At 39.2% G+C, this 576,716-nt stretch overlaps 4 protein-coding genes across 15 annotated transcripts in view; 2 read left to right on the forward strand and 2 right to left on the reverse strand.

Moving 5' to 3' along the window:
- Window positions 1-81,682: 81,682 nt before the first annotated feature.
- LOC121507462 (contactin-4-like) lies at window positions 81,683-350,357 on the forward strand. The gene is made up of 23 exons (XM_041783800.1): window positions 81,683-82,133; window positions 110,278-110,415; window positions 173,284-173,416; window positions 187,595-187,770; window positions 221,083-221,178; window positions 253,662-253,865; window positions 261,128-261,230; window positions 262,084-262,268; window positions 271,858-271,997; window positions 277,592-277,721; window positions 279,915-280,065; window positions 310,096-310,223; window positions 330,640-330,815; window positions 334,084-334,204; window positions 337,000-337,158; window positions 338,065-338,214; window positions 340,677-340,747; window positions 342,900-343,134; window positions 343,406-343,521; window positions 344,444-344,630; window positions 345,985-346,097; window positions 346,190-346,373; window positions 346,747-350,357. Exons 2-23 carry the CDS (start codon window positions 110,361-110,363, stop codon window positions 346,836-346,838), a joined length of 3,105 nt encoding a protein of 1,034 aa, XP_041639734.1. The 5' UTR covers window positions 81,683-82,133; window positions 110,278-110,360; the 3' UTR covers window positions 346,839-350,357.
- A 4,751-nt stretch (window positions 350,358-355,108) lies between these two features.
- LOC121506892 (band 4.1-like protein 1) lies at window positions 355,109-519,127 on the reverse strand. 12 transcript variants are annotated; one of them, XM_041782895.1, is made up of 25 exons: window positions 518,929-519,127; window positions 420,164-420,298; window positions 413,357-413,518; window positions 402,221-402,325; window positions 393,994-394,036; window positions 393,717-393,792; window positions 393,124-393,342; window positions 392,743-392,830; window positions 391,537-391,689; window positions 389,186-389,283; window positions 387,014-387,189; window positions 383,821-384,047; window positions 382,285-382,320; window positions 381,671-381,715; window positions 378,511-378,660; window positions 375,150-375,236; window positions 373,502-374,899; window positions 370,790-370,840; window positions 367,766-368,125; window positions 367,149-367,277; window positions 363,376-363,429; window positions 359,546-359,641; window positions 359,289-359,369; window positions 359,064-359,180; window positions 355,109-356,979 (listed from the first exon to the last, which is right to left on the reverse strand). In XM_041782895.1, the coding sequence occupies exons 2-25, from the start codon at window positions 420,200-420,202 to the stop codon at window positions 356,974-356,976; spliced, it is 3,996 nt and encodes a 1,331-aa protein (XP_041638829.1). In that variant the 5' UTR covers window positions 420,203-420,298; window positions 518,929-519,127; the 3' UTR covers window positions 355,109-356,973. The 12 variants fall into 12 exon arrangements, with proteins under 12 accessions (XP_041638829.1, XP_041638828.1, XP_041638826.1 ...); XM_041782894.1 differs by having other exon boundaries at window positions 382,285-382,317; window positions 413,357-413,524; XM_041782892.1 differs by having other exon boundaries at window positions 413,357-413,524.
- A 45,687-nt stretch (window positions 519,128-564,814) lies between these two features.
- Window positions 564,815-576,382, forward strand: bpifcl (BPI fold containing family C, like). Its single transcript, XM_041782878.1, has 16 exons — window positions 564,815-564,892; window positions 567,329-567,436; window positions 567,512-567,626; window positions 567,720-567,851; window positions 567,943-568,098; window positions 568,230-568,293; window positions 572,286-572,346; window positions 572,425-572,516; window positions 572,638-572,814; window positions 572,888-572,947; window positions 573,035-573,202; window positions 573,288-573,355; window positions 573,452-573,494; window positions 573,575-573,638; window positions 574,665-574,741; window positions 574,900-576,382. Exons 2-16 carry the CDS (start codon window positions 567,334-567,336, stop codon window positions 574,939-574,941), a joined length of 1,422 nt encoding a protein of 473 aa, XP_041638812.1. The 5' UTR covers window positions 564,815-564,892; window positions 567,329-567,333; the 3' UTR covers window positions 574,942-576,382.
- The window catches only part of cdk5rap1 (CDK5 regulatory subunit associated protein 1), an 8,412-nt gene continuing 7,396 nt past the window's right edge, over window positions 575,701-576,716 (reverse strand). Inside the window, exons 12-13 of the mRNA XM_041782877.1 lie at window positions 576,690-576,716; window positions 575,701-576,058 (exon numbers count right to left, since the gene is read on the reverse strand). The exon at window positions 576,690-576,716 is cut by the window's right edge and continues 114 nt beyond it. Of these exons, the coding sequence (XP_041638811.1) occupies window positions 575,981-576,058; window positions 576,690-576,716 (105 nt within the window). The 3' untranslated portion in view covers window positions 575,701-575,980. The remainder of the gene's footprint in view (window positions 576,059-576,689) is intronic.

The following is a 576,716-nucleotide window of genomic DNA, read 5'->3' on the forward strand; positions in this document are numbered from 1 at the left end:
GTCTCCCGAGAAGCAACTGCTCAGTGGTCAGGAAAGCCGGGTAGATAGGCTTGATGATGATAGATGATACAAATGGGACAAGTCTTACCTCATGGATCAAACATAAAGAAATGTGACAGTGAAATATAGCTTTGCTGAGAAGTTTCATTTCATCAAATGCTGCTGGATTAGTCTCATCATCTCTCTCATGAGGAATGGCACAAGAGTCACTGCAAGCCATTACCTCCCTGAATTCAGCAGAATTTGTAGAATTGAATATCAAGGAAATATATATATATATATATATATATATATAAAATAATTAATTGACACAGTCTTGTCAAGCAATGAGAGCATCCTCAGGCTGTTAAAGATAAACATTTGTAAAAAGTTTCATGGAGACTCTTCTTTTTAGTTTCCATGGGATGGGTACACTCATCTGAAATAGAGCTGCCTCTGCCTGAGGTATTCACTAACAACACTTAAGCCAACTTACTGAGTTACAGTTAAAAACAGCTCGGACTTTACTATATTTCCTCAGGCTATAGAAGAGCAGCCATCTGTGAGGGGAGTAAATGCTATTAAAGCATCAGTGAGCAAATACATCCAAGGCAGCGCGATTTTATTTAAGGAAATACAGTCCTTGCTTCATGAATCTTGGAAAAGCACAAAAGAAAAAAAATAACAACAGTGTGTAGTTTCCTCGCTGTTCTAGTGCTTGCACTGAAATTGAAGCCGCCCAATCACAGAGTGACATATTGCAGTTCATATCTGAATTACAATGGTTTCGTTTTATTTAATTGCTGCAAATGCAGCCAAGCATTAATTTCTACAGATTTTTTCTTCTTTTTTTGATGCAGCTCCTTCCAAGTGTTTCAAAGAAAAAGCTCAAAATTTGGTTCAACATTCAGCTAGCACACTTTAATTTTTCTCATTCATATATTCAAACCCAGACACACTATTAACAAATCAGCATATGCAACACTGTTCGATCAGTTAATTATTATTATCCAATACTAACATAGAAATAAATGAAAAACAGAGATAAAACCCTCATGTACACCCACACATAAACAAACCCATCAACTATCCACTAGGTAAAAGTATATCATTTCAAATAAGTTCTTTCAGTCAATCAGGTGGTCAGGTTACAGATTAGCGAATATATCTCCTGTTTCTGGAATGTACAGTGCTGTGAACCTGAACCTAATAACTGGTTGTGCCACTTTTGGCAGCAATAACTGAAATCAAGTGTTTGCGATATCTGGTGATGAGTCTTTTGCATCGCTGTGGAGGAATTTTGGCCCACTCTTCTTTGCCTAATTGTTTTAATTCAGCCATATTTGAGGGTTTTCCAGCATGATCTGTCCATCTAAGGTCACACCACATCATCTCAGCTGGATTTAGATTCGGACTTTTACTTCACCACTCCACAATCTTCATTTTGTTTTATTTTGGTCCATTCAGAGGTGGACTTGCTTCTGGTTTCTGGTCGTTGTCCTGCAGCATAACCCAAGAGCTCTTGAGCTTGAGGTCATGAACTGATGGCCGGACGTTGACCTTCAGGATTTTCTGGTAGACAGCAGAATTCATTGTTCCATCAATCACAGCAAGTGGTCAAGGTCCTGAAGCAGCAAAGCAGCCCCAGACCATCACACTGCCATCACCATGTTTGACTGTTGGCATGATGTTCTTTTCAACAAATGCTGTGTTATTTTAACTCCAGATGTAACGGGCCGCACACCTTCCAAAAAGTTCAACTTTTGTCTCGTCAGTCCACAGAGTATTTCTCCAAAAGTCTTGGGGATCATCAAAATGTTTCTTGGCAAATGTGTGATGAGCCTTTGTGTTTCTTTTTTTGTCAGCAGTGGTTTTGATCTTGGAACTCTCCCATAATGCCATTTTTGCCCAGTGTCTTTCTTATGGTGAAGTCATGAGCAATTACTTTTTTACACAGGGCCAGATAGGTTTAGATTTTTTTTAACTCTTAATAAATAAAATCATAATTTAGAAACTGCATTTTCTATTTACTTGGTTTGTCTTTGTGAGATATTGAAACTGGTTTGATGATTCGATAAGATTAAGTGCGACAAATATGCAAAAAATCAGGAATCAGAGAGGTGGCAAACATTTTTTTACGGCACTGTATGAAGTGCTCTGTGACTGAGTTTATTCTACTAAGTTTACAGTCAGTGTGAAACATACATTACTCATATTAAGTTCCTGATTGATGTTACATGCAGCCAACAGTTCATTGGTGTGTGAGAGTTGCAATGAAATTTGGAGGACAGTTAAGGAAGAGGAAGTAGAGCAGAGGTTGAGGAGCAAAGTAACGAACACCATCACTTTGCGAGCCGTCTCTGTGGGAGAATCTGCCTGTATACAGCACTATGCACTAATTAAACACTATATTTCTCTCACAATGACAGATATTCAGCAGAAGCTGATTTATTTTACAAATGATTCATCCTCCTTAATCCCCAGGTAATGTGAGGCTCAAACAAGCACACGCACAAGGGAGTGTCAGCAGTGATTCAAACAGTTGCTCAGTTGCTTTTTTATGTCATAAAGACATTCAAGTAGTTGGTTATACAAGCAGAATGTACAAGCTTTTGTTCTTTGGGGACAACTTTTATTAGTCTGAATAACCTTTTTTAAATCAAATTTTTAATGAAAAATTCTCAAAAACTTATCATAAATACAACTTAAGATTCTGTTCCACCTTGAGTTAAACTTGTAGACATAACACTGAAATTATAACACAACCCCCAGTTCTCATTTAACTTTTAAAAGTTGTGTTTTTAAGTCAACATCGGGCTCAGTGTTAAACCTGAGATATCAGCTGAATCTAGGCTTACAATTCTGTTTGTACCAAACATGTAGATGTGTGCTGGCTTGTAGGGAAGGGCGCTAAATATAGCTAAAAAGTCAAACATATTTACTATGAACTAATATAAAAAAGTCAATTGTCATGTGAGGTTACACTGATGATGATTATATCTTACTTTCTATAAAGCACAAACATGATTCACCTGCATCCCTGACTGAATACCTAAATTGCTGCCGTTAACTGAAACTGCTCTTTAACTTTGAAGAAACTAGTCCTAAAACTCATTTGATCTTCTGTTTCCTTTTTTAGTGTATAATGATTTTGCTGTACTTGGTGCTCAGACACAGACTCAGGTTCTCCTCTTGCACACGTTAAGGGCGGGAGTGAACAATTTCATGTAAAGTGGTGGAGGAGATTTAGCAACACAGGGAGGAAACCTGAGAGTTTCTGTTTAGCAATAAAAACAAGAACGGGGTTAAAAGTCAGGGACTTCATGTTCTTCTTTTCTCATCATCTTATCAACTATTTGATGCATCTATTTTAAATCTGAGACGACACATTTTACTTTGCTGTTTAGCAGTAGTGCAGTCTTCTTGTTAAAGAAAGCCTTAAGGTAGAAATATAAGTGGTGTGGGGGAAGGGAGGAAAGGCTAAGTCTGCTTTAATATTAACAATAATGTTAATAATGATAATAATAATAACAACAACAACAACAACAACAACAGCAATAATTATAATAATAATAATAACATTTTAAAAAAGAAATATTAAAATACTTTGTTGTTGTTATATTGTCACCCAGATTGATTTACTCAGAAAGCAGCCACTGTAAAGCTGACATTCAAACATCCTGTCAGCTGACCTCAGTGAAACCCACACATGATTCTTAAGCATAAGAACAGTTCAACTATAAAGGGAACCACATAAAAACTCCTGGAATGCCCATTTGATCAAAGCAGCATTCAAGGGTTCCTGCTGAAAAATACACTCACTGGCCACTTCATTAGGTACACCTGTTCAATTGCTTGTTAACACAAAAAGCTAATCAGCCAATCACATGACAGCAACTCAATGCATCTATGTAGATATTGTCAAGATGACTGACCCACAATTTCCACATATGACGACTTCGTCGCACTCCACAGCGCCGCGGGTTTGCTCCAACCAAAGGCAACCGACCTCGCCCACTGGAAGCGTGTCTAGAGTGCTGCGCCGCAGCGCTCAGCCCTGATCAGTGGGCAAAGATCACTGGAGAACTGCGAGTTCACACAGGAATAGTATGTCAACAGTGGACTATTTTACCTTTTAGGGTTAATTTATGATACATTCCAGTATAAGTCCATGATATTTTTGCTTCTGCCATTGGATGAGTACATTGGGAAGTTAAAAGGTTAATGCTGGCTTGGAGGATCTGTGGTTTCATATAAAATTCTTTGGCTAAATTTCCCCAAAAGTTAACTCTTCCTCTTCAATGGCGCCGTCGTAGCTCTGGGGTCCCCTGACCTCTCAGTGACCCGTTGCTTTCACTTCAGGATGAGACATAGTGTTGATATTATTGTATGTGGAAATTGGCGGTAAGCGTTATGAAGGCGCACTCGATGCTCGCTACGCTTGCAGGTGCACACCAAGAAGTGCTTGTATAAAGTGAATCTTTGACAACTGGTGTTAACACTGTATATCACATTAAAGGGTATGGGGAGGGTATGATGGTATAAAAAAGATATTGCCTAATCCTATACAGCAATCCATTTAAACTGTTTTTATGCACTAAAGCTGCATTCATGTGATTTGCTCTTCCCATAAAGGAAGCGTTAATGCTGCGAAATAGATATATTGTCCTGTAGAAACATATATTCAATACTACATTTCTTTTTCTTTTTAAAGGCCAGTCCCAGAGTGTGATACCCCCTTTATACCCATAGTAGCCAACCTTTTATTGCTGACCTCAGTTCTCTGCTCCTGTTCTTCACTATTCGTGACAACATTGAATTAGCTAACAAGTGAAATACTTTTCCTTGCATAAAAAAGGAAGGCAGAAATTATGCAAATCTTCTAATCTGTTGTATTCACTGTGGGCCATGGATAGCATTTTGTAGAGTTGAAGGTATTCAGAGAGCAAAGTTATGCTGCTTGCAGAGGATCCAACGAGATACAAGAGGGAATAGTAGTACTGAAAAATGCAAAGAAAACGAGTTTAACAAGATCCTCTGTGATGGCCACCTCTGTGCATTATTTCATTCCTTCCGTCTCACACTCTGGAATGGTTAGTGCTATTCTTCTTGCATTAAGTGAAACTGTAAATGAATAGAAAAGCATGCAGATGCCCTTATTATGTCGTTAAATCCCACAGTTTGAGTACTCTTCTAGCATTCTGCAGGGCATCTATCTGTTTTATTGGGGCTTCTCTTTTTGCATTCCCACACAGGGAACCATCACTTTGGTTTGTGAGCATCACAGCCTATTGTCAAACTCACAACCAGGGAGTCATCACCCCCTCACAGCCTGACTGTCTGATGCACGAGAGGAGAATACTTGGCTGAGGAAGCAGGGGGTAATTTCTGGGATGTTGCTCTCAGAAGAAATCTATGCTACTGAAGCCACAGGATGTAGTGAGGCATTTTTATTCACCCTAACACCTCGCAGAGTGTTGTAGCTTGATGTTGCTGAGGCATGTGTTTCTTTACCCCGTGATTCCATTAAGTGCTGTTGTGAGCCATGTTTACCCTTTGCCTTTGAGGATGCCTTGTAGGTGGTGTCTGCATCTCTCATGGCAATATACAAGAGGTGGATGAAGGGGTTGTAGAGCGCCTGTCTGAATGAAAGAACAAGCCAGGGAGGTTTATAAATAAAATTGACAGCAGGCACCTTACTGAACCATGACTTGAATGTTTAAAGGCCGGCAGCATTTTTGTGAGAGGCTAGGGAAATCTCTCGCTCAAAAGCGCAGCGAAGTACACCATCTCCTCTCTAGGTATACATATGAAATAGGCCGGTCTCTCTGGATCCTGTTTAGTAGAATTAGGTGATGTTATAGAGAGCGTTGAATGCGTAGGTGTTGAGATTGTGGATTTCCAGGCACAACTGTAGAAATGATGCAGGTTTTAAGGATTCATTATGGTAGCTTAAACCAGAATTTGACTCCGAGGATACTGTCTTCACTAGTGAGACTAAAAAGATGAGGAAAAACAGCAGCGTAGAGATTCTTCAGCATTTTACTAAAAATCATTTTAGCTTTCATCCCATGATGGATAGCCTTATTTTTTCAAAAGAAAAAGTGATGTCAAAGGCTTTTGATGTACTGTATGTTAGCAGGTCTCATATTACTTGCTTAAATCAATAGGTCAAATCCTGTTATCACCTTGAGACCCCACATGTGAGAGTTTCATTTAGTGTGGAGTGAATCTGCTGCTGGGGCACATTTCAACACAGGTCTTAAATTTAGAAGACAGACCAGGCTGCTTCTTCTCATTGACAACAAAGCTTAAGGTCAGCAGGTTATTGTAAGCAAGGACCGTGCTGGGAAGAATAGCAGCTGCAGGTTTGCAACAATATCCTCACTAGAGTTTGAAAGTTTATTTTTAACGTTTTCTGCAGTGAAATCTGCAAAACTCTACAATAAGATGTATATGTCTTAATCTGCTCAGAATTACAGTCATAAATTCAACATCACTATTTAGGGCCACCATGTTTAAGATACTCAGATTTCATTTTTATAACAAGCCATGTAGTGCACTTGTTTTACAATTCAACTACACCGCGTTCCCACTTATTATGCAAATGATATTTTTCTCTAATTTACCCTATTAGTCGATGCAAATGACAGTCAGCATAATTTTCAAGTCATCAACTGTTAGAGCATAATTCAAATTTTATCAAACAATCCCTCCAATGACAACTATGTTTTTCAAGAATTAAAAAACTCAAAATGCACTTTTCTAAATTATTATGAACAACAGAGTTTCGAAACATGTTATAGATTGGAAAGAACTTAAAATGGTCATTTGTTGAATTAGGAGGTCATATTTACTGAAATCAAAAGCTACTCCAATCAAAAAATCTTAACAGGCAAAGTAACATGTTAACATAGGAGCCCTTCTTTGATATCACCTTCACAATTCTTGCATCCATTGAACTTGTGAGTTTTTGGAGAGTTTCTGTTTGAAATTCTTTGCAAGATGTCAGAATAGCCTCCTGGAGCTGCTGTTTTGATGTGAACTGCCTCCCACCCTCATAGATGTTTAGCTTGAGGACACTCCAAAGGTTCTCAACAGGGTTGAGGTCAAAGGAGGATGGGAGCCACACCACGAGTTTCTCTCCTTTTATGCCCATAGCAGCCGATGACACAGAGGTATTCTTTGCAGCATGAGATGGTGCATTGTCATGCATGAAGATAATTTGCTACAGAAGGCATGGTTCTTCTTTTTGTACCATGGAAGAAAATGGCCTGTCAAAAAACTCTATATACTTTGCCAAGGTCATTTTCACACCTTCAGGGACTCTGAAGGGGCCTACCAGCTCTCTCCCATAATTCTGGCCAAAAACATGATTCCGCTCCCTCCTTGCTGACATCACAGCCTTGTTGGGACATGGAGACCATCCACTACTCCAACCATCTGGATCCAGGGCTGGACGGCACTCATTAGTAAACAAGACCGTTTGAAAATGAGTCTTCATGTATTTCTGGGCCCACTGCAACTGTTTCTGCTTGTGAGCATTGGATAGGGGTGGCCGAATAGTAGGTTTATGCATGACTGCAAGCCTCTGGAGAATCCTACACCTTGAGGTGGGACTCCAGAGGCACCAGCAGCTTCAAATACTTGTTTGCTGCTTTGTAATGGCATTTTGGCAGCTGCTCTCTTAAGCCCATGAATTTATCTGGCAGAAACCTTCACTCATTATGTCATTATGTCATGAACTTGTCTGTGCTCTGAATCAGCCACAAATTTCTTCACAGTACGATGATCATGCTTAAGTTTTCATGAAATATGTAATGTTTTCATACCTTGTCAAAGACATTGCACTATTTGAGGCTTTTCAGCAACAGAAAGATCCTTTTTCTTTCCCATATTGTTTGGAACCTGTGGCCTGCTTCATAATGTGGAACATCCTTCTTTAGTAGTTTTCCTTTAATTGGGCTCACCTGGCAAACTAATTGTCACAGGTGTGTGAGTTTGATTTCAATGATCCAAAGAGACCTGAGACACAACACCATCCATGATGTTAATTGTAAAACAAAGAAACTGATTGTTTATGACATCAAAATCCAATTTGCATAATAATTTGGAACGCGGTGTCATCAGCTATAGAGACATTATATAGCACTGGTAACAACAAAAATGTATTTTCTACTTTCCTTTACCTATTGTTGCCTAAGAAAAAAAAACAAGTGGTAAACATAAAATCAATATCCTACAATATATTTCTATCATTGAAGCAGCTGTGTCTAAAACCATACTCTCTTACCCGGTTTATCATCAGTTTGAGAGGATATTAAAGTGCTGTAAAGGTTATTGTTTCTGCTATTACTCTTACATATTGGCGGTAAACTAGGCTCCAGAACTACAGCAGAGCCAACACATTCAAAGGTAGACTTGCAGTTAGCCACATGCCATGTGTATATCGCCAGCATGTGGGCCCATCACTTCTGGAGACCAATCTTGCGCTGTGCATAGGGCCTGGTCATCTTTGGGGGCCTCACTTAGACCAAGTATTTATTACTTTATCATCAGACTAGAGTCTGTATGATTAATATCACCATGGTGAAGATCATACATCATTTGTATTAGGGATGCACTTTGTTTAATGGTTAAATTAATGTATCAGATTAACTGTCATGAGATTTGTGAATGGGTTAAACTATTACCTATCATGTTTCATGAAAACGAGATGAAGTTGGAGGTCTGGTTGCTGGTTGCAGCCACTGATTCCTTTTTCTGCCCTGTCCAGGTAGTGTAAGCACTGTTCAGTAACTCTGAACTCGTGAACTATGCTTCTAAAGGTGTCTCTAGGTACATTCAGTACCTTTGCTATCTTTTTGTATCCTGCTTCCTTGTTTCTGAAGGACAGTGATGTCTTCTCTGAATTTTTTGGACCATTCTTTTGACTTTGCCATGTTCTAACATGCAGTTAAATGTGACAAACCCTCACAGTTCAAGTATTTCATGTGTTGCAGCTCAAGCAAATGGGAATGAAGCCCTTAATTAGTTGCATCAGAGCCTGATATAACACTCGTTTTTCATGTCTGAGCTGTTTTTAGGGATTCTGTTCAGGGGTTAAATAATTTTGAGACCAGAGAAGTCAGTATAAGTTGCATTTTCAGAAGGATTTGGGGAAACCACCAAGAAGTATTCATTGTGTTTACTTATTTTAATTCCATTTGGTTGATTTGTTCATTGCAAACAACTGAAAGTCTGTGCATTTTTACAATAAACGAATATACAGTGCTTAACAAATTTATCAGACCACCTGTCATATTTGTCTCAGAGACCATCCAGCATCATGAAGTGCTTTAATGCGGACTCTTTCATTTTCAGTGAGCTCTCCATGTTTTACCATTTTGAACAAGAATGAGGAATTTCAAACTGAATTCACCTTTTTATACCCAAATTTGAGCTGGCTCTCTGGGCTTCTCTGAGAAGTCAGAAATGAATCAAGCATAACATTCAACCACTAAAACAAATTTTTCTGTTCAGGAATGCAAGTAAATAACTATAATTTAACATATTAATCAAGAAATATTAATGTGCTTTACTATTTTTTTCAATTTTTTTGTAAATCAGTACATTTGAAAATTCATGGATAACAATATTAATCATATTTAAGCATTAAAAATATCATTTGGGTTAAAGAGCTTCTACATATGGTTTATTAACTATTGCAGAAACATAAAAAATGATTTTGGTAATTACCAGTGCTGTTAATGTAGGGCAGCTGTGGCATAAACCTTACTTTGGAGGTGGTCCAATAAATTTGTTTAGCACTGTAGGTTGAATAATTTTGATTGCTACAGTATAAAGACTAAGGTTTGTTTTTTTTTGTTTTGTTTTGTTTTGTTTTGTTTTTTGGTTGTTTTTTTTTTGTTTTTGTTTTTTTCTCAAAGCTCTTCTCCCATCTCTTTGGGACCAGATAGTAAAAATGATAATTTTCACTTGTGACAACAAGTTTTCAAGATATCAAAATTTTTACTAAAAATTCCTTGCACATTTGGGAATTTGAGTCATTATTCAAAGCCGTTCCTGTCTGCAGAGGGACAGAGGGACACATCACAGCCTCTCTGTGTCTCTTTCTCCCCTATTATGAGTCATTAAGGCTCTCTTCTTCAGTTTCTAAGTCTGTGCACATGCACTGTTCCATAAAATATGACGCAACCATGGAACAGCCTTCCATTGATTGTAACAGCCCAGTAATAATGCATTCTGGGATACAAACAGACTATATGGTGGACGGTGTTAGCCACTAGCTGCAGGATTAATTAAAAATGGATTATAATGGGATAAAAATATGTTCTGTATCAGAGTTACTAGTGTGGATTTAATCATTTAATTAAAGACCCTAAGAGTCAGCCAAGTTCCAGGCTGGCTAGAAAAAAGTTCTGTTTTTTTAACTTTGAATAACACATGTCTCCAACCATTTCCTTATTAAGACATATGACTTGGTCTTATAATGTATGGGACATATTTAGGATGAAATAAAACAGGTAAATGAGTCCGCACACCAGAAGCTGCTCCAAGGGCTATTTAATCAAGATTATCACCACATGTGACGTTTCAGGCCTAAGCCCTTCATCAGACAATGAGATACAGGGGATACACCTCCATATATGTATGATCTGGATCACCTGACAAGTCATGTGACAAAATAATGTCGGTGAAAGGAAAAACATACCAAGAACTATATACACATCTACAAGATATGATCAAAGATTTTGAAGTGACATATTTAGGATGGACATGCAAGTTTAATTTTTCTTGAGTGCAAAAAGGTACATCAGCACTGTTAAGGTTAAAAGCACTAAATAAACTAATTGAAAAAAAAAAAATATATATATATATATATATATATGTAATTTTTTTTCTTTTCTGGTTGTAGAAACCTAACAATAATTGAGGCTTTAGTATGATGTGTAATTTTAATCTTCAAGTCCATAAAGGCAGAAAAACATAGACAACAGATCAAGTCAAAACAGAAGAATTAATATTTAAAGAAACCCCTCAGGGGGAAAAAGTACTGCCCCTCATCTGCTTCAGGCACAGCACTTACTCATAGAGACATTTATGCTTCCTCTGTTTCTCGGACACTAGAGGTCAAAGTAGAACTACTTTGAACTTTCTATTCTTTCTCTTTTGTTACCGTCAAATGATTTGTACATAGTGTCTCAGGCCACTTATTACACTTCCAGCCTGAGGGATACGCTCCAATAATTCCTCAGTATCAAATGGGTAAAACTTGTGCCCTCCAACCACCTCTGCTTTTATTCTTAGTGTGCCTTTCTGTGTTCAAAAAAAGACACGCTAATTTGGAAATATGAGCCGAGTGCATCCACTTTGGGATTGTGCTTGAAGGCAATTCAAAGCCTAAAAATGGATCCACAACCGTAGTTCATTTATTTGATTGACACAATACAGTTCCACACGCAGTGTTCTCTTTCAGCAAAAATGAAATTTCATCCATGGTTTTGAGTTGGAGAATATAGTTTTAGGGGACATGAGGAGCGGAAGAAAGCACTTCTGTTAAACAGGGTCAATAACTTGCACAACTGCTATAGCACCTTAGGGTAATATCACACCAGATGAAAACATAAGTGAATATTTATTGAATAGCTGTCATGAGGCTTCTTTCTATGGGAAGCATAATGGAAAGAACATTAAAAACACTGAATGACCTGAAGATCCTTCCAAAACTGTCTGCTTGCTATTTATCTGAGGCTTTTAAAGCCATTACATTAAAAATGATAAATGAAATGACAATATTAACCCCAGTGCCTGAAAATGATCAAATCTGAATAAAGTCACCGTGCAGCATCATCTCTGCAGAAAGTGGACCCTACAGGGAGCTGATTAGATGAGAGCAGAGGAGAGTTGGCTACCTGGTTCCCGCTTGGGCTAACACTTGCATTGGCCTTAATGAATAGAGCTGGACAGGATATTTGAATGTCATCTCTGGCTCTTGAGACATGTTCAACTGAGCACTGTGTAATAATGTTATAGAGGAACCATGAACTAAGGGTGAGTTATCAAAATGAGAGCAGCACAGAGATTTTGTACATCTCTAGGGCAGCAAAGAGGACTAAGGATTTTCTTATTCAGAGAAAGTCATATTAAACTGTCCAAATCTGCTGTATGTGACATTTGCTTACAGGGCTGTAAATAAACACAAGAAAGGTGATTTTGTAATTCTTAGAAAACCTAGATTTACATAGCTATCCTGAAAAAAAAATCAGTTTATGCACCTCCAAGGCATCTTATTTAGCTCTTCTGCTGTGACAGGCATGGGCTCATTGACAGTCAGGAGGTCTATTGTCAAAATATCATGAAAATCCTCCTCTAGGCCCTGACATGTCCCCCATTATAGATTTCAGTCCCCTGCTGCTGGCTATAATGTGGCCCTGTCACCTGAGGCCAATCTGCCAGTCAGACGACAGTTTAGTCCATGTCATGGCTCAATATTGATTCACTAATGACTTCTTCACCTGCTAGCAGGCTTTTTAACAATATGCAGTGTTTGGCAAATTACACAACTTGATTATATATAAATCTACATTCTACTATGTTATTCTAATTTGGAAAATAGTACTAATTTTTAAACTTTTTAAACTATTCAAAATTATAGGAACAACACAATCAACAACTCAAATACATAAGGAAAAGAGAAAAGTGTAACCTGACACTCCGGATAGACTGTTTTATTTACCCACTGATATTTCAGATTCATCAGGGAAACCTCCCATAGTGAGTATCTGGGAAGGGCAGGACTTTTAAAAAATTCTCAGAAGCTGATTGGAAGAACACTCTGTCAGCCACATTCATTTCAGGCCAATCAGAGTGACCAGACAAAGTCAGGTTAGAAGTAATGTGAGCTTGGCAGGTGCTGTCGTAGGCATCAAACAGTGGAGCTTGTTGGTGGATAATACTCATGCTGAGGCTGGTAGGAAGAAGTGCAAAAACCAGCAGTGGCTGGTGCATCTTTCTTTAGGGGGGCTATAGTCCTATAGACAAAACCTCAGTTCTATTTATTCATGCCAAAGTAGGTCTGAAGAAGATCAAAATACCATGAAAAGCTTTCAGTTCTGTTCTTGGCTCTCTTTTATTTATTCAGTAAAGAAATGTGGTCCAGGTCTGATTAAACTGCTAACTATAGCTACATGAGCTAATCGCTACACCAGCTGCAGCCATTGCTATTTACTTCCAGTAAAACTAAACCAAGCCCCGTAGACACCACCTCCTAGGATTTGGGGGGGGGTATTCATTTTTCAACAGCGTCATACCCTCCCCAAATTTTACCAGGGTGTACGGCTTACTGCCTGGTGTTCAAAAATCACAAAGCCATTTACTGTGTAGTCTGACATGTCACACAAACAACAAGAAGATTTCTGGAAATGAATTGAAGGTAAAAGTACAATATCTGCACTTCAAATGTAGTGGTGTAAAAGTAATATGTTTCCCTGACAAATAATACCCATGCTAAGTACAGGTAATCAGAAAATATACATAAATACTAAAAACAACAACAAAAATCATAGGTTAAATGTCTATTTTGAGGCTGTGGAGGTTTTTAGCATTTCATTGAGAAATAGATATACCTAAAGGGTTAAAGCGTAAAAAAAGAAGACTTGGTGTGATATGGGTGAAGCTATAAGTGGATAAACTTATTTCTTCTGTTCACAGACTGAAGAAACAGCCAGCATGTGAGTGCCGGAGTCTCTTACAGCACAGTTTTGTCCATGCTGGATGACAGGTCAGGGCAGGATGATCTATAGCCTGGCTGTTGCAAGGAAAGGCTTCTAGGACAACAAGAGTTTTATTGCAGAAAAATTACTGGAAAAAAGAAAAGCAAAAACTATATTTTTGAGTGAATTATGTTCTGCACACATCATGCAACTTATCTTGCTGGTTGTTATCTGTAGTTCAGTGTGAAGATGACATATTCATGATGATTTGTTTTGAAAAACAAATGTTCATCTACCTGTTTGTTCATGACCATTTTAATGCTGCATTTCTTGACATATCCCTTGATGTCTTCAAATATATATATATTTTTTTTTTTTACATTTTTTTCTTTAAAATATTTTTTTCATTCAGATTATGTACCCGTTCAGTTGACCTTGAACTGTGAAGGCATTTTACCAGGATTAAGGTGTCTCACTTTGAGACGCATCTCTGTTTACTTTTGAAGAAGAATGATTTTTTTTTTGTTAAAGGACATTTTATCTAACGTTATAGCACCAAACTTTCTATAGTACATCATTACATTACTTTATTGAAGCATAATACATATCTTCAATAGATCTTTGACTCATTTAAGGCAATATTTGAATAAACAGAAAAATAAAAAATGAAACAGTATATATATAATAATAATATAAATATATAGAAAGCTAAATATATATTTTATTGTACCAGTGGTGTCTAATTTGACTTTGAGTTGCCTCCGTTGTAAAAAATGTGCAAGTGGTCCATCTTTTTGGGGTCAGTAGTGATTAGGTAAAGACTGTTTCTGCTGAAGATTTCTGCCTGTTGAGGAGATGTTATACCCCTTGTTAAAATATCACAAAGGGTTAAGTCTAGACCCCTTGTGAAAACTTCCATAGGATAAGTTTTGTTGTTTTGCAGCACAGGAAAAAACTGATTGGTTTGAAACAAGCTGTGGCTTACTAGTGGGAGATACACTGATGTAGGAATATATTTTTCTTAAATGGATGTTCTACACTGTAAAAAAAATTCCGTTAAATTTACGGTAAAACGCTGGCAGCTGTGGTTACCAGAGATTTACTGTAAAAATTACGGTGAGAATGTATGAGAAAAAACGGTGGTTTCATTCTACAACTGTAAATATTACAGTTCAAACCTGTTTTTTTTTTAACTGTAAATTTCTGTTAAAAAAATACAATATTGTAACCATTTATACAAGGATTTGCTGTAAAAATAACAGTTATACTGTAACCATATTTACGGTAATTTGCTGTACAACTTACTGTAATTTGATGTAGAAATTACAGCTCTATTGCAACATTTTCTACAGGGATTGGCTGTAAAAATAACGATAATGAAACAAACCTGTTTACGGTAAATTACTTTAAAAACACCAGAAATCCTGTAAACTTAAATACAATCTATCTCAGTAATAAAAACAGTAGACCCGTATAATTTTTAACGGTATTTTATTATAACTACTTAAATTTTACAGTAAATTAAGTAATTTAAGTGGTTACCAGAAATTTACCGTAAAAAATACAGGACAAAACATGAGAAATTACAGCTGATGTTTGCAGATTTTACGGTAGTAGCAAAATACTGCCCAACTTTAAATTTTACCGTAAATTACTGGCAGCTGTGGTTACCAGAAATTTACCGTAAAAAATACAGTACAAAACATGAGAAATTACAGCTGATGTTTGCAGATTTTACAGTAGTAGCTTAATACTGCCTTACTTTAAATTTCACGGTAAATTACCAGCAGCTGTGGTTGCCAGAAATTTACTGTAAAAAATACAGTACAAAACATGTGAAATTTCAGTTAATTTGCTAGATTTTTGCAGTAGTGCCCTAATACTCCTACTTTTAACAAAAGATTCAAGCTCTCTGATAAACAATAAGAAACTCTGCAGTTATATGTTTGCAATAAAAAACCTTTCAACACATCTGATAACTTGTCTGTAAACTCACAAAGGAGTTTAGATCTTGGAAGAAAAAGCTCGTGTCCATATGTATGACAGGTAGTCCTTGGTGTAATGCATGAAGATGAAACAAAGTCACTTGCCCCTAAATGATTCAAGAGTAATGAGTCCAGTCTTGACTGAAGAAGGCCTTCCACTTGGGAAGCTTCACATGGCCAAGAAACTTCATCTTCTTGAAGACTTGAACACAGTTCATCAGGTGTTCTACTTTGGACTGGCTCCATCCTCTCTGCAGGAAGTACATATACAAAGCAAAGTTAGAGTGATTCAGTGCTTCAGTTTAATGCCTTCACAGATGTAAATTTGAGAAAACTAGGCTCTGATAAGCCATGCTTACAATCAGCACAACAGAATAAAATAAACAGTGTGTACAGTACATACAGATCATTTCTATAATAGAATATGGTGAAGAAACACAAATGTACCCACAAGTGCCAGCTATTAAGTCAGCAATCACCTAACAACAGCCAATTACTTTTTCCGTTATTGATTATAATGAGACAGTTATGACATATTAATTGCAATTTGCTTTTCCTTTATAGTTTAGAGCTGTGGTGCCCAGGCTTGTATCCACTGAGCTCCCCCCTCCTTCACATATCCAAGAAGATATGGACCCACACAAAAAAGTGACATAGCTATTGCTGTAAAAACTAAACATACATTTGAATTGATGTCATTATTTAAAGCAGTTTTAATTTTGGCAGATATTTTTAATTTTAGTCTTAGTTTTAGTCTTTAAGTGAAATGAATTTTAGTTTCAGTCACATTTTAGTCATTTCTGTCCATTTAGTTTTAGTCCATAAAAAGTCCTCACATTTTAGGTTTTACTTTTAGTCTAAGCATTTATTGTCTTGCTTAAATCTGGTACCAAGTCATAGTGGGATGTTCTCTGCACCCTGCCAAACCTGGGGTCCCTGCTTTCTACAGCTGAGAGACAGAAGAGCTACAGCTGCATTATTTTTTGACAGAATTACCCACAGTGGAGAAATATCATGGATTTTGAATGTCTGACGAAAACTACATTACATTCTAGTCAAACACTAAACTTAGTTTTTCTCAGTTTTAGTCATCACAGATCTATTTTTGTTAGTCTTAGTCTAGTTTATGAACCATGAACCACTATGAACCATTCATAAGGGTTATATTGTGATTTTAGGTAGTTGAACCACAAGATAAATATTTGCAAACTATGCTCTTTATATATATATTTACTTGTAAGAACACCCAAATAAATATAGAATTTGCTTTTACATGTAAATATAATATATAATTTTATACATAATTTCTATATAATTTACCTTCGGGGATGAATAAAGTTATTATTGTATTGTATTAGGGTAAGCCTACCCATTAAGCCCAGGGACCATTTAAGCCCACTTGCAACTTTGAAGTCAATTTAAAAAAAAATAAAAAGAGGGGCCTGTCTTATGCTATACATTATTTTGTCCAATCACACAATTTCTTAATAATATGTCAGTTTTTGTTTGACACCAATCACATTTGTAGATATTGAAAAAGGCCCGCCTACATTTGTGCAGTCTCAAGGAGGCTCAGATAAAGTCGCCTCTAAACTTTGGTGTTTTGGGACCCCTCAGAAAGAACCTCTTTTCAACCATTTTCAGCCACTGACTTGTTAAGTACATTCATATTATGTAATTTGAGAGATTATTGATTTGTTTTTTTTTGTGTATAAACAGGTAGTTTTTTGTAATTTCTTACTATTTAGTTTTATGTGAAAAGATGAGTCATGCTAGCTAGCATAGCGAGCTAATCACTGGTCAATACTTGTAGCCCTACTGACAGATACACTGCTTAATGATTAAAATTGATAAGTACGCAAACTAAGTGTTTTCTGATTCATTTTACATGAATCTTACATAAAACTTTGAACAAGAATTCCTTGATAATTCAGAAAGTTTGGCAAAAGAGGAATAACTGTGGTGGCAAGTTTTACAGCATATTTAGGCTACAGGCATTTCTTTAAACATTTGTTTAATTTTGGTGAGAACATATTATCTTCATTTCCCTGGTAGTCACTGTAGTACCATTTAAGCCCAGTGTGTTCCATTTAAGCCCATCTTATGTGTTTCAATAGAAAAAAATGAAATTTTGAGGTTTGATAGCTTTTCGCTGTAATCCTGTGTTGGATGTTGTTATACTAACTTCATTAACACGAGTACATCACAGATCACACACTGACCAGAAGAATTGTTATGTCAGTTAATTTTGCATAATTATTTGTTTATAGTGAGAAACAAAAAAGAGGAATTACAGCAACTGTCCTAAAATCATCATTGTTACAGCCAAACATTAAATCCAAGTTCAATAAGATATTGTTGATTCACTGTAATGTCATTTAATACTTTTAAAAACAAACACATTTTTTTATTTTGTCAATATTGAATCAAATTTTGTCAATATTAAATAAAATGTTCAATGAAATGTTAAATACTGAAGCCAATGAAAATTAGTTTTAGGCCTACTTAGTCATGTTTGTGGTGGTCCATTGTTACAAGCCAAACATTAAAGCCAAGTTCAAAAAATAAATTGTGTTTAACATGTATAACATGTTACTGAATTAATATATGTTTAATACTTGAAAAATGTAATAATTTTTTAAATTTCTGTCAATAAACGTGGTTGTGGGCTTATTTGGAACACACGTGAGCTTAAATGGTACTTAGGTACCAATTAAGGCCATGCCAGACTTTTGACTTTATTCATAACATTTCTTTAATTTGTTCTTTAAAATATGCATAAGTAAATAAATATACCTTTAAATGAGGGATTAATCCTTCATTCTAACAAATGATCATGTTTATAAACCATCTTAGTATCTATGAAAAATACGTGAACTTAGATTTTGGTGGGCCTAATGGGTACACTTACCCTAAATGCTTTGGGGTACAAAAGGATTTTGCTGTAACAAAGATGATGGGCGCTGAATTTTAAATCAATCATAATGAAAACATATGACTCACACAGAAAACTGTATTGGCCCCCATATGGTGTGATCATCAGAACACTGAGAACAAGCTGGACAAAGCAGTGGCATGGCAGTATTCTGGGTATTTCTACATGACCAGATTAATGCAGTGCTTGGTGTAAACTACATAAAATAAACATAAAATGGCTTCATGTTGCTTAAAGAAAGATTAATCTAAAGAATTTATTGAGGTATGTACAAATGCTGTGCAAGGCGCACCATTATTAATCCTTGATAACTGGCGTCTTTTTAGAAGAGTGGAATACCGGAGACAGTATAAAGTAATGGAGTCCTAGTCACTACTAGCAGAAGAAACAGGACCTTAAAAAAGAGTAAGGAAAAATAGAAAGACAAGGTAAAGCACCAAATCATGTCAACTTAGAAGTTTTGAACACTTATGTATGCACTGATTGCAAAGTACTATCCAATTTTTGAATTCACTCAAAAAAGGAGTGGACCCAATCTCTTCTTGTCCCATGAGCTGAATGTCTTGTCACATCCCTTGTGTTTTGTGGCAGACACTACAGCAGACACAAAAATGCAGACATACATGTAGAGTGATCCAGCTGTCAAGCAGTTATCAGACGGGTGTTGCTGTGTTTATATGTTCTTCTAAAATCAACACTAAGCTGTGACTGGTGCTATCCCCTCCACTTAGAGTGTGTGTTGATCCCACAGCTCTGTATGTCATCTCGCTCGCCCTTGCGCTTTTTCTGCTCACAACAGTTTTGGTTTAGAAAAAATGCTGCACATCTATTTTTTTTTGTTATTTAAATTTGAAAATTTGGATACTATCAAACCTAAAAATCTGAACCAGAATCTTTATTGTCATTGTACACAAGTACAACGAAATTTTGCACAGTTCCATTCAGTGCAATTATTATTACCTCTGCCAAGGAGGTCATGTGATCGGCAGGGTTTGTTAGTTTGTTTGTTGGCAACATAGCCCAAAAAGTTATGGATAGATTCTGATGAAATTTCCAGGAAATGTCAGAAATGGCAAAAGGAAGAACTGATTTGATTTTGGGACTGATCCAGATCATCGTCTGGATCTAGGAATTTTTAAAGGACTCTTCACTATTGGGAGATAGGGCTAATGGCGGAGGTCTGCGCTCTCTGAGTGCTTTTCTAGTTTATTATTGCAACTGCTCTGGGATATGTGCTGTTTTTCAGTCTGTTAGTTTTGGCTCTCATTGTCCTGAACCGTCTTTCTCAGGATAGCAGTTGTTACAGGTGACGATAACAGTTATAAAAATAACTGATATTGTATCATATGATACACACGGCTGGAAGGAAATAAAACATTTTGCCAGCTATACCATATAACTACCTCTAAAGAGGAAAAATTATTACCTCTGTAGGAACTCCTGAGTGGATCCCAATGCTGGTCAATGCATAGCATGAGCTGCCTTGAAGCCTAGCAAGAGGCTCCTGGGAGGATGATAAAGGAGAAAAGAATTACAAGCAAATCATCCATTACCATCCAAATGAGTCTTTAAAGTGTTTCTGAGATCCACTTACTACAAAAAACAATACATGGGGCAGGCTTTCCACTGGTACCCCATCTGGCAAGAATGTTTCAACAAGGCAAAAGAGGTCGTCTTCTTTTTTTGTCGAAACAGGAGAGAAGGGGAAACACCATACCCTTTATGTCCTCTGAGCAGCCCTCCAACTGTCCTCTCTGAATCTTGAGCTTTGTGGCATCCTGCAAAAATCAAGTGAGCTATTAAATCTTTATTGCCATGACACTGATGTGCACATATCCCCATTGTGCATTTAGGAGGTGCTGGAGCCAACAGGTAGTGCCTAGGACCACCACAGTCCACCACCACACTATCCCCCTTATTCCTGGGGCCGCTACTGTAAATGTGAATATGGGCGAAACTTCCGGTGCCAAAACGGAAGTAGGCTACATTAAATACATGTATTCTAGTACAGCAGCTAACTATGGACGCTAACAAAGAACGACAGTTGTTTCAATAGGAATTCTTCTGGAATTTGTAAATTTTTTTTTTTTTTATCACATGTTCACATTGTTTGTATTATAAGCTGTAGATAAGTAAATAAGGTGGATACCACATTATTCCTGGGGGTCTACTGTAGCTATGAATGGAAGTGGAACTTCCAGTACAGTAACAATAATAGCAAAAACATGATTTTTCCAAAGGCTTACTAAAGTGATTTAGTGTCAACAGTGGTTGTTCTGAAATAAATAAATATTTGCTGTAATAAACACTGCTTCATTTTTGTTAAATCAATGAGCTGTAATTTTTTAATCAGATTTTCTGTAATGCTCAGTACCTGTTGCTATGTTCATGGTACTAATATTATGACAAAGTTAAATATGTCTCTCACAACATGCTGTCCACTGTCTAAGTGCATCGGGGATGTGATTCTTTTAGTATTAATTTATCATTAATTCTTAATACAAAACTTGATATTTACCAAACTGAAGAGCTGGCAACTTGAGTCATGGATAATTTTATAAATATAATTCCCATATCTAAGAGGGATTAGTTTGTAAAATGAGAATTTCAGCAACTCCACAAACTAGAAATGTATCTTTTTATACTGATATAAAGCTAATAAAGTTAGCTAAATATGCCCTTGTAGGTTATCTAAAGTAATGTCATCAATTTGAACTCTCCAGTAGAGGCTAGAGAAATAATAATAATATTATCCCGTCTGAGGTGAAGCAGTCTAAGTTTATGTAGTTTGGTATTAAAATCGCTTTAATAGTCACGTTTAGCATCTCGTTTCTATGCAAAGTCCCATTTAGATAGAACGGAGCGGAAGTTGTGCCCATATTCATGGAGGGGTAGGAATAAGCTGGACAGCCTGCCTCAGGGGACTCTGAACACAGATATGAATATGACTCTGAACACAGATATGAATATGACTCTGAACACAGATATGAATATGACTCTGAACACAGATATGAATATGACTCTGAACACAGATATGAATGTGACTCTGAAGGGGAAAAATCCTTCACCTTAGGTCGCTCTGAAGCATCAGTGCTGCGGCGGGACTGTCACTTTTTGGCTAGGGGACATCACGGTCCTCACGGTCACTCCCACCTCATCTGGAAAACTCCGTCCTTTTTCTTTCCCTCTTCCCAGTGTTCCCAGTACCCAACCGCCCATTTTTGGTGCATTTTTCAAAAGTCTGAAGTGGGCGGAGTTAGCTCTGAGCTTGGGGTTCACTTATGGACCCCAACACATCAAGTGTTAAACGTTCTCCACGCTAAAATGACAGCAAAAAATACAAATCAAACAGCAATGTTGGCTGGTCTAGAATTGAAACAAAATGCCTCCTGACCCATTTAACTTCTACCTATAAACACGTGGTGTTACTGAATGAAAAGAACTCAAGAAATATTTGACACTACGACAAAAGAAGCTCTACATACCTTACCAATAGCTCGTAGGCTGATGCTCCGGGTGACGTCGAATTAATACACGCCAATGTCCTGCTTTGTATTCCATCTTCGTTTGCAGCTCGTTCTACGAGCAGACAGCAACTTTATGAAATATTTCCGCGCACACGAGACCACAGAAGACACGAAAACGCTGTAGTTTACCAGGCAGCCGTTGGCGGTTTGATTTTCCAACGAACCACACACGCATGCGTATAAGGTCCTTCTTTCCCCGCGCCTGCGCGAAACCGTATTCGCGCATGGCAATTGACTGCAACCACAGTGCGCAAACGCATTTCGAGAAAGCAGCACTGTTAGTGTACGTGGAGGGAGGTGACTGAAAACTGTTCACTCTGGAGCTCGTTTCCAAATTGTTCCATTTTTAAACACCCAAATCGCTGTTCTAGTACAGACAGAATAGAAAACGTTCCTGTGTAGACAGGGCTGAATGGCGACGGGAAACAGTTTTTCAAAATTATTTTTATATATTTATTTTTTATATTGATACAACTTTATTGAACAGATTCCAATAGTTAATCCAGCATTGGCACATGAAACAAAACGTATTTACTAGACATAAATAACCCCACATACAGGTAAAGAGAAGTTTAGATTAAATTACATAAGGTATGAGAAGTAAATTAAAATTTCAGAAACTAAACCATGGTTTCATATTGTTTTTTTTAAAGAATTTTTTTCCCTTAGAAATCAATTTGATAGACTATATGTACAGTTCCCATTCATTTTTAAAACTGATTATGGAGGGTTTCTTGTCATTCTATTTGCATTCATGTTTAAGTTATTTAACCAGTAAAAATAACTATTGTATTTATATAATGTATATACTATATATTCAACTGTATTATATACATATTATATATACAGTATGTATCTCTCTCTCTCTCTCTTTATGTATTATAAAATAGTTCTTTCCAATTACCTTGTTATATTTCCTATCGGTAATATGTGTCATCCAATTTCAGTTCTGAAAGATTGACTGAAACATTAAAGTACATCAATGTATTTTGTGTTAGATGCATTAAAGGAAGTGGAATGGCTTTACAAATGCAATGGCATTCTTTGTGAGAGCAATTAACATCATTCTTTTCCAATAAATCAGTTAAACTAAAATAATTGACCACTTTCATCCATCAAATTAAGAACAAACAAAATGATTTTTGGTACCATTCTTGGTTTCAATAAGGTTTTCATATTAACTGTAACTGTCCGTTTATTTCACAAGGCAGCATCATGTGGTGTGGCACTGAGAAACAAATGTGAACATAACAACAAATTGGTGCTTGTTCACAGGTTTTGCAGGTTGACAGGTTTTTACTGTATTTTCTACAGAACTTTCCTGATCATGCAGTATTTTTAACCTCTTGTCCCTGCTAAAATTACGGTATGTGATTGCAATTTTTTTCACAGATTTTTACTGTGAATTTAAATGTACATGAGAGAAAAGTCTGTAATTTTAACAAAATACTACTGTAATTTTTAGAGTAATTGCCCGTCTTGAAGATTACAGTATTTTTCCTTTATTTTCACAATCTTCTTTCGTTTAAACGGTACAATTTTGTAATTATTACGCACTTTAATTGTAAAAATTTATGTTTCATACCGTTGCTTGATTTACAGCAATTCTGTGTATTTTATACAGTAATATATGTTTATTTGTTTTATGGTCTTTTACTGTTGCTATTTGACAGTCTTTTGCCGTATTTTCTACGGACATTTTTTACAGTGTATTCAGTAATATTTCTAATCCTGTGTGCATATAGTAGTTGTGCTCATCCAAGTCAAACAAATTTCAGTGTTGCCAGCAATAACCACGTGTATGGTCCACTGGTTTATATAGTCTGGTTGGTCTGGGTGTTTTCCAGGTTAAAAAAGCGCACAAACTGTTAGCTACCTATAAGGTAGTCAAGCTTTCAGCTACACTTTACTGACAAAAGTGTTCAACCCCCTGACTATTACACCAACCAAGACCTCCACTCTTCCTGGAAGGCTTTCTGCACAGTTTGTTGTGTTTTTGTGCCCATTCATTCTGTAGAGCATTTATGAGGTCAGATACTGATGTGAGATGAGAAGGCCTGGACAGTTCATCCCAAAGGTGGATGTCAGGGCTCTGTGTGGGCCAGTCAAATTAATCCACGGTCCTTTCTTTTGCACACTTGGGCACAGTCATGTTGGAATAGAAAAGGGCCTTCCCAAACTGTTGCCACAAAGTCAGAATCATAGCTTTGTCCAAAATGTCTTGGTATGCTGAAGCATTAAGATTGGCTTCACTGGATGTATATATAAGGGTCCTAGCCCAGACCCTGACAAAAAGCCCCACTGCTCCACAGTCCAGTGTGGGTGTGCTCTACACCACTCCATCCAACACATGATGCTGGACTTGGTGATGTGAGGCTTGCATGCAGCTGCTCAGCCACAGAAACCCATTCTATGAAGCTCCCTCTGAACAGTTTTTGTGCTTACATTAATAACAGTGGACGCTCAGAACTCTTCAGCTATGGAATCAGCAGTATTGTAGACTTTTATGCACCATGCGTCTTAGCAGTCATTGACCAGCCTTGTGATTTTACAGTCTTTCACATCGTGGCTGAGTTGCTGTTGTTCCCAAACGCTTCAACTTTCCAATATCACTTACAGCTGACTGTGAAATATCCAGCAGGGATGACGTTTTACAATCTGTCTTATTGCAAAAGTGGCAGCCATCACAGTTTTACTTTTGAAGTCACAGAGCTCTTTAGAACGACCCATTTTGCAATAATTAACAGGTGTGGCCAAATACTTTTGTCCATATGGTGCATGTTGGCACTTGTGAAGTACAGACTCTTTGCTCTATGACAAAGTTGCTTAATGTCCAGCTGCACACCACCTCTTATCATTGTTTTCTGTTTTTAAATGGCAATATCTAAGCTATGCAACACAATCTGCACTGCCTTTATGATTTTAAACATGCAGACTGTGACAAAATCCTGAAAATACTTATCTCCAATAATGCTGAGGACTTCTGCACTTCAACAATGAGCCAACCATGTACTCTCGCCCTTTCTTCCATCTCAAAGCTTGAGCAGCAAATCTCATGACATGCTGTCTCAAGAACTGTTTATTTTCCAGTTTCAGGCTGTCAAGCTGCTGAATTGCAGACACTCGCGCATCCATTGGACACTTGTGAATAGTATCTAGTATAGGATATCACACATGAGTGCACTGGATATAGAATTAAATGAGTTGTATAGGCCAGTGCAGACCAGATTCACAATAAGTCATAGCAGGGAAAGGAGGAATAGAACCTGAATTTTGCCCTCTGAGCTAAGACAAATCATACAATAGCTACAAAGTCCAATCAGCTTGTAGAGGGGTTACTTTCTTCAGTCTTTGAGGAATCTGGCACCCATTATTCAAGTCAGATCTAAAAAAAATTACAAAAATACATAGTCATCATGCTACCTATAACAAAAGAAAACCATCATCACCTGAAAAAAATGTTGAACTTCATGATGTTAGTCAGGAAACTTCAGAATTATGTTGATCATGGCTTATTAGCAGGTATGGGTGAGGAGACGTGAGGGATTCTTCAAGACCTGAGGCCTACATTATGTTTTTGTGATGAGAAGTTTAACAGTTGATTTAAACTCTAAACTGACACTTTGTGGAGTTGTCAGATGTTCCTGTTAGCAAGCTGGCAGCGGTTCATCTACGTGTCACTTTCACACATAGTATATGCAAGTTAATGCACATGGGCTAATTGACACTCGTCTGACTTCTGTGAAAACAGCTTTTGTTGAAGTGTCGACAGCAGCAGTAACTAACGAGCTGACTGCACCCTAAGAACACACCAAAGATTTGTGTGAAAATCAAACTCATGTGGAAAACTTCTTTTAAGACACTGCTAGAGAGATATCAGAAGTTAGGATGATTAAGGTTAGGATTTTAATATATTTGGTATGAAACATTAATTTGCTAACCCAAAAGAGGGTCAGCAGTAGTTTTGAATGTGAGGACTCAGGGTTTGGAGCCTGAAGGTCATCTAGTGTGTTTGCTGGAAACTTCCCTAGTACCGCAGAGGTGCCCTTGAAGGAACTGAACTTCCAAACTGCTTGGGCGCTCCTTTGAAGGCAGCACCGCTTCGCTCTGACATCCCTCCATAAACATGGGACCCTGTTTGAGCATGTGCATGTATTTTAGCTTGTGTGTGTGCAGCATGCTCAATGACAGAGTGCAGGAATTCAGTTTTTCCTTCGAGGGTTTATAAAGTATAAAAAAGGTGTGGTCTGTCCAACATGCAAGATGCATGCTCTTCTACAATGTGCATAGTCCATTGCAGATACTCATTCATACTTTGAACATTTTATTTGTTGGCTTTCAATGCTGGTCAAGCCTGGAGTGGATAATCTGGAGTACTGGAGTACTGGGAGAATTCCTGGTGGGGTAGGCTGCTTTCAGGTCTGGTAGGGCTGCCGTACAGTGGCTTTAAACAGACTGCTCTAGCTAGGATTAACACAGGCAGGAGCAATTATTATTCCAGTTATGTTTCCCCCTCATAAAACTTTCTCTCTCTCTCTCTCTCCTCTCTCTCTCTTGGTCAAGTGGTGCGGACCCTCTGTGTCCGTCTGACTGGAAACAAAACTGTTACACTGGTGCAACCAAAGACAGTCAAGGTGATAATAACGAGAGAAAGATGGATAACAATGATGACAGCTTGGCACACTTCTGCCATTCCCTCAGTCAGACTCACGAGGTAGTCACCTGGAATGGTTTTCCAACAGCCTTGAAGCAGTTCCCAGAGATGCTGAGCACTTGTTGGCCACTTGCCTTCACTTTGCGGTCAAACTCATCCCAAACCATCTCAGTCGCACTTGGGTCTAATTCTTGCAGAGGCCAATTCATCTGATGCAGCATCCCATCACTCTCTTTCTTGATCAAACAGCCCTTGCATAGTTAGGAGGTGTGTTTGTGGTCATTGTCCTGTTAAAAAACAAATGATGGTCCCACTGAGTGGAAACCAGATTCAATGGCGTGTCCCTGCGGAATGCTGTGATAGCCATGCTGGTTAAGAGTGCCTGAATTTTGAATAAATCATCAAGTGTCACCAGCAAAGCAGCCCCATACCATCACAGCCCCTCCTCCATGCTTCACGGTGGGAACACCACATGTAGAAACCATCCGCCAACCTTTTCTGCATCTCATAAAGACATGGCAAGTGGAACCAAAAATCTCAAATTTGGATTTATCAGACCAAAGTAAAGATTTTCACTGGTTTAATGTCCATTTCTTTTTGTTGTTCTTTTTTTGGCCCAATTCTCCCCTTCTTCTTCCTTGGTGGCTTCTTTGCAGCAATTCGACTATGAATGCCTGGTTCACACAGTCTCCTCTGAACACTGGTGAAATTTTCCTCAGGTCGGTCCTCATGAGAGCCAGTTCCATCACAGTGTTTGATGGTTTTAACGACTGCACTTGAGGATTTGTTCAAAGTTCTTGATTTTTTTGGATTGACTGACCTTCATGTCCTAACGTAATGATAGACTTGCCGTTTCTCTTTACTTAAGGTGGCCTTACACCTTACAAATTTTCCCCCGATTTCAAAGTCACAGACAAAATTCCAAAGTCAGAGCAGAATTATGGGAGTCTTGCTAAAGTCGCAGCTTTCTCCTGTTGTCTCAGTCGTTATGTGTAAGGTGGTCATAAGACTTGATTTTAGATGTTTTAAGGGGATCTTTCTTTAGTCTTGGCATTACAATAATATCAAACATGTCTGATATTGTCTTAAGTCCTATGTCTGCTCATATTCAAATTTATGTTTCTCAGTGATGCCACTGTCATCCATGACCAATCGGAGCCAGTGTTGTGCATAACCACATTAATTCACTATATTCTTCAAAATACAAACATGAGTGTAAATCATTCTAGAGTCACTGAATGTCCGCTGATAACTCAAGAGACTTTCTGCTCAGAGCTGCAGTCAGATCTCTGCACCTGTGTGTTTGTGTGCCTTGTCCGTCAACTCATTCAGGCTGACATGACAGGTAAAGTACACCGCCGCTGGGATTTTCAAAGTAAAAGCCTGATCAGTTTGCTTGCATGTTGAGACTACTCGTGTTTTCATAAGGTACTTGTTGAAGCTGAACTCTGTCAGTGTTTCTGAGGGCATTCTGTCTTGTTTTTATCATTCTTTCGTTGAAAGTCTTTTAACATTTTCTTTTATTTACTGGTTTAATGGAATGTCTGTGAAGGACAGAACCAGTCTGAACCAGATTGTTAAAGTCTGCCCCAAGATTAGTGCAGTCCAGCTGAAAATCTTGAGCTCACTCTGGAAAAACAGGTGGTTCAGAAAGCCAGGGGAATAATAGATCAGCCTGGCCACATTCTCTCCTGTGACTTTTCTCCCTCTGGGAGGCGCTATCATGCACCCCCAAGGAAAACAAACAGATACTCAAACTCATTTATCCCTTCAGCTATCAGGCTGCTAAACGCTAAGAGCTAAATTGAAATTGATTTGTGGTCCACACTAAATTTGAGTCTCAGGTGTGTCTTACTTCTTAATGCATCTTTGACATTATATTTACTGTATTTATTGTGCTCATGTTTCCTCCTGCTGATCTGTTGGCACTGGCATGTGAATGTGAATGTAGTTGTCTATATGCTGCTGTAACTGTGGACCATTTGTTTGTTTATTTGTTTGTTTTGTTTCCCTAGTTGTTTAGATTTTTTTTATTAAGGCAGGGTAAATTGTGAACTGAATTGTCCTTCAGGGATTAATAAAGTCGTCCAAAGTGAATGAACTATTCTCCTTTTATCTGAAGTGTTTCAGTTTTTTGGTTGTTACAGTAACTTGCAAAGTTAGTTCTGTGTTTAACTTTCCTTTCATTTCTACTCGATGTAAATGATGTTACTGTGAATTTCCACCAGATGCATGATGGAAAATAATTCCAAAATGAATCATGTTCGTGTATTGTAGTTAGTTACCCACAGTCTTTGCAAAATGTTAGTCTGAGACTAAAACCTCAACAGCTTGCTGACAATTTGTCATTTGTATGTGAGAGGGTCTCAGATGTCATTTTTAGAGTCTTTTAAGAGTTTTAGCAAAGTAAAATTAGTCGAGTGGTTCTTGCCATAATATGGATTAGAACAGTAGTCGAATAGGGCTATTCACTGTATTATTTATTTAGATGTTTTTTACCAGGACAATCCTCATTGAGGTCACAAATCTCAGTTAGAAAAGTGTCGTGGCCAAGACAAGCAGCAGCACATTCACAGAGTTACATACATTAAAACATAAAAACACTACAAAGCACAGATCAACCAATCCCAAGTCACAGATCAGAACGTCATCAGTCAAAACATCTACATCCTGATACATCTTCCTCCAAAGCCTTCAATCTACTTTTCAAACAATTTAAAGACCATACATTTTGCTGCAGAAGATTGCAGGCTGCAGGAGCAGCATACCTGAAACTCTTTTTACCCATCTCTTTGGCACAGACAGCAAAAGTAAACCCTGTGAATGGGTCCAACCCTAACCCTGCATAACAAAACTGAAGGTCTCAAACACACGGAGAATGCAAGAAACTCCACAAATTAACTCTTGACAAGGCACACCTGTTTATTGAAAGCCATTCTGGGTGGATACCTCATGAGTCTGACTGAGAGAATGGTAGAAGTGTGCCAAGCTGTCATCAGAGCTTTAGTTTGAAAAGTATAAAATATAAAACATATTCTGGTTTGTTTAACACTTTTCTGTTTGCTACATAGTTCCATTCATGTTCTTATATAGAGTTGATGTCTTTGATATTCATGTTAAATGTAGAAAATTATACAAATAAAGAAAACCCTTGGAATAACAAGGTGTGTCCAAACTTTTGACTGTTTCTGCGATTGAATATCTTTAGTGAAAGACTGTGATCTAAAGTGGGCTGGTCTGAGCCATGAAACTCCAGGGCTGAAAATGAGTCCCACTCTGGCCCTGATGCTGGTGCAGTGTTGCATTTCAGTGAAATTACAGGAAACACTGGGGAACCTACATGCTGTTGTGTATGTGTCCATGTGTATCGGCACAATAGTACATAAATATAGGCGCTCTTCATGATGTAGTTCTATGCATTTTTCAGTTATCCAAATGGTGCTTCTAATGTAGCTGCTAGACACTCAGAAGTTCAAAATACGGCTTGCTTCTTCCTGTCTGTATTATTTTAAAATAATTGCTATCATTAGATAAAAGATAAATAAACCATTGGGCAATTTGTTCTAAATTTCAGTGTATTATTCAAAGAAATGTTGAATTCTTCTGATAGCATTTAGCCATCCAAAAGTCACCTTCTTTGGTTTAGTTCAATCAGAAGAGACTGTTTTACTACTGAAAGTTACATGTTTATCTGACGTAGATGTGATAGCTAATTTTGCCAGAGAATTGAAGTGGTTTGAACTCTGTAGGGACATGCGGTGATTGAAAGGTGTCTACCCTGCAAAATCTCCCCCCCTGTGGAATCCAGACACCAGGCTGGATGTGTTGGCTGGTGGTATCATTGAGACCTCATGAAATGATAAGCTGATCAAACTGCAAAGACTGAGGTAGACCAGATGATGGCTGGAGATGTCAAATAAGGCTGATGGGATGAAGAGGGTGATGAATGTGTGGAGCGTGGACCAGATGATGGCTGAAGTTGTCATCTGAGGCTACTGAGGCGAAGCAGCAAGGGAGCAAGAGATTGACCAGATGATGGCTTGAGATGTTGTCTGGGGCTGATAGGATGTGATGAAACTATAAAGGCTTGGTTATGATGAGAAGTTGGAGGGTTGCATGCAACAATGGCATGACTGAACTGGTGGAGAGGAAAGCCATTTTTAAAAGGACAGCTGAAATATGGTAAAAGAGCGGGGCAGTGCTATGAAAAGATGTGACCAGGGGATGGGACAGCTAATGATTACATGAAAATGAGGGAGTATGCTTTGGGGAGTGCAGGCAACATGGAATGAAAATGTTAAATTAAAATAGCAATACCTGTCTGAATTTTTCACTAGAGCTTCATTTAAAGGTGCAGCTGAGTACAGCAAAGGTTTGGTTGGCATATGCATGAATGGGAAAGGTGAGACACCATGGTGTGTATTCAGATGGATGAAGGGGGGCGAGTGTGTGGATATGAGAAGTCAGTAGATGGGATGTTTGAAGAAAATCTAAAAGAAATTGGTCACATAAATGGATCATTATTGTGATATTGCAATTCAGTGTTCTGGGGCTTTCTGCCAAATAAAAGGTGAGGTAACATGGAGAAATGAAGAAAAAAGAAATGGTCTACATTGCAACAAAAGGTTGTTTTTGAACAAAATTCTCTGATGATAAAAGAAGCTGTTTTAGTGAAATTGGGATCACCTGAGTGCAGTGTATTTGTCTCATGTGAGTGTAGTTTAAAAATGCCTGTGTCTGGACGGTCCAGTCACTTGTTAATCAGTATTCCTGGCTACCATTACATCATGAAAACAAAAGAACACCCCAGGCAACTCATAGAAAATGATATTAAAAAGTGTAAGTCAGAGGATGGATGCAAAATAATTTCCGAGGCACTGAACATCACCTGGAGTTCAGTTAAATCCATCATTAAGAAATGGCAGGAATATGGCACATGTGTAAATCTGCCTACATCAGGCCGTCCTCACGAACTGAGAGACTGTGCAAGAAGGAGACTTGTGAGAGAGTCTACCAAGACACTTATGACTACTCTGAAGGAGTTCCAAGCTTCGGCTGCATACAACTGCTTCCCCAGTCCAAGCTTTATGGGAGAGTGGCAAAGAGAAAACCACTGTTGAAGAAAACTCATGAAATCTGGACTAGAGTTCACCAAAAGACATGTGGGAGACTCCATAGTCAAGTGGAAATAAGCTTGTTGGTCTAATGAGACAAACATGGTGCTTTTTGCTTTGTTCAGTGGACACCAAACACTGCACATCACCACAAACACACCATCCCCACTGTGAAGCACGGTGGTGGCAGCATCATGCTGTGGGGATGCTTCTTGGCAGCCGGCCCTGGAAGGCTTGTAAAGGTAGAGGATAAAATGAATGTCCCAATATATAGAAAAATCCTGGATAATAATCTTATTCGGTCTGCAAGAGAACTACAGGTTGGGAGACTATTTCTTTTCCAGCAAGACGATGAATTGAAGCATGCAGCGAAAGCTACACTGAAATGGTATAAAGACAACAAGGTGAATGTTCTGGAGTGGCTGAGTCAAAGCCCAGACCTCAATCTAATAGAGAGCTTGTGGTTGGAGTTGAAAAATACTGTTCATGCCTGATCCTTGTGCAACCTGACAGAGCTTGAGCAGTTTTGCAAAGAAGAATGGAGTAAAAATGCAGTGTCCAGATTTACGAGGAATTCTCCATTAACTTGTATTTCTGTATGCATTTGTTTGTGCTGCTTCATGTACAGACATGTCATCTATTTTTATCATTGAGTCAGTTTTGCTGTGATTCTTTGCTTGTTTAAATGTTCCAATGTTCATGCCTTTAATTTTAGCATTGGTCGCTTTAGGGTTCAGCACAAACAGAGGCAAAGACAGAACTGATTGTTCAGCAGAGAGAAAAACAATTCTGCTTACATAGGAAAACTAGTTCTGAGCAGAAGTTGAGTTTTAGCAACCATGGCAGATACTACTTGGTGAACTGTCAATGATGCAGAGCCACTGCTTTTAAGATATGCCATCTCACTGGGTCCACCTCACAGACCATGCTGCAGCCTGTCAACTTATTCAATATAAGATAAGAGCCTATCTCCACACAGCAGATACATAGGTTATTTAGACTACAAGGAGAGGAGTAAAAGAGATTCCCTGTTTACTGAATCACTGAGGTGAGAAACTGTGGATTTAGTGTTTGTTTCTCTTCTGCAACAGATTTTCAAAGTGAGCTCATTGTACATGTCGACAGGGTTCCATTCAAAACATCCATTAGTTGGCTGACATGGAGAAGCCAGAACATGACCTTCTGTATTCACATAGAGCTTTTATATCAACATAGAGAGAGCAACGCAAACAATAAGGCCAGTAAATACATGCAGGTCTCGGTTTGTCCATTTAGTGGCTCTCTGAGTTTGACATAAACAGACCCCCCTTTTAATACACAGGCTGCATTCCATCAGTTAAGCAGAAAATGTGAAATTTTAGTAAAATTTCACAGCCTCCTGATGGACTGTAGGCATACTTAAGGTGGCTTTTACATTTTTCAACTTTTTCCAAGGCATTAGCAAATAAGACAGGGTAAACAAACCAAGAGTTACTTAAATAGGCTGAGTGTGGTTTTCAGTTGAGAATGGGTAAAGATCACACAGACAGGTGTGGAGAGGAGGGAGGAGAGCAGTACTGACAAGCTAGGGTGTGTGTTTGTTTATGTGCACATGCACATGCTTGTGTGTATGTGGGTAAAAGAAGTGAAGGTGAGTAGATTAAACTTAACATTGATTATATAATGCAATAAGTTAATTTCCAGTACACTAATGGTACTGATCAAGGAGGTATAAAGGGAAGAGCTTTCCTTATACCCCCTTGTCAGCCCAGCCCCTCGCTTTGCGATATTATGGTCCACTTTAAAGTTAAGATGGAATGACCATTTTTCTTTTAATCTGAATAACAACCACTCTTATCAGAGCAAAACAAAAAATACAAAGAATTTTTATTTTTTTATGCTGTATTACAATTGAACCTTTTTAAAAATGTAAACTTCTTTTCTGAAACTAAACAACATTTTTATTGGTAATGTTAACAATGTGGATGGGCACACTAAAATAAACCATTGGGAAAGAAATATCAGACTTCAGAGCTAAGTCTGACGTACAAACATCAGGGTTCCAGAAACTAAAGTAGAAGAAGCTGAGGCAATGTTAATGTAGAAGAGTGAAATATTGTGAAGAGAAGAAAGGGGCATAAATGGGATATAAGTGGCAAAAACATGGCAAAAAAGTGGCAAAAAGCATGAAATAATAACAACAAAAATAGCAAGACTTGCAAAATGGGTTAAAAGTGGTAGCAAATGGTGGAAAGCTAACCTTGCAAAGCAAATGGATATGCCCATTTCCTCGTTCCTCACTGGCGACTCCATCTTGTTAAGCTCCCATCTGAACCGTTTGGGCCCGGTTAGAAAGTGACAGGACCAATCAGTGACGAGGGGCAGTATTTTCAGGCACGGCAGAGTCGTGACGTAAACAAGCAGCAGCAAGAGGCCAGTGCAATTATGGCGGAAGAGATTAGCGTGGATTCTGCTAAAGCGCCAGTTTTATCAGAACTTGACGACATTTCTTTGTTAAAAGAAGAACAAAGAACAGCAGTGAGTTGTTTTCTTTTCACAAACGACAAAAGTCAAGTACTTACATGTCTATAGTCACCATGTTTCGCATTATTCTCCTTAGCTACACACGTGCAGCTCAATAGCTGCCACATCACGTGTTTTGTTGCTCTGACTGGCCCGTAGAGATTAACAGACAGAACGTTCATCCAATCACACTCCAAGTTTTTTTCAAAGCCTCTGCCTTTTCTCAAACATTTCCTTTTGAAGCTTTTCCCAGATGGATGTGTTTCACACATCCATCTGGCGTGTCAGGTTAGTGGAAAGCACTTATGGGTAAAAAGTGGCAATAATCAGGAAAACATTTTAAAAAGTGGGTCATAAGGCGCACAAGGAACTGGCAAAACTGGGTAAAAGTAGCCACAAAAAGTGTCAAAAATAGTCAAAAGGACAACAAAGGGGGGGAAGCACAAAAGAGAAAAATGGATTAGAAATTGTAAAAATGGACAAAGACTTGCAAAAATGGGTTACAGGTGGTGAAAATGGCAAAAAGGGCAACAACTGGTAAAAAGTGGTAAAACAGTGGCAATAATGGGGTCAAGACATGGGTCAGAAGGTGCAAAAGGAAATGGAAAAAATGGGCAGAAAGTGTCAAAAACTGGCAATTTAAATGAACAATAACTGGAAAGCATGGGCAACAACTGGCGAATAGATTAAAAGTGGAAACTAGAAGTGGCAAAATAGGCAAAAGGGGCAAAAACTGGGCCAAAAAAAGCAAAAGCAGACAAAAATGGACAAAGAGTTGCAAAAATGGTTTAAAATTGGTAAAGAAACATTGAAAAGCAGTACTAATGAGTTAAAACTGGTTAAAAAAGAGGCAATAATGGGGAAAAAGCAGCATAAAAGGGTTAAAAGGGCATGAAGAAGTGGCAAAAATGGGTTAAAAAGGCCAAAACTGGCAAAAAAGGATGAAATGCTGCAATAAAAAAGGGTAAAAAGCAATAAAACTTGGCTAGGAAAATGGCAAAACTGGTTAAAAGTAAGAGAAATGGTTGGGGAAAAGTGTTGAAACAGGTTATATAGTAGCATGAATAGTTAATTTCAACATCAGAACCCATTAACAGTTTGACTCACTTTTCAACTTCAAACTGGGTTTTAGCTGTTAGCCAGGATGTTTGAACCAATGGTAATAATCTAACACACATACAACGATAGCATCAATAAATCACAACAGGTTCACTGGGGTTTTCAGGGTCCAAGCCAATTCTGCAGGCAGGCCTGGTTATAATGCCACTCATGTTAATCAGGTACTAGATAATGACATTTGGACATGAAAATACTATCAGGCTGATCAGAAATGACTGTTCTAGTGTCATGGTGGTTGAGAAAAATGATTTGGTTAGACCTCTTTTTGACTCAATTTTTCGTGGCATAGTTTCAACAAGGTGATGCAAACATTCCTCAGAGATTTTGGTCCATATTGACATGATAGCATCACACAGTTGTTGCAGATTTGTCAGCTGCACATCCACGATGCTAATCTCCATTCCCCCATATCCCAAATGTGCTCTGCTGGATTGAGATCTGGTGACTGTGGAAGCCATTGGAGTTCAGTGAACTCATTGTCATGTTCAAGAAACCAGTGTGAGATGCTTTGAGCTTCATGACATGGCGCTGGAAGTAGCCATCAGAAGACTGGTACTCTGTGGTGGTTCGACATGTTGTGTGTTCAGAGATGGTATTCTGCAGACTTTGTGTGAAAATCCAAGTAGATCAGCAGTTTCTGAAATACTCAGACCAGCCCATCTGGCAACAACAACCATGCCACATTCAAAGTCACTAAAATCCCCTTTCTTTCCTATTCTGAGTCTAGATCCCTAAATGCATTGAGTTGACAAAAACTAAAACCTGTATGTTTATGTTGCTGAAAACAACCCCCCACAGTTAAAAAAGTGAACTGTAGGCCCTGACACGAGTGGAATGATTGTGCTCTCTCTCCTGACAGACAGTGAGCGGGGCAGTAATGTGTTTTAGATCTCAAAAGAGACAATGCATCATCAGTGAGTCATCTGCAGTTGAAAAATTTGTTAATTACCTGTGTCAGTGAAAATCTTCACAATCTTCACAAATCTGTGAAGTGTTTTTCTCTGCTTTTGCTTCTCTTTTTTCAAATAAACTCTACTTTTTTACTTTTGTGTCGATCATAATTTGTTCATAACATCTCATTTTTAGGATCATTTATAAACATCAGTAATGATACTGAATGACAACAGCAACTTTTCATTGTCAAGCATTTTAATTTGTGTTTAATGTTAGGTTTGTGATAAGACCAGGAGAAAATGGTTGATTTTATTTTTATGCCTCTGTGGATATGTGTTATTTTTATTATCTGAAATGGAAACACGAGTGTACAGACACATCATCCAACTGCAATGACTGAATCAGGATCCTTGTCAACCTTCATCTTTTCCCCCTTAGTGTCATATTTCACTGGTCTTGTTGCTGAATTTTATAGACTATGTAGAAAAAAAACTTTGAAATCACCTGCTTTCCAGTACGCCAGGATGTTCCTTGGGCAAGCATGTCCTCTGGGAGATTGTTTTTGGAAGTATGTCATTGATTTTCTTTTTGTTTCTAAAATAGGACATGCATATATTCTTCCAAAACAGAGACCTCCGTATTACATTTAGCTTCTTGTTTGCCAGGATAAAAATGCATCCTATGGTGGTATAATAAAACTACTGGACCAAACCCCAGATGAATGTCTATTGAAACAGCCATACCCAGAAAAACAACAGCATGTTCATTGGTGCCAAAATTTCCTTTAGGGGTGCCAAATATTGATTAACCCCCCAAGAGCTGATAAATGCAGTCAAGAACAGTTCACAAGTGAGCTTGATGATGAACTTCTATATGGCAGAGCAGTCAGGAGCCACTAATCACAGTTAGAGCACCGAGTTATAAATATAGGAATGTATTTACCTTCAGCTCTTTAGTCAAACAGCTTAAGCTCTGGGTTCTTACTCAGCTATGCATTTGTTTTGTAGAAACAAGGGACCTTGTTGTCCATACTACATTATAAAAATTTTTTTAAAAAACTAATAAAAGGATAATGCCCTTTAACCACTGGCAAAGTTGTTCCATTTGCATTTTACTGACACCCAAGGCTTCAGTTTACTCTGTTTACTTCACTTAGTAAGCTCCAAATCAATAGATAAGCAGAGTCTGTCCTGGCCATGGGACAGTGGACCAGCTCTTTACTCTCACAGGGCTTCTTAAGGGAGCATGGAAGCTTGATCAACCAGCCTACATGTGTATTGTGGACTTTCACATGAGCAAGGGCAGGAATATGTTCTGGGGCTGCTGCTGCTGTTTTCACAGAAATGACAGCTGTGTCTGCCTTCTCAACACAAAGCCGGACACATTCCGGTTCTGTGTTGGCCTCTGCCAGGGCTGCCCCTTGTCACAGATGGATGGATGGATGGATGGATGGATGGATGGATGGGTGGATGGATGGATGGATAGATGGGTGGGTGGATGTATGGGTGGATGGATGGATGGATGGATGGATGGATGGATGGATGGGTGGGTGGATGGATGGGTGGATGGATGAATGGATGAATCTAAGGAATGGATGGATGGATGGATGGATGCATGGATGGATGGATGGATGATGGATGGATGGATAGATGGATGGATGGATGGGTGGATGGATGGATGGATAGATGGATGGATGGATGGATGGGTGGATGGGTGGATGGATGGATGGATGGATGGATGGATGGATGGGTGGATGGATGGATGGATGGATGGATGGATGGATGGATGGATGGATGGGTGGATGGATGGATGGGTGGATGGATGGATGGATGGGTGGATGGATGGATGGATGGATGGATGGATGGATGGATGGGTGGATGGGTGGATGGATGGATGGATGGATGGATGGATGGATGGGTGGATGGATGGATGGGTGGATGGATGGATGGATGGATGGATGGATGGATGGATGGATGGATGGATTACACCAGGCTTCAGAATAAACTGACAGCTGAAGGACTTGTTCCGGTGTGTTTTGGAGCTCTATGTCTCTTCCTCTCTTTCCCTGTGAGTTTGAGAGTGCACCACTTTTGAATGTCACTAAATCAGTTTTACACCCTGATGTCTCTGGTATCAACTGGAGACTTAAAATAACACAAAATAGCTCAGATTACAAACATGCTGTATGCCCAGACACATTCAGCCTCTTCCACCGATATCTCCTCACAAGTTTTCCTCAATTTGTTCTCGAGAATGTTTCTAAGAGAAACCTAAATAAGTTTCCTTCTGAGGTCACCTGGTGAGAGAGGCTCATCACTCTGCTGGAAGAACTTACATAAACATAACGAATATTAACCGAAAAGAAGAGTAAAAGTCTCTTTGCTGCAAGAAATTTCAGTCGCTGCAGATAAAGAGGAGAAAGGCATAAAACAAACAAACAAAAAGAATAAAATGAACTCCCCTTTTGTGATGAAGCCTCAGATCAGACAGTCTGATTAGACTATAATAGAAGGTTTCTGAGTTTAGACTTCAGCTGTTATTCAGATCAATCAGGTGGCAAGCAGTGATGGACAATAGTCTCCAAATTTAAAGTATTTTTCTTGTTTAAAGCCTGTGAAAGTGCAGTTGAAGTGTGGACTTACTCACATACTTCTCCCTTCCTCCTTGTATCCTTGGTGTTTTGTTTTATGTTTAACTGGTCAAAAATGTCTGTATGTTTCAGGACATTTAAATTATCACTTACATGTTAACTGCATGATAATTGTATTCAATGTGGCGGTATAGTTTTTACATTCAAAAATATCTTTCAAAACTATTTCATTCTTAAGAAAACAGGAAATTAAGTTTTTTTTATAATAATCTTTATTTGGAAATATGCATACATAGAGTGACACATGCTTACATACATATTTCCATTTTCCTCCTTTTTTACATTCAACAAATGTAAAATAAAATTTAAGAAAATAATATAAACACCCCTTCCATCCCCTCCCTATCAAAACAAATGACACAATCCTCCATGTATAAAATTAGCATTAAAATAAAACAGCTTTTTATTGGGTGAGATTCCACTGTACCTTCTTTTGTAAGTACGTGTGAAGTTTGTATAATTGTAAAATGTGGCAGACAAATGAATAAATATTAAAAAACTGAATGGTAACACAGAAGGCTTACATGCATAAGCAATTTTAACATGTGGAATGAAATGTGTGGGAAAACATGCAGCCAATCCAATCCATGTCTAAAAGCAGACCAACACAACACAACACAGGTGAAGGCAAAAACAGTACCATAAATACTGAGAAAGCGCCACTGAAATGTAAGCAAAAGAAAAGGGTTGGCACACTTGAATTGTTAAGATAGACTGGAATCAGTGGAGGGCAGATATCCTAGAAGAAGCCAGGGGTGTAGCTAGGGATTTCAGGCCCCCAGAAAGAAAACTACATAGGGCCCCTTAGCCGACCAGCCAAGCAAAAAATGGTACAATTTCACAAATATCTCTACATGGTAATGTATTTTTTATATTAATATCATTGAGCAATATTTTTACGATGGATGGACTATTTCCCTCACATTATATTACGTGTTTTTTTTAATGTATTTACTATTTGATTTGCCTTTTCCAAAGTATGACACAATATAGCCTTTCATCTTTCTAGCCCCCCATTAGGAAAATACTTACAATACTGCATATGAATTTCTTCACCACTTTTGGTTCTTTATGAACCTCTCCTCCTATTCACAGCCATCAGAAATTTAAAAAAGAAAACCTTCGTTTCCCCTCCTTTCTTCCCCTCCAGGCTTGCTCTGCTGTGCAGCCCTAGAGTTGGACTGAACTATTTGGGCTTTTTTGAGGGGAGGAGCAGGAAACCAGGGGTACAGGAAATCAGCCCCATGCCACACCCCTGGAAGAAGCCAACTAAACACTGTCAAGCAGGACACTGAGTTTACATATGTTGAAACTTGGAACCATATTGAGTTAAATGTATTCCTGGGTCCTCTCAGTGAGTATTTTATCTTTTCTAACTGAATGAAAATTATCAAGTCACTCATGAAATTTGGATGTTTTAAGTAATGGAGGTCTTTGATGCAAAGAGGTCTTTGTCCATCAGTGAATCGATCATTCTTAATCTTTGTTTGTATAGTGTTCAGTGTTTCCCATCAGTTATCCCAACTGGAAGGTTAGGGGTTAAAGCTCTAGTTCCTAAAGTCAAACGTTGATTTGCCCTTCAGCCACTAGACAGTTTGCTCCAGTTTGCTCCCACTGCTCCGTCAGTGGCTTGTGGAAATGAATGTGTATGGAACTCTAAAATGTTGCCTTGGCAATCATTGTATGACTGTAGAGTGAATGTTGTGAGCAGGTATGTAAGAGTGATCTGCAGTACAAAGTGCTCCATACAAGCTCAAGTCCATTTACTGAACAAGTCCAGTTAAGTGGTGCACAAGTTCAAGTCTATTGTCCCTCTCCTCTTCCTTCTTTCCTCTCTACCACTTCTACCCCTTTCCAACCCCAGTGCAGTTTGGCAGATACCCATCAACATGCATCTGGCGTCTGCTCAAGATTCCTGCCCCATAAAGAGGAGGTTGTCCTTGCCACTGTAATGAGGCTAAATACTGCTTGTGCTGAGCTCACACTGATTACCACAGGTATTTATAATAATGGGCTAAATCAGAGAGAACGGTCTGGACCTGCCCTCTTTGTAAAGTGTCCTGAGATAAGTTTGGTTATAGTGAAGGCGCTACACAAACAAAGACAGATTGATTGATTGATGTTTACCATTTACACAGCTCAGTTAAACAGAAGCAGTGGTGGTGGAATCATTGCTTGTATTTGCAGTTGTTTCTTGACTGCCTCTTTATCTAGCTGCTCTACCATGTATGCAATAAAAAGCAATGACCACCAGTAAGATAAAAGGCTTTTTCCCCCCTAAGCCTGCATTTAAAGTAACTTCACAGAGGGAGAAAATTAGTAGAACACATTTTTAAAAAGGGGATCTTTGTATTGGTTTAGTAAACAAAGAACTCAGCAAAGCGTGCTTAATGAGGCAGCGCTGCAAGTCTGGTGTTGCTAGTGTTCATGTTATTGCCTCCTCTTCCTTTTTCCTCTTCCTGTACTTGCATTTCTATATTGTGTGCTTCGATAGGGAAAAGATTGATTAGGATGTGGCGAGGGCACGAGTCAATTCCATTTGCTCTTCAACAACAGTAATGCCTATAATAGTCTCAGGTTGAATGCGGGTCTTTGTGTATGGACAATTTGTACTCTAAATTGTCTCCCTAGTACATTCACTGGCGTGTGCCTAATGGACCATGATGATAGTCACTTATCATCCTCAGCAGACACTTGCGATATGTTTAAAATAGGGATCCGGTGATTGAGAGAGTAGTTTGTGTCTCCTCTGAGTCGGCATTTTGAGGAGATGACACGGCTGCTTTAAACTGGGAAGTTATGGCACATCCTAGTTCATCCTCGTATTGGGATTACTGTAGGAGGCTAATATGATGCATTTTAAAGGGTATAATGTTTCTCATGCACTGTAGGGGATGATGTGCAAACGAGAAGTTCAGTGTGGTCCAATGGGTTAGAGGATCACCAAATGATACAATCATTATAGATGGTAAATAGACAGCTCCTTCCTCACACTGACTGGAGGAGCCAGGGATGTTTAGTACAGTCTGTTGATTGTGGAAGAGCTGCTAGATCCCTAACCACTAGCTGCCTATGGCAGAAGAACATACAAAACCTGACCACCTCATTAGGTATACCTTTCTCAACTGCTCATTAAAACAAATATCTAATCCATGGCAACAACCATTTCATGTAGCTATGGTCAAGGTTGCTAACCTGACACGCCAGATGGATGTGTTTCACACATCCATCTGGGAAAGCTTCAATAGGAAACATTTGAGAAAAGGCAGAGGCTTTGAAAAAAATAGGGAGTGTGATTGGATGAACCTTCTGTCTGTCACATCTCTACGGGCCAATGAGAGCAACAAAACACGTGACGTAGCTGCTATCGAGCTGCGCATGCGCAGCTACTAAGGAATAACGCGAAACATGGAGACTATAGACATGTAAGTACTCGGCTTTTGTCAGTTTTTAAAAGAAAACAACTCACTGCTGTTCTTTGTTCTTCTTTTAACAAAAGAGAGCTTACTTTAATCAGGGATCTTGGAGCAGGTGCATCATCACATCCAGGCATGCCAAATACGTTTCCCTGTGGGCGTGTTTTAGCAAAGTTGAGGTTTTTTCCAGCTTTGCGACTTTGTCTCTCAATTCTAAAGAAGAACAGATTCATGTGCCCGCTGTCGTATCCTTTTTTTTTGTGTGTGTGTAAGCGTGAAGGCTGTCAGCTCTTCTGCATTGTGGCAGAGTGAGCATGTAAAACAGGAGAAGTGACATAATGGAGGATCTGAATGGTGAGGGGCTTCCAAAAGCAAAAGTTGTAAATAAAAAAAATACAGGAAGGAGTGCTTCTTGGACTCAATGAAAAGCTTCTTTGAGGTGCTCTTAGGAAAAGGGATTCATGGAGTTGTTGAATAAACAAGAAAAAACTCTTTTCTAGCATTAAAATGTCTTTTTTTACATGGCATAGTCATGTGTTCAAGTCCAACAAAAAGACTTGCTGATGAAGGTTTGGTTGCTGAAACATGTTGAAATGTGTTTTTAGGTCCATACATGACTATGTGTGAAAATAATAATAAAGACATTTTAATGCTAGAAGAGAGTGCCTTGGAGTTTGTTTCTTGTTGAAGCAAAGGGTGTTTCAGCTGGATTCTACAGAAAATCTGCTGGTATTTATGATGTTATGGCACAAGTTTCAAACAGGTACACGCGATAAGTCTTCTGAGAGGTTTCGAGGACAATTGGAGCAACTGTGGCGTGCAAATTGACATAGACAGACAGACAGACTGACACTGCTAATTACAGCGGTAAGAAGTGATTGGTCAGTTTATACATGTAAAATATTCAGTTCATCCAATAACAACATGAGTTTTAACACGCAATAAAGAATTAAAGATGAGTTCAGTTTATTTCAAACAAACATTTCCTTTCCTTCTTTCTGTACAGATGAGGAGGATTTAGTTCTTAATGTTTAACTTTATCCTTCCAACTGAGTTATTCCCATTAGATCCTGAGAGAATGCCGAATGAATTTTCTCACTGACACTTTCTTCTTTAAAAGGGCTTATACAGCACCGGCCTGCAGGTGTGTGCCATCAAAAGACTGAAGAAAAATCTGAAAAAAAATGAAAACCAGTAAATAATTTGTTCAACTAAAAGTTCTCTGTATCATAAAAAGGCCATGTGTACACTAGACATTCTTTAGACCATGTTTATCTATAAAAACTGAAGGTCTGAATGAAGTTTCAGTCAGGGAGCCATCACTCACTCACCTATATCATTAACCTTAACAACTTTATTTCTCCTTGATATGTCAGGAAATACATTTCAGAAACGTCCTGATTGAAAGTGCTTATGACTCTTTTTTACACTTTGTGCTTCCATTCTCCATCTGACACTCTTCAGTCTAACATACAAAGAGAACAGAAATCAATACACTTGAGGAGTGGTTGAAGGGCCTTTATCTTTTGCGGTGGATGATTTGGCTGTGTGAATTATTCATCAGAAGAGAGCTATGGACTGTGCTGGTGAGCAGTGGGGATAGGAATAACAGCTTTTCCTTATCACTCTTAATCTTAGAAGCTGCAGTAATGCAATTCCTAACATTTAGCACTTAATGGTGTGTCAGAAAGGCAACTTGATCTAAGACCATTAGGGCTGTTTTGTGCTGAGGTTCAAAACAGGCTTTTCGCCTCTTATCTCTGCTACTGAGCTGACTAAGGAAGCAGAAAACCATGAAAGGTGTGAGGATAGTCAAGTTTTGATACGGTCAGCTTATCAAATGGAGTTCACTTCCTCTGCCCTTTTCAGTTTGCTCTGTTTGTCTTTGCATCCATTGCTGCATAACTTGTAAATACTACTGACCTTTTCATTTTCTCTTTATTGCCTCCAAAACTTTACACAAGAGTGAACCATAAAAACTCACAGGGCAGGTTTTTAAAATGATATTAAGAAATGAATGGACTGGTGAAGAAATTCATTTTCTTTAAGACTCCCAGACAGTTGACCTTAATGAGCACTTTAAAACATTCTTATGTGTAACTTTGTTTAATGTTGGCAGATAAGAATCTTTGGCCTGTGAATGAGGTAACTTGTGTTTTCTGGGTTCCAACAAACTTTTAAAAATCAAATTGAAGATCTTTTTAAAGACCTGAGCTGATTAGAATGAATACCCTGTTTTGTTCTGCAAATGGTCAAAAGAAATGCATTTCTCTGTACACTGGTCAGAGCTGAATTATCTGGTTTAATGCACTGATGATAAAATGTCAGAGATACTTTGGTCATAACCCCTTAATTTGATGTTTTCTGCCACATTCAATGCCTCTTTTCTATCTATATACACAACAGCCACTTTATTAGGTACACCCATTCACTTGCTTGTTAGCACAAATAGCTAATTAGCCAATCAGGGCAGCAGCTCAATGCATTTAGGCATCTAGACATGGTCAAGAAGCCTTGCTGTGTGTCAACCCGAGCATCAGAATAGGGGAAGAAGGGGATTTCAGTGACTTTGAACATTGATGCCAGATGGGCTGGTCAGAGCAGTTCAGAAACTGCTGATCTTCTGGGATTTTCACAGAGAATGGTCAGAAAAAGTGAAAATATGCAGTGAGTGGCAGTTGTGTGGATAAAAATGCCTCGTTGATGTCAGAGGAGATTGGGCAGACGGGTTTTGAGATAATTGAAAAGTATCAGTAACTCAAATAACCACTCATTATAACCAAGGTATGCTGAATACCATCTCTGAATGCACAGCACATGGAAGCTTAAAGCAGATTGGCATACAGCAACAAAAGAAAACTACTGTCAGCTAAGAACAGGAAACTGAAGCTACAATTCACATGGGCATCAGACTGGACAATAGAGGATTGGAAAAAAATGTTGCCTGGTCTGATGAGTCTCGATTTCACCTGCAGCGTTCAGATGGCAGGGTCAGAATTTGGCATAAACACTATGAAAGCATGGATCCATCCTGCCTTATATCAATGGTTCAGGGTGCTGGTGTAATGGCGTGGGGGATATTTTCTTGGCACACTTTGGGTCCCTTAGTACCAACTGAGCATCTTTTAGATGCCACAGCCTACCAGAGTGTTGTTGCTGACCATGTCCATCCCTTTATGACCCCAGTGTACCCATCTTCTAATGGCTACTTCAAGCAGAATAATGCTCCATGTCACAAATCATCTCAAACTGGTTTCTTGAACATGACAATGAGTTCCCTAAACTTCAACGGCCTCAACAGTCACCAGATCTCAATCCAACAGAGCACTTTTGGGATGTGGTGGAATGGGTGAGTTGCATCACGGATGTGCAGCTAACAAATCTGTAGCAACTGTATGATGCTACCATGTCAATATGGACCAAAATCTCTGAAGAATGTTCTGACACCTTGTTAAAATTAGAGAGTAAGAATTAAGGCAGTTCTGGATGCAAAAGGGGGTCAAACCTGGTACTAGCAAGGTGTACCTAATAAAGTGACTGATGAGTGTTTATGGTATAGTGATTTTCATCATAACACATGCAACAAGCATATACTCAAAAAAGAATCATTTAACCTCCCAAAGTGTGCTATGAAATACTTACATTTTTTGGTACTTTCATTGGAATTTGGGCAATTTATTTTTTTAAGTTTTGGGAGTCTGATTGAAAATGTGGGTGGGGAATGTCCTTAGAAGTTTTTCTGAATAATAATGGAATTTTTAGATATTTTGTTTTATGGTAATTTTCAGGAATTTTCATGGAGATTTTGGTGAAAATGTCATGTAAATTTTTAGGCTTTTTTGAAAAAAATTACTGGATTTTTTGGGAGGGAATACTTGAGAACACTTTGGGATATGTTTTAAAATTATTTTTGAAATATAACAGAAATTTTTGATAATGCCTTGGATTTTTTTGGGGAGTTTATATATATATATATATATATATATATATATATATATAGTGAAATCTCTGATCAATTTAAAGGGAATTTCCCAAGACCTCCAAAACCCTGGTGGAAATTTAGTTCATAACCGACCTTACTGGCTAAACAAATCCCTACCAACTGGCTGAAACACACTTAAATTTAGAAAAAAAACTTAGAAAAAATGTGTTTTACAGTAAGGTATGCCTGCTGTTCTCATATGCAGACATCATTATTTGGTAAAAATCTGCTTCCTGTTCAAAGATAGGGCTCAGGTTTTAGACTTCTCAGGTCCCACTTATCCTAAATAAGTGGGAGGAGCAACAAATAATAATAAAAAAAAACCTCAAGTCTAATGCGATTAAATCAAATAAATGCAGATAGAAACAAAGATTAAGTTACAACATAAATGTTATAGTAATAAGCCTCTAGAAAAATTCAAATCCTTCTATCGGTTTCAGACATTTGTGAAAAAAGGGTAGATATAAAGACATCGATTGTTAATGCAGGATGATCATAATTTCTAAACATGAATTATGTGAAACCTTATGTCCATGATGGTGATGATGATGATGTCCATCCGTATGTCCATTTGTGGTCGGAATCAAGCTGAACTCATTGGAGGATGTGGTGGAGAGACGCACAATGAAGAAGGTGGAGGCCATTCTGAATATAGATCATCCACTTGATATCTCCCTAAATGACCAAAGAAACAACGGTGGTGGACGGCTCCTATCCTTGCGCTGCAGGACAGAAAGATTTAGAAAATCTTTCATACCATCAGCAATTAGACTTTATAATTCTACTGTAAGCAGATGAGAGAGACAATTCAATTTCCCTGCAGGGATAAATAAAGTTATTGTATTGTATTGTATTGTATGAGTGTAGATGTTATTTGACATAACATTTCAATGATGCCACTATTTCATCTGCAGTCAGAAGTAGCACTGTCACAGAGACCAGGCTATTACCATTTTGATAAAAACATGTTGTCCTGTATCCAAATAGTTTGGGAATTATTTCAGCGGTTTAAAATGATGTTGAAGGCAGAAATATTCTGTGGCTAAAAACTGAGCCTACTGATCTGCTCTGACTCATATTAATCTGAACATTTCTGCGGGTGGTGAAGTGAAACAAGGTGAATGGGCCTGCAGGAATCAGCGCGGCACCAGGATGAAGTTCCCTGCCTCTATCTGTCAAAGTCTGCTGCCTTTTAGTCCAAATCATGTTCTGCTAAGTATTCACTTCATGTCTTTTCTTCACATTAGCATATTTTTACATCATCTTGTCCTTTTTTTTTTTCTTCCTCTTTGGCCGCACTGGTTGTTTGACAAGACTTTGTTTAACAACAGCACTGCCCTTTAAAGCAGTCACAGCCCGCAGACTCAGACTTACACCATTTCAAAAGGGACATGGCAGTGCAGGACATGTTAACATTCAGGTGTTGGGACTATAACTCATAGAAAGTACCCAAATATTCAGTATAAAGATAGCTTACAATTACAGTGCCTAAAAATTTGGACTGTTGGAATGTTTAACTCTTTAATTCTTTCTACAAATCAATCAATAGAATTCAATATGATCTGGCTTTAATGTGAAAGTGAAAACCCATCCCTGTAAAGGAATATCAATTGAATAAAAATATAAAATGTAAAATGAGAGACTACATAAATATTCCCCCCTTTAAGTTAGTTATTAATATGCACCTTTGGTTGCAATCACAGCACTGAGTCTGTGTGGATAGGTCTCAATCACACATCTGGACACTTTAATTTTACTCCGTTCTTCTTTGCAAAACTGCTCAAGCTCTTTCAGGTTGCACAGGAATCAGGCGGGAACAGCCCTTTTCAGGTCCAGCCACAAACCCTCTATTGGACTGAGGTCTGAGCTTTGACTCGGCCACTCCAGAACATTCACCTTGGTGTCTTTAAACCATTTCTGTGTAGCTTTCTCTGTATGCTTCAGGTCATTGTCTTGCTGGAAAATAAATCTTCTCCCAAGCCACAGTTCTCTTGAGGACAAAATAAGATTGTCCCGCATGATTTTCCTATATTTTACCACATTCATTTAACCCTCTACCTTTGCCATCCCGGCTGCTGGGGAGCATCCCCACAGCATGATGCTGCCCCCACATGCTTCCCAGTGGGGATGGTTCACTATTTTGGTCTCATCAGAAAAAAGAACTTTCTTTCTCTTAACCATGGAGTCTCCCACATACCTTTTGGGGAAATCTAGTTCAGATTTAATACAAGTTTCCTTCAACAGTGGCTTTCTCCTTGCCACTCTCCTGTAAACCTGTGACTGGTGAAGAACCCAGTCAACATTCACTACACCCAGGGGATCCCGATTTTACTAAGTGTGAGGCAGTAACACCAATTTTCATACATATTTTTGCTTATTTGACATTACTTTGTAGAAATCTTTTTACTGTGTCATTAAAGTGGATTTTTTAATCAGAAAAGCCAATTATATCAGCTTCGCTTGATTTAAAAAATTAATAAAAAGGTAAAGCATCCAAGGGAGTGAATACTTTTTATAGGCACTGTATCTATTACCTAATGTTGTTACTGAAACTAACTTTGCACCATTTTTGTAGAGTGGCCAATAAAGTATACAAAAGCTGCCCTCAGAATGTGGTATTTGCAGGGATAACCTATTCAAACCAATTGCAATAAAAGCTGTAAAATATATGACTACAAGTAATTAAAACATTTAAAAAAAAACCTGAAGATAAGCACATTTATCAGCATTAAATTGTTTGCCTTACCTTTGAGCATATTTAACCTTTGTGATAGTAGATGGTTTGATTTTCCAGTAGGGGTGAGTATTGGAAAGAACCTCACGATACGATACGAATCATGATACTTGGGTCACGATACGATAGTATCACGATATATCAGGATATCATGATATTGTGATATATTGCGATATTCTACACAGTTAACTAAGAAAAATATAGAGATGATGTATATGTAAATCACATAATACGTTGGTGGTGTTCCTGCTATATTTCACGGCAGCAAGACAGAGTTTGCAAACGGCATTTCCTTTCTCTAACTCACTGTTTGTGCTCCCCGTTTTAACTTTGAAGCCTAAATGCCTCCAAATGTCTGCTTTGAATTGTGCAGGTGTTGTTATTTTGTAAGCCATGTGGAGGTGCCGAAGTCGTATTTTACTAACAACTCAGCTAAAATATGAGTTTTTACTTTTTACAAAAAAATTGATATTAAGAGTTGAAGTATTGATCTCGTATCGAATGTCAAAGTATCGCGATATATTGCCGTATCGTTATTTTTTCACAGCTCTATTTTCCAGTGTGGTTTCCTACATGTTTCATAGAAGGCCTATTTCATACTTAACCTTCAGTACAGAAAACAGAAGAAAAAATACTACTCAATGAGGATGTGGATATCTTGATTTGCTCTTGCAGACTCCCAAGGCACACCTCTTAACTGTGTTGAAGCAGTAAAATTAAGGTCACAGTTAACACTAACGCACTGAAAAGAATTGCTTCAGCAAAAGATCACCGGGAAGTGAAAGGTAAATGTTTCTCCTGACAATAGAAAACAGCAGAGTAAAATCAATATCCTAAGTGTAATTGTAGTCAAACCATTGCAGCTTATAGATGATAAAGTCATGTTTTTGTATCTCTTAGAAAGTCACAATGTTATTCTCTCTTCGTCCTTCACTGAAGAGGATGGAGACACAAGTGCTGTGCCGGAGTCAAGAGACTAGTCATTGTCAAACTGAGAATAAGACAAATGACAAAGAAGTATTGTCATGGTTCTGAACACAATGCCCATTCACAGTCTGTTGTTGGATCTCTGCTCTAATTAGCTTGGCTTAATTCTTGTTTGTACAAGAGTCTGCTGGGTGAACTTTATTATGCCGGAGAGGAAAGTCACCACAAAGTGTTAGATACGAACAAAAAAGAAGGAAGAATGGACGGAAAATCCCAGCTTGGCTACTAAGACTTTTCTGTGTGTTTATGTTTCACAGTGTTTCTGATGACGTGATAGCTCAAAGCTGCTGGCAAAAGTGACTAAAGTTCATATTGTTTGAATGGGATTCTAAACTGGAAACAGTGAACAGTGTATTAAGCACACTATAACATATGCCGATGCCTGTAGAAACGCTAGAGGTGGGTGGAGAAAAGCCTTTTGCCATATTGCATGATGGGAGTTTCTATCTTAACAGCTTGAAATCCAATTATTGCAATTCAGCAATCATATGAAAAGGATTTATGGCGTCAAATGGCTGCTGATTTTTCCATCATTTTAAAAACAAGAGAACAAAGTTAAAGAGAAAGTTTCCCATTTTAGAACATCAGGATTTACTCTGGGGTTTTCCCTGTTAGTAGAGCTACCCAGCCACCATACTCCAAAAGTATTGGACAATAGATGTGGCCTTTCAGTATTGTGAAGATATTTTTGTCATTCATCAAAAACTTATTTACAAATGACATTTTTCTCTGATTTTCCTAAATAGTTGATGCAAATGACAGTCAGTATAATTTTCAAGTCATCACCTGTTTGAGCATAATTCAGATTTTTTTAACAAACCTCCCAATGATAACTATTATTTTTGGGAAAAATTAAAAAAAACTCATAATGCACTGTTCCACATTATTACGCACAACAGAGTTTCAGAACATTTTATAGGTTGTAAAGAACTGAAAATGGTCATTTTTTGAATATGCAGCATTAGGAGGTCATATTTACTGAAAATAAAACTTAGATCAATCAAAAACATCTTAACAGGCCAAGTAACATGTTAACATAGGAGCCCTTCTTTGATATCACCTTCACAATTCTTGCATCCATTGAACTTGTGAGTTTTTGGAGAGTTTCTGTTTGTAATTCTTTGCAAGATGTCAGAATAGCCTCCCAGAGCTGCTGTTTTGATGTGAACTGCCTCCCACCCTCATAAATCTTTTACCTGAGGATGCTCCAAAGGTTCTCAGTAGGGTTGAGGTCAGGGGAGGATGGAAGCCACACCGTGAGTTTCTCTTCTTTTATGCCCAAAGCAGCCAATGACTCAGAGGTATTCTTTGCAGCATGAGACGGTGCATTGTCATGCATGAAGATAACATTGCTACGGAAGGCACAGTTCTTCTTTTTTTACCATGGAAGAAAGTGGTCTGTCAGAAACTCTATATACTTTGCAGAAGTCATTTTCACACCTTCAGAGACTCTAAAGGGGCCTACCAGCTCTCTTCCCATGATTCTGGCCCAAAACATGACACTGCCCCCTCCTTGCTGACGTAGCAGCCTTATTGGGACACTGTGGCCATCCAACAACCATCCACTACTCCTCCATCTGGACCATCCAGGGTTGCACGTCACATATCACGACTGTTTGAAAATGAGTCTTCATGTATTTCTGGGCCCACTGCAACCGTTTCTGCTTGTGAGCATTGGATAGGGCCGCCAAATAGTAGGTTTATACACAACTGCAAGCCTCTGGAGGATCCTACACCTTGAGGTTTGTGGGACTCCAGAGGCACCAGCATCTTCAAATGCTTGTTTGCTGCTTTGTAATGGCATTTTAGCAGCTGCTCTCTTAAGCCCATGAATTTGTCTAGCAGAAACCTTCCTCATTATGTCTTTATCTGCACGAAACCGTCTGTGCTCTGAATCAGCCACAAATTTCTTCACATTACAATGATCACGCTTATTTTTCTGTGAAATATCTAATGTTTTCATACCTTCTCCAAGGCATTGCACTATTTGAGGCTTTTCAGCAGCAGAGACATCCTTTCTCCTTCCCATATTGCTTGAAACCTATGGCCTGCTTCATAATGTGGAATGTCCTTCCTAAGTAGTTTTCCTTTAATTGGGCTCACCTGGCAAACTAATGATCACAGGTGTCTGAGATTGATTTTAGTGATCCAAAGAGCCCTGAGACGCAAAACCATCCACGAGTTTCATTGAAAAATAAAAAATGGAATGTTTATGACACTAAAGTCAAATCTGCATAATAATTTCGAACATGGTATATGGCTTAAATGTTTTTAAATAATGACAGAAAATAAGGAAAGTGGCTCTCAAATGGGAGCCTGTTGCTCATATAAAAGAGCTATTTCAGGGTACCAGCATGCACACTGCCTGTCTAAAAAATAACAAACAAACAAAAAACAAAACAATTCACCACCTGCATTTAACTTAGCAAATAGGTAAGAGCCTCCCATTGGATAATTACTGCATGGATGATTATGTTTCAGCTTGCAACAAGTTAGTTAACCCTAAATGATGCATTGAGTAGCTTCTCATTTCTTAAACAACTTTGAAGACACATCCTGTGGTCGCGGAAAAGATGCTAATCTGTTTATGAAAGGTCAGCTTATTGGCATGCATGAAGCAAAGGAAACCTCTAAGGAGATTGCTGAAACAACTGAAATTGGTTTAATAACTGTCCAAAGCATTATTAAAAACTGGAAGGATAGAGGGGAACCATCCCCAGAAAGCAAAAAGTGATTGAATCAACATTGTGATACTGTCAGGCTGAAGATTGCAATCAACATTGATGTCAGACATTAAAAAAAAACACACATTGAAAGTGCTATTCTGACAATGAATCAACCTTGATTCAACTATGATATGAGCAACATTGAAAGAATTGATTGATTCAACTATATATATGCATTGCATTATACAGTACATTGAAACAATGTTAATACTAAGTAAAGTAAAGTCGTACTTTATTCATCCCCGAAGGGAAATTCGTAGTTTACACTGTTGAAGGGTTTGGTGCCTTGCTCAAGGGCACTTCGACAGTGCTCAAGACGTGATGGAACCTCTCCAGCTACCAGATCCAGCTCTGCTTCCACCAGGACTCAAACCAGTGACCATCTGCTCTCCAGCCCAATTCCTTCCAGCCGAACTCCTTCCAGACTCAGCCTTCCAACAGCTCAAGGCAGCACTTAGCAATGAGCAACAAGGCCATCACTGTATGTGTGTGTAATATGTAGAAACAACAAAAACAGTGTAAACTATGAATTTCCCTTCGGTGATGAATAAAGTACAACTTTACTTTACTTAGTAATAACACTGTTTCAATGTATAATGCAATGCATATATATATTGAATCAGTGTTGATGCAATACTACATTCTTTCAATGTTGCTCATATCATAGTTGAATCAAGGTTGATTCATTGTCAGAACTGATTGGAAATTCAACGTTATTTCCATGTTGATCATGGCAAGCACTTTCAATGTGTTTTTCAATGTCTGACATCAATGTTGATTGAAATCTTCAGCCTGACAGTATCACAATGTTGATTCAATAACTTTTTGCTATCTGGGTTGTCAGCAAGTTGTTGAGTTTTTAGTCTCAGACTAAGATTTTGCAAAGACTAGGAGTCACTGACTACAAGAATAGAATGTGATGTCTGTTGAGGTTATTTTCCACCAGGCATCTGATGGAAATTCACAACAGAATTTTTTGGGCAGAGAAGAAGATGTAGATGGAAATGAAGATAGCTTATGAGTTAATATCTCTAACAAAGTTATGTGTTTTTAAAATCATTTATTAATTTGAGTGAAGACGATGCATGTTACTGCAACAACCAAAGAGCAACTGTATCTCGGAAACACTTTGGATTAAAAGAGCATGAAAATGTGAGTCGTCTCACCACAAAACCATGACCATGATGTCAATGCAATGTAGGGCATTTCAACATTGAAAAATCATCATCAATACCACACTGATTCAACAACAGTTTTTCAAACATTGAAATGGTAATTGTAACTAAAGATTGAAACAACATAGATTTTTCAAACCAAAAATAACCAATCTGACCAAAATCCAACATTGAATTAACATCTTTTGCTATCTGGGTCATCTTCGATGAAGAAATGTGGTCAGAAAAACATCTTGAATGATCGTGATCTGCGATCACTTAAATGTTCAGTGAAATCAAAAGGTAAAACAACAGTGGAACTTACAGCTATGTTAAATAGTGAAAGTAAATGTGAAGGGAACTCAAGGGATTGGGGCTAAACAGCTGTGTCGCCTTAAAAAAACCACTTATCAGTGAAGCTAATTGGAATAAAATGAGTCCAGATTTACCCTGTTCCAGAGTGATGGGCACATCAGGGTAAGAAGAGTGGTGGATGAAGTGTTGCCCCCATCATATTCCAAGACAACAATGCCAGGATTCACTGAGCTCAAGTTGTGAAAGAGTGGTTCAGGGAGCATGAGGCATAATTTACACACATGGATTGGCCACCACAGAGTCCAGACCTTAACCCCACTGAGAATCTTTGGGATGCGCTGGAGAAGACAGTCCGACTCTCCCATCATCAATACAAGATCTTTCAGAAAAAAATAATGCAACTCTGGATGGAAATAAATGTTGTGGCACTGCAGAAGCTTTAAATGATGCCAAAGCAAATGTGTGCCATAACCAAGACTAAAGGTGGTCCATCAAAATATTCTTGTGTAACATTTTTTTTAATGGCACATCGTTACCCCACAAGAATTATTTGCTTATCAGCATTTCTAATTTTTCTGTTTCCAAACATATTCATGATAAAATGAGGGTGAAAAGCTGTTAAAGAGGTTCAGCGCGCCTCTAAGCTTAGTACAAAACACTTCAATATTATTATATCCCTTAATCTGGCTGGACATGTTGGAGTTCTGCATAACTTAGTCGTTTGGGATACCGATTGCCTCCATGCCTGGCAAACAGGTTGACAGAAAATAAACCTGTTTTTTTATAAAGTGTGGGGATCATACCTAATTTATGTGATGACTTCCTTATGATAGTGTGAAGGTCTACCTAGAGCTTTAACCTACTAACCCTCCTCCATTCTCATTGATAACATGGTGTCCTTCACTTCCTGTCCCCTGTCTGACATTTATGGGTCATCAGGATCATGTGAAACCTGTAATTGTCCCTGTTTGGTTGGCATGTGCAGTAATCTTACTGTAGTCTAACTATTGTATGAAAATGCACCATAGTAAGCCCTGTTGAAGATGTTTTCTGTGAACTGACACTAACTTTATCGTGTGATCTGCTCCTATCACTAACACATATACAGTGAGGGTGAAAACTTGCCATCCATATGGCTGACCTCAACTTGATCTGAAGTCTAACTAGGTGCCACATTATCACATGTCCCTGCTGTGTTCTGTGAGCTCCTCCAGATAGCCTTGTTAGCATGTCTTCTCGCAGCTCGGTGGGCCCAGCTGACACAAGAGAGCTGTTCAAACGACTGCCCCTGGAAAGGTGTGATGAGATGTGATTTGCTACAGTGAGCAGGGAAATGAAGATCTGAGCGTCACTCACAGGGTGATAAGGCGGTACACCTTAAAACACTACTGTTCTCTCCGTGCTTTCTTGCACTCTACCTCTGTACTTGATATATTTTTTTAAATGGAAAAGTAAAAATCTCTGTATTCACTGAAGCGACAGCGGTGTATCCAGGGTGTGTGCTGTCTTTTCTCAGCTTTAGGTTCTGGGGCTTTAATCATATGTTCCTGTTCCCTTTTGGTTCATAAAATATCTCTGGAGAAATTATGAGGCATCAAAACATCCTATGCAAGTGTTCTTTCTCTTGTAACTTCAACTTTCATTTTCATGACAGAGGCAATTAATCACCTCCACTTTGACCTGTGCAGCCTCCGCTTCAGTGCCTGTCTAATTGTTTGTCTGTTATATCGCTGCTCATTCCTCCACTGTTCATTAACAGTTAATTAACACTGATCTGGGAAAGCACAAGGGCTTAACAAGTAGTCAAATGCACTTAAACTTTTGGTTACTAGGAATCTTATTTCTAAAGAGGAAATGCTTTTTTATTTATATGATGACAAGACCAACCAGATGCTGTTTCTATCTGTGCCAAGATCAAGTGTTTCCTTTCTCTGCTGGATATGATTCACAAAAGAAAGTCTGACAGAAGGGAAAAAATCATGACAGTTGTCTTGCTCACATAGGGCTATATTCATGCAGTGAATTTTGCAGCTAAATTTTCTGCCTGTTTCAGGCAGTCTTCAGCAGTGTCTCCTCTACCCAAAGGCGTGAAGGCTTGTGTCACGTCTCCATCCCTGTCATATTTTCTTTGCAGACAAGACAACTCCCTGCCTCGATCTTTAAGAAAGATGCTGATATCTGAAATGTTTTAAGTTGTTTCTTTTCCTAAGGCACATGTCAGTTTAACATTAAAAGTTAACAATCTGAGTCTACAAGTTTGTCATGGAAAAGATGGTTATTGGAACATTTTCAATTTGCTAAGAGGACAGTTATTTCTTCGTCTAGTGTCTGTTTACACATAAAATCTGACTTGATGGTATACAGCCCTGATAGGTCCTGAGCATATCTATCTATAAACATAAATATGCATTGGTTTGAAAATCAGTTAGTAGAAGCTCTTAGACCAAAATCTTTACTGCTAAAATATATAAATTAGTTTTAGTGGTTGAATGTTATGCTTGATCATTTCTGACTTCTCAGAGAAGTCCAGGGAGCCGGCTCAAAGTTGAGTATAAAAAGATGAATCAGTTTGATATTCCTTATTTTTGTTCAAAATGGTAAAACGTCGAGAGCACACTGAAAATGAAAGTGTCAAGGGCATTAAAACACATCATGAATCTGGATGGATGGTCTCTGGGACAAATGGGGAAAGACAAAGTTTTCTCTCAGTGTGGTCACCTTTGGTGACATTGCTGAGACTGGCACTAAAAAAATGAACCAAGGAAGAGGAAGGAAGTGAAAGTTAACTGAGGCAGAAGTAGGAGATCTCAAGATTTTACATAGAGACAGACAGAAGACCACTGCTGATGTTCAGGCAGAGATAAATGGTTCTAGATCAGAGTCTGAGAAAGTCTCCAGAATGAAACATGAACAGACAACTGATAACCAGGCACGCCAGATGAATTTGTTTCACACATCCATCTGGTAAACCACTCATAGACAGCGTTTGGGAAAGGGCAGAGCCTTGATGAACAACTCAGAGAGTGATTGGATGAACATTCTGTCTGTCACATCTTTACGGGCCAATCGGAGCAACAAAACACGTGACGTCGTAGCTGCTATGGAGGAGTAAACTCCATAGAGAGCTGCATAACGGGAACTGTAGACCTGTCAGTACACGACTTTTGTCGTTTTTGAAAAGAAAACAACTCAATGCTCTTCTTTGATCTTCTTTTAACCAAGAAATGTTGTCAGTTTCTGATAAAGCTTATGCTCAAGCAGCATCCACACTAGGCTCTTCCACCATAACTGCATCAGTCTCTCGTTGCTGCTTGCATACGTCACGACTCTGCCAAGTCCGATCGTACTGCCCCTTGATGCTGTTTGGTCCTGTCACTTTCTAACCGATGGCTGAACGAAGGTACTCTGGATTGACGAGTGCAAGTTTGAACTCTTCAGTCAGCATCATCACGTTTATCTCTGCAAAAAGCTGGAGCACATGGGGGTCCTCTTATGGAATCAGAGTGGGCAAAATAGTGCAAATTGATGGCATCATGAACAAGAACGTCTACCACAGCATCTAAATGAAATCCCTTCTGGACCAAATGGGATTGGTCGTGTAGGTTCAACAAGACAATGGCCCTAGTACGGTTCATGATCAGTATGGTACACACCATTAAACCAAACAACATACCCTGAAATAGGCAGACTGACTGATTACAAGTTCAAAGACACACGTGATGCTAATTACAGAACACACCTTAGTTTAACATCCCAATGGTCAAATTATTTCACATTTTTTCTATCATAATTTTTGTCCAGGCTAGTTTCATTAGTTTGTGTTTTCTAAAAGATACTGTTGAATTACAATTCAAAAGCAATGTTTGATTTTCCATTCATTTTCAATACATTTTTATTTGTAATTACTTATGTCAGTTTCAAGTCATTTCAGTGACCATTGTGGGTTTTTCTTTTTTTTAACAGAAGGGTACCAACAACTTTGTCCACATGTGTAGATGATTAGGACTGACAGATACCAGTTTGAGCTTCTCTGTCATCTTCCTGGTTACCAGGACAACACCTTTGAACTACAAGCCCACTGAGTGACAGCAGAAAAGAGTTCAATCTGGGTAAAGCAGCATTTTTTTATATCAGGGTGGTGACATGCTGCATGTGTGAGTCAGCTCTGCTTGCGAAAGGTCCATGAATCTCTCTCTTATATGAACCTCAGAGTAAGTTCAAGCAGCAAGACTGTTTTATATTCTATTCACTCACGTCATCATTCATTACTCTCTCACACTTACGCTCTACATTTTCCTGCTTCTCTGATCAGCTGATTATGGGTGTTTGCTCTTTAAAGTATTAAACCGAAAAGCTTTCATCACAGCCCTAATGAATCAATCATCCTGCTGCATCCAAATGTTCAATTTGTTCTCTGCTGATTAGTCATTTTATTGTGGATCATTGCAGCCTTCTTTCATCCCAGATTTCTGATCCATATCATCGATGCCTGAGTCCAGATCAAAAAGTCCACCCACCATCACGCCTTAAATCCCTTCACCCCCACCACAAGTGACTAGACTCCATTCGGGGTGAAACCCATCTTGTTTGAAGCCTCACTGCCACTTTGGATTACAAAAAGACATCATAATGGGGTTGTGGGCTATTATTTTAAAGGGACTTTACAATATTTTTTTAAAGTGGGTTGTATGAGGTACTTGGTGATAGTAGTGGCATTAGCATCCAGAGATTTCAGTGTGCATTGTCCCTTTAAGCATGGCATACTGGGGTTCAAAATTGCTCATTTTTAGTTAAGTTTATCATTGTCGTCTCTGTCTAGGCATAAATGCGCCAAACAACTGATCAAGAGATGACAGTACACTGTGCCAGACAAGAACTTGGACTAGTGCCAAACAGAGGCCTTCTGGGTGAAAAAGTGTTGATATGGCTTCCACCTGTGCTAACATTGTTTTTTTTTTAGCCCATTTTAACCTAAAACTAACTAAAATACCCAGAGCAACTGTACCCATCTGCAGGGCTGTATAGCCTAGCTACCTAGTCGGTGCCCCCAGCACACCCTGCTTAAAGTGACAATACACATTAAAATCTCTGGAACTTAACCTAGTTTTAGGAGCAGACCCTGTTTCATTGGACTTTGCCTGGCAGATCAAATTGATTTGAACAACCCAATTTAGGCAAGTAACAGTGGTTACACTACCTGGATGGGGCAGAAAAAGTAAGCTATCAGCAGCTGCAATCAGATATCTGAGAAGGCAGGTTGTGAAAAACCCTCTAGTGACTGCAAAAGGCCTCCAGCAAAACTTGGTGGCAACAGGGACTGAGGTTTCAGTGAGAACAGTAAGAGGCGTACTGATAGTAGACGGTTTCCATACCAGAACTCCATGACAAACACAAAAAAGTTGTCTCCAATATGCTCAAAATCATACAAATAAGCCAGAGAGATTTTGAGATTCTGTTCTTCGGAACATTGAAACAAATCTGGAACTTTTTGGCACGATGGATCAGCGGTATGTCTGGCGGAAGAAGAATGAAGCATACGCTGAAATGAACACTGTGCCCACAGTTAAGCATGGTAGTGACTCGGTGATGCTCTGGGGCTGCTTTGCATCCTCTGGCATTGGAAACCTGCGGCACGTGGAAGGCAAGGTGGTTTCAAAGTATCAGGAAATCCATGCCATGCAGTCAGGAAACTGAAGCTTTGGCGTTACTGGACCTTTCAACAGGGCAATGATCCGAAGCATACTTCCCATTCCACCACGGCTTGGTTGCAGAAGAAGTCCTGGAAGATTCTTCAGTTGCATCACAGTTGCCTGACTTGAACCCCATAGAAAATCTCGTGGGTTTTAAAGAAGGCGGTTGCAGCATGCAGTCCCAGGAATATTACTGAATTGGAGGCCATTGCACATGTGGAATGGGCTTAGATTCCCTGAGAATGCTGCTAAAAACTGGTGTCTGGCTATGCATCTCATTTACAGCAGGTCATAGAAGCAAAAGATGCTCTACTAAGTACTAAAGATGCTTTCCATGAAGAGGTTGAATAATTTTGAGACTAGAGAAGCCATTATAAGTTGCATTTCCAGTTGAATTTTGGGAAAGTATTTGTTGTGTTGAGCTATTTCAATTGCTTTTGTTTGATTTGTTCATTGCAAAAAGCAGATAGTCTGTAAATTTTCAGAATGAACCTGATTTGCAATGGGGGTTAAGTAGTTTTGATTGCAACTCTATACCTCCTGCCATGTCTGTGCAATGATATTTATTTAAAAAACAGATATTGACTGTAAATACTTCAACAGACCCGCAGCAGACTTACTGTACAGCAGTGTCCACTCTGTGTTTTAGTATCTGCAAAAGAAAGGCTTCTACTGAGAAAAATGCCCAGTATTGGTCACAAGAGGGCATGTCACCCAATAAAACAAGAGACTTGCTAATGACTTTTTCAGGAACTAATTTTCTGCTTTGTGGCCCAGCCCATAAAACAAGGGTATTCTCCTCCATCAAGGGATGAATAGAGATTTAACTGTCTTTGCTGTTTATTGTCTTGCAACAACATTTACACATTGCTTGTGCCACAAATTTAAGAGGGTCCCTTTTGATTTCACAACTTGTATGCAATGTTTCCTTTTTTTCTAAAGCAATTAAGAGCAAGGATAAAGGCAGTGATCCGTGCTCACAACAGTCTCATCTATGTGTATCTTACATGTTTAACAACAAACAGTGTCCAATCATTTTACCTCTTAGGACTTACATATTCAAGGTGTCCCCTTTTCACTGTTAAATCACAGGAGGGAGTGCAGAATTCAATGTGACAGTAGTGCTGAAATTAGCTTTAAAATGCTGAGCACTCTCTATGATTCAAGCCTCCCTATGCACTGTAATTCTTCCACCTGCTAGCACTTCTATAACTCTGATCCAAACCCCAGGGGCCGGATACATGATGACTCCGGTGCACAAGATGACGATAATACGTGTTGAAGGATTGGGGGATTTGTAAAACACATAGACCAGGATTTCACAAATCATGTAGCTCTGATTGTGTGTGAATGTAGACCGCTCAGTTAATAAACATCCCTTGACAAGATATCATAAAACAGACAAAGAGAGCACTGTCATCTTCTAATTTGCCAAAACAGTGTTTAGAAAAGCTGGCAATAAGGGCGTTTACAGCTTTCAGTCAAACTATAACCTTACTGATGAATGACTGCAGCACTATGACTTAATTATGACTGCACAGGAAATACTGTCCATCCTCTCGTAATGATCCCAATGGCCATCGATAAAAAGGCCTGATAAACGCAGACTTCCTGAGCCTGGATGGATAAATGCAGCCTGAGTAATGAGACCCAGGCTGCCGAGGATGACAGCTCTGCTCTATATCATATGCTGCTCTGTGGTTCTGGGGTGGCAGCTTGTGTGGATGTGACTGAGGCATTGAAACATCACTGTGAGCTCTTTTTCAGATGGGGGCTAGCTTTCAATCACAGTTGTTGTGTTCTTTTGGAGTAAATAACTGGGGATATCGAAACGAGATTTGTCAGTCATCTGGTTTAATCTGTGGAACTGGCTTGAATGAAAAGCAGCTGCATTAATCATGAAGATTGCTTTCCTAATTAGCATTTAAGTGCAGTTTACAATAACACTGCATTTACTTGAAATGTATGTGAATAGAGATAGCTCTTATTTTATCAATAAATATAACAACTCTTACATTACTTGGCCATAAACTAACCATTTTTATTTTGTCAGACCAAACTTGAAATCATCATCCATCACTGCTCTCAATATGATATGTCTCTGGAGTGTGTAAGTTGACAAAAGCAAGCAACTGATTAAGTGAGAAGAGAAAGAAGAGAGATGTTGCAGTCTTAATGGCACTGAATAACTCTACTGTTACTGTTACTGCTTAATCAGTGTTGGCATATGCATGAGTTGGTTGCTATTTTCAGGAAGACTTATTTGCATAGGAGCAATTTTGCACCAAATTTTTAAAATATACCTAAGTTTACATATTTCCAAATCAGAACAAGCTGCTGTTCTTGTGGCAGTGACATTTGCATGTGGTTTGCAACAGTTTGCCTTTTGCACTCAGATCAAATGCTATCTTCATTTGTCATTTGCAGTGGTTTAGCTCAGTGTTTTTTATTGAACTGATTATATTTGTTATTTACCTGCAATTAATGGCAATTGAATTTGCTGAAATGACAACATCACGACAGCTGTGCAAATGCATTTTGCAACAATGTTTGTATTCCTGCATTTGATGAAAATGATGGTAGCTGTGCAGACAAAGAAGGCTCTTGAAGTGATTAGCTTGGAAGTAGTGGCAAAAAGAGACAGGTTTTTTCAGAATTTAATATTTTTCATGATTGAAAAGATGTTTTTAGTCTTAGTCTTAGTCTTTAAATGAAATGCATTTTAGTTTGTCATATTTTAGTCATTTCTACCCTTTTTAGTTTTAGTCTAGTTTTTGTCGACGAAAACTCCAAACATTTTCCTCTAGTTTTGGTCCATAAGAAGTCCTCACATTTTAGTCTTACTTTTAGTCCAATTCATTTATTTTCTTGCCTAAATCTGCTACCAAATCATGGTAGTGGGTTCTATACACTCTGTCAAACCTTGGGTCCCTGCTTTCTACAGCTGAGAGACAGAATAGCTGCATTGTATTTTATTTATTTATTTATTTTTTTTAAAGCTTTACCCACAGTTGAGAAAAATCACGGGTTTTGTATGTCCGATGAAAACTATGTTACATTTTAGTCTAGTTTTAGTCATCTTGACGAAAACCAGACTTGGTTTTTGTCAGTTTTATTCATCACAGATCTGTTTAGTAGTCTTAGTCTAGTTTTTGTCATGGAAGAACATTTTTAGTCCTAGTTTTAGTTGGTGAAATTAACACTGCTTGACATGACTTTGGATAGCTATGGACGTGGTTTAGTTGTACTTCTAGGCAGAAAAGATGCTTTTCTCTTTTCTGTGGACTGTCTTTTGGGTGACTTTGATTCACCAGCTAGTTCAACTGAGAGTTTATAACTATAATGGTTTATAACTGTTATGTAGCTGCCCCCCCTTGGGTTGCACTGTTAGAGGGAAATAAGCCATTCCATGAACCCTAATGCAGAAGAGCTGCTGTGTGGCCTTCTGCATGACAAACATTCTTATAAATCCAGATCTTTACATTTTATTTTTTTATTTTACCCAACCAAAGCTCAGAGCGGTGTGGCTGCAAGCTGTCCAGCAGTTGGTTGAGCTTTTGTTCAACCATGGGATCCAAACATGTATGTCTGCAGGGAGCTCTTCATTACAGGTAACTTTTAGGTTATGTTCAACTCATCCCATTTTTTAAAAATGTATCAATACATCATTATGCATCAGCTTAGTGATGGCTGCGTTTGCAGTCTGGGGAAAAGGATTTTATTCATGATGCCTTCTGCATCTATACACCAAAGTCTGCTAATACATGATTGGTCAATTAATCTGGGACTACAAATGCATTTCAGATAAAAATCTGACCTCTTTCCATGTTAACAGTCCACACCCCTGTTTACATGCTAAATTCCTGTGCAGAATCTGTGGGTAGAGGTAATTATCATTGAAAAACTCATTCCAGTGTTGAAGGGAAAAAGCTTGCTAATTATACTCTTGCTTGTCTTACTTTTATGGCTCAGATGCTTCAGTTCTCTTTATAGAGAAAGAAAGAAAGAAAACAACGGATCTTATAGATGTTAACAAAGCTGTTAGTAATGGAAAATTGAAAACTCAAAATCTCCTTTGCCAAACGTTTATCTGAAGACCCTTTAGCTGCATTAAGATGACATGTACAGACAGAGGGCTTCAGAGAAATGTAGAATTAGAGTCAGATAAGAGCGTGAGGCCATCATGTCATGGCTTCACTGGGCTTCATTCTGTTCTTATTGGCTCCAGGAAGTAGGATGATCTACTCTAATACTTCTGTTTTATCCACCCAGAAGATCATCTCTCTTCTTTACACTCTTTTTCGGGTCATCTAGGAACATCCTCCATACATCCAAACTAATTACTACTGGTCTTGAATATAAATTGATTTTTTTAAGGGAGTAGATCTACTTAAATCCTCCTCACTATAATTAAGGCTTATATCGGGATAATGGAAAAATGGTGGATCAAAGGTTGAATTAATTGCAGGTTTGAGCATGTAATTCAGGTAGTGAGAGTGAAAGAGAGTCTGTCAAGGGAAGAAACCCCGCAACACACACAAGCTGGTTGAGAGGGATTGATAGTTACATGTTAAGAAACGTTAGACTGTCACTTATTGGGGTAATGATAGCCTCTTTTTCCCAGGACTGCCTCACAGATGATTTTTAATTTTTACTGACACCAGGACAATCGAGCCCCTCTGCTACCACAAGAAGTTATGAGTGCAAAGATATTACCTCTGCCAAGGAGGTTATGTGATCTGGTGGGTTTGTTCGTTTGTTTGTTTGTTGGCAGCATAACTCAAAAAGTCATGGATGGATTTTGATGAAATTTTCAGGAAATGTCAGAAATGGCATAAGGAAGTACTGATTAGATTTTGGGACTGATCCAGATCACCGTCTGGATCCAGGAATTTTTAAAGGACTCTTTACTTTTGGGAGAATGGGGCTAATGGCGGAGGTCTGGGTTTTTGGGTGTGTTTCTATTCATTGTTTTGGAGTTTATAGAGTTTGAAAGATGCACGCCCAGTCAAGGAGACGAGTCGGAGCGTAACAGAGAGAAAGACAGCATTGTAGCGAGAATACTCACAATACTGGGAGGAATAGAGGAATATTCACCCTCTGCCATGACTTTCAGTCGTGCAATGAGACCATGGGTGAGACTGTCAGTGCATCTGTTGGCACCGACAGGCAATGCTTTTGCTATAAAAGTCCACACATAGCGAAGCCAATGCTTTGCTTCACCGTGTCTCCACCCCACCGGGGAGGGAGTGATCCAAGGTTGGACCAAGGTTGACATGGCTAAGTGTTGAAGCGGCATATGCTCCCACACCTGGCCTGACCCGGTCATCATCCTTGAAAATAGAGGTAGGGCAATGCCTGGTGGCCTCTATTGTCCAGCTGTCACTTTGTAAAATGTGTATAGGCCTGTGATGAACTTCCTTTATTTTTCTAAGCCGATGGCAGTGCAGGATAGTAATAGCTACTGGGCCTTTAACTGGGATGGGCTTTTATTATAACTTTTATGATAGCAATAAATTTATACTTACTTCCTGCTTTATTTAACTTCCTTCACCTCTTGTCTTTGTGATTGTCAGTTCTCGCCTCAGTCACTAAATTAACCATCTCTCATCACCTTCCTCTCAGTGCATCATTGCCAGTCCTTTGTTACGAGTATTTTTGTATTATTTTCTGGTAAAATTACTCATCATTTAGACCCTGTTACTCTGTAACCCAATAATATTCACTTAGCCTTTCTCTAGTTACTTGGATACTTCAGTCTATTTTTCAAGACAGACATCAGTATACCAAACCCTGATTGTGGAAACATTTTGATCCTACTGCTCTGTGTTGTCAGTCTGTATCTCAGTCTTTTGTCTGTTGGCAGCATTCTGATAATAATCTTCACGCTCTTTGAAAGCCTGAACTCTTACAAGATGTGTTGTGGCGTTATGTGTCGCTAAAACCCAGGGAGTCATAAATATATTCATAACAGGCACAGTAAATGAGGGAGGCAAAACACACAGCCCTTTAGGAATAAATTATGGCACACTGAGACATCTTCCCTGCAAAGTTGGACCTCAGAAATAAGCATGGTCCTGCCAAATGGGGTTTGGGTGTTATAATTACTTGTGCGGTGTGTGTGTAGTTGAATTTATGTTTGTGTGTGGTCTGTGCTGTAGAGCCTAGTTTTGGGGGACCTGCAAAAATCTGGACATATCATCCAATTAGGGACATCATGGCTGTCTGCGGCTTTTTATTTTTAAATGCCACTGTATTTAGCATTTAGCTCTCATAAATAAAACAAACAAACCAAAAAGAAAGAAAAAAAACAAGAAGAAACAAAAAAGTGTCCTAGATCTCAGCCGTCACTGGCAGGGAGGTGAGGTACATCCTGGTGCCAGTCAAAAATCAGCAAGGCTGACATATAGAGACAGACAACCAGTCACACTAGCGTTCAGCTCTGGACAATTTATAGTCGCTAAACAAGCTCTCTGGACTTTAGGAGGAAGTCCTGAGAGAGTTCATTTATGCACGCCACCCATAAGGGGGATAAAGAGGAGAGCTCTCTGGGGCCCAGCAAAATCACGGTCCACTGTAAAGTTAGTCTGGGATAATAATATTTCTTAACCTGAATAGTAAACACTCTTATCAAAGCAACAAAAAATATTTTTTATTTATGCTGTGGTACAATAGAGCCTTTTTCAAAATGTAAACCCCATTTCATAAAACACATTATCTTTGTATTAGTGATGTTAACAATGGTGATGGCACATTGAACAAAATGATTAGGAAGGTAATGTCAGACTTCATGCTAGCAAAGAATATGCACAAATGTCAGGATGCCAGAAATGAAAGTAGACATTTTGGAAAAGAATAGAATCACAGGGACAAGAGACAAAAATAATGAAAATAAGGGGTTAAAAGTGGCAACAAAGGGCAGAAAGTGGCAAAATGGGCAAAAACAGGTTAAAAAGAAGTTAAATAAATGGGCAAAAAGTGACAAAAATGGGGTAAGATGGCAAAAGAAGTGGCAAAAACAAGAAAAAAGCTTCAAAAAACAAAGCAAAAATGGCTGCAAATGGGAACAATGGCAAAAAAGGCAATAAAAATTGCAAAAAGAGGCACAAATTGGCAAAAAAAAAAAAAGTGTCCAAGATGGGCAAAAAGTGGGTTCAAAGTGACAAAAATGGGCAAAAGGGGACAAATGGAAAAAAGCAAAAAGGAAGTGGCATTAATTTGCATAAATGGGTTAAAGGTGGGAAAAAAAAAGGAGAATAAATGGGCCAAAAATTGGCAAAAGATGGCTATGTCAGATAAAGTTGCAAAAATTGGAAAAAAAAAGGCAGAAAAACACAAAAACTGAACAAAAAAAAAAAAAAATGCAAATATGGGCAAAAGGGGGCAAAAAGTGGTAAAACAATAAACGTAGCAGAAATGGATGGTAAAAGGGCAAAGACGGGATAAAATGGGAACAAAGTCTTTTAAAAAATGACACAAAAAGGAGCTGGCCAACTCAGGCAAAAAGCAGCGAAAATTGGTTAAGAAAAAAGATGGCAATGGATGGCGAAGGTAGTCTAAAAGTGCTGCAAATAAATATTTTAACATCAGAACCCAGTAATAGTTTACACACTTTTCAGTTTTAATGTGAAGTAACTGTTACCCAGATGCTAACACCAATACTCTGATCCAACACACATGCATTGCCATCATCAATATATTAAAACTGGAAATGGACCCATTCTCTCAGTTTATCAGGGGCCCATATTTACTAAATACTGAAGAGTTTAAACATCAGGGGATAAAACTGTGTTGTGTTTGAGTGCAAACAATGATAGAAAATATGCATATGCCAACTGGTTTATTGTTCCACTGTTGTGTTATAAGTGAACTAGTTTTTGTATGTTTTGATTCACCAGTCGATTGATACCCCAAATATGTCAGCTGCAGTCAAAATCTGTCTGAATGATGGTAACTGGGCTTCCTGGTGAATGATTGATGATATATATTTTCACTATCCTGTTCCTCTGGTAGAATGAGAAATCCCGGGGATTGTGAGAATCGGTCTCAATCACGATCATTCTTTCATGCACTTTGGCAGCACTTGTAGCGTTTCTGGACTATCTTTTTCACCCCATTCTTAGTTCACTCACTTGCTGCATGTAAGGCTCAGGTAACAGAACTTTAGTAAAAAAAAAAAAAAAAAATCTGTTGACATATTGTAGGAAAGAGCAGTCAATGCTGCTGAGAAAGCTTTTGTTGCATTTTATGCAGAACATGTGGTTATGTAAATGTCTGTGATTCAGAGTTTATTCACACATATGTACAGATTGCCACTTCACCACAGTCTGTGAAGTGTGGGCTGGAAACAGTGAATAAAGAAGGATTCATGAGTGTTAGTAGGATCAGTCTATTGATGAAGCTGTGGATGCAGAGGGGTTATGAACCTGTTTGACCTCCAGGCCCCACACTGCATGTCAATATCAGTGGCAAATATTGATCTTTCAAGGCTTGATTGAAGAAAAGCTTTTTTCTTCACTATCCAAAGGTTATGGAAAAAGACGGATGATGCTGTGGGAGCAAAACAGGTGATGAGCTTATGCTGTTCAAGGAAAAAAAATAAACTTACAGCCAGTTCTGCAGTTCTGAGTCACAGTCACTTGAAATGATAGACAACTCAGTATAAAAATGATAGCAAAAATGGTCTCCATGATAAAGAGACAGCTCCGCAAATTTTTCACAACAATTTGAGCTTGAAAGAAGTGTGTGCTAAGGTTGTCCCAAAACTTCTGACTCATGATCAAAAGGAAAAGAGCAAGTAATCTGTGCAGACATATGGGAACAAATTAGAGGAAACCCATTTTTTTAGAATGAATGATTGCATGCAATGAAACTTGTATCTTCCAGTAAAATCCTTAGACAAAACAGCAGTCTGTGCACTGGAAAACACCGCCACCAAGGATTAAGAAAGCATGACAAAGCAAGTCCGAATTCAAGGCCATGTTGATTGTTTTCTTTTTAAGGGTGAAATTTTGGAGGAGTGGATACCAGAAGGGTCAACGGTGAATCAACACTATTACAAACAGAAAACCATTGGAAGGCTGTAGAAAGACTCGCATTAAATTTAACAAACAATTTCTCAGTTATATCGTTCATAAAGTAATTGCTAAAATTCCAATTATTACAACACACAGCCAAATAGTCTAACTTTTGATTAAATTTTTGATTTTCCACAATCAAGGTACAATTGTGCGTTTAATAAAAAGCTGCATCATTTCATTAACAGTATTTGTCACCATCCAACTATGAATATCAGCTTTGAAAATATAAAATCCTGAGAGTAGGGGATTTTCTGTGCTCTACAAAAGCAATACTTTATTCTCTCCCCTACTTAGGCTCAATAGTTAAAGTTGGTCATCTCGTAGCCAGAAGCTTGAGGGTTTGATCCCCAGTCAAATGTGTCCTTGGGCAAGACACCTAACCCAAATTTGCTCCCACTGCTGTGTTGGTGGTATGAAAAAGGGGAGGGATGCAGATGCATGAGATTATCTACTACTGATGTCTATTTTCCACAGGTACCTTTGCCATCAGTGTGTGAATGTAGAGTCAATGAGTGTGACTATACCTGCGGTGTAAAAGCGCTTTAAATAGTAGTTGTTCATGCATGAACTGTTAGCCATGTTCAACAGGCGCCGTATGTCCATTGTTCATTAGGTAGATCCTCGCACTAGCTGGTCCTGCAGCTCATAGACATGGAGTTAAACAAAACAAAACAAACAGGGAGTGTACATTCAAGGACTACTTTGTTTTTTGGACTAACAAGGATGTTGTATAGCTAATGGAATTTGTATAATATGGTGGGGTTTAAAGCTACATACTGCAGTATGTTCAGGATAACAGCTGCCTTAGCAGCTAATCTCCTTTGTATCTTAGTGCCCACTACTTTTTATCAATGAAACTTTGCAAGGGGTTTTACTGTATTTGCACTCAGTGGAGGCTGATGCATTTTTCTCCAGGAAGGATGCAATTCCTCTCTGAAGGACTGAGGTGTGCATTTTTTTTTTTTTTAATTCATTGTTAGTGACTTAATGAATGGTACACGAGACAAATCCCTGCTACAGCAAGATGATTAAGCATGGTAATCATGCTGGTTTCTGTAGCAGGGATGATTCATGATCAGACTTTAAGAGTGTTCAAAAATGCAAGTTTTCTGTTACAGTCCAACTTTGTTACACAAATGGCAGATAATAATTGGCAGACAAAACCAGAGGTTAAAGCCAAAGGCAGAGTCAAAAACAGATAAAAATCACTGGGGTCTGACACAAGAAGCATGCTGGTACGGGGTCATGCAAGGAGAACACTGGTGAAATGAGGGAGCACACACTGGGATTAAATTCCCACTCAGGGTATAATTTAGTTTAGAATATAATCTTTTCAAATCACATTATGGCCTAACATTGCAAAGCAGATGGATTCCATGTTCCGTGTTTCTAACTGGCGAATCCAACTTGCAAAGCTCTTATTTGAATTGTTTGGACCCGGTTAGAAAGTGACAGGACCAATCAGCGTCAAGAGGCAGTACTTTTAGATGCGGCTGAGTTGTGATGTATACAAGCAGTGAGAAGAGGCTGGTGCAATTATGGTGGAAGACATTAGCGTGGATGCTGCTAAAGCATAAGATTTATCAGCACTTGACAACATTTCTTTTCGATAACAACAAAAGTCATATACTGACATGTCTATAGTCGCCATGGTTCCTATTATGCAGTTATGGATGTGTGAAACAAATCCATCTGGCATGTCAGGTTAATTTTGGTCACCTTTGTACACTGAAAAAATTTGGATCGATTAATGCTGAGTGACCAAATTATAATTTATTGGGTGCACTTTTTATAACTGAATAAGTTGACACAGCATATTATATTGAGTTTCTTAAACTATGTAAGATATACACCAGTTGAACATAAACAGATTTTAGTTGAGTTTTCTTAGGGCTCAACTTCAAACTAAATATAGTACCAAAAAGGACATTGGTGTTTGGTAGATTATTTAACAATGCTTCTTGGCAAAACATTTTATACTGTTGGAAAACCTGTTTATTACCCTTTTAAATGGTTCTACATTTGTAAGGAACTTGCTTTTGTAGGATGAGCAGCAGAGCTGAGTACGTGGATTGTACCTTTTAAAAATGTGCAAAATCTTCTCTGCCAATGCCAAACAGCTTATTTTGCTTCTGCTATGGACTCTTTGTTGAGCTTCTAGTTCCCCCAGGTGATGACAATCAGGTGCCTGGTTGTCATCACCTGTGAGCATTGGCCCTGCTACAATGGTCTGTAGGTGTCTGCTCCAAGAATTGACATGTCACATTTGACTGATCTGGATAGGGCCTGTGTGATGGGGCAACTTCAAGCTGGTGTTATGCAATACCAAGTTATGACTTTGTTTGGAGAGAACCCTAGTACCATCTCCAAACTAAAGGCCAAGTTCCATAATGGAAGAATGGTCAAAAATTCCCATAAACATTCTCCTAAACCTCGTGGAAAGCCTTCACAGAAGAGTTGAAGCTTTTATAGCTGCAAAGGGTGGACTGACGTCATATTAAACCCTATGGATTAAGAATGGGATGTCACTTAGGTTCATATGCGAGTCAAGGCAAGTGATCAAATACTTTTGGCAATATAGTGTATGTAACTAATAGGGATAAGTAAGCTTAAGCCTTACCAATGTTAGCTATGTAGCTTCCATGAAGTTAGCATGCCAGAGTGACCAGCACAGCCACATTAGCTGACTTTCAGCAAATTCCAGTCAAAGAATGGGATGCCATCGCACAGCAGGCGTCCCAATAAATAATTACATACTAAGCTCTGCTGCTCATCCCACAAATTCATGATCCTGACAAATATGGCACCATTTAAAAGATGGGCTTTCCAGCGGTATAAGAATAATTGCAAGGAGGCATTGTTAGAACTGTGAAACCTGTCATTTAACTATTTTATGTTGGGCCTTTATATTTGTTTTTGTATTGAATGTGAATCCACTGAAGTGAATGATTGAGACAGATTAAGGCCTAATTTAAAGAAAACTGAGATAAATCCGTTATTAGATATATAAAGTATAATTTTCTTATCTTTTTTGAATTAAAAACAGAAAGCTTCCTCCCACAACCCATTAATGTAAGCTGTCTGTATTTGCAAATGTACAAATTAATGATTAGAAAATAGACAGCAGAGAGTCTGGGTATGTTTAAAAAAATGATTTTTATCATTATTATTTTTTCTCTCAAGGACCCTTTAGCAGATATGCATCAGACTCCAGGCTCGCCTGGTTTGATAAGATTTTGCCCCATATAACTCATATCCGTGAGGGTGTTTGTTGTTAGATATGACCTAGAAAAGATGTGAATAACTGCTCATTTTAGCACTACAGTAGGAAAACAGTTACAAAAAACAACTTTACAAGGTTTTTAGAAGAATAAAATAATGCTGCACTTTGCTTAAAAAAACAGTGGAGCGGCTGCTACAGCTGTTGAATCTGTTTTAGTTCAGAGTATTTATTTAGTTTCTGAAGATTAAAGTGAGGCAAAATGAAATGTTGAAAATGTTTATTAATAAAATAATTGACCCATTGAGACGTGTGACACCAGGGACACAATGTATTTCTTAGCAGTGCATGTGCTTCATAAAACCTCTTACTTCATAAAGCATGATAACAGTTTTGAGGAGCCACACAGCTCCTGTGAACAACATGGTCCAGTTGCAGCTCACATGCTGCTGCATCCTTGAAAATATGAGGCCCCGTTATGTTCCTGTGTTCCACCAGATACTCCTAGATTCTTCCATCATTCCTGTGTTTGTTGCCTGTTTGCACACAACACCATTGGCCTCCTTGGTATGCCTTTTATTTTCCTCTGGTGATTGGTGAATGGACTTGAGCTTGCGTAGTGCTTTTCTAATCCTCTGACTCAATGCATTTTACACTACAGGTCCCACTTACACTGATACATTTTCACTTCACATTCACACACTGATGGTGAAGGCTGTTATAAGGGGTGGCCAGCAGTATAACCTAATCCCATTCATATACATCCATACACATTTACACACCACTGATGCAGCAGTGGAGACAAATTACACTGTGCTCCAAATTATCATAAATGCACTGTTTTGTTTTGTTTTTGCAGCACTGGATGGTGTGTTGTCACACATGAAAATGATTTTACTCTGGAAGGCACGGTTCTTCTTTTTATACCATGGCAGGGAATGGGTAGTTAGGAGTTCCACATATTTTTGCTGAGGTCATTTTGACACCTTCAGGCACCTTAAAGAGGCCTACCAACTCACTTCCTATGATTCCAGCCCTAAACATTACTGGCCAGTCATCCACCAACCATCCAGAACTCCATCCATCTGGACAATCCAGTGTAGCATTGCAGTCATCAGTGAAAAAAACTGTTTGAAAATAAGTCTTTTTATATTTCTGAGCCTAATGCAGTCCTTTCTCCTTGTGGTCATTGGTTAAGGGAGGCTGATGCAGCTTTATGCACATCAGTGAGCCTCTGGAGGATCCTGGAGAGGTTCTTGGGACTCCTGAGGCAGCAGCAGCTTCAAATACCTGTTTGCTACTTGTCAGTGGATTTTCCCAGCTGCTCTCTTAAGGTGATGAATTTGCCTTACAGAAATGTTCCTTAATATACTTTTATCTGAACAAACCCATCTGAGCTCTGAATCCCACACAAATCCTTTCACAGTATGATGATCTCTCATTTTCCTGAATATTTTCATACTTTTTGCACAATACTGCTTTTTTTTCTTGCTTTTCATCTGCAGAAAGATCTTTCTTTTTCCCCATATTACATGAAACCTGTGACTTGCTTAATAATGTGGAACAACCTCTTTAAGTGGTTTCCCTTTAACTAGGCTCACCTTGCAAACTAATGACCAAACATGTCCAAGACTGATGTCAGTGATACTGACAGGAGAAGCAGCACCATAGTAAACTTCTATTGAAAAACTATCGTATCAAATGTGTTAATTGGAATCATATTTTCATAATAATTTGGAACACAGTGTTAAGTACAGAGCTAAACCTTCCTGACTGCAGATAGCTGTACAAAAATCCAAGTCAGGAACAACTGGAACTTTGTTCTTTGAGCTGTAAAGCAGAGGCTGCAAACTAAAGCTTTGCAGGTGCTTGGAATTGATCCCCCGAATTTTCAGTCAAGAGATGTTGAACTCCACCACAGACTTCCCAATAAATACTTAAATCTGAACATTGCTGCACTGTCCTGCAATGTTAAAATAGTTTGGGATTTTTCATTAGTTTTTATTTTTATTTTGTTTTCACTTTCTGTGTTTGATTTCAGTTTAGTTTTTATCAGTTTTGACTGCTGGTTTGTTAGTTTAGTTTCTATTTTGCAAAAAATGCTTTGTTTTGGTTTAGTTTTTATTCGTTTTAGTGTTAGTTTTAGTTTTTAACGGATAGATGTCGGGGCTGAGTGAGGGTCATACATTTTTACAAACATATTAAAACAGGCTACTCTTCACTTATAATGATTACAACTCCAGACATAAAACTACCACTGTGTGAAGTCTTAACCAATCAGAACAGGAAATTTTACACTCCCCAGACTTGGGTGTTGGCGCCAGTCAGTATGGTTGTGTCAAAGACTAAAACTAAGGATATTTTGTGTCCAATTTTATTTCATTTTAGGGCACACTCACACTAGGCCATTCATACCGTGCCTGGGCCCGTTTCAGCCTAAAGTCCGGTACGTTTGGCCAGTGTGAGTGCAATTGTTCTGTGCTTTGGCACGGCACCGGCACGGAAGGACGAAGTGGGCCTAGGCACAGCACGGATGCAAATGAAGGAGCACAAGCGTGAGAATGTGATGTAGCATGAAGTAACAACAAAAGGACCCGGATCACAGTCCAGTCCACATTTCTGACCAGTTTCAAGTAACTCCAGTGCTATTTTACAGCCTAAACAACAACACTTATGTATACTGAGTCATCAACACATATAAGTTCATCAACGGTGGACACTTCGTGTAATGACATTGGCGCCTGACGTATCCGTGCCCAGGCCTGGATGCATTGAGCAGTGTGAGCGCAGGCCAAAGGGGGGACAGGGGAGGGGGTGAAATGGGCTTTGGCATGGTTAGAATACGGCACGGTGCGGATGGCCTAGTGTGAGTTCACCCTTAGTTAGTTTTGTAAGCGCACTATACAGTTTTAGTTCGTTTTCTTTTTTTTTTGGTAAAGCTTAGTTTTTATTTAGTTTCAGTTATTATTATTATTATTATATATTATTATTATTCAGTTATTATGATTTTGGAATTTTAGTTTTAGTTAACCATGACAATCTTGCTGTCCTGTACATGTCTGCCTGTGCTCTCTATGTTTGGGTCTTCTATCCTTCCAATACTTGAACCTCAACTCTGACCTGAAAGGGGTCATATTATGCAAAAATCACTTTTTCAGGCTTTTCTCACAAAAATATGTGTCCCTGGCCTGTCCACAATCCCCTCAAATACCAGAAAAATCCATTCCCTTCCACCCTCTCTTTCTCCACCTTTCAGAAAATCTGTGCTGAAACAAGCTGTTCTTAGATTTCACCCTCATGACCTCACATAGGGAGTAAACACCCGCCACCAGGTTTGGTTGTCCCTCCCAGCTTAGAAGAATGTTCCACCCTCCTCTTCTGATCTTCCTCTCAGCTACCACCTGAGATGCTGGCTCAGTGGGTTACCCTGCTGACTTTGATCTGGGAGATTGATGGTTTGAATCCCAGTCAGGTCCTTTACTTTGGATAAAAGTGTCTGTAACATTGTAACCACATCCATTTCCTGAGAGGGGTGTGGTCAGGGGCAGAGTCAGACGGCTAATTACCATTTAAAGCCACAGACAGGAACGGCTTGTTCTGAGTAGGGCTGAAACAGAGGGGTTAGACATGCAAAAATCCAATACTAGAGTGTTTTACAGCAACAAACTTCACAGGCATGTTTTGGGGACCTCTGAGACCAGTATAAACTTGTCTTAAAGTGGTAAAATATGTCCACTTTAACAAAACTCAATGAGAATCAAGAAGGTACTACAGTGGTATCTTCCTCTTGGCTATAAAGTTGGGAATAAAATGTTTATTTGTATAAATTAAACGTATACTACAAACAATACCACATCTACCACTGTACCAGAATTATTCAGTGACCCTTTTTAGCAAATATAGTAGCAGCCATTTGTCACTGCCAGCTTTCAGAGCTGAGTCACTTTTAGACCCCGCAAAGGCCACAGTGGGGTCAGGCTCTCACTGCTTGTCAAATGTTTTGAGTAAAAATCAAACACAGTCTGGATTGGTGGGGAGTTTCTGCCAACCACACAAAGACCTCTATGCCCCAACTACTTCATGGCCATTGAGTGACTAGTGAGGGACTGACACCACTCCTTTGGTCTTATTTAATAATAATAACAGCAACTTTAGTAGAAGTAAGTTCTACACATGCACTGGGACATCACAGTGTAGCTGGCTAAAATATGTGTTAACATGACATGTAAACTAAAATGAGTCCCTAGATTACTCAACAACAAATCAGTATTGCTTCAGGAAATTCCTTGCAAATATAAGACATGCATGAATTGTACTTTTACCAAGAACTTAAGACAAATCAACTCACCATGAGGGCAGCATATTGCACCTTAAACTCCAAGACATGCACCAAAGAAGTCTGCAGGGGCCCAAGGAGAGACAGCAGAGGAAAGCAGTCTCAGTGGAAACTCAAAAGAACACATAATGAGCAGTATTTACACAAAGTAGCAACACGTGCCAATTATGGCAAATGATGGCACAGAGACAATTGAAATTATTTACATTGCATAAACATAAATTCTCTGCAAGTCTTACCTCACCATCCCTCAGTGTACTGAGGGTGTGCAAACCTAAGTGATAGTGCATTGTCTGGATTCCTCCTGGACTGAAACAAAATGTAGAGACATGAACTTCATCCTGAACAATGAAACTTGGCATTTCTTCCACTTACACCTTTGATTAAAGGAGGAAAAGTTTGCAAGTTTCTATGGCAACTGTGGTAACTTTACAGAATAGTCACTCTGTCTTTTGTTTTGTATGAGTCCTTAAGTGATTTAGTAGTGACTTCTAAATTATAGAAAACTTTGTGTTGTGATTGGCATATTGACATGAAGAATTTGACTTGGCTCTGGTGCGAAACAGAGAGGAAGGTAGTCTTAAAGCACAGGTGTCAAACTCAAGGCCTGGGGGCCCAAATCCAGCCCCTGGAACAGTTTATTCCGGCCCACAAGATGATCTCATATTTGTAAAATAACTGGCCCATCAGTATGAGGTCTGCAGATTTCCTCAAGTATAAAAATGTGAACTTATCCTTGATGATTTCAGATATCCTTGTTAAGTTACAAAATCTGAAAAAGTAAGGAGTAAAAATATTTAGATAAACATGGGAAAAGAAATTAATTTGTGTTTTAATTTTACATTTTCAATTTAGCATCTCACAATTAGGACTCAAACTTTGGATTCTGACTTTTAATTTCATACTTTGAGCATTTCAACTCATCATTTTGACTTCTCATATAATATTTTGAGCTTTAAGATTCATAGTCTTAATTTTTAGGTGATATTTTGACCTTTTAAACCAATTATTTTGTATTTTTCCTCATATTTTCAACTCAAAACTTTGACTTCATAATCCCATGGTTTGACCATTTTCACAATTTAAAATTTTGAACCATATTTTGACTTTTAATTTCATGATTACACATTTTATGTCATATTTTGACCTTTTAAACTGATAAATTTGACTTCTTTCTAATATATTTGCCATTAAAAACACTATTTTTCAATTTCAATTCCATGTTTTGACCTTTTTGAACCAAAAAATGTACTTTTCTCAGATTGTGAGCCTTTAAACTTATCTTTTTAAATTTTTAAATGTCAAAATCATTTATCAACAGTGCTAAGTTTATTTTTCATATTTGATTACCAATGAAACAAGGTTGATAGTTTGTGGTTAAAAAGGTGACCCTGTTAGGCCCTCAGGGTAGTCCTGAATCCAGAATGCGGCCCCTGCTGTGATTGAGTTTGACACCCCTGTCTTAAAGAAACCAAAAGCACAACAATTTTTCCGATTATCTGTCCATAAATTATTTTTAAATGTACATTTTTCAAAAAAAAAAAAAAAAAAGAAGAAGTCACAGCTCACACATCTGTATGAGCATGCTCAGTGGACAGGAATTTATTTGGCTTTAACCTTTCAGGGTCACACCTGAGCAGCTGTTGAAAACCACTGACATGGTCTACCTCAGTAACCTCGATTTATTATAATCAATAACATAGCTATCTTTGGTTTACTGATGGCTTTTTTTTAGAGTTCAAGTTTTCTACCTACTTTTATAGGTAGATAAATGATTAAATCATCAACTTAACCACAAAAAAGAACTTCTTCTGATTCTTCAAGGAAATAAGGGGGGCAGTTAAGAGGTAAATGCTTGATGACTTTTGACCTGTCCACTGAGCTGTCCCAAATTTTTTAAGTGAAATGAAACATGAAGGAGCAGTGGACTTATTATTTCATCACTTTGGCTGCAGGGAGAGGCTGACACAGATTAACAAAAAAGGACAATAAAGCATGAGATTAATCACAGTAAAAAATTAGTGCACTTATTGTAGACAGATATTAATACAGCCCTGCAGAAAATGTATGCCCTTACCATTAATCATTTTTGCAGTGCAACTGTGTTGAAATCTGAAACACTTACAAAAGCACCTCACGAAAGATCTGCATACTGCAAAAAAAAAAAAAAAAAAAAAAGAGCAAAAAGAATGCATGATCATACACATTTTTAAAATTCAAGATTATGAAATGTATGGATTTGGTGAAATTTAAAACTGCACAGGTCATGTACAGAGCAAGAAATAATCTGCTTCCAAATATCTTTTCTGTCTGGAATTTTAATTTTCATATGATGACTTATTAATCTCTACACACAGGGTCCAAAACTAACACTCGCCGCTCGCCAATTACAGGTAGATTTTGTCTCTGGCTGGTAAATGTTTAAGACCACATGCCACTCTGGCCAGTTAATTTTTTACCAGCGAAAAAAATCATTTTTTTGTTACTGGAGAACAATACTGGTATTGGCTGGTTTCCTGGCAGAGTAATGTGTATTTCAGGCTGAGACGATCTTTGGTCACATAAGTGCGTCAATCATGACATCATTCACAGCAAGCCAAGGTGGATAGCTGGTTGTTACTGTAGCCATACCTCCTTGTAGTGTTGTCAATTTAGCGACTTTGTCGCTATATTAGAAAGTTTTCAGACCCCTCCAGCGACCCTTTTTCAAAAAAGCGACTAGCGACAAATCTAGACTTTTTCTGGTGTTACTGGAGACTTTTGAAGACTCTGACATGAAAGCACGTATCGTTGTAGTGCCTCTTGAGCAGCGGTAGCTGCCGTGGGCCGCTCCCCGTCCCAAAGCACTGAAAGGCAGTCTACTTGTTGTAGGCTCTTAAGTGGACTATGAGGTTTAAAACTAAACCAAACGTAAGAAAACTAAACTTCTAAGAAAAATAGAATAATAAATAAATAATAAACCAAAAATAAAATTTAAAGTAACTCTGCCAGAGTATCTCTTGAGTCATTTTGCCTAGCCCAGATAAAGGAGGGTTGGAACTGTGACGTTGTAAAAACAAGAATCGACAGATCAAGTTCATTTGTTGTTCTACACATAATAAGGGTCTTTTTACTCACTTTTTGTCTCTTCTAGCATATATTATTGCTAGTATTAGTGCATACTATTAAAATATTGATTGAGAATCACATACAAGACCCAAATGACATGTTAAATAATACTGATAGCAAATTACAACACTTAAAAGCAATTTTTATTTGGTTGGCTGGTGAAATATCTGCCTGGCTGGTAAAAAATTTCATTTACCAGCCAGCCTGGTTGGTAAGTGAAAAAGTTAGTTTTGGACCCTGTCTACACATTTTGTTTTTATTCTACTTCTTACTGTTTACATTTCTATTCCTTTCTGTCTCTTCCTTATATTTTGAATGCTTTTACATTTCTGGTCCTTAGGTCTTTTTTGTAGTTGGTTCCTGTGTTGCCTGGATTGGTCTTGGTTATTCTGGGTTTTTATCCTTGGTCTTCACTTTTACTGTTGAATCTTACATATCTGAGATTTTATAATGTCTTGACATTGTTTTCGTGTTTTTAATGTTCTACTGGATTTATGATGTTGAGTTACACTGCTGGCAGTCTTCCATGGGTTCTTCTGTTGTTGGGGTTTTGTTTTTCTTGTGATGTTTTGCTGTTGAGTTTGACGTTTTGTCGTAATTGTTATTCTGCTTATTGTCAAAGCACTTTGTGAACCTCTGTTTCTAAAGGTGCCATATAAATAAAGTTTATTGTTGTTATTATTATCATTGTAAATACCATTAAAAAAAGATTTGATTTAAGAGGAAAATCTAATTTTAAAATTATTTTTGAAAGGTATGAAAATAAGGAAATCGCACAATTATATCATAATGCATTATTTATAAAATGGAAGAGATAAGAAATTAATATGGCTTGCTTGCATACATGAATAGTAAGGAGGATGGTCTTATAAATGAAAATTTGTGACGTATGAAGATGAGTATTGTTGGGAATATGTGCATTTACGATGACAATAATATGAATGTAAATTTTTGACTGATGAAGACTTTGAAAAGGGGCAGAGCGAGATAAGCGTTGGCTTCTTCCTGCTCCTTTTTGAATATATCTTTTTTCCATGGAAACATTTTATGCTGTTATTATTTTATGAATTTTATTTTAACTGTTTGAAATAAAGATAAACACAAAGGGAAATTTTTGGCAAGTGTTCTCATCAAATTTACAAAGCTACTATGGACAATTAATCTGTATTAATTGTATCTTTCTTTTCTGATTAATTAATGGAAACTTTTTAAAAGTACTACATTTTCATACAGAGCAGTCAAACAACTAAATATACAAACACAGCATTTGGCCAAAATGGTTAATTGCTATAAATATTACCACTACAATAAGATAATTTGATTATAATACTAAAAATATGATAATAACAGTAGCGTGGATGTGGCTAGCTTCTTGATGCTGTACTTATGCTAGCTTTTTTACTTTAGGGCTAGCTTTGCTGTATTTAAGCTAATTTATTCTATGCTAACAGTAACTTAGCTCACTACATTTGAAAGCTTACTCAAGACTACACGCGCCCTTTTAACTACTCAAACTAGTTCCGTGTGCAACAGGGCGCGTGCTCTCCAGCAAGCAACACTCTGATAACAATTTTTTTTTTTTTCCCACATTTGAAAATAAAAAAAGTATTAAACATAAAATGTGTTCCGTTTGAATTTACTCGCCATTCACCACTGTGTTCCAGAGGAAACTGTGTGGTCCATCAACATTCAGGACTGCTTGGACATCCCAGCAGCAGCACGAGGAGGAAGAGGAGGAGGAGGAGGTGAGGAAGGAGTAGCCCTGTACTATGAGGAGGGAGGGAGTCTGTTCCGCTTGGATAGCCGGAGCTGTGAGGAAGCTGGTCGTGGGGTTGGGAGAGCAGAGACAGACAAGACAGCGCTCTCTCTCCTCCTCTTCTCCTCTCTCTCTCTCTCTTTCTCCGCCTGCCGCGTGCGCGTGTCCCGCTCCTGCCTAGTTTGAGGAGGGAGGGAAGGAAAGAGGGAGAGGGAGAAACACTCTTGACGCATCGGAGGGAGTGAGCACGTCGAGGCTTCACTTTCCAATAAGCGACCTGCGAGACAACACGCCGTCAGCGAGTTGTGCTCCACACACACAGAGGAGAGAGGCAGGGATGGGGATCCAGTAGTGGAACCGCGCAGATCAGTGCAGCTGCTTCATGTAGCGCTGCAAGAAAGAGAGAGCAGCGTCTTTGCGCACAAGTCACACGGATATTTTTGGGGCTGGGAGCAACACAGCGACTCGACAGTGATGCCCGTGAGCCAAATTTTGTTTAGAGAAATACTGCGGATTAATCTAAGACTGTGAATTCTCTGGAGACATAGCGGACAGGTAAGATGATTATTTTTCATACATTCTGTCCTTTACAGTTACTGAGTGCCTCCGAAGTTAAATCTCCCATCAACTCAGCTCAAGCACAGATTGATCCTAGTCCACATCCGAACTTTTGGCGGATTAAATAAACCCTGCAGCTGTAAACAGGCAGCAGTTTCAGGATTGCCTTCTCTGAATTTCACCCTCCTCTGATCTCGTTTGCTGACTACCATGGTGGACGCAAAGTAATCTGCGAGTGTGCAAGAGCGTGTCTGCGATCAGTGCAGATGTTTAGTAATCCTCCGGCGTTGACCCTCCCATAAATAATCCCTGCAGATTTTGCTGATTAAACTGCTGTCGCAGATGATGACCACCTACCGAGGCCACGAGAATCTGTCAATGCCTGGATATCCCGGGATTAAACCGGGAAAAAAACGGTGGGAAATTTGAACTCGATGGCTGCTACAGCCTGTTTACATCTTTAAAATTTAATATTGGAGGATCAACACAGCTAGATATATTTTTAGAAGAAACACAACCTAAAGTTTTATGAGAAATATGATTCTGTTTATCTTATTTATGATGATCCTAAATGAAGATCAGGCTGCATCAGGGTTTATGACCTTATAAGCACTGTAAGGATGAAATATCCCTTCATCTGTCACTCATTTAGCTGTCCTGTGCCAAACCATGGTGGGCCTGGAGTCTGATGGCCAGCAAATGCCACATAAGCCGACTTTAATATGTTTAATAGATATGAGCATCTGTGCAGCTTCAGCACATCTGACATGACAAGTTGTGCCAAAACTGCCCCCTCACATCCTAACTGAAAGTGACTCCTGAGGAGTTGTTTCTGCCCCAGAAACATGAAGTAAAGTTGGCGTGTGCAGCTACAGCCAGTTGAAATGTGCACGTGATGATACCACCTGGCATTCAAATGACAAATAAGCCATGCAATGCTGCACGCATATTTCCATTCATAAATCTGTGGCTGCTATACAGTGTATATCTGATCTGCATTGACTCTGTATCAGACCCCGGCTGTAATCACTCTGAAGATTAGCAACCATTAAGACAATATTCCCTCAAAAAGGTTTATACTGATTAAAGAGGAGCTGAGATTTTTTTAAACATGAAGACATGATAGTTCCTCAAAAGTGTAAGACAAGAGAGCAGAGACTCTCTGTGGAACCCAGCATAAATATTTAAGGTTTTTTAAATGTCTGAATTAAAGACTTTGGAGTAGAGAGCACATTCTGCAACTCACCTCACAACCAAATGATCCAAACTTTACATACAACATACTGTCATATAATGGAGCTACATTAACCCCATGTTGGCTGGCAGGATATCTACTAGTGTCCATGATGCAGCCCTGATGCAATACCACAGGGAAACAGGCCTTTAATGGTAGTAGACATGCTACAAGCAAACAAGCCAGTCGGAAGTGACTGAGCGCAGAAGTGACATTAAAAGTATCTTGGGAAAGGTGCATTTAGAGGCGTGGCATTAAAATTTTATTATGCATTTCCACAGGGCGTATCAAAGAAATGTGTCATTCAGGTCATTTTTATTTTATATATATCCAGGAAAGCTAGCGCAGGCGTCTGGCACAGGAGTATACACGAGGGAGGCGATGTTTCCGAAGTCTGTGACTTTGAAGGGGAATTTTCTCAGATATCTTATATGTCGTCTTACATACTGAGCAAGAAGTAAACTCCATCACATGTCCTTCATCATCAGATTCCCTGATGTTAAAACGGCACAAGTGAGGCCTGGAAGCTGGATAGGGCGGGAGATAAATATGTGTGCTGCTTTAGCTGTCAACTTGCTTGTGTATTTTTGCGCCTGTAGGGAAATCTTTACTACCGTGCCATTATCAATGACTATGATCAGACAAGAATATCTAACTGAACATATTTTTTTGCTATATTTTTATTTAAACAAAGCAGTTCAGACATTTATTATTCTTTTTACTGTATTAAATTAAGAGGTAGGAAGAGTTGAGAGAACTGGAAAGAAAACACAAGGTGTACTGTTAATCAAATACCTCAGTAATTTTGAAACTGCTTTATTGTCTGATTTGATACTGAACTTACATTTTAAATTTTTATGCTCCTGCACAACCAGGGTGGTAGGGATTATGTTCTTGGGTTGTTTGACCATAATGTAATCACCTGGCCTATTTTTGTGAACAAGATATGTCAAGAACACTTGGAAGCAGTTTCCAGACTTTGAACAAATATTCTGTGACACTGTGAAGGATTAACTAATTAGAATTTGGAGGCCAAAGGTTTATGGTCAGTTCGCTGAGCCTCATGTTCTTCCCTTGATTGTGAACATATCTCAAGAATGGTTTGAGGGATTTTCTTTAATCTACAGACAAATATCCATTCTGACTAGAGAATAAACTCAATATATTTTAGTGCTATAAGTTAAGGTGGAAAATCACCAAACTGCTGAGTGGGGTCTGGCTGCAGACCATACATCTCTGACAGCCACCCCCTCAAACTGTTCATCTGTTAGAGCAGAAATAGGCCTATAAATTAAACTTTAGGGTTAAGGGTTAAAGTAACAGTTAGGATCCCAAAAGTTTAAAAACTGACCTGCAAAACCTAATTACAAAACATTTTAAAAAACACAGCAAACAGTCTGCTTACAGAATCAAGCTTGACCTCCATGAAAACATTCTGACCCAGCCAGAGTAGCTTACGTAGCTCTGTTAGCTAAGTAGATAATATTGCTACGTAACCAACATAGCTAAAGCTAAGCTCACAAAGCAGCAACGAGAACTCAGCTATGTTATGTATGTAACATGAGCTTTAGCTACGCTTGCTAAAGCTCATGATGCTGACGCAAACTTAGCTACACTGGCTTCTGATGCATTGTTAATTCTGTAGCTAACGTAGCTATGTGAGCATAAGCTAAAGCTAACAAAGCTAAAGTGAGCCACCCTTTCATATAACTACTTCTGAAACAAAGACTGTGAAATGAAAACAGATCAAACTTCAGTATAAGGTTAGGGTACGGGTTCAAGCTAACCAGAAGTTAGTTCAAAGTTCAAAACCTAACCTGCAACACCTGATTACAAAATGTTTTAAAAAGTTCAGTAAACAGTCTGCTTTCAGGAGAAAGTCTCATCCTCCATGAAGACATTCTAACACAGCCAGTGAGCTTACGTAGCTCTTTGCTACATAGATAATATTGCTATGTGGCTAACCCAGCTAAAGCTAAGCTCACAAAGCAGCTATGTAATGTCATAGCTACATCATCTATGTAGCAACATAAGCTTTAACTATGTTTGCTAAAGCTCATGTTGCTAAAGATAACTCAGCTACTTGGCTTATGTAGTGATGTCGATTACATTGCTAGCTTTAGCTAAAGCTAAAGTTAGCCACAGTTCTGAAACAGTTCTATACATAATAGGGGATGACTGATTATGGCTTTGCCGATAGGCTAATTGACACTGATATTTGGCCGATTATTGTTATCAGTATTAGATTTTTTAGAGATAAAATAATCAAAAGGTGTGCGTCTTTAGTTCGACTGAAACGTCTGTTTTCCTTTCTGGCTTTATTTTCACTCTCTAGTGTCACGAAATGTCCTTTAAACAAAGTCTGATTGGCTAGATGTAACATGAGTATTGCCGATCAACACTGAAGCCTGGGTGTCACTGATAAAGTGAGTGTGTGTTTTCACCTTCTGTTTTGCTCTGTGCTGTTTCTCATGCTGATAGAGCTAGGGCTAAATTGTGCATTTTTATTCTTTTTTTTTCATCATGCAATTTTACTTTTCCCACATTAAGTACATTTTGTTCATCATAATAAATGTGCATCAGCTTTATATATTGGTTATCGGCTCTGAAAAACCAATATCGGTCCACCCCTAATACATAGATTAATCTCAGAGTAGACCTCTGACCTTTTCCTCTGTTTTATTTATGAATGTTTCTTAGTCTGTAATATTTGCAATGTGGTTATTTAATGAATGTAAGTGGCAGACATTGTTTATGAATAAAGTTTATCTTTTTATTTAAATCTAAAACTGAAAATACATTATAGCAGCAAATTACAACAGATAGAGGTGACATTTCAGATCATTTTTAGACATTTTCAGATTTCTGTTAATATTTGACAAAATGATTGAGTGATTAGCAAAATATGCAGTTGGTGAATTTAAAAGATACATAGCTGCTTGTCATCATAGTGTAGTGAATTGTTAAAAAAACAGACTGGAGCAAAAGCAAGCATTTTTCCATTTCACAGCCTCTTGTTAGAGGCCACTTTCCTGTTAAAAATCACTTGTGTTGAGTATCCTCAGCGTTCACATACTCTATTTGTAAATGCTTCTATTTTATCTGAAGTGAGTGTAATTTTGCTCCTATCCTGCAGATCAAGTTAAATTCACTCTTCCCAGGTAAACACAGTAGCAAGTAGCAAATAGAAACAATTGCCAGGTGTCACTTTTTTTGTCATCATTGTTGCTTTTCCTGCCTCACTCTGTTGGATTTTCAAAGTTAACAGCACTGTGAGATTTTCCACAGCACTATAATGGATGAGGAAGCTGCAGGCTTCTGCTACCACTTTATCGGAGTGCAGTGTGGTTTTGTGTACGCCGTGCATTACCTATTTGCAACCGGCATCATGAGCTCTTTGACAAGCAGGGCTGGATGCTATAAAAATATATTCCTTTGTGAAATTCTTAATAGAAATTGTGTTTTTTATGATTAGACTGCTCCACCCGGAGTGTCAGCAAGCCACAGAAATACAGTAAAAATGAACTTCATTTTTAAAGTGGATGTAGCTCAGCGAGTGGGCTTTAAAAGGAAGGGAAGAGATTGTAGAGTTAATTGCAAGGATATATCATGTAAAACTGGTTTGTGAATTTTAGTTCCCTTTTTTCTGGGACTACATCTGCTAAAAAATATAATTAGTGCAGAAAAGTTCTTCAGAGCACTTTTTAGTTGCCTTCTTGTCTGATGTTTTCTGCACAGCACAGACTGAATTATATTGAAACAAATCTTTTTTTTTAACTGAACAAGTCTGCAGACAAATCTTCCACCCACTGCACTCGTCTTCATAAGAGAGATGGAAATTGTTGCCTAATTCAGTCAAAGGGAGGTCATGAATAAGTGTAATTGACACACAGATACATCCCATCTTCACCATCAAAGCGATTGTTTATACACTGCTGTGAACTGGGAGCCAAAAACTGTCAGGGATAAGTACACTTGAAAATAATATAGTAGAGCTACTCTGTGTTCTCTACCTATTCCCATCTCTCTGTTCATTTTTAATATTTAGATTAAAAGAGGAAAAGATCCGAGGCGGCTCATTGAGACAGCTTCATTCCCTGCTCTATTTATCTAGTCTCATTGGTTCTATAAATGCCCTATTTGTAATCCAATCATATTAGAGAAATTTCCCTGCTTTAGCAATGCTTTATGATGCTCTGTCACTTCCAGGCCTTTGGTTTCAAGGCACCCACGGTCGTTTGGGGTAATTCTTCGCAGACTGTCTGAGCCCACAACGTTTCCTAATTCAAACATCGCTGCACACTGCCTCTCCTTGGGAATGGCTTTAATTGAGTGCTTAATAAGAGCAACGCCACACAGCAACCAACTTCAGGGGGGGATCTGAGTGCCGGGAGTGCTGCATTATTCAATGAACTTACATAAGGCATTCAAAACATCCTTTTTTTCTGGGATATCTCAGGATGAGACCGGGCTCATGCATCTCCTTGTTTCTACACGCCACCGTAACAAAGATTTGTTTTTAGGGAAGATAACACTGGAGCACATTTACAGAGGTGTATTGTGCTCCACTGGGTGTGGCTGCTGCTGTGTGAAAGCAATATTTCCTCCCTCAGCACGTCAAGTAATGTGCTCTGCACGTGGTTTTCCCCTTTAAATCTAAATTAAGCGATTGAATATGCCGGTGAAGATATCCTGAGCACTGTGTTTTTACAGCTATTCATAACAGCTGATTAAATCACAGCAGCAGCATTTTGCACAAGGATTTCCACTCGCTCCACTTGATGTTGGACATTTTGTATGTTTCTTTTTGTACATCTAAGAACAACATTTTTCTCTGACAGATTGAGATATATATTAATCCGTGTCACTGGTTAAATGTCATTCTTGAATATCATTTTTAAATGTATATTACACTTCTTGGAAATAATGCAAAGGAATCAATAATGCCCACTAGTTTTACCTTTTAAAATGCCATCCATGTCAACCACCATTTTCATAAACTTTTTTTTTCTTTTTTTTTTTTTTTTCAGAATTTTAACATCACTTTGACTCCAGTTCCAGTATTGTGATTGTGTGATAGGGTCATAGACCTGTTGCTGCACCGGTACAAAAGATGCAGTGTATCTATTTTTAGGAAAAATGCGCTGAAGCAAAATATAATAAGAAGGCTACATGGAGGCACAGTGGTTTGCTCTGTTGCCTCACAACAAGAAGGTTCCTGTTTCAAATTTTGTTGGACAGGGTATGGTTCTTCCAAATTGATCATAGGTGTGAGTGAGAGCGTGGCTGGTTGTTTGTCTCTGTATGTCAGCTCTGTGATTGATTGGCAACCAGTCCAGGCCAGGCTGTACCCCGCCCCTCACCCAGTGACAGCTGCAACGGCTCCAGCCCTCCACAACCACATGCAAGGGATAAATGATGTAGATAGTATTGGTTAAATATGGACAAAAAAATCACTCTCTACTGTGCTGCTACAACTTTCTTACTCAATTTGTAACTTTATTTTAGAGTGCTTTCCCACCTAAAAGGCTGTACCAAGGTTCACATTTGTGTTACATTGCATATGTTTGATTTGGTTGGTCTTGGTTTCACACTGTTATCATTGCAAATGTCAAACTTGACATGACAAACCTCTGTGATATCATCATTAACTACGTGGGTTGTGTCTCTATAGTTTGCATTTGTTGGCTAGTTGACCGGCACGTGTCAGCATGTTCAATAATGTACGTAGCTTTTATGCAGATATAAAGAATGAAATAGTCATTTCCACCATCATATTATTGGTGATTTACAAACAGTGCCAACTTGAAAAGTAGTGAATATAGCTGGACACGCCCACAGATTCAGCTGGGCCCCTGACAAACCCAGCGAATGTCCCCTCCTCAGTCAGATTTATTGATGATATCAGTGTGTGATCAGTTGGATTGATGCTAGCTGTCCTGGCTAACAGTTTTAACCACACTTTCAGCACATTTTTGCCACTTTAATAAGCAATTTCTTTCTATCAATTTTTTAGCAGTTTTTTCCCAATTTGCTCCTTTTTACCAAATTTTGCCTCTTCTTAACCCCTTTTCATCACTTTTTCTGCCATTTTGCCACTTTTGATCAATTCTTGCCGTTTTCTACCTATTTCTTTTTTGCTTGTTAACCCTTTTTTCCCACCTTTAACTATTTTACCCCTTTTAAATCCTATTTCACCCATTTCACTATTTAAGCAAGTTTGTCACTGTTTGAACCCTTTCCACTACTTTTACTGCCCATTTTGCCTCTGTAAACTCATTTTCTGCCACTTTTAACCCCTTATCACTTTTATATGCAATTTTTGCAGACTTTAACCACATTTAACTCTTAATTATGCTCATTTTTGCCAGTTGTAATCCTTTTTACCTTTCATTCAGCCTGTTTTTACCATTTTAACCCATTTGTGCCACTTCAAACACATTTTTGCCACTTTTATTATTCTGTTTTAGGAAAAAGGGTTTCAATTTGGAAGAAGGCTATACTGAAAATAAAGAAATTATTTGTTGCTTCAAGAAGATTGGTTGTTTCTCAGGGGAAAAAAATGAAATATGGTTATCATAGCTTAACTTTACAATGGGTCATGATTTTGCTGACCACCATGGCCCTCCATTTGGCGGGGCCCTGGAGAACTCTCCCCTTTATCCCTCCTTATGGGTAGTCTTGCATATGGCTAGCCTGAGTTGGCCTTACGAGCTTCATCATTAGACGAGACAACTTTACCGTCGTAGACAGGAAAGGAGAAGGCAGTCTGCAATCCTGAGAGCATGTAACGCTGACTCGGGAGAGAACGTGAGTAGTGTTGCTGCAGTTTCTTTATCTTAAGGTTGCGCTGTTCACCTGTCGTCTCATATCTTCTGTCTTTTATCCTCTTGAAAAACAGTTGGAGATTTTGTGTTTTTTAATTTTTTTTTTTTCCAGTTGTCCCGCTAATAATATGGTCAGACTAAATGTCAATTTGCTCTCCTCTGCTCCCCATGTGCTTCCACGGCTGATTTTGTTATGGTGTTGGATTTTATTTTTCTGGCTCTCATGCTGTGGTTTCCTGCTGTTAATACGAAGGTCCAAACCTTTCAAAATAATGCTTTCACACTGGGCATTAACCGGACCGTATTTCAGTTCAGTCGGGACCGAGACCACCCGTTTTGGTCCAGACCATGGTCCAGAGGAGGTTAGGGTTACCTGTTATTTAGGTTCAGATTAAACTGAAAAGTCTGGGTCAAACGATGTAGGTGTGAAAGCACTCGTAATTGTTCAACTCCATGACAGCAGACTGGGAGATAAAGCTGCACAAAACATGCTAAACAGATTTCGACAGGGGTAGCCACAAACATGCCATTATTTTACTGGGTATGGTTGGATTTAGTACTGCTGCTTCCATTTTACACAACAAAACTTATTATTAGATCAGTCTGGGCACCAAGAATCCTGCTATTTTTATCTTGTTTATCCCAGCTGTAAATACCTTTACTTTTTACTGCTGTTTTATTCATACAGCCAAGAAACTAGAGTCCGAAGCCACAAGTTTTAAATTATTCTTTTGATCATTTAAGCTAACGCTGGTAGAGATAAACACATTTTTTTTAAAGCTGATTCTAGTCCATTTTAGCCTTTATTGTAAGGACAGCTAAGGCGATGGGATGATGTGCAGCAGCAGTCTGCTGGTGGGAGTGGATCATTGATGACTGCGGCTTGTGGGGCAGTCGCTCTGACCACTGATCTAAGCACCCTATTAGCACCCTAATATACACAGTTTCACCTTGATGTATTCAAAGATGATTGGAAGTGAATTTTCAAAGGTTGGTCAATGTAGTATCATGTTCCCCTCTCACACACTTTGCCACACACACCACGACCAGACACACACTTCAGATTAAAATAGTTTAAGATGCTGAGATGGTAACAGGCATGAGATGCAGATGCTCAGTGGATGTTTGCTTATGATAATATTTGGAAATGATGACCCATCCCTTGTTATTGCATTTGGTACATTCATTATTTCTCCAATTAAATTCTCTTTATTACTTTTTGATAACCAGACAGGAAACTTAAAAAATAATAATTTCCACATCTGCGAGGAACATTTTGTTCATGCAAAGAACTGAAACAAGTTTTGGAGTGAATTTCCGATGATCCGGAGCACAGGTCTTCAAAATCTCATCTGTTTCTTGTATAAAATAATTAGGCATTCCATAAAGGCACTGTTTGTTTAGCAGACCATTTCAGATGTCTGTGGTTGAGATAAATGAGATTCTGTAGTCACTGAATCAAAGAGCAATTAGCTGGATCATCCATTTAAACCAAGGACAATAACAACAAAGAAGAAAATAATGCCTTTTGTCTTTGGTGTGAAACATTGGATAAGATTCAAACTGCAGATCCATTAAAAATAAAATAAAATAAGCCATTTTCATCAGAAAAGCGTTGGATCCATAAATATTGAGATGGTTAAAGTTGTTGATACGTATCATTTCTCTTAGATAATTATCTCTTCATCTTAGATAAGAGCTGGCCTCATTAAATTATGATGAATACAAGGGATCAGCTGAATTAATATGAGACACCAGAGAGGTTTTTTATGACAAAAACATTAACAACACAATAGCATTGTGATTGGTGTATTGTCATTACTGATGTAACATGATCATGAGTGAAATCAGGGCCATGTCTACAATGCTGCCTTTCAATCAAGTAAGCATTAAATGGATGTTGCATGGTTCCAGATGCTGTTTTGAGCAATGTAAGATGTTAAAATGTAGAGGTAGGCAATATAGACTCAAATTTGTGTCAGTTTTGTATTCTTTTGTCGATATAAAGGTATTATAATGTTAAATTTGCAAAGCAGATGTATTTGCCAGGCTCTGTGTCTGTCGTCAGGCAAATCCATCTTGAAAAGCTCCAATCCAGAGACCAAAACCGACCAATCATTTCAGGAAAATGACGTGGTAGCTATGGGCAGGGTTTAGGTATACCAGCCGTTAGCAATGGCCTCCAGTGCAGAGATTAGCTAGGATGTAGCCACAAAAAAGCTGCAGTTTTATCACAACTGGACAACTTTTGTGTATGAAATAAAAAATAAAATGACAATAAAAGCTTTTCATGATGGAAAAGATGTTTTCGCTCTTCTGCCGACCTGCTTCAGCATGAGTTTGTGAGAATTGTGTACGATGGCTGCTAGTGGAGGGTTTAGCTTAGATGTAGCAACAGCGGCAGTTTTGTCAGAACTGGACAGCAGTCCTCTATTACAACAGTGGCAGGGAACAACACTGAAAGCTTTGACAGCATGACAAGGCAAAGCATGACGGAAAAGATGTTTTTGCTATTTTACAGGTTTGCTTCAGCATGGGTTTTTGATCATTAGGGGTGGGGTTTGCCAGTGTATCCAAAGGCTGGTGCCGTGGTAGCTGTTAGCTTGGATGTAGCTGTAGGAAAGTGGCAGTTTAATTGGAACTGTACCACATTTATGTAAGAAAAGAAAAGAAAAGAACATTAAGCCCCACTGAAAGCTTGTTTATGCACGTCTCTCAACCGGCCTTGGCTTCAGTTTTATTCACCGAGAAGCTCCGCCACTAACAATCTATGGTAGCGGTAGCCTGTCAGCTCAAGAGTAGTGTTGTTTTTCTGGTTGGCCCATCATGAATGTGACAGAACATTCATCCAATCACTGTCTGAGATTTTTTTTTAAGTACTGCCCTTCCGAAAGGCTTTCTATGGGAGCTTTCCCAGAGCGATGTTAAATATATCCATGCAATAGAGATATGAGAGTCTATCTGGCATGTCAGGTTAATAATGATAGGCCTATTAAAAAATGAGTGATTGTTATTTCAAAATTACTTGAGTGCTACAGACCTCAATGTCCCCTTGAAAGAGGCCCCATGTCAAGCTCAACCCATGTCTGTGCATGAGACCACAGAAAGATTTTAAAGTCTGTGTTTGGTTCTCAGTGTGTTGTAGCTTGTAATTTAATGTGCATGGTTTTAAGCTTCATTTTTCTTGCTGAGTTGTGTTTAGTTGCTACTGAAAACATCCCTTTACAATGTGGCTGCGTCATAATAAAAGCATTAGAACAAAATACCAGGAGGAAATAAAATAACAGAGGACTCTGACTGTAAAGAACACAAATTATTACATGGGTTTATCACTGAATGAACTGAGCTTAGAGGGGCTATGACTAGTGGCGAGTCAGGCTGCAGTAATCGATTATTTTTGTAATTGAGTACTCTATTGATTCTTTGTCTATTAATCAACTATTCTTATAAGAAATATTGCTTTTTTTTTTTAACAATCCCTAAGCCCTGGACAAATGAGAAAAGAGGATGCCTCCCTTAATTAACTACTTGTATGTAAAAAACTGATATTGACAGGTTCTCTAAAGAAAACACATTTTACTAAGTAAAATAAAGTTCTGATGGCAATTTTCTTTATTGATAAGGAAGGACAGTGGGTAGAGTCAGAAACAGGAGAGTGGGGAGAGACGTGGGAAAGGGCCGCAGGTCACCCACATACATGGGGCGCGCCTTAAACCATTAGGCTATCTGTGCCCCTACACTTTATTTCTTATAATGTAGTTGATTTTTATTTTCCAATATGCTGTTAGAGTAGAGGGACACTACTTAGGACACTCTTATGCATGAGTGTAACATTTTAGCAAGAAATAAAGCTCCATAATTCGTACAGTGGTCTAATGATGCCTGACAGTTGTGCTCTTACATTACAGGAATAGGATCTGTTTTTCACATTTTTAATTTTTGCAACCACAATTGTGTTTGTGAGTTGATCCACTGCAAAATTAGGACTTTCTAAGTCATTCTCTGGACCTGGAGAACACGTTTCAAAAGATAAAGCTGCTTCCCTGATCTGTTGAATCCTGACTGTATGATGATGAACTTTGACCTATTTGGTTTCTGCTTTAGTCACTGTTTGTGGCAACAACGCATTTCTATTTGATTGATTTTTGTTATCAAAATGTAGTTTTATTAGATGTTTCGGGATGCGCAAGGCTTTTGAAAAATGAGCTGTAACACAGATGTGAGGGCACTGAATTTTAAAGAAATCATAACTGAACGTATGAGATGCACATGTGGAAGAGAGAAAGAGACAGAGGGAGAGAAAGCACCTAAAAGGGCTTGAGTCATGAAAGCCATCTTTGCTCTGTCGGGTCAATGAGTGAAGTTTGTGAAGCCTTCTGAATTTTGTAGACACCAACTGACTGCTGTCTCATGTGAGCGAGTCGTGCAGGTTTCACACTTAGAGATCTGCATTGTTTCACCGTAGAAAAATTTTGTTTTTCCTTCTTTAAACTTTCCATGACAACTCTGCAGCGCTACAACATTGGTATAGTGCCGTATTTGCCCTCATGCAAATACGGCACTATGAGTGCTTGCTAACATCACTGCATCAACTTCTCTCTCTTCCCTGATGATTTTCAGCAGCGCATCATCTTTACTACATGTTACGTTATATTATCAGCGAAAACAAGCACATTATCCACATAAATGACCATCCTTGCAAACAACACATGCTGTGCGACACAGCCCAATGTCCAAGGTTGCTAACCTGACACAACAGATGTATTTGTTTCACACATTCATCTGGGAAAGCTTTGATAGAAAACGTTTGGGAAAAGGCAGAGGCTTTGAAAAAAACTCAGAGTGTGATTGGATGAACGTTCAGTCTGTCACATATCTACGGGCCAATCAGAGCAACAAAATACGTGACGTAGCCGCTATCGAGCTGCGCGTGTGCACCTACAGAGGAATAACGTGAAACATGGCGACTATAGACATGTCAGTACTCGACTTTTGTCGTTTGTGAAAAGAAAACAACTCACTGCTGTTCTTTGTTCTTCTTTTGAAGAAGAAATGTCATCAAGTTCTGATAAAACGGGTGTTTTAGCAGCATCCATGCTAAGCTCTTCCACCAATTGCACCAGCCCCTTCTGCTGCCTGTTTATGTCACGACTCGGCTGCGCCTCAAAGTACTGCCCCTCGCAGCTGATTGGTCCTGTCACTTTCTAACCGGGCCCAAACGGTTCAGATGGGAGCTTTGTAAGATGGATTTGCCAGTGAGAAACTAGGAAACGGGCGTATCCATCTGCTTTGCAAGGTTACAAGGTTGCACTAAGGGCAAATATGGATACACATGCTGTGCCATCATGTGGAGCGCTGACTCCCACTCTGACTTGACAGGGTAGTGGCATAGTGGAGTTTTATTTTTAGCATATGCTTGGCTCGGCTGGATCAGAGTGAAACTTGCAGGAGACCAGGACTGAGTGTGTTACAGATCACTGTTAAATGCTAATTTTATTGACCCACCTCTGTGGCTGGAAAGTTAAGCTATCGTTGCCATGTACAGTATGTGCACTAAAACCAAACGCCTGTTTTTGAGCCGTCAGTGTTGATATATCCACTGCAGCAGCAGTAATACTGGTGATGATATTGATACCATTTTACCGCCCTCCACCACTGAAATGAGACTTTGTCAGTTTGGGACTAAAAGGATTTTACTGAAAACATGAAAACGGTTCCAGCTTAAACGTCAAATGTCAAGGTTGAATTCTCTACACAATTCTCTACACAGCTCATGCACATTTATCTTTTCCCAGAAGGATTCCAAGTTTTACAGTCTGATAAGATTTGAGCTGCAGCAACTACAGTTCATCTAATTAAATTATCTCAGATCTGATGGAGTTCTAGATAAGAACAATGGCTTACTCTTTGTATGGGAAAGGGAAAGGATTTGTGTTACTGAATCGACTGTTAGTTTAGTCCACTCAAAAGGATAACCTCTCAATGATTTATTTAATAAAATGCTACAATAATTGCCTGTAACAGCCTCTAAATTATTAGTATTTTCTTGCCTTCCACAGTTTAATAGCACTGGAAATGTACTGACTGTTGGACACACAAAATGAATTATGAAAGATTCTCTTCATCAAGTAGTTTACAAATAATGAAGTAATGAACAGTGTTGTGAATAAGTTATAACAGTCTGAATTCTGTTTTTCTGATCCTGTCTGGTGGAGAATAGTGGTGTTTTTATGCTGGCCTTGATCATGTTCTCATTAGAGATAAAAATAAAACATTTTGGTGATTTGTGCTGCTTAGATAATGGTTTAGAACTATGAGGCTTAATTCAAAAACTGTCTCCACTCTGCAAAGTGGAAATTGGCAGAGTTTTGATAAAAATATGTCCATTCTAACAGTGGAACTGTGATGTTTTTCCATTGAACACAACAATCAGTGCATATCAAAACCCATTAGTAATGAAGGTTGCTGTATCCTTTACACTTTACAGACCAACTGGTTGATAAACCTCGATTAAAGCTGAACTGTCCTTTCGATCACTGCTGCTTGTGTTTGGCTTTCCGCCCTAACATCATCGAACATTGGACGATGGATCTCTTAGGACCAGCACAGTACATTAACCAAACGTGTTATCTCCTCCAAAGCTAATTTAATTCCAGGTGTGATTCTGCACCTTCTGCACAAAGACATCAGTTTCCTCCTGCACCCTGCTTTAGTGATCGATTCTGGAGTTTTCACTGCACCACCAATTTTTCTAGCAGTCAACTGTGCACTGTATCAAAGGAGAATAGCACTCTTTTTATCCAGGGCAGAATTTTTTTAAGGGTCCACTGTTAGTAACTGCTGTTTTTTAAGCCTGTACTTATTTTCTCAGTTGTTTTCTTATTCTTACATTTATACTAAAAAAATGAACCATTTTGGAAAAAATCCATACGGTTTTTAAATGTTTAGTTTGGAATGCCGGCAACTACGCATATTTCAGGCAAATAAATTTGGCAAAAATTAGTCCTTTATGAGCTATATTATGCAGTGGTTAGCAGTATCTTTTCACAGCAATAAAGTTCCTTGTTTGAATCCTGGTTTGACAGCTATTCTTTTCTGTTGAATTTGAATGTTCACCCTGTGCATGCAAGGGTACTCAAGTGTCCAACCACAGTCTAAAGACAGGCTCATTAGGTTAAGTGCTGACTCTGCAGGTGTGTGCATGAGTGTGTCTGCCCCATGACTGACTGGTGGACAACCCAGGGTGTACCCCATGCCACAATGACAGCAGGCATCAGCCCCAGCCCCTCACAACCCGGAACGGAACAGGTAGTTTAGGGATGGATAGATGATCTCATTCCTCTATAGTAGTGTTAGTTCAACAACCATTTCTATTATCCATCCATATTCTTCTGCTTATCCAGGGTTGAGTGGCAGTGGTGGCAGGCTAAGCAAGTCCACCCAGACAGTGTTTTCTTTTGGTATTCTTTTGCCCTTATCCCAACCACTTCACAAACTACCTTAATGCCTGCTGGAGGTTCCTTTGCTGAAGATGCCAACAGAACCACATCATCTGCAAAAAGCAGAGATGGAATTCTCAGGTCACCCAACCAAAAACCCTCCTTCTGTTGGCTGTGCTTCAAGATCCTGTCCATGAAAATCAAAAACAGTATCGGGCTGTTTCTATGAACCAGAGTATATTCAGTTTAAGTATTCTTTAAATATGCTGAAATATTAAGTGAGTAAATAGTCAAAGAACGTTTCTTTAATCTGGCAAGTTTAAATGAAAAAAATCATAGGTGCAAACATTCAGGGTGGATGAACTTAGGTTACCTAGTGGCTCATCTTGTCCCTTTCTCCCCTCATCTACAGTAATATCAACTGTCTCTACTGTGTAGTTATGTCATGTGAGTCTTTTCCTTCTTTTGTAGTCAGCTGCTGATGAGTTACTAGCTTGTGTTTCTAGGTAGCTCTGGTGATGATAAATCTGATTTGCGCTGGTTGTGATAGCTTATTCATGATTCAACAACAAGCGTGTGTATTATAATAGGCCACAATAGACCAATAAGCCAGTTGAGAAACTTACAAAATAATGGCATAATAAATTGCAATTGCAGTATTTGGAGGGAAATATCAATTAGATTAGTTATTCCAAGTTGCTAAGCCCTATTACAAATTGTCTATGTATGCTGGCATCTTTTATTTATCCTTAAATTGTTATTCTTTAGGCCATGAATGATCAAGCTCAGCTTTGTTGTGGAAGAGTGTGTGCAGCTTGTTCCAAAGCTGTAGTACTACCTGATCAATAACCCACCAAGCTAATAAAAAGCTATTTGACTCAGAAAAAACAACAATGCCACCCAGCTGCTGAAAATAAAGTAAGACTAAACGAAGATGCTAGATAGACTGTTTCACATAGCTATAGGATAGATTTAACATCCCTCTGGGCAACAGTCCATACATGATGTTGGGATGTGCAAAACCTTTCAAAAAATCTTGGAGGTTGATGGAGTAAACATCCTGTACATCACACGTTGGCATATAGAAACTTGGCAGGCCACATAGTGCAAGCTGGACAGGGAGCTGTTGTCATCGTTCACTATCAGCCAGTTTGTAAATCAAACTCTCGCTGAAGCTGACTGATAGAAGAGATAGGACATCAGTCCACCAAGAAAAGCTTTCAGTGTGTACTCTTCTGTCATTAGAGACATGTTGTCAAGTTCTGATGAAACTACACCTAAAGCTACATCTGCACTTATCTCTTCACTGGCCTCTTACAGCTCAACTACAACACATCAGAATCAACTGCCTTGCCCTCTTCAGATGATGCTGATTGGTCCAGTCACTCTCCAAGTGCAAACAAGCATTTCAGCTTGAAGTTTTGCAAGGTGGTAGTGATGGTAATTCCAGCTCTTTTAAGTGATCTGGATCGTTTGGCTCAGCTCAGCAAGAAGTGCCAGCTCTTTTAGCTCCTAAATGGCTCTTCATCTGGACATCAGTGATATTTATGATGGTGTTTTACTTCAATCATGCTAATTTTTTTTTATTCTTCAAAGTATACTGTCTCCACAAAACAACCTGTGGTCAGATCAAACCTGGTCCCTTGCTTAGCCGTATGACACCTGATATAAAACATGAATGCTACACCATCAAGCATGAGTCCTTAATGTGTGGTGTGCCTATGGTACAGTAGTGTGGAAAAAGATCGTCCCTACTTATCAATCAGTCAAAACACGGACACACAAAATATCCATCCTTTCTCCACACCATCTCCTGTCTGAGGTTGTAAGGGGCTGGAACCTACCCCAGCTGCCATTAGGCAAGAGGCGGGGCACACCCTGCCAGTCAATTGCAGGGCTGACATATAGAGACAAACAACCAGGCACTCCCACACTCACACCTACAGTCAATTTAGAGTCACCAGTTGAACTAATGAGCATGTCTTTTGTGGTGGGAGGAAGCCTGAGTATCCGGAGAGAAACCCACACATGCATGAGGAGAACATGCAAACTCTACACAAAAAAGGCCCCAATCAGGAAATAAACCAGGAACCAGGAACTCTGAGGTGACAACGCCTACAGCTGCACCACCATAGAGCCCCACAAAAAACATGTAATAATAATAGTTATAACCGAGGCTTCAAGCAGCACTGAATGGGCCCTTGCACGTTCCCACATTTCTGGGTCTGGTGCACGTTGGACTTGTGGCACATCTGCTAAATCTGATGCTCAATTTTGCTAACCTTGCAAAGCAGATGTGACAGGACCAATCAGCAATGAGGGGCAGTACTTTCGGGCTCAGCGAAGATGTGACGTATGCAAGCAGCAACATGAGGCCGGTGCAATTATGGCGGAAGACATTAGCTTGGATGCTCCTAAAACGTAAGTTTCATCATAACTTGACGACATTTCTTGGTTAAAAGAATATCAAAGAACAGCATTGAGTTGTGTTCTTTTCAAAAACCAACAAAAGTCATGTACTGACATGTCTACAGTCGCCATGGTTCGGGTTATGCAGTTCTATGGAGTTTATTCCCTCGGTGGGGGCGCAGCTTGTTAGCGGCTACGACGTCACGTGTTTTGTTGCTCTGATTGGCCCGTAAAGATGTGACGGACAGAACATTCATCCAATCACCCTCTGAGTTTTTTCAAATGCTCTGCCCTTTCCCAAACGCTCTGTATGAGTGGTTTTCCAGATCTGACGTGCCAAGTTACAATCTTGCAGGAACTACCTGTAATTTGAGAAAAAAACAGTTTTTGTGCCATTTTGAGATTTCAAAGTTTGACAAGTGTCCATGGCTGCACCCTTTGGGTTCTGTACATGATTTTGATGGCTCTTCTTACTTTTCACCAAAGATGGTGTGGATTGAATACGCTCTATGATCAGAAGGGCGTGACATATTTCAAGTGGAAAATAAGGCAGCTTTACAATTTCCACCCAACAATACGTGCTAAGCCAAAACGGAATCTAAACTGTCTTACACTGCGTTTATTCATCAGGGTTTTTTGTTTGTTTGTTTTGATTGTTGATTGTGTTTACTCTTTATCATAATGGAATCCAAACGTGCTAAAATTATTTTTCAAAAACAGGTTAATAGCACTTTGGGACGTTATTGTTGATTGCTGCAATGTACATCTTCATTTAACTCATCACTGACAGTCAGCTTGGGTAACTCATGCAAACAGCAAATAAACCGCAATGAATCTACCGTCATACACTGTTCTCTCCTGCGTTTAATCTCCCGACCGGAAGTTTGGGAGCTGACTTATGCCAAATGTGAAAGTGATGCAGGCGTAGAGCGAGTGTGACCAATTTTGTCACAAACAATTAAAAATGGTGCACTTCCAGTTGACAGGAAGTTGGTCCTTGCATGATATACGTATATGCCTACCAGATTTCAAAGTCAAAGTTTGAATGTGGTTCAGGGGCAGATTTTTTTTAATGTTGTAATGAGTTCCATTGAGCCAATAGTCCATGCCCACCAACTAAAGCCATATCATTCTTCTCAGGTTCTCACAGGGAATTTTTCCACCAAATTTTATGGCTGTACATGCATGTTAACTACCTTACAAAACTACTTCCTGTTTCATGGTGAACACAATATCTCCTAGACCACACCCTTCCATGTAGGCTTTTGACTTGCAAATATTTGTATGGTCAATGTCTTGGGATGCCCCTGGGCAATTTTTGAATGTGCAGAGTTGAAAGACTTTCAAGATATGTAAAGGCCACTAAATTTGAAAACTTGCACAGAATAAAATAGTGAATAATCCTAACAGTCTCTTTGTATGTGTATGGATGTTGCATGGGTGGGATTAGCAAATACTGTTAGCCAATGTCTATAGCAGCCTCTGCCATATGTGTATGAATAAGGTGTGAATGGGTAGGTGTGGTCTGTGGTGTAAAAGCTTTGAGTAGTCAGGTGCTCTCTGCATGGTCCCCGTTGCCCTTCAGCTTTCCTATCTAAATAAAGGCACAAAGCCCCCAGAATAATCTTCCTAAGAAGTAAGTGGTATCCTGAAATTATTTTCTTTATTTTTTTGTATGAAAAGTAATTTATTATAATGTTTGTCAGGGTTACAAGCAACAGCTGTAAATCGTGTTAATAAAGCACAGCTATGCTGGGTAGCCAGAAGATATATCAACTTCCATTTTCCTGGAATCATGTAACTAAATACATTAGAGCAGTAACAGGCAAGAGAAAGTTTGTGAGGCGTTGAGTAGTGTGTTATCTTTAGCTGCCGGATGCTTTATCAGGTCGAGTTAAAGGGGGTGGAGGGAGTCAAAGCAAGACTGTGATACAGTAAGAGCAGATATTTACACACTGGAGAAAAAGAGTGAAAAAAGTAACTTAAGTTCTACGAGTGTGTGCTGTGCCCTCTAATGGGATTTTCCACCCTGACAAGGCTTCAGCATAGAAAGGATACAGAACTTCACAGCAGACAAAACAGGCACAGAGCTCGCTGCTTCCAAATGACACAGAAGACTTTTCAAGACTTTTATATGCACAGAACTGCTCTCTAGGAGTTAAGCACAGCCTGGCACCATTGAAGACAGGTTCTGACTACCAGGTATATGATGTATGGAGATAAAAGGTCTCTTTCCTGTAGGTGGAGACAGGAAACAGCTTGGAGGTAGGGAGTCTGAGAGTAATGACAATGTGGCCTCCTCAAACAGTTGCAGGTGGATTCTTGTGTGTTATTCAACTGTTTTGTTCCACTTATTCTTAGTGCTGTCACTGCTGAACCACAGCAGGGATGCTTCTCTACAAAGGTGAAATTACACAAATAGTTGTAATTTTGGAGAGGTTTGTGTAGAACACGCCTCAACTCTAAATATATCTTTACCCAGGAGGCATTGGATTAATGTTGCTTGTTTCTGAGAGGAGCTCTGCAAAAGGTAGATTTCACTTCTTAACTGGTTGCTCTGCTTTAATTCTTACATCAGTGCAGCTTTTCCAGAGGCAGCCTCTGACATTTCCTCCAACTCATTCTGTATTCTTCCCTTAGAGTTGCTGGCGAACTGAATAAATCTGCCCTCCTTGGCTTTGCTCTATTTACATCCTGCATTACTTAACGACCAACTTTTGGCCATTTAGCTCATAATGGAAATGGGGAATGAAATGTACCCCACCTCACAATTCCAATGAGAAAATGTGAATGTCTAGAATCTCTCAGGTCTCATGCCGTATGATATCAATGAGCAAGTTGCCTACAGTCAGTTTGCCTGCTAATTACCAGGATAGTTCACAGAGTGGTTGCCCGTCCTTTATGTTCCTCCCACACACCAGGATTCTCTGCACTGATTGTATGAATTGCACTGTAGTATTTACTTTTTCAAAATGAAGCAGCTTAGGTTATCTTACATCTTACATGGCTTAGTAAGGCCATTAAACAGAGGTACATAATAGTCACTGTTTCTAGGTGAAGCCATGATTTGTTGTCTTTCCCCAAGAATAGAGACTTTAAAACCTGGCTTAAAGATTTAATACATAAATTGTCAACTGTATCGCATCCGTCAAGTCTGGTGTCACAAACTTGATAGTGTCCCAATCTCAATAAGCTCCCTGTCAGCACAGTGCTGTGAAAAAAGTACCAGCCTTCTTCCTGATTTCTTATGTTTTTTGGCAAATTTGTCACGCTCAAACATTTTACATCATCAAACAAATTTTAATATTAAAACAAAGATAACTAAAGTAAATATGAAATGCAGATTTTCAAGGATGATTTCATTTGTAAGGGACAAAGGCCATCAGAACCTACCTGACCCTATGAATCATTAACTGTGATTAAGCACATTTTTTGGAAAGCTGAGTTCTCGTTCACTATCCAGCCCCAGGCCTGATTACTGCCAGAGCAGCTGAATACAGAAACCCCTTAAATAGAACCCGTCTGGCAAAGTGAAGTAGACGACAAGAACTCATAAAGCAACACATTATGCCGCGTTCTAAATAAATTGAATAAGAGATGAGAAACAAAGTCAGTGACAGTCTGGAAAGGGTTACAAATTCATTTCTAAGGCTTAGTGAGAGCCATTATCCACAAATGGAGAAAACTTGCCACAGTGGTGAACCTTCCCAGGAGAGACCGGCCTACCAACTGTAACTATAAGAGCGCATTGACGACTCATCCAGGAGGTCACCAGAGAACCAAGAAAATCGTGACACCTGTAGGCCTCACTTGACTCAGTTAAAGTCAGTGTTCATGATTCAGCAATAAGAAAGAGACTGGGAACAAATGGCATCTATGGGAAAGTTCCAAGGCCAAAACCACAGCTGACCAAAAAGAATGCAAAGGCTCATCTCAAATTTGCCAAAAAACATCTTGGTGATCTCCAGGATTTTTGGGAAAATATTCTGTGGATTAAGACAAACGTTTGAACTTATTGGAAGGTGTGTGTCCTGTTACAGCTGACGTAAAACTGACACATGGTGGTAGTGTGATGGTCAGGGGCTGTTTTGCTGCTTCGGGGACCTCGACTGCTTGCTGTAATTGATGGAACCATGAATTCTGCTCTCTAAATTCAGAAGAAGTGACCATCAGCTCAGGTGCAGTGGCCTGGTCAAAATCTGGACTTAAATCTGATTTAGATGTTGTGGCATGACCTTAAACAGGCTGTTCATGCTCCAATGTGGCCGAATTAAAACAATTCTGCAAAGAAGAATGGGACAAAATTCCTACAATGATGCAAAAGACTCATTGCTTGCAGTTGTTGCCTCGAAGTGTGGCATAACCACTTATTAGGTTTAGGGGCAAATTGTTTTTTTTTTTACACAGAGCTGGGTAGGTTTGGATGGCTTTTTCCCCCACGTTTTACATGTACTCAGATTATCATTGATATTTGTTTGATTATCTGAAACATTTAAGAGTGACAAATATTAAAAAACAAGACATCAGGAAGGGGTAAAATACTTTTTCATGGCATTATATATGGACAGAATAGGTGAGTACCAGCAGAGCAAAAAAGTATGTAAATGGATAAAGAAAGAAAGAAAACTTGTACAAACAATGCTGGAAAGATATCCATGTTCTCTTCTTTTTGTCTGAGTAGGGATGGCTTTGCAAAGCAGCAAGGCTTACGAATGGCTAGGCACAATGAGGATAATAAGGCTTTGTCACGCATCATCAACAAGAACCAATAGATGACCTGGACTTTATTTATGCAAATGATGTTTTTCAGCCATGTACTCGGTAATAGCTCTGGTGGAAGACAAAACTGGTGCTGCTGAGAGTTTTCCAGCAAGGTGAGGTCTTTAGTCTTAAATCTGAAAATCTCAAGTGTGTCTCTTGAGCTTGACTCCCTGCATGTAGTACATGCTTACTTGCACGTCTGTTGACAGCTGTTTTTGGACTGGGTTTGACAAATGCCAAAAAAACCCTCAACCCTTTCTCAATGCTTAGAGCCATGTAAAAGGAAAAGGGGCATTTTTGATACCTCTACAACCTGGAAAGACTCACTGCAAATCCTTCTGCCCTGTGTCAGCATCACACCAAAACAAAGTCTTTACATCCTGTCTTCCTTAAAAGCATCTTTTTGAGCATTAACCATCTTGTAACACAATCCTTTTTCTTCGCCTGAGCCTCAGTCATACCTTCAGTGTCCCTCTTTAATGGGGTTTGAGAGGCTTACTGATGCTAACATGCTGACGTCCAACAAAGTTTCTCACTCAGCAGGAATATTCTTTGTGTGTAGGGAAAAGCTCTAAATATTCTTTTTTAAATGTTCTGTATTTACTTCAGACTTTGCACTTTTTTTTACAGTGCAAGCAAAAAATGGACATAAAGGGCTTTATTTTGGCAATCCAATATGGATGGTCTAAAGTGTGTGAAGCAAAGTGATTCTGGGTACCACATTTTGCTAGTTAACAAGCAGACAGTCTGGGTACAAAGTGTAGCTAGAGATGCAAAGAGGCTGGATTAAGTTTTGCCAGCTCATCTGAATGGTAAATGGACTTGAGCTTTTAGAGCCCTCTTCTAGTCATCTGACAACTCAAAGTGCTTCTTACACTAACCTATTCACACCACATCACCACACTGATGGCACAGGATGCTAAGCAGTGTTTCCCCTGCTATTCTTTTGGAGTGGCAGCCTGCACCCCAACGTGACCTTCAGCCACTCTAATGAGCACACAAACTTTTCACTGTAGCTTTATCATTTTCTCATTTTACTGAGCTCATCTGTTGTCTCTGCTCTGCTCGTATGTTCCTACTGAGTCCTTGCTCATCAGTCACATTGACTGACACATTTCCTTAATGGTTTGCCTCTGACTCAGTGCCAGGATGGGAATTTTGGCTGAGCCTTTTACATAATGCAGTAACGACTGTTCCCTCACCTTATCCCATATTCTTTTGGCTTCTTTTAAAGGTTTTTTTCCAATACCTACGCTGCTGAAACAGCTTTTTTTCACCTGCCAACTTTTAATATTTACATAGACCCTGCAAGTAAAGCACACTGTCCTTTACTGCACTCAAGGTGCAAAAATGGTTTGGATGGTGTAGAGTGTCAAACTCAAGGTATTATTACTGACCCTCCGGTATGAGGCCTGCAGATTTTTTTCATTATAAAATTTAAACTAGATGATTTAAAAATCCTTCTTTAGTCATAGTAATTTGAAAAGTAAAGAGTACGACTACTTTAATAAAATGACAGGAATATGGGAAAATAAATTAATTTGTGTTTTCGTTTAATATTTTCAATTTTGCATCACGCAATTGTGACTTCCCATATTTTGACCTTTTAGACTCACAATTTAAAATTTTAACTCATATTTTGATTTTACATTTTTTCTTCATAATTTAACCATTAAAACCCATGATTTGACTTTGTATCTCATATGTTTGCAGCGTTGAGGAGGAGATCATTCTGGTGAGAAGTCATGGTACACCAGAAAAAGTCCCTTTGTGCCAAGGGGTAAAATATGAAAGTGGCGGCACTTCACACTGGTGCATACTGGCCCATTTAAAGCACTGATAGGGAGGGAGGGATTTTCAGTGGGCTGAATGCTTTCTCAATAAGCTTGTCTTATTGAGGAAGGAAATGTTGTCATACATCTTTGAGAAGTTGTCTGACTTTTACCTGGAAGAAATGTATGTCACTGTCTTACTGACACACGAAGTAACAACCAGTCTGTAGTTAATAGTCAGGATGGGCTAACTGGGTGCCCACAGGGATGGCCAAAGGATCATCCTTTATTCAACCTTACTGTCTCCACCATTCATATCTGCTTCCAAAGCATTTCAGATATGTCACGATAGGATTTAGTCATAATTTTTATGGTAAATGTACTTAAAGAATAATATAGTATATAAAACCGTCTTTATTTTGCATATTTAAAAAAAATTCCCCTCTAACTGCAAGTGTCCATCAGTATCTACCACTGAGACACAGCCACCCCACTGTGTCCTCTCTGCTTCCTGCTCCCCCACACAGGCTGTACTGCATGACACATGTTGGTGGTGACTTGGAGTTAAATGTACTGAAGCCTTCCAGCAACATCAGAAACAATCAGTGCCTTCCCATATTAGAAGAGACGTTGACATTTAGGCAAGAGACACAGAGGCACATTCTCATTATGATAATCAATATTTCCAGACAGAGGGATCGAATAGGGCCTTGTGTTAGTTAATGCTCTATGTACTTAACATCAAATAAAGACAGGCTGTAAACATGTTTAACTTATTATCACTGCTGGAGTCCATGGCTATACTCTCTACCAAGTGTGTAATGCTATCGGACAGTCTGATTGAATATCTAAAGCATGATTGTTGTGGCTGTCATGCATATAGAAGTTACAATAAATCTCAGCCTTTGCTGCCTGAGAGCATGTGGGCCTGCATGTGTTTGTGTTTATTAGACAAAATGTGCATCAAAGTGAAACACATGATTGAGAGCTTGGAGTTGATCACAAGATGAAGTTATTTTGTAGCTGGAGCAGAAATCTCTCTGAGGTGAGGGGGGCATCTCAGAGGTAGGTGGAGTATTTCCTTGTAGTGTGACATCACCAACAGGTATACACATGAAAACAGACAAGAGAAACTAAAGTTTATTGTTTCCTATCCCTCTGTCCCATTAAAAATTTAAGGATAACTGAACCCCAGAGTTCTGAATGAGGTGCATCTACCCTGGATTTTCAAAAAGTGTCTTCATAGAACAGCAGTGTGTCAACATGGAGTGGTCTGGGGGATAGGACACACGCCCAACTCCAGCAGCAGTCGCATGTGAAACACACAAGTAATTAGCAGGTATAGTAAGGCTATGTAGCCATGATTGAATCAAGAAGCAGAAAAGACACTTTTAATAGAAATGTGGTTTGAAGAGGAGAACTTCTCTCCTCCAGAGTCTCCTGTAGGCCACGACCTTAGCAGTTCAGAGGCCTATCAGCTAGAGCCATTAGCATAAGTAGCTAGTGATATAGCTGATGCTGAGGGCATGATGGGGTAGGGGAGGATGGGGAACCCCTCTTAATAATAAACGATGTTAATGAGATGAACAGTCTGGTTCCAGTGGAAATAAAAATCTTTTTACTTTCTCCATAGCAGATTTGCTTTTTAACCATAACTAGGGGTAGGCTGGTTATTGGCCTAACCGATTATTAAGGCTGATATCTGGTATTTTGCCGATTATCGGCGTCAGCATTTTATCTTACTGATGATCATTAAAAATTATTATTAGGTTAAGCTAGCTTACAAGCATTTTATATTAAGCTAATATTTCATGCTGTATTTTTATTCTGTGTAGGATCGAATAGATTGAGTAGATAAATTATAGATTTTCAGTAAGAAAAAGAGCCACGAATAAACCTGAAGGGAACCTCTCCACTGCGTGAATGCACCTGGAGACGTTTAGATCGATGCACGGGTTCCTGGGGGGCAGGTAACGCTGCAGATGAGCAGCGCTCTGAACATCTGTGGAAATATTATGCAGAACTATGCATAACAAATCTGAAGAGGCGGTCAGTAAGAGCACTGAACTTAAAGACACTTTTACATGCTTTTATGTCCTCATGCCTAGATTACTGTAACAGCCTTTTTACTTGCCTGAGCCAAAAAGATATTTACCGCCCGCAGTTGGTTCAAAACTCAGCGGCCAGGCTTTTAACTAATACTAGAAGATCCGAGCACATCAATTTTATCTTCTCTACACTGGCTCCCAGTATGTTTCAGAATTGGTTTTAAGATTTTACTGATAACTTTTAAAGCTTTTAATCACATGGCTCTGACCTACATTTTAGATCTTTTAACCCCTTACAAGCCAGCACGTTCCCTGAGATCCTCAGGCAGGGGTCTTTTAGTTGTCCCAGGGGCCCGACTGGAGGAGTCAGGGCTTTTTCAGTCAGGGCCCCGGGCCTCTGGAACTCCCTGCCTGAGGATATCAGATAGGCGGAGTCAGTGACTTCTTTTAAGCCTCTTCTTAAGACATGCATTGGATTTTCTTCTTCTTGTGATGCACTTTGTAACTCTGTTTTGAAAAGTGCTCTATAAATAAAGATTATTATTATTATTATTATTTATTATTATTTTTTTTTTTTTTGAGACTGTTTTGTTTGCTGCTGGAGTGTTTGTTGCCACTCTTGCGCCGGCTCAGGCATGCACTAACTTTTATATATGGACACTGGCAGCATGAATCTTTACATCTAACAACTGTTTTGATCGATGTGTTTATGTACTGATGACTGTAAAGTGTGCTCTTGATGATCTTTGGCACATGTTGGCGTGTGGCGATGTCTGTGTGAGTTTGATTAGTTGGTTGATTGATTGAATGCTGTTTTGTTTGGCCTCACCTTGGATGAGCAGTGTGTTTTAAAGGGTTGACAGCGTAGATTAGGAATGGGATAGACAATAGAGCACAGACATCATGTCTGAGTAAAACCAAGTCATATTCCCTGCACTTTGTTAGTGAAATACAAGTGTTAACGTTGGTGTCTATTGGCCAACTAATTAAGGATTATTTTAAATCAGCTATAATCAGCCTATTTAACAGCCAGCAGCTTAAACAGTTTGGCCCTAGTGCTAATGTTGGCATTAGTTTTCTTTGTGCGAATATGCACTGTGGGTGGTGGATTTAAGGTGTCATGTATGGTAATTGGGAAATGGGAGCGACACGAGGGCCACATGGAAAGGCACTTTACGGTGTGAAATTAAGACGTCAAGCTTTAAGAACTTGGAGGAGTGGCTTTCTTTCATAGAGATCTTTGGGAATTGCCCCTTACGTTTCTGAAGATACAGAAATGGATGCATTTGCCATGTTATGTGTTATGCTTCCGCCTGTGCCCAGCAATGAAACCATTTATTCTTCCTGTGGGGCTACTTCCAGGAAATTGGAAACTGATGCAAGATGCCCGGTGGATTTGGTGGTTAAAAGGAGGATTAAAAGACTTCTCAAATAGACTCTAATGTTTGCTGAATAAATATGACTTAAAGTCCAAGGCTCATATTTTGTCCCTCAGCTGTAATGCAGTCCATGATGATCACTGTTCTTTTTTTTCTGCTGTCTTTTTCCGAGTACCACACCAAACGAAATGATCACACAGCAGGGAACGACAAAGGTGCTGCTCAGGAGAAGCTTCCCACCATGCTCATCTCATCTTTTTCTCTTTCTACAGATTGGGAAACAGGAAAGGTGCAAAATCGGATTCCATACATTTGTGATTGGATGTGAGACTACTTTGACCCAACAAAATTGAAGATGATGTTGCTATGGAAACTGCTGGTGCTGCAGTCACTTATGGGGTGCCTTGCAGGTAAAGTGTCTTATTAAGAACTTTTGATGCATGCCAAAGCTGCTTTGTGAAGTCTGAGGCCTTATTCATATGTATTTGGGGCAGGTGACAGTATGAAAGCCTGGTTTAGAGAGGAGCAACCTCGACTAGATAAGCCATTAACAAACATGTTCTGTTCCACTGATGTTAAATAATGAGAATGTAGCAATTTATTCAACAAGGCACTTATTGTTAAAGGAAGCCAATTGCTGATAAATACTTCAAATCCCTGGCAACCTTCCGTTTTGGCCTTAGCGTAGTTTATGGCACTTGGAAAAGGTTAGTGGCATCGGCATGAATTTGAATGAGAGAGTATCACATCAAAGCGAGGATAAAATTATTCACTTTTACAACATTTCACAGATCACAAATATCAAAGTTCAATGTTTAAATCTGTCATGCAATAATATACTGCATATATTTTAGCAACGTCAGTAACACTCCAACTTTACAATGACTGTTGCCTTAGACTTGTATTATAAACAGGAGCTGATTACAAATGAGTAGATTAATATTCTAGGAACTTAAATAATATATTAATCATACAGTATGCACCCTTTTCAAAGGCTCTTGTTGGCAAAGGCACAGACACTTAGAAATATTGCTGCTAAAGAGAAATGTTTTTATCAGGTGGTCTTTCTTTAAGCTTTAAGTCTTATTCACTGAAAACCCCAACAGAAAGCTTTAAGAAAGCAAATATCAGTAATATTTAGACTTTAAACTGATTGGTTAGTCTCCCATCATTATTTTACATGTATTTTAAAATGCCAGTGTTCTTAAATGTATAAAGCTGCTGTGATATCTTTTACTTGAAGTTGCAAATTCAATCTAACTATAATAATCCAACTGTCCACCTATTATCCTGAGACTCTGCATGAACATACACTGCCTGGCCAAACAAAAAGTTGCCACCTGGATTTAACTAAGCAAATAGGTATGAGCCTCCTATTGGATAATTTCTGCATGGGCGATTATCTTTCAGCTGGCAATAAGTTATTTAACCCCAGCTGATGCAATGAGTAACTTCTCATTTCTTAAACAATGGATTTTTTCTTCCCTAACGGCACGGGCATGTTCCAAGATGCCAATGCCAGGATTCATTGGGCTCAAATTGTGAAAGAGTGGTTCAGGGAGCATGAGACATCATTTTCACATATGGATTGGCCACCACAGAGTCCAGACCTTAACCCCATTGAGAATCTTTGGGATGTGCTGGAGAAGGCTTTGCGCAGTGGTCAGACTCTCCCATCATCAATATTAAAATTAATGCAACACTGGGTGGAAATAAATCTTGTGACATTGCAGAAACTTGTCAAAACAATGCCACAGCGAATGCGTGCTGCAATCAAAGCTAAAGGCGGTCCGACGAAATATTAGAGTGTGTGACCTTTTTTGGGTGGCAACGTTTTGTTTTGGCCAGGCAGTGTATTTTGGCTCTCATGCAACATACAAATAATCCTGTGATTATAAAATGAGATGTTTGTCTGGTATTTCAAAAAATTTGAATAATTGCCTATCAATGTTTGGCGAACTTTGAATCATTTATGCACTATCATGGGGATTTGTGGAATATATATATATATATATATATATATATATACAGTGCTTAACAAATTTATTAGACCACCCTAACCCTAACCAAAGTAAGGTTTATGCCACAGCTGCCCTTAATTAACAGCATTGGTAATTACCAAAATCATATTTTATGTTTCTGCAATGGTTAATACACCAATATGTAGAAGCTCTTTAACCAAAATTATATGTTTAATGCTAAAATATAATAATTATTGTTATGCATGAGTTTTCAAATTTACTGATTTACAAAAAAACTGAAAAAATAGTAAAGCACATTAATATTTCTTGATAAATATGTCAAATTATAGTTATTTACTTGCATTCCTGAACAGAAAAAAATAGTTTCAGTGCTTGAATTTTATGCTTGATTCATTTCTGACTTCTCAGAGAAACCCAGTGAGCCGGCTCAAATTTGGGGGAATTCAGTGGAGAGTTCACTGAAAATGAAAGAGTCCGCATTAAAGCACTTCATGATGCTGGATGGTCTGTGAGACAAACATGACAGGTGTATTGTTTGTCTTGGAGGAGCCATCTTTAGCACTTAAACATATTCAGCACATTCTTTGTGAAAATGACTGCTGACAAACAATGTTTTTTTGTTTTGTTTTGTTTTGTGTTGATAAATCTATTGTCCTTATATGCAGACATCATTTTTGGTGAAAACTACTTCCTGTTCAAAGGCGAGGCTTTGGTTTTTTACTTAATAAGTCCCACTTATCCCAAATAATTGGGAGAAAATTAAAAAATGCATTCCAAACAAAAGGGCCTCAATTTGGTGTATAAAACATATGCTTAACACCTATTTTTCAAGATAAAAGGTAGGCTTCCTCCTTTATGTATAGATAAAGTTTACCTGAATTAGGCATACATGAGATTATTGGCCGGATATTGGTATAAGCACGTTAGCTTAAAAGGGCAATTATTGGTATCGGCAGTTATCCGAATTTCTGTTGATAATTAAAACGGTTATTTTGACAGTGTATATCAGCATTTATCAAATGGAAATTTTAACTATTTATACTAATAAGTTTGTAAAGATTTAGGCTGGACCAACAAGTGTGTTTTAAGTTTTCAAGTTTGTTTCTTTGTTCATCCCTGTACATTAAAATGTGTTCAACAGACTGTTGAAAACACAGTTTTAGGTCTGAAATACATATTTGACTATCAGTATCAATATCAGTATCAGCAAAAAATGAATCCGGCACAATATATGGCACATCGGATATCGTCAAAATATCCAATATCATGCATCCCTACTTGTTTGTTGTACATTGTAGTTAGCCACTTTGCTACAGCAAACATGCTGGGGTACGGGGTGAAATGGAGCAGGCTTGTGACTGCACTTTTGAGTAGCTTTTCTCCCTCAGTAGGACATAATAAATAAAACAATGAAAAATAAGTAAATAAATGTTGTGGGGTGCTGTTGTGATTGAAAAGACCCCTTCATTAAAGACGACAACCAACCAGCTGACACAGGGAGCAAGACTCTTGGGCTATTATCACTGTTACTGTAGAATGATGAGGGTATCGCTAGGAAACACGTGGCAAGAAAAAGTAAAAAGAGGGGCAAAAGTGCATAAAAATTGTATGCTGAAGACTTAACACTAAACACAAAAACACAAAAGAAATCATCACACAGGAAGACACTTTAACCCCAAAATCTCTGAGAGACCACAGAAACAGACTTTGTCCTGTCTATATGCCTGAAATTGCTAAGCTTAAATCGTGAAGTTTAAAATTATGTAGCACATCTGAGTAAATCTGGTGTAAAGCATATAATTTTTAAAGTACTAGTGTTATCAAAAAGAAGTCATTTTAGCAGTTCCAAGGTCTTTCTTAAGTCTGCCATTTAAATAGATTATGAGCTACAGTCAAGTCTTTGTATCTCAAATCACTTTGGTAAATTTATTAAAATGGATTTTACATGCAGAGATGATTCAGGCTCATACATCATTTGAGGACCTGAGTGATCCCAACCAGCACATCATTTTGGTTACAGTCACATATCAGTCAATGAAAGATTGAATGAATTTGACATTTACCAAATGATTTCATAAAATCTGTTTAAAAATCTGAAAACCTTTGATCTGCTGTCAGTCACCGTTGTGTAAATAAAGCGCCGTGAAAGAATGTTTAATCTACTTTAATTTAATGACACATTAAAGGGGCAATGAGTTAGCAATAAGTCCTTTCTTGGCTTTTCAAATGCCTGTCATTAAATTACCGCGCCGTAAAGTTGAATTATAGCTTCATTATACCATGCTGCCATTTCAGCCACAGTCTCCCCGGCATTGATCACATTTTGATGGAGGACTTTAATTTGTCTCCTTTACAAATCGAGGAGGTCAACGGAGAGCATCAGCTGAATCACTCAGTATTTAATCAACAGGTTTTATGGGAATCAAGATGAAGAAAAGACTCCATTGATGAGGTCTGTGTTCTTGTGAAACCCTTGTTCTCATTACTCAGCACACATTAGGCCTGCTGTGAACCCTTGTCCTCTTCTCCAAATTAGATCATCAGATTTATTAAAGGGAAGCTTGAGCTGTATTGCATCAGCCATGTGGTTAAGCATATGCATGTCACAGCCTGTCCTATGATTAACAATCCCAAATGACTGACCCGTCTAATGTAGCTTTAGTCTACCACCAATGATCCCCTGAAAACAGCCATATTGGAATTTAGGGAAGTGTGACGGAAGAGTTAATGATAATGTATTTTAACATGCACTACTAATGTAAAGGGCATCTAATTTTCTGTAGCAGTGGTTCTCAAGGTAGAGGTCAGGACCTCCTTGGGGGTCGAGAGACTTTGAGAGGGGGTCACGAGATGCTTTGTAAAAAGCTATGAAAAACTATGAATATTTTTTAAAATGATTTCAAATTGTATATTTGATGCATTTTTATTAAAATACATACATAAAATTAATTAAATGTAAAAATTAAAAAATTAGTAATTTGGTGAAAGTTGTGTTAAAATTAAAATAGTTTTAAAAAATCAATAAAAAGCAAGAATGCACACAGATGCCCACAGATTTGACAAACCCAGAGAATAGACCCTCCCCAGTTCTGATTTATTGATGGTATCAATGCATTTGTGTTGGATCAGTAGCATTGACGCTAGTGTCCTGGCTAACAGCTCCCTCATTTTGGAGCTGAAAAGTGTGTCAAACTATTAAGGGGTTCTGATGTTAAAAGTATCTATTTGTTACACTTTTTAGCCTCTTTTCCCTCCCAGTGTTGCCACTTATTTGCCACTTTTCTTCCATTTTTATACAATTTTTACCCATTCCTGCCTCTTTTAACCAATCTTTACCACTTTACACCAATTCTGCTACTTTTTAACCCTTTTTTTAAATCAATTTCCCATTGATTTTAGCTACTTTTAACACGTTTGCCACTTCAATCCAACTTCTACCATTTTTAATCCAATTTCACCACCTTTCCTGCCAATTTCTTAATTTCTTCCACTTTTGAGCTATTTCTCGGCCTATTTTTGCCACTCGTATACTTCTTCTTCCCACTTTCCTTCCATTGTTGCCTCTTTTGATGCATTATTGCCACTATTAACCCCTTTCTTCCACTTTTCATGCCCCTTTCAACAACATTTCACTCTTTGTTCTGCCATTTTTTGCCAATTCAACCAATTTCTTAACCTGACACACCAGATGGATTTGTTTCACACATCCGTATGGTAAACCACTCAGAGACAGCGTTTGGAAAAGGGCAGAGCCTTTGAAAAAAAAAACTCAGAGGGTGATTGGGTGAACGTTCTGTCACATCTTTACGGGCCAATCAGAGCAACAAAACATGTGATGTAGCTGCTACCAAGGTGAGCCTCTACTGACTCCATAGAACTGAATAACACAAATGATGGCAACCACAGACATGTCAGTACACGACTTTTGTCATTTTTGAAAAGAAAGCAACTCGCTGCTGTTCTTTGTTTTTCTTTTAACTAAGACATGTCTTCAAGTTCTGATAAAACTGGTGCTTTAGCAGCATCCACGCTAAGCTCTTCCGCCATAACTGCACCAGTTTCTTGTTGCTGCTTGATTACGTCACGACTCCCCCGGGCTCGAAAGTACTGCCCCTCGTCACTGATTGGTCCTGTTCCTTTCTAACCGGGCCTAAATGGTTCAGACGGGAGCTTTGCAAGATAGATTTGCCATTGAGAAACACAGAAACGGGCATATCGACCTGCTTTGCAAGGTTACCCATTTCTGCCACCTTCTGCTTATTTTTCTTTGTCAGTTAACCCATTTTTGCCAGTTTAAACAAATTCTCCCTACATTTTAATCCCATTTTGCCACCTGTTCTGCCCATTTCTGCCACTTTCTAGTCAATATTGTCACTGTTAATCCCTCTTACAACTTTTTATGCCTGTTGTTGCCATTTGCATCCCATTTCGCCATCTTAAAACCATTTTAATGGTGTTTTTAGAAAAGGGATTTACATTTTTAAGATGGCTATATACTACGACACAAACGAAAAGAAAATATATCAGTGCTGTGATAAGAGTGGTTATTACTCAGGTAAAAAAATAAAATATGGTTATTGCAGCTCAATTTTACAATAGACTGTGATTTTGCAGACCTGTGCATGGCTGTGTTGTGTTCAACCACCCTCAGGACAGAGGGGCTCAGGGCAGAAAAGTTTGAGAAGCCCTGTTCTCTAATAAGCATGTAAAACTTGCTCTGACTTTTCTACTGGCCTGTTTTTATGACTGACCAGGAACCTTATAGATAAGAGTTAAAGGCTTCTAATAACTGCTGAATTGATAAAAAGAGGAACTCCTTCCAAATCTTTATAGACAATAGTTTCATATATTAGATTATGAAATGATCTTCTAATTTCTCTGACAGCATAGAGCTGTCACATGTAGAGGTTGTGTTTTTCTTTGCTTTTTTTTTCTCTGGCTCATAGGGTAAAATCTGTTTACTGTTAAACTGCAACCCCAGTCCTCTACTAGAAAGTCCTCCACAGGCCAAAAAACACCCCAACCTTCACTCAACCTTATATTTTTTCAAGTGAGCCTTTTTGATGTTTTGACATTAATTCAACAGTACACACCACTGTATAATATCCAGGAATGATTTGTAGAATCTCTGCAGAAAAGTAGCATTTTTTATCACATTTGCTGGCAGAATCAATCCAATATTCCTTCAGTGAAAGCAATCGCTGGATATAAAAGGCTTGTTGCAGATTCATCCTACATTTAAATGCATCCCTCAGAGAAACTGAGCTGGTATCACAGATCTAACAAGTAAATCATCTCTTTTGCAGTTTTCTATCCTCATCTTGTATCAGAAACACTTTGGCTCATTTTAACACTCCTTAGCAGAAGGTAGTATCTGGTTATATTTACTGCATTATTCTTTATATTAGCGACTGTGTTTCTAAGATAATTTTGATGTAAGACAAAGAGATGGTTGCAAATTTGCAGCATGGTACAAGCAAGGTTAATAAGGACACAGTTCCTACATTTTTAAACGTACAGAGTGAGAGCAGAGTGTACTAAGAGATCCACTGAGATTGCCCTTGAAGCACAGTGGTGAAATGGTCATTTTTAGACCAATCTTTCCTGCAAAATTCACAAGACACAAACATTGCTCTTAAGAAGTCTCAGGGATGTTCTTTAAAACTACTGTTTACAGCTTGTGTCTGTTAACGTTAAAGCGCGGCACTTACAGGACTATCAGTTCAAAATGGTTCAACATTTGGAACCCCGCTGTCCTGGAAAGTGTCATTTCTTCCTCACTGACCAATCAAAATCTTTGAGGGAGACTCCCAGCGTTAGTTTCAATGACTTTCACCTGTCTTTTCATTTTTATTAAATTGTAACTCACATTATTTATCAAAAATGCTACAGTTTGGACCTTAGAGCAAACATTTTTTATTACAGCATCCTTGTAGGTCCTGAAATCAAGTCTTAAAAATTCAGATTTTTCCATTGAGATTTTTTAAATTTTAGAAGGAACTTTGACAGACACTTTAATATGAAATCTTTATGGCTGTCCACTGAGGTCAGCGCTACACATGGGTCTGTATGTGACTGCCTGACCGACTGACCGACTGACTATACTTTCAGAGTTGTGTCAGCAGAAGAGTCGGACCACTCACCGTTGTTTGAAGAGAACGAGGCGGTAGCTATGGGCTGGGTTAGTTGTCCTGAAAGCCGTTTGCAGTCACTGCCCATACTGTGGTGATTAACTCGGAAATAGCTCTTGCATAGTGTCAGTTTTATCAGAAATGGACCATGTTTCTGCATGAAATAAAGAATAAAACCATTACTAAAAGCTTTTCATGATGTGAAAGATATTTTCTCTCTTTGGCCATGTGCTTCAGCATGAGTTTGTGATAGTTAAGGGGGAAAGGGTTGTACTGTGAGTGGTTATATACAATGGCTGCTAATGGATTGATTAGTTCAGATTTAGCCACAGTGGCAGTTTTGTCAAATCTGGACAACATTTCTTTATAAAACAAGGGTAGAAGGAAGCAGGTGACCTAGTGGTTAAAGGCGCTCCCCATGTACACGAGCGGCCTGGGTTCGAATCCAGCCCGAGGCCCTCCACCGCATGTCTCTCCCCCACTCTTGACACTGTTTCCGACTCTATCCACTGTCCTCCTCTGTCTAATAAAGGCACAAAAATACCCAAAAATAAGTCTTAAAAAAAAGTAATAATAATAAAACAAGGGCAGAGAGCAACGCTGAAGGTTTTTCATAACAGGAAAGATGTTTTCTCTCTTTTCCTAGTCTGATTTGACATAAGTGTGCGGTCGTTACGGGTGGGGTTTTCCAGTGTATCCAACACCTGCTGCCACGCTAGCTATGAGCTCAGATGTAGCTGTGGGAAAGCGGAGGTTTAATTGAAAATGAACCACATTTCATTTTGAAACAACACTGTAGCACCACACCAAAACCTTGTCTTGGATGATAACACGTCACCCGACCGGCCTTGGAATCCATTTTTTTTTTACAGAGGAGCTCCACCATTAACAATCTACCGCAGCACTAGCCTGTCAGCTCTGGAGGAGCGCATGCGCAGCATGTCATTGTATCTTGTTGCTCTGATTGGCCCATCATGAATGTGACGGACAGAATGTTCCTCTGATTTCCTTTCAAGAATTTTTTTGGAAAAGTTCTGCCCTTCTCAAACGCTTTCTATGGGAACCTTCCCAGATGAATGTCAAATATATTTATGCAATGGATATATGAAACAGTCGATCTGGTGTGTCAGGTTTGCATTTTCCTGCCAAACAAGGCTTTATGTGTTAAACTTTAAAGGGATATTTCAGGATTTTTGAAGTTGGGTCTTATGAAGTGCTTAGCTATGTTAGTGGCATTAGCCGCCAGTGATTTCTGTGAAAGTTGCTCCTGTGGTTATTACAAGCTCAGAGAGCCATAATGGCTATAAATGGGAACGTTTTTTTTTCTGGGTAGTTTAACCAGTTTTCCTTAAAAATGGGCCAAGAAAATTTGTTAGCTCACCTGTACACTGTTGAAAATGTACAAAGCCCTTAATTTCTCCCAAATAACCCCTCTGTGTCAGGCACTAATTTACAATGCAGCTTTTGGCATTTTGTCTCCTTCCGCCTTCGTGCACTGATATCCTCTGATTAGCTGTTTGGGTCTGTGGGCTTCTACAGGAATAATAATGCCACACCAAGCTAAAACAAAGATAATATGAGCAATTTTGACTCAAGTGATGATGATGTGCAGTATACTGTATGAAAGGATATTTGTATGAACTGGAGTACACCGAAGAAGAACTCCTACAGATGGAGAGTCAGAGGGAGCCCAGAAACTTCATGGATTGCGTGTTCTGAATTTCCTGGTGGATGACCCCAGACCCCTCTCTAATATCATCTCTCTCACTGTATTAAAAAAAAACAAACAAAAAAAAAACACTCTGTTCTATTGTTAAGGTTAGGGTTAGGGTTGGTCCAGTTCTCCAACATCTTGGCTACCAGGATAGCCACATAAAAATTGATGCAAATGTATTTTCATAAATATCCATATATGGAATATTGATAGAAAAGAGGCATTGTACGTGCAGAACTATCACTGCTAACAATATGAAGGAAAAAGTCATTGAACTTGCATAACAGGCCATCTAATGATTTGAGGTGATGCACAGGAATCCCTTCTTAAAGGCTTGACATGTAAATGTTACAGACTGCATGATGATTGATGTATTCAGTAAGGTGAATCTTTAAGGCTACAGAAAAAAAGGTGTAACATGTTTATTGAAGCTTTAGTAAGATTTCTCAGGCTGGGGAGTCATAAGTTGATTTGTTTTTCATGGAAAAATGATTAAAAAAGCTTGATAATTACAATTGTGCCGGATGAATCCAAAAATCAAATTACAGATTTAAATGAGCTACCTGTTTGTTCACAAGCAGAATGGAAAACACACGCACCCACGGGCAACAGCGTGATGAAGGGTTGCTGTTTCTTTTGAACTGACAGCGACTGCAAAAGAAACGTGCCGTTTTCAACGTTTTGGGATTTTCTGTGAAAAATACAAAGGGTGCACTTTTTGTCAAATTTATCAAGCATCCTCTCACTCTCTCAGAGCTGTCTGCTCAGTGTGTGCTGGAAAAAAAAAAAAAAAAAAAAAATTACACTGTGTACAGCTCTGGCTCTGTGAACGGGCAGCAAACAAAGCCACAGTAAGTGAACCGAGCCACACCACTCGATGCAAGCCACGGCGCAACAGGTTGCCTTTGTGCACTGGACTCTGACCTCTGCCACTGCAAGTGACTCACCCTCTCCCACACCCATACTCACAAGAGGCTGAGCTAAAGCATGAACAGATAAATGTTGCTCACTCTATCGACCCTATTGAGGTTGACTGAACCTCATTTAGCAGAGTCTGCCACTTTCACTGGATGGCTTTTTAGAATTTACTAGAATTTAGCCGACCCAGCCTTGCTTAGAGGAGGACTGCCTGTGTTAGGTTGTTGAGTTCAACATTAGCTCACTTTCCTTCCATTCAGCCAAGGATTAAACCTGAAAGATAATATCATCCTAAAGCTCAGTGTAGCTGGAAAACAACCTTTAAGATTAGTAGAGTTCAAATAAGGAACAACAGGCTGAATATTTCTATTTGACATTTTAGATTGTGAACCATTAAATATTGGTTATACAGACAACAACCAAAAGCAGCACCCATGCCAGTTAGAACAATGTAAAATTGTAGCTTCAATTTGCAAAACAGCACACACAATAAAAAAGGAAGATACAGTTTTAACTAACTCTCCTAACCCCCCTGGTTAATTGTTGTCTACGGTATCTCAGGAACCATAAGACAGATCTCTGTGGAGTAAAGTGTGATCTGAAGCTTTCCTTTTACAAATCTACAAATGGTCCCTGGCATTTATATTTCTTCCAGAACATTTTTAATCCAGGCACAAAGCTCACTACAAATCCACACTGCCAAATCTTTGAAAAAAGGACTATTCATGTGTTTTTTTGCAATGAAAGAATTTAATATTGTTGTTATCAGTCCTCCATTTTATTTCCTTTATGTTATTTATCCTTTATTTTAACAGGGAGCACCCACTGAGACCGAGGTCTCTTTTCCAGGGGTGCCCTGCAGTTACACAGAAACAGAACAAATAAAAGCAATAACCCAGCAATAACAATATCAGTTACAAACAAGCTCATACAAAGACACATTTGTACTTACAAAAACAAAAAACACCACCAGTTTTGCTGTTAAAACATTTTAAAACAGTCACAGTCATTTTCCTTGAGAAGTTCTGACACTCACACTTTACCAGAGCTAAAATTCAAAAGCTTTCCTGTTAGCCTACCAGCCAATCATGATGTTCCAGTTTCTTCTTCTATTGTTTTCTCAACCAATCAGAGCCAGCCAAAGATCAACAAGAGACAAGATAATTATCTGCCAGTTTGGAAAGGAAAGGAAAACAAGTCCATATACCCCTAATAATATAAAGATGATGTTTTTGCTCCTAAAATGGGTTCTATGTGCATTTTATGCAGTGGAAAACCAGTTTTATGGGATAAATGAAGCCATTAGGTCGTGCAGGACATGATAGCCCCCAAGCTCCCACAGCCACGTTCTCTCTGCTTGCATTAATGCAGATGCACCACACTGCTGCTGCTGGCAAAGCTGAATCTCCTCCACCTCAGCCTCCTCCGTTATAGCATAAAGTTCTTGAACCCTCATGTTCAGATTCATGCTACTATAGATTAGTTGCCTTTGAACTAATTTTATTGTATTTATTACACATTGTCATTAATATCTATCCATATGGAGGTTTCTAGCTCTGCACTTGACCAACCCAGGGATATATCTATTTCACAATAAAATGATAAAAAGTATGAAAAGAGTGTTCCTGACTGAAATGATGCCAATAGATTCTGTGTGTTAAGAGAGTTATTTTTTTCTCCTGACAGGAACTGAATGCAGATGTAAAAAGGATCTTTCATTGGTGATCTGGGTGTGGTAAACATGAAGTCATATGAGGTCGAATTTCAGTTTTGTTCTTTTACTTGGTCTTTCTGATCACATAACTTTTAATACATTTATCAGACATCTTTACAGCAGACATATGTTGATAGTCTAGATCGGTGGTTCCTAACCTTTTTCCTTAAGCCCCCCTGCTTGTATGTAAAAAAAAGCTTAGCTCCTGCAGGACCCACCTGGAAAAAGTATATATACTTGTGCGCACGCTCTTAAAAAAGGATCTTTGTATAAACTATCCATAATTACGATACCATATTAGGACCACTCTGAAATTAAATCAATAAATAAATAGGATCTGTTACTTTTCCAGACAGAAAAATCATATTTTTTCAAGTTTAAAAAGTCATTAATTTAAGAGAATATATATTTTTTTCTTTTTACTTCAATAGCTGTAAATTTAAATGAACCAAAACTTTTAATTTTTGAGATTATAAGTCAGAAAATTTCATATCCACCAACTGTTTTCAGTTATGTTTTTTTGGTACATGTTTACCTTTGTGATTTTAAAACTATGATTTTTAAAACCTGAAATTATTGAGTTTCTTATGTCAATATTTAATATGTTATAAAAGTTTTTTTTTTGTGTGTGTGTGTGTGTGTGTGTGTGTAAATGTACAGCTTTTAAACTCTGAAATTCTGAGTTTGTTTTCTTGGAAATATATGACTTTGTAATCGCAAAAATCCCCCCCCAAATTTTCACTTTTTTGCCTGGACCCCAGGTTGGGAACCACTGGTCTAGATTTTCCTGGAAAAAATAGATGTCAATCACTTAATTGTTCCTAAAAGAACTTAGATTCTGCATGCATTTTGCATAAAGAATACAGGTTGAGCAAAAATTGCAAAAACTGGCTTGGGATTCTGAGGGTTAAGCAAAGGAGATAACCCCTTTATGTCTACAAATCAACCAATCCTTCTAGTTGAGCCTATTATTTACTTCTGTGCAAAGATTACATCAGAGAAATAGATGGATTTATATCACATCCTAGACAAAGTCACTACTATTACAGGTATATATCACCATCAAAGCTTCTCTTTCTTTGCTTTAAAATGACAACATAACAAGACTCAGTATTTTAAGAAATTAACACATTTACCCAAGGTGTTGTACTTAACAAGTGATGAACAAATGGAGCATTTAAACTGATCAAATCTAAATTAGCTGTAATGAATGATTAAAAATGCCAGCCTTTTTAATATTTCATATATAAAGATAACTGCCTCCAGCTTACTGCTGATACAAACAAGTATGCTAATCCAACAAACGTTCCTCTGTACTATCCATTAAAAATTAATCATAATTTTTTATTTTTTTTATTTGAATATTCATGAAAAGGATAATAAAGGCATCACAGAGGGATTTTTTTTTTCGTCTCAGAGCATTATTCACCAGAGGATTGTTTGCTGTGCACAATTTTTTCAGCATTACATGATTTATGTTCGTGCTCATTCTCCTCTGGGAACTGCCCAGTATGATCAAATTTGTCCATGCTGTCCTCCATTAAGCTGCTCTACTACTTTACTCAAGAGTAGCTGCTTAGGATGGAGGATATGTGTGTGTGCTTGTGGTCATGACTGTGTGTGTGCAGATTGAATCAGTTCATAAAGAGCTCTTCCGCTGGAGTAAGAGTATCCGCTGATATATATCTCCTATCTGTGATATTCACAGGCATTGTTTTATGGAGCCCATGTACAGCCTTTTGCTGAGGCAACAACTAAATAAACAATGAACAGTATTTTCTGGGTCCATTTATCCAGAGAAATAGGAAAAAAGGCAGAGAAAGATAAGATTAATCAGACCTATTTATTCTCAGGGCAATTGCATGCTTGCACCAAGATATAGGTGGTTCTTCTAAAGCCTGGACCTATTCATGTAAAATTAATACAAATAAAATAAGAAAGCAATATAAGATAGAGATGACTTTAAATTCTTTAAAAATGTGTGCAATAAATATAAGGCATATTATGAAGCTTTATCCATAGTAAGTGAGATTGTTGAGCAGCTGGTGCATCACTGGAAATAAGTCAGAGCATTATAGGATGAGCATATAAGATTAGAAATAACTGTACGGTGTCAATCCAACATGCACATGGTGCCAAATATACAAGAAAGTTTTCACAGTTCAGATTAGGGGAATAATGAGTAGCAGATGAAACTGTTTCTGTTTTTGCAGAGGTAAATGCAGAAGTCTGCATGTGAATTTAGCAGCAGGATACCACTATGCAAAATTTGTGTCGGAACCGCATTCTGTGAGGTAAAGGATAGCTGGCTTTATCCACAAAAACAGGATTTCACCACTTTACTTTAAACCACTTAACAAGCAAGCAAACAGTTTCTTATAAACCACAAAGGTTACATAGACTCATATAGCCCGCAGATGATGACCTTAGTTCTCCCAGGATGCTGGTTGAAATGCTGAGAGAGACAGATTTCTCTACATACAACTATTGGTGTTTTAATCTACGGTGGAAGCTAAAATTAGCCCTGCTGGTGCTGGAGGGGAGCTAAACAGAGGGGAGGCTTTTGAAGCGTGGATAAACTTCATGTCCTTTTGATTTTCATGGGAAAAAAGTCCTTAACATAGAGATCAGTCTACAGGTTAAGTAGGCCGTGACCATCCCAATGAACGTAAGAGGTAACTGACACAGAGTTCTTATTTTGGACCCTTATGAGGGCTGTGGGTTCAAAATTTCAGATTTTTTTTTAGTATGATAATTTTCCAATTTACAGTATCTTCTAAGATACATTGCCTGTCAAGTGTAAAACCTTCATGCGCTGGTGGTTAAATAATTTTATAAACAATCCATTGGCTCCTTTTGAATACAAGGCTTAAACCTAGCACAAAGAACATTTGTGTTTGGTACATTATTTCTTTGTTGTAACAATGCTTCCTGGTAATGAATCTCATTCTGGTGGAAAGCCTGTTAATTCCCTTTTAAATGGTGCCACATTTGTAAGGATCACGCGTTTGTGGGATGAGCAGCAGAGCTGAGTATGTGGGTTGTACCCATGAAAAAAGTGCAAAATCTTGTCTGCTAACAGCTTATTCTGCCACTGACTCTTGTTTGGTGAAATGGATGATAGAAGTCTGAAAAACCAAGACATATTGGTGGTTTAACAATTTACACAACAGCCTGGCTCCTCCTCCTCATGCTGGTCACCATTCTGGTCACACACTGCTGTGGGATGGCATCCCATTCTATCACCAGATTTGTTGCAAGTCAACCAGTGTCCCACTGGTTGTAGAATCTCATCTCGATATCTCTCTGCATTGAGATTGTCTCCCATGATGCCGTGCGATATCATCACCCTGCCTCCACTAAAAGTTGTTACTCTCTCAGTGCAGAAATCAGCATAGCATTCTTGGCGTCTTCTTCACATTTTGACCCTATGATCCAACTCCTTTAGGCTGAATCTGGTACACATCATTTCTCCACATGTTCAGGTTCCTGTGCACATGTTGCTGACTCTTTCCTAAATGGGCCTGTCGGTGAAGGGCAGCCATGGCAGGCCCCTTGGCAGCCCTGTGAGACCAGAGACTGGCTGCTTGCAATCTGCTGTGTAGACTGTCTGGGCAGAAAGGTCGGCAATATCGTCCTGCAAACCTTGACTGCAAACCTACAGAAGACACCCCACGGTTCCTTAGTGCTGGTAGGGTGAGGAAACAGTCTTGTTGGGCTGTCATCGTCTTGGGACGCCTGTCTCTGGCATCCTCCATTATATGGAATTTGGCCTTCAGTTTGGAGATGGTGCTAGGGCTTAATCCACCTTGGTTTAGCACCAGCCTGAAGGTGCCCTATTGTGCATGCCCAATCCAGATCAGTCCAACTGTAGCAGGGCTCAAGCTCACAGGTGCTGACAGTCAGGTGCCAATCAGTACGAACGTTTGGACGCCACTGCCCTACACAAACATATCGCAGATATTTTGAACACCTTCTGACTAATTATGGGTGTCCTTCCATCAAAGATGTGTACACTAAAATTAATCAATAATCCACATTTAAGAGGGATAAAGAGTGAACAATATTTCACGCCTGTTCTTTATCAGTTATCTATGGTACGAAGTCAGAAATCACATGTTTACATGCGAGTGATTTAAAGTATTTTAGTTGCTGTTATATCAGACAGCCACAGTGCAAAGCAACATTTGTGAAACAGTTCAAATGAAGTAAAACTTAATAAAGTATTTCATTCCTTCCACTGACCTCTGAATTAAGGGCCCTCCTAGTCCTCAGTGGGACAGATCCTCAGCTTTCAACAGCAGCACAATGGAGCTGAACAGAATTTCATTTGTGATACTGAAAACATTGATTACATTTAGAAAAAAAGAGCATGGAGCCTTCCCTGAAACTAAATCCTTGTTAGAAACTTTAATCCAAAGACCTCACTCAAGGTCTTTTCATTTGTATGGTTTCAACGGTACAAAGCATTGCCAATTAAAACTGTTGACAGTGGGGTCCATGGATTATTCAGAATAGCCAGGATTTTGTTTCTGGGAAGGCATGTTAAGGTTTTCAAGTGTCGTTTTTTCAATTCGTTGAGCATCAGGAGCAAAATTGAGCAGACAGAAATCCCAGGCATGGATTTTAAGAGACTCAGCAGTCAGCATGAACTGCACAATGCTGCCTGAAGCTGTATTATGTCTTTCTTTTTTTGTCCAAGTTTGAGCAGAGCCCACATTGAGTGATATACTGTATTCATTTGAGTTCTTCTACATTATCTGTATTTCATAAAGACTCAGACAGGCCATAAATGGCTGCACTCATTACAGTGTTCAGTTAGATGTCCTTGCAGTTTCAAAGAGATCCATGAAAGTAAGAATTTTTGAGCTGAAATAATTTGTAACAACAGCCTGACAGTCAGCGCTGAACTGAAAAAGAACTAAATAATCAAAATTGAGGAAATATGTTTTTTACAGGTAGACTCCGGACACAGCCTTCAGACAACGGACATGAATGTGTGACGACAAGAGTCCAGTCATTGGTAGCGGTGGTTGAAGATGCAGGATGTGATGTTGGATGGTCTTTTGAAGAACTGATTCTGGACTTTATTGAAATGGTTTGCAGTTGACTGCAAAGAGGAGAGTTTCAATGACACGTTCTTAAATGTCAAACACCCAAAGTGAAGATGAGGTCAGAGCTAAAGTTTGGCAGTGGATGGATAATAGGTTAATAAGATTGTGACAAATTACGTTTGGTTGAATAAGAGTGATCACCTACAATCACCTGATCAGAGAAGCAGGTAAGGCATTAAAGCTGATATAAACGAAGAATTAATGACCAATAAATCCGATGAAAAATCTCCCTGTTTGTAATTTATACCGGCCCTCATTAATTAATATATCAATGCTTGTCCTGAGCTGAGTGTTGCAATTAACATTAAAATCTAAAGCTAATCAGAATGTAGAGAAGCGAAATAGTAAAAAGGGGGCCATTTAATTAGTCAGTATAGTACAGGGATAATTGGTGCTTTTAAAGCTGGCTTGTATAGGGTACTTGTTGGTATTAAGTTCATTAGCCATATGAGATGACAGCACAGCCCCATTAAGGGGAGGCCAGTCTGAAGCTAGGTTATAAAAGGTTATAAACATTCCCCTCCAAAAGAATTGGAACAGTGAGGCCAGTTTCTTTATTTCTGCATCGGTCTAAGAGGGTTAAAATGATGTTGCATCTGCACGTTTCCACCTTTTTTTAATGTGGAACTGTGTTATCATTACCTAATATCATTGATGTGGAATTTTTGGCATTAAAAATCTACATCTTTATTTAAAGACCCTGTAAAGTGATAATAAATCTGTATTTACATTTGTTGTATGACAGGCCACTGTGTTAGGAACCCCCAGGCAACATTTCAGTCATGAAAAACATCTGTAAGTTGATAAAATTAAGCTTCAAAATGTTGAAAATGAGGCAGTAAAACCTGCTCCAGGATGGTGTAGGCGTTTCCGTTGAATGAGCTGAAGCCACACCCACTCAGGAGAGATATGATCCCCTCAAATTTGAAAGATGTTATAATCTGAATGGAGAGCACTCATGCTATTAGCCGGCCCCTTGATCTTAGGCTGACCTTATGTTCAGAGCACAGCTGCCTGGCTCTGAGTAAGAGATGAGACAAAGTCTGCTTTCTGGCTTGAATCTGTCTGTTATGGTGCTTTCAAAGATCCATAGACCACCATGGCTGATAGATTTGGCAAATTTGCCTCACAATGTACAAAATTATCAGCATTTAACTGAATGTTAACTTTCAGTGAAGGCAGTTTACAGGTCCCAGTGGGGTGTTCACGGGCGACTTCTTGCATCGTAGAGGTGGCTGATACCTGGAGAGATAGGATGGGGTGGCCATCGGGAGGCCAGAGCAGTACAGGACCAAGGTTGACGCAGCAGAGTGATGAGCCAGCATATGCTCCCATACCTGCGTCATGCAATCTACTTGTCAGCAAGTTTTTTTTTTTTTTTTTTAAAGTAGGGGACATCTAGAGATCCCCAAGTCCACATTCAAAAATGGTTATTCAAATTTATTTAACACAATGAAAGACCAAGGATCAGGGACAGCATAATGGGTGGGCTTTTTGGGCCTAGGTTCAACAACTTGTCCAACAAACTGATTGGGAGATTCTTCCTCTCGCGGCAAGATAATGACCCAAACACACTGCCAAAACAATAAAGGAGCTCATCAGGGGCAAGAAGTGGAAGGTTTTTGATTGGCCAAGTCAATCTCCAGACTTGAACCCTATAGAGCAAAATTTTTACCTGCTAAAGAGGAGACTGAAGGGAGTAACACCCCAAAATAAACAAGTGAAACAACAAAAGCCTGGAAAAGCATCAGAAAAGAAGAATTAAGAAGTTTGGTGATGTCAGTGGGTCACAGGCTTGGTGCAGTTACTGCAAGCAAAGGAATTGCAACTAAATATTAAGTCTTATTCACTTTAATCTATTTGAAGTCTATCTGTTCCAATACTTTTGCTCACCTACAAATGTGATTTTCCATTACAAACAATAATAATAAAGTATAACAATACTTTATTAGGGGAGCATAGCTGTGCAGATGAGCCAATTAGCTAGTCAGCTAATGTGAAGAAAAGCACATCAAAATAGATGAATACATAACATATAAAATAATAATGAAAAGTTCTCAGGGTCATCTGTCATCCATCCGTTATCCACACAGCTTATCCCGTTCAGGGTCGTGGATGGCTGGAGCCAATCCCAGCTGCCATTTTGGCAATGGGTGGGGTACAAGCTGGGCTGGTATAAAGCCAGTCACAAACCATGTAGGCTACTTGATAGCTGTGCTGGTCTATAGAATAACAACTTGAATTTTGCTGAATTAACTGATTTGATATTGCTGCATCCAAGTTTGGGAAACCTTAAATTAACACATTTTAATGACTATCCAGCTGACACAGCACATGATGGCCACAAGTTTAACATTTTGCTCAACTTTTATCTTCAACAACAGACACATACTGTCCTTTTTTTGTCAAGTTAAGATAGTGCAGACCATGGGTAGTGCCATTTTACAAGAGAAAAACAGAGTTAGCTGAAAATTTCTCTGTAAACAACCTGTATCCAGCATGCCTTGTTTTTAATTTCATTCCTGAAGTTTTCACGTTTGATTTGTTTCTCCTCTACTTCTATCATACTTATTGAATCTGCAGAGGTTCTTCCTCTGTTTACTCCTCTCAATAGCATTCTCTTGTATCCACAGTAAACTGTGTTATGTTTGCTGTAAAAAAAAGCCATCCCTCAGGTTGGTTGTATTTGTTGACTCTATCAAGGCTGTAGAACCTGTGCAGCTGATCAGTGTGCTGCAGGTGGAGGAACTGATAGTCTGTGGGGTGTGCCAGAAGAGTGTAAGAAGAAAATGGCTTGCTAGCAGAAAAGTATATCTCTTCTTAAAGGGCCAGGCTGACATTTCAGATATACTTACTGTGACAAGTACCTCTCAAAACCCTCTTAGAATACAATAAACCATCCCTAATAAGCTAATATCTTTTTATAATAATATAAATAGGAGTATCTCATTGTAGATATGGAATGATTTAAGACAAGCTAGAGGAAGGGACATGAGTGTGCTATAATCAAAACAACTGATCAGATGCACAAAGATCGTCTGCGCCTGTTTAACACCAGGATTTGCACAGAACTAGTCCTTGCTATCGCCCTGCTTTTGCACCTTAGCTGCAGAAGAATTCACACTAATCCCTGCAATGGGATGGCTGCAATGGAGACTCAAACCAGCCAATAATAAGAATAAGACATAGTGCATACCAGTGTTTTCTTAAATAGTTGAGACAGTTCCCTTCATCAAATAGCCTATAATTTGACTTTTATACTAGACTTCAAGTCATTATGCTGCTTGTTATAATTAAAAAAAAATGTCAGTGGCTGGTAGACTTTTAAATTCACCAGCCAAAGAGGCAGGTTGGTGGAAAAAGTAAGTTGCATTTTCAGTCGAATTTGGGGAAATCACTTGAAGCATTAGTTGTGTTAAGCTCTTTCAAATGCTTTTGTTTGATTTATGATTGCAAAAGCAGAACGTCTATTCATTTTCTCAATAAACCTGATTTGAAGTGAAAGCTGAATCATTTTGATTGCAACAGTCTTCATTTAATGCAAATTATAAAAACAGGTGTGGACATTCATGACCAAAGCGCACATCAGAGCTGTTGTTCTTCTTCTTATTGTTATTATTATTACATCATTCTGCATCAGGGGTTAGCGTTGTTGCCTCACAGCAAGAAGGTTCTTGGTTCACTTCCCGGTCGGAGCCTTCCTGTGCGGAGTTTACATGTTCTTCCCATGCATGATTGGGTTCTCTCCGAATACTCCGGCTTCCTCCCACCACCAAAAACATGCTCGTTAGGTTAATTGGTGACTCTAAATTGGCCGTAGGTGTGAGTGTGAGCGTGCTTGGTTGCCTCTCTATGTCAGCCCTGTGATTGACTGGCGACCTGTCCAGGGTGCACCCCTGCCTCTCGTGCAGTGACATCTGGGATGGGCTCCAGCCCCCTAACGACCCCAAACGGGATAAGCAGTATAGAAAATGGTCACGCTGTTACAGCTAAACTGAAATACAGTAGGGCCAGAAGTTGTTTAAAAAGTTGATGATATAAAGCATACTTATTATACAAAGACGTGCTTAACTTCATCAGGGTATAAAACTGAGTTGGTTAAATGTTGCCTTTCATTTTCTCTCATATCGCATTAGTCAATCCATACATTTTTGAGCTTTGCCAAAACCTGCCAAAATTCATTCTTGCTGAATATACATGTTTCATAAGTTTCTAACATTTAACCCCCAATTGAGAGATTATTATATAATACTCTTTTAATTACAGCATAGAGTGTTCCTAACATCCCAAGCCAGCGGTCAAGATGCAGAGTAATGTAAAGGAGTTAATGAAAGCCCTACTTCACAAATTGACACACTTGGGTGCTCCACAATCTGCTTTATATGCTGAGCTGTGCTCTATAAATTCATACACTGTCATCTGCAATTGGACTAGAGATTCTTTGCTTTCTCTGTTTAAACTGTCACTGTCAGCATGGAAACTGCTCTTTGACAGACCAAAGCGGTGCCTCTGTGAATACTAGAAGGAGAGAGTTGGAGCACAGAGATAAATAGAACCAGATATCCTCTTATTTGTAACCCATGCTGTCAGTTTAGGTGCACTGCGTGAGTTTATTTTTAGAACATTTTATGAAAAAGAGCACATGCTTTAAAAAAGAGATCACAGCGACACATATGCTCTGACTGACCTGATTTAACATGGTAAATGATGATAGTAGACAAAAAGAATAAGACTCAGAGCTGGAAGTTCAAAAAGAGAAGACTCTTGAAAGGGGCTCCAGAGATTTGGGCAAAATAATACACTCACCTGCCACTTTATTAGGTACACCTGTTCTGTTGCTTGTAGCTAATTAGCCAGACACATGGAAGCAACTCAGTGCATTTAGGCATGTAGACATAGTCAAGAAAACTTGCTTAAGTTCAAACCAAGCATCAGAATGAGGAAGAAGGGGGATTTAAGTGACTTTGAACGTGGCATGGCTGTCATGCTGGTCTCAGTGTTTCAGAAACTGCTGATCTACTGAGATTTTCACGCACAGCCATCGCTAGTGTTTACAGAGAACGGTCTGAAACTAACCCAGGGTCACGATGATAGAGTGGCAACAGTAACTCAAATAGGCACTCCTATCAACCAGCGAATGCAGAATACCCTCTCTGAATGCACCACACGTGAAACTCTGAATCGGATGGGCTACAGCACTAGAAGACCATACCGGATGCCACTTCTGTCAGCTAAGAACAGGAAACTGAAGCTTACAACATGAAAGCATGGATCCATCCTTCCTTGTATCAACGGTTCAGACTGCTGGTGGTGTAAAGGTGTGTGATATTTCTTGGCGTACTTTGGGCCCCTCAGTTCCAAGTGAGCATTGTTTAAACGCCACAGCCTACCTGAGTATTGCTGCTGACTATGTCCTTTCCTTTATGACCACAGTCTTCTGATGGCTATGTCCAGCAGGATAGTGCACCATGTCACAAAGCTCAGATCATCTGAAACTGACCATGAGTTCTCTGTACTCCAAGGGCCTTCAAATTCACCAGATCTCAATTCAGTAGAGCACCTTTAGGATGTGATGGAACGGGATATTCGCGTCGTGGTGTGCAGTTGAAAAATCTGCTGCAACTGTGTGAAGCTATCATGTCAATATGGACAGAAACCTCTGAGGAATGTCTCCAACACTTTGTTGAAACTATGCCACAAAGAATTAAAGCAGTTCAGAAGGCAAAAGGGGGTCCATCCAGGTATTAGCAAGGTGTACCTAATACAGTGGCTGGTTAATGTAAATAAGTATTCTTCAATCTTAATTTTAGAACAAGTGATCATGTCTTCAGTACGTCCAAAACTCTGCAGCTAGAGTTCTCACCCGCACTAGACCCTGGCAACACATCACTCCGACCCTCATCCACCTCCACTGGCTCCCTATCAAGTCCCGTATCAACTACAAAGTCCTCCTCCTCACATACAAATCTCTCCATGCTCTGGCTCCCCAGTACCTTTCTGATCTCCTCCATCCATACACACCATCCCGCAACCTTCGATCTTCAGACACCGGCCTACTTTCCATGCCCAAAACCAAACTCCGAACCTATGGAGACAGAGCCTTCAGTGCTGCAGCTCCCACCCTCTGGAACACTCTTCCTGCAGACATTCGTAGCGCTCCATCTCTGGACGTTTTCAAAAAACGTCTCAAGCACCACCTGTTCACCACAGCCTACAGTCTTCCCTAAACCACCCCTTACACTCATCCTACCCCTCACATAGTTTGTCCATATATATGTGTTCCTGTAAAGCGTCCTTTGGTTTCTTGAAAGGCGCTACATAAATTCAAGATATTATTATTATTATTATTATTATTATTATTATTATTATGTCACCACTCCATTGTGCAAAACAATACATTGAACCATCGTTATCATGGACACCATCATTACAAACATGAGGGGACCAGCTAGCCTCACTTTCTTCATTAACTTTATGTATAAAGCAAACCTCATTAAGTCTAGGAGCATAACATAAACATTGCATACATTTTTGACCTTCACATTTGAAACTTGCATGTTCACTTAATACCCAGTCTTTACAGTTTTCATGTCTTGTCAACTATGTTTCAACATTTGAGAGTATTTTTGTGAGCTTGTCAGAAATGCAGCCAGTGCAAATATTCTTGAAAAATGCTCACAGAGCAGCTTTGCAGATCCAGTCAGAGGCCGATACAGCGCTAATGGTGAGACAGCCACATAGCTGGGGGGAAATGTGCTGCCATTTAGCCATGTGTCACCCCAAGACTAGATTCACTGAGTGAGTCATAGCCCGCCTTGAGCAGGACAAAGTATGTGTTGACCACTGCAAGCTTACTGTCATTGCGAATAGGAAAATAGGACAAACTGCTGAAGTCATGGCACAATGACTTTCAAAAACAAGGTTAAAACTACAGGATTTTGTGATAGCTAATGATGCTGTTTAAAAAAAAGAGTCATAGTCATGCCCACATATTTCTAGACTGCACTAAAACAGCCCTTGTACTGTTCTATTATTGAAAGAAACAAATAGAACCTGTCTTTCATTAATTGATTTACATTTAAATAAAACAGAAGGGAACCTTAAAACCTTTATATAATGCAGGAGAATATTGCAATGAAATCCAGTGAACTACATGGCAAAAGGCAATTTTGCATGTGCAAAACAACTGCACAATCCTTTGAGCTACAATGCCATGCTTTTGGAAGCCCTATGACACAATGAAAATATGCAATTCAAAGCTAATTAGTATTGAACACTATTATCATAGCTGCAGTAAAGGTAAGGGGATTTGTATAGCACCCACTCCAACATTGTATTTGAAAGTGCAGCTGTGTAAGCTTGCTGTACAAAAAGGAAAAAGCACATTTAAAAACATCAAAACCATTTCCTGTGGTGGCATACATATACTTTGTAAAGCCTATCACTCCTACACCCTATCCTGCTGATTGTGCATGCTACCTCAGGGCTATTATTAGATTAGAGGTTCCCCTGCAAAAGCATTAACCGCTACCACAGCAGAGAGAAACAGTAATAACACCCAAATCAAAATTCTGTCAGTCAATTTAATTGTAGCTGTTTGAGTCAGATTTGGCTAATTTTTCAGTTTCGTCCAATTAAGTGGCATAATTTCTATGTCTCATGTTATAGCTTCAAGTAAAATTCTTTCAAGATTTTCCACAGTATAAGGTTTTAAAAGTGTGTCACCTGCTCATATTATATTAAAAAACCCCATCTCATCATGTAGCATCATTCCTGCCAGGCTGCTGACAGTCTAGGACAGCACTGTCACTCACAACAGTTGGCAAAACAGGCAAAATGTTCTGTTGTCTAGTTTAATGGAGGCTGGTTTTAACTGTATTAAGTGTTTTTATTTTAAACTCTTATAATCCTCATTAAAAAAAGGGTTTGCATCATACAGGAGAACATAACATTTCTCTTTGCCGGTCATCAAATCCTCAGACTATATGTGAGTTAAGGATACTGTTTGAATTGCAGGTGTTAGAGAAAGCAGTTTGTCTACTCTTGTGATCACTTTTATCTTGCATGATCTATCAGGGAGGCGGATTTGAAAGAACTCAAGTGAGAGGGCCCTTATTAAACATCTTAAAGCTTATGGTGCAAAGTGTACAGGGGCGTGTCCAGTTCACTTTCGCAAGTGATCTGAATGCAAAGTAAAGCACAGGAGGTGTTTTGGGAGTAACATGAATCCAACCAATCAGAGTTTCAGCTCTCGTCCATGGATTGTTATCTGCATAGCAGGTTTCAGTGATTATTATTGACTGGAGTGAGCTGTATCTAGGCCATGCAATTTCTATTCTTTCATATAACCCTGAAAAATATATGCACAGGCCACTGTGGGCAATGTCTGAATAATCTGATTGAAGTTATAGCCGCTTTATCGTTTCCATAACATCCAAAATGATCAGTGCCTTTCCAAATGAACAGAGACACTGCAGTCATACATGTGGCACAGCAGCGTAACTTCATTATTCAATTAAATCTCCATACATACTGGCACATTCAGTTTTAAGAGGTAACTAGCATTTGGTGTTTGCCCTTACAAACATGTATGATGATCATGTTTATTTATTTTGCTGCTTGGTTGCATGCAGGGTTATATTTTCTACTGTGTACATAATGGATGTGCCATAAGATGAGAGGGCATGATAGTGAGCTTAGTGTAATTTTAGGTTGTACAGAGCATGTGAAGGACACTCCTTGGGGTGAAGGGGCCTCCTTAGAGGTAATTATAAGCATTTATGTATACTAAAACATAAACAGATTTGCCTCATTCTGAAAAAAGGGAAAAAATAGAGCCTTTAGGAAAGAGGGGAAGCAAAATCTTACTGACTCGCTGTCCCTTATTATATTTAACAGCAAATTGTAAAGAAGTATTGTTGTGCATCCCTGGGCTTATGGGGTTAAAGCTCAGTAGAAGTGTTTTGAAATCACCTATTTATACTTGTGTTTCAAATGCATCCTCTGTAATAGGAATGCACTGTGCCATGGCCTTTAGACTTACAGGTTTTGTGGTGTATGGTTCTGCCAAACTCTGCATCCTCGAGATAGGAACACGCCATCTGTGTGCCTAAGAGCAAATCCTTGTAAGACCAAGTCGTGCAAACAGGCCAAAGGGCACACATTCATTACTGTAAACATAACACTGGAGTTGAGCATGGAACTGCTCAGCCCCCCATTCACTGGACAACTGTCTGCAAGAAATTAAAACCATGATGTCAACCAACAAAGTCAAACTGAACAGCAACAAAACAGAGCTCATGGTTATAACCGCCAAAAGACTGCTCAGGAAAGTTGGAGATCTCGTACTTAATGTGGATTGTGGTCCCATCTGCCCATTCTCAATGGTTGGAAACCTGGGTGCCCTCCTACCAGTCCCACATGAAGTCTGTGACCATAACTGCCTTTTTCCACCTCATGAACATCTCCAGACTCAGACCAACACTTATAGACTCTGTGGTAGAAACCCTCATCCATGCATTCACCACCTTTCATCTGGATTACTGAGTCCTGTCTGGGGTACCTGACAAAGACCTGAAAAGGCTCTGGTGCATCCAAAAGTCTGCTGCCAGTGTTTTCACCCACGCTAGACCATCGCAGCACATCACCCCTACCCTCACCCACCTACAATGGCCCCCAGTTAGATTCTGAACCAAATTCAAAAACCTTCTCCTCACCTACAAATCCCTTCATGCCCTTGCCCTTCAGTACCCCTCTGACCTTCTCCACCCTTCTCAATGTTCCCACCACCAAACTCAGTACTGGGGACAGAGTCTACAGGACCACAGCCCCCATGGAACATCCTCTGGAGCATTCTACCTGAAAACATCTGCAATGATCTATCCATGAATGTGTTAAAAAAAACTCAAGCACCACCTGTTCACCACAGCCTACAGCCTTTCTTAAATCTACCTCCCTCCAAACACTCGACTCAGTATTTGTCTTTTGTTCTTCTGTAAAGCAACCTTGAGTCCCATGAACAGCACTAAATAAAACCAAGCTATTGTTATTATTATTTGTATTAATTGTCTGCAAGACTGAGTATAAGAAAAGTTTTGTGTTAAGTTTTTTGTCTTCCATTAGCTAACCTCATTTGTCTGCACAGCAGAGGGCGTTAGAGCAGCCCTCAGCTTGTCATTCCATACGTATTTAGTTTTGCCTCTCTTGCATTGATTTAGTTTAATCAGGTCCATTGGATACTCTTGGGTCTCTTTTGGAAACATACTCTGAAACTATCTTCCATGCTGTTGCTTTTGCATTGCTCTGTGGAAAGTATCAAAGCAGAAAGATAACAGAGCACTAATTCCTTTGACAAAAAACCCACTCATTTCATGCTTCACTTGGGAAATTCTTGACTGGTAACATGAATATTGATTTAAAGAGGGCTTTAGTTTTTACCCACATTAATAGTTGGTATTTGGCTTGAATAGTAAGAGGAGTTCCCCAGAAGTCTAATTGGCATTGCTTTCAAGCAGACATACTAATTGGCCATGCAACAGCTCTGTAAAAATCTACATTTAAATGACAAAATTCACTTATAACTTATTGAAACTCAACCTGCCAGAATGAAAAGAAAATGAAATGATATTGCAATATAAAATAATAGATTGGAAGTCAAAGCTTGAAAGAGTTGTTAATTCACACCTTAGGAAATTGACCAGGATGACTAGGAAGATGTTGCTTTCGTAGTGTGGTGCTGTATGCAGATAGGATACTCCAGATCCTAATTACTAGCTCAACAGAGAGTTTAAGCGCACAAAGGTTAGAATGGAGTTGTTATCAGGGAGCAAGTAATTAGCAATGTGGTTCCCAATCCAACTAGAGGGAGGAAATGGAAATGGAACCCAGGGCAGGCAGTACTGGAAGCAGAGGCAGCTAGGCATGCTGAGAGTGTAGTCAATGTTCAGATAGGCCGGGGAGGCCTGGGGTTTGGCTCAGGCAAACAGGAATGGTCAAAGCAGGTCCTAAAGATAAAATGAGACTGGTAGTCTCAGCCTATGAGGAGGGACGAAGGGGTAAGCTGTCCGGGGCCCAACCAAATGGGGGGCCCATGGAGGTCAGAAAATGATGGTTTGCTGTAAAGCTAATCCGTGATAACCAGAATCATAACCACCTTTAACAAAACAACAAAAAAAAAAGACTTTATTTATCCATGAACAGTACGGTCTTTTTCAAAATGTAAACCCCTTATCTCAGAACAGAACTACCTCTTTATTGGTGATGTTGACAGTGTGGGTAAGCATATTGACCAAACCATTTTGATAGTTATAGCTAAGTCATGATGTGCACAAATGTCAGGATATCAGAGATTAAAGTAGGAGGGACTGAAATAACTTTAAGAAGAAAATAATTAAGTGATTGTACAATAAAGCCAAAAATGGGCAGAATTACGTGGTAAAAAGTGGGTAAAGAATGGCACAAATGGGTCACAAGTGGCAAAATTAAGACCAAAAAAGGACAAAGGATCAAATATTGGTGGCTAAAGTTGGCGGCTAAAGTTGTGAAAAGTGGTTAAAAAGTAGAAAAGTGGTTAAAAAGTAGAAAAAAGTACCTAAAAGTGGCATCAGTGGGTTTAATGTGTTAAAAATGTGGTGAAATGCAAACTGTGATGAAAAGGAGTCAAAGATGGCATGAATAAATAATTTAAACATCAGAACCCAATAATATTTTGACTCACTTTTCAGCTCCAAAATGAGGTAACTGTTAGCCAAGACGCTAGCACCAGTGCTACTGATCCAATGCACATGCATTGATTTTAGTGGAGTTAGTTACGTAGACAGAGGAAGAAGTCAGGTGGACTAAGGCTGTGGCTCATGGTAAGCAGGGACAGTGGATAAAGTGGAAGGGTTTAGAGGAGAAGAGGCTGAGTTGGAGGGACCTCTGGAGTATGGAGGATAGTGGTGTCAAATTCCTGTTAGGGGTGACCTATATTCATCTCGGAGCTTAAAATGTTGGGTTGACGGGGACCCATCATGCCCATTGTACTCAGGGACAGCAACTTTGAGGCTTTGAATGTAAGATCAGTTTGATAGGGTAGGTATACAAGGTGGCATAAGATGGTTTAGAAATGTTTTACAGCAGGAATTGAAAACAGAAGGTAGGAAATTCAAAGGGGGAAGGTTTTAGGTAGGCACCCTTACAAGGTCTAAAGGACTGAGAGGTGCAGGTAGAGTTGAGAGGAAGACCTGAAACCTGCCACAGGATAGTTTGCACTTGTTTGAGGCCTGACAGCGCTATGGTCTACCAGTCATTGACTAATTTTATAGAGCTGATGATTCCCTAGGAGGATTCTTTGGAGGAAAAGAAGAGAAGCTGGACAGTGAGAATGTAAAGTTAGGGTTTGTCCAGTAGAAGTGGGATGTAGGGGCTTTGTGGCACGGTCAGCTGTTTCATCAAATAGAGAGCTGGGAGTGTAGAGAGGTTAAGACATTAAGGAGACGTTAGATGAAGCAGTTCAGGCCAGTCAGGAGGAATAATGCTGGCTGGGGGCCAAATAATGGTTAAAAGTTGTAATTGCAGGGGGAGGTAGAGTGCCGGTTTGGCAGGGGGTAAGTGCTTGCCCCAGTCAGGGAACCTCACCTTAGCTCTGCTTCCCCACCCTCTTGCTAAGCCAGGGTCTGGTGAAGGAGGCGATGTTTGGGCTGTGATGTCCATGTGGAAGGGTAGGTAAGACAGAGGATGTCTCCATGTTGGCATCGTGGGCAGTAAGAGTTTGCATGGTAGGGCGGTGGCTCTGGGATGGTGGAGATCACTGTTCAGCCTTCTGGAGGTGTCGTGGGATGAATTGAACAAAACACCAGTGAAGGGAGGCTCCCACTTGACAACCCCAGCAAAGTGTTGGCTTCTTGCTGCCCATCAGTCGGCACAGTTGACTTGTCACGAATAGTAAGGATTTAACTGAGTTTTGGGACTTCGTTGCTAGCACTTATCCTTTCTGTAGAGCACAAGCATCTTGTGTTTGCTTTAAATAAGGTTGGGAACACAATTTTAGTCCAAACACATATTGCACAGCCTGGCTTTAGCACATACTCATCTATAAGTAACAAATAAACTGCACGTATACTGTGCACTGTCTTACTTCTAACCCCTAAAACCACTTTAAACCAAAATCCACATTCATCCATTCACAAACATTCATGCATCTAAATTTGAAATGTTAGAACTGGTCATCTACCATAATCAGTAGACATTTAGGCTTTAGTGTCCTGCTCAGTGACCCCTCAGAGACTAGAGAAGCTGGGACTAAACTGCCTGTATCTGCTAGAGGAAGCCTTTATACTTATTAGAGAGGTCTTTGTGAAGGTCTTTTTGCAATTTCTGATCATGCAGTGAGTGTTGTTGAAAGCTAAGCTACTACGCAGTCAATAAAGTAAACCCAAAGACTGAAATTGGAGAGCGCTGTGATTCCAATTTCTTCTGTGCGCTCAAACAAGATGGCTATCTGATGTGATATCAGACATCTAAGAGTACAGGTTCAGCAACAGGCAGCAGAATCCTGTTTGTGTTTATAAGAGGGTTATGAGAGAGAGGGCATCATTACCTGTACTTCAAAACACACTTTGAAAGTAATAAAGTCAGAATGCGTTATCTGCTTAGTACATTAATTTATTGCTTGCAACAGATGGCACTCTTTAGCATATCAAAGAGCCCTTGCTCAGTCGGTTTGTGAGTTATTTGTGTTTGCATTGGCCATGAATGGTTCATTTTGCAGCAGTGAAATCCAAGTAAAATGATTTAGCCTAAATAAGCTGCTTGAATCAATGTTTAAACCCCGACAGAAGTAATCAGATGGAAAAGATATGTTAATTTTTAATGTAAACACTGACATGTCCTGGTAGAAATCCCAAAGCTTTGATTTATTACAGTTAGAGCTGACTCCTTTGTGCCTGCTGGATCACTGACATGTTTTACTTTGACAACTATGGAATATGAACCGGGCCAAGTCTGGCAGGTGTGAGCAGGAGAACAGATGCAGAAAATTAGGGGTAAGCTGGTGCACATATTCTGAACAGTAAACAGGTAAAAATACAAAAACAGGTGCTTCTATATGAATACAGGTAGAGATAAAGCAAGATAGTGCTGCAAGTGGTAAAGTAACAAATCAGACAAATCATGTTCAAGTATTATGTATAAGATTGTCTTCTCTTTAAACATAACTTTTTGTATGGATGTCGGCCATATTTGATGATACTTTTTCTTTGTATAGTTTTATTTTGAGGTAAAGACACCACTAAAGCAGAGAGCTGATAAAGAGGGATGCATGTTATGATAAAAATAATTCACCCACAGTGATGACAAATTTATAAAATATACATATATAATATTTTTAAAACTTTTATTCAGATAAACGTTTTATTGAAAGACACAGGTCTGTGGTGGTGCTTTATGTTATCCTTGATGATGACTTAACTGTAACTAAGAGATTGCAAATTGCAAATACAGTGCTCTAATGTAACTATTGTATTATGTTAAGTAATGTTAAGTGAGGTGTAAGTCACAAACATTGAGATCTGTGTAAGCGCCACACTGGTAGAGCTGCCTGCTTTAGTTGTTGATTTTTTTAAAATAAGTAACTAAATGATAAAAGTAATAATAAAAATATCTGGAATAACCCTTTTTAAAATAGAATCCAGCCCCCCAATAATTATGTGTATAATAGATGAATATGGGAATTGCTTTTATTGCTTATTGCAGTTTTTTTCATTGGTACTGGAAGCTTTTCTTTATTGAATGTCATCTACTAGTAGATAAGACATTTGTGGCACTTTGAGACTTGGAGAAAAGACTGCTGCCTCAGTCAATAGTAAATGAGCTATACAAAGTCTATTAGCTGGATGGCTCTGTGCCTTGCTTCCTTAGCCACTGATCCAGTATAATAATCCTCTCTTGATGAAAGAGTTCTAACTGGGCTCTTGCTACTGAAGTTGACCCACCCTGTGGGACTGTTAAATAGATTTTTCTTTTTACCACAGAGGGTATGTTATATCTTTTGGAGCAGTGATGTTCTCTTGCACTCTTGTTCTCTTTACCATTAAAAAAAATCCCCCAAAATGTGTTAAATAACATGGTGGTGTGAATATCAAAAACTTTTAACAGTGCTTATGATATTGTGTATACTTTCCAAATAATGCAGCATTCACAGATTTCATCAAACTCTTAACCCATCCAATCATGGGGTTAAAGAGAAAACTTGCAGAGATTTTGGACTGGATTATTGTGAGGGATCAAATGGTAACTGGATTTGTTCCAATAGGTGTAAATTCCATGTTAGCATCCACTTAGACCAGTGGTGCTCAACTGGTCAAGAGAAATTACAAACCACAAATCTTAACAGTTTCAAACACCTTATGTATACTAAAGGAAAAATGTTGTGTAATCCCTCCCCAGTTGTGATTAATTGACGATGCATGTGCGTGTGTGTTGGATCAGTAGCATTGGTGCTAACACCCTTGACTAAAAGTTACTTCATGTTGAGCTGAAAAGTGTGTCGACTATTATTGGGTTCTGATGTTTAAATTATTTATTTGTGGTGCTTTTAAATCATTTGTTTCATCCATTATTGCCCAACTGTTTGCCACTTTTACTAATTTTTGCTGCACTTTTGCTAATTTTTGCTTTCAGCCATTTTTTTAATGCACTTACCCATTTTTTGCCCATTGATGCTACTTATTTACCACTTATTTGCCACTTAACCCAATTTGCCACTTTTTCACTTTCTGCCCATTTTTTGCAACTTTTTTTGCCACCTTACCCCATTTGTGGCACTTTTTTGACCTTTTCTTCAACTTCTTTTTTACATTTTTCACCTATTTATGCCATTTTTAATCCATTTATGCCACTACCTGCCCTTTGTTGCTTCTTTAAATCATTTTTGGTGTCTTTTCTCAATCTTTCTATTCTTTTCCAGGAAAGTTGTCCCTGTTTTTTCTACTTAAATTCCTGGCATTCTGACATTTGTGCACATTATTGCCTTGCATGAAGTCTGACATTACTTTCCTAGCCATTTACTTCAATGTGCCCATCCACATTGTTACGAGTTTTGTTGCTCTGATTGGCCTGTAAAGATGTGACGGACAGAATGTTCATCCAATCACCCTCTGAGTTTTATTTCAAAAGCTCTGCCCTTTCCCACACAGTCTATGGGAGGTTTTCCAGATAGATGTGTGAAACAAATCCATCTGGCATGTCAGGTTATGGGCCCCTCAGTTTGGCTGGATCCCAGAAAGCTCTCTAGTTTATCCCCTCTTATGTGCACCCTTGATTATGGAAACCCTGGGAGGACATTACTTTGCTTCCTGTAAATTTAGGTTGTTTTCTAGAGCTCTATGGAAATTAACATGTTATCATGGGAAAACTTGTTATTGCAAGATAATGAGATAAAAGAGTTGAGAGAGTTACCACGGCAAAACAGAGTTAATTTTAAAACATACATACATGTCCTTCTAGGGCTTCGGTACAGTGGACTTTCTGCAGCAATGATGATTTTTGGAAGCACACATTCAAGATCCACTGAAAATAGCTCCATGACCCACTTTTGGGTACCAACTCGCCAGTTTAACCACTGCAATAGACCACAGCGTCCATCATTATTGAGTCTTCACATGTTTGGGAATATTCAGTCACAAGTATAAACAGAAGTACAGTTGTTTATTCAGCCAAGCTGTGCTGAGGTCCCATCTTAAGGCAACATTCAGAAACGAACCACATGTAGTCACATTCTTAATAAGCATATGTGTCCTATGCACTGAATGAATGAATTATAAAGCAGCCTTGCCTGAAAAGTCTGGGTAAAAATTATGTTGAGTGACAGGTCTCGATTCTTCTCTCCTCACTGAAATTCTTTTGGTCTTCTTATTCCCAGTGCCATTTTGGGCATGCAATAACAAGGTTAATGCATAAAAGTAAGGGAGGTTTGAAAAAAAAACTGTCTGTCAGTCTGCATAAGGGAAGAGTGCATTTTAATCCATTACACAGAAGGGACTGGAGGAAAACCGTCACAGTGAGACTGCTGAGAGAAGTCAGTTCAAATAATGATGTCATACTAAATGGTCTGCTTATTCAAATGACCCCAAACCAGATCAGCATCATTGAAAATGAGCTAGTCTGCAATGCTAACCTGTTTGTTACTCCAGTAGTGTGTGAAATATACTGATCAGAACAACACGAGTCTCATCATTCAAGAATCTTTCTGTATCATCAAGACTTCAAACTATGTACACGTTGCACCTCTCTCTCTCCCTCTGTCTCTCTCTCTGCAGCTCATTTCACGTTTTCAATTTGCATCTATGAACTATTCGACTCTCATGGGGTTAAAACAAATTAGGATGAAGATTTTATGTCCCTCAGCAGATGTAGAAATATGGCACCAAAGAGAATAGAGCAGAGCTCAGAATGTTTCATTACTGACTGAATAAGTGAATCTGACTAACTGTTTGCTCACTGTCTCTGGCTTACAGAGGGTGTCAGTCATGCAGTCCTCTCAAGGACGATGTGATATGAAGGACATTCACCACAAATCCCATACACTGCCAAACAATCCTCAAGGAATACTATTGTTCATTCTGAGAGTGTCTTTTTACACCTTTGAGCTGTCACTTACTTTATTTCTGCAGGCTTTGATAAATAATGTTCAAAGATTGGACCTGCTAGGGATAGGTGATCCATCACAGTGTTTATGATGCCGTCTGTTCTTTTATGAAATGATATTTGAGTGCAAATGATATGAGGACTTTCTGATTGATTCAGTATGAAGGGCTACATTAATGCACAATCATGATGAAACCATGACAGCAATATAGTCTGAGAAGATTTGTTGTTGTTGACAATAAATTGGTTTATCCTGAATATTTCCTCCAATCCATCCTTTCAGCTTAGCATTTCATTACAAAAAGTAATAGATAAATAAATAAATAAACACCTAATATCATTGTAGGACTTCAAATCCATGCTATTTGATCAGCTGGAATTCTTCTGGTGTAAAAATATTCTAGAAACTGCTTTCTCATTAGATTTTTTAAGGCAGTAACAACTACCACTACCATCTGTCATTTACATGCCTCTGTGAGATATTCAGCTGCTAGACTATGGTTGGAATTAACCTTATTGATTTACAGCTACAGTATTAAGAATTGTTGCACTGAAATGCCTAATTTAATTTAAAATTGACTCCTCCTACGTTATGTATAAGTTGAGGTCTTGCATTAACTGAAATATATCCAAAAGTATACAAAACTAGAGAAATTCTAAAACTATAACAGGACATAATAGTTTACGGTGGTTGTCATAACTGATCTACAATGCCTATAAAAAGTATTCACCCCCTTGGATGTATTGCTCTTTTATTAATCTTATAAATCAGTCATGGTCAATAAGATTTGGCTTTTTTGACAAAAAAAAAGATACAAAAGTCCTCTTTAAAGTAAAAGTAATTTCTTCAAAGTACTGTCAATTAAATAAAAATATAATTTGAAAAAAGTGACTGCAAATATCCACCCACTTCAAGTCAGTATTTAATTGAGTCGCCTTTGAGTCAAATCACAGCACTGAGTCTGTGTAGATAGGTCTCAATCAGGCTTGCACAGCTGGTCACTGCAATTTTACTCCATTCATCTTTGCAAAACTGTTCATCCTCTGTCAGGTTGCACATGAATCAGGCATGAACAGCCCTTTTCGAGACAAGCCACAAATTCTCAATGATTGAGGTCTAGGCTTTAAATCGATTTCTGTGTAGATTTACAGTATGCTTCAGGTCATTGTCTTACTGGAAAATACATCTTCCCCCAAGCTGTAGTTCTTTTGCAGACTGAGTAAGATTGTCCTCCTGGATTTTCCCATATTTTGCTGTGTTCATTTTACCCTCTACCTCGTAGCACCGTATTATGTAATAACGCCACATTATGTATTAATGTAATAAACTTTCAATTCATTATGTAATAATGCCGCATTTTGTAAGCCACTAAGTGGTTAGGATTAGGGCAAGGTAGTAGGGTATACCCTGGAGCCCACCTTAAGTCCTAGGGTTAAGGTTAGGTGTTTAGTCTAGGGCCTTGAAGGGGGGTTGGGTTTAGGCATAAGCCACTAAGTGGTTAGAGTTAGGGCTAGGTAGTTGGGTAGGGCATACCTTCAAGCCCACACTAAGTCCTATGGTTAGGGTTATTAATAATGTGGCGTTATTACATAATGTGGCGCTACATACCTTTACAAGTCTCTAAGGGCCGGCTGCCAAGAAGCATCTCCACAGCATGATGCTGCCACCATCGTGCTTCACAGTAGTGATGGTGTGTTTGTGGTGACATGCAGTGTTTGGTGTCTTTCGAACATAGCATCTTGTCTGATGGCCAGAAAGCACCAATTTGGTCTCATTAGAGACCAAGAAGAACTTTCCTCCTCTTGACATGCAGTCTCCCATATAACTTTTGGTTGAACTCTAGTCCAGATTTAATCTGAGTTTTCTTCGACATTGGCATTGTCTTTGTCACTCTCCCATAGAGCTTTGACTGGTGAAGAACCCGGTGTCTTGGTGGACTCTCTCACTGGTCTCTGTCTTGCATGGTCACACAGTTACTACTAGCACCTATTGGCTGGACCTAATTGAATTATGTCAGTCACTGTAAAGGGGAGGAATATTTATGCACTTATTTTTTTATTACATTTTTTAAAATTTAATTTACAGTGCTTTGTAGAAACCTGTTTTCACTTTGACATTAGATTTTTTTCTGTTACAAAAATAACAAATTATATTGTCCATGATTGATTTATGAAATTAATTAAAAGGTAAACCATCCAAAGGGTCTAAAACTTTTTATAGGCACTCTACTGTTGCAGACATGTGTTGTTTTTTGTCGTCATGGAAAACTGGAAGCTTCATCTCATTCATCTTTTATGCTGCTTACTTGGGATTTTCTCTGCCATTGGTCTGGAGTTCATTCATCCAATTTCAGCCGTTATGCCCCCTCCAAGCTGACCCGTATCAATGTAGCCCCATTACACATTTCCAGGTTGAGACCTGGCCTGCTGCTCAGAGTGCAAATCTCCCTGGTTTACTTTTGCTTTCAAACAAAACTCCATACAGACGAGTATATTTACGAAGAAGCAAACTAGAGGCATCTGGCTGCAGACCTCTATGGTAGGGTGTTTTGGGCTCATCTGTCGCAGACCTCTACAATGGGATGTACTCGACCATGGGGTGGTAATTGACAAAGTAAGTCTTGTTGGGTTTTTCCTTAGTTTGTGGTGTTATTTTTGATCCTATTCCTCTCCCCCTTATCTTAACCGTAATCTTTAGGGTTCAGGTGCCTAACCTAACTACTCCTTGGGTTTTCCTTAGTTTGGGTGTTACTTTTATCCCTCTTTCCTTAACCCTAACCTTTAGGGTTTGGGTGCCTAACCCTAACCCTCTTTGAGTTTTCCTTAGTTTTGGTGGGGTTTTTTTATGATTATTTTATCCCTTCCCCCCTTTCCCTTACCTTTAGGGTTTGGGTGCCTAACCCTAACCCTTTTTTGTTTTTCCCCAGTTTGGGGTGTGCTTAGTTTAATTTTTTTCCTCTCAGTAAATTTTCAGTTTTTTAAAATAAAATTCTGCTATTGTGAAAAATAGCCACTTATGCCTCTGACAGTGGGCAGAAAATATACATCACTCAGTAAATCATTCTGGTTCTGGCTTGAGTAATGTACATCACTTCTGGCCCCATGGTCGAGGTCGCCCCATTGTAGAGGTCTGCAGCTGGACACCCCACCATAGAGGTCTACAGCTAGATCCTCTTGCAGCAAACTGATTTTGCTTCATTTTTTGACTTTCTCATGAATTAAATTGCCCTCTGTGGTTCCCACTGTGAGCAATCCCAGAAAGCTTTGCGAGTTACTTTCAAGCCAAAGTTTGGAAGACAAAAATAACATGTTTATTTACTTTTTTTGCGTAGTAATTGAAAGATCTGTTTTGATGGAAGGTCTGAAAAGAAGATTAATTAATTTTGAAATAACATTTTTGGATCCGGGCGTATTTCTGGCTCGTACTAACCTTTCTCCAAGTGCTAAACCTGAACAAACACAAAAGATAAATCCCTGTCAGTCAGACTCAACATGCTCACCGATGAATGTAATCTCTTCAGTCAATTCTGCAGTTTAATTATCTTGACTAACTAAAGAACAGGTAGCAGCACTTCCATGTTTCTGATAACTGACATCCAGAATAATTCACTCTATAATCTGTCTGTCCCTACAATCAGACCCACTGCCCATGAAGGGCATTTCTAAGGTTGACGTGCATGTCAGATGGCCTCATATGTCAAGGTCTCTTCTGGTAGTGCTGCTCTGATCTCTTCAGGCCATTTTACAGTGACAGGGTGAACATCAACCCTTCCACTGTGTGAGCAGCCTGCAGCAAGCCTGATGGTGCCGAGCCAGCTGAACTACACTGCCAGACAGACTCTTTTGCCCTTTGCCCCATGGGTCTGCCTCCGTGCACACCTCCAAACTGGCCCAGCTGTCCCCACTTCATTATGTGCTGATTAGCAGTACATTACTCAGCGAGATGGGTTTGGTCCTTTTATCCACACCAGTGCTTCAGGAGGGATCCTTAGCCAAGTGAAAATTGCCCACATTTTTTTTTCTTTTATGTACCCCTTAACACCACCTGAGAGCATTTGAACTGTCTGCCTCACCAAGGTTTTCATCATCTATTACTGTTCTTGCCTATTAAAAGCTTTATTAGGATTGAGATCTGCTTGATGACAGTATTAGTGACAGCTTAGGTGTAGCCTATGAAATAAAGGAGCATGTCTGGCTAACCTGGAGTTGGCCTCCCCAGGTGCACTTACCTGCTCTTCCTCAGGAGAAGCAATTATGTCAAGATGAAGAAGGGGGCATCCCCAGATGGCCTCGGAGCCAAGCCCTTGCTAATTGGCTGTGTTAGGTATTCACAGCAGGTTCAAGAGAAAGCATTCTCCTTTTCTCTTTCCACTGCCCCAGCATCTTTGTTTGGCTTTGTTTTGCTTTGTCAACTCTTGCCTTTTGATATGTATATCAATACATGTTTTATTCATGGCCTTTTGGATAAAAATCAGGAAAATCACCTTGCTGTTGTCTGTAAGCTCGAGAAGTGTTCACCTTGTTTATGTGAGGACAGGGTTGCCATTTCAAAGCTAGTTTTGTTACTCCGCCTCACTCTCATGCAACCCAAAGAAATGAATGATTAATGTGACTGTCATGCCGAGGGTGCCGAACAACAGACTCTGTACATCACACACCATTCTTTTAGTTTTCCGACAGCTTGTGTTTTCCTTTTTTTTTTCCAAGACAGTGATGCTAATTGAGTGGCTGGAAAGGAACACTGATGAGACGTTCCTGGCTCCTCAGGAAAGGACAGAAGAAGAGGCTGAGCTAATAAGGGGTTACTGCTCACACCCCAAAGGGGATTCATGAAATACCTGTTAAACCAGAGCATAAGTCTCATGGTAACCATCAAGCCACAATACATGCAGCGTATGATTAAACATTTTTTTCATTGCAATTATGTCAGTGTTTATTAAATCTCAGTTCTCTCTCCTTTAGGGACTAAGGGCTCTATCCTTTGCCTGGCCCAAAGCATCTGGTGCAATGCTATTTTCCACCTGACACATTGGGTGAATTTTACACCCAACACTCTGTTTGTTTCATCTTAAAATGAGGGAGTGCTCAGGCACAAAGTGGTACATATATATATATTTAGGATGCAGAGGACCACTGTGCTCACTCAAAAGATGGTAAAGTCTACAGTCGGAGGTGCAGTGTGTTCTTGATAGAGCAGGAACGCATCAGAGAACGCAATAGAAAGATATGCAATCATCGACCTCCACTGAGCTTGTTCCTCACACAGCTTGCTTACCTTCTTCACAATGAATTTGCTGAAAAATTTAATACGTTTTTCATGGGAAAGAAGACTGAGAGACAGTGCTTTTGTTTCTGTTTCCCTCTGTTGGTGAGCTCTCCTCCATGTGCGTCTGCTCCCTTTTGTCTATGACATGCAGGAACACACAGAGAAGCACACACACTCACACTCTCATGCAACAGAGAGTTGGATTATAGTACATCTCATAAATAACTATGTGCCACTGACAACATAGTCTATTGATATTTATAGACTTTTTGCATGTTCTGTCCAGTCTTGCCCCTGCCTGGATGGCCAAAGAGGCATGCTGTTCACTGCATGCTGGTGCTAAAGAGAGGTGTTAGGATATCAGAGTATCATATTGTAATCATGACCTATCAGTTTAATCACAATGTTGTTATGACCTGCTAAAAATCTTCAAAAAGTACAGATTCATCATTTCTAATCATTTAATCAAATTTTATATAAAACCACTAAATCACATCAGCTGCATGGGGACTACAAACCTTTTTGTTTTTTAACATCAAACATAAAAATGAAAACTAGAGCTGTATTTTGGCAAGAATCTAGCAATATGATATATAACACGATACAGGGGCACCAGTATAGATATATTAGGATATATTACGATATAAGCAAGGTGATATATATTGTAATTTTTTTTTTTTTTACTGTATTAATCCCATAAAAAATGAATGCAAATTTGTTGCATTGACATCACACGTCACTCTTTTCAACACCCATTCACCATAGTGTCATATCTTGATGAAAAAAGCGTCAAATTTTTTGTGTTCAACGGTTTTTAGCATTTTATACACCCAAAAGACAAGCAGCATCCAGGATTCACTGCTAGGCTAGCCTTGTGATGCTCAACAAGAAACTTCCCATGCAGGCTTGTGGGTAATGAAATCTTATTTTCTGAGGTAAAATAACATAACTTTTGACAATAACAAAACACCGCTGAAGGGGAGAGACAAACAGAGGAGCTTCGGAGGATGTCAAGTGTCAGTATTTACAGATCAGATAGAGTGGTGGGTGTCACACTCAAGGCCAAGGGGCCAAATCCGGCCTGTGGTATAGTTATACCAGATAGGCAAGATCATTTCATATTTGTATTATATCTGGCCCACCGGTAGGAGGTCTGCAGATTTTCTCCAGTATGAAAGTGTTAATTTCCCCTTCATTTAAAATATTCTTGTTGAGTCATAAAAGAAAAGAGTAGAAATGATTAGATAAAAAGTAAGGAATGTGGGGGGAAAGGGATTAATTTGTGTTTTCATTTCATATTTCAATTTTGCATCTCACAATTAAAACTTAAACCTATGAGTTTGACTTTTTATCTCATAGTTTGACCTTTTAGGTTCACAATTTAAAATTTTAATCATATTTTCACCTGTAAAAACTGGGGATTATGAATTTTATCTCAGGTTTAGACCTTTTCAACTCCTAACTTCTACTTTTAATACCACATTTTGACATTCTAGACCCTCAATATAAATGTTAAAATCATATTTAACCTTTTTAACAAATGATTTCTAATTTCATCTCATTTTACTCTTTAAAGTTAGATTTCGAACTTGAACTCACATTTTGAACTTTACAGCTCTTAATTTGTAGTTTCTATCACGTGTTTTTGCCTTTTAAAAACATTATCTTGACTTAATTTTGTGTTTTGACCTTTTATATAACTGTTGTCTTAGATTTTGAACCTGTAAACTCACCACTGTGCCTTTTTTTTAAATCTCAAAATCATTTCTGATCAGTGGTCTTTTTTTCCATAACTCATGGTCCGTGAAAATTACTTTAAGACAGTTTATGGTTAAATATTGATCTTGTTTGGATCTCAGGTTAGACTTAAATTCAGAATCCGGCCCCTGCTGTGATTGAGTTTGACACCCCTGAGATAGAGCAAACTGTGAATTAACTCTCAATAAGGTGAAAAGTAGAGGCTAATATGTTCAACAATGTACCATAAACATGAATTTACAAATAAATAACTGATTAAAAACAGGGTTAGACAGTAAATCTAGTCCTACTCCTATTGCCCATTATGTAATTAATTATAATTAATTAATCTCAAACCCTGTAATTAATTTGATTAATTCTTTTAATTGCTTACCAGTACTAGTAAATGTTGCAGGAATATTACAGTGAAATTTAACTCCAACAGCATGTTTTATACAGTGTCTGAGGTGTGTTCTGTGTGCAAAGTGGCACAATGACAAAATACAATATGAAGACCTGGCTAACTGTCAGTCTGCAGACACTCTTGGCTCTGATAGGGAACCAGAGCTGACGCCCTGGCTGTATTCATGTTACCCTCAAATCGCACCCATACATGATAAAGCAACCGCTTCATCTTGCAATTTACGCCATCAAAATAGGGCACTACATATGTAAAAACTGTGCATGTATGTCACAAATTTAGCACAGAATGATGCATACATGTGTAATACACAATGAGCCACACAATTAATGTCTGTGAATGCTCTGTGGCATCATGCAAAGGCTGTTAGGGCTACTCAGCTTGCTAGAGTTTCAGTGCATTAAGAATAAAGACAGGGAAATATCATAGGGAATAGCGGTCAGCAGCCTCCGTTTAATGACTTTTATTTGTGCATAATTAGTGTAATTTGTAAGAAAACAGGAGAGCAACTCTGCAGGTGACTAAAAATGGCAGGCCTACTGAAAGAGTGAGAGCAGCCCATAGACAATTACATAGAGACTGATGTTGTAGTAGGATTGCAGAGCATAATCTCCTTATTACAAGGATGAATGCACATTTGAGAGTTCAGTGATGCAAAAACCAAAGTCGCTGGTCTACAGAGAGATTACATGGTCAGATGAGTCACCTTCAACATATTCTCCACAAGTGGGCATGTACATGCATGGCCTACATCGATAAAGTGGTTCAGGACTGACTGTTTGACCCCTAGTCTGAAGGGATCAGAGGCTCTGTAAGGTCATGTTTTTCAACAAAAAGGACCTCTGAAATCAGTCAGTACAACGTTGTTCTGAGTGATCATCTGTGATCAAATGATGTGTTTTATCTATCCTGACAAAATAGTCACTTCCAAGAAGTCTGAAATGATTACAACCATATATATTGCTGCAGGCGGAATTACACTTTGAGGTTGGAGGTTCACACACAAAAAAAGAGTAAAATCAATGCGTAACAAAAAAGAGGCAAACTGATGCAACAAACCAAGACTGAATCACAAAAAACATGAAACCTGATTTTAAAGCAGATACAGACCCTAAGCTGTTGGTGTTTCTCCAGAGATGAGCCTTGCAGGCTTGTTCATAGACACTACTAACCTTTTGTACAAGAAGAAAAGGACAGTCTACTGCGAAAATGTTTCCCTCTGACTGCACTGCAGAGTAAACTGTGTCTTTGTGAATTAGCACTGTTTGCATGTATTAAACAGAGCCATCATGCTGTTGTTAGGGGCAAAATTGCCTCCTTTTTATGAACCTTATTTCTGAATAAATCTAATTCCCAAACACTAATGCTTGGTTAGCATAAACTCTCTGCTGTAAGTTGCTGGTAAACTGCCTGGAGTTTTTAAAAAGGATGCCACACTCAAACTTCCTAGGTTTTAATTAAACAAATCCACTTCTGGATGATTCAAAAACTAATTATTTGTGAATGAAGTCAACATTACTCTGACATCAACTATTAAAATCATTATGAGGGATAAAATCAGTCTATGCACATAGGCAGCACGCTGTCTCCACAAAGATGCTAGAGCAATTGTGCATGATGGGAATCACGTCATCATCAGATTGATTGAACAGTTTTAGTTCTGCCGTTCTGCCTTTGCTGATTTGATCCATGGAGGAAGTGTTGTTACAAACTGTTAAAGTAAAACCACATTTGTTGAATCATGACTCATATTAAACTGCTAAAAAGTGTCCCTTCACCTCTTAACAGCCATCCATTGTCTTGTCCACTTGACCCCTTCAGGGTCGTGGGGGGCTGGAGCCTATCCCAACTATCACTGGGTGGGAGGTGAGTTACACCTTGGTCTGGTCGCCATCCAAAGACTTAAGCTCCTTTTGGTTAAAAGTGCAGTTCTGGGCAGAACAGAGTGGAGTTCCATACTAAACAAAATCCACAATCAGACCTAGTATACAAGCAAACATGGAGTAAGAAAAGTTTATACTGAAAGAGAAAGTGGGTGAAATTGACGCACAAGCAATGATGCTATTGGTGGTGTCATAGCTCTGTAAAAATAAGCTCAGCCTGATGAAAATAATCACAGTCACACAAGTACAAAACTACTGCTGTACACTCACCGGTCACTTTATTAAGTACACCTTGCTAGTATCAGGTTGGTCCCTCGTTTGATGTCAGAATGGCCCTAATTCTTCATGGCATAGTTTCAACAGGTGTTGGAAACATTCCTCAGAGATTTTGGTCCATATTGACATGATAGCATCACGTCATCATCAGATTTGTTGGCTGCACATCCATGATGCGTTCCACAACATCCCAAAGGTGCTCTATCAGATTGGGATCTGGTGACTGTGGAGTCCGTTGGAGTACAGTGAACTCATTGTCATGTTCAAGAAGCCACTTAAGAGATGATTTGAGTTTTGTGACATGGTGCATTATCCTGCTTCCCGTTTGGAACTAAAAGGCACAAAGTGTGCCAAAAAAATATCCCCACACCATTAAACCTCCATCAGCAGCCTGAACTGTTGATACAAGGCAGGATGGATCCATACGTACCAACTGAATGTGGCAGCTGAAATTAAGACTCACCAGACCAGACAACATTTTTTGCAGTCTTCTTCCTCAGTTTCCTGTTCTTAGCTGACAGGAGAGGCACCTGATGTGGTCTTCTCCTGCTGTAGCCTACTTGCTTCAAGGTTTAACAAGATGGTCTTCTGCATACCTTGGTTGTTACAAGTGGTTATTTGTGTTACTGTTGCCTTTCTATCATCTCGAACCAGTCTGCCTGTGCGCCTCTTACGTCTGACATGAACAAAGATTTTTCATCAACACAGCTGCCGCCCACTGGATATTTTCCCTATTTTGGACCATCCTCTGTAAACCCTTGAGATAGTTGTGCATGAAAATCCCAGTAGATCAGCAGTTTCTGAAATTCTCAGACCAGCCCGTCTGACACCAACAACCATGCCACGTTCAAAGTCAAAGTCTCTTAAATCCCCTTTCTTTCCCATTTTAATGCACAGTTTGAACTTTAGCAAGTCATCTTGACCATGTCTACAATGTCTAATGTCTAATGACATTGGATTAGTGCCATATGATTGGCCAATTAGCTTTTTGTACTAACAAGCAATTGAATAGGTGTACCTAATAAATTGACTGGCGAATGTATATATTGTCATAGATTTAAGGTTTTATAATAAATTCAAAGTTCTTTCAAAGGTTACTTTGAAGTACTTAATCAGAGGGTCCAGTGAGCCCCCTAACCCTCTGAACTTCACTTCATATTCAGGGAATCTTAGTGGCAACCAATTGGAGGTCCTCAAATCTTTTGAAACATAGCAGTCACCATCCCAGTCCTCAGTAAACTGGGGAAGTCACTTTATAGAGTCTAAAAAACTGAATAGGCAAATGCCAATTCCCTTTGAAACTCTATTGTGACAGTTCTTTGTCCAAATAAAAACCATAACAATCTTGTCTGGATCACAAAGTTTGCTTTTCTGTGAGCAGTTATAAACCAAGTGTCATGTTGTGCAACGTGTGTTGCGGGTGAGGTCTCTTCTTTGTTGTTTCTGGCCTTGCTGTCTGGATCCTGAAGGTGTTACATCATATGCACCTTGGCTTGTATACTCATTTGTTACTTCACAGGGGAATATAGTCACTGTAGAGAGGACTCTGACTAGATCAGTGCAGTTTTACTCTTCATGACTCATATTTCAAGGTAAATAAAAAAAGAAAATACAATTTATTTCTGTTTCAACCATTCTTAAGTGTAACTAAATGCAATTATAAATGTATAAATGTGTTTGTCTATATGTCAAACCAGTTTTTTTTTTTTTTTACGACAGATTACAGAATTAACATTCACAGTTCAGTAATTCACAATAATCTACATACCTGTTTTTTATTGCATTCTCTACAATTTTGACTGAGGCTAAATTGGACATTAGCAGCGCTTCAAAGGGAAGAGAAAGAAGTAAGACTAACTAGGGCTCCAATTACATTCCAATCACACACATAAATAGCATACCTGTTGTATTTGCAAGGAACACAAGCAAAGTTTGTTTCATAGATGCCCGTCTTATTATCTTTAAAAGCACAAATTATTCTCTTAGGGGGTTTTACAGAAAATGAGTCAGGGATATAACTTGGCACGCTAGATGGATGTGTTTCACACATCCATCTGGTAAACTACTCATAGACAGCGTCTGAGAAAGAACAGAGCCTTTGAAAAAAAACTCCAAGGGTGATTGGATGAACATTCTGTTCGTCACATCTTTACAGTCCAATCAGAGCAACAAAACATGTGACGTACCTCCGACCAAAGGAGTAAACACCATAACTGCATAACGCGAAGCGTGACGACTATAGACATGTCAGTACACAACTTTTGTTGTTTTTGAAAAGCAAACAACTCAACTCTGTTCTTTGTTCTTTTAATGAATGAATGTCGTCAAGTTCTGAAAAAACTGGAGCTTTGGCAGCATCCACGCTAATGTGTTCCACCATAGTTGCACCAGTCTCTTGTAGCTGCTTGCATACGTCAGGACTCCGCCATGTCTGAAAGTACTGCACCTCGTCGCTGATTGGTCCTGTCACTTTCAAACCGGGCCCAAACGGTTCAGACGGGAGTTTTGCAAGATGTATTCGCCAGTGAGACGCACAGAAACGGGCATATCCATCTGCTTTGCAAGGTTATCAGGGATACTTATTTTGTTAAATAATCCCCCTACTGAAATACAGAACCTTAGGCATCTTTTTGTATAAAACTAAACATCAAAACTTATTTTTATAAAATCATGATGGTTAATCTTTATATCTGAATGTATTTTAACTTTTATCTGAATTCAGTGTTACGTTGCCACTGACCTAATAACAGTAAAGGAAAAAGAAAACCACCATTCGGCCGGTGTCTTCACAATTCATAAATGAAGACAAATGAAATGTCCTTTCCTATCTTCTTTACCATCAGAACAGCCTCTCATCTCTGTGGGTGCTCTGTTGTTAGTCTAGGAGGGGAACCTTTCAAATAGGTCACAGGGAAAAGAAAATACTGTTCATGATGAAAAAACCCTTTATAGATTCTTCTTTTCTTTTTGGCCAGCTTAAGTAAGAGAGTGTGTATTCTGCTCAGAAGTATCTTCCTTTCAACTTAAAATATCAACACTGGTATCTGAAGATCTGTCAAAATGTGGCATTTATGGGTGAAATCTTAAGAATTAGCTTCAAAACAAAGCAGCTGCTGGTATGATGCTGTGAGTAGAGGTGGTTGATCTAAATCTATTGAACATATTCTTCACAGTAACATTTTCCTTATCTGATGCATTTAAACTAGGCACTATTTTTCAAAAGAGCTAGATTTGTTTCAATATATTGAACCAAAAAAAAAAAAAAAAAAAGAAATGATTCACACATTTTTTGAAGACTTGTCCAGCTTAACAAAGTCAGTAATACCAGTGATATCTTCAGAGCATTTCTGGCAAAGTGATGGGTCATGTTGCTTGATTTTTTAATATGTTATATGTCTGTCAAACCAGGACTTACCTGCACGGTGTAGACTGCCCAATTGTCATATCTATTACATATTTACTCACACCATATCCTGCTGAAAAAAGTGATGACACTATATGTATATTATCTGAAGCACTTTGCATCATGAAAAGTACTGAATATCTACATACAGCAAAAATAACACCAGTTTATCTGTAATGGGTTCATAATTGAGTCCATATCAGTGTAAAATTTTAGCAGACTATTTAGGTTCTAATTGCTTAGGCTGGTAGCATACTGGTATTTCTAGCCAAGTCTATAGGGTGGGCTGGCTTGTCACCTCACTCTGCATTTTTAATGTACGACCAGTGCTCACGACTTGTGTGTTCACGCAGTATAATCAAATGGTCAGGCCAAACAGAGTTCTCTCAGTCAGGGCCGGTTCAGGGCATATCGGAAAAAATAGATGGATGTCTAAGGCGCCATAAAGAAAGGGGTGCCGATGTGAGCCTTGAACATTTTGAATGAAGCGCGAACATAAAGACTGTCAACAGGCTGCATCTCTCCCAGCACACCTTGGCCTCACCCCATTGATTAATTTGATCACAAAATTAAGTGCCCATGGTGCATAAAACAGTGTCAGAGTGTCTTCATCAAAAAGTCCTAAGGGAGACAATGCTGTACCCCTCTCTTAATTGGCCAATTGACATCCTCATATCTTTACACCTTGTAGTTACCTCAAATCTTAATTGGTTAAAATGAAAACCCTATGCTAATATTATTGAGTAAACTTTATTTACTCTGTGAGACGGGCATAGTCATATTCAACAAGAAGAAACACGTTATTCAAAGTTAAATAACTTATAAACCACAAATTTTAGCTACTTGTTTTTTGTCTTAAGCCAGTGGTTCTAGTGCCGTTATAATGATGCCTTTCACACTTTTGTAGCTCTTACAGAATGAGCCTGGAACTTGAAGATTAAATCCACAACAGTACCTTCGTTATTGAACGTCTTTTTGTCCATGTACAAAACAACTGATCGTTCCTGCAGTTACCGGGTTAGCCTGCAACCATAGTATCTGTTTTTATCCAAGAATGCTTTGTGACTGGGCTGTGACAACCAATGGCAGGCTGTTCCGTAGTCATATCGTGTTTTGACAAACAGGACATGTGCACAGACTTAGAAACTGCAGAAGAGAGCCTGAATGACTCACAATAAAGAGAAGAGACACAGAGAGGCTGTGATGTGGCCCTTTGAGTCACTGCAGACAGGAACTGCTTTAAATAAGATTTGAAATTCCCAGAAAGCATGAGGACTTTTTTGTAAAAAAGTAAATTTTTTGAAGACTTTTTGTTACAGTATGTCTATTTTTCAATTTTTTGGTCCCAAATAAATGGGAGAACAAGTTTGTTGAAAAGGAACCCCTTACTTATTTATGTTTACTGTGAACCACAGGTTGGTGTTTTACAAGCATTTTAAGACAAAATGTCCAGATGAGACAGAATGGTTAAAAATAGCTGAGGGTTCAGAGGGTTGACTTTTGCCGAGGTCATGAAGAAGTCATGAGGTAGGGTGGCCAAAACTGTGGAATTCTGACAAATATTGCTCAACTTCTCTTTAGTCACTTCTCTGTTTATTAGTTGTCTAATCACACTGACAATAATGCTCAAGCTATTTTACACGCATACGTACACACATTCACACGTTATCAGCTGCAAACAAAACTAGCAGCTAAATAATAACAAACATTCCTTCAAACATTCCACGTAAGCTTTCTGCTAGCTCATATCTTTTGCAGTAGGACAGGAAAGTCATCTCACGTCTGCTGTTGCAAAGGTGCTTTTAAACTCTCATCAACAAGCCGTGCAGGTGCAATCACAAATTAAAGGCTTGAACTCAGGGAATCCACTGTGTGCAGGTGTGTGCAGCCATGCAACCAAAATATCAAACAGGCTAGAAATTCACCTGACATGTCTGAAGCAGCAGCAGAGGCTTTGTTTGGCCGTTGTGCCCTGTAATACACACCGCACGATAAATGATGCACCATCAAGCTGAAAAACCAGCCACTGATAATCAGCTCAGAACTGGCTTAAAAACACACGGTGCACGCCCAGTCTTAACCATTCCTAACAGACACCAATAACGACACATATCAAAGGATGTGTGAAGCAAATGTGAATAGATTAAGCCTGCTGTATTTACTTGAATAGCATCCTTACATTGTTAAGTGTTTGAAAATACACAAGTCGGCTGTTAGATACCTACATCAGAAAAAAGAATCCAGAGACTTTTAAAGAAGTAGAGGGAGGATTATAAAGAAAACACATTTTTTTTAATATCAATAAAACAGGATTAAAACAAAAAAGAGGATTTCATACATCCAGTTATATTTTCATGCCATTCAACATTTTGAGATCTTAAAATGTCACCATAAATTAAGCAACAGTCAATTCCCACAGCGCGGAGTGTGTTCCCCGTGGCAGTAACCACGGTGCTTTGGGCTGACATGTTTCTTCCACAGTGTTGCATGCAAATGAATCACTTTGTAACAGGAAGACAGAAACAGCCCACTGCAGGTGTGTGAGGCCTACTGGGAGGCCTGCTAAAGGTACCTGAGTGTTAGAGAAACAAGCTCAGGATTTCAATGGTGACCTACTTCTTTTGTGCTCAGCATAACTCCAGTACGTGAGGACAAGCTGAACAGCTTCCTCTGAACTGTTAAGATGAATTCTTCCAGCTGCTTCTGTTGACAATGTACTGAAAAAGGCTTGACAAATACGAAACATAAAGCTCTTACCCTGTACCCTAAAAGTAACAGAATCTGACCCTTGATAGTTTTAACATTTGTTTTGATTTTGCCATCTCAACCCCACCCTCCAGTTTAACACAGACTTCAATGAATTCATCATAACTTGACCAATATGAATACCACAGACCTCAGTTACTGATCAAATCTGTAGAAGTTTCTTAGCCACATCAAACAGTTTAATCTATTAAGCCAATTTCACATATTCACTCCTGGAAATTTTAAGAGTTTCAGGCGGTCTTCCTCTGAAATCCTCCTGATTTGACTGATCATACATGCACCTCACAGCAGGAGACTATCCTGAATGGGGAGGGAAGGGGGGGTTCGTCTCCTGAGGAAAGCATGACGCAAGAATGATGCAGAAGTGGCATATGCAGCAAGAGAGCCAGCTATACAAAGCTATTATCCGAATTTCTACTTTTATATATCTAGTTCTACAAAATCACCATACCAACTAAAGAGCAGAGGAGAGCATCCTGATGGATAAAAACACAATGCAGCAGTTTAATACTTGCACAGAGATTACACCAATCAAATGCATGAAGTAGCTGTGTGCAAAACAACAAAAACAATGTCTTTTGCATCTTACAGTTAGAGGTGCCCAGCCCACTTTTTCAAAGAAAATGGAAAGATGAATAGAGTAACTGTCACCAGTAATAAATCTGAGTGCTGAGTGATAAATGGAATTTAGGAGAGCCAGAGTGGCAGCAGAGGAATTCCTGTTAATAACTTCATTTAGGATGGATCAAAAGGCAGCCTCAATTATAAGTTTTCAGCTGAGCATTGGGAAGTGAAATTTGTTTCTGTAAAGTAATCAGGTTTTTTTTTTTTGTCGTGGTTTGTTGGCGAGTATATCAATGTCAAATTTAAATGTGAGTTTTTGGTCAAGAAAGGTACAGAGATAGTTGTAGTCAGACTCCTTCAATAGTTTTTCTTGTCAAAGTGGGGGTATGAAAGTTATGCAGGTTGTCAGAAAGGTCTCTGGTTTTGAGGAGCAGCATAAATCAAATTCAAAGTCTTGCTGAAGGATCTCAATGGCTGAATGTGCCTGTGTAATATAAAACTGTGTCATCTGCATAAAGGTGGATGCTACACTTTGTAATAGCATATGTAATGTTGGTGGTATATAATGTAATTCGTGTTTGATATTTAATAATGTCACATACCAGGGAGGCTCCGGCATGGAAGGTCTAGAACAGTCAACCCGTGGCCCTCAAGCCGCATGAAGCTCTTTAGTGACCTCTTTAGTGTCTTTAGTGGCCTCTTAAAAAAGGCTTACTTAAAAAAAAATCCTCTACTAAAAACTTTTATGAAGGTAGACACTTTAACTTTCAAATTTAAATGTTTATTATTTTAAATCCGTGCATTATTACCGTCCGATGCGCTCGACAGAGGAGCATGAGTAAGAGAAGAGAGCAGAGGGAGTCCACTGGTGTTGCGTGTCTAGTTCATTCATTGAGGTGTTCTGTCTTGCATTCAAATTGAAGCTTCCCATTTCCTCGTTTTAACTTCTTCTCCAGCCACATCCTGCTGATGCTCTCTCACACCCGTAACTTATGACAATTATGCCAATGCTCTCGCTAAAGTGTTTTCTAGACAATGTTGCTCTTTGGTAGACTATGGTTGAGTACCACTGGTCTAGAATAATAATTGTGAAAATTTGTGCATCAAATTGACCCTCATCAACCTCATCCTAATCAAATTTTAGTGGCTATAAAACTCCTTTTTTTGTCTTTTTTTGTCATCCATGATTCTGTGGAGGGGCGGCACAGCAGTGCAGTGGTTAACGCTGTTGCCTCATGGCTCATTAGGTTAATTGGTGACTTTAAATTGCCCGTCGGTGTGAATGTAAGCGTGCCTGGTTGTCTGTCTCTATATGTCAGCCCTGCGATTGACTGGCGACCAGTCCAGGGTGTACCCCGCCTCTCGCCTGATGACAGCTGGAACAACCCGGAACATGTTAATTGTCTTGGGTGTGTTTATTGGAGACAATTTAATGCAAATGTCTCTGAAATTATATCTAAAAGGCACTGAAGTGCTAATCCTGATGGTTCAGTACCACGTTTAGGACCCTATGATCCTCTGTGGGGTGACTAATAACTTTGGTGGTTGTGGTCGGTGGATGGTAGTGTTTTGCATTTTACCTGTAGTTTGTCAGGGTTTGAATAATAAAAATATTTATTTTTATTTATGCTTATTTCTCTGGTTTTCACCTATTTTAGCGCATTTTTTTAAGGTAAAAATTATTTGGATTGTTGTGGGTTTCCAACAACAAGGCTTGATAGATACACTTTATTGCCCAAAGTATTCGCTCACCTGCTTTGACTTGCATATGAACTTCAGTGACATCCCATTCTTAATCCATAGGGTTTGATATGATGTCAGTCCATCCTTTGCAGCTATAACAGCTTCAACTCTTCTGGGAAGGCTTTACACAAGGTTTAGGAATGTGTTCATGGGAATTTTTGACCATTCTTCCAGAAGCGCATTTGTGAGGTCACACACTGATGTTGGACGAGAAGACCTGGCTCTCAGTCTCCACTCTAATTCATCCCAAAGGTGTTCTATTGGGTTGAGGTCAGGTGAGGTCAAGTGACTGGAACACCTGATTTCAACTATTTGGATGGGTGACTGAATACTTTTGGCAATATAGTGTACCTTGCAATGTTGAAGCTTTGGACTTGAGCTAGAACAGCAGTCAGAAAATGAAGCAGTGGCAAAGGTTCAGAAGGGAAGACTGCTTTGCAAGCCTATTATATTTCCCATACTGTTTTCCAATTCACTCCACGCCCACATAATTCTTGCTGTTATTGTCTTTAGCTGTCAGCTGAGATCTCAACTGTCTCAACAGCTGGTCACATGCACCCAACAGCACTGCAACACACCCTTATTTATATCTGTCATCTTGCTGCAGACTCCATTCCTTCTGCCTTTAGTTATCCTCATGCTGCTGGTGCTGACACCCCCCACACACATGCTTTCCAGCACCCCCCGGATTCATCAGCTTTTTCATTTCATCATTTCATCAGTCACAGCAGAAGTCATAAGCCACCACAACTACCCCCCACCACCAACACCACCACTGTCTAGACTCCACGGGGGGATTTATCTTGCTGCTGCTAAGGGCAGATGCCTTCGATTACAAAATCTCCCTGTAGGGTCTAAGCACCAGAGAATCTCAGAAAAGACTAATTATCACATCGTCTCTTACAATACCTGATTATCTGAACTTCATTCTGTGCTGCTTCTTATTGAAATGTCTATATAATCCCATAATAGCAAAATCTCTTGTCAGACTTTTACAGGTGACATGTTTGTCGGAGGTGATGCCTCGAAGCATTGGGTTAAGTTTTGCATAAAAAAGAATACTGTATCTCACTACACATTAAAATTAACATGAGGTTGATGCCGTGGGGGGATTGGAAACATGCTCTGATGTTGGGAAACTGTTAGGTGTGCTGGGAAATGTTTTCTTGAATCCGATTGCCTATTGAGCAGTTTGAATTATGCATCACCCTGTGTGAGTTATCCTACACAGCTATGCACTGAACTTTCTCCTTTTAAACAAGATAATGCCATGGCACCCTGTTGCTTAAATTAAATGTCGTTTAAAGACAGAAAGTGGTTGTATTCTGGAGGCAGCATGCACAAAAGATCTTTGAATGCTATTACTGTTTGTACACAGCAGTGCTCTTTTTGTCCGGAGAAAATGTCGAAAGATACAAAAAAGAATTACAGATAACATGAATATGGACATGGTTCAAGGGCCTTTTTATTACATGTAGTATTTTAAGATGTTGGAAGGTGGAAATATTAACAAAAGTCATTAGAAAGTATCATCAATGGCATGCAGATGGCCTAGCAGTCTTGGGCGCTGCCCATGTGTGCGGGAGGCCCGGGTTCGGGTCTGGCCTGTGGCCCTTTGCCGCATGTCTCTCCCCACTCTCTCTCCCATCTATCCACTGTCCTCCCCTGTCAAATGAAGGCACGAAAGGCCCAAGATAAATCTTTGAAAAAAAAAAAATATCATCAATACACTAAATTAGTCTGAGTTAATATGGGTGTTTTAATCTTCTGCTTTTTTTGCACTACATCCCCACCAAGACTGACATAAATGTTTGGTGGTATGGTGTAAAGACAAACACAACAAACAACAGAAGCATGTAGGGTAGAGGCTGTACTCACAATAGGCAAAAGTGACCTGGTTCTGATTTCTTTGCTCCTAAAACCAGCTATTTTTATGATATTTTGAACCCATTTACTGCTCTTTCATACACTGATGTAACCTTGCAAAGCAGATGGATTTGCCAGCCTCCATTTCTCTCATCAGAAAATCCATCTTGCAAAGCTTCAGTCCCCACTGTTTGCACTGAACCAAACACCATTCGGACCAATTAATGTCATTTGAGGAGAACCGGCAGTAGCTAAGGATGGGGTTTAGTTAGCCGTTAGCAATGCCAGCGTCGTAGTTAGTTATTGTGCAGTGGCAGTTTTATAGAACTGGACCACTTTCCTTTCTTAAATAAAGAGCAAAGAGCAGCGCTGAAGGCTTTTCACTATGAAAAAGATGATTTCGCTCTTCTTCAAACCTGCCTTTGTATGAGTTTGTGATCATGGGTTGACCGGTGTATACAGTGTCTGCTACAGCTGAAGCAATTAGCTCAGATGGAGCTGTACAAAAGCATCAAAACTGCTCCACATTATTTCATTAAAACAAAAGCAAAGAGTCACACTGAAAGCTTCTCTAGGTGGAGAAGATGTTTTCGCTGTTCTCCTGACCTGCTCTCTCTTGCCTGTTGGTTTGCTGTGGAGATGCGTATAACCTCATTTTGTCTTGTTGCACTGATTGGCCTGCCGGAAAGAACAATCATCCAATCCCCTCCCTGGAAGTTTTTGAAATGTCCTACCCTTCCAAATGCTTTGTATGGGAACTTTCACAGATGAAAGTGAAAATTATAGACGCAATGGATATACGAAAAAAGTCTAGGTGTGTCCATCTAACACTGATGAGGGGTGTGGAAATCGGTCATCAGTACTAGTATATCCCATCCATATGTATCCAAACACATTTGCTTGCCAGCGAAAAAGCAGCAGGAGCAAATTGGGATTGTCTTGCACATTGACGTGTCACTGCAATAGCTGGGGATTAAACACAACCTTCCGACTTTGACATGATAGACTCTAAGGTGACACGCACCAAAAAATATCAACAAGGAAAAATAATCTGATCAGAGTAAAAAATCTGAATACAATAGAACATTCATTTTTGAAGTGCAAAAACAGCCATAGAAGCTTAGTTTGACTTGGGTAGGCATGTCTCATCTCTAGATTTAAGATTGTTGGTTTTTTTCACTCAAAAATGTGTTGATATTTGTATGCTTTAATGTGCACACCCTAGAGATTTAAGGAGCCATGTCAAATTTGCTGGTCCATATCTGAAGTTAGTTGCAGTTTTAAGTGTTTCTGAGACTAGGTATAACAGAATCCTTGAGTTTTGAGGCATCCTTAGCACCTCAAAAAATGTAAAGTATTCATAGGGCAGCATAGGCCTTTTGCAAACAAATCACTGTTATGACATCGTGCACAAGAGTGAATGGAAGAAGTGCGGGTGCTTGGCTCACAATTACACTTTTGGTGTTTTTGAGCCATAGAAGTAGGGGAAAATAACCCAATAAAACTGGCCAACTGAACTCAAAAATCAGTGACTGTGTCCAATGAAGCTGCGAACCATAAGAGCTCAGAAACAGAGAAACTTGTGAAGCCTGGGTTGAGTTACTCTGTTCAAAGGCACTGATGTTAAAGGGGACATATTATGCAAAAATCAATTTTTCAGGCTATTCTAACTAAAATATGTGCCCCTGGCCTGTCAACAATCCTCCTAAGAATCAGAAAAACCCATTCCCCCACCCTCTCTTCCTCCCCCTTTCAGAAAATGTGTGCTGAAACAAGCTGTTCTCAGATTTTTCCCTCATGATGTCATGTAGGGAGTTAGCCACGCCCCCAGGTTCCCTCCCTCTTTGGAGGAAAGTTCTGCCCTTCTCTCCTGATCCTCCTCTCAGAGCCACATCCGTTTGCTGAGAGGGGTGTAGTCAGGGGGCGAAGTCAGACAGCTCAGTAACATTTAAAGCCACAGACATAGTAACAGCTCATTCTAAGCAGGGCTGAAACAGAGGGGTTTTTAGGCACTCAAAAGTCTATATACCCCTATACTGGACTTTTCAGCAACAGACTCCACAGATATGTTTTGGGGGCCTCTGAGACCAATGTAAACTTGTCTTAAAAGGGTAAAATATGTCCCCTTTAAAAGAATAGAGAGCCCTTCTTGCCAATGTTGCTTCCCACATAAATATCTCTTTGTTTGGGGTTTCATTATTTTTCTTAGAAAAAGCTCATCACTCTACACAAAGAGGCATTTGTGAGCAGTCTTCTATTCTCAACATCTCACTTAGTTGTGATTAAGCAGTCACTTTTTAAGCCATAACACTGATGTTTGCCAGCATTTACATTAGCCCATTGCGCATTGCGTGAATCTTCTGTACTGACATTTCAAGCTTTTTTAACTTTCCATGTAGAAAGTGTGCACTACACAGATACGAGTGGCAAATTTAAGATACCCAGGTAATATAACAATATTACCATCAAAAATAACTTTTTTGCACATCCTCATCTCCCTTCCTGTTTAAGTTCAGGCCTGCACTTATTTTTACTGAATTAATAATAAAAATAATAGGATAAAGAGTCTGAAAAAAGGTAACTTGCACTTTGTGCAAGGACCTTTGGGTCCCAACACGTTGTGCTTAGAGTGAATAAAGAAATAAATAAGTCATTGATTTTATCATTCATCCATGTAATCATTTATTCCATCTGTTAAACTTCTGACTCATTTAATTTACAGGCACCTCCCTTGGTGAAGAAACCAGGGAGCCTACAGTGTGTGTTGTGTTTAGTTGTAATTAAAGTGAGGGTCTTATTATGCACAAAGTTTCCAAATGTTTAGTCTGCACTGTGGTAGCTGGTAACCTACACTGGATAAAACTAAGCAGTAATAGAGCCAGTACACCACAGAGGAGTAATGGATTTTTCTATCTACAAAACTTCATTATACAGTATATCACATACACCGTGGAGCTCCAACAGTTTGGGTGTGATTTATTTTCCCAGGAACACACAATATACACAAAAGTGTGTCACTGATCTGCAGGCCGTCTCCCTGCACCCTGCCATGTCTAGCCCTGCAGTGTTATATTTTACATACTGCACAATCAGGGTACAAGGGAGTGACTGTTCTCTACCCTGCTCACTTGTTTTAAATGTAAGACAACTGTCCAATACTACCTGAACTCATCCTCCCTCTCTCTTACATTACCAAGAATTTTAAAAAAGAAACACGAGTTTCTGATTTGATATTAATGCCAACACCTCACCTTAACTTTCACACTTTGAGACATGATTATGCTGTTATTCCTGCCACTGAGATTTAAGGCTTTATTACCTACAGCATAGACAGAGCAGAAGTCAGCTCTACTCTTACACCTGACATGTAATCTGTATTACACGCTACCTATTGTTTCCCATGCTTCCAATGTGGTCCCACACTATAGTGCTATCTTGTGACATTATGATGCAAATTCCGGTAAAAAAAAACAAAACAAAACATGTTTTTAGCCTTGGGATTCACAGCTAACCCTATTTTATCTCATCTTTAAACAGAATAAGGCTGGAGGTAGACTTGATGTGCAGACATATGATGGCAGTCACATGTCCCCTTTGTTGGTTTGCTACATGGTCAACACAGCAGCAGAAACAAGTCCACAGTCATCTACATCTTACTTCTATAATTGGCGGCGTGTCTGTGTGTCTGTCTCCATTTGTATGCCACACTGTTGCTCCAGTTGTCCTTGATACCGCTCAGAAGACTCCCTGGGTGTACTGGTTTGACACTGGTGCCATAAAAATTCATAAATCTATAAAATCCAAAATTGTTTCACCATTCCTCTGTTTGCCCCCCTCTTCATCCCTGTCTCCCATTACGTGCCATTACATCACTTCCCCTGTATACACACCTGCTCACGCTGCCACAATGCCAAAGAGGAGACGGCCTTTGCTTTCAAACACAAACTTAAAAGATGGAAACTACAGCGGGAACATGAGTCTGGTTTTTCTTTGTAAATGAGAGAGAAAGTGAAGTTTGTTGAAGCACAGCATAAGGAAAGATATTCGGCACACCTGGATGTCATGACACACCTGCTCCATGATTCCTGATTAATGTAAGCTCTCCTTAAAGCACTTCTCCACGCTCATATTAAACAGGATAACACAGGTGATGTGTCACATGTTGGTGTTAGAAATCATAGTTTATTGGCTGTTATTTGGCAGTTGTAGTTGGCGATGCTGTGTAAACATGTTTGAATATGTCAGTCTCTGTGCAGCCAAACATTGTAATGCTTTTTTGAAGCTCCACATTAAAGTGTGTGCTCTAAGACTTTGTAAATAAGTTAGAAGGCACAGCTCTAATAGTCCCTTTACAGTGTTGTAGGCCAATCACTGCAGACATGCACCTCCACACAGAGATGCTGAGCCATTATGAAGTTATTTGGGGAAAAAAAGCAACCCTTTCTATGCAAAGTGGCCTTATTGAATCAAGCATCTAACAGCACAGAGTTATTAGAGTAGATATAAGTCTAATATGTGAGAGAGCTGATGGAAGTGCAGTGCAGCTTTTATGACGCACAGACTTTCCAGAGCTCAGTAACGGAACTTAAAAAAGAGTCCAATTGTCTATTTCATGTGTTATTGTCACTTCACAGAGACAAACCAGCTGGTGACATATGAATTCTGTTTTAAAGTTAACAATTAAACCATTGGTGTTACAGTTCAACTTGTGACAGTGCAAATTGGTGACTATACTGTATGATCTTTATATTTAACATAATAAAACAAGGCACGGCAAGGTGTATTAATTTGTGTAGCACATTTCAGCAACAAAGCAATCCAAGGTTCTTCACACAAGACATAAAAACAATGATGAAGGGAAAAAGAAACACAACAAAACATTCAAGAAATGAAGTGTTGAAAACAGTCAATAAAAACCCACAAAGGAGATTTGTTTTTCTTCCCAGGGAATGAAAGCCTGATTGCACATTAACATTACCATTCAGCCCCACTATGACAATGGATAACTGTCCCAAAACTCAATTTATGATGAAATTTCAGCGTTAACACTCTGCCTCATCAAAGAATGGTGGATAACTTTGTCAGTTCTGATGTTCAGGAATGAGAGAAACACATTGACATCCCGTTTTAGAGATTAAAGTGAAAGGTACAGTGCAGAGCTGTAGTAAAGATAAAAAATTTAAAAAGTGATGAATTGTTTTGGTCAAAGGCAGCAGTGAACAGGTGTCTCTAACCTTTATTTAAACTGGGAGTTTGTTCCAGAGATCGTTCCACGATCATGAATTAAACCATACACCTGGAGCATTACATCCTGGTGCAGGGAAAAATATAAAAACAGGGTGCAGGCTGTATCCTGACATCCAGTCATCAGTCTGTGCTGATCTGATGTTAGTATTGATAATTGATACTGATTAGAGCTGTCAAAATCAACCACATCAATTGCGATTAACCATCTACAATTACTGCACTTTTTTTTTTTTTTTAATTGTGATTAATCACATTCTTCATTTCCACTTTCAACAAACTTTGGTTAGGTTGCTGCAGCATCTCCCTGCAGCCACAGTGATGTTTAATAAGTCCAACACTGCTCCTTTATGTCTCATTTCAGTTTAATAGACTCTTAAAGCTCAGTAGGCCAGTCAGAGGTCACCTGTCATCAAATATGTATCTTTTTACTGTTCACTTAAAACATAAAAGTTTCTTTTTCCGTGGTTCATGCTTAAGCTCATGTCATGATCTTCAATCTACCTAAGTAGGCCTGAATCCAAAGTAGAGGTCAATTACCTTTAGTTTGAGACAGTAGAAAAATCAAAATCACACAAAAAAAAAAAAAAAATTAAATGAAAAATGAAGGAATTTGGAATGTGATAATAAGGTAAGATTAATTGTGATTAACTACATCATTCCTGAGATTAATCAGGATTGAACATTTTAATCTTTTGTTAGCCTTAATGCTAATGTTATGTTAGTTCTGATCTCTGAATAACAAAAAAAAGAAAAAACGTCTTGAGTGTTAAATGTTTACATCCCATGCATCAGGTATTTGTAACGGGTCTGAGCTCTCTGGTGTTCCCTCTACCAGGGAAGACTCTTCCAGTTGAAAAGCAGATGGATTTGCCAGTCTCCATCTCCATGTCTGGCATCAGGCAAATCCATATTGCAAAGCTCCACTCAATGTTTGTCTTCAGTTGAACACTGTTTGGACCAATCAGCATCATTTGAGGAGAACGAGGCAGTAGCTATTGGCAGAGTTTAGTTAAAGTAGCCGTTTGCAGATGTAGCTACAACATAGCATCAGATTTATCAGACCTCGACCACTTTTTGTATGAAAAAAAGAGCAAAATCAATACTATAAGCCTTCCATGATGTGAAAGATGTTTTCATTCTTCTACTGACCTGCTTTGGCATAATTTGTGATAGATGTGGGGTGGTTAGTTGTACTGTGAGTGGTTGTATACAATGACTGCTAATGGAGAGATTAGCTCGGACTTAGCCACAGCGGCAGTTTCATCAGAACTGGACAACTGTCTTAATAAAACAAGAGCAGAGAGCCACACTGAAAGCTTTTCATGACAGAAAATATGTTTTTTGCTCTTCTCCCAGTCTGCTTCTGCATAGGTTTACAATTGTTACTGTGGGAACTGCCAGTTTATCCAATGGCTGCTGCCTTAGTAGCTTTTAGTTTGGATGTAGCAGTAACTGGACCCCACAAGTACTAAGAATCATACTAAAAGCTTTTCTTGGCAGAGAAGATGATTTTTGCATGTCTTCTGACTGGCCTTGGCATGAATTTTATTCATCGCCATTCACAGCTACAGCAGCAGTCTGCTCAGGACAAGTGCATGCATGCTACAGCATTCTGTCTTGTTGCTCTGATTGGCCCCATCATAAATGTGATAGACAGAATGTTCCTCCAATGACCTTCAGAGCATTTTTTGAAAAGCCCTGCCCTTCCCAAATGCTTTCTATGGGAGCTTTCCCAGATAATGTGAAATGTATCCATGCAGTAGATTTATGAAACAGTCGATCTGGCGTGTCAGGTTATCCTGACAGATATATTTACAGCTGAACTGTCAGTGAAGCTGGACACATGCAGAAGCAAGGTAAAACGGCCTTAGAGAACACAAACTGCATTTGGCATTTATTCATGTTAACTGTAAAAGAATGTGTCTTTTTGAAAGGAAATCTTTTATTTGTTCATTTTCTATTGTATCATGTCTGTATGCTCAGACACTGCCAGCTGTTTTAAATGTCCTATTTTGCTTTTCTTCTGATTTGTTTCACCAGATGAAAAAAAGCATGGTGGATATTAAATTCACTTTCATGTATTTTTACCATTGATGGGCCAAGTACAAACACAAAAGACATTCTTAAAGTCTTCTAATAGGCTGTTTCAAGTCCTCTGTCTGTCTCTTTTACTGTATACTGTTCATCTAAAGAAACAGGACTGGAGAAAGACGTCAGACAGGAATTAACAATGTCTATGGTTTAGATGTTTTTGATGTTTTATGTTTCTTTTTATTATTGATGAGTAAAGTGTGTATTCCAAAAAAAAGCTATGGGTAAAAAAATCAGATATGCCTCAGCTTTAAAGAATAAGAGCATTGAAACCATGACAAAGAAAATCCGAATGGTTGAGTCTGTGTTTGTCACCAAAGCTTCATCATTTTTTTAAGACATGCACAAGACATGCACACGCTGTGTTAATGGGGCCTTAATGGAGTAACTGAGACTTGTTTTGTGTGAATAACAACAAAGAGGTCTAACAGCATGAAAACGAGCGATTACGCCCTACATGGACATATAATCCTAACATCATCTGGCAAATAAATAAATAAATGATCAAATAAAAGCAGGATGACAGAAGTAAATGAAGCCATTTTTCAAGACAAATGCTCTTCATAAATCAGGCTCTGTATCCTATTACCACCTTAATAGCCGTAGAAGACACGTCTCACTTAAAATCATTCTTCTTCATGCTGCCGTGTTGTCACAGGCAGTCCAAATTGATGTTTGGTCTGTTTGCGGTTTTTGCCCTTTTAAACACTTTAAACAGCATCAACCTGTTTCTGCCACTGACTAATTGGCTGTTTTACAAACACGCTGATTCCTACGGTTGTGTTTATCTGTGTTCTCTTTCCTTGTCGTCCTACAGAGAGCAGCGTCTTGCAGAGTCCCATGTTCACCAAGCAGCCTGGTAGCATTGTGTACCCTGTGGAGACGGTGGAGAGGAACAGGGAGGTGGTGTTCAGCTGTGAGGCCCAGGGAAGCCCACCTCTAATGTATCGGTGAGTGTGTGACTGCGGTGCCTCATCTGTCCCCCTCTGTGCACATTGTTCCTCCCCATCGATGCTGCTTGTTGTTTTACTGCTGACAGGATCAAAATCTTCCAATTTAAGACCACCTGTCACCGAAGAAATGACTCAATTTTCCTTCTTCTGATTCTATCTCCCTGTGTTGGCAGCTGCAGGAAATTTCAATACCTGTAAATCCTGTAACACAATACATCACTTTAATACTTACAACTGCACCGAGAAGTGAAACCTCGTACTGCTAAACAGATTTATAGCATGAACAGAACTCATTCCTTGACTTGATTAAAAGAAAAATAGCAGTGATTTGTTAAAAGTATTTCTTAAATGACTCACCCAGCATGTCCAGTAACAATGGTCCCTTTTAAAATTCAGCTTCACTGTCAAAAATGTGGTAAGATTTTGCCTTGATGGCTGCAATATTAAAACCAGACTGCAAAATGAAATGCATATTCATAACATTTAAAAAAAGAAAAGGCCAGTTTCCCTCCACAGGAACTAAACCTAGCATACATTAGGGCTGGGCATTTAATCACAAATTAAACTGAATTGCAATTTTATGAATCGCAGCTGTATTTCTTAAACTTGATATATGTCAAAAAACAGTTAAATGCATTCATTTTTGCAGCAGAGATTTTATGCACATTATACAAACACTCAAGTGTCCATTTTTTTTAGAATTGTGTACAAAAATCCTCCTTTTTGTGTTTTCTTTTTCTTTTTCAAAACAAGTGACATAAAAAGATAACTCCCTTCAATAAAGCAATTGATAAAAAAATTGTAATACAAGCAAAAATAATTGCTATTAGATATATATTTTTTATTGTTCCGCCCTAGTTCATTCTATCTAATACTGATGAAGCTGACACAGCATCCATTTAAATCTGACATACTTCTCACCCATCCCTGCGTGCATTAATGCTGCTGCTGCTACCAGCAAAGCTTCACCTCCTCCACCCCAGCCACCTCCTTTTTGGCTTAAAGTGTGTTGCAACCTCATGTTCAAATACAGGCTTCTATGGATTCATTGCTTCTGAAATATTTTATTTGTTTTCAGCACACATTGTCATAAATGTATCTAACCATACATGGGGTTTCTAGTCATGTGCTCCATGGAAAGTAAAAGCATGTTGCTTGACTAATCCAGGGAGCAACTTTTGGGCAGAGCCTTCTCCTCCAAGTACAACTGTAAATTCATTGTGCGTGAAATAGTTAAAAGTATGATGAGAGGGCTCCTGACTGAATGTAAGTTATAATATAAAATAATTTATTGCTTCAATTTGTTGGGAAATGCATATGATGACCTAATGATGATCACACATTGGATTACAAAAGCAATACTGGGGGAAAAACACAATTACATTATTTTTGCAAATCGTTCAGCCCTAGCATACAGTGGGAGTCGAATGCAATGAACTACATAGCACCATTATACATTGCATTAAAATGTGCATTTTTCAGTGAAAATGAAATTGAAAAGGCAATAAGGAAACTGCCTTTGACTTTTAAATTTGTCCTCTAATTCAGTGGTTCTCCTGTGGTCAGACATCAGGACCCACCACTGCCTCCTTAAAGGGGATATTTTATGCAAAAAACACTTTTCCAGGCTTTTTTAACAAAAATATGCACCCCTGGCCTGTTCACAATCCCCTCAAGTACCAGAAAAAAAATCATCCCCCCCCCCCTTCTTTCTCCACATTTAAGAGAATGTGGGCTAAAGCAAGCTGTTCTCAGATATTCCCCCTCATGATGTCATGTGGAGAGTTAGCTTCACCCCCAGGTTCGATTGGCCCTTCCCGCTTGGAAGGAAGTTCCGCCCTTCTCTCCTGATCAGGAGAGCCGCATCCATTAAGCCACATCCAAGTCCTGAGAGGGGCGGAGTCAGACAGCTCTGTAACATTTAAAGCCACAGACACAGAAACAGCTCGTGAGCAGGGCTGAAACAGAGGATTTTTAGATATACAAAAATTCCAATACTGGAGTGTTTTTTCAGGCAACAAACTTAACAGGCATGTTTTAGGGACCTCTGAGAACAATATAAACTTGTCTTAAAGGGGTAAAATATGTGACTTTTAAGAGAAATCATGACCCAAACTTTTGAAATTTCCAACCAAGCAAATTTATCTGTTTGGACCCTAAACAAAACATGATCAGTCAATGAGTCATGTTTTAAAAGGTCATTATTACAGAAGTTAATGCATGCATGCATTTTATTTCACCCCATTTCCCAAGACAACATGGAAATAGGGTAATTTCATAAGGGATTTCATCAATATCTTGGAGAAACATGCTTGTTTTCCAAAGAAAAGTAGATAAATAAGTTGAAAGCTTGAGACAAACAATAAAGTTTAGTCATCATTAAGGAAAACCTATAGAATATATGCATGTATGTCCCCTTAGGGCTTCCATGCAATAGACTTTTTGACACCTTTTTGTTTCCCTGACACACATTTCATGACCCACTTTTGGGTCCCGACCCTCTAGTTGTGAACCACTGCTGTAATTGACACAATCAAATGCTAGTTAATTATAAATTAATAAATGCATATAATCTCAGTGGGACAATGCTTTATTTGAAGAATGAATAATTTCAGTCAATTAAAGCTGAATGCATCTCTCAGCATTTTTTGAATCAAAAGAATAAAGCTATGTGACATTTTATTTTCAGGGTCTGATCCTGCTGTACATCATAATATTCAAACAAGTATAATATTCAAATGCTGTAAGCGACACTGCGCCCCAGTCTGTTGTTTCTACATTTACATGTCACTGTGCCTTTTAGGTGAGAAAATTTACATCAACAATCAACATCTTGTCAGAGAGCTGGAGAATCGTGTCATTTAGTGCCTGTGTGTGTTCTTATGTGGCAGCGGGATTGTTGGGTGAGGGCAATAAACAAATCCAAGCACAGGAGAAAAAAAAAGGAAAAAAGTGAGATTAAATGTACCTTTGAAAAAGAGGAAAAACAGACATAGCTCTGTTATTAAAAATAATAATATGTGTGCACTAATGTTAAGCCTAGTCTACCATTATACCTCTGCTTTTATTCTCGTACGTCCATATTTACAAGTAAAAATGAAAATGTAAATGTTCAAAGGGAAAATTGGCAGTGTGCCAGCTCCGCAGTGAAGCGGGGTCAGGATGTTATCACAGAGCTCCAGAGTGCTTCATCAGCTCAGCATCGTCAGCCTGGAAAAACTGATAGATTTATTGTTTTGATCATATTCTTACACATATGAATAAAAGCTGCAAAAATAAACACATGCATGTGAATAATTTGATTGCTTAAATCTTGGTTTATCTTTAATATTGAATAACTGTTGAATTTATTTAGACTTTTTCACTATTGGTCGTCTGAACCCCCTCATGGTCTGATTCACCTCTGAATCCTTACTGCGCCCCGCCCTAAAGTAAGGAGACTTTTTAGGCATTAGAGACTGTCAGGTTAGGTTTAAAGAGCATAATTAAGGTGCCAAGACTGGAGATCCTGCTACTGGGAAACAGGCAGGTGAATGGAAAAAAAACTGATAAATGGGTTTTAAAAAGCTAGTGAGTGTGTGACATGGTGGCTATGTCAAAAGAAACTTCAGAAAATGAGAAAATGAGTGACACTGGTATGCAACTAATGATAGAGTGGTAGGAATGATTTAAAACATCAACCACAGCTGTTGCAGCAAGTTCAGACACACTCAGTTAATTATATGGAAAGTAGATAAAAAAAGGGATAAAAACTTATTCAGAATACATGTGTTAAAGATATTTATGAGAAATATAAGTTGTGACTAAATAGATGCAGCATATAAACAGAAGATTATATATAAAAGGCTGTGATTTGTGTAATAAGAGTTCACTGCTACACTGCAGACAACTGAGAAATTATCCAGAGAAAAGTGAATTGTTTATCAGTTAATGACAAGCAAAAAGTGAATGTTTGAACTAATAATATTTATAGAAAAGCAATATTAGATGGTGCCATGTATGTGAAAGTGTACATTTTTTTATCATCTGTTTGTTTGTAACTGTGCACAAAAATAAAGAGTGGAAGAATGAAAAACACATTTTAAATCTGATATTGATGATGGTGATGACAGAAACAACATAAACAACCACATGAATATTATAATTTAAATCAGTGGTTCTCATCTGGTCTGGCCTCAGTACTCACCAGTTGTTAGGGGTCACCCCTATAAAAAAAAAAAAAAAAAATATAGGGGTGCACAGATGACCTTGCGGTCTAAGGCGTTACCCATGTACGCAGGCAGCCCAGTTCGAGTCCGGCCTGTGGCCCTTTGCTGCATTTCTCTCTTCTTCTCTCCCGTTTCCAACTCTATCCACTGTCCTTGTCTATCAAATAAAGGCACAAAAGCCCAAAAATAAATATTAAAAAAACAAAAACAAAAAGATATTAATAACAGATGCTTATTCAATAAATAATGTAACAGTCCTGATCCTGGAAAGAGCAAAAATATAAGACTGAAAAAAATCAAACAGGACTCATATAACATGTTTTACAGCCCATTTTCCTGTGATTACATGTAATTTTTTAGATAATTTCCAGAGATCTTGAGAAATTACCTCATTATGATGGGAAAAGCAACTTTATTATTCCAAGAAAAGGATATAAATGAGTTTAAAAAACATTTAAATTTACCCATTATCATCATAAAACAGAGGAAAAAACATTTATAGATGTATGCCTAAAAAGAACTGCAGTACTTGTTAGACCTTTTGCCACCATATTTTCTCTGGACTAACATTAGGGACCCACTGAAAACAGTTCTGCAACCCACTTTGGGGTCCCCACCCACCTGTTGAGAACCACTGATTTAAATAAAGACAATTAAAACAAATAAGAATATACTTAAATATTATATTAGCCAATTTACATGTTGCAGTCTTGAGAAATTATAGAAAAAGAAAAAAACATAAACATTAACATTATGATGCTTTACTGTAATCGGTAAAGGAAGAAGATTCAAACTGAAGTGTAGAAATGCTGAGGATGAAAACAGTTGTAAAATATTACTGTGTTTATGACAGAGGATTGAGTCTTTTTTTATTTCAGTTATTAAAAAAGATTCCAGGTGGCATGAAAATATGTCCAGATTTTTTTTTTGACTGCATCTCAGCAGTGTCACTGCTTGATTTTCATTTCAACATCCATGTTAATAAGTCAGTCCTGTCAGACTTCCTGCATGAACGCTGTATGTCTCATGTGCTGAAAATGTTGAAGATAGCAGGCTTGTCTATTTATACCACATTTATAGATGTGCACATCTCTGAGCCAAAATAGACAAGAAAGTGATAGACAGTCAAATTTACCTTGTTTTGGCAGATATGTATGTTCACATCAGTGTGTTAATTGCTAACTTGAAATGTGTTATAAAGTAGTTCTCTGATTTCTACTGTTGGTGAAGCTTTCTGTTTCTACACAAGTACAGTATGTCACAGGCAAGATAAACACAGTATGAGCATTCTTTGCCCTTGTACCCTTCAAAGTAAAAGCCCAGTATAGCATTCCTGTGGAGAATATCCCATGATTTGCACAGAATGCCACTGAAAAAGAGCAAGGAACTATGGGGAGTGAGAGTGCGGGAAAGACATGCACCAAACAGTGCAGAAATCTGGAATCAATCCCACAACCATTGTTTGAGGACTATGACCTCTGTATCTTGGTTTATTTTGAAGTTTAACCAGCTTAGTTCGGCTATAAATGAGTCAAAGACGGAGCTGTAACAGCAGGGAGATGCTGTCAACTTGCAGCAGACATGCCATAGACATGGAGCCTATCCCGGCTATCACTGGGTGAGGGGTACATCAGTCACATACAGAGACAAACAACGAGGCACACTCACATCTACCACCAATTTAGAGCCACCAGTTAACCTAACTCTTTGGTGGTGGGAGGAAGCAGGAGTACGTGGAGAGAACCCACGCACAGAACATGCAAACTCAGCAAAGGAAGGCCCTGACGGGGAAGTGAACCAGGAACATTCTTGCTGTGTTGCAAGAGGCCAAACCCCAGCAGCCCCCATGCACCTGGTTTAAATGCCACAGCAGTAAGAGTCTGAGCTGGTGGCAGCAAACACGCACCCAGGCTGAAATAGGCATGTTTTGCCCAAAGAAACAACCACATGATTTGGAGAACAAATCCCAAAACTTCTAAATGAGAAACGACCAACTCTACCTGCTGATCCACAGTCACCCCCTTCAAAATAAGACTCAGAGAAGAATGGCTTTTCTTGTCTGTATGACAGACAGTGACAAACCAAAACCACAAGTCTCTATTGGAGATCATTTATTGTTATTTTAATCTCAGACAGTTTAATCCAAACACTCCACATGACACTTCTGTTCTAAAAGTGGAAACCATAAAGTCCTAATCTGACAAAGCCTGCAGCTGCTACTCTGACAATGAATCACACTTTCCCTGGACTATAACGTGTTTGGAGCGTGTACTTACAAATGTGCTTTACCACATTGTAGTCTCAATAGTGATGGAATGGAGGAAGTGTCTATTTTCTCTTCTATCCCACTGGGCTGTCAGTGTGTCCTCAGACTCAGCTCTCCTTTTGTCCTGAATGAAACTGCTCCAGGATTTGTCCCTTGAAGCGGCAACAAGAGAGTCTCTGCTCTGTTGTTTCTAGCTTTAGAAAATACTTGTTCATCCACACAAATCAAGCCTGAGCTGATCAGGATCATAGGAATGAATTACATGAGTTCTATTTTGTGGTGGATTTTCCTTTCAACCCCCTGCTGGAAATGTGTCTTGTCTATTTGTGGCTTAGGACTGCACACTAAGCTTTGCATGTACTGAGCTGAAACCTCCTTTTTCCCTGACAGAGTTCAAAGAGCAGCTGTTTTCTCCTCTTTATTTCCTTCTCCCATTGACCATTAGTCTACTGGAAGTGTGTTATGTGGTGTTGCAGCATCTCTGGCAAGTGAACTTCAAATCAATCATGTTTGCTCACTGAAATTGCTGGGGTGAGATTTGGAAGGATTGGTACATTTTATACTGGGGATTGAGCCAGCTTAGAGGATGACCTAATCAGCTGTTTCCTGTCAAGGTCGCTGTGCGGTCCTGTCAGAGAGGCTGCTGCCTCTTTGAGATGTGTTGCCACGAGCAGAAAACAGTTAAATCATGTTCAAAGTTCATTAATTGCATGTCACACAACAGTGAATTGTGACAGTTTGAGCTGCTGTGTTTACATTAGATGCCACAAGAGAAAATATGTGTTCAGTCCTGTCAGCAACACCACAATAAAACCAGAGTGACGATATTAAAGGATGTTTTGTTTTCTTTTACAAAGAGGAGAAAAGAGGTTGCTGCATAAATACTGTAATCAGACTCAATGCACTGCTCTTCTGCTCAGGTAATGTTCCCTTTCTTTTGCAAACCTTTATTTATAATCATAGTCTGGCATTACAATCACCAGTTGGCGCCAGTTGTGAATACACCAATCACTTACGAATTATGCATGAGCTAATGAAAGAAACAAAACAGACGCAAATGAAAAGATAAAAGATAAAAATAAGAAATTAAAAAGCAAAAGAGTCTATTTAGAGATGAAGATATTTTGCTTGCAGCTTAACAACTGTTGCAGTTTGAACAGGATTTAATGTTTTCTTGAAGTGTTTCAGCGCAGCCATGATGATAAAGACTTGTGTTCTGATCTGTGTTGTGTTTTTCCTGTTAAAGCTGTTTTTGCCTTTCTATATATGTTCTTCATGCATTCGTAGCTCTTACAGAACATTTTCTAGTGAGCCCAGAACTTGGCTGACTCCATTTTTAATCCATTTTCGATCACTTACTTTGGCTTTCTTGAGTGAGCAGCCATATTTGTTGAGGACACAATGTAATGCAAAGCATAGTGGGAGTTGTAGTCGACCTGTGGCTTCTCTCCTGCTTAAAGGAACGGCACAAATGACTCTAAATGCAAGAAAGCGCATGAACTTTCTCTTGTATTTATTTAGATATTTTGAAAACCATTTGTCACAGAATGTTTATTTTATCACTGTTTTGTCCCCAAGAGATGGAGAACAAGTCTATGCAAAAAAAAATGCTTCGTCACTATTGTTTACTGTGTGTTATCAATGAAAATCTTAGAGAAATTCCAACTTGTTTTTTAATTTTGTCTTTAGAGTCCTATAACTTTTTCATGACTTAGGTGACATTACTGTTGTAGATATATTGTTAAAGCCCAGGTTGTCCTGAAAAAAAAGATGCATAGAGCTTGACTGTGCACCACAGGGTTGAAGTTTTACAAGCTTTTTAAGAAAAAAGTCCAGGCGGGACATGATGGTGAAAAAAATAGCTGTGAGCTCTAAGAGTTAAATCCAATGCGGAGAACAACCAGAAGGGCAATTAGAAGAAAGTCTGTGTCAGTTTTCTGTGATGTTCTTCTCTCTCCTCTGGAGCATTTCCGTGTCAGCAGCACAGCGCCACGTACAGGCTTGGCATATGCACTGCAGCATTTTCAGTCGTTTCAGAGGTTCCATGTTTACGGATATTTCCTGAAACAATCCCATCTTTACAGAAAACTTTTCAAAACGAAATGGCAATACATCATTTTCGTCTCCATGTGGACAGGGCCTAAGACCAAGGCTGGCTTATAATGCAAACAGTGTCCATTATTGTTCAGGCTATCTAATATCAATTTAATCTGGATGGTCTACACAGTCTTCATAGGCTGAGTCCTCCGTATGCTGGGTGCTAGCCTTCAAAGTGAAACACACCACTGGCCTATGACCTGTGTAGACCTCTTAAATTAAACTGAAATGTTCAGAAAGTTATATTTAGATTCATTATCAAGAACTTATACACTGTTTGGAGCTGATTCCATTTGTCCATTTGACAATGCATGATGTCATTCAACTTAGAGCATTGAAGGTCACGTATTATGCAAAATATACTTTCTCAGGTTTGTCTAACACTTTTTCGAAAATGCGTGCTAAAATAACCCGTTGTCAGATTTTCCCGTTGTCAGAGAGGAGGATCAGGAAAGCCACATCCATTTCCTGAGAGGGGCGGAGTCAGGCAGCTCAGTAACATTTGAAGCCACAGACACAGAAACAGCCTGTTCTGAGTAGAGCTGAAAGAGAGACGTGCAAAAATCCAATACTGGAATGCTCTTTCAGCAACAAACTTCACAGGCACGTTTTGGGGACCTGTGAGACTAATATAATATATAATATCTCGTCTGTGCTTCACTATTGATATTCTCCTGTAAACAACATCTCTTTTTAGCCAAACTTCATGTCCATAAGAAACCATCTCAACAAAAAATTGGTCAAGTTTATTAAAAACAGAGACTAATGTGAATCATGAAGGAGCATCTTTAAATGACTGCATGCTACTGGAGTTTCTCCTTTTGTGGTCTTATGAGTTCATTCTTTAAACAACCTTTGTCGCTCTAAAGCTTTTCCATTCAACAATCCTGAATCATTCCTGTTGTGATGCCAGGATGTACAGTTTTTCTGGTTGTTTTCATGTTTTATTTTCTTTGTGTTTTGGATGTTTGTGTACTTGTTGTGACCTTTTTGTGTGTTTTTTGTCATTTGCAGCAAGTTTATTATGATATGACTGTTTGGGATTATTGTGTTTTGATTTGAAATTGCATGGTTTATTAAGCCCCAGCCCATTCCTGCTAATAGAAAATCTTTTTCTATTAGCAGCTTTTTCACTCTTTGCTGCCTCTGTTTAAACCGAGGCAAATGTCCACTGAAAACTGCTTACTATTACCAGCTTCTTAACTTTATTTAAAGGGGCTTTAACTTTTTATGCCATACTCTCCAAGGGATTAGGGCCAGTTCTTGCTTCTTAAAAGAAAATTTCATAGCTTAAAGAATTTAAAAAATATATAGTTTTGTCTTATTGTAACGCCTGCTTTATTTTGCTGTTGGAAATTTCAGAAAAATGTTACAATATGTGTGACGTTTGCTCAGTAGCTTCACATGGTAATATTTTTTAAGAATTCAAAGCACCATGCTTAAGAAAAGGAACAGACCGGCTAACATTCACAGCCTCATAAGCCAGATGGTGTGTGGTATTATGCCTCTGTGTACACAGCCTGTTGTTACATGATTACATAAAGCATGTGCCTAACAAATGGAACTGCTGTTGTGGCCTGTTTGCCAGCATAAATCATTGTAAATAGAATTATTAAATCATGTAGTTTATGCGTGTTTGATGTAATCTGTTGCTCCATACTTCCCACAGAGTGGGATACTCCCATGACATGAACATCATGTTTTTCAAAGCTGCTTTTTCAAGCACCCTTCCCTCACTGGTCTCAATTTATCTTTGGTAAAAGTTGTCAGGAAATTACCGCATTTGTCACTGAGCATTTTTAAAGTTGTTTCTAATTGGCTTAAAGCAACAGGAACTTTCAGTGTGTTTAAACTTTGAGACAAAAGAGAGAGGGTTGGACATTTATCGTAAACTAACACTTTTAATTTTCAGTGAGGTAGGATTTAAAAAAAAATTCCTTCTGCTGGGAAAACTCTTAATTTTCAGACGTAGGACATGACTGCATACACAGATACATTGTGCTAGGTTTGGGACTCAATCAACAATTCAGTATGATATTAAAAAAGACACTAATAATTCATCAGATCCCCATCTGTGTTTGCAGCTTTTTTTCCCCAAGCATCAGGCATTTAACTTTTTCGGCACTGATACAATGCCGAGTCTCAGGGAGCAATTATAAGAGTGAAAGGGCTGCTCTCATGTTGATTGGATCCCTTTTCAGAGGCAGAGAGAGCCGCTATCTGAGCCTGATACGGCGGTCCGGGGCATCGCTCCCCCCTTTGTCCGCTCTGCCTTTTCATTTAGGTTGAAGGTGTTTCTTGGCACTCAAATATTTGTGTTGATTTTTGTGTGCTTCTCTCAGCTGCAAATGAATCGCCTCTGTAATCCTGTGAGACCGCAGCCACCACCACCCCCCAGGCTCTTCTCTATTGTGTGTAGTAATAAGGCTCTGGAGAGCATGCACTTACTTATGACTGAAGTGGAGAAGAGCCATGAAAGACCATTGTGTTACACATTTTGTCTATTAAAGGAAAACTGTCTATGGAGGCGATTCTTGAGTGCTGCAGTGCCAGACCAACAAACATTCAGCTGTATGTAAGACACTGTCGTGTTGCTAGGAGGTAATCTTACTGCGTCTGACATCGCTTTAACCTGACGCCAGATTGACTGTTTCAAAGACCCACTGAATGGACAAATTTTACATTTATCAGGGAAAGTTCCCATAGAAAGCATTTAGAAAGGGGCAGGACTTTTCAAAGAAATACTCGGAAGGTGATTGGAAGAACAGTCTGTCACATTCATGACGGGCCAATCTGAGCAGGAAAACAAAATGAGGTTGTACAAATGCACCACTCATGGGCTGACAGGTTACCGCTGCCCAGTGTTTCCAACTTAATGTCTTTGTTGCTATATTGAGCGAGTTTTCAGACTCCTCTAATGACTCTTTTTTTCAGAAAGCAACTAGCGACAAATCTAGACACTTTTTTTGGTCTTATTAGAGACTTTTGGAGACTCTGATGTGAAAGCACATATTGTTCTTTACCCTTTTCAATGATCAACAGCTGCTGCCATGGGCCCCTCCCTTGTCCCAAAGCACTTACAGGCCCAGTCCTGTTAAAAAACGTTACGGTTAAAAATATTCATGTTTGGCTTTTACTTTTTTAGGCTCCTAAGTGGACCTTTAGGTGGTTCAAACCAAACTTTAAAAAAAAAAAGAAAAAATTTAAATTGAATTAACAAATAAATAAAATTAGATTTGAAAAAAAAAAAAAGAAAAAAAAACCTCAGTAACTCCGCTAGAGTGTCTCTTTTTGGTCACTTTTGGGGTAGGGATTGTGACACTAAAAAACAACAAGAATCAACAAAAATAAAGAGGCTTTATGTAACTTTTAGAAAAAAATCAGTGTAGCGACAGCGCCGGCCATTAGGCAAACTACAACAGTATTGTGTTGCTTGTCCATGACAGCACACTCCTTGTGCATAAATGGCTTCATTTAGCATCTTCTAGCGCCTTTTAGGTCAGCCATTTCCTTACTGAGGAGAAGGCAATGCTTCTGCTGCCATAGATTGTTAATGGCGTAGCTTCTTGGTGACTGAAACTAATGCCAAGGCTGGTCGGAAGACATTCAAAAACGTCTTTTCAAGTAAAGCTAAGCTTTCAGTATGACTGTGTGCTCTTGTTTTAAAAAGAAATGTGGTCCAATGCTTTATAAATACTGCTGTGGCTAAGCCTGAGCTAATCACTCTACTAGCAGCCATTGTAAATACCCAATGACATTACAACTAACCCCTTCCCCTGAGAAGCCCCTAACTGCAGTTTACAATAGGGGTGGTGCCCAGCGCGAAGCTCAATGTGGGGGATGCTCAGCGTTGGGTACCGCCGACTCAACGCTATTTTACCTGTCCACTCAAATCTTGCCCTATATTGTTTGTACTAGCTCATTTTGTTGACCCACCTAACCCTTAACCCACAACCCTAACCCTGAACCCTGAGCCTAACCCTAATGATGATATTCAGACACTTATTTAATCAAACAATCTTTTCTGAGATTTGGAATTTTTACTGCAGCTTCCTGCTTTACATGAGACATGAGTTAATTAAGTTGACCAAGCACTTGATTGGGCAAGAATGGATTGTAAGGGTCAAACAGTGTTGAGTGGGTGGTGCCCAATGTTTTTTCTCATCATGAAAAGAATTTCATCTCTTTTTTCATACAGAAACATGGTCAAGTTCTGGCAAAACTGGTGCTATACTGGAGTTATATCTGAGCTAATCACAGCATTGGAAGCCGCCGTTGCAAACAGCTTTGAGTATAATTAAACCCTGCCTTCAGCTACTGCCTCGTCGGCCTCAAATTATGCTTACTGGTCTGAACAGTGTTCAGTTCGACACAAACATTGTAGACTGGAACTTTCAAACATGGATTTGCCTGATGACAGCAATGGAGTCTGGGGAATCCAGCAGCTTTGCAGGGTTAACACTGCTTTGGGTGTAGTCAGCTCTACATGGGTATAATATGAAGCTTCTGTCATGACCTCAGGAGTCACAGCACTGTGTTTTGTTGATCCTTCACACCAAAATGAGAAATGAGTGTATTTCAAAGAATGAATTATACCTTACACGATAGCTTGGCAATACTATAGTGATGATGTAACAGCCTCGTCAATGTTTTTTCCCCAAAGGTTCCAGCGCCTCAAAGGGGCCGAATTGGCACAACAGTGAGAGATAGCAGGGCACAAAACAGCTTTGCACAACTTCTGTCTAGTGTACAAAGGGGCTTTACCAAATCCCCCTTTTTTCACATCAAAGCTGCTTTCTTTTACAACTGAAACAAAACACAGTTTTCCCAGCTGAACCTGGAATCATTCAGAGAAAACAGAAAAATCTAAGCAGAGGGAAATATCGAACTTCGTCTCAAAGAAATAATCAACCACTAAATCACCGTGGGCCTTAATCAAATCTGCATTGTCTATTTTCCAGTGAGGTATGAAATGCTCATTTAATTCTTGTGTGCAGCACATTTAAATGCTCTGATGGTTATACATCATTGATAACAAATAGCAGCATCTAAGCTCTTTCCTGCCCTGGCTAGAGAAAGTTATGGCTGGGATTGATTTTCTAATTATGACTGATTTTACTCCCACCTGTGTTTATTCTAATAAGGTGCATCTGTGTGAATAGATTGGAAAGTCTGTTGCCTTTTAAGTGAATTACACCCTTTGTTGATCACCCCTTACCCCAATGATTATCATGTGGACCAATCCAGAATACACAAGAGTAAAGGCAAGGTTGCAGGCATTTGTTTTAATTGCTGCTACATAGTGATTAAGCAGCATTTTCATGCCGTTTGACTGGGGTCTGGCAAGATGGATGGCCTGCATTGCTATCTATTCTCAGTGAGTCAAGTTCTTGGCACCACATTGGTTGACTGCTGCTTAGATTAACACAAAGCTGGAGGGCATACTTTCTGGGCACTCTCCACCGTCTATTTCCGCTGAAAAAACAATCAAATGTTCCAGTCACGTTTTTTATGTTGCAGTTAGGAATTCTTCTAACAATATCACACTAAATAATATTTAATTTGTTCATTTACATGTTAATTTCCCCATGTGTCTTTTTTCAGATGGAAGCTGAATGGCACAGAAATCAGTCCCAAATCTGGATCTCACTACAGCCTTTCTGGAGGCAACCTCAGAATCAGCCATCTGAACAAAGACCAAGATGCTGGAACGTATCAGTGCCTCGCCTCCAACTCTTTCGGGACCATCGTCAGCCGAGAGGCCAGTCTAACCTTTGCATGTGAGTCTACAATTTTCTGTTTGTCTCTTTGCAAACGTTTGTCGCTTCTGAGCATTCTAGAAAAAGAGAGAGAGAGAGAGGTGCAAAGGAAGAAAAGACATGCACTTCAGGCTAACACACAGCTGAATAACCAGATAAACACAAAAACATCTCTTGGGGGAAATATGAACCCCCTTCATGTGCTGACGGGTTTACTTTCAATCATCACAATGGATCAAACATAGAAGTACAAAGTAAAAAATAATAAGACTGGTTACAGGCCTGGTTTCCAGGAATAAGTGTTGGAAGTATTTCTCACTTTACTACTTTATTACTCATTTTACCACAAGGCTGGTAAAATCCTTTTTATGATGAAATTTGAAATAATTAAGTAGTTTCTGAGTTTTCACTTGACATGTGGAGCTTTAGTGTGAGTTTAACGCCATTGTCTGACCATCCATCACACACCTGTAATCTGCAAAATTAGTTTAACTTAATCATCATCACTACCACAATTCAGGTAAATGCAAGATTCCAAGTTTTAGTATTTTTTGTTTCAAATATATTTATTGACTTTTCTGTTTTTAATTACGAAACATAAAACATACTGAACAGTTTGAAACCAAAAAACAGAGAATGCACAAAATAAATGTGAACATTGTTTTATTGACAGTTTCAAAGAAGGTACATCCAAACTCTTTAAGCAATATTTCTCCTTGCTTGAAGAAGTCCTAAGTCCAGTAGTTTTGTACGTTACTGTGTTTGTGTAAAGTCTTTTGGATACATTTTAAGCACACAAGGTTTGGCATCTAAAGGAATTTTGATGTAAAACATCTGATTAACATTTATAACATCATTCCAGAATTTATGAATTCTTGCACATTTCAATAAACAGGATCTGGAATGTAGCTTAAGTTATTGTATTTATAACTTTATTGTTTCATTTCACAAAACATCATTCACTCAGTCAGCTTCTTCTGTGAAAGGAGTCAAATCCTGTCACTCTCTACCTGATCACTTTATATGTATTTTAACTTCACTGTTTTTAAAAGAGCTACCAAATACTGGTTAATTCCCTTCTAGTGATGTGTGTTGCAAATTAGCATTGGCTGTAAAGCAGGGTGTTCACTGTGCAAATGTCATCTGATTGAGACATGATTTTTGAGTCGCATGACTCACTTGGAAGTTGGCCTACTTTCAGTCGGATCATATGTCGTTTGCTGTGCAGTATACAGAGGAATAGGATGGCTGACCGCAACCCGATTACAGCTCGACCAGCTGCTTCTGATTGATCGAATAGATTATCTGACATATCTGATATTTTGGTCATATGACTGCTAACACTCATACAGTGAGAGCAGAATCCTCAACTTTGGGGTATTTTTCCCTTGTTTATTTTCAATGACTCAAATCACAAGAAAAACAGAAATTTAATTGTCCCGTGGCAAACTGATCAAAAAAACTTGAAATATGACCCACACTAAAACGTGAAGCTTTGTTGTTTTGACAAGGAATACACAATATTGGATCTTTACCCATATCAGATCTGCAGATATTAACAAATGAATTTTAGTCAGCACCAATATTGATATACAAATATTCATAAACATTCAGTCCTGAAAACACACCTTGAAGTCTAAGACAAACTAAAAACAGGGGAGTGAGGATGAACGTAGAAAGACATTAGCTTATGAAGATCTGTTTGTTAGGCTTTAAATCCCAAAAAAGACTAAATAAAGACAAAATCATTCCAAAAGCAAATAGTAGCATGATTGGTGCTCCTGACTTTGTCAGCCAATAATGCAAAGCTGTGATTCTGGCTGTTTTTGAACAGTACTAGTATATTCACTTTCTAAGCATATTGTACAGATATCAGATGGTTTAAGAAATGTAACAAATGTTTCATATATTGTTCGTCTTGTGCTACAAGACTATCAAACTCTGTATCAGCAGTGCTATGGGATAAAATAGTTCATGTACAGCCCTGATTTAAAATTCACCTTTCTATTATTGCCATTTTTGGCAGCAGTTAGAAGCTGTTGTTTCAAAAAGTTCCAAAAATCATGGACCACTAACTTCTCAGCGGGCATTGAATGTAAGCAGCTGGGTGGTTAGCACTTCAAAAAGTGACTAATGAAATGACTTGGAGTGTATCAATGCTAATATCTGCAGAATGAGTCAATAGTTAGGTATCAAAGTCTGGTTTTAGTAGATACAGAGCCAAAAGTAGTTTATTTTAATGGCATACTCTTTCAGCAAATAAGACTGAGGTGTTGTTACATAAACCACTCCATTTAAGCTTCAAAGTTATACTTCTTTGTCTAATGCTGATAAGTTTGATCAATAACAGTGAGAGTTTGTGTGATGATTCTTTTTCTTTAGTACATAATTATTCAATAGTCTGATCAGCTCTCAAGTAAATGTTGTGGAGTCAACGTTCAGTATCTCCCTCTGACATGATTGGAGGAATGAAGAAACACCATAAAATGGTTATGCTGAAGAGAGAAGTATCATGTATTTGTACAGTATATCAGTGCAGTTCAGTAGTGTCTCCATCACAGCTATAATTCAGCTTGCAGATGTCCCTAATGCCACAGAAAAAAATCCCTCCATAATGCAAAGCCAGCACTTTCTCTCTGCAGATTGATGCTTTTCTAATGACTCTTCTAACCGATATCTGCCCATCGTAATGACAGGCTGTTTGACTGATCTTGATGAGTCTAACTGACAGCCTCTGGACTCAATGTTCCTAAAGTAGGAGAAAGTCAATAATTGCTTGCTGCATGTGCCAGTTATCGGACAGGCATAAATGATGACATTAACAGCAAGTGAGGGATGCCTTGCTCAGATTAGATTCTGACATTAAGCATTTGGGGACAAGGCCACCAATATTTTTCAGTTTGGTCCACAAGACTAGATAGAAGTCAGTCAGATTAATGATCTGAGTCCTTATCATCACTTGTATCAATATTCTTCTAACATTTGGTGGAATGATGATATAACTAAAGAATGAGGTGGTGTAAGCAGAGCTTGAGTTTAAAGGTCAGTAGGTCATGATTCCATCTGTGATATCTGTTTTATATAGCTGGAAATATATATCATCCTCACAAACTGTATTTATTTAAGTTTCTCGTCAAAAACAGATTTTCTTCTGCTTGATATTACATTTGAAAAAAATCATTCCATTTTATGTGCATTTGCCTAAAAGTATTTTTAAGGAGCAGACCTTGGACAATATAATTTCTGGCAGCCTATTAAATGAAACTAGCATTGGTTCATGCAGGACACTGTAGTCATACGCCCAGCTGTGATCGGCTGATGACCAGCTGATCCTAATTATCGCCTCCCAGCTCCCACAGCCAATCACAGCACTTTCAACACAGCGATGTATTTAAATATGACATCCCTCTCCCATGCTTGCATTAATACTGACGCACCACGCTGCTGATGCTGGCAAAGCTTAACCTCCTCCACCCCAGCTTCCTCCTTTACAGCATAAATCTGTGATTTTCAGATTAATGCAACTATGGATCAGTTGCTTTGAAACTGTTTTTTTGTTTGTTTTCAATATGCATTGTCATAAATGTATCTATCCATATGGGGGTTTCTAGCCATGCATTCCCTGGAAAGTCAAAGTATGCAGCTTGACTAACCCAGGGAGCATCTTCTGAACAGAGCCTTCTCCTCCAAGTAAAACTAGCTAAAGGTATGTTCCTGACTGAAATGAGCTTAATGTCTATTTGAGCAATTCCAACACATATTTCAACACCACATTAATAACTATCTAAAGAGAAGTTTGTAAATACTTTTCACTTCCAGTCTGAGCAGATGAAGAGGACAACTGTCCTACTCCCATCACAGTCAGGTTTTTTTTTTTTTTTTTCTTTTTTAACTTTGATTCACAGTGCTGGTGTGCTTTAAGCCTATGTTCCTCCTAGCAAGAACGTGTATTTTACAGCAGTGATATTATAAAATGAATTTAACTCATATAACTATAAGCTAAAATGCTTTATTTTTTCTAGTTTTGTGTGTGTGTGTGTGTGTGTGTGCAAAAATGCACATCAGGTCCTTATTTAAAGACCCTGTAAAGTGAAAATTAATCTGTATTTAGGTTTGTTGTATGATAGGTCCCTCTGTTATGAACCCCCAAGTTAAGTTTCAGTCAACTAAGACATCTCTAAGTTTATGAAATTAAGCTTCAAAATCATGAAAAATGAGGCAGAAAAATCTACTCCAGGGATGTGTGGGCGTGTCTGTTGAATGAACTGAAGCCACGCCCACTCAGGAGAAATGCAATCTTCTCAGGTTTAAAAAAATGTTACAGTTTGAATGTTGACCTTATGATCAGAAAGCAGCTGCTTGGCTCTGTGCCAAAGAAGAGACAAAGTCATTTTCTGGCTCAAATCCCTGTTGTGATACTTAAAATGATCCATAGACCACTGTGGCTGATAGATTTGGCAAATTTACCTCACAGCGAACAGAAAAACAGCATTTAACTGACTGTTAACTTTCAATAAAGGCAGTAACATCAGCTAACAACAGACTGTACTGAGATGAACTGCTCTGTGATTTTATATTGTAGTGTTAGGGGGGCGGGGTCATTCCCTACTGTGGTCTCATGACATCATAAGCCCACATATTGGCCCCGCCCACATGAAACCAAGCCAGGGAATAGGTGCAAAATTTTCTAATGGTCTAAATCCGAAATTAAGTCACATGTAGATCTCAGTGTTTTCACACGTTTACAGCAACCATATTTCAACATATCTAGAGTGTTAAGACAAAAACTTTGGATTTCACTTTACAGGGTCTTTAACAAGGTTTTGATCTCCATCCCTAACCATGTCAGGGTGTGAATGTGAGTCTGGCCATTACACATTTTTTTTAGGGTTTACAACAATTAAAACCAAAGCATGATTATATTGTAAAAATAAAGAGAATTTTACAAAGGGAAAATAATTTTATGGGTGAGTGTCGTATAATTTTTACATAAACATTGCATGATAAGTGACATTAGTGTCAATCCCACATGGAGGCAGGCAGAGAAGTTCTGCGTCATGTGCAAACTGTAGGTGCAAATAACGTTTCAGCACCTACCCTGTTCCCCTCCAGTAAAGGCTGTGACCTTTCAGTGGTAATTAATTTTATGCATAATTTGACTCGGATTTTGACAGAAGGCAGACTTTGAGCCCTCTCACACCTCTAATAAGCCCGATGGCACATTGAGCTGTCAGAGCCAAATTGGGAGCTATCATTCCTAACTATAAAATGAACATCTGCTGTACCTCAAAGGTCAAAAATGAAGAAGCATATAGACAACACTTTTTGCAAGGTCTTGATCATTTTACTCCTGTAAGTCAAGTCAACATTAATTCAGTAAAATATTTAGATTAAAATTATTACACCATAGCATGACTGATAATCTGCCAAATTAAACCTGTGACTAGGCAGAAAAAGAACTTAAAATAAATTGTAAAACAACAATACAATATAAAATCTGATAGTATTAATTTATGTGCATTTACCTAAACTTTGAGCTGAGCAGTCCACAGTCGAATGGAGAGGGGAATAGAGTTAAACAAGTAACCAGGAGATGTGTTTTTGCTCAGACGCCTGTGAAAAATAAGTAAAATGCATATAACCTCGCAAAGCTGGTGGATCAGTCAGATTCCATGTCTAGAAAATATAACACCTGGGTGATATGGCCTAAATATCATATCACTGTATTTTTCTTGCCCCTTACCGTAACAATATTATGATATTTCAAAACTGAAATATATAACACATTTAAATATACATTCAGGTGTTATAGATGCCTCCTCCTCCTAAAACAAACCTGTGATGGTTAACACAACTCATGTCTATGGAAGCCCATTTGCACCAAATTAAACAGAAAAAATGGCATGCAATTCTTGAAAAAAACAACAATACTAAGTCATAATTAGATAATAAGTCAAGATTATGACCTTCTATCTCATAATTACAACTTTTTATCCCATAATTTTGACATTTATCTCGTAATTTTGACTTTTTATCTCAATTTTGACTTTGCAGCTCATAGTTATGAATATTTATCTCTGATTTTTTATGTTTTATCTCATAATTTGGACTTTGTATCTCATAATTATGACTTTTTATCCCATAATTTCAACTGTTTATCACATAATTGTGAGTTTTTTTCATGTAATTCCGACTTTGTATCTCATAATTTTGACTTTATATCTCACAGTCATGACTTAGGATTCTTTTTTTCTTTTTGTTGTTGCCTAACTGCCACATTTTTCTTTTTTAATTGGCAGAAATGGTCTTCCATACATGTCTGAGCATAAGATCACAGAAAAATGATTTCACTTCCTTGTAACTGCTAGTACTTTTAAGTTCCACTTCTAGAGCACTGGGGTGTGTCAAGGTGTTTTTGACTATAGCACATTTCCTAATGAAGGCTGTTATGAATGATTTCTAGATTTCTTCATAATTTGGTGGGTTTTCTTCACTCAAACTCAGTGACAATTCACCCTGGTCGTTAGGGAAACTTGGTGCACCTGAGATGGATGCTCCCAGCAGAGAGCTGGTGTTGATCAGCAGGGCTGGGAGGTATAGGGAGCAGGTTGCTGCAAAATTCAGTTGGGTTGTGTGTGCCAGAGGGTCACCACCACCATACACTGCATGGCAGCACCTGCGTCCAATTGGACTTGAAGCATTTTGTGGCAGTTACTGATGTTGTTTCTTCTTGTCTAGATTTTTGCTTGGGTTGTACTTACTCTCAATGCTTTGGACAGAAGCGTCTGCTTAATGACATTATAACATTGGAACCATCATTTACAATCTGGTGACTCACACCTGTCCCTTCTTTGGGCCAAATTTAAGTTTGTCTGGTGGGTGATGGTGTGTAGAAATAATGTCCTGTAACCTTTTACAAATCAGTTATCCATTTTATCCCAGCTCCATTTTGATTCTTGTTAGTTTCCCCATCAGCGACCTTTGTTATAAATTTTGTGTTTCCTCCCGGGGGGGACTTAAAGGGATGTTCACAATAAAAACACTGACCAGTGACTTTAGGTGGCGGCAGTGTTTACAGCTGCATCACTGACTTCAGTTAAAGCCACAGCCAGCCTCCTGCAGATGGTAGGGTCAGAATTTGGCAAATACAACCTGAAAACATGGCTCCATCCTGCCTTGTATCAACAGTTCATGTTGCTGGTGGTTTAATGGTGTGGGGGATATTTTCTTGACACACTCTGCGCCCCTTAACACCAACTGAGCATCGCTTAAAGGCCACAGCCTACCAGAGTATTGTTGCTGACCATGTCCATCCCTTTATGACCCCAGTGTACCCATCTTCTAATGGCTACTTCAAGCAGAATAATGCTCCATGTCACAAATCATCTCAAACTGGTTTCTTGAACATGCCAATGAGTTCACTGTACCAGCAGATCTGCAGCACTGTGTGATGCTATCATGCAAGTATGGACCAAAATCTCTGAGGAATGTTTGCAACATCTTGCCACACAGAATTATGGCAGTTCTGAAGGCCAAAGGGGGTCCAACCCTGTACTTGCAAGGTGTACCTAATAAACTGGCCAGTGAGTGTGTATCAGATGATGATTATTTGAAACAATCAACATGGCATGTCCGGTTAGTCTGTTTACACTGTCGATGCAAGAGTAGACTCTGAAATACCAAAGTTTGCAGGCAAAATGTTAAAAGTTAATTTGAAGTACATGTTTTCCCCAGATCTTGGCATGATGAGAATGTTTAAACCTCTCTTGATAACAGGAAAATGCACTCTTTTTCCGCAGTTTTCCTTTAATCCAATTTCACTGTAGATTTAGAAGTAATCCCAGAGTTTTTGCCCAAGGTTTCCCCAAGGATGACAACTGGCAGAGCCTCCCACACTGACGGGATTCAGGAGTGCAAAAGAGCACCACCTCAGTTTTCAGTCCTTTAAGCACCCAGACAGCCTTGGACAGCTGCTTTTCATCTCCCAGAAACATTCAAATGGTATCTGTAAAGACTGAGGGGTGTGGAATTTTAATGAGAAATATAGCAGTGTCATCAGTAAAATAATTGAAGGAGATGCCATACTTCCAAAATGACAGGATCCAGTGAAAACATATACGAAGGGAAGATAACAGCCAGAAAGGAGCCCTGCAGGTGAAGGGGGTTGATTAGGTGGGAGCATTTGTCACATTATCAGAAAAAATGAGGTTTTCCAGGTGTGACTTAAACAGTTTTAACGCAGATTCCTGGATCCTCAGCCATTATTCAAGTCTGGCAATAAGCAGCTTATGATCGACCATATCAAATCACCACTAAGACTATTAAAATGATACAGTCCCTCTACTCTGCTGCTTATAACAAATCATTATTAACTTTTTAAAGAACTGAGTGATTGCTTTGAGGTTCCTTCAACTCATATTGAAAGCTCCAAATAATTAATTCTAACTTTGAAGGGATGGAGCTGCTCTAAAAAAAAACAAATTTATGACAAAAATCGTAGCTTAGAAATAAGCCTTTAATTTTATTAAAACATGTCAAAGTATGATTTCAGTGGAGCAACTGAGCCACTGTTACACAACACAGAGAAAAAAAGCAACCAGTGCAAGGGCATCAATTCATGACAGGCAGGGAGCTTGGGCCAACAATATCAAACACCTCCTTTAGTAGGAGTGATTGAATGCAGTCCGAAGGGCATGTTGTGAGTTGAAATGACAAAGTAGTTCCCACAGAAAGGAAAGAGACACAGGTTCAAACTGATTACAAACACACAGGGCTACAGAAGTAAGAGGCGCCAGAGAGGAAGGCCGGCTCTGCCTCCTTATCAATCTTGTCAAAAGAGAAACTGTGAAAAGTTGATGTAAAGGGTACAGGAGAGGTGTTACTCAAGGGGTTAAACTCAGAATTTTGGGTCACTGGCGTTTTTTTTCTGAGAGTAAGGTAAATAGTATTTTATGTGCTTTGTGATTTAAAAGCAATGGTCGTAATAATGAAAGAAGAAATCTTTAAATTACAACTCTGTTTTCTCTTGTTCCACATGTAAAACTGTACACAGTGTCTGCTTTTGAATGTCATGACTCCACTTTACTAGTTTACTGCCTTCATTCTCTGCAGATAGTTACAGAAGATTGGACACACATTAAAACTTGCAAGTCCAGTCTTGCCTGAGCCCCTTCACATAACATGCATACGAAATAGTAATATTATTGCTGTTAAATGATAAAAAAATTCAAGCTAATAATTTCACTCCCTCCCCCATCAGTTAGCTTGTAGCTGCTTCACTTTCGTTGTGTTTTCACTGCCATACAGTCCATACATTCTTTTGACAATAGTTCTCCTCGTAGATGTTTTGTAGGATGGGTCCCCTGAGGCGGTCTTGATGAGGCCTTGAAGCCCCTTGTCATCGATGATGCTGATGGTCTGCAGTTTTTGCAACACATTTAGCTGTAGCATTAGTTAGCTTAGTTGTCATTTTGTTGACAAATCCAGATCTGCTGCACTCCGCTGGTGTAGCTTGATGACCATGGCTTGAGCCCGTGTTGTGGTCAAACTTGGTCATTTGATTAAATTGCTTTTTTTTTTCTTTTTTTTTATTTTTTTTAAACACATTAAGGATTCCAGATTAATCCCAAGCATTAAGTTGTTAATGGTAACAGGACTAATTAATGCTTATTTAAAGATGCAGTGTGTAAAACTGGGAGTTTCAGACGCTAACAGTGGTAACCAGTGGAAAAAACATGTTTTATCTCTTATTTGGTCCCACATGTGGTACTGTAGAAACAAGCAAGGTGTAAAAATATCCAAGATAGCCGAGTCCATGGAGGGGACCCTCTCTTTGTATGAATATATAAGCTTTTCTAAGTTAAAGAAAACAATTTACTCAATAAGATGAATCAACACAAATTTAGATTGGTTTGTTTAATAATCTTATGTTTCATTATTACCGGGTTTGCTCTGCTAAATATTACACACTGCACCTTTAAAACCCACTGAACCCCACAGGATCGCCGGCTATCCCAAGCAGCAGCGAGTGTGCGTTGTTTATACGTCAGGAACTGTTCTACAGATCTCTATGGAATAAATTGGCATCAGAAGTTTAACTTTTTGCCGATCTACTTACAAATTTTGGCATTTATATCCCTTCTGGAAAATTTTTAAATTCAGGTGCAAAGTGCGGTGTTTATTGTTAGCTTTGATACTACAAATCCACATCGCTACATCCATGATAATATGACTGTATATTACCCTTTTTGCGATATGGATGGCCCATCACGATGCTACAGTTTATTATTTTACAGTGATAGAGGCCAAAGAGGGTCAGCCAAAGATTAAAAAATGGCAAGTTAAAGAGTTTAGAAAAATTGTCATCTATGGCCCAAATAATGAAAAGAGGATGTTTGGGCTCCTAAAATGGGATTAATGAGCATTTAATGCACTGAAATACCAAATGAGCGGAAAATGTGAATTGTTTTTATGGAGATAAATGATAGCAATAGTTTCTGTTGTGAGTTTGCGAGTACGTTTTTATTTATTCTTTTCTTAGGCAAGGCCTAAAGAACTAAACAAAGATATGAAAGGCTCGTTCATTGCTGACCTGTTTTTACTGACTTTATTTACACAACATTATTTCTAAGGCACACAAGATTGGAATGATTTTCCTGATCACTGGAAAGTTTGCACATGCTAATAGTACGGCAGCACAGTCACCACCAGCTCTGGCAAACAGTAACAGTAAGTTTGACCCTTTTTGTTCCTTGCTACCATCTGTGACCGTAAATTAGACTCACTGTGCAATGAAGCTAGTTTGCATGGAAAGGAGATATTTTTTCCCCAAATAACTACATAATAGCTCATGCACAAAACATCTCCATGCACAAATGCATCTGTGCACCAAAGCAGAAACACAATGCAATACAATAAAGAAGTATTTAATCTTCTGAGTGTGTTTTATGAATGCATTTATATTGTTAATCTGGCTTTCAGCTTTTTAAAAAGCATCCCACTTGTCTGCAGCTGAGTGGACAGTCACTCTGTATCCAAATAAATGTGAGCAGCATTGATGACTGTTATTAACTTTACACAGTTTGCCTTTTAATTCTGAATCTTAATCTCTGCTGCTGAGTTGTGTTAAGCTGCTTCTAAGAAAAATCCTGATGTTGTTGTTCACAATAAAAGCAGTCAAACAACATAACAGTTAGTGACTTTTGTTGTGGAGCACTAGTCAGAAACAATGAGTTAGATAAATGGGTTTATCATATGTGATTTAGCTGTAGTGGAGATAGAGTAAGCTAAAGCAGGTCATTAGTTAAAGCACATTCAGCAGTGTTTTCTCCTTTGCTAAAAAATACCATTAAGAGTCGACAACCATTAGGAAAGCATCCCTCTGACAAATGTTACATACCAAGCTTTATCATGACTGAAAGTTACAGACATCTCGTTTGGCTCTTCCCTGTATTTGGTTACTTTAATCTTAAAAATGAGCTGGGAGACTGCTTTTCAATTTGGAGTCAATCCTACATATTTCCTTTACTCAGTGGTACTAAAGGATGTTCCCGGGCGTCTCTTTGTCCATTCGGCTAGACGCTTGTTTAAATTGTGTTTAACCGACTAGTCTAAAGAGGAGAAAATACTTAGAAAACAGTCAAATTCATCACAGGGACATTGTTTCACTGGTATGATGTGAGTCTGTTATACTCTGTGGAGCGTGGCTAACATTAGCAGTTAGCTCCGACAGCCTTCACTCCTGTTTGCAGATTGATATTGTGCTTTGATAAGTGGTCTCTTTTCACTTAGGTTGAGTAGTTAAACATGAATACAACCCTTTACCACTAAGTAAAGCAAAGCTCTAACTCAGGAGTGTCACACTCAAGGCCCGGGGGCCAAATCCGGCCTGTGGTACTGTTGTACCCGGCCTTCAAGATCATATCATATTTCTATTGTAATTGGCCCTCTGGTATGAGGTCTGCAGATTTACTACAGTATAAAAATGTAAACTTACCCTTTGAAAGTTGGAAAGTTAAGTGACTAAGTTTTAATTTCACAATTTTTACTTTTTACATCAAAATTCAAACTTTTAAATTCACTGTTGTAAATTCAAAGTCATATTTGAACCTTATCAGCTCACAGTTTCAGATTTAATCTCACCTTTAGACCTTTTCAACTCCTACTTTTGACTTTTAATCCCACATTTTGACCTTTTAGACCCACAATTCAAAATTTTAACTTATGTTTTTACCTTTTAAACTCGTGATTTTGAATTTCATGTAATATTTCCATTCTTAAAACTCCCAACTTTGACATTCTATCTCATACATTTGCCTTTAAAATCATTATTTTGACTTTGAATTTTGTGTTTTGACCTTCTGAACTAATAAGTTTGACTTTCATCTTAGATTTTGAGCTGTTAAACTTATAATTTTGACTTTTTAAAAATTGAAAACCATTTATCATCAGTGCTCTGTTTGTTTTCCCCATTTTTTTTTACTGGTGCAAATGACAGTTTACGGTTAAATACTGACCCTTTATGCTCTCAGGTGAGACCTAAATTCAGAATCTGGCCCCTGCTGTGATTGAGTTTGACACCCCTGCTCTAAATGAAGCTACAGTGGCTTCTATAGTGGAAAGCTTATGGTTTAAAGGTGCATTATACCTGGATTTCAAGACTGTATTTGTAGAAAATGAGAGGTAATAAGTTTTGCTGACTCGTAACTCCTGGGTGGGCTAATTTTGAACAGGTTAACTGTCTAGTACCACGTACATCCCTAGTGGTACTATACCTTGCCCTACTAAAGAGCCAAATTCACTAAAACAGTTTTGAGGGAGGTGCAAACCAAATATTTGGGTTGGTACTTAAAACCCTGCAGCTGACAATTATCATCTAGTAGGAGACAAATTGATCAATATATCAATCTGACTCAAATTGGACCTTTTTTTTTTTTTAACTATCTGGGGTATTTGTTTTAAGGTGTAGGAAAATTACCTGACTCATGAAAGGGAAAATTTCAAAAAAGAAGTGGAAAACATAACATCTATACTCTGTAGAAATGTTTCTATCCTTATGAATTAAAGGCCTTTTACATTTGCAAACTAGCTTTAGCTAGCTTTTTTAAATATTTCACATTCATTCAGGAAATCTCCTATACAAAGCGTTCAGAAAGCACAGGAATTTTGAAACAATTCTTGGAAGGTGATTGGACAAAGGTTCTGTCGGTCACATTCATCACAGGCCAGTGAGAACGACAAGACAAAATGAGGTAGTAGGCATGTGCAGCTCCAGTAACCTGAGCGGGACAGGCTGGCGCTGCCATAGCGTATGAAAGGTGAAACTTGTTGGTGGATAAAGCTCATGCCGCAGTAGAGCAGGAGAGGTCCAGAAACATCTTCTCCATGAAGAAAGGCTTTTAATGTGGCTCTTTGTGTTTGTTTTATTACAGACATGTGGTCCAGTTCTGATAAAAATGTTGGTGATCCATAGCTACATCCGAGCATTACTGTTGCAAATGGCTTCCATCAAACTAAACCTCCCATGTAGCTACTAACTCTCCTCAAATTGGTCACGTCTGTTTTCAAACCTGGCACAATCATTTTCAGATTGTAGCTTTGCAAGATGGATTTGCCTGATGACAGACATGGAATATGGCCAGTCCATCTGCTTTGTAAGGTTAGGGAAACGTAATGATGTTCAGGGAAAAGTTGACACATTTTGCTGTAGGTTGATTGGAGGAACTAGTAATAGCTTGTACCAGATGAAAACATTGTATATTTTGTAGTCTTACTTCTGCTCTGCCTTTGTAAAAGTAAAGGCTTAGTTAAATAAGAATAATGACTAATTTTTTGCACTGGACATTACTACATCTGTGCCTTAGTAACAGGCATAAGGTTGAAAAATTAGCTGAAAAATCAGGTAAAACCTTTCAAATTTGAAATTCACAAGTATAGTAAATACTCAGTGATCCTTTACCCCCCCATAATAAAAAAGTACTATATTGACTCCCATCTGTTTTTCAATAGATTCATAGAGAGTATTTCCAGAGAGATATATAGTTCCATAATAACAGGCAGGTGAGAATGTCTTTTGTCATGTATCTGATCTTTTCTGGTCTCATATGAGCAGCTCTCTGACCACAACATAAATGTTTAATCTGGAACTACATAGATGCAGTTAAAAGGTACAACATGTCTGGCAACCATCAGCCATGTTATAACAGGGAGACTTTTCTCTGAAATACTGAGACCCTCTACCACGCAAACATCACTGTTTTAAATCAGAGGACAATAAAAAAAGCACTGGAACATATTTTTTCAAAAAGTGAAAAATAAAACTCATCAAAACACAGCAATCAAAGCAGGAATGCTTCTCATACCAGCAGTGATTCTCCCAGCGACTTATTTCCTGAATGTGCTTTCATGACTCATACTCTGCCAACTCAAAGATTAACCCTTGAACCCAATGTTCCTAATAGGGTGACTGGAGGCAGAATCGGGAATCAAATATAGAAACTGGCAGTTATATTCTGAAGTTGGCAGTACTCCAACTCACTCTTCACCCCTAAACCAGGAGCAGGCCTCTATATGTGCAAGTTTGATTCTAGCTGTCAAACGTGGGCACGATTGAGTGATATTCAGCTGGTATATTATAGCTGCACTGAGCCATGTATATAACTAACTTTAAAATAAATTCTATACTTTATAAATCATGTGTGTATTAGCTCCTTATACTGCTGAAATGAAACAAATTTTATTACTGTATTGTGTCAGTTTTTGATGCTATAGTAATATAACAAGCACCCAAGGGTGAGGAGTGGTGGAAGCTTTAAAGCCTTGCAGAGGATAAAAAGACAGAAGGAATTAGACTGCATACACCTCAGTTCTACAAACTGCATATTAGTTAATTAAAGTTAGATCCATTTGGATTATTGTTCATATGGAAGATAATCACTGGGATAAATCAACCATGCAATAACGACAAAACTTAAAGCTTCACTAATCAACACTCACATATGACCAAAGTATTGACTTACTTTATGTGGAAAAAATGTGGGTATTACAGGACTTTTTAGTTTCCTTGAATGCTCCTCAGTTTTTGTATATCCTTGGCTCTCTTTATAACCAAAAATAACAGTCACATTGACAGTCACAATCAGCGAAGAGAGACAAAGAGGTCATTGTTCTTCAGTCAGGATTTGATGAAGGAGTAATGACAACAACTTCATATTTTTAAATCTGTTCTCCTGGCCTGGAGATGGGTTAGAAAACGACATATGTCTGTGAAGGACAGACAGCAATACAAGACATACAAGAAATACTGTATCAGTTTCCCTTTTTCTAGAAATTGAGATGCTTAAAGGTTTTAATGGTACATTTACAATCTGACAAATAGTCACAGTTTTTACAATTATTAGAATTATTCCAAAGTTACTGCCTCTACCTTGTCTGGTAGATGATTTGGTAAACACACATTTTTAATGATGGCAGGTGAATAGTTTTAATTTTAAGAATGATGATAAATATAATGATGATGATAAAAATAATAATTATGATGATGATGATGATTATTATTGGGGCTGCACGGTGGTGCAGGGGATAGTGCTGATGCCTCCCATAAGAAGGTCTCTGGTTCGCTTCCAGTCAGGACCTTTCTGTGTGGCCGTGCCCTTGCATGTTCTCTCCTTGCATGCCTGGGTTCTCTTCAGGTTCTCTGGTTTCCTCACACCAGCAAAGACATGCACTTTTAGGTTAACTGGTGACTCTAAATTGATGTGAGCCTGCCAGGTTGTTTGTCTCTACATGTCAGCTTTGTGATTGACTGGTAACCAGTCCAGGGTGTACCTGGCCTCTCGCCCAGTGCCAGCTGGGATAGGCTCTAGCCCCCCGCGACCCCCAATAGGATAAGCGGTATAGAAAATGGATGGATGATTATTATTGTTGATCATGGATTTATGGATGGATTCATGGTTTTTGAATATGGTTTCCTCTTAGTTGCTCGGAGTGTTCTTTTGTCTTCACGGTGTAATGGTAGCCATGAATACTGCTTAACCAGTGAGTCAACCTTCCAGACATAGGTGTCTTTATACTACAATCACTAAGACATATTCACTGCACTCAGGTGATTCCCATTTCACTAACTATGAGACTACTATAGCACCAATAGGCTTGACCTCAGCTGAATTAGTTCAGTTGCTTTAAAGGGGTGAGTATGTATGCAATCATATTTACCTTATGTGTTTTTATATAATTGACATAACTTTGTAGAATTCTGCTTTCACCTTGAATTAAGAGGGTTTTTTTTTTGTATTTTTCCTTCAAAAAAAGCCAAATTATGTTGACCATGACAATGTTAGTCTCTTATCTGTGAGTTAGAACAGAAACACATAGTGTAACACTTTATTTAACAGCTGATAATGGCTTTTTAATCACCTCGTCCTTACCACACACTCTCCACACCTCATTTAATTGGATACCTTTCTTTTGCTATTGTGCAAAGTGAGACACTATCTTTTGTTCGGTGTTACATTTGATTTTTAACAGGCATTTTTCTGTATTGCATAGAAATGCTTTAATTTGAGATTGTACCTGTCTTTAGTTACAAAAATTATTAGTATCACTGATGTTTGTAAAAGTCTTGTTATAAACAGTTATGAACACACCACATGCTTGTCTCTTATTTCTGACTTGTAATAGTCTTACCTTGTGCACCAGAGAGAAAACTAATTGGTGAGTTGTACATTTCTAAGGTTGTTCAAATTGAATAAAGGCACTGTAATTTAAGTCAGCCTCCACCATTGAGGAAAAAACAAAGAAAACATTTTTAACTCAAGTCTTGTTTTATTCTGTCATTTTTTAAAGCCTGCATGAGGCACTCTCTGTATTTAGCTCTGACTGCATAACAAATATAACGTGCCCCTAAAGACTGATTATTTCAGGTTTATCCAATATACTGAAATAAAAAATATTCAACATTGCAATCTATTGGTTCTGCCTAAATAAATATGCAAATTTTGATTGCAGAAAATAAATCAAGTGCAAGAATTTCAAAGTATTTCATCACTTATTTAAATATGATCAAAGATCAGTGATTGAAAGTCTTAAAAAAACACAATAAAGAATTTTGCATTAAGGCTGCATTTTATAAATTGATACAGAAATTCTGATACAAGGTGACTGGGAGTGGGGTTTCTAGTTTTGCAGAGAACTGTCATTTATTAAACATGCTCTGCTCTATCATTTAGTCACTTGGCCCTGACTATGAACGATTTCGCCCCTTTTTTGATGAAGAAAGCAGCAGTGTTGTCTTAATCTGAAGCCTTGTGAGTCACCTTTCTGAAATGAATAATTACCATCGCCGTAGTCACATTGTATGTTACAGCATAACACTGGTGCAGTTTCAGTTTACACCTGCAAGGTGTTACCTTGAGTCCTACATTCACTGTTCACATTAATATTCACTGTCTAGGAGATGACAGCTGAAAACAGGCTGATATTTTATTTGCTAGTCTGTGTGAAAGTGTTCTGCTTGCTGAACTTGTCAATATAACATATTCTCCAGACACGAGTAAACACACTGCACAATGAAGCTACATTCTCTTACTAAATGATATTCCACGGTCAACACTTGTTAGTCTACATTTTCTATGAAACTCTTGAAGGTTATTCTTTGAAACTGGCGGCAATCCAGATACTTCAGCACTCCTCTCCGTGTCACAAACTTGTGATGGATGATGCTACTCTGAGCAAGGGGTTGTGGCTGTCTACCCCCTGAGGCAAGGATAACGGATGGGCAGTGGGCGCTCCCACTCAATACTCGCTGCCCTTGATTAGTATGTCTATTGATTCTAAATCAGTGATTATGTAAAAGACGTACACCCATAATTCATACTGATGAAAAGGCTGTATATTCAATATTAGAATCACAGCATGGGCCTACTCTGAGGAGACTGTGCCTTGAATATAAAACTGAGCTTAGAGATTCTTAGATGTTGTTAGTGACCAGAGATGTCAAGAAGAAGGTTTAGCTCTTATGCATCATAAAAAAATCAAGAGATTTGTCCTCTTCTGCGTGGGAGTTCATACTCAGTTACTAATAAACTGGAGCATCAGTGTCAGACAAGCTCATATTTTGCTCAGCATATGATGGTGAAAATTCCTGATGTCACCAGAGTTGGCTTAAAAGCCTTGAGGGAAACATGAATACCTCATTTAAATGCAAATAAATCCTCTAGACTCCTCTCAGCTGTTGTGATAATGTGGAGTGAGTATATTGACTTAGTTAATGAGGTGTAAATAGCTAATGGGTTTACTCTAGCTTTTACTTTTTATCTGCTGTACACTATAAAGATATCTCTCTCGGACCTGCAGTGAGGTGGCTAAACATTTTTAGGACTTGGTACCTGGCTCTTACAGAGGCACATAATTATAGAAACATTCAGGTCGTCACAATTGTGTTTGATGACAGTCTGAGATCTTGTTAATGCAGAGAGGCATTGTGGGAAATGCCCAGCATAATGTATATGTCAATTAACTACTTTTGTTGCAGATCGCCACTATTGACATTCTGTATAACCTCTTCCACTAACAGTATGATAATCATCATATATTTTCTGTTTATGCTACACTGCTTTTAGTCTAGAGAAATGTCAAACGCAAGCATATTTTGATGAGAACCACTGAGACAGTAGAAATCAACACTCAGTCCAAATTGGAGCACAACTTCTTGTTTGTCTGCTGTTGCTATAGTAACACATTAAAGTTACTTCTGACCCAACCCAACTGGCAGCAATAGATCATTGTTGTTTTCTTTTGAAAACAGAACAATCTTAAAGATGCCTAACCTTGCAAAGCAGATGGATTCGCCCGTTTCCTTGTTTCTCACTGATGAATTCATCTTGCAAAGCTCCCATCAGAACCATTTGGGCCCGGTTAGAAAGTGACAGGACCAATCAGCAACGAGGGGCAGTACTTTCAGGTGTGGCGGAGTCGTGACATATGCAAGCAGCGACAAGAGGCTGGTACAATTATGGCAGAAGAGCTTAGCGTGGATGCTGCTAAAGTGCCATTTTTTTTTAGAACTTGATGGCATTTCTTCATTAATGGAACAAAGAGCAGCAGTGAGTTGTTTTCTCTTCAAAAAAGACAAAAGTTGTGTACTGACATGTCTATAGTCGCCATGGTTTGCGTTATTCCTAACTACGCGACTAAGGTGCACATGTGCAACTCCGTCACGTGTTTTGTTGCTCTGATTGGCCCATAAAGATGTGACAGACAGAACGTTCATCCAATCACACTCTGAGTTTTTTTCAAAGCCTCTGCCCCGTCCCAAACGCTTAGTATTGAAGGTTTGAAACACATCCATCTAGCTTGACAGGTTAAAAGATGCCTTTATAGTCAGATATCTGATGCCAATAAAAAGTATTCACCCCCTTGGATGTTTAATCCTTTTCCAAGTAATGCCATCAAATATGCAATGTACCATACAAATATTCCTGCCCTGCAAGTCGTAACCTTTGGCTCCAATCACAGCACTGAATCTGTGTGGATAGGTTTCAATCACACTTGCACATCTGGACATTGCAATGTTACTCCAATCTTCTTTGCAAAACTGCTCAAGCTCTGTCAGGTTGGACAGGAATCAGGTATGAATAGCTCTTATCAAGTCCAGCCACAAATCCTCTATTAGATTCACCTTGTTGTCTTTAAACCATCTCTGCGTCGCTTTAACTGTATGCTCCGGGTCATTGTCCTGCTGGAAAACACATTTTCTCCCAAGTCACAGTTCTCAGGCAGACTCAGTGAGATTGTCCTCAAGGATTTTTCTATATTTTGCCTCATTCATCGTACCCTCTACCTTTACTAGCCTTCCAGGGTCTGCTGCCAAGAAGCATCCCCACATCATGATACTGCCACCACCAAGCTTCACAGTGGGAATGATGCATTTGTGGTGATGTGCAGTGTTTGATGGCCAACCAAAAAGCACCATTTGTTCAGCTTTCTTCCACTCAACCATGGAGTCTCCCACATGCATTTTGGTGAACTCTGGTTGAGATTTTATAAGTTTTCTTCAACAGTTCTTTTTTCTTTTCCACTCTCCCATAAAGCTTAGACTGGTTAGGAGCACAATTGCTGTATGCAGAGTCTCTCCACTCAGCTGCTGAAGCTTGTAACTCCTTCAAAGTAGCCATAAGTGTCCTGGTGGCCCCTCTTACAAGTCTTCTTCTTGCATGGTCACTCAGTTTGTGAGGATGGCCTGATCTAGTCAGATTTACACACGTACCATATTCCTTCTAAACTTAGAACAAAAAGTAAGGAAATTTGTGTTTGGTAGATTATTTCATGGTTGTAACAATGATTCTTGGCAATAAATCTTATAACGTTGGAAATCCTGTTTATTTTCCTTTTCAATGGTGCCACATTTGTACGGATCATGCATTTGTGGGATGAGCAGAAGAGCTGAGTATGTGGGTCGCACCCATGAAAAATTTGCCAAATCTCCTCTTCCAATGCCAAACAGCTTATTTTTCTGTTGCTATTGACTCTTGTTTTGAGCATCTGGTACCCCACGGTGCTGCCAATCACCTGTGAGCATGGGCCCTGCTACAGTGGTCAGTAGATGTCTGCTTCAAGAATCAGCATGCCACGTTTGACTGTTGTGGACAGGTCCTGTGCAATAGGGCAACTTCAAGCTGGTGTTCCGCAGAACCAAGTTGCGGCATTGTTTGGAGTGAGCCCTAGTATCATCTCTAAACTGAAGGCCAAGTTCTATATAACGGGGAATGATAGAGATAGGCCGCAAAGTGGGCATCTTAAAAAGACTCGTTTTATTGATCATGACTGATTTATAAAATCCACAAAGGGTAAAGACTCATTGTAGGCACTGTAATATCCTCTTCTCTCAATGTAATCAGAATGAAATTGAATATTGTCTGGCTGCATTTGAAATAAGAAAAATATTCCTTTGGTTCCAGAGGTTGTGACATGACACTGTAGCTAAAGGTTTCCAAGACCATGGCCATTACAAAAAATAATAATAATGTAATATTTTGACATTATTTTTTTCAAATGCACTTGTTTTTTGTCTGTGAACAAACTGTTCATTGTTGATGCCTGGTGTGTTCTTGGAAACAAAGCCCAGCTTTTATCAAGCTACTCCCCGAGGAATGGCTGTAGTAATTTAATTAAATAAAAAGATGTTGTGTTTGATGCATTTCCCCATCAAAGAGTTATGTAATAAGAATTTAATCAGATGCCTTCCCAAATATTAAAGGCACGACCTAGAATCATTTCTCCGTTTTGTGCAGCTAAAACTAATGCAGTCTTTTACATGCACTGCCATGCACATTAGCCACCATCCACTCTAAGACGGAGAGCGTCCTCAAGGAGTTGCAGGTTGTAATGAATCTCACGGTCACGGTTGGACAGGCTTGTTGAAGTATGATAAGTTGTGCTGGCATTTGGAAAGCTGATATGAATGGGATGTGATCATCAGCCTAATCTGGATCATTGTTTGTAATGCCAGCCCAGGTTTGCAATAATTTATGCTAATGGATCTAGATGGGCCATCACATCATGGGGCATTTACTTGTTCTGGGGTTATTAATCATTGTTAGCTGCTTCCCATTTGAAAATTACACCTGCGCTTTAGCGTGTGCACGGTTGTGTTACTGTAAGAAAACAATAACACAATTGTGTAGAACTTTACCAACATTTGAGGAGTGTTATGTTCACAGCTGTTCCTCTTTGTGGCTGATTTAATGGATCTGTTTTTTGAGATATCCCTTTCAGGCAAACTCGGTGCTTTCATGCTTTCTTTTGAACTCCGTATGAACATGTGCACTGTAAAAGACATGCTTTTTGTTAAAGACACCCCCCTGATTTCCTCCTCATCTGAAAGCTTTGGTGATACCATGCTGTAAATTTTTCATACGGTCACTCTCTTCCAGCCTTTTCACAACAATGCTTCTTTTGCTGTGTCGCGCTGCTGAGAGGTTGGATGGGGGTGGAGGAGGTGGTTGTGTCGGATTCTGCTACTGCAGCCGTGCTTTCAGCACGAGGGGGGCCACATCTGTGGATGTGGACATGGACAATCAGTGGCTTTGGTGAAGTCGACATTGCCACTTCATAAATCACAATAGCTTTGATCTTATCCCAAAAAACGCCAAAAAGACTTTTTTTTTTTCCAGAATAAATTCAGTACCTTAGATGTCTCTTGCACATGTGCACTTTGTTCTCTTGGCTCATATTTGGGGAAGCTTGAGTGCTTTTATCTAACCATCTAGTGCGCCTTCAGATGAAAGTAAGTGGTGCCGCTACTCATGAAAAGCTTCTGCTGCCATTTTGGAATGGTCTGATTATTTTGACAGGACTCTAAAGACAGCAGTTTGTTTGTCAGTTTTGTCATGTTTGGTTTGTAAAACATCATCGTATTTATACTTTCTATGCTGCATAAAGTGAAGCAAAGAATTAGGTATGTTTGATAACAACATCAACCAGCCAGCATACAAAGGAAGACTGTCAGCTTTGCTTCAATATGTAACCCTTTAAAAATGTGGCCAATCTGGAAAATGTAATACTGGTCAACCCACATAGCTTTCACTTGAAGTCTTAATAAATCCTTAAACCTAGTGACTTATCAACAAAAAGCACACAAGCATTGTATTTCTGTATGTGGTTTGGCATGGTAAACACATACTTATTATCTTGATTAAAGCTGCATTTTTTTGTATCATTTGTTCACAGAAGGCTTTTTGAGAGTGCACTTTCCCCTTCTGGACATCTACATCAGCAGTGTTGAACTTAACTCTGCACCATGGTACATCCACAAGATCATGTCATATTTTTATTATAACTGGCCCAGCAGTTTGAGGTCTGAAAATTTCCTCAAGTATAAAAATGTAAACTTTACCTTGATAACTTAAAATGTTAAGTCATAAAAATGTGAAAATCTAAAGAGTAGACATAATTGGATAACACGTCAGGAATGTGGGAAATAAATTAATTTGTGTTTTAGTCTGATATTTTCAATTTTGCACCTCATAATTATGACTTAAGCTCATCATTTTTACTTTTTGTTTTATATTTTGATCTTTAAAATTCCTAATTTTGACTCTGAGCTCAGTTGGACCTTTATGAATTTAGATTTCATGTCTAATTTTGACCCTTCATCTCATATTTGAAACTTATTAATTATTTTGACTTTTTAAACTTATGATTTCATATTTCATTTCTTATTTTGAATTCATAATTTTGACTTTTATCTCCTATTTGAAACTTATAGATTCATAATTTTACATTTTATCTCTCATTTTACCTTTAATACAATTTCAATTTTTATCTCATTTTTGGACCTTTAAAACTAATGATTTTGACTTTCTATATCATTAGTTTTGCTTTTGAATAATAATTTTGAATTTTACTTTTATGTTTTAACCTTTTGAACTAATAGGTTTGACTTTTTATGTCAGTTTCCAAGCATTAAATATATAATTTTGTCTTTTTATCTCATATTTGAAACTTAAAGATTTACATTTATAAATTTTAGCTCTTATTTTGACCTTTTCAATTCATAATTTTGACCTTTTATCTCATATTTGACACTTAAAGATTTACAATTTCAAATTTTATCCATTATTTCAAACTTTTAAACCTATGATTTTATTTTTGATTTCCTATTTTGACCTTTTCAATTTATAATTTTGACTTTTTATCACCTATTTGAAGTCTTATGATTTTGAATGTAATCTCTCAATTTGATGTGTAAAACTCATGATTCTATATGTTATCTAATTTTTGGACCTTCAAAACTCATTATTTTGATTTTTATCTCAGTTTTGGACCTTTTAAACTAATGATTTTGACTTCATATCTCATATATTTGCCTTTTGACTCATTATTTTTACTTTTAATCTCATATTTTGACCTTTTGAACTAATAAGTTTGACTTTTTATGTCAGTTTCCAAGCCTTAAACGTATCATTTTTAACTATTTTAATGTCATTAAATGGAATCATTCATTATCAAGTTTATTTTCTCCATAATACATTACTTGTGAAAATGAGGATGGAAATTTAATGTTAAATGTTGACCCTGTTAGGACCAAAATGTCTTTTATTTTAGTTTATTTGAATGTCCAGACCCCCCAGCGTCTGTAAAGAAAAGACTGGCTCTTGTGCAAATAGAGTTGAAGACCCTCAAAGACAAGAGCTGGAGCACTGAACATCACCATTTCCCCCAATCTGTTCCAGATGTATTGAAATAAAATCCAGGAATGAATTACAATATTTCCAAAACAGTTAGCAACAACAGTGATAAACTTAAATCATAATAATAGATGATAATGTGTTGTACTGCACAGAGATCCTCGGTCAACTCTGTATCTGAGTGATTCAGAATACAACAGTTCCTTTAAAGAAAAAAATTGCAAGCCATAAGAATAAATTCCCTATAAGTGAAAAGCCTGATTAAATACAACATAAACCATCAGGAAAGCACCTGGATTGAAGATCCTTTGACGTCTTTGCTCTGTTTTCCCCTTTGAAGCACTATTACGTGTTGGTCACTGACCCACCTGTGCCGGCTGACATTCTCACAGGCCAGAAAATATAATTTGAAGGGACAGTGATTTGAGGAGTAAAGATGACTATGGACAGCAAATTTGTCATCCAATCTATGGACGGTGCCCAGCTGCTGGGTTATTATGGTGTAGAGACAGCGTCTTGTTTTTTTCAGTGAGGAGCTGGCACAAACAAAAACATAAATCAAACAAGTGGACGCTGTGAGTACTTTAATCCAGAGCTACTTTTCACACTTTGACAGGAGGAACTTGGCGCACAAACAGAGATCCTAAAAGCTTATTCAGAGAACTTACATGTTCATACTGTGGATTAAAGAATCTGAATGACAAATGAGAAACTCTGAATGTATGGCTCTTTATCTAACAGATGACAAACAGAGCATTGGGGAGTCTAAAGGACTATCTGATGTAACTGAAGATCAAGATATATATTTGACAGTATGAGGGTTTGGATATGTGAGGTAAATAAAGTGCATCTACCCTTTATTTACAGCCCAGTGCACGCTCTGTCTCTCCCACTATGACAGCTCTCACTTAAACTTGAGTGAGGAGAGGGCTCACTTTGAGTGTTTTTCTTCTCTCTTTCTTTGCACATCCATCTGGTGTTTGCATGATAAATATGATCCCATGGGGGGGCCTCATATCAGAGTCTGCTTAGGGCCTCACTTTGGCCAGGGGCAGCTCTGGTAAGTCTGCGGTGAATACTGAAAGAACAAATGATTCAAGTATTTAAGCCCAAAACACACCGTCACGCCGTCAACTGAGAATAGAACAGTGGCTTAATGTGCTGTGACGAAGCGCATCGACACCTGTCTTGCCGCTGTCTGGGTGGGTTTATTCATAGAAATAAGAGGGGAAATTCCCTGTTTATTCTAATCCAAAGGTAAAGGTCCCTCAAGGTAAAACAAATTTGGTTCTATATTCCTGTTCCATACTTTGCCTGTCAGACTGTGAAACATTTTGGTCGACCCTGGTTGTGGAAGTTTGTGGGTTCAATCCCTGCTGTCACAGTCACATGCCCAGGTGTCCTTGGGCTAGACACTTAAAACCAATTTACTCCCACTGCTGCTTTGGTTACATAGATGTGCATGACTGTGATTGTTAACGCTGATGCCCTGCCTGCTTGGCAGCCTTTGCTATCAGTGTGTGAATGTAGAGTTTAAGTGTGTGAATCTATCTGCAGTGTGAAATTACTTTGAGTAGCCAGATTACTAGAAAAACTCTAAAGAAAAAAAAATTCAAGTCATTTACAGTTAACCTTCTCATCACATATTATTGACATTACCAGTAGGGCTAAACGATTCACAAAAATAATCTAATTGCAATTTTTTTCCCCCCAGTATTGTGATTTAATATGTGTTTATGTGTTCCTCATCTTGTGTATTTTTCAACAAATTCAAGCAATAAACCTATCTGTTTTAGAACATACATTCAGTCAAGAACAATCTCGTCATACATGTTTCTACTTTATTGCACAATGGTTGTACAGTTTTACTTGGCAGAGAAGGCTCTGCTGAGAAGATGCTTCCTGGATTAGTCAAGAAGCATGCTTTGATTTAGCAGGGAGTGCGTAGCTAGAAACCCCCATATGGATAGACACATTTATGACAATGAGTACTGAAAACAATGAAATTATTTCAGAGGCAATAAATCCATTGTGGCATGAATCTGAGTATGCAACAAGCTTTAAGCTAAAAAAGGAGGAGAAGCTTTGTCAGCATCAGTATTGATGCGAGCAGGGATAAGTGAGCAGTATGTTGTATTAAAATACACTGATGTATTGAGAGAAAGAGCTGTGATTGGCTGTGGGAGCTGGGAGGTAATAATTGGTATCAGCTGATCACAGTAGGGGGTATGACTTTTGTGAACTAACGCTAAGCTTGCCTAACTATTTTTACTCATCCTGCAAATGTTATATCAGTTGTTTTATTGAAGGGGATCATCATTTTTATGTCATGTGTTTGATTAAAAAAACGGAGATTTTTTGTAAACCATTCTAAGAAATGTACACTTTAATGTTTGCATATTGTGCCTAAAATCTCTGCAGCAGCAAAAGTGAATGTATTAAATGGGTGTTTTGGCACACTTCAAGTTAAAGCAATATTGCAACCTCTGCGATTTTTAAATTACAGCAGGCCATAATTGCCAAGCCCTAATTACCAGCTTCTGGATAAATATGGACAATGAAGAACAAAGTTATCACTTGCTTTGTAAACCCATTTATTTGCTATGTTTCTGGAAACATCTAGCTAATACAGTTAAAAGAGCTGTCTTTTAACAGGTATCCACCAGTGATCCTACACTCATAGTTGGTAAAGAGGGCATTTTTTCTTGTTTGTGTGGTTATGGTCAATGTTGACTTGCAAAACAGCTGGTGTATTTCCATCACCACCTAATCTCACAACCACTAGGCTGAGATTTTTGTCTGGGGATCCAGCTCATTACAGAGGAAGTGTGCTAAAAGTTTGACTCATTAACGTCTTAGCCTAATGTACAACCTTTAAAAAACTTAGACCTATTATTGCAGGGTATAACTGGTAATAAAACAGGGTCAGTTTAATTTATACATAGGAGAAATCCAACTGTCTGTGGGATCTTTATTAGGATGATGAATATTTCTCACCTGCTAAGGAGCTTGTTATCATGTTATTCAAAGTCTAAACTGTGTTGTCAGTTCCTTCCTGTTCACACCTGTGCTCGTCTTGGAAAAACAAGAACTTTCTGCAGCACAGGGACCGCTTCACTTGCAGCTGGCAAAACTGGAACACCAGCAGTAACAGCTACATCCTTGGGGCTCACACCAGTGTGTTGCGATGCAGTCAGAGCAGAGCAAGTGTTAGAGAGTGAAACAAGAGCACAAGAGGCTAAGTGTTGGATTTTTCTAGGTGTGTTTTGACAACTTTTTTAAAACATGTGGTGAAGTACTCCATGTCCTCTCCATTACTGAGCTGAGGTGCAAACACACCCAAAACACAGAGGTCAGGATGTCCTGTTAGAGTTGTTCTTTGTTGTCTTGTAAATGGCAGAGGAGATACCTGCACACTAATTCACCTGGGCTGAAAAGCCACAAAACAAAGTTCACAGGATGATAGGACAGCAGAAGTAGTCTTTCTTATTAAGACAAGGGTGGCAAACACTGGATGGTACAAAGGTCACACTTACGTTACAGTAGCATACGGTCAGAACTAAGAAACTTTAATACCTTGGTACTTAACTGATGTTGGGCAGGGGCATAGCTAAGGATTTTGGGCCCCCGTCATAAAAATTCCACTGGGCCCCCCACTTAGCTAGAGGGCCAAGCAAAAATGTTGTTTTATGAATATTTATACGCATTTTAATTTATTTTTAACTATATATTTCCTATATCTATGAGCAATATTTTAACTTTTGTTAAAATGAATTACCTTGTATTATCAGGAATTTCCATTTCAGTTAGCACTCCTCATTGGGAATTGCTTTTACTCGTGCTCTGGGAGTTTTCTGTACAATTATGGCCATTTGATTTTCTCTACTTTCAGCCCATCCTAATTCAGTGCACTTTTGGATGGATTTGTACCTCATAAGTGAACAGAAGGCAAGATATCCAGTACAGGGCCTTTATAACCTTGCAAAGCAGATGGATTCGCCCGTTTCTGTGTTTCTTAATGGTGAATCCATCTTGCAAAGTTTCCATCTGAACTATTTGGGCCCGGTTAGAAAGTGACAAGACCAATCAGTGAGAAGGGGAAGTACTGTCAGGCACAGCAGAGTTGTGAGGTAAGCAAGCAGCAACAAGAGCCTGGTGCAGTTATGGACACATTAGCGTGGATGCTGCTAAAGCGCAAGTTTTATCAGAACTTGACGACGTTTCTTTGTTAAAAGAAGAACAACTAACAGCAGTGAGTTGTTTTCTTTTCAAAAACAAAAGTTGTGTACATGTCATACAGTCGGGTGACATCTACAGTCGCCATGGTTCACGTTATGCAGTCCTCTATGGAGTTTACTAGTCCGTAGCAGCACACCTCGGTTTGGGGCCACGACGTTACATGTTCTGTTGCTCTGATTGGTCCGTAACGATGTGTGAGTTTTTTTCAAAAGGCTCTGCCTTTTTACGTAACTGGTTCCTCCTGTGAGCACTGACCTCCACCTGTGGAGAGGCTGGAGTGCAAGTAAACCTCTATTTTCCACACTTTCTTTGCTTCCACTGTCCTCATCTTGCAAGAAAAAATGAATAAGATAAAAAAAAACACACTTTACCCTCTTACTGTGGGTAATCAGTACCCCCCCCGTGCTATGCCCATGGTATCAGGATCCAAAAGTGTGTTGCACAGCCTTTGTCAGTGAGTTGCACAGGAACAAAATCTGAGATGTGCTCTTCTTTGAAAGGACTTGTCTCAGTATCTTTGTTTCTTTGCTTTTTTTTTTGTTTAATCTCAAATCCAAACTGCCCCAGTTTTTATTAGAAATATCTAGTTATATCTGAAAAATCTAAAAAGATTTGGCCATGCTTTGTCCGTAATGTGGGTATTGATGCTAGACCAGTTAAGAAGCACAACTTTGAAGTATTTCCTGAATCTGCTGTAGAAGATAATCTTTGTAGGAGTCTCTGTTGTAGCAGTATTTAATCATAAGTGCTCTGTTTCTCTATTTACAAACCAGTTGGCTTTTTCTTTTGCACTGATCTGGCATCCTGTTCTGCCATTCTCCATATGCCTGCTCATTAAAACTTTGCTCTCAGCGTTATTAGATCAGTCAGTCTCATGGATAAGATATGGACTTAGCTATTTAGATGCTAATAACCAATGGAACTACAGCTAAATCATTGCCAGACTTGAAAAGAGAGCTGTTGTTTGGAGACATCACTGTTATGTGCTGTGATGTTATTCCCCCGCCCACTGTTTCTCCTGTCCCTGCTGACGATCTCATCAAATATCTGTGATTATAACAACAATCTGGCTTTTTGAAAATAGAGACAGTCATCAGGATCTCTGGGAACACCAGTTTTTTCTGCTAGTTTTTAACATTCAAGAGGTAGAAACACATATTGACCCTAGAGTGCCAAATCTGTCGTTTATCTTTGCAACAATATCTGCTGGTGCGTTCTTAATAGTCCTGAAGTGTCTTGAATAGTTATTAGTTAAACTATCCTCGTGGGTCAAAAGAAGATTTATGTTTAAAGAAATAATTGAAGGCTGCTTAATTGACCTGTGCTGCAGCCAATATGACATATATTAACTGACCTTATAGTCCTCTTCATAAATCAGTGAGCCCAATAATTCTACATTCAGATCACTTGGAGCTGAACTAATCAGTAATCTCATTTTGAAAGTGGATTGGTTGCAGTTTTGTAACAAGCAGACCTGCCCAGAGGGCATTGCTGTCTGCACAGCTGCTCGCAGCAACTTAAAATAGGCTACCAAGGTATAATTGAGAAAAGTTAATCAAGGTTAATTACTACATTTAGAGAATAGGTATGGATGTATTTCAGACTGTGCTTCACTCATCTTCATATGTGTGCACATTCAAGACTTGGTTTCTTACAAGCACAACACTTTTGTTTTCAAAGCATATGACCTTAATGTTGAACATAAAACTAAAATATTGGAAGAAAATATAACAAAGGCAATAATTAAATGCAAAAATCAATTTTCAAATGTTTCGTAAATGAAACAAGACAAGCAAGGAGAATTGATTTCCCCCTCCCACTCTTGTTATCAGAGCAGACATGAAGCCTTCCTGTAATGTATGAATCACGTTTACTGAGCTCTAGCAGGATTTACTTCATTAGTGCAGTCAGTCATAGGAAGTGTACATGGTCTGCTATTGTTCTCATCAATTGTCAAATGAAAATGAGTTTAGTTCTTTTGTTTCTTTTGTTTTTTGTTTTTTTTTTTCATACCATAGCAGCTTTGAAATGTTCAGTGCTGGTGGGTGTGATGAATGAAAGGTAACCTGATTACCACCGGAGCTATTAAAATCCCTCATGTGTGACCCGCAGCAGCAGCCCTCTCTGCTTAGCAGCAGGGCTGCAGATTGTTGTTTGGCTCATATTAGTGGGTGTGTGTCACTATTGATTTCGACTCCTTTTTTTTTCATAATGCATTTAGCTCATGCAGGACTTTCATTCATTATTTGGAATATACAATCGCTAGAGCAGGAAGGACTAATAGTCCTGATACTTTTCATTTTCCCACTCCCTCAACTGTGTCTCATCTGCACTGCAATTATGTGGCAGGTAAAAACTCCAGAGTCTCTGTTACATGTAACATGGCTCACTATTTCTGACTTTGAAGGCTGATTACTTAAAGATTTTTCTTTCCTTCAAAGTTTTCAGTATGGATGTTATTATACCAGTACTGATGTTCAAATGAAGCCAAATAGATTTGAATTATTACTAGAAGTAAAGAAATAGAAGAAAGATAAGAGATCTTTGTATCAAGATAAGTCTTCAATGTTGTTACACATCTAGGATCACATTCTCCCCATTTGCTTCTCAAAGGAGCAGGGATTCAGGGTTTAAATTGAGAACAAAACTGAGGATTAAGTCCTTAAAATAAAGTCTGGGTGTGGAACTGCTTTAAATGGCCTACATTAAAGTCCCTGTAAAGTGATGAAAAAAATCTTTATTCTAGGTTCGATGTATGAAGGGCCACTGTGTTATGAACCACCAGGCCAATTTTCAGTCATGATAAAAATCCCTAAGTATACAAAATTAAGCCTCAAAATCATGAAAAAAACAAGACAGTAAAATCTAGGATGTCAGTTGAATGAGCTGAAGCCACGCCCACTCAGGAGAAACACAATCCTCTCAAACCAACAAAAATGCACCGATCTGCCTGGCTCTGTGCCAGAGCAGAGAGGCAGAAGTTGGGAGTTAAATTTACTGTTTTCTGGCATAAATCTCTCTGTTATGGTACTTTTGATGACACACAGGCCACCTTGACTAATTGATTTGGGAAATTTACCTCTCAGTGAGCAATAACAGAGCATTTGACTGGCTGTTTAGTATCAATGAAGCTATCAATAGATAAAATATATATAATATATTGAGATAAACTACTCGGTGATTTTATATCACTGTAGTGGCAGGGGTGCGGGGTAATTTTCCATCAAGACCGATGATGTCATGGGCTCATATATTTACCCTGCCTAAATAAAACCAAGCCAAGAAAGAAGTGAACAACCTTCTAGCAGTCTGAATTAGAAATTCAGTCACACATTAATCTCTGTGTTTTCACATGTTTACAGCAACCATATTTCAACATATCTAGTGTGTAAAGACACAAAGTTTGGATTTCACTTTACAGGGACTTTAAATCAAAATAAGGTCACCCTTTCACACAAAGACTATTTGGATGGCTACATTTTGTGATTCTGTTTTCTTACCATAAAAAAGAAAAAACAAGTAAATCAAGTAATGCCATACACATGACTTCACTTGACATGACTTAAACATTGACTACTTGTAGAAAACTGAAGGAATTCTGAAAAGCAAAATCACAAGAATTCTTGCAGTCCAAATTTTAACCACAATTTACTCGTTTAGAAGTACCTGATGAACAGAATTGAGAGAAAGCAAAATTTTATGTTGAAATATTCTGAACTACTGAAATATGAGAAATTGAAAACATACAATGCATTTAACAAGAGGTTGTTTCTGTAGACAGAACATTTCAGTAGACTTAATCTGTAAACAGTTTGTGCGATATAAAAATATACATGAGGAAATAAGTTGGTTGTCCTCATTAGTAACTTACAAATAAGTCTTTAAAATCAATATGAAACAGAACCAAGATAGAACCATGATCGTGAGCCTGCCATAATAATTGCAATATATGTTTTTCCCATATTGCCCATTCTTAAAATATAAGCTTTATTTATTCTATAACTACTTTCATGGTTCAATGACAGCTGGAGCCTATCCCAGCTGTCATTGGGCGAGAAGCAGGGTACACCCTAGACTGGTCGCCAGTCAGTCACAGGGCTGACATATAGAGACAGACAACCAGGCATGCTCACACTCACACCTATGGACAATTTAGAGTCACCAATTAACAAGCATGTCTTTGGTGGTGGGGGGAAGCCGGAGTACCCGAAGAGAAGCCACACATGCACGTGGAGAACATGCAATCTCTGCACAGAAAGGTGAACCAGGAACCTCCCTACTGTGAGGCAAAATCACTTATCCCTGTGACGCTGTGCAGCCCCCTCTTTCTCTTTGTCTTTTAAATCCAACCTTAAATCAGTTCATTTCCGTGAGTGTTGTTTTTCCACTGTGTACTGTAATAATTTGGTCTTGGAAAGCAAGGTTTATCACCAAAAACACTGTCACTCCCGGAAATGTGCCTGACTCTGTTAAAAGCACAGAGACGGGAACTGGTGGTGCTGTGTTTGAATATAATTTGTTTATGAGGGTGGTGCAGCAGTCCGGTGGTTTGTGCTGCAGTCACACTGTGTGGATTTGACCTCGGCTGAAGTTTATAAGCACTGTATTTGTGTGCTGTTAAGCCCCAGTGTCTTTAAAAAGTCTAAAGAATTAAAGGCCAGGAACTTTCTGGTGTTGTTGGGGAGTCTGCTTTGTTTATCTGAGCTCAGTAATATACTGCTAGAATGTTGTGACTATTTTTCACCCTGCAGCCTGCTGCACACTGCTTAAAGCCCTATGGCCTAACCGCTTCAAAAAGAGCCAAACCAATGCTGACAAAAATGGTCTTTTATTCATGAAAGCACTTTTATATGTTGTAAAAGAAAACGTCCTGGTCTCTAACTGACTTGTCCTTTACTATAATTTTCAGACTTGGAGAACTTCAAGACTCACAGAAGAAGCTCTGTATCAGTCCGTGAAGGCCAAGGAGTGGTTCTGTTGTGCGGCCCACCACCACATTCTGGAGGTAAAACTACATGTTCCCATTTGCAGTGTATTGCATAGAAAATAAAACTGCATATGAACTTAAGAATTTGTATTTGAGAAAGTTACTCTTTGGTAAGGCTGACACTAGTTGGATCGCTGTATGTGTTCTATCTTTATCACTGGCACTTTTGACACCCTTCAACACTTCCAGTTATGGTGAGGGACAGAAAGTGCGACTGCCTGGCTGTCAGAGCCTACAGCTGAGCTCATTAAAATCTTTTCGGTGTAATTTCAGAGTCAGCTGATTGAAACTAGTATGGCGCCATGTTTATTAACCATGGCTTGTACAAAAGCTTAAGGTTCACATTGGTTTCACTGAATTCTTATTAGCTTCTTGCTTAGAGTAATATTAAAAATCAATCATCTCAGATCTGTGCAAAATACTAAAATGGAGTTTAGATTAATTTAGTTTTGAGCAGAATAGCCTGAAAGTTTACTAAAGCTTCCACAGTCACAGTGGTGTAAAGGGCAGAGTGTCTTTAACTTCCAGAATGTGAATATTAGCTGGTATGGTTGCAGGAATAAGATGGTCCTGGACTGTTTAAAGGAATTTTGTTTCTGCCTGATACCAAACAGCCTGAAAATTTGGCATTTGACTATTCAGCTTTCAGTGACCAGTACATGGGCCTGGAGGGCAAGTGCTCGAAGCTGCATTGTCAGCTGCACAGTGCTGCATCCCTGGGCACTTTATTTTCCATCTCTTAAAAACGGTGCACGTTTTTATCACCTAACAATCGTAGAAAAACTGAAATATTAATTAAAACTCTGTGATTGTCATGTTGGCGCCTGAGAATGTTTTTGAATTGCCAACATCCTTAAGGTTCTGGCCAAAACTTTGCTTCAGGATGTTAACATACCAGTACATCTACTGTAGTGGAGCTGCTCAGTAAAAGTTCCTGAGAGCATGGACAGTTGAAAGCATTTACAATGAGTTTGGGTTGATAAGGCGACCATCTGAAAATTGAACAGAAAGAAATTCTGCATCATTAGAAACAATAAGCCAGTTCCTGGGTCTCATTTATACAACAGTGTAGAATCCATTCTAAAATTGCACATGCACCAAAATTGGTGTGCACCCAAAATAATTCTGATTTTTAAAATATTGCACATGCAGTGTTCTCTTGGTAATCCCAATCCACCTGGAAATGTGTGCATCTGCCTCCTGTTCCACCATTTACACACCCACATTCATCCTTTCTAAATGAGAGCCCTGGTTACTTCATGATAGTACAAGGATCATTGTCCCCTGTCAATGAGTGTTCATGCACTGTGGTGCTATAAGCAGGAGTGGGAAGTAGATAACTAAATTAACATTACTGTAATTGAGTAGTTTTTTCATCTACATGCACTTTTTTAGGACATTTTGAAATCAGTACTTTTACTCCAACTTAAATAAGTTTTTTTAAGGGGAAATATTATGCATAAACCACTTTTTCAGGATTTTTAACAAAAGCATGTGGCCCTGGCCTTTCCACAATCCACAATCACAAAGTAAATGTTCCAAAGTTGAGTACATGTATAGTGATTTTTTCTATTAAAAAGTGCTTAGACTGAGTGAAAGACCAGAAAAGTGTAGTGTAAGAGGAAAACTTTTTACATTTAACATTAACAAGGACTCAGAAACCACTATGAATTAATTCTATGCATGCGCCTGGAATGAATTTAAATTTATGAGTTAAACTTCATTTTTTTCTGCAAAGTTTTTCAATTGTCGTATTTAATTGCAGCAGATGTGTCATTCTGGCGCTTCTTCACTTGTCTTGCTGGAAGAGCTGAATGCAACAGCTGCTTGGATTACACTCATTTACAGATATCACTGATTCATGCCCAGGTCTGCTGTGACTAGAATGCTGCTTGCCTTGAATTGATTGTAATTGTTTTGAGCTTGTATCCTTTTGGGCTTCTTCCCTGCTTAAAGCTTGGCAAAGTCCGCAGCATTTCCAAAATTCAGAATTATTTGCAAATAGTTCTTCTCACACATCTGGACCTGACTGACTTAAGCTGTGAAACTGTTGCTTTGCTGGCTTTTTTCATATCTGCCAATTTGTCCTGAAGTAATCCAATTAAGGTTTGGTTTTTAAGACCAATGGGGAAATAATTCCAACATGTCAGGCATCATCAGGCACATGAAAAGCCCCCTCAAGACACTTGTCTTCTCACTAATATACACAGGCAATACAAGCTGTCAGTTAGGAGTCCATTTTAGTGAGCTACATCTCCCACATGTAATAAGCCTCACCGTATCTTTCAGCTGGAGAAAGTAACCAGTCACCACCACTTATATCGGTCTGTCTCTCATTAAGCAGAAGCAGCAAACACAGTGAGTTGATCCATCTTCACTTTATAATGGCCGTGCTGACATGTAATGGTTTGCTTTGTCTCGGCTTATTTGCCTTCACGTTTTAGACCCAGCACTTTAATGATAAACCTACACAAAGAGCAGCCTTGAGCATTCACCAAAATAAAAGCTTTGCCTGTCAGAACAAACTAGAACAAAACTCTATCAGAGTGCACAGCACACAGATCAGCTCCAGTTATATCTCCCCACTCAGTCAGCAGACGGAATGATATAGGACACAGCAGACACCAGATAAAGATTAAACAGCCTTCCCCACATACCCTGGCCAGGTTGTTGGCACTCAACGCACAGAAACATATTGCACACAACCAAACAGACGTACACACTCATACATTTGCAGACTTACACACACATAAACATAAAACACAAGCCAAGCTGCTGGTCACGGCACCATAGGATTCAAATTGGCCACACTAAAAGCAACAAGATCTGCTGGCAAACACCAGTGTTTTGGCGTCTTTGTAGATCTGGATGTTGAGGACCTGACTCTGATTAAAGCAGAGTCAGGTCCTGACTCTTTGTGAGGTTTGGGATTTAGAAATGTAGGCTTATTATTATTATTATTATTATTATTATTATTATTATTATTATTATCTTTTTTGTAATTTTTTAAACGTTATTTCTGTCTCTAGATGATAACCTTTGACACAATGTGCCACCTAAAAGAAGATTTTTTTTTTTTTTTTAACTTCATACCCTGTTCTAATGGACAAAAATCAAGAAGGCTTGTAAGTCTAAACTGCTTTCCAAATTCTTATGCCAGTTGGATTTTAGTGCCATAAAGATTCAATTTCAGTTAAACTCATGGATGGTATTGTGTCTCAGGGCCCCTTGGATCACTGAAATCAATCTCAGACACCTGTGATAATTAGTTTGCCAGGTGATCCCAATTAAAGGAAAACTACTTAAGAAGAAGAATTATTAAGTACGCCACAGGCTTTAAGCAATATGGGAAAGAAAAAGGATCTCTCTGCTGCTGAAAAGCCTCAAACAGTGCAATGCCTTGGACAAGGTATGAATACATTAGATATTTAATGAAAACTTAAGTGTGACCATCGTACTGTGAAGAAATTTGTGGCTGATTCAGAGCACACGTGGGTTTGTGCAGATAAAGGCATAATGAGGAAGGTTTCTGACTTACAAGTTCATTGGATTAAGAGAGCAGATGCTAAAATGCCATTACAAAGCAGCAAACAGGTATTCGAAGCTGCTGGTGCCTCTGGAGTCCCACAAATCTCAAGGTGAAGGATCCTCTAGAGGCAAAGACGGAATCCTATGTTAACATGTAACCTGGCTTGTGAAGATATTTTTGATTGAAATAGTTTTGATTTCAGTAAATATGACCCCCTGGTCTTCTGCTGCTGTAGCCCATATGCTTCAAGGTTTGATGTGTTGTGCATTCAGGGATTGTATTCTACATTCCTAGGTTGTTTGAGTTACTGTTAACCTCACTATGAAATACTCAGACCAGCCCATCTGGAACCAACAACCATGCCACGTTCAGTCACCTTTCTTCCTTACTCTGATGCTCAGTTTGAACTTAATCAAGTCATCTTGACTAAATCTAAATGTCTAAATGAAGTGAGTTGCTGTCATGTGATTGGCTGATTAGCTATTTGTGTTAAAAAGCAATTGAACAGGCGTACCTAATATAGTGGCCGGTGTATGTAAATCGTTTATCCCAATATAGCCAAAATATATTGTAATATTAATATTAGGCCATATCGCCCAGCCCTACTGTCAGTGTCAAATATAGAATAATTAGATAAGTATTGGATATATTGTTTGAATTCTTCTCTTCAGTACAATTTCACTAGGTATCATTATGAAACACTGAAAACTTTTCCAATTTGTCTGCAGCTTCTAGTCACCACATGTCTTCTACACTAGTAGATAATTCAGAAATTATGATATAGAAATGAATGTCTGCCAGAACAAGATTAAACTAGGTGAGTTAAAACATGCTAAACTGTTGAATACCTTCAATGTCACATTGAACATTTTTAACACTCACATGTGGTGTTAGTTGAATAGTTGAAGAGACTGTGGTACCCGTGAGGTGTTTCATGCTGTAGAAGGGGCAAACTTTCAAGCACTCAGTTATCAATCTCCCTTTTGTTATTGTATTTCAAATCTTTTTGGCTTGTCAGAAGTCATGCAGTGGTGCATGTTTCAACATAAATCCAAGGAAATAAAATGAGATATAAAGATAAAAAAGCCAGCTACATTACCATGATTTGGGAGAATGTGCCTAGAATGGTATATCTAAAAACCAGAAGGCAGTCTTAAGGGGGGGGGGGGAAGTGATGATAATGGAGAACTATTTATATTCATGAAATATAGTTTTCTTGATTCTGAGGGCTGTTTAAACCCTGGAAACTTGATATTTTAAATTGATGATGTGAGAAAAGTTTATGTTGAGTTTGTTTGTGTCAGTGACATCCTCTTAATGTGGATGACAGCCATTTCTAGATCCCATTCATAAGCCAATTTCCTGCTTATGAATAGAGGAAATGCTGGCCGATTTCATATCGCATCACACTGCTTTGAGAACATATAACAAAGCAGACTTGCCCCAAAACCCTGATCTCTGTGTTTGTGAAAACACAATATGAGCAAACATGATAATTCATATTCGGTGTTAGAAGAACCCCACTTCCTGCATACACTTGGAGAAACGTTTCACATATTCATTCATCTGCAGTCTTATTTCATGACAGTCCTCTGACATGGAGGAAGATATCTCAGTCAGGCATCAGTAGCCTGACAGGCAATAACAAGACAATAATTACTGTCAGACCACCTAAGCCACCTTCCCTCACTCACAAGGACCTCATTGCATTTTAATCAAATTCTGCACGTAGGTGGTACATTCGAGGAAAACCTCTGCGCATCTCTATTCAGCACCATATGTTTGCACATCTTCCCGCCGTGGTGGGACCCTCGGTGTATGCCCAAGGCTCTGGTGGGTTTCCACCTGCCAGAGGGGGCTCTCAGAGGACACATTATGCATGGCAGACAGCTGTCCTGCCCACTGTATGCAGCACGGGCTCACTCCATGCAGGAATACGCGCTTGGACTTCAAAGAGGGTGTGTGAAATGGGTATGGATGGTGATAAAAAAAACACATTTCCAGGGAATATTCAAGTATGGGAGGGTGTTAGTGTGCTGCTTGTAAAGCACTCATGTGCTGCATAACCTAGAAAATCCACATTATGTAGTGTAAAGGTGGGGGTGGGTTCAGTGAGCGTGCTAGTAAACACATCAGTGTGCTAAATCAATGGAATGATCAAACTACTATTCAGTGCATCCTCATTTAAGTACAGACTCTGCTATTCCTACAATAGGTGAAAAAAATCTGCAGATGGAATTATATATTATCGCTTTTTAATTTATTTTTTTTTTATCTTTAATTGTAGTCACAAATACTGACTAAATATCCCATGCATTTGTTCATTTTTTATATTTGATCATGGCATTTTGAAAATAAACACAATAATTCAAAAATGATTTAAACTTTGGAGAACAAGACTCGTTCAGGTTTGATCTCTGTCACTAGAGATGTGCAGGATTTTATACTGCAAGGTAAACTCTGGTTCTCTATGTTTTGTAAATAATTAATTCGTTCTTGATAGTGTCTCTCAAATGCATGCAGTCTTTTTTTCAGTGAGTGCCATTAAATTATGCAACATGTCTCCCACTGCTTTTAAAATAAGCATAATCTATTACAGAGCAATATTAATCAATTGCCCTAACAGTAGAATGTATAATGAAATGAGATACAGACAAGATTGAGGGATTTTTTCCCCTAAGACAATGTTTCTACAGACATTTTTGTTATCTGGTAGCTACGTTGACATTATTTCAGGTGTAGATGTTTCATACTTTGTCACTTTATCCAATAACTAGGAAGGATACGGCATGTTATTTACTTTATTTTCATTCTCTGAGATTATTTTGATGGATTTGAGAGCTGATCTCAAAGCAGCCAAAGCTATCACAGCTCATTAGCTGTATGGTGTCTGCTTTTAACTTCAAATTCTTTTTAAAGACAGCTGCAAAAAAGATGCCAGAAAAATGTTTCAATTGCTACATTGCCATTAAAAACAATTTTGGAAAACCCTTATAAAAATAAAAGTGAACAGCTGGACATCTCTTTGCGAGGTGAACTCACTGAGCGGGTTAAAGAGGCCAAACTGCTGGGTGCAACAATCGATGACAAACTTTCACGAATGTGTCACATTGATAGTATCATTACAAAAATGAGCAGAGGCATTTCCATTATTAGAAGGACTGCCTACTTTCTAACAGTAAATATAACAAAGCAAGTGAGTCAATCTCTAGTTTTATTACCTTGATTACTGTCCAGCTGTTTGGTCTGATGTAGTTGTACCCGCAAGATCATATCATATTTCTATTGTAATTGGCCTGCTGGTATGAGGTCTGCAGATTTATTACAGTATAAAAATGTAAACTTAACCTTTAAAAGCTGAAAAAGTAATGAGTAAAAATATTTAGATAAGAAGTCAGGAATGTGGAAAAGAAATCAATTTATTTTCATTTCATATTTTCAATTTTGCGTCTCAAAATCAAATTTATTGTTTGAGTTTTTATTTCATATTTTGACCTTTAAATTCAGAATTTTGACTTTTTATTTCAAAATTCAACCTTTTAAAACTTTTAAATTCACAGTTGTGAATTTAAAGTTATATTTGGACCTTTTTAACACACTGTTTCAAATTTGATCTCACCTTTTGACCTTTTCAACGCCTAATTTTAACTTTTAATCACACATTTTGACCTTTTAGACCCACAATTCAAAATTTCAACTCATGTTTTAACCTTTTAAACTCATGATTTTGAATTTTATGTAATATTTCCAGTCTTAAAACTCCCAACTTTGACATTCTATCTCATACATTTGCCCTTTAAAATCATTATTTTGACTTTGAATTTTGTGTTTGCACCTTTTGAACAAATAAGTTTGATTTTCATCTCAGATTTTGTGGCTGTTGAACTTTTAATTTTAATTTTTTTCAATCTGAAAACCATTTATCATCAGTGCTCAGTTAGTTTTCCCCATTATTTTTTACTGGTGCAAATGACAGTTTATGGTTAAATTTTGACCCTGTTAGGCTCTCAGGTGAGAACTAAATTCAGAATCTGGCCCCTGCTGTGATTGAGTTCGACACCCCTGGTCTAATGCCTCAAATCAACACCTAAATAGGATCCAGCTCAACCAAAAACATTGCTGCTTGCTTAGTACTGCACTGCTCAATGAGTGTTAGTGTGGATGAGATGCATGCCAGGCTGTCATGGATAAATGTGGAAGACAAACTTGCATGAAGCCAATTTTTAAGAAACATCATAACTTCCAAAACACCTTCATACTTATACTCCCAGCTTACCTACACTAATGATAGACACTGTTATGACACAAGACAAGCCTTTTTGGAGCACTTCACATTATCACTGCCCAAATCCAAGGCTTTAGTGAGGACTGTCATGCATAGGGCAATGTCTATCTGGAATAAATTGCCACAACATATGGCCCATATTAATAACAAGACTACTTTCAAAAAGAAATTGGGAACAGCCATTCGCTTCCCGGTCAGGGTCTTTCTGTGTGGAATTTGCATGTTCTCCCTGTGTATGCATCAGTTTTCTCTGGGTACTTTGGCTTCCTCCCACCACAAAAACATGCTCATGTTGTATTTATCATGTCTCTTTGTGGACCACAGGAATAGTTGTTACTGTGGTACCAACTAATGGGGATCCAAAGTAAAGGAAATAAATAGAAATAAAAATTCTTCAGATTAATTTCAACTAAATGAAAATATGTATTTTAAAATAACATATAATGACTTCAAAAGTTAATAATTGTATCAGTACATTTACATTTCTAATTAACTGCAAAAACTAATAGCAAACAAACGTATGCCATATGCATAATACATTTTACCAATAATTTTGCGATGTTTTAGGCAGAACCAACTTGAAAAACCTCTTTTATAAAGTGCAGGGATCATATCTTATGTATGTGTATTTTTTAAAATTATAATTGCTGCATGCAGGTACATATAATGCATAAATGTACAGACTTCCCTCTATTCCCATTGATTTCCGAATGGTGCTCTACACTTTGTCCCCCATTTGACATCTGCATGTCATCTGGATCATGTGACTGCAAACAACATATAAGAGGAACCAATCATTTCTCCAGTATAGTCAGTACAGACTTGTTTCTCACTATGACAAAAGGCCTTTAATAGTATTGGCTAAAATGAGTTTGGAAATATTGGCATATCTGATCCATTGATCCTTGTCATGAGTTAGCTTTCCAGATTGATTATTTGTCAAGTAAGATGATAAAGAATATTCTACCACTGAGCTTTAAGCATGAACTATTCAGGGAACATAGCTTTGCCACTTCTTAGTGAGACCACTTTTTCTGAACACTTCTGAATTAAGAGAATTTACGGTGGATACCATCAGGCTGGCCATTGTATGAATATTCATAATTTTCACTGTTGCTTGTTGGTACAACCAGCTTGAAACTCTAGCAGAGACCACAGACCAGGGCTCTTTGTATAAAATTCAGCTAGGTCCAGTTTAAGTAAACTTCCTGAAGCCGAGGGTTAGAACATGGTGATGTCTGACTTGAGTTGAATTCAGTACTATGCATTTTACAGGATCTTTGTAGCTTTGTTGGCATGTATGTGCCAGTGAAGGCTTATGTCAGGATTCTGTTGGACTTATCATATTGAGCTCTTGGTTCATCAATTTTTCATTCCCTCAGATTGGATATTACTTGAGAAATGAGCTTTGACTCACAGTGATGTTTGACATCACCACTTTTAATGATTGTGACAGTACAGTGATTTTAAGCTGCCCTGTGGGGGAAAAAAGCAAATAACAGTCTATCCTTTAGATGAAAAGTCTCTTTTTTTCTGTACTCTTTTCTGATATAAAAGCAAACTGTTTCTACATTCCTCTAACACTCTTTATTTACAGCTACAATCAAATTATTCAACCTATATCGCAAATTAGGTTTATTGTGGAAATGTGCAGACTTTATTCTTTTTGCAATGAAGAAATGAAACAAAAGGAATTGAAATAGCTCAACACAACAAATGCTTCAAGTGAAAATGCAGCTTATAATAACTTCTACAGTCTCATTTAGGGCTGAATGATTTGGGAAAATAATCTAGTTGATTTTTTTCCCACAGTATTGCGATTTGATATGCGATTATTCCTAAAGTTCCTCATCTTATGTATTTTCTAACAAACACAAGCAGTAAAGCATTATGTATTATAACCAACACAAAATTAGATACAATTACAATTACAGCTGAACAATTTTGAATACATATCTAGTTGTGATGATTTTGACTTGTATTGCAAATTAGATATGAATTATTGTACTGAAGTGAATGATATTTTGTAGTCATCAGCATAATTCATCCGAAAATGTACAAAAATGAAGAAAGTAGGGTTAATTCTCAAAAATGGTACTTGAATAATTGCATATGTAATGCATAATATCTCTGCTGCAAAAAAGTTTTAAAACGGTATTTTGACTTTAATTTCAGAGTAAAGAAATACTGCAACTTCTGCGATTAGAAAATTGCAGCAGGCCATGTTGTGCTTTAATCTTATTTTCGATTAACTGCCCATCTCTACCCCATTATTCAACCTCTTCATGGCAAGCATCTTTAGTACTTAGTAGAGCACCCTTTTTGTTTCCTGTGGAATCTTAGCTTATTCCTCATGTGCAGTGGCCTCCAGTTCAGTAACATTCCTGGTTCTGCATGCTGCTACAGCCTTCTTCATATCCCACCAGAGATTTTCTACAGGGTTCAAGTCAGGCGACTGTGATTGTCATTGTAGAATCTTCAAGGACTTCTTCTGTAACCAAGCCTTGGCAGAATTCGAGGTATGCTTAGGATCATTGTCGTATTGGAAGGTCCAATGATGCCCAAGCTTCTGTTTCTTCACAGACGGCATGATGTTTCCCCAGGATTTTCTGATACTTGTATGAATCCATCTTGCCTTCCACACCTAACTCTGGGCACAGTGTTCTTTTTAGCGTATGCTTCTTTCTTCTTCCTCCAGACATACCGCTGATCCATCTTGCCAAAAAGTTTCAGCTTTGTTTAATCACAGAACAGAACAGAAAACCTCTGTGGCTTATTGGAGCTGACTTTTCTTGTGCTTCTGGGTCAGTGGGGGTGTACATCTTGGAGTTCTGGCATGGAAACTGTCTACATTCAGTAGGCTTCTTACTGTTATCACTGAAACCTCAGTCCCTGTTGCCACCAAGTTTTGCTGGAGGTTTTTTGCAGTCACTCGAGGGTTTTTCATAACCTGCCTTCTCAGAAATCTGGTTGCAACCATAAACAGCTTTCTTTTTCTACCTCGTCCAGGTAGCGTAACCACTGTTCCTGCAACTCTGAACTTGTTTCCAACAGTGTCTCTCGGAAAATTAGTGCCTTTGCTATATTTTTGTATCCTGTTCCTTGTTTGTGAAGGGCAAGGATCTTTTCTCTTAACCTTTTAGACCATTCTTTTGACTTTTCCCTTCATATTTCTAACATGCAGTCAAACATGACAAACCCTCACTGTTCAGGTATTTCATGTGTTCCAACTCAAGCAAACCTGGTGAATTTAATGAAGCCTGTGATTAGTTCATCAGATGTGCTTGGAACAACACTTTTTGTGAATATTTGAGCTGTTGTGAGGAATTCTGTTCATGTGTTGAATAATTTTGAGACTGGAGAAGTATTTATAAGTTGCATTTTCAGTTGAATTTGGGGAAACCACTGGAAGCATTCATTGTGTCAAGCTGATTCTATTCCTTTTGTTTGATTTGTTCTTTGCAAACAGCAGAAAGTCTGTAAACTTTCACAATAAACCTGATTTGCAATGGGGGTTGAATAATTTTGATTGCAACTGCATCCCACTGATTTTGAAACTCCTCTGTGTGTTTCGCATTATCACTGCAATTGTTCATTTGCAAGCCTGGTGTAAGTAAAGGATTCAGTTGGCTGAGTGGCTAACGGGTGTCGATTGGTACTACAAAGGCAAGGGCGCATCAATAAAGACTACTGTAGCAAAGCAAGAACAGCATTGTTTTAAAAGTAAATGCTTGAAAATCCGCCTGTTTAAATAAACCTTTCATAATACCTCGGCTTGTAAAAGGGGGTTTGCCCTTATGTATTTGTTCGGCCTTATCTCAGAATGTTGCAGTCATTAGAAAGGGACCATCAGACAAAACACCCTGAGTTAGAATGCATGAAATAAACAGGGTTGCTGGCTAAGTTTATAAGTGGGGCGGCTGCCTGGCAAATGTTGAGTAGAGGGAAGATGGGGAGGCAGACCTGAATGCTGGATAGGAGTGTTGCTGATGGTGTTACCTAGAAATTAATGGCTTGGCTTACTGGGTGACAGAGAAACAAGTGAGAAGAAGAGCATTCAAGTGGGTGTAGTGATCCTTTGGCACCTTATCATGCAGACTAAACAGAACACAAACAAGAGAATGAGCCTGAATAAACAATTCAAAGGGCCTGAGACTGGTCCGGCTGCAAACATTGATGATTTTGGTCTGGCTGGTTGAAGAGCCCTTCATCTCACAAAAGCTGTTCTGTGAAATGATGAGTCCACTGATAGCAGGTGTGGGGAAATCTGGAAGTGTGGCGACTGACAGGAGCTCCACACCCAGCTCACAGGCAAACAAAGGAGAAATGGTGTGGTATTAAAATGAGTGGTAAATTCTCATGTTGTTGCTGTTTGATATCTTATTTGTGCTTAAAGGGATATTTCAGTATTTCTGATGTTGGGTTCTGGTTAGGTATGAGGTACTTGGTAAGAGCTGTTATACTAGCCACAAGAGATTTTGATATGTGCTGCCCCTTAAAGGAGAGCCCGTCTTGGTACCGGAAAGAAAGCTAGGCTATACAGTGATATGGATGTGTACTGCCCCATGTGCTCCAGCAATTTTTCAGTCAAAACCAGACAAAAGTCAATGCTGATTCAATCATATACAATGCAGAATGAAACTGAAGCTTTATTTTCTCAAAAAAAAAACTCCATGTGTAGCAACAATTTGTAATGCAACAAATAGACAACATGTCCTCTTTCCTCACTGCATCCTCGTCCCCGATCAGGGTCACAGAACTTTCGCAGTGTCAAACACCTACAGCCTACATTTGAGGTGTTTTTCCCACTTATTCACTGAAAATGTTTTTAAATGACTGCTGTTCTTGGATTTTGAAAACATCATCAATAGATGGTGCAAGTTTTTTCTCTGTACTTTTTCAATTTGTCTTCAGAAAGTTGAAAAAGGTCCATGAAATACCTGCGTCCAATAAGGCATGAAACCCTGGATGGAAAGTGAGGGAGGCTGCAGGCGTATGTGAGCCGCTGTCTGATTCAGAAAAGTCCTGAGGTGTAGTGTTGTAACCAAGTCTCACTCCTGACAGCAGTAGCGGTCCAGGGTTTGGGGGCATGGGCTCACAGTTTACACACCATCCCCACCAGGTAACTTGGGATCTATCCTGCTCACCAGTTTACACTGAAGTTTCTCTCTTTCAGCCTGCTGCTTCTCCATCTGCACAAGTTTCCATCTTCACTCAGGACAAAATCTCTCATTATAAGTTTGCCATCTCTTTTGAAGGCCTCAGACCCAAACAGCTGATCAGCGCTGAGGCAGAGGAACATATCCTATTTGTAGCATCGCAAAATAGTGCCAAACACAGATGAATTGAAATGTTTTTCTAAGACATTGCAAATGCTGGTTTTGAGTCGCTGAACATCCGTTCCACATTAGCTTCCTTGCTGGTGTCCTCAAGGTACTCTCCTTAATGGGTCAAAGCAGACTGAAATCCCTTGTGGCTAATATAACTAAGATTTACAAGTAACTTCTAAAACCCAAAAGGACAAAAAGGAGATAAATATATTCAAAAAGGAAATATAACAACATTAATTTTAATTGTCAGTCACACCCATCCATCCTCTGTTTATCTGGGGTCAGGTCGCAGTGGCAGCAGGCTGAGCTAGTCAGCCCAGACATCCTTCTTCCCAGCGACCCTTTCCAACTCCTGGGGGATCCCGAGGCATTCCCAGGCCAGACAGGAAAAATAATCCCTAAGGTCTCCTCCCAGCCAGACATGCCTGAAAATCCTCCAAAGGGAGGTACCCAGGAGGCATCCTCATCAGATGCCCGAACCAGCTCAACTGGTTCCCTTCAGTATGAAGGAGAAGATGGTCTACTCTTAGTTCTCTTCGGATGTCAGTCACCCTTTCAGAAAAAAAAGAAAAAAAACTAGTTTCAGCGATAAAACTAGTTTTATCTGCGATCTAATTCTTTTGGTCATTACCCAGAGTTCATGACCATAGGTGACGGTTTGGAAGTAGGGGTTTGGCCTTTCGTCTCAGATTCCTCTTCACCACAATGTCCACAGCACTGCTGACACTGCCAGATAAGCCTCGCGATCTCACGCTCTCTTTTGCTCTCACTCGTCAGTAAGATCCTGAAATACTTGAACTCCTTCAGCTGAGACAAAGACCTGAGGCAGCCACTGGCAGCAGTATTCAAATCACATAAAACAAATTTTACCTTGCAGAGTAGATGGATTGGCCAGATTCCATGTCTGTCATCAGGCAGATTCATCTTGCAAAGCTTTAATCTGAAACGATTCTTTTTACTTTCTGAAACAGGCCTGACCAATCGGTAATTTTAGGAGATCTAGTTGGTAGCTACAGGAGGGACCTAGTTGTACTGGGCACCATTGGCTCTGATATAGCTTTAGCATAACCTTGCAAAGCAGATGGATACGCCCATTTCTGTGTTTCTCACAGGTGAATCGATCTTGCAAAGCTCCCATCTGAACCATTTGGGCCCTGTTAGAAAGTGACAGGACCAATCAACAACGAGGGGCAGTACTTTCAGGTGCGGCGGAGTCATGATGTAAGCGAGCAGTGACAAGAGGCCGGTGCAATTATGACATTAGTATGGATGATGCTAAAGTGCCAGTTTTATCAGAATTGACAACGTTTCTTTGTTAAAAGAAGAACAAAGAACCGCACTGAGTTGTTTTCTTCTCAAAAATGTCAAAAGTCATGCACTGACATGTCTACAGTCCCCAGGGTTCACGTTATTCAGTCTTCTATGGAGTTTACTCCTCGGTAGCAGCTACGTCACGTGTTTTGTTAGTCTGATTGGCCCGTAAAGATGTGACAGAAAAAAGGTTCTTCCCTTTCCCAGACGCTGTCTATAGAAGGTTTACCAGATGGATGTGTGAAACACATCCATCTGGCCTGTCAGGTTAGTTTTAGCAACAGTTTTTATTAGATCTGGAGAGCATTTCTTTATTCAAAGAGGAAGGGTAGAGATGCTTTTGCTCTTCCCCTGCCCGGGCATGGTATGAGTTTTATCCATTAACAAGCTCCACCATTTGTAAACTACGACGGCACCTGCCAGCATAGCTCACATTACTTACTGGAGCTAAGCATGCCTACTGCCTCATTTTGCCTTGTGGCTCTAATAGGCCCTTAATGAATGTGACAAGATTTTATTCATCCAATCACCTCATGAGAATTTTTCCTGCTCTTCCTAGACACTTTATATGGGAGGATGAATGTGGAATGTATTCCATGCAAGAGTCTATCTGGTGTGTCAGGTTATGAATATATGAGTTTGTACCACTCTTTGATCACAGCTCTCCATACACCACAAGACACATGTTACACATCTTCACTCCAGTGGTGTTTTTTTGGTGATACTGCATATGACTCATATAAAGCAGTTTCACTCTTTTTTTCTTTTTTGCACCCGGGATTACTCAGTCCTTAATCTGATTAGCAGATGACACATTTCACAATCTCCATGAGTAATCTCCTTCCACAATCCCATATTCCACCATGTTTCCCCTCTTCATGTGTCTGGGGACTTCAGCTCTCTGAAATAATATCACATGTTACTGTCACTGCATCCGTGCAGAACTCAGAGCCTTTTTCTCCAAAGCCTTACGGTTTTGACATAATATGGCTTGGATACCTCACAGTGAAGAGAAACTGCAGTGACAAGAAGCCAACAACATGACTGCAGCATGAAATGGGATATAGTGTGTTTCCAGGCTGTGACACTCTCAGTTGATTGGAGTTTCTAATCACGTATGAAAAGGTCATGGAGGAGTCTGAGTGAAGCAAGCACACATTTCCCAGAAGACATGTGTGAGTGACATGCTTCCTAAATCTTCTTTTTAAGCTCCTTAAATTTTACAGTACACACAGCCGTCCCTATTGTTGCATTTGAAGTGCGTGTGTATAGTCTGTGAGGGGCATAGGAGTCTTAAAGAGAGGGGGAAGCTAAAGGTGTTGAGCAGCACACTGTAGAGTATGTGTAAAAAGCCCTTCCCTTTCTTCATGGTTTACAGTGTGTAAGCACCTACATCCTCTCTGCTGGCCTGCAGTCATACGTCATGTCCTCAGGCTGCCTGGTGCTGCTACATAAACACAAACTTGTCGCTGCCCCTGGGGATTTCATCCCAGAAGAAATGCGCTGTCACCTGCTGTGCAAGGGGAAAATAACAATTGTCGAAAACATGACACTTCTGACCAAAGCACCCAGCTTGCTTAGCAGAGCCGTGCACCATGCAGCAGATTTAAGTAGAATCCATAACACTTCACTGCTGGCTAGTTTTTAAAGCTTTATGCCCTTTAAAGCTTTTATTTCATACCCCTCCACTGTTGAAAGAATTAAGCATATTTTGTTGGATTTGCACTACTTTCACATGCTTGTTTCCCTTCCGCAATTGAAATTCTAACGCCAACCAGTAGTGAATTTTGAATTAATTATAGTCACCATGAAGCTGACAAATTAGACGACTGAAGAAAAAAAAGAGACTCGGTCTCACAAGATCATATTTGTTTGACCTGCAGTAGAACAGCGTTGACTTTAACTGGCTTTCTCGTGAGTGCAGGGCCACTGAGGATTCCTGTTGTCTCATACATCCCAATGCGCTTAGATTTACCTGTTGAAAGAATGATGCAAGCTAGAGCCTGTGCTTAAGCTGCATCAGAGAGCATGTTGCAATCTTATCCCTGTTCTTAAGGGAACAGAAGTTATTGTCATACCATCTGGATCTCCCAGTCGTGCATGCGTCTGTTGTGTTCTCTGAGAGCTATAATAACATCAGTTACAGCTGGTGCAGGATATCAGCAGAAAAGTGATAGTAATAATAATAGCGAGGTTGTAATTACTGTATTTGTTGAGCACATTTACTGATTGCGGATCAGATTTTTACATAATAGGCTGAGATGACCCTGAGAATTAAAGTGACCGGCAATTTTGAAGATAGGTCAAAATGAAGAGATACCTTTGATCCTATACACCAGGGGTGTCAAACTCAATCACAGCAGGGGCCGGATTCTGGGTTTAGGTCTTACCTGAGGGCCTAACAGGGTCACCTTTTTAACCATAAACTGTCAACCTCATTTCATCAGTAATAAAATATGAAAAAAAAAAAAAATAGTACTAATGATAAATGATTTTGAAATTTAAAAAGTTTAAAGGCTCACAATCTGAGAAAAGTACAATTATTAGTTCAAAAAGGTTTGAAAAAAATGATTTTTAAGGCAAATATATTGGAAAAAAGGTCAAAATATGAGATGAAATTTGTCATCATGAAATTAAAAGTCAGAATATGATTCCAGATTTTTAATTGTGAGTCTAAAACATCAACTATGGGATTATGAAGTCAAAGTTTGAAATTGAAAATATGAGATAAAATACAAAATAATTGGTTAAAAAGATCAAAACATGACTTAAAATTTAGAATTATGAATCCTAAAGATCAAAATATTATATGAGAAGTCAAAATTATGAGCTGAAATGCTCAAAGTACGAAAATAAAAGTCAAAATCCTAAGTTTAAGCCGTACTTGTGAGATGAAAAGTTGAAAATATGAAATTAAAACACAATTTCTTTTCCTATATTCCTGACTTCTTATCTATTTTTTTACTCCTTGTTTTTTTCAGATTTTGACTTAACAAGGATATCGTAAATCATCAAGGTTACATTCACATCTTTATACTTCATCCTGATTGGCCAGTTATAACAGAAATATGAGATCATCTTGCTGGCTGAATTTAACTGTTCCATGGGCCGGATTTGGACCCCAGGCCTTGAGTTTGACACCCCTGCTTTATGCTGTTTATAGAACAAATAGTATCATTTCATTAGTTCTGAATTTCTCCAGTGTTTAATCCAGTTTGCTCAGCATTTATGTGTCATTTTAGAATAAAATATGCATTGGGTTGTGTATTTTAGTGCTCTCTTTATCTAATTATCCAGTTGACAAAATATATTACAGTGAGGGGACCATTCTTTTTTGTAAATTAGGACTGTATGTTGCTTAGTGGCGGTCATCACTTCAGGGGTTGGCTTTCCTAGCTTTGGTGGGTTGGCTTACTAAACTTTCGTGGGTGGGTTTTATTTTGTTGGGGAATTAGCATAGACTGCAGAAAAAAGAATTGGGCTAAGCCTATGTGAAGTCAGCTGTGTGATTACAATAGGCGGACTCAAACAGCTTTTGAAGCCAATCTGTGGAGGCCTCCATATTGAAATCCCTGTCTCAACCTAACTTTGGATCAACCTAATGGCAGACAAGAGCCCACCCAGTGAGCTGGAGTAATCACCATGTTTGTGACAAAGACAGAGCGACAACCTGCCAGCTTCTTAACCTGTGGTTTATTGGCCCCCATTCATTCTTATTCCCAACCGCTTGATTGCATACAGCATGTAGAGATACCAAGTAAGAGAGCCATGGAAATGATGTATGGTCGTTGTTTCAACATGAGATGGACAGTTAAGTTCCAACATCAGGTCATCACTGAAGGCACATTCTTAGTGTATGATATGGAATCACATACTAAAGTACAGAAACTTGGTGTCTGAAAGCCAAAAACGGACAAGCAAAGAGATAGAAGTGTTGTTCCCTGAGGTCATTCATCAGTCTGTGTAGAAGATATTTAATTTTTGGCTCCAGCTCTGTCCTCTTTTAAACCCTGTATTTCTACCTTCTGAGACAGAGATAAGAGCCCAGTGAAGATCCGTCACCTTGTCAGTCAAGATTCAAGACCAAAGATGGAGCAGGCTGTTGCTACCATTAACCTGTACTCTATCCATTAGGCACTAAGAGAATGCTCGAAATAATAGTTCATTTCTGTCCACAGAGAAAGAAGGATGGATTTACTCAACCTTGTAGAAGCATGAGTCCTATTTTGGAAACCACGCTTCCCCCATAATATGTGTTCCTCCCAAATGTGCAGTCCAGTGCAGTTTTCCTCCTGTCTGTCACTGTGGATCAGCGGCGGCAAGAAGAGCTGAGCGACTGTCACTTTCTGTCTTTATCAAAGCTGAGCGCATTAATGGGCTGTCAGAGTGACCCAGCCAAGCTCTGTACTACACAATTACTGTGTTTAGCTGTGGACCTAATGCTGCCGACCTCTATTTTCTAATGGTCAGAGACCTTTGAGGGGCACTCAGGACGGAAGTCTCATGTGTGCGTCTCTGCTATGAGTGGATTTCTCTTCAATGTGTGTTGTGTCTGTTTTTCGCTCCCTCCCGAGGCCTTGAGAGCATGGAGCATGTGCATCCTGTCCAGTCTTGTAAAGGAAATAGTGCAACAGAGGATTCTTGCAGCCTCGAGCAGATATGGGAGTATTGCACTCAGAAGCACAATGCAGGATGACAGTAGTTTAACTGACGAAGGGTTTCTTTTTCAGATTGTTTTTTTGTCTGTGCAAAGAGGCAGCATTCAAAGTTTCTCTGGATCAGTGAGTTCAGATTCTAATCCGGCCAAATAGAGAATTTGCTTTCTCAGTTGACTTTGGGACTTTTCATGTGGATTCTGTGACCACAATGCTGGCTGCATCAGCGTCTCTCTCTAAAGTGTTTTTGTTGAACTGTTTGACCCAACCAAGGACCACTCCCACTCATCAATGTAATACCAAGCCAATGCTTGTAACTGGAGATTTATGACGCCTGGGAAAGGGCACGTTTCTACAGTTTTGCTGTAAACCTTCACATTTTGCAGCATTCCCACATCCCCCGTTTGTAATTGGCTGATAAAAAATGCATATTGTCTCAGTGTGCTCTTATTGTTAATATCAAATGATGTGGCTGCCAATGCTGATAAAACATTATGATAGCAAAGCACCCTGATGTAACAGTAAAACTGCAGACAGTGTTTTTACTGACAGATGGCTGCTTTGCTAGTTGGGGGAAAAAAATCATTGTTTACGCTTGTCATAAATATTCTCAGTGTCTCATTGAATATGTATTCCTTCTAGCAGTCGGGGAAGACCACCCTCCCCCTCCAGAGACAGTGTCAGTGTTTGACTCTGCTCTCTGGCTGCAGCAGAAGGAGGAGAAGCAGGCCAGGGCCGGTATTGTGTAGAAATTAATCGCATAACACAAAAAGAGTAGGACGAAGACATGGCTTTTATTTCCGTTGCTGGCTTACATCACTGACGGTAATGGCTATGAGGCCGTTTCCAGTCCAAGTGTTTACAGTCATTTCCCGCACTGCTCTGTTTACTGTTTGCAGAATATGCACTGCACATGATCATCCTTTCAACTCGGGCTCAATGATTCCATATACAGGAAGCAGGACAAACTTTTGCAAAACTTTTACTGCAAATCAGACTGAAATAAACAGACCTGATGTTGGGCTTTTATACTGTCCTGTAGATCACTGATCATCAACTGGCGGCCTGGGGGCCATATCAGGCCCCCCAAAGCTTCCTGTGTGGCCCTGAAAGATCATTAAATTCAGAAAAGGAGGAAAAGAAGATGTTGTGGTTTTAGGAGGTTCCCTTTGGCCTCAAATGTCTGCAGCTTTTAAATCCACCTCAAAAACAATTAATATTGAAATAGTTTTAGAATGACTTAACATTTGATCTGTGTTACAGAAATTTACTGTCATATTTAGGAGATATTTAAAAAAAGGGTAAAAGTTGGCAGAAGTGCTGCAAAAATGGCCAGATAAAGTGATGAAAAAGGATTAAAGAGTAGCAAAAATGGGTGGTAAGTGGCAAAATGGGTTGTGGAGTGGCACAAAGGGATAAAAATTGGTAGAAAAGTGGTGAAAAGAGGTTAAAATGGGGCAAAAATTGATAAAAGAGGAAAAAAGGGGCCACAGGTATCAAAAATTGGTTACAAATGACAAAAAAGTCATGAAAAGGGGTTCAAAAGTGGCAAAATGGAAAAAAGAGTGGAACAAAGGGGATAAAAAATGCGGGAAAAGTGGTTAAAATGGGTTAAAAAATTGAAAAAAAAAATTGGTAAAATTGGTAAAAAGTATCTAAAATGGGTTAAAAGTGGCAAAAATTGCTTTTAAAGTTGCAAAAAATGTTGGAAATATGGATAAGAGTGGCACAAAGGGGATAAAACATGCAGGAAAGGTGGTTCAGAAGGGGTTACAATCCTGCAAAAATCAGGTGAAAGAGGCTAAAGGGGCAAAAAGTATAAAAAAAGAGTTAAAAGTGTCAAAAATTAGTTAATATTGGTGTTAAATCACAATTGTGGAGGGCCCATTCTCTGAGATTTTCAGGGTCCCAGCCAACTCTGTTGTCAGGCCGTCTCCTTGTGGCCTGCTGCATTATAGATAATAGGGATAGATCTTACTGTGAATGACTAAAAATGTCCTGCAGTTTGAAAGAAAATACAAATACAACTATGATAATAATTAAATCATATCAAAATATTTAATTGTTGTGTATTTGAAAGTCTGGCCCTCAGAGTTTCTGTCAAGAACAAATCTGGCCCTTGTGCAATTGTACTTGGTGGCCCCTGCTGTAGAACATCAATATTAGACCAGCTCATTTGTTTCACTGCACACAGTTCATATGGCTGTAATGGTAGTGACAGGGATGGAAAGCAATTAATCAATTAATTAATTCAATCAGATTACTTAGATAGATCACCTTATTTTAATGGTACTTGTACTTTTTTGATTATTTCTTTTAATCAGTAAATTACTTTCGTATATTTTAGAGCGTGTACTCATTACCAAATCAGCCTGTAAATGGGGATAAAAGGAAAGAGCCTTCTTGGGCCCGACCAAATGGGGGGCCTCATGGAAGTCAGCAAAATCATGGTCCATTTTAAAGTTAATGTGGGACGATATTTTATATTTAACCTGAATAACAACCACAACCAACAATTTTTTTTTTCTAAGCTGAAGTACATTATAGCCTTTCCAAAATGTAAAAACCCATTCCTTAAAACAGAATTACCATTTTATTGGTGATTTTAACAATGTGGATGGAGACACTTAACCACTTGTCAGTAAGTAATGTCAGACTTCATAGCTAAGCCATTATTTGCACAAACGTAAGAACATAAGGATGCCAGAAAGTAAAGTAGAAGGAATAAAATAAGGAGTAAATAATTGTAAAAAAAACTGGCTTAAAGTGGCCTAAATTGGTTAAAAGAAGTTAGAAAGTGGGATTGCATAGAAAAAAAAGCTAAAAGGGGCAAAAATGAGTGGAAAATAGCAAAAAGTTGCGAAAATGGACCAAAAAGTTGCATAATGCGTTTAAAGTGGTAAAAACAAAAAAGGCTATTAGATGTAAAAAAAAATAGGTTAATAAAGGCAAAGTTGAATAAAAGTGTCAAAACGGGTTACAGTAACATAAAAAGAGGCAAAAGTGGGAAATGGTGAAAAGTGGTTAAAAAGTGGCAAAAATCTGCAACAAATGGCAGTAGGTGTTAAAAGTGGCATAATGGGCTGAAAGTGTTAAGAAAATGGTGATAAAAGTCATGAAAAGAGATTAGTTGAGGCAAAAACTATGTTACAGAAAAACAAAACTAAGCAAATGTGGATGAAAAATGATGAATGATGGTTAAAAGGGGTTTTGAAAGAGGCAAAAATGGATAGAGGGGCAAAGATGGGTCAAAATGGGAAAAATTGTTTAAATGGCAAAAAAAAAGCTGCAAAATGGCAAGAAAGTTGTAAAAATCAGTTGAAGAGGTGACAAAAATAACATTGGTGAAAAGGGTTAGAAGGTGTTTTACACTGGAATAAAAATTCAACATCAGAACCAAAAAATAGCTGGATACAGTTTTTAGCTCCAAAATGAAATAACTGTTAGCCAGGATGCTAGCAACAATTCTGATCCAAAACGTGCATTGATACCATCAATAAAGCACAACTGGAGAGGGCCCATTCATCGGGTTTTTTAGGTGCCCAGCCAACTATGTGGGTGGGTCTGTTCATAGCATTCTAAATTACTGAGTGAAAAACAACTACAAATCAAGATGGAAAGGTCCTAGCTCTCTGTTAACAATATGAATCCAGCCAGAAGTTTGGCTTCAGTTGCACAACGGCGTGTAGCACACAGCAAGAGAATGATTACATTACACTGAAAATCAGCTGCTGCATTTCACTTTATTGACAGCTGGGTTGGAGATTCATATTCTCCTGTTGTGGCTGTTGGCAATCAAAGAAAGAAAATTTCACCATACAACCCCCCTCAAGAATCAAAAGTAGCTACTCAGTACTCTTAGTAAACTTTAAATAAATACATTCTGCTTTTATTTAAGTACATTTATGAGTCAGTAAGTTTTTACTTCTAATTAAGTACGTTTAAACCAGAGTAGCTGTACTTTTACTTTAGCACAATAGTCTTATACTTTTCTACCTCTGGGCTTGCTTTATTTTAATTTTTCATTTGTTTACACCATCTCTTAAAAATGATCTTCACATGCAATAGAGCAGGGCTATTTAGTTAGTTTTCAATGAGGACCATCTCCTAAGAAAGGATCCCAAAGAAGGGCCAGAGATATATTGCTTAATATGTGCATGGTAATTTTAAATTATCAAAGTGTTTTGATTTTTTTTTTCTCCCCTGCATGTTTAAGTGGTTTCTTCTTTTGTCTTCCTCCTTTTGTCTAAAATCCATGCCGCTGCTAGTGATTCTAATTGAGTGCTTTGTCATTCTGTGTATGCCTGTAAAATGGTGCAACATCTTTGCTCATAACATGAGGTTGCCCCAAATTCTTCTCATAGCAAATACAGAGGATAAGTGAAAATATGCTGTATCAAAGTTAGCACCAGTTGTTTTGAAATGCCATCTGAAAATTCTTGCACACCAGCGTGCACATATTGCAGAATGAGCACAGCTCTTGCACAAACAGATATAAAAGCATACTTCTCCATTAGTCTGTAGTTAAACTATCTGCTCTCTGCATCTGCTTTTTGTCTTTTTGTCTTGAGTAGAAAGTGAAATTTTGTGTGGTTTTCATGCTTAGCAAGATACACAGACACAGTTGTGACACAGTGGAGGAGAGCAGCGCATGTTTTAGGCAGGAATGAGACAATTTGTATAAACAGGTAGGACAAAGGGAGCTGGGACAAATAAATCAGGGAATTAATGTGACAAACCGTCACATAATTGTTATTAATGTTTAAAAAAATGTGTCATTTTTTTAAGTATTAGTAGTCAATTCGGACGGCCACTAAAAATGACCTCAGGGGTCTGATCTGGCCTTGGAGTCTCCAAATGAATAGCCTGGTGATAGAAAAACTGAGTACAGCCCACTGTCACTGTCAGCAGTTCATTTTTTTCCCTTCTTGTTTGGAGTGGCAGCTGGACAACCCAACACATCAAATAAAGGATGCAAATATTTTATATATTTAGGCTATGAATATACAGTTTTTTTTCAGTATAGCATGAGCTTCTTTTAATTGGCAATCCTGAACAACATCCCTGCTCTGTGTTGACCAAGAGCAAGATGTCCCTGATACCACCGTACTGACTGACATATTTCCTTTTTGGTTTGTCTCCAATGTAGCACCAGGAAATGAATTCTAACTGAGCCTCTTACCTAATGAAGTTATAGATGTTTCCTTTTCTTATTCTATTGGCTTATTTTACAAATATCTCCCTGAAACAATTTACAAAACAGCGACAGGTTTTGTTTAGACTTTTGATATTTAATTGACACATTAAGTATGCAGCTCTAAAGAATAGGGGGGAATAGGTAAAGAAGACAGAAACATTCATTTTTTAAAACGCTGTGATTTTGACTGTCAAAGAAAAGCCCCTCTCTTTGATGGATTATTATTGTTTTATAAAAGAAGGAAAGTTACTTTTTAATGAGCGAGAGCAGGGCCATGTACTGTCTCAATGAGCATGTCTCATTGATGAAGGTAAGACTGTCATACATCCTTCAGCAGATGTCCCACTTACCTGGGTGAAAGCTGAGTCCCTGTCTCTCTTGTTAACCCCTCTTTCCCATTGACTTTGTCACTGCTGCCATCCAAAGCAGTGGGGGGGGGGGGGGGGGTCTGGACTTATCTACGGCATAAATTTGTGTGCACACACACAAGGAGCACAAGGGGTCATCATTTATTCACCCTTACAGTTACAGGGCCACTAGGGATTCCCATCCCTAGTTTTCACTGCTCTAAGGTCCGGTGTCAGTGTGCTTTACGCAACTCCATCTGAATCTTGCCATTTGACTGGGTAATGTGAGGTTTGCATGCAGCTGCTGGGCCATGGAAACCCATCCATGAAGTTCTCCCTGCACAGTTTTTGCCAGTGAAAGTTCAGAACTCTAGCTATGGAATCAGCAGAGTGTGGACCACTTTTACACACCATGCACCTTAGCAGTTGTTGACCCCACTCCTTGATTTTACGTGGTTTGCTTTGCTTAAATGCTTCCATTGTGATTTTTTGTGAGATTTCACAAAACTGTCTTGTTGCAAAGGTGGCATCCATCACAGTGCCATGCTTGAAGTCACTGAGCTCTTCAGGGTGGCGCATTTTGTATCACAGATTTTTGCAAATGGAGACTGCATGGCAGGGTGCTTAATTTTATACACCTGTGGCAATGCTTCTGACTACCTGAAGTCAATAATTAACAGGTTTTGCCAAATACTTATGACCATGTCGTGCATCTCTGGCCTAACACAAATCTTTCTGTAATATTACTGATTTAACAGGGATTACATAAATCAGTAATATTACGGAAAATATTAAAGGAAAGAAGTCTTTAAAAAGCACTTTGACTCTGTAGAGTAAGTGTAGGACATAAATACAGTATACTGTTAAAGTATAGTAGTTTATTGGGTCTTTACAGTATTTAAGTTCAGAAGTTCAATTTATCAATTGCAATAATATAATTAGATGTCTCAAGAATGGTTTTATTTATTGAAATGTAGTCACATATAGGGAACTGTAGAGTAACATTTGAGCTCACAGTATGAACATATAACCGTGTGTGTCCATCTACAGGTGCCCTATGCTAATAAAGTCTTCTCTTCTCTGTGCTGTCATAAAGGATGATAGACCCACTTTGGCATTACTGCCCACCAGCTTTGTCTTTGGGCTCCATCTTTACATTATCACGAATCAGTCTGGGTGTGATCTCTCTGAGGAGATGGGCATGTTTGACTCGCACGTCTTGTTCAGTCTTTGAATATTCAGTGAGGCCTGTCCTTTGAAGATGCTCCTAGGTCTCCTTTTGTGAGTGCAGCGGCTTTATTCATTGTGACTTATGCAAAGTGATCTTTAACCTAGAGGGAAACCACAAAGAACACTTCAGGGACATTTTAAAACCTTGCTTAAATAGCTCATGTTTTAGAATTATCAGCTATTTTTTCGACAGACAGAAAGAAGCCACAGACTAAAGCTGAATTCTGATTTCATGAATTGCATGAAAAATACTTTTGTGGTTTTACTTCAGACAAAAATGAATTAACATCTCAATAAAAAAATAGCAGTTATGTTCTGTTACCAAGGCTGTTATCATTATACTGTTTCCCATTCAGGTTTATTTCATTGTCTTGAAGATATCCTGTTTTTACACCAGAAAGCACTGTAACCCATAAAATCAATGCCCTGGATGATTCTGTGAGGACTGCTCGGCCAGCTGTGTGAGGCATCTCATTATGCTTTTGCTCTCTGCGGCATTCAAGAGCTCGTGTTGTGCCATGTTGTCATATGGGCTTTAAACATAGAGGAGAGCAGGTGCAGCCATAGTCCAAAAGCACTGGAGAGGAAACAAACACAAACAACATGCCTTATCCTGCCTTGAAGTGTCTCCTTGTTCCCCACGGACCTTTGCTGTGCCATCACTCTGAGTTGGGCTCCACACGCACAGCAGCCAAACACTAAATCCCTGCTCCAAATGGTGCTGATCAGCCCCCTTCATTGCCTCCCGTACGCCGCAGTACCTGCCTCTTTCAGCCTGCGGTAGCTGGGGATCATGCTGTGATAAATGGCCAAGCAGGTAGGGGAGGCAAAGGGAAGGGCTCCTTAGACTGTTTTGTTTACTTGCTAGTGCATTAACAAGTGGCAGGGTTTGATTAGACTCAGCAGGAATATAGCACATGCTTATCAGTGAGATTGTCTGCAGAACTCTAGTGCAGCACATTACAACACCATATTTATATTTAGGAAGTTGAAGTAAATGACTTGAAAGGAAAAAAAAGTAAATCCATCCAGACCCTCAGAGGACTCTTTAATCAGGATTTTATTCAACACTGCTAAAGTAAGATGGCAAAAGCATAAATTATTGAAAATACTATCGGACAAACAGAGTATCTCTTACATCACATATACAGCATGAAAAGTTTCAGTATTTAGTGTAAGGTTCCTTATGGTAGTATTCATCAGCAGTACGTTGTATAAACACAAATTATAAAAAGCATCGCTTGCCTTTAAAAATGTTTTACTTGATAGTCTGTATTTAAAACAAGTGGGCTGCATGTGTCAAAGTGTGTTGTTGATGAGGTAGCAAATTGCAACCACCGTATTAGGATGCAGGGCTACAGAATAGTATAGGCAGCAGGAAGCTGAGGAAAGAACAAGGCGCTGCACCTCATGCATTTAGAGGAAGGTTAACTCATGGATGTCTCTACAGTGCCATTAAGAAGTACTCATCCCCTTGGATGTTTTACCCTTTCACTGATATTATGAATCAATTATGTTGATTATAATTAGGCTTTTTTTGGTCCAAAAAAAAAGTCAGATCAATCTCTTTAATGTCAAAGTGAAAACAGATTTCTATAAGGTTATGCCAACTAAATAGAAATATGTAATGTGAAATAAGTGACTACCTAAACTTTCAGCCCCTTCAAGTCAGTACTTAGTAGATGCATCTGTGGCTGCAATCACAGCACTGAGTAGCAGATAGGTCTCAGTCAGGCTTGCACATCTGAACACTTCAATCTTTCTCCCTTCTTCTTTGCAAAACTGCTCAAGCTCTGTCAGGTTGCACAGGGACCAGGCATGATTCATCCAATCCAGAGCATTCACCTTGTTATCTTTAAACCATTTCTGTGTTGCTTTCGCTGCGTGCTTCTGGTCATTGTCTTGCTGGAAAATAAATCTTCTCCCAAGCTGTAGTTCTCTTGCAGACTGAATAAGATTGTCCTCCATGACTTTCATATGTTTTGCCACGTTCGTTTTACCCTCTACCTTTACGAGCCTTCTGGGGCTGGCTGCTGAGAAGCATCCCCACAGTGTGATGCTGCTGGCACCATGCTTCACAGTTGGGATGGTGTGTTTGTGGTGATGTGCAGTGTTTGGTATAAGTTATTCCAAACATAGTGTCTTGTCTGATGGCCAAAAAGCACCATTCTGGCCTCATCAGATCAAAGAACTTTCTCGAGAAAGTGGAGATTTATCCGAGTTTTCCTCAACAGTGGCTTTGTTTTTGCCACTCTCCCATAAAGCTTTGACTTGTGAAGAACCAGGCAACAGTTGTGTGCAGAGTCTCTCCCATCTCAGTTGCTGAAGCTTGTAACTCCTTCAGAGTAGTCATAGGTGTCCTGGTGGCCTCTTTCACTGGTCTCCTTGCACGGTGATGACAGCCTGATCCAGGCAGATTTTTACGTAGATTTTAACAGAACTGTTCAGTGCTTTGTAGTGCATTGTATCCACCCCTTGACTTCTAATTTTTTTTTTCACAGGTGTCTTTATATTATAATAACTCGAGACACATTCACTACACTCAGGTGATACCCATTCCACTAACTGTGAGACTACTAGTGCCACTTGGCTGGACTTCTGTTGAATTACATATTTAAATATTTTTGTGTAATTGACATTACTGCCAAATTATATTGACCATGATTGATTTATAATATCTATAAAAAGGTCAAACTTCCAATTGGCGAGTGCTTCTATAGGAAATGTATAATGCACAGATGATAACTACATACACATTAAAACACAAAAAGGATAAAGTGTCAGAAAATATTCTTGTGATGCTGCAAATATACCTGGGTGTCTTGTCCAAATACTGCCACTATGTGGGAATCACTGCATTTTGCATTTTTGAGTTCAGATCTTTGTCTCTGCAGTGCACTGGCTGATGAGTAATCATTTTCTCTTGCTTTTTTTGGTTCTGAGCTCTGAATAGTCATGATGGATATACTGTATGTCTAGACTTGAATAATGACACTGGTGTCAGTGAATGATGTACTTAGGTTTTAAAATTTTACATTCATTATGATGTGTCATTACTTCTTCCCACTCTTCTCATTCTTCCTGCTGAGCATTTGTTCTAATTTAAACTCGGTTTCACACTGCATTGGATTATTGACCAGGTTAATGGGGTCCAATAATTACTTAATTTAATCTACTGTAACACTCAGTCATTAATTATTATCACACAGTGATTACATAATAACTATGCATTTATTCAATCTTCAGAAATTATTTTGTAATTATTTCTCTCTTAAAATCTTCTCATGCTGTTGAACTGAAGACCTAATGAAGCAGATAACAGCAGAATCCAAGTCTTCTGTCTTAATCTGCCCTCTTAATAAAGCTTTAGTGGATGAGCATTCAAATGAGGTGAGCTGTGCCTTCACCCCAGCTTAAGTCATTCATAAGACTTTATAGACATGCACTACCTAGACGTACATTTTCTACAATGAAATGCAGTGCTGATTTAATAGTTTATCGCCATAAATATTGAATAAAAATAACTCTGAAAGAGAGAGTAAAAAGCAGGAAATAAAGAAACATTTTCTTCCTCAATCCAAATACTTCAAAATGTGTGTTTTGCTCATTCTGAAATACTCCAACTCAATGATGTGACATCGGGAGAAGGCTGACATTTAAACTGGAGCACTGTTTATTGATTCCAGCAGGCTGACAGGTACTTGCCAACATGATGCTCTCCTTCCTGTAAGTGATAACTTATACCAGCTGGCCTGTCGAAGCAGTTAAGATGTCATGTTAGTAAATGCTGTCTCTCTCATAAATACGAAAATACAAATCATTTCCTGCAGAACTGTGATTGTGACAGCCTGTCTGTGCAACTCATGCAAGTTAATGACAACCTGAAACTTGTTTTAAGAATCATTTAGAGTATTATAAACCATCACCTGTCAACCAGAGACCCTGATGATTGTACTTTTGGTGATAAATCTGGGAAATACAGCAGGGTGTGTAAACAATTTTTCAGAGAAAGATTTGAGAGGAGATAAGTTACATTTTCAAAGTACCAGCAGAGAGCATATTCTGCAAAAATCTAAGGACTACCAGATCTCACCGTTGCAGAACACAGCCTTGTTGCTTTTTTCATGTGTCTATTTCTATGCTATGCTGCATAGCTCCACTCAGCTTTAAAGGAATGAGGTGTGAAAATATCATTGAGCATAGCTAGGATGGACTTGGAGTTTGTCTTTATCAGCTCCCTGAGCCTTGATGTTCCTGTTGGGCTAGTGCAGCCCGTTTTAAGTTAACATGACAGAGCTGACCCCTGATGAGGACGAGGCCCTGGCTACCTTTTCGCATCTCTGGCTGTTGCAGCATATGGTTGAAATACATCCATTGCCCATGTTCTCAAGATCTGCCTGCTTTATTTTGCTATGCCAAAGCATAAACCAATCCAGAGGAGATTCAGCCAGTTTCTTAACATGCCGTCCAAGTACCCCAATGGCTTGGACTACACAACTATGGGCAAATTACACTTTTCTGCAGCCTGTTTGTGGAATAAGTAGAACCCCAAAACAGGAGTCTAGTTTGAGTGTCAATCTTCTAATTGTTAAGGAATAATAAAAAGCAATTTCATTGTAGATCTCGATGCTTGAAGTCAACAACTTAACAGCTGCCACAATGGCATACTTCAGCATTAGCAGGTTAGCGTGTGGTTCGCCTAAGGTGTGGATGTGTTAAAGATAATACATGTAAATATTCGTAAATGCGAACTCAATTGATCTACACTTCAAGTTATTTAAGGATCTTGTTTTTCTACAGGCTAATCGAAGCTGTTATGTTATCAGAGGCGACACGACTTGTTAATAGTAACAGACATGCAGTGCATTCAGAGAGTATTCAAACCCCCTTCACTTTTTTAGTTTTTGTTATGTTGCAGCCTGATGCTACAGACAAAAAAATATATTTTTATTCTCACTAATCTACACTCAGTACCCCATCATGACAAGGCAAAAACAGAATTTTAAAAATTTTGCAAATTTTTTAAAAATAAAAAACAGAAGTATCACATTTACATAAATAGTTAGACCCTTTGCCACAACACTTGAAATAAGGCTTAGGTTCCTCCCATTTTGCCCAGTCTTTGCTGAGATGTTTCTACACCTTGATTGGAGTCCACCTGTAGTAAATTCAATTGATTGGACATGGTTTGGAATTCTATAGAAGCCCTCACAGCTGACAATGCATATCAGAGCAAAACCTAAGCCTTGAGGTGAGAGGTACCGCCTACAGAGCTCAGAGATAGGATTGTTGACGGCACAGATCTGAGATGGCTGCACTGAAGGTTCTCAAAAGCACAGTGGCCTCTATAATTCTGCAATGGAATTAGTTTGGCACAATCAGGACTCATCCAAGAGCTGGTCACCCCACCAAACTGAGCAATTTGGGGAGATGGACCTTAGTATGGGGGGTGACAAAGAAGCCAATGTTCACTCTGATTGAGCTCCAGAGGAAATTCCTTTGACCACATGGCCTGGAATTTGCTTTGTTATGCATTGTCATCTGTGAGGCCTTCTATAGAGAGATGTGTGCCTTTTAAATCATGTCCAACCAGTTTGATTTACCACAGGTGGACTCCAGGACAAGTTGTAGAAACATCTCTGCAGAGAGAAATAGGAGAATCCTGAGTTTTAGTTCCGGTGTTTTTGCAAAGGGTCTGGATGCTTATGTCAGGGTGATTGTTTGTATTTTTAATACATTTGGAAACATTTCTAAAATTCTGTTTTAACTTTGTCATGATGGGGTACTGGGTGTAGATTAATGAGAATAAAAATAAACTTTTTTGAGTGTAGCATCAGGTGACAACAAAAGACAGACAAGAAAAGTGAAGAGGGTCTGAATATGTTATTATTGAACTTGTCTATTATTTATTGATGAGGAGGATCCCACTGCCTTTTGAAAAAATGATTTTAAAAGCACATATTTAAAGTAATACCTTTAATTTAAGGGTATTTTCTCACTCTTTATCTACAAAGCTGTAACGTAAAAGCCAGGACACTTTACCACACCACAAATTATCCAACACCAATGCCATGATAATGTCTGTCTTTTTTTTTATTTATTCATTATTTCCGTTTTTTTGTTTGTTGATTTCATATATTTGTTTTGTTGGTTTGATTGATTTTTGGTTGTCTGTTTTTGTTCTGTTTTTTTTTTGTTACTGTATGTATGTACACATTAATCACCATTTAAAAAAAAAAGGGGAAAAAAAGCTGATAAAGGCAAAGTGCTGAAACTTGTTTGTGGTAGTCAGTATGCTGACACTGTCCAAAATTAATCCAATAATGCTGTTTATTTTTTATTTTTTTGGTCATGCACCTGTAAATGTGCTCCTTTTTCCACTTTTTGAACTGGATAGTTGATGCACTGTGTGTAAAATATGTTGAGTGTGCAGAAGTTACAATACCAAAAGAAAACGACATTGCAGTCATGTTGGCTACCTACAGACAGGTTAATGAAAAGACGTACATTACAGCTGAAATATGTCTCTTTTGTGTCTCCAGTTTTTTTCCTGACACTATTATGAACGAAACAAAAGGCTTGTGTATTGCTGAACTCTCTTTCTTTTGTATTCACAGAGCTCGTATTCTCCTGGATCTTCAATGAGTACCCAACATTCGTGAAGCAGGACACTCGCCGCTTCATCTCACAGGAGACGGGGAATCTGTACATTGCCAAAGTGGAGCCTTCGGATGTTGGAAACTACACATGTGTGGTGACCAACACTGTCACGAAGACCCGAGTCCAGGGTCCACCCACTCCACTAGTGCTGAGGAGTGATGGTAAGCCCTGGTTTGAAGTACTCAGCTAACTCACTTGATGCAAACATTATGCACACACAGACACACACTGTTGGCTATTTAGCTAGGAGGAGTGTTCCAGTAACTGGAGTCCACATGACTCCAGTTACTGTGGTCTATGGTTGGCTGTAGTCTAGCTGCAAATATTGCCTCTTAAGTGTGTAGGGTTGATCTGATCCAATCCGCAATGGTTCCACTAGAAACATTCATGTTAAATTATGTAAATTGCATCGAATTAATTCACCATATTTCTTCACAAAGAGAGCAGTTATTACAAGGCCATCGCTTTTTCCTTTAGAGTATTTATGTAGTTTTTTTTAGTTAATCTGTTAATGAAAATGCACAAGAACATATATGAGCATGAAATAACATAAAAAATAAAGAAAAAGGTGAAGGTGTAAATAAATTACCTTCTGTTATTGTTGGAAATCCTCATGCTGAAAATTGCAGAGCTCTTAAATTTTTATAAACAAAATATTTTCTTGCCACGTTTTCCTTTTTTATTTTTCTCCTCATATTGAAATTAGCTCTAAAATATGTGCTCCCCCACTGCGCTGGGACGAAATGTTTGTTAAATGTGATGGTCTTAACACAAATAGCGTGATACATGGAGACATTTTCTTTCCCTGCTGTTGCCTGAGAGTTGGAAAGGTAGCTTTAAGAAATGCAGATGAATTCAAAGGTTAATTATCTCTTTCTTTGCTAATTTCAGCATGTCCTTTAACATGTGGATCTGATGCTTTAGGCTGGCCTTATCAAGGCACTCCAGAGGAAAGGTCATTGTCAGCAAGTAATCTAATTGTAGCTTCTGTCCCAGAAGAATGCTCTTTACCTAATGTAATGCAGTATAAGATATATGAAGTTGAATGTTATTTTCACCAGAAATGTATTTTTTTGACATTTAAGTCATTTTTTTTCCCAGTTAAGTACAGCTCAGCTGGTGTGGAAAGAGGGGGAAGAAAAGCTTACCAAAAGGCCTTGTTACCAATAAAATCTATTAATGCTAGATTTTAATAACCAAGTAGAATATTTATTTGGCATACATGAACAGTTTTAATAACATTGTAAGTAGTAACGTTGTAAGAAGCTGACAGTGTTATCCTGTTAGTCGTGATGCAATTAAGGTGTGAAATCAACTCATTAAATTTTTAAAAACTCATTAGTTGTGTGATATTTTATCACACTGTTGGCTGCATCTGGATACTCTTCACCACAGCGTTTTTCTTCTCTCACATCGATGGAAAAGATGGACACTGCTGCATCTTTAAATGTCTCATTTCACTTTAAAATGGTTGCAAATGGTTGAGTGGTCAAGTCAGTATGCAAGTAATATGCACCTTGGGATATCAAACATTTCTCTTTTTAACATTTCCTTTAGCTATTTCCATTTACTTTTCTACCCAGAATATGTCCTTTTTTCTGTCGTTAAGCCAGCACTGCTGCTTTTGATCCACAAGGAGTTGTTTATTTTCTTTCAAACTCAAAGCGCATTTTTATCTAAACTGGGGCTGAACGATATTGAAAAGAACTGATTTTTCTTTTTCTTTTTGGGATAACCTATCTGTTGTGATTTTTATCTATTAAAAAATCAAATCAAATCAGATATTAGTGTCTTTTACATACATTTATTAAATTTGAATTTTAAAAAGTTCTTACTCATTCTTTGTGACTTACTCAGATCTTAAATGTCACACTGTGCAGCCACAGCAGAGAGAGGAGGAGACGGAGCCGGCTGTTTCCTCTTAAGCTTTACTAATAAACTGGCCAATAAGTTCCTTAAATGTCATCAACCATTTCTAATGACATTCAGCGTTAAGTTTGACCGACATGATCAGGCCCACGATGGTTAAATTAATGCTTATAGGGTTGATCTGTTGTGACTTTCAAGCCGCAGTGCACACATTGAAGCTGTAAAATAAACAATCAGCACGTCTGCGCCGTGAACAGCCCGTTTATTAGTGAGCACCGGGGCGAGGTGCCATTTATAGCGGGAATCAACTATCGTCCTCACGTAGGTTAGCGTCTGCTTGAAGCTTCATTCCAGCGCAGTGAAGGCAGTAGCATCACCTGTTGGCTGAAGGAGGACACTCACAGACCCCCCCTGCACAGAGCTCACATCAGTGACTTCATATGATGATTTAAAGCAGACTTCAACACACCCTCGTTGCAGAAATAAGAATTCTGGCTAAAATGCAAAAGCATAGGAGCTGCAGTGACATATCCACCAGGCCACCTGATTATTGCATGCTCATGCAATGTGACTGTTGTGCATATGCACATCGCAAATCACAAAGTAAAATATAACCAAGAACACTGTAAAAAAATTAAACTTGATTAATGTTGAGTGAAGAAATTATTAAGTATGGGTGCACTTCTGTTAACTTAACTAGTTTATACCACACATTATGTTAAGTTTATTAATTTATGTAAGATAAATACCATATAGATTTAAGCTGAGCCAACATTTACTGAGGGAAGATCTCTATATTTCAGAACTTAAAAAAATGTATACTTCTATCAGAACATTTTTCAGCTAACTTGAGATTTTTAGCTACCTTATGTCAACTAAGTGGCTACATGAAGAATTAAGTTTGGCCCCTGAACTCAAATATAAGCTGTTATATTTGTTACTTTACTAGATCAAGTTGGGCCGTCATATTTGTTTTTTTTCTTACAGTGAATCATTTCTTAAGAAATCTTTTAGCTCAATTGTTGATTTTATCTGGTTTACTTTCATAGAGAAAGCAACAACAGTAAACCAGAACTCCTGAAAAGTGTAAATGCTGTCACGTGACTGGGGATAATTGGATTCCAGTGAGTCATTTTGTACATGCACTCCTGCATACTGTACAGTGTTTCACAGAATTAGCACTCTGAAGCTGTCTCCCACCTCTGCGTCCTGATATCACACCACACTGATGTAGCAGTGCAGCATTCATTTAAATAAAGAATTAAAAAGTAGAGATCATTTAATACATCTCTTTATTTTATTTTTTCCAAATGAAGACACTGGTAAGAATATAAAATCATGCAATTTTATACACACAATGAAAAATGTAAAGTGTAATCATAACCTGTCAAATTACACTGAATAATTCAGATTAAATTAAAAAAGTATAGTCTTGACAGTCCTAATTGTATGCTAAAAACAGTCAATCTACAATCTACATGAAAAAGAAATTAGAGCATTTTAGACTTGTTTAGAAATGATTGTTTGCGCGTGCCGGTAGTCGAGTGGTTAAGGCACATGCCATATACGCAGGCGACCCGGGTTCGATTCCGGCCTGTGGCACTATTTCCAGCATGTCTCTCCCCGCTCTCCCCCCTGTTTCTGACTCTATCCACTGTCATATCAAATAAAGGTAAAAAGGCCAAAAATAAATCTTAAGAAAAAAGAGATGATTGTTTGATATTGTGACCAATATCAGAATTCTAATTTTTCTCCTTTGTTGAACAGTTGAAGACAATAGAAAAAATACCCTGCATTAACCCAAACGGTCATCTTAGGACAGTCTGGCCACTGAAACAGAAGGCAAATTTTAAATTACTCTAAAAATCAAAACCATAATACAACATTAGAAGTATGTTGTGCTTGAAGCTCACAAACTTTTCTTTTGTTGTTCTGCTGAACACAGAGCACACACACACAATACTGTACAACACTGTAGCCTGTGCTGTAGGAGGATTAAAGGTATATTTCTGAAGCAGACCCAAAACATCAGAAATGATCAAAAAGTTGTGAGGAACATTTCTGCATGAGGCACAAAATCTTAACCTCATTAATAATTGAAACCTCTAGACACTCCCAACAAGATCGGGAAGGATCTATGCTATGATGATGTTCTGTGTACTAAACATTTATTTACTCTTTTTTTACTCTGCTTTTATAATCATGGCTTTGACCTCAAACGCCTGCGTAATTGGCACCAGACATCCTGTTTAAATGTGGGCTCAGTTATTGGTAGCACACATAAACTGTAAGATATAACATATATTCAGCTCTGAGCTGCATACAGGGTGGGGGTGTACTCTTCTAAATGTGCGTCTGTATTAGACAAAACATACACTAGAGAAAGCATGCATGACATCAAAAGCTTTCTGTCTCTCAGCTAGCTGTCCCATTAACAACTTTATTTGAACGTATCACCTCCATGTGTCAGCTTCATATCAGCATCACTGAAGGAGAAGATGGCAACCTGTGTTCGTGTGAAACAAGCTGAATCAATACATGCCTATCTTTCTAATGCGTCCTCCTAATAACAGGATCATACTGTGTTACAGACTTCAGACTGTAGACCAGGTGTTAGGTTATTCAAGGCAGAGTTGTTTTCTGTTCTCAAGGTGGGAAGGTGCCAGCTTTGTGCCTCCTCATTTAAAGACAAACACAACCAAAGCGGCCACAAGGACTTCATTTGGTGTTAAACAGCAAGATCACAAGTGTAAAAATGGCATTATAAGGTAGAAAAGGAAGGATTTATAAACTAAAAGAATGACTGTAATTATTGTTATTTTCCAACACTGTGGCTGAAGGGAGACATTGCAGTTGTTTAACCCTTTAAAGCTTTTTGTATAAAATTTGAGATATCTGTCTAATAAACACCATCTATAAGTTCCTTATAAACCTTTTGTATACAATCTAATAAATAATAAAAATGCCCTCCAGTGGATTATCAGTTGCCAGGAATGCCTAATATTTCAGATGTGATACAATAAAGTATATATGTTAAATTTTATGGCATTTTTTTTCCCTTTCTTAGATTTTGGTATATGGTTAGATAAACATTTCAGTTCCAAAATAATTTTTTTTAATTTTTTACAAAAAGCCTGGAGAAAACTAAAACCTCGCCAAAAAATATGCTTCAACACCTTCATATCAAAACATCAGCGTGCCCATGTTGAGTCAACTAATTTCGTCATATGATCTTTCTTTTTCCTGAATTCTAAAATCACTTTCTGTCAGAAATTGGTTTTGCACATTTATTTGAATTTAACTAGGAAAACCTGATTGAGAAAAGTATCTCAGCAGCTCATTGTAAATTAAAACAGTATTTAGATCAGTGGCATCTGTATTCAAAACATCATTTTAGGCTGTTAACATTCAGGTGCAAATACTGCTTGAAGAAAGTAACAGTGCCTATACAAAGTATTCACCCCTTGGAAGTTATACCCTTTTATTGATTCATAAATCAATCCTGTTTTCTTTCTTTTATTTTGAAAAAAACAAAACAAAAACAAAAACAGAAAATCCTCTTTAATGTCAAAGTGAAAACAGATTTCTACAAAGTCATTACAATTAAATCAAAATATGTAAAATAAGTGACTGCATAAATACTCACCCCCTTCAAGTCAGTGTTTAGTAAATGTACCTCTGGCTGCAATCACAGCTCCGAGTCTGTGTGGATACATCTCAATCAGGCTTGCACATCTGGACACTTCAATTTTACTCCATTCTTCTGTGCAGAACTGCTTAAGCTCTGTCAGGTTTCACGGGTATCTGGCATGAACAGCCCTTTGACTCGGCCACTTCAGAACATTCACCTTGTTGTCTTCAAACTATTTCTGTGTGGCTTTCACTGCACGCTTGGGGCTATTGTTTTGATGGAAAATAAATCTTCTCCCAAGTCGCAGTTCTCTTGCAGACCAAATAAGATTGTCCTCCAGGATTTTCCTGTATTTTGCCACTTGCATTTTACCCTCTGCTTTTACAAGCCCTCCAGTGTCGGCTACCGAGAACCATTCCCACAGCATGATGCTGCCATCACCATGCCTCACAGTGGGGATAAACATAGTGTCTTGTGTGATGGTCTAAAAGCACCATTTTGGTCTCATTGGACCAAATAACTTTCTTCCACATTCCTTTTTGGGAACTGTAGATTTAATTTGAGTTTCCTTATATAGTGGGTTTTGGGAATGGATGTAAAGAAAAAATGCAGATTGGTTACTTGCTCTGTCTTCATTAGCAAACAGCTTACAGTTTTTGTCTATTTTTGGGGGGAATCATTTTTCAAGAAATCGTATTCTATTGATCCGTTTATTTTTAATGAAAACAGTTTTTCCCCACATGCAACCCCTTTAATTCTTAACTTCCCTGCTTCCTTTCTTCCTTCTGTCATTATAGCTTTTTACACCAAGCAGTGGGCCTTGTGGCAAAATATCAACCCTACCCTGGTTGGGAGGGGTTCTAATAGGCCCATTTAACAGGTGTCCCCCACAAAAGGTTATGGTATGAGACAATTACCGGTCCACTTCCAGCTGTCTGCTTAAAATGGGTGATAGTGCTGTGGTTACATTCCAGTATGTGGCAGTTGTGATAAGGATCTGAATTAGCTTTCACAGTCAGTCAGAGAGCCATCCTGATAACACATGCCTCACCAAATCAACAAGATGAAATTGGCCCTGTTTCCTCCATCTCCAGAGCTATTTGTGCAACACAGCCCTGAATTACAGCAAAAAAAGGGAAACCTATTGTAACAGGGGTAAATAAGAGTGGCTAGCATGGTGTGCACTCAGAATTGGCACAGCTAGATGAAATTAAAGTGCTCCAGATTGCTTCATTTATTGATATTGTTTACCATAATGCCATTGAAACAGAAGAAAATAAAATGTGTGCTCTCAAACATTCAGAAATTCTTGATTTAAACAAGTCTGTACTAAAGATAAAACATGGGGCAGCCCATGTTTCCATCTCTGCTTTTATTCAGAGATTTTTAGCATGCACAGTTGCAATATTTTTATCCACCAGAGTTGCAACAACAACAAAAGTGAATGGGATCCTTTGTAGACACAGCGGCGGCACCCAAGGGGATATTTTAGGCCCATTTTCTGGTTCATAGCTGTTTGCACCACAACAAGATAAAACTCATCTGGATGTAAAGGCTCAAACGTCTTTGAATTCCCAAAGATGTTTTTTTTTAATTCTACATCAGTGTGCTGCTATCCACTGGAAAACTCTGTTTTTGCTTCTTTTTCTTATTCTTTTCAGTATGAGAGCAATCTGTGAGCGCGCTGGGAGGAGAGCGTGTTTCACAGTCTTGGAAGACGAAAAACATTTCAGCTCACAGGAAAAAAAAAAGAGCTTTACATGAAAAAGGACTTTTGGAAGCTGTGTAGCAACAGCAGAACCCACAACTTGTGCTTTTATGTGTTTCTTGTGCCTAAGTTGTTAAGTTTGACTTTCAAATCAAAAATAAAACTTTTCCTTTTTTTTACACTTGGACTGATGCTCATTTGCATTTCTCTTTCAGGTGTGATGGGTGAATATGAGCCAAAGATTGAAGTTCAGTTTCCAGAGGTTGTTCATGTTGCCAAAGGATCCACTGTAAAGCTGGAATGCTTCGCTCTGGGAAAGTAAGCCCACTCTTTGTCAGGCTCAGCATGCTCACAAGTATATGAAAGAAAAATATTACTAGCAGAGAGCTGGCATATTTTTCTTTGTGTTTCACCACTTTGCTGCAATCCTCGTGTGTTTCAAGCCAGGCTGCACATCTTAAAATATCAGGCTTTGTGTTCTGCTGCCCAGAATACAGGACAAGTTAATAAGCCAAAACTCAGAAAACAGTTGTACCAAATTTTACGAGGCTCTAACTTTAGCAGTGAACAAATTTGTACGTACCTTTAATTTTCCACCCAATGAGAAACTTTCCTTATGACTAACACAGTTGTCTTGCCATGAGATTGGTGCATTCATGGCTCACACCCTTGAATTTTGCCCTTGAAGTAAGCCGTAAGAGTTAAGCTCCTCAGCCTTCTTTCAAACCAGATATCCAAAATAATTTAAGGTTTTACTTCCTGCTGCTAATTGTGCAAATAATTAAAATCTTTGGCATTAAATCCAAACAAGTAAGGGGGTGTGAGTAAACATGCTACAGATAATATTGCTCTTTTGAAGGATTTCTTTTTGTTCTTCAGGTAGTATCATTCTTAGTTCATCTCTTTTTCAAAAACAGAATTAAAGAATATTAGGTAAATGTATAGGAAGTTGCCTTGAGCATTATTTTTTCATTTCCTCTTCAATAATCATATGGGAGAAAATACAAAGCTAAAATCTTAAATGCAGTGTTGAGGTTGCACAACTAATGGTTTATTATTACATTTTAAAATAGAAAGGCAACAGTTATTTCTCTTCTTACCTCTCTTTTATAAACTAGAATCTATTTTTCCTCACTATGATTTAAAACTCCTCTTTGTATCTTTTTTTCAGCCCTGTGCCATCTATAAACTGGAGGAGAGTAGACGGGGTACCCTTCGCAAGGAAAGTAGACATGAGGAAAGCCAGCGGTGTCCTGGAAATCCCATATTTCCAGCAGGAGGACGCTGGCATGTACGAGTGCGTGGCTGAAAACTCCAGAGGGATGAACACAGTGAAAGGAAAGCTCTATTTCTATGGTAGGTGATCCTGACATGCATGCATATTTGACCAGGGTGCACCACAACTGTCAGACCTGCTCAAAGCAGAGTGAGAGCCAGCAACAGCAGACACGGACGGTCTTATGAAGCAGTAGGCAGCGAGCAGCAGGGGCTTGTGTGGCGCACACAAAGAGGGGCTCGTTTTAACAGCACATCAAAATGATTAAAGGCTGTCAGCCATGATGCCTCTAATATTTTGATCCAGATTAAAGGAATGATGCGGATGAGGCTGAGCCCTTGGATACGACCTTGTTGGAGAGCCTTGTATTGGGTTTCACCAGATGGCATCATGATTGACATCCAACTTGACTGGAGATCAAAGCCGTTAAATGTACTATACATAGAGCAGTGGCACATATGTCAGGGACATAATCTGCACAGAAGCATCTGGATCGAGGGAAAGGGGGTTAGTAAATACACTCATTGTCACAGACTTCCACCTTTTTAGGTTAGATTGTAGCAGTGAAGATATACTGCCTCCTTAGAGTAATATTATTTGTCCCCAAAATTGTTAAACTTCCTCAAAATTTTAGAGACATTCATAATTACATTTTGGATAAACACCCTAATCTTTTTACAAGTGTAAGGTTTGATTTTAGCACCATTTGATTCAAATCTAAAACAAATAACATCCAGTCTGACATTTACATTGTAAAATACATTTTCTGACTTATCTTTAAGTAAAGTCCGCCTTTGTTGTTTTCCCTCATTCATAAAGATGAGCAAATTAACAAAACTTACATTTGTCCTTAAGCTTTTTACCTCTTTCTTAATAACTTACAGCACTCTGGTAAATATTTTCATATTCGTTTCAATATAATTAAAGAATTTTGTATGAGTTCCAACAGCAGAAATACTCAAGTTTACAGGCTGGTACTACAATCTTTTCAGAGCATCTTGTTTAGGCTTATATTAGCCATGAAATTTTATTTAGCCTTCTTCCTATAGAGAGAGTTAACTTTGAACCCAGTCTAGATACTATTCGCTGTCTGTACAGGGCATTCAGTACAACTTAAAGACCCTATAAAGTAAAATCCAAACTTTACATCACATAATGTAACATTGCATAGTGTAACAATGATGCATAATCTAACATCACATAATGTTAAATCACATAATGTTACAACTTTGCATAATGTAACAATGATGCATAATGTAAAAACATGGCATAGTGTAACAACATCACATAGTGTAACAATGATGGATAATAAAACAAGGATGCATATTTTAACATCACATAATGTAACAGCATTGCATAGTGTAACAAGTATGCATAATGTAACATGACATAATGTTAGAACGTTACATGATGTTACATCATGTAATGTTACAACATTGCATAATGTAACAGTGATGCATATTGTAAAATCAACTATCATTGCAGATAATTGGCTGAATGCCAGATATCGACAGTGATAATCAGCCAGGCTGATAATTGGTCAACCCTTAGTCTTGACAGTTTGGCATTTGCAAACCCATCACTCCTCTCCATCACTGCCCTTTACTCCAAATATGGTAACTACTTTTTGTAGATATTTTACATGGAAGCCAGTCGCTAAAGGCTTCATATCTTATTCATGTTATTCGTGAAGAAGTCAGGAGATCAGTGAGCGACCACTGTGGCTGCATTGATTATTTATTCAGTCTAGTTGTTAGATTAATATGTTATCAGTTACATACATACAGCAGGAACGTTATGAGTATTAAATCTTCTTAGTGGGTTTTGGAGAGTCATTTCATAAATATTAATGCAGAGCAGAATAATGCTTGCTATTTGCTTGTACTATATTGAGAGATGTCCTTAAAATGCACACTACTTTAGATAAGTATTAATGGCATGATCATGGTTAAAATATGTCATCATGTTTATTTACATCATCATTTCCACTAAAAGTTTCCTGTTCTAGTTTTTCTGGTAGTTTACTTTCACTGTGAACGATCGCTATATTTTCCTCCCACCTCAACATCTCTCTGTTTTCTCCCTGTTGAGTTTCTTGCCTCCGAGTCATGACCGTCAGCTGTCAAACGTAACTCATTTGGGGCATTAAACAATTTGCCATTATTTACAGCAGCCCTGGAAGCCCCTATCCTCATTCACTTTAACAGCCCAGGAGCACGCTGTGACCACCAGGCTTGATTTGTCCTTTTGAAATGTGACTGCTCTCTCATTTTTGATGTGTTTTGTCAGTCTCTCTCTTTCTCTGTCTCCCTTTCTCTCTTTTCCATCTCTCTTTTACTCCCTCTTTCCTGCTGTCTGTTGGCAGGTGATAAAAATCAGTAATCTTGTTTTGAACTCTCTTTGAATTAAGCCTTTGAGACATTCGTCAGCAGTGTAAGCCAATGGGGGAATCAATAAGGGTATCTCTTGTGCATCCAAGCAGGCTACAGGGCAAAGAGTGCTGGGCTTTTTTGTTGGACAGGAAGAAATGAAAGTGTTACTTAAAGGTGGCACTGTGGTCATCATTAACATTCCCTTACTTTAATGTCAGTGCATTTGTGTCTTAAGCAAAAACCAAGTGTGCCAAAATTATAAATGATGTTTTTTCACTCGCTTTTTTGTTTAAATTATCTCAATATACCAACACAAAAAGTATATTACATTTAAATTGCCAAACAAGATTTTGGTTTAAGGCTGAATGTAAATTTAGAACCGTTAAATTCTAATGCATAAAGTCGCCTTTGTTTTTAACAGCTTGAGCCAAAGCCAAGGGTTTTTGTTTGCCAAGGTTTTTTTCTCCGTCTTTAAAAGAAGAGCTTGGACTAGAAAATAGGCATTTTGCTCCCTTGTTGACACCGATATTACTCAAAGGGGAAGTAAATGCAAAGCTGTGAAAGGCTAGTTACCCTATTGTATTCATGTTTGTGTTTCTGCAGACTTACTGCTGCATTATCTCACAGTGATTTCCCTGATAAGGCAAATCCCCATCTTTCCTCTGCTTTAGCCTCTTGACGTTCTTTCTGATTGTGTGTGGGTTTGGCCCCGGTGCAGCCAAAAATGGGCTGACTGTTTTCATTTGGTAAGTGTTGACTGAGAGTCGATACGTTAGCGGCTGGAGGGGGATAGGCTGAGGGACCCTGACAGCGGGGAGAAAAAAGGCAACAATAACAATGCAGCCCTGAAAGGTGCAGTGGGTGGGGCAGTCAGCCTGGCTTGGATGGAAGATTATCTTGGCATAAATGGAAGTTGTTCTAAGTAGTGAATCCTTATAGATTACCTTAGCACCATCTTTCAGATGAATGCCACTTAGGGACCTCAGGTAACAGGATTGCAACAGAAAATAAGAATAAACCTTTTTTGTTATTAATAATGCTATTTCAGTCAGAGGAAAAATAGGTTATTTTGATGCTGTATTGTGTGGTGGATAATAAGTGTCTCTTTTCAGTAGTAGGGTGAATAAGAGACACAGCTGCTCGCTGTCAAAGGAAATGTAAACCTTTGCATGGAAGGCAGCAGCACAGCCTCCACATGAGTTAAATGTTAATGACCTTAGCCAACCTTGTGTCACAGCCTCAGCTATCAAAGAAGTCTTGGTGACCTACCGTACCATACACAATCCACAAATAAGAAAAAAATGCTTTGATACAGGGAGGATGTTGAAGGATTACTGTTGGATTACAGGATGGAGAAATAACTCAAAAACACCACACAGATACCTCCTCTGGTCTTTGTACAGTCCTCTTTTTATCAGTCTACATACAGTGTTTTTGATCACTTTCTCAAAGTCAAGCTTACAAAGTAACAGGCCTTGTGTAGACTAATAATAAAAGACTGACAAATAATGTAACATCACATAATGTAACAATGACACATAATGAAACAAAATCACATAATGTATAAAAGAAGATGCAACAATGATGCAAGATGTAACAACATCACATAATGTAACAACATGGCATAGTGTAACAACATTGCACAATGTAACAAATCTAAAATATAACAACATCGCATAATGTAACAACACCGCATAATGTAGCATCACATAATGTAACAACATTGCATCATGTAACAACATCACATAATGTAACAACATCGCATAGTGTAAGAACATCGCATGATTTAACATCACATAATATACCACCATGGAATAAAGTAACAACATCCCATGATGTAAAAACACTGTATAATGTGACATTATATAATGTAACAAGATCACATATGAAGCAACATCACATAATGAAACTACATTGCTTAATGTAACAATGATGCAAAATGTAAAAAAAAATTGCATGTAACATTATCACATAATGTAAGAACATTGCGTAATGTAACAATATCACATAATGTAACATCACATAATGTAACATCACATTATAAAACATCACATAATGAAACTGCATCACATAATGTAACAGTGATGCAAAATATTTAAAAAATTGCATAATGTAACATTATCACATAATGTAACAATATTGCATAACTTAACAACATTGCACAATGAAACATGGCATGATGTTACATCACTTTATGTAACAATGATGCAAAATGTTAAAAAAATTGCATAATTTAACATCATCACATAATGTAACAATATTGCATAACTTTACAACATTGCACAATGAAACATGGCATAATGTTACATCTAAAATGTAACAATGACGCAAAATTTTTTAAAAATTGCATAATGTAACATCATCGCATAATGTAACAATATTGCATAACTTTACAACATTGCATAATGAAACATGGCACAATGTTACATTGCACAATGTAACAATGATGAATATTGTAACATGGCATAATGTAACAACATGGCAAAATATAACAACATCACATAATGTAACAACATAACATGATTTAGCAACATGGCATAATGTAACAACATCACAATATGTAGCATTGATGCATAATGTAACAACGTGGCATAATGTACCAACATTGCACAATGTAATAACATCACATAATGTAACAACATCACATGATGTAACAACATGGCATAATATAACAACATGGAATAATGTAACATCACATAATGAAACTACATCTCATAATGTAACAATGACACAAAATGTTTAAAAAATTGTATAATGTAATATCATTGCTTAATGTAACAATATTGCATAGTTTAACAACATTGCATAACAAAACATTGCATAATGTTACATTGCTTAATGTAACATCGATGCATTATGTAACAACATCGATGCATTATGTAACAACATTGATGCATTATGTAACAATGATGCAGATTTGTAACATCAATGCATAATGTAACAGCATTGAATGTTATCATGTTACTAATGTAACAATCTAGTAATTCAACTGATAATGTAAATCTAACCAGGATACATAATGTAACTACAAAGCATAATGTTACAACACGTATTGTAACGACACATAATGGACATTGTATTTTGTGAACATGACATATATTGTGACATTGATGCATGATGTAGCAATGTACAATGAGACAACCATGCCTAATGTAACGACACAGCATTACAACAACACATAATGTAACAACAGTGCATGATGTAACATCACATAGTGTAACACATTATGACACATAATGTTACCTTGACGCCTCATGTAACAACACATTACTTAACAAGAAAGGTGTTACAAAAACTACTAATGATACAACTAGATGATAATGTAACAGAATGCTGTTGGTTCATTTTGCATTTGTTGTTACATAATGAACTAATCAAATATTTTTCTCCTAATAATGTTATAATTGTATTACATTAAAGAGTGAGCCCCTACTTTAAGGATTTATGTTGTAATTCCCTGAAAATAGAGAGAAGATTTCAATCAAAACACTCTTTCAATAGTTTTTACTTTGATTTAAGACTAAAAAAAAATGTTCATACACTAACACCCCCCAGGACTGAATTGTCCTATATGATATAGCCAAACAGTCTCTCTGACTACATACTGACAATACCTGGACCTTAGGGGAGTAGCTAGACCATACCAAAGTCCATAGCCCAATTTGGAGAGTGTATCCATGCTTGTTGGCATCTTTCTAGCATGTTTTCTAATTTACTTTGATAGTCCTTATTTAAAGCTTGACCAGATTTTCAGCATATACCAGTGTATTAGCACGGCACCCCCCAGAAATTGTGACTTAACTGCATTTTCTTCTTTCTTCTTATACATCTTTATACATTTTGAACTTTGGAAAATGAGGTAGACTGGCTTATGATTGGCTGGTTAAGATTTGTGGGCGGTGCCTATAGGAAACGGCATCTAAGGCCCATCCGCAACCTTGGCTCTTTCAAAATGGGACATATCAGCAGCAGCTGCAGCACTGGATGGTTCCTTATGGCTCCCCCAGGTCTGGACCAGCCCTTAGTTACTTAGGCTGCTGTAGGCCTCTAGGTAGGACTGAACCAGTCCTAACTATAAGCTTGATCAGATAGGAAGGTTTTAAGCCTATTGCAGCATTACTAACTAAGGGCTGGTCCAGACCTGAGCCAGCCTTAACGATAGCATTTTTTCACAAATCGTTGTGCTGTTAGTACCAGTTCTCACATGTATGAGGGTTTTTTTTTTTTCTTTTTTTGCATTTTTCTTGTTACGTTATGTGTCACTATTACATTATCAGCGGTTACAGGCCAACACACTAAAGATGTAAGGCTTGGACACAGATTTGGAATATCTATTGAGTTTCCTGTTGTGTCATCCTGCTTTACTCAAAGAAAACAAAACTACTGTACAGGAGACACCAATTAGAGCAGGAGTGGTGCTGTCGCTGAAAAGCCTTTACAAAGGTCAGTCCTTGAGAGTGTCAGTAGGTGAGTTCTGTGGAATGGAAAAGTGCAGCCAGCCATTACTCTTGTCCTGCTTCTGGCCTTGTGTGATATAGGATGATAGAAGCATGACCTGCACATCATCCTGAATGTACCGAGCTTTACACGACCAGAGCTTTACAGATCTAATTTAATGTTTGAGCTTAATCATTAACTAGCCTTGAGTTACCTCTGTGACACAGCAAGAATCAATTCTACTCCTGTATAATTATACCATAATTTACCCAGATTGTATTGAATGGAGAGATTTTATGGCACCGATAGCTTCACTAATGTATATGGATCTGGATTTCATCACTTTCACTTGACTAGAAACCTTCTTGGATAAAATTAAACATAACGCCTCAGCAATCACTTAACTCAGAGTTGAAGCAAACCGTTCAATTCAAAGTGTTTTCACACAAAAAAATCAGCATAAAATGGAGGCTTCCATCACACCTTGTAGATCGACCTTTGTGTGCAGAGAATTTCACAAGCAGCCTATCAATTTTGTTATAATAAGGGGTAAAATAGTTCAGAGGTCAAGGTTTGGTTTTGTGGTCAGCATGGGTTTAATTAAGCAGGAAACAAGCATGTCCCAGATGCATGATTAGATGAAACAGTTTATTAATTTGAACTAGTATTATTAGTAGCAGTTATAGTTTGTTCCTTATTGTTTTGTTTGGAACTACTATAAATGTGATGGTCAATGCAGTCTCTCTGATTAGCATCAAATACCTTGGAAACTGGCCTTGAAATGGATAGCGAAGCAAAGGGGCACAAATTGTAATTGTGCTGCTGTAATCCTTTTATCTTCGTTTATGAGGGTGTTATGAGCCAGGCTATAATCATTTTGCATGAAAAAACTGTGGCAACAAATTCTTTTTGTCAAAATGTTTGTTTATAGAATTTTCAAAGCAGCACCATGTTGTCTTGAAATTAAGAAGTACTGTTAAGTACAAGCTTTAACCCTCTGAGACCTGCCTCATATACAACAAGAGGTATATGTCATTCAAAGTTAAATAACTTCTGAACCATAAGTCGCAGCCACTTACTTGCTTTCCCTCTGAAAGCCCTTCATTGTGCCATTCTAATGATGATATCCACGCCTTTGTAGCTCTTACAGAACGTTTTCAAGTAAGCCTGGAATTTTGGTTACTTGCAGGGTTTTTTAAGAATTAAATCCACAACAGTAACTCTGATACTGGATGTCTTTTTATCCATTTATAATCCATTTTTTAATTGATTGTGCAGCTAGCAGGTTAGCCCTGCACCCTATTGTGTGTTTGTATCCCAGAATGCATTGTGACTGGGCCGTGACAACCAATGTTAGGCTGTTCTGATTATGTCATGCTTTGCCAAACAACGCATGTGCACAGACTGTAGAAGAGAGCCTGAACAACTCATAATAGAGAGAAATAGACACAGCAAGGCTTTGATGTGTTCCTCTGTGTAGCTGCAGACAGGAACAACTTTAAATACTGACTCAAATTCAAAGTGTTTTGAATTATTTTTTATCATGCCTGTGAAGTTTGTTGCTGAAAAAACCCTCCAGTATAGGATTGTTGTTTGTCTAAAAAAAAAACCCTGTCCTGAGCCCTGCTCAGAATGACCTGTGTCTGTGTCTGTGGCTTTAAATGTTAATGAGCTTTCTGACTCCGCCCCTGACCCTGCCCCTCTCCGGAAATGGATGTGGCTTAAGGAGGGTGGAACTTTCTTCCAAGCGGGGAGCGCCAACCAAGCCTGGGGGCGGTGCTAACTCCCCACATGACTTCATGAGGGGAAAATCTGAGAACGGCTTGTTTCAGCACATATTTTCTGGAATGTGCTTGGGCGTCTGGTACTTGAGGGGATTGTGGACAGGCCAGGGGCACACATTTTTGTTAGAAAAGCCTGAAAAAGTGATTTTTGCAAAATGTGTCCCCCTTTAAGCCTTGGTTGTCCTGATAAAAACAAAAAAACAAAAAAAAACAAAAAAAAGATGTTCTTAACTGTGCACCACAGGGTTGATGTGTACAAACTCTTTAAGACAAAAGTCCAGGCAAGACACAGTAAAAAAAAAAAAAAAAAAAAAAATGTTTAGTGCTCAGAGGGTTAAGCTCAAGTGTGGACCGTATATCATTTTCTCCATTTTTTATTTTGCTGAAGGCCCATAAAATAAGGACGGCTGGCCGTATTTGGCCCCCTCAGGCCATAGTTTGGACACCCCTGCTCTGCTGCATGTGCATGTACTCACCTGTCCAACAGAAACATAGCCAACATGTTGTTAGATGGCATCACACTGTGTTGCCACTCTCACTAACATGCAAAAACCTGCCCAACATTTACTTGAACTTCTTGCCGTGTGGGCTTACATTAGTGTAAAACTCATTTAACTTCTATTAGGCTTTGATGTTTGACATCTGTACATTTAATTCACTGAACTTGACTGTGGCCATCACTGTACCTGGCTCATGAGCTCATTAAGTGTTTTACATACATAGATTTATTTGTGGAGTCAGGATTGTTAATGGGCTTTCCTCAAAGAGAAGACAGGTGGCCATAGTGTTTGAGAAGGTTATCGCAGGTTAAGCTGCTGGCTGTTTGTTTTGTTCCTCCCACTCAAAATGTGTGAGAGAGAGCAGCACAGCGAGCTTGCTTCTTTTCAAATCTGCCATAAATATTTAGAGACCAGTTCTGGCCAGATAAGAATACAAATATACTTTCTTTCTTCAATTTGTGGAACTATCAAAGGCAGCTAATAAAATTTACCTGGATATAGACTGAACAGCTTTGATAACATAAGTAAACATAAGTCAACATTTTCTCTTAACATTCATGTTTTCTATCCTTCCAGCACCTCCTCATCTCATTGAGAAACCTCAAGATGTCCAGAAGCTCATTGATGACTCGTTGGTGTGGGAGTGTAAAGCCACAGGGAAGCCGAAGCCGTCTTACAGGTGGATGAAAAATGGAGAGAACCTGGAGTCCACAGAGGTGAGCGCAGTGTTATTCTCGGTGTGACTGCCTCTTCAGAATCTAAGATCATGTTGTATCTTCAAGGATTACATAGACTTACAGTAGGACCTGTTTCTCCGGGTAGCAGAATAAAACGTGGGAAAGCATACACAGTATTTTAAAAGCTGTATATCTTGCTGTTTGTTCAAGCTTTACTGACTCATGGCCATGCATTATTGTCTTTATTCTGATGCAGGGCCTCCTGTGCAGAAAATATCATTTTTTTTCCAGAGAGCAGCATTTGTTTCATAGAATTTCAACCATCCACAGTGCTTTGCTGCGCTAAGAGACTTCACTGTAAACAGACCAAGTATTTTATGCCAGTCTGGACAGCATGGTGATGTAAGAACTCCTCTAATCTTCTGTAAACCTCTCTTTGCCAAGTGAAGATGTTAGTCATCTGCCACCAAAGATGAAAAGAAAGAATCTCTGTAAAAACATTGCATATCCTACTTCACTTCCCTACTCGCAGTGATTTCCCATATGGATGCAATGATGAGAGATGAGCCAACTGTAGCTACAACTTGCCTGCTTTCATGTGGAACAAACCTTACACTGTTGCAGGCATTTGCAAAAATTAGCCTTTATTTTCCTTAGTCATATTGGATTTTTAATATTGTATCCTTCGCCAAGGTTGTTTGGAAAAGATTGATTGGAATCTCCAGCACAGCTTGCACCTGATAAATAAACAGACATTATGTTAATTTTCTTCATTATGCTAAAAAGGCAACAAAAACACCAGAGGATATCGATCAGCACTGGAATGTTATACATGTCATTGGAATGAGCCCAGTCGGTTGGTATTTTACTGCAGGCAACACTCTGCACGGCAAAGCTTATTTCTCATTTTAAAAATGGGCTTTAAATCGGGGAAGGATGATCAAAAATCTGTTCAGCCAGTGGCTAACATTTTATCAAAGCTTTTTATAGGCTAACAAAACCTTCTGTGTTTGTCTTTTTTGTCTAAGATATTTTCTTTTGAATGCTAAATATTTGGGATTTCTTTAAGGCACTTTGTACCGCACACTGCATTATCATATTATTTTAAAAGTTAATGTAACCTTCCTTTTACCTATGTCCTGTTTCATTCTTCTTTTGAAAATACGACTTAGATAAATATTGTGAAAAAGTTATCTGGAATTCAAAGAAATGACTGGAAGATTCAAGGTTACAATAAACATATTGATATTCTTGCAGCATAATTCTCCTAACATAGGCATACTAAATTGATAAATTCTGGTTGCATAGTGGAATGGATTATTCAGCTGAGGTGTTGCATTGTTTGAAATGCCACCATTAACCGCATTGGCTTAATGAGTGGAAGAGGGAAAGGTCAGTGATGTAAGGAGCAGTGGGGAGAGGATGCACAATTTATTGTCACTCATTACATGTGAATCAATTTAGACCTTTCTGACGGTATACTTCACTGAGAATTTTTAAACTTTGATCATTTTCAGCCATAAATATAGAAAAATCAATATTAAACAACAGCATATTGATCAAAGGACTGTCTACACGTGGCAGCTTACAGGTTCTATGAAAAGTATTTACCTCCTTGGATGTTTTACCCTTTTATTGATTTTATAAATCAATCATGCTCAATATAATTACATTTAATTTTACAAAAAAAACCTCTTTAATGTCAAAGTAGAAACAGATTTTTATGAAATGTCAATTAAACAGAAGTAGGTAATTTAAAAAAGTGACTGCAAAAATATTTACCCCCTTTAAAGTGACTGTCCTAATTCAACAAAGCTCCAGCCAGTTGATGCTAGTATTCTCACAGTCACTGAAGTTGAGATCACCTGAGTACAGTGAATGTGTCTCCAGTAATTGAATGTAAAGACTGTATGTAGTCTAGTCCCTAGTTTATCAGTATTCCTGGCAACCATTACACCATGAAGACAAAAGAACACTCCAAGAAACTCAGAGAAAAGGTCATTGAAAATTATAAGTCAGGGGATGGATGCAAAAATTTTTCCAGAGCATTCAGAACATCCCTCTGGAGCATTAGTTCCCAACCTGAGGTCCGGGATCTCCCAGGAGGGGTGCCAAAGGTCTTGGGGGTTGCGAGGCTTTGTCTGCTCTGAGGCTGCCAAAAATAGATTTGCAAATATTGATTAAAAACCATGATGAAGCCGTTTTTAAGAAAAGCATGCATAGGCCTTTTTTAGGGTTTTATCAGTGAAACAATTAAAATCTATGTTGATTTTTGATGGCAGTGTGTCACCTTTTGACTCTCTTGGGTCCTGGGGGGGTCGACTTTTGTTAGGTACATATAGAGGGGCACCAAGGAAAAATAGTTGGGAAACACTGCTCTGGAGGTCAGTTGAATCCATCATGAAAAAAATGGAAGAAATTTGGCACATGTGTAAACCTGCCTAGATCAGGGCATCCTCACAGAGTGATCGTGCAAGAAGGGGACTAGTGAGAGAGGCCACCAACACATCTACTCTACTACTCTGAAAGAGTTACCAGCTTCAGCAGCTGAGATAGGAGAGACTCCCGCTGTTGAAGAAGACTCGTTAAATCTTGGACAGAGTTCATCAGATGGCATGTGGAAGACTCCATGGTCAAGTGGAAGAAAGTTCCTTCATCTGATGAGATAAAACATGGTGCTTTTTGGCCATCAGACAAGACACTATGTTTGGCAGACACCAAACTCCACACGTAACCACAAACACACCATCCATACTGTCAAGCACGGTCGTGGCAGCATCATGCTGTGGGGGTGCCTCTCGGCAGCTGGCCATGGTGTTCAGATGTTCAACCCTGACTGAGACCTATCTGCACAGACTCAGTGCTGTGATTGCAGCCAAAGGTGCATCTACTAAAAACTGAGTTGAATGGGGTGAATATTTACACTGGAACTTATTTTACATCACATATTTTATTTATTTGACATGATTTTGGAGAAATCTTTTTTCACTTTGACATGTAAGATTTTTTTGTCAATAAAGCCTTTAATATATTGACCATGATTGGTTTATAAAATCAATAACAAAGCAAAACATATCTGGGGGTGAATACTTATATAAGTAGAGCAATCAATATGAAACAACACAAATGAATTTAAAAGTGGGAAAATATCGTTAAGCAACATGCAGTCTATCCCTGAAGATAATCAATTATTCAAAGGAAATTTAGCAGTTAATTCCTATCGGAATACTTTAAACTGTAATGTATGTTTTTTCTGGAGGTGTACACGGAGGAAGTGGGCTGGTGCATCATTAAAGATAGACAACCACATACCTTTCTCACTCAGTCTTTCAGGTCTGAGCTGTGCTAGATTCTCTCTTATCCTGGCTTTCCTCCTAGGGCAATCACTGTGCTTGTGACTTTGTTTGGTTCAGCCTCTCTGACCTGATGGTTAGAAGATGCAGTGGGCAGTGATAGTCTCAAGGTCCACTGCACTTAATCCAGTCCTGTCCTTTTAGTGTTGATGATTGCCACACCCATCATGTAGCCTGTTGTGTCGGGGCTGAGCCCTGGACAGCCCGGGCCTAATTTAACCCCTGGTCATGACGTATATCGCTGACTATATGTGTATTCAATTATTCACTGTCAGTCATTTAAAATATTAAAGAACCTCAACTATTTCCAGTGTTTCGCTCTAAAAATAGTAGCTCTCAGACTGGTTCTACAAGTATCGTCTCTTTGTTGGATACTCTGTTGTGTTCTACAAGTAGGGCTCTTTCACATTTAGCTCTCACAGAATGCCAGACTCCCATTTTTTTTTCCTGGTAATGCTTTTTATTACTGCCCTATTTCAAAACAGCGATGGTTTATTGGAAAGCCCTCCTAGAGCTGTTTTCAGCTTAAGGGCCTCACTCTCTGCTTTTTATTGACAATGGCTGCAGGATTAAGTGGCTGCACAATTAAAGGGAAACTCCACCGTAAAATAGGATTTAGTCTATTCAGAGGGGGGGTGGGACCACCATACTGTACAACCGGCTCACAGAAAGTGCTCTTGAACTGAAGTTATTTCTGTTTGAGATGACCTGAAAGTCGTTGGATTTTAAGTGTGGTTGATTTAATCCTAGAACAGACCACCACATCCTGATTAGGACAGAGAGGATGTTTTTCCTTTTATTTAAGCTCAAATTGAGAAAACAGGCTTGAGTTAGAGCCATTATTTTTTCTATTGTACAGCCAGTGTTAAGCTTTGTTTTACTCTGTGAGCACTGATAATTCCCTGTTGACAAAGAAAGATCAAACTTCAGTGGAAAACTTCAGTTGTATGCTACTTATATGCTGCTTTTTTCCATGTCTTTTTAAGTAATGGTGGGAATAAACCACCATTGTGGATTGATCATGACAAATGTAGCTTGTTTACATTTTTGCATTGTAAAGCTAGTATAGGTTTTCTTAATTAGCCATTCTGTAGAAGGCAATTAAGCCCATGAAGCTCACTTTCTTGCCACAGAAGTTGTTTTTTTCCTCACATGCCATTCATCCTTTTCCATGTTTTTGCTGCTTTATAGTGAACTAATCAACCAAGTGTTTTTGGCAAATGACATTGCCAATCATTTTCTTTGAGCATAAGGTGTACAGATGGTCCCCCCAGGTCCCTGCATGAAAAACTGCTGATTTGAGAGGAACGTCATGGTTAATTAATAGCAGCTGTAAACCGCAGTGCTTTCTCTGCACAGACTGATATACGCCACCATTTCCTCCCTTGCCAGCAGGGATATTCGCCCCCTGTACATCCGAAGCCGCAGAACGTTATGGAAATTCAGACACAACCTGCTCAAACACAGGATTAGTTTCTGATCTTTGAGTGAGGACAGCCTCTCTTTTCATGTGACAGTACCTTAATCCCCCGCGACTGGGGTTCGGGCCGCTCAGACACCCCTACGGAAATGGGCTGTAATGACATTAAGGGTGAGCCAGAGGAAAACATGGGAGATGAAGGGCATGAGGAGGTGGAACTTGACACAGCTGCATAGGGATGTATGAAAACTGCTCAAGGATTTAATACTGTAGTTAAGGGGTTGAGTGAGAACCCAAGTTCAGAGAGATAAACCTGTATTGGGGGATCAATGTTAAATTGATGCACTGGTTCAAATGAGTTTTTAGTTCATCAGGTCCAGCTGTCCTTAAATGGACTTTAATTTTAACGATGAGGAAGATTTAATAGAACAGGACTGTGGAAGTAATAGTCAGGACACACAGTTTGAAGAGGAGGTACAGCTTGACCATGTTCACAGCGCTTTTGTATTGAACATGTTTCGCAGAAAAGCAATTTTCAGATTCCATATTATACCTCAGATGTTTGATATTACTTCCTCTCTTTCTCCTGAAGGGGAAGCAGACCCCGTGGTGCAGTCGGAGATATAAATAGGCCATGGTTTTATTTCATTCTCATAAACATGCAGATTGATTAGGGTCATTTTCTGCTACCCTGCCTCCATCCACCCAAGCCTTTCCCTCCATTAGTGATGAAAACCTAGATTTATGACCACGTCTGTCATTTTCAGAACAAAATTCACAGGCCCACTAGCGGGCTGTTTTTATACAGATAACCTTTGGGAATAAGGCGTATTAAAAGGTATGTTTTTCTGTGTCCAAAGGAGCGCATACAAGTGGCCAACGGAGCGTTGTCGATCAGTCGTCTGACCCTGTCTGACACAGGAATGTACCAGTGTGTGGCTGGGAATAAGCACGCCGAGGTCTACTCCAATGCAGAGCTCCGAGTTATAGGTAAGACATTGGTGGGCAAGTGGCGGCCACATGTGGCCATCTATCTCACTCAGTGTGGCTTCAAAGTCAATTTCAACACCAAAAATTTTAAAGAAAACAGGACAAAATATGCCATGAAAACATGAAAAAAGACACACTTCTCTCATGATCTTTAATTACTGGTGTATGTTCAGTCATTTAATGTAGTTATTTATGTAATTTAAAATACTGTATTTCTTTTTAATTTATTTCATTTGCATTATCTATTTTATTTAATTCTATTCATTAAATTTGTTGAATTTACTTTAATTTCTAAATTTATTTATTTTATTTATTTTTATTTATTTCATATATATATATATATAATTGTCTTTTTTTCTCTTTTTAATTTTTTGTTTTATTATAATTTTATTTTTAATTTACTATCAGTTTAGAATATCTTTAATTTTAATGTCTTTGGTTAAGTTTTTTTAATTAGTTTCTTTCTTTTTTATATTACATACAATTTCTCCGATTGTTTCTGTAAAAGCTATAGCTGTTAAAAGATTGCATTTGTTAAAAGCAATTAATCTCAGGATTTCTTAGTTAATCATCGTACCCATTATATCAGATTCTGAAATTCACCTTTTTTGCATTTAAAACCGTTTTTGTGTCATTTTGGATTCTTCTACTGCCTTGAAATAAGGGTAACTGACTCCCAGTTTCAATACAGACCTGCTTTTATAGGTAGAATTAAATTTTTTAACATGAACTTTAACACAGAAAAGAGATTTTTAGGTACAGAAATAGACAAATCTGGACAGTAAAAAGTAAAATGTTTGTTAACACCTGGTTCAGGAGATTTTTGATTTGTCCACATAGCTGTCTGCATTGTTTGTTTGTTTGTTTGTTTGTTTTTTTCCAACTAAAAACATTAAGGTGCAGTGGTGTCCTATTTTACATCACTGTGACTGCAGGGATGGGGATTAATCATGTTTGTTAAAAGCCAAGATAAAGCAGGCAATTAATTGCGATTAAAAAAATGTGCATTAATTGTGGATTGAAGTTAATTCTGATTAATTGAATTAATCTTGACAGCCTTAGCTAAGGAATTTTTAAAATTTGCATCACTAAATGTACTGGTTAAAAAAATAAACATGCAGGTAAAATATATTAAAATAATAGGTGAATGTTATGTTCACTGAATTGAAAAAACAACTTAAAATACATTTAACTCTGAGTTTATCTCAATAAATGAACATTTTCTATTTGAACTTAGGTTCATAAACATTAATCCTGATATAATACATTTTCATGAAAGCAATTTGTTCTTTCTTTCGTTGAGTTTTTATAATATAAAAATTTGGAACATTTTGGCCCTTTGGCATTGACAACACAATTCATTCAGCCCTCTTTGTAACCAAAGTCGCTCACCTCTATAGTAAGACATTGGCTTGCTGTGTTTTTGTGTATTTCGATGTGCACAAACACACATCCGTGCATACAGTTTGTGTGTTGGCATGGAGACGCGCGCAGTTTGTCTGTATCTGTTGTCAGGTTTGCTCCATCTTCTTTCTCAGCTCAATAAAAGCGGATGACCTCCGGCCTTTCTCTCATTGGCCACTAATTGAAAAGCATCAATTATAAGATGAATGCATCCGACTGACAGTGATGTATGCCAGAGCTGCTCTGTTCACCAGCCTCGCCCATCTGCCATGTCAGGCCTGTCACTCTCCACTTTGGGCTGGCAGCAGCTCTCATTCTCTATTCATCCTCCAATTCAGCCTGAGTGTGTTACTCAACACAGATGAATTTACTGATCAAACCCAAGGTGGAGATTCATAAAAGGATGTTAGAGACAGCATCTGACAGTTTCACAGCTTCTGAAAAGGGCAGAAGGAGTATGTGGTTTATAGTGAGGAGGAGTTATATGCAGAGGAAATGATCACTCATGAAAGTATAACACATTTTTGCTTCCTCTGAGAATAAAGTCAATCTTTCACTCCACTTCATCAAATCTCGGTTTACTAGTCAATGTTGTGGTTACTAGTTATTCTGATTTTCAAGAGATGAATCCTTTGTTTTGGCGAAATGCATGCATATGTCTACTTACTATGCAGAAGCTGTAAAAATGACTTCTACATTTATATCTAAAAAATAATCAGAGACGATTTGGAGAAAGAGAGATGTGAGGATTTTACAAACACCAGCTTTAATATTCTGCTCTTGTCTCAGCTGTTGCCCCAGATTTCTCTCACAACCAACTGAGGAGCCAGACACTTGTGAAGGTGGGAGGAGACGTGCTCATCGAGTGCAGGCCTAAGATGTCGCCTTGGGGTGCGGTCTCATGGCGGAAGGGTAGCGAACCTCTCCGAGAGACACCCAGGTAACACAACATGTACACTTTCTCTCACATTTTAATCCTGTGTGAGGAGAGCTGGCTTTCTCCTTGCATGTGGTCTTGTTATTTGTAGTCTAGTAAAGACACCCTGAGGGTTTCTTATTAAAGCAACTACATCTTAAACATAACATCCTTGTAAGTTCTTATTCACATTTAGAAATATTACATTCAGTTCAGGTTGTCACAAATATGATTTGCAACAAAAAATTCCAGTGATTACCAGAATTATATCTACCCTCGCCGTCATTTGAATCCTACAATTAAGTAGATGTCATGGGGATTTCTGTAACTGTAGGAGGACCAGAATTGCGTACCTACTAGAAAGACCAGAGGTGTTATGACTGCTGGATTACAAACTCTGTAATCTTCACTGATAAACACTGGATGTAAAGAGAAATGCATTATTGTGTTAGTGTACCTTTTTTTTATAACCATGCAATGCATTGCCAGACTCCATCTCTGTCATCAGGCAGATCCATCTTGAAAAGTCTGACAACGTCTGTGCTGAACCGAACACTGTTCGGACCAATCAGTGTCATTTGAGGAGAAAGAGACAGAGTTTAGATGTACTCAAAGCTGTTTCCAATGGCTGCCTCCAGTGAGATGATCAGCTTGGACGTAGCTCAAGTATAACATCAGTTTTACCAGAACTTGACCTTGTTCTGTATGAAGTAAAGAATTACAGTAAAACAACACTGAAGGCTTTACATGACAGGAAATGTGTTTTTGCTCTTCTGCCAATCTGCTTTGGCATGAGTTTGTGATAGTTACAGGGGAAGAGGGTTAGTTGTGCTGTGAGTGCTAGTATACGATGGCTGCTAGTGGAGTGATTAGCTTGGACTTAGCCACAGTGGCAGTTTTGTCAAAACTGGACGACATTTCTTCATTAATATAAGGGCAGAGAGCCACACTGAAAGCTTTCAATTAGAGATCATGTGATCGTTTGCCATCGTTACGGGTGGGGTTTGCCTGTGTACAAAATGGCTGCTGCCATGGTAGCTATTTCCTCGGATGTAGTTGTAGGAAAGCGGCAGTGTAATCAGAACTGAGTTGTATTTGTTTTTAAAACAAGAGCAAAGAGTCATACCGAAAGCTTGTTTTGGCAGAGGTGATTTTGCACGTCTCCCAACTGGTCTCAGTTTTTTTCACCTAGAAGCTCCACCATTAACAATTTACAGCTGTAGTCTGTAAGCTCAAGAGAAGCGCATGGGTAAACGTCATTTTGACTTGTCGCTCTGATTGGCTTGTCATGACTGTCCTCCAATCACCTTTCAAGATTTTTTTTTTAATGCCCTACCCTTCCCAAATGCTTTTGATGGGAGCTTTCCTAGATGAATGTGAAATAAATCCAGATAATGGATATTTGAAACAGTTTTTTCTGGTGTGTCAGGTTACTTTTTATGAAATAACAAAAAAATGTACATTTATATCAACTTTCATTCAACGTTTTTGATAGTATTTGCAGCCACAGCTAGCTGTTAATGTTTTTCATAGTATTTTTCCAATGGATAACTGATCCAACAATCATAAGAACAAGAAAATAACACCTGCCTTTGGGATGAATGCTCTGCAGAATGAATGGGCACAAGCAGAGGCACATACAATATATTGCCAAAGGTATTCACTTACCCATCTAAATAATTGAAATCAGGTATTCCAATCACTTCCATGGCCACAGGTGTATAAAATCAAGCATCTAGTCATGCAGACTGTTTCTACAAACATTTGTGAAAGAATGGGGCGCTCTCAGGAGCTCAGTGAATTCCAGCGTGGTACTGTGATAGGATGCCACCTGTGCAACAAGTCCATTTGTGAAATTTCCTCGATCCTAAATATTCCACAGTCATCTGTCAGTGGTATTATTACAAAGTGGAAGCGACTGGGAATGACAGCAACTCAGCCACGAAGTGGTAGGCCACGTAAAATGACAGAGCGCGGTCAGCAGATGCTGAGGCGCATAGTGCACAGAGGTCGCCAACTGTCTGCGGAGTCAATCGCTGCAGACCTCCAAACTTCATGTGGTCTTCAGATTAGCTCATGAACAGTGCATAGAGAGCCTCATGGAATGGGTTTCCATGGCCGAGCAGCTGCATCCAAGCCATACATCACCATGTGCAATGCAAAGCATTGGATGCAGTGGTGTAAAACACGCCGCCAATGGACTCTAGAGCAGTGGAGACGCCTTCTCTGGAGTGAAGAATTGTGCTTCTCCATCTGGCAATCTGATGGATAAGTCTGGGTTTAGTGGTTGCCAGGAGAACGGTACTTGTCTGACTGCATTGTGCCAAGTGTAAAGTTTGGTGGAGGGGGGACTATTGTGTGGGCTTGTTTTTCAGGAGCTGGGCTTGGCCCCTTAGTCCAGTGAAAGGAAATCTGAATGCTTCAGCATACCAAGAGATTTTGGACAATTCCATGCTCCCAACTTTGTGGGAACAGTTTGGGGATGGCCCCTTCCTGTTCCAACATGACTGTGCACCAGTGCACAAAGCAAGGTCCATAAAGACATGGATGAGAGAGTTTGGTGTGGATGAACTTGACTGGCCTACACAGAGCCCTGACCTCAACCTGATAGAACACCTTCTGGGATGAATTAGAGCGGAGACTGAGAGCCAGGCCTTCTCGTCCAACATGAGTGTGTGACCTCACAAATGTGCTTCTGGAAGAATAGACAAAAATTCCCATAAACACACTCTGAAACTTTGTGGAAAGCCTTCCCAGCAGAGTTGAAGCTGTTATAGCTGCAAAGGGGTGGAGTGATGTCATATTACACCCTATGGATTAAGAATGGGATGTCACTTAAGTTCATATGCCAGTCAAAGCAGGTGAGCAAATACTTTTGGCAATATAGTGTATTTGACCAGGCGTTATGGCCAGGTGTCTGAATACTTTTGTCCATATAGTGTATATTGAAAAGAGATGATCCACAGGCAGCCTTTACAAAAGCATCATGTAAGGATGGTTCATGTAAACTGTAAGGCCTTTTAACTTACATAATCAGTAATATTTTCAACAGAGAGAATTCTAAATAAGAAAATTATTTTCAGTACAACAGGAGTCAGAGTAAAAGCTTTCATAAATTTGCCTTGGAACAGACCTGAGGCAAACTACCCATGGATTTTTTCACTTTATCCCTTGGGCCATCTTTAAACTGCCAAGAAAAATGTTGAAATGAAATACTTTTAACTCACGTCTCATACTCAACTTGTTAGTTCATGTTTCATCATCCTCATCCCAGAAAGCTGTTTTGGGTTAGGAATCTGGTCTTATTGGCTAAAAATAGTTTAACACTACTCCTTCGAATAGCCCAATTTACAATTTATAGTCCTACTTCCTCCCTAATGCAACCCATCAAAATAAAAGATGCCCTGTTATTACTTTTGTCCCATTAAGAATTAATTCACTGTCTGGACTGTCCCAACATGGTGGAATATTACATTTTTAATGTACAGCAAGATTTGTATGATCTTTTTTTCTTTTTATTTCAACACTCGGATAACTAAGACTTTTTAGAAATGTAAAAGTGCTGAATCAAAGGTACCAAAAGGCTCCCGTTACTGTAGCATATTTTATTACTGCCTGTCCCTGGAGAGATTCTGATGCAGCCCTCAGATGTGGTGGGAACACTCAGAGACCAGCTAAGAGAAAAAGCAGCATGAGGCCTAACTGAGTAATGGTTAATGAGGTTTGCAGTGTTTTATCTCTAGCTCTTTAGTGCTGGCCGAACAGATCAGCTGCTGAGAAAATTCAAAGTGCTAATCAAGTACTTTTCACCTCAGCAGGGATGATAAAGGCTCCAGAAGTTAAAAAAAAAAAAAATCAACTTCTGACAAGTTTTCTGAGGAACAGCCGGCAATCTCCGTGTCCTGCCACGTTTCACCCCTGAGATGTGGTGTGTGCTGCATGTGATAACTTTTGTCAGTGTGTGTGTCTGTCTAAATGAAGTGTGAAGTCTGGCCCAGTAGCCTCCCTGCAGACAGGGGTCATCCATTGGGTGTCACCACTCTTGCATGACTGTGCTCTGACAGCAGGGCTGTGTGCACAGTGTCTTGCCAGGCTTTGCATATATACAAAGCAGTGTTGTTGCTTGTCAAACAAAGTGGAGGGAATTTGCATAGTGGTTTCGCTGCTGGTGCCCTTCACTCGCCCTGTGCCACCTCCATCACACATTTCAACCTCTCAGGCACCTGGACTATTTTGTCTCTGTGGTTTGGAGTCATAGTTTGGATTGATTTCACATTTGTCTTTGGTGAGATGTGCATTGATGTCCTCTAGAAGTGATAAATGAATATGCAGCATCTGCCCCAGAGTTTCAGAGAGGCTGTGAGATGCTTTGTTTTACCTAAAATTCTCTCTTAAAGTACTTTGTCGTTTAGTCCTCTTTTACTTTTCTAACTATACACCAATGATCAGCTGATGAGAAAAATAAAACATTAATGAGTGGACTGTCCTTCCAGCGGACCTGAATCAATAATGATAAACGTTCCTCTATTTTTTTCAGGCATTGCCCATTGAATTACCCAAGAAATATTTCAGAGCCTAGAATAAAGTTTTTTCAAGGTTCATATGGAATTTCCAAGAATTAAATTAAAAATACTACAAATGGGAAAACATACAGGGAGTATGGCACTGTAAAACCTTAGGGACTATTTCCATGCAGCCCAAATTAGAGCAGTAGTTTACTTCTGTACAGAGGACTATAAAGCAAAATTAAAAAATCTAGAAAGATATTTACAAGGAAGGGAAATTCAAAGCCTCATTGGGGACATAGGCACGGCAATTGATAGCAATTGATATATAGAAGTATAAACTTGAGAAAAAGCTCAGACTGCTTTAGTGGATAGCCTATGACAGCCATATGTGGCTCTTTTGTGACAAATTGTGGCTCTTTAAGTCTTGCTTGGAACAAAAAATAAGAATAAAAACATATTCTAAAAAATTAAAAGGGAAGCTAGCCTGGCACACCAGATGGATAACCTCTCATACGCAGCATTTGGGAAAGGGCAAAGGCATGAAAAACAACCTCAGTGGGTGATTGATTGAACTTTCTGTCTGACACATCTTTACGGGCCAACCAGAGCAACAAAACACGTGACGTAGCCGCTACCGAGGAGTAAACTCCATAGAGAGCTGCATAACGCGAACCATGGCAACTGTAAACGTCTGTACACGACTTTTGTTGTTTTTGAAGAGAAAACAACTCAGTGCTCTTCTTTGTTCTTATAGAAATTTCATCAATTTCTGATAAAACTGACACTTTAGCAGCATCCACCTGTCACTTTCTAATCAGGCCCAAACAGTTCAGATGGGAGCTTTGCAAGATGGATTCGCCAGTGAGAAACACAGAAACAGGCGTATTCATCTGCTTTACAAGGTTAAAGGGAAGAATTGTTAGCAGAAAAATTCATTGCACATCACTAAATATTTTTCTCACATAGACTATACTCGAGCAGGCAGCCCAAGTTAATGCCAAACGTCTTTTAAAGTGTGGCTTTGTTTTATGCTATCATGGAACATCCCCTATATTAACCCCTATGGGGTAATATCAGAACTGTTCCCCTACCATACAGACAAAAATATTCTTCAGCCTACTTTTTTTAAAGACAACACTGGATATATATTTGTACGGAAGAGTATTAGGGCCACTGAAAAATAAAAATTTGAGACAAAATTTTTTTTTTCACTTGTGAGAAAAAAGTCAGAATTCTGACTTTAATCTCAGAATTCTGACTTTTTTCTCACAAGTGAAAAAAAAAAAATTTCGTCTCAAATTTTTTTTTTCAGTGGCCCCAATACTCTTCCGTATATTTGAGACATTTAGCCTGTGATAGAGAGAACCTTTTGTTCACATGAAAACTATCAAGTCATAATAATTTGTTGTCCCTTCTAAATCATCAATAATCAACAAGTTTTTATTGCCCAGTGCAAAAACAGCCTATTATTCTGTTAATTTTCTGCTATGCTAAAGACCCACAAAATCTTGACTCATATTAAGAAAAATGTTCCCTTTTTGATGATTAAGATAAATTATAATTTGGCCATTGATAGTGGAAAGACAAAAAGCAAGAAGGAGAGAGGTTGAGAGAGAAAGAGAGAGTCGATGGGAAAATAATGGTGCCCGGCAGAAAAATTTTGATTTTTGCTATTAAGACAATTTAAAGACCATCATGTGAGGTGTGGAAGTTTCTTTTGTAGGACCCAGAAGCAGACACAGGCAAGGTGAATGGTTTTAAGGGGGCTTATTGTTGGCAGGGTTGTAGGCTGGCTGCTTGGTTTGGGTAGAGCTGAGGAGGTGGCTGAGTTTTGGTGCAGTTGCCTTTCTCTTGGTGTTTTACTTGAGGAGTTGTCTAGCTGGCAGAATTTGAAGAATGTGAACACAAAGAAAAAGGATATTAGAATCACTGGAAGAAATACAATAGCAGTAAAAACTCACGCAGCAAACAGTACATGAGTGTGGACGTAATAATCTGGCGATGAGTGGCACTGAAACCGGGCTTCTTAGACTGAGGATGAGTTGATGGGATGCAGGTGTGTGACCCAGCCAGTTGCTTGATTGCTGATTGTTGGAGGGTGTGGCACACAATCACTCACAAATACAGACAGGGGGGAGGGGACACAAAGGAAACAGAGAAACAGGAGGCAGCCAGAGCCATAACACATCAATCAGACAGGAACATTTAGCACTATAACTTTTGTCTTTCCTTATCTGTTTTTTCAGTTTTGCCTTCCAGTTATGAAAATCGCACGTGTCTCTCGGGAGGCTCAGGGTGAGTCGCTGTGGATGAGACTGATGAGAGAGGGGTGTTGATAAAACCTTGAGAAGGTTTCTGGCTTTAACCTGTTGAGACTTGAGTCTCTCTGACGAACCCTCATAAAGGGTAAACAATGTGTTAGCATTAAACCTAGCTGTAATAAATGGTTTGGGGATGGCTCCTTCCTGTTCCTACATGACTGTGCACCAGTGCACAAAGCAAGGTCCATAAAGACATGGCTAAGAGAGTTTGGTGTGGATGAACTTGACTGGCCTGCACAGAGTCCTGACCTCAACCTGATAGAACACCTTTGGGATGAATTAGAGCGGAGACTGAGAGCCAGGCCTCCTCGTCCAACATCAGTGTGTGACCTCAGAAATGCACTTCTGGAAGAACGATCAAAAATTCCCATGGGAGGTCACTTAAGTTCATATGCGAGTCAAGGCAGGTGAGCGAATACTTTTGGCAAAATAATGTTGACAGAAATGTGTTTTTTTAAATCACAGATATAACTCCAAGGAGTTGCTGCCAGTTAGTTGATTTTGTTGTTGGTGTTACGAGAACCAGGATAATTATTAATCAATGTATTCATTTTTTGAACACAGTCTTAACTCAGGTCCTTTTAAAAGTCTGTTTGATGTTCAGAAGTATGTTTTAACTTGGACTAAATAAATGATATTTGTCTCGGACCACCTGTGCTGCTGCACAAAAATAAAGAAAAAAGCACTGATTTGAAAATTCACAGTCCCAGCTGAATTTCATTAAAAAAGAAATGTTTTGCAGTAATGACTGACTGTCTTGTCTGTCAGGAAGTAGGCTTGCTGTTTTCTGAGAACGTCCAAGCCTTTAAACATGTTGGGCGAAGCTCTGCTTTGCTCTTGATAGCTGTGACATATACACAGACACCTTTGTGCTGTATGCCTCATGATAAAAATGTTCAGCATCTGTGCTGATAATTGTTAGTACAGTTGTCCTTTAATGACCGCCCTGTCATAGCAGCCCTGATTACAGTTTTGTGTCTTATTTTGTGTCGAGTTGTTTTGGAAATCATAAGGCTTTGGTGAAAGCAGGCGACTGATGCAAATTAGTAAATTGCAAATCATGGAAGAGACAGCGTCCTGATTTTCAACATGCGCTATGAAAAACACAAGTGCTGTATCTCTTATCAGATAATTTTATGTTTCCTTTGCGTGCATCTCATTCACATAAAAGATATGTATTTCGACACGTGTTAATGTGCATGTTTTAGCAGACCTGTCGGGTTCACACCTGTGTAAAAAGGTGCACGATCATAAGACGGGGCTTTGATCCCCTTTTGTTGAAGATTAATTGCCTTAATTGCGTTAGCACTCCACCGTGGAAAGCAGAAAGGGAACTTGTGTCACCAGCTGGGTAATCCATCTTCATAGCAGCGGCCCCCCTTTTTTTCTGCAGGAGACCAGTGGAGGGGATTGGGGGGTGTCTTATCTACCCCAGACAACCCTGCAGGGACGAGGTTTAGATGACATCAGCTGGAACAAAGCAGCTGAGAGCGCAGAGCAGAGCAGGTCTTGCTGATGAGTATGTAAGTGGGCCGTGTCAGCCATGGAGGGCAGCCTAAAAACACGCCAAGATTCAAGATCTTCATTGTCATTTGCACAAAAATGACACAGAGCGAACTGTGACAAAGAAATTCTAAAATCTCACACTAAAGAAAGGATAAGGGCAGGATATAAGACAGTCATTGCACTTGTAAATGTGTTCACAGGGACAAATGTATGAGTAATTAAATATTAAGTAAATAAAAATGCATAGGGAAAATAGAGATCTGTTGACAAACCAAAATTGCAAACAGGACGTAAAACAAGAAGTAATCAGTCAAGAAGTGAACTGATTCAGTGACATCAGTAATAAAGTTGAAGTCCAGTGACAGTGATGAGCTTGTGAGCTCAAGAGATCAGAACCCTTATGGCTTCAGGGATGAAACTGTCCCTGAGTGTGCTGGTGCGGGACCGCATGCTGCTGCACCGTCTGCTGGACAGCAGCTAGCAGAACAGTCGGCCTGGGCTCTCTAATGATCCTGTTTGCCTTCCTCTTCACAAAGGGAGTTGTTGAACTCATCAGTGGATAAATCTCCTGTCCTGGTGGTGTATTGTACTGTTTTCATTATGTAGAGCCAACTGCTGTACAGGCAGCCATGCGGCCAGTTTGGAAGCTAGTGTGGTGCACCTGGAGAAGTTGCAGAGTGCTCAGAGGTCCCTCCTGGAGGAATATGAACCATTATAGGGCTGAGTCCATGTCAGTTTGTTGCTGATGTGAGCCCATGGGAAGCTGAACTTGCTGATTAACTGCCAAAGTTGTCTCCTTATTAGACAGAAGGGTGCTTTCTTTTCCTTCTTGCCTCCTGTAGTTGAAAGCCAATGGTTGATGGTGTTGAGATTAAGCTGGCATCAACATTGCAGGGCTCTGACCTCCGCTGCAACCTTTTGATGGTTCCTTGTTGTGATTAGCTTTGTCTGATCAGAGTCAAGACTGAACAGGGAGTGCAGAGGAGGGCTAAGCATCGAGCCCTGGGGAACACCAATGTTGAGTATGACAGTGGATTAGGTAATGCCTTTCTAACATAACCTTTGGTGTCCAGTAAGGGGACAGTGGAGTAGAAGGTTGAACATCTACTAGAATTCATCCATCCAAAAAATTATAGGAAGACATGGGTTGTGTTATTCAGTTAATTTGGAAAGGATGTAGGCATAGTTCAACACTGCTGGTTATTAATTTCAAGACCAGTCCCATATTTGTGTTATGTAGTCCTTTATCTTAGAGCTTTGATACCTAAGTGGTTTCTGTACTGCTTTAAATACCTAAGAACCAATCAACCGTTTGGGACTATCCTACTGGCCCAGGACCTAGATGTGGCTCCTTACTAGCGGCAACTTTTGTTCAGTTGGACTTAGTCATGCAAATATTTGTACTGGATCTTTTTGTTCTAGGACCCTTTGTTCACTGAAAATAATAAGATCAGTTGCATAATACAACTAAGGTGCTTGTTTATTAGACTGTTTAAACATTTTAGCCTATTGAATAGACTTCATATTTATTTCAGACTACTACTAAGTATGTAATTTAATCAACATAGACTGAAATATGTGATTAATAATGATTAATTTATTTCTATTAATCAGTCATAGAGGTAAAAATGCAGTTAAATAATGTAGGCAGATTAATCACACTCTGATGCATCACACAACCGCCTACTGTAGCTTCATAACTTCAATTGGAACATTTGCTAGCCAAAACCTTGTATCTCAATTTTTCATGATTTATTTATTTATTTTTTTTTTTATTTTTTTTTTTTTTTACAAAACATAGTTAATGGTCACTCTTCTATAGGGTTTTAACAAAATTCAATGCAATCAAACATGTCAAAAAGATGCAGACTATGACCATTCAGTGTTAAATTAGTTGAAAATATTGCATTTCTTTTTTCATGTCCTGAAAAGTGGTGATTTTTGAGTGATGAGGTTTTGGCTCAACACCAGCGACATGTAAAATTTCTCTGTGCTCTTGATTTTTTTTAATTTTGTGGATTATAATAATGTAATAATAATAATATAATGATATAATTTTGTGGACCCATAGTGGGCTGAAAGCATTTGTGATTAATAAATCATCACGTTGTCTAAGTCCATTGTCCTTACTGTAGGATACTTGTTTCATGCTCCTTGTGGGAGTTTTTGTAACTGCTTTGTTGAACAAAATGAGTAAAAACATGGCTAACACTTTATTTTAGTGGACCCTAATTACCTAGGAATTTTAAAGTAATTTTCTATTCATTTCCCAAGAATAAGGTGAATTTACCTTGTAATAAGTTGGCATTTTACCAAGTAAAAACTCAGAACCATGGTAATATTATAGAAGCTTTTATCTAGTAATAATGTTTTAATTATCAAGTATTCTTTGTAATGCTGTGGAAATTCTCATGTTATTAGGTGGCTTTTGACCCTCACCCTAAGCCTAAGAAATACTTGAAAATATTCAGGAAGGACTCACCTTAATTTAGCTGGCCAACATAAAGAAATTACACTGGCATAATCAAGCAACTTACCTAGAAATTCATCATTATCATATTATTATTATTATTTATTTATTTATTTATTTATTTATTTATTTATATTACTTATGTATTTATTTTTTCATCAGCACACCATTTAATACCATGGAGAGTGCCTAGGTAGATGACATATATCTCCCAAGTTCAACCAAAACTAGCTGGGGTTCTGGGGCCAACATTACAATGAGGCCAGAAAAACAGGAGGAAGTGTAGGTTTCTCTAACTCTGATCTTTAACCAAAGTGTTTAATGATTTTGACAACAAATGCGCATCAATTTTGCAAAAATTAAATATATTTGGATGCAAATAAGAGGTCAGAAAGCATGAATTTCTTCCCATTAGGCCTTAACATGTTGTAGTAAACTTGATTTTTGTTGAAATATTAGATTAGCAGTTTTGGTCTTTGAATTACAGTGTTGAAGGAATTAGTTTTATGGAAGAGAAAGGATACAAAATATACAGTTTAAATTATTAAAAATAAAGCGATGAAGCAAAGAGACAGAAAGAGAGGGCAGTTAAATATAAAAAAAGAGAAATGGAAAAGCTGTTTGTAAAGGCTAAACAGCATAGTGCAATGCTGCATAAACTGTGACTGAAAATAAGTGTTATTTTTGTCATATTTTTAAGACATTTCTTTGTAAAATACCAGCTAATTACCAGAGAATTGCCACAATATTACAAGGAATTACTTGGTATTAAATACATTATTACTTGGTAAATACTTCCTTTATGTTATCAAGATATTCCTTGATAAAATGACATCTTACTGCTAGGTAATTACCACCTTACTTTTGAGAAATGACTAGATAATTACCTGTATTAGTATAAAATTTCTAGGTAATTAGGGCCCACTAAATAAAGTGGCACCAAAACACATAGTTGACTATACATAGATGACTTTTTTGGCCCCTTTATCAGGTTAAATTACCAAAGCCAGGTTAGATTTACCATCAACTAAACCAGCTCCTGTAACAACACACAAAAAATATGATCAATCTCAGCCAGTCTCAAATAGATTGTCATTCTCATCATTGCCTAATTAGTGCATCGTAATAAGTGTAATTATGGTATTTTACAAAGAAATTTCTTAGAAATAAGGTTGTGTTTTTCTAGGTAAATTGCTTGATAAGTACCAGGTAATTTCTTTATTTTGGCTCACTAAATTAAAGTGGGTCCTTTCTGAATAATTTTCAAGTAATATTCGGGTTAGGGGATTAAGGTAAGGGTTAAATACTGCCTCACTGTCAGAGCACTGCCACAGTATTACATGTATAACTATAAAATTATTTGGTAATAAGGGCTCACCAAAATAAAGTGGTACCAAAACATGTTGTTGACTATAAAAAGACAACTACTGTGGCCCCCTTTAACAGGTTTTGTTTCCAAAACCCGGGTTAGATTTACCAACCACTAAACTAGCTCCTATAACAAGATAAAAAATACGGACATCAGTATCAGCCAGTCTCACATAGGTTGTCATTATCAATAGGAAACAAAAAGATCCTTAATGTTTTACTATTTAGCATTTAATCAAACATTTATTGGAATGCTTGCTTGAAAGTGCATTCCCAAAGGTTTGACATCTAAAGTATGTTTGGATTGTAGCACTGTGATGCTAAAGCTATATGAAAAAAGTCTTGTCTTTTGTTATCCTCAGATGTTTTTTCAAGGTTAGGCATCATTCCACTCAGAAAGGTTTTCAGAGAGGGGAAAAAATATATAACCCTGACAACCTGAGGGGGACACAGAAAGCCAAATGTGTTTCTTATGTGTGCTGTCATTGCTGAGGGCAGATGCTACTCAAAGAACAAAATGCACTGGTCCAACTGTTGCCTAGTCAAAATACACATTATAATCCTGTTGGGTCTGCAAGTGGACAACACTGATGACAACATATCTATAAAAAACAGAGCTATGTATGTATTTAACTCATTAAAGATTCACATGATTGATCGCAGCTGAGTATGCAGACATTTATGATTGTATATTCAATAATACAACGTTAACATTTTCTGGGCTCTAGACAGAGATCAAATGTTTATAGCATGTGTGGCATTCAGAAACTCAATTCAGGGTTAAGTATTCTGTAATTTCTGCAATCTTTAGGTTTTAGATTTTAAATTCGAACTCTGTTAGTCTAAAGTAATTGGAAATCAGTCAAACCCTGAGGTGCCTCTGCCACCAGCCTGTGAAACTGTCTGCTCTGATGGTCTTTGTCTCTTGAGGAGGAGAAGAAATGGTGCATTCTGCAGGTCTGAATCATGCTGTTATTTTTGTTTTAGTTCCCCTTGAACATTATTTATCCTAAAGAGATGAGCTATGGATGTGTAGCGTTTTATTGTTGTTTGGAGCACAACATAAAAATCTCGATTTTTATGTTGAAACATTTCTTTTGCATTCCTCTTATGAATGCTGAAAACTCAAAAACAGTAAAAATGTGCACCACTGCAAGCTGGAGCAGTCAATGTGCTCTTGGGAGTGTAACCATTTGAGTGACATCTTTGAACAGGGCGAGTACAGCAAGCTTGTTGCCAAGGTAACATGTGTTCAAAGTTTTATCTGCTCTTTTTTACCCCAGATAACTGGTTTCAAACAGCCAAAGATGTATAGTCCCATGGCATGTAGAAAGAACACGAAGAAAGGATGCTACAGGGAAGAGGGGCTATAAAAATTTCTTCCAAATATAGGAAAGGTAAATTTCTTTATCTGTTTTATAGATGGAGACATCTAACCATTGCCTTACTGCATATAAAAATCAAATTGCCATAATATTTTCATTGCATTCTAGTAATACAGCAGGATACTTGCAGCCATTCTAATCTGATCAGAGGTACAGTCAAGGCTGATGTTTGTCTCTAAATTTAAACTCAGCAGCACTTAAACATGAGGGTATTATAGTTACATTTTTAATGACACCAATTTCATCTTACTGTATTTTGCAAGCAGTGTTTGGTTTTAATGCTCAAGCAAAAATGAAAATGGCAAATTTAAAAATGATATGCACAGCACCGCCACAAGTCTCACAGCCAGCACTGCATGTCGCCTGCTTGGCCAGGGGCCAGAAACAGCTTTCAGGGGTTTTGTCGGTTTGGTTGTCAAATGATAAGACAGAAACACTTATCACGTTAGAAAATGCTCTCTTTTTGTTGGATTAAAATCTAAATCAACATTCCCTTTTTCTCCAAGTCCATTCATGTTGAGTCAGTCTCCCTCTTAACCACACATCGCTGTAAATCACTGCTTATTCAGAAAGTCACTTGGGGCAGACATGAGTTGCATATAACACCATGAGCCAGCTTATGGCTAGACATGTTTACAACCCTGTCTTTGACCAGATGGAAGAAATGTCAGGTGTACTGGCCAAAACGTTCCTGTGTTTGTTTATAGCTTACCTTGTTTTGGCAACAGTTTTAGCAACCTGAGAAAGGCATTCATCCATTGAGAGTAATTTACACTGAGATGGAGCCATCCTTTTGTGTGTTTTTTACATCATTTCCACTGGAACCTAACGATGTTAGCTAGCTTTCTTTGTAATTTAACTCGGTAATGTAGCCACTGCTCAAATCAGACAAAGAGGGTAAGATCTGTATCAAAAATGATATTAGGGCTGCCAAAGATGTGGTTGAAATCATGATTAATTTTTTAAAGATGGTTGCAACTGATTGCATTTTTTTAACCTTGCAAAGCAGGTGGATTTTCCACACTCTGTCATTATGTAAAACCCTCTTGAAAAGCCATTTGCAATGGCTGCCTCTAGTGCAGTGATTAACTCAGATATAGCTCTAGTATAGCATCAACAACACTTAAAACTTGTCGTGATGGATAAGATGCTTTCGTTCTTCTGCTGACCTCCTTCATCAGAACTGGACCTTTCTTTATTAAAATGGGCAGAGAGCAACAGTTAAAGCTTGTCATGACGGAAAAGATGTTCTCCCTCTTCTCCTGCTTTGGTATGACTTTGCTATCAATGTGTGTGAGGTTTGCCGGTGTATCCAATGGCTGCTGCTGTGGTAGCTATTAGCTCAGATGTAGCTGTAGGAAAGCAGCAGTTTAATCGGAACTGGAGGAAATTTCTTTTTAAAACAAGAGCCAGAGTTACACCAAAAGCTTGTCTTGGCAGAGAAGCTGTTTTTGCACGTCTCCCAACCAGCCTTGACATCAACTGAGAAGCTCCCCCGTTAACAATCTAGGGCCTGTCAGCGCATGCATACAACATCGTTTGGTCTTGTTGCTTTGATTGGCCCGTCATGAATCTGACAGACAGAAAATTCTTCCAATCACCTTCTGATTATCTGATTTTTTTGGAAAGTCCTGCCCTCCCAAACACTTTCTATGGAAAGTTTTCCAGATATCCATGCAATGGAGACTTGCAACAGTTGATCTGGCGTGTCAGGCTGATTCTAAATTGCTCAGCCATGTGATCTTGCAACCATATAATGTTCCCTTTAGTGTTGTAGAGTGAATTGTGCCTGTCCCGTCTTTATCAATAGAGGTTAATGACTACAAATACTATTATCTGCCTACTATTATATGTCTACTTTCAACACAGTGTTGTTACTCAACTGACTTTTTCGTTTGGTTCTTCAGGGTAAACCTTCAGAAAAATTTTAAATTGTGTCAACAGGGGCCTGTGAATAAGTTCACAAGACTCAACTTCTGTTTATATGTCCATAACATGATTACCCTTGTCATAAACATAACAATATTAAACCTCAAAGTGGCCACATCCGAGGAGCCTGACACACAAATGGACCAGTCGTTTCAAAGTCTCTGCAATTTTTGGAGGAACTAAACGCCGTTGGGAAATTGGCCCTAATGTCTGCCCTTGCTCCTTCTCATATTTCTTGCCTTCACTTGTCACCCCCTGTGCTGAGATTTACACTTGGTGTTGAAGAGTGCTTTTAACTTTTGCCAAACTATTGACATACAAATTGAAGCACAGAAGTGGTGCATGAATCAAGAAGCATAAGAAATTACTATCACAGGATGTTCTCTGATTCATTTTCAGGCCTGCAGCGGTTTTAAAATTGTCTGCTAGACATGTTCGTAGCTTAAAGTGGTGTCTGTTAATGTCTGAGCTGTAGGTGCAAGCTTAACATGTCAAGATTGTGAGTGGCTTACTGAATTAAAGTGAGAAGTCGCAGGAGGGATTCTGTATGTGGCCTGGATTTTGATTAGTCAATTAGTCTGTATTGAGAGCAAAACGTGCTATAGCTGGATCGGCCAGATTCAATCAGTTGTCATGACCCACTGGTACCCTGTCCCTCTTGCATATTAGACTCCCCTCCTACATTGGCAGAGCAAATAAGCATGGCTGTCACGTAAATGAAGAGATGTCTCGCAGAGTGATCTCCATTTATAGGCCCATCTGCTCTGCCAGACGCTCTCCAGGAAGAATCAGTGTCAGGAGAACACCAACACTGCGGAGGAGGCATAGCAGTGAACTTTGCATTAATTTACTTATCGCCTATCTTCTTATCATTTCATGATGCCTCTGTTCTGTTTCAAGGAGATTTTAATAAGTGTCTCATCAAATGTCTCAGAGCTTGATTTTATGAAGACTTGGAATTAATAAGCGCTGTATGGAAACAGGTGTATTAATAAAGCTGATGATTAAAGGATCGGTGTGAACGGATGGCCCAGCTCTGCAATTCCAGTCCCTTCATTCTTTATCTGCGTGCTGTTACACTTATTAAAAACATTTTAAATGTCACTTCACATTTTTTTCTCATCAGGGCTCTAATTTCCTCATTTGCCTGTAATTGAACATCTGCTTGTGAAGTGTAGTTCAGACTCTGACTCACTGGAGGTTAGCAGTGTGACTGAACAGTGCCAGCCCTGAATACTGAAAGCTTATTTACGCCCAGAAAGGATTCTTTCATTACTTTGTCTGAAGGAAAGGTTTACTACCTACCTGGAAAGCCAACCAGCACATTTCATTCTCTTTTTGCCCACACCTCTCCACCCTGTCTGTGGCTTCAAAAACAGCATGTGAAGGCGTGTGGAGCCTCTCGCCTGTGAATGGAAGAAAACAGAGTGTTAAGGCTTAGCTGATCTTCAGAGCAGAATATCGCAAATTATAGCCTTTGAGTTGCCTAGTAGCACTCGCATCCACAGAAGATAAAATGTGTCATTTATTCAAATGTGTCTCTGCAGAAGAGGCAAAAAGACTCTTATCTGTTTGGTAGAATATCAACTTTGGCTTGTTATTGCTACGGTCTCATATTTCTTTTAGAGGGAGGTGAAGTACACTTTAACTAAGTTGAAGAAATAACAGTAGATCATGTCATTACACATCCTTTTTGTTAATTCTTTCATGAGCTTGGTATCGATGGGATCAGGGTAAAACTTGAGTGTTGATCTAGAAGCAAGTAGGAACATAACTGAGAGGAGGATCAGGAGAACCACATCCATTAAGTCACATCCATTTCCTGAGAGGGGCAGAGTCAGGGGCGGAGTCAAACAGCTCATTATCATTTAAAGCCACAGACACAAAAACAGCTCGTTCTGAGCAGGGCTGAAACAGAGGGGTTTTTAGACGTACAAAAATCCAATACTGGAGTGTTTCTCAGCGACAGACTTCACAACTTGTCTTAAAGGGTAAAATATGTGACATTTAAAAGCCATCAGGCCCAGCAGAATATGACTTGACTTCATTTATTGTATTCAGGGATAGGCAGTTTTGGTTAAAAAGAGGGCCGCACTTGTTTTAATGGCTATGCCAAAACATCAAAATGTCACAGGTTGTTGGATATTTTCAATTTAACCGCATGTGATTAATAATAATTAAATGAAAAGCAGAATATGATGCTTTCCTGATCATTTATTCTAGCAAAATTCAAGTGCAAATAGAAATAGCTCAAATGAGATACACACTGAATTCAATCAAGTTCAAGCTTCTATTACCGTGCACTTAACTTGATACTTACTTGGTCTTTGACTTGCATATTTTACAAGTGATGCATCTTTAAAAAAATTACAGAAACATATACGGCCAATTGAATCTACTTAAAAGAAAAAAGAACACAAGGAAATTAATAGTAAATAAAATAATGAAGAAAAATAAAATACATGTAAATAAAATACAAAAAGAAAAAAGTATTAAAATTTAAGAAATTAAGTAAAAAAAGCATTTCAACAAAATAATTTAAATGAAATAAAAAATAAAAAATTTAAGTAAAAAGAGAAATTTAGAAAAAAAAAACATATTTGATAAAGAAAAATAACAGATAAATTTAAGTTTGAAAATGAAACTAAAATAAAAATTAAAAAAATAAGAAAATAATGAATAAAATTCAAATTTGATGAAATCATAAGACAAATAATAAATAATACTGACCACAAACTAAATACTAATTTAATATTTATGAAAATATTAAAAAGAAATATTAAATAGAAAATTGCAAACAAGAAAATAAAATAGAAACACAAATAAAGGAAACTCAGAAGTTAGGAAAAATATTTCCGTTTTTAAAGAGATAAAAAAAATTATATTATCAAAATAAATTACAAAAAAACATTAAAAGTAAATACAAATAAAAGAATTATATGTTTTTTAAAACATCAAAACTAATTGAAAAAATGTTTTCAGTTGTTTTATTTAAAAATTTAAACTTTGAAAAATGTTTCTGTTTCCATGCGTTCATGGCAGATTTTGACTTTTTTCTTCAGGTTTATATGTTTTTTGTGTTAAAGATTGACCTCCTGGGCTGCATCTATTAAGGTAGTGGGTCACATGTGGCCCCCAGGCCTCCAGTTGCCAAACCCTGATTTAATTGAATGAGCGAGGTCATGATGCTTCCGTCGCATTCCTCTGCCCTCATCTTATTTCTTCCCTTTTTTCCTGCTTTGTGTCCGACTTCAACCTTTAGCATTTTCCAGTCTAAGTCACTTCCCTGCAGATGAAAATGAATCAGTTCTTAGATACATGTATGGCTCTAGAGGAGGGGAGATATCGTCATGTTTTTAACATGTTATTTCAGATAAATGTGAATAATCAGGGAGCAGCTCATCATGACCCCACTGTGTGTTCAGATATAACAGTGGTTCTCAACTGGCCGGGCATAGGGACTCACCACCACCTCCTTATGAGAAACCATGACCTAAATTATTTAAAACATTCAACTTAAATGTAGTCAATGAAAATTGTTGGTTTGAACCATAAGTGGAACATCATTACATAAGGACAAGTATGCATACACTTATTTTACTCATTTTTTCCCAAGACAGCACGGAAACTCTGGGGAAGTTCTAATTTCATTTGGAATTCACCAAATGAAATCCCCCCTCTCTCCCTCTCTTTCCACTTTGGTCAGTTGTTACTGTGCATTTTAGAATAAACTTTATATCAACAACAATGGGCTATGGCACTGGTAGGACCCAAGCACAAGCTAGTTTTATGAAATATATGTGTAAAAAAAATAATTATAATGAGCCAGATATGTCACACACCATGTGTACCCCATTTCCTGTCAGACAGCAATACATTATTTGGTTTAAAAATCACTTCATCTGACTGTGATTGGCATTATTTAAGAGCAATGGTGATTTGAAATGTCATATGATATTTACAGCATGAGATCAAACATGTGAGCAGCAACATCTTAATATCCAATCCAAATCCTCAAGTCATGTTAGATGTAGTTGTTGGAAAACAAGACGCTAATTTTGCTCAATAATCAAGCTGGTTATAGATGAGGAAGGGATGGAATTTGAAATGATTCATCACTGTAACTGAAATAAAATCAATAAGATTATTACCGCGGGATGTTTATCAAGACTTGTGGAAAGCCAAGAGTTTAACAGATGAAGCCGTTTTTGTTCAATGCTGAGCCTTTTAAATCATTTTCATTATTATTAAACAGGGTCTGTAAAAATGCTGGATGTATAAACAAAGCTGCCAAGTTGTCAGCGGTGTTCTAAACTTAGCCTGAAAAAAGCTGGGTCTGTCTGCCCACTGAGGTTTTGGAACCACTGAGACTATATAATGTATGACTTCGCCTCCACGCTGTCTCCACAAGCACCCGAGGAAAAAATAGCAAAGGATAAATGCTGACAATATTTAATTCAAAAACTGAAATTTTAACGTGTCTCTGATGGCTCTTCCACTTTGATCAGGGTGATTTATGTGAAGTATACTTCCATGACAGCCCGTACATCAGCATTTGCTTGTCAGTCTTAATGAAGGGTATTAATTGAATCTGTTGTTGTATTTAGGGAGCATCTAAATGATTAGTGAATCAATTTACCTTCCAGGCAATATGATCGAACCTCCTACATCTCACTGCATCACTCACAGATAGAGTCTATCCCTCAGGTCATTAAGACTTCAGATCATGTAGCACTATAAATTTTCAATCATCTATCATTGCAACTGTATATTTGCTATATTAGCAGTTTTTCCTTAGCTGCAGAGTGGGGTTGGGCCGGGTTAAAAACATGTTTCTGCAAAGAGCCTGGTGCTGACTGACTAAACTCCAGTAAATCTCAGAGCAGATATAAAGTGAATTTGAGATGTTTGATGAGATTAGGCCAGAGCCCTCTTTACCCGTCCGCATCCATGTTCTGCTTGCTGGGATTATTTTTATCTTAAAGACTGTGGCTGATATCATTTTTCAAAGTGAGAATCCGCCAGCGCAGCATGAGTAATCCATCTTGGTTCCTATGACAATTTCCTGTGGAACATGTGTGTGTGTGCTCTTTATTCCTGAAGGGATACCTCTGCACACAAGAAGAGATGAATATCTCTAGGAGAGGACCAGACCAGGAGAGCAATTTATGATTAAAGGAATCTTCTGGAAGTACATACACAAACCTCTCCATGGCCCAGGCTGATAAACTCCCTCTATTCGCAATGCAATTACAGACACAATCACATCATGCTCCACAGGCGGGAATTAAGACATTCTCAATCAGCCAGCTTCATTAAGACACCTTCCTATAAAAATGCACACTTTTGCATGGCATTTATTCTGAAAAGGTTCATCAGCTCTGGTCCTTAGACACTAAAAAGAGAGAGAGAGAGAGAGAGGGAGGGAGTGTATGCATGGTGGAGTATTGTGATAAAGAGCTGATTTTGCCTGTGTTATTTTTTTCATTAAAGGCGCTGATAACAAGCTGACAGTATTTGCATACCTGGGGACATTTTGTGATTGTGCACTCCTTCCAGTTTTGCGGCCAAACACTAAATATGTTGTGCATATAATTCCCTTTATCTCTGCCTTATGGAAAAAATGCTTACGTTTTGTTTTGAAAATAAATTAAATGACAAAAAACAAAAAATATAATATTCAAATGGCATCCAGGACTGTTAGTATAATAATGTAGCTCTCATGTGTGCAATGCACGCTGTCAAAAAAATGACAAATAAATAAATAAAGATTCTTGCTGTACAGGAGGCTCTGGGGCAAAGAACTTGCAATTTCCCTGCTTACATTATGGTAATACACGCCGGAGCACCAGTGTGCATTTCACTGAGTAAAAGATTAACACTTGCGTCGCAGCTCAGCAGACCTGTCCCCTGGCCGTGGTTTATAAAGAAACAATATTGCCAGAGAAGCTTTAATGCTAGCTGGTGCCCTGGAGACTAGTGTCAATACACAGTGAACCAAAAAGAAAGTAATTTCCAGTATTGCCTGCAACTTACTTTACTGTTAATGTTGCCAAACACAAAAACAGCACAAAACTCTGCTCTGAGTTGCAGAGCTTGCATCTTTTGGTTAAGTGTCTTTGAAGCACTTAAACCCGATTCCTCCATCCTTGGGATGCAATACAAAAGCTGCCAAGTGTACTTCTTACCCGTACAAGGAGATCTATTTTCCTGAAGTGGAGTGCGGACACATGCCTACCATTCCACTCTGAGCACTCTCTGGTTTCTTCTGGTTGCCTTTTTTGCACAGTACGTGGTATCAGTAAAAAAGAGAGTGCAAAGAGTTGAACCAGTAATCCTGGAGTTTTTTGTTAGCATGAAATCTATGGTTGATGTTCTTTAAAAGGGCTTAGATATCACTGACACTGTTGTTTTAACCAGTAGTGTACCAAATATGCCGAAGTGTGGCCATGTAAGTGTTTGGAAAAGAGAATTATTTCAATGAAAAATACAATCCAACTATTGACACTTCAAGTTAAAGCATATCTTTTGTTATAGTTGGCTCGGAATAATTATTATACACAGTGCTGTACTGGGAAAACAAACAAATAAATAAATAACTATATATAATAATTTTTTAAAGAGAAAATGAAACCTGCTGTTTTTGTGCATTGAAAATAAATATACATTTGTATCTTAGTGATTATTTTTAACTCAAATTAGCTCTAACTTTTCCTTTTTTTACAGCGCTGTTTCACTACTGAATACAGTATTTAAAAAGATATGCATACCTCTTTGGATTCATCAATAACTATCTCTAATTCAAACATTAATGAGGATATGATCATTGGATTAAGCCATGCTTTACTGATGTTGCCTTTAGCATGGAACATGATAAAATGTCATGTCTGTGCAGTTTTGTGTTGCTGCTGTGTTTGTGTGTAAAGGAGTAAATAAACAGAGAAATTAATTTCTAGTGCTCCAAGAGTACAAGTTCAGTCCTTTTGTGCACAGCAGAATTTATTCAAGCCCAGACATCCTGGATGCCACAGTATTATTAGCATCTCTATACAGTTTTTAGGGCTGTCAAACAACTGATATTTTGAAATACAATTAACCTGCGATTTTTTGTTTTAATTGCAATTAGGTAATCTCCACTTTTGTAGTATTTTTACATTCCACAATGTTGCATTTACAGCTGTTTTTGTTTCCTTTGGAATTTTGTACTTTCTTATACTCGATGTATTTGTCTTTCTTTTTGGACAGACATTTTGTTTTTAATTTTGAAAGAAAATAAGAAACTTCGGTTCAGTCAAAGATTATGACACGAGTTTAACCTAGAAAAGGTAACTTGTCATGGATAAAAAAGAAAATAAGACATGATTTTAAAAAAGGAAATAAAACAAGAGAACACAAGGTAGAGCTGACTATTGACTTGTCCGCTGAGCTGACTTTGAGTTTTTTTAAAGTGACATGAGAAATTTAGTCACAGTGGTGGACCTGTCTATATCACTGTTGCTGCAGGAAGTACAGCGAAGTGAAAGGGAGGATGAAAATGCAGTTGATCACAGTTTTTTAAAAATGTACTAATTATGGAATTTTCTTTTCTTTTTTTTTTTTTTTTAGTCAGAGTAATGGAGAGCCATTCCAGGTGGTCCAGATGGCCTATTGTAGGGCAGGCCTTGTGGCATTTGCCCATGATTCCAGATTGCTAGACCAGTGATGTTCAACCTTTGTTTGCCTAAGGCAGGGGTTCCCAAACTTTTCGTCCCGTGACGCCCAAAATAACAGCGTTAGTGACTGGAGACCCCCCACCTTCCCTGGCATGGGATGTTGTGCAAAGCATTGTGTAAAAAAATTCATTTTAGCTAGTTTTTGTACATTTTACTTATATCTAAGTAAGCATTTTACTTAATAACTAGGTTTTTCATTTAAATTAAACTCATTTTATCAAGACTTTTACAATAATAGACCAAATGTACCACTTTTTTAAAGATCTATTTCTTGGCTTTTTAGTGCATTTATTCGACAGAGGAGGACAGTGGATAAAGTTGTAAATGGCACAAGAGTGGGGAGAGACAAGGACCATAGGCTGGATTCAAACCGTGGCCGCACGCATACATGGGTCACTCCTTAGACCACTAGGCCATCTGCGCGCCCAAGTTTACCTCTTTTGATCATGTTAAATTTCTCTTTGTTATTTTTGAGAGCATGCAACATCCCCTCATTGGTGTCTCACGACCCTCCAGGTCCTGACCCCACTTTGGGTACCACAAGCCTAAGGCACACCTAAAATCAAGTCAGAATTTCAAGGCACACCAAGTCTATGTCTGTACAAAATAGCTTCTTTAAAACATTTTGTCAAGTATATAGGGTTAGTCCAGACAGGACACAAAGTCAAATGCTGCCAAGTGATTTAGATCAGCTGATATCAAGCAAGCCCTCATTAGCTGATGGCCAGTAGATTTGCTTCTAAGCAAGCTATTGGCTAATCACACTCGTCCTACCATATTTGAACTGCTCTAGCCTAGCTACATTTTATTTCTTCCTCTTTATACCACTTTCTGCAACCTTCCTCCACCCCAACTCCTCTTTTATTTAGCTTGTATGTTCATCGTGTCATTCTTTTGCAAAAATTGGTGCCTGACCTGCTCTGGTTTGTTGCTGCTTCTCTCAGTGCCTCAGGCTTTCCTTATAGGCACAGGAAAGGCAGGAATGTGTGCTGTTTCTGCTTGATGCTTTCCTCATAGGCTTGTGGAAGGACGGGGAAATGCAAGAACAACCACATATGAGTAACAGCAATAAGTGCAAATTTATGAAAGAAAAATTTTAACCACAAATTGTGTATTTCTTGACAAAGTGGTGCTGACTGAACTGAAGTTATTGTATAGTTAGGTTTTATTTGAAAAAATACCTATGAACACCAAGACTTGGCCCTGCCTTGCCACACCATTTGAGAACCATGAGGCTAGATCATCACTGGATTATAGAGTTCAGTTTGGTTGATTCCGCCACACTACTGTACTGTAGCTCATGATTTAAATGATAAGGCAAGAATCATTGGAACAGCAGAGCTTGTATTACGTTGTCAAAATTAAACACCCAGATGCCCACGTTTTATTAGTAGAAGCCAAACTCTTGTGACTGAGAGAGGAGAAATAGATTCTCAGAAGCGTACCTGTGGCCTCTTATTCACAGTTAACCTTGATATTGACGACTTAACCAGAAAAAAGCGTACGCATTTGGAAGCCATGATGCTGCATTAAAGCATACATTGGAGAAGTTGTACCACAGTTGCATTACGCTCTGCAGGTTTTTGCGTCCTGGGTCTACATTGCACAGCTGGACTTGATTTATGCCGCTGACAAGGCCATTTCTCTCCAGCATAGCACACTGTGGGGAACCTAAGGAGAGACAGCCTTTCAATTTATCTCAGACAGTCCTTCCCCCCTTTACACTTCAGGGTTTTTAAAGCAGTCAAGAGCATAGATCAACACCTGAAGTTAGGTCCCACCCCTTGTCCCGGCTCAGAGGATAATGTGACCTCGTCTCTTTTCTCGGCACACTCGCCGCATTACAGCCCCTCGCCTGCAGCACTGTTAACAACGCTGACGTTTTGATACAATTATGATTAGAAACATCACCTGCAGGTAGGTCGATGGTGGTCAGTCTGGGTTGAAAATAGTAACACAGAGCCCACCTCACTTTATCTGGGAGCTTAACGCAGTGGGCAAACAACATACAACACATCCCCTGCAGTACTTTTTTACTTTTTGCATTCAGTAGACTGGAGTTTAAAGTTACTGCAATGGTGAGTTAAGCAAGCTGTGTGCGCTGAGGCAATCATCTCTGTTTATAGTGGGTTTTAGCTGGACTAATTATTTGGTAAAATCACCATAAGCTTGTGATGATCTCTCTTCCTGTGGTCTCATGGCTGAGTAATTCCACTGATAGAATCTTAACCCCTATTTCCACAAGCCTGCTCTATTTATCCTGTTAATTAAGTATCAACGGATACAGGCCGCCACCCTGCAGTCATGCTACCAATCAGCCGTGGTGTCTCATGAAGCGCCTAAGTATTCATGAATGGTGCAAATCAGAATCATCTGTGATCAGGCACATTGTTTGTATGTTGATTTTTATGAGTGCCCTCCTTTTCTCCTAGGTTATTAGCAAAATAGAGCGTTTTTGTAGAAAGTGAGCTAACATGATTTTACTGCTTGAGCGTAAGGCTCCTGCAGCTGACATTAAAAACCTGCTTCACATTCCAGACCCACTCCCAGTTCAAAGCTGCTGCTTTCAACACATCATTTTCTTGCCTTTTTTGTGACTCATTATTTGGATTGTGACAGTTTCTTCTCACAATGTAGAATTTATCAAACAGATCAAAGACAAAATATGTCGGAATGAAACATCAAAACAAGGCTTTCAAGCAGCTTCCTGATTGTGAAGAAGCTTACAAAAAGCCAATGTCTGCATCCGTTAACAGCATCTCAAAGAGAAATGTAAGGAAATAACAAAAAACAGGTTTTTTACTCCGGACGAGGCTTTTTCCTGCGATTTCCACTTCACAGTGCCCCTGATAGCTGCCTTGTGACTGATGTTATTTGTCTCTTTCATCTTGTCACAGAGCAGGGAGGATCAACACAGAGCAGCCCCTGTCCTCAGAGGCTTGATCCCTTCCAAAATACACACCTGTGTTTTTTAGGATTACACGAGTGCATTTGGCCATCTCGCCTTGTTCCAAATAATTGCCTCCTCTTAGGAGAATTATTGCTGTGTCCATTAAACCTGTGTGAGGCGAGGATGAAAGGAGGTTCACTTGTGTTCATCTCACCTGTGAATTATTGATACCTGCCCCTTCGCTGGCTTCACTTGGGAAGGAGGTGGGAAATGACTTTTCACATAATGGGCACATCATGCAGACATGTTGTCTGGGCTGCGGCAGAGAAGTGGGAAGGTAGGAGCAGAACTGAAATGTGTTAATAGTCAGCCTCCATCTCTTATTTACAACCGCTGTGCCTCGCTTGACTTCTACTCTATTTGACCACATGTGCCTCTTCTCCCATTAACTTCCGAGTAAAAGGATGGAAACTTTAACAGGCAGCTGGTCTGCTCCTGTTTGGTGCAGAAAAAGTGCCTTCCTGTCTCATATAAAGCTAACAAAAAGGGAAGACAACACTGTGAATAGCTAGGAAGTCTTGGCTCTGCAGGAGGGTTACTGAGGATTCAACTCTCTATAAGAGCTATTGTGCAGCACCACTTGTTCATTCTCTGTAGAGCTTCCTCTTACATGATGCATGGTGCACAAGTCACATGATAGCTGTTTTGTCCCAGAGGAAAGGGGGATTGTGGCTATTCATAGCCCAATTCACAAATACAGGTACTTAGTTATGTTGAGGTATTGCAGTGAGCTTTGTGCTGGTTAACTTGAAGTGGGTCAGAGCTTGCTCTAGTTATCATCTTCCCTTGTTGCTTTCACTCACTGGTTTTAAAAAAGTTAACTGATAATTCCTGCACTCATTTTAATGTGAAACTATTGTCTTTACTTACAGTTTCCTTAAGATAACTTTCAGAGTGCCAGCTATGCAGTATAATTAATGCATTGTAGTAGTTTTAATTGTGCTTACTGTGCGTAGGGTTATGGTCAGTTGTAGAACTGTGGTGCCATTTAATGGGCCATTTTCCTCAAATTTATAGGCCTCGGGCTTTGATGTCATTAACTGTGGGCCATCCCACACAGCGATAGGCCTCTCATCTAACTGATGGCCATTGTTAGCTACTTTGCATTCAGCACTTTCTCTCAGCCTGATATGAACCCAGAAGTCTGCACTCAGCATTACCATGAAGTTATAAAAGTCGATTCTCTTACACAACTGTCTGCACTTCTCCTATCACATCTACCAACTGAAAAAATTAAATGTAGATGACCTGACAGGGGGGAAATGTACAAATATTTAATAACAAGAGGAAAATAGAGAACATGTTTTTACACAGGGGTGTATCATTTCACGTCACAAGTGCCTCCATTTAAATGCATCACTGGTGATAGTGTTGCAAAACTGGAGCCTTTCAAGTTATTCTTGATTTAAATCTCCCTCCTTGGTTGATTGCATTTATATGTATTTATATTTAGTACAGATTTAAGCTCAGTCAGTCACATGCTGTAATTATTAAATATTTTTGGAACATTTTTGAAAACTATCCAATTTATTTCTAGCCCCCATGGAAGAAAAAAGTGCTGGGACACTTTGAATCTGTGATATGTTAGTGTTTTTTTTTTTTTTTGCTATTCTACCTCTGGTTAAAAATAGTTTTTAAAGGGCTACACATTAACACACACATTGAAAGTGTCTATATCAGTCCATACTACAGAGTGTTAAACTACACTTTTAAAGTGTTAAATATTTGTACAATAGCTGCTAAAACGCTTCAAAATCTGTGGCAAGATGGGTCACTTCTCACAACAAAACACTTAGAACAAAATAGTCAACCTCATTGCCAGGCAATGCATATTAATGCACTATGCTTTTCTCAAGAGCTCCAAAGGCAGAAACTCTGATAACTTCACTCATGGTGCAAATGTGTCTCAAGGTTCCATCAATAAAGCTGAAATAGGCATAAAAGAGGCTGAAGTACCATCCATTAAGATCAAATTAAAAACTCAGCAAGTCAAAAGATCTCAAATAAGCCAGGGTAAAAACAAAGTATAAGATTCAACTGTAGGAATAAATATATAAGTGCATGATCAAATAAATACATGTGTGCAAAATAAGGCTACAACTTGTTCAGCTCATTCCTCAGCAGGAACAAAGCTGTTTTTATACCGCTTTGTTCTGCACCTTGGGACTAGAAGCCTCCGTCCAGAGGGGAAAAACTGAAATTCACTGTGCAAAGGGTGGGAATCATCATTGAAGGCAGAGTTAGCTATCCTCTGCAACTGCTTAGAATACAGGGATGCTGGATAGAGCTGAGGCTCACCAATCAGACGACTTGACCATTTCACTACCTGACTCAAGGAATTGGAGAAATTGTCTCCAATAAAGTAGATGAATATGTTTAGCTAACTTAATCAGCTTCAAATGAGTTTTGAATAGCAGTTAACATGATCATGTTTTATTAGGAGTTTGAACACCTTATATACTTAAAAAAAGATGTAGAGCCCAGTCAGAGTTTTAACATTTCTCTATTTAGACTGAGGGTTCCTGAAATTCTTAATTCACCAGCTAATCCCTCTTTTGATTTGTGCATTTTATGATATCCATGATTCCCTGGGTCAGCTTTGCATGTTCTCCCCATGCATGCGTGACCCCTCTTCAGATACTCCGACTTCCTCCTACCACCAAAGACATGCTTGTTAGCTCAACTGGTAACTCTAAATTGAACGTATATGTGAGTGTAAGCATGCCTGGTTGTCTGTCTCTGTATGTCAGCCCTGCGATTGGCTGGCCAGGGGGCACCCCGCCTCTCGCCGAATGACAGCTGCGATAGGCTCCAGCCCCCAAGACCCAGAACAGGATAAGCGGCATAGAAAATGAATGGATATCAACAGAGATAAAAAAAAATACTTTTTTACATTAGGGCCCAGTAGTTTTAGATGGCTTTTTGAATGAAATCATTATTTAAAAAATAAGAAATCAGGAAAAAGGCAAATTCAAAGCACAAATATAAACAAGCTGGCACTCAGCTTAATTAGGTTTTCCTAAATGGGTATTTATTGTTAATTATTTAAGGGGCTCATCATGAAACCCCTTTTTTTCATACATACATATGGGAATCCTAAGTATCTGTTTCAGCCCTGCGATTGACTGGCGACCAGTCCAGGGTGTACCCCGGCTCTCACCTAGTGCCAGCTGGGAAAGGCTCCAGCACTCCACGACCCTAAAAGGGATAAGCAGAGCAGAAAGTAGATGGATGGAATATAGTTTTCACCATTTTTGAATTAACGTCTTTTTATCAGCTGTGGAAATATTTGTAATCCTGCATTTTTATCCTTCTCAAAATCCCCTATAAATTGCTGTGGCCAGCCTGTTCCCTGTGACTCATTCATAGGTGAACAGAGCAATTTACTGGCCACACATCATTTTACCGCCCTCACAATTAGGCTGACACTGTTTCATACCTACAGTTTGCAGATTCAGCAGAGCATTTCAGATAATTAAAATTCAATGTGCTTTGATGAGTTGGTCGACCCTTGATTTCCCACAGTACCTCACTTTCAAGGGCACAATTTCCATTTTCGCTTGTTATTTAGAAAATGTCATATTTTTTTAAGGCCTTTTGACCTTTTTTTGAAGCACTTGTGGCCATTGTAGAAAGGGCATAGAGTCACTGTTGTCCTAGATATCTTGAGGTTATGTACTGAATTAATCACCCCTTAAAATGCAATCCTATTTCTCATCTCTGTCATTTGCAAAGAAGCAGAGCTTAATTAGAGGCACTGAGGAATGTACTCGCTGTCTTAGTCATATATCTTTCGCTAAAGCTACAGCATGCCACAGTAAGAAAATAGTGATTTTACAAGCCTTCTTTGAAGAGTACAAGCCGAAACTGCAGATATGGAAATGACTTGCCTTTTTTGTCTACAGGGTCTCAATACTGGACAACGGTAACCTTCGCATATGGAATGCAACCAAATCTGACGCAGGTCTTTACACCTGTGTGGCAAGAAACCAGTTTGGCGTGGCAAGCAGCACAGGAAGCATCATAGTTAAAGGTATTTCCTATTCCGTCTTCCTATTTCATCACTGTCTCGTTTGCAATTCAGACTGCAGGGACCCTGACCATTAAAGTGCTGGACAACTTTTTCAAATGCATGTTTTTCACTTTGACAGCGTGTAGAGCTGCTTCATGTTTCATTCTCCTCCTTGAAATCTAACCTGAAGTATTCAATTTCATAAATAAAACATGAACATCATGGGAAAGAAGGACTATGATTTTTGAAGCCTCAAACCACTTCAGTTTCTCCTTCTTTTGATGAGTCATGGAGATCAGGTTTTTTTTCACTCTGCCATCGTCGCCAGAGACAGACGCATGTTAACTGCAATGTCTATTTGCAGGTGTTGAAATAAACTCTCTGCTCTCCATCTCTGTGCTTCCAGTACTATCAGGGTCTATGCTATGTTAAAGGCCTGATGTTGTTATCGTCAGGGCTGGGGATTGCATTTCCTCTGTGGTTCTCTAACTTATTGTCATTCCCAATAGAGCAAAATAACTTCAATTGTCTTGGACACATTCATACTTACCCAGCACAAACATCAAATCAGCCCACAGCCAATTATTAACACGCGGTAGTTTAAAAAATCCCTGATGGTGCTCATATTACATTCACTAAACTGTTTTCATGATTATATCGTTGTGACAGTGAGATATCCGTGGATTATGTTCATTGCATGATTTGTGCTGTTAACACACTTGTTTTTGTTCAGTTATAAACTAATTCAAAGCACAGGACTGTCTGATCAGAGTCCTGAGATTTGTCCTCATTTCAGCTTCGGCTGAGTTTAGGAAACAGAAGCATTTTGGTTAAAGTTATGGAAATATGGAAATCCCTGAGGACTGGAAATCTGCCTTTGTATTCTCCCTGTTTAAATTAGGGGATCCCGCAGTGTAGACTGATCTCCGATCTCTCTGTTAGGTCTGAAGTGTTTGAAACCTTGGTCAGTGTAGAAGTACAAGAATACCTGGCTTCCAATTCCACACCGTCTACCTTTCAGTTAGGGTTCTAAAAAAACACTGCTGCAATGAAAGCTGTAAATGATATTCTTGAAGCTTTAGATAGAAAGTCCGGAGCCCCAGACATGACATGGTCAAAAAAAATTAAATTGTGGCCACAATATATCTATAACGTGCACACAAAATACTAATTCATGGCCACAAAATACCAATTTGGTGCAAACAAAGTAGGTATAATGTGTGCACAAAATACTTATTAATAATATTAATATCATTCCTGGACAGCTGGGTAAGCAAATCGAGCGCATCTTCTCTAAGGTCTAAGGTAGAGGCAGTAGAGGGGCTAAAGCTACACGATGGACAGGGATAGTATGATTGAATTTTCTTTTAGGCTGGGAATGAGCTACAGAGACATTCGGAAAAGCCTGCCATTGCAAAGTACCATTATTACCGAGAGGCATTTAAACAGAATATTGAGAGCCAGGTTGCTTTTGCGGCGAAGGTATGACTTGGACGCTTGAACATTATACCTACTTCGTGGCCACAAATTAGTATTTCATGCACACGTTATACTAACTCATGGCCACAAATTGGTATTTTGTGGCCACAATTTAGTACTTCGTGGCCATGAGTTAGTATTTTGTGGCCATGAATTAGTATTCTGTGCACACATTATAGCTATATTGTGGCCACAATTTAAACCTATTGGCCTATGAACTGTTGATCGCAGCATCCTTTCAGACAAAGTCAATGACCAGACCATGGTGTTTGTTGGTTTACTGAGTGTATTACCTCTGATCTAATAGAAATACCATACCATACTGGGTATGGAATGTTCCAGCGTAATGTTAAACAACTATTACAATTTAACTTCTCTCTTGCCATCATGGTGAAAAACTCTTAAGATCAAGAATTTCTCTGGCTTCAAAATAGAAATATTTGAGTTAATGAAAGGACTTAACTATATAACATACATATAAATGTAGGCATTTTGGTGTGAAATTCTTTTTTCTGCCTTTAAGAGTCTTCCTGTTTTTCCTGTTTCATTATTTATCATCTATTTATTGCTTTTTTCCTCTCTAAGATGCTCAATATAAAGCACTCTGAATTACCGGTGTGCTCAGGAGATGGTGCATTCAATGAGAATGGATGTGAGTTGAGTGTAAATTGCTGTGGCTTTATCCTGTGCAGACAGCTGTTTACCACAGGGAGTGGTATTCTCACCTCCTCTTGTTCCTGGGGGAGTAGCTGACATATTCACTGAACTATACCCTCCCTGTGACCCCTTTTTCACAGAGGTTGCACAGTTCATCTGTGTTATTGTTATTTGTTCTGACTTGACCTTACTTGTTGGCTGGATTTATGGGGTTATTGATCCTGAGTTTATTGGCCTAAAGGAGAAAAGTTCATGCCTCATATTTCAAAAGGTTTGGTATAGATTTACATGTATATTTAAACAGATTATTGGATTCTTGGCATTTTATATTTCAGGACATTTATAAAGCTGCAGTTTCATCTGGCGAGTTTACCTACAAGCAGCATTGCTAAGATGTTGAGGTAAACCCTGTGGGCAAAATGGTGCTTAAGAATTCACTCTCAGCATCTACCTAAGAGAGAAAAAATGTTCAGTGTAAACAAACAGTACATGCTTTATATTTGGCTGTTAATGCTGAAGAGATGGGCAGTAAAATACAGGTACCAGGAAATAAAAGACCTTTGCAGTGCAGATGTCCGCCCATTTCCCACACAATATGAAACGTTGACAAAATTGTTGGTACCCTTCTGTTAAAGAAAGAAAAACCCACAGTGGTCACTGAAATAAATTTAAACACACAAACAAAAACTGACCTGGACAAAATTGTCGGTACTCCCAGAAAAGACTGAAATAATTTGACCATAGGGACATGTTCAACTAAGGTGTGTCCTGTAATCAGCATCACAGGTGTTTTCAAAGTTGAAGTCAGTCAGTCTACCTATTTAAAGGGGGAAAAGTAGTCACTGTGCTGTTTGGTATCATGGTGTGTACCACTCTGAACATGGACCACTGAAAGCTAAGGAGACAGTTGTCCTTGGAGATTAGAAAGAAAATTATCAACAAACATGTTAAAGGTAAAGGCTAGAAGACCATCTCCAAGCAGCTTAATGCTCCTGTGACTACAGCTGCAGATGTTTTTGGTCCACGGGACTGTAGCCAACATCCCTGGACGTGGCTGCAAGAGGAAAACTTATGACAAATTGAAGAGCCGGATAATATGAATGTTAACCAAAGAGCCCAGAACAACTTCCAAAGAGAAAAGAGGTGAACTCAAAGGACAAGGTACATCAGTGCCAGAATGCAACATCCGTCGCTGTTTGACCCAAAGTGGACTAAATAAAAGACACCCAAGGAAGACTCCACTGTTGAAAGCAAATCATAAAACAGTCAGACTGGAATTTGCCATAATGCATCTTAACAAGCCACAAAGCTTCTGAGAGAATGCCCTTTGGGCAGATGAGACAAAGCTGGAGCTTTTTCGAAAGTTGCATCAGCTCTATGTTCACAGACACAAAAATGAAGCATACAAAGAAAAGAACACTGTAGCTACTTTGGAACATGGAGGAGGCTCGGACATGTTCTGGGGCTGCTTTGCTGCATCTGGCACAGGATGTGAAGAATCAGTGCAGGGTACAGTGAAATCTCAAGACCATCAAGGCATTGTGGAGCCAAATGTGCTGTCCAGTGTCAGAAAGCTTAGTCTCAGTCGCAGGTTATGTGTCCTCCAACAGGATAATGAGCTAAAACACACAACTAAAAACAGCCAAGAATGGCTAAGAACAAAACACTGGACATATTCTGAAAAGGCCTTCTATGAGCCCTGATCGAAATCCTATTGAACAGTAGAAGGAGCTGAAACATGCCGTCTGGAGAAGACATCCTTTAAACCTGAGACAGTTGGAGGTGTTTGCTCACAAGGAGTGGGCCAAAATCCCTGTGGACGGCTGCAGAAGTCTCAGTGAGAGTTACAGAAATTGCTTGATTGCAATGACTGCCTCAGAAGGTGGTGCAACAGAATATTAAGTTAAGGGTTCTATCATTTTTGTCCAGTTTGTTTTTAAAGGGATTCCACAATTCAGAAGCAATGTGTGAGTTTCATTAGTTTTTTTTTTTTTTTTGTAGTTTGAGGCATTATCTTTTATTTCATAATTATTTGATTGACTTCCTTCTATAAATAAAGAATCCGGTGAATCCTTTGAGATGAGGTGTCAGTATCTCTACTGTAATTTTTTATTTTCCCTGTGGTTTCCCAGAAGTTTCTGTAGAAACCTGGATTAACTTTTGACCCTATGGGCATGTTTTTAATTAAACACATGGGAAACATTGATTAATATCAATAAGAATAACAGCTAGAGGAATATCCTACAGTGTATCAATATAGCAAATTCCCTCTTTACCAAAAGTACATTATATAATGGAATTCTCTGGACCAGCTCGTTCCTCTGTAAATCACTATCAAGGCATGTTTCCTTTTTCTGTTAAATTATAAAAGACAGATTTCATTTATTATGAATGCTTGAAAGTCAGCAGCAGTCAAGGATGTGGGGAGAGCTTAGAGTGCACCTAACTGCTGATTTATGCTGATGCCTCCCTCTGCCTCCCGTTGGCGACTCTCCCTTTCTACAAAAATAATCAGTAACCTTTGCATAATTTAAGTGAAGAAATTAACAGTGTATAATGTCAGTGTATTTGTATTTTAGCACATGAATGTGCTAATTGATATGAAATTTTAAGCACAGAAATTGACTTTGAAGCGTAATGAAAAGCAGAGCGTTCCTTCGCTCTGCCAGATACACTTTTCACTCTCCTATTACCCATTTATTTCACACTGTGAAATGAAATGGTACAGAAGCCCCCAGCCAATCGGTGTGCACAGGGGGGCTGCTGCTCTCACTGTAGGTTCAGGTTGATGGCCTGCAAGGAAACACACCCCTGTGTCTTCTCAGCATAAACACACCGCGCTGTTATCCACTTATTATTCCTGTGAAAGGGGCTATGGGTTTTATTCGACACCCTGCCTCTCGCTTCCTTTCCATCATCATATGTTAAAAGCTTGTTTTCTGCAGCTGATATACAAATGTTCCTGTATATGATCCTGTGCCTTTCTGTCACAATCGATATTGTTTGGAAAATGGGATAGGGTAATTTACATGCACTATTTCACTGAAGATTGGAAACCTGTTTAGCCGGGAGAAATGCGTGTTGCAGGAGCAGCCCTTATGGGAGATGACAGTAGTTTATACAAATTGACTTTGGTGATATGAATGCTGAAAAATACCTGTCAAAAAGCATTCAGCATTTCCTGCTGTGAGTAAGCCACCCAGCAAACAGCAGAGGAGCAGTCACAGCAGATGAGCCCGGTTAGAGTCCCCATTATTCCAACACTGGGGGGATATTAGCAGATTAATTGCACTTGATTATAAACCTGCTCCTTGAATTTTGATTACACTGGAGATGAGCCTGAGTAATTAAGGTTGCCTCCGATCATTACAGATGGTCAGTGAACTCAAAACTTCTGAGATCACACTGTTTTCACTTCTGTTTGCCTCTGTAAACCCTGAAGGCAATTCATCACTTCAACACTCTGACACATCATCATTACCATATGCTCTGGAGGTGTGGGGAGAGTAAAAAAGGAAAAACTTTGTGCTATGCCACACACTATGCCTGCAGGAATGGCAATGCCACACTTTCTGTCTAAGATAGTTAAGACCCAAGAGGATGAATCCTGATTACATTAATGATCCCCTGACTTTTCCTCACGAGCCACCTTGTGGTTTCCAAATGTGTTTTTTAATGAAATATTTGCATTTTAAAGATATATGCTATTAAACTTAGCCCAGGCATGTCTGGTTCCCATAAGGAAGATTTGTCGCCATGCTTTTACCTCCTAAGTTGTTCCCCAGTACCACCATGAGGTCAAAAATGTACCTGACGCCATCTTCCAAACATACCAGGTTCCATCTCTGTCATCAGGCAAATCCATCTTGAAAAGCTCCAGTCCACAACATTTGTGAACACTGTGTGGACCAATCAGCATCATTTAAGGCAGGGGTGTCCAAACTTTCTCCACCGTGAGCCACAAATAGAAATACATAAGATTGGTTGGGTCGCTTTCATATTCCTACACTTAAGTGGTTTGCTAATGGCTGACAAGGCAAACATACGGTCATTTTCAGGAGTTGGACGAGCCAATCAGATTTCAAAGGGCCCTGTTTGGCCCTGGCTACCACTGACTCCCCCCCTGAAATGCTATTGGTGCTGCTATTTCCTGCAGTAATCCATCAGGACATTGTTAATCAACATATCCTCTTGTCAAAATGTTTGTTTGGAGAATCAACACGGAAGTGCTGCCCAGTGCTGAAACAAAAAAGTACAATACAGTTGAGCTCAAGCTTCATCATCTAATATTTCATTTTATTTCTAGAATTTGCTGTGACCAATCAAAAGTGGACTGTGGGCTACATTTGGCCCCCGGGCCATAGTTTGGACACCCCTGATTTAAGGAGAAAGAGGTGGTAGCTACGAGAGAGGTTTAGTTGTACTTGAAGACGTTTGCAATGGCTGCCTCGGGTGCGGTGGTTAGCTCTGATATAGCTTTAGAACTGTGTAAGTTTTACCAGAACTTGACCACGTTTCTGCATGAAATGAAGAATAAAAACAACACTGAAAGCTTTCCATGATTGGACAGATGTTTCACCCTCTGCCAACCTGTTTCAGTATGAGTTGGTGAGAGTTACGAGGGGAAAAGGTTAGTTGTGTGAGTGATTTGATATTTGATATTGAATTTCCCTTCGGGGATGAATAAAGTTCTTGTATTGTATTGTATTGATTATGTACAATGGCTGCTAGTGGAAGCTCAGTTTTGTGAAAACTGGATGACATTTCTACAGCAAAACAAGGGCAGAGGACATCACTGAAAGCCTTACATTACGGAAAAGATGTTTTTTTGGCTCTTCTCCTGGTCGACTTCAACATGGGTTTGCGATGTTACAGGTGGGATTTGCTGGTGTATTCCATGGCTGCTGCCGCGGTAGCTATCAGCTTGGATGTAGCTGTAGGAAAGTGGCAGTTTAGTTGGAACTGGACCACATTTCTTTTTAAACAAGTACAAAGAGCCACACCGAAAGCTTGTCTGGGCAGAGAAGACATCAATTTTATTCACCAAAGACCTCCGCTGTTAAAAGTCTACAGTGGTAACCCATCAGCTCAAGAGAAGCACATGCATATAACATCATTTTGTCATGTTGCGCTGATTGGCTTGTCATGAATGTGACAGACAGAACATTCCTCCAATCACCCTCCAAGAGTTCTGCCCTTCCCAAACACTTTCTGTACTGCCCTCGATATACTTGCAGAATATAGCTTGGCAGTCAGTTAAACACCTTCTGTTCATCAAAACTCTGGAGACAGTCATCAGTTTGTCCGCAGGTTTATTGACTAGAAAAAGGGTGAAACTAAGAACAAAAAAGGGCATAATCAGCAATAAGTATGCTGTAAGTTTCTTGGACATGTATTGTAAACATACTTTTATCATGAATAACATTGCTCCTTTTACAACTAGCTCACATTTCTGTATGTATTGGACAATAAACAAAAGATGCATTACAAATTAAATCAGCCTAAACTAAAATAGTAGCTGCGGTAAGTCATCAAATCAACTGAGCAACACATCATCGTATTTTTACATCAAACTACACAAAACAACCTTTTGTATGGCAAATAATTAATTGGAATTAAACATAAGGATGTAAAATAACATTACATACCGACAATGCTGCGTATGGCATAAGATGTAAGCAGATGTTTGCTGATGAAAGCAGACAGTAGGATGATAGCTGTTCTCTCTCGAGAATGTGCATCTCATTATTTTTCTCATGTTACTTCCTTAACCTGACTTCCTGTCACTAACTTCCTGTAAAGGGACCACAACATGTGATCAAAATTTACACAGACAAACTTTGAGAACTAACTGCAGTAACAGAACACTTTCCATGGGAGCTGTCCCAGATTAATGTATCTCAGAGTGGCTATACTTAAAAATGGAGTGATGTATATTTCCATAGTGAAATTAAAGGATAGCTTTCAGTAAAGAATTTCAAACTAGCCACGGAACGAACAGCCAATCAGAGACTATTCTTTTCAATAAAGTTGAAAGAATTTTGTGTTGATAAATCTGTTTTTAAAAGTGTTTTACTCATATTTTATTGAGTCCATTTTAACCTTGCAATGATCTGTTGGTTTGGTAATCTCAGTGAGGTTAACGAAAACTGGCTGGGAAATATTTGTAGAAATTTTTGCAGAGTTTCTGCAAACTTTGCAGAAAGATTGTTGGTGCCAACTTGAATGATCTTGGCTGTGTTTTTCATGCAAAGACCACTCAGAAGGCAACAGCCATTCTGGAGACCCTCAGCACCCTCTGCATGTAGGGTTTAAACTTCTTCCAACAGGGAGGAGGTTTACTTCTGCCAGGAGGGCCAAATCTAACATATACCTGAGGTCACTTGTTCCATCAGCTGAGTTTATAAGATGTAGGCACTGGTGCCACTACACATACCATGCCACTGTGTGTCATGATAAAATCCATGGGAGTTATGTATAACATGTATGTATTTATGTATTTTTATGATATTAATGGATTATGTAAACTTATGTTGCAAACTACATTGCCCCTTTAAACTTAAGTTTATTTTTCTTTGCACATGTGTAACACCAATGATTCCTGACATTCACAAAGAAAATGATCGAGCAGATCTATCAGTGAACAGGTGGCTACGGATGGCGATGTCAGTGAATTTTTATGTATTTTGTGAAAAAGGGGTGCGCAAGGTCCTCCAGTAAATGGAGTCTGTCCTTCAGAGACCTTTGATTTGAACTAAATTTGATAAGAGAAAAAAATGTTTTCATTAAACTATGTGGGAGGAGTTTCACTCTTGACCTGAGAGATTAAATGGAGGAATTGAAGGACTGTTTTTCAGAGAGACTGAATACCAGACTTAATGCTCTGGAGTTCACCTTCAAATGCATGATGTGATCTTTCACCCATGTGTACCATCACATTTTCTAAACGTGTTTGGCCTTCGACTGAAGAAATTTTGTGTTTTTGCTGAAGCTTTTCCATTAGCAGGTTCAAAGTTAGTATGATTTGATTAAATGATGTATTCTAAAACCCAAAGCTTCAAAACAACAGAACATTATTCAAGCTCGATTAAACCTGCATGTGGAGCTAGGTTTTGATTGTTTGAAATAAGTATATGATGATAAAACTCAGACTAATGTCCTAAAAATTCATAAATAACATTGTGCAATTAAAATCAAACACTGCGTTTTTAAATCAATACTTGTTCATATTGTTTGATTATATACAAGTGTTAACTTGATTTAAGAAGTGTGGTACAATAGAAGTGAAAAATTATGTTTTACTTGGCTATTCCTAAGGTAGCATATTGGAGTGCTAATGAGTGCAAAATTACACTTTTCTTGGCATATTAACACTCAAATGTTCATCACAGTGCTCAGGAGTGTTCCTAGTTGTTGTTTTTAGCTAAGAAATAATCACAGAAAAGAAAACTTGAAAGAATAGGTTGTTCCTGAATGTCCGCTGGGGGTCAGTTTGTGGGGGACAGCCATTAGGAATGAATGGGAACAGAGGAAAGTTAGAACTTTAGTGCTCTACATGGACATGTGAACTGCACTTATCAGAAAAAAAATGCAACATACATAGAATACAGTCACTTTAGAAACAGTGATTTTTTTTACTACAGTTTAACAGATTTACATGGTGTAGAGGCAATCAATATCACAATTACTTAGTCCTGCAGACCTCCTAGTGCCTAGAATCTTGTCAGATAAAGGGAGACAAGAGTCCAGAAGAGTCTAGTACTGAGCTAAGAGGTTAGCTGAGCCCCTTTCACATATAAAAAGTCCTTGTTTTGTCACAGAATTTATTTTAATTGAAAAGGTGTTATCAACCAAATAAACCTTGTGCGGTATGAAACGGCTCTTTAATGTTAGCCACGTTAGCTCCTGTTTGAGTGCCAGTTTCCTTTCCTCCATCCTTTGTTGTTATTTAATCCACATTTAAAAGCCAATCTGGTACCAAATGGAGAGCCATTTAGGAGCCAAACGACCAGCTCTACTGTGTCGAGCCAAATGATCTGGATCTCTGAAAAGAGACAGAGTTCCCCTCACAATGATCAAGGCTGGAGGTTGGTGAGATGGGCATCAGCCGAGGAGACATGGTTAGAATCAGAGGTTGATGGCCTAAACTGTGACAAAACTAGACTTAACCAAATCAGACAGCTTTGTGGAAATGGACCATGCATGTGTGACACCACTTGTCCAGGCTTTATATGAAGGCTTTTTTAATTCCTGCCTGTTGTCTGTCCTTGTTGGTTTTTTTTACTTTTTTAATTTGCCTGAATATTTCACTACTTCTGGGACACAAAAGTAGCTTAAAAATTAGGAATGCTTATATTCTCATACTTCGAGTGCTTGGCATTGCCACCAATAGCTCAAAACATGCCCTTTTTGGTAACAGGGGTGTTCTCCACTGCTGCAAAGAACGTAAGTTCAAATCTTCTTAAAAACTGAGCAAGAGGGTTTATAAAACAAATTTCTCTACAAAAATGACTAGTGAATGACACCCAATCTTTTGTTGTGTGGTATGAGTAACCACAATCTCTGCAGACGTAAGGAAATATTCAACTTTTGCAGAGACCTCTAACCAGACCAAATGCCGAGTTGCACAAACTGTGTGCTGGAGGATCTGAAGGGTAACCCAACCTTGCAGAACTTGTTCTTTGTTGTGAAAGCCGTAGCATAGGCTTTGACTTGAAGGCCACAGGTTCAGTCCCCTTTTTGTCCATTCTTGTTGTGTCAGATTGTAAGATTTAGTTGTGAAAAAACTATATAATTTTTCCTTTAATTCTTTCTGTCTAGATGCTCAGGGGCTTCAAATATTCTATTTGGATTTTGTTTCGGAAGCTGTCATTGGCTGAGAACTCGTCAGTTTAACCAGGATCAAAGCCATGCCTTGTAGGCTTAAAACTTTTTGAGATCTCTAAGAGGTTGATGCAAGCAGTCTTCTGACAAATTCTACATAAATGCTTACAAAAGACACGTAACACAGCATAGGCGATTATCAAAACTTAAGATGTAGCCTTTCAAAACTTTATTTTCATTTACAGTGTAACCTAAATTCACCACTGGCTTCGGTTAAACAAGGTCTAACTCAAATTTTAAAAGACAAATGTTGGTGAAACCCATGCCTATACTGCAAGATTTTGTTTGTTTTACCAAGCTATTTGGAAAGACTTTTACTATTCCAAAACCAACCTCCTACCTGTTCGGACAATTTTCTGTTTTAAAATGTGTTTTTAGAATTATTCCTTTGCTTTGCCTCGGTAGATTTGTTATCAACAACATAAGATCACGTAGTATGGGATGCTCTGATGCTTCAGTTTGCTTTGTTCATGCTCGCATCATCCTCTCGTCTAAAAGAAGAGAAGGTGAGATAGTTTTCAGGTTATGAGCATCACAGCTGAGAGGAATTGTCGACTGTGTAGGAGAAGTGTGTGAACATTATTCATAATGGCTGCTGTTTGTGTGAAGACTGCAGAAACTGGTCATGTGAGGCATGTCAGAATGCCTCAGAGAGGAGCGGGGAGTCATTCTGTTACTGTTAGCTCGCTCTGGTTTCTGCTCAACCATATGTTGTTGTGGCACAGCTTCTCTGAGTGTTCTCCACTGTGAGCGCGTGTCACTAAGTCATTCACTGGCTCCCCACGTTCTTCACTTTCTCTGCCTCCAACCACATGTTGTGCTGTGATTGTTTGTGCTGTTTAATGTAAACAAGCCTGGTGAAGTGAGTTGTAAGTAACAGAAGCTGGGTTTAAATTCTGCTTTCTTAGGAGTTGTCTATCCTCACTAAAAAGAGGCTTAGTGGAAAAGCAGAGCATGGTGGCATTGTTTAATCCAGCGTTTCTCAACCTTTTTTCTGTCAAGGCACCTTTTAAGATTGGAAAAATCTTAAATTTTCTCATTTAAAAGTAAAACATTTTACATCCTTATGACTGCTACATTAAACGCACAAAGGGATGTTTTTGGGACAGAGTCAGTGCTTCAAGTGGGCCGGTATGCACCTGTGTGTAGTACAACCACTTCTGAATTTTATCCCATGGCACACCGTGTCATTTTCCAGCATACTGGGACTTGTCCCCAGTTTTAGGTATGCTCTTCTGTCCCTTCCAGAGCGTACAGCTTTAGTGAAAGAGTCATGATAGCACCTAGAGAGATGCATTGCTTTGGTGCATGACACACTTACCACTGTGTCTGTGACACTTATCTCTGTGCAGGAGTTCGAGTGAACTCACCAGTCACTGTGTTGGTGTAAAACTGGATTTAAAACATTGTTAAAGGGATATTTCTGTATTTTTGAAGCTGAGTTGTATAAGGTACCTAGCAGTAGAAGTGGCATTTTCCTCCAGTGATTTTAGTGAGCATCTCTCCTTTAAGAAGGACTCACTGGTTGTACCGGCCAGCAAGTTAGGATATACAGCAGGGGTGTCCAAACTTTTTCCACCGTTTGCCCTGTTTAGCCCTGGCTACCACTAACTCTGCCCCTGAAAAATTATTGGTGCTGCAGCTGCTGTGGTAATCCATCAGTACATTATTAATCAAGATATCTTCTTGTCAAAATGTCTGTTTACAGATTTAACATGGGAGCGCTGCCTTGTGCTGAAACAAGACAGTAAAGCACAAGTTTCATTTTTTAATGTGGGTCATACTTCATTTAATCTCTGGAATTTGCTGCGGGTCAATCAAAAATGGGCTGCTGGCCGCAATTGGCCCCCAGCCCATAGTTTAAACTCCCCTGATTTACAGCATAACAGATGGGTACAGTTTCTCCCCTGAATTTAACAAGTTTTTGCTCAAAATGGGGCACAAAACAATGTTGGCTCAGGGAAGACACCATTCAAAAAATCTGAAGCATTTGGTTTATCCCTAGAGAGCCTCTGTGTTTATGTCACTAATTTGCAATGCAGGCTTTTGCTACTGGTTACGTGCTCTTGCATTGCAACATAGTGACAAAAACAGAGGCTTTCTTGGTGTAAAATAAAATGCTTTAAAAAATGTTATAGTGCGTACGTTTGAGCCAGCATTGTTTTGTGTTCAATTTTTTTAGAAAAAAAACTCCCCAAAATCCCCGGAGTAACTGTACCCATCTGTTACGCTGTGTAGCCTAACTTCCTGGCAGGTTCAACCATCGAATCCTTCTTTAAGGTGCAATGTTCACTGAAATCACTGGAATCAATGCGACTACTACCGCTACATACCTCATATGACTTAACTTAAAAAATGCTGAAATATGCCTTTAACTTCGCCTGGACAGTTCAGGTCTAAAACTGATGCAGCATATGAGTGGTAGCACCTTTATCGAGGAATCTTACGTTCCACTAAAATGTGTTCCTGCCAATACTGCCATCAAATGAGACATCAACAATGCAAATATTCAGTAACAGCGTTTTTACAAAATGAACTGCCTCACTGATGGTCCGAGGACAGTATATGTTTGCTCCCAGAACAACCTGGCTTATTGGTTAAAACTAAAAGTTTGGGACTCAGGGTGCAAGTGAGTGGAGGACTGTTCAATCTCAAATTTTGTGGTGACAAGAAAAATAACTAAATTCAATGGATTCTTCCATTAAACATTTCTCAAGAAATTTTAAAATAAGTTTTTTTTTGTTTTGTTTTGTTTTGTTTTTGTTTATACATACAGTGCATTCAGAAAGTATTGAGACTCTGTCCTCTAAATTTTATGTTGGAGCCTGATGCTTCAGTCGAAAAAATAAAAATTTTCTCTCATTAATCTTTAGTCAGTACCCCATCATGAAAAAGTGAAAATGTTTTTTAAGACATTTTTGCAAACAATAATAAAAAAAAAATCTGAAATATCACTTTGACATAAGTATTCAGACCCTTTGCAAAAACTGAAATTTATCTCAGGCACCTAGCATTTCTCTTGATCTTTCTACACCTTAATTGGAGTCCACTTGGTGTAAATTAATTTGATTGGACATGATTTGGAAGGGCACACACCTCTCTATGGAAGACTTCATAGCTGAAAATACATATCAGAGCAAAAACCAAGCCATGAGGTCAAAGGAGCAGCAGAGGAGGGACAGGGTTGTTTTAAGGCACAGATCCGGGGAAGCCTATGAAAGCATTTCCGTTGCACTGAGAGAGCACAGTTACCTCCATAATTCTCGAATGGAAGAAGTTTGGCACAACCGGGACTCTTCCAAGAGCCGGTCGCCCGGTAAAACTGAGCAATCAGGAGAGAGGGGTCTTAGTAAGAGAGGTGACCAAGAACCCAATGGTCACTCCAACTGAGCTCCAGAGATCCTGTGTGGAGATGGGACAAAGTTCCTGATGGACAACCTTCACTGCATTCCTCCACTGATCTTGGTTTTATGGCAGAGTAGACAGAAGGATCATCTATTTGCAATGTTTAATCTAATGGTGAGATCGCATTGGTCTTATCCAAGGAGTTTTGTAATCCATTATGTTTTTTTTCCCCACAACCATATAGTTTATTTTGATGTCATGTTTCATGTCCATGCTGACACTATGCAGCTGGCTGTTAACAAAAACACCAGTGTGACATTTGGTATTTGATCCATGTGGACTTGATTCAGAAGTGACTGTGCTGTTGAGATTTCTTGGTTTATCATGTATGGCAATTCAGCAAACACACACACACCATAAAATACCAAAGAATCGCCAGGTCCTAATTAACTGCTGGGTCCCAATTAACAAATAACAAATAAACACAAATAAAACAAATAAGACAAATACACGCCTGTTCCACATAAATGCCAGGTGTAATTTATTACACTTCATCTCATCATGAACAAATTCTACACAGGACTGAACACCGCCATAATTCCACCATTGAATCAACTTCTCATTGAGCTGAGATACGGAAGCTACAGCGGCCAATAAGAACGCTCCCTCTGACCTGAGCCTGATTGGCTGCGAGTACTAACCTTCTCATTGGCTGGGGCACCCCCGTCCCTTGCTGGTTTTCTGAAGTGAGATAGCAGAGCCATGCCCCGGTGCAGCAAAAAAATAAAAAGTACGACATTAACTTTAAACTGTCTGTTGTCAACTTTGTGTTTGTTTAGTTCTCTACCAGTACTTAAAGTGTTTAGAGAGTGTTGAGTTGACAGAAGACAAAAGTATAACTATGGTACAGTAATCTTGTCTTAAAAATGTAAAGGTGATATCCATACTGGTGTGAATAAATACTTTGATTAAATTTACCACATTTTACCAATTTTTGCTAAGCAAGATTTTTGTGAGAAAGGAATTAAACACCTGTTCCAAATAGCCGCCTGTTCCCAAATAAACACCTGGTCTGCTCAGGGATTGGGACAAATAAACGCCCTGGATAGAGTTAACATGTCATGACTGTTGCGTACTATTAATGAGAAACATGAGTCTAGGATGATGCACAGTCAGCTCATTTTGGCCAGAAGGCAGCCCAGGGTGAGAAAGGCTGGTTTAATCTTCTTTGAGGACAGGTAAATCAAATCTAAAACATACATTATTTATTAATAGGTCATTAAAAAGCTATTTTGGACTTTATGTTCCATGTAGAATAGCCAAATATATTTTCTATTTGGCTCAATCAGCTGACATATGAAAAGGTTAAAATAAAAGATCTGGATTTCTTAGTGAATTTATTTGAATCACTTAGTTGGAGGTCAAACAATTGAATACTGGCTGTATTTTGTCTACAATGTGTACTAAATACAATCTCTCCCCAGGGAACACCCAGAAACTAGGCTCAAATTAAAGGACAATAGAAGAAAGCACTGCCAGGTTTTCAACAAGGCAGTTCAAGTTGCTAAAGTCTCATCAGAGCTGAAAAGCATTCTTTTCTTTGTCTTCAGTATGTATGAAACATAGCAGAATAGATTGGGATTAATCACAGATGGTTTGTGTTTAAGCTGTAAAACATAACCCAGGACGTTTGTAGCCATGCTTTATGGGAATGCTAGATGGTTTTCCCATTAAGGAATAATGCTTTTGCACTCACAGGGGACTGGTTAGAATGTTATCTGCCCAGATCACTACAGCTATGTCTCCTTTAGGACAGTGGTTCTCAACTGGTGAGTCAGGACCCTAAGGTGGGTCGCAGAGTAGTTTTCAGTGGGTCAGGACTCGATGTCTGGAAAAAAAATTGTGGCAAAAGTCCTGAAGCCCTTATTGGACTTGCATCTGTGCCTTTATTTGACCCTATTTTACTGTGAAATTTGTTCAATTTAAATGTTTCAACTAACTTATCTCCTCTTCTTGCAATGAATGGCTACTTTTCCCATGACAATGCAGTAATTTCACAAGTTCTCTGGAAAATTGGCAGAAATGTGCACATAATGATGGGAAAAGAGGGTATGACGTTTGTCTCTTTTTTTTTTTTTTATATCAGGTGTTTTGGTTGATTTATGCTCCAAACTGCAACATATTCAATTAACCAAACACGCATTTTTGAATTTCTTTTGGGCAACTTGGGTCGTGATCTGGGGTAAGACAGGCTGGTAGGACCTGAAGAACCAGTTTAGGACCACTACTCTACTAGGATACAACAGTTGTACCTAATTTAGATAATAAATATGAGATTTAATATCATTTGAGATTTAACAACAGACTTGAAACCTGTGCGGTTAATTCTATGATATTGGGAAATAGCCAAATCGTGTGACACTGAAAATGTGCAAAATAGAAATGATGGCAAAAGTTACTTTTGAAAAATGTTGGGGAAACTGAACTGGAAAACTGACTTTTCAAAGGAGCAGTGGGACATTTTCAGTCATCATAAATTTCAAGAAAATAACATCAGGATGTTGATGACCTGTTTAAGCACATTCATGTTATTGAACAGGTCATTTTTCAATCAATCAATCAATCAAACTTTATTTATATAGCATCTTTCAAACAAATTACATTGCAGCTCAGAGTGCTTTACAGGAGAGTACAGAAGTGACTGACAGAAAGGTAAAATGGCAAAAGGATTTAGAGACTAATGCACACCAAAATTAATTTAATAAATTGATTAAAAAGATGGATGATTAAAAAATGATACAATTTAGATAAAAAGAGACAGAGAAAAAAGGCAAAGCAATAAAAGGAAAGAATTAATAAAACAAGAATATATTAAAATAAGTAAAGTGATAAAAGATTACATATAAATAAAATCCTAAAAACCCTAACTTAGAAATTAATCTAAAATGTGATATAAATAAAAATCAGTATGAAATAGAACAATTATTCTTATTAAACTATTAGTTGTAAAATTAAAAAGTACAACATAAAAGCCAGACTGAATAAATTTTTAATTATGATTTATGCGTCTACATAATTGTATCTAATTTCTGGTGCTTATCAATGTCTGTTGTGCTTCCTGCTTGTTTTGTAGGTATTAGTATTAGGGGTGCAGGATATAATTGGTTTGATATGGTTTCAGCAGATATTAGCTTATGAAATGAGTTGTCGAAACAGTATGTATTAGCATTTTTGCCGATATTTACAACCAATATTTTGGCTATATGAATCTGTCTTTACATGCTATAAATATTGGCCATACGAATGAATAAGTTAGACCTATGTCAGCTGACGTCTTTTTCTTTGTTCAGTCCTTACACTTTAAATTCTGTTTTAAGAACTGAAATTTGAATGTTGTTCAGACCTAAACTTTTGTCCTTAAAACACACAATTTAAAGTTTGGAGATAAATTAAATTTCAGAATCGGCTAAAATGATTTTGTAAATATCAACATATATCAGCCAAAAAAAAAGATGTTTACCAGTACTATTTATATTTGTTTTAGTCAGTCTTTGTTTGTATACCAACGTTCTCTCAGGATACTTTACAAAGAGAGCAGGTCTAGCCCATACTTTCCTTTGTGGCCTTTCACGATAGAGCAGCATTAATCGCCATGAGCACAGTACTAGTAGTATTTAGCCCTTTCACAGTGGCAACATAAACCTTCCCTAACTAAACGGCAGGACTATCGAGCAGACTAGACTGATGTTGGCAGCTCTCTGCTGAAGCTGCGCTGAGGTTAGAAAGGAATAGAAGGACGGGTGGGGAAAAGCAGGAAGAGGAGAGGGACAAGAGAAACAACAAAACAACAAATGGAAGAAAAATTTCTCACAGTTGTGGCCATTAATGTGTCTCCCATTGCATAAGAAATTGCTCAAACTTAATGGATGATGGTAGCACAATGTGAAAAATTAGCATTTATAGCTATGATTGATAGAAAAAAGAGCATTGCAGTGTTAGCATTAGCAGCTAGGATGGTAATGAAATAGAGAGAACTATTATTAGTGAATATATCAGTAAAGTGCCATGAGAGTTGAAAAGTTGCAATCATATGAAGACAAACAGAGAAGGGGTATTTATGTGAAACTACAAAACAATGCAAATACTCAAAGTCAAGACTTTACCCAGTCGCTCAATTTTAGGCGTTTGCCCTTGTGTTGTCGTTATATGTTTCATTTAAAATTACAAAAATGAATTAAATGTCTATCTTTAGTCTCATTTAAAGTTGCACAAATCACAAACTGAATTCCAATCCTAATAAAAGAAAAGACTGATTTAGTTTACATGATCCTAAGTGACCTCACATGTTATAATTATTTTATCTACAATGCATGCTGAACACTCTACCATGTAATTCAGGTAATTGTGGAGAAGCAAACAAGTACAAACTGATCCATGTCAACAGTGCTCTGACCCAGCTCAGCAGCACTTCTCGGGGTGCCAGCCAGTCTGCCTCAGCACACCCAGCATGCTCCCTGTCTTGTCTCTGATTGACCCCCCCTAAGTAAGTGGGTTACTATCCTTCCGTTTACAGAAGCAGTAGGTAACAAGGCACCGTACAAGATGGAAATCTATCAAATTAGGCTCAAGAGCCCAGTGTGTGGTTGTGTAACCAACCTTGGTTGTCCATAATCTGTCACAAATGATGACAGAGGAGGGTAATAAGGGAGCATATTCCCACAGTCATTGTCCCAGTGTATCCCTGCAGGCAGTAATCGACCAAGCACTGCACACCACAAGGAGAGGAGTTCATGTGCAAGTCATAATAATGGAAATATATTTTAATAGTATCATTTTGGTCGAAGAGACAGAGGAGGAAGCGTAACTGTCTGCACACCCATGCAAGTATTTTCTTTAGATCCTTCCAGAGCCTATCGTTCCTCAGGTTTCCTTCTCCACACGCCATTTAAGGGTACCTGTCTCAGAATGAACACCGCTGCAAAACAGTCCCGGCAATGTTTTTAGAGAAATGTGTTTCCTGCCCTTTAGATTTTTAGGTTTTCCTCTTTCTTCGTGCCCTTTTCTTGTTCTACAAGATGTAGCTGGCCTGTAGAAACAGAGCAGACAAAGTAAACACAGAACCCTGAATACCTCCTGTGTGTTATTAGGGTTTTTTTTTCCTGCACTGCCATCGCTCACCATTTAGCCCCTGCAATAAAGGACCGTAGCTCTCACACACACTTTCATTGTGTGTATGACAAAACCCGCCACCTGATAGCATTCTGGCCTGATATCAGAAAACGACGAGATAAATCACACCGGGTGTTGTATGTGCATGTGTGTCTGGCAGGGAGGGAGCAAGGGGAGGATGGGGGCCAATACAATGAAGGTATCGAATTCACTCTGGATGAAGACTGCACTACCGGCACTTTCTACATGAATCTATGCCTGTCCAAGGATCATTTGCCATGGTTAATTTAGTCTGTGTGCACAGACAGGCAATTTTAACCAAGTAATCACAGCACCCCCAAGAGGAGGACGGCTGATTTACACCCAAGGAACAAAGCCTCTCCCTCTCATCCTGCCTCTCTCATGTCCTTCCACCTTCCTCCTCTACAGCTCACACACAAGTGCAGATAAGAGACACTTGCCTTATTCCCTTGTGATGCTGTTGTAATACACTGCAGGCTTGAAAAGAGTAAAGTGACGACTCAAAGAAGTGCTCACTACTGTTTGCTGTTTTCCTAGTGATGCGTTTCGGGAATTTCGGGCCAATCAAGGGGAGTTCCAGGCTGATAGCTGAGTTGGCAGTGACACATGGAGGCTTCTCAGGATGCAGGAGAGACACGTCTCCGAGTCCCCATAGAGACAAGCTCAGGCCGAAACTAATACCAGTTATTGTAGCTGTGCGCCCTAGTTTGCAGTGTGCTCTATCCCATATATCCTTCTATTAGAGTCTGACACATCCATAAGGATGATGGAAGGGCTTTGCTTTTTGCAATGCCATTTCCTGCCCTGAATTTTAATGCCTGTGAAGGGAAGCTGAACAAGTGTGTTTGATCAAACTCATATGGATGGGAATTGTGTGTTTCAGAGCCAACCATCATCACCACCCAGCCATCCACGCTTGACATCACTGTGGGGGAGAGTGTGGTCCTGCCCTGTCAAGTGAGCCATGATCCATCGCTGGAGCTCAAGTTCACCTGGTTCTTCAACGAGCAGCTCATCCACTTCGGCAGCCACGGTGGATTTTTCGAAAAAGTGGGCGGTGTAAGTTCATAATCTCTGCTGGATTCTTAAAACGTGTCAGATATCAGACCCATGATTTTTTTTTCAACACACCTTTATTTGTGCTTGAAGATTTGTACATTGTGGGAATATAACACATGATGCATACCTATTTCCATGTGAGAAAGCAAACCTACAAAAAAGAAACAAAAAGAAATAAAGAACAAATAGACATTTAAATAGAACAGGACAAGACTGGATGGACAAGACAGGAGCAAACAGGCAGGATGATGCAAATAATCAGCTTATAATACAGGCTGCATATTATGATTCATATGGCTTTATCACCAAAGAGAGGTGGCACATTAAAATATATGCTAATGATGATAAGAAAGAAGAGAAACAGGGATCATAATAAAAACCAACCAGTAAAAGGAGAGAATTCCCAAGATGATAGCAAAAAAGAAATAAAAGTGAGTAAATAAATACAACCAAGAGAGTGTGCATATACATCTAAATACACCCCTAAGTCCATATATTCATTTTTTTTCTACATATAAAATAGTTATAGGAACATAAAGTCATCATTCTTTTTGCAAAAATGGGGGCCCAGGTCCTCTAAGAAGACCTGTTATTTTTAGCCAGCTTATCAGGCCATGAGAACTGCAGACTGCAGGTTTTTATTTTGCAAACAAAAAGACGACATATAGGCAGCAAGAAATCTAAAAATGTGTCACCGCAATATCATAAAACCTGCAGTTTAAATGCATTTAAACTGCAGGTATTTCTGATGTAGCACTTAATCTCATGGTTATTGTAACATTTATATTGTAAATATTGGTATAACATTAGTATGTTGTGCAATAAAAGAAGAATTATATATCCCATAGAAAACTAAAGGATCTTGGGTAAAACAATTTCATGCTTATCTATTTTTTCTTGTCTTCACCATCAAATGTAATACAGTGGATTCGGCAGACATGGTGCCTTGGTGCAAGTCTTTAATCATTGTGCTGGTGTATGTTGCAGAAATGCAGTATAGCCTATAGAAGGTCTAATGCAGTGAAATCCAACATGTGGCTCTTTTGTAAGAATTTATGGCTCTTTTTGAAATATTATTCCCAAAAAAAACATAAATCAGTGAAACTTTGACCTCAGAAATCATCCACTCTAAGTCACCTTGCAATTATTTTTTTCTGTATATTTTCATTGGCTTTATTTGAAATGTTGTGCTTCGTTTTTTTCATTTTGCTGCCACTTTTAATCAATTTTTACTGCTTTAAGCCCCCTTTTGCCACTTCTTTTTGACACTTTTTGCCCATGTTTGCCACTTTTATCCCGTTTCTGCCCTTTTTCACCAGTTTTATCCTAATTTTCTGCATTTTTGCCACTTATCTCCCATTTAAGCTGCCCTTTGCCATTACATGTCAATTTTCCTCGTATTTTTTCTCCTCTTTGCTACTTTTTGCCCATTTCCCACCTTTTTGCTGCTTTTTGCTGCACCTTTTGTAAAGGTATTCTTCAACAATTTGGCTCTTTGGTTGAGCAGGGTTGAGTAACACTGGTCTAATGCATCAAGGAAGATGCATGAATGCAATACCTTAACCCCAGAAAAAACGTGCTTTGTTTATTAATAGAACAATGTATATATTATGCAGTGAAGAATTAATGACATTAATAAGCTTTGTTGTAAGCTTTAATAATTATTTAAAGAAAGCAGCATTCCAAGTACTCCTGCATGGTCACACGGAAGTAAGTGCTGTTGCCTCACAGTAAGTCAGTTCCTGGTTTGGACCTGGTCAGACCTCTGTGGAGTTTACATGTTTTATCTATACATGCTAGGATTCTCTGGGTGCTTCCCCAAACAATCTAAAGACATGCCCAGTTGGTTAATTGATGATTCTAAATTGAGTGTAACTTTGAGTGTGAGATTGGCTGGTTGTTTGTCTCAGCTCTGTGATCGACTGACCCGTCCGGGGTTTTCCCTGCCTCTCAGCCAATGACAGCTGGGATCAGCTCCAGCCCCCAACAGCCTCTAACAGACTAAATAATGGATGCATGGATGGAACATTCCACGTAAGCCTGGTCAAGCATCAACTGAGGACTCAGGACTTACAAAATTTCTCCTTTTACTTAAAAAAATAGTGCAGTATTTACAAAATTATCAACAGAGTGCAGTAATTCTGGATTATTTAAAACTTTTGTCACCATTGCTACAGAATGATTTAGATGACCTGCAGCATGAATATTTTTAAAAATAACACCATACTGTGGTTTTCAGAAGAATGCTCGTTTTCTTTGCATGGTTTGGCTCTTCTGCTCCACAAAAGACATTGATTTATTTTGCAACCCCTTCAGAGATCTCATTGAGTAAAGGTCAAGAGGTGACTCCAAAGATTCATTGGTACATCGATATTATGCTGCTTCTTCCTTTAGCAGGGTCATAATAAATTCCGCCGCAGTGCAGAGGGAATGTTTGTATCAAGTGTATTATTTATGGCCAGAAAATTGCTGCCTGTGGTTTATTTTAAAATGAAATTTACATACACACCCTGCACCCAGTCTCATACTTTAAAAGGTCTGCAGCTTACATCTCAGCATGTGATACGCAGGTTTATTTTTTCCCCCAAATAATTCAAGGCTCCTTCAAAAACTGCAGGTGTGAAGAAAAATAACACAGCACTGAGGTTTTGCCCCTGTTTTTCCCATGATTAAAGTGCCTCATGCACCGTTATTTACAGTATGTGCTCCTTAATAAATTGCTGTACATCTACACTTACACTGATTAAGCTTCCAGTCACTCTTAATTCTTACTGCCTTTATGCTACAGCTTTCCACCATGTCCAATTTATTACAGAGCCTACTCTACTCTACTCTGATGAAATGATAATGTGGGCCTTGAAATTGCAATTAGAGATGGAATAAAAGGCTCCCTTAAAGAACTAACTATTTAGATTAGCAATTAGACTTCCCTTTGTAAGTGAAACTGCTCCATACTGCAGTCAAATTCAGTCCTTTTGGGCATGTGCATTTCTAAAATTATAGTGGTACAATAAAAGTATGGACTGTGCTCAGCAGAGAGAGATATTTTTGTGTCCTTTTCACAGTATTGGAGGAAAGGCTGCATGAGGTATTATGGATTTATTTTTCAAGATACACATACATGAGAATGAGCTCTCTGTTCAGCTGGTGTTGTTCCCATGTGGCTGAAAAGTCAGTATTGTTCTTGAATTACAATAGCTGGAGGCTTACTGTGTTGCTTATAGAGCTGCGTGTGTGTTTCTGTGTTTGTGCACGTGTTGAATGACAGCAGCATTCTGCAGGAGACATTATGATTCGAAATATCCAGCTGAGGCATGCAGGGAAATACACGTGCGCCGTGCAAACCAAGGTGGACAGCGTTTCCATTGCCATGGACTTGGTAGTCAGAGGTAAGCCACATTAAAATACAGTCCCCTCAAAAAGTATCTGAACAGTGAGGACAATCTCTTTATTTTTGCTGTAGACTGAAAACATTTGGGTTTGACATTAAAAGATGAATATGAGACAAGAGATTAACATTTCATTTCCAGTTATTTACGTCTGGATCTGATTCAAAAATTAGAAGATAGCATTATTTGTAACAGGACACCAGATTTCCAGGTGAGCAAAAGTATTGGAACATATAGACATAAAACAGATAAAAGTGAAAAAGACTTACTATTTAATTGCAAATCCTTTGCTTGTAATAACTGCATCAAGCCTGTAACATCACCAAACTTTTATATTCTTCTATTGTGATGCTTTTCCAGGCTTTCATCATTTCAACTGTTGTTTGTTTTGGGGGATTACTCCCTCCAGTCTCTCTTTAGCAGGTAAAATGCTCTATAGCAGTGCTTCTCAAAGTGTGGGCCAGGGCCCACTGGTGAGCCATGGAGGTACTGCAAGGGTGTTTGGTCTAAATAGACATTGGTGATCCATTAATTGCACTTTGTGACAATACAAATTATTTTTCCTGTCACATGAATGTCTCCTAACTTGACACGCCAGCTGTATTTGTTTCACACATCCATCTGCGAAAGCTTCAATAGGAATCGTTTGAGAAAAGGCAGAGGATTTGAAAAAACTTGGAGTGTGATTGGATGAACGTTCTGTCTATCACATCTCTACAGGCCAATAAGAGCAACAAAACACGTGACGTAGCAGTTAATGAGCTGCGCTTGCGCAGCTACTAAGGAATAACGCGAAACATGGCGACTATAGACATGTAAGTACTTGACTTTTGTAATCTCTTCCTCCATAACTGCACCAGCTCTTGCTGCTGCTTGTTAACGTCACAACTCTGCTGTGCCTGAAAGTGCTGCCACTCGTCACTTTCTAATCGGGCCCAAACGTTTCAGATGGGTGCTTAACAAGATGGATTCGCCAGTGAAAAACAAGGAAACAGGCATGTCCATCTGCTTTGCAAGGTTAAATGTCTCCCGTATCAAATAGAAATTTTCTGTTCATAAAATAAAACTATGGAGCTAAATAATGTGAGTCTCTTGTTAGGGTTGTATGAAGGTTTAGCTGGGCACCTGAAGATTTTCAGATTTCAAATTGGACAGCATACTGAAGTTTGGGAAAGGCTGCTCTATAGGGTTTAGGTCTGAACCTAACCTGCAGCATGAATATACCTTTCACTTCTTACCCCTGATGAACTGCTTTGTTGTTGTGGCAGTGTGTTTCAGTCATTATCTTGCTGCATGATGAAGGATCTCCCAGTCAGTTTGGTTGCATCTTTCTTTCAATTGGCAGAAAAATGTTTCTATAGACTTCTAAATTCATTTCTGCTGCCATCATGTGTTATATCATCAATGTAGATTAATGAGCCCGTCCCAGAAGAAGACATGCGAGCCCAAGCCATGACATTACCTCCTCTGTGTTTCACAGATGAGCTTATATGTTGGATCATGAGAAGATCCTTTCTTTCTACAAAATGTCACCTTTCTGTCACGTTGGTAAAGGTTCATCACTGTCTCATGAGTCAATAAAACTTTGTCCCAGAACTTGTGAGGCTCATCTCTGTACTTTTTGGCAAATTCCAGCCTAGCCTTCCTGCTCTTCTTGCTAATGAGTGGTTTGCATCTTCTGGTGTAGCCTCTGTACTTTTGATCATGAAGTCTTCTGTGAACAGTAGATGGTGATACCTTCACTCCTGCCCTCTGGAGGTTGTTGCTGATGTCACTAACAGTTGTTTTAGGGTCTTTCTTTACGGCTCTCTCAACGTTTCTGTCATCAACTGCTGATGTTTTCCTTGGTCTAGCCATTCACACTACTGAGTACACCAGTGGTTTCTTTCTTTTCTAGGACATTCCAAATGGCTGTACTATCTATGCCATAGCTCTGATTGATTTTCTATCTTCTCTCAGCTTCACAGTTGCTTGTTTTTCACCCATAGACAGCTCTCTGGTTTTTATGTTGGTTACATCTCTAACTATAAATACAGATTGGACAGGCAAAACCCAAATCTGAAACTGAGCATCGACATTCAGTGCTATTTATTGTGTGATAGTCAGTGTAATAGGACACACCTGGGCAACAAAACACCTGTCGGTCACATGTTCCAATAGTTTTGCTCACATGAAAAATGGGTGGGTTCAAACAAAAAGTGCTATCTTTTAAGATGTGTATCAGATCCAGATGTAAAAACCTGGAAATGAAAGCTGAAGTGTTGACCACTCGTATTGTATTCATCTTTTGATGTCAAACCCGAATGTTTTGAGTCGACAGCAAAATTAAAGGCCCCACTGTGCCAATACTTTTGGAGGAGAGTGTACATTCATCCCACCTTCCCTTTTACTGACTTTGGAGATGCCTTTTTATCTGGTGATTAAGGCTTTCAAAACATTTAATTTATTGTTCATCTACTGCTGAGGCAGGAAGAGTTTTTAAAGGGATAATGTTAATTAGGAATCGCTGTGCCTCACTGATGAAGAAATAAAAGTATAGAATGGAAAGGGAGGCAAAAAGTAATTTCTGTCTTAAAGGTTTAAAAGAAATTTACTGTCTAATTAGACCAAACAGCTCCCAAAGGTTTCACACAGAACAGACTTGGCTACAGTGGCCGCAGGTGCTGAAATCACCGCAACTCTCTCACATCTCTCCATCTCTTCCTGTTTTACATTTCCTCCCCTCTCCCTTCTCTTCATCTTCCTCTCACGTCTCTCTATCTTCCTCCTTTTTTTACTGCTTGACTGTCTATCAGGTCCCCCTGGCCCCCCCTCCAGCATCCATGTAGAAGAAATCACTGATACTACAGCCTCTCTGTCCTGGAGGCCCGGTCCTGATAATCACAGTCCAATTACGGCATACACCATCCAGGCTAGGACACCATTTTCCCTTGGGTGGCAGGCTGTCACCACAGGTAAGCTCTCTCCAACCAGCCGTGGCCTCCTCCAATCACACCAAGGGGCCGCTCTTCATTTTACCTCGCCTGTGAGGATATTGGACATGTTATTTTTACCCCAGCACCAAATGGTTTGCAATGGTAGCATGATCATGTATTCTAGGAGGCACAGACCTTTGCTAAATATCAGTTGAACATTGGAGAAAAGGGAGCTGCCAGGTCTTGTCATGCAAGGCTGTGCCACTCAGCTGTGTGGCTTTATTCTTAATGCTAATTCAGAGGAACAGAAGAAATATGAGACGGCATCAGCAAATACATTTAATCCTGATGCTGTCCGTGTTGATGTCAGAGCAGAAATTAAGCTAATTAATTTTCTTTTAATTGACTGATTGATGGGACTTCCTGAAAAGCAGAGCATGAATGCAAAACATAAGACAAAGCTTGTTGCGTTTTTTTTTTCTTACACTTTTTTAATGGGTCCTTAACCTTCATGCCTGAATAGATTAATGTGCATTTATCCGTTCCATATACCTTGTTCTATTGATATTTTTGTGAATAAAGGACACCTTGATGCAAGATAGTTTTACTTGCTGCATTGATTTACCACATCCAGATCATTTATCTGAAACAAAACCACATTTATGACCTTGCAGGCTGGATTGAAAGAAAGCTAAGAAATAACATTTTTATGCATTTATGGGGAAACCATCTGTCTCTATAGTCATCTCTTGTTTTTCAGTCTTTTGAATTGTTCTCTTCTTTTTTTGTTTTGTGTGCTATTTTTCCTCTTTTTTGAGTAACTGGCCGATTACACCTGTCCTGTATTTACAACAAACTGTCTGCTGATGATGCAGACATACAGAAGCATTCACAAACATGTAAAGTTTCTTTATTCTGAAGGAGGCATTGTGTGTTTTATGCCAGTTCCTGAGGTGGTAGGGGGCCAGCGACTGACAGCTACAGTAATAGACCTGAGCCCTTGGGTGGAGTACGAGTTTCGAGTCCTGGCAAGCAATACCATCGGGACCGGCGAGCCCAGCAAGCCATCCAAACAAGCAAGGACAAAAGGGACCTGTATGTACTGCATGAGCAGAGAAAAGTTTCTAACCTCTTTCAAAAATGTATCTTTGTACTTCACTTTCAACACATTTATCCTATATTTCTCCTCTGGAGTTGTCATAAGGAGATTTTAGAAAGTTTTAAAGATATTCTTGTGTTAATAGAATATAATGACACAGTGGAGTGCTAGTTCGCTCAACTCTCTACAAAGACTAGATTTAAGTGGAAAGTCTAGCCAGACTTTGTATGGGCAACAGCTTCTCTAATGCCAAGGTTATATTTCTTTTTTCAATACAAATTCTATAGTGCTTCAAAAAAGTATTTACCCCCTTCCTGATTTCTTTTCTCCCTTTTTTTTTTTGCATATGCGTTTCAGATCATCAAACAAATTTAAATAAACAAAGCTAGTCACGCCTAGGCCTGATCACTGCCAGACCTGTTGAATCAGGAAATCCTTAAATGGAACCTGTCTGACAGAGTAAAGTAGTCTGAAAGATCTTGAAAAGCAACACATCATGCCGCAATGTAAAGAACAGATAAAAAATAAAGTCATCGACATCTGTCAGTCTGGAAAGGGTTACAAAGCCCTTTCCAAGGCTTTGGGACTCCAGTGAACCACAGTTAGTGCTTTCTGACAGACACCATTCTGGTTCTGGCTCTTGCTGCGTTCTGGAGTCTCAGGACCTTGGTGCTTTCTGGCAAATTGGCCCACATTCACACCAGTTTAAACAGAACCAAAATGGGAGAACATGATGGACATTACCACGTCCAGCTCCACTTTTGCCATCCTGGTAATCCTTCTTCAGCTCCTTGAGTTTATTAATTATTTGGTCTGGCATTTGGGTGAACGCAACGTTTTTCATCTGTTCCCCAAGTTTAGCATGTAACTTGCACTTCCTTGTACTGCTCTCCAGTTTCAACTGGAATTCTGTTGATGCCCTGATCGCATTTTCCGCTCATCTTCACACGCCCACTGATGATGTCACGTTTCACGAGTAAGAAGCAATTATCTTTTAGTTCCAGCTGAGAACAATCTTTTCAGGTTCTGAACGCCAGTTTAAACATTAAGCTTAGAAACGGGAACTGACACAGAACCGCTGCTGGTCTGAAAAGCCTAAGTGAGAGCCATTATCCACAAATAGAGAGCCAAGAGAAAACTTGAACTGTGGTGAACCTTCCCAGGAGTAGCCAGCCGACCAAAATTACTCCAAGAGTGCATTCAGGACTCATCCAGGAGGACACAAAAGAATCCAGCTCCCCATCTAAAGACCTGCAGGTCTCACTTGATTCAGTTTAGTTTTCATGATGAACAATAGGAAAGAGACTGGGCTCAAATGGCATCCATGGAAGAGTTCCAAGTACAAAAACACTGCTGACCGAAAATAACACATTTGCCAAAAAATAAATAAATAAATAAATAAAATCGTGATGATCCCCAAGACTTTTGGGAAAGTATTCTGTGGACTGATCAGAGAAAAGTTGATTTTTTTTTCTAAGGTGGTGGTGTAAAACTAACATTTTGTAAAAAGAACATCATGCCAACAGTAAAACATGGTGGTGGTAGTGTGATAGTCAGAGGCTGCTTTGCTGCTTCAGGACCTGGCTGCTTTGCTGTAACCAATGGAACCATGAATTCTGCTCTCCACCAGAACATCCTGAAGGAGAATGTCTGGCCATGACCTTATGAAACACACCAGAAAGTCCACCTCTGAATGCCTTTAAAAATTAAGACTTGGAATTGCCTGGTCAAAGTCAGTCTCAAGTCTAACTAAGGCACTGTGGCATGACCTTAAACAGGCCCTGAATGCTGGAAAATGCACCAGTCTGGCTGAGTTCAAATAATTCCTCCACAGGGATGTGAAAGACTAATTGCTAGTTATCACCAACGCTTGCTGGTGTTTGTTGCCTCCAAGGGTGGCACAACCAGTTATTAGGTTTATGTGGTAATTACTTTTTCACATAGGGCCAGGAAGGTTTGGATGGCTTTTTCACCATAATAAATAAAATCATCATTTAAAACCTTCATTTTTGTGGTAGATTGTCTAATATTAAAGTTTGTTTGATGATCTTAAACATTTGAGTGTGACAAATATGCAAAAATTAAAAGAAATCAGGAAGGAGTCCAACACTTATTCACAGCACTGTAAGTGTACAACTTTTTGAAAAACACGGCTCTCTAAATGACGGTTAATCTATTTGTTTTCACCCCTCAAAAACCAATTAAATTTACAAATACAAGTGTATTAAGATGGCAAAATCTGTTACAATAAGTTGTTACGAATTTCTATAACACAAAAGTGATATCTTATTAAGCTGTGACAACTTCTTTGGTTTCTGATAGGATTTCTGACTTCAGAATTTCAAATGCGTACAAAAGTTACTTCCCCATGCAGTTTGGAGTTGCAGAATGATTACATATGCCTTCTCAGTGTTGTGTGAAGTCAACAGGGCTAAGCTGATCTGTCTTCTTCCTTCAGCTCCGAAGGTCACACCAGCTAATGTGAGTGGAGGCGGTGGCAGTCGCTCGGAATTAGTCATCACATGGGAGGTAAGCAGGCTTTCTCCAGACCCCTCGCCCATGGAGGAGGGAGCCAGACACCATTACTCTCTTTGGATCTGGGCCTCTGTTTCATTAATAATAGCTCAATAGCTTAATGTATGGCATTTCATTTTTAAGAACAGAGAGGCAATAACTGCTGCTGTCACCCAAGGGGAGAGAAAAATGCTTTTGAGGTTTAAATAAGATAATTAAACTCAATGGTTCCTTCGAAGTCACAACTATTGCAGATTGTTTTTCCTTTCAATTGTTCTCTCACTTTCTTTTTCTTCCATTAAACAAAGGCTTTGCATTCCAGTCCAACTCTCAAAGCTTATAATTATTCACTTTACTAAAAAGTATCAGCCTGTTCTGTGAAACATTAAAGAGAACTAGTGATGATGTTTCAATATGCAAGAGTTCAATTGAAGTCCAACTTCTGCTTAACAATGCCATTATTTTGCCTGAACCCTGAAAATCCCCCCAGGCATTTTAGGTTTGACGTAAAAGAAAAGATGAAGAGTACCTTTTTTATCTTAACTGATAAAATATAACTTTCAGCCTGAGGTTTGCAGAGGAAAAAGTACTGAAATAGTGTAACATATAGGCACACTGCAGAACAAGCAAACTCCAAACCCAAAGGCTACCATCCTACAGAAGCCTATGGGCTTCCAGTGAAGCAGAAGAGGACTTAAGGACAAGACTTTTTGCACAGATTAGAGGGTGATTTCTAAAAGTAGATTGTTAGCTCCCCGTGTATGCAGATGCTTATTTTTAGGCACTACTTAAAGCAGAATTTATATCAGATAACCTTCAATAGTATCCAAAAAGATTATAGGTGTCGCCTCTGGTAAATCTTATCAGACACAGAAATGTATTTGATAACTAAATTGTGTCTTTTGACTCTATTTTATGCAGAATCTGTTTAAGGAGACCTCTTTGGTTTAATGTTTTGATCTTGGCATGTTGATGGCACTGACTTAGGTTTAGCTGTAATTACAGCAAACAATATCAAAGAGCTAAGCATAGCTTACTATCTAACATAGCATAAATAAATCAATAAGTAAGTAAGTAAAAAGATAAATAAGTAAAGCAAAATGCTAATAGTATGGTAAACACATAAATCTTATATTTGTTGGTTGCAAATAAAGAAAATTAAAAAAGATACAATTATGAAAACAAGGCTTATGATGGACAAACACTTTCTGATTTTGCTTATTTTAGTTGCAAGGTACAATTTATATGATTTAAATGAAAGAAAATCTTTTTAAAAGTTAGAAAAAGTCACTGAAAGGGTGGCTCATAAGATGGGATTATACTACAATTACCAGTCATGTCTGGTTGTCAAAGAACAAAAACACTAAGCTGCAATAATGACATGGTAAGTTAATATTATAAAGCTTAATGTGGCCATATAAAAATGTTCCCAAGTCTGAGACAAGACCAAGACATTCAAAATATGAACTTGAGACCTGTCTCAAGACCAAGATGTTTCTCATCTGACATTTTTTCAAAGTTATGACTGAGTGAATTTCATTAAAACCACAAAGAGACAAGTTTTTAATGCTACAAGGTCTACAAACCGGATGTCTGAGTGCATTGTTTAGCAGCAAGAAATGTGATTTGCTTGTGACATTAGAGGGTTAAACTAAAGGGGAATTGAAAATCTTGTAAAATTGCTTTAAAAAAAATAAATAAATAAATAAACACTGTTTCAACAAATTTGAAACTGATGACCAAAAAAGTGAAAAAAGTGCACCACTTCTCTGTCTTCTTTGTTTAAGCAAATAAAAGAGAACAAAAGAGCAAATAATGGTTTGGTTCCCTGGCATAATGTTTGCGGCTTTGAATGTTTGAGGCTTGTCTGAACAGCAGTTGCTGATATGGTTTCATGTTGAGTTCACTGTACTGTGAAATGGATGTGTCTGGTAATAACTCTTCACTGTACATAATATTGTAAAGCACTGACTCTAGAGTGGAAAGCTGCTTGTAATGTTGGTGTAAAGCATTTTAAAATGTTCTTCATATATTGTAAAGTAAATTTGATAGTTAATGATTGAACATTCATGCAAAAAGCCAACAAATAGCCAGTAACTGGTGAAAGTAAAAATAATAAAAGCATTTCTTTAGTGATAAAGAACATTGATTCATTATTTTCCTGCAGCCTGTTCCAGAGGAGCTGCAGAATGGAGCAGGATTCGGCTATGTTGTGGCTTTTCGACCTCATGGTGCCACTGGATGGATGCAGGCTGCAGTACCATCAGCGGAAGCATCCAGATATGTCTTTAAAAATGAGAGCATCCAACCCTTCTCTCCTTTCCACGTGAAGGTCGGAGTTTATAACAATGAGGGGGAAGGGCCTTTTGGACCTGTTACCACTATCTACTCTGCTGAGGAAGGTATGTTTGAATGACTGTGGCATGCAATATGGAAGGAATAAAATATTCAAAAATACACAAATAGATCCATTCAGGGTCTAAACAGCAGCAGCAGTTATCTCCCAGCTAGCGTTACCCTATCAGCTCTTGCAGATGTCCTCCCCATACGTCCCTCCCTCTGTTGTTCAGATGAAAGAAAAAGCTTTGAAACAGTTTTTATATTTCCTCCCAGAGAGGTCATCAAAGCTCAGAGTTTCTAAAATCATTCAGAGTCTTTATGCTTTAATTCCAGAGCCTGGCCGAGCGCCCACCAGGGTCCGTGCTAAGAGCCTCTCTGCATCAGAGATTGAAGTTTCCTGGAAAGCTCTGCCTTGGAATGCCAGCAAGAAGAGAGTGCTGGGATATGAGGTGAGCTACACTCAAATACCCTGTTTGTGTGTGCTTCATTTGGATGCAAATGTGTTTGTGTGTGCATCCGTGCACAAGCTCAGGCACCTAAAGCTGTTGAATCTTGTTGTCTTCTATTATTGATGAGCATTTCAGGCTCATGCACCTTGATGCCCTAAGACACAAAAGCTTGTTGCATGCATAATGGTCCTGTGTAGTCCCAGGCTGAGGGTTTAGCAATGTTTCTCTTGTTGTTTACCTAAGTACTGTAACCAACCCTGATTAACGTACTGATGCAATACTCCAAGGGATAGAACGTTTAGCTTCTAATCCACACGACAAAGCAGTTTCAGACACTGGCTTTGCGCTCAGTTAGTTCCTGTCATTTTAATTCCCCTCATTATTGAAATCCAAGATGTGAATAAAGGCGCTGTTTTCATCCACGAACTGCACAAAGTGCCTGAATAATAAATTGTTGACCACTCAAAGTCAACAGAGGAACAGGGCCTGAGCAAACCATTCCTGTGAGGAAAGACAAATTATATTTGTGCTGTCAAGCGTGCCAGCTATTTCAGCCCTGACAGGCGGGGTGACAAAGAAAATCTGTTATCAGTGAAAGTGGATGTCAGGGGATTTTTGAGATTCTTCTTCTTTTTCCTTTTTTCTCGTTGCATATTTGACCTTAATCTTTACCACATAAGTAAAACCAGGACACATGTCTAATGTGCAAAACCGAGGCACGTGACTCACACTGAGCAAAAGATACACAAGGTGACATGCTGCTTAAGCTTGTTTTCAGACCTTTTCACATTTTCTATCCAGTCGAGTGCACTTCTCCCTGTTTCTAGTTTGCAATCCATTGACAGGGAGGAAGGGAAAGCTTTTAAGGTGTCTGTCCTGTTTTCAGCACTCACATCTGTTGTTCTGCCCTGTTGCTTTTCAGCTGAGGTACTGGAGTAAAAGTGAAAGGGAAGACACGGCCAGTATGCAAAGGACCGTAGGAAATCAAACGTCGACTATAATCCGGGGGTTGAAAGGCAGCACCACATATTACATCTCAGTGAGGGCGTATAACACTGCAGGAGGTGGGCCTCCCAGCTCCACGGTCAACACCACCACCAAAAAACCACGTAGGTATCACATCCATGTACAGGTGCATCTAAAGAAAAATGGAATATCATGAAAAAGTTCATTTTTTCCTGTGGCTTGATTTAAGAAGTGAAACATTTATATATTCTAAATTCATCTCATACAAAGTGAAATATTTCAAGACTTTTTTTGTTTTAACATTGATTATAAAAGCTTACAGCTTGTGAAAATCAAAGCTCCACTATCTGGAAATATTAGAATATCATAAAGCATCAGTCCAAAAATGATTAATAATACAGAAATGTTGTCCTTCTGGATAATTATGCGCTCAATAATTGGTTGGAGCTCCTTTTGCACAAATTTCTGCACCTATGTGGCACAGAGGTAATCAGTCTGTGGCACTGCTGGGGTGTTATGAAGCTCAGGCTGCTCTGATAACAGCATTTAGCTCATTCCCCAGAGCTGTTCAATGGGATTCAGGTCAGACCAGTTGGCTGGGCAATCAAGCACATTAAAACCATGGTCAGCAAACCAGTTTCTGGTGGTTTTGAGATTCTCTTCAATAATAATGATGCCAAGACATGCAAAAATGTTGTCTCTGTGGAGACAAGTCTTTGGCATGGCTCTTGTTTTAAAAAATAATGTTGTCCAGTTCTGATTAAACTGCTGCTTCCCTACAGCTACATCTGAGCTAATAGCTGCCATAGCAGCAGCTATTGGATACACCAGCAGACCTTACCTGTAATGGTCACAAACTCATGCCAAAGCAGAGAAAAAACGTCTTTTCCACCATGAAAAGCTTTCGGTGTTGCTCTCTGCCCTTGTTTTAATAAAGAAATGTTGACCAGTTCTGACAAAGCTGCCGCTGTGGCTACTTCAGGGCAAATCACCCAACTAGCAACGCTTGTGTACAACCGCTCACACAACAACTAACCCTTTCCCCTCATTACTCTTACAAACTCATACTAAAGCAGGTCAGCATAAGAGCGAAAACATCTCTCCCATCATGAAAAGATTTTAGTGTTGTTTTTATTCTTTGTTTCATGCAGAAACGTGTTCAAGTTCTGGTTAAATTGACGCTATGCTAGAGTTACATCCAAGCTAACATCCGCATTGGAGGTAGCCATTGCAAGCTACTTTGAGTAGAATAAACCTCACCCATAACTACTACCTTATTCTCCTGAAGTGATGCTTATTGGTCCAAACGATGTGGATTGGAGCTTTTCAGGATGGATTTGCCTGATGACAGAGATGGAGTCTGGCAAATCCATCTGTGTTGCTAGATTGGTAAATCACAGGAAAAATGAACCTTTACATTATTATTCAGTTTTTTTTTTATTCTGTCACTCCTTTCAGCTTTAATTTGAGGTGGATAATATGTTTTCCTCCCCTCAGCTCCCAGTCAGCCACCAGCTAAGGTGACATGGAACACCTCAAACTCCAAGATTATATTGAACTGGGAACAGGTCCGGGCCCTGGAGAATGAGTCAGAGGTCACTGGTTACAAAGTAAGCGCTCAGTTGCTTGGTTTTATCAGAAAAATGTGTTTGTTGCCGTGGCTTCTGTGCCTTTTGACTTGACTTGTACCATACATCCTCAGGTGCTGTACAAGAAGAATCGACACAGCCGCCCCAACGTCATGGAAACCAACACGACCTCTGTAGAGCTCGCTCTGCCCACCGATGAAGATTATATCGTGCAGATAAAGCCGTTTGGAGAGGGAGGGGAAGGCAGCAGTAGCAGGCAGATCACCATCCCAAGGATACCAGGTCAGTGGAGAGCTAGTAAGTGCCTCCTTTGTCACTCAGTTGAATAATCCTCTCTCCTGCTTGTGTTTGCCACTACAGATTAGATATCAACAAACCCAAAGGAACAGAGAGAGCCAGAGAAAAATGTGCTACAAGAGATGCTTTTGTTATTATGGCCTCTGCTTGACATCTTGAAACTAGCATTACATATTAAGTTGATAATTCTTAGAATACTTTCTATGCCTCTTTGTGCTGTTTGAGTAATAACTTTCAAGCATTTTGGAGATAAGCTACTTCAGCTGGAAGGTACTGAAACAGGCTCTATTGACGATATGAAATGCCAAAGTCTGTTTTCTGTCTTTCATAGCAAACCGACAAACAGCCTTGTTCCTTTTCAATTCCTTTTCAGGCCCCAACGCTGTCGGCTCAGCATCCAAGGTCTCCACTCTATCAGCCCTGAGTACAATAGCACTGTCTTTCACAGCACGGACATCTTTATGACAAACAGCTTCCAGCAGACGTTGCATCTGATGTGCAGACAGCTCAACGGTGGAATGCAAACACAGCCCACTCTGGTGTGACTAGATCCATTCATTTAGATTTTAGAGGCAGAAGGAAGAGAAAAAATACACCAATGAGATGACGGAAAAAGGACTTTCATGCAGCACCCATGCTAAGTAAAGGGGATTGACTGATGTCGCGAATATGTTGTTACCAAAGCAGCTTTCATAAGAAAAAAAGAAAAAAGTCTTAAATGCATCTTTTTGTATGACATGTTGAGCTTTTATAGATTTTTTTTCATAATTATTTTGATGTTGGTCGGGGCTTTCTGGGGTGAGATCTATGAAGTGTGTGGCAAACATCATCAACTATTCCCATCTGGAGCTTAAGAATCTGATTGGACAGTGCACCTCTTGTCCTCTAAAACAGGAAAATACCTATAACTTTGGTTGTAAGACACCAGAATCATTCTTTTTTCAATCAAGTGATCTAATAAGCTTATCTCCTAGAACTCTGAATCTGTGTTTCTGCAATATTACAATTAAAGGATCGCATCATCATGTTAGGTGTTTGTTGGAGTGAAGAAGGGATCAGCATTCAATATCATGCGTCTCCAGACAGCACATGCTGAAGCGTTTTATGTTAGCAAACTACACAGACTTGGCTGACGAAAGTTCATGTTCAAAGATTGACCAAGATTTCCTTTCGTGTGTTTGTTCTGCAACAAAGTAAAAGCCTTTATCTTTGGATTATCCTCCTACAGGATATCATGTTTACTGGCACAAACCACATAAAAAAAGGTTTGGATTTATATCAAATCTCTCTTAATGCAATACTTACATAACACATCAGCGTGCATACTTTTATAACTAGTTCTACTGTCCATACTGGCCCTTTGAAACACATCTGCACTGAATAAATTATGGTACAAAATAGTCATTTTTGAGCTGAAGTCAGACTACACCAGTGGGTACCAGGCTTTTTTTCTGTTGGGCAGCCCAAAATATTCCCAAGACCCCCCACCCTACACTTTGCACATCAACACATAAAAGTAAAGTGATATTCACGGAAAAACCTGTCACACACAGAAAGGATTTTGTAAAAGGAAAGCCTGTTGTTCTTTCTTTAATGCCCATCATCCTACAGGTGGAGCCAAGAGCAGATATGACTCATCATATATTCTTACCTTCGTTTGTTAAAGTCACTGTACTAATGGTACATAACGGTGCACATTGTTTTTATTTAGCCTTGCCAAGCCCCCCTGTCATTGCTTCAGGCCTTCTTTAGAATCACTGGACTACGCAATCTTTTTATGTGTTGTGTCGGTCACTGTGTCGGATAAGGTGATTACAGAACCATAAATTTGTGACCTGTCTAACAAACAGGTAACACAGTCAGGTCAAGTCAGGTATGAGAGCATTTGCGAATTCAGCACTTCTCTGTGTCAACCTTGGTCCTGTACTGCTCCAGCCAACTGATGGCCATCCTCCAGGCCTGTGCCAGGCCGCCTCATCTCTCCAGGTACCTTCACAGCTGCTCCCTCCACAACGCACCCAATATGCAGTGCGCCAGGGAATAAGCGGGAGGTGCCCGTAAAAGCCTATAGCTGCAGTTCCTGCATCAGGCAGCCCATCCCAGCTCACCTGAGCATGTCAGCATTAGACAGACAGTCTTGCCAACGATACTCAAAAATGTGCAGAAGAGAAGTTGTCAGGAAGGAGTCCAGTCTGCGCCTCTGGTCAGCAGTCCATGCCAGGCCTCACAAGAGCATAGTAAGACCAGAAGGACCAAGGACCACAAGACACAGGTACACAGTGGTACCCACACAACCATTCATCAAGACCCATTGGAGGAATTGGAAAAGAGAGGCTAGGCAAGACAAAACCTGGAGCTTGCTGCTAATGCAAACAGAACTTAGTCACCAGGTTGTTGAAGTCCATCCTCTATTTATTGTGAACATTCCCCTTTTTTTTTGGTCTGTTGTTGCAGTCCCTCTGTGACACATCATAAAGACAGGACGTTGCTGCCAGAGCTCAACAACTTTTTCTCCGTCTCATAGCTCCATCTTCTTGCAACAAACTTTATCATTTCAATTTGCGATTTGGTTTCTTTTACATTTGTGACTTTTGCATGTGCAGATCTCTCTGCTCTCTGGTCAGTTTCCCTGACATAACATAACACATCAGAGAAGACAGAAGAAAAATCCAACATGATAGATCATCTGTTGGGAGGGAGATTAAGAGGCATCTCAGGCATGGCTTTGATTGTTGATGCCAATGGGACAACTCCAAAGACACAACAGGAGAACTGGAGTCTCATTTAAAGCTTCTGTTGAGCTCCAGATTCCAGTTTGCATTTAAGAACCATAAAAGCATTAGCGTTTCACTCAAAAGGGATTGCTTCAGGGCCAGTAAGGACAGAGAGAACACACACTGCTACCAATAACTCCACTGGCATCAAATAGCATGAAAAAACACACCCAAGCTTTTCAGCATGCCTAGACTTCATAGCCAGTCATTTTGTAGAAGGTGTACAAGAACTTCCAGAAAGTCAGAGTCCTAAAAGCCATCCATGTGAGCCTGTTACCAGAAACAGCAGCGTGCTGTACTGGAGAGCCCCTTCCCGGGGGTTCCTCTAACTCTGTCATCAGACTGCTCTGGTGAGCGGACCCTGCCTCATGCTCCTCTTCTTTCAGTCAGCCCTGTGTTTAGAGCTATTCTTTGCCTTCTGTGTGCCTCATCATATGTTCAAAATCCTCAGGTCCTTAAAGAGCCTTAACTTATCATGTGTATATCAAGAACATTAGAAACATAGAAGCAGCCGCGGATGTTTACATGCTGCTGCATTGATACCTACTGTAGGTGGTTGGGTCACTATGATTAGTTTGGATGGCATTCTGCTGTTTTGCATGGGATTTTGGCAATATATGAGGGCCTGGTGCATTTTTATAGGTGTGTATTCCTAATAAAAGACGATGCTGCTGATCTTTCCTTTCCCATTGTCTCCTAATGCCATGTGGGCTTGCTGTGCTACAGAGGTACAGTGCAGTCTGTATGTAGCTTGTAATCCAGTGAAGTAGTTTGTACTTGAAGGGAGGTGTACTGTAGGCTACTGGCTCTTGCTCAGATGCAAGAAATGCATCAAGAAATGTGTAAAATACTGTTTTGTACACTTCAAATCATTTATATAAAAGAACCTTTCTAAAGAGATGATTTACTTTACGTTTTTATGTAATGACTCTGTTTCATACTGTAGCTAACTGTTGCTCAGCATGACTGTGAGTCCTCTCTTTTTTGTCTTTCTGCAAATGGACTGAATGGCTTTAGGAACATGCAAGGTCCATGCATCAAATACATAGGTTTGTGTATAGGCCTACTGTATGTGTTCCATGAAATCTAAACCATAATCAGCCCCATGTCTTTGCTTCTGTCTCAGTCAGCCCCTCTGAAATGTACTGCTGTTCTTCTGTCCATATACTCCCTACATGAGGGTTTCCTCTGTTGCTATTTGTTGTTTATACTGTGTTAATAAAGATTATTGATTTATAGAACTGGATCTTCTTCTAGCTTTATTGGGATTTCTGTCAATACAAATGACCTACATACAGGAGTATTATTCATTTGGCTTTGGCATTTCACAGAATACAAACACTGAATTACATTTGGCTGTCACAGTTAAACAGCTGTTAATCCTCAGCATTTACAAAACGTCATTCCATGAAATTTGGGACATTGTGTAAAAACAGATTTGCAAATCATTTTCAACCTATACAAGACTGAAAATTAAAATCTCATCTTTGTGTTGCATTCAGACAAATAAACTTGACTGTTTTTTGTTTTTTTTTTGTTTCTGAATTTTATACCTGCAACATGCTCCAAAAAAGTTGGGATGGAACTGTTTATACACTTTTTGTTCTAATGACTCTATGTACACATCTGGGGACTGAAGACACCAATACTTTAAGTATTGAATGTGAAAATCTCCACCATTCTTATTTGAAGTTGCTCAGCAGCTTTCCATCTCATATTTAACACTTCATAATGCACCGTACATTTTCAATGGGAGAAAGGTCTAGACTTCATACTAGTCTTAGCATCATGCTGTTGTAACTCATGTAGAATGTGGCTTGGCCTTGCCTCACTAAAGCATTTATGGCGCCTTCTAAATGTGCAAGTTACCCATGCCATGGGCTCTCATACACCCCTACACCAGCACAGATGCTTGCTTTTAAATTTTGTGTTGATAACAATCTGGATGGTCATTTCCCTTTTGCCTAAAGACTAATATTGTATCTGAAAACAATTTGAAATGTGGACTTGTCAGACCACAGCACACACCCTAAATTTAGGTCAGTCAATCTCAGATGTGCTTATAGGCCAGGAATAGTTGGCAGCACTTCTGTATGTTGTTGTTATATGGCTTTAACTTTGCCTGGTAGATTCCTAACTTACATATATTGATGCAGTGACATGCTACCTTGAATGACAATGGCCTCAAATTTCCTATACCTATATTGTAATCATCACAGAATACCTGTTTTAATGAAGTGCTGCCTGAGGGATCAGATGTCACAGGAATTCTGTTTGCCGCTATTTGCAGGCATTTTTTCCAGACTCCTTACAACTTTTAATGACTGTGCAGAGTGAAATCTCTAAATTCCTTCCAATTGCATGTTGAGGAACATTGTTCATAAACTGATAGACTATTTGCCAACAAAGTCTTTCATAAAGATGAGAACCACCCAGAATCATTGATAGTAAATGTTTGAGCCTTTAAGGCAAGATTTTCTAGTAGAAATGACCTACTACTGATGTTCCAAGTGTTTTGGATGTTTCACAACTTCCCCCGTCTTTTCTTGTCTCAGTTCCAAATTTTTTGAAATGTTTCATGAGGAATGTCCATCCATCCATCCATTTTCTATACCGGAGTCTATCCCAGGTGTCATTGGGTGACACTGGTCACCAGTTAATCACAGAGCATATAGAGACACACTTGCACCTACGGCTAATTCAGTCTCATCAATTAACTTAATGAGCAGGTCTTTGGTGGTGGAAGAAGCCAGAGTACCCGCAGAGAGCCCACTCATGCACCGGGAGAACATGCAAACTCTGCACAGAGAGGCCCTGATCAGGAAGAAACCAGGAACCTTTTTGCTGTGAGGCAACAGCACTAACCCCTGCACCACCGTGCAGCATTAATTGACGAATGTGTTTTTTTAAAAATACATTTTTTAGTTTGAATGTTAAATACCTTGTTTTTGTGCTATACAGATTGCAAGATATTTGCAAATCACTGTATTCTGTTTTAAATACATGCAAATGTTTGTGCTTATTATGCCTTTATTTATAGAGGAGGACAGTGGACAGAGTTGGAAACAGGGATGAGAGAGTGGGGGAGAGACATGTAAGAAGGCGGCCACAGGCTAGACTTGAACCTTTGTCGCCTGCGTGCATGGGATGACCTTAAACCACTAGGCCATCTGCGCCCCACTGTGTTCTGTCTCAATGACATTTTACAGTGTGCCAACTTTTTTGTACTCAGGGTTGGTACTAAGAATATGCTTGTATAATCAAGAACTTCTATAGGGAAGAAATGCATCTAAAAAAATCTTAATTTTTAGTTCTTAAACAGTTGGCAAACATTGCATCATACATTTCCCATGATGCAATAGTTATTAGTAAGAATTTTAACGACAGAATCCTGGGATTTTGTATTTCATGGATCTAGGACATCAATAGGGATATTTTCATTTTCAAGATCCACCAGGGACACAGACTATTTGGCTGATTTTATAGGCTAAACTACTAAAATTATTAACTTTATATTTAATTATAAAAATGTTATTTACTTATTCATCAAGACAAATATATCATGTAGCATAAATGCATAAGATAATAAATGTTTTTTATTCTTGTGTAGAGTCCCTTCCCTTTTTTTGAGCCAAGTGTGCTGGTTGCATACAAACACTAGATGGCAGTAAGACCACACAGCCAACTTTAGAGCGCACCAATGTCACATGCTGAATTTGGCCACAAGATGGCAAAAAAGGTAATTTTATTTTTGCTTTAACTGCATTAACAATTCCATTTTAAATGCTTTAAAACAATCATTTTGTACATATTTTGATTAATTAATCTATGAAAGTAGATAGTATTCAAATAAGCATTGCAAGTCTTGGTTCCTTACCCTGCCCAATCAAAATCTGCCATGCTACATCTCAATCAAAGACAATGTTTGAATCATACTGAGACATTTATTTATGCATGTATGTTTTCCATTGAGACTGAATGCAAATACAGCAAATACACACCACCAAGCACTAGGGGAATGTAGAGCAAAAGGCAGTGGAGAATTGAAGGTGGAGGCTAAACAGTGGAGCAGTTTGAAGCATACACCCACAATCTGAACTGTGTTGGTTTTTCTAAAAGTGGGCCAGTATGTTCACTGGGCTAACATTCCAGTTTAAAAGAGAATTTTTCCCTCACTCTTAATGTCATATTCTGTATAAGACAGTAATTCACTTTCCTGACTGCTTGTCCTCACCATTTGGCAGAGAGAAGAGTTCTTCTTCATCTGCCTGGTGGTGATTAACAGCACTTTCAGCTGATAACTGTGGCTCTCACTCCAATAAACTCTGAGCATAAGGCACCCGTTCAGTGGACGATTCTGATGCAGTGGTGTCCGTCCAAACCTACTTCACTGCCTAAACTCAAAACCCATCTGTGTTCTTGTCGTGTTTTCTACATAGTTTACAGAGTAATACACATGTGCATGGATATTTATATGTAAATACAAGCTCTCTTTCCTTCAATTCACCACCTTGCCCAAAATGCACATCTCTCCTGATGCCTGCAGTCATTTCTCCTTAATCGGTTGTCTGACCAATACAGCAGAGACAGACCTTTTTTTTTTTTTTTAACAGTTTACTTTATGTGCTGCTATCACTGCAAGCAAATGCCTTTACAACAGTCCAGTGTCTTATGACCAGAGAAATAAAACAAAGCAAAATAGAATATACAAAAAAAAATCATTTTGGAATCTCTTGCTTCCTCAGACATATTAACAGCAGTTTGACAGTTTCAGGTCAGGATGGGAGGATAAGACAACATGGGTGACAAAGCCATGGTCACAAGTGTTGGAAAAGCTTCTTTGAGTATGACTAACTGTGTGTTATAGGTTTTGGTTACACTTTTTTATGCATGACAGTTCACAGTTTTCTCCCTTTAGAGGATAGAATAAAGAATAATGGCTGCTTATTGCAAATCTCACGAGCAGTGTGCTTCACTGCTTATGTTAACATTAGCATGATGACAGCAACACAGATACCATTGGTCAGGCTTGGTAAGAGGGGCTGTTATGTATAATAGGTGATGCATAGTATAGTATTAAAGGTCATCCAGGATATATGTTAATGTGACAGCCAGCAGCTTCTGTGGTAGACAGCTGTAATCATGAGTCGTATTATAAGTCTCGGCTTTGTCTGTAAGGGGAACAGGAAGGAAAAAAACACAGGTCACACATTCACCACTCCTATAAATTACAATTACGAACTCATACACCATAATTTAAGATTAAATCCAACTGAAAAAAAAGAACAGTACCAATGTTAATCTTGTGGTTTTGAACTCTTCAGGCTGTTTTGGAGCATGCACATATGATTAAAAATCTTCTATTTTTTTGTTCTTTTATGACAATATTTGCAAATTATTCAAATGACTGTTTTTCTGTGTTGCTCAAAATAAAATGTGAAATATCCCCCAATTCTGTAGTTTCTCTTAAGTAATATTGGACACTAGTCACTTTCAGCTCATCTTACTACTATAACTGGCAGCGTGTCTTTGTCGATTTGCACGCCACGCCATTGCTCGGATTGTCTTTAATACTTCTCAGAGGACTTCTTGGGTGTACTGGTTCAAAACTGATGCCACAATAAAATCATAAATATGCACAGATTTTCTATAAAATCCCAAAGTGTTGTCTTGATTCATGGACTTCTGCTGCATTCAATTTACTTTGGATGTTGGAGCTGGGAATTAGCCTTGCAAAGCAGATGGATACGCCCATTTTCCGTGTTTCTTACTGGTGAATCCATCTTGCAAACTCCCATCTGAACCGTTTGGGCCCGGTTAGAAAGTGGCAAGACCAACCAGTGTCGAGGAGCAGTACTTTCAGGCGGGGCGGAGTCATGACATAAGCAAGCAACAACAAGAGGCCAGTGCAAGTATGGCGGAAGACACTAGCATGGATGCTGCTAAAGTGCCTGTTTTATCAGAACTTGATGACATTTCTTAGATAAAAGAAGAACAAAGAAAGCAGTGAGTTGTTTTCTTTTAAAAACGACAAAAGTCATGTACTGACATGCCTACAGTTGCCATGGTTTGCGTCATGCAGTTCACTATGGAGTTTGCTCCTCGGTAGGAGGAAAATCTATCAGGCACTTCAATATGCACAAATTTGCAAACAATAATTGCTTTTTAAGTGGGAGGGGAGGTGACATCATCAGCTAGAGCCAAAAGACAGACTGAGATTCTGGAGATGACAGGACACTCCTATATGGAAAGTTTCTTTCTCTGTTCGATTTTTAAGTAGATACCTGTTTTGTAGCTCTAAGCGCTGTGTTTACAGCTTTTTCAGCCAAATAAATCATTTACAGATGCTTGAAGGAATGCAGATCATGCTGACAACTGATTGACACGGGAGCTGTTAAGACTTTAAATCTTGAGTAAACAGCAAACGAGATATTTCAGGCAAAACAAAACGAGAAAAGGTCTGTCCAACAATTCTCTGCATTTCTCTTCATTGCATCATAACTTCCCCTTCAGGGAATCTGTGAGCGATCTCTGAGATAACCTTTGGAATATCCTAAGTAAGTACTGAGCAGTGGAACAGCATAATAAGTCTGAGGTTTTCACATTGCATGCTCACAGGATAGTTGAAAAGTCCAAAAACACAAGAATAACACATCAACTCTGTTTCATGATGAAGGGCAATAAAATCAAGTAAGAAAAATTATAACATATGTTAACACCACATAAACGTATTAGATAAACATTATTTATATTAAAAAATTCTCTTAAAATGCTTCAACTGTGCCCAAAACATGTTTCTAGCATTTCTTTATATAGATGAAAGTAGACACCAAATGAAATTGGTAACAGTGAGCAGAGGAAATGGAAGGACAGTGATGAGAATATATCAGAGACTGGGACCAAAGCGGAGTTCCAGCTTTGCAGTGAGGTGTGCACAACAGTCCTTCTTTAGCAGGGTCCACCAAGATCAGAATGTGTCCCACCACAAACCCAGAGTTTTCTACAGTTTCACGGTAGGTGCTCTGTCCCATCACGTCAGTTTCTTATGGATTTCAAATGTGCATGTCTGTGTGTTTTATTTTCATTCCCTCAGCTATTTTGTAATTGAATCATGCAGATTATAATCATCTGATATTATACATATTTCATAAACAAGCGACCACTGAACATAAATTAGATCCTCTATAGATAAAAATGTAAAAAGCTAATAAGACAGCTGTTTATTATACTGAAGGTGTCAAAGCCAGGAGGTGGCAGCAACAAGCAAAAGGCTTCATCTTGCCACGGCCCGACCTCCTGATCCCCAAATCCCCACCAGCAAGGTCTTGATCCTTTTGCCAACTCTCCTCTACTCTCATGTCTTATTCTCATATGAGAGCAGCACCGGACAGATTTCTGGGATCTTTATAGAAAAAAAAGTTGGAGTTGAGAACTCATAGTCAAAGGGAGCTGAAACATATGAAATAATGTGCAAAGTTTAGACAAATCGTAAAGATTAATTTAAATAATTACAGCACGAGGTTTAGCTCTCTATCTTGCATCACACCACCTGATTAAATCAAGTGGAAATCATCCAGTAGAAGTTTTTTCCTGTTTCATGAGATGGAGTGGGCTGGGGCAGGATGGGAGGCCATGTTCGGTCAGAGGCTGAGTCACAGTTTGTTTAAAAGAAGAGAAGTGGAGGTCTACTGCTTTGTGGAGCGCAAAAACAGGGGGTGGGGGGGGGGGAGTTCTCATACAGGGTGGTGTACTGCAGGCTGGGACAGGGGTCATACAGCTGGAGGATCCTCTCTCCTGCCCTCTGTCCAAGGAGCAAACCTGACCAATCAGGACTGCAAAGAGACAACAGCACACAGAGAGGTCATCATGAGTGCATTCAAGACAGTAAGAACCAGCATGCTGCCAGAGTTACCTGAATGCAAAATGTGGAAGACATGATCATTGATCAATCTTTCGCATTTTGCATCATTTCTACACATATTCCTGCCTGTGCTGGTGTGAAAGCATGAGAAGCAGTAATAGTGCAGAAGCTTACTCATAAGAATAAGGGGGAAAAATCATGTCTAGCTTGATTTTATATTATATGCATGATAAGAGGTATTTTATTTCCTTTGCTTGGCAGAAAGAGATAACATTTAAGCTGCTATACTTGTTTTCAATATGTTTTGGGTAGTTGTTTTCAATGTTTTGCATTTATTATTTTGTGTTTAAGCGGTTATTTTGTGCATCATTGTTCTTACTTCAATCTCTATAAAATCTCAGGTCAGTTTGTGATGCTTCTGTCTTTTAAGTCACTTTACATCAAGATGGGAAATTACTCTCACCTGCAACCAAATGCAGGTATTTTTTTAACAGTGCCTGGGCATTTGTTCAAGCCACCAGCCACTGGGGCGGGCAAATAAAAGTAAAAGATCAGAATAATTTTTATGACAGCAAATGTCATTAATGGAGTCCCGTTTTATATGGTTTCTACCAACTTTATGACCAGAACTCAGCAGACTAAAGGACCCAACCTCCTCCTCCCTGAGCCAGAGCTGCTGTCAAATGATTAAAGCCTTTGCACACTGAGCCTGTTATTTTCTAATGCGTTTTCCAGATCTCTATTCCATCCCTCACTCAAATCTTGCACAATGACTCCGTTGCATGTTATTTGTATCTACCGCAAAAAAAAATGATAATAATAATACTGTAAGTGGTGAGGATGAGCCCGTGGCTCTGTTACAGGCTCCTCAGATGGCACAGCTGTGCTTAGTTGAAGACACTGAGAGCAACTTTTTAATTCAGTCTCTGTTTGTTGGCTGTGAAAACAAACTTGTGCCTTTTAATGATGGACAAAAGTTTCAGTGTCAGTGTGCAAACATAATTAGAACAACATAAAATTGACTTTCTTAACATGGGAAAAATCCAGTTGAAAAAAAATGACTCAGTGTGCAAAGGCTCTAGGTCAACTGTGTGCTGGAAAGGTTTGACTCATGTATCATATGCTGCAACAGGTCTGTCTGCTGAAGCTGTCTTTTAACTGATGTTTTGCTTGTGTCCAACATAGTTAAACAAGGCCTGTGTGAGACTGCATGAATTGTGCACAACATATTTAATTCTCTTAAATCTGACTCCGATAGTGCAGAAAAATGCCAAATGAATTTACAGCGCCCCTGTATTTATAGAACAAACTGGTCAAAAATACGGTTAAAAGTAAGTGACAGTTTAGATCAGTGGTGCACTAACTCCAACTTACTTTACTGCTCTTGGTTGAGAAACAAGATCTTGAATACCATACTACAATACCAAAATTTTATTCCAAATACTGGTAAAAAAAAAAATTTAAGTGGCATGTCCTTTTAGTTTTTGCATCTTTATGGCCATTTTTCACCCTTTTAAAAATAGATGTATGACCTGTAGCTGAGGCTGAATGACAACAAAACTAAGGTTGTCGTCTTCGTCTAACCTCATGCTAGGTCTCAATTTGATGAATATTTTCTAGCTTCCCTAGCTTTGCTTTTCCTTTTGGCAAATGTCTTCATATGATATTGAACCATCCCTCAAATGGGATTCACTTAAAGCCCATTTGTTTTAATGCCTGAAGGGCAAATCCAATAGCATGGCTTTTTGCATGGTTTTAAGCTGTAAAAACGGCAAAAAGGATTGTGTCTTATCCAAAGAGCATATGCAAAGGGGAAATCAACAATACCTGCACACAAAATGCATGCAAACTGCTCAGCTGAACTAACAGCACCTGGTTCCATTTACATGAATGTTTATAAGGAGTACAAGGAGGAATATTCAAAAAACAAATATATAAATAAATAAACTGCTCCTCTGACATGCAAATAAGCATCATGACAAATATCACCTGATCCATAAACGTCACTTCTAGTGATAAAAGTGCAAGTTATGGAGTCATACTACAGACACATACCTCTGCTTTCTGCTTGAGCTCCTCAGTAGGAGAGTCTGTTTCCCTGATAACCACAGCTTTTGTCACCAGCATGTCTGGGTGCTGCTGCTTGGCCTCTTGGATTGCCATGGCAAGAGCCTGGGAATATGAAGCATCAGAATATAGGTCATGAATTCACATATGATCCTCCTTAGGCTATATTTAACACAGACCAGCTGCTGCATTGTTTTAAAAACTTGTGTTCACCTGATGTTGGTCCACATCATCGTCTCCTGTGATAATAATCCTTTTCTCGATTCTGGTTTCTGAGTAGCCTCCTTTCACAGTCTGCAGAACACAACCAGAATTCATCATCTTAAAAATAATATATAGAAGTTATATATATCAATCTGAAGCCCAAGGTAGTTTCTGACTTTGTAATGTTGCACACTATGAGGGATGGGGCAAATTAATTTCCAAACACTTGGGGTAAATTGTAACCATGGGAACAGTAAAGGTATTACCTTGGTAACTTGAGTTGTGGTCGCTGAGGTGACACTTTCAGCTGTAAGGCTCAGTTGGGACACAACAGACTCCCTCTCCTGGGTGCCTGGCTTAACCTGCAGCACATTTATTAGAGGAGAGTCACATATACACTCATCACTGAGAGAGATCCCCTGTGTAGAATAGATGGCAACTGGCCAAGAGAAGCCCACATTAATATCAGTCCTACAGGCCACCAGGGGTTCTAATGAGAAACTGACCCATTTCAAGACAACAATGAGCCGACTTTAAAACTTTACTGACCGCTGGCTTTTCTCAAAGCACTCCACTTCCAGTGAGTCACAAACAAAACTCTGTTGTCAGAGTTGTAGCTCACTGTCAGTTTATTCTAATGAAGGTAAAGTGTACCACTTACAGCAAACAACACAGGACTAAATTCCCTCTCTCTTATGAAAAACAAAAACTGTCATAACTCTTCATTAAAACAGCTTTGTGTCACAATAGAACTGTTTGCACCATAAGTCAAAAGAAATATTATTCAAAGACTACACTTAGCATATTTTAAACTAGAGAAGGGTATAATGATTCTCAATAAGTGCATTTAAGTCTGCATGACTACGATGAAATTATTGCACATGACTTAGTTGTAAAGAGACTGTTTCATGACAGACAAAGCAGGGATTCATCAGCTAAAGTCAGCAGTGGCAGTAGGCTCACTGCGGAGTTTTCCACACCCAGCTAAATGGTTAAGTATGGCACCCAGGCAGAGAGCCCTCAACGTAAGAAGGTGAATGAAGTGGAAGTGTGGACAGAGGTCGGTAAGAGTTTGAGGAGGGCCCTCATATTGTGCCACTTCCAATTTTAGTCATGCAGGTTAAGTATGAGACCAGTGGGGACACTAATGAGAACAGGGTTGACATAAAATTTTAAAAAAGATGATTCTAAAAAACTGAGAAACAGTTTCAACACTTAGATAATCAAGTACAAAGAGCCTACAAGTTTCAGATCACCAGGACCCATCCTTTAACGTAATCTCTCAAAATAACTTGTCATACCTCTTTTCCACCTTTAACACAGTCCACTGGGGTTTAAAACAAATCTGTGACATGCTTTGGTCAAAATATGAGGTAAAATAATGAGACTGTGCTAATCAGGATAAAATCACGTGATTCACAGTCACACAGCGTTACATATTAAAACATACATATTATGCAAAATACACCTTTTCAGGCTTTTCTAACAAAATTACATGCCCCTGACCACAATCCCCCCAAGAATCAGAACCCCCTCCCCCCAACCTTTCAGAAAACGTGTGCTGAAAAAAGCCGTTCTCAGATTTTCCCCTCATGATGTCATGTGGGGAGTTAGCACCTCCCCCAGGAGAATCAGGAGAGCCACATCCATTTCCTTAGGAGGGTGTAGTCAGGGGCAAAGTCAGACAGCTCATTAACATTTAAAGCTACAGACACAGAAACAGCTCGTTCTGAGCAGGGCTGAAACAGAGGGCTTTTTAGACATGCAAAAATCCAATACTGGAGGGTTTTTTCAGAAACAAACACAGGTGTTTTGGGGACCAGCTAATGTTTGTAGAAGATGTGTTTTTTTCTGTGTGTCCAATGGCACAAAAGACTTAGTGAAGGCAGCGAGGATGTCCGAGATGACAAATGTTTGAAATAATCAACAACTCAGCTTAATGAAAGCAGAAATTGTCTACCCTGATAAAGAGACAGCACAGCAAATTTTACTTCAAAATTTGAACATTTCACAAGTTTGTGCCAAAGCTGTCTGACTCCTGATCAAAAGGAAAAAATGCAAGCAAATTTGTGGAGACATTTTGGAAAAACAATAGGCTCTATGCACGCATCACTTCTGCATTTGACATTAGGTCACTCCCAAACTCCTGGTCGGGAGATTGAACGCAGAGGAGAACGGTGTTTGATGGCAGATTTGCTGCAGTTTACCCACTGTTTGTAGGAGTTAACTGAGAGTTTAATTTAGCTGAAGATGTACATTTTGGCACACAGCAATGATGTCAAGAAGTGCGATGAACCTGTCTTTAACAAATCATTCTAGCATGTTTTCATGCTATTATTATAAAGATTAAACACAAATGACAATCAAAAGAAAACAAAAGAAACAGAAAAAACAGCAAATAACGCAATAAAGTTTGGCTTAGCACATATCGTTGGGGAAAAGTTGTCAGGCTGCCTAATTTTTCACGGGGATTCGTCACACCTTGCCATGCATACACCTATCTTTTTATAAAGTTACTCAACTTTTAAGCTGATAAAATTTCCTCATGTCTCAGCAAAAAGACGTGCACTTCAATCACTAGTCAGCAGTGAACCAAAGACGTCACTTACTGGAAATTAAGAGCAGTTGTATAAATGCCAAACCTTTAATATATAAAACTCAGCGTGACAGGGAACCACGTGGTTAAATCCTCATAAGCGCAGTCTCGTCTTTCAATAGGCATAACTCAGCAGAAGTTGAGGTTTTGTGTCTCAACCAGCTCTAACCAGCAGAACCCAGTAAAGCTGTACTTTCATGGCCATGGTGGCAGATACCAGAAAAGGGGCAGCTGTTCTGATAATGACATAGTGATGTCACAGGGAAAGCAGATTGTGAATAGATCATCAGATTTCATATTTTCAGACATAGGCAGGCAACCCAAAAATGACTAGGTTGGCTTATTTTATACTTCAGGTACTCAAATAAATGTGTAAAAATACTAAAAATTGCTTTTTTTATATAATAAGTCCCCTTTAATAGATCTTAAGTACATTACTTTGATGAAAGCCAGCTTAACTTTGTTTTCTTACATTTGGAAAGCCTTTTAGCCTCAACGTAAGACGGCATATACTAGCCTTACTTTAAAATTCTAAATGAAAAGGAAGCTGAACCAGGACCATTCCATAATAAAAATAAAATTAATCTCCCAATATACTTTCCCATTAGATTTTTAAAAAAATACCATTATCTGTGCACCAATAAATTCTTAGCAGCTATGGCAAGGACAACAGATCACTGTGATTAATTCAGCAACAAAATAACCTTTTGCAAAAAGACCTCTGAAAAACCATCTTAATGATGATATAAACTAGAGTGATACATTGTTTTATTAATCAATAAATCACACACCAGCAGGGTGATATGCATTTCTGCTCCAGTACTTAGAAAAAAACTTTTCAAAGGTCATCTCACACTTGTAGACAAAAGTATGAGGAAGGCAGCTACCTATGACTCATCACCATTTTAACTAAGGATTAAACAAAGTCTCACTTCATCCTCTATTGTCTATCTGGTGGAGAAACCAGTGTAGACTTGGGTGCAGAAATTATCTTATGTAAGGATGAAAATGTGATTCATGAAATGTGCTTTTATGACCAATCACAGAGTATGACTCATCAGGTGTTGATGAATGTGGCAGCTGAAAACAACTGACCCTTTCTCGGCTCTCTGATTGGCTCTCTGACCTAACAATCACAGAGCCAATCAGAAAGCCGGGGTCAAGCCTTTTCAGTGCTCATCAGTAAAATTGTGACCTTAGCTGGCTAACAATAAAAATATGAGCCTCTGTTGGTCTGAAAAGGCTTCAACCTACCACTTTTGTATTATTAACATTCATTCTTTTCTAAATGTTCAAACGCATATCGAGTCACAACTGAGCCAGTATTTTGTCATCACATGCAAGTCATACAGTCACAGGTGGATCAGGTGACACTCAGGTAATCATCATCAGAAAAACATGAGACAGCAACAGCACAATGGCTGGACTTTTTTTTTTAACTCTGCCACCACACACACACAGGCTGTCACACTGATGTATAGCATCTGTTAAGATACTCACAGGGGAGCCATTTTCTTTAGGGGCAGCAGCAGCAACCGTCCGCTGGCTGAAGTTCTGCAGGAAAGAGAGAGAAACACTGTAAGTGACCAATTTGTTGAATGGGCTTTTATTATCTTCCTACTTCCAAGAGGTTAGTCCTAAAGTGACACACAGATAAACATCCATATGCCACTGCCAAAAAAACCCAGACAGGCCTTGCTGTTCCTTTCTTCTACACATTCTGTAGCTTTAAAAGTTTGCTTCACTGTTGGCAAGTTATTTGCTAACACTGTACGTCTGCTCTTTGATGCTGAACAGGTACTAGCATTAGAGAGAGCTTTAAGGCTTTCACAAGCTTCTGTGGGAAATAATGTAGAAGAGCCAGGGAGGTGGAACAACACAGCTCAGTTCTTACAAGAACACTGAAAACCACATCAAAGCATTGAATATTTTTCAAAAACGTTCTTGGTTATAAACAAGTTTAGTATGCTTCTGATGATCAACATTCAAGCCCTAACATATGTTATCCACATATCTGATCCAAGATGCTGACAATCAGGCATCTGAGTGTCAGCACCTGTGAGCATGGGCTACAGTGGTCAGTAGGTGTCTGCTACAAGAACTGTCATTCTGCATTTGACTGATCTGGATAGGGCCCTTCAGTAGGGCAACTTCAAGCTGGTTCTGCAAAACCAAGTGCAGCATTGTTTGGAGTGAGCCCTAGCAACATCTCCAAACAGAAGGCCAAGTTCCATTGGCAGGGCCCTCAGACACTGGCCATGTAGTGGGCGTCCCAAGAAGATGACACTCCAAGAAGGCCGTTTCTCATGGGCAGTTAATCCCAATCATCCCGGATCCCACAGCCAACCACACGGCTCTTCCCCTCAACACAGCAGTATTTAGATTAGGGGTGGGAATCACTAGTGGCCCCATGTTATAATATGATCAAAATACTTGGGTCATGATTCAATATTATTGCAATTTTAAACATTGTGCAATACGGTGAGTACTGCGATACAATATATAGCGATAAATTGCAATTGATAAGACTTTTTTTCAACTGTTTAGCTGATTTAGAATAAGTCTTGCTCTCTTGTTTGTCATATTTCCACTGTATTTTATTTTCATGCAGCACTTCTTCCAAACCTTATGAGTCATGTCCATCTCATTCGTGCTCTGCTTGCATTCCTAATGTCCTTCCCCTGGTGCTGCCATGTTTGTTGTACTAACTTTCTTCTACTATGTGACCGTCAGCTCTGCCGACCTCATTGGACAAACAATTGTCAAAACAATTGATTTTATTTTTCCATTATTATGGACTTCAGTTCATATTAGCAATTAATTTGAAAAAATCAATATTTGGTGGATGACATGATACGATATATCACCAGACAAAATATCTGGATACTATGCTATACCAATTTTTTTCTCCCACCCCTAATTTAGATATTAGGTACTTCTCAGTAATCCCTGCTGGCATCAATGCTGATGCACCATGCTGCTGTTGGCAAAGCTTAACATCCTCCACCCCAGCCTATTCCTTTATTGCATAAAGCTTGTTGCACCCTCATAATCAGATTCAGGCTACTATAGATGAATTGCTTTTGAACTAATTTTGAACTTGTTGTTGCCACTTCTGCCTTTGACTGATTACAGTGATGTTCTGTACATGCATGCATCTTCTGAATGCCTTAAATCTTTTGACTGTGTACCATGGGGCACTAAGGTTCATTACCAATCTAAAGTCTGTAACTCATCCTTGTACTTGTATGATCCAGTTGGTTGGCCTTCTTTGTCCACTCGCAGGCTTAATCACTGGCATATCCTTATTTATAAGGCTTTACTTAATCTGCTTCCATCATACTTGTGTAATTGTATTCATTTCAAAAGTGCTGGAAGTTACAGTCTTTGCTCTGTGACTCAGTCACAGGATTTACTTTTGCTCTCTGTGCCCAAGGTCCATCTTGAGATGGGTAAAAAAAGTTTCAGGTATGCTGACTTATGTCTGCTACTCTAGGTGCTGCTGCTTGTCTTTGCCAGGACACTCTTGTATATGAGATTTATGATCTCACTGAGGTGTTCCAAGTTAAATAAAATAAAATAATTATATTTATCACAAAATTGTCTTAAATGTATCCATCCATATGGGTGTTTTTATCCATTTGCTCCCTGGAAAGTCAAAGCATGCTAATTGACTAACCCTGGGAGCATCTTTTGAACAGAGTCTTCTCCACCAAGTGCAACTTTACATCCATTTTGTAATAAAATGGTTAAATATCAGATGTGAGTGCTCCTAAATGAACCATATTTGTTTTCCTTTTCTGTTTCATTACTGCTCAGTATCCACACTCCCTGAAGCCTTTGTTCATGTCAAAGGGAAACCTGTGATAACAACATACAGTACATAGTCTGATGTGGAGAGTCTATCCTGCAGCAAGGAGGTGTCGACAGATATGGTGATGAGATTTTGAAAGTCTGAATCCTGATTTGAGTTAACAGTTAGTTCAATGAGAGTCTCGGGAACAGGTCTGAGTAAACAAAGTAGAGTCTGATGCAAGTCCATATAGCCTGCTCTTGCTTGCATTTCCTATATAATCTGTGAGTGAAAGGCACACTTTACAGAGCCTCTGAAGGCAGCCAGCAGGAACTGAGCTAAACTGAATGTAAATGCATGTGAACTCATGCCAGCTATTGCTCCAGACTGAATAAATCATCGGGGCCCTATACAACAACAACAAAACAGAGTGAATGAGTGTATAAGTCTGAATCCTGTTCTCTATCTTCAGAGTCTGAATGCTGTAAGTCCATGTCTTAGTCAACTGTGTTTAAGGGAATATGAGTCACAACAGCTGAAGTCAAATCATGAATCTACAGTATGTAATTTTCTATGATATTAGCATATGTAGCATCATCAAACTGAATAAGTTATAGGGTAAATATAGTGATTATATTGATAAGCTTTACAGAGGGCTCCATGCAAACTTTAGCCCAGATTAGCTGCTAGAGAATTTGTATTTGGAACATTTTTCCAGCCATAATGAGTGACAATCAAGCACAGCATGGGTTTTCCTGATGAATTGTTTATAAAAGTAATCCCGAAGCTGAACAAATTAATCTTACTCCAGTCTGGCAAGCCTCCCCAAATCTAAGGCCAGACTGCTGGAAGCATTTCAGACTTTGTACTATTGTTTGGAAACTTGACAAGCATGACATGGCTCCCTCTGCTGGCACACGGATGTCAGTGCTGGAGATCTTTGTCTGCCTAAGCATGATGTCATCCTCTATGTGCTGCAGATACGCACACACACATATGCACAGGCTACTGTCATACGCAGCGATCTTTGACTCAACAATGATTTGGCACTTCAAAGGCTCCTCATGATTGCCTGAGTTCATCCACACCATTAGCTGAATGGCTAAAAAGACCGGCGATAATTACATTTTAATAAGGCACCTGTGGGAGAGCCAGCCTGCTTGAAAATCTTTGCCACACAGATGAATAGGATTCGCACCTGCTTTCATCATCCTCATTAATGCACTGTCAATACTCTAATCACTCCATAATGATGCTATTATGTCATAGTCATCCAGGGAATATGATATTCACATAACAAAAGCCCAAAGGAAGGGCTTCCTCCTAATCAAGTCCAACTTCAGAGTTCTGCCAAAATATTAAATAATTCATCGCCAGTCCATTTGTGAGCTAGGTTTGATCCTCTCAACTTCCTGTGCATGGCAGCGTTGCAAGATTGTTCCACATTGTGTAGAGTTTGTTACTGATACAGCTGAATTACCTGGGGTGAGACATTCATGATGTTGGGGTGCATCTCTGATCCATTTGTATGGTTCTCCGTCTTGCTCTCAGACCTCTTCAGCATGTGGGCCATGCTAACAGCGCTGGGGTCTTTCTTTGCCACAGGAGGCTGTGTGAAACACAAAGTGTACAGTTCAGTCAAACAACATGAAGCAATTTGTTCACAGAAGACCTCTGAAGAAATCTGTAAAACAGGGCACACAAGCATCATATTTCTCAGAACAAAGCGTTTTATCACAAACAACCTTAGGGAACAAACACAAAAATACTTCTTTCTTTCACAGGGTTTCAGCTTGATGACAAAATGCAAATGATGATGCAGCAGCATGGGAGAAATAAAGGAAGGCTCAGAAAATCAAATAAAATTTCTTGAAATAAAAAAACACACAATAATAAATAAAAGAAGGTTATAACCAGCTTTACAAGGTAAAAAATAAATCCAAAATAGAACAATTTTTAAATAAAAGGAAATGGTTCAACAGCAAAAAATGATCAGTCAAACTGCAGGTAGTCGTGGTGCCAAGCCCAGCAAGGCAGTAGGAATCCAATGGGAATGATGATGATGATGATGAAGGATGAGTAAGTTTATCTGTCTACCTCATAATGTGTTCCCATGTCAGGGAACCTCTCCTCCATAGGAGACTTGTCCCGGGAGCCCATAAGGCGGGCTGAGTAGAACCTGGAGGTCTCTTCAAAGTCCTCCCGGCCCACCTCCGGCTGTCGCTCCCTCTCTCCCTGCTCCGACATGCCCTTGGAAAAGTCATCAGCACCGGAGTGGAGATCCATGATGACGGTGAAGTCGACCTCGGCCTCCAGGCTGGACGTGGAGCTGACCGTCATGCTGGAGCACTTGCGCTCAATGCCCAGGTGCGTTTCTCTCATGCAGGCCACCGTGTCCCTCTCCTGCTCCTCCTCCGAGGTCAAGATGGGCTGGGGCCTCCTGTCCCCAAGTTCCTTCTGGACCATGTACACACACAATGAGCACCACCCTAGGTTACCCTTCATGCATGTGGATTTATGATGACAGTGACATGATGGGCTGGATCCATCATTCTGATGTTTGAAGGTGGTGACTTGCACTGATCCATAATCAATGCAAGTCAAGACATCCTGAATATATTTCAGAAACATTTCAGTACATGAGTGCAAAGTAAAAGGACTACTTGATTAGGAATAGAGAGGAAACTAGAAACTGGAAACATGAATAACCGACAAGAACTTATAGAAATGGATGGAATCATGCTTGGTTTTGGACTTTCTTCCAATCCTTGGTTCTTTTGATGATTACATAAGATAGTGACGAAGTGAAGCCTCTATTTATACAGTAGCTATAAAAAAAATTCACTCCCTTGGATGTTTAACTCTTTTAATGATTCTATAAACTAATCATGGTCCATATAGTTAGCCTTTTTGGAAAAAAAATCCTCGTTAATGTAAATTTGAAAACCGATTTCTACAAAGTAATGTCAATTGAATAAAAATATATGATGTAAAATACGTGGCTGCATAATTATTCACCTTCATTCAACTCAGTATTTCGTGGATGCACCTTTGGCTGCAATCATAGCTCTGAGTCTGTGTGGACAGGTCTTAATCAGGCTTGCACATCTGGACACTGCAATTTTACTCCATTCTTCTTTGCAAAACTGCTCAAGCTCTGTCAGGTTGCATGGGGATTGGGCGTCAAATCCCTTTTCAAGTCCAGCGACAAATTCTCTATTGGATTGAGGTCAGGGTTTTGACACGGCCACTCCAGAACATTCACCTTGCCTTAAAACCATTTCCATGTAGTTTTCCCTGTATCCTTCAGGTTATTGTCTTGCTGGAAAATAAATCTTCTCCCAAGCTGTAGGTCTCTTACAGACTGAATAAGATCATCCTCCTATATTTTGCCACATTCATTTGACCCTTTAGAAGCATTCCAAGGCTAGCTGCTGAGAAGCATCCCCCCAACATGCTGCCACCACTTGGCTTCACAATGGGGATGGTGTGTTTGTGTGATGTGTAGTGTTTGACATCTTGTCTGATGGCCAAAGAGCACCATGTTTGTCATCAAACCAAAGAACTTTCTCCAACTTGACAGTGGCTTTCTCTTTGCCACTCTTCTATAAAGCTTTGACTGGTGGAGAACCCGGCCAACAGTTATTACACGCATGTCTCTCCCATCTGAGCTGCTGCAGCTTGTTACTCCTTCAGTGTAGTCATAGGTGTCTTGGTGGCCTCTCTGACTGGTCTCATTCTTGCATAGTCACTCAGTTTGTGAGGACAGAATGATGCAGGCAGAACTACACGTGTGCCATCTTCCTTCCTCTTCTTAATGATGATGTTTAACTGAACTCTGGAGGACGTCCAGTGCCTTGGAATTATTTTGTACCCATCCCCATGACTTAAAATTTTCAATAACCATTTTTCTAAGTTGCTTGTTCTTTTGTCTTCTTGGTGTAATGGTAGCCAGGAGTACTGATTAACCTGTGCGACCTTCCAGACACAGGTGTCTTTATGCTAAAATCAACTGAAACACAGTTACTGTACTCAAGTGATCCCCATTTCACTTATTGCGAGGTTATTAGCATCATTTGCCTGGACCTCTGTTAAACTAGGTCAATATCAAGGGGGGTGATATTTATGCAGTCACTTATTTTATCTTACATATTTTTGCTTATTTGTCATTATTTAGCCAAAATCTCTTTTTACTTCAACATCAGAGAGGTCTCTTTTTAAATTTTGCTTACAAAATGCCAAATGATATTATAATAATTGATTATAAAATCAATTAAATTTTTTTTTAAAAATTAAAGGGGGTGAATACTTTTATAGGCAAAGTATATAATATATATAAAAATCTATATTTTTTCAAATTTATTAAATATATAATAATATATTATTATAATTATTTTATTTTCATAATAATATTTATTTATATATATATAAAGTACATCTATAAAGTATAATATATTTAAATATGTATATATATATATATATATATATATATAGTAACAAAGAAAAAGTTGGACAACTTTTTCATGTCAAAGAAAGTAATCTCAATAGGTGATCTGAAATAATAAACAGTATATTGATGGTGAAATATCTCTAGGCACCCCCTCTCACTAAGAATACAATCATTTAATCAAACTGTAAGGACATTTACATCTATTGGGTTATTTCCAAACAAGCCTGGGGAATTATTTAAGCAACTAGACATAACACGAAACAATTTGGCTCAATTGCTGTATAGCACATGGAATGGGGTCAGGAGCAAAATGATGCTGTCTAATAAAACGAGTCCCTAAAGCGAGCAGATTTCAAGTCACATCCCTTGTATTAATTACAGTTACAATAGCAAATTTAATCATGGTAAAAACTGGATTATGCCAGTAACAGACAAGCCTTGGGAGTTCTATTTAAATGACACAGATTGAATTCAGAATCTGATCATTTGCATAAATGAGAGCAGATGGGTAGTCTGTGAGAATTAACACTACTTCCGTCTAAGCTTTAGGCTATTTCATATTTAAGTCAGTAGAATCTGCTGCAGGGGCATGCAGTTTGCCTGGGAGGGGTGCAGAGAGGGAAAGAGATGGGTGGAATCTGTGAAGGTGGGTTTAAATACAAATGAGTAACCTTGAAGTCAGCAAACGGCTCTTCGTAGATGGCAGGAGTAGAGACAGGCTCCTGCAGGGGGAGGCAGAGGAAAGAGCAGAGAGAGCATCTGAGGGTTAGCATAAGCTGAGGTGTCCAGTGGAAAGACAGGCCACTGCACAAACAGAAATCCTCACAGCAGAGCTTGACTGAGGCCTGGAAACATGAGTCCAGTGAGGACAAACTTTTGAACATTTACTGTGATTCTAGTGCACTGATCAGTGTGAATTAGCATGTAAATGTAGCCAAATATTTTCATTTTGGTAATGATTTGGAAATTTCTCGACACTCACTGGCCACTTCAACACCTGTTCAATTGCTTGTTACACAAATCAGCTAATCAACAAATCACATGGCAGCAACACAATGCATTTCTGCATGTAGACGTGGTTGAGATGACTTGCTGATGTTCAAACTGAGAGTCAGAGTGGAGAAGAAAGGAGATTTTAAGTGACTTCAAACGTGGCATGGTTTTTGATGCCAGATGGGCTGGTCTGAGTATTTCCGAAACTGCTGACTTACTGGGATTTTCATGCACAACCATCTCTAGGGTTTACAGAGAATGGTATGCAAAAGGGAAAATGTGCAGTGTGAATGAAAATGCCTTAGTAATGTCAATGGTCAAAGGAGAGGTTTGAGATGATAGAACGGCAACAGTAACTCAAATAACCTCTCATTACAACCAAGGTATGAACAGGAAACAGTGCACACGGGCTCATCAAAATTGGACACTAGAAGGTTGGAAAAATGTCGATTGATCTGCTGAGTCTCGATTTCAGCTGGTAGGATCAGAATTTGGTGTAAACAGCATGAAAGCGTGGATCCGTCCTACCTTGTATCAGTAGTGGTTCAGGCTGCTGGTGGCGTAATGGTGTGGGGGATATTTTCTTGGCACACTCTGGGACCCTTTGGACCAATTGAGAATTCTTGAACCACCACAGCCTGCCTGAGTATTGTTGCTGACCACGCCCATCTCTTTATGACCACGGTCTACCCATCTTCTGATGACTACTTCTACCAGGATAATGCACCATGTCACATGGATGTGCAACTGATAATTCTGCAGCAACTATGTGATGCTATCATGCCAATATGGACTAAAATCTCTGAGGAATGTTTCCAACACCTTGTTGAAACTATGCTGCAAATAATTGGGGCAGTTCTGAAAGCAAAAAGGCGTCCAACCTAGTTCTAGCGAGGTGTACCTAATAAAGTGGCCAGTGAGTGTATATTTAAGTGAGCTGATTACAGTGGACTCAGGCACACATTACAAGCTCTACTCTTCAGCAACAAAGCATATAGTTACACAGTTCAGAGGACAGAAGGAGGTGAGCCTACTGCAAAAACACCATTTACAGCCTGTTTTATGTTAGAATTAGCAGAGGCAGGACAAGAGAGTCATGCTGTTTGTACAGTGGGAAAGGTTTTCACTCATTTACCAACTGAGAAAGTGTTGCAACACTATAATTCTGGAATTTTAGTAATGAACTTTTCAAATACTGTGAGATAAAAATGTTAAGTGTCCAATGACAGGGGCCGAATGCTTTTCAAAACCTCTTAAATTGGCAGTATGAAAGCGTCCACATGTTTTGAGGAGCACCTAATATTTTTCCACACAGCCGGAGTTTAATCTGATCTTGATATGATTGTCACTCGCCAGTGAGAGGTACGCAACACCTCCTCTCATGCCTTTTTAATCCAATATATGCAAGAGCTTGACTCAGATGAAAAGGTGGGAAATGATGAAAGCTGTCATGTCTATTCACTTCAAATTTCTTTCATTCCAGTGCCAAACGCGTGCAAGCTTCTTATGATACCAACAGTGAAATGAAAGCAGCAAATCTGACTGTGTCAGGCACTGAGCTGTGGTGTCTGGCTGCTCATAGCCTGCTGGGGTTTCACAGTTGGAGGAATCCATGTGTCTGTAAAACCGCTTAGCTTTCTAGAAGGAGTAGAGGAGAGTAAATCATCTGGTTAATGAAAGATTATCACCTATCTGAGGTATAGAGACAAGCTTCTGTTGATGAAAGATTATCAGTTGGATGTATTCTCTCTATCGTAGCACTTCTCTACTTTGTTGTCTCTAAGTTTGGAATATAAAACCTGTCTGAGCCACAAATCAGATGCATACCTTTACTTATCTACCATAAGGATTTAATTTGTAGCATTAGTATGCTATCAGTCATTTTAGTATTTCCATTTTCCATTTCAGGAACAGAGATGATCATCAGAGCGATGATAATAGGTAAGCCTTTCTTTCCTTGCTGTCCTCAGACAGAGAACAACGTGAGCTGGAAAGAAATTCAAGGCTCAAAACGTGGAGGGTGAAGACAAACCAACAATCAAAACATGAGGTATTGATCTTTTTTCTTTGCTTTTTTAAATCTCTCACAGCCAGTGGTGAGCTGTACAGATTTGCCAGACGGTGCGGTGTATGTTGAGGGCAATGGAAAGGGTAAAGTGGGTTACCATATGGGAAATGTCCAAACTTTTTGATTGGAATTTGCCACAAGACGGAGCAAAAGTATCACTCCGCCTGCTCTTCAAACAGGCACGAACAGGTAAGATGGATGAGGATTTCAAGTCACTGAAAACGTAGGAAAAAAAAAAAAACGAAATGGCGTGCAAGTCTGTCTGAAGCTCATGCGATGCTTTATTTCCAATGACTGAAAAGCAGATGCCAAGCAGAGTTACCGAGTGTCTCTTCTTGGCTGCGTCCAAGCTCGGCTCCCTGCCAGCATTTCGGCTGTTCCGTAGAATAAGTCCAGACTCCCTGGCCTTCTGTGTTTTCACCGGCGGGGCGGGGGGAGCCGTTTTGGAAAGCGATGAAATCTTTGAACTGAACGACTGACTCTCTGTAGGTCCTCTACCGAACTGATAGCTGTCGTCAGGATGTTCCATTTTAGCAGGACCCTCCAGATCTGCTGCAAACGCCGGATGGAAGGTGGGGACATCTGTCCAGTTAAGATCCGAGGGCCCCTCTGGAGAGCCCACCGACCAGCGGTATTCTCTTCTGAGGACCCGTGCAGGCTCATCCTGTGCCGTTTTGTCCCTCTCATCCTTACATGCCACACTCTTTGACCGCTCCGGCTTCAGTGGGACTATCCTGGTGATTTCTGACTGGAAGCTGCCTGACATCCTGTGGAGGGATGTCCTCTGGCCTCTCTCTCCAAGGAAACTCTCCATGTCATCGCCACCTGAGCTACTGATCTTCCTCTCATGGGTCCTGACCTGTCGAAGTTTCACCTCAGCTAGCTCTTTGTTGTCAATAAAGCCCTTCCCTCGCACCTTTATAACACTCTCCCCTTTAACAACTGTCAATGAACTATCGTGCTCTATCTTTCCGGGTCCGTTGACTGACCCTAAATTGATTTCTGCTGGTCCAACCGGACTCACTTTTCTCTTGACTGTCTCTGCTTCTAAAGGGGAGACCTCCCTGCTTTCTCTCAACATGTCCTCTTGTTTGTTGTCTTTATTGACCCTGACAGGCTGATCCTTCCCTGATCCCTGATCACCTTTTGGTTCGCAATAATTTCCTGTTGTCGAGGTTCTTTCTGGAGCGTTGTCTGAGTCTGAGGCCTCATTTTCTTCTCCAGTGGAATCGCTGCCGTCTTTCCTATAGATGAGTTCTGCAGGAATTCCCAGGTTTAAGCTCTGGGGTCTCCTCTTTTTTCTTGGTTTAGAAGCTTTGTGTTCCTTTATCTGGCGTGAGCCCGGGGCCACATCATTACTTGCCTCAGGGTTTGAGGCTTTAGATGGTTTACTTTGAGATTTGTCTTGATTTGCCTCTCCTGCATTCTCATACGATTGAATCGTGAATCGACTTTTGTTTGTTTGCCAAGGCTCAGAACATACATCTGCCTCTCTGGGTGATTTGGTTGATGGAAATTCATCAATATGGCTTTTCATTTCTTTTCTGTCATAGCCTGTTACCTCTTTATTTATCATCTTGGTAATGTCTATCTCTTTTTTCAGCTCCATTTTCTCCCACGAGGAATCATATGTGAGAGATTTGTTGTAATCTTCTGCCTTCTGGTCATGGTCCTGTTGATAACGTTCTTGTTTTTCAATCAATACCCACTCTTCAGAGCCCTACATGTTGGTATAGATTAAACACAGTTAGACATGTCAAATACAGCTTTAACACACTATAAAGTCTACACATAGAATCATAGAAAAGGGGGAAAAACTCAAATCGTGCATGGGAAAGTTTTGGGATTGATACGTTTTAGTATTTTCTTCATACGCATGGCTTTGATAGTAACACAAGGTAGTCATTGCATTTTACCAAACTACAAATGTTTTGAATGTATTTAAGCAGAAGGAGTGAAAGATATTCAACCTCAGGTGAAGTAACCAGAGTTTTCTGGACGAAGCCTTCAACAGACAGGTTGTTAACAGTGTCCTTTCCCACAGGTCGGCCAGGCAGCTAGCCGACACAGAGCAAAGGAGAGAGTTTAAAAGAAAGAGAAGGCAGAACAGAAGTTAGAGCTCAGTCTTAATGTAAGAGAGTTAAAGTCCCTGTAAAGTGACAAAAAAATCTTTACTTTAGGTTTGTTGCATGACAGGCCACGGTGTTATGAACCACCAGGCCAAATTTCAGTCATGAAAAACATCTTTAAATTTATCAAATTAAGCTTCAAAATCATGAAAAATGAGGCAGTAAAATCTGCTCAAGGATGGTCGGTTGTCAGTTGGATGAGCTGAATCCACACGCACTCACGAGAAATACAATCCTCTCAAATAAAAAAATGCTTCTGATCAGAGCGCAGCTGCTTGGCTCTGTGCCAGAGCAAAGACAGCTGTTAGGGATCAAATTTACTGTTTTCTGGCACAAATCTCTCTACATGACATGTAGCTTGCTGTTAACTACTGCGATGAACTGCTCAAGGATTTTACAGGCAAATCCAGCGAAAAATCGGAAGTTGAATAGCCATCATTACTGCAGTAGACTCTCACCACTTAATCCATTTATTCCGGTTAAAGTTGACCTCAACAGTGAGCATTTCTTCTTTTGCCATGACTTTCTATTTAAATTTATTTTTCACAAGCTAGAGGTCGTGGTGGACCTCACAAACTTCAGATATGTTCTTAATAAGCATTAATTTAAAAATGTGTTTTTGTTAATAGATAATATACTTACAAAGGTTTATATTATTAAGCTAACTAGTGATGTGAATAAAATGTCATTAAACAGATCTTAATCTTAATTATTTGACAGACGCTAGGTTTATGTCAGCTGGTATTGTGTTTTTGGACATTATAAAATGCAGATAAAGATATAAACCGACAATATGTCCAGCTGGAAAATATGCCAGTTACTAGATACATGATAACTAATTAGATATTTTAAGTTGTATTTTCTAAAGATGTGTTATTTATGGGTTGCATGATTTGGTATAACTCAAAGTCATTTTACTATGATCTACTTTTCTTGTGAGACAATCAGGTGATCAGCGATACTCCTTCCTATTCAGTGCCGTGGTTTATTGATCTACATAAGCAGCGCATGGCTAATTAAAGCTGTCAATATTCATGTGATCAACACTAACTAGGAGGAAGTTGAACACAACTCTACAGCTGGACACACTTTCACTTTCCAGTCACGTATAATTTGTGTTAAAAGACAGGCTGTAATAACAGGGTGGACAGCTCAGGTTAAGCTTAGGTTTGGTTTTCACTGCCTTAGACTCAGGTCAGGATTTAGGCAGAAATATGCAGCTCCAACCTCGATCTATTGAGACATGATACTGGATCACAGTGTTTGTAATTTTGTCGTTTTTATTGCTATTAAATGCTGGTTATGCCCTTTAGTTGTATGGGTAGAATTCTGGAGGTTGACAAGAGACTAGTGTAAACTCTGGACCTAAGTTCACATTTTTACGCTATGTCAGAAATAAATATTAGACATGGGGGTAAAACTTTCTACCCCCCCCCCCCATTATAGGTGCATTATAACACTCATGACTATTCATAATGCCTTATAACAGTAATCTTAACTAATTATAATGCCAGTGTATATAGTGTCTTGTGTTACAGTGCATTTAGTTATAAGCCATTATGGACACTGGCATTATTGATAGTTATTACTGTTATAAAGCTTTATAAATAGTCATGAATGCTTATAACTATGGTTATACAGCATTATAACACATTATAAGTACACTTATGATATGTTATAACGCATTACAGAGAGGGGGGCATAGAAAGTGTTACCAACATTGTAAAAGATCTTTAATCTGTAAAATATAACTGAAGTCATAATCATTTGATATGGTACCCTTGTGGTTCTGTTAAATTTTTATTCCTGACATCTCTGCTGCTGTCACAGCCAGCAGGTGGCAGTACACACTGCACTTCCACCACAGTAATGGCGACCGCTCAAGATGGCGGCACCCACAAATGAGCAGCAGGAGTCGTCAAGATCATTGTAGTGTTAGGGGGTAGGGTAATTCCTCATCGAGATCGTCAATGTCATTGGCTTGCATCCAAGCCAAGAAAGAGGTGAAAAATGAAACAGTCTGAATAAAAAATTCAGTCACACATAGATTTCTGTATTTTCACAGTAACAGCAATCTTATTCCTACATATCTAGAGTGTTAAGACACAAAGTTTTGATTTCACTTTACAGGGACTTTAATCAGTGAGACGCACAGGAAACTGCTTCATGCAAAGGGAGAAAACAGAGAAAGAATAAGTGCTAATAGAAAGTTTTGAATGAACTTCAAAGATGAAAATAGGCATCCTAGTGTACCTGAAGTCAACATTAAGAGTCAGCAGACATTTGCAAAACCAAATAAATCTACAAATTACAACATCAAAGTGTTGAGTCTGACTGAATGTCTTGGAAACAGAGCAAAGAGACTTTCCCCATCAGCGACTGTCAGTCAGACAGAATAATAATCCCCCCCACACACATTCCTAGACACATAGAAGCAGATTACATTCACTGCAGCAGACATTTGATGTTCCAGGGGTATAATCTGAGCATTTGTCTTAAGACAGTTTAAGCCTCTGCAAAAACAACTCTATCAGGAGAACACAATCTCAGTGAGGCATTAAAACCTATATTAGTGAAATGTGATCAAAGCTGAAGAGATTTCAAAAAACTGGTGGTTGGAAAACCGTGTCAATTTTGAGCAATCAAGAACAAAAGAAGCTAAGTGCTTTTCAAAGTGCTTCAAATTGAGAAAATCTTAGAAATCATCTTGAAATTAATCTCATCAAAGTGCTTCATTTTGTGTTACTTGTCAATCATCCTCAAGTACCTCAAAGATACACAAAATTATTCTGGTATACCAGAGATACAAAATGCCTTAAATCGCAGTGCAGGTTCCTGTTTGTGAGCAATAGTGTACAAAAGAGAGTTAGACGTGCACCATAACACCTTTTTCTTTTTAGGATTATTGCATTTTTTTGTTCTACACTCACTATAGTACACTGTATCTCCAGGCATGAATTTTTTAAAGACTAGACTAAAGAAATAGAAAATAGAAAAACACAAAAAGATAAATCAAATTTTCCTGTGCTGCCTCAAGTCCAGCCGCAAAAACAGGAATTCAACATGAAAGCAGAAAGAAAAATATCAATGCAATTTAATGGAATGTCAGGCATCAGAGGCTGCTGGGTTTGAGATATTGACCACATCTGACCTCAGTGAAACCCCCCACTACCTCCTAACCCCGATCTTAGCCCCCACTCACAGCCTTCTTCTCTGGGGTGCCGGTTGGCGAGGTGGCTGACAGACGCTTCTCACGGTTCATCAGTTTGCTGTTGGGCTCCCTCAGCGTTCTCTTCAGCTCGTTGATGCTGGCCTGGTGTTTCAACAAGACGTCCTGCGACTTGTCCAGAAACTAGAGGAGGAAAACAAAGACACACAGAGAGATAAATAACAGGTTTTACTTGGATGGCAAAATCCATTCAGCAGCATTAATTACATCAGTGTATCCAATACGTATGAATGGGACATGAGACACTGCATACACAAAGGATAAGATGAGATATGCATTTCTCATACTTTTCATGCTGATGCTTCACAACCAAGGGATGGGCCACATGGAGATGAATAATGATGTTAAAGCTCACAGAAATCAAACCACTGAGTGAAACAGTAAAGCATTCACTGCAACACCACAGCCGTGGGAAGTAGGGGTGCTGCTGCAGTACCCCTTTGTTGGACAAGGCACCAGACAGCCTTCTCCAGATGCAAAATAAATAAATACACAAACAAATGAAAGCTGGTTTTATTCTGTAAATATACACCTGAAATATACCATATTTTTTATTTGACACACTGAAATGTGTTCACACTTTTATTTACTTATAAAGTGAATGCTTGAGGCAGATTTAAGAATTAATCATAGCAATTTGGAATAATTAGTAACATTTAAATAATGCCGAGCATCAAGGTCAGTGGAGGCTGGCTTCAGTTTTACTGGCTTTAGCAAAAATGACTGGAAAATTTAATGCTTAAATTTGTCAAATGTCTGAGTCTTGTCAGAGTCAAAGGCCTTTTGACCTGTTTCACCATTTTTGGCCAATAGTCTAAAATTCTGCTGTCTAACTAGGAAAAGTGGTCACATGACTTCTGTTTGGCTTCTCTGTACTGACTCCCTTTGACCTCTAATTCTTCTCGCCACTTACAAAGGGGCCGTGATGACATCATATTCAAATAACCCTTAAGCAGCAATAAGAGCCTACGCTCCTCTTGAAAGGTTTTCTTGGAGTGTTTTTGTGGGAATTTATTCACATTCATTCTGTAGAGCATTTATGAGGTCAGGCACTGATGTTGGACGAGACGGCAGGGCTCACAATCACCATTGCCGTTCATCCCAAAAGTGCTCGATGGAGGAGAAGTCAGGGCTTTGTGCGGGCCAGTCAAGTCCTTCCAGTCACTTTAGAATAGAAAAGGGCCTTCCCTAAACTGTTGCCATAAAGTTGGAAGCATTGCATTGTCCAAAATGTCTTGGTTATGTTGAAGCATTAAGATTGTCCTTCACTAGAAAAAAGGGGCCTAACCCGATAAAAACAGTCCCAACATCACTCCTCCTCCAAACTTTACAGTACAACACAGTCAGGCAGGTGACGTTCTTCCAGCACCCATCAAATCCAGACTTGGGCATCTGATTCTTGAAACGGAAAAGCATGAGTCATCACTCCACACAACACATTTCCACTGCTCCTCAGTCCCGTGTCAGTGTGCTTTGTACCATTCCATTTAGAGCTTGGACTTGGTGATATAGGATGTATGTAACTCTTCAGCTATAGAATCATCAGAGCGTTGGAGACTTTTACACCATGCATCTAAGCAGCCGTTGACCCAGCTATAAGACTACTTAGTGTTCCGCTTTGTTGCTTTTGTTCCTAAATGCTTCCACTTCTAAATACTCTGACTGTGGAATTTCCAGCAGACTGAAATTTCACAAACCGTTTTATTGCAGTGCTTGACGTCACTGAGCTCTTCAGAGCGACCCATTTTGTAGCATAAATGTTTGCAGATGGTGACTGTATGGCTAGGAGATTATTTTATACACCTGTGGCATCAAGTCTGATTAAAACACCTGAATTTATTAATAACAGGTGTGGCCAAGTATTTTGTCCATGTAATGTATCTTGAATTTTCCATTTAAAAATGTGCTATTCCTGTGCCCTACTTTCAGTTTGAGACACACTTGAAACCAGGCAATTATTTTACAAAAAAATAAAACCTTACTTTACAAACTTTAGCCTGATTGACCCCGAATCAAAGGGATAAGTGGAAGACCCATTTTCATACATTCAGAGACATTTCCTCTAAGTATTTAGATCATTAAAGATAATTATTTCAGTCTGGAGGCCCAAAAAGGGCGGAAAATGAAAAAAAACTCTGAAAGGTCATCAAACCTAACTGCATACAAAAGTTTTAAGTTTAAAGTCAAAAGTATGATATAAAATATTCTGTGCTCACGGATAGATTTTGTCCTTTCTCTGTGACATAGCAGAAGAAAATCAAAACACCATTTGAAGCAGGAAAGCAGAAGCAGGCAGCTTTTGGTTCATAAGAGCCCCTGGAAAACATATGGTCTAGACCAGTGGATCTCAAATGGTGTTGAAAGGCACACTGGTGTGCCTTGGGGCAGGTGTGCCTTTTAAATGTGTATAACAATGCATCATTAATTTAACTTTACAATGGCTGTAGATATTATGAATTAAGCCTAGCGTTAGCTCATGCAGGACATGGTATTCATACGCCCAGCCATGATCAGCTGACAGCCAGCTGATCCCAGTTATCACCTCCCAGCTCCCACAGCCAATCACAACTCTTTCTCTCGACACAGCAGTGAATCTAAATATGACATATTTCTCATTAATCCCTGCTTGCATTAATGCTGATGCACCATGCTGCTGCTGCTGGGGGGTGGAGGAGCATAAATACTCCTCCATCCCAGCCTCCTCATTTATAGCATAAAGCTTGTTGCACCCTCATGTTGAGTTTCATGCTATGGATTAATTTTTTGCTTTTGAACTAATTCTATTGTATTTCATAGGCATTTTAATGAATGTATCCATCCATATTGGAGTTCCTAGTAATGTGCACCCTGGTAATTCAAAGCATACTTCACTAACCCAGGGAGCATCTTTTTAGCAGAACCTTCTCTGCATATTCATTTTGTTATCAAATTATTAAATGTATGACAAGAGTGTTCCCGACTCAAAAAGAATTAAAAGGGCTATTTTGCATGGAAATAAATATGGTGTGCCAAAAGCTTTTGACTCAATGTCAGTTGTACCTTGGGTGAAAAAAGTTTGAAAACCACTGGTCTAGACAAGCAGCAGTGTCATACACCACAGAAAACACAAGCTACAGAAGTCAGGACCCTGTACCTCCTGTTTGTGCCGAGGAGTGGCCTCTCGGTCCAACTGAGGGAGCTGAGTTTGGGCAGAAGGATGGGTGAGCACAAGAGGGGTCAGAGGTGAAAAGTGCAGGATCAGACAGGGACAGATTCAGAGACAGGGTGCCAATATGTAAGACAGTGAGAGGATGAGCAGGCAGACAGATCGAAGGTCAAGATTTAACTGATAGACAAATTCTGGAAATGTTGGAAAAAAATCCAAAGACATTCTGGACTTTCAATCAGAGGTTTTCTGAGCTTCATTGCTCTTAACAGTTTTTAAATAAACAGATTTTGCAATTGGTAAGACTTCTGGATCAGTTCAAAATTTCCACTTTGAACTGAATGGCAGAAATGTTTGTGCTTTAGTTGAAACTTGTCCCCACTGAAATACAACAAATCAGTCCAGGCACTAAATTTGCAGCATTGCTTGCAAATATGGTGCCATGCAGCAATGTAAATCTTCCAGAGTTAGGCAGTGAAAGACAGGCAGGGACATTGAGATACAGTTAGACAGCTGGAACATAAGATAATGACTGAGTGATACAGACAGGCACACACACAGACAGACAGACAGACAGAGACCAAATCACCAGCACCAAATACCTCCTGTTTACTCTCAGCTGGTGACCCAGCCTCCTCCTCCGCCAGCAAGTGTTAGGAAAAAGAAAAAGCATGTCAGCAACAGAGGGCAGGGCTTGAATTTGCATTTCTCAGCGTGATAACAAAGGGTTAAAAACTGTGAGGCTGTCAGCAGGATTTCTGAGCTGAGTGATGTAAGCATATAAGCCTGTGTGAATAGAAGTGATAGAGTATGAGTGAGTAAATGCCAAGTTCACTACAGCTGCCAAAGTTGTATATAAATAAGCCACTACTGGCCTGAAAAGCTTTTACTACACCCATATACCACACTGACCACCCTGCAGTTCATGCCCTCATCCTGATCCAAGGGGGAAGTTGTCTTCCAGTGCACTAAATCTTATCATATTTGAGTCATACTAATAAATAATGGATGGATTTTAAGTTACATATTCAATTAGTAAATATTTACTTTTACAAATCTGATTCAGGATATCAGGTATTACTTTATAGAAAACCTATCCTAATAGATTTTAGTCAACAGGAAGTAAGCTGCTGATTATGTATATAAATCATAAGTTACTATTATAAAGTGATATAAACATGATTTGTCTCTTAATAACTACTTAACCTCCTAAGACCCAAGTTTTGATCGTAATTACTTTTTTAAGTTTCTCCCACTTATTTGGGATAATTTTGACCTGATAAGTTTAAAAGCTCAGCCTTGTCTTTAAAAAGAAATCAAGTTCAATATCAACACAAATTCCCTAAAATTTCTAAGAAACTACCAACGATTTCTGTGAAAAATTGTTAAATATATTTCAAAAATTTCTCATAAAAAATGCCCCAAAATTTCTTCAAATAATTCCCAAATGTTTCAATCAAACTAATCTTATAGCCTTAACTCAATGTTGAAAAATGTCTCAAAAACTCCACTAAAATTCCTGAAAATTAAAATAAAAATCCTCAAAATATACAAATAAATTCCATGAAATATGATGGAAAATTACCCCAAACATGCCCAAAAATTCTGTGAAAATTCCTTCAAATTCTACCAATTAAAATCCCCAAAGTAAAAAAAATCAAAAGTTTCTGTGAGCAAACCTAAAAATTTAAAGGAGGATTTTCCCCAAAGAATTCAAGTAAAATTCCCCCAAATTACTAATAAATTTCCCAGATTAACACAAAAATGACTACAATTTCAAAGAACAATCCCCAAACATTTAAAAAACACATTTCCATGCACATACTCAAAAAAATACATTGCAGAAACACTTCCAAAAAAACTCTCAAAAGTACACAAACATCCCAAATTTTCTATGAATAATCTTGAAAATTCTATAGCAAATTCTCCCAGTATTTCAACTTTATCTTGAATGGATAGAGCTGGCAATTTTCTAAAAAAATTCCAATAAAAAATGTTTACAGTGTTGTAGGAAAGCCAGAATGTAATGTCCTTGTATGTGCATGCAGGGTCTTAGGAGTTTAAAATTGCCTAACTATTAATCATCTAATGTTGATGTCAAGCATCTTATAACTGAGGGTTTCTGAGATCTGTATTACCATGATCTCTTTCTTTCTGCTTGGAGTGACATCGCCGTCATGGTCCTGGTCTATCTCTTGTCCCCGCTCATGATCCTTGTCCTCCTCATCTTGCTCCAAACTGGGCTCCAGCTCGGTCTCCTGCTCATCCACAGATGGGCTGTGGAGGCGTCGCTGTCCGCCGATGCTGCGGTGGGATAGGTCATCGTGGTTCTCACACATGGCTGATACCGGCCGGGAGAATTCTGCTGGTGACAAGAGGTTGACTTTTTAAAGAGACAAATCAAAGTTCAGAGTGTAAACCTGTATTTGACGAAAAAATCTAAAAAGCCTCTTTACAAATAGAGCTAATGGAGGGATCATCATGTCAACATTCCTGTCTTTTTTGCCATTATCTCCTTGTGTGACTGTGTTGCCCTGCCCTTATTGTTTTCACCTAAGCCTTGTAGGTTTAACCTGCGCCTTGATGTGCACTCCTAAGAGTGTTAAGTTTCTGCTGTACTCTGTTTCTGTTCCAGTTTGTCTTCAGTCATCTCCACTGGGATGACATTTGAGTCTCTGTTCTTTATTGATACTGACACATATCCTTATCCATACATCCTTAACTACAAGTTGGCAACATTACAACTGTTTATCTCTGTATGCATGTGCAGACATGTTGACATTACCATGGCTCCCTCATTATGATAATTTCAGACTCTTACAGAGATGACTCCTCTTGAGACCTGTAGCCAATTACTCTCTACTTCTTGGCGTATAGTATCTGTCTTACCCTGTTTCTGAGCGAGTTGTCTTCAAACATTGTCTCATGTGGGCCGATTTCTTTGCCGCTCTGTAAATTATTTATCGTACTACTTATGTGCATCTTGATCCATACAACTGTAGCTGCAATTTGACAAGTTCCTTGAAGAGATGACTCACTTCAGATCTAACTTTAATAGATGAACAAAGTCAATGCTGGTTTAGTTTTTTAAAAAGGCTGACATCACATTAGTAGTTTAACCTACAGGCTGGTATTGGGGCTAACTGTGAGTGTGTAATATGAGCTCAGATAAAAGATTTTGAGAAACAGCTTATCTGACTGCATTAAGAGGAAAACCATGTAAATGCTGTTTGCCACATTAAACCTTTTACTTATCATGTAAACAATTCATATGTACATATTTATTAGGGACTGCATCCCTTGAAGGTCTGACACTACAAAGTAGGGGTTGACCGATACTGGTTTTTAAGGGCTGAAGAAAGAATAGACATGAGAAACAGCACAGGGCAACACTGTAGCAGCGGAAAAACCAGAAGAGATGCCATACCCTCCCTGTGTCAGTGGAACTCAGACTGAAGTGCTGATTGGCTGAAACTCATGTGACATCCACCCAACCAGATTGTGTTTCATGCAGGGTATTTAGTCAGACATAAGAGCGGCTCAGACGACACGAATTCAGTCAGATTTTAACCCGACTGCAACACCGCAGCTCATCGTCAAAACTTGAACCCGATTTAGAGCGTCTGGAACAGCAAATGGTCTTGTAGTGCGGCGTAATTAACAACACGTCCAAAACACCCCACAACCACAACTCAAAAAGACTAGCGTGCCAGAATTTGTCTTACATCGTCGTCTAGTTTGACACCCTGGCCCATCGTTAACAACATGAACCCTGATGCCTACCAACAGCAGAACATTTGCTCTTTATCTTTGCATTATCATTTACAAGATTCCCTACTTTTTATCCCTCTAGGAAACTAATGTGTACATTTTATTTTATTTACGTTATTACATGCAAACCCTCTATCTGAAGGCAAGCCAGTCCATATTGTCCTCCACTTGATACATCCATAATTGTTATCCATAATCCAATCCATAACTGTTTCTTGTTTTCTTCTTTTACAAGTGAAAGACCGCTACAATCACATAGCGTTTCTGTTGTAGAGCTACTGACACTCTTGGACCCGCCCACCCAACAACTTGTGAACCCATTCCAGTCGCAGAGCCAGTGGTGACGTCAGCTTACAATGAGCGGTCAGGATTACTCTTGAGGTGTGCCCAGTCAGTCTGCCAAGATGGGACAAGATTTTTGTTGCATGTGCTGCCGCTGTGAACGACCTAAAAAATGGTGTAGTCTGAGCCGACTTTTAGGAGAGTACAAATAAAGCCAGAGGGAAAAACACACCCAAGAGCGGAGCCAAAACAGTGCTCTTTTTGATTCATCCATTCATTTTTATTGCTTGAAGGTAAAACAAAATGCTGATACTGATAATCGGCCAATATCTGCCTCAATAATCAGCCAGGCTAATAATCGGTCAGCCCCTACTACAAAGGACCCGGTCTGCTCAGGCAGATCTGTAAGGAGGCATTCTGAACAACAGAGGAATCCCTGTTTGCATCACCAGCTGTACCTACAAATATCCTGTTGTTTCTAAGTGCCATCTCTGTCACCTAGCAACCTTAACAGCTTCACCAGAGCTAGCTGATGATTATTATTCCTACACAATTTACCCGCAGATGTAGTTTTATGAAGATCAGTCTAGATTTTCTTAAAATGTGTTCCACATTAACAAACCTCAGAGATTTACAAAGCTATACTTATTTTATGTTCTGTTTGGACATCTGATTTTTATTACTTTCAATTTGTTTTATTTTTATCAATTAATTTTGTTGTGTTTTATTTGTTATTCATTGATTGTAATCTTTTTTAACTAAAAGCTGTTGAATTTTATGTTGGACATATTGGGTGACGTAGGATGCAATGGGTTAATACTTTAAGACCCTTAAGAGAGAAGGATGCATTTGTCACTGTATCTGAGGAAGCCTTTGAAATGGAACATCCTTTAATGTGATCAGCCTTCAAATGTGCAGTTTTAAGGTTGCAGCTGCTAAAATGAGACATATACCTGTTCTTTGTTTTTCTAGTGGCTTTAAATATGGTGTTTAACATTTAGTAAAGTTGCAGTTGTAAATGACCTTTTCTTGTTACCTCCTGTTCCAAGGCAAAAGTCCTTGAAGCTAGAGGGGGGGAGTTTTCTTTACTGTACAGGGAGTTGTATTATACAGGCTTCAGAGGTACTTATGTGAGGTGGTCTTGCCCTTGCACAGCTAAGTAAACTGTTTCCAAAAGTGTTAGCCATCTCAAATCTGAGACTTAACAATCTGACAATACTGGCCCCATAACATAACAACCCAGAGCCAGATTTATTGGGGTTCTTCTGCAAATCTCACCTCCATCCAAGCTCCTGGACAGCAGATACCTCTTGCTGGTGGAACGCTCAAAGTGTGGAGCGGGCCGGTCTATGAGAGCACTGGCCTGTCTGGTTTGAGCCTGTGTCCTCCCACTGTATCGAAACTTTGATCCCATCACCAAAAAGCCCTTGGGAGGAGGCTCCGGAGACACCAGCCTGTAGAAAAACAAGTGAGGTTTCAGTGACTTTATATCAGCAATGATACAAAAATTATTTAACACAAAGATATGATCTCAAGTACACAGCTCAAAAAAAAATAAAAGGAACACATAATTATCACAATGGAACTCCAAATCAATCACAATTCCGGGATATCAACCTGTCCAGTTAGGAAGCATCATTTTCACCTGCTGTTGTGCAAATGGGACAGACAACAGGTGGAAAGGAGAGGCAATTAGCAAGACAAACCCCATAAAGGAATGGTTTTGTGGGTGGTGGCCACAGTCCATTTCCTTCTCCTCATCCTCTCTAGCTGATTTTTGGTTACTTTTGCATTTTTCCAGTGCCCTCACCACTAGTGGTAGCATGAAGCGGTATCTGTAACCCACAAAAGTTGCTCAGGTAGTGCAGCTCATCCTGGATGGCACATCCATGTGCACCATGGCAAGAAGGTTTGCTGTGTCTCTCAGCAACACTGTCAAGAGCGTGGAGGAGATACAAGGAGACAGGCCAGTACACCAGGACGACATGGAGGAGGCTGTAGGAGGGCAACAACCCAGCAACAGGACCGCTATCTGCTCCTGTGTGCAAGGAGGAAGAGTAGGAACACTGCCAGAGCCCTACAAAATGACATCCAACAGGTCACTAATGTGCATGTTTATGCTCAAACTGTCAGAAACACACTCCATGAAGGTTGTATGAGGGCCTGACGTCCACAAGTGCTCTCAGCCCAGCCCTGTGCTGCCCAAATGGTATCTGCCAGAGAACACCAGAACTGGCAGATTCACCCTTGGCACCCTGTGCTCTTCACAGATGAGAGCAGGTTCACACTGAGCACATGTGACGGATGTGAGGGAGTCTGAAGACGCCGTGGAGAACGTTCTTCTGTCTGCAACATCCTCCTGCATTACTGGTTTAGTGGTGGGTCAGTGATGGTCTGGGGAGGCAAATCATTAGAGGGCTGCACGTACCTGCTAGCAAGATGTACCCTGATTGACTGGACCTGAGTTTACTGACTGGTACCAGGATGAGGTCCTCATACCCATTGTCAGACCATATGCTGGTGCAGTGGGTTCCTTTTGATGCATGACAATGCTCTGCCTCATGGGGCTGGACTGTGTCAGCAGTTACTGCATGACGAAGACACTGATGCTATGGACTGGCCTGCCCGTTCCCCAGACCTGAATCCAATCGATCACCTCTGGGACATCATGTCTCTTAACATCCACCGCCACAACGTCGCACCTCAGACGGTCCAGGAGCTGACTGATGCCCTGATCCAGGTCTAGGAGGAGATCCCTCAGGCAATCAGCTGTCGTTTCAACAGGAACATGCCCAGACATTGTAGGGAGTGCGTACATGCATGTGGCGGCCATACACACTACTGAGCCTCATTTTGAGTGGCCTTGAGGAATTTCACAGAAGTTGGATCAGCCTGTGATCTGATTTTTCCTCTTTAATTTTGAACGTGATTCTGAATCCAGTCCCCCATGGGTTAATTATTTTTGGTTTCAATTGATCGTTTCTATGTCATTTTGTTCTCAAAGCATTCCACTATGTAATTAATAAAGATTTTCAACTGGAATATTTCATTCATCGAGATCTGGGATGTGTTATTTAAGTGTTCCCTTTATTGTTGTTGGAGTTGTGTTACATTGGAACTATTATGCTAAAGCCACCTCTATCTCTCTATATCGCTCCTATTCACAGCGAGTGAGAGATAGGATGCTATGACTGGTTCAAAGCAGAAATTATTTTCTGTATTCTTTAGACCTTTATCGTTTTACACAAAGGAAGAATTGACCAATGTCAATCAACCATGCCATTTTGCTTGCTGCATGTATGTGTGAATGTTTTTCACATAACTCCAGCTACATTGAGCTGTCAATAGTCAACAGTACATAAACTGCCCTTTTCACAGATGCACAAAAGGTGATGTTTTGTTTATGTCAATAGGCTTCGAATAGGAACCATCCATGAGATCGACTCTTACCGGAAGAATGTGTGATGCTCAATGCAGACCTTCCATAGCCTCTTTGCAGCTCTGTGGTTAGGAAGCTTGAACCCGATTGTACTTTCAAACTGCTCATACTGGAGAAAGGAGAGAAGAAAAGACAAAAAAATGTGCAGAAAGGTAAACACCTGTTGCATGTATGCTGTTAAACTGATGGCTTCCTCAGTACTTGTCCAAGGGCTCAATATTAATGCAACCTAAAACGTTCATAAAAAATTCAGTAAACACACGTATCTCATACTTGAATGAACACTGACCTGGACCAAAATAAACAGCCTTCTCTTTCTGCTGGCAAAAACACAACTACATCAAAAACATTCAGAACATGGATTCTGCCGACTTCACAGAAAGGAGCAGATCAAGGCAGGCGAGGGATTATATCTGATATTAAGACACTGGGAGGAAAAAGGAGAAACTATTTCACGGCTCTATATTTACACTCTTTACCGCTCTATTTGGGCTGTTGCTGCAGCTGCAGCAGCTCTGTTAAAGAGTCTCTTTATTTTGCTCAACCACGGGCTCAGAGTGTGGCTCTGTCACTTGACTGGGTCTGGCCCAGACAGCCTGTCACACTGAGGCTCAGCATGGGGGATAAGCTGCAGTGCTGCACAGCACAATGAGGAGGGCCAAAATATAGACCCTGACTGTGCAGAGCTACGAAACTGTAGGTATAAAACACAGAGCTTTACAGCCTTTGGCTCAGCACAGCTGACCACACATTCAAGTCTGCAGTGGGTTTGTAACAGCTGTAACAGAACATCAGCTACACAGAACTTAAAAGAATTAGAGAATAAGATTAGAAGACCAATGCTACTCACATGTCTGCATGCTAAAAATGCTGCAGAAGGAGCAAGGACTCAGCTTAGTTAAGACTCAAAACAGCAGGGTCAGCTTTCATTGCTCTATCCAAAAAAGTTCAAGCTTTCTATTAAACACATTTCTGGTTATGTAATATATACAAAAGAGGTCACATGAAAAAAATGTTCCTATTAGGCTTTGATTTCAAAAACTGCTCCCTAGATATCCCATAATCCAACTCTTTCAGCATGCTTGTTTAACATTTACTGCTTTCCGACACATCCCATCGTGCCACTTACATCATTTTTTCAATTTTCATTCATGTTTATCATTGTTTCTTGTCTTATTTTGAGGTTTACTTACCCTTGGATCTGTCTTGCAGGTCCCTCCTGTCTTGTGTGCAAACCCACCCCCTGATTACCAGCACCTGTGTCTCATTATCCCCTTATTAGTCTGTGTATTTCATACCAGACTGTGAGGGTTTTCCCTCACGTACCTTGCCCTAGCCTTGTTTAGTATTGCCCTGATGTGAAATGATTCCTGCCTGTTTTTTAACCCAGCTTTTGCCAATCTTTCTGAAATTGTTTGCCAACTTCTTTTTTATTGTGTACCAAACTATGGCCTGTGAGTGAGCAACATGAAACCCAACATGCCAACTGAATTTCCCTTCGGGGATAAATAAAGTTCTTGTATTGTATTATTGTATTGTATTGGATTTGTTTCACACAGCCATCTGGAAAACCTCTCATAAACAGTGTTTGGGAAAAGGCAGAGCCTTTGAGAAAAACCTGGATGGTGATTGGATGAATGTCATGTCTGTCACATCTTTACAGGCCAATAAGAGCAACAAAACACATGACATCGTAGTCCCAAACCGAAGTGCGCTGCAACGACGCGTAGCTCCATAGAGAGCTGCATAACGTGAAACAAGGCGACTTTAGACATGTAAGTACACACGCTGTTTCTGAAAAGAAAACAACTCAGTGCTGTACTTTGTTCTTCTTTTAACGTCGTCAATCTCTGATAAAAACTTACACTTTAGCAGCATCCACGTTAATGTCGTCTGCCATAACGGCACCGGCCTCTTCTCGCTGCTTGCTTACGTCACAACTCCGTCGCGCCCAAAACTACAGCCCCTCAACGCTAATTTGTCCTGTCACTTTCAACCAGGCCCAGATGGTTCAGATGGGAGCTTTGCAAAATGGATTTGCCAATGAGAAACATGGAAACAGGCAAATCCTTCTGCTTTGCAAGATTAAGCAACATGCCTTACCTAGAAATTATTTTGAGTCTGGGAGTGAATCCATTGTTCCTGTATCTTCCGGTCATTTCAAACATTTAAATGTTTTAATGAGTTGTTAAAAATTTAAATTCTCCATGCCAAAGCCCAGAGAAAAAGTCCCTGTTGACATCCCTTTCGCATCACTAGGACTTCTCAGACATGGTAACAAGCCTCAAAACATTAAAGGTTTTTAACTGAGTGGTTGCAGTAGCCACAGTTAGTGAAAATGACTGTAAACCTAACCACATACCTCTCCAGGTCGTATCTTGATGTAGAAGTTGCTCCTCTTATAGGAGATCTTAAGTATCTTAGGCCAGGCGAAGCGGTTTATCCTCAGCCTGTCTCGGTAAATCAGCAGGCCGTTGGCACAGACACCCAACATTATTTCAATCCCTTCAGAATCCTAAAAAAGAGAGAAAAATTAGATATACCTGTATCTAAACTTAGCACAAAAAGTTAAGAAATTTGTGTGTGGTATATTATTTCTTTGTTGTATCAATGCTTCTTGGCAATTAAACTTATTGCAATGGAAAGTCTGTTTATTTCACTTTTTAATGGTGCCACATTTGTAAGGAACATGCATTTGTAGGATGAGCAGTAAGTCAGTTATGCCCATGAAAAATTTGTCAAATCTTCTCAGCCAAACAGTTATTTTGATTTCTCTTGTTTTGATTTTCTGACACCCTCAGCTATTAGTGCAGCTATTAGCTATGCTAATAGCTGCACTGATAGAATATAATTTTTGGTGAAGGCAGTGTGATGGTGTGGGGCTGTATCTCCCTCACTGGAAAAACAAGGTCTGTCATCATTGGAGGCAATCTCAATGCAGATAGACATCAAGATGAGATTATGCAACCAGTGGCAATCCCATACCTCCACAGTCTGGGACTGAGCTCCTCTATCATCCAAAAAGACAACACTCGCCCCACAGAGTGGGGTTTATCAGAGACTACCTCCAGAATTTAGGAGTGGAAAGGATGGAAAGGATAGAAAGGCCTGCCAGCAGTCCTGACCTCAACATTATTTAACACTTCTGGGATCAGTTTGGGTGTGCTGTTCCCACCAGGGTGGCCAACACAACCACACTGGATGACTTGTGAGAAAATGCTGGTTGAAGGATGAGGCTACTGTTTGTTAAATGAATAAATGTTAAATTGCTGATGTCTTGTTTCTTCAAACTTCAATCATCCAATGGTAGAATAAGCTGTTTTGCATTGGCAGAGAAGATTTGGTGAGGAACCCACATACTCAGCTCTGCTGCTCATCCCACAAATGCATGTTCCTTACAAATGTGGCACCATATAAAAGAGAAACAGGCTTTCCAACAGTATAATAATTATTGCCAAGAAGCATTGTTACACTAAAGAAACAAACTACCAAACACAGATTTCCTTACTTTTGTGCTGTGCATAAAACTCACTTTTGTAAAAGTTGAATATCTGTGCATATAACCAACCTTAGCATGATGAAGGTCTACCCCATACATGGAAAGTTTCTTTGCATTCTCCAAGAAGTTCATTTCAGCCTCTGCTGGAGTCATACCCCTGGGTGCAGAATAAGGTTACCAACATCAATAGGCCTTTTTAAAAACTAAACCCATAATCTTACACAGTGGGAGCACAAGTATACTGGCAATGTGATATTGCTAAAAGGGAATATTGAATGTGAATGTGAGAGGGCCTTTAAACTAGAACAGTTTTCTCACACAGGCACTGTACAAGCATGTCAATGAGAGGTGGTAATAGCATTTATCACGATGAACTATTCATCCTTGGCAGTTGACCATCCTAAGAGATTTGTCTACATATGAAAGCCTATTTAAACAGCATTGTTGTACTTGTAGTTTCGATGGAGCTCCATCACTCTCTCCTCCAGCTCACGAGTCTGATTGGGGGCAAAGCGGAAATCGCTGACATAGTCAGAGCCATGGTCATCCAGGTCGTAGTCTCCCAGCTCTGCTTGCACTGTGTAGGAGCCCAGGAGGGCATGAGTGACGAACGAGCATGGCAGTCGACCTGACAGCATGTCATCCCTCAGCTGCAGACACAGGTAGTATCTGTCAGTCGAGACAAAAGGGGAGGAGAGAAGAGCGTTGGCAGTCAAACAAGCCCGAGCAAGCTCTAACAAGTATTCAGCATAGTTAATCCATGGCAGTTAGTAGCATTCCAGGTCTAATCCCCACAAAAGAGTGAGAGATTTGGGTTGCTTTGACACTGGGGTGAATATGCCATGTAAACTGTTACAACACTTTTATGTACACTTTTTAGGAAATAAAAAGGCAGAACTGACATGTGTAAGGAATTTCCCCTTTGATTAAAACTAAAGAGCATCTAACAGCATAGCCAGAGGAGATTTGTAGCAGTGTCAAGTCAAGTCTATTTATTCATAGAGAGCATTTTAAAGAATGTGTGTGTTTGAGATGTGTTCTACCTGGTGATATCCTCAGTGAGCTGAGAGGGATCTGGAGGGTAGAACTTGACAGCGAAGGCAAAGTGCCATGGAGAATCTGAGGAGAAAGCACATTGAGAAATTGATGGTAAATAATCATGTTTGTCTGAGAAGATGTACACAGATTTGTAACAGCAGGGCAGCAACTGAATTGTTCAAAACTTAAAACTTTGCAAGAGTCCATGCAAGCAAACAAATCTAGTTTCATGATTACATAAGAAAACATTTAATGTGCCAGCTTCCAGGAGAAGACACTTACTGCGCATCTGCTTTTTGATTTCCTTGGAGGGGTCCAACCAGTTCTGAAAGACAGAAGGCAGAACTCACACAGGGCAGACTTGATACGTGACTAATGCACATCCTGTGTCACATTTTGCTCTAATTACCATCAGTGTTTTGTCAGTGTTGCAAACCCTCTCCATATGGTTACATAAAATCTGAGCCCTCCACTGCTGAGCCATTCAAATGTGCAGAGAGCAGAATCAGTTCAAGCATCTGTTTCTTTACTGAGTTGCATCATCCCTGCAAGCCAGTTACCTATCTGATCCAGTCACATCCGGCTGTGCAGTGAACCACTGTGCCTGTAGGGGCACCATTTCTCATTAGGTTGATGGAGCATCTCATCCTTGTACACTGACTCACTTGTAGCAGAAGCAGTATGTCATGCAGTATTTATACAGCTGTACCTAGAAAGCAATGTTGCACAATGGAGTCTGTGCATCAAAAAATCTTTTTGATAAATTGCCCCCATCACCCCATTAGCCACCCCTGATTATCTTGGTAGGGGGTTCATGCTGAACAAGAGAAAGGCTCATATGTATAAAAATAAATGTGTTCTTTCTTCTAGAAAGGACATGTTCATCTATGCAGTGATAGAGATCTTACAGGCCCATGTAGACTTTAAATATCCAAAAGTGCAAGGACACCGATGGCATTGTGATTAGGTTGTGCCCCATGTATAGAGGCTACTGTCCTCTGCAGTAGGCTCAGCTCAGTTCAGTAAAATGTGCGATTACTTAGGAAAAGGAAGCAAAATGACTGATCTTTACCATCCCATTTTTTGAGCACCATTCTGTTGGGGTTCCAAGCCTACCGATCTAACTCTTGAGTTGAGCTAAACCCACTGCAGTTTGCTCATTCTTCATGGTCAAATGTGACAGAAAATGTTGGCACAGTATGAATGTCACACCAAATACAATGATAAACCAACACAGCAACAAGAAAGTCGTGGGTTATCTGGGCAAGACGTTTATTCCCACTGCTATGTCGGTGGCATGTAAATGTTTATGGATGCATATGAATGGGATTAGCAAATACCGATGGTCAATTCTCAAAGCAACCTCTTCCATCAGTGTATGAATGTGGAGTGAATGGAGTAGGAAAGACCTGCAGAGGTAAAATGCTTTCAATGGTCAGTATAGGGAAAAGAAAAAAATTGATACTGTATAGTACTGAGATATTTTGAATGGTGTTATTATATTGTTTCATGATGGCCAAGTATTCATTTTGTCCTCCGCAGAGTTGAACTAAACTGTAATTAACATAGATCAGTATATCAGGATCATGCAACCTTTAAAAAAGGGTTAAACCAGTTTGTTTTACTCTTATTGAAATTAAACTGACGAATAGACCCACGATCTGCTCTTAGTGCATAAGACATACAGTACCTACAAAAAAGTATTCATTCCATTCGATCTTTTACCCTGACTGATTTTATAAATCAGTCATGGTCGATATAATTTGGCGTCTTTGGCAAAGAAAAAGCTCCTTAATGTCAAAGTGAAAACAGAATTCTACAAAGTAATGCCACAGAAACATAACATGAGTGACTGCATAAATATTCCCCCCTTCATGTCAGTATTTAGTAGATGTACTCTGCAGCAATAACAGCACTGAGTCTGTGTGTATAGGTCTAAGTCAGGCTTGCACATCTGGACACTGTAATTACTCCATTCTTCTTTGCAAAAATGCTCAAGTTCTGTCAGGTTGCACAGAGACTTGGCATGAACAGCTCTTTTCAAGCCCATAAATTCTCTATTGGATTGAGGTCTGGGCTGTTACTCGGTCACTCCAGAACATTCACCTGGTTGTTTCTGAACCATTTCTGTAGGTTTCACTGTATGCTTCAGGTCATTGTCTTGCTGGAAAATAAGTCCTCTCCAGCTGCTAAGAAGCGTCCCAACACCATGATTCTGATTCACAGTGGGAATGAAGGGTTTGTGGTGTTGTGCAGTGTTTGGTGTCCACCAAACATAGCATCTTGTCTGATCGCCGAAAAGCAACATTTTGATCACATCAGACCAAAGAACTTTCTACCACTTGACCATGGAGTCTCCAACATGCCTTTTGGTTAACTCTGGTTGAGATTTAATAAGTTTTCTTCAATACTGACTTTGTCTTTGCCACTCTCCCATAAAGCTTTGACTGGTGAAGAACCAGGCAACAGTTGCTGTATTCTGTTTCTTTCTTTCTTTCTTTCTTTCTATCCATCTATCTATCTATCTATCTATCTATCTATCTATCTATCTATCTGTTTTTTGTTTTTTTTTTTGGGGGGGGGGGGTCAAAAATGCCAAATTATATCGATCATGATTGATTGGTAAAATCAATAAAAGGGTAAAACATTGAAGAGGGGAATACGTTTTCCTTTGTGTGCTGTAGAAAAACAGGTCGTAAATTGCAATATATTGTAGGATATAATATCACAATACCTGGCTTTTTGCAAAAATAAGATCATAAAAATGACTCAAGTATCATGAAAATACTTCGAGGGGTAACTAGTGATTTCCACTCCAAGTAGTCAGACAACTAGTAAAGCACTATGCAAGCTCAGGTCCATTTACCATTTACCATAGGTGTCAGTGTTTGCAACACATTTATCTTAAACATCGATATGGACCTCTAATAAGCAGATGAAATAAATGATTGTAAGCACAGAGTTTCAATCATTATCAGTGTTATGAGCTAATATAATTGAATACTTTGACCATCAGCATCATAGAGATCAAACAATAATATTAAATACCCTCAACGCCACACATCAGCCTGCTATGAATAAAATAGTCATTTCCCTCCGGAAGCAGGTACCACATCAGTTTGAATCAGCAGCCTGAAAGGTTGATGAGCACAGCGCAATCCTGCAGCAATACTGGAAAATCAGTAAGCATCACTGTCAGTTTGAGTAATGTCTACACATACACACCAACCACACTGGCACAAAAGCACATTCTCAACCAGTGTTTAATCAGGCTGATACAGACTTTAATGAGAAGCAGGAATTTATTGTCCTCCTGATTCTGTCTAACTTCCACCAAGGCCGAAGACCTCTCAGTTAGTAAAGTGCTGTCTGCTGCTTTGCCTTTCTCTGCAGAAAAGCAGGGAGAACGTTTGTTCACTGGCTATTCAACGCTTCACTCTTGTTTTATCTACTTTAGCTCTTAAAGCAATCATATGGAATCAATGTTCTCCTTAAAGATGAAGATAAAACCCTTGTTCACAAACTGAGACAGAGAAAGGGCATGTGGAATGACATTTCAATTTTCAGGCCTGTTTGGTCTACCAATCAGTGATGACCCCCCCAGACAGTACAGTCATGCTGCACTCTGATAAGCCGGTCTCTGATGAGCCTGTCACACAGACGTAGCTATATCTTAAATCAATATCAGTGTCACCTACGCGCTGAGAGAGAAAAATATTTGAACTTCATAGCTGCTTTTCTCTACACCCCAGTTAACCTGTCTGTAAAAGCCATGATGCTGAAACTATAGCCCTGGCTGTCAGGCATGCATCAAGTCACAACATGTAAGCTGACAAACCCCACACATGGTGACAGAGGATATGCTCCAGATGTTAAGGGGACTTAGACTTTTCATTTTTCTTTATCTTCAAAGGCAGGATGTGCCTCTGTAGCCTGTAGTGCAATCACAAACCTGCCCTGAGGGAAGCTCACATCAATCAAAGCCAAAAAAAACAGCATCTGACATGAGAGCTGACGAGTAGAGCCCCACACTTCTGTGACAATTACTTGATTATATGGTAATAAGCCATGTCTGTGCATCTGTACAAGTCCACAAAGAGAAGCAGGAACATCATGGGAGTTTCTTTTTGAAATGTCAGATTGATTTCGGAGCTGATCGGAGCTTAATGTATGTTGGCATTTATCAAAAGCCAAAATAATTAAACCTTAGAGAAAATATCCAGAGAATCACAGTCCATCTGATTAATGTTCACATGCTGAATTTTGAGACATCGCTCTAATACTGCAGAGCTGCTGAACAGCTCTTAAATATATAGATGATTATAATTTTTAAAAAAGGCTGTTCAAATTAGCAATTCATCAGCATCATGAAGGGATCCAGTGTTAAATTATACATATGGAAATTTCAGACTTTCGTGGCATTAGTTCTTTTACTGCATGTTAAGAACAGTTTCCCCAGCACTAAAAAAGACCAGTGTCAATACAACAGCTGTGGCTGCAGTCTGCAGTGTATTTGTAAGGGTTAATTGGGTTGATTTCTTGGGAAAATTGTCAACTGCATGGCATGTGCATCCAATTTAAGATCAAACACCAGTCATCAACATTCACAGGTGGGCCAGAACAATTTTGGCTTGCAGAGCGTGTTTCATTTATCCAACAAAGATCTAATTATTTTTCTTTGACTGCTTGGTGCTTTAATAAAAATGAGAGAAACTGTGAAACATCACATGCCTGAGGCACATTTGTCTTTTAAGACACGTTGATTCCAGGGTTTAAAAAGATGTTCTAATCAATATTTATGTTTATATTAACAATGAGATGCCGTGAGTCTTTCATTTCACAACTGGGAAACATTTATGATCAAGTATTTCTTCTTAAGCTCTCACAGCTCCCTCAGTAATCCTGTTAATTGGGTGGAAAGTTTTTCAATTGTTTGATATTGTTCTGCATTATTCAGTTAAAACTTCAGCAAACTAGGCAATTTATTACAGACATTACTAACAATAAGCCATATTTAGCCACAAGGGGAGCTTGGAGGGTATGGTAGATTTAAAATTTTAAGAAGTTTTTGTAATAACTTTTACAAAAAAAAAGCTGATTTACTGAAGAAGTGTGCATACATGAGCTATGCATGTAAATTCACTTCCTTTGGATTTGGATGAAACTTTGGAGAAACATTCAAGCAGAAAAAACATGCTATTTTCAGTGAATTGTTTTCAAAAAGTTTTCCATTTAGATGACACTGTTTTGATGATGACAACCACTGTGCACATGCATCTTCTACAACAACTAAATATATTTAAGTAAACATGACAGGTATTTTGCATGTTGTTACATTGTACAGTAAAATGTCATGCAGTAAGAGCAGTGAGATGTAAATATACAAAAGTGTCTAATAGGGAAGGGAGATTAGGTGTGATTGCTACTCCAAGTGATTTAATCTACAAAGCATATACATTTTCTGAAAATGTTACCTTATAGTGAGCAGCACAAGCAGAACTCTGGAGTCACACTTTGTTGTTGTAGTCCACCTACATGCATTTGACTACAGGGTTCATGCTGCAATGCTTTCTGGGAGATCTGTCAAGTTGGTAACTACGCAGTTCGTCTGGCCCATTAGCAGTGTATTGGCAGTAGCAAGCTTCCTCTGTCTGTTGTCATTACTTTCTTTTCTCATATCCTGAATTCACACTAAGGTTATAAGGTGCTATTGCGTGACAGTGTGCAGCACCACTTCACATGACTGTAATGGTAAAAAAGATGCAGAATTACTGTTGTCTTTCCACTTATGCAGTAGGAATGCTTACACTGGTGTGTATCCACTCACACAGCCTTCATGTTAAATTTTGATAGATATTATGTGTTAATAGAAATTGTATTTGAACGAATTTTAAAAAAATAATAATATAAAAAAAGATGCCAAGTTATTATTGTTAGACAAATTTGTTAGTTAAATTATTACTAAAAAAGCAAGAAAAAATGCAAGATAGTTAAATAAACTTTACTGGCAAATATTTGTGACCAAAGCTGGTAAAAAGTCCTGCAAGTCGTCCGAGGTCATTTTTGAGTTTTTTTCCACATTATGAAAGCGTAGATTCCAAGCTTTCAAATGGTGTATCATACACCTTAATCTGATCATATTTTACATAGATATGCTCATTTGAATGTTAACTTCTAGTTCCTGTTTGTTCTGAGAAAAACAGGCTCAAAGTTTCAGGACTTCTCCTACCTTCAGGCAGGCCGGGTGATGGGCGTGAACAATAGGGCCACATTTACATAAAGTCCACCCAAACCAAGCTTCTGAATCGGACTGGTGACGCTCATCAAAATATTCCCACAGGAAATCCGCCGTCATCAAACTTGCCCTGTCGAGTGATCTTGAAGTTGTCCAAAGTCTGTTGATAATTCTTGCTGCTTCTTCATCATCTCTTCTACTTTTCTTTGCTGCAGGGTGCATCTTGAGGCTTGTTGTTAAAGGTGATAACTAGAAACAGCTGTAGTTACATGCTGAGGGGGGGTGGCGTTTGAGCCATATGGTGTTTGTTATTGTCCATCTCAGTGGGCGAAACTAGGAACAATGGCAGACTGAGCGGCCAATTATCACCCCGCAGTTTCACTTTCCCCTCCCCTTAATATCCTTGCAGCAACTGCGAGAATAGGGCATTTTAAAACACAAAATTAACGCTTTTAAATATCACATTTGTGTTTCTTTTTTCATCGAATGAGTAGTTTAAATGTCGGACTCGCATAAAATGAGAAAAAACGAAAAATGATCATTTTGAAGAAAATGACTTTGTATCCATTTTTCTCAACCACCGGAATGCCGACTTGCAGGAACTTTATCCGGCTTCGGTCACATTTGTTAAAGGCACAATAAAAAGAAATCTTTTTAGCCCTAAATTTGTACAGTTGTAGCAGACCTCATGTACTCCTTTCAACAACACTGCTCAGCTGCACCAGTCTTGTTCGAGCACTTTCTATTTTTGTTTGTTTACTTCTCTAGCCCCCAACATTGCTATCACATGCCATAATGTAGTGGGTTGTGATGTATGCTCCCCAGCCCTATAGACTGAAACGGTAAAGTGCATGAGAGTAAAGCATCCATGTTATGTTGTGTTCACACTAGACACGAGTGAAATCATTTGCACATGTTAAGTCAATGCAAAGATGCGAGGAGATGTGAGTTTGCCTCTTCAGCGTGAACGCCGCAAATACACGTCAAGAACAGCAGGAATTGAACAAGATGTTAGCATGAATAAGGCGAATGTGTACCACGTTCAACACGCTGTTTGCTTCATTGCTTATTTGCGGGATTTGAAAATCTAAACTCAAGCAAATCACTCACACCGTGATGGCCAATCAGCATTGACATATTTCACATATGAATCTCTGAATGACTAGCCAGGGGTGGAGGAGGTTCATTCAACCGCAGTATAAAACAACAATAACAAACTGTACTGATGTGAAATGCTCAGTGATTTTATATTGTTCTTGCTGGTGGCGGGGTAATTACTCATAGCAGCCAGTGATATGGTGGGTCCCTAAAATTGCCCTGCTCAAAAAATACTCATACATCTCATTGTTTTCACATGTTTACAGTAACCTTATTCCAGCATATCTAGACACAAAGTTTAGATTTTGCTTTACAGGGACTTTAAAGCGAACCAAAATGACATTTCCATTTCGCATTTATAAGAAAAAAGTGATTTGATAAACTGAATCAAAGGAAACACGAACAGCTGGCTTGGTTCAAGGTGTAAAAGCTCAGTTCACAGAGCGGCATTTGTCCTCCATGATGTTCTAAAAAGGCACTTTTCCATCACAATTCTTTAGTCTGAACTGGGCCTTGGACTTGGATGGAGTATAACAGGATTGGTTGTTTTGAGAAGAATTCTTGGGACATGTAAAACGGCATGTTGACAATAATGGACATACAGACTACTGACCTGTTTATGGAGCTCAGAACTGTGTAAACACACTACTTTTAGCTTATATTACTGTTAAAAGGCTCAATTATTCTGAGTATATTTGACTAAATGTTAACAATGATAATTTTGTTATATTCATGTGGTAGGATGTCTCTTTTGGAGTGGAGGCCAAACCAAACCAATGAGCATGTATTAAAGTAATTGTCATATTAATGTTGGCCAATCATGTCATATAAGCAGGATGATTTTTAAGTTTGATGAAACTTGCATCTGTGTTTCTGTTGAAAATGTATTCCTATAAAACTTTTATTATATGTTGAGTTTTTCTCATAAACTCTGAATCTTCACTAGATTTGTGTCTGCAAACATTTGATGAGACAGTTTTTCATCCATCAAGATTTGTAAATTGCCTTTTGCCCATGCAGACCTGGGCCTTCTCCATTCATCTCAGAATGATGACTGATAGCACATCCCTGAGAGAGACGCAGCAAACAAGTGAGAGGAATACAAAATGCTCCGTGAGCAACATATTTATGCACTGATGTGTCCCTGGAGTTTCATGTGGCAAACATTTCACTGACCTTCTGGGTGTCTGTGTCGGCAAAGGTCAGACCAAAGTAATCCTTCTCCAGCAAGTTGAGGTGCTCGCACACCATGTCCATTAGAGTCTGTCCTTTTGAGTGTTTCTGCAGAGACAAACAGATGAAAAAGATGGTAGAAAGTGTAAGAAATGATGCAGAGGAAAGATGTGAAAAGTTTCTTTTCAAACCTCTGAGGTCTAAAGCTGCAGCTCAAGCAGCACTGGGAAAAATTTGGCTCACAAATATCAGAGCCCATTACACAGCTGTGCTTGTAAAGATTGCTTTTCTGTTCTCTGGTTTGACGTATTATAAAACAGCTCAGCCACTTGGTGACATGTTGCAGTCAGTGTGCATCAAACCCTTGACAGTGAGAATGAGTTGTGAACTGCAGGAGAAGACCAGTCTTTGTACAGCAGGCAGGGATTTCTTCTTCTGTGACAGAGTTCAAGGTAAGCCTTCCAGAAACACTTCCTCTTACATTCAAATGAAAAATTCATGTTTTTGCATTGAAGACAGTGTGCCAGGGTGGAGTGTCAGTCAGGGATACTCAGATAAACAGCTCTCCTGTCTGTGATAAATGAGCCTGAATGAGGCCATACTTAGCAGTGCTCAGTCAATTACTGTATATCCGCTCTACACAGTGTTCTCACAGTGAATGTACTTTGATCTCTTACCATGAACAGATGGCTAATATTAGGCATTTTGATCATTTTAATCAATATTTCTTTTTCCGAATCAGTTCTTCATCTATGCATTTTTCATTGTGCAAAGGTGTGGGACCCAGACCAGTGCTACAAATTAAAGACAAAACAAACATATAATGTAGAACAGTGATCATCAACTGGCGGTGTGGGGGCCACATCAGGCCCCCTACATCTTCCCATCTGGCCCCCAGAAAATTAACAAATTCACAACCATATAAGAAAAACAACATCCTACTGCCATTAAAACAACACCAAAAAATAAATGAGATTGAAAGAGTTTCATCAGGAATGACTTTATGTTTCATCCATTTTTCAGAAATCCACCTGTCAGCCTTCAGGCATTTTGGAAGTGTATTTTTCCTGCTTGGGTTTTTCACATATCACTGCACAGCATGTAAGTATCAAACCCAGTGATGGACAACAACCACAGAAATATCTCAAACACCTCCTTGTGGCTGGCTGCAATATAGGACTGATCTCAGTGTTAGAGCCAGGCAATTACATTTATATGAAAAAAATAAAAATAAAAATATAAAAAAAAAAAAAAAAAACATGATAATTAGACCATTTTAAAAATCTTTTCAATTTATTTGAAAGTTCAGCCCTCAAAGTGTCTGCATAGGAAATAGCCGGCCCTTGTCCAAACGTGGTTGATGATCACTGATATAGGACAGTAAAGACAGTTTCAGGATACTGAGATCGAAACTAGTGAAGTCTTAAACAAACAAAGACATCAAATGAAGACTAAACAGGTACAAAAGAAAAAAATGGAATATCAACCAAATCAAGAGAAACGAGTGATTTCTTTTATATTTTTAACAACGTACCATCCAAGAGAGTTAGTGAGATGCAAAAACTATTTAAAATTATGTCTTGTCAAATCATCATTTAAATTCTACATTAGTCTGGGGACCAGTGATGTATCATTTATATTCTGAAACATCAGATAGATTCAAGACAAGATTTTAATATATATATAGTCAAAACCATGGTAATAAAAATGTAATAGTCCTTTAGGAAACATGATCTATTTTCATATCTGTACGTAAAAACAGTCTGTCTTGGTCAGAAAACACTAGTAGACCATCAGTGATACTGCCATGGCAAAAGACTCGGTATTGCTAGATAGGCACATCATGTTTGTCAATGTAAAATTTTGTGTAAAAAATATTGATATAGTTCCACTCAGTGGTATAGATGTCCATGCAGAAGTGGGTTTACTCTGACGTTGTCGTAGACGACAAGAGTAGACACATTATTTAAAGTTAAATAACTTTCGAACCATAAATTACTTTCTTTCCTCTGGAAGCCCACTGTTCTGCCATTCTAACAACGCTATCCATACCTTTATAGCTCTTCTGGAGACTTTTCAAGTGAACCTGGAACTTGGGTAAATTTCTGGGTCCTTTAAAGATTAAATCCACACCAGTAACTCTGACAATAAGTGTCTTTTTTTTCTTATTTTTAATTCATTTTGATAATTTTGTTTTGTTGCATTATAGTTTAAATTGATTAATTATAGTTACAAAAAAATGCTGTTTTCTGTTTTTTTTTTTTTTTTTTTAAGAAACATACAAAAATGACAAATTAGTATGTTACTTATTGTTCTCTGGTCATAAATACTTGGGCACAAATATTTCTATAAATATATCCTTTGTTTATGTCAGAAAATGTGATGTTTGGGTACTGATCGCATAGGCAGAAAAAAAAAGTTTGGTAATAATTGTGATTGGAAAAAATAACTGCAAAAGAAAACAGAGAAAAGGGAAGTGGTGAAAGGAAACACACAGAGTCACTTGCACTGATTGACTGTGGTTTTCATCATCACTGCATGCACATCTATCACCCATGAGAAATTCAACTGTAAGTGCACAGTTAAGAAAATGCTATCTTTTTTTTTTTTTTTTTTTGTTCATTGATTTGGTTTAATAATTTTGTAAGAAGAAGAAAAAACACCCTCCGTTTATCTTTCACCTCTTACAGTCAATACCTTTACCATTCAGAACCAACATGGACATCCTGACTTGTTTGAGCAAATATTTTACTTACCAAAATTTCTTTACTGTTAAATTGGGAAAAGATAACCATAAAACACACATCAGTGTGTTATTATCTCACACAAACGGTCCCTCTTCCCCTGACACCCAAGTGACAGTGAGATGGAGCGAGCAGTTGCCAGGGAAACAGATGCAGATATATCCCAATTGTCTTGTTTCTTGATATCTCAGGTCTAGGATGTGAGAAAGTATTTGTCTTTGCCTCATTACGGGTGACAGGATCATGAAGCAACACTTTGTATGTCTGTCAGTAGGGTCCCAACAAAAAATATAAAAATAATAAATAAATATTTAATAAAGTAAGTAGAGCAGATCAGCATGTAGTTTTATAATGTTATGACTGACATGATCCAGACAGATTTTTCTGCCCTGAAACAATAATTATTTTATAAACATAATAAACAACAGCATTGAAACTTGAGTGGATACCTAAAATCATGCATCTTTGTCATGTTGAAAAATATAAACAGCATGAACACTTTTCTTTGTATTGGCACTTTAGGCTAGACCATGCAAGGTCAGGCAGACCACACCCAGCCAATGGGGGACTGGGTGCCTTGTCCCCTGTCTGAGGACAACTGGCAGAATCAGCAGCACATCAATGACAAGAGACTTCATTTGCCCGTGAAAGCACCCCGAAGTGTGTGCTCCAGTCTCACAGGGACGTAATGATAAACTCCTAAAAGTATGAGTGAGATTCTATGTTATGATATATGTGCACAATGTGCAACCCTATCAAAGACAGGAAGTGAAAGCAAGCCTGTCCATGACCCCAAGGTGCGAGGCGGACTGAATTTTCAATAAAGTCTGGGCTGACAAGAGGCTGCTTTGTACTTTCTCTAGTAATGACTGGCAGAGCTGCAAGGGCAGGTGAATATTTGGGGAGAGCACTTCAGACACAAAAGCTTTCATAAACATTATGCTAACTACTGTTGTTGTGTGGAAAAGCCCACAGGTATTTCTGGATGTTTTCACAGAGGTTAGCACAAGCGTAGCATTCCTGATATCCCCACCTCACACACGCTCATACATTAAAGGAAGCCTTCCTAGAATACCAAAAGACACACACAAAGTTTCATGCAGTTGTGTGAAAGTATCCTTAGGGCTGGCTCATAATAACATTGCTCCTCTATTTTCTCCTTGGCTGCACTCGGCTCACAACCATGTAATAACTATAGATTTTCTAACACCCAGTTAGCATGCTTGTTCCAAAGCAGAGGCATCATGCCTGTCCAGGCTGGGGAGGCTGGAGTGAAAATCAAATACAATTAATCGTGTCATTTAATTGTACTGAGAAATAAAGACCGTATTTGCCTTTCAAGGTAGCAGTATAATTCAAGCATGCACAGTGCTTGAATTTACATTGCACAATGCAATATAAATGGTAAATGGACTTTGGGTTGTATAACACTTCTCTAGTCATCAGACTACCCACAGAACTTTTTACTCAGCAGACGGCACCCACTCAGACTTCATTAACCCACTGATGACAGAGAATAACAAGTATCTGTTAGTTTAATTTGATTTCAATCATGCTCATTCACGCAACAAAGATGCAGCAGAAGGAACAATTTGGGGTTAAGTGTCCTGCCCAAGAATACATCGACATGCTACCGGAAGAGTTAAGAATCGAATTCCAGCCCTTCCAGTTGACTTCAGGTTATTTGAGCAGAATAATCTCTGGAAAAAAATCTCCTATCAACACAGATCTTACTACGATAATTGGTGGAGTGCCTTTCTGTCTGTCTGTGTTGATTTGCACGACAAACTGTTGCTCCAACTGTCCTTGATATCTATCAGAAGACAACTTGGGTGTACTGGTTCGAAAAATGGTGCCATAAAAAAAATAATAAAAATTTACAGATTTTCAAAACATTCCAAAGATGTTGTCCCTCTCGACATGCCCCATTACATGCCCTGATCTCTTCATTCTGACGTGCTGACATACAGTTAGCATATTGTATCACTTCCCATTTATGTAGTTGCTTTGTTGCTGTGTTCCTAGTACCATTGATCAAGCTAAAGTTACATAATTCACTCTGTTCTATTTCATATCGCTGCTGTCTTATAGCTATTGTGCATTTGGACATACATATGGTGAACAACAAGCCCCCTCACTGTGTAGCAGCTAGCCTCCCTTTCCTCTTTGATTGCAACTTAGCGTAGCCAGCTTAGCACTTAGCCTAGTAATGACTTTTCTTTCTGCATCTCCTGCTCTCTCTTGCCCAGTGTACCAAATGTTAAGTTTTCCCCCTCCTCCTTTACTGATAGTGGTACTTTAATTAAATGAAGCTTATTTGTAGCTTTGGAGGTCAGGCTAACCATGAAAAACAGCTCCACACCAACGGAGCCAAACCCTAATATGCAGCTATAGTTATCCAGCCCCTGTAGATGTGAGGTGACCTAGCCTAGGCTCTTAACCCCTGGCAGGTCCCAAGCAGCTGGACGGAGTGGATAGGTAACTGTACGGGGAAAGTCTAACCCTGCGGTAAGACTAACACCCACTCAGATCATCGCTTCAAGTATTAAACAGACTTTGACACATCCACTGAGAATATAAAACTCTGGTTATCAGTGACACCAAAGTGAAAAATGTGAAGTTAGAGAAGTCAGCCGGCATAGTTCAGTTTTTGGGGGCAGAGTGGGCGGCATCAAATCCCATCTAAAGCTGCTGAAAAGAGTAAAATGTAGATTTGCTAAAATTATAATTCATGTCGGTGCAAATGACTCCTGAGTCGACAGTCATAAGATACTAAGAGTAATGTGGTGTTGGTGTGTTCTTTTGCCCAAAAAGACTCCATACTTTTCTCTGGCCCCCTCCCCAGTCTGACCAGTGATGACATGTAAAGCTGCATGACATCTTTTAATCGCTGGCTGTCAAGGTGGTGTCCTGCAAACGATGTGGGCTTCACAGAAAACTGGAAAACTTTTTTGGGAAAAATCTGGTCTGATAGGTAGAGTCAGCATTCTGAGCGACTAGTTTTATTATTTTCTTCACTAAGTCGTTGGATTGGTAATTACTGGTGAGTAATTGGAATTTTCAACTTAGCATTGCAAGATGAAGTTGCCAGATTCTGTCTTTCATCAGGCAACTTCATCTTGCAAACCTCCAGTCTGGGGGGGGTGCTGGAAGCCGTTCGCAATGGCTGCCACTGGTGTAGCAATTATCTCAGATGTAGCTATAGCGGCAGTTATATCATAAATGGACCACATTCCCTTTTTAAATGAAGCACAAAGTACAGCACCATTTTCATTCTCTCCCAACTTGAGTTTTCGATAGTTTCGGGCAGGGTTTAGTTGATTTGCAAGCTGGAAGTAATGACTGCAGCTGGTGGAGTTATTAGCTCAGATGCAGCTTTAGGATCAGTTTTTTTGGAGTCTGGACAACATATCTTTATTGAAACAGAAGCACAACTGGTCTGGCATGAATTTTATCCACCAACAAGATTCACCATTGGTACCACAATGCCTTCCTGCTAAGCTCAGGTTACTACTGTAATCTGAGGATGCTACGCATGCCTACTGCCTCATTTTGTCTTGTCCCTCTGATTTGCCCTTAATGAATGTGACAGACAGAACATTCATCCAATCATCTTCAAGAATTTTTGAAGTCATGCCTTTACAAATCACTTGTGGGACTCCCCTAAAAAGAAATGTAAAATATATCGCATGCAATGGAAATATTAAACAGTCTGTCTGATGATAGATTTGTGAAAAAACAGCACTGAAGAGTGAGTAAAGAGTGAACAAGCTTTTTTCTGACTTGCCTTTCAGTCCTATTGAGGCCTTGCAGATGACACAAGCCAAAATAAACTATTATTGCTCGGCTTTCCAGCACCAAAAAAAATTATTTCAAGGAAACAGAGCGTCAACCTCTGAAACCACAGGCTCCTGCTCAAATTTACAGCAACATTTGTTTCAAAAAACCCTTCCAGAGGGACAAAAATGTTTACATGACTGCCAAAATTGAGCAGAAATGAGCTAGTAGTCATGCAGGTAGCAAATAAGGAAATGGCATATGCCTATATAGGTCATCTGTAGTCCGCTCCAGACAAAAATGTGAATACTATCTGAAATCTAAGTCCATGCTGAATCAATCAGACTTCTTTCTGAATAAATGCAGCAGCAGCATACTGAGATATGACACAGGCTGGCTGCTACCCACTGGCCCAGAAAGAAGCCTTAACTCTGTGTCATCTGAGGCAAAGAGGCACTGTGCCACACCAGAAAATCATGATGGAGAGTGTCTTAAGTGTCTGGGTAGATTTTCATTGAGTAGAATCAAATGAAATTGCTTAAAATATTGCTGCGTAGTTGTCTACATAGTAAAGTAAATTTTCATTTTGTCTGTAAGACATCACTTTTATGGAAGAACTCCTGGCCCAAACTGTATCATACTCAGCAAAAGAGTGTTGAAGGGAGAAGACATTACATTCTGGAGCAGGTCAGAATTTCCTTCAGCAACAGCCAGTTGTAGAAGAGACTAAAGAAATGACAGAGAATCAAAAATGTGCGGAAACATTTAGCAGAGGATGTGCATGTGATGTCACAGTAAGCTGGAGTCACAGCAGGAACAACCACTGGAATGAAGAAAGTAAATACTGGTGTCATGAATCAGCAGGAAGTAGGCAGTAAGCGGTTTTGATTCAGCTGGAAAGTGCTGTCTTTCTATTTCTACACTGTTCTGTGCAAGCAGAAATGATCTCTAGCTGCTAAACTTTGGAGTTATGATTTTATGCAAATAGCATAGGATGAAGCTGGCATTCAGTTAGTAATGGATTTAACCAGCTTTCTTCATCCTTGGGGACAATGGTGTTTTCCAACACACTGACTGCAGTTTTGTCTCAGGATCGCATTGGAAGATTCAAGTTTCATTGCATGTAATCACTCCATCTAAAAAATGTGGGTTTCGTTCAATGTCACCAAAAATTTTCTTGCGTTTTTAATTTGCCAAATTGATTCAGAAGTTTTTGATGTGCATGGATGCCTAGAACAATCATCGTCTTGGACATCCTCTCTGCCTTCAATAAATCTTTTGTGCCATTCAAACACATGTGCACATGACATACAGTGTTCCCCATACACCTCAGTTAACCACCTACTTAATAATGGAATCTGACAGCAGCTGTGTGTGAAAACCAGCCTGATGACACTGTGTGACTATGAACCTCATAGCCACAGAATTGTTTTAACTCAACCATTTTGGAGGGTTTTGAAGAATGAAGTGCATGTTTAAGGTCATACCACAGCATCTTGATTGGATTTAAGTCCAGACTTTCACTTGGCCACTCCAAAACCTTAACTTTGTTGATTTTGAGTCATCCAGAGGTGGACTTGCTGGTATGTTTTGGATCGTTGTCCTGCTGCATAACCCAAGAGCGCTTGAGCCCGAGGGCATGAACTGATGGCCGGACGTTGGCCTTCAAGATTTTCTGGTAGATGGAAGAATCCATTGTTCCATAAATCACAGCAAGTGGTCAAGGTCCTGAAGCAGCAAGCAGCCCCAGACCAACACACTGCCACCACCATGTTTGACTGTTGGCATGATGTTCTTTTTATGAAATGCTGTTATTTTTATGCCAGATGTAACGAGCCGCACACCTTCCAAAAAGTTAAACTTTTGTCTCGTCAGTCCACAGAATATTTCTATAAAAATTTGGGGGATCATCAAGATGTTTTTTTGGCAAATGTGAGACGAGCATTTGTGTTCTTTTTTTGTCAGCAGTGGTTTTGGTCTTGGAACTCTCCCATAATGCCATTTTTGCCCATTGTCTTTCTGATGGTTGAGTCATGGACTCTGACATTAACTGAGGCCAGTGAGGCCTGCAGGTCTTTGGATGTGGTTCTGGGTTCTTTTGGGACCTCCTGGATGAGTTGTTGTTGCACTCTTGGGGTCATTTCGGTTGTCCGACCACTCCTGGGAAGGTTCACAACTGATCTCAGTTTTCTCCATTTGTGGATAATGGCTCTGACTGTGGTTCGCTGGAGTCCCAAAGCCTTGGAAATGGTTCTGACCTTTTCCAGACTGATAGATTTCAATCACTTTGTTTCTCATTTGTTCTTGATTTTTTTTGGATTGTGGCATGATGCATTTCTTTCTGAGATCTTGTAGCCTACTTCACTTTGCCTGACAGCTTCTATTTAAGTGATTTCTTGATTCAAAAATCTGGTGGTAATCAGGTCTGGGTGTGGCCAGTGAAACTGAAATCAGCTTTCCAAAAACTGTGGTAAATCACAGTTAACTCATGATTTAACAAGGAGGGCAATCACCTTTTCACAAAGGGTCAGATAGGTTCGGATTTGTTTCCCCCCTTAAGAAATTAAATAATCATACAGACACTGCATTTTGTATTTTCTTGGGTTTTCTTTGTGAAATATAAAACTGGTTTGATGATCCGAAACATTTAAGTGTGATAAATATGCAAAAAGGGGCAAATACTTTTTCACGGCACTGTAGTTGGGAAAATAGTGAAAAGAAACCTATCCCAAGCCTGTTATGCCATGAATTTGTTGGACGCCGATTCCAACAAGCTGTAGTGTTCTGTACTGAGTCATTGACAAGAAATGGCACAATTAACAAAATAGAAGAGGACAGTTGTCCATATTTTATAAAAGACTAGATGAACGATATCAGTGTCCTTCCTTGTCTTTAGTAACCTGGTTTTAGAGCATTGATAGAGAAAAATGACATTCACTGTACATATGAAGAGTTAAACTTAATATAGATCCAAACTTCATGACACCCCTGAAATAATCGAACACTGTTTGGATAAAGTGAGCATAAGATTTAATATACATGATGTGCTAACTGCAGATATACACCTTTGGAGTTTGGATCAAGCTCGTCCTCAGATGAAAGGGTTACAACTATGGTGTTCTCCTGCTCGGCTCTGTACTTCAGCCTGATAAAATATAAAACTGAAACATAAAAGAATCTAATTTTCAACTTTTTATTGTAGTAGAAGGCCACACAGCAGCTCTTTAGCAGTAGAACTAAAGGTTTCTTTTTTCTACTCAGCTCAAAGCAGATGTGATGTTTTCAGGTTTTCCCCCTTGATCCTGACTGTGTCTCTACCCTTCTGAAACTATTTGCAGACATAATGGTTGGACTTGAGGATTTGCATGAAATAGAAGACTGACTTTTGGCCAAATGCTGCAACAAATTTCATTAGTATTATTTATATGTAGCTAACCAGAAAAGTCTAACTGAGATCAAGAATCTCATTTACAAGAGCATCCTGGCCAAGATGGGCAGCAGCGTATGACACATGACACACAGATCAACCAATCCTAAGCACAGTCATTAGTCAAAAACATCTATTACCTGATGCATCCTGCTCCAACACCTTCAATCTGCTTTTAAAAAGATTTAAAGAGACCAGCTCCCTCAGACACAGCAGTTCCAGGCTGCAGGAGCAGCTTTCCTGAAACTCCTTTTACCCATTCCAAGACGGACTTTGGGAACAGAGAGCAAACATAAGTCTTGTGATTGAGTCACAGAGCCAAAATTTTAGCATCCAGCACTTTTCTGACGGAAGCAGATTAAGTATAGGCTTATAAATGAGGGTATGCCAATGATTCAGCCTATGAGTGGTAAAAAAGGCCACCTGACCTGGTCATACAGAGAACAATGATGAGTATTTTAGGTACTGATTGCACTATAACCTGTGATGCTGAAGATGTTTTGTTTGTAGATATTTAAGAAGTTTATATTAGTACTGCCTGATCATATAAGTGAGTATCTCCTAATTTCAAAGAACATTAAAAAGACTGTACAAACTTACTATTCAAAAGCTACTCAGAGAAGGCCTCCCAAGTTTTATAACTGCTGCTAATCATCAAAGCTTTAAAATCTTCAGTTTCTCTCATTGCATTTATCTGTGGCAGGGGGGGCTCACATCAATCTCTTCAATCTTCTTTCATGCATGCCCACAGCTTCATTCAGTAAAAGGCAGGGGACTTGCATCCATCTCTTTTCTCCTCTCATAAGCATGCCTACAGTTTCTTTAACCACCAAGAGGGAACTGTCCTTTTTCACACTGCTGAAGTAATGACAACAGATTTCTTGAGGGAATGAAGACTTTCATATTGAGCTTTTTTGTGCCATTGTGTGTAGTACAGAAATGTGTAACATTGCTTTGGCTTCGCCCTCCCGGAGAGCTCTCAGCATGGCGCCCTCTCTTTTATTCTCTTTGCCTGTTTATACCCCATGCTTCCAATATCTGTGCAGCACAAAGCAACACACACAAAAGTGCCTGAAAGAAAAGACTAAGTACAAAGGTAAAAAGAACATCGCTTTTCCAATGGTTTGCTCAAAGTGTGCTCCGACTTATTCTACAACATGTAGCAGAGAAACTGTTTCCCATTAAGCATACCTCAATTTCTCCTTCGAACTCGGAGGAGTCCAGCAGGGTCACCTTGAAGGGAGCAGTTTTCAGTCGTTTGGAACCTTTCTGCGGAGATTTGAGGTTTTTGTTTGGGGACGTCCTCTCTGACATGTCATCCATTTCTCTGTGGTCATCCAGATTCTTGGAGTTCTGTTCCTTAACACAAAAATAAAAAAAGGCAGTTTAATGACACAGATATAAATTTTATCTGTCATCTTAAATTTCTGTGTGGGAACATTCTGAATACTGAAAACAGCCCTTGGCGGTGATTTAGAGTCAGCATTGTGCTTTAATAGTTTTGTATGGTATGCAGTGTGAGCTCATTTACATAGGAAGAAAATACTGTGTAATAGGATGCTCATGTTTTTTAAACATTACAACCACAAGCATTTTTCACGCCAGTTGCTTTATAAGTATATAGAGATGTTCCTTAAGCTTTTTAGAGAGATGGCATGGCAGGTTACTAAAAATGACACTGAAACAGTTTGGCAAAGCAGCAACATCTATCTGTCCCTGCCTGTAGTTCGTAGGCTAGAAAAAGCTTTAACAATGATAGTAAAGACAGATTAATTTCAGATGTGGCAGGCATTGTTCAAGTATAAAAACTGAAACAAAACACTAGGCATACACAGTATTATTGGCATGGTGTAAGTATTGGCAGATAATAGCTTAAAAGCTGATATGAGGGTTCAGGCTCAGAGGGCCCAGCGGTTCGATCGTACACTGCTCTTCCCCACTCTCTCAGCCTTGTTTCTCATTCTATCCGCTGTCCTCCTCTATAAATAAAGACATAAAAAGCCCAAAACACTGTGAAATCTGATGTAATGGGATCAGATTTTTGCCCTGCTCACATAACTTGTAGAGCTCATTGTTTTCACATGTTCACAGAAACCTAATTCCAACATATCTAGAGTGTTACGACACGTTACTTCACAGGGGCTTTAAGTTTGTGGAGTTTTCAGCAGAACCAACAGACCTACCCTGGCAGAAGCTTTTTCCTTTTTCATCCTTATTATTTAAACTCTGAAGTGTATTATAAGGACGGGATATTCAGCTCTGAGCTACAGACCGTTTTATTTCTGCAATTGAAAATAATATGTTGTGTAATTAGAACAGTTAATTTTTATTTGAAAGTTTAAGCTCCATAAAAAGCTCAAATTTTTATGAAGTGCTCTGCAGAGCTCATTGTCCATCAGTGGGCTTTCAAAGTTGTTTGTAGCTCTCAAAAAAGCATGTGAAGTTTTGAGTCTCACTGTTAAAATTAAATTTTGCACATCATACATGAAGTGTAATACCTTCTAACAGAGACTTAATGTCTCCTTCAGAAAAGGAAACCTTTGTATTCATGGTAGAATCAAATGTTTGTCATGTATGACAAAAAGGGTAAAAGGGTAGAAGTATCAGCAAAAATCTAATTTCGTTTCTTTCCTACAGAGTATTATGAACACTGATGCTATCAAAGCTTATAAAACTGGCTGCTGGGTGTTTGGTTGGACTTTTTTTTGCCACATCTTTAACCCATGAATGCCTGGAAAAACAAATTATAGCCAGAAAATTCTCATTTTTTGGAACTGAAATGTTTATTTCACCTTCAACTGAAATCCAAAAAATCCAAATTTCCATAAAATTAAAAAAAGCAGTCTAGTTGCCCTTTGATCAATGTTGGATAACCATGACTTGGAGGACTGAGAACCTGCACAGACTAAAATGTAAGGACTTTTTGACGACTAAAACTGGACTAAAATGTTTTCAGAGTTTAGACTAAAACTATGAAGGGTAAATAGGACTAAAATGTAACCAAAACTAAAACTATTTTTGTCTGAAGACTAAAACTAAGACTAAATCTAGAATTGGCTGCCAAAATTAACACTGTGTTACTTTATACATTTTACAAATTTAAACCAAATACAGTAAGCTGGTTTAAATGTTATTTGTCTAATAGAAAGCAGTATGTATTTTGTAATGGAAGTTTTTCAAAATGAAATGGTTGCAATGTGGTGTACCACAAGGAAGCTGCTTGGGACCACTACTTTTCTCAGTATTCACCAATGACCAATGAATAAAGTGGTTATGTATGCAGATGATACAACTCTTTATCTACCAGCAGGATCAGTTCAGGATGTGCCGACACTTTAGAAAGGAACTACAAGCTGTTGTTGATTGGGTATGGAGTAACAGGCTTGTTCTTAAGTTGTTTAAAATAAAAGAATATTGTGTTTGGATCAAACTTGTATTAAAAGACAAGCCAAAGTTAAACGTATCCATTAAAGATGTGTACACTGAACAAGCTGAAGAATTCAGACTCCTTGGTGTGATACTAGACAGCAGCCTGAGGAGGTCAAAGCAGATTGAGAATTTGGAGTTATGGAGAGAAGCTTGGCAGATATCAGAAGATGTGCTGAACTTTTGCCTCAGTATTGCATCCCCAGAGTTATACAAACATTAGTTCACACTGAAATGAAATGGAGGCACCAGTTAAGCTCAATTCATAGATCATACACCCCATTCCCTCATTCTCTCCACCCTAAATGTCCAGTCTCTCTTCAGCTTTTCTGTCCAAACAAAGGCAAAAGCCCAACAATTATCTGTAAGAATGCAACTTTATAAAAAGTTGCAGGTAAATGCATGAAACAATGGTATTTCTTTTTTTAAATTGTCAAATATGGGGCCACCAGCACAGGAAAAAATCCCAGCTAAACTGGGATTTCTGGTCTATAATGTCTGTAATGCAGATCTACAGGGAGCTCCAATGATTTTGAGTAAAACAGTGGTTTTCAAGATGTTCTTTTTTTTTTTGCCAAAGGCACACCTATGATCAAACCAAAATCTCAAGGCACACCATATTTATATCCGTGCAGAGTGGCCTCTTTAGCGTGTTATGATCTCTTCAATTGTTTTAGCGATACCATATTGTTGTACAAATTCCCCCGATATACCTTGACTTGCCTGAAGGGACAAGTGTGGCTCAGCACCCCAGTAGGGAACCACTGCAGGAAGTCAGCAAGCACAGGTGAATCTCTCTTAAGTCTCTTCATAACACAGACTCTAATGCTTCACACTAGACAAAACTTCACTGTAAGAAAAAAGCTTACTTTGAGTTAATGACTAAAAATAAAGACCTGAGGGCTTGCTGTAAAGAAGGAAAATGAACTGTGTTTTGTTCTGCCTAGTGATAACAATCCCAGCAACTAAACATAGGCGGCAGAGCTGACTACGTCCGCTCTTTTTCACACCTTAACATTCAGTTTAAATTTAGAAGCTAGTTCTAAGCACTGAAGTCATCCATGCACACAGAGATTCTCAACAGAAAGCAGTAGTTAAAAGTACAGTGATTACACTTAGGGACCATTTTTAGCTCAGGGAAATGTATGAAAACATTTTAGGTTAGCTCCAGGACTACAAAATAAAAATGTTATCCTGAAACATGGTCCAAAAAACTAAAATGAAACATGATAAAACTCTGTTCCCTTCTTTTTATGGTATTCCTCTAAGAAAGCTATCCAAATGTTGTCCGACTTTATAACTACAAAGTAATCCATTAACATATTAAATACTAAAACACTCATATCTTTAAATCACCCACAATAACCCTCAAAAATACTCAGTTACAGTAATCTGAGTAAACTTAAGTAGTTGCATTCTACCTCTGGGGTCTATTGTGTAAAACCTATAATTCTAGATAACGGGCTAAAAAACGTGCATCTATCACCAGGGGTTCTCTGTGGTTTTTAATGCAGCACATGAAACATGCAAACCTTGGTGGTTAGTCATGTATTTACAGCCCTATGAGGCAGCTTGAATGTCTGGCAACAACTGTGAGGATTTAGATGTCAGTCTTAAATCAAACTTAATTGGTATTCAGTATGATCCAAAAAGGGTTTCAGTCTTTTGGTTTGACTGTACTTGTGTTTTAAATTGTTCTGCTTTGTTTTCTTTCTACCCATTAATTGTTTTATATTCTTTTTTTTCTAAGCTGTTAATATTATTCTAGTATGCATGGGTTCTGTCTTACTTTCAGCACCTAGGTGATAAATAAAGCAATTTAAGCTGCATTTAGAAAATTGGACACACTACAGATGAAAATTATCTTAATGCAATTTGCCTTAATTATGGTTAGAAAAACATTGATCACATTCACAAGTGATTAATTAAAAATAACAAATGAAATCGATGCATAAAAGTATTCAGAGTCAAGTATGATCATCCCTGTTAGGTTTGGTGATGATGGACATAAGCACTTAAGAGTAAAATAGAATCAAAATAGTTGGCACACTTCAAAAAATATGGACAGAAGGTCCAACTTTGGTCCACTCTATGGTGAAAACTCACAGGTTGCACAACATTAGATCTCTATGTTTTATAAAATAAGCCCAAAATTTGGAGACAATTTGATGAAATCTGTAGGTGGAGATCCTTCAGATGTGACAACAGTGATGCTGCCCAAAACAGCCAAAATGTGACGTTTAACTGTTTGTTGTGCCTTTCTTGTACACTTTAGAGGACGGTCCCAGGTGACATTTTGTTTCGTCTAGATCTAATTTATACACTAACTTGCCAAAAGTATTCACTCATCTATCCAAATAATTGAAATCAGGTGTTCCAATCACTTCCATGGCCACAGGTGTATAAAATCAAGCACCTAGGCATGCAGACTGTTTCTACAAACATTTGTGAAAGAATGGGTCGCTCTCAAGAGCTCAGTGAATTCCAGCGTGGTACTGTGATAGGATGCCACCTGTGCAACAAGTCAAGTCATGAAATTTCTTCGCTCCTAAATATTCCACAGTCAACTGTCAGTGGTGTTATAACAAAGTGGAAGCGATTAGGAATGACAGCAACTCAGCCACGAAGCGATAGGCCACGTAAAATGACGAAGCAGGGTCAGTGGATGCTGAGCCGCATAGTGTGCAGAGGTTGCCAACTTTCTGCAGGGTCAATCGCTACAGACCTCCAAACTTCATGTAGCCCTCAAATTAGCTCAAGAACAGTGCATAGAGAGCTTCATGGATTGGGTTTCCATGGCCGAGCAGCTGCATCCAAGCCATACATCACCAAGTGCAATGCAAAGCATTGGATGGCAGTGGTGTAAAGCATGCCGTCACTGGACTCTAGAACGATGGAGATGCATTCTCATGCACAGAGTGACGAATTGCGCTTTTCCATCTGGCAATCTGATGGATGAGTCTGGATTTGGCGGTTGCCAGGAGAATGGTACTTGTCTGACTGCATTGTGCCAAGTGTAAAGTTTGGTGGAGGGGGGATTATGGTGTGGGGTTGTTTTTCAGGAGCTGGGCTTGGCCCCTTAGTTCCAGTGAAAGGAACTATGAATGCTTCAGCACACTAAGAGATTTTGGACAATTCCATGCTCCCAACTTTGTGGGAACAGTTTGGGGATGGCCCCTTCCTGTTCCAACATGACTGTGCACCAGTGCATAAAGCAAGGTCCATAAAGACATGGATGAGAGAGTTTGGTGTGGATGAACTTGACTGGCCTGCACAGAGTCCTGACCTCAACCCGATAGAACACCTTTGGGATGAATTAGAGCTGAGACTGAGAGCTAGGCCTTCTCGTCCAACATGAGTGTGTGACCTCACAAATGCGCTTCTGGAAGAATGGTCAAAAATTCCCATAAACACACTCCTAAACCTTGTGGAAAGCCTTCCCAGAAGAGTTTAAGCTGTTAAAGCTGCAAAGGGTTGACTGACGTCATATCAAACCATATGGATTAAGAATGGGATGTCACTGAAGTTCATATGCGAGTCAAGGCAGGTGAGCGAATACCTTTTGGCAATATAGTGTATGTGTACTGATTTTCATGCATGTTGCTCTTATCTAGTCCCCTATGTCACAATTACAATTCCACCAAAACACAAAAAAATCCCCTTGGGAGCTATTGTCTGGAAGATTTTTGGGACTTTTTAGGCATGTCAAGTCCCAAAAACAAGCCACAAAGTGTCGGAAAAATAATATCTACGAATATGCACCGATACAATAGGGTCCTAGCACCAAGGTCAGTGCTCTGGTCCTAGATATGGACCTCCAACCAGACTGTTTATCATAAGGTGTGACCTAACCTAAGGTATAATGCAACAGCTGTTTTGGGAAAAAAATGTGGGATCATTCTCTCGCTATGGGCATTTACTGACCGTCATATGTGAAAGTCAACGACTGGTCGTTTTTTTATGTTGTAAGCAGGAAGCTTGGGCCTCCGTGTCATGGATTTTAGTGTTATTTTTTTACTCAGTATTCGAGGTTTTGTAAAATAAAATTAAGTACAATACTTCACTCAGAATATACTTAAATAAAAATAAAAAGTAGTGATTTTAAAAACTGCTCAAAAAAGTACAAGTACACAGAAAACTAGTCAGTAACAGTAATTTGAGTTAATGTAATCAGTTACTTTCCACACCTGCATAATAGTTAAATCTAGGATATTTGTGTGATCACCCTCCTCTACTCTCTTATTTATTCACAATAATTAAAAGTTTGAATTATTGGAGATGATTTTTTTTAATTTAGTGATGACATTTAGATGGACTACAACGGCTCAAGAGTTGTTATTTTTAACGAAGATGACCCAAGGAATTGTGGGTCATATTTTCTTCTCTCCATGGGTAAAGGATGATCAGTTGTATGCAGCTCTTAAGGAGATAATGAAGGAAGCAATGATGCTCCTCTCCATATCTTTCAGGGGATCTGGCATCTTGTCACGGCTGACATTAACATTAGTGACACATTAATGCAATTAGGAAAACCGCGAATGGATATTCAAACAGACCCAAGGACCTGTTTACCTGTCTGGCCATCTTGCTTTCCGAGGCGGAGTCTTGCATGCCTGCTGCCCCCTTCTGTCTGAGAAGACTCCACTCCTTCTTTCCTTACCGCCGACTCAGTGCCTTCCTCTGATGCTTCAGCAAAGTCACACCAGCCTGAGAAGAGACAAACAAAAGCAAAATGTATCAAACAACTTTCCAGCTGAGTACAGCCTCCTCTACAAAATACCATGTCAGAAGCATTAATGCATGCTTTCTTCCAGAATCAAAAGAGCCCAGATGACAGCAGGTGCTGCAACTTCAGAGCGTGTAAAATTCTGAACACGAATGCCTTCACCCCAAAACAATACAGGCACTGGCGCCAGGATCAAACCTTCATTATGAATTCTGAAAGCTGTAGCTTCTTGTTACAACACACTTTCCACAGACACAATTCACCTTGCAGTCAAGGACGTTTTCTTTAATTATAAAATCCCTCACTGAGCCAGATAATGATCATCTATTTAAGCAAGACGAGCTCCCGCTCTGAGATGACAAAAAATAGAGAGAGAGAATTAAGCAATGAGTGTGACTGCCAGCACTCTTGACTATCAACAGTGCATACCTGCAGCCACAAAGGCTTTAAATCAAACAACTGATAAGAGTGCTATCAGTCATCCTAGAGTGGATATGAATGCTTGTAATGCCCAAGTCTATATGGCTCCATTCACTGAAACTGCCTTAAATGCACAGTAGACACAGCCAAATAAGAGCTTATGTCACAGAGCTGTGTTTGCTTTTCCTCATAAAAATGATATGTAGGCATTTTAAAGTAAACCCCACAAAGACACAGGTGGGAAAAATTCACACTGTAACAGCAGCTTTTGGAGTTATGCACCTTTTTCATGTCTCCTTATTCTTGGAGGGAAGACTTCTGCATTGTTTTTTGTCTGTTTAGTTCACATTTTTCTAGAAATTATTTGTTTTTTCCCCTTCAGCTGCAGGTTCTGGGTGTGGGAGGACTGAACAATAACAACAGATGAAGTGAAAATAGAGTGCAGTCAGTTGTGTCAGTTTGGAGAGGTGTGTACTGTCTAAACAAAGACTCACAAAATAGATATTAAAACATTTGAGGGAAATTTATCAGGACTTTTCAATACAGGCAGAAGATAAATAGAGTGTGTAATTATTTCCTATTTTTCTCAGATTACTTATTTGGGTTGAAGCAGCAGAAAATGCTTCTGGGAAATAAAATTCATCTTCTTTGATAAATAACTTACAGTCTTATGTTTCGGTAAACGAGAGGATACAGTGATAAGACATGAACAAACAAAGAAAGAGGGTTGGGCATCCTGCCTGTGACTAAAGAGTAATTACAGATAAAAGGATTTATGACCTCTGCTTTTTAAGGCACTGAACAAACAAATGAAGCTCAGCGTTAGTTTATGCAGGACACAGTGGTCATACGCCCAGCCATGATGGCCAGCTGATCCCAATTATTACCTCCTCCCACAGCCAATCACAGTTCTTTCTCTCAACACAGCAGTGTATATACTCTTCACGAATCCCTGCTTGAATTAATGCTGATGCACCATGCTGCTTACCCTCCTCCACCCCAGCCTCCTCTTTCATAGCATAATGCTTGTTGCAGCTTTATATTGAAATTCATGCTACTGTAGTAATTGCTTTTGAACTAATGTTATCTCCTTAAAGCCTGTTGTATCATATTTGATACTTTTACTATACCTCTATCTAATCAATATGATCAATAAGTTTATAAAAAAAATCTGAATACAGTCTGATAAATGATAAAAATGCCCTAAAGTGGCTTATCAGTTACCAAAAACACCTAATGTATCAAATAAGATACAAAAAAAAGTTTAATTTTATGGAAATTTGGATTTTTTTGGATTTCAGTAGAAAGTGAAATACACATTTCAGTTCCAAAAAAATAGAATTTTCTGGCTATAATTTGTGTATTCAGGCTTCAAAGAGTTACTGTATACAGTATGCATTGTCATTAATGTGTCATCCATATTGGGGTCTCTATCTATGCACTCCCTGGAAAGCCAAAGCATGCTGTCTGACTAACAGGGAGCATCTTATGAGCAGAGCCTCGTCCACCATTAAAAAGTGTAAATCCATTTTGCAATAAAATGGTAAAATGTATGACAAGAGTGTTCCTGACTGAAAATATGTCTCTTGCAATATGTATAAGCAACAATTTAGAGGAATGAACAAAAGAACTAAAAGCAAAAAGAGCAATGTTGTGCTTCCTGTCTTTAACAGTTGGGGCTTTTCCACTACAGCTTTTGGCTGCACAAGCCAAACCAAGCTGTGATGATTTGCATTTCCATCACCAGTTTGGCTGCACCAAGCCGCACTAAAGCAGGCTTGCCCCACCTTCAAGTGCGCCATGCTGACGTTGAAGTGCTTTGCAGGGTCTTATTTGCTAGGGGGATTCACCCCCTCTGCTACTGATAACCCCTCCATGATAAATTTTCACCCCACAGGGAGACGGGGGGGATAAGTTTTATCCCTGCCTCTGCTCCAACTGTCCATAACTCTGTTACAGCAGTGTCAGCATTCACTGTATGACTTCAATATTAATGACACAAAGACCAAAACTTTTTTGTGCGATTGTGATTTTTGTGCTCATACTACAGTCAGATAGTTGCGCACGGCTTCTCACACTGACGAGTGAGATCAGGAAGGACCAGGCGCAGATCCAGGATTACACATTTTTCTGCACCTACTAATAACCAAAGTTTGACCCTTTCCCCTTTTTATAGACAAATTAATTCTAGACTTTTAAAAAATAAAATGCTGAAGATGTGTGAAACATTTCGCCCATGACGGAGTTTCTCTTTAATTCATTAACTGGCTCTAGTAAAGCATGCCGTTCTCACTGCCCAATCCAAAAATATGAGTGTGTTCATTTTCTGCTCTTGAGAGACCCACAAATCAATAATAATGAGACTGTTCTTGAACTTATATGCAGGAAAATTCTCTCCTTTTGATGAAAAGCGTGAATTATTGTTTGTTTACTGATTGCAGATAGAGGGAGAGGGAGGGAGACGGGGGAGAGAAAGCAGCTTGCAGCACTGTCGGTCTACAGTTTGATTTTTGCTTTAAAACGATGTGAAGTCAATCAGATCAGACAGAGTAGAGAGATCGAGGAGGGCTCAAATCACTGCATCATCAGCTTGGGTAGCTTGGTTGTGGTGGATTGTGGTGCTGCGCTGGGCTGCCGTGCCGAGTCAAGCCGAGCTGCACCATGTAATGGAAAAGCCCCAAATGTGCAACTGTTGAGAAATTTAGGATGCAAAGAAGTTACAAGAACCAAGAGGACCATAGAAACAGTTGAGGTAAAATTTGATTGTGTGTATATATGACTGCTGGTGCTATCATCAACAAACTGTAAATTGTCTGTATGTGGAGTATGCATATGTATTGTCATCACATCTAGGCCATAATTTAGTGGCTATATTGGAAAAGATATTTTATCACATGTTGGATTAGATGCATTTTTAATGTTTAAAACTTGGAGATTAAAGAGGTAAGAGAAACTTTCTTTAGCAGAAGATTAGTGTATTTATTAATTTATTTGCAGGCAAGGTTTGGCATAAACTGGTTTAGATGTTATTCTCCACCAAGCAAACCTGTGAAACTTGAGAAACCAACAACACTTTTTATGAAATCTAAACATGACGTCAGAATCTGATATCTGCAGGATGTCCTCTCAGATGCTTTTTTGTCTGACTTCTTGCTTGGTCTCTCTTCTCTTTTTCTCTCCTCAGCTACAGCTGTTAGCATCCTCATCTATCTTTATAGTCTCAGCCATAGTATCAAACAATAAAACAGAGCTGGATTCTTTATAGCTGAAGGCCGCGGTGTGAACTAGTGTCAAAATATGATACACACTTCTCACAAGAGAAAGAACGCCTTTTCCCACAGTTAGTTAGTAATGCGACTAGGACTTTCTCTTTTCAGGACTTTAATGATTAAATCCACTCCAGTAAACCTGATATTGAACATCTTTTAATCCATTTTAATCCAATTACAATAAGCCATCACTGCTAGCTCGAATGCTAACTGTCATATTGTTTGCCCTTTGTGAGGGTCTGTCAGCCAACGGCAGGCTGTTCCGTAATCACGTCATGCAGCCCCCTGTATTTTTGTTATTTCAATACTTAGCAATAAAACACAATAATCAGCAGAAAAACAACTTCAAGGTCACAGAGGTGCTGTACATTATGTTTGTATTTGTTGAGCCATGTTCTGAGTCAAATATAGGTCTAAAATAGTTTGCTAGTCTGCACAGTCAGTCCAGAAAGTTCACACTGTTAACAGATCAGTACTCAGTATCAGCCGAAACCCAACACCTTGGTATCAGAATCTGTATCGGGAACGAAAAACTGGTATCAGAACATCTCTATCGGAAACTATCACAAGATTACAGAAACGTATAATAGGCATTAGTATAATGGGATATTAAAGTACACTTAAAAACACACATTTAGGAGCAAAATCAAACTAAAGCAGAGAGTGAATGTATAGGAGTTTGTGAATATATTTACAGTGTGGGTGTGCAAGTGCTGTTTACACTCAAGAAGAGAAATATATCTACTTATAAAACTTATAAGTTAAAACTGCTCACATAATACAGGAGTAAAGATTTCCATCCCATTGTCCATGCATGACCAATTGCTACTATTGAACATTCAGATCTATAATTTTTTGATCCAGGATGTTTCTTCAGTCCAGCGATGAAAAAAGGTGCTCATGACCCTGGAACATGTTCTTCCGTGACCTCATATAAAAGAAGGACGAGGCGCATAATGTGTGAACATATCCTCAGTGGGACCTGCTCAGTACAGCATATAGGAATAATGCCTGTGTATGACGGAGTCCCCCAGACAATACTCCAGTACCTTGTATATAATCCATTCTCCATATGACCCTGGAGGTCTCTTTGCCCCACAAGCAGCAAATCACCTCCACATCTTTCACAAGGGGGGTTGTGGGTGATCATGGCTGACGACCGGGGCGGGAACACAACCGGTTCACACTGGTTCAGAGAGGAGACAACTCCCCTCCGACTCCCAACTAGAGAGGGTCTTGACATATTGCATGTGGTTAAAGGAGTGTGAAACCCTCCCCCCCTTGACTTACCCTCCCTCTCCTCCGCCTCGCTATCACAGGCGTCACATTACTTACAATCACAGTGATTTGACAGAAATGAATTCCCCTCCTTGGGGATGAAAGTGGAGTGTGGAGTGGTACGTCCACTCTGGGCCTCATTTTGCCCCTGCTGTCTCATCCAGCTGGGAACTGAGCTATAAGTTGCTAAATCAATTTTCCTCCACTGACTGAATGGTGGATATGACTGCCAGGTAAACTCCCTGATTGGAGAGGAAAACTCCATCAGGAACACCGTTTTGATGGTGAATGAAGCAAACGGTCATGATTCTCTGTTATTGCCTCCCGGACTGATTGCTTCAAGCTGAAAATAACGAGCATCTCCCCTGTGTACTGTACAGGTGCGCACTTTCTCATTCAGTCCAAGTGAAACAGAAGCTTGCGTCGCCCCTCACTTAACATCCATCTGGGCTACATGGCACAATGCATTCATCTACGGCCATATGTGTCCATATACCTGCCTGAGATGAGCTGTATTCATACAAACAATGACTGAAAAGAGCTCCAGTTTCTTTATTTCCTATCCCTACTGTGGCGTATTTGTCTTTTGTTCTGAATTCATCCATGAACTTTCTTACCGTACCCAAAAGAATAGTTTCTGTTGCTTTGAATGAGCCATAAAAGATCTGAATAATCATCCAATAATGAAAAAGCCCTAGGAGAACACGTGCACACGCATGCACACACACACGCAAGATTTTGAATACAAATCACATCATCCAAATTAAGTTTGTAGTAAATGGGGTCCCTTATTGAGACATCTTCTCATGAAATCAGATTAATTGCTAAATTAATACAGATTGATGTCATGGAGCGAGGCACTAGAGCTCTGCAAAAGCATTAATTTCCTGAGACAGACCATTACCCACAATCGCCTCTGTCGACCTGGTGATCTCTGCAGAGATGAAGAAAGCCCCTTACAGTGCAGGGATACACTTGTAGGTTTCCTTTGTGATACACATTGTGCAGTTCACAGACAATTTCTGCCTTTGATATTTGCCATCAGTGATAATGATTCATCACAGACAAAGGCACATTGTTTCCTCGGAGGGTTATGGAACGCCAGTCTTCCCTAACAAGTGTAGCCTTTTCCCCTGTTTCTCCTGCCTCGTCCTCTTTCCCTTCATTCTCATCAGAGGTAAGCTTTCATCTGAGGGAGGCAAGAGGAGGGAGAATGAGAGTGAGAGAGCACGCATGTCTGTAGAAGACTACTGGCTCAGCTCATGGATGCAGTTGCCATGGTAACAGCATAGAGTTCTGTTTTTTTTTTTTTTTTTTTACAAACCAGATCGTCTCTCTCCTCAGAGTGAAAGCGAAACACAGAGATGAAGCAAACAAGTACAAAAGATGAGAGGCAAAAAGATGAGGCGGCCAGAGAGACATCGGGATCAAGGATAAACTGGAAAGATAAGAAATGACGACAGGGAGGAAATAAGCTGTTGTGGCACTGCTCCTCAGAAAAAAAAAAAAAAGTAAAAAGTCACACAGCCAGCCCTCTGGTTAGCAGAGGAGAAGATGCACACAGCTGCTGCAAACAAGGCAGAGAAAGACTTTGAAGCAGGGATACAGGCTGCTGCTACAAACCGCCTCTTCTATCTACCAGCAAACATAACCTGCACCTCTCCGAGCCCTTACACTGCACAGTCATCACTACTTGGCAGATACACAACACTAATTCCATTGTAGAGCCCGTGGCTGTGCTCTCAGGTCTTAATCACGTTTATCCATTACCATGCTCTGAGCACTCAATGCAGCCAAGCAATCACAAAGAATCTGCACTATCAGAAAGATGAAGCACAACAGCGACTGCAGTGCATGTTTCACTAGAAAGAGGACTATTTGCATAAAAGTTCAAGTTTTGCAACACAGTTTAGAGAGCAATTACACAGGTCTGCAGAAATCATCCATCAGTCGTGACCATCGCACTAAATTTGTATGTTTCTCTTTTCAAAGAGGGTCAAGTAGCATGTCATGGTGGTGACTCAGGTTCTGAACTTTTGAGCCTGAATTTCTACCAGTCAGGCAGAGGAAACATTCTGGACAAGTGGCTAAAATGGTGTAAGAAAAGAGAGAGAAACAGCCAGGGTGAGACAGTGTGACAGGTAGTGTTATATAATGCAGATGTGAGTGATCCATAAGGATCGTCTGCAGTTGTTTATGTAGTACACAGGAGTCATTAACCCTCTGAGACTTACATCGTCATATGACAAGAAGTGAAACAGTGAAACAACAATTTATTAAAATTTGAATACCTTCTGATCCAATAATCATAGCCTCTTACTTTTTCCTCTAGAATCTAGCTATTATGCTGTTCCAATGACACTATCTATGCCTTTGAATCCCTTATGGGAGCTTTTAAAGCTGGGTAACTTCTTTCTTGGGTATTTAAAGATATTAATTCCACATAAGTAAATCCAATATTGGACATTTTTTGTATCCATTTTTAAACACTTTTCTAATAATTTCTGCCACTATCTTTGAATGGTAACCTCCATATTGTACTACACAATGCTTTGTGATAGATAGACAACCAATGGCAGGCTGTGTGGTCCACCTGCATGCTGTGCCAAACTGTGCAGCCATAACCCCACAAATCATGATGGAGACCGTCTGAATAGCTCATAATGGAGAGAGAGAAAGAGAGAGAGAGAGAGAGAGAGAGAGAAGTTGTGATGTGACCCTCTGTGTCACTGCAGACAGGAGCTTCTTTGAATAACGGCACAAATAGAGCCAATGTTTTTATAAAAAGGAAAACATTCTGAAGATTCTTTTTGTCACAGAATGACTAATTTTTCACTTTTCAGTCCACAAGAGATGGGAGAATACAGTTGTGCAAAAAAAGTCTTAGTCTTACAGTAATGTGTACCGTGTGTTACACATAAAGAGCCTTGAGTTTTAGGCCACTTTCACACTAGGGGCCCGGTCCCGGATCCGAGTGCACTTGAGCCCAAAGTCCGATTCGTTTTGGTAGTGTGAATGCAAACGAACTGCGTCCAGGCACTGGGCCCGGGCCCGCTTGGGGAGGTGGTCTCGGACGCGATTCAAGTGGACTCTGGCATGGTTCGGATGAGATGTGAATGCAACCACGCTCAGATATGGGACAGAGCGTCATGTCAGCTTTATGATGTCATCGTAAAAACTAAACTTCTTTCAACAGCGCAGCAACTTATTCACATTTTTCCTCAATAAAAAGCGGAAATCATCAGAATCCAGTCAATAAACGGTCTGTTGTGACTCACCTTACAGATGAACACAAGTTGGAGTCAGTGAGAGGAGGTGCAAAGGCAACAAAAGTCTCCTGTCACCTCAGAAACCGCTGTATCTGCACAGCACGAGCTCATTTAATCCTCTGAGCTGGACGTAGATTTGCAGATATGAAGAACGAAGTTGCTGGCATCCTAAAAAGTGATTTTAATCATCTATGGCTGCAGGATGGACTTTTTGCCGGGTCAAAACAAAAGCAGTCTTTGCTCAGGTCATGACCCTAAGGGTTGCCATGGTAGCTTCTTCTTCCTCCTCCTTCTTTGTGGGGTTGTAAACCAGCTACGTACATACCGCCACCTGTTGTTTCAGACCGAGTAAATAAGTGTACCTGGGCATGGTTTGATATTGCTAGTGTGAAAACAAGCCGGGGGGGGGGGGGGAGTTGCGCCGTGGCGCGGTTCAAAACTACTGGGCCTGATGTGAAAGCACCCTTAATTTCTGTTTCATTTTTTCTTTTGTCTTTGTAGTCTCATATTTTTTTATTCTAGTGACATTCCTGCAGTACACATATTTTTAAAGCACAGTCTTTAATAAAAGAATGTTTAAAGCTTGACTGTGCACCACAGGGTTGATAATTTTTCCAAACTTTCAAGACAAAAAGTCCAGGTGAGACAAAATGGTTTAAAAATAGCTTGAGGCTTGCAGGGTCAGGCAAGAAATTTGTAAAAGAAAAAGAGAATGTAAAGATGACATGCACACCTTGTAATAATCAGTAGGTTAATGTGCCGATAAAGAGAGGAGTATGATTTACAGTGTTCCCACACTGACACAATCACAGAAGCAGCTTCCTTTTTTCTGATCAACCGCTTTGTTTTTGCTAAACATTTAACCTCTCTTAACTTGCTCTGTAACTTGCTAAAACATTTCTATTTCATTTTCTAGAGTCAGGGAGGAGGGACCGATTTAAACTGTGTCAGTACAAACCCCAATTCCAAAAGAAGTTGGGACATGAAATGTGACATCATTTCACACAAAATGTGAAATGTGAATAAAAACAGAATACAGTACTTTGCAAATACTTTCAACCTATACAGCACAGAAACAAGAACAAGTCTTTTAATGTTCAAACAGATTTTTTTCTTCTTTTGAACATACATTCTTAATTCAATGCCTTTACCTCTGTGTTACATCACCTTTACTTTTAACAACACTGTAAGCATCTGAGGACACCAAGTACTGAAGTACTGAGAGTGGAATTCTTTCCCGTTAGACCTGAACCTTCTGTACAACTTAGGATGCAAAGCAGTGAAGGGTATGGTTGTTAAATTTTTTTGTGGTTCATGATGCACCATACATTCTCAATGGCAGACAGGTCTGGACTGCAAGCCTGCCAGTCTGGTACCTGCACTTTTTTACTATGAAGCCATGCTGTTGTAACTCATGCAGAATGTAGCTTGACATTGTCTCGCTGAAATCAACAGGATGTTCCTGGCAAAGATGTCATATGGATGGAAACATATGCTGCCCTAAAACCTGTGTACCTCTTACTATTAATGGTGCCTTCATAGATGTGCAAGCTAACAGTGGCATGGACACTAATACACTCCCACACCATCACAGATGCTGTCTTGAACTTTGCATCAGTAATAATAATCTGAATGGTCCTTTTCTTCTGTAGCTTGAAGGACTTAATGGCCATTATTTCCCCCAAAAAATTTGCTCAACAACTTTTCTACTTTAGGTCAGTTCATTTCAGATGAGCCAGGCTCAGAGCCAGGCCCAGACATTCGGCTTTAGCTCTGCATGGTACAGACTTTGCTTACATTTGTAAAAGCAGCATCATACTGTGTTAGATGACAATGTAAAACTGTGGTAAACTTTCCCCCATCCCAACTTTTTAGAACACCGTTGCAGGCATTAATTTCAGAATGTGCCTATGTTTCCAAAAAAACAAAGTTTCTGAGTAAAACATTAAATATCATGTCTTTGTGCTGTACTCTATGAATGTGGGTTGCAAAGGAATTGCAATTCACTGCATACTATTTTAATGACATGTTACATAATGTCCCAGCTTTTTTGGAATTGGGTTTGTAGCTTGAAACACTTTAGCACTTCAGTACAAATTGGAAATACCTCTAATCAGATTTTAATCTTGTTTCCGTCAGTGTGGTAGGGTCATATTCTATAAAGGATAAGATCACAGAAGTGTTAGCTTCTGATGATAAAAACCAAGAGGAAGTCATAAGCAGAGATCAGAGCTGTGGCAAATCTCATCTTTGGTATGTGGCAAATAAGACAAGACTTCACTTTCTATCACAGCATATTAAGTAGACAAGCAGCAGTCCCAACTGTTAAAAAAATGAAGCCAATACAGTGGTGACTGTGGCTCAGTAGGTACAGTCCAGTCAGTCATCTCCCCACTGGATGGTTGAAGGCTTGATCCCAAGCTCCTGCAGTCACAGTCATTGGGCGAGACACCTAACCCCAATTTACTCTCATAGTTTTGTCGGATGCATTTGAATGTGATTAGCCCGTAGTGATGGGTAGTTTTCATAGAAAACTCTGTCAGTGTGTGAATGTTGAGTGAGTGGTGTGAAAGTGAATGAATGTGTAGGTGTGACCTGCACTGTAAAAGTGTTTTGAGAAGTCAGATGACAAGAAAAGCAGCATACAAGCTCAAGTCCATTACAGTGCAAATGAATCTGCAGTTCACTAAGTGTCCACTTGAGGCAGGCTGCAGAAGCACCAGAACACCCACTGCATGTTTATATGTCAATTACAGTAGAAATTAGGCATTAAAGATGTTCTACTTTTTTCAGTTCCGATCTGATTCCAATACATGTACCGATTGATTCTGTTTTGTTGGTTTTTTCTTTAATCACAGGTGGTATTATGTGTAAAGTTACACAAAGCATTAGTAAACTTGAGGTCAGGATTTCTTATTCAAAGACCAAATAATATCTTAAAATCTATAAAACTTAATATTATTCACACTAAACTTATTTAAACTTTGTGCTGGCTTCACAAAGAAAAGAGTAGCTGAAAAAAAGGAATGTTTTTAAGTTGAATATTTGAAAATACAGTGCAATGTAAAAAGAAAAAATAGGAGCAAAAACTATAAACAACCAACAGCAGCACAGGGCTACTGCAGCAAACTGATTTCAAAAAGAAGTATATCACTGTATAAATAGCATTATGCAGAAGTATGATTTCAAAAAAACAAAAACCCTCTTCAGAAAGTAAAAAAGAAAAACAAAAAAAAGACAACGATTCAACTCTACTGCAGCAGGAAGTAACACAAAATTGACATAAATAGCAAGACACTTCCGAAAACATTTTCTGATGTGGATGTTCTGAATAAAAGCACTCAATAAATGCTACAACTACAGGCTTTTATTGTGAAGTATTTGTCAGAAGTACCACGTTTATCATCAATTCAATGTTAAACACCACAGCTCCCTTCTTTGAACTATAATGGAATTAAAGGTGCAGTGTGTCAAACTGACAAATACTTGACACCTAACCGATCTAGATTGTGATGCTCACTTCTGGGCACAGATGTTTAAAATTGTGATACGAGTCACTGCACCTCGTATTAAAGCTGTGGAGAGGCCAATAAAGTAGACTCCTTCTCCTCGCTGTTATACAGACATTAGACTTAGAAAGGAGGAAACACACTTTACATGATTACTGTGCTTTATTTTAATCACACAGATGCAAACAGCTGATGTTAGGGTTATCTGACTGGAGTCAGACTGAGTTGCTGTCTGACACAAAGCACTCTGCTGCTCTAGCGGTGGCATCCAGACATAAGAATTTGGATCTAAGTCATGGATTGGCACTGTCAGTTCAATCTCAGATATAAAGTGTAAATATCTGACCCAATACTGGATCAGATCAGTGTTAATTTTGTTGACTAAAACTATGACCAAAACTATTCATCGACAGCCTTTTTTTGGAGTGTGAGGACTTTAAATGGATTAAAACTGGACTAAAATGTTTTGAGTTTTTGTCGACTTAAACTAGACTCAAACTAAAAAGGATAGAAATTACTAAAATGTCACTAAAACTAAAATGCATTTGAGTTAAAGACTAAAACCAAGACTAAAACAAAAAATAGCTTCCAAAATTAACACTGGATCAGATCTGGCCCATCTCTAATAAGCCTTACATCTTGTTTCAAAAAATTATTTTAGTTGAAATAGTCTTTGAAGGCCCACACTGTGCAGGGGTTAATGTTTTTACAACTCATCTATTTTGGTTTCAAGGACATGTGTCATGTATAATTAGAGGCTGATATTACTGCAAGGCAGCACCATGTAACTGTTTGTCAGGAGGCTTAAGTCCAACCTCTGCTCCACCTCATTAACTGTTTCTAACAAAAGTTAGTTTGAGAGAGTGTTTTCAATACGCCGTTAGCTGCAGAACAATAACATCACTCAGACTTTGCCCAATACTTTAAACAGTATGGCTGTATAGTCAAACCCCAACTTCAGTAGGCTTTACTGAACCCCTCAACCCCTTCCTTTGGGAACGTAGCATTATTGTCTGACATATCTCCACCCCACTGATCCACGCTAAAATAAGTCAGTGACAACCCAGAGCCTCCCAGAGACAGAGGCATGGAGCGCTCAAGGACACCGCTGTCTCTACCAGCATCACACATATGATCTGTCACACACACTGACAACTACACAGTAACACTGATAGGAGCCACGCAGCATCGCCCACGGTACTGTTAAGGTTTGTTAAGAACTGCAGTGTTTTTCCACTCCCGTTGATATCTTTTATCCTTTTTCTTTTGCTAGCAGGAGTGTCTCCTCATTATTCTGCTGCTTTTCTAGGTGAGCCACGAGCAAGGAATGGTGGTAGAAGAGGCCTGAGTGGAAAGACTGAGGCTTAAGTAAAGTATAGCCACCGCACCTGCCTGACGCTAGAAGCTTTACATTCCTGCAGTGTGTCTGGAAAGCCCCCTAAGTAAAAGGAGAACATTTCCTCATCTCAGCTGAAAAGATATCTGAATGCAAAACAGCCAAAAAGGTGGCAGCTGGCTATGTAAGGAGGGATTAAAATTATGAGTACGGCTGCAGGTTGAGTATAAATTGCTGCAGACAACATCCAGTCACAGTGAATCTTATGGAAGCTGACCTTTTTCATGCTGTGCTGGGGACCACTGGTGCATGCACCAGGAGGGACATTTCACCACTGACAGGTCTGACCCTGAAGCTGCCATACGACGAGCGCCACAGGGACTACAAATGCAAAGTTTTTCATCTTTTTTCTCTTCTCTCTCACTGCTGATATTGTGATAAATGAGCAGAAGCAGCATAGCTAAAGGGAAAGAAGCAGTATGCTAGCATGAGAGTAGGGAAATGAGGACATGGGAGTGGGAGCGCATGGGTGGTTGTACAGGCATCATCAACCTCCAGGGCAAGGAGGCACATGCTGGCAAGAGAGAGCATGCTGGCTTGTAAGTTCACTGTCAAAGCTGGGCTAAGCTCTTCAAATGACACACAGATTTGAGCTACTTAAAGCATTATCCTTCAAATGCTTGCGTTTGTAATATTCACGTTTGTTCTGAGTGTTTGAGGCTACAATTGTTTTCCAAAACAAGTCTCCAACATCATGTCAGAGCGGTTATTATGTCACAGCGCAGGACAAAACTGTCTTTAGAAAAGAAAATGTATTATTTATAATAAAAAACACTAAGTTCTTGTCACCCAAACCCCATCAGATTCATAAAACATGTAGCATATGCTTTGATGTGGAGTCTTACTCTCTCAGATGGCAGCATATGAGCCTCCCGTTTTATCATTTTCTTTCTAAAGTGTTGTCACATTCTCTAACGCCACTGTGTAATTGTCTCAGTGTGAAGCCTCCACTGTGCACTTAATGAGAGACTGTCACAATGGTTGCACTTCCAAAACCAGATCTCCAGCACTATAATCTACGATTGTTTCCTGTAGTTTAGAACTGCAATTACAGCTGATTTTAAGCTTTGCTGAAGTGCTGATGACAAAAAACAACAAACAGGTCTGTGTGTTTTTGGTCATGCACACATTGCCACTTAAGAGCCTTGAATGAAAGTGTCTGACAAGCATTTTTGTGTTTACATTTGCAAAAGTATTGACTATCAGCAGGCTGCTGTGCATTATTTATTATACACAGAAATTCTGGATCTTAACCTCAGTTCACAAGTTCAAACCTTAAGCATAACCCAGATACTTCAGGGACCTAACAATTGGAAAATTCTCAAACAAGATGCTGTTTGTTCTCCAGTAGAAGAGGCAAGCACAGCTCTGCTGAAGATCGAGTCGTGGCATCAATAAAAACACATCTTGAATAGAGCATGAAAATTGAAGGTTGCCTCCGCATGACACAATTTACTCACCCTCATTTGTTCTTAGCCTTTGAAGAGGTACACAAACTCATAAACACACACGCTCCCTCCCCCGCAAGACTCTCACTTTCTCTTTGATTTCACTCCCTGCATTAGGTTTGGTTTCATTTATTTTTCTTTCAGTTTGTTTAAATACATTTCCCAGCCGTTATTTTAATACTTGTAATTTGTAATTTTGTTTTTCCTTCAGCTCTTATAAGTTCTAGGATTTTTAATGAGTTTTAATTATTTCTAAAGTCATAAATCAACAGTTTTCAGAGCAAACAACACCTTTGGGCATGTTTGTTGACAACCCAGGGAACCAGTTCAACCCCTTACAGGCAGGCAGGTCTATGTGATGGCAATGTGACATGTGCTTGTAATCTTGTGGTGTGCTTTATGGAAAAGACATTACAGTAATAAGTAGGATTTTTCCAAAACGGCCAAAAATAAAATGGTAGTTAACAAGGCAAAACTTGGTAATGAATCAAGAAACTGTGAAAAGTAGTTCTGTCAGAATGACTTTACAAGTCCTTTTCTAGTTTTTATTCCAGCCATGAAAGAGGAAAGAACAATAAAGTTTTGCAGGGATAATTTACACATTCTTAGCTGTGGGAAATTGGTGCACCTCGTATTAAATATTCAGGTCAGGTATGGGAGCATATGCTGGTTTAGCACCCCGTCAACCTTGGTACTGATTTGGCCTCCTGATGGCCATCGTCCATGCCCCATCTCTCCAGGTATCCTTCTCTACTATGCACACAGTCGCCCCCAGCATCTGGAGCAGCCCAGAGTCCTGGGCACCCAGTACGTGGTGAGCCAGATGAGACCCCAGAAAAGTTGTAGCTGTCATTGCTGTATCAAGCAGCTACCCTTCCCATCCCTGCTCTCCTGAGCACCGCAGATTAGACACACAGTCTTGCTGATACCCAAAAGTGGGCTGAAGAGAAGTTGTCACAAAGGAGTCTATCTGGCGCCTCCAGCCATCAGTCAACATCCAGGCCTTACAAGAGTGCAGTTAAAGACCAGGAGGACCAATGACCGAAAGACCCTGACTTGAGTCCAGATGTTCAGATACTGGGAACACCAGACTGTCTTGCTCAGCCAACCCATCGCCCCATGCCTGAGTCCAAGGCTGCAATTGTTTTCAGCCTTTCAGTCAGCAGATGGACGGATTGCACTGCCAAGGTAGGTGAACCTCTACAATTTCCACACGTTCATCCTTCACAGGCACAGATACGATGGCAGTATCCAAGGTGTCCCTGAATGCCTGGATCTTTTTTCTAGCCCAGGAGACGTGTATTCCCAATGCTACAGCTTTCTCGCTCAGCAAGTTTAGAGCTACTACAAGGACATCTACAGTCTGCGCAAAGATCTCATTATCATCAAATCATACTCAACAGTTCGCTTCCCACGTCACCCACCCCATTATCCAGTCCATACAGGTAGCTACTGAAGAGCATAGGGGCTAAGATGCACCCCTCACCCCAGAATCAACTGGGAAGAAGTCAGAGGTGGAGCCCCCACACTTCACAGCACTCTCTGTACCAAAATATAGGGCAGATATCAGCTGGATGAGCAAATGTGGGATCCCACGGAGCTCCAGAATTCCCCAGAGGGCATCAAATGCCTTACAGAAGTCAACATTGGCTGTAAGCAACCCTCTATTGAATTTCCAAAAGTAATCAGAAGACCTGCAGTGCCAGGATGCGGTCTACCTAGACCTCTTAGGTGCAAAGCTCTTCTGTTCAGGCCGCTGGTGTTGAAATAGTGGATCACAGATCCTCTTCAGCAGTATCGGTGCAAGGACCTAGCGCAGCACTGAGAGAAGCGTAGTACCTCTGTAGATGTTACACTTTGATACATCACCCTATCCCTTCCAGTCCGGGACAACAATGCACCTCTTCCAGTCAGTAAGGATGATGCCTGTTGTTTATACAGAGCAAATGAGAGCATGCAACCACAGAAGTTTATTTAGATAGTAAAAAATTTGTCAACTCTAGCTGCTACTGACAGAGGCATTTAGATGTATAAAACTGGCTGCTAATGCTGCAGGGCAATTATCCTCCTCCCCTGCTCAAAACAGCTGCTCCCAAACTTTAGCAATCCCATTAGCTAAAATTAGTAATCCAATTTTTAAATCAGTGTTGGAATCTCCCAAGGTAAAATCTGGTTGGCTAGCTTTATAAGGTTAGATAATATCACATTATGATGTGTCAACCACTATAGGCTAAGGTATCTAAAATGTCATCATGATGTAAAATAAAACATATATAACATTGGCAGACATCCATAGGATGTAATGTTTAGCCTAATTATAACATGATTTTTAAGACTTAGAGCAATCCTCTTTCCCCATTCTGTCTTTTACTGAGGACAAGTTTACAGATCAAATCAAATATATAAAAAACTAGTCAAATGATAGGAAATTTTCAGTTGCTTCAAAAAGGGAGGGAGTGCAAAATATTTTGTCTAACTTAGTACCAGTGATCATGGAGGCCAGGGCCTGACAAAGAGTCAGTTCTTAACATAACACAAGCTCAACTCAGCTTTTACCAGTTCCTTTAAAAATGTATCACTGTCTCCTCTAAATAATAGATACATTATTAATAGTGGTATTTTTGGATAAGGCTATTTATATAATTAAAAAATGAATAACTTTCATCCCTAACTGCACTATACAATATGCTTTAATCCCTTAGGACAGTATAACGGTTATCTAGAATCATGTTTCCAGGGAAGAGGAGATGTTTTTGCCAAGGCTGTGTACTACTCCATTAGGGCCGATGTAAACCAAGTTCACAAAGATTTACTCTTTATGTGTGTGCCTAACTGTCTGCCAGAGTGAAGCCATGAAAGAAAAGTGACTTGAAAGACATCTATAGGCTCGCCAGCCATTGTGAGCAGCCAGTTAGGTCGATGGCTCTGTGGGCTATATCAGAGTCAGGACATAAAACCATTGACAGACCAGCCACCAGAGCATCAGGTGGGCCATTCAAAAATTGGGCCAGATAAAAGCAAAATATACATGTTTTATAACCTCAGGTGCCACTAAAACAAAAATAACCAGTCTCTTTTTAGCAGAGTGACCATGCATGTCTGCAGCCTGCTGTTTGATGTAACATTGGATTTCTAAGACTTCTATGCCAGCAAAGTTCTTTTGTACCTTTTGTCCTTTCTGTGTGAGTTTGGGGCATTTGGATAAACAATGGATGGAAGCAAAATTGACAAAAAAAAAAAAGAGAATAAAGCGTTACTAAGATGCTTGAAAGTAGATAAAGAAATGCTGAAATGCCTTGAGATAATCGCAGATATTTTTCACAACATAAATTCAGTATCAGCTGATCTTTAAGCCTTTTGAGACTGGAGGTGGTTGACTGTTAGAAGCAGCCCATTACACCAGAGACACCAGTTAGACTGTTTTAAAGATTTGCCAGAGAATAAAGGATAGGAGAAGTAACTTTCAGTTTGAGTGAGCAATGCATAGCATTAGAATCTTCACTTTGTGAAAAGGCAGAGATTGATTTGGGAAAAATCAGCATTTCTTTTAAACACCAGTTTAACTTGTATTAAATATTCTCTGAGGGGGAATTATGCTTATTAAAGAGGGTTTTATAATACCCACCATAGACACACATTTTAGGTCTAAGATGCCAGAAAGACTGTTTCATATATCTACGGAATGGATATATTTCATGTACATCTGGGAAACACGAAAAAAGTTCTTGGAAGTTGACTGGACAACCATTCTGTCTGTGACATTCATGACAGGCCAATCAGAGCTTCAAGACGATATGAGGTAGCAGGCATGCGCAGCTCCAATGCTAACCTGAGCTAACAGGCTTCTGCTACTGTAGTTAACAGCAAAAAATGTTGGTGGCTAAAATTCACCCATCAGAAGAAGTACAAAAACAACTCCACTGCCAAGAGAAGCTTTGGTATGTCTCTTTGCTCTTGTTTTAATAAAGAAATGTGGTCGAGGTCTGATGAAACTGCCACTTATCTACAGCTACATCTGAGCTAACAGCTACCATGGCAATAGAACGCCCATAAACCTCCTGGCCAGTGACTTGATCCAGCATGTAGTGGAAGCGTGCAAGGAGCTTTTCAAAACAAAAGCATTCTGTACGAATGATGAATTTCTCCAAAGAAATGCCAAAGCGGACTTTTACCTTGAAAATCATAACCCAGAAGCGTACTTGTACTGTGTTTATATTTCCTGTGACATATTGTACTGCTGTGGAGACAGAAACTCCCCCAAATAGAAGTTTAGAGCAGTGGTTCACAACTGGTTGAGTCACAGGACCCACCATCAACTCCTCAAGGAGAATTGCAACCCAATTTTTGCAGATTTTTTTGATCATTCAGAAGTATTTAATAAAAAACAGTTGAGCTTGGGCCTAAGATGGTACAAAAGGTGTAACAAAACTATGAAACAGGACAAAACATGCATGTTTTATTGAGTCTCATAGATATTTTGGTGCATTTTTTTTCCCAGGCACACATCTGTGACCCACTGAAAAGGGCGTCACATCTGTGACCCACTGAAAAGGGCGTCACGACCTATTTTTGGGTCCCCACCTACCAGTCGAGAACCACTGGTTTTGAAAACAACTTTATTAAACAGACACATTTTAGCTCCTGGCCTTCATCAGGGCCGTCAAGAAATAGATTTCAAACATATTCCACTAATGTGGACAGACATGCTTGCTAAAACAAGATAGATGTGGCTCTTTATGAAATATTTTCCTGTCTATTTCAGTCGATAACTGCTCAGGGTGGGCGTAAAAATAGGCAAGACCTCAATTTTCAACGTGCTTATCAGGCACATGAGACACACTCTCATACTGCCAGTCTGACACATACAACAGCCAAACATAGAAACAGTACAGGCGGAGGAGCGTTCTGGCCGAGTGATGTCACACTACCAGTGTAGACCAAAACATGACAATTGGACTTCAAATCTACTCAAAATGCAGATATCTTATGATTTTTTTTTTTCAAAATACTTAAAAGAGATGCAAATATACATCAAATAAGATGAACTTTCCAGGTTTCTATTGAATATCTCTCCTTATCTTAAGGAAGATCATTGTCTACTAACATAGTTGCAAATGCATTTAATGTTAGCTGAACATATCCAAACATTGCTGTTTAAAACAAATATTTCCTACTTTAAAAAATGTGTTTTTGTTGTAATCTGAGAAACACTGTCATTTGGAATCCACTTTACAAATATAAAAACAACTCAAGCTTCCTTCATTATTCTACCAATGTTCAACTTTTTTACAATGAATGTCAACCAGTCATATCACTGATTGAATGGATGGGTCAAAAAAAATGTTAACCAACTGCATTTAAAGTAGTTTGAAAATCCAAAAGCAGCTTTTATGCATTTATAGTAGACAAATAAGTATCATCATAGGATTAAACAATTAAGAGATGAACTTCCATTGGGGAACATTTTAACCATGAATCAACAAAGTGATATGACAAGAAGCAAGAAATATTAATACTGCTTGTGTGCCTCTTCAATGAATGTGTTTGCCCACAAGAATAAATTGTCAAAGACTACAGATCTTATTATGATATAACAGTAAAGTACAGTTATGATTCTGGGTAAGTTTATTAAAAATGTTTGGTGCTATTTCTCTACAAGTCTGTCCTTGGAGACACCTTTACTACTCGGTGACCTGATCTGACCATTCCTCTAACAGAATGAAAAGTTAGTACAGCTGTTTTTTGTTTTTTTTTCATGTAAGAATACTTTAGAAACATGTTCAACTCTATCTCTCTTTAGTTTGGTTTAGGTAAGCTTGTAGTAATCCAGTTATCACTGAGAAATTATTATTTACTCGACTCTTTTACATAACAAATCTGTTCCTGGAAATCTCAACAGCATGACAGAAAAAATGCAAAGGTTTTGTCTTTGCACCTTTTGAGTCCATATTAACAGAGAGATCAACACCTGAACTGTTGTGAAAGCCATCCCTTCCAAGCGGGAAGTTGCAAGTCTTGCCTCATGACCCTGTTTCAAGCACTGACACAAAGCCTGCTTTGTTTCCAGCGGTTAGCTGGGCTGGTGCAAAGCTCACATTGGGTTTCCCTTTTGCTGGAAAACTGATCTTTCCACAGTGTTGCTTTATTTGTACTCCACTTTAATTGATAGCCTTATTTTTATCCATGTTTCCGAGGAAAAACAACATTCTAGTCTTTTGTGATGTTTCTCTTTCATGTTCCCTGGATTGTCCGACTTTTTTCTTCTACTTAAGATGGATATATCATAGAGACTTTTCTCGTTTAAGATTAGTATGTGAACTGTATCTGTCTGACACAAAGTGTCAATGAAGCTTTGTGTCAAACTGCATATGCATAATATTATGCTAATGGTCACACTCAACTGCGTTCTGCAAGCGCACGCCCTTGTAGCAGAGTTCATCAGACAGAGCCGTCCTCTGTGGGAATAAATCCAGAGAGAACAACACAGCCACAGGCCGGATATCTAGGAAGGACACAACTAACTGCCTGCCACTGATCTGCCATTTATATACACAACAGTCTCCTCTGAAGTGAGTATTCCAATTTCCTTTCACCCTTAGAAGTCATGGAGAAGGCAATACATCAGCAAGAAAACGGTGGGTGTCAGGGAGCCCTCACAGCAAGACTCATCTTCACAGGTTGCTTTGAGTTATTGTCACACTCTCTTTCTGTATTTATCTCAGGGGATAAAGGTGGATCTCTTGGTAGTACACGGGACGTAAAGGGAAGAATCCCATAAGCAAGCCTTGAGCAAAGGACCCCACTGAATTTGGGATCAGTGCAGAATTTCTTGGAATATGTCAAAGCAACAAAAAGCCGACAGGAAGTAATAATGATTCTCACTGGGAAGCTGAATTCATTCTCTAGAAATCCTTCTGAGATAACTGTATGCGGGCAGAAAGGTGAAACATATGAACAGAAGCCGTGCTGCTAACAGCACGCAGGAAGCATTGGCGTAATCAGACTTCACAAAAACCTCTTCAGAATGACTCTGCATTGTGCTCCAATGGGAAAAATTAAGAAAACTAAGAGAGTTGATGGTCCCAGGCTATTTTGGCACAAATGGGCCGCCTGCTAGCTCCCGACAGCACTCTGTGCCAGCTGAACACATCCTGCTGCTGCACAGCTAGCCAGAGCAGCACTCAGCCGCTGTTAGCTAATGGACTGCTTAAAGTGAGAGGAGGCCGAGTGACTGTGGGCCCCGTGCATCAGCATGGCAGGCATGCTGCAGGTGCAGAGCATCGTCACACAAAGAAGCAGCAGTTAGAGTGCATGAGTCAGTGTGAGTGTTCTTCTGCTTGCCTACGTTCCTCCTTACTTTGTTTCCACTCACACACACATACACAGCCAAAGCTTTTCCATCATCCGAGGAGAGCTGTGCACGCTCCAAAATATTTTGGCAATGGGCCCATTCACATTCTCCATGCCAGGATACAGAGAATGAAGCTGTAGCATGGCTATCTAAGGCTCTTCCACATGCATGCAAAATACCGCAGTGCTCCAGCAGTGTGAAGAGAGGACACGGTGAAGGAGAGAGAGGAGGGCACGTGTGTGGTGTCTGTAACAAATTACCAAACGGATCTTCAATCAAAAAAATATTTCACACAAAACAATATGGCAACAGAGCCCGCAGCATCACCCACTGTCCCTATCATGGCCCATTTGAAGCTCGTTCCGGTGCCCATGGGAGAAGGTGGCACAAGGCCATACCATATGGTATTATATGTGTCGGGCTGCAGCTCTCTGCAGGAGGTCTGAGCTGTGAAAAAAGAATCCTGTTTATTGGACAAATGTCTCTCTGATCATGGAGGTTTTCTTCATTGCTTGGCCGGAGCCTCTTTACCACAAAACATCTTTGCCAGCCCACAGAAGCTTAAAAGACTGGCTGGTTGGTGATCTTACATCAGATGAAGGCATTTAGTCTAAAGAGAGGCATGTTCAAGGAAGGAACATTTGATCTTCTCTCTTTTTCCCTATCTCTTTCTGTTTTCTCCCCTGATGCCCTTTGTGATCTGATAGGCATGGAATAATAAGCAGTTAGTGTGCTATCTGCTAACAGCTCCATTACAGTGCACAAAATAAAGTCGCATAGATCTTAGCAGGTGCAGCCCAGCAGCAGATCTCTGTAATAACAGTTGAAATTGTCACAGTGACGTGTAATTATCACGTACTGAGGCTGAGACTGGCTTTAAACATCATCAGAATGTCAGGCTGTAATATAAGCTTCAGAATGCTTTTGCATTTATATGGAGCTTATATTGATAAGGCTGTAGCTGGGGGGAACCTGCAATTTTCTCTCTGACAGACAATAAATAACAAGAAAAAGAAGATGTGTGTTTTCTCTGTCTTACATTCTGGGATAAAACTAACAAGGAAAGAAGCTGCTATAGGCTTTGATATATTTAAACCAAATACTACTGTGAGTGCAAAACAGTACAAATGGGCCGAATATAAAATCAGGTTTTCAGGCACGGATGTGACACTTTCAGGTTTCTTTCTCTCCAGAGAAATCTAAATGTCAGCAGACAAACAGAGAATGCAACGCAGATTTGACTAGGGAATCACAGTGAATATGTTTACTAAAAATAAATGGTTTTAAAAAGAGTGGAAAGAAAATAGAAAGAGATAAGGGTAAGTAAAGCCAAATTTTAATATTTTATGAAGCAAGCTGGGCGGGTAGAGAGAGCTTTTGTTTGTGTTCTTTAAAAGTAAACTTTAGCAGGATGCCCAGTGATCTGTAAAATCCCCACAGACTCTTGCTGTGCTCTAAAGATAAGATATATAAAGTTTACAGTGAGCTGCTTTTAATTCTAGTGAAGCATCAGCCATGTCAACATACCCATTCTCCACCTGTTCTATAAGTCATTTCTAAGTCAAACAAGGGTCAATTAGCTGTTTTTTCTGACAAGTGTAGAGTAAGTAATAAGTATTTGCCTGTAGTTATAGCTCAGAGTAAAACACCAACTTACTGAACAATAATTCAGAGTGAAACCCATGCTGACTTACAGCTGAATCACAGCTGAAGTGCTCCTCTCAGAAATATTTTACTTTTATTATAATTCTGCCAAATGAAATACACAGTCTTGTCAGAAATCAGATCACAGTTGGATTTTTCTGACTGACAGTTTTTCCAACTGTGCTGTAAACAATGGATGTTTCCAAATCAGTCAGGAATCCATTCACTTCAGAATAACAACAAATTAATTATGTCATGAACCTACAGGGTGACAAAAAGAAAGAAAACATATTTCATATCAAAATATTTCCCTGATTTTCTCTTTCCTCTGTAGTAACATAACATTTTCTGAGCTAATCGTTGTGGCAGATGGTAAATCGATGTCAGTCCTTTTATCGGTATGACCACATTCTGACCTGACACACCAGATAGACTGCTTCATATTTCTATTGCATAGGATATGCATTCACTGGCCACTTTATTAGGTACACCTTGTTAGTAATAGGCTGAAGCCCCTTTTGTCTTCAGAACTGCCAGAATTCTTCATGGCATAGTTTCAACAGCATGTTGGAAACATTCTTCAGAGATTTTGGTCCATATTGACCATATTGCAACACGCAGTGGCTGCAGATTTTTCAGCTGCACATCCATGATGCAAATCTTTCATTCCACCACATCCCAAAGGTGCTCTATTGGATTTAGATAGGGTGACTCTTGAGGCTATGGAGTACAGTGAACTCATTTTCATGTTCAAGAAACCAGTTTGAGATCATTTGTGACATGGTGCATTGTCATGCAGGTGGTCACAACTACCAAAAATCTGTCTTTAATTTCTTGTATTGTTGTTTCTCTTGCCCCTCTCCTCTTCTTGCTTTTCTCCACCCCTACCACTCCTCCTGTCACCACTATTACAGGGCTAAATACTGCTAATGCTATGCTCACGGTGATTAACGCTGGTCCAGACCTGCCCTCTTTGTAAAGTGTCTTGAGATAACTTTGGTTTTCAATTGACCCAATACAAAGACTGATTGAATGACAACAACACGTCAACATCAGTGAAACTGATGCCACAACTAGCTTAATTTTTCAGTCATGGTAGCGGGTAAAAAGGATCAGAGTGATTTGTAACACACAACAGCTCAGATTGAGTTTTCTGCAGGTTTCACTTTGACTCTTAAAGAGCGGAGCCAGGTCTACTTAAGTGACCAGACAGTACCGCCTCCTCCTCATGTCAGAGCAGTGTGTCAGTGTTCACAATTAGCATCAACTGCAGCAGAGCCATCAGGTAAATCTGATTTTTCCTCTCCAGGTTTGATTAACATTAAGTGACTGTGCTCACTTTGCAGAGCATCTTTGTTGCTGTGTCTGAGGCTTTAAGAGAAGCTATATTGGATGAATTGACCCTGTTTGACTTAAGCAATTTTCATCTCCATTACAAGACTGAAACAACAGTTCGTGTTGACAAATGGCGCACGTTTCCAAGGTGACTCAAAGAAGTGAGTTATGGTTGCTCACAGAAGCAGCTGTAAAGCTAAGTTTGTTTAATGATAAAAAATATTATTTCTTACATGTTCCTCACAATCCATGTCCCCAGTTTTGATGTTGTTTAAATGCTTTAACTGTGGCACAATCAGGGGCTTTCAGTTGCGGTTTAACACGACTCTGAATAAAATAAAACTTAAAATCACGTATTCAGTCATGAGTTTCAGCACTGAGAGCTAAATGCAAAGATACTTGAACATCAATCTGATCACCAGCACAGACATGAGTTTAGAAAAGCCTTGATTATACTCCAGCAGCACTTTAGCTATGTTGTAGTGGCATAAGCATGTGTGAGCTTTCCATACCTCTGCAGTGTGTCTGCATCCCTCTGCAATACTGTGCTCAGACGCTACTCCACAGTGGGATTTTTATGCCAGTTCCCAGTCCTGCAGCCATGTTTCTGGCTTGTTTGTGTGCAAGAAACTGAGCTTTTTGTGTTGGCATAGGAGCTGGTAAATTCTGAGCAGCAGCTGATACAATTATAGGAAAGAAGGAAAGGAAGGAAAAAGGGGAGATGAAAAGTACAGCTGCTGAATCAGCTGAGGCGGAGGATGTAGAATGAATTGCACTCATTAGGAAAGACATGGATGACAAAATGCACATCGGATATTTTTTGGTGTCAGCAAATAGATTTGACTAGTTGTATCTTCATCTGCAAGCATTTATCCAGAGGTGGAAAATGTACATAAAGATGTACTCAAGTACAGTTACTCTGGTTAAAATTCACTGAAGCAGAAGTAGAATAATCTGGCATGCCAGATGGATTTGTTTCACACATCCCTCTGGAAAAACCACTCATACACAGCGTTTGGGAAAGGGCAGAGGCTTTGAAAAAAAAAAAATTGGAGAGTGATTGGATGAACGTTCTGTCTGTCACATCTTTACGGGCCAATCAGAGCAACAAAACAGGTGACATAGTTGCTACCGAGGAGTAAACTCCATACACAACTGCCCCAATGGAGGGCCCAAATGGTTCAGACAGGAGCTTTGCAAGATGGATTTGCCAGTGAGAAACAGGGAAATGGGCGTATCTATCTGCTTTGCAAGGTTAGAAGTAGAAGTACTGGTCTATAAATGTAAATAAGTATAGTATAAAGTATCTAATTTAAAATCTACTCAAAGTACTGAATACAAAATAGTGACTGAGGAGTTTTAGAGTAAAATATGATCTTTCCTTACTGGCAACAAGAAGAGAATAGATCTCCAACCAGGTTGTTCAGGTAAGGTCACACTTCTATATCAAAGTCAAATACACAGAATTAAAATTAATGAAACTCATATAGAGTTCAATTTAAGACTTAATAAGTGACTATATCAGTCCACACTACACATAGTTAAACTACACGTTTGAAGGGAATACATAATAATACCTGTGGTAAGGTGGGTCTCCTCTAACAAGGAAAAAGCAGAGAGTCAACCCCCTAGCAAGGTAATGCATACTGATAACGAATTGACACTATGCATCCCATAGGGATACCAAAAGTCACAGGTGGGAACTCTAACTATGTGGATAACTTCCCTCATGGTGCAAATAGGTAACAATAAATACAGCAATCCACTAGAAAATAGGCATGAGTATTGAAAACCTGTACATGGTACCGGTACCAACACATCTGATACCTACAGGACCGAATTACAACTCGGATATCAATACTTCATTTTGATGAATGTGATTTATGTGTGACGTTGCAGGTTTCCTTATCTTATGCAATGCTCGACTGGTATTTTATAAAGGTGTTTCTGCAAATCAGTCATGATACCTAGGCAGGTTTTATTCTACCACTGACTTTCAGAACATGTTATTTTCTCTCAAAAATCCCAATTCAGGCACTGTTTGGGCCCCAGCACCATATTAAAAAAGTACTGATAATACAGTTAGTCTGGTTAAAACTTACTTAAGCAGAAGCAAAAGTACAGATTTTAAAATGCATTCAAAAAGTACAGGTACCAAAAAAGCTATTTAATTACAGTACTTTGAGCAGAGGTACTTAGTTACTTTCCACCCCTGCATTTATCTCACACCAGAGAACACACAATATGCCTGTAGCCAAACTCCCTGGAAGTCAGTGCTAACAGGCAGACCAATCACAAGGCGTCATTTTAATTTTGTAATACTGTAATATTCTACCATTAACAAAGAAGATATACATTTTAGGTCAAATCTGCCATTTCTACACAAGAGAAAGAAAGAAGACTCAACAAAATGTGAGGCTTTTAGAGGTTTAAAAAACTAAACAACCTAGAACATATGCCATTTAGAGGATAGAAATCATTTCAGTCAAAGTTTGGTCCAATATTATACCTTTTCAGGAAACAAACCTTCTGCCCTGAATGTAACTTTCTGTGGGTGACTGTTGCCCTGTGAGGCCTCACTAAACTTAAGATTTAACACTTCATCTTTAATACAAACACAAACGTTTCTACTTTCTATCAAATTGACATTTAAATGCAGTTTCTCTATATTTCATGCTACCTCTATTAAAAATCATTCAGTCTACTGTTCAGATGGGCAGATCTGAGACAGATGGTGCATTTTGGTTAAACTAAACACACATACCATGCATTTTGATGCTAAAGCATTGCATGTTGCATCTTAAATAAGCTGCATCTGCTGTGTAGATGCACAAGGGTTTTGTGAATCACAAGCAAAACAAGATTGTTTTACCTTGGGGAATCTTAACAATTTCAAGTGCCATTGCTTAAATAGAAAACTACAAACACGGTGCACTAAAATATTGTTAGATTTGCCTCTTAGGTTTATTATAAAGTCTCCACTAAGCTTTGTTCTCATGCCTGATATCCACTATCCATGACTATAGCAGAAGCATATTGCAGATTCATCATCTGTCACCATAAGTTACATGGCATATTGAGGCGAAGCACGTCTTATCTTAAGACAACTTCTCCCAACTACAAAAGCGGTGCATAATACTGATTTTATTTAATTTCATCTGCTTCCACTTCCCTGAATTGTCTTTGATGTGTCAGTATCCCCTGTGGTAACAAATGTCGGCGGATCATTCAGTGAAACTGTAAGGAAGACGAGTGCTTATTCCCTTACCATTCTCTATACTGTGGATTGATTTTATTAAATGCAAGCAAGACTTGTCTAGGAGGACATGTCTGAGAGGGCTAATTGTACTTTAGAGAAGTAACTCTAAAGGCTAGAAGGCTCGTGATACTGAATCAGAAGGCAAAACTCTTCAAATGCCCTGGCACACCTCGATGAGATGACATGTTTGACATGCTTTACAAATAGACGGCATAAAAGAGCATGCTTTAGTATGTGACTCTGGAACAAAGGTTTGCTCTGTGTGGTTTGAGATTTGCCCCAGCATACTCGGAGCTGCCATCGATCTGTCCAGCTCAAAGTGTCCTTTGCTGCTTGTCCTCAAAAAGCAACTCACAGAGTGGGTTCTGGGCAGCCAAGAGCATCGTTCAACATCTGTGGCACAATCTGCCAAGAGGGCGGAGCATTATTACCTCAAGGTTACACAGAAACACGCTGACGTCAGAGGACAGGAGCCCACTGACAGTTAGATGCAGAATATCACATCTCTACAAAGGGTTTCTTTTTATTTACCTTCATGTTGCATTATCCTTTAAATGCTGACATTTAAAGAGGTATTTTAAGGTAAAGAAGCAGAATCAACTTTAAAAATCTAGAACCAAATGCACAGAAAGAAACTGAAAACATTTCACAAGAGAATAATAATGTTTTCTACACTGTAAACCCTGATAGCTATCCAGACTCATACAAATTTACTTTACTTTACCTAATAAACATATGTACTAATACTTAGTATTATCAATTAATGTTTATTGCAGGGTGAAGTAGGGATGTTCCAATACCATTTGTTCCTTCCCAAAATGATACCGATACTAAGGTGTTAAGTATCGGCCAATACCTAGTACTGATCCAATACTGATGTGAACTTTCTGTGCAGACTAGCAATAATTTTAGACCTATATTTGACTCAGAACATGGCTCAACAATTCAAATCATAATGTACAGCATCTCTGTGACCCTAAAGTTGCTTTTTTGCTGATTATTGAGTTTTTCGCCTTAATATTAAAATAATAATACCGGAGGCTGCATCACAGACTCTCCCCCTTTCTCTCTTATACGCTACTCAGGCACCATGATGTAATTACAGAACAGCCTGCAACTGGCTGACAGACCCAAACAAATATGGTATTAGAGTTAGCATTCGGGCTAGAGGTAATAAATGATTGTAATTTGATTATAGTGGATAAAAAGACGTGTTGGGTTTACTGGAGTGGATTTAATCATTAAAGTCCCCGAAAGTCACACAAGTTCCAGGCTCGCTGAAAATGCTGCCGCATGGGATTCAAAGGCATCAATAGCATCAATGGGATGACACAATGGCTAGCTTCAGGAGGAAAACCAAGTAAGAGGCAACGATTTATGGTTCCAAAGTTATTTAACTTTTGACAAACTTTGTCTCTGTTTGTCATGTATGACAGCACCGGTCTGGAAGGCATTTTTAACGATCACATTCCGAGAAAAACTGTCACGCACTCACTAATCTTTTCTGCTGCAGTGGGTCCTCTGGTTCTTCTGGGCCGTGTTTCCATCAGGGGGTCCAGTTTGATTCAGTTCGGTTTGGTATGGTTTAATACGCTAAACCCCAAAATAGTTTGCGTTTCCACAGACACCCGTGCTCTCACTTGGGTTGGCGGGGCTGTAAAAGCTATGCATGTGAAGTCACAGACAGCGCGAGTCAGCTGTTCCAGCTGCAGAGTTATAGAAAGGATGAGTGACAGAAATCAGTCGAGAATAAGCAGTAAACAGCTTTTTTTCAGCGGAAAGTGCTTTTTAAAAAAATAACTACATCTTAATGATGTTAACCGCTGTCAGTAAAGATCCTCAGCTGATGGAACACGTGTGCAGAGACGGTTTGAGTCGTAACGCTACGTTAGTATGTGAATATATCTAATCTAGAACAGTTTATAGACAAAATATGAAAGCTTAGAGCTGTACTGTGAGAATTCACTGGATTAAAAATAAAGTAAAAGTTCAGCTGGTGTTAAAATCAAGCTAGATTAAGTCAGAAATCCAGGGTGCGTTGATCTCGTTTTAAAATAGTCCGCAGCCTGAAGTTTTATGAGCCCGTTCAACAACCACAGAGCAATGTTTTCACAGGTAACCTAACATAAGACATAGATTAATAACTAGTTACAGATGAGAATGAACTATTCAAAGGCTTCGTATTCACAAAACTTCTGCAATAATTTAGTTTCTCACCATCGCGGATGGATCAGGCTGATGTGAGCCTTCAGGTTCTGCTTTGTGTACTTAAAATCATCCAGGTAAACATCAGGAAACTTGATTTGTGGACAGACACCAATATCCATAGACTAGGAAGCAGTTTGGATCTCCGTCGAGTCCAATTATTTCCCATTTAGGCAGATACTGGTCCATTTTTCTCCCATTTTCACCCACTTCTCACAGCGCAGACTTCCGTGTTTGAAGCCCGGAGGTGAGCAGCTGAGTCGCACACTGATGTGACATCAGTGCAGCCCCTATTGTTGTGTGTGTAGCTCCACCTTTTTGGTACGGTTAGGTAAGATTGGCACCCCTACGGAAGGGTGCTGAAAAGTGGGACGGTACGGGTCGATTTTTTGGACCCTTTCTCTATGGAAACGCCCAAAAAAAGCATGCCGTACTGCACCGAACTGAGCCGGACCACTCGGTGGAAACGACCTACTACACTGCTCTGAAAACGGTAGCCTGTGCATGACATGCTTTTCAGCAGCAAAGAAGAGCTGATATCCAGTTCATAGTGCTAACATTTAGCATGGCTAAACAAAGCAAAATATAAAACTGAACCAAACAGTATCAGATCGGTGCATAAACTTGTGTACTCAACGATACCAATACCTGTATTTTAAGCAGTATTGGACGTATTTGCGATACTGGTATCAGAATCTGAACAACCCTTGGGTAAAGGAAACCATTTTACTGTTGTTTCAAGTAAAGTCAACTTAAAGTGAACAAGTAACATCTAAGGGCTGGGATTATTCACACCACTGTCCAGTAGGTGGCAGTACCCAGGTTAAAGCAGCTCAGACATGCAGGAAAAGAAGAAGAAATTTCCCAGCTTGAGCCATCTAAGCACTTTTATAGCAGGTATTATGAGGCCTGACTGCATCTCTGCTCTCATTGTAAGAAGTCTGCAGCTTTGTCTTAAAAAACTGTGCTTATCTTTGCACACATGTGGGCAAATTGTGACAAACTTCTGTTTTCCTACGTTGGCTGTCTTGATAAAGCAGTAGAGAAGAGAAATCACACATCCAATAATACTAACTTGAACTTGAGAAACCACACAACTGTCCTGCACTGTGACGCAGGACAGCATGTTTAAAAAATACAATTTAGTTTCATTATCTTTAAAATCTCTAAAGATATTTCAGCTCAATGTTTCAGAGTTGATGGTTTAGTACTCAAGTAATTTTTGTAATCGTAGTCGAATATTTTGACAATCGTCCCTTAATCAGCAGAGCTTTCCCAGAATGCCTTTGGCCATTAGACACGTTTCCACCATGAGTGAAGTTATTGACTCAGTCACCTTTCAGTATTTCGTTTGAGCAGTTCAAGGTTGTTAAAGAAAATTAGCTGTTAACTTAGAACTTAAAAATAGTTGTGCAGCTCTATCTGTCAACATAACTAGATCACATTTTCTGTTACAAACGGTATTCAATCACTTTAAGTGTTTTTGTAATTGTACTACAATTATCTGAAAACTATTCCCCAGTCTGCAGAGTTTTCCCAGAATGTCTTCGGGTATTGCACACTTTTGCACCATTAGTGAAGTTACTAACTTAGTAAAGTCCTGGTTGTGGGAAGCAATCACAATTTATGATGGATGGTGCACTGAACATGACGGAGGAGGACTTCCTGTTTCAGTCTGGACCTTTGTTGAGAGGCATAATGTGCAAAATTAAAGTATGTGATAGAAATAAAGTAGCTGATTTTACTTGAAATAAACTATCAGAATGAAAAGGGTTAAACCTTGTACTTTTCACTCAGTCATTTGTACATCTTACTTAATTTATCAAGTGTTAGTAAGTTACTTAAATTTAAATGCAAGTGCACAACACTAAAAAAGCTTTTGAAAATTTAACACAATATCTAGTTTATTGAACTGAAGTCTATAGAGTTATTTTTTACCAAGTTTTAAAGCGGCTATTTTTTCATGATTTTTAAAGTAACTTACTCATTGTTAATCAACTGGATTTTACTTTGTGCTGAAAGCATAGAGTCTGTAATTGTTATTAAAGGTATTAAGTTTTTGACATATTGGCTTAGACGTCCTTTAAGAATAGCAGAAGACGAGACAATCCTCATGGATGAGGCTTCTTGTTAAACAATAAGCCAATTGGCTTGTTAAATTATTAAAACAATTAACTGATATGCAAAACCGTCTTTCAATTACTTTTGCAGCTTCAGGGATAAGGCAGCTGTGCTCCTGTTGTTCGTCACGGATGACTTACTCTACATTTTAGGATTTTTTCAGCATGGGCTCTGAGGTGCACAAACAATGGGTGTTGTTGAGAAGAGGGCAGGAGATTGCTCTAAATCTCATTATGATGCTCTTCTTGCATCTCTTGTTTCTTCATCACTGGAGAAAAAAAAAAACAAATTGAAGATGAGATTGACTCTAAACCCATTAGGTTCTTTCTTTTTTTCAAGAAAATATGCAGCCTAATTATAACAGACCACAGACATTCAGGGTTTTTTTCTGGCCTTCAAAATAAAACTACTCAGGCTACTCTCAGGCCTCCACTGACTAAATGTAATTTAACAAGATTAGGAAGCTGAAATTCACACTCTGCTGTAAGTGCCCAGAAGGAGAGGGGTCTAAATGTCTACAGGAAACCTCATTATAACTAACTTCTTGACATCGAGACAAACAGAGTTATTGTTCAGCATATTTTACCACTTAGCAGTTTTCTCATTCTCTGGAAGTTTCGAAACATCATTTTGTTTCGGGACAATCCACACAGAGTTCTTATAAGAAGACTGCTTACACCAGTTTTCTGGAGGACAGCCCTCCTAGTTGCTGCTTGCACACATAAGAGGTATTTATCAGGGCTGTGTAAAATGTGTTCAGTACAAGAAGCACGCAGCTCACAGAGGGAAGACGGCGAAAGAGGCATAACATCGATGGTGTTACAGCAATTGTTATTTTGTTTTCCCCTCAAGTCAAACACAGCCTCCTATAGGGCTGCTCTATTATGACAAAAACATGATCTCAATCATTCTGATTGATATTGAGCTAACAATTATTAAATATTTCACGATTGTAGAACATAGTCTGCTGATTGTCTTTTCTAACTCAACTAATCTGAGAACATGCTGTGGCTCCCTCTGTTCCATACTTAAACTAAAGGAAGGAAGAGCTGTTAAAGAAGGGTGCATGCTCCCTTTTCCACACATGATAAAATATGCAGACAACATGAGCAGCACAGCATGCGGCACAATAATCATTTAATCTCAATTATCTTGTTTTCATGACTGTGGGAAGCCAAAATCACAACCGAAATTGAAACTCGATAAGTTGCCCAGCACCACAACCCCCTGCTGTTTCAAATTCAAGATTTTCCATTCTGAAGCTCAGATTTACAACATTGACTGTCCCTGAAAATAAGAGGATGCATTAGAAAGATGGACTGTTGAATAGAGTAGCCAGAGGCTTAATGGTGAAGTAGGAGGCAGATTCAGCTGGTGTTGAAGGTCCCATCAGTGGAAATTTATTTACAAGTGCACTCAGGAAAAAAATGGAAAAAATAAGAATGAATGCAGAAAAACTAACATAAGAAAGTGGTTTAATAAACTCATAACAGCGTGAATCCTGGTGTCTTTTCCACACCTTGTGTGAGCTGCTTTTATAGAGCACCTCACCTTACCACCCTCCCTACAGGATTCAGCACAAAAATCCCATGCAGTGAATGTGTCTCAAGTGACTGTGGTATAAAGACACCTGTGTCAGGAAGGCCAGTCACTGATTAATTAGTATCCCTGGCTACCATTAAACCATGAAGACAAAAGAACACTCCAAGCAACTCAGAGAAAGGTGAAGTAAAAGTATAAGTCAGGGGATGGATAAAAAAATTCCAAGGGAGTGAACGTATAAGAATTTGGTTAAATCAATAATTAAGAAATGGAAGGGATAACTCATGTTTGAATCTACCTGGATCTCAGATTCCTTTGTCTGATGAGACCAAAATGGTGCTTTTTGGCCATCAGACAAGATGCCATGCTTGGTGGCCACCAAACACTGCACTATCACCACAAACATGCCATCCCCACTGTGAAGCATGGTGGTGGCAGCATCATGTTGTGGGGATGCTTCTCAGCAGTCAGCCCTGAAGGCTTTTTAAAGGTAGAGGGTTGAATGAATCAGCAAAATAAAGGAGATCCTGAAGGGCAATCTTATTCAATCTGCAGGAGAACTATGGCTTGGAGAGGAATTATTTCCCCGCAAAAAAAATGACCTGAAGCATACTGTGAAAGCTACAGAAAGACAACAAGATGAATGTTCTGCTGTGGCCAAGTCAAGCCTGATTGAGACCTAACCACACAGTCAGTGCCACGATTGCAGCCAAAGGTTGAAATGTACTTATAGAGTACTGGTGAGGGTTCCAGTAAATAAAACAAATAAATAAATGTTGACAGCCTTCCTTTGTTTGATGTTGAGCTCATAGGAGATTAATCAACATTAATCCTTTCCAATCCTGTTGGTGAGTCAGGAGATTTTAATTCAATGATAATTAGCAAGGCTGCACTTCCATTCCACATGTGGACATGTTAACCACCTCTGTTTGGTTGTTTCAAATGTGGGAATACTTTTGAAAAATTTAAGTTAAATCCCCCCTCATTGTATTACATACAGTGTTCTGTTTATTCTGTGTGTTTACAGGTACAATAAAAGTTTATTAAGGAATAAAAACTAAAAATATGCCATGAAAATATCAACCTGCATTTGTGCTTGGTTCTTGAAGGTAATGAGAGTTGACACTCTGGTTTGACTCATGTTTATTCCAAAACACACCCATGTTTGATCAAGCCACTTAATCCAAACCCTTAGCACTCTGCTCCTGGCACCTGTCAAGATAGCAAAATGTAGACAGACACACCCCAGATAGCTGTGCACCATGCACCATAGACAACACAACCAGACACTGACACTGTCAGAATCAGAACACGTTCAAAGAGCATGTTCAACCTCACAGCAACAATCCCCCACAGATACAGAAATCCACACCTGAAATCGATCTTATGAGCTGTGGAAGATTTTTGACAAAAACAAAGTCCAATTATGCAGTTCAGTCAAATATTTGCAGTTTGACAACTACCAAACCAACAGAGCCAGTATCTCAGGACTGCTTTGATCGTGGATGAAAGCTAATAGTCTCAAGAGTTGGAGTCTTTATTATGAAATAAAATCAAAGCTGTGAAAAACACACAGCACTCCAGAGAATCCTGTTTAAATGTGTTTGGATGGAAACACAATATGAGGCAATGCTAGAGAAAAAAAACCTGTTTTTATATTGAGTGAGTTGGAAATCTTGACAAGAACACTGTTGTTTTGATTTAATATTAATCCAGTAGATAGAAATTATAATACTACATATGATTTAAAACACACTTCTTAAATTATTTTAAAAGGTATGAATGCTCCATAATAACCTCTTCAAATGAACCATAGAACAAAACCAGCATCCACTGAAGAATCAGTGAGATTTGACACTTTTCAGCCTGAGGCACCATCATAATATACAGAACATTGTCATTACTGAGTAAAAGGGATGTGTATGGTGGCCTGGAGATGCAATACAAGGTTACAAAGTTTGAAACAATATTTTAAACCTTGATAAGGTGCGATACAAAATTAAAACACTTCCAGCTAAAACATTTTACATTTCATGAAAGAAATCTGAAATTAAGGAAAATTACTTTTGGAATTTTGAATTAACATTTAACAAAACAAACTTACCAAACACGAAACACTTTTTCACGAGCTTAGACAAATGTACAAGTTGAGGTAAACTTCTGGAACAAATTTACAGAAAGGGAATGTGCCAAGTGGTAGAAGTTAACAAAATTTTATGTTTTGTAAAAATGTTTCAGACTTTATAATTTTGTATTGGACTTGGATTGGATAAATCTGGGTCAAGTTTTATAAATTTGATCTAGATTTTTGAATTTTGTGTCGGACTGTAAATTTGTTTCAAGCCTGTAAAATAGTTTCAGACTTTGCAATTTTGTATCAGATTTTGTAAACTTTTGTCAAATTTTGTGAAAGTGTTTCAGATTCATTGTATTGGACTTTTCAAATTTGTTTCAAAATATGTACACTTGTTCCAGAATTTGTAATTTTATTTTTAATATTGTTAATTTGTTGTAACTTTTGTAAAAGTGTATCAGACTTTGTTATTTTGTATCAGACATTTTGGACATTTGTTTTGTAAATTGTAAATTTCATTCGGCATTCATTAAAGTTGGCTAATGTGAATTTGTTTTATGAAATGCACTAATGTTTTGGTTGATGTACATTTTTTTCTAGCTTTGTTAAAGAGTTTTAGATGTAGTTTTTCATTGGACTTTGTTAAGTTTTGTAAAAGTGAGTCAGACTGTCATTTTTGTACTGGACTTTGAAAATTTATTTCAAGTTATTTTTAATAGTTCCTTACTATGTTATTTTGTGTCTGACTTTGTAAATTATTTCAAGTTTTGCAAAAGTGTTTCTGACTTTGCAATTTTGTTTTGGACTTTGTAAATCTCTGTAAAGTTTCGTAAAGTTCTTTCAGACTTTGTAATTTTGTATCTGACATTTTGTACATTTGTTTTGTAAATTGTAAATTTGTTTTATCATTCATAAAAGTGATGTACTAATGTTAATTTGTGTAATGATATGTAATAATGTTTTGTAAAAGGGTTTCAGATTTTGTAATTTTGTATTGAACTTTCAGGCCACCGTAGATATGCTATGGGAAATGGATCTGATCTCATCCAGCCCTTTAAGCACTGCTTTCCAGGTAAATGAGGTAAATAACATTCCAGCCAAACTCCTTATCCTGCTCTCCATGTTTGTCCCCTTTAAAAATGTTGTTCACACTGGCAGTAATAATATTTATAGGGAGCAGCAGGAGCTTTAATGTGCTAAAGCTAAATGAAGAGGGGGTTTTGATTTCCAGCCCAATCCTACTGCTCATGAGAGTGGATGTTTGAACAGACTTCACAGCTTCACATCACGCTTCAGTCACCACGTCGCAGTTGAAATGTGGTTTTATCTACAGTTTAATCAATTCTAGGAACTCTCCTCTATGTTTAAACAGAAGGGACTTCCATTCCCTCCAACTATCCTGTCTGATTTATTGACAACATTGGGCTCACTGCATGCACACATGAACAGCTCCTTTGTTTTGTGTTTGTTTAGCTTTAAACTTAACCAGTATAAAAGGCTTGGCCTGTCCAACATTAGGTTAAATCAGTTCAATATTAGCAAACCCCACAGACTTACTCCATACTAAGCCCTCTGAACCTGTGACACTCTACAGCTAAAATAAAGGGGCTGCTCCTGCATCAGCCACTGGAGTCAGCCTTAGATATGAATAAGCAACTGGTGGGAGGAGGCTTTCCATTTTGAGTCCTTTTCATTACAGTCCCATTTAATGCCCTCTGAAAACACTTGTCATTGAAGAACATGAAAATCTTCATGAAATATTTTGCTTAATTTGTGTGAAAAGACCTACATAACTTTAATGAATGCAGCTAATTTGTAGAAGAGTGTCTGCTGACACAACCTTCAAATGAGAAAACTAACTCAATGTACTTGCTCTCCCTGGGACAGGCTTTCATAAAATCAATACTCAGCATCTGTAAGGCAATGCAAGGAAGATAAAGGACGTTTATTTCCAAGCACCATTCAAACCTATCATGTACAGTGCTGTGCAGAACTTTAAGGCAAAAATTGAGGCTGAAGTGAAGCATAGATGTGGCGAGTAAGCCGATTTAAGGCCCTGATAGGCAGGAATAAGGATTTACACAAACCCGGTCATGCTCTAGATGTCCTTGTACATAACCAGGGGCATGGGGAAATAGTCAGTTGGAAAAAGTCTACATCTTTAGAGCTGAGTAAGGGGTGGACGTTGCGAGTAAGCCAAGCCTAGGGTACTGTTTTGGCAGGTAGAAGGGTTGCCATGTACCCCTGGTCATGCTGTGGATGTCCCAAGGGCCCGGAAACTGCCAGTGGAGCCCCCTAAGGGGACTATAATGTAACTTATGTTCATCTATTGTTGTAGTAATAACATTACTGTTCTGCAAATTCCCATGGTACACCTGTATTTTCCTCAAGGCATACAGTGTACCTTGCCGCACGATTTGAGAGCCACAGGGTACTTGGCAAAAGTAGTCGCACTGCAAAATAGTGCCAACCACAGAGGCTTTCTGACAGAAGAATTAAAAACTTCAAAAAAATTCAACATATCCTACGACTGAGCCAACATTGTTCTATGGCCCAATCTTATCCTAAACTCACTAAATAACACCAAGCATCTGTACCTGTCTGTAGCACTGCATAGCCTAGCTTCTCCAAGTGTGTCCTGCTTAAAGGGCCAACATGCTCTGAAATCCCCAGAGGCTAATGCCATTACTTTTGCCATGTACCTTATACCAGTGGTTCTCAACCTGGGGGTCGCCAGATAATTTTTTATTTGCATATTTTACAATTTTTACAAGTTTGTTTTTTCTTGAGTGTGTATGGCTATTTTTTAACTATGCTTCAACCACCCGGTCCCAGTCTCTGGACCCATTTTGGGGGTTGCAGGCTGAAAGGTTAAGAACCCCTGTCTTATACAACCACACTTCAAAAGTACCAAAATATCCCTTAAAATACAAAACAAAAATGAATTAAGCACTACCACATTAAGCGTAAACTATATTAAGATATCCTCAAAAAAGAATTGCTTATCTCTCTCTGATGTCCCTGACTCCAGTCTTACCTTCCTGACCGACACAGATTCACAGACTTTCTTCTACTGAAAGGGATTCTGTTTAACCATTCACCTCAGGTTGTCCTCCTGAAGATGAAAGGCTCACACAATCTGTAAGATACCATCAATGCACAGGGCCATTAACTTTCATGAAACCCCAGCTGAGACACAGCACTCGGGCCTGGCAAGTTCAGTTTGAGCCTTAAACTGAGGAGTCACCTCCTTTTAAAAGGAACCTGACATGATCACTTCATTAGATAGATATTTGTATCTCTCATATGTATATCAAACAAAAAAACTCACTAGATATCTGCATTTCGAGTTAATTTGAGCTGATAAACTCACCAGGAGGCTGCCATGTTTTGGTCCACACTGGTAGTGTGATGTCACTTAGCTGAAGCGCTCCTCGCTTCCTATGCAGTAACTGTCCATTTCAGACTGGGAATTTTTTTTTTATGCTTGAAACCGCTGCACGTGCTGCTACGGCACACATCATAACAGCTTTCATACCAGGCTTGAGTTTGCTGCATGTTGGCTGTGTCACCCTGCTATCAAAGATCTGTCAATCCTCCTAAGTTCTACCTCAATAAACCTCCCTACAAGTGACTTGATTCAGTGTACAGTGGAACCTGTTCAAGATGCTTTTTAAAATAAAAGCCTTATGTACAAACAAAGGGAGTTTCTCCAAAAGGAATGCTAAAGTTTGCTTTGACTTTGAAAAGCACAAACCGGAAGTGTTTTTGTACTGTGTTTATCTTTACCTGCAACATTTTGTACCATGTGGAAACAGGAAGCTTCATAATAGAGCTGACAGTGCCCATCTATTGGTCGAGTATTTGATCGAAAAGCTTTTGTCCAACCAAGATCACCTATATCAGCTGACTGATATAGAGAGAGACGTACTGCTGGGGACAGAGGAGCAATGCGGCTCTGGGCAATACAGGTAGAGAAGCACACAAAACGCTGCAGAGTGGGATATTTTCTGATATTTTTACAGCAGTAGCGCTCAGAAACAATGCATCTCCAACTCGTCACAAAGTTGCAGGCTGTTTGTAGTGAAGTGGCACTGCTGATTGTCTCTGCTATGCCCTCACTGCATCAGCTCTTGCGGTCAGTTTAGTACACCTGTCAGCAAAAAGGCTGCGTGGTATCATCTCCTTGTATAATCTCTTTAAAGGGTTCACGTTAGCGTTAGATTCTCTTACAGGCAGACAGAAAGACGATGTCTGCGGGTCGTTAAGTCCCAACAAGCAAACTTTTCCCTAAAGCTGCATGCTGTCTGCTTTATGCTCGTAAATGACGCGCTGCGGGCTGGATCAAGTGTTCCTGTTAATATTTACTGTTATAAATTCATAGAAAACAATGATCTGATGTTGTTTTTTTATGGCAATATGAGTTTAAAGAGTTACTGTGCCTGAATCGTGGCAATCAATGGCAGGTGCATGCTGATTGTCTCTCAATTAATTATGTTTTTTAGTAGTCGTGATGAGCCTAAAAAATGTATTAATGCTTCAAAAGGGATGTTATGTTCATTTTAGGATCATTTAGACTACCAAACAGGCGCAGTAAGGAACCTGTATGGATTAAACTGGTCCCCAACGAGGTGATTTTAAAAAATTATTATTATTTTTTTAACCTGAACGACCAGTCGATTGGTTGATGCCTGGGTGCGATTTTGGTCGACCAAGTTTTTAATTGGTTGACTACAGGCCTACTTCATAAATAGTAGAAGTTTAGGGAACAACTATATCAAAAAAGACACATTTTAGTTTTTGGCCTTCATCTGGGTCACCAAGAAACAGATTTCAGACATAATCTACCATGTGGATGTACAGACTTGCTACAACACGGTAAAAATGGTTGTGTATTTATCACTTACTGATTACCGCCAGTAAAAAAAAAAAAATAGAAGAGACTTCAGATCTCTAAATTTTCTGTGTGTGAGATGTGCAGTGTCTCTACAGCATGTGAGATGCAGACCTCTGCTAGTCTGAAACAGTTAAGGCATAGTAAGCTGAAAAGAACTCTGGCCCAGTGACATCACACTTCCAGTGGCCGCCTCCCGGTGAGTTGGCAAGCTCAGATTTACTCAAAATGCAGATATCTAATAACATTTTTATTCTAATATAAATATGAAAGATACAAATATCTTTCCAGTGAGGTGAATTTGTCTGGTCATGTAGGGTTCCTTTTAAAACTGGCCATTTTTAATGTAATTTTCCCCATATAAATACAAAATTAAAACCCAAATCTAGCCCACAGAGCACTTTGAGGAGGCAAACAAGCACAGGCTGAAGCCCCTGCAGGGTCTGCGCATGTTCCAGTGACGAAGGGATTTTGTCTTATCTGACCCGACTGTGTGCACGAACAAAGTCAGACAGTACTCTAAGTGCACTGCTTTTATTTATTATCAGGTCTTTTTTCACTATAATAAATTTCATGCTTCATTGTGACACTAAAGTAGTCTGAATTGCATTTGTCTGGAGTCCGCTTTATAAGTCATCTTTGCTTGCCTTGTCTCTCATTGACTCTTGTGATCTGTATAGTTTAGACTCTGACAGCTGGTGCAAGACTCTGACAAGCTCAGATGGAAAGGGACACACTCATATCCTGATCCCTTTATAAAGGATTTCAGAGCTGCCTGAAGTCCTTTTCCTGCATTCACAGCTGCAACAGGCTCAGCACGTACTTCTGGCCATGTGCCAAACAAGCTTTTTCACAATTATCTTGTCTTATTCAGACAATATTTAAGTGTATCATTACGACGCGTTATTAAATCTGAAGTAGGGCTCTACTGTGTCACACTTTTAAGTATCAGGAGGCGATAAACAACATTCCAAGTGTAAAGCCGGAGGGAGAAATACTCCACGGGCTGACATTGTTATGCAACGTGAAGTTACTCTAAAATTCGACTGGAGTTCATGCTGGGACTCCTCGCTGCTTTCATGAACACGTATTCTCACTGGGAAACTACACGAGAGAGCTTCTCCAGCACACACAAACACACACAACTTAATTCTGACTTTGTGCACTAGGGAAACAAACGTGTGCACACACATCAGCAGGGGCCCACACACTTTGACTGACCTAACCTTGCTGCTGCAGATAACACACACAGGCAACACACACTCGTGCATCAGCTACTGCAAACCAATGAATTCTTATCCTTTTGCTGCTTTCCTCCCACAAAAGGCATGCCATGAGCCACTGCGGCACAGGAAACCTGGAGCATCAGCCTGTGCTTCTGTGCTTGTGTGATGGAGGGGTGAGAAGGGTGCAATTCTTGTTGAGTTGCTCTGTCTTCCTTCCTGATGTGCTTTGCAATGAGTGATAAGTCCAGACTGAAAGCCAATAGCCAAAGGGAATAGCCGTGCCTACGTATAGCCTGTCTATAAACAACTTGAGGGATGAAATTAGAAAACACATTTTACACAGTTATTGTAAATTATGGCATAAAACGGGAGTAAATTATTCACAAATTATCCAAATATTTAAGGGCTTAATAGGAAACAATACTGAATCATTCAGTAGTCAAACAACCAAAGACAGGCTAACTTATCACTACTGAATGATAATGTTGAGATTAGCTGTAAGTGAAATCCAAACTTTGGGTTTTAACACACTAGTTCTGTTGGAATAAGGTTGCTGTAAACATGTGAGAACACTGATATCTATGCATGACTGATTTTTTTTATTCAGACCATTAGAAAGTTGTCCACCTCTTTCCTGGCTTGGTTTATTTAAGTAGGACAAATATATGAGCCCATGACATCACCAGTCTTGATAGGGAAATGGGAACCCCACCCCCACCCCCCCATTGTTAGCTGATTTCACTGCCTTGCCTCATGCTGTGTTTTTGTTCATTGTGAGGTAAATTTCACAAATCTATCAGCTATGTTGGCCTCATTAAAAGTATCATAACAGAGAGATTTGTGCCAGAAAACAGTAAATGTAACCCCCAACTTCTGTCTACACTACAGATCAGATCACTACGCTACACTCAGATCAGAAGCATTTTCAAAAAAAAAACTTGAATCGTATTTCTTATTAGTGGGCGTGGCTTCAGCTCATTCAATGACACGCCCCCACCATCCTAGACCCATCACAGTGACCTGTCATACAACAAACCTAAAATAAAGATTTATTTTGATCACAGTACAGGAACTTTAACTTTAGGAGACTCCCCATTACTCACAGCAATAACACTCAGTCCAGACCTCTGTTTTGTTAAGTGATACACATGATGTTTGTCTCCCCCCCAAAATTAGTTTTGCTAAAGTGCACAAACCCCAGCACAGAGCATGTATTAACAATAAAGTAACCTTTGTTGTTCAGCCATCTCACTAAATTGATATGAGTAAGCAACAGATAACTCCACAGTTGTCATCAGGCTATACCTTGTCAATTGCAGGGCTGACATCTAGAAACAGACAAGCAGGCAAACTCACATTTACATCTATGGCCAAATTAGAGTCATCAGTTAACCTAATGAGCATGCTTTTGGTGCTGGGAGGAAGCTGGAGTACTCGGTGAGAACCCATTCGTGCCATGCCATAGTGCAGGAGTTTCTATGTACTGGTATGTGTATGTGCGGTGGTTATTCGCCAAATTAGCCCGACATAATTAACAGGAGTTCTATCACCATTTTTAAAGCATCTTGCTGTGTCGAGACAAACCAAGAAGGGCCAAGCTGCTCAATGTAATGGAAAAGCCCCATATGTGGATCATGAAACAATAAATAAGTGCATTTAAACAGATTCTTCATTGTTTTTAAGTCCATAATGATTAACAGAAGCAGGCTGTGGCTCTGATCATGGTCAAAGAAGAGGCTGTAAACACTGTAAATACACACGTCTATGCTATTTTCTGACAAGTTCTTCAAAATAAGAGTCTCCATTAGCTATGTTATTCGGATGCTTTAATTGTAAACAGCAGCATCAGTAGCAGCTTATAACTACAACATACTGAGCACTGAACACACAAAGCATCTTTCTGCAACCTTGTGCACAGACATGAGTTGAGTTCTCCATCACAGGCTTTATTTATAAGGAGAAGGGGGTCATAGCGCCTTAACATGCACTTAATGAACTTTAACTTTTAGTTTTGTTACACCACCATTGCCACAAACAGCAAAACCCAGCATTGATATAAGTAATAATACCCAGTTCTACTCAGCTGAAGGTTGAAGAAAGATTTTTAACATTTGTAGAACAGAGATGATGACATCTGTGCTTTTAGCTCTCATACAATATTTAAGAACTGACAGATTCTCACAACTCACACAACTCTGCTGCAGTTTTTCTAAAAGTCTTAAACGCACTGGTTCTATGCTGTTTACTGCAGACAGAAATCCCACTCTCTCACATTAGGCTGACCCGAAGGTGGGAGTAATCTCAGTCTGACACCAGTTAGCATGGCTGGCCTTGTCTGAACTGTGTGTCACCTCAGAGACCCTCACAGATCAATGACAAAAAGCATCACAGATAATCTCCTGTTTGATATGCTCGTCCTTAGCCTCAGGTATAATTGGAACCTTTAGTCAAAATCCGCCACTTATAAAATCTATCAATCTGTGCTAAACAAGGGTTGACCTAGAACCCGAGAGTATGAATAATTGAGGAGAGGGGGATCCGAGCAAGGCAAGAGCACCACTTATAATTTCTCTCCATCACCAAACCCTCTTAATTATCTACAGGAAAACTCCCCGGCACCTCTCATGTGATGCGGCTTGTCAGTGTTGAGGCGCCTCATGTGCGCAGAGATGTTCTACATTCAAATCGATGTTTGCCTCTATTTATTAGGAGCGATCAGAGGATATTCACATCAGCAGCTTCTTTGCTGGTTATAATTCCTCTCCTCATTCCCATGCGCTCCCTCTTGAATAATGCATCCCTCTGCTTTAAGGCATCTTCTCTGTGTCATCCGTAAGACATGAACAGCCGCCCTGTGACACCTTTAAAGAGCGCTGGAAGGGAAAAGATGCAACTAATGCTACATGAAGGGGTTCTTTGCCCTCTTTTAACTTGACTTTTAAAACTTTGAGGATGACTTCAGTTAAAGCTTCAGTTTGATTTAAGGGATTTCTGTTTTTTTTGGCTGCTTATCTTCATGTGGACTTATTCCAGATATATCTAAAAACAGAGATGCATTTTGCAATATGTACTCTATCTTTAGATATAAATAACAACACTCTTTGGGACCTAATTTTAAAAACTCCTTGCAGGCATTGATAAATGTGAAAGTATTTCTCACATCCCAAGAGGACATCACTTCTTCTGGCATAAATTTTAGAGTATAATAAGCAATTGCTTTTCAGTGTCCTACCATAAGAAGGAGCCGGATCAAGTAGTTAAAGGATTCTACTTGATGAATCACCATGTTTGGAAAAATCAGATATACAATGGTTAAACTGAAATGACTTTTCTGAACGACCTTCATGAATGAAAAAACGGTGCTCAGTTTAATAAGGACAGACTACTGTTATGGGCTGTGATATACAGTGCTACTTCTTTGAGCTATGGCTTCAATTATCCCAATAGAATGATGGCATCAGTCTAAAATACAAGTAAAGAATAAATTAACCATTAAAATGTTGTTTTTAATTGTTGAAAAGTGTTGCAAAAGCCTGCCTTACTCAAAAGCAATCATGTTCCATTGCCAAATTCGGCAATTTAGCTTCCTGAGTGTGGCTAATATTAGCAGCCCTACTAATACCAACCAGCATCCAAATGCCAATGCTAAATGTGGTTACTAATGCTGTGGATATGCAAGTTAAACAACACAGTTTAAACAACCAGTTTAAACAAACCCAGCCTATATACATTTCTATTTCAATTTTTAAACAAAAAAATTGTGCCAGTGATTCTGCTTCCATTAAATGCTGTCAGCTCACTGTGCTTGTTTCCATCCAAGTAGAACCATATGGCAACAGCCCATGTTAGTGACAGATTGTTGCAGTGTGAGTATAACACTTGACCAGCACTGTGGGCCAAAATATCATTAATTCATTGAACTACCTTGTAAGTCTGGTCCTGACTAGAGAGTGGGATTATCTCTATAACTAGTCATCTCAATATGCACATGCAAGGGATGGACATGGTCAACAGTAATACTCAAGCAGGCTGTGGTGTTTAAACGATGCTCAGTTGGGGCCCAAAGTGTGCCAAGAAAATATCCCCCACACCATTACACCACCAGTCTGAACTGTTGATACGAGGCAGGATGGATCCACGCTTTCATGTTGTTTACACCAAATTCTGACCCTACCATCGGAATGTAGCCGCTCAGTTTTAGACTCATCAGACCAGGCAATGTTTTTACAATCTTCTAATGTCAAATTTTGCTGAACCTGTGTGAATTGAAGCCTTATTTTCCTGATCTCAACTGACAGGAGTGGCATTCAGTGTGGTCTTCTGGTGCTGTGGCTCATCTGCTTTAAGGTTCGATATGTTATGCATTCAGAGATGGCATTCTGCATACCTTGGTTGTAATGAATGGTTTTTGGGTTACTGTTGCCTTTCCATCACCTCAAACTAGTCTGCCCATCCTCTGACCTCTGTTACAACAAGGTATTTTCACCCACACAACTGCTGCTCACTGGGTATTGTCCCTTTTCGGACCATTCTCTGTAAACCCTAAAGGTGGTTGTGCATGACAATGCCAGTAGATCAGAAGTTTCCAACAACCATGCCATTTTCAATGTCACTTAAATCCTCTTTCTTCCCCATTCCGATGCTCTGTTTGAACTTTAGCAAGTCGTCTTGACCATGTCTAAATGCCTAAATGCATTGAGTTGCTGCCATGTGATTGGCTGATTTGCTATTTGTGTTAACAAGCAAATTGAACTGGCGTACCTAATAAAATGGTCAGGGAGTGTATATCAATGCCTCTTTATGAACTCAAAAAGCAAACAAAACATCTGGCATACAGACTATCTGTAGGATTGAAGTCTTGGAGCCATAAGGAATAAAAGCAAGAGCTTTCAATGTTCTGATACAAGAGGAAAGACAGACAGATGTCCCATGATAGGAATATTCTAAATTAAAGACTGATTAGAGAAATGCTGTCAGCCACAAATTTGACTCGACTAATTGAAAAACAAAGGCTTATGCTACTGGTCTTAATTCTCAAAACATACTTTAAAGATTGTTAACATGAACTGAGCATACTTGACAAGGCACCAAATTTAACAGGAGTTTCCTTAATTTGGAGTCAGCCTGAAAATGTATTATTAATGCTCCTCTATGTTCAAAGTGCTGTCATAATGTTTGCATGAATACACATAAGATGTTTAAGATATTTATGACATGATAAAAATGTGTCAGACAAGCAGAATGAGCTCTAAGTGTACTTCCTGGAGCACACACTCAGTTCATGACCTTGTACTCATGAAATGTCACTCAGTGCCTTTCTCACTGTGACTTCAGTCAGGACTATAGCAAACAGAGCTGAGTGGTGAAGTAGAACTCAAACAGAGAGAGGGGCAGCAGCACACCAAAACAAAAACACCTTTCAATTCTCTTCTTCTTCCTTTCACGGGATAGTTGGCAGCAAGCCGCCCTGAAATAAGAGAAGCTGGATGTGCTGACCCAGCACTCTGTGAGTAAATGGCTATCTGTCCTGTCAGCCTTGTCTTTGGATGGGATCGAGTGCTAGTGGGCACCCACACTCTCTCAAACACAAACACACAAACACAGACGACTCGCAGTGAAAACAGTGCTCAGTTGGTCCTTGAGTCTTTGCCCAGGATTATTGAGATTGACCGAAAAGAATTTATTTTTAATCACCACAGACATTTTCACTGCAATGATGTTTTTACCAGACCCTTCTCCAGGCTCTGTCTGACTCAAAAGAGTCTCAGCTGCATGACTAGCATACGAATTAGTTTCATACCAGCAGAACAGTGCGTGATCTTTGAATGTCAACTAAGATATTACTTTTTTAGGTCATCTATCTGAAGTATTTCCTTCAAAGCCAATATAATCACTCTTAGGTTTAATCTTTACAATTAAAAACCATTATCTGAAGATAGCCAAACATATGAAAACAACATGTGCTCTACAGTTACAGCAGTAAATCAGAGGGGGTTAATTTCTGGTGTTTATCAGAGAGAAACATGCCCTTATCCCATTTAAAGGACAGTCGGCCCATTGTTTCATTTTATGAGTTTCAGTGTCACATGATGGACTGAATTCTGTTTGTAGAAGATTTCTGCAGCAGCAAAAGGATTAAAGTCTACAGTCTGGACTTTAAATAAAACCATTCTTTCAGTAAAACACTGTTAGCATAGGAAAAAAAAAAAGAAATGCAATATTGAATTTGAAGTTGAATAAAATAACAAGGAGAGTTCTGCAAACTTAAATTCTCTTTGAAGTCACAATCAAAGGCCTTAAGGTGAAAATGTGCTGAAAGGAGAGTTAAAGAGATCATTCAGCCTGGACTGCAACACTGTTCCCAGAGAACCAGGAAGAAGCAAGAACAGGAAGGCCAGAAGGGCCAAATATCCAGGGCTAAACCCAGGGAGGTCCAAACTATGGCCCAGGGACCAAATGCTGCCCACAGTCAACTTTGGTTGGCCCACATTAGATTTTGAAAATTAAATTAAATATGGCCCATATTTGAACATAAAGAATTTTGCCTTACCCTATATTACTTCCTACTTTCAGCAGGAGGTGCTACCATGCTAATTCTGTAAACAAACATTATGACAAAACAAATTTAGTGATGTGTTTTAAAATCTGTGATTAAATTAAGAAGACACTTGAATGATAAACATATTGGCAACCAAAATAATATTGATATCTTGATTTATAACCACCTAATTGAGTACTGCAGCAAATAGCAGTACCAAAAGCGTTATGGGGGCGGAGCCAGGGCCAACCAGGGCCAACCAGGGCCCCCCTGAAATCTGATTGGCCTTCTGGAAATCCTTAAATCAATTTCCTATTTGCCTTGTCAACCACCTTAGACCTACTTAGACCAACCTAGTTAGACTGGAATTAATCATTTCAGTATCCTCAGGGTGCAGTAGATGAAACTGGCCTCACCATTTCTATATATTTCTGGATGTGGCCCTCAGTGGAAAAAGCTTGGACACCCCTGGCTTAGGCCAAACCAACTGGGTCTAGGGGCGTGCTCAGGATAATCTATGTCCTTATTAGGGACAACACTCATTTGTATTTTCAAGCAAAGATTTTAAATACCAATAAAATATAATATAATAGTTCCACCTCAGAAAAACAACCCCTCAGCAACATTACTGCATTTTTCATGACTTAAAACAGATCATGAACATCCCTGGATCATCTTTAGTATCAGATATACTCCTGCAGGAACACTACAATGACAGTTTTAAGGCAGCGTGGAAACACACTCTCAGAAAGATTTTAAAAAAGTTTGTTTATTTCTGTTAGGCTACAAAATGAAACTTCAGTACTGTGTGACAGACCAGCAGTGTCCATCATTTATCATCATCCAATTCATTTTCATGCTACACTGAGCAGCTAACCTGATTCCATTAACAGCCTGTGTCTCTGCTCTGATCTAATGTCATCTACGATTTGATTGGTTACCTGGATGATGAGTTCCACTCATCTTATGTTTGATTTGTTGCCTGTAGCAGCAAACAAGTCAATTTAAAACAGCAGTGCTACTTTTCTGTTGAAATGTAACCCTGCTCATTGTGAAAGCAGCTGCTTTGCAAAGTGATGAGAATGATCCCAGATAAAAGCTGACCCTGACCCTGAGCCGGATCCGGCCCGAACTCACCAGATTCACCTAGCAATCACAACCACTTAGCACCTTTGCACCAAATAAGGCTGGAATCAGCAGAATGACAATCATGTCCTTTAGATAACATCCAGCAGACACATTTGAACTGGATATGGTACAAAGCTGGTGCAGTTCAGCCTAGATCTGGTTCAAAGCTGGTGTAGTTCAGCCTAGATCTGGTTCAAAGCTGGTGCAGTTCAGCCTAGATCCGGTTCAAAGCTGGTACAATTCAGCCCAGATCCGGTTCAAAGCCAGCCAGTGTTTTTTAACAGGTGTGACTAACATTAAACATTACATGCTTATTATGTGCTGTCAGAGATGCAGATAAGAGACTGTTCATCTTTGGCTGTACTGAAGTCAGTAAAATACATCTAAAAACACATACATACACAAACATAGATATACTGATCAGCAGGATAGAATAAAAACTGAACTTTTACATCTTATACTATATTTATTTTTGCTATAGCCTTATCCTGGAACTTTTTCACTGAGAAGACAAAAAAAATCCTTTCCTAAACTTAACACGGCCTTAAAATGTTTAGATTTTCTTTTCTTTTTCTCTGGTGTAAGGAGCTGCAGGGCAAATGTGTGTCTAAAGATAGTGACCTTATCAAGTTGATATGACCGGTTTGTCAAAAAAATATATCTATATGGTGGTACAAGAGTGTAGGCGTTGACCTTTACTGAGTAAACAGTCGTTGATTTAAACATCCAGAAAACGCAGAGCAGCATCAGCATTCATTTGGAGTTGTGCCTCTATCTGACTGGTTAATTCAAGATCAATATTCATTCCCTATTCTTTACTTTTTTGGCTAACAGACTGGTCCTAATATAAATATATCCACAGTGATTTCCTGGTGGTTGCCTTTTATTTAACCAAGTACTTGCTAACTAATTCAACATATCGTTTCTCATCAACCAGGCCTAGAATTAGTTTATCACAACAACTGAGCAGAGTTTTAAGCTACAGCTAAAGAAGTGGATGAATGGAGGCTAAACTGAAATGGTGCAGTTGCAATTTTAAACTGAAGTTTTGAGCAAAAACAAAAAAGACACAATGAGCCGAGCAGACTCTCACAGCTGATGACAGAGGTCACAGTTTGATTTGTGTCTCAATTTCGGGGTCAACAGGAAGCAGGGAAAAAAAGAAGATCCCAGATGCATCATTCTTGCTGTCTCTAATACATCTTGAAATGACTGAAGCCCAAGTTATGTTGTCATTTAAAACTATATGATGGTTAGTACAACCAGATGTTTACTGAACAATGAACAGAAAGAGAGGATAAGCAAATCGAGACAACAAAAAAATGTTAGTGCAGCAGCCAGTCTCTCTGCTCAGAGACATCTCTCACTTTGAATGTTTCTAGGTCACAGAGTTCGGTTCTCTCTTTATGTTTAACATTTCAACTCAGTTGTTGAGGTTTAAAGTTGTTTCTCTCTCCTGTGATTGTGTTTTCAGATGATTGTTTTATCTTGTGTTACGTCTTCTTAAAACATACCATTTCCTGATATTGTTTTAAATAAAAGGAAATTAACAACATCATAATGAGAGTACTTCTATTGTAAAGTTATCATCAAATTAACTGAGCTTTAGTAAAGCTAGGATTAGCAGTAACATTCAATAATACTGTGGGAGTAACAGTCTTTATGGGTACTTCTTTAACCACTACTCACAGCCACAGCCACCTTCTTTAAATCATCTTGGACTGAAAACAAATCATCAGTTTTAACACCCTTGTAGGCCCACTTGTATGTAAATTTGAGTCCTTTGTGCACTTTGCTCAAGTCAAACCAAGTCAATACTTGATCATTTACAGTGATGGCCTGGCAATCTAGAATAGGGTAAATACCAGAGGGGCCTCTCAGAATTTAAGCTCATCTGAGCCTCTCAGAATGGTTCACCATTGCACTGAAAAATAATGCTAGAAATACTTATTTTCTTATTCATACTTTAATGTGAAAAGCATATGGATGAAGCCAAAAACATTTTTGAAGTTTATGTTTTTTATAAAAATATTTTCTCTGTGATCTCCTTGTGTGATCGAGGTTTAAAATATAAAGCACAAACAGAGACTAAATTAAATGTTTACGCATGCTGGTATAAAAGAAGATGAATTTGGGTGCTGAACAACTAACGGAAAGGGCAGAGACAAAAATAAGAAAGAAATGTTGAGAAATATGCTACAATAGCAGATTTATTTTTACCTGTATTAAAGCCTGTCTCCATAGTTGTTTTTTGTTTTGTTTTTTAGTGCTGGCAACACTTATTTTTAATACAAAACCATGTAGTCCAGCATTCAGAGTGCTCGGCGCCCTGGGTGGAAAAAATGCCATCAGCATCAGCTGCTCTTTTGTTTTGTTTTGGTTTTTTTTGCAAGTAATTAAAGTGCTCTTGGTTAAAAACTGTTCAACTTTTTGGAACAGTTTTTCACAGTTCTCACTTATCAATCAAAAAGGGGTGAGAGTAAATTTTTTTGTCCGCAGGTTGAGCTGACCCATTTTTGATATCTTGTGTATGTATATTCAATATCCAAAGCAGAATAAACTTTTGGGTTTATCCTAAAATACAACTAAACCAACCAGCAGAGAAGCATAACATGGCAAAAAAACAAAGATCTGCTGTGCCACACTGACACATAGACATGCACGCCACACACAGAAGCAGCGTACCTGCATGCAATATATGTGGCGTGGCAGGGGCTTTACTGGCATATGTTGAGTTTCAACGTTGGGATAGGTTTTAGGCTAGTTTTTGTTGGCCATTGGGCGAGATTTGTGTGAGATTTCTGACTCGTCTTTCTTCAGCTATTTTGAGGGGAGTTTTCCTGTGTCAGGACAGGATTTCTTTACATTTTCTACGTTCAATTTTTTGTAACGTAGCAACAATAAACTGCAGTGAGAAGTGATCTGGAATTGAGGTCCTGAGCGCTTCCTGTGCAAAAAAGCCAGCTATGGACACACAGCCTTATGCTAATTTTGACCCCGAGTGTGGCTGGCAACAGCGCTGCCCCAGCTAACAATGCTAACATGCTTACAAACGCCTGTATTATTTTATGCTTTCCTGGAACAAATATCCTTTTTGAGGTGAAAACTTCTGTCAGACCGCTGTGTTTGTGCTGAACGTTGCTCATCAGCAGAGCATAGCTTACTATCTCATAGTGCTGTAACTCTTCTTGGATTGTGTTAAATTACTGTCAACATACAAAAGCGCTCTGGGTCACACATTTCTCCATTCTAGTCAGTCTAAGGTTTACTTTTAAGCTTTTTATGCCATCAGTTTGGTTGGCATTGGTTTAGCTAACCTATTGCAAATACCAGGGTTGTTTTTATCCCAGTCCATCACTGCTAATATATCTTGCAAACACTGACACAAGCAAGAAGAGGGGCTTTTTGGTCAGTGAGCTTGTACATAATAAAGTCAAAGCAGTACATGCAAAAGCTCAGGATTCAGTCTTCAATTTTCTGTCACAAATCACTTTGTCACACTACTTTACCAACCACAGAGAATGCCGGATTGCTTCTTCTCCCTGCTGAGGCATATCTGACACATAACTGAATCCTGGTGGTATATTTTAAGCAACTGATGCTGGATTTCATTAATTCAGGCAAAAGCAGGACATAAAGAATTCTAAAATCAGATATACTTTTATTCATGCCAAATGAGGATGTTACATCTCCTTGCATCATGCTTGTCATATCTGTGCCATGGAAAATGTCAAACTGACAGACATTGCGACTAAGTGGCAGGATGGAGCACAGCGGTTTAAAGATAGAAAGCCTTAGGTTAAAGTCATGCTTCTGTCTGCATTTTGCATGGTTTTGCCGTGTCTCTATGGGTTTCCTTTAGCTGACCTGCTGACCTCCCACACCAAAAAGCATACAAGGTCAAAACTGAAAATACTCCTGGCATTACCATTAGCCTAGACGCTGAATTCTTACTCCATCCTCCGGCTCCGGAGAATGGCTGATCTCTGCTCCTGATAAGTAAGGATGGCTCGAATGCAGAGGAGGAAGTCACTAGGGGACAGAAAAGTATAAGTTGACTCTTTCCTATTGATGACTCATCCCACAGCTCAGTCTGACCTTAATAAACAGTTCAGTTGCATAAATGAGATCAACGTGGTGCAATTTCAGCTATCAAAGAAGTCTGCACACCTTTGACTTTTAAAGAGCTTTTAAAAGCTGGTTTGTTCGGGATTCTGTCAAAAAGTATAAAGGATGATTCAGAGGCAGTCACCTGTGATTGATTCAGCTTGTTGGCAAAAATCATATCCTGGACCTGATATTGATCCTCCTTCTGTTTTCTGCTCTTCAGATTTTAGATCAGTTTGCCCATTTGTTTGATCATTGTTCCCCAAAATCTTGCCAACATACCCACTTTACATCATTTTTTAACATATCATTTCTTTGCCCTTCATACTGCAACATTTAGCATAGAAACCGTACAGTTATGATTCATGATGACAGGTTGTTGATGTTTTTGTCATTGATTTTGTTCTTCATCTGTGCATGCATAAAGTACACGAGCAGAAGTAAGGGAAAAGAAGTAACAGCAAACATGCCAACAAGCAGCAAGGAGTGTTGGGAAGCATAAATTTCCAAGTGAAGTTGTACCACTTTCCTGTTCAGTGAATTAATGTATATATAAACTCTTTTTCTCCTACACAGAAAGGAAAAGAAACTGCAAAATAGTTGTAGTTTCTATAAAAAAAATGGCCTGGTGGGGTTTACAGCATGCAGAAAAAAATCACTGCACCTGGAAATCACTCAAAGCTAAGAGGTCAAACAACGGAAGCAGGTCAGATCCAGGGGTATGTCAATATTTTGATGACCTTGGAGATGTTTAACATTGCAGTCCTTTGTCAGAGTTGTGCTGTAGCTGCAGACTTTGTTGATAAGCTTACTCATGGCCAAGGGAATGATGGTGCAGAACGTCCATGTCATCACCAGGTACACTGCAGAAATCGAACTATTGACAGAATCATGTAAATCAGGTTTTCCCCTCAACAATGTGCCACTAAAGTAGAAGTGTGTCAGGTATTTTTATTACCAACATCACTGACTTTATTAAGACTGATGAACAGGTTGCTACTGTTTTTTGTTTTTATGGTACCTGTGATGGCTGCGAGGCCAGGGTCACTTGTGGGCAAAATAAAAATGTATTTCAGCTACCCCCAGAGTCATCCTTGTGTCTTTCCTCTTTCTAACCTTTAAAACACCTGGTTGAGAGGGGTTAGCACTGTTACCTCACAACAAAAATAAGGTCCCTGGTTCGCTTCCCGGTCAGGGCCTTTTTCTTCGGAGTTTGCATGTTCTCCCTGTGCATGTGTGGGTTCACTCCAGGTACTCCGGCTTCCTCCCACCACCAAAAATATGCCTCGTTAGGTTGATTGATCATGCTAAATTGGCGGTAGGTGTGAGCATGTAAGCCCTGTAATTGACTGCCAACCAGTCCAAGGTGTACCCCGCCTCTCACCCAATGACAGCTGGGATAGGCTCCAGTCCCCCACGACCCCCAATAGGATCAGCGTTATAGAAAATGGATGGATGAATGGATGGGTACCTATGATGTCATGGGATGTCTGTGCTCTACTGATGTCTTCGATGTCTTAGTTTGCATAGTGTCTTATTCTTGGTATCTGTGACATTTAGGTTCTGGCGTTTGATGCCCTCGTTTATTACCCAGATGAAATCAGCAGGGGGTTATGTAAAGGGTTCCGCATCTTTGTTTCTTTGATCGTTTGTTTGTTTGTATGTGTACAAGATAACTCCAGAACAGAAAGTTGGATCGTCACCAAACTTTCAGGGAATATTGGGATAGTGACAGGAAAGAATCGATTAGATTTTGGTAATGATCCGCGCACCCGTTTGGTTTTTCTTGGACTTCGAAATTTTGAACAACATAGTAATCAATGGGAGCGTGAGTTCCTTGGTGGTGCTGCTTAGGCGTGGGTCTGCCACCTCAGACGGCAATTCTAGTTCTCTTATTATCTTAATAAAGAAAATAATAGAATAAATTAAATCTTTAGTTGTTTTGTTCTTGCTGCTACACGTCAAATCACTTAGTGAAACATTGAAAAGTGCTATGAAATAAAGTATTATAATACTTGTTAGGGATGCACAATATTCAATTTTTGCTGATGTTCAAGTATGCCACTATTTATAGACTCATTTTAGCTGATACCATATCCCACATACCCCATAGAGAATCTATGGGATATTGTCAAGAAGAAGATGAGAGACACCAGACCCAACAATGCAGATGTCCTGAAGGCCGCTAGCAAAGCAACCTGGGCTTCCATTAAACCTGAGCAGTGCCACAGTCTGATCGCCTCCATGCCACGCCACATTGATGCAGTAATTCATGCAAAAGGAGGCTCAACCAAGTATTAAGTGCATAGAAATGAACATACTTTTCAGAAGCCTGACTGTTCTGTTTAAAATATCCTTTTTTATTGATCTTGTGTAATATTGTAATTTTCTGAGACACTGAATTCTGGGTTTTTATTATCTGTAAGCCATAATCATCAACAACTAAAAAAATAAAGTCTTGAAATATTTCACTCTATGTGTAATGAGTCTATATAATATATGGGTTTCACTTTATGAAATGAGTGACAAAAAATATTGAACTTTTTCATGATATTCTAATTTTTTGAGATGTGCCTGTATGTTATCCAAAAAGGCTCAGGGAGTCATAATGGTTCTCCTTGAGTGTGTGGTATCCTAGGAAACCACCTATACCTGATTGTACTTTTTGCTAATATTTAAGGCTGATATATGATACATACTGTCAATATGTACAGCTGATAAAAATGCATACATATATGGCATAAATTTCCATATCTGCCTACTGATATTTAACTTTTAAGCTATTATCTGCTGATATCAATATCATGTGGATAATAAAATTCATCTCTAAAAGACATCTGGCTATGAAAACTTAAAGATGTTACAGCTTTAGAGCTCTTAATGTTCTTGCTTCAGAGCTTCAGCTGTTAAAATCTAGCTGACTAGCTGTTTTTGGTTAGTCTGAGTTTTGGAACTAATGCACGATCAGTGCTCTCTCTCTCTCTCTCTCTCTCTCTCTCTCACTCTCTCCTACTCTCTCTCTCTCTCTCTCTCTCTCTCTCTCTCTCTCACTCTCTCCTACTCTCTCTCTCACTCTCTCCTACTCTCTCTCTCACTCTCTCCTACTCTCTCTTTTTCCCTCTCTCTCTGTCACTGTGATAGTGTACATGAGCGTGGGAACCAAGGAGATAAAAAGTGTCCTACATGCACTGGGATGGTTCTTGTGTGTTCTGTGAAATTTGACACTGCTGTGAGCCTCCTATCTTGTTTAAAGATACAATATGTGGAACTTTTGCACAGAAATATCTATTTTCATTCAAAAAGTGGCCATTTCTGTTTTTTTTTATTTTATTGAGGTCCCAGTGTCTGAAATATTTCCTGAAGTTTTCAAAGACTGAGAAATTTTTCATCTAATATATATATATATATATATATATATATATATATAATCTATCTATCATCTATCTCTCTCTCTCTCTCTCTCTCTCTCTCTCTCTCTCTATATATATATATATATATATATATATATATATGTAAGTGTAATAAGACATGTCTTGTTATGGTGGTTGTCCCTGTTTGTGAGTTTGATCACCCACACTCTGCTCCTTCACAGGGAACCCCCCACACTCCAGAGAGGAGAGACAGCACTGCTCAGTGCCACCCACCTCCACAGCCTATTAATACTGCTTCTTGTTTTGAATTGAGGACTGTTCAATAAAGAGGCACTTCATAAGGCATACTTACTAAACGGAAAACTGATGTTTTGTTTTCATTCATGAATTTCTCATTCTAAGGGTAAATTGATATTGAAAACAAAGCATCATAAAACTAGAAAAGCACTCAGAGAGCGCAGACCTCCGCCATTAGCCCTATCTCCCAATAGTGAAGAATCCTTTAAAAAATTCCTGGATCCATACCCCATGTGCCCCCCACCACAGCATTCGCAGATTACTCCCTCCCTGGTGGGGTGGAAACACGGTGAGGCAAAGCACTGGCTTCACTACAGGTGGACTGTCATGGTGGAAGCATTGCCTGCTGGTGCCAACAGATGCACTGACAGTCTCACCCATGGTCTCACCAGATGACTGGAATTCATGGCAGAGGGTGAATATTCCTCTATTCCTCCCAGCATTGTGAGTATTCTCACTACAATCCTCTGTCTTTCTCTCTTTTACGCTCCAACTCGTCTCCTCAACCAAGCGTGCGTCTTTCAAAGTCTATGAACTCCAAAACTTTGAAAAGAAACACACCCAAAAATGCTGCTTGGAATGAAGTTACTCATGCCCGCCATCCCCTGGTGTTAAGTGGTAACAGTGCAGACCTCCGCCATAAGCCCTATCTCCCAATAGTACAGAATCATTAAAAAAAAAAATTCCTGAATCCAGACAGTGATCCGGATCAGTCCCAAAATCTAATCAGTTCTTCCTAACAAGCAAACAAACAATTAAACTAACAAACCCACCCTATCACATAACCTCCTTGGCGGAGGTAATAAAGTTTTAGTTCACCTAACAAGTCTGTAACACGGTCATGACTGGAAAGGCAAGACTCGAGCACTATCCACAGGTTCTGCCTGTGGTTCTGCCACCAGCAGCTTCCACTGAACTGGCCAATCAGAAGAGAGTGGACACGTGGGGTAAGGGACTCTTTTAAGACAGCACTGAAAACAAGCGTTTCAGGCAGCATTTCGAAAGCAGAAAAAATGAGTTTTTACAAATGCCACTGTGAGACAAATATGGAGTTTTATGTCCTGCAAATCATGAAGCACAACTCTATAGGCATCCCAGATAGTCAAAATGAAAAGAAAAAATGAGTAAAATAGGTCTCCTTTAAAAGTGCACTTCCACATTCACACTGAAAGTGACACCAGAGCACATGCAACAACCTATTGTTGCTCGGTTACAAATGTTGACACCAGCCACCCATAGCAGTGCATGTACTATCGGTTTTAAAAAGCACAATGCACCTGGGGCACAGGTGCCACAGTCGTGAAATCCTGTCCCAAGCAGACTGCCTGGGTTCAGGTCCGGCCTGTGGCTCCTTCACCACATGTCATTCTCCACCCTCTTATCCCTGTTTCTGGCTCTATTCACTGTCCTGTCTCTCCAATAAAGCCCCAAAACAGATCTTTAAAAAGGTACCATATGACTAATATTTTACTTTATTCAAGGAAATAGCCCCAAAATAAGTAAATAAATCCTGTCCTGACACTAGCTGTAAGTTGAAAAAGGTGAATCAGATCAGTTTCTCCGCTGCCATTGTTGTTGCCAAAGCCGGTCTCATAAGTCCTGCCCCCTCTTGCTTTTGATTGGTTAGTGAGGGAAAAGTGACGGATGAGTACAACACTGTTCCAAAAACATGCATTATACTTTCATCTGAGAGCTCTGTGAGTTTAGTGAGAGGAAACAATGAACACCAAGAATGCTGCACACTAAAAATGCTGGACTACATCTGCTTTGTTCTGATGATGAATGCTGCCAATGCAAAAAAAAAAAAAAAAATAGCAGCAGTGAACACAGGCCCTAACACCTAAATGTCCTTAAAAGTTTTGTGAGAATGTTGTATTTTGTGAAGTCTGTTAAGGAGTCTGCTGTTTGTTAGGGTCAGCTAAGTTCAGTTCCAGCTGAAAACTTATTCAATTTCAATGTTTTCTTTATTTTTTAGCACCTGGGCAGGGCTTACCTGTGAGATAAAACTGTTGGTAGGAGGTCTTTGAGGCATAAGACATACTTATAACAGGCATTACAAATCCATCAAGTGCTTTCAAAAGTAAATGTAGCTCTATACTACCGCTGACAAACTCATTCTGTTTACACTCAAAATGTTTACTAAAACGAACATTTCTCATGCTCTTTTTCTCACACTGAATCCAGTAAATTTATCCCAAAAAAAGTATTCCTCAAAGAGCATTTTTTATTACCAGACAGTAAAAGATTCTCACTTTGACGCAAATTGTGAGCAACCGTTTCTGGTAAACAGTAATCTTTGACAGTACTTATTCTCCTCCACACAAACACAAACTCACTGCCACTTCTGCAGAGCCTCTGAAGCAAGACATTCAGATGTAATCATCTGATTTAGATGAATGCCTTGTCCTCAGTTCAGCACTGAATACTGCTCAAGGCAAAGCAGGAACAAATGAGCACTAATAGAAGGCTGTGATTTCCCTCAGTCTTATGAATGATAACTCTGACTCTGCAGCAGCCATGTACTTTCAATCTCTCATATTAAATATTAATACAACACAACAAATCCACACTGGACACGAGTCATTGACAAATGGATAATCACACCATGAAATATGAAAAATCTGAAAGTATAATAAGCATGCATTATAAATGTGAGCATGACGAGTAATGATAAAGGAATAAATGCTCTAAATGTGCCAACACAGAGCTGTGGATGCCCCGCTGAACTCATTCATCTTTCATGTTCCAAAACATTCATGTGACCACAGTCAGCCTGCAGAGATAGGGAAATGTCTCAGCCAGAAACGACCAGAGCCATTTCATTTGCTGTTTGGTAGCCCATTCAAAATCCAAATGATGCTTTATTTCTATCTTGGATGAAGCCAAGACAATGTGGTAATTATGATAATAAAAAGACTACAACACTGAATCGGCACAAAGCTTAGCAGTGCCTTTAGATATCATCAAACAGCTGCATTTGTTTGTTTTTCACTACAAAAATCATGGTTACAAACACTGGCCCTCACGTTGCATGTTTAAGGTAACTGTTAGTGCATTATTGCAGCTCATCTTTCATATGAATCACACAGAAATGTGATGCTGTGGTAAAGTGTTTCCATCACTTGAGCAGGATTCAGTGGCTGAAACTGAGAAGAAACAGCAACTCCATAAACAGCAGAGCCAGGAGGGTGAAACACACACTGTGTGTGTGTGCTTGGGTCTGAAAAGCTTGTGGATGGTAAGCTTTCACAGTACCACAACCCCGTGTAAAATCATACACCAATGTTGCACCACTGTATGGTTCAGTGTGAAAGTACAGAACAACCTGATGGCGGAACAGAGCTTTGAGGGAATCTCTGGTTAAAAACGGTAAGAAAGTAAGCCAAATTGCTCCAAATAGAAAAAAGTGGGGATCCATTTATGTTATTTATAGGCCAGGAGTTTTTCTTCAGGAAAGCACACTAGTGTGACTGTGGATCATTTGGTAGAATTGGTCGTCTCGCAGTTGGAAGGTTGTGGGTTTGACCCCCAGCTCCTGCAGTCACATGTTGATGTGTCCTTGTGGTTCCTTCCACTGAACCCCAAATTGCTCCCACTGCTTTGTCAGTAGCATTGAAATGGGTATGAATGTGTTTGAATGGGATGAGCTAATGCTGATGGTCAATCCTCCAAAGCTACCTCTACCATCAGTGTGTGAAAGGGTTTGAATGGGTAGGTGTGATCTGCAGTGTTTAAGTGCCTTTGGGCAGTCAGATGAATAGCTCACACGCCCAATTTTAAAGCAAAAGTAAACTACAGTAATGTGAGGAAACAGGGCATGAATCAAGGTAACTTATTTGTCACCTTTAATCTGTTTGTGTTTCTTTCGACATGGTAATGAAACGGCAAATCAGCCTAAAAGGTGAGGTTTCCTGTTATATGAGACACTAAACAGGCAATTACAATGTAGTGTAGCAAAACACGGCATAACCTCATGAGACCCTGCATGTCATATGGGGACATTTGGCATTCCTATAACAGTAATAATTTCTGCTATAAGAATTCCTGTGATAATTGTCCAGAATGTCAACTGAAGTTTATTTGCAAGGATGTGCAATTACATTTTCAGGATTTTGCATTGAAATTTTATAGGGTATGTGTTTTGATTTTTTAAAGGAATTCAATTGGATTTTTAAAGGAATTTGTTTGAATTTTTTAAAAAGAATCTGATCGAAAGTTGAAGGCATTTCTGTGGTATTTTGTTGGTGGGAATTTTATTTGAATTTTTGGGAGTAAATTTGCTTTGATTTTCTTTTGTCATTTGCAAGGAAATTTGAGGAATTCATTTGGAAATTATTGGAGATTGATTGAAATGGGGGGGGGTCCTCTGAAATTCAAATTTGTCAGGGACAGTACATAGGCATTGCTGCATTTAATTACAGTTAATTACTGATGCAATGTATAAAAGACTTCTAGCCATGGCTAATTTGCAGTCCTGGTCCGTGATTAGGCTTTTATTTGTTTTTAATTCATTTTAGGGGGAATTTGCCCTGAAATTTTGGGGAACTTCACTGAAAATTTTCAGGAATCAACACAGAATTTTGGAAGAAATAGTTGTCGAACTTTTTAGGCTTTATTCCAAACTTTCCCTTAAACCACTGTGTAACATTTTAAGGATTTTGGGGGTACTTTTTGTGAGATACTTCAAAAACAAAGAATTTTCACAGAAATTGTAGGTAATTTGTGTATTTTTTGTGGAAAGGAAAATTTTCAGTTTCCTATATTTCAAGACAAATAACTCCCCCATAGATCTCTCAATGACTGGCACCATTTCTTACTCACCGAGGACCCCAAACTACTGACAACAACCAACTGGCTGACACACCACCAAAACATCTGGACTTAACTATCTATTTACTGCTGTACCTTCTGTAGAAACAGGACCTTCAGGAGATTTGGTCAAAAGCTAATTCCTGTTCAAAGACAAGTCTGAGATGTTAAACTTATCAGGTCCTACTAATCCCAAATAAGTGGGAGAAACTAAAAATGTATTCCAAACATTAGCCCTGGTCTCAGGAGGTTAAGCAACTAATGTGACGTATATTTAAGTATCCACAACATTTGTAACATAACTGAGAGATGCACAGATTGCAAAAATCAGGACTGATGCTGGTACTGCTGGTTAAAACAATAATATATGGCCACATTATTTGATGATGGCTGATGTCTGGGCAATACTGATGTTAAAGTGAGTCATCAGTGCATCCCTACTCGCTATTTTATTCTGATTCAGGTCAATACACACACAGGTGTTTTTTCTTATGAACTCATCATGCAGCGATGCAAAGAGTGCAACAGCAGTCAACTATCCACCTCCCTTTCTCCCTGACTGCATGCAGGGGTTGAGCCCCAAGCATTACAAACCAAATGCACAATGAAATTGTCATTTCATGTTGTTTACCTCATCCATGCACATTTCTATTTCTTACAGGACTCTTGCTTTTGGCTTTCAACAATAGTGAGTATTGCTCTGCCAGAGACACAGACACGCTCACCATAACAGTGCAACAGAAGCCCCAAAAGCAAAAAGCAAACAAGATGTAAATTATTAATGTAATCCGTGCTGAAGATGCACAGAAACAAAAGTAAACAGTCAACAGAACACAGTTCATTCAGGAAATCCATGCTGAGGCTGCAGGGACGCTGCAGGACACTTCACAAAGGAAACACAATTCTCTCATGAGTTGTTCTGTTTGTATGACAAAAACTTAACTGTTTTAATTCACTCTCTGTAACCATTCAAGGTCAGACAGATGTGAAAAACAAAATAAAAGACAGCAGATAGACAAACACAGAGCACTTTGATGCTAAATGAAGTTGAATCCTTCAAATGTTGTTGAAGACTAAAACAGACCACAAAAAAACATAATTTGGACATATAAAAACACCTTTAGATGACACAAACATGATTCAGAGTTACTAAGAAATAGCAGAATGTGCAATGAAGCTTTTAGCTTTACCATTCATTCTTGTTTGGACTGGCCCATTTCAAGTCCTGAGACCAAACACATTACTTTTACATTTGTAATACTTATTTTTTTGTATGGCGACCATTGTTGTTGCATGTGTCAATCAGTCTTGGCATGCAGCTGTTGCTGAGCTAGCCAAGCTTCACACACTGACAGGACCTGCTGTCGACAACAGTGGAAACACTGGCATTGAAGGCCAAGGTAAAACTAATACACAAATAGTAGATACAGGCTGGAAGTAGCACTGTTATGATTTACTTAAGTTATGCAAATACTGGTCATTACCAACCTAAACTAATTGCTAAGGAGGGCATCTTTCTGTTTTTCATGCTCTTTTGAGTAGCAGTATTAACAAGGGTTTAAATGCATATCCAGGTTGTATAATCCCCTCCTCCCCCTAAATCAAGCCTAATGACGTACTCACACATCTATACCTGAAATCACATAAACATGTTTTTATAGGTGTCTCCGTTTTCATCTCTTTATAACATGTAGTTTAAAGTTTCATTTCTCTACTGCTGCCGTATATGAAGGTGCTCCTGCAAAACCACATTTCCTAATGCAGGCATTTACAATAAAGCACAAAATAATAGAGATTTATTGTGAAGAATTTGTCAGAAGTAGCTTGTTTACCATTCACTGAACCCAGCTTTAGCTGAGGTGCAAGTGAGTGTAAAGAGCTAAAGTGTTTACAGCCGCTTCTCTGACCTCATTCAACACCGTAGCCTGCTTCTTTGAATCATCGTAGACTTAAAACAAATGAGTCATGTGTTAAACAGACCTTTAAACAGTTGTTAAAGCTGTTCTGAAATTAATCACTGCAGCAGTGGGTTCGAGACAAACCCAGTCCATATTCAGTCATGTACAGTGTCTCTGAAAAGCATCCCCACCTTGGATGTTTTACCCTTTTATTGATTTTAAAAGTCAATCACAACCAATATAGTTTGGCTCTCTACCTTTATAAGCCTTCGAGGGTACGCTACTGGGTGGCACCCCTACAGCATGATGCTGCCACTGCTGTGCTTCACAGTGGTAATGGTGTGTTTGTTGTGGTGTGAAGTATTTGGTGTCTGCCAAATATAGAATCTTGTCTAGTGGTCAAAAAGCACCATGTTGGTGTCATGAGACCAGATTTAATCAGATTTTTCTTCAACAGTGGCTTTCTCTTTGCCACTCTCCCATAAAACTCTGACTGGTGAAGAACCCGGGCAACAGTTTTTGTGTGTAGAGTCTCTTCTATCGCAGCTGCTGAAGTTTGTAACTCCTTCAGATTAGTCATAGGTCTCTTGGTGGCCTCTCTCACTACTAGTCTCATTCTTGCACGGTCACTCAGTTTGTGAGGACGGCCTGATCTATGCAGATTTGCATATGTGCAATATTCCTTACATTTTTTTGGTGATGGATTTAAATGAAGTCCAGGGGATGTTCAGTGACTTGGAATTTATCCTGACTTTTACTTTCCAGTAACCTTTTCTGTGAGGTGCTTGGAGTGTTCTTTTGTCTTTATGGTGTAATGGTAGCGAGGAATACTGATTAACTGGACTGGACCTTCCAGACACAGGTGTCTTTATACTACAGATACTACATCAAGAGTTTTTTTCTGTAATCTTTTGGTCAGAAATGCTAAATTATATTGACGGTGATTAATTTATAAAAATCAATAAAAGGGTAAAAGCATCCAAGGGGGTGAACACTTTTTATAGGCACTGTATCACCCAACACTGTGACTGCTAGTCTGAGCCATTGTGTGTGCACTACAGCACAATTTCTACATCTAAAATTGTCATAGCAGTGTTGCAAAAATCCACTTTGATACCAGTGCACCACCTACCTCTATGTCACAGCGTAGGCCACAGATGGTAATCAGTGCATGGTCCCTATTTGGAGGTATAAGGATCATGGCACCCCAAGCTTACATAACAACCGTGGAAAATCTTTAAAGTTGATGCAGTTTTGTGCCAATTTTGTTGCCATTTTCTTTTTGCTACTGGAATGATAAAAAGATGTACCATTTCATAAAATGAGTGGGATCTTATGTGACAAGCAAGAAGTGGAGCAGCAACAATGACAGCAGCAGGATTTGAAGTAGTTACAGAGAGAATGATGCTTGGGAAAAGTGAGAAAAATCCTTGGTTATTTTCTCATTGTTACACAGCTGTTACATTCTGAGGCTCAAATTTAACACGTCCAATACACATTTCTGTGTAAGCTGTTTCTTTGAAGGAAATCTCACTCAGTATGCCTGCATTTGACTGTGAGAAAATGTAGCCAGGAATCAAACGGGAGAAGTTAGAGCAGCAGGAGACGACGGATGACATGCTACAGTGGCTTCTCTTGTGTCTCCAATCAGTAATTAAACCCACAACTAGCCCCAGTAATAAACATGTCTGTTGTGAATGTGACATGAGCAGCTAGAGGCAGCAGGCAGCACAAGAGAGAGGGATGTGGAGGGGTTTGTGGGAGTCAAAGACAAGCGCATAATACAAGATGAAAGTGGTTGGGCTGAATGTTCTATTGGTACTCCGCTTCCCGCTCACTCTGCTCTCTGGAGTAGTGAGTCTATTTCCAGTCTACAGTCCAGTCTGACGATGTAATGTGAATATGAATTAGGATTACATAAACATTGATCTTTGAAAAGTGGGACTTCCTGATGAAATCCATCTCTATGGTTTACTCAGTATCAGCAGTAGTGAGTTTTCTAAGGAGGATTTCTTCAGTCAGTGAGCAATGGCGCTCCAGACATGAAATATTAAAACATGAATGTAATAAATATGAATTATGAATGCGGTTTTCAGGCAGTGTTGAATGATTAAGTGATGACACAAAGCGACACAGAGAAGTGAGTGATGATGGTCCTGTCCAGCTCCACCTATCCATTACATTTGTTTTGTGTTCATGCAGCTATAGCTGCAGTGAGGGCGTGTTGATCCCAGCAAAATATCAAATGCGTCATCGAGACGGTGTTTGAGTTATCTAATTTGCTTTGTTTGCTGATCCTTTTTTCCACATAATAATGGCAGCATGCAGCCCATCTTGGCTGAAACAGTGTGGAGGTGGATGGAGGAGTATTGCACACAGTCTGCAGATTACCGACTCGCTCCTCATTCTGCAGGAAGAAAACCTTCACCCATTTACAGCATCAAAACACTCAATGCATTTGTCACTATTTGACTGGCATTGTCTAAAACAGAGCCGCATCATTGTCAACTCTTTTTTTATAGCTATGAGCTCTTCAGCATTATATGATTTGGGTTCATAAGTATTGTTTTACAGCAGAGAACAGACCTACTACTCTTTTAGAACTGTAAAAGGCAACAAAGCATGTTAAATCCTCAGAAACTAAAATCATAAGAAATAATTCATATAGGCTGGCAGTGATACGAGAGAACTGCTATCAGACACTGTTTCTCTGATTTAAAGTCCATCTCTTTTAACCTCACTGACTCTAGCCTTGGTCCACTTTCCCTTCACATGGATCAAAACATTTAAAAAAACCCTCCACCTATGCAGATGGACCCTGGGAATCTTCTGCAGACACCCTACACCAGGGGTTTTAAATTCAACCACAGCAGGGACTGGATTCTGAATATAGGTCTACCCTGAGAGCCTAACAGGGTCAACATTTAACCACAAATGATAAATGATTGTGAGATTTAAAAAAATGATGAGTTTAAAGGCTCAAAATCTAAGATAAAAAGGCAAACTTATTAGTTCGAAAGGTCAAAACAGAAAATTAAAAGCCAAAATAATGTTTTTAAAAGGCATAGAAAGGTGCAATCATGTTTAAAAGGTCAAAGTGATATTAAATTTGAAATAGTGAGTTTACAAGGTCAGAATATTTGTAAAACTATTAAATTGACTCTGGATATTATATGATGACTCTGGAAGGTCAAAATATTGGATTAAAAGTCAAAGTTAGGAGTCAAAAAGGTAAAAACATGATACTAGAAAAGCACTCAGAGAGCACAGACCTCCGCCATTAGCCTTATCTCCCAACAGTAAAGAATCCTTAAAATAATTCCTGGAACCAGACGGTGATCTAACCTTGCAAAGCAGATGGATATGCCCATTTCCTTGTTTTTCACTGACCCGTTTGGGCCCAGTTAGAAAGTGACAGGACCAATCAGCTTCAAAACAAGCAGCAGCAAGAGCTGGTGCAGTTATGGAGAAAAAGATTAGCATGGATGCTGCTAAAGCGCCAGTTTTATCAGAACTTGACGACATTTCTTCATTAAAAGAACAACAAAGAACAGCAGTGAGTTGTTTTCTTTTCAAAAATTACAAAAGTCGAGAACTTGCATGTCTATAGTCGCCATGTCTCACGTTATTCCTCAGTAGCTGCACACGTGCAGCTTGCTAGCGGCTATGTCACGTGCTTTGTTGCTCTGATCAGCCCGTAGAGATGTGACAGACAGAATGTTCACCCAATCATACTCCGAGGATTTTTCAAAGCCTCTACCTTTTCTCAAACGTTTCCTATTGAAGCGTTCCCAGATGGATGTGTGAAACACAGGTCAGGTTAACAGTGATCCGGATCAGTCCCAAAATCTAATCAGTTCTTCCTTATGCCATTTCTGACATTTACTGAAAATTTCATGAAAATTCGTCCATGACTTTTTAGGTTATGTTGCTAACAAACTAACAAACTAACTAACAAACTAACAAACTAACAAACCCACCTGATCACATAACCTCCTTGGCAGAGGTAAAAATTCCAAATAATTAGTTAAAAAGGTGAAAATATGACTTTAAATTTAAAATTGAGAACCTAAAAGGTCAAAATATGAGATAAAAAGTCAAAATTATAAGTTTAATTCAGATGCAAAATTGAAAAATGACACAAAAACACATCCTGACTTTTTATCTAGTCTTTACCTTTTCAGTTGTTTAAGTCTAAATGAGGATATTCTAAACCATCAAGGTTAAATTTAGATTTTTATACTGGGGGAAATCTACAGACATACTGGTGGGCCAGTTATAATAAAAATATGATATGATCTTGCAGGCCGACTATAACTGTACCATGGGCTGGATTTGGACCCCAGGCCTTGAGTTTGACACCCCTGCCCTACACCCATGAACTGAGCTAAGGCCTGACAAAAGAACAAAACCTAGAAGTTAAAAAAGAAGAAAAATTCAGCATCTGTCTGATTTAATGTGACTCAAACAGCATTTTTGCTGCCACAAGGCATCACTTATTCATCCATAGCTAGCCTCTTTGCAACACAATAATGCAGCACAGACCTGATGATACACTTTAATATCAGTCTAGCTTATGATGCTGAATGGCTGATAATAGCCATGTTTACTGTCAGGTTTAGTGTTTATGGAAAATTATACATCATAGTTTCTCTAGCATTCACACAATACAACACCCCTCTTTTGGGATGTTAGGCAGATGGTACCCTCATTATTATTCCACAGCGTCTGCTGTTCACACTTTTAACTTTAGTTGTCCTTTAAAGTTGGAATGCTGCCAACAACTTTGTATAAGATTTTCCAAACAGCGTGCGTTCGTCAGATATCATTTAGCATTGTGCTAGCTATCCACACTGAGTCTATTAACATAATATTTTCTCTGCTCTGTAAATTTTAATTATCTAGCCCTTTATTTTGAAAATGGAGAAAGTGAAGAGTGGTGTTTTATAATGACAAGCTTCTGATATTGAGCCCAATAGTTCTGCTTCCAAAAAAATCTTAACATGTCAATCACAGATATGGGTAGTATTAATGCAGTACTGTATCCACTTGCAAAAGCTAACATGATCTAATAAGTTAAGCTTGCAAAGCCAATGGATTGATCAGATTCCATGTCTGTTATCAAGTAGGTCGACCGATCCAGACAATAAAGGAAAAAGAGGAGGTAGCAGGCATAGCTTAGCTGGGGAAGGCAAAAAGCGACTGCAAGTCTGTAAACAAAAGTGATCTGTATAGAGACTAATGTGCTTGAAGCAATTTATCAGAGCTGAGGAACATTTCTTTATCAAAATAGAAGCAGAGAACCACACTGTTTTTGCCCTCTTGTGACTAGCTTAGGCAAGAGTTTGAAATACCAACCGGCACCACGGTATCTTTGCAAACAGATGGATCTGCCAGGCTCCCTGTATGTCATTGGGCAAATTCATCTTGCAATGCTCCAATCTACAACGTTTGTGCCAACCAAAAATGGTTCTGACCAATCAGCATCATTTGAAGAGAGGGCGGGGGAGCTACTGGTGGGGTTTCATTGTACAGTGAGTTACTTGCAATGGCTACCAGCAGTGTAGCAATGATGTAGCCAGGCCTGGACCAGTATTCTGGAGCACAAGGTATTTTCCCAGTGGACCAATGCACTTTGAGGCCGGTATGTCGTCAAAAAAGACAATACACATCATTTTGTCTGTCATTTACTTCTACAAAGAGCAGCACTGAGAGCTTTTCATGATGGAAAAGATTTTTCACTATTTTCTCGACCTGCTTTGGCATGAGTTTGTGACTGTTTTAGGGGGATGAGTTGTACTGAATGCCAGTGTCTACCATGGGTGCTACCGCTGTATCTATTAGCTTAGATGTAGTTGTAGAAAAGCTGTAGCTTAATTACACATCAACCACATTTCTTTATTAAAACAAGAGCAAAGAGCCACGCTGAAAGCCTCTCTAGAAATGTTTTTCCAAATCTCCTGATAGGCTTCAGCATGAACTGTAGCCACCGCAACCTCCACTGTTGAAACACTACTGCTAGCCTGTATGGCTCAAATTAGCACTGTAGCTGCTATCTCGTTTTCTAAGATTTATTTTTTGGCATTTTTGTGCCTTTATTTGATAGATGAGGAAGACATGCGGTAAAGGGCCTCAGGCCGGATTTGAACCCAAGCTGTCCGAGTACATGGGGCGCGCCTTTAACCACTAGGCCGCCTGCGCCCTAACTGCTATCTCATTTTGTCCTGTTGCTCTGATTGGCCCACCATGAATGTGACAGACAGAGCATGCCTCCAATCGCCTTCGAATAATATTTTGAGTCCTGCCCTTCCCAAACAGTTTGTATGGGAGGTTTTCCAGATGAATGTGAAATATATCCATGCAATGCATATTTGAAACAGTATAGACTGTATGGTGTGTCAGGTTAGCACCACAGTGAACAACAAAACAACTCTCTGTAGTTTACTTACAGCAGTGCATGCCTATTATGTCATGTTTTGTTTTTGATTGGCCGATAATGAATTCCAATCACCCTCCAAGTTTTCGTTTTGAATTTTTTTAAGGGTTTGCCGTAGTCTGGATATTCAATGCCACTGATGAGTGAAACCATCCATAGCATGCCAGGTTACTGTTAAGTGGGAGCAGCCTGGACCAGTGTTTCCCAAACTTTTTTCTGGCCACCCACTTTTTATAAGGTAAAGGCCATCATGACCCAACGACTTTGTTTTCTGTTACTTACAAAGTCTGGCATCTGCACTGTGCTTGGCTGGTTGGTTGACTTGTTGGCCAGTGCTAGCTTGGATAATATTTAATTCTCAACTCAATCTGGTTCCCTTTGAGAAGCCTGGGGCCACCTACCTCCATCAAACTGACTTTCTTTATATGCCCGGCCCTCCTCATTGGTTGTCTGGTCAGGAACAGTATGTCTCTGACTGTGACTTTAGCCCTTTAACAGTGGATGGTAGAGCTTTGTTTTGTGTTTTATTCTGATAGAGAAGGTGAGTGTGAGGGTGAAGCTCCCTGGATATAAGGTGTACAGCTGACATAAATATCCCATTAAACACTTTGGAAAAGAAAAGTCGAGAAAAGAAGACGGGCGGGTCCCAACCCATGCTTTGGTAATAAGTGACCTAGACCATTGCTTCCCAACCTGGGGTCCGGGACCCCCTGGGGGAGCACCAAAGATCTTAAGGAGGGCGCAGGGCTTTGTCTGTTCTGAGGCTGCAAAAAATTGATTGGCAAATATTGACTAAAACCATGATAAAGCAGCTATTAAGTAGTTTATACAAAGGTATTTTGATAAGAAAAGCACGCATAGGCCTCTTTTAGGGTTTCATCAATGAAACTATTAAAATCTATGTTGATTTTTGGCAGCAGTGAGTCACTTTTTCTTCTTTCCTTGGTCATGGGGGTGTGTCGCTTTATTTAGGTACAGGTGGGTCAACTCCAAGGAAAAATGGTTGGGAAAGACTGGCCAAGACAATCAAGAAATCATGTCAATCTCCCAGCAACTTGTTGATGTTCTTCCCATCTCTTTCATAGTTCAGGTTAATCAAAGAACAAAAAGGAAAATAGCAGCACACTTTCTTACCTTGGGGCTGTTAAGACATCATAACTGGAATCAGTAAGACATGCTGAAATAATGGACAAGGCAAAAATTAAGAAAAAAAAGCACTGATCCTGCACCTTAGGGATCTGAATTCCAGTCATGAGGAAATGGGAATTACTTACAAGCATTAACCCCTTTTTCACCAAAACCACATTCTCTTTGTGAAACGATTGAAGTCATTATGGTATATTAGCTTATTGCCCACACATTTATTACTACATTGTTCACCTCAGCCATGCCTTAGGTTTTCAGAGGTCTCAGTCATTCAGATATTTCTTCCCAAGCTGCTTTCCAGTCTAAATCCAGATTTTGTGTTAAGACATCTCCACCAGAATCACAGCCAGATGCTTGTGGAGCTTCAGGTCAGACAGGCCTGGAAAACAATCAATAAATCTCTGACTGCCAGAGGCTAAAACCAAGGTAGTGTCAAAAAAAATCTGTGCTGGAGACATGAAATTCCTGATCAGTGGTAATTAGCAAAGACTCAGGTTTAGAGAGGGGAGCATGTTTGCTCTCAGACTACACACAAAAGGACCAGAAGCATGGACTGGTTCAGCTCTCAGCTCCATCTACAATCACTACCTTGGACTGTTTCTGGTAGTTATAAGGTTTTTATTTATGAGGAATCTGCCAAATAAAATCAAGCAGCTGATTTTGATTTGTTGCTTTTGAATTCCAAGTATCTCACACATGTATTTCTCTCTGTTTGCACGGTGCGTTGCTGGAGACAGTCGGGTAAATATCACACACCCTTTAGTTTATTTCTGTAAAATTTAAGCATCGAGTGTGAAGATATGTTGTTCCTGCTACCAAGGAACAACAGAAAAACATATAACCCCTGTGATGTGACAGTGCACTCCCACATTTCCTATCTGTTACACAACATGTGCAAATGCAAACCACTTTACGAGGGAAGCGTTTACTGCGAGAGCTTCCCACTCTTAAGTAGGAGCAGGATAATCACTTGAAGGATTCTGAGGCTTTTACTGTTGTTTGATTTCATCGTCTAACATAGCAATTATATCCAACAATGGGCTCCTCATTTTATGATATAAACCAAGCACAAGGTCCACACGACAAAACAAAACTTACAAAAAAAGATTATGTGATGACGCTTTTAAGGGATGAACAAATTTAGTGTGTAAAAACCTGCTGCTGTCTTAGATTACAGTTGTCAGAGCTTTTTTCCAACTGCCCTCCTTCCTCCAAGTGTCTTCCCATTTGTGTTTTAAAATCCACACATAGCCTACAGAAACTTATCATTTACTATCACTCTAATGTCTTATGCTTATTTGTGGATGAGTCCATTTGACAGCCCAGACATCCCTCTCTCTACATGGGAAATTTTAGCCTCCGTCAGGGGGATCTCAAGGTGTTTCAAGGCCAGATAAGATATTTTACTCCTCCAGGTGCTGCTGTACTTGACTAGAGACCTCCAAGTAAAGCACCCAGTAGGCATCGTGTTCAGATGCCTGAAAACCTTAAGAGGCTTCTTTTGATGTGAAGGAGCAGCTGCTTATCACGGGGCTGACTCCAGATGTCCGAGCTCCTTTCCCTATCGCTCCTACCTTTCAATGTAATGGTGCAAGGCCTGTTAAACAGCCCTTCAGCTTTAATGTTGTAGTTAATAAACTCGTTGACCCATACAGCTCTTAAAGTCCCCACTGATTTATTTTCCACATCACAGCAATAACACTTTTTTGGTATCTAAAAGTGCAGAGAATATAAATGATTGAATTGGTTGGCCTTCTTTGACCTATCTTAGGCTAAATCAATGGCATCTCCTTATAAAAACACTTAATCTGCTTCCATCATATCTGTGTGGTTTTATTCATGTAGAAAGTTCTGGAAGCTGCAGTCTTCACTCTGATTCAGTCACAAAATTGACTTTTGCTATCTGTGCCTAAAGTCTTGAGTAGGGCTGGGCAGTTAATCGAAATTTAGATTAAATCGCAGATGGTGCATTATTTCTTTCTTTCACCTCAAATTTGTGTCACAATACCAGTTTATAACTTTTTTATTGCAGCAAAGATGTTATGCATTACATTTGATACAATCATTCACAGGCAATTTTTTTAGAATAGTCTCCAAAAATCATACTTTTTTGTATGTTTTTCTTATCAAATATAAGAAAGACAAAAAAATTATAACTTCCTTCAATACATTAGTACCTATCCAATTTGCAGTACAGGTCAAAATCTTCTGAATTCGATTTTTTTTTCAAAATTGCTCAGCCCTAGTTTTTTCTATTATTGTGTTGGCTATAATATAAAATGATTTATTGCTTGTGTTTGTTAGTAAGAAAAAAAAACAAAAAAAAAAACAAGCATAATATAAGGAACTTAAGAAATAGTCGCATATCAAATCACAAGCACAAAACTAAGGGGAAAAAATGGCAATTAGATTATTTTACTAAATCGTTCAGCCCCAGTCTTGAGATGGGTAAAAGAGGTTTTAGATATGCTGCTCCTGCAGCCTGGATTCCTCTGCAGGAAGATTTATGTCAGGGGGGATTCTGGTCTCTTTACTGTAAATTGTTTAAAAGTAGATTAAAGGCTTTGGAGGAAGACGCATCAGGTTGTAGATGTGATGACTTTCTGCTCTGCGACTCAAGAGTGAGTTAATCCGTGTTTTGTTTTTGTTTCATGTTTCATGCCTGTAACTGTGATTGTGCTGCTCAGTAAATTCAAATAAATAAAGAAAAGAAAAGAAATGAAAAGCTTAAAACCTCAACTCAGAGCAGGATAGAGTTGACCATTGTTGTGCCTCTGTTGAGCTGTCTCAATCAAAATGACTAAAGATGTCTTATCAAGCGCTCTGACGGGGCGGCTTAACAAGTTTCTGCCATGGAGCCCGCAGATAACAAAACATACTGGACACACACTGCTCACAATAATAGAGTGTAACCACTGTCATTAAGCAGTAAACAATAATTAAATCAATATGTCATTTAAAGCACACAGATGATTACTACACATCACCAGATTCATTCATGCATTTGAAAAACTACTTCTGAATAAGAAAAGAACATTGAACACAGAAGAAAAGAGACTAAACTTAATTTGATCTTTTTGTCCTTAAGTGACAGAGTTTTTTTAGAGTTAATCAGTGAAGTGTGTGAACAAGTATAACCTCCAGTGTCCCTGTAATAAACACAGTGTCCTAGTAAAAGAAGCATACTGTCAAAGGACTGAATGAAATGTGTGTTGTTTCACAGGTGAATAGTCTGCAAGTACCTGGTCTGAACTGCCTTTTAAATCCCATGGGGGTAAGACTAGACACAGTGTGAAAATTTGGGAATGGTTTACAGGTATTAAAGACTGGATACTGCTCACAAGTATTCCACAATGGCAAAAAAAAAACATATCTATTATAGTAGCTCAATCCCCTCTACCACTGAAAGATCAATACTGTCTAATGAGTCCAAAAACTTTTTTGGTACCTTCATCTTTATGTTGCCTCACAACTGAAAGATGGTGTTGCATTGCATCTATCATAGCATTTTAAAGGAAAACTGCACTGATTATACCACGCCAATAAAAAGTATTCACCCCCTTAGATGTTTAACTCTTTAATTGACTTTATAATTCAATCATGGTCAAAAAAAAAAATATATAGATATATATATCTATATATATATTTATTTTAACTGCCTTAATGTTAAAGAGAAAACAGATTTCTACAAAGTAATGTCAATTAAATAAAAATATGTAAGATGAGGTAAGTGACTGCATAAATATTCACACCCTTCAAGTCAGCATTGCTCAAGCTCTGTTAGGTTGCAGGGAGTGAACAGCCCTTCTCAAGACCTGCCACAAATTCTCTATTGGATTGAAGTCTGTGCTTTGACTCAACCACTCCAAAACATTTATCTTGTTCTCTTCAAACCAATTCTGTGTAGTTTTTGCTGTCTGCTTCAGGTCATTGTCTTGCTGGAAAATAAAACATCTCCCAAACTGTAGTTCTCTTGTAGACGGAGTAAGATTATCCTCCAGGAACTAACTAAAACATGGCGCATTCATTTTACCCTCTACCTTTACAGGTCATGTAGAGCCAGCTGCCAAGAAGCATCCCCACAGCATGATGTTGCCACAACCATGGGCCTTTTACTGAATGCTAGTTGAGATTTAAAGAGTTTTCTTAAACAGTGGCTTTCTCTTTGCCACTCTCCCATATAACTCTGACTGGTGAAGAAGGCAACAGTTGTTGTATGCAGAGTCACTCCCAGCTCAGCCGCTGAAGCTTGTAACTCCTTCAGAGTAATCATAGGTGTCTTGGTGGTCTCTCTCACTAGTCTCCTTCTTGCATGGTCACTCAGTTTGTGAGGACGGCCTGATGTAGGAAGATTTACACATGAGCAATATTGGTTCCATTTCGTATGGTGGCCCTGAAGGCCAATAGGAATAAATATTTCAAAAGCGCAAAATATATTATATATAATTATATATATATATAAACACAAATAAATTTCACAAAACACAAAAACATTACACAAAACACAAAAAAAAAATTCACAGAACACAAATAAATGTTATCAGAAATATTATCAGAGCTGCTGGGACGACATACCGGAAATGACATTCAAGAGTGACACAATCATGTGTATTCATGATACGTAGAGAGCATTTCAAGAATCACACGATATGTATGTTCCTTGTTAAAGCCTTATATCAGCTGAATGTCCTCTTCCATCCTGGTAAACACTTAAAATTTCACGCTAGATCGGCTATTCTGGTATCCACGGGAAACAAGACATGACTTGGGTTTCGTCCAATCAGAGACAAGTACCAGGGTCCTACCCTTTCCGGTTTCCTGAAAAATATTTCGTGCTCCGTCAAATTTATTTCGTGCACCATGAAATGTATTTGTGTTTTGTGAAATGTATTTTTGTTTTGTGAAATTTATATTTGCTCCGTGAAATTTATTTCTGTTCTGTGAAATTTATTTGTGTGTTGTGAAATTTATGTGTGCTCTGTGAAATTTATTTTGTTCTGTGAAATTATTTTTGTGAAATTTATATTTGTTCTGTAAAAAGTTTTTGTGTTTTGTGAAATTTATTTGTGTTTTGTGAAATTTATATGTGCTCTGTGAAATTTATTTTGTTCTGTAAAATGTTTTTTTTGTGAAATTTATTTTTGTTCTGTGAAATGTTTTTTTTTTGTGAAATTTATTTTTGTTCTGTGAAATGTTTTTGTGTTTTGTGAAAATTATTTGTGTTTTGTGAAATATATTTTGCGCTTTTGAAATTTTTATTCCTCTTGGCCTTTAGGGCCTCCGTAATTTCTTCATGACTGGTTTAACTGGACTCTGGGGGAAGTTCAGTGCTTTGGTTTTTGTTTGTATCCATCTCCTGACTTTTACTTCTCAATAAACTTTTCTCTGAGCTGCTTGAAGTGTTCTTTTGTCTTCATGGTATAATGGTAGCCAGGAATACTGATTAACCAGTGACACTGGTGTCTTTGCTTGCAACATATTCACTGCACTCAGGTAATCCCCATTTCACTAATTGTGAGGCTACGAACAACAGTTGGCTGGACCTCACTTTGACGTCAAAGACTTATTTTGGACTTTTTTTTTTTAGTAAAAAAGACAGATTATATTAACCATAAAATCAATGAAAGGGTTAAACATGCAAGTGGGTAAAACTTTTTACAGGCACTGCGCAGTAATAAGTTCTATCTTCTTAATTATACGCTTAAGGCAAGTTACAGATGATCAAGGCCAACATAACATCTTGCAGAACCGCTAACTGGGCATGTAGCAACCAAACTGACCGTTCACATCCACATCTTTCAGTGTATTTTTTAGCTGTTGAGGAGAAAGAGATGTTATAAACTGCTTCTGAGACCTTATCCTTCAGTTCTTTCTGTCTGTTCATGGACTGAGGCTGACTTGTGTTCCACCCTTGTTCTCTTTACCTTATATTTGTCTTTCTTCTGAAATCTTTACTCTTTGTTTTATCTCTTTGCTGATCCCATCCCCTCTACAAACCATACAAAATACAAAACAAATTCTCCCAAGAAGAATGCATTTCTGCTTCTTTTAGACCAGCTATTGCATTCACCACAAAACATTGCTGTGGATTCAAGAACAGTCATTAAACCTAAACGTTACACCTGATTTTCCAAGGAATCATTTGATTCCATTAAGAAAGATGTTACTAAAACAGCCTGTCTTCTTTCAGATGGTGTGGTTTGCCTTTGGAGATTTTAAGAGCAGTTAGAAACTTCATAGCTGCTTGAAAAAAAAATATTAGCTTGCCAAGTCCTGGCACAGCAGAGTGGGAGTTGTCCCTTCTGTTCACACCTGAACTGACCTGTGGCCAGGTCAACAGAGGAACAGAATCTGATCAGTGCAGGCAGGAACAGGCATTTCCCCCTTTTAAGCACACAGAAAATAGAGTGAATTAGAGAGGCAGCGGGCATACATCCAGTCCCCAGCTTCACTCTACTGTTTGTATAGCCCTATTCATCTCCTTATTAGGATCAGCGCTGTGGCTGAAAGGAAGCTACAGAAGCTCTCTGTGTTTTGGTGTCAGTGTCAGAGGATTTGAAAAGATGCTGAACAAGACGCTGAATGCTGCTTGTTTTAGTACAGACAGGGACAGGCACAGAGAGACTAAGGCTGAAAAAGCAAGTCAGTACCGTTCAGGAATATTTTGTCTTGTAAACTTTCTGTGCACAGTCATTCATTTGCCAAGCACAACTGCTATTTGGACTACGGAGTGTGGTTTGCTAAATGGACGCTGAAAGCTAACACCAAGCATCTTCATCTGCATGCTGGAGTGTTTGGCAGGGCCTGCTGTTGGCGGGAGATGCCTGGTGAGACTGCAGCAAGGAAACAGCAACCAGAGGGGCATCAATCACAGCATGAATTATAAAATAGCTGCTCAGTATTGCTGTCAACATGAAAACAAAGGAGTAAAAAAAATCAATGCATGACAGAGAATTCATGAATGATCAGAAAGTGGATTAGAAAATTATATTTCAGCCATAACAGATCTTAAACTGTGCAATAATGGGAAAAAAGCCTGCAGCTGAAAACCCAAACTTTCACAGAGGTAGCTGCTGGTGCCAAAACAATCAGCGGCTTCCATTATAAAGAAACGGCCCTATAACCAATGAGCACAGGTGGGGAGCAGAAGTGATGGGGCTGTGCAGGGTGCTACAACAACACAAACAAATTAGTGATCCAACAGCAAACACACAGCAGTTTCCACAAAGAGACGGCCACCACAAATAGATAACATTTCCTTAACAAACCGCAGCTGCTTGCTGAACACGACTCCAGGATTTGGTGAGAATTCTTAGGTGAAGTCAAAACTCTCCAAACAAGGCTACATAATGTTGTTGGAGCTGCATCAGTGTATGCTTGTAAGAAAAGCTTGCTGCTGTAGATGAGAGTGCCTCCTCTGATTATAAATCAAACAGCTTATTAATGAGGTGAGAGGACGTTTATTGGCACACTGAGGAACAAGGCAGTGAAGAGGAACAACAGAGTACACAGCTGATTCAGCTGTGATGGATACACTGCAGCAGCAGAAGATTACAATTAGTAACTCAAAGCCTGCTGAAATGAATTCTTATTATGTAAAAGGATCAAATTAAAGCTTGTGTAATTCTTTAAAACCTCACAAAATATGCACTTGACATTGCTTATGATATTGTGGACTGTACCGAAAAAGTTCTCAGTTTTATTTTGAAGGCACTGTCAGTGTGGATGGATGGAGAGATGGATGCATGAATGGATGGAGAGATGGATGGATGGATGGATGGATGGATGGATGGATGCATTGATGGATGGATGAATGGATGGATGGATGGATGATGGATGCATGGATGGATGGATGGATAGATGGATGGATGGATGCATGGATGGATGGATGGATGGATGGATGCATTGATGGATGGATGGAATCAGGGATGGATGGATGGATGGATGGATGGATGGATGGATGCATGGATGGATGCATGAATGGATGGAGAGATGGATGCATGGATGGATGGATGGATGGATGCATTGATGGATGGATGGATGCATGGATGGATGCATGGATGGATGCATGGATGGATGATGGATGCATGGATGGATGGATGGATGGATGGATGGATGGATGCATGGATGGATGGATGGATGGATGGATGGATGGATGGATGATGGATGCATGGATGGATGGATGGATGGATGGATGGATGGATGCATGGATGGATGGATGGATGCATTGATGGATGCATGGATGGATGGATGGATGGATGGATGGATGGATGGATGCATGGATGGATGCATGGATGCATGGATGGATGGATGGATGCATGGATGCATGGATGGATGGATGGATGGATGGATGGATGCATGGATGGATGGATGGATGGATGGATGCATGGATGGATGGATGGATGGATGAATGGATGCATGAATGGATGGATGGATGGATGGATGGATGGATGGATGGATGGATTTGCTCCCACTGCTTCATCAGTGGCGTGTAAATATGTATGAATGTATTTGAATGGGATTAGCTTATACTGATGATCAATTCTCCACCTTTGCCAATGTATAAATGTGGACTGGATGAAGTGAAAGGGTGTAAATGGGTAGGTGTGACCTGCAGTGTAAGTGTTTTGAGTAGTCAGATGACTGAAAAAGTATACAAGCTCAAGTCCTTTACCATCTACCATGGATGTATGTATGTGTGTATGTTTGTATGGATGGATGGATGGCTGGATGGATATGCAAATGTGTGGCAATAGTCTTCTTTGAGATGTCATCCTGTCCTTAAAATACATCATAATGTTCTAAGCTTACTGTGTTAGGCCCGTTTAAAAGGGTCGGGGGTCCTAAATAAAAGTTAGATAATTCCACCCAGTGGTAATGTCTAAAACAAATCACAAAAAGATGATCTTCAAGCATCCTTAATCGGCAATATCTCATTTTTACTCTTTCAACTTTAAATGTCAGCCTTTGCTAATTTAGTCTTTTTAAATGGTTGTTGTTCAGACAAAATCAATAAATGGAGACATTTTCATGGGTTTTGGGCTTCTGAATTGTGTCATTAGTTTTCAGCTCTCTGCTTTTATATCTGATTGACTTTTTCATTATTAAAGTCAAAGTAAATGAATAAAAGCCTCAGTCTGTCTGTAAGTGACTTTAGGACGTGTTTAATGGTATAATTATGGATTGCTTTGATAATATTCAACAGCAGAGGTATTCAAACTGTGGCACACTTCCCTGTGGAGGGACTGTCAAGACATAAAGACTCTTCAGAACTCCAGAACTCTCAAATCTGGGGCAGTGTTTGTCTCATTGGTGTGCATGGGGAGATGTCGGAGCAAGGTGAGCAGATTTAAGGTTTTATATTCAGGAAAATATAAACATATGAATGTTGTAATAGAAGAAATAACCTACTAAATCAGTGTAAAACTTTAATTCAAGTATTTGGCACATATGGCAAATTAAAATGTACCTTGTCAACAGAGTAGACACAAATGTTCTTCCATCAGACTTATTTATGACCTTTTTTGGTGTTAGTTAAGTTGGGGGTTCTCAAACCTTTCGGGGCTAGGGGCCCCTTACAGGGAAGAAAATTTTCTAAGGACCCCCACATAACCCTCACACTGATTAAACGTATGCTAACTGCCATTTGTACATGCTGTATTTTAAACTCTTCAACCTAAATACAAGCTCTTGTGCAGTTGAGTGTGGCTTCTTACTTTTTGCGATCATTTGAGCAGCCAAATCAGAAGTCCTCTGTGCTTTTTCTGAGGTTGGGGTTAGGTTCACCATTCATGTCTCTGGTGGATGTACTCCTCACCCTTTCACCAGAAAAGGTATTTTGTTTTGTCCTTAAACTCTGAATGCTTTGTTATCAGATGACGCTTTAGCTTGGCGAGCTTCATGGCCTCACATGACGACACACAACACATTTTGGTCTCCAGATGCTGTTCTTAATAAAACCAAACTCCAGATAGCTGTCATAAGATTTTATCACTTTAGCTGGTTAAAGCCAAGCATCACTTGATGAAGTGGACGCGCTTTAATATTTATCCATTGTTGCTAGCTGGACCTGCACACCAAATGTGTCCTTAGCAAAGTGACTGATGCGTGACGAGTGATACATTTACGTGATGTCACAATCATATCTGAGTTTTTACTGGCCCATAGCTGAATTATGTGTGAGTCATTAGTTTAGCATGGTTGTTTTATGGTGCTGTGGTCCCTATATGTATTTATTTGATTTTTAATGACATGGCATTACTTTACTAATTTAATTTTCAATTATTTCGCAGACCCCAGTTTGAGAACTACTAAGTTAAGCAGTCCAGTAGTCCAGGCTTATTTATTATTCATATTAATCTATTTTCCTCCTAATATCAATGTAGTCCATTGATTTATCAGTACTGACATTATTCTTATTAAATTGTACTGAGAAAATAACCCTATTATTATACTGTAAAATATAGCGGATGGCTATATTGGTCTAAATTTTGACTTTAGGGCTTTAATTTTGAAATGTTCACTTTTCACAATGCTCCACATGATTTCCTTTTCCTCAAGTACTTCAATAAAACAAGAAAAGAAAACAGAATTGAGGAAGAAAAAAATTGGACCACTTTGTAAATTTTTTGTTGTTTTTCTGTTTTTGTGGCCAAAATGAAAAAAAAAAAAAGTAAACAGCAACAGTTTTCCATTTTCTCCAATTTTTCTAAAAAAAAAAAAACAAAAATAATGGAAATGAAAAAACTGGAATATGGCTTGTTTTTCCAATTTTTACCATTTTCTGTCAAAAATGGGTTAAGGACACTTTTTGCCATTTTTCTAGTCTGGTTTCAAACAGGAAATCTGCCTGGACATACACTGATCCATGAAGCACTGTCATTCAGATTAGGAGGTTCATTTGGGGCCATGTTTGACGTGTTTGAAATTATAATTTTTTAGAATGTACAACCACATATTATTGCCTGCACGCATGCATTGTGAAATACAAGCACAATTCAATACAAGCACTTTGAATTCTGAAGTATTTTAAAAGCAAGTACTCTGGAACTTTAACTCTAGTAATAAAACTGGGCAACCTTCATTTTTTATATATATTTTACCTGGAGTATCTTTAGTTACACTAAAGTAATGCAGCTGTGCACCACTGGCTTTAATCACTGGGCTTAATTATGTAAATTGGTGGTAGAGATTTGGAGGAACAGGTGTGTATTTTGGAGATGCTGTCCAGGCTCTGTGTATGGAGCAGAGGGTGTTTGTGCATGTGCTGTTTGTACAGTTCAGTTTATCCTTCACTGAGCTGCAAACAGCAACAAACACGTTGGCACAACAAACCAAAATACACGAACCCCACAGACAACACACACAACTTTTATCACGTGCATCCACAGATTATAGCACGGAGTAGTAAACACACACACACCAAGTGTGAGTGAACAAAGAGTGGAGTAAAGACTGCTGCTGTGTCTGGATCTGCCTTCCAACCTGTCTGACCAGTTTAGGAGCCACACGACAGCCCGATGGGACTGGGAGTAGTCTGTGCATTTACTCCTACACAGACCACTGCAACAAACAAACTCCACAGGACCCTCGACAATCACAATCTCATCAGAAAACAGAGAGAAAAATAGTGGGCGATGTCCGAAACAGCAGCCAGCCACAGATGAGTACAGACTACACCCACGTGCTTCACTGAGCATGTGGTGCGCAATCATCTTTTAGTCTAATTACCAGTGAAATATAAAGCAGAGGTCAGAGTGTGGCCACCTTCCTCATTGGAGCTGCATATCTCGTTAACCACACAGCAGCTGCAGTCATTTTTTAATCACAGAACAGTTACCATGGGACCAGCCTTCACACAACGCTTAATTAAGGCTGAACAACTTCTTCATACCTGAAACTTTCCACTTCATCATCCTGTACAATGCATATTTGCAAATCAACTCATTTTCTTTATTTCTACCCATACATATTTTGCATTCCTAATCTCTGATCCTATTTCTCTCTATTGTATAATATGAATGTAAATTGTTTGCACCATTCAACAGCTTTCTACTTGTAACAATGTGCAAGACTCGCATACTCTATATCGGGTGTATGGACTGGGATTTACAATGGAGTAAGCCTTTCTCTACAACTGTTGAATGCAGAGGCTTTAATTAGTGATTGCCAAGTGTTCAGTGGCCAAAAGAAAACAATGGCTGCTGGCGTGGTTTGTTGGAAGAGGCCAAAGTAGCTGTATTTACGCTGCAAATCACAAAGAAAGCAGAATAAACCGCCCTAAAGATGTGGCAACTGTTCCCTCTCTTTAAAGGAATAAACTCCGCCTGTTGCCACTTCTCATTCCTAAGTTTCTAAATACAGACCGTATGCCAAAAACACAGGGATAGTTCAGTGGTGTAACAATTCAACTTTTAGCTTGGCTCGAGTTCTGGTCATCCTCGTCGAGTTGCATAGGATGGTCCATCCTCAGTGTCCTTTTTGAAAACACAGGTAAAGAAATGTTCTCTACCAGCTGGGAGTTTTTCTTCTAAATTATGCTTTTACTACAGTTCTAACACTATTTTAACTCATTGTGTGAGGGCCCCAGCCATTTATGTAATCCAAAGCGCTGTTGTTTTCTTTCTGTTTCAGAGGCCTGGCTACATCTAGGAGTCTCCTACTGCTTGCTTTCTGGTGACCTGGAGGCACCCCACCTTTGAGACTGCTGATCCACTGCACCTTATATGACGTTCACACCACAAGATACAAGATAATCATAGCAATTTTGAGTCAGATTCCCCCTTTAAGCCAAAGTCAGAAAAGGCCATGGTGTAGTGCAGAATATACATTGGTATACACAGTATACCCACTTCTAAATGACGAGTATACCCAATAAAGAGTTAATAAACTAAGAGTATACCCACTTCTGCATATGCCTGACTAGTAAAAACCTAATTAGCAAATTGCTGTAAACATTATCTTGCCAGATTTTCCGGTGGTTTGAACCGTGTTAAAGTGACTTTTCTCTCCGTGATCTGCTCAGAAGACCAACTTAAAATTGTAAATAAGGGGCAACTGATATTGGTCTTTCAGGACAGTCTGTAGACTGATAACTGATATGCAATTATTGTGACAGAAGTCAAAGTGCTTGATCAAAAAAATAAAGGAAAAATAAGCAATTTAGCCTTACCTTTACAGCATCAGAAACAGCACAGAGTATGTAGATTTGGACTCTATGGACCAATCGCGATAACGCTCGTTGATGACATCATTGTATCTGCCTCAGTGTGACAATGGCTTCAAGCACAGAGACCACAGAGCAGGAGGAGCTGGTTAAAAAAAACGGTGCTACGTAGAGGTGGGTGGTAAACCGGTATTAATACCATCCCACAGCTGACAGAGAGAGTGAGCAGTGACACACAGCTCAGGCTGAGTCTAGTCAATAGCCCGTTTAGCTCTAGCATCACATGTACAGCCTGCCTGGGGCTGTAACACAAGCTAAGTGCTGCTTTGGCTGGTCTCAGAGTCCAGCGATGCAGCTCTTCCCTTACAACGGCATAAACAACCGTTTGAAAGTCTATTTTAAGTTATGACTTTCTTTTCTAAGTCTACAGTGAGTCAAAGATCCAGGCTGGGATGTTAGATGAGGTCAGAAAAGCTGCTGTAAACTAGCCGTATTCTCCGGTACAGCAGCCAAAGCTAAGCTAACTCAATGCTAAACACAATACTTCCGTCAAGCTCTTTAAAATAAAAGTCTGTGGCTGTTATTTTTCTGAATGCTTTTATTGTGAACGCCTTCACTAGGAAACGTGTTCAAGTCATTAGCAGCTTAACACACCTCATCAGGTTAGAGATGAAATGCAAAACTTGGAGTTCAGTTAGACAGAAGTAAACCTAGAGAGACTTAAAAAAGATAAAACATGTTTTCTGTGTTCCTATATTTAGAGATAAACTGAGCATGCCATCAAAGGCTTGTTTTAAAGGGAGAAGGGGGTTAATAACACTTGAATTTGGTTTAGAAAGCGTTATATCTTTTTAATTTTGTAATACTGTGATATAATACTGTTATTGTCAAAGGCAAGAAAAATACCATGATATGATTTTTAGGCCATATTGCCCAGGCCTAGTAGCAAGCAGCACGTGAACAGAAAGTGATGCCATACACTGATTGTGTCGGTGACACCCAGACTTAACTGTTGATAATCTGGTATTCTTGTGGCATGTAGCCAATCAGATTTGCTTGTAGGACATTTGATGAGACCGTGGAGGGTGAAAAGAAAGCCACAGGGGAAGACACACCTTGCTGTGGAGCCAGTATACTTTTTGATTTATTAGTTTTAATAGTTATCTGTAAAATGGAATTCTGATACTGATAATTAGCCAAATGTAAAATACCAGCTTCAGATTTGGTGGACCCTTAACTGTAAATATTAAGCATGTCCAATACCTATGATCAAAAATCCTGTTGTGTGGGGGGAACACTGAGGATGCAAATCTGGAACCAAACTAAGCCAATCAGGAAGCCAGCTGACTGAAGGAGGAAACACAACAAACACAGCCATGGAAATTATAGTAAATGCAAAGCATAAAGTCAGATGGACTTCAGACGGACTAACAACTTTTTGATTGAAAATGGTAAATGGACTTGAGCTTGTAAGACCCTCTTCCAGTCATCTGACCACTAAGGGTGCTTTTCCACTGCATGCCACACCTACCCATTCACACCATTTCCCTCTGTTCCCTCCACATTCATACACTGAGTTTGCTTAGGAGACTGGCCATCAGTATTAAGCTAATCCCATTCATTACATTCATGCCATTTACACGGCACCAGCAAAGCAGTGGGAGAAAACTAGGGAGCCTTGGGTGTCTTGCCCAAGGGCACATCAACATGTGAGTGCAAGAGCTAGGGAAAAAACCCACAACTTTCTGATTGCGGGACAACCAACTATACCTACTGAGCCACAGTTGACAACAACATGAGGGTTACATAATATAATCTACTGTGAAACAAATCAAAATCAGTCTTTATTTGTATAGAACCATTTCATAACCAAAGTTATCTCAAGACACTTCACTCTGACAAGGGAGGGAGCTCGACTTAAGTTGCTACTGCAGAGGATGTAGCAGATATCTGACAGCTAGCCACATTTGGCTTGTTTACTCTAAAGTTGTGTTTGGCCATGTGAGATTTTCAGTTTTGAGCATCAAGTCTCTGGTTGTTGATGAATAAATCTGTTCAGGAACACTCTCATCAAATATTAAACCGTTTTATAGCAAAATTGATAAAAAGTTCTTCTTGGAGGAGAAGGCTCTGCTCTAAAAATGCTCCCTAGATTTTTCAAGTAGCATGCTTTGAATTTCCAGGGAAAGCATGGCTAGAAACACCCATATGGATAGATACATTTAAGGAAATGTATACTGAATACAATAAAAGTAGTTCAAAAGCAATTCATCCAGAGTGGCATGGATCTCAACATGAGTGTAAAACAAGCTTTATGCTATAAAGGAGGAGGCTGGGGTGGAGGAGGTTAAGCTTGGTAGCCTGGTGCATCAGCATTAATGCAAGGAGGGATTAGTGAGAAGTATTTCATATTTAAATACACTGCTGTGTTGAGGGAACGAGCCGTGATTGGCTGTGGGAGCTGAAGGTAATAATTGGGATCAGCCAGCTGTCAGCTGATCACGGCTGGGTGTATTAATCCTGTGTCCTGCATAAACTAATGCCAAGCTTCATTTTGTGAGTGGTGTACTGTGTTATCATCTAGTTGTGCATCTCAAGCTTTAGAAACAAGACTGTTAAATTTGTCTTTGTCATCATGTGGCCAGGAAACTCTTGAAAGAGAGATTTTTAATCTCAATGAGGTTTTCTCCTGGTTAGTTAAAGGTTAAATAAATGTATGGGGTCAGTCAGATTTTCAAAATCAGGTCAGATTTTGAAAAATCTGTTAGTGTGTGCCAGGCTTAAGTGGGAGGGCATGGAAGGACAACCCCTGAAGATGAAGATAACTTTGACCACAACAATTAAAATGCAGACTAAGTCTTTTGGAAGAGGATAAAGTTTGCTGATTAAGATAAATAAAGACTTGATATGATGCAATATTAGTAGGGCACAAAATGTAAAGGGCTCCAAAATTGAGGAAATACTTCCAACTGCGTACCAATCCAGCCACCCCAATGTCATCTTTAAAATTCTGTTAAATAGTTTTGCTTTTATAGGCTAGCTAATAAAATGTGACTTTCAATTACCTCCCAAAATGTATAAATCCATGTTCTTAACATTACTTTAATTTGAATTATGGTCTTTTTTATCTCTCTGGTTTGCTTTAAAAACATCTTGTTTTGACATTGCATCTTATATTTTTCTCTGTAAAGCACTTTGTAACCTTGTTTTTGAAAAGTGCCACATAAATAAAACATTTTTGTGCCTCTACACTCACCCATGTAGTTTCTTTAGGGAGTTAGCATCACATACTTGATGTGAAACAGACTATTTGGACATTAAGAAAGGAAGATAACAGATGCTACATTGTTAGTCTGTGGGAGATTCAAAGAGGGTACCTTGTGCATTTCAATGACCCCCACACTCCATGATAAAGCATCAGTTTATCATGGTCTGAATGAGATTATATTGCACTTCTGCTTGAAATATGAATGGTGCTTCACTGTGGGGGACAAGAATGAGCAGCATTATGGGCGTCATTGCACCAGATGAAGGCCAGACAACAACATGATGAGTCTCATCTTAGAGGGTCAGAGGATTTGTTCAAAGGAGGGGTGGTGGAGGGGGAGGCAGGAATAGGTATGCAGAGGAAAGGGGGAAATAAATGAATTAAAAAAAAGGGAGAACCTGCTGACTCACTGTAATCATAGGGCTGAGGCACGCTGAGCTGCAGCTGCTCGGGGTAAAGCTCCCTACCTCTCCTTCACAAGGACAGAGCGATTCTTCCCATCAAGTGTGAAGAGCTATCTGACTGAAGGTGGGAAACAGAATGGTGAAATTAAATTGTCTCAAGGCATGAAAGAGCTTTTCTTTCTCTCCTCTTCGTACATCCATGCACAGACAGAATGACGCAACACAAGGAAGGCACAAAATCGCCCATAGTTGTGTGAGTAACAACCAAACTGAAAAAAGATGAATCCCTGATCAAACAGACTGCAACAGGGTTGCAACTGACTGGGAAAGAGGCACTCATTAGAAGGGGAAAGAAGGGATTTGACAACTGTGGACACAGAGAGACAATACAATGTTCAAGTCCAACCTGTAACAAGATTTTGACAGGACTGCAGAGGCTGCAGCACTCTGATTAGGCTTAATTCCATTTCCAGCGGCTGTGATTATCGAATCAGCTGCAGTGAAGTTGTGTTATCCTGTCTTTGTTTTTGTGCTTTGTTTTCATTTTTTCAAACAAAGTAGATTTAGGTCAGAAATAGGTTTCTGTGCACTACGGATGACCCATTCATTCAAAGTTGATTTTAGCCCTATTTGGACATGCATTACAAATTCTCCGGAATATCTCTGGGTTAACCTACCAAGGAAACTTCTTGACTTGTTTGCTTGTTTTTACAGTTTTTCTGCAGTTTACTCAAGTCAGTGGGGTGATGATGGAGGGAAAATGGGAGCAAGCAGGAATGTCTGAGGGTAAAGTCAGGGTGATAAACTATGTTCACACGTGCAGCTCACCCTGGTAAGTTCAGGACATTTTTAGGAGCTTTGTGCAAGTTTGAATAGGTACATGTTCCTTTTTTGTTTTCAGGAAAATGTGAGCTCTTTTGGTCGCTGGCAACTCTTTCCACCACACTCAGTACGTTTACATGCTTGGTAAAGTCAAGATACAATTTACATGCAGGACAATGGGTTTATGGACAGGTGCATGTCCAGCTCTGCAAGGTGGCAATACGTCTCTTTTCAGCTTATTAATACTGACCGTCTTCCATTCGACAACATACCAAGAAGCTCACTGGTTGTACGCTGAAAGATAAAAAATATGGACAAACTTTACAGCTCCTTTCATTCCATATACACTTGATGCTTTACTTTGGTACAAATGACATTAAAATCATACCTCTATCTTACAGTAATAACTAAAAGCAGACATCTGCATGACATGTGTAAAGATCAGCACTTGTGCAGTTTAACCTCTGCCTGATGCAGTAGTGGTATGCAGCAGGCTTAATATGCTTACTCTTTCTTGTGGACAAGAAATGAATCCCATTTTGCATCTGAGTAAAAAGCATGCACACATCGAGAGAAAAGGTCATTCAGTTGGACTTAACATTTATTTGAAAGTCCAGTTTTACTTCATTCAACTTTTTCTAACCTCATAATCTTACTGGCTGACACTCTGCATTCTGACAAAGCTAAAAATCTCCTGCAGTTATTTGTCACTTTAGGTCTGAAGCTTTAAAAATGATATTCTGGTCAGCGTTACTGTGGACAAACAAACACTCTGGGCATACAAACACAAAGCAGCAGTACGCTGCTCCAGAGTAGTACTAAAGTTACAGCAATGACAGCCAAATATCTACAACACTGCGCTGTGAGTCAGATATCATCTATCTAGCATTGGTTACATGATATGCAAACAATATCATATCTGCACTAACAGAGTTATAAATATAAACACAACCACAACATTGTTGCTTTATCTATTTTCTATTTCACACTTCTATCCTAAGATAAGAAGAGCTTTTTGGTTGTTTTTTCAAGATCTAGATACAGTGCTGATGAAAAGTATTCACCCCCTTTGATGTTCTCATTATTGATTTTATAAACCATTTATGGTCTTTTTTTTTTTAACAAAAAACACTCTTAAATGTCAAAGTTAAAACTAATTCCTGCAAAGTTGTGTCAATGAAATAAAAAAATGTCATGTAAAATAAGTGACTGCATAAATATTCACCCCAATCATGTCAGTATTTAGTAAATGTTGTGGCTGCAATCACAGCACTGAGTCTGTGTGGATAGGTCTCAGTCAGGCTTGAACATCTGGACACTTTAATTTTACTCCATTCTTCTTTGCAAAACTGCTCAAGCTCTGTCAGGCTGCACAGGGACCAGGCATGAACAGTCTTTTTTAAAGCCAGTCACACATTCTCTACTGGATTGAGGTCTGGGTTTTCACTGTGAGGCCTTGTAGCTTCAGGTCACCATCTTCTCCCAAGCCAGAGTTCTCTTGCATCCTGAATAAGATTGTCCTCAAGGATTCTCTTATAATTAGCATCATTTATTTTACTCTCTTCCTTTACAAGCCTTCCAGGGCCGGCTGCCAAGAAGCATCCCCACGGCATGATGCTGCCACCACCATGCTTCACAGTAGGGATGGTGTTTTTGTGGTGATGTGCAGTTTAGGGTCTGCCAAACATAGCATCTTGTCTGATGGCCGAAAAAAAAAAAAAAACACACACAATTTTGGTCCCATGAGACCAAAGAACTTTCTTCCATAGAGTCCCCTCTGTATAGTTGAGATTTATTCTGAGTTTTCTTCAACAGTGGCTTTAACTTTGCCACTCTGTTTGGGATCTCCCTACACTTTGTAGAATTCACCTTTATTCCAATATTCACTTATTTTGCATTACATATTTTTTTATTTAATTGAGTTTAATTTGACATAAAAGAGGTTTTTTTTGTCAAAAAAGCTAAATTATATTGGCCATGACTGATTTATAAAATCAATAAAAGGGTAAAACACCCAAGGAGCAGAATACTTTTATAGGCACTGTATATCTTTCTTGTTGTCTGAAGATAAGGAGTTAGTGTCTCAATATCGCTATAAAGAAAAATGCAAATAATTTGTTTCATCATGAAAATAAACAGCAATGTTACTTCCTGAAAAGAAGATAAAAAGTCAAGAACTTGGGGTAAAAAAGGAAACTAAGGAAAAGAGTGTAAAATAAACTGTATGGATGCATGTTCTCTTAGGGCTTCCATACTGTCAATTAAAAAATCTTAAGCTTTAAGTTGATTTTCTAAGGAAGGCCAATAGCAGATAAAGGATCCCTATCACTTCAAGAGGCACTCTGATGATTTAAAGAGTGTACACTCAAGAACAGTACCACTCAGCTGTGCAAACAATGCATAATTGCTTCTATAGCAGTGGAGCTGCTTTCTAATGTCACAGAAAATAACTGTGATGACACAATTCTTTTTCTTTCTCTAAAAGTTTCTTTAAAGCCTGAAGAAGTAAAAGACTGAGTCGGACTTTGAGATTTTAATCTCACTGTACTTGGCAGACCATGTGTTTGTAGTAACTGAAAGTGTATTTTAATTCAACTCATTCCTTCCAAAATAGCATACGCATTTACCACTAAGACAAAAACAGGACTGAGTGGGTTTAGTGAGCTTCATAATTTTCTACGAGGATGACTAAAGAAGGCAGTCATATTGTTATGTGAACACTAAATCTGACTCATAACGACATTTTTGTCTTCCAGAATTCATGATGCACATGCAACAGCTTTCATTGTTCTTATCATGTCTATACATGCATGCATTGTCCTCTGTAAATCTCTTGCCTTGGAGGGAAATAGGGTTGTTTCACAGGGAAAGGAAAGACACTTCAGTATGAGGTTTTACAACTTGGCAAACATATGAGAAGAAGAGATGTCAACACACTCACAAAGCACGGTCAGCTAAAAATTCAGCTGGGCCAACAGCAATGACAGTCATACAGGTAGCACAGACACATGTATATGACCAGTGGCATGCCTCTGTATCATTATGGTAAGATCTTAGCAACTCTCCACAAACAATAACTATGACTCAAGTAAGACAAGCTGCAAAAAAAACTCTGTGACAGTGTCTCACACAAAGAAGATGCACTCTTTTTAATAGAGAAGTCAATGAAAAAAGTTGCCTTACCCTGCAAGTGCAAGTAATGATTGGCTCCAATGAGACAGAGGAGCAGAGGGCTACTTCAACTTCACTAGATGCATCATACAAGCTCATTTGAATTGCAAATGCTCTTAGGCAGCATGCCGGGCTGTGAAATCCCAGTGGCACCCTCAGGCATATGAACTCACGCAAAAACACTGGAGTAAGATATTTCTGCACGTATACACTGTGGTTAAAAGAAGGAAGCAGTCAAGAACTTTTAGTTGCTCAGTGTGTCTGAGCTCAGTACAGTAACAAACTTAGGTCAGCGTGATGATAAGTGAGTGCTGGAGAAAGGGGTGCTGCAGAGATGAGGAGTTGGCTCTCTGGAAGATGTGTGTGGCACAGCAGATACAGGAGTGTGTCAAATGTTGACAACATGGATGCTGTGTGAGAGCAGGTCTTGTAGCTGGAGCTGGTACTATGTGAGACCTGGGGGTGAATGTGCCAAATTACCATAAGCCCACCTGTAAGGCAGCAGTGAGCAGGTCACAGCACTGCAGAGGAAGCAGGCCCCACTTGGTCAAAATTTCACCAACACAAAGAAATGACAAAGTACTCGTACTTGTAAGAAATCTGATATGACAAGTGATATTAAATTGATTGATTACCCATTTTCTTATCCATCTCTTATTTTTATCTACCTAATCTGAGTGTGGTATAAAATCTGCCTGCAATTGCTGCTGATATGTTTTGTGTCTCGGGTTTAGTGGTGCCTATAGGAGCTAAAAGCTGAGTGCATTGCATCCCGGCACATTAAGGCAATGCTAAGAGGCTCTGGGTTTTCAGGCTCAATATACCGCACACTGAGGCATCTATTGCTTTAAATGACTTCATTTACCATAATCACTGAGTGAACTTCTACATACTGGAAGTTGCTTTTAAGAGACTATCAAAGACTTTTAGGAATGAATTCTTCTTTCCAATATGTGCCAAAGTTCATACAGCAAAAGATTTGCATGAAAACACACAATCTGTAGGTGTATAGCAAGATTTGGGTATAGGAAATGCAGTTTCCATGAGTTTCTGTTGTCTGTGCAGTATCATCCATTAACAGGATTTGGCTATGCGGAGGAAAACAGCCTGTGTGGAGAGAAAAGATACTGGACACATCTGCTGTTATGCAATCCTGCATCCCTAATGATAATTTAGCTTTAATTAATGTCTGTTCACAGATATCTGCATGCAAGAACGGCAAAAACTCCACTTTAGAACTCTCCTCTAAACTTTATTTCTTACAACCTGCCAGTAGAACTGTAAACAATGCAACCCACAGAAAAGAGAGCTAGAAGTTAAAGCTAAGACTTCAGGCTTTTAGAGACTGATGATAATCGCTCTCTTCAGACTGCCAGTCCAAGGGGCAATATTTAGTTGTGACATCTCATCTTCAATATAAATGTCACGGAGGCGTAATTGCAGGGATGACCTGATAATACCTCTGCACTGGCAAAGGAGGTAGAAACAGAGGTGTAACAGAGGCAAGATGTGATCACTGTAAAGATGGTGAAACTGCTGTGTATATGGAAAGTTCTCTCTCTTGCTTTTGCAACACTGGAACGCCAATATAACATAGATTTTGCCCTGCCTTTCATTCAGGTTGGCACCATTCAAATGCAACCCCCACTCGAAATTAAAGGCGCAAAACATTTTATTCTATGCACTTAATTTACTTGTTTTATTTTAAGAGCTTGGGAGTCAGAATAGTCCGGGCCCCTGAAAAACCCAGTGAACAGGTCCTGCCCAGTTATAGAGTTATAGATGGTGTCAATGCATGTGTGTTGGATCAGTGGAATTGGTAGTAAAATCCTGTCTTATAGTTACCTTGTGTTGGAGCTGAAAAGTGTCAAACTATCATTGGAATCTGATGTTGAAATCATTTATTTGTGCCAATTTTTAACCACTTTTTCCACCCAATTTGGCCACTATTATTTGCAACTATTTTGCCACTATCTTGGCCACCTGGCTAATGGTTGCATCATTTTGCAGCTGAAAGTATGCCATTAATGGGTTCTGATGTTCCAATTATTAAGTTGTAACACTTTTTAACTCCTTTTCATCAATGTTTCTGAAGTTTTTTTTTTTACATTTTTTTTTCACTTTTTACCCGGCTTTGCCACTGTTTGCCCTTTTTTGCCACTTTTAACTACTTTGTATTTACTTTTTAACCACTTTCATTATCAAAGCCACCCATTTTGACACTTTATAGCCACTTTTTGCTCATTTTGCCAAAAACTAAAAAAACAATTTTAGCCACCTCTAACAGCTTTTCACCAATTTTTGCCCATTGCTGTATCTTTTCTGTCATCTTAACCCATATTGTTTTTCTCTTTTGACCTATTTTAGCTGCTCTTTAACTACTTCTTCAGTCAATTTTTGCTAATTTCTGCCCATTTATGCCTTTATTTCCCAACTATTTGATTATCTGTCCTAAAAGCTATTTCAGTTCTGTCTACTTTTATTCTCTGGTGTCCTGACATTTGTGCACATTGTGGCTTAACTATTCCGCCTGATATTACTCTCCAAATCTCACTCAATCACTCAATCAATCAAGTCAATCTGCCCATCCATAATGGTAACATTACTAATAAAAGGTAATTCTGTTTTATGAAAAGGGGTTTACATTTTAGTTAAAAATCAAGTTAAATATTAAACATGGTTACCAGGATTTTCTTGACCTCCATGGGCCCCCATTTCTCTGGGCCCAGAAAGCTCCCTCCTTATCCTCTGCTTATGGGCAGCCTTGGGCATCTGTTAGATGTCTAGCTGTCCTGAAAAATATCTCTCCTCTGCTGATGTGTTCCTAATGAGGGCAGGTTTTTGTCTATTACACTTTCTTTATGTGCATCTATGCTGGCCTAGCATCTACCCAAAGAAGTTACAGCTCTTTCCTTTCTCCATACAAGACTATATTTTGGTTTCCTTTAAAGATAATTCCCTGCAACGTTTACAGAGTCAAGACAGCTTTTATACACCCACTGACTTTTAATATTTTAATTGGCACACACGAGTAAAGCATGCTGCTCTTACGGTGCAAAAGTACCAAGCTATGGTCCTTTAATGAGAGAGAGTGTGACCGGTGCCAAGCTCCGTCTGGATCAGCGTTTCTCATCCATGAAAGTAAGATGTCATACATCCACCTGACGTGGTCTGACCTTTACCTGGTGAATTTAAGTCCCTGTCCTTTCTGTTACACCCCCCCCCCACCACCACCCCCATCAACAGAGCCCTCTGTACTGCTGCTGATCAAAGCATCTTAACTTGCCTGCAAGAACAGGGATGGACCCAGACTTTTTCAGTGGGGTGACAACTAGACCCCCTGACTTCAGCAGGGGTGGCATCTTCAGCTGAGCATCATTTTTACCCTCAGCAGGCCTGTCCACAGATTTGGCTGGCCCCCTGACAAACCCAGTGAATGACTTTTCACTGTGAATTTATCAGTAGCATTGGTGCTAGCATCCTGACATAAAGTTCCCTTATTTTGGGGCTGAAAGTATCAAACTGTCATTGGGTTCTGATGTTGAAAATATTTATTTCTCCCACTTTTGATCCACTTTTAATTTTGCCACTATAATTTGCATATATTTTACCACTTCTAAACCTGTTCTTGCTACTTCCTGCCTGTTGTTGTTTCTTTTGAAACATTATCAACCCTTTTACACCCTTTTTGCCCAATTTAACTGAATTTCATTATTTGTTTTGCCCATTTTTGCCTCCGATAATGCATTTTTGCAACTTTAAACCCATTTCTGCCACTTTTAATCGCATTCAGGACCTTTTTCAACCATTTCCAACACTTTTAAGGCGTTTCTGCTACTGTTAACCCCTTTTACCACTTATTTTTCCAAGTTTTGCCAATTTGTATTGCACTTCACAATTTGTTATGGCCATTCTGGCTCATTTAAACTCATTTCTGCCACTTTCCACCTATTTGTTGCCTCTGTTAAACCATTTCTGCCACTTTTAATCCCATTTCAGCTCCTTTGCTAACCATATCTGCCACTTTTAAGACATTTTTGCAGTGTAAAACCCCTTATTCCACCTGTTTTGCCCATTTTTACTGCATTTATGACCATTCTTACTACCCATTTCTGGCAGTTTTATCCCATTTCACCTATTTTCCTTCCTTTAACCCATTTTTGAGATTTTGAACCCATTTTTGCCATTTTACACATAATATTTTGCCTGCTACCCATTTTCTTCCACTTTAAAACATTTCTGATACATTTAAATTCCCTTTTCACCACTTTTTCCACCATGTTTTTCTATAATTGTAACCATTTTCAACCCTTTTAATTATTTTTTTTACAAAAAGAGTTTTATATATTTTTTGTTGGCTATATACTATAGTACAAATAAATTTTTAAAAATATCTGTTGTTTTGATTGGAGTTTTATAGCTTTACAAGGTATATAGATTGATAAGGTTATTATACAGATAAATTAAGCTTAACTTTTCAATGGACCATTTTTTTTTATCTCCATGGGCCCCAAGTTTGGCTGGACCCCGGAAGTGCTCCCCTTTACCCCCATTATGGGCGACCTTGACCCTTACTGTCCCCACTCATATCTATTTTTAACAACAGAGTATCTAAACTGTGTTAACATAGGCTAAATTGTTTTTTTTTTTTTTCAATTTATAAAGTGAATCACTGTGCAGCCAAGACTTATGTCCACAGACATATATTATGGTGGTAGAGCTCTAAACAAAGGCTTGATGCTAAATCATTACTGAAACATAGACTCATATACATTAAAGCTAGTAATGCACTCCTGGTCAGAGATGAAAAACCACAGAGGAAAGTTTAAAGAATGGTGAAGGTGAAGCCAGCACGTGCAGAGTGGAAACATTCTTCTTCCATACTTGATGTAATTCCACAAACCGGTGAAACCAGGGGGCCAAAGGTGAGGCCATCTCCCTCAGAGACCTGCCCCAGCATGCATGCAAAAACAGGCTGAGTGGTGCTTCACCTTAAATGTCTCCCCACTGTAACTGAAGCCTGTATTTACACCATGTACTCATCACTGAATTATTTCCACGCTGTGGGGGCTAAAAGGCTCATACTACAATGAATTTGGGTTTGTTTTGAAAGCGAACTCTGTGAGGACAGAGAGTGTTGATGACAGGGTGTGACACTGTGTGACTGTTAGTATGGCTGTTGCATAATTAGTGATGGGTGTGTTGGAGGATTCACTGGCTAAGCCAACTGCTGGTCCAGTTCGCCTGACAGCCTGAGACACAAACTGAAACAAGCAGACAACAGCTGATCTCTGAGGCACAGCACAACTTTGGAGGACGTAAATAATACAACATGAAAATCAAGGCTGCTGTTCGTGACAACATCATGTACGGGCTGTCCAAGGCTCAAGGCAGGAGAGGGGAGGGGGGAGTGGAGAGTGGAGGGGTCCAACTGCCTGGTTGCAGGTGGGATGTCAACACTGACTGAGCCAGTGGGCCCAAAATGACGCTACAACTCGCCTATGCTTCATTCCCACAATGATATTCATCCACCAGCAGAGGACGGCAAGCAGGCGGGCAAAGTCCAATGCGCGTTATAAAATGATGGTCTTTCAACAGCTGTAGCTTGAATAATTGCCTCTCACTGCAGCAGCTAAAGGCGCAAAGCGCGAAAAACACAAAGAACCGCATTGACTAATTACGCGTAAAAGGATAAGGGAGAAGGAAAGAGCTCGACAACGTTAAAGCTCGACATTCAACAAATCGTTTAACACAACCAAGCCCGAGCTTCAAGAGCGAGTAGACAGGAGAAATATGAATATTACAACATACCCTCCTGTCAGACAGATATCCAGGGGAGAAGCATGGATGGTGCGCACCCGGGGTAGCTCAGTCCTGCTCCTGCCGCCGTGCCGCGTTTATTCCCCGGTTTAAGGGAAAGGGAGTGCGTCGGTGTTTTGCCGGTGAAAAGCCCTAATGAGAGACGGAGGAGGAGGAGAGAGAAAGAGGGAGGGACGCTGTCAGATGCAGGAGGGAGGAAGGCACACACACGCATGTACAGTCAGGCTGTGTGTTCAGGGTAAATGCGTAAAGCCAAACAAGGCATGTGTCATTCCTGCAGAAATATCCGCCTCTCTCAACAAGTCTTCAGTTCTAAATAAACACGCGGAAATATGCCAACAAGGTGACATAATCCCACATTGTTTCCACTGCAGCCGCATTCAGGGTGCCTTCGTGTTGTGTCAGGAAAGAATGAGGCAGCCAATGAGACATGGGCTACACCAGAAAAGTGGATTCAGTTAGTAAGTCAACATGAGGGGATGCTTGTTTTGGTGCACAAGTGAAGATGTTCCATTTTCCACGCATGCCCCCTCCTGCTTTAAATGAAATATTTAAAACCCAAGTAGCACATCAGAGGAGTTGCTGGTATTTCTTTCAGTGTCGTCAGGATGGCGCAATCTCTGATTTCATCATTAAGTCCATCGCTAACAACACGCAGTCTTAACTCCTTCACCTTTGCATACAGAGCTGGGAATCTGTTAGCACAAAGGGCAGAGCGTCCACTGGTTAACAGGCAGAATGGGAACTCACCCATGAAAGCAGGAAGGTATCAGTTCCCCATTGTATCCGTTAAAGTGACAAAGTATCAGTTCAAGAGGCGAGATGAGGTTGATATAATTCATCAGTGATGAGGGGAGCTGCTCATTTGATTAATCATTGTCAGCGAGTTCCAGGGCTTTAAATGCTGCATGCTCAGATGGATGACAAATCCATTTAGAAACATCATCATAATCCAATAAAGAAACTTTTACTAGCTGAGCAACAGCAGAAAAAGTTGGAGGCTATCATGTAAACTAAATGTTTTATTTAGAGGATAATTAGGTGTCCTGCAGATTTTATGGTTCTCTGATCAGCTATATAGCAGAAAAACCGACAAAGCAAATCAAGTTTTAATAAAGCAGTATCTGTGCATGGAACTTAAAACTGCTTCACAAACTGCTTCATGGGGTTAAAAACATTCATGTGCAGCCCCCAGTCCAATTTTGATTGGCCTGCATTAAATTCTAATTATTTTTTGTGAATAAATTGAGACAGCTCTGTATAAGGTAAACATACTGCCAACCAAAACAATAGTAATATCTTGTTTTCTGACTCCCTCATAGATTACTGCAGCAAATAGCAGTACCAATAACAATAACAGTGGTAGCTTGGGCTAAACAGGGCCCCCTGAAATATGATTGGCATCCCCAAAACCTGGAAGTTATTGACTGTTGGCATTGTTAGCCATTCAACCTCCCCCCCAGCTCCTCCTTTATCTTGCATCTGACTTAATTAATGTCACATACCTCGCCTTGCAGGTAATAAAATGGCCCCAGCATCCTTATGTATTCCTGTATGTGGCCCTCAGAGGAAAAAGTTTGGACACCCTTGTTTTCAACAAATAAAAGGAAAAAATTGAGTCAATTCCTGCAGTGGAAATACAGTGAATAGTCAAGAAGAAGGGCTGGAGTGGATTTGACCTTGACTTTTGACCTCTAAAATGTATTTGGCGTGTCCTAGAGTTAGAATAGATATTTGTGTCAAGTCTGAAGATAGTCCCCCAGAACATTCTTGAGATATCAAATTCACTCGTAGAGTATGAACATGAGGCCCAATGATCTAGACTTTGAACTATGGCCTCCTATTTCTAATCAGTACACCCTGTAGTCAGAGTGGACATTTGTGCAAGGTTTGAAGAAAATCCCCCTAAAGGCTCTTGGAATATCACAGTCACAAGCAAGGGATGAACATGCGGCCCTGTGACCTGTAACTCTGACCTAAGGCTTAAAAAATCTACAGTAGTCAGGTAATTTTTGATTCACGGTGCGTCCCATTTACTCTCAGAACTTGGAAATTGTGTGGTGACAAAAATGCGCCCTGAACTCATAATTGCAGCTTGTAAATCAGAGCAACCCCCAGTTATGAGATTGCAGCAAATGGAGGCATTGAACTTGGGTGTGACGTCATTCCCAGTTCCAACACTTGGCTTCTGAGGTGAATGGAACTCACCATCATCCACAGCCTCTGGGATGCCACTGCTGGTTAGCTGTGGCAGCAGTCTAAGCAAGTCAACCCAGACTTCTCTCTCCCCAGCAACAACCAGGGCTAGATGAGATACAACCCTTCCAGTGAGTTCTGGGTCTGCCCCCGGGTCTCCTTCCAGTTGGACGTCCCCGGAAAACCTCCACAGAGAGGCAACCAGGTGGCATCTGAATCAGATGTCCGAACCACCTCGACTGGCTCCTTCATGCAAAGGAGCAGCAGCTCTACTTTAAGATCCTTCCGGATGTCGGAGCTCCTCACCCTATCTCTAAGGCTGCACCCAGCCACCCTCCTGAGGAATCTCATTGCGATCTCTCGCACCCGCGATCTTATTCTTTCAGTCATTAACCAGAGTTCATGACCATAGGTGAGGGTTGGATGACATTGAGAGTTTTGCCTTCAGGCTCAGCTCCCTCTTCACCACAATGGTGCGGAACGCAGCTCTCCGTTTTCTGGCAGAGAACTCAACATCAGAGTGTACATTTATGCAAAGTTTGAAGAAAATCCCTTTAAGCAGTCCTGCAATATTGTGATCACAAGCAAGGTATGAATATCAGGCCCAGCATGATTCAGAGTGGACATTACACGCACACCTCAAAAAAGGAATATCATGACAGTATTTTTCCACGTAATTTAATTCAAAAAGTTAAACTTACCTAAATTATCACACTCAAAGGGAAATTTCTCAAAAATTTTTTGGGGAAAAGTTTTCCTGTCAGTTTTTTTAGTCTTGAATAGCGCTCTAATCAACTTCTCAACTCAAACCAGCTGTCAAGTTTTCCTGAGCTTTCATTCTCTCGCTCTGGTTCAGTGCACACAACCATAATCATGGGGAAGACTGCTGACTTGACAAATGTCCAGAAGATAGTCCCTGACACTCTCACAAGGAGGGTAAGCCATAGGTCACTGCTGAAACGACAAGCTGTTCTCAGAGGCTGTCAAAGCATATTCATGGGAAGTTGACTTGAAGGGAAAAGGTGGACAAGCAGCAGGGAAGAGCTCAGCCTCCAGATGAAAGTAAATTAGCATTTAATTTGGGAATCAAGGTCACTGAGACTGGAGGATTAGAAAAATCTGATGTGCTTGAAGTTCAGTTTTTTCAGTTTCCACAGTCAGTGATGGTTTGAGGTGCCATGTCACCTGCCGCTGTTGGTCCATTGTGCTTTATCAAGTCCAGAGTCATTGCGGTCAGCTGTCTACCAGGAGATTTTAGTGCACCCTATGATTCCATCTGCTGAGAATCTTTATTGAGATACTGATTTCCTTTTCCAACAGGACTTGCCCACTGCCTACAGTGAAGCCATAACTACCAGAAACTGGTTTCCTGACCACGGTGTTACTGTGTTTGACTGGCCAGTCAACTGGTCTGATCTAAATCCTGTAGGGAATCTCTGGGGAAATGTCAAGAGGAAGGTGAGAGACACCAGACACAACACTATAGACAAGCAGAAGGCTGCTATCAGAGCAACCTGGGCTTCATAATACCCCAGCAGTGCCACAGACTGATCGCCTACATGCCATGTTGTACAGAAAAAGAATTGGAGCTTTGACTAGGTCCTGAGTGTACAAATGAACAGTTTTCCAGAGGGTCAACATTCATGTATCATGAATCCCTTTCTAATGTTATAAACAACTTCTGTTATTTTAATTTGATTACTAGAAAATTTTGACTTTTCATGATGTCCTAATTTTTTAGATGCACTTGCAGTTTAAAGAAAGTCCCTTACACCATCCTTGGGATATCACATCCATAAGAAAGGCATCTACATTACTAGGTATAAATGGATAGAAACCTAAAAATAAAATGCTACCATTGATATGGAGGCACAAAAATAAGTCATTGAAATATCCAAATGAAAGACAACATGATTAAATGAGTCAAAAAAACATATTGATATAGTCAAAATAACCAACTAGTTAAGTAAAAAGAAGGCACAGAATAAAAGTATAAGAGCAGCTACATGCAAATTCAGTCAAATAATTCTGAATCAGAATGAGTTTTATTGTGAAAGGGTAAATATAAGTATTTGACTCCAGTTTTACATTACTGCCATCAAGTACAAACAAACAAAAGAACATAACAAAAACAAAAAGACATGACGAATTTAGATAGAAACACTGAAACACTAAATCTGCAAGAAAAACAAAAAACAATACAATATTCAGGCCTGTGGATAGAGATATGGTATCTGTTGTGTTGTTATATAAAACCAAACAATGGGCAGTCAGGACTGCACTATGAAAAACCTTCAGTCCCAGCCTGGCCCCCCTCCTGGACTCATACCTGTTCCAGGGTCAGGAAATGGGCCGGTAACATCACTGCAGACCCCTCACACCTCGACACAAACTGTTCAAACGTCCCCCCTGATACAGGCGTAACAGAAGTGTGTGCCAAAACAACCAGACACAGGAGCTGTTTCTTTGCCCGGGCTGTCACCCTGATGAACTCTTAACTCAGTCACGGCGTCAGGAACAGTTCACGATGTATTACCAACTCAGTTAGCTGTTAAGAACAGTAAAATCACTGTGCAAACCAAACCTGCTATTCATTATTTATCAGCATTGTTTTAAAAATGCACTCTCTTTATCATTCTTTAATCATTGCTTCACCCAAGCCAAGATCACAGCCTCCATAATAATGTAATTGCAACATCATCTACTTCTTGTTAATACAGCTGCAGCACCTTTGCACACTCCATTGCACCAGTGTAAGTATAGAATAAATAGTTGTGCAAGAACAGAGTTGATTGAACCTATAGGAAGGCAGCAGTGAACAGAGATGTTAAAAGAGCTAACAGATTGTGGAAGCCTCAGCTTTGCCAGCAGATTGTTCTGCAGAGTGTAGAAACTAAAAGCTGCCTCACCTCAGCAGGAGGCCAGTGAAGAGATCTGAAGACTGGTGTAATGTGTTCTAGGTTTATGCCAGGGACTTTCTGAAGTCCCCCAAAAATCAATGACACCTTGGTGGGATTATGGCATCAAGGCTAAGACATCAAGGTTCACATTGATTCTCTCACTCATCGAGCCATTTGATGAGCTCTTATCTTCTATGGAGACATATTTATTTCTATGGAGGCATATTTATTATGATTATGGTTTGTTTTTGTGACATATCTTTCATAGTGATTTTGTTTCTCTATAGGTTGTCTAGCTGAGATGTATTACCTGACAGAACTGCATGGATGAAATCATGTTTGAGCCTTTAAATCCATGATACATGACAGACAGCATGCTCACTTGCACAGATAATAGACTAATGTCCTTGTACACGTTTGAATGGGCAGTGGAAGAAAGATGTTAGGTGGCAATACAGTGGCCATACAAAGAATTAACCTTAGGATGTTTTACCCTTTTATTGGCTGAATAAATCAATCATGGTCAACATATGTCAATTAAACAAAAATATCTAAGGTACAATAAGTGACTGCATATTATTTACTCCCTTCAAGTCAGTATTTAGTAGATGCACCTTTGGCTGAAATCACAGCACTGAGTCTGTGTGGATAGGTCTCAATTAGGGTTGCACATCTGGACACTTCAATTTTACTCCATTCTTCTTTGCAAAACTGCTCAAGCTCTCAGGTTGCACAGGGACCAGGCATGAACAGCCCGTTTCAAGTCCTGCCACAAATTCTCTATTGGTTCGAGGTCTGGGTTTTGACTCATCCAATCCAGAACATTCTCCTTGTTATCTTTGAACCATTTCTGTGTGTTTTCGCTGTTTGCTTCAGGTCATTGCCTTGCTGGAAAAGAAATCTTCCCCCAAGCCATAATTCCCTTGCAGACAGAATAAGACTATCCTCCAGGCTTTTTCTATATGTTGTAGCATTCATTCTACCATCCACATTTACAAGACTTTCAGGGCTGGCTGCAGAGAAGCATCCTCACAACCAGTGTTCATTTAAAAGCTTTATTAGATTAGTTTCAGTATTAGTCTTTGGAGTGAATGCCTTTTAGTTTTAGTAACATTTAAGTAATTTCTACCCTTTATAGTTTCAGTCCACTTTTAGTTGACTGAAGCTCAAAAACATTTTAGTCTTAACTTTTAGTCCAAGTGTTTATTCTCTTGCCTAAATCTGGTTCCAAACCATCATAGAGTGTACCATGCACCCTGCCAAACTTTGGACCCTGCTTTCTACAGCTGAGGGGCAGAATAGTTGCAGATGCATTGTATTTTAAAAGATTTACCCACAGTAGAGACAAATCATGGATTATAAATGTCTGATGAAAACTTAATTATATTTTAGTCTACTTTAAGTCATACTGAGGAAAACTAAACTTACTTTTAGTCAGTTTAAGTCATCAAAGATCTGTTTTTGCTAGTCTCAGTCTATTCTTTCTCATGGAAAAACACTGTCCACGACTATTTTTAGTCCTAGTTGTAGTTGACCAAATTAGCACTGCCCACAACATGATGCTGCCACCTCTGTGCCTCACATTGGGATGGTGGGTTTCTGGTCATGGGCAGTTTTTGTTGTCCTCCAAACATAGCATGTTGTTAGATGGCCAAAAAGCACCATTTTTGTTTCATCAGACTAGAGAATTTTCTTCCACTTGACTGGTGAAGAACCCAGCCAACAGTTGTTGTATGTTGTTTCTCCCATCTCTGCTGCTGAAGCTGGTAACCCCTCAGAGTAGTCATAGGTGTCTTGATGGCCTCTCTCACTAGTCTCCTTCTTGCACAATCACTCAGTTTTTGGGGATGGTCTGATCTAGGCAGATTTACACATGTGCCATATTCTTTCCATTTCTTGATGATGGATTTAACTGAACTCCGAGGATGGTCAGCACCTTGAAATTAATTTGCATCCATCCCCTAATACTTGTCAATAACCTTTTCTCTGGGTTGCTTGGAGTGTTCTTTTGTCTTCATGGTGTAACAGTAGCCAGGAATACGGGTTAGCCAGAGAGTGAACCTTCCAGACACAGGTGTCTTTACACTACAATCACTTGAGGCACATTCAACGGCACTCAGATGATCACTAATGTCACTAATTGTGAGGCTACTTGCACCAATTGGCAGGACCTCTGTTGAATTAGGTCAGTCACTTTAAAGAGGATGAAAACTTATTTTACGTAACATCTTTGTTTAATTGACATTACTTTGTATAAATCCATTTCCACCTTGACCTTAAAGAGAATATTTTTGCCGCATGCACTTAAAAAGTCCATTTTCACTCAGTCTTACGCCACGGGGGGATTTTATAACTGCACTTTGAACGTACTGAATGTCTCTGCCTTTAAAAAAGAGAAATCTGATGGCAAATCTCAACAAATAAACAGGCTGCAATTTAATGAGAAACTGTGCAGTTTGTGCTTTGCAGGTGTCATAGCCAACTAGTTTTTGACTTGTATTTGGAAACCTTGGCTGTTAAAAGCTCCTCTGCCTGGAGGACATACAAGTTAGAATTCAAAAGGCATGTTTAAATGGCTGCAGCCATGTTTTGCAGGGTTGCTTGTCTTTATTGAAGCTGTTAAATCTGTGTGCACATTATACCCTTCCTTAATAAGCCAAAAACAAGCAAATAATCAAAGTATTCACTGATGAATCCGTGTTTTAAGCTCCTTTTATTAAACCTCTTTTATTTAATTGCAGAGAGGCAAATCAGTCTTAAGTAGTGCAGTATCCCTATTGACTGCAGGAGGAAGCAACAGTGCAGGTGACTCTTTTAAAGCAGCATAAATGAGGAGCTGGAGGCGTAAAGAGATGGTGATCAGGCCTCAGAGGAGTTGGAGATGAACACATAAACAGAGAGCAGTAATAATGAATATTCAAGGACTGTCTGAAATGAGCATTAAACTAACAGGTCTGGTCACCATGTAATTATCCAAACCGGCTGAGTAAGCACAGACACATGAGTCAGGGCTGCTTTGTGGTCAAAGAGATACTTAAATCTCTCTGTGCATGATGTATCCTGAAGGTTGTTATGGAGGTTCTGTCACAATGTTCTCCTCCTTCAAATCAACAGGAAATGTCTGAATGTCTTTATATCAAAGTCAGCAGTATGTATACAGTATGAGACTCATTTAAAATGCCATCAATCATGATGTATGACCAACTCATGTATAAAGCAGTGGTTCTCAAATGGTTTGCCTGGAGGCAAGTCTAGGTGTGCCATGGGAATCAGTAAAATCAAGCCTTATCCTAACCACAACAACTTAAGAGAGGGTAACACGTGTGCAGAGGCTGTTGGGCATGGGGATGGATAAAGTTTGCCTTGAGATTTTGGCTTGATTTAATATGAGCCTCAGGCAAAAGAGTCTGAAAACCACTGGTATAAAGTCTGTGCCTTTTGCTTTAAAATTTTCACCATTATCTCCTCCAGGCTTGATCAGATTCATGTTTATACGCACAACAACTTCTGTTTGTTGTGTGAGTCACACTGCGGTGATTTTGTACACACAGCCTGTTCTTATTATGATGAAATGAATGTATGCGCAATTTCCTTATCTTCACTATCTTTTCTGCAAAGAAAGCCTGAAAGAATCAACCAAGAAAGGAGGGAGCAGGAGGTATGAGGGGTTTCCAGACAGAGATCTTGACCTTACTGTGTGCTCTTTTTTCACCAATTTAATGTATGCAGGGCGTTTTCAAGCAATGAATACTGAGTGCAATCATTGCTGCTGCTGATTTGTCACTTGTGCACCCGGGCATGGGCCATAATCACAGCCACATGCAGAGAGAAAAGGGAGTCACAGGTAAATGGGTGGCAGGGAGTCAGAAATGAGGAAAAACCACCAAGGTTTTCAGCTGTATGTGGTTAAGTAGCATGATGCAATGATGTATGATTTTTGTAAAATTCTGCCTCTTTTTTTTTTTTTTTTTTGCAATATTGAGGCAATATTTTAAAAAGTGAGAGTTTTTTGCCTTCTTTTTTCAATGCATGTTTTTCAAGACAGTTTATTCCTAGTAAAGAATTTATCCCACGTTAGAAATGACCTGAAGTTCTCTGCAGTTGCCCTTTTGGTTGTTAGGTTTCTTTTGCGCTTGTTACTTCACTGTTCCATAAATTTATTATACTCATGCAAGCATTTGGTGCATTGCCCTCAGACAACAGCATACAGGTCCTTTTCACACAGGGTGAGCAGAGGAGACAGAGAGAGAGAGAGTGAGAGAGCGAGAGAGGGAGCTGACACGGGATCAGTATTTGGGACAGGGCCAGCTGATGTGTTCAACAGCCTCTGACAAATTATACCTTTTAGAAACAACACCACACACAGCGGGCTATCACTGACACCCTCTATGCTTACTGTGATGTCAAAGCCTTTATGTATTGAGGTTTCATGTGATTGAATAATTAGAATCATGAAATAGACTGACTGTTTTGACCAGTCATGGACTGGACCCTGCTGTAAAGTGACTTGTTTTCTATTGTAAATATTATCATCATTATCATTATTTTTATCTGCATGTATTAACTGCTGCTGTGTGCCTGTAAACTGGTGTTTTTCAGCTCAAACCTCCTGTAAAATTTAGGTTCATCCATGGGGTCCTTGGGGTGGGATGGTTGCTTGGGATGGGATGGGTATTGGGTGTGGGTGGGATATGGTGTATATCTTTTTATTTATTAATGTATATATTTAATCCGATCCCGTTCTTTCCTGCCATATCTTTCTGCCTACGGTCTACGGTTCAGTGTAATTAAAATAGACAAAAACAACAGTCATGTAAAAAAAAAAAATGTATTGATCCTCTGGGAATCCTAACATAAAAATTCATAAAATATGTCAGGTCAGGTATGGGAGCATTATGCTGGTACAGCAATTTGCCAAGTCAGCTCTGGTCTACTGCTCTGGCCTCCTGATAGCCATCCTCCAGGCCTGCACCAGACCCATGCCCCATCTCCCCAGGTGTCCCCCCCAGCTGCCACCTCCATGAAGCACGCAGTCGCCTCTGCTGTCTGGACCAGCCCACCGGGTCCTGGGCACCCAGTATGTGGGGAGCTGGATCAGGCCTGGGAAAAGCACAGCTGCCATTCCTGTATCAGGCAGCTGACCCCTGCCGTCCCTGCTCTCCTGGAAACATCAGCATTAGACACACGGTCTTGCTAACAATACCCAAAGATCAGTGTTGGGAGTAACATGTTATTAAACGCGTTTCTTTTTTAATCATTAACGTCATTACAATTTTTGAGAATTTAAATCACTCGTCACTCATTACTTTTACAGCTGACAACTCAATGAGGAATTTTTAGTAAACTTCCAGTTTGGCGGACGACGTGACAGGACTGTAAGCACAGCAACATCCTGTGACAGAGAATTGCCTCTGCAGAAACACACAAACAAACACAGGCACACACGTCATGGCTGTGCACTCGAGTGTGGGCTCTCTGTATTGGAAACACGAGCATGACTTTTCCCTCCTCGGGATAAAGGACGAAAAAAAAACAGGAAGTAAACTTTTCCACCACCAAGAACATTTATTCCAACCTCACGAAGTACCAAATTAAACAACACGCTTCAGCTAAAGTAGTTTCTAGAGAGCCGGATGTGATGTGTACAATAACAAGGACTGAAGCAAGAAAAAGTAATGCCTGAGTTACTTTTTAAAATAACTAGTTACTTTTGCAAAGCAGTAACTCAGTTTCTAACTCAGTTACTTTTTGCAAGCAGTAACTAGTAAAAGTAACTGATTACTATTTTTCAGTAACATGCCCAACACTGCCAAAGATGCACCGAAGAGAAGTTGTCACACAGGAGTCCAACTGGCACCTCTGGTCATCAGTCAGCGTCCAGGACTCCCAGGAGTACAGTAAGAATGGGAGGAACCGAAAGACCAAAAGACTCTGCATGCTCAGATACCAGAAATGTATTTTATAACATATTTGACATTACAAATCATTGAGAATACCTTAAGCTGTTTAAGAGAGCAACAAAACTCTTTAAACTTATGTGATCATTAACAGCACAATAGCACTGGAATCAGGCCATGACCTCTTATCATCATTTTCCATGATTTTTTTTTTCTTTTTCTTCATAAATCTGTGCTATTGGTCACCCTTTACATCCATCGGCGAGTTTTACAAATTTTGGTAACACTTTATTTGACGGGGTATGCATAAGACTGACATGACATTGTCATAATCATGGCATGACACCTGTGATATTAAAGAGGCTTTATGAGTGTTTATGAATGTTGTCATTAAGTGTCATTCAGTCAATTTTGTCACCTTTAATTCAAAGTTGACATTGAAAAAAGCTGCAGAGCAACCAGACAGAGTGCAAGGTACACTGAAAACTTTCACTACTGGTTTGGGGTGTCCAGTGGTGTAGTGGTGTGTGTGAAAGTGGGTGTGCTTTTGACTTATTGCTTTTGACTTATTGCATTAAAGGTGACATTATCAACCAAGTGACACTTAATGACAACATCATAGACGCCCATAAAGCCTCCTTCATGTAAATAACAGGTGTCATGTCAGTCTTATGCATAACCCTCCATATAAACTGTTACCCAAACAAAACGCTTCAAAAAGATGCTGACTACGTCCATTTAGTGTTAAATTATTCGAAAAACATAAAGCTTCTTTTTCATTCCCCCCAAAAATGTTGGTTTCAGAGATAGGTTAGGTGGTGGTGATAGGTTAGACTGCATGCAACATACTTGTATAGACGTTAGCTGACTGCTTTAGCACATCAGTATCTTACACAATAAATATAAAGTATGCAAAATAATCTGCTGAAAACTGATTATCAAATAGACCTTGTACCACATTTTCAATGATCAAACCAATAGCTGTAAGAGTATATTACTTATAAATCTTATAATGTCCCCTCTGCTCAGTTACCACTTCTGAATGTAACTGCTACTGTTTAAAATCATACACTGCTTACTACCATTCAAATATTTTTATTCTTCAAAAATGACACATGCATGAAGCATTTTTGTCATATATTTATCTTTCCATTGATTAAAAGCCTCTTACACAGAAAAAAGGCCACAAGTGAGCACTAAAATACCACTAAAACTGTTGAACAATGGCAGACGACTCACACCACACCCATCACTGAATTTCAATGACTCTGTAGCATAAACTTGTCGTCTATTTATGACTTCATGGAAGCAGGGTTTTTGGCTCCATGCAAACACAAACTTGGCAGTCCAGCTGAAGCACTGCAGACAACAAAAACAGCTGAAACCACACAAATCCTGGCTTCACATCATCTACTTTTAATCCGTCTCCCTTTGCACAGCTTATGCAGACAGTGCTGCTGCTTTTCAAAATGAAAGCTGATAGATCATCTATGGGAGATCCTTCTTTTGGAAGGATTTTGGAAGCCTGTACACATCTGCTATTACCTGCAAGATACTAATCAAAGTCAGGATAAATATTTGATGTGATGCTGCATGTTTCCTTCTGCTCATGTTTTAAATAGCACAGAGCATCATAAGTATTTTATTCACCTGCTTCCCCCTTCACCTGCACTGTTTTCTTTCCCAGAGTGCACTTGGTGGAAGAGATAGAAACACGAGTGGGTAGCTGAAGAGAAAGATGGATGAACACTGATGCTGAAAAGCACTGAACCATTTTCATCCGGACTAAAAGGAGAGTATTAAACACAGTCTCAAGTTGACATAAAACTTAAAGGACAGGCAATTAAAAAAAAAAAAAAGGACCCAGTGTTCTAGCTGGCCAAGGTGATAAGTGACATTTAAAAAATTACTTATTGCCTTTTTCAGTAGTATTAACTGCTTTAGAGAAAGCTTCACAGCTTTGAACCTTTGTTCACTGAGGAGCAGCCAGAAAACAACAGAGTTTAAGACAGGAGCACTAACGATGACAATGAAGATGTTTAAAAGCCAAGGTTTCTTCATCTATTCTTTACCCAAGCCCGAAGCTTGTCTCCTCATCAGAAGTGCATTCAGCTAAAGAACTTTCTTTAATCAAAAAAAGAAAGAAAGAAACAATACATAAATAAATAACATGGTTAAACATGTAGAAGGTAACTGAGATGACTTCTTCATAGTGTAAAGCAGTAGGAGGCAGCTCATTTTCGTTTTAATGAGATTTCCTCATTACAGAGACCAGCATCATCTGGTTTGGAAATATTGCAAAATATATGTACAGAAATAAGAGATGATGGGGATTTTCCTTTTCTATTTTGTTCAGTTTTGTGATATCATTTTGTAACACTGTAAGTTTGATGCCAGAGAATAAAACAGAAGAAACTGAGGAAGCCTGAATTGGAAAAGAATTAGATAATGGTAAAAAGAGACAAAAATGAGTGAAACGTGGAAAAAATTGGTTTAAAGTAGCAATGAAGGGGCAAATAATGGCAAAAGTGGGTTAAAGTTGGCAAAAAAGAAGATGCTGATGTGGGGGAAATGGCAAAAGTGGGTATAAAGTGGCAAAAATGTTGGAAAAACTGGGGGAAAGGGTGGGGTTGTTAAACGTGGCAAAAGAAACATATTTTACAAAACGTGGCACAAATTGGCTGAAAGTGGAATAAAATGGAAAAACTTGGCAAAGTAGGTTAAAAGAGACAAAAAAAGGGCAAATAACAAGAAAAATGGGTGACATTTGGAAAATGGAATAAAGTGGTAAAAACATTAAATGTAGCGCACTATATTTCCAAAAGTATTCGCTCACCTGCCTTCACTCGTATATGAACTCAAGTGACATCCTATTCTTAGCCCATAGGGTTTAATATGACGTTGGTCCACCCGTTGCAGCTGTAACAGCTTCAACTCTTCTGGGAAGGCTTTCCACCAGGTTTGGGAGTGTGTTTATGGGAATTTTTGACCATTCTTCCGGAAGCGCATTTGTGAGATCACACACTGATGTTGGACGAGAAGGCCTAGCTCTCAGTCTCTGCTCTAATTCATCCCAAAGGTGTTCTATCAGGTTGAGGTCAGGACTCTGTGCAGGCCAGTCAAGTTCATCCACACCAAACTCTCTCATCCATGTCTTTATGGACCTTGCTTTGTGCACTGGTGCACAGTCATGTTGGAACAGGAAGGGGTCATCCCCAAACTGTTCCCACAAAGTTGGGAGCATGGAATTGTCCAAAGTATCCTGGTATGCCGAAGCATTCAGAGTTCCTTTCACTGGAACTAAGGGGCCAAGCCCAGCTCCTGAAAAACAACCCCACACCATAATCTCCCCCTCCACCAAACTTTACACTTGGCACAATGCAGTCAGACAAGTACCGTTCTCCTGGCAACCGCCAAACCCAGACTTTTCCATCAGATTGCCAGATGGAGAGGCATGATTCTTCACAGGAACACTTGATTTCAATTATTTGGATGGGTGAGTGAATACTTTTGGCAATATAATGTAGTTCCAAAAATGGCAAATATGGCTTAAAGTGTCAAAAAGAAGTGTCAATAATGGGTTGAAAAAGTTGTGAAAGGAGTTAAAAGTAGCATGAATGGCACACATGACACACTATTCATCTCCTAAATAAGGAACTGTTAGCCAGGATGCTAGCCCCAATGCTACTAATTCAGCACACATGTATTGATACCATCAATAAATCACAATTTGGGATGGCCCACTTTCTGGCTTTTCAGCCAAATCTGTGGGCAGACCTGTCCTGTGGTGTTGGCTTAACTTACCTGACTGCCTTTGGCACACTTACCCCCACAGTTTCTACTTAATAATAATAATAATATCTAGTTTGTCTTATCTTTAGCAAAGTGAATTACATGGTTTTAAACATTAGAAAATAACCAACAATATTTTTAGACCTGGAAGAATTTTCTTTGATATGAACATCATTATACCTGACATGTAGAAAATGTACTTTGGAAGACAAAAAGACGTTTTTTTGTGTGTGTGTAAAAAGTTACCAACTATTTCTCCTGTGTGCTTCTTTCTAACACAGCAAGATAGAAATGATGGATACTTCCTGAATTCATGGCAGTATGACTATGCACGGTTGCCTAGATACAGGGGGTGGGTTAAACTTACCAACTGGCTCATCTTACCCCTCTCTCCCCTACCCATAACACTTAAGCATTGAATAAAGTCATCTGATGTTTAATCTAAGTTTTTTAAGATACAGATGTTCTATAGCCTAAGCTAAGCTGCTGCTAGCATGAGCTCAACTTCAAGATGCTTGACTGAAGTGTTTTAGCATTTTTTTACCCACATTTCAGTTAAATGTGCTTTTTGACAAAGTAAAGATTTATTTTCAATTTATCAGACTTGTTGGTTTTTCACTCTGTTTTTGATACAGTGGCAGTAAAACCAGCCTGGAAGCTGTTTTTAATGTTGTTTCTATTATTCTCTGTTGCTCTAATAAGGTTATTTGTTGAAGCTAAAATAGAAAACAACGAAAGCTTTCAAGATCCCAGGTCTCCTGCAGTTCTCCATTTTCACTCTCACCATAAGCCAGTTTTGCTGTTATCATGTGTCCACACATACTAGGAACTGAATCTTGGTTCTTCCTGCTGTTTGCACCTTCCTTCTTAACCACCATGGCTCCCAAAAACGTTGAAAATGGTCCCAACCCTTCAGCATATTAACTCCACTTGAAGGATAACTCTTTAGTTATGCAGATCACCCATTATGGAGCGTTTTTGCATGGTAAATGGGAAAATCTCCCATATTTTGTTATTCTCACAGCTACGATTTAGCGCTTAGTCTATCTGTTTATGCAAAACAGTCACATCCCATTCAGTTTCCCTCCCCATGACAAAGTGTGGCGTGCCGTGAAATGATAAAATGGGCCGTCCAAGTGATTTACAGTGTTTTTGAAAAGGCTCGGAGGAAAGCCGCATCCTGTCTCCTTACTGTCTCATCCCCTCTCAGCCCTCCCTCTGCTATCTGTTGGCCAGGACACGGTTTGGACACAGCTCTTCCTTTCTTTTTTCCATTTATTCCACCACACCACATGACCTTTACTGAGGCGATGGAAGCTGCTGGGCCTGAGACACAAACAGAAAAGTTCAGAGTTCAGTCTGTCAGAAGCAGAACAGGAAAAACAAACACAGTTGAAATAAATTGTAAGAAATTCATGTTATTGTTGATTTGTGTTGATACAAATTTGAAGGGTTTGTGGTATCCAATCACAGAGGGCGAGGACCATGCTTATAGGAGGGAAGGCAGTTCAAACTACACCTAACAAATTGCATCATATGGACATTTTGAAAATAGATTTATGTTTTAAAGCAACAGAACAACAATAACTTTAAATAGTGAGAATGTCCATCCCATCTAAGAGAGCCTCCACTCTCCAGTCAGCACCAAGGGCATAGCTTGGGGTGGGGGGGGGTACTGATTACCCAGGCCTACAGTAGGGAGGGGCTCTTGAGAGGCCTGCAATGAAAATCGTGTTTTTATTTTCTTTGTAATTAGAGTCATTATTGAATCAAAAGTGACTGAATGAATTAGTCCACAAATTGAAATTTGTATCAAATAGAGTAAAATAAAATAGCGGGGGGCCTCTGCTCCTCCCTTAAAAATATCTAAATGGTATAGTCCAGTGCTGCAAAATAATGCAAGTAAATTCAACCATAGTAAAACATATTGCTCGTAAAAGGGGAGATAATGGTTCAAAAATTGAAATGCATAGACATTTTGTGTGTGTGTGTGTGTGGGTGTGTGTGTGTGTGGAGGGGGGTTTGCAATATCCTTTCTGGGTTCTTTGTTTTTGTTTGACACGTGTGGGCTATGCTATGTATTAGAGCCCTGCGCGGGACTGTTTTCTTCATCCCACTCCTGCCCGCTCCCGCTGAATTTCTGACCAGTGCCGCCTGCAACCCCAACGTGTGTGTTACACTCCCGCCTGCACCCTCAATGTGTATGTCCACTCCAGCCCGCACTCGCAAAACCCTGAGAATTCATGCCTGCACAATAATAGAGATGCATTGATTTTGTGTCTTCTCCCATCCCCCAGAAAACACATCATTTTATAGGCTATTAATAGAGATTCATGGGCAGTGCTTAATTTGTAAATCTTCAGGACCTGTAATGCCGACAAGGTGTTGTTCCGACAGTAAAGGGGAAACAAAAAACTCACAGAATACATAAAAAACGAGAAACAGTGCCTTGTGCAAAAACAGGCCAAGAAGATTATGTGAGTGCAAACAACCTATTAATCTAAATCATTAAGAAAAAGAATCAGCTGCAGAAAAGCGCGTACAATCGCCCATCGATGCAGAGCATCTCTCTTCCTCACTCTCTCTCTGAGCGGCAACTGTCAGACAAATCTGCCGCGTTTCAGCACCATCATTTAGCCACTCTCAGCATAAACATTACTAAACTTTCACAGCACAACAACCCGCTTTTTCAGTTGAAATTGTTATTTTTGAAACTGTACTTGTCTCGCCATTTAGTATTCAGTGGTAGATATTAATCTGTTATTCCATCAGAGCTTGTCTGCAGAAACAAAACTTGTCAGACTTGCCTTGTTTTCTTTTTCTGTTGTAAAGACCTTGTTTGAGCTTCTTTTCTACATCATTTGTTGGCTCCGTCATCCTGTCGCTAGGCCACATCCTGATCCCGCAGTATTTTTTTAGCCGCCCCTTCCTGCCCGCAGCAAAGTTCAAACCACCCACTCCCGCGAGATTTGCGTAGCCCTCTACTATGTATGACATAACCGTTTCAAGAAAGATGTGGTTGGCTGTCCACACGGAGACAAAACAGTAAGTGTTTACAGATTTGTTCACTCTGGGACCTGGTTTCAAAACGACCTCTCAAAACACCATGTCTGGGTGGATAAAATGCTGATACGACAAAAAACTTTTGCTTATACTCCTGAATTCATCTCCGTGTGGACGTGGCCTTAGCCAAGGCCTTTACACCATAGCAACAGCTGAATACAGACATGCAAACCATTTCATTTTTGTGGATATCTGGTAATATTACTGCACCTTATCAGTAGATGGTATTTGGCTCCTCACATTTTGCTGGCTGCACTCTAAAATCAAATGCAAGTTGTCTAAAGCCTGATTTAAGCTTTTTTTGCATAAAATTCTATGTCGCAACATTAGTTCTGCCAGAAATTCTGATTAATTTTGATTAATTAATCATTTGGCTTAAAAATGCAATTAAAAAAGGTGGGCTGATTAATAGCACTCTGATGCCACCATGCAATTGTCCATTGTTGCTTTGTAACTTTGATTGGAACATGTAAAAAGTATCTGTGCTCTTAATTTTGCTAATTTTATGGATTAAATCCATGTCTTAAAGATTAACGTCATCCTAGATTGACTAGCAAGTGGACAATCTGTCCAAGTAATTATTATGTGATTAATTAATTACAAAGCCTATAATTAATAAGAACTTGGTGACAGCACCACGTGGCATACATTGTAGGCTGATGTAGCCCTTAAATAGCCTCGCAACGCAGATGGATACACCTGTTTCCGTGTTTCTCACTGGTGAATCCATCTTGTAAAGGTTCTGTCTGAACCATTTGGGCCCAGTTTGAAAGTGACAGGACCAATCAGAGATGAGGGGCAGTACCTTCGGGCACGACGACATAAGCAAGCAGCAACAAGAGGCTGGTGCCGTTATGGCGGAAGACATTAACGTGGATGCTGCTAAACGCCAGTTTTATCAGAACTTGATGACATTCCTTCGTTAAAAGAAGAACGAAGAACAGCAGAGAGTTGTTTTCTTTTCAAAAACAACAAAAGTTGTGTACTGACATGTCTGTAGTCGCCATGGTTCGCATTATGCAGTTCTATATGGAGTTTATTCCTCGGTAGCTGCCCATGCGAACCTCGGTAGCAGCGACAACATCACATGTTTTATTGCTCTGATTGGCCCGTAAAGATGTGACAGACGGAACATTCATCCAATCACCCTCCGAGTTTTTTTTTCAAATCCTCTGCCCTTTCCCAAACATGCCCATCTGGCGTGTCAGGTTAGCCCTTAAAGGGATATTTTGGTATTTTTGAGGTTGGGTTGTATAAAGACCTTGGCAATAGTAGAGCCATTAGCCTCCAGCTATTTTAGTGAGCGTTGCCTATCAAACAGGATTCATTTGGGGAAGCTAGGCTATACAGCACTGCAGATGGGTATAATTTAATTCAAAAAGTTTGAGTTTGAAAATGGACCAAAAACCAATGCTGGCTCAGTTGTATGTTATATCTAAAATGTTAGTAGTGCTTCATCTTTCACCCTGAAAGCCGCTGTGTTTGGCACTATTTGCAATGTAAGCTTTGGCTACTGGCTATGTGCTCTGCTACGGCATATGTATTAGCAACACGGTTTTGTATATGTTTTGTGCCGATTGTAGGATAAAAATGTATGAAGAAAACACCAGTAGGCTTTTTTTTTTATTTTAGTATTAAAATAGAACTTTCTTAGATATTTTGGAGATTATAATAAGAGGAAAAGGGCCTCATTTTGACACTAAAAGTCAGCCCTTAAAAGTTGCAACCTTAAGCTGAAAATTAAAATCTTAAAAGCTACAAAGTTTAAGACCTCATAGTCTTACATTTAAGAGTTTTTAATACTTTTTAATAGCCTTAATTTCTATTAAATTCATTTATGAACGTTTAATACTTTTTAGGACCCTGCAGACACCCTGGAACAGCTGTTTGGGTCTGCAGGCTTCAATGCCAATATATCCCTTTAACCTTGCTCAGAGGCCCACATATGTAGCTGACTTGCTCCTCCTCAAAATGTAACTACATGGCGGCACAAACTGCAGGTTCTGTGATTGGTTCTCTGGATGGCAGAGTAATGTCCACAGGCATATTGTGTGTACTCTAGTGTGAGAAAAATGACTGCAGACAGTCTTACAACTTGTAGAAGTGACTGGATGATATCTAATGTGCATTTCCTCATCCATATCTCTCTCAGTGGACAAATGGGTGCAAAAGTTCCCCTGATCTGCCTCAGCTGATACCGCGACTGTACTCTCAATCGTTTCCAATGTCACCTCTATTTTCTGCCTTAGAATAACTGCAGTACAATCAGTGGTGAAGATTCGATACAGAAGTCTGAACCAGGCTTGAGAGACAGTGTAACAGCACTGTGTTCTTTATAAAAATGCATGTGCACTCAGAGACCTTTGACAGCCGCCAAAGTGCACCAAACCAAAACAAACAAAACCAGCAACACTTTAGCTCCAAGTCCATCTGTTTATGCAAATCAGTCACATCCCATTCAGTTTCCCTCCCCATGACAAATGTAGCATGCTGTGGAATGATCAAATAGAGCATTTAGGTGATTTGCAATTTTCTGAAAAGGCTCAGAGGAAAACTGCCTTCTGTCTCAACTGTCTTCTCAGCCCTCCTTCTTATCCGTTAGCCAGGACACAGATGTCCTTTTTTTCATCAGTGATAAAAATGATAAGAAACTAAAATAGACAAAAAATAGCACTGATTATGAATTTTTGTCAAGAGACATTAAGTACAAGACAATATCAGCAGAGACATCAGGCATAGTGCTGTGTGGAGTTGAGTCTCCAAGATACACATGAAATCAAAGTTCCTCAAAGTAGTTCTAACCAGATGACACTGAGCCACCAGTGATGATGTCCTGTTTATTCTTGAGGCTAAACATGCTGCTTTTTTTATTTTTATGCCATCTGCAGCCTCACACCACACATATCTGTGCAGCACTGTGGGTCAAAGGGGAACCGCTTGTCATGCTCCAGCAGCCTCGTGTGTCTGAACAGGTTCGATGATGGCAGACAGCAGCACAGATCCCTCGCAGCTGCTCAGGAAACCAGCCTTGGCATCCTGAACCTCATGACCCCTGCCCACATATGGTTATCACAACAGAAACAACAACAGCAGCCCGCAGACCACAACAACTCTTTCTCTCTCAGGGGGACATCAAGAAGCACTAAATTAATATCTATACAATATGTAAGATTTAAAAGAGGTAGGAGATGGTCTGAGGAAAAGCAAGACTACAGGTGCCAGAGTTAGGTGTGTTGGTTTGTCATCTGACATGATATGGCATGGCATGGCATGGTTTCCTGTATCATTTTACCAAAGTGGGATGTGGAAAAAGGATGAAAATTCTAAAAGCCTCTATTTCTTTTTACATCACAGCTGCCATAGCAAAGACTGACTGCTGAGTCTTTTTACGTACATAATGCAGATATTTACTAAATATAACAAATTACCCCTAATTTTTGGCTGCCTGCTGAGGTCAGCCCTACATATGGCACTGTCCATATACTGACTCACTCACCCACTCACTCCCTCACTGAGTGAGTGAGCCTACTTCCAAAGACCTAACATAACAGAGTTGCGTTTGCTTGGACTGAATGCTGGCAGTGATGGCTGCCTCCACTGTGTTAACTAGGCTCCAGTTAACATCATATGTAAGGCTCAGTTGCTCTATGGGCGTGGTTTACTTGTGCTGAAAGCCCTGTAATGGCTGCCTCCACTGCTCTAAATACTCAGATATAGCTTTAGCCTCTGTTTCAACAGAACTGGGCCACATTGCTATATGACAAAAAATAAAACAACCCCATAAGCTTTTCATGTTGGGAAAGATGTTTTTACTCCTCTGCTAAGCTGCTTTGGCATGACTGGTTGAGGGGGAAAAGGTAACTTGTTGTGTAAATGCTTGTGGACTAGCCGAACGTTAGCTCGGCCTTGGCCCGAACAACACATTTCTTCATCACAGCTAGCGCTGAGAGCAACACGGAAAGCTTTCTGCAAAAGAAAATGAAGATACCGCTCTTCTGCCCCCCACTTTGGCATGACAATGTGATAGTTATGGGGAAAGGGTTAGTTGTATACAGCTAATGAGTTATTGTGTCCCAGCTAATGACCGCACTAGCAGGCCTGTCATTAGCAGGGACTGAGCCGCAGAGGAGCTTCTGTCTCAACGTTCTCTCAACGTGTCTACATCCAAGAGAGCAGAGAGCAACACTGAAAGCTTTCTGTGACAGAAAGAACATGTTCTCGCTCTACTCCCGGTCTGTTTCAACATTGCTTTCCGATCATGGCGGTGAGCTTGTCCAATTTGCTCTGCCGTTAACTGTCAGCTTGGATGTTGCAGTAGGACCACTGCTGTTTACTCCGACCTAGGCACTGTTCTTGTTGAAATCAAGGCACAAAGCCACACCGACAGCTTGTCTTGTGCAGAGGAGAGCTTTTTGCTTTTTTCCTGTAGTGTTGTCCTCCATTCGCGCAGTAACAGCAAAGAATACAGAGAGCATCAGCTGAGTCGATGTTTGTCTGTATTTAACCAATCAGATGCGGTAGAACAAAAGCAGGAGGGGAGGGGGGATGACGCTGCTCAGGTTTTATCTCCTCACACACAGAAGGAGCCAGAAAGAGAGAGAGAGAGAGGACAACATGTAGCTTTTTACATTTTAGTAAACACTTACCATACTTCTGGCTACAAATAATAAACTAACAATCATGACAACATCACTCTGCCACAACACACGTTTCAGTCAGGCATTTTAACAGCCATCCCAGATAGTTGCAGTCAGCCATATACTAGGTTTTTATCTAGTCTTGTTCTCTCTTCAACAGTCAAAATAGAGCTCAACAGTGTGGATCCAGAAGTAAAATTCAGATTAATTTTCTCTGTAGTGGATTTCATTATTAGCCATACTGTCAGAAGAATCCAAGTTAGACCTATTAAGAGCTACCTGAGTGGGAAATGATGGTACAAGCACTTGCGGAAGACAAAATTTCACAAGATATAAACCCCTATTTAAGAAAAACGTGGTTTACTCCCAATCTCTGCCTAAAATACAGCAATACCCACAATCCTAGAGTGTCACAGTGATTGATTGTTGGGCTCTCTGGTAACCATGGTAATGTCTACCATGTCTGTGAATGATGACTGTTGACTGTTGATGAAGGCAATGTATGCTGCTGCAGTAGTAAGCAATTTATACAGTATGCAAACCACATTATATCACAACAGGGGTGGCCAAACTTTTTCCACAGAGGGCCTCATATTACAGTTATAAGGATGGTGGGGCCACTTCCATATACTTATCTTTGTGATACTGAAGTCAGCAAATCCAGTCTAATTTAAGGTAAGATGTTTTTAAATTGCTAATTAATGGCTAATAAATAGGGAGTCATTTGAAGGAAGACCACTTAAGAGAACCTATCAGGTTTCAGTTGAGCCCTGGTTGACCCTGACTATCACTGGAATGAGGCTCCATTCATCAGAGAATTTACAGTACTGTCTCAGTTTGAGTCCTAAAAAAAAATGCATCAATAAATTGTCCTGTCAAAATGTTTGTTTACAGAATTAACACAGTAGCACTGCCCAGTGCTGAACATAAAAATAATCCAAATCCATTCATACCATCTTCACCATCTTCTGTGGTTTCTACTGGTAGACAAACATATTTTGTTTTACCGTCCCAGATGAGCCCCTAAAGTAGCACAAAACTTTATTCATTATTCAATAAAAAACAGATCAAATATACACTACAGTCAAGCACGAGCTTCATGTTCTAATGTGGGCCATTCTCACTGATATTTTAAGTATTGCTGGGGGCCAATTCAAAATGGGCCAGGGGCCACATTTGGCCCCCCAGGCCATAATTTGGGCACCGCTGTATTACAACATAATTGAAAATGAAAACGCTACAAGATGTATGCAGAAAAGGGTATATCTATGGTTTGAAATCTTGAAAAAATTATCCTTCACAACAAATAAAATGGATTGCTATGGATTGTGGGATACAAGCTCCTTATCCTCATAAAGAAATAAATACACATTCTTGCCTTTTCTCTTTTATCAAATGCCAGTTTTGAGCTGAATAACATGTTTAAGGGTCATAAATATATAGGTAGTTTGGTTCAAATTCTTTCCAAAATGTCTGCGGAGGATTTGAATGGCAAATTTTACTTCCAGAATCAGAGCCAGGAAAATTGGGCAGGCACTGTTGAGCTCTATGCTATGAGTGCTTCCTTTAAAAAGCAAAAGCCAAAAACTGCTAAATTCTGCCCTCACATGTTAGAAGTCATAAACCCTTCACTAATCATTTACTTGACCTCACCCCTTCACAAAGTATAAGTAACCCTCTAAGCGTGAATCACAAGCTTCAGGCTGTGCCCTCAACATGACAGAAGCTACACCCCTTAACCATTCAAAAACGTCAGGCCAGAGGATCCAGAAGTGTCTAATCAACAATATACAAATGAATGAATGCTACTTTATTTATTGTTCAATGCCTGCTGTATTGCAACTGTCACAGGTCACAATGTTACATTGTTTAAGCCACACCATTTTCATAGCTCCCAGACCGCACCTAAAACTGTTTTACCCAGCCCAGTCCAGTCACCGCGTATTAAGGAGTAATCCTTGTTACAGGTCTGTCTGGTTTCCATGTCAGCCCCTTCATGTTCTGTACTGTATGTGTTTGGCCTTAGCTGAGAGATTGTATTCTGAGTGGAGAGTTGTCTTGAGTGTGCAGCTGCAGCTGAGTGTCTGCTTTTACAGGACTGACTATTCCAGGATTCTTCTTTATTTTTACATCAGTTTGAGAATGTGCTCTTTCTAAAGTAGGAAATAAAGCACAGAATGCTTATATGGAGAGCATTTTATATTTTTGAGGCTCTGATTATGAAACTAAGCTTTTTTTCGTTTATTATAGTTCTGTTTTGAACAATATTTCCAGCCCATTGCACTGGAGAGAGAAATAGGACATAGTTGAGAATCTCATATCTAAGAGAGGACGAGAGTGGACTAAAGAGGCCTTATTGTGGGTGCTATTGAGCATGACGCCTTGTGGTCTCAAGAAAGCCCCTAGCCTGCTGCAACCTATTTGATGAAATTCAAACAGACTTCAGGGATCATTGCACTTTTGAACACATGATAAATGGATTAAACAACTGTAAAAATTCTTGATACAAAAATACATCTCCCAGGCTGCTTGTGCTGCTTCACTGGGCTTCTGTACCAGCCTTTGTAGAAACAGAGAGCAGTTTATCAAACACAGGATCTGACATGCTCTCTTACTCTCTGAGCTCTACTTACTTGTCTCAGAAATAATCTATTTCACCTCTGACAGCTATAACTTAAATTTTAGACACATTGCACACATTTAAATTGGTTTCTAAGGTTGCATTGCAGGAGCAGATGTTTGTACAGTATAGTCATGTAGGGAAATAATTTTACAACTTGCTGTGTTTTGGCCACAGAGGGAGGACTAACAGTGTATGGAACAGAGGGCATGGATGGGTGCCCAGGGTCCACAGCTGCATGGCGCTGGGGCACAGACAGCCCTTCTCTCTGGGGCACATTGCGCCTTTTATGCCTAACACACTAAACCATTGATCTACAGTTCCGTCATCTCCGCTGCCCCAACACAGCTAAGGTCAGCAAAGACTCCAGCAAAACACAAAATTTTACTGCATAACCAATGCAGACATTCATTTGCTCACTTCTTTTAGAGGACACGAGGTGGATGGATGATGTATGGACGGATGGATGAATGGATGGGTGAGTGGATGGATGGATGGATGGATGGATGGATGGATGGATGGATGGATGGGTGAGTGGATGGATGGATGGATGGATGGATGGATGGATGGATGGATGGATGGATGGATGGATGGATGGGAGAGTGGATGGATGGATGGATGGATGGTTGGATGGATGGATGGATGGATGGATGGATGGATGGATGGATGGATTAATAGATGGATTAATAGATGGATGGATGGATGGATGGATGATGGATGGATGGATGGATGGATGGATGGATGGATGGGAGAGTGGATGGATGGATGATGGATGGATGGATGGATGGATGGATGGATGGATGGATGGGAGAGTGGATGGATGGATGGATGGATGGATGGATGGATGGGTGAGTGGATGGATGGATGGATGGATGGATGGATGGATGGATGGATGGATGGGAGAGTGGATGGATGGATGGATGGATGGTTGGATGGATGGATGGATGGATGGATGGATGGATGGATGGATGGATGGATGGATTAATAGATGGATTAATAGATGGATGGATGGATGGATGGATGATGGATGGATGGATGGATGGATGGATGGATGGATGGATGGATGGATGGATGGATGGGAGAGTGGATGGATGGATGATGGATGGATGGATGGATGGATGGATGGATGGATGGATGGATGGATGGGAGAGTGGATGGATGGATGGATGGGAGAGTGGATGGATGGATGATGGATGGATGGATGGATGGATGGATGGATGGATGGATGGATGGATGGGAGAGTGGATGGATGGATGGATGGATGGATGGATGGATGGATGAATGGATGGATGGGTGGAAACTTGCCTTTCACCATAATCTCTTACAACAGCAATCAGAACTAAAGTTTGTCCATCTCTGTATTCAGTTCAATCTCGTATATACATGACAGTTATACATGACATTGAGGTCACTTGTGTGGGCTGTTAACTGCTGTCAGACAGAAGCTGTTGTTGAGCTGAGTATATAGATCAGCATAAGGCACTGCAGCCTTCCAAAAGTGTGAATGGAGGAGAAAGTGTGCAGGGTTAGAGTGTTTTCTGGTTATTTTAGCTGCCAAGTTGATGCACTTTATAGAAACTAAAAACTCTGAGGGACCATCACAACCACTTATGTCAGTTTCTTCAGTGACAAACTGCTCTAGTTTCTCTTGTCAAGTCTGACTGCACAGCATGACACTAAGAGGTGATGTGTGGGTACTCCCAGCCATGGTTTTATCTACTAAATGCACTAAAACCTGTTTTTGACAGACATTTTTAGTAGCCTGCTGAGTCTTTCTGGTGATGTAGATAGGACTGATGTTCTATTTCAAGAATAAGCCTCTTGGGCATGGAAGAATTTAAAGTTTGTCAGGGCTATAGGCTGCCACAAAGATAGTGACTGACCCCCAACTTCATCTTCTGCCTAAACAAACTATTCAACTCTTGTCTTTTCTAATTGGCTAGCTTTTTAGAAGCCTGTAAGCAAATAATTTTGCTCCAACAAATAATATACAGTATGATGTTTTATTAACTTTGGATTGGCCAGATTCCTGTCATCAGGTAGATCCATAATGTAAAGCTCCAATCTGAAATGACTGTGCCGGGTCTGAAAAAACACCAGACCAATCAGCATCATTTCAGAATGTGGCAATAGGTACAGGCGTGGGTTAGTCGTAGTAGAAGTCAGTAGTAATGACTGCCACCAGTGTAGCTATTAGCTTGGATGTAGCTATAGCATAGCAGCAGTTATATCTGAAAATTTTAAAAGAAGGGCATAAAAACATACTTTTATGAAAAGATGTTTTTGCTCTTGTCCTGTCTGCCTTGAGCTGGTGGTGGAGCAATAAGCTCTGATGTATACTACGCTATAGTATCAGTTTTATCTAAAATGGGCTACATTCCTTTATCTAAAGAGGAGCAAAGAACTGCATTGAAAGTTTTTTTTGGCAGAAAATATGTCATTCTTCTCCCAGCCTGCTTCAGCTTGAGTTTGCAATACAGGCGTGGTTTGGTTGTATTGCAAACCATAGCAATGGCTGCTGTCTGTGAAGCTTTTAGCATTGATGTAGCTGCAGTTTTTATTATATCTGGACACAATTTCTTTATTGAAAGAGGAGCAAAGAACAACACTGAAAGCCTTTTCTTGGTGGAAAAGGTATTTTTGCTCTTTGCCCGACCGGCCTCAGCATGAGTTTTATCCACCTACAAGCTCCACCATTAACAAACTATGTAGGTATATGAAACTTGTTTACCTACTCCCTTGTTTTGTCTTGTGGATCTGATTGGCCACATTTGTCCTGCCCTGCATGATGTCTCTGCTGTGTGATTATCACCTTATGGCTAAGTGACGCAACATTTCTTTCACTCTACTACTCACCCCATTTTGAGACAGATGCGGGCTGGAGCCAATCCCACTTGTCACTGGATGAGAGGTGGGGAACACTCTAGACTAGTTGTCCATGGGCTGACATGGCGAGACATGCAAATATTCAAGCTCATACTCAAGGGCGATTTAGAGTCATCAGCTGACCTATTCAGCATGTCTTCAGACTATGGGAGGAAGCTGGAGAACCCACGGAGAACCCATGCACGTGAAAGAGGACTTGCAAACACCACACAGCAAGACAGCTATCCAACTTTGATTTGACAAAGGACCTTCACACTGTGAGGCAACACATGCTGTCCACAGCACCACCATGCAGCCCACATCGTATGGAAACAGGCCATATACAAATGGAAAAAGGACTTGAGCTTACTATTCATTCACTCCATATTCACACATTGATAGAAAAGGCTGCCGTGCAGAGAGGCCTTCAATGTTGAGTAATTTCATTCAAATGCATCCATACATATTCATACACCATGGACCCAGCAGTTTTGTGTCCTGCTCATGACTACATCGACATGTGACTCCAGGAGCTGGGATCAAACCCTTACCACCAACTGGTTTGGAGATAGCCTACATACCTACCAAGCCACAGTTTTTCTGTCTTGCCCTCTTTACAAGTTTACATGTGGGAAATGGTCTAAAACAGTGGTTTTCATACTTTTTTTGCCCGAGGCACACCTAAAATAAAGACAAAATCTCAGGGCACACCATATTCATATTCATGAAAAACAGCCTCTTTAACACAAGAAGCACCAAGAGGGTGTTCAAGTATCTTTTCAGTCTACTAAAGTCTGTAAGTTTGACAACAACTGCATTCCTCAATATATTTTTGATAAAGAATTGTTTTAAAACTTTGTTACATTTCATATCATAACACCACCGACATCCCTTATTCAGCTGAAGTCAAATGACATACAGCTGTCATGATAATGACTTACAGGATTTTTCTTTTCTTTTTATTCCTTTTAATTTTTGTCTGCAATGGGTCATCCCACAATGTTTGTTAGAGTTTGTTCAACCCACTAAAAAGATCAATTTTCGTCCTTGTTGTCCTTCACACTATTTGTCGATCAGGCCTTTTGACATGTCACACTTTAATAAATCCTGGCACTCGTTACTTTTGTTAGCTGCAAAAACCAATGTTTTCTGGAGCGTTTTATATGGAATTTTTATTGTGGTTCTGTATGGTTGTACAAATTCCAGTTGCACAAATGCACTTGCCTTCTCCTGTAGAAAAGAACAAGGTTACTCTGTAGGTTAAAAAAATGGTTAATCCAGTAACCCTTTATTATAACTACATGTCTGGCTTTGATAAAGTATTAGTAAAGTAATAGTAAATATAACAAATGTTTTATTGATGCATCAGATTAGCATTAGTAATCTTAACCATAATCTTCATCTCAACCATTCCTCCTTACTATTGCTTTACTAATGCTTCAATAAAGCATTTACAGTTTTTGTTTCATTAATGACATTTAAATTATAAAGTAGTTTTTATAAAGGATAATCTAAATCTTTAGTAATGCTTTACAAATGTACTGATTTTTATGTATATAAAGGTTACATAGATTGATTACAATGCTTTGTAGATGATTAGCAGAGGTGGAAAAGTACACAATTACTGTACCCAAGTAAAAGTATAGTTATTCTGGTTAGATTTTACTTATGTAAAATTACTGATCTATAAATTCACTCAACTAAAAGTTACAAATATTTAATTCAAAGTTTACTTTCAGTACCAAGTAGCAAAGTCAAATACACTGCAAAACTGATGGTGTTGATTAAACTCATATAAAGTTAAATTTGACAAAAGTATCCACATTGGTCAACACTACATATAACTAAACTATACTTTAAAATGTTCAATATTTTTAAAATATAACAGAGATGCAGTAACTCTTGAAAATCTGTGGCAAGGTGTGTCTCCTCTGACAAGAAGAAAGCAGAGTCAGCCTCATAGCAAGACAATGCATACTGATGAATTGTCACTATGCATCCCCTAAAGCTACCTAAAACCTCAAGTGGGAACTCTAACTCAGTGGATAACTTCACTCATGGAGTAAATGTGCCTCACATCAAAAACAACAGCAATCCACCAGATCAAAATAGCCCTACTAGTCATCAGCTGTTTTGGGTTAATGTGGAATTATTCTCTCTCTATGCACTATTGTGTAGTCAACAGATTTGGAGAAAGTACAAGATTATCGTACTCAAGTAAAAGTACTATTACTCTGGTTAAAACTTACTTAAGTAGAAGTACTTACCTTAAAATTTACACAAAAAAGTACAAGTACCCCCAAAACTTCTAAGTAATTTGAGTAAATGCAATTAGCTACTTTCCACCCCTGGTGAGGAGTTTAGTGTTTACTAATAGGGCTAATTGTGATTTTTTTCCCCAACATTGCAATTGCAATTTGATTGTGATTATTCCTTAATTATCATAGGCTTACATAGTATTCCTCATACTATGTATTTTACAACAAACACAAGCAATAAATCATTCTATTTTTTTTAACCAACACAATATTAAATAAAACTAGGGCTGAGCAATTTAAAAAATATATCTAACTGTGAGGATTTTGACTTATATTGCAAATTGGATAGGAATTATTGTGTTGAAGGGAATGATCATTTTCATGTCATCCTCATATTTAATCAAAAAAATGTACAAACAATGAAGAAAGTAGGATTTATTCTAAAAATGGGTCTTGAATGATAGCATGATATGTAATGAATTACATCTCTACTGCAAAAAAAAATGTTTTAAATTGGTATTTTGACCCAAATTCAGGTTAAAGAAATATTGCAACTCCTCAGATTTGAAAATTGCACCAGTCCATATTGCAGTTTAATCTAATTTCCGGTTAATTTCCCAGCCCTGTTTACTAATGCTTTACTAATGCTGAATAATACATTGTTATTTTAGAGTGTTTCCCTGAATCTAGGTGTATGCACAGACATTGGGCTTTTAAGTGTCTCTTATCTTCATCTGTCTACTGACTCTACTACTGAGGCAGCAAATTATGTATCCACAATATACCAGGAATAGCAAAATGTGGTATAGGCTTTTTGTCTTACACTTTGTTCTTACAAATATTAGGTTCATTATTTAAAGTTTACCATGGTTTCATAAGGACATTCTTAGGGCATGGATTACCTTCTGGGCAGGTCACTTGCCATACAGAGAGGTTAAAGTCCTCCCTGTGGGTTGGCAGCGATTGAAATCAGACCTGCAGCTTCTCTCCTGCCTGTCATTCACACTCTCTCTGAGTCCTACTTTGTCTTTGACCTTTCTGTTAAAGATTTAAAAAACCCATAAAAAAATATTTAAAAGGGACTTTCTTCATTGTACCTTTAAGCATAAGATAATGAAAATCATTACAGATCCCCCTAAATTGCAGTACAGTGAGGGTAATCAGGGCCTTTAAGGTTTTCCCCCAAAGTGACCAAAATATCAGATCATAAAGAGGGATGTCTTCTAAGTCAGCAGACGTTGTTTTTCCTTCTTTTTTTTAAGAAGTAAACAAGTGTTACTTGGAGTTTCAGTACTTCTCTTCAGGCCCAATGTGATCCATATGCCTTCTCAACTGCAGTGACAGCATAACTCCCATGCACATATCCCCATCCAATACACCCACTCATCACTGCCTTCAAGCTCTGCAAACCTGACTTGTAAGCAGATAATGGACTGAAATTGTTTATAAGTGATAATATTTTACAGTTAATTCATGCCAGCTGATGAGAGTATAGACACATTACCTGTCAAAGTCCACAGAGCAAGCAATCAAAATCCATGGGGCAGGTGATCTTAAAAAACATCCACCCCCCACCAGCCTGTCTTTTATTTATGTCTTTTTCTCCCTGTGGTCAACTACCATTCTGTTAGCTCGGAGTTGCCTGATTGATATTCACTGCACTTGTCTGCTTGCTAATGCTCTGACCAGTTTACAACCTCTGAGGGAGGAAGTCAGTCAATACGAGGCTGAGGCTCTTTTATGATTCTGGAAGAAAACTTTTCACAATTATTGGTGCCATCGATGTCCTTCATGAATGTGAGAGTTTTCAGAATATGTTAGAATCGATTCAGTTCATCAAACACCTGAAATTCTGGTTGATACAGTATGCATGGTGTTTTCAAAGTCATAACACTTCAATTTAATTGCATCTATTTAACTGAATTGCAAGAACTTCAAAGAGAAAAAAACAACATGTAGAGGAAATCTGTCATAGTTTCAATGTAATGTAGCTTTATACCAAGGACAGAGGCTGATAGTGTTATATGTATGGACGTCAGAATAGACAGTCAGCATGTCAGCATCCTATATAGAGGCCTAACATAGAAGTAGTCATTTTTTTTAATTAGTTCAAAAATTCTACATATTGTATCTGTAAAGCTGTGATGTTTAAAAATGAAGTATGTTCAGCAGGTACAGTGTTTAAATGTCCGTTCTGGCAGTGACTTATTCATTTCGTCCACCATTTAGATCCAAACTACCAAATACTTTGTCTACAAAATATTCAGCCACCTGACCATAACACCAACTGTAATGGCACTGTATTCAAATACATGTACTTTAGTGTGGATTTGCCCCAACAGTCTGCAGTCTTCTTGGAAGGCTTTCCACAAGATTCTGGAGTGTTTTTGTGGGAATTTACGCCCATTCATTTTGAAGTGTGTTTCTAAGGCTTGCTATCTCCATTCCACTCCATCCCAAAGGTGCTCAGTGGGGTTCAGGTCAAGGTTCTGTGCAGGCCAGTCAAGGCCTTCCACACTGAACTCAACAGATCATGTCTTTATAGCCCTTGCTTTGTGCACTGGGGCACAGTCGTGTTTGGCCTTCTCCAAAATGTTGCCACAGAGTTGGAGGCATAGCATTGTCTAAAATGTCTTGGTTATTAAGACATTAAGACTGCCCCTTCACTGGAGATAAGGGGCCTAGCCTTCACCCAAAAAAATAGCTACATATCATTATCTCTCCTCCACTAAACTTCACAGTTGGTACAATGCAGTCAGTCAGGTACTGATCTCCCGGCATCCACAAAGTTCAGACTCGTTCATCTGACAGCCAAAGAAGCATGACTGGTTACTCCACAGCGCATCTTTCCACAGCTCCACAGTCCAGTGTCAGTGTGCTTTATGCCTCTCCATCAAACACTTGGCATTGGACTTGGTGTTGGGAGGCTTGCATGCAGCTGCTCAGCCATGGAGATCCATTCCATGAAGCTCCCGCTGCACAGCTTTTTGTGCTAACATTAATGCTAGTGGAAGATCAGAACTCTTCATCTATGAGATCAGTAGAGTGTTGGCGACGTAAACACTCCATGTGCGTTAGCAGTCATTGACCCCGCTCTGTGATTTTATGTGGTCTGCTGCTAACTGGCTGAGATGCTGTTGCTCCTAAATGCTTCCACTTTTCAGTCATTTCATTCACAGTTGACAAGCATGTCATAATGGATGTTGTAATCTCACTGATCACAAAACAAATCTACCTAAGGGTCCAAATAAAGAATCTGAACCTGACTTGCATGGCTACCTCATATGTACAAGCTAGACAGCTAATGCAGCTATGTACCTAATGTAGCTACATAGCTAATGTGGCCAATGTAGCAGGAGCTAAGCTCACAAACAGCTATGTAAGCTATGTCGATATCTATATGGCTAGATTAGCTTTAACTACATTGGCTCATTTAGTAATGTAAATTATGTAGCTAGCATAGCTATGTTAGCTTAAGTGAAAGCTAGCAAAGCTAAAGCAAGCCATTGTTTGGGTAACTACTTCTAAAAAGGGTCTAGACATAATTCAATTGCAGATTAGATCTCTGAACTGTTTCATCTATTTTATTTCTGAAATGCTGCTTAGTCTGTACTCTGTAGTGTTTGCAATGTGATTGTTTCATGAAAGTAACTGCCAGACTATGTTTAAACATTTGGTTGAATTAAAAAAATCTTAAACAGGAAATAAGTTGTGCTGGAAACAGAACATATCTTGACAAATGGACACATCTTTCAGAATAGTGAAGCCCAAACTCAATCAGTGAAAGTAAACTGCTAATATTAAACTATAGGATTATTACACCACCACCATATAAGCACTAATCTCTCACATCTTATTTTTCACTGCTACCTCTACAACAAGATTTTGTTCTTGTTATGACAGACCAAGGTGATATGAACAGTTGTTAATGGGTTTGGTGGCATATTCTGTTGCCCTGTTGACCTTTTCTGAGGCATAAAAAAGCTTATAGTTCACATGTGAGGCACTTCCAGATGTATTTTGTCATGGAAAATAAAGCATTAACATCTCTTGAGCTTATTGAGAATATTTTCAGCATCAAAACTCAACCAAACATCCCATAAATGATAGGGTTTTCTTGAAAAAGAAATGTCTTGGAATGTGCATAATGAAGTAAAACAACCATTGGTCTGCTTTATAAGCAGCTCAAATTAAGAATTGCTGTGGCAACCCATGAATCAATCAACAAGGGAGGTATGTCCTATTTCATGGATCCTGCTATACTGTACTGCCATGTTTTAGTTGCGCAGTAGGACAGCAAACACTTCATGTACAGAGTGAATAGTCCTTTCAAGATTTTCCCTCTTGTACCACCATGAGATCAACATGTCCATATGATCATATCACAGAAAATATATGGCATTCTCATCAGCAAACAAATGAAATACCCCTGGAAATGGAAACCACTATGAACTTGGCAAAATAGGAAATGTTCTGTAGATGTAAAATATGAACCTGAAGTCTCTCTTTGTCTGTGTATAAGAAATGACTGTAATTGTGGCTCTTAAAAGCCCATTGTACTGCCCCCTTTGTAATGGAGGGCAGGGGGAGATGGCACTTGTTGCGGAAAGATGTCTGATTGCAGAAAATGACCATACTTCAAACTTGATTTATTGCCTCACTAAAATGTTCCCATTGAAATTATTTCAATTATAAGTTTCAGTCATTTTCAATGCAGCATGATGTCCCCATTTAGAATAAAATAGATGATTAAGCAGGGAAGAGGGGCATATTGTGGAGCGTAGCTACCTTGTAAAAGAAGAAAAGACTTTTTTTTTTTTGGCTGTGAGTGAAATGAGGTGGAGGATGTCCTTGAGGCTTTTTCACCCTCAAGGAGGAAGTAATGAGTTTGCCCAAAGTGTGACCACAGGGTGCCATCAGAGTCATCCATTACTTGTCAGAAAGAGCATTTACAATGTCTTATAACCTTGCTTTACCTTTAAGAGTTCATGGAAATGTTATTTACTCCAATAAATCTTACAACATGTACCACAGCTTTGGCAGCACAGAAGGAATGACAATCACCCATAAGCTTCCTTAATGCTGTAAAGTCATGGGAATCCATTTCAATACATTGATTTCTGTAACTGTACAACTAAACAGTCAAGTTGGCGTGGCTTCTGGGTTTTATCATGATCTGCAGAGCCTTTTTCTTTTTACATCCAAAGGACTAAATGAGAAGATTATTCTTTTGCCTATAATGTAGCTCTATTAATCTTTCTGTACCCAGTATCTCTTGATCAAACACTAATGATATCACATTTAGAGTTTTTGCAGTCAGGTTTTTTATATGTAAATCATGATTAATTTAATTAGGTCTTTCTGCAGAATTCTATGTGCTGTGAGAGTAACTGAGAAGAATGAGGCATTCAAAGGAATGCATTAAGTATATTAATAACTCTAGAATGTTGACAACAGAGCCTAATTCAGAAATTAATTTAGGAACTCAGTAGTTGTTAAAAAGTACTGTTGCAATATAATATTTCATTACAAGTTTATTGTAGGACTTTATTTATCATGAGTTTCAGTCAATATGTACCGCACATATTCACAAGATAGTTAGTTTGGTTGGTAGATAGGGATGTCAATCACTGGGAATGGGGTTATGTACGTCAGTAAGGAGTGGGTAGTTCAGTCGGTAAATAGCTAGGTCAGTAGCTTGGGAGATTTGGTTGGTAGGTAGGGTAATCATTAGGTAAGGAGCCAGGTAGCCAGGGAGGTCATGCAGGTTGATCATTAGGAAGGTGGGAAGGTGGCTAGCTAGCTAGGACAGTAGCAAGGGAGGCAAGTTTAGGTAGGGAGGTAGGTCATATAGGTCAGTAGCTAGGTGTGTGGCTAGGTAGGTAGGTAGGTAGGTAGGTGTCTAGATAGGTTGCTAGATAGGGCATGTAGGTAGATATGTCAGTAGGTAGATAGGTCATGTAGGTGCCTAGCTAGATAGGTCTGTTGGTAGGTGGGGAGCTAAGTCAGTAGTCAGGGAGGTCATGGAGGTTGGTCATTAGGTAGGCCAGATGGTAGACAGCTATCTAGGTCGGTAGCTAGGGAGGTCGGTTTAGGTAGATAGGTAGGTAGGTAAGCTGGTAAGAAGATAGGTTATGTAGGTAGGAAGGTTGGTAGATAGGTAGGTAGGTTAGGTAGGCCATGTAGGTAGTGAGGTAGGTAGAAAGGTGTCTAGTTATTTAGATAGCTAGGTCAGTTGGAAGGAAGGTCATGTAGGTACCTAGCTAGCAAGGTAGGTAGGTTGGTAGGTAGTTAGGCTGGCTAGGTGTGTGGCTAGGTAGGTAGGTAGGTCAGGTGGGTAGGTAGGTAGGTAGGTAGGTAGGCAGGATGGTTGGTCGGTTGGTTGGTTGGTTGGTTGGTTAGTTGGTTGGTAGATAGGTAGGGCAATAGGTAGGTAGATTGGTAGGTGTTTCTAAGATTGGGCTCATATGGACAGACATAATGTGGTGGAATCTTTTGGAGCTACTCTCCCAGTTTGGGGGTCACAGCCCAGGTGTTCTGATTATCACTGATTTCACAGTTGCCTTCACTCCCCACATCAGCTTCATTTTTTTCTGCTCATCTTGCTGGCACTTGGGAATACAGCATCTATCGCCTCTACCTTCTCCTGCTGTTTATCAACCACCACTATGTCCTGTTGATTGGCCACCTCCAGTTTGTCAGTTTGTGAATGTCCCTCAAGACCCTTGCCCAGGTATTTCCAACTACCTTTGGGGCTGTCATCCATCAAAATACATGAACCTCCAGCTTGTACTGCACAGATGTTTCTGTACAATATGCCAGCCACCCGGTTATGGCGTTCCACGTATGCCTTGCCTGCTTGTTTCTTGCACCCCGCTGTGATGTGCTGCACTGCCTCACTGGCATGTTTGCACAGCCTGCACCTGGGGTCCTGTCTGGTGTGATAGAACCCGGCTTTTATCGATCTTGTGCTTGGGGTCTGTTCTTGTGTGGCCATGATTAATGCTTCTGCACTATCCTTCAGCCCAGCCTTTGGAATGTTTTTCCATAGGAATGTGTCTTAAAATCCTTTCTCTTCTGCAGAATGAGATGATAAAAAAAATTATTTCTCACTATTTAAATCTAACTCATTAATACCTACACATATCCTTCATTTGCAAACCCTAATGTCCTTTTTGGAGGTGAACAAGGGTTTAAAAGCAATGTGCATGATATCAAATGAAAGGATCTTGGTTTTAACAGCAGCACAGAGACCCTGAGGGGGAAAAGACCAAAATAAGATGTTTTTTCTTGCAGATTCTGCAGAGGCAAGTTCAGTTTTGATTGATTTTTCCAAAGAAACCATGTAACAGAAAGTATTATCTCATGGATCTTCTCCACCATGAAGCTGTGCATCTAACGCTGTGTGGTGGAGCTGCCATTCAACATGTTTGCTTGCATGGGTTTGCTGTATATCTTGTCAGGATCTATTGCTGTTCTTCCTGTAGCCTCATGAGGGCAGGAGAGCACTATTAGAGAGAAGCATCAACTATACAGGAACTATACAGTCAGATGAAAAATCTGTGTGACATTTTAGGAGCAAATGAAGTTGAAGATGACAGTAGCCTTATGTGTTGGAGTCATGCATCCAAGTAATCTGTAGAATTAAGAATATTTTATTAAATCATCTGTAATACTTTTGATTTGAAGGGCATTTCAACATCACATAGCAATATCAACATTGTCTTTTTCTGATCGTTCATACATATTCACAAACTACATAGAAAATCCTTTTGTCAGGCTCTTCAGACTCCAAGAATCCATCCTGTTCTCTGAGTGGGTGTGCAGGTAGGATTATGAACACACTGGGGGAGGGGGAGGTGGTTATGAAAAAGTATCTTGGTGTGCATGTGAAAGCCTGGAGGCAGCAGCAAAGGAGATCTGAGTGAATTCTTCCTCAAACTAGGCTGTAGTGAGCCCTAAAGCAAATTCCACAGGCAAAAGCCTTTGTTGTAGATAATACAGAATCATATTTTTTTCACTTACAGTGATTCTAAAAAAGAGAAATGTCTGTGCATTAAGGCCAGCAAGAGCTTGTGATTAGCCCTTGAATGGATATGATATATTTTTGTTACAATAGACAATCCTATCCAATGAAAGTCTAACAAGAAGAGGCTTTGCTTTGGAAACTGAAAGAAGAGAGTTTAATGCTTGGCACACAGATGGGGCTTTTTGGCCCTGCCCTTACATGACACAATAGCTGACAGGCAGGTATCAGTCAAGCATGTTCAGAGATGCCTAAAAACAGTTTTTTGAACAAGATTCACCCTGAACATATGTAGCCTTTCAGATTATTCTGGAGAAGTTTGCAGGCAAAACAAGGGCAGGCATTCCTGGAGGATTCACTCAACACCTACATCAGTCTTTAATTCGCCAATAAAGATAATTATTTTACAACAACTTATAATAATACACTCATTAAGGCAGACATGCTCTAAGCTTATTAGAACTGAGCACATTTAATGAGCAGCAAGACAGTCTTGTTGGTGATTTTAGAGAAATAAAAGACATAATTAAGCATATAGCCATCTTTAATGAGATGTGGCTACTTCATTTTAACAACTCTTTTTCTCTCTAAAGTTACCTTGCAGTAAACACCCAATAAATGTTCAGTGAGCACAAGCTACAAATCATGCTGCAAAGGTGATTTAGGGTAATACTGACACAAATTCACACCTGGAAGCTGGTCTCTGCAACAGTATGATCAGCCAGCGAACAGCTTCATGGGGAAAGTTAGAGGTTAAAGGGTGTTTTCACACCTGAGTAGTGAAAGTGGAGCAGGAGCAAGCTTTTTTAATGTTCCTTCCCAAATTGATATGGCAGAACCAGCAATTATGGAAAATTCAATATATGAGCTAGACTCCAGTGTGAATACTAATTATAATAACAAATATTTGAATCTGTCACCTTAGACTGTGATGTGACTACAAAGGGGAAACAGTTTGCATGCATACAGCTAACGATGTTCATCCTAATGCAGAGATGGCAACCATTCAGGAAAATGTTCTTCATGTGCCAAATACATCAGTGATGTTTCTTCCATTCAGAAACCAAGTTAGCTTTCTTGGCTATGTATAGGCCTACCTGGATCTCTAACATTATTTTAACTAAAGCCCTGCATGGGACACTTTTCTTACTCCCATGCATAACAGTGCCACACATGGATAAAACAGCAGCTGGCAGCCCCAGACTGATTTAACTCCTGGTTATGGCTTAGTAACTGCAATCTCACAGCAATATTTACATACCTTATTTACACATCATTTATCATCATTTACTAGTATTTTAAAGTTGTACAGAGCTAAAGTTGTTTCCTGATCTCTGGAAAGTTTGTGCGTTGCAAGAACTGCAACACACTTCCATCAGCTCTCATAGACAGTAGGCTAATATTTACTCCATTTATGCCATGCTATCACCATCATCATCATTAGATGCGCAAAAGTCAATTTTGCATGGAATGTTTTTTTTCCTCAAATAAGTGCACATGAGCTCAGCATCTGTACCATAGACTGTAGAAAGAATTGGACAAAGCCTGTGTGACATCAGCCGTCTGTTTACAATAGGCAGTGTTGCTACCCGATCCGTCCCGGAAACCCGATTTGTACTGTGCATAGTGCAAACGCGTCTTCATTCGCTCGGCAGCCCACTTGTGTTGTTTGCTTAGTTTAAGGTTAGCTTAGATTAGTTTAGATAGGCCTTGATTAGCTCTAGGTTAGGTTTAGCATTTTAATTTCCACTGGTTAGATTTAGGGGTAGCTCATTAGGGTAGGTTTATATTTTAATTAATTAGCTTCCTGGGGTTAGGCTTAGAATTTATATTCCACTGGTTAGGGTTAGAATTAATTTATGTAGACACGGATGTAGACATGTGTTTGCACGTGCACAGTGCAGATCAGGTTTCCAGGACAGATCGGGTAGCAACAGGCAGACTCAAACAGCTTTTGAAGTCAATCCGTGGCAGCTTCCATATTTAAATCACAGTCTCGACCGAACTTTGGCCCAATCTAACAGCCCGCCCACTAACTCAACTTCCTGTCAGCTAGCTAGCTATCATTCTGGTTGACAGAAATGTAGCTTCTGTCTGTCAAGCTATCTGTCAATCACATGAGAAGTGCCAATCGGTGTGCAGTGAAGTTTTTCCTAAATATAATGGAAACGATTGTGGTACAAAAAAATTCATCCCTCGTACAGTGAGAGCACATGAAGATTAGCTTATGAGACACGTTTGATTTTTTGACCCAGGCTGTAAACCAGTTTATTTCTAGTGTAAAAAATGGCTTTTTAACATGTGTACAGAACTTCTGGTGTTCCTGCTGCCAGCCCCAAGTGGACACTCGCAGTATTGCAATTTATTGCACTTCCGCACTGGCTTCATACGTGCTGGCGCATGTTTGTGGTTGAAGGCTGACAACTAAATAAGGGAAGCCTCTAAGCTGCTTTTGACTTGTTTACAAAGTTTTGGTGCATAAACATTTTTGTGGAGTTTAAACAAAGAATCCCAAGGCCTACCTGCTGTGTGATGCTGAGAGAGACAGACCCATATTCAAATATGCTTATGCAACACCAGCTACTACAGCTGACGAAACAGCATTTAAACCATGATTTCTTAGTGAATGATTCTGGAGCAGGTGTAACATCTCAGTCAAATACGTTTCCTTGTGGGCGTGTTTTAAAAAAGTCCAGTTGTTTTCAGGCTCTGACACCTACAGAAGGCCACTGGGCCTCATGTTATTCCCACACTTTGAAGGTGGTATCTCAAGTGAGCTTTGGGATTCCTTTTTTTTTTAACTTTTCACAAATGTCCTCTCTGACTTAGTTATGAACTGATCAGACTTTGGGAGTCGAAAGTCAAGATAAATAGCCCTCATGTTGACTGATAATTCAAAAATGCTTTGACTTACCTGACACAAATGTCCACACAGACTCAATGATAAACTGAATTTTTGGTGGTCAAAGTGTCTGTCACTTCATCTGAAACACATGCAGGGATTTTTGTCAAATCTGGGGCAAATTTGGATTTGTGAGTGAAATAATCACATTTTACATCTCAAATGTCATTATTCTATGAACCAGTAGCTGTGCAATCCAAAGTTCATCACAAAACATCCACTTACATGTTAAAGAAAAAAGAATTCTACCAATCAGGCAACCACAAAAAAACACAAGTCCCACCACTGTTTGGAAATGATATACACCTCACAGGCTTACAACTGCCTGTTGGTAGTTCCAGTTTTCTCAGTAGAGGATGTGACCAATGAGACAGGTAAATCATTTAGTTAATTTTTTACAACTTTAATGTTTTTCAGATTTAGTGTCCAAGCTGATTTCAATTAAAATCTAATTCCCTGGAGAGCTATTCTGTCTCTTCATTCCATTTCAACCTCTTAATGTTTGATGATAAGTGTTAACTCGTGAGCGTTTAGTTTAAAATGAACAGAAGATTATAACTAGATAAGAACAGTCATTAATCAAAAAGAGTGTCTCTGAAGCCATGCCAGCAAGGAAGCATTAATTCTATTAACTTTCTTTGACATTTTTCCTCCGTCCTATGCTGTGACCTTGTTTTAGATCCTAGTTGGAGTCATGAGTAATGGTAAGAGTTTGCTGAGCCTCTTAGTTTCAAGTAGGAGGCCTTAGGGAAAGGTCATTATCTTTTTATTTTGGATTTTCAACAGTTCTTCTTACCTTATTACAGCAAAGCTTTTCAAAGCAAAATTTTTCAAACATTTTCTGCTGAATGAGGTACACAACAAAAGGGCTGCTGTGAGTTTGATGTGTGCTGTAGAAAAATAAATTATATCTAGACTGTCTTGTCCATTTGTTCATATTTGGATCCATCCTTCATGCCTTCTTAGGCCCTGTCCATACGGAGAAGAAAACGATATATTGCCGTTTCCTTTTGAAAAAGATTTCCGTAAAGATGGGATCATTTCAGGAAATATCTGTCTAAGCATGGAACCACTGAAAACAACTGAAAATGCTGTAGTGCGTATGCCAAGCCTGTACGTGGCGCTATATTGTTGCCATGGAAATGCACCAAAAGAGAAGAAGAACATCACAGAAAACTGACACAGACTTGCTTCTAGTTGCCCTTCTGGTTGTTCTCCACATTGGATTGAAGAACATATGGTGTGTGCGTTTCACGGTTGTGTTTAAGGAGCATCAGATTTTGCTGTAAAAGCCATAACAAGCTCAGTAGCTTCTGCAGCACGAACACAACCGTGTAGTCCGCCATTATTGTTTTGGCCAGACCCGCTCAGGCGCCTTAAAGGAGCTGTGCTTGTGTGACGTAATGGTTTCAAGAAAGATGCAGATAGCCGTCCACACAAAGACGAAACGGTAGTCGTTGATGGATTTTTGCTCTCTGGGACCCGTTTTCAAAAAGTATTGTTTACAGTCACCCAAAACACCATTTCGATGTGGATGAAACGCCAATACGACAAAAAAGTTTTGCATATACACCCAAATTCGTCTCTGTGTGGACGGGGCCTTAGGCTTGTGCCTGATGAATTAGCATACACTTGCTGTAAAATCAAGTGTAAAGTTCCTCTTTTAATGCCTGTTTTTCCATTGAATAATTTGTCTATTCCCTACATTACTGTGCAGAACTTTAAGGCATGTTTGGGCCAAAAATTGAGGCTGAAGTAAGGCCTGTAATGCCGGGTAAGCCTGCCTTAGGGCACCATCTGATATGAAGGAGGATTGACACAACCCAGGGCATGCTCTGGATGTCCTTGCACATTGGGAAAGGGGCATGGGAAAATAATCTGTTAAAAAAAAAAAAAACGTCCATACAATACCTCCAGGGTGAAGTTAGGGGTGAATGTGGCAAGGAAACTCAGCCTGAGGGCAAACCAGGTGGGGGGTAGGGTTACCACGGATACCCTGGTTGTGCTTTGGATGTCCCAAGGGCCTCCAGGAGTCTCCAGGTGTATCATCAGGGTTGAAGAGGCTCAGACAAAATAAATGCTGTTGAGTCTGACCTTGGTTACTCGACACACCCAACCTCCCCCGGCACCCTGTTCAGCTCTGGGTTATAGGCACATCTGGCCTGCAATGAATTCCTGAATTCTCCCCCTACATGCCTAAAATGTATGCACATGGCTGTATATCAACGTGAACATATTTATACCAGTATAAAATGCTGAGACGTGCTGTCATGCCTACAAGAGCAGTCGCCACCATCACATGCTGCACACAGTCTAACCCCCCCATTCATTGTGGCCATTTCATGGCTCACAATGTGCTGAGATACAAAGCAGACCAGACCAGTGAGATTTAACCATCTTCCATGCCTAATTAGGTCATAATCATGCATTCAAAGCAAATGGGGGATAATGATGAGTGTATAAACCTTCTGGAGAGCTGGCTTGATTGAAAAGACTCCTTTATTAAGGACAAGTGACAGAGGAGGTGGGCAGAGTGAGTCATGGGCTGTGTCTGTCAATTTCACAACAATCAGTGCAGCCCGAGAGCTCAACCACCAAATAGCAAGAGTAAACTCTCAATAGCAAAAACAGACAAGGCTAAAAGAGCTGCACAGAGCACAGAAGCTGCTCAGTTAACTGTTAGGAGCAATCACTATGCAGTGCAGCACTCATGGTTCTTCTGGTGCATGGACTGTACACCTCCTGAGAAGGGGCTTCAAAAGTTTAATTTTAAGACATGGTTTGTCCTTCCTCTTGTGTGAACATGTGAAAAATCCAGTGTTAAAACTGTGCATAATTTGTTTTTACCAAAACTCCCTCCAGTCCAACAATGTATAAGTAATTTCTTTGAACAAATCCTATTGCAAGGTCATTCATGAAATCCAATAGTCTGTTCATCCACTGACTGTAGGCAGGGTTTAAAAAGTATACTGCTGCTGAGTGTTATGATAAATAAATGGAAAAGAAAATAGACTGTACATTGGACAAATGGACCATGCTAATCATGACATGGAAATTTAATTCTTACAGAAAAGCTAAAAAAGAAACATGCACTGTATAGTTTCAATTTGCAAACTTTGACTCTTAGTTCTTAAGGAAGCTTAGCATGAGATCAAGCAGGAAGACTGTTTCACTGCAGTTCCTGCTTTCATTTATCGTCACCAAATCACATTTCTCAGGTTTCCTGCTCTGGTAATCAGCTGGTATGGGTGTCTACACTCCTAAGCTCAAACCAGTCCCATTCTGATACAACCTGTCTCGATCCAATCAACCTGCTCTTCTCGTATTCTGAAATCTGCTCTCCTGCTGTTCTCCATCAGTCTGTTGTTTCAGCTACCATCATTATTGATGTCATAGCCTTATCCTACAAAGCAAGAGACAAGTTTATAGCCATGACTGCTTTAAATTTGTCTATCATTTGTTGTTTTGTTGTTTCTCCTGTCCCTCTCCTCTTCCTGCTTTTCTCTCCTACTCCTTTCCAACCCCAGTGCTGTTCAGCAATTGGCTGTCAACATGGACTAAATACCACTAGTATTGTTCTCATGGTTATAAGCGCCAGTCTTCATTATAAGAGGCCATCTCAGAGAGTACAGCCTAGACCTGCCCTCTTTGTAAAGTGTTCTGAGATAACTTCAGTTATCTTGATTCCATACATCAAAGAATGATTGAGTGCAACCGCTGCAACCCTCCTCCACCCCAGCCACCTCCACCATATCTCATCTGTACTTGGCTCCATGTCCTTAGAAGTCAATTCTACAGCCATTCATCGCCATCACCAAGCCATGTCTTCAGTTCAAGCTCCTCAGACGTGCACTCCTCATCTAGTTTTACATCCTTTCTCCACCAATGTAGGTAAAAAAAAGTAGCGCATAACTCCCTGATAGGCAATCAGTCATTTTGGTCAGACTTTATGATGCAAAAAAATCTAGTGTGAAACTAGATTACTAGTTACTAGTAGAGTACTAGAAGTACTCAGAGAGCGCAGACCTCTGCTATTAGCCCTATCTCTCAATAGTGAAGAATCTTTCCAGTATTCTCCTACAAAACAACCGATGATTTGTGAAAACTCATTACCCTAAGTGTGTAAGTTTTAAATACTGTTGAAGAGCTAGAAATAATGGCTTTTACTGTCAGAGTGCTCTAGAGGAGAGAGCATTGCTTCATTGTCCATCTCTGCTTGCTTTTAAGTGTTTTAACGAAAGGGAAAATAGGAAAATTGGAAAACTAACTGCCTTTTCATGTCAACATGAGGAAGAACATGTTGTTCTGCTACACGGTGAAAAGATGACTGCAGCTAATTGATTGTTAAACAGTTTACTGCCTCTGGGTTTGTTTGCTTCAGTCATGTTGAGGTCTGCTGTCAGATGGTTTTTGTCTTGATAAGTCGATGTTGTTACATTTTTCTTTCTTATTGTGCTTAGCTCTGTATGCATCACTTCATTGGAAATGAAGTTAATGCAGCTCATGAGTCTGGTCAAAACCACGCCAAGCTTTAAAAGTTCTTTTCGGATTTTGTTCTTTATGCAAACGCCAGCCTGATCAGCACTTTTACAACATTGTTAGTTTTCTGGGTTTTTACACGAGCAGGGCTGTGAAAGTTTAACAGATGTCATGTTTGAGCATTATCTGGGGTAGTTCCCTAGCTCAGTTCCTTGTTGAGAGAGTAAATTAGAGGCCGTGTGTCTGCCTTCCTCTTTCACTTCTTCTTGCTGGCAGACACACTAACACATCAGGAGGAACCAGACTAACTACTGCTTCTGGTAAGCGCTGGACGTATTCCGTAGTTTAAAGCTTTATTTACAAAAGAACTGCAGTGATTTTCTTTGTTCAGAGATTCATTTTTACAACATTTCTGAGTTCAAGTGTGAAGGAACTTTACGTTGTGTGTGAACATTGTGCAAACAAAGGATTGGTTTCAGTAGAGATACACCTTCCTTAAGTAGTCCCATGACTCTGATTTGTCCTGTAACTTTGTGCTTTTCACCTAAACTTAATCTGACCTAAAAGTTATGCTATTTTATGGAATCTATTAAAAACACTGGACAAATTCAGCCTCCAAGTATGGAGTCAGATGATTTTTTTGGTCTCGTGTATGTAAAGTTTCTCTTTAAATAGAAGAACTTTCAAAAAATCTGTTACGAGACCCACTTTTATTCTTTCTAGCACTTCTATCCACTTTGTTTGCTCTATGACACTTTCAGAAGCTAAATTTATCATTCAAACATGCAACAGTCTGAAAAAAAAATTCTGAATGACTGATCAAGCACATAACTGAGAAAAAAAGCTTCTGGAAGGCACAATAATGACTGACACGATAATGTCCCAGTAGCAGCATTACAACATTTTCATTGTATGACAACTTGAAGATGTCATTAATTTAAATATGGAGAAAAATGTGCTTTTTATCTCATCCTAATTCAATCATGTTGTCATGGGGTTTCCTGTATTTAACAAACAGCCAGATCTTTCACAGGCCTCATCTGACAGAGAAATCTCTGACCTAATGCTGCAGTGGAAAGAGATTTTACTTTTGAGTTTCCTTCTGTTTTCAGCAAATTGAAGGAATGTGCATTCACATTTACTCGCACTAGAAATGTGTACTCTACTGCATTTAACAGGAGAATGCTGTTCTCTTAATCCTGCATTTATGTTTTAGCTACTTAGCAGACATCCAAGTTAGTTTTGCTGTTTTGATGAATGTTTCAAAAGTAATATGGCCAGAACAAAAAACAAGAAAAAGAACACAATGGAAATTGAATCTCATATTTATACAAATCACATCCTGATCAACAATCTTGACCTTGTCTACCAGGAGAAAAAATAACTAAAACCACTCAACAGAAAGTATCCCCTATCAACTATCTACATAAATCTAATCCATATTTACACACGAGGTATTCCAGTGCAAACTGTGTATGACTCTTATTATAGGAGCGCAAACATCAAGTCTAGGCAAGTCTAAAGACGAGCATGCTGGCTCAAAATGTCACTTGGTTGCAAAAAAAGCTTGAAATGGAAGCTCCTTAATGTGGGGACAGTTTTTCCTTTTCAAGGTCATCTGCCTGCAAACCTCTGTGGTGGGGTGTCTTGGGCTGCTGTTGCAGACCTCCATTATTGGGCAACCTCGACTTTGGGTGGAGTGACATATTAATCCTTGCTGAGTTTTTCCTTGGTTTGTGGTGTGTTATTTTTGATTCCCTCCTCCTTATTCTAACTATCATCTTTAGGGTTCAGGTGCCTAAGCCTAACCCTTTTCCTTAGTTTGTGGTGTGTTAGATTTAAAGAGTAAGATTTCACCGATTTTTATTCATAAAATGGTGCCGCTATGAAAAACAGCCACTTACTGTAACCTCTGATATCAAGTGGAAAGTATGCCAGGACGCCATTCTGGTTCTTGCTTGTCTCCAAAACAAAACCCGAAGATCTTCTGGAGCCCACAAAAACCCTCTTAAAGCCATAGCATGAGATTCACAATATGTTGTGTATAGAGGCATTTATATTAACCCTTGTGCCCTCCTCGAGCTTTTTTGTACATTTTTCTCACCTTTTTTTGTAGATTTGTGATCATTTTGGCAGTTTTATAGCTCATGGTATGAATTTTTGCAGGAACTTTTCTTATAGTTAAATTTTTGAAATCCAACATGTTTTCCTCTTACATGTCATTTATACTCTATTGATGCATTTTGTACCCTCTGGACACTATTCATCTATATTTTTTTCAACTCACCCCTACTCACACACATAAAAACTCTTAGGGCCCCTTGGTAGCCACACGGCTCCATAATATAAGTGGCAAAATACAAGAATTTCTTGCATGGGCCTACAATGAGAAAATGGTTGAATCTGATGGATTACAGTAAAAATGTCAAATATCACTACATTTCTTCAAAATGAAATGCTGACATTGAAGAATGCATGATTTTATACTGCAATGACAGTGAGATCAAAAAATATTAAAATATTAATTTCATTTCATAGTAAGTTATCAGCTGATCCATCTCTTTCATAGATAATAAAATAAACAAGGATAATTCCTCTGAAGAAGAGGAACATGTCTTTATAAGAGGAAGTCTTCAGATTTCCTTGTTGGCTTAGAAAGTCCAAATCAACCACATAAAGCAGAACCTTGTCTGGTTTATTGAGCCATATTCATGAAAATATTTTATGCTGTTGGTGTCCTTTATGTCTCCATACAGCGAAGATGTTTCTGTGCTGCCTGCTGGCTCTGCTGGCATTAACCCCGTTGAGTTTGAGCACTGATCCTGGAGTAAAGGTCAAACTGACAGAAAAAGGAGTTGAATATGGTAAGTTGTTGTTGTCAGAGCTCAAAAGCACTGATCCCTCCTCAGTTCATCAGTGCCCTCTCTTTCCTTTGTTAGGCAGACAACTGGGGATGGCTTCAATCCAACAAAAACTCAAAACCATCAAAGTCCCTGACATTTCAGGGACGGAGGAGGTGTCTCCTATTGGCAAGGTCCAGTACAGCCTGACAAAGTAAGACAACCATTCATCCTCTTGTCAGAAACAAGGAGGTGAAAGCAGTTTCATTCTCATGACCTTTATGAAGAAGAACGTTGTCTCTTTCAGTATGAGAATAACGGATGTGGGGTTGCCGCAGTCTGAGGTGGATCTGGTGCCAGGGACTGGCTTCAGACTGGCCATTGGTAATGCTTTCATCAGCATGAATGGAAATTGGAAGGTCAAGTACCTCAGATTCATGTGAGTCAAAAGATGATTTCCTTTCACAGTTCAGGTTGTGCTATTTTAATACTTATGTGGCATATCTCATTCAGTGACTCCTCCTTTTCAGGAAGGACCACGGCTCTTTTGATTTGAATGTGAGAGGACTCACTGTCACAACAAATATTGCTATCTCAAGTGATGAGACAGGTCGGCCTGCTGTCAGTAGTGTCAGCTGTGCTGCAACGGTCAGCAGTGCAAGCATCAAATTCCACGGTGGAGCCAGGTACAGATTCCCCGCTTTGGTACTCTGCACTATGTTTGAACCCCTGTGAGAGAATGAAATGCGTTCAGTCTTACAGGCTGTGCTTGATACACTTCATGCAATGTGATTCCTGTGGTTACTTTTTGTTTCAGCTGGCTGTACAATCTCTTTAAAACATTTGTTGACAAGGGTTTGCGAAACGCACTGCAGAAACAGGTGAGAGCAAACCAGCCTTAAAACTGCTGTTCATGACCACCTCATTTTCCATTAAAACATTTACACTACATGCCTGTTTAGAATGAATGCAGCTTAAAAACCCAAAACCTTGACAGTTTCTTTTATGACTGGGTATTTTGATCAACTTTCCTTAGGGACTGAGCTAGGCTTATAGTAGGAGCACAACAAAGATATAGGCTCACTAGTCAGTTTAATAGGTATAGGTATTTTCAACTGCTCATTAATAAAAGTATCTTATCAGCCAATCACATGGCAGCAAGCAATGCATTTAGACATGCAGACATAGTCAAAATGATCTGCTGAAGTTCAAAATAAGCATCAGAAAGGGAAAGTTAGGTGACTTTAAAGGGGACATATTTTACTCTTTTAAGACAAGTTTATATTGTTCTCAGAGGTCCCCAAAACATGCCTGTGAAGTTTGCTGCTGAAAAAAACACTCCAGTATTGGATATTTGCATTTCTAAAGAGCCCTCAGTTTCAGCCCTTCTCAGAACGAGCTGTTTCTGTGTCTGTGGCTTTAAATGTAAATGAGCTGTCTTACTCCGCCCCTGACCACACCCCCTCTGAGGAAATGGATGTAGCACTCCTGATGTTACAATGTTACAGACACTTTTATCCAAAGTTAAGGACCTCGCTGGGATTCTTACCATCATCTTACCATCTTACCATCCAGTGCAACTAATTGCCTTCATAAGTCACCAAATTAGTAAAAAGAGTCCACCTAATCTCAGTAAAAATACTAGAGGTGTCCTTGACTAAGGATTTTCATAGTCAAATCTGATTCACCAGATTTTGCCTTTAGCCGACTAATAGTCAAACAGCGTTTCCGCTAGACTTTTTTGTCCCCGGTCAAAATGACCGGCAATCCTCAAGAATTCCGGCTATTTAGAAAAACTACCGGACATTTGCTTTAACATTATTTTGCTGCATTAACAGCAGCAAAACACATAAATCTCTCAGTTTTTTTGTGTAAGTGGTTTAAAGTATCAAAATGAAAGCTGCGCGCTTTTCCTTACACACACAGTCAGTTACACAATATACACCCACGTTAGACTCATAAACAACAACAGTTAGCTTCACATTAGCACCATTAGCATGTTAGCACTTTGGCAATCCAACTTTATAGAAGGATTGGTCATAGGTAATTTATCGAAGTCCACTGCAACTCTGCTCTGTGTAGGCCTCTCTCTCTGCTGCTGCATTGGTGTTCACGACGCTCAGCTATACAGTTCCCTTTGTTTCAGCCTCTTCATTACTCGCAGCAATGACACACAATCCCTCCATACCGCTGATGATATTAAGCCTTTGGTTAACCAGGAAAACCTCACTTAGATTAAAATTCTGCTTTATGAGAAAGCTCTGGTCAAACTTTCCCACTTTCCCTGCATAGTCCCCAGCAATACTGAGCACGCACAGAGAGATTTGCTTTGACGTCATCATGCATACATAATTAGCCATGTGCTTGCCATCTGAGGAGATAAACAACCCCAGCACCACAGGACAGTAGATGTAGTAAGACTAGGCAACTTTTAGTTTATATTAACGCATTCTCGCAACATGTCTTCTAGGTTACACAAAATATAATCTCCAAGTATTTAGTATTTACTTATCTGGTCATTTGCATGTTTTCTGCTGGACATTTTGAATGGTTATATTTTTATCTGCTGGACTTCCACCCTTTTTACCGGCCAATGACCGGCAAATGCCGGCTAACGGAAACTTAGGCTTAGCAGCCCCCATGTAGTTAGAATGGTACGATCTTGGTTAAATAACATTCGACTATTAGGTTCATAGTCGAATCAGACTCCTCCGAATCAAATCGTTGAATCCCCAACTATTCCAGGTCACCCCTAATAAATACAGCTGTTCTTTAGGCTCTACATGTGGCGGAAAAAACTGACACCGCATAATACCCGAAACACACCATCCCCACCATGAAACATGGGAGTGGCAGCATCATGCTGTGGGGATGCTTTTCATTAGCTGGGACAAGGAAGCAGGTCAGAGTTGATGGAAAGATGGATGGAGCCAAATACAGGGAAATCTTGGAGGAAAACCTGTTAGAATTGGCAAAAGACTTGAGACTGGGGTGGAGGTTCACCTTCCAGCAGGACAACAACCCTAAACATACAGTCAGAGCAACAATAGAATGGTTTAGATTGAAGCATATTCATGTGTTCGAATGGCCCAGTCAAAGTCCAGACCTAAATCCCATTGGCAATCTGTGGCAAGACTTGAAAATTACTGTTCACAGAAGCTCTCCATCAAATCTGACTGAGCCTGGGCGATTTTGTAAAGAGAAATGGGCAAAAATTTCAGTCTCTAGATGTGCAAAGTTGGTAGAGACATACCCCAAAAGACTTGCTGCTGTAATTGCAGCAAAAGTTGGCTCTAACAAAGTATTGATTCCAAGTGGCTGAATACTTTTGCACACCACATTTTTCAGATTTTTACTTGTAAAAATTTTTGAAAGCCATGTATAATTTTCCTTTCACTTCACAATTATGCACCACTTTATGCTGATCCAGCACATGAAATCCCAATAAAATACATTTACGTTTGTGGTTGTAACATGAAGAAATGAGGACAAGTTCAAGGGGTTTGAATACTTATTCAAGCCATGTAAAGCCACAGACACAGAAACAGCTTGTTCTAAGCAGGGCTGAAACAGGGATTTTTAGACATGCAATAATCCAAGACTGGAGTGTTTTTTCAGCAACAAAATCGGGGACCTGTGAGACCGATATAAACTTGTCCTAAAGGGGTAATATATGTCCCCTTTAAATGAGTTTTAACCAGAGTAACTGTACTCCTTAAGTACAATACTCTTGTGAATTCCCACCTCTGTTGATTTCACAGTAACCCATAGAGAAAGAATTAATCCACATCACATCTCAAAACAGTTTGTTCAACTCTGAAAGGAATCAACTGATCTAAGCTCTGCCCACTGCGAATTCAAATCTGGGGGGATCTGTGGGAGGAGTATCCCCTCATGCCCTGTGGCAAAGTGTTAAGATGTGTTTTAATTATGTGTTTAGTTGTGTTTGGATGTTTTCTGTTATACAGTGAAATCTGCTGTGTTTTTTGTAAACCATTTTCTGGTAGATTGTTGTTTTTGATGTAAGACATATTTGCACCATGGGTGAAGTTATCCACTGAGTTACAGTTCCATCTTTATCAGCATTGCTTTGCTTTGAGTTTGACTCTGATTTTTTCTTGCAAGTGGAGGCCCACCTTGCCACAAGTTTAGTGCAGCTTTTTCATATTGTAATTTTTTCATACTTTCCAAAATGTAGTTTAACTATATGTGAACCAATATGAAAACTAATATTGTTAAATCTGACTATATGAGTTAAATTAACGCTGGTAATTTTGCTGTTACTTACTTAGAGTAAACTTCAAAGTCCATACTTTTTTACTTTCACTTTAGTGGATTTATAGACCAGTACGTTAAGTTAAACTTGAGTACAATACTTCTTTTTCTGCCTCTGGTTTATATTGTCGGTAAATGATGAGTTAACTATTTACTCCAGCTTTACTTATGCTTTGTAGGTTTTATAATCTGTTTTCAGTATTTGTGTTACTGAGTATAAGGTAAGTGATTTTGTAACTATGAAAAGTTTGACCAATTGTTTTTATACTGTTACACAAATAGGTTTGATATCAATGGCTTCACCTCCAACAAAGGGCATTTTGATTCGAATTTGAAGCATTTAAAGCATTTTAATTTTGTAATTTGTGTTATTTTAAGAAGTGACTTTGAACTATACCTTTAGTGGATACAAATACATTTCTCAAAATCTCCACTGGGTCTAAAGAAAAGATTTATTTGTTTAGATAATGATTCTGAGAGGGGAAATGAATTCATTCCGTCTTAAAGTACAAGCAGGTTGTTACTAAAATGTTTTTCCTCACCAGGAATCACTGTGTAACACCCAGTTCCTTTTACCATCTGTTGTTTCTTGTTGCAGATCTGCCCTCTGGTGGCTGATACTGTGTCTGATCTGAATCATACACTGAAAACTCTCAACGGTAAACCTTACAGTCTTTGTCACAGGTATGCACAGTCATTAATGCTGAATATATGACAGTCTGTCTGGCTTCCTACAGTTTTAGCCAAAGTCGACCAGTTTGCTGAGATTGAATACTCCATGGTTTCATCACCCACAGTGACAACATCTTCTCTAGACTTCAGCTTGAAGGTAAAAATCGTTAAGCATCCTGAAGATTTGTTTTAATCTTAAGCCTTAGTTATCCTATGAAGAAGTGTATGGTAATAGAGATTTCTCAGCTTCCTATCCATGTTTTTCCTTTGTCATATAGGGTGAATTTTACAACATTGGGATGCACCAGGAGCCTCCGTTCTCCCCCACAAACTTCACCATGCCACCAGAAACCAGTGACATGCTGTACATTGGCGTATCTACCTTCACTGTCAACTCTGCAGCTTTTGTCTACAACAAAGCAGGAGTCCTCAGCCTGTACATCACAGATGACATGGTTAGATGCCTCCTCTTGATCCCTTTTTTAATCTGCATTCATGATGCCACACTGATCTTTCATGTCACAACAGATCCCACAAAGCTCTCCCATCCGACTCAACACCAGAACGTTTGGAGCCTTCATCCCCCAGGTGACAACACGTTTCTATTCACAAGTTATGATAAGCATTACCTTCACTGTCAGTTTGTTATGTATTTATATCTTCTCATATTTTTAGATTGCCAAACGCTTCCCGGGTCTGCTGATGAAACTGCTGGTGAAAACAGTGAAAACTCCTGCATTCACTTTTGAACCCAACAATGCCACTGTTCAGACGGCTGGCACAGTGACAGCCTACGCCATCCAAGCCAACGGCACGCTCACCCCTCTCTTTGTCCTTAACTTGGTAGGTGACACAGCTGGCATGACGAAAGCTGTGCGTGTGTGTTTTAGACAAGAGCTAAAAAAGTCACACCATATTGTCTCTGCAGGACAGTAGTGTCAGCGCCCGAGTGTTTATCAGTGAAATGAGGCTCGCTGGAGCTGTCACCCTATGCAAGTGAGTCACTAAAAAAACTCTACAGAAGAGAAAAATGGGGCCAAAAGGTCCTTTTAAAGATGAACGTCACAGAATAATTTTTCCTAATTTGCACAGGATGGATCTGACCCTGGAGACTAGTTATGTTGGAGACTTTCAGGTAAGAGCTGCATCCGACCACTTTCACAGAATGAATCATCAGTACCAGCTGTACACACTAACCTCGCCCTCTAACTGCAGGTCAAATCCCTTGACAACATCTTCCAAATGGTCCTCAAACTGGTAGTGATACCTAAACTGAACGGTAAGTTCTTATTCAGTAAATGAAGCATTTTCATATGTGTGAGGTAAGGGGTTAAATTTATATTCTGATATGATTATAAGCATTTCCACTGTGTAGGTCTTCTTTCTTCATTAGAAACATTGTCAATATTAAATTTATAAAAAGTAGGGCTATTGGCATTAATTATCATTTTAGGTCCATAAAAGTGCATGAATTGTTCATTTTAAATCATATTATTTGCATGCTTTATCTCTCTCAACACACTTCAGTTAGGTCCCTGCAGCAACAGTGATGTAAAAAAGTCTACCACTGCACCTTAATGTCTGATTTATTTTTTTAAAAACCTGAAGAAAGCTTAGTAGACATGTCAAAAGTCATCTTCACCTTGTGCTATCAAATATTTCCCTTTATACTGTTGCCTTCTTTCCTTTAAATCCATAACAAGTTCATTTTTCCATGGCTACGTTCATGTTTTGTACAAGTTTGCAGCATGGGGGCTAACTTTAGATTCTGATATGATTATATCAGGAAACTCAAAGTTCCTTAATTTTCAAAATAAAAGCAGATACGTATTCAAACAGGACGTCAATAACCCTTAGTTCAGTTTTTCACAATTACTAAAACACTACGTATGTCTTACTCTAAATATACACTATAAATGATTTACAAAGGTAAATAGTAAAAGACTCAAGCTTGTACAACTTTTAAGTTCTCTCACTCCTCAAATCTCTTTATACGCCTCTTTATACGATAGTTGAGGCTGCTATGTGATGTGTTCATCAGCATTAACTAATCCCATTCAAACTAATTCACATGCCAAAGATGCAGCAGTGGAAGAAATTTAGGGTTCAGTGTCTTTCCCAAAGTGCTGCAATGAAATCTGTACATTACTCCTACTCATCCTAGAAATGTCAATATGAAGATTTCATGACACACAATTGGATTAAATATGTTTTTCATGCTTATAGGTTTATTTTTCAAGAAAAAATGTTTGTCATGTTTCATTTTTTTAATGAACAACCCAGTCATTAAAAATTTGTGTTTTAGCTCAACTTGCAAAGGGGCATCCACTTCCCTCTCTTGGAAAGATGAAGCTTGTGAACACTCAGCTTCAGGTCCTGAAGGTGAGAGAATGGATGTTTCTATCAAACTGCATATCTTTCATCGGGCTGCATTTAAAAAATCATGGATTTTGTGAAGGGAATGACTTGATTAATAAGAGTTTGTCATTTATCAAAAGAACTCAGAAATTGTTTCTGACTGTGATGCTGATCTTGTCCAGGACTTTATGCTGATTGGAACGGATGTCCAGTTTACGGGTTGAAAGGCTGGAAACTACAAGAAAGCAAGCATGCAAGCAAATGACGTGACATTCAGGGTACAACTTGTCACAAAAACGTAAAAAATAAATAAGCAAGCATAAATAGGACTTTTTCAGGGAAATATATGATAGAAATATCTACACACACCAGCCTCTTCATTGGATATACCTGTTCAGTCTGGTCATTCTCCTCTGATCTGTGCCATCAAAGATCATCCAAAAAACAGCATGAAAGCCCAACAGACCACCAACAGCCACGGCATGTTAAAAGTCACGCCAATCACCTTTTTCTCATTCTGATACTTAGTTTGACCTACAGCAGATCATCTTGACCATGTCTGCATGCATGAATGCATTAGTTGCTGCCATGTGACTGGCCCATCAGATGTTTGCATTAAGAGCAGCTGAACAGGTTTAACTACTGAAGTGGCCGCTGAGTGTATCTTTCTATTTAGGTGTCTATGTGAACTTAGACCAGGTTTTCAGTCCGTAGATAAGGGCTGCAAACTTTTCTCACTGCAGTCAAGTCATAAAAGGACACAGACTGCAGGACCAGGTTTGTTTTTGTCCAAGCTTTTTTGCAATAGCATGCTTCCATAACAGATCATAGCAATTTTTTGCTGCTGATATTGTCACAACGTCTTCCTTAAAGTTTATGACTTGGTTGCCAAGAGAGCAATTCCAGAATGTGTTGACCCATAACATTTTTACTGCAGAAAGAGTCCAGTGAAAAATGACAAGACATCAATCCACAACCAGCACTTCAGACAAAACAAAGTTTATAGTTTTTATGATCCAGAAACATTTTCAGCATCTTAATCTTTTTTAGTACAAATATGTACAAATAACTTAGCACTCATAACTACAATCCAGTCAGCCAGTAGAACAAGTAACATCCAAGGATAAGTAGTCCCCATGTGTCTTCAAGCCCTTCTAGAGAAGGCAGTGTGCTACTTTAGTTAGCTATGATATCAACCATACCACTCAGCTGCAGGTTTTAATCACTGCCGTGTCTGAAGCTGCATGTTCATGATGCTGACGCTCAGGCGTTCAGAGTTCCTCTCAGAGAGCCCTGGCTCAGAGCTCGACCTCTCAGGCTTTGGGAGGTGGATGACAGTATCTATATCAGAGACAAAAAACATCAAATAATGAACAGCAATTTAGAGATAAATCTACAAGAGCGACAGAAAAAGGCAGAAAATTCTTAAATGTCTGACTGATGAAACAATGTCCAGAAAACAGTCTGAAACCTTGTCCATTTCATTTCATTTGTGTGGCTCAGCAGATTAAGACTTTTTTTTTAATTGAAGTTGTACAACTGAAAAAGCAGTGCTGGATCTTTTTTTCCTTAAAAAATGTTTTTACCTGTGTTTTCTGTATATAGAGAAAAACCTGGAATAACTGTGCTTCTGAGAGCTTTAAATAAACTGGACTTTGAAAATTTTCAATTTTCAGGCGGTTTATTGACATAAAAATGTGTTTTAATTTTTGAGATTGAGAAATTGGTATGAGGTCCTTTAAATTTGTCTTAGAAATGCAACAAGGATTATACAATAGGTAAAAATCTGTCAGCACTCTCATATCTTTAGATTTCTGTTACTAAATTCCTCTTTTGCTAATGTGTATAAATGCGTATCATCTACTTAAATCTTTCCATACAGCTAAAAAGACTAACCAGGCTGGATTTTGAGGGGGGATTGTAAATGTAATGAACATATACAGATGTAGTGTCTGTCTGTATCCATCCCTACCTTTACCAGCACATAATCTCCAACTTT

Source organism: Cheilinus undulatus, linkage group 3 (assembly GCF_018320785.1).
Source record: "Cheilinus undulatus linkage group 3, ASM1832078v1, whole genome shotgun sequence".
In the NCBI taxonomy this organism is placed as follows: Eukaryota; Metazoa; Chordata; class Actinopteri; order Labriformes; family Labridae; genus Cheilinus; species Cheilinus undulatus.

What these genes read in the sequence shown, in the direction of transcription:
- LOC121507462 (XM_041783800.1), top strand. Translation starts at nt 110,361, where the DNA reads ATGATGTTGCTATGGAAACTGCTGGTGCTGCAGTCACTTATGGGGTGC. An exon ending in TGCAGAGCTCCGAGTTATAG is followed by an intron (nt 277,722 to 279,914) that starts GTAAGACATTGG and finishes CTCTTGTCTCAG; the next exon opens with CTGTTGCCCCAGATTTCTCT. An exon ending in TATCTACTCTGCTGAGGAAG is followed by an intron (nt 343,135 to 343,405) that starts GTATGTTTGAAT and finishes CTTTAATTCCAG; the next exon opens with AGCCTGGCCGAGCGCCCACC.
- LOC121506892 (XM_041782892.1), bottom strand. Translation starts at nt 420,202, where the DNA reads ATGCAAGACTCCGCCTCGGAAAGCAAGATGGCCAGACAG. An exon ending in CTCTGGTTACTTCACCTGAG is followed by an intron (nt 374,900 to 375,149) that starts GTTGAATATCTT and finishes ACCAACATGTAG; the next exon opens with GGCTCTGAAGAGTGGGTATT. An exon ending in CCACAACTCAAGTTACCAAG is followed by an intron (nt 359,370 to 359,545) that starts GTAATACCTTTA and finishes TGTGTTCTGCAG; the next exon opens with ACTGTGAAAGGAGGCTACTC.
- bpifcl (XM_041782878.1), top strand. Translation starts at nt 567,334, where the DNA reads ATGTTTCTGTGCTGCCTGCTGGCTCTGCTGGCATTAACCCCGTTGAGT. An exon ending in GAAACGCACTGCAGAAACAG is followed by an intron (nt 568,294 to 572,285) that starts GTGAGAGCAAAC and finishes TTCTTGTTGCAG; the next exon opens with ATCTGCCCTCTGGTGGCTGA. An exon ending in TTGGAGCCTTCATCCCCCAG is followed by an intron (nt 572,948 to 573,034) that starts GTGACAACACGT and finishes TCATATTTTTAG; the next exon opens with ATTGCCAAACGCTTCCCGGG.